The sequence below is a fragment of the Callospermophilus lateralis genome, chromosome 5 (genome assembly GCF_048772815.1).
Source record: "Callospermophilus lateralis isolate mCalLat2 chromosome 5, mCalLat2.hap1, whole genome shotgun sequence".
NCBI classification, from domain to species: Eukaryota; Metazoa; Chordata; class Mammalia; order Rodentia; family Sciuridae; genus Callospermophilus; species Callospermophilus lateralis.
Window position 1 is genome coordinate 104602862 of NC_135309.1, and position 576716 is coordinate 105179577.

A 576716-nucleotide genomic window follows, 5' to 3' on the forward strand; every position below is an offset into this window, starting at 1 on the left:
GCTGCATCAAAGAAGCCAGACAAATGGCCAGTATTGTATGACTGCACTATTATGAAATAGGCAAATTCGTAGAAACAAACTAGATTAGAGGTTACCAGGGTCTAGGGAAGGGGAGAATAGTGAGTTTCCTTCCGTTCTTCATGGGGTGATAGAAAATTTTGGAAATAAGGGTGATGATTGTACAACATGGTGAATATGGTCAATGCCACTAAATTGGTTGCAGTGGCAAATTCTACGTTATCTGTGCATATCTTATCTCAATGTAAAAGCAAACGGGGGGAGTGCATCAAGAAATTCTGAACTGGGAGAGAAGAGAGCAGCAGAAGAAAAAGTAGCTGGGCTGAAGGGCTGCAGCTGATGTTACAGAAAGTAGCTGCACTTTAATTTCTGATATAGATTGGACTTCCAGGTAAGACAAAAACTAATCAATGGTGATGGAAGTCAGCATATTTGTTTCCTTTGTGGGAGGGGAGATTGGCAGAGGAGGGGCCAATAACCTTTTGAGGTTCAGAACATCTTACCCTGGTTGATCTCTACATGGGTATATGCTTATGTCGAAATTTGTTGAGACATATTCTTGTTACTTACTCTACAGTTTATATCACATACGAAATTTAAAAGTACTTTTAAACAAAAACAAAAAATAAAAACACCTGCCCTTCGAGCAAAATGAATGCTACAATATTTATCTTTTTGTTTTGACAACCAAAATGGGCTTATAAACACAACTGTTTGTAAATAAACATTTTCAGTGCTTCAGGGAAATTCATTATTTGAAGAAACTTTTTTGAGAATCCATTGGTAAACACAAGTTTAGGTCTTGTATTTGCAAAGCCTAAATGCATGGATTTAGATTTCCTAAGTTGAGCCTTCACGGTTCAGGTTTTCCTGACGGGTTTACATGCATATATGAGGAGCTGGCAGAGGAGGATCAGAGACCAGGCAAGCCATACCAACATATCAGGAGGTGGAGCCTCACTGCCCAAGTTGTTTTCAAAAGTGATTCACATTGCAGAATGTGTTAGAATGCCATGCCCTCTTATGGCTAAAAAAATTTTCAGTATAAAATAGTATAATGCTAGTATAAAAAATATTTTATATAAATAAACATAATGTATAAATATTGTGATATTTTATAGTATATATTATATAATATATTTTACATATTGCATATCATATGTAATATATATTATATATATATGTATTTATATATAAAATAGTATATTCTAGTATAAAAAATATTCCAGTATGCCATGTTTTGTATATCCATTTATCTGTTGATGTGTACTTGAGTTATTTCTCTGATGTGCCTTATAAAAAGATATTACAATCTAACTCTTTGCTATAATGTTCTTTCCAGCCTGATGTAAGAATATTCTGGCCAATATATTGACTAAGTATATTAAAATTGTTCTTATCCTCTGCAGTGATCACTTGAACTTTAAAATCCTTTTTTTTTTTTTTTTTTTTTTTTTCGTCCAAGTAGAGAATAGCCATGGTTTGCAGACTGGTTCATTTTTAGGATGTTGAAAAGCCAGTCTGTTCACCCTGACCATCATCCTTATGATCACTAAGGACGGTAGGTGCAAACAGTCTAGAAGCAGTCACCACCTGCCTTTCACCTTTGCCCTGTTGCCATGGGAGACACTCACCTGAATGGCACCTCCCTGGGGCCCATGTAGAAAACTAGAGACATTTCATTCTCAAAGTAATTCACAAGAGGAACCAATCATTGGTTTCCAGATAGTTCATTACCTTTATTACTTTTCTAACAAAAGCTTTAATACAATATCACTGTAACAATTTTTTTAAAAAACAGAAAACATATAACAAAAAATTAATCCATAAACTACTACCTACAGACAGTTCCATTGACCTTTGACACCTCTCTGTAAGAGAGCAATCAAGTGGCGCCTTCCTAAGTTTGTCTTTGTGCCCAGATGAGTTCTCACTAGAGATCTAAGATGGTAGATAAATAAAGTGTCACCTCTTCAGGAAATCCTCATTTTAATCTTATTAATGAAGTACAGAGGCTCCCAATATATTTACTCCCCAGGGCTGGGGGTTAACACACCCACTCCACCACCTGCTTGCTTTCCTCCATGAGCCTCCAGAGGGGGTCTGGCCACAGAGGGGCCAGTGTGTTCAGTCAAGCCAGCCAGCCAGGGGTCTGGCCTCTAGTTCAGATCAGAGTCTAACAGAGTCCAGCAGAGGAGGTAAACACACTCCTTCCTTCCTCAGGTAAACAGGTAAGTAATTTACTGAGTTTTTGTTTACATTCAATGAATCAAAACTTAGATTTGCTGTTTGTAGGTAATATGCATTGGAGGTGAAGGTGAGATACAGATGCCAGGCATGGTACCTCCCCCCAACAGAGGAAGAGGGTGCATCAGAGGAGACCCTGCTCCCAGGATGATCACCAACCATGAAGCTCAAAGGTCAGGGGGCAGATAGGAGGAGGTCCCAGGACAGAGCCTGATAGAGGAAGGGCTTTGTGGAAGGCTCTCAAGTTGGACATGTATTGCTTCCAGCCTAGTAAGAAAATTCACATTACTTTTTTTTTTTTTTAACATCCTGAGCACAGTGAGTTCTTGTTACAGAAATCCTTTCTAAAGTGAAAACCTTTGATTAGAGCAAGCTTTGAATCTGTGAAGGAAGTTGCTGGTGGGATTTTAATAGGTTGTTCTTTGGTTCCCATAGAACATCTGGGTTTCTCGGTTCTTAGGCCATAGCTTGAGTGAAAGTGTTTAGGTTTATGACATACGACTGATGGAAATATGTGTCCCGCCCCCACTACGAGGATTCAGGACTCCTGGACATGGAGAAGGGCCTTTCTCAGTGAGGCCTGCAGTGCACTATCTCTGAGGTCCAGTGGGAATCTTGCCCTACCAAAAAAGCCACTGAAGCTCACAGGGCTGGAGGAACCTCAGGAATCCCCTCAGCCTCACAGGACATCCTAGGTCACTCACAAAGGCCGTTTCACTGCTGGAAGTCAACATGGAGCTTTTCCTTACATTCTTCACTAGAATGAATACTCCAAAGCCACGCTGTGTAAGATCGCCGTAATGAAGGGGAAACAGTATCATTGGTAATCATAAGAAAGCAGACAATGAATAAAAATTGCTCTCCAACTTGGAGTAGAAACTATTTCTAGCTCGAAGAAAGAGAACTGAAGAGTGAATAACCTTTGCACTAAGTGACTCAGTGTCACCAATGCCAGGTCTGTGACTTGGCAACACTGCCTGGAGCCAAGGAACCTCCCAAGGGCAGAGACAGCCCACTTTGGGTTCTGGGTGGTGCCTTATAGTGACTGGTAACCTCACTTCCTAATGTCACCACTGCTCCTGTGCCCTCCGTTTACCATTTTCTTTAAGAAGAGTAACAGCTGCACTTTTTTCCTAACAGTTTGTTTTGGTTGTGCACTAGAAATCCTAAAGCAAAGGCAGGATTCTAAATGAGTGAAATATATAAACACAATAGGAAACCAACATACACTTCTGCAATACGGTAGAGAATCACAGAGGATCCCAGGAAGGCAGAAGACAAGAAAGCCAATAAACAAGCTGTGGGGGCAGCAATACACTGAGATGGGATGTTTGGAAGACATAACTCAATAGTGAGAGGAGAAAAAAGAAACAACATGGAAAGTTTCTGGATTAAGGATTTCCCTGATCCCGGTCCTAATCCCCTTTCCCCAATTTAATTTCTGGGATTATGATCTCTGGTCCCCTGTATTATAAGGCTCCCTTCCCAGTACACTCAGTGTCAATGAGGCCTGGGATTTGCTCCTATTCTGCCCCACCTGCCACCTCATGTGCCCGAGGTGTCCATGTGGGCTTCATCTGGCTCCAATTCTCCACAACCTCTTTGGATTCTGATTTAGCCCATCATGTATGCCATATCTTGCTAACTATAGAAGCAAGGGGAAGGACTAAGCTTTTTCGAGAACATACTATATGCCAAACACTGATGACTTTTCCAATAGTCACTAAACTTACCTATTAGGTAACTGTTTTGGGGCCTTTTTTTTTTTTTTTTTTTTTTTTATTTGGTACCAGGGATTGAACTCAGGGATACTCAACTTCTGAGCCACATCCCTAGCCCTATTTTGTATTTTTATTTAGAGACAGGGTCTCACTAAGTTGCTTAGTGCTTTTCTGTTACTGAAGCTGGCTTTGAACTTGTGATCCTCCTGTCTCAGCCTCACAAGCTGCTGGGATTTCAGGTGTGCACCACCGCACCCAGCTGTTTTTGCCATTTTGCCATTACTCTCCCATGAAGTCAGTAAGGCAGTGAGTTGGAATTGCAGCCAGACTTCTCTTAACCCAAAGCCTCCACTTTCTATTGTGCTCCTCTGCATATTAGGACCCCCTTGTCCCTTCCTTTCCTTCCCTTTGTCCTGCATCTCTAAGAACAGAACATAATCTGTAAGAAGTCCTGTTTTTGCATTTTCCCCAGGGAGCCTGTGGTGAGTGATAGTCAAAGCTAGAGTTTAAGAACATCAGCATCACAGAGGCTTGTGAGGAACGGGAGCAGGGGAACCCGGGAGTGGACTGATACTGCATTTAGCCAAGAAGCAATTACAGCTGAATATACAAAGGAGTGGGATTGAAAACCCAACTGGGGGCTTCCAAAATAGAAAAAAAAAATTTTTTTTGAAAATCGCCTTCCGACAGGCAGGCCACAGAGGTTGTTGGCCATCTGCGTCCTCATCTCGGTGGAGCAGGGACAAAACATAGAGCACATGCTGATCTGGAAGAAAGGTAAGGTTTACAGGTGGATTCTTGAAGCTCTCTCTGGCTACAGATGATAGTGCTGGCTTGAAAATGGAATTGAATGTGAAGCTAGTTCTGTGGCCAACTGGCATCCACCCCACCTGGTTTTTAATCTTCAGCTGGCACTAGTTACCTTCTTGTTGATTCTGGAGGAGGAGCAGGTTGTAGGAGCTCAGACTACTCCCCTTCATGGAAAGTCAGCAGGACCTCATTCACCCTGTGTGGTTATAGAAGCTCTGAGAGGAGGAATAACAAGTAACTCAGCTAGGTGGGATATTTTTTAAAGTTCTGTTTGTGCTAATTGATCTCTAGGTGTCAGGATAAATGGAGGTAAAGCAGATGCTAGCTTGCATATGTAGACTTTCTTGTAAAGAAAATTGCTTAATGTCAATCATCAGTAGTGTAAGAGATCAGGCCACAACAAAGCCTATCAACTTCATCAAAAAGCATACATATGGTGCATACACTTGTAGTCTCAGCTACTTGGGAAGCATACACCTGTAATCTCAGCTACTTGGGAGGTGGAGGTAGCAAGATCCCAAGCTGGAATTTGGAAGCCAGCCTGGGTGACTTAGCAAGACGCTATCTCAAAATAAAAAGTAAAAAGGATTGGGGATGTAGCTCAGTGATAGAGCCCTTGCCTATTATGTGAAAGGCCCCCATACCACCACAAAATACATATATATATATATATATATATATATATATATATATATATATATATATATATATATGAAAATATGTTTTCAAGCATCAGACTATATTACTTGCTTTACCCCTAAAAGTGGTTAACTTCACTTCTAGATGTTTCAGAATGTCTCAGTAGAATGTTCAACTTAAGCAATGTTGAACACTAGCTATCCTAATCCTTAGGATTTGAAGGAAAACCTTTACCTAGGGAGGATTTGGGGGCTTGAGTATGCAAATCTTATATCTTAAAACTAGAAAATAAAGAGTATTGCTTTGTGAGGATCTCTCCTTGAAAAGAGGAACAAATACTATGTTTAGATTCAGACAGTATGTTTTGGTTTGAAATGCTCTGTAAATTAAAGAAGTCTCTATTGGTGAGCATGGCTGGGGTAGAGAAATGCTCTGATTTCTAGTTAGCTAAATGTTGTTGCCTTAAGTAAAAAGTTACATAGTTGAGCCATAACTCTTACTGGTGGGAAGAGAAATGCCATCAAAAGGTAAGTTCCTGCTTCTTGGCAACAGTCCTGGGAAGTCAGCTCCTGTAAACAGAAGCTGAGCTAGGGCTGCCCTGGACTTTGCTGGTGATGGCCCCAGCACAGGCCACCTACTTAACATGCAGAGCCAAGCCAAGGTCCAGCTAATCCATCCCCAGGTGGGGGAAATGAACTGTCTCAGGCAGAAAGGGCAGAATGGAGGAGCAAGCAGTTGGCTCACATGATCCCACCAGTAACTAGAACTTGACCTTGTTTTTAGCAGCAGTTTTTTGTTGTTGTTGTTTGTTTTTTAGTATTTTTTAAGTTGTTGATGGACCTTTATCTAAATTATTTATTTATATCCAGTGCTGAGAATCGAACCCAGTGCCTCACACATGTGAAGCAAGCACCCTACCACTAAGCCACAACACCAGACCCTACCAGCAGTTATTTTAAAATTAAGAAATTCTTGCTGACTTGTCAGACTTCAAGATATTACATTATTTTCATTGCATCTCTTTCCCTGTCTATAAACTGTACTTTCCTATATATTGGTCACTGTCTCTTTTTTTAGTAGCCTTTTGGCCCACCCACTACTACCTAAATCTCCCTGGCCCTATAGTAGAGAGGGTAAGGGTGGACAGGTAGCTGAGAGGATAGTGCGAGGGGAGGTCAGCCTTTGGGCCTGACCTACTATCTGTTGGGCCTCCAAGTCCAGATGGTACATCTGAGTGGTCACCTGTCTCTGCTTTCTATTCAATCCATGCAATGGTGCAGGAGGTGGGACAGTAAGGAAGTGGAAGGGAAAAGGCCAACTCCTTTTCCTTTCTTATAGACATGTCTAAACTGAGACTTGTACGCCCTCTGATAATAATAGAACACTAATAATCTGGGGCTCCTTCAAAGTGTGCTGCTCCTTTAATACTGGAATATTCTATTAGAATAGGTCCCAGGGTGGAGGGTTGGAGAACTGGAGAGAGAATGCCATGGGTACTGCCTGTTTCCTCCTGTGATTCAAGGTCTACAAGTCTGGTCCCAGCTGGCACACCTAACTTGGCAGACCAAAAGCCCTGCTGACTGTCCTTCTTAGAAGCCAGGATAATAGCACCTTGTTCCTTACAAAGCATACCCCTTGGGTTGATGCTGTGCTCACCCCAAGAGCCATATTTCACCCACTCCACGCAGACTCCCTGAGAGGAGTTCTGGCAACCACAGCTGTAACTGCGACAGTGGTTTGGTACTTTGGGGGCCTTTCTATGTGGGCCAGCCCACCCTGAGTTTGGATTTACTCTGAGACCCCTGAAGTCCCTTTCTTCTTAAGGGAACCTGAGGGGAAGTGGTCATTGCCCTCTGTATAAATGCCTTATTAAAAATGAAAAGTTTATCACACTTTCAGCCTTTCCCTTCCCAGAATGAATAATCTCTCTTCCTTCAATCTGGCCTCTGTACATGTCTCAGCCTCTGCAAGGCTTCTGGGCCTTAAACATGCTGGTCCCGTGGCCCATTCACTCTTCTCTTTTCTCTTGGCTTGGCTGACTCACCCTTTACGTCTAAACCTAAAGGCCCTCTCTGGGACAGCTTCCCTAGCCTGCTGAGTCAGGACTGGGTGTGCCCGACCTGCTCCTCTGGTGGGAGTGGACATCACCTTGTTCTGTGGTATGTCTCATGTCTGGATCATTTAGTGGAATATCCGTCTCATATTCCAGTTCCTGGCACTGAATTTTAGCAGAAAGAGTGTTCAATTTGTTGAATTCATGGAACTTACCCATCTTTCAATTATAAGATGGCATTTTAGTCCTGGATTTCAAAGTCTGGCCCTTGCTTCAAACCCTTCCTTCCTACCTGCCTGTAGCGTTGACTCTGCCCCCACAGTGGCTCTGCAGTGCGGCCTGTTCCAGAGAAGTCTGTATCCGGAGGCTTGGCTGTCTTCAAAGGCCCTGTCGGTCTCTGCTGGAAGGACTTGTGCACCTTTGTCAAAGCAGGGCAAACCATTACACTCTCCAGACTCCTGAGGCGACTTTTGTTTACCCTGGGATGTCCTCCAAGATATCAGCTCACGGCTTCAAACACTTTTTATGGTCTCCAGATTTGGACAGACTCAGATTTTCCCCTTCATCTTCCAACCATTCCCTAAGATTTTCCTGCTTTATTTGTTCATGCTTTATTACAAATGCTTTTCCATGTGTGATTTTCCCTACAGAAAACTGGCCTCTAGCTCATACCAAATGAGGAGATAAGTCTTACAAATGCCAAGGGCAGATGGCATGTTTCCTGGTGCTGTTTGGTTATCAACCACTCTCTACAAAGGTTTTCTCCTTCCACAACGTGGGAGTGGATGGTTTTGTGGGGGGATTAGATACAATGAACTAGTGGTATCCTTGAGGAACGTGAAGTCAGAAAAAAAAAATGTTAAAGGTACGAGTTGGGGTCAATAGAGACACAAGTTTAGTCGTCTGGGTGTAGACAAGGACAGACTGCATCTTGGTGAAGTATAAGGCACAAATGTGTCCAAGATTTACACGTATACATTTTTTGAGTATCTATTATATATGCCAGTGTCTGGCACATTGTTAACAGAGAGGCAACGCATGATCCTCACGCTCAAGGTGCTCCCAGTCTGTTAGGACAATGAGAATACAGAATGGTGGGTGTTGGGTACAGGTAGGAGGCACAGATAGGGGCAGCAGAACCATTTCGATGGTACTTACTTTTGGTGACCTGGTATTGCTGGTACTGACATGGCGGTAGGACATAGGAACCCATTTTTTAAAATTTCTATCTTCCAAAAAAGAAAAAAAAAATCTAAACCTAATGATCCCAGATGTCTTAGGTAGTCATGAAGTTTGTTTGAGATTCTGATATTTTTCTCCCAGCTGTCCTTAGGAGTCAAGAAAATGGTCCCCACACAATGCCCCCTGCCCACCCTAATTACTATTGCTGTGTAACGAATTGCCATAAAATTATATCTAGTAAAAAAACACAACTATTTCTCCCAGTTTCTGAGGGCCAGAATTCAAGTGTGACTCAGCTCAAGGGCACAGTGACACAGCCATCTCAAATAATTATTAGGTGAGGGGTGGGCAGGATCCAAGAGAGCAAGAGTACCCACGGCAGAGCCCTGATCTTTCATTACTTCATCTCTCAGAATTGACACCCCTTACTTCTGTCACATCTATCTGTTGGAAGTCAGTCACTAAGTGCAGTCCATACTCAGAAGTTAGGACTCCTCAAGGATATAAACACCAGGGGAACTGGGGACAATCTTCAGACTGCCTACTGTGCCCCTCCACACCAATCCCATTCTCCTCCCTATCTCATTGCTCTTCTTCCCAATTCAGGATGTGCTTATGAAAAGGACTGGTTATTGCCTCCCTCTTTTGTGTCACTAGGAGTATGGAACAGCCATAAATCATGATAGGCCATGATGATGGATGTGTTTCTTGTAATGGAAGCACAAGGCCTCAGCCATGCCAGCACACACCCCCCACCTAGAGAGACCAAAACCCAACGCTGTTGCACTGAGGAAGAAGCAGGTAGATTTAGAAAGAGGTCACTTCTGAAACAGTTGGCTAGAGGGGAGCTCTTCTGTAAAACAGGACTTGAAGTCTACTTCTTGATGCTACTGAGTAGTCTGGTTGGGATTCAGAAAGTGATATCACAAAGTGTGGTACTCTGGCATGCTGAAAACTTTGAGCTGCAGGAAAGGGGCTCAGAAGCAATATCTTCCTGACCTTCTCCTGCCCTGCTCCCTCCCCCAAGGCAGGCCATAATCATCAGAATTCCTCTTCCCCAAGGTGAGACATTTGGGGGTGGCTTTCCCCTAAAGCCAGCCATAAAATCTAGAGGACATGGTGGCACACACTATAATCCCAGCTACTTGGGAGGTAGGAGGATCACAAGTTCAAGGACAGGCTATGTAACTTAGACCCTGTCTGAGAGAGAGAGAGAGAGAGAGAGAGAGAGAGAGAGAGAGAGAGATCAGAGCTTCTGTAAAAAATATTCTCTGACTTAGGTTGTCTGATAGTAGGTCATAAGACACTTATTTAGAAGGGAACTTGCCTCATACTGGGAGGAAGGAAGACTGGCCACACAGAGAGGTGGAGAAGAAGATGAACAGATAGGTGTTGCTGCCCCCCACCCCGTCATATCCCCATTAGATCACACATTTGTGTCCAATCACATTTCTACATTGCTGTCCATTCTCCATCAAACCTAATCATAAAAACAGTTTCCCTGAGTCTTTGAGTCTTCAATTCTGAAGTCTCCAGTGTCACATTAAACTATATTTAAAGAAATTCACGATGCTTTTCCCTTGTCCTTTGTTATAAGGCCTGTTGGCTGTGACCCTTATGATAGGGGAACAAAGGTATACCCCATTTAACCCCCCTGTCTGTCATCTTCTAAAGATGCTTGCAGTTCCCGTGAAGGCTCAGGGCTGAAGATCTGTCTTATAGAAGAGGACAGTGTCTGCCCAGTCTCAGGGCCCATATGGTCACAGAAGGTGTGTTAGTTAGCTTTTGGTCACTGTGACTAAAATATCTAACAAGAACAACTTAGAAGAGGAAAAGTTTGTTTTGGCTCATAGTTTTGGGTGTTCAGTCAACTCCATTGCTCGGGGCCCAAGGTGAGGCAGAACATCATGGCAGGAGGGCTGCGGCACAGGAAAGCTGCTCCGTCCATGGCAGCTGAGGACAGGAGAGAGAGAGAGACATAGAGACAGAGAAGGAGGAACCAGGGGGGCAAGATATAATTCCCCAGGGCCCAACCCACCCACCGCACCCCCGCCCCCTCCCCACCCCGTGACACTTCCAGTTTCACCTGCCTAAAGTTACCACCCAGTTAGTGAGTTAGTCCATCAAATGGATTAATTCACTGATTAGGTCACAGCTCTCATAGTTCAATCATTTACTCCCTGCTCCCATAGGAGCTTTAAGTGGACACCTCATATCCAAACATTAACAGAAGCCAAACTGCCCTTGGCCCATTCCCCACCTTCCCCTCTACACATAGCCACCCCCCAGCTGCTTCCTGGCTCTGTAAGTCAACGTGCTCCTCTCAGCCCCAGGTCATCACCATCCTCTGTGAGCTCTCTGCTGGCTCTAGGTAGTCCTTGCCTTGTCTTAGCTGGGACCCTGTTAAGGTGTAACTCCTCCCTAGGGACTGGGAGAGGGCCCTGGTTATTCTAGTGTTCAGTATCAAACCCCACAGTTAGCAGGTCACATGGGAAAGCAAAAGCTGTTATAACATAATGTCAACTGATGACCCTAACTTACCACTTTCACGGAAGGTATCCCTATGCATACACTGTTCTAATTAAACCAGCTATCTTCTAGTCATCCAGCTGATTTTCCATTGTGGTAAAGATGCAGAACTATGATGAGAATCAAATGCACTTTAGTGAGGTGGGGCCGTGCAATTGAAGCAGTTAGTCCCTAGATGAAACCATTAACAAAGAAGGAAGGATCTGGCAGAATTAGAGCAGTCAACAGTGAAGGAGAGAAAATTGACAAGGATGTGGCACAAAAGACTGTTCAAAAGAAGGCAATTTGAATATCAAAGATGGAGGAGAGGCCCTCAGGAAACTAATGAAACTCTTGAATGTTTTTGCAAAAATATTTCTCTTTATCTTCCTGTCTTTGAATACAAATGAAGGAAGACATACTGTGTATCCTGTCATACTATCAAACTGCTAAGGCAAACAAAAAAGATTCATTCTTTTTCTAGATTGAGAGTACAATCATACACATCCATTTTGTAAAATTGCTAAAATATATTTTTATGATTTTTAGCTGTATTGAAGATGCACTTCCAGCTAGGAGCCCCCCCCCCCCCCACCACCACCACCGCCTCCACCACCTCCACCACTATTTACCATGACATTTTCAATGAGCTTGGCAGTGAGGGAAGGCACGCGGGGCTGAAGGTAGGTCTAGGGAAGAAGAAAGGACATTTAGTACTGGGGATGGAACCCAGGGCCTCATGCATGCTCGTCCCTAGCCCTGGGAAAGCACTTTAGATAGCAGCATCAGAGGAGCTAAAGGAAGGGCATCAGCTTGCTAAAGAGAACCTAGGGGTTCATGAGAAGGTTCGGTGAACAGAATTTGTAAGAGGAGCAAGCTTTGCCTTTTCCCTCTATTTCCATCGAGAAGGGGGCTCAAGAGAACCTCCAGGTAGGGTTCTTGCAAAAGGGGGAGGCAGACTGTCCTCACACTTCACAGAAGAGAAGCTTGTTGAGTGGGAAAATATTTTAGGGGCCTGTGTAGTGGTGCTGTCAGAGTGAACACCAGGGATCTTGGGAGAGCTTACCACAGTCTCCTTGCCAAGTCTCCTGGAGTCGTGGGGCACGAAGACAGGCGCCTGACTGTCAGGGAGCTCTGAAAGCTGGAGGCTAGATGGAGCCCAGTGGCACGGTGAAGGGAAAGAGGGATGCAGGGTGGAAGGTGATTTTCTGCTTCGTTTTTGTTGGTGGTGGTGGTGGTGGTGTTGGTGGTATTGGTATTGGTGGTATTGGTGGTGGTATTGGTTATAGTGGTGGTGGTGGTACTAGGGATCGAACTCAGGGGCACTTCACCACTAAGTTACAACCCTGATCCTTTCTTTTTTGTTGTTGTTGTTGTTGTTGTTTAATTTTGAGAGAGAATCTCACTACTTTCCTGAGGCTGGCCTTGAATTTATGATTTTCCTGCCTCAGCCTTCTGCGTCACTTGGATTACAAGGGTAAGCCACTGCACCTAGCTGTTTCCACCATCTGAAAGTATCAAAAAGCAAAACTGCAACCCATAGAGTTTGGAGATTGAATTGACTTTTATTTGTGATCCCAGAAACAAGCACATTCCCTAATTTCAGTCTCCTTCTGATGAGCCGAGCAGAGGAGTTTGGCTTTGTAGGCAGAAGCAGCCAAAGAAAGCAGAGAAGGGAACAAATCACAGATTGATGAGCACCAGATTACTTTAGGTGACTTTCAAAGCAGAGGGGACTTCCTTATCAGGCCAGCTAAAACTAACTTGCTAGGGAATTTGGCTGTTATCTCTCTCTCTTCTGGGTTCTGGGAAGGTTGGGTAAACAGCAGCTGTTGGTGATGTGGAACTTTAGCATGAGTGACTCTATTTTGGATTGGTCTGTTGCAGCCTACTGAAGGAGCTCAGTCCAAATCAGTGTCCTCCTAGACATTTTATTTAACTAGAGATTAAAGATGAATGGGTTCTCATGGGCCAAGTGATAGCCAGAGTCATCAGACCAGTGTTCAAGTTGCAAAAAGGATATGAAAGGCAGAAATGGCATTGGATCAAGAAAGGAAACTGTGACTATCAAGTTAGGTGTCTCAAAAATAAAAATTAAAAAGTAGGGGTGCTGCTGATGTAGCTCAGAGTTACAGCTCTTGCACAGCATGCTTGAGGCTCTGGGTTCCATCTGCTGGTACTGGTAAGCAAGAAGAAAAGAAAAGAAGAGAAAAAAGAATGCTTTAGGGTTTTAGCCCCTGACTTGACTGTGAAGCCCGAGCCTTGGTGTTGTGTTTAACATTAGTTTAACATTAGCCACACAAACTCTGGCCTATGCTAGGTAGATCTGAGACTTAGATCCAATAGATGTTTTGGTCCCCATTCCACATCTTCATCAACTCAGAGCAAAGAACAAAGGAGATAGATATGGGTGCAGACAAGTGATTAGTGGAGGGCCAGAAAGGTTGTAGTTTACTGCCTTCCCAGTGGGTGATAAGGATGGTGAATAGCAAAACAATCTTATGGTTCAAAGTGTTTGTATAAACATCTCACTAAAACAACAAGCCAACCAGGTCTTCTGATGCCAAATATGGGTACAGCCCCCAGGTTCTCTATCACTCTTGGCTACCCTGACCCTGGTTCTTTCACCTCCCGTCACTTCACGCAGCTGGATCTTCCACAAAGTAATCTTTACCCAAACATTAGCCCAAGTGAACACATAGGAGTCTTAATAGCTTGCAATGGCTTGAATGTTTGAGTCCCTCCAAAATTTAGGTTGAAACTAAGCCCCAACAGTAGTAGGAGATGGGGTTTAGGAGGTGATTAGGCCCTTCCCTTAAGGATGGAATTAGTGTCTTATAAAAGGGCTAGAGGGAATTAGCTAGGCCCTCTTTGCCCTGTCTATCTCCAGGTAGCCGGGCTGGAGACCTGAGCGGGGTTCAAAAGAGCTGGCTGCACCAATAACTTAAGAATAAGAGCGAAAGAAGCACACAACACACAGAAATACCTTCTGCTTGCAGGAATCAGGGACAGCTCTTGACCTTATAGGTCCGTTGGAAAGAGAGAGTGAGCCACCTGAAAATCCTCTATTTCTTGGGGTGAAAGATATTTGAGAAAGTTCAACCCAAATAAGGCAAGGTATTGGGTTTCAGAAGGTTGCTTGGTGATGTCCTGCTGTCAGCAGATTTAATGGACATCTCGGAAAGCCACACTCATCTCAGGTGCTGTGTGGGATCAAAGGCCGAGCAAGCAAAAAGGACCCATATGTCACATAGTCCAGTCAGAGGAGCAACATCAGTCCAATCCTCTCACACGCTCAAATGCTCACAGCTCACACACACAGCCAATGGCTGGCTCACGATACCTGTCCTCTCTGTCATTTGGGGACACAACATTTGTCCCCTTTAGAGGACATAGCACCAAAGTTACAGCGTGGAAGCAGACACTGGGTCTCCACCAGACATAGAACTCACCAGCACCTTGGTCTTGGACTTTCAGCTGCCAGAACTATGAGAAATAAACTTCTGTTTTTTTGTAAGTCAACCAGACTTGGATATTTTGCTATAGCAGCAAAGAAGAATTAAGACATAGTGGTTGTACATTCTAATGTGTTCATTCAAAAGTTGGTTGTTTTATGGTCATAATCCATTTTTTTTTCTTGTCCAGAGGGAATCCAAACAACAACTGGCAGTTTCTTGATTTTTATCTCCATGACTCAAACTTCTCTGCCATCCGTGGGCAACAGCTCCAGCTTGGCCAGCTAATGTTCAGGTTGACATCCTTTCCATATCTGCCACGGAAAGGGAGACCCATGGTGCCTCCTGGCTATAGACAAAAGAATACTTCCTGACTTGATGTGGGGATTGACTTGTGAAGATTGGTATTGAGGACACTTGGCCAATTGTCCGGTTACATTTCTTATGCCCATTTAACTCCCAGAGGAATTGGGATGTGGTCATGTACCATCTGTCCCTCTGATTCCCTGATATAGTTGGCCCCATGGTCTTTTTCCTGGACATTCGTCTTCTCAAGTATCACCCTTACGGCACATCTGTTGGGGGTTATTAGTGCATGATGTAAAGGGGGAGAAGCACAGAGTTCAAGTTGGAAAAAGAAGGTGAAAGGCAGAAACTGCATTGGATCAAGGAAGCAAACTGAGATTGTCCATTGAGAGGACATTTTCCCACTTTGGTTCAAGTCATCTTCACTGCTGCCCTGACAAAGGAACTTCAAAAATGTTCCAAGCAGCATCTGAATTAAAAGATGCTCTCCAGGTCAACATTTGTCTGGGTTGTACATTCTAATGTGTTCGTTCAAAAGTTGGTTGTTGTATGGCCATAATCTATGCAGTCCTTCAAGCAGCACTCTAAAAATGAAGGTCTTCCAGCTGAGATGATAAAATATGTATTTTTAAATGTAGATACAGAATCCAACTTTGTGCTAACTATCTTCAAACTCTCCAATTCATAAGAAGATGGAAGTTTTTTGACACTAAATCAACAATGCAGTTAGAGGTCAGAGATTTAGAAAAATCCAAAGTAGTTTAGGTTGGACTCGTACATTCAAGGAGTCGATAGTTTTGACCCCAGAGTGAAGTGCAGTTACTGATGCTGCTAGGGAGCTCCACAAAGAAAAATGGCTTTGTTTTGAAGGCAGCAGTTTTCCTGGGTGCTGTTCCGATATTTACCTCAAACAGAGGCATCCTGCACCGAGCAATCAATAAAACACAAGCCTGGATGCAATTCCTACTCAGGGAAACTATTCTGAATAACCAGAGCAATTAGTCCAGGAAATTGTCCTAAGTGCTGTTGCCATTTCTTTCACTTTCCATCCATTTCAGCAACCAACACAACAGGTTTTTTTTTTTCCTTGTCCAGGCTCCATGTTAAATGTTCTGGACCTAGAATTGGGCTCCACAGGCTTGACCCTTGGTGCTGGAACCACCTCTCAGCAACACCACCAGACTAGGTCTAGCTTCCTGGTAAAAAAAAAAAAAAAGTAAGATCATAACCCCTGTGCTGACCTTGGGATCACATGCAACTGATAGGCTATGACAGGGAGTGAACAAAATGTTTTTCTTCAAAAATATTAAGATTCTAATTTGCTCTTTTTTGTTTGTTTGTTTTTTCTCTGACAATATCTCCTGAAAGAAGCTCATCTTAGTCCATTTTCTGCAGCTATAACAAAATACCAGAGGCTGGGGACTTTGTTTAAAAAAAGGGTTTATCTAGCTCACAGTTTTGGAAGCTGAAAGCCCAACACCAGTCAGCCCCAACTGTTTGGCCTCTGGTGAAAGCATGTGGTTGCATCACAACCTGGAGGATGGCATCATAGTGGGATTGTAAGCAAGAGAGAATAATCACATGGTGAGACAGGAAGCCAGAAAGATTCAGGAGCTACACTTACTCTTTTATAACAACTTGCTCTCACAGGAACTCACAAGGATCCTGCAAGCCCCTGCTGAGGGTGATGTTCCCATGTGACCTATCACCTTCCTCTAGGCTCCACTGTCTCAACATTGCCATACTGAGGACCAAGCTTCCAGTACATGAGCCTTTAGGGGATACACTCAAGTTACAGCCAAATAATAGTAAGGCCCTTCTGAATGCCATGGTGTGCTAGAGAGGTATCTTGGCATCCTGATTTTTGAGATAAAAACTCGTACAGGCTCATTTGACATTTCCTCAGGTCCCAGTAGACACAAGACATCCTGGGTATATCAGAGGCTCCTAATCTTGGTCACTGAGAACACTGCCCAGCTCCAGGGTGAAACTGATGCCTCCCAGTCCACATCTGAGTGGTGTCAACAGCTCTCTCCTCGCATGAAAGCCACACATGAACAGAGATTCGGGTTGATTCCCCTCTTAATTTTAGAAGAAAAGAAAAACATGCAGGGTAAAGACCCATGTTGCCAGGCTGATCATTTGGCTTTTGCCTAACTCCTGGTCTCATGAGAGGCGGAGGACAAGCCTTGGTAAAAATTAGATCAGAGTTTTTCCTTTCTGTAAACACAACCTGAAAAAATGTGAACCAGCTGAGTTGGCAGAGTCTTTGCCTGCCCCCAGTGCTGGTGTCTATAGCATCAAAGAAGGTTTACTTAGTGGCATTTCAACTTGGGTTTCCTGCAAATTAATTGGAAGAAGGTGAATTGATAAGTCGAGGATGGAACTGGGCTTTCTTTTACATAGTTCACCCAAAATAGTGCTCTTATAGAACATAGAAGTCCTGGCTGTATCCTGATTTAAAAATGGTTTGTTTCCCTGGTCCTCAGCCCTGAGGAAGATATAAAGACTGGCCTGACATTTCAGATAAGGTTCTGGGAGAGCAAGGTTTTCTTCTCCAAAATTAAGGTGCTAAGAAGCCAAAGGCATGGTTGCTCAGGAGGCCCCCTTGATGACATAGACCACTGCTTGCTGCTTGTATTTGTGGCTTTAGATAATTTGAGGCTCTTTCTTTAGGTGTCATATCCTATGGCTGATTCCTCTACAGAATATAGAGCACATGATGTACACACTTTCTCAGTCATGTTGTGGCCCAAAGTATGTTTAAAAGATTAGAACTCATTAAGTTGTTGGGACGCCAAGATCTATTGCTTTAATATCTAACCCAGGGAATGCCGTTATTTTTCTCCATCTAAATCAACCTGCATACATTCATTAAGCACCTTCAAGGAGGGCAGCGCTTCTGTTCCGCCTCAACTCATGAACACTTCCCTGCTGTCCCTAGCTCTGGGAAAACTTCATTAAGGGGATAGCAAACTGTGTGAGATGCTAATTAACAATGCAAGGCAGGATGTAATAAGTGCCAAGTGAGGAAGGATGGAAAGATCTGGTTTGGGTTCTGGGGACTGAACCCAGGGGTACTCTACCACTGAGTTACATCCAAAGCCCCTGCCCTCCGTATTTTTATTTTGAGACAAGGTCTTGCTAAGTTTCAGAGACTGGCTTTGGATTTGTGATTCTCCTGCCTCAGCTTCCTCAGTCACTGGGATTCCAGGTTTGCCACCACAGCTGACTTGGAGAAATTTAATGGAGGAAAAATGAAGGGACCGTGAGAAACAAGGCTTTCTATTTCTATGGGGATACTGTATCTGTCTCCAGAAGGAAGAATCTGGGAGATACAGGAAAAAGACTTTGAGCTCATCAATAGAAAGAAACCAAGCAACCATCTGTTAGGGGCTGGAAAAGGACTTTTGACATTGAGAAAACCAAATAGCCCAAGACTGGATTGGGCCTACAAAACATGACTGCAGCTTACTCAGTCTGGACCACCCCCCAGGATCTGTACTGGGCCTCAAAGGATGAATGGCCTCTAGCCGGGTAGGCTCTCCCTCCCTGTGCTCCCAGACTAATCACCTCCTCATCCTTGGAAGAGCCCAGCCTATGGCAAAGCTACTTCTATGACAACCAAGGCAGGGACACTTAGCAAAGTATACTTAAGGTGTATGTATTTCACTGAATGTAAGTTTTACCTTGAAAAAAGTCTAGATAATGATATGAAGAATGAAAAATATGTCTATCTCAATTTACTTGGAAACATGTTTAAAGTAAGATGGCTAAATAATGGAAAAGACATAGATATGTGATAAAATATACATAGCAAAATGCTAGTTGTAGCACCTAGGTGGCATGTTTATGGGTATTTACTGTACAGTTTTCAGCTTTTCTATATTTGAAAATTTTTAAAATAAAATGTTGAGGGAGAAATCTGTGTAGCAGTGTCAGAGATGGTAAATGGCTTTTGGTTTCCACAAGCTGGGAATACCACAGAATATTATAATGCAGGGTTATTGAGCTCTCCCTGCTCAGTGAGCATTTTGTATATACCATCTCATTTATTTATACAAACATCTATGAAGTAAGTACCATCATCTTCACTTTGTAGAAGGGCAAACTGAGACACAAAGAGGTTTACCCAGAGTCAGGATTTGAACCAGGTCTGACTAACACCAGGACCCAAGACCATGACCCCTGACCACACTGGACACACAGACGAGGACACTGTGGACTGGTACCCAGGCTTGACTGGGAGGAAAGAGCTCTGCATTCAGGGGAAAGTGGGGAGGACAGAGGGACCACTGCCTGCCAGAGACCGCCTGTCCCTCCCCCTAATAGGTTTCCTATGGGTTTGGTCCTTTAATTGTCCTTAATTGTTCATGGACACCCAGATTGCCACCTGGAAGTTTTATGCTGGCTTCATCCCACATTTTTTTTTCTTGTTTTTTTAAAAAAGTTTATTTAAACAAGAAGATATCTGACTTGAAAGGAAAACTCTAATATTCTTCTTTTAAGCGTAATTTTTCCCTACTTAGAGACAGATTGCTGTTCATGTAACAAGTTACTTGTATAAAAGTTATAAAATTTGTCCTTGCTTTTATGATGATAAATAAAATTCTCTAATGAGGTCTGCAAGAATTTGTTTGTTTGTTTGTTTGTTTGTTTTAGTTTGTTTGTTAGAAAAATAACTTAGTGGAATATAAACAGCTTCAAGAGCATGCTCCAACGTTAAGAAAAGGGTATTTTCACAAAGCAGTAATTTTTCTCACCCATCTCCCTCTAATATTAATCAAAACATGCTGTTGACAATTGTTATGGTTTGGATGAGAGGTGTACCTCAAAAGCTCATGTGTGAGACAATGTAAGGAGGTTCAGAGGAGAAATTATTGGGTTAGGAAAGCTTTAACCCAATCAGTGAATTAATCCCCTGATGGGAATTATTGAATGGTAACTGAAGGTGGGTGGGGAATAACTGGAGGAGTTGGGTCATAGGGGTGTGTCTTGGGGTGTATATTTGGTGAGCTGAGCAAAGTCTGTTTCCTGACCATCACGTGAGCCTCTTCCCTGCACCGTATTCTTCTGCCATGATTTGCAGCCTCACCTTGGGCCCTGAGGAGTGGAGCCATCTGTCTACAGACTCAGATCTCTGAAACTGTGAGCCCCCAAATAAACTTTTCCTCCTCTACCATTGTTCTGGTCAAGTCTTTTAGTCGCAGTGGTGAAAAAACTGACTAAAACAACAATCTAGTTTTTGTGTATGTGTGTTTTTTTTAATGTGGTTGCTTATGCACATACACCAGTTAGTTGATTTACAATCAAGGAATGGAGAAGGGGAGATGAAAGAATAGAGAACTACAGAAGTACCCAGGATGTTGTGGAACCAAAGGGTGGTTTCCTAAATAAGACTGTATTCTTGTTTGCAGGAATGGAGTTCTGGAATAACTCTGTTTTTAGTAGACTCCTATCTGCTGGTAGAACATGCCAATCATATCTTCAGCCTCTATTTGCATGAAGGAGGTATGTCTGTTTCAGTGATTGGCTGTCCATCAAATCAGAATCGACCTGTCTCACTGACTAACCTTGTTCACAGTCAGCTCTCGTGAGCTCACCGAGTAGTCGGGTGCCTTTTAAACTATACTACAGAACCATCCTGCCGAACCCGTGGTCAAACTCAGCTGTTCCCGGTCTCTGCTCCGTCCTTGGGCTTTTTGTCTGCTGGGCTGAGTACCTGGGGTCTTCTCAGCTGCTGCTTCTCCAAAGAGGCACCGGACTTTTCCTCCCCGAATGAGTTTTATGACTTATTGTCCCCTGGAGTTCTTTCCAGTCACTTGCTGAATGTATGAAATGCAAACAATGCTCTCCTAATCAAGTCCTTGAGGTAGTTTTCAGCTCCATAGTTTGAGAAAAGAAAAAAAAAAATCATTGAAAATTAAATACTCTAACTCCTGCTATTTCATTTCAAAGTCCCTTCAGCCCTACATACTTCTTGTGTGAGTTGTGGAACCTTTTGCAATGACCCCGGGGAGCTGGGCAATCAGCCCTGGGTGTTATTTCTCAGGAGAGCCTTGGAATCCCAGCTCAGGCCCGGCCACCTGCAGACCTCCTGGGTTGTTCAACTCTCCTTTGCCATCTGCTTAGTGCTCAGATTCAGCTGGTTGGGGGCTTCCGTTGCTTACTTCCCCTTTTCTTCACTTTTTAAAAGGAAGGGAGGAGGCTGCTTCCCAAATCTAGAGAAAAGGAATTAGATCCCAGCTGGGTAGCTTGCCCACCCACACTCCAAGAGTTCTTGGGGCCCACCACTGCCCTGGAATAGAGAGCAGGAAAAAAAAAAAATTTTAAGGAATTTAAAGTTCCCAACACCAAGAAATGATAAATGTTTAAGGAGATGGATATGCTAATTACTCTGATTTGATCATTATGCATTGAATATATGTATGAAGTTATCATACTGTATCCCATAAATATGTACAATTATGTGTACAATTATTATGTCAATTAAAATTTTCATAGTTAAAAAAAGAAGCAGTTTAGAAACCAGTGCTAGGGAATCAAAAGAAAATTTCTAAAGGCTGGACCTCTGGGTCTTTGAAATTGGACCTCAGATAGCCCAGAAGTCAGGCCAGCTGAGGAAGCATGGCTTGTTCTAGATTATTCCCTGTAGGGCCCCTGAACCAGGATCATCACAGGGTCACTGTCCTGTTTGAACTGTGGAGGTGTTCAGACTTCACCAGATCACATGGTTCCAGAATGATACAGGTAAGAAGACTGTCCTTGGGCTCAGCACACGGGATCCCTCATGCTGAACAGAATCCTTCACCTCTCCCAGAACATTCCATGGAAGACCCAGAATTGTACTCAGCCCATAGAGCCTTCAAAGCCTAAGAAATGTGAGGTCAGAGGTAAAAGACTTAGAAACATGGGAAGGAATCTTAGGGATATTAAATCCAACCCTTTTTTTCCTTTTTAAAATTGTGGTACTTATACATAACATAAAGTTTATCATTTTCAATGTTACACAGCTATCACTACTACCTGTTTCCAAAACTTATTCAACATCCCGAACTAAATTTGTAGCCATTAGACAATAGAATTATCTTTTTAACAATGAAAAAAAAATTTAAAAAGGACCAATACTGGCTTAATGTTATATAGCTAAGACAAAGATCTACAATCTTAGAATCAAAATTACACAATCTCTTACACAATCTGAGTCCTTAAAATAAGGATTTAGGACAAGAGTTGTAGCTCAAAGGCATAGTGCCTGCCCAGCACATGTAAAGACCTGGGTTCTGGGTTGAATCTCTGATACTGCAAGAAAAAAACCAAAGGATTTAAACATACACAGACACATACACACTTCCCCAGCACTCACCTGCTTGTTATGAGGGCCCCACTTTCAGAAGGATGTTGGCGAACAAGCACAGGATATGGAAGAACCTAGAACCTTGATGTTTATAAATGGAAAAATTTGATGATGGGGAACTCAGATGCTGTCTTCAAGATTCTAAAGTATAGTACGGAAAAGAGACTCAACTCACCTGGTTTCAAAGGACAGGACCAGGATGGAGGATGCAAGTGGCAGCAAGGTCATTTCTATTGGAAATATGGAAGGATGGCTTGGTAACTACAGCTGCAGGTGCTGAGCTCCTGGCAGCTAGGGGTATGCAGCAGAGCCACGGGCCACTTGTCCTGGCCTGATGTGGGAGTCACACAGTTGAGAAGGTTCTAACTCTGAGACTCCATGTGAAGGAGTGGGGAGATGATGTGAGAGGCTCTTGGATCATCCTACCCCATACACTGCTGGGCTGAATGGGGTAGGCTGGAGTCCAGGAACCTTTGATGAGAAGGTGTTCACAGAAGCTGATGATGCACAGGAAACAGTGCTAGAATGGCTGGACTGTGTACTCTCCAACCTACAGGTCATGACCTGACACGAAATTAATTTAGTGGGCACACCTAGCAATTTTAAAAAATGAAATAAAATTGAATACAACATATCAGAATGTAACACAAAGGGCAAGGGCCAACAGATGTTTAACAAGAAATACTTTGGGCTATATTGTGTGTGTATGTCTGTACCAGATCAATATAAAATGTATGGTTTACCATGGATTTAATTTTTTTTAATTTAAAAGCTAAAAGCCACAAATGGGTATGATGGCTCATGCCTGAAATTCCAGGTACTTAGTAGACTGAGGCAGAAGGATTGCAAGTTCAAGATCAGCCTGGGCAACTTTTTAAGACTTTGTCTCAAAATAAAATTAAAAGGGCTGGGAATGTAGTTCAGTGGTAGAATATTGGTCTAACATGTGGCAAGGCTCTGGATTCAATTCCCAGTACTGTTAAAAAAAAAAAAAATTAAAAACCACTGCTCAACCACACCACTATTTGATGCAAAGCACAGAACAGAAATGTCCTGTCTTAACAACAGGTTACAAGTTTCCAAAGAAGTCACATGCCAAAACAGGTAATAGTCTCCGGACTTGTTTTTATATGAAGCTCCCATCTTGGTCCAGCACTTGGGCCCTTAGGGTAACAAAGTACATTAATTTAGCCAAGAGCATTGCCAAGAGGTGGAGAGAAGAGGGTATTTGACTTTTGTTAATCTTCCCTCTTGTTAAGGAATTGTGAAATGAATTTGGGTCCCCAGAGATAAACCTCAAAGATAGAAAAATAAGGGTTTATGTAACCCATGCGCACACAAAGCACCCTGATACCCAGATCTCTTGTGAAATTATTCTACTCCCTCATTCCTTAATCCAGGGGCTTTGTTCTCCTTGGGACAGGACTGTGCATGCATGTTGGTCAGATTCCCCTGAAGGCCGTAATTAAAAGGGAACTGCTAAGAAGTTCTAGAGAGGTTTTTGAATGAATAAGGAAATCATGGAGTGCAACTTTTTGGACCATACTGCACAAGAGGATGTCTGTAGTAAGACTGAGAAATAATTATCTATGGCATAAATACGTGGTGTTTTCAAAACTAAAGGACGCTGTGACCAGTTCTATGATGACTCGCTTTCACAATGCAGGGTGTGTACAGTGGACCTGTTTTTTGTATAAACAATATCCCTTCCTCATTCTGAAATCTGCATGAACCTTCCTCTACTTCCTATGGATGGTCCTCCCTGTCCTGCCACTACACATGGTTCTAGTGTAGATGCCCATGACAGTATCTTGCCCATCCCCTTGTCTTCAGTGATGGTCCACAGAGAAGGCAAAAGATCCAAGTGGGGTCAATCAAGGTCTTTTCCTAGGACTTCCATAGAATAAAGCAATAGACAAAAACTTAGTCTTTCCTATGGGTTGCTAAGCTCGGAAGCCACAAGTTGGAGCTGTGTTTCAAACCATTCTCCTCTAGCCACTGGTAGAGTCAGAGAACTACAAACCTGATGTCAGTCATTGATATTTGGGCTCATTCTAATTTATCCTTCCCAATTATGTAGCAGAATACAATAGACACTAGTGTGGCCCTATGTATAAACGTGGCTGTATAACCAATGTGATCCTGCAATATGTACACGTGGAAAAATAAGATTACGTACCCCATTTGAATCAAATGTATGATATGTCAAGATCATTGTAATGTTTTGAGCAACTAATAAAAAAAACACATAGGAAGATGTGAATTTGTATGGGTTTTATTTGTCTTTTGCTTAAGTTAGTGTGAGTTGGTTTTTGTAATTTATACCTGAGAGAACTTCTTCAGCATGTATATAATGGAATGGGTATAGAATTTAGAGTGAAAAAATCTGTGTTCAAATCCTAGAGCCAGTTTTTATAACTGTGTTCAAAATATCTAACTTGTCCCACCTCAGTCTGTTCATCTGTATAATAGGAATGATAATACACATCCCTCAGGGTGTGTGTGTGTGTGTGTGTGTGTGTGTGTGTGTGTGTGTTAGTTACTGGGAATTTAACCCAAGGATGCTATTATGATTTGGATGTGAAGTGTTCCCCACAAAGCTCCTTTGTTAATGCAGGAATAGTGAGAGGTGAAATTATTAGAATATGAGGGTCCATCCTACTTTGAATGAACTAATGGAGTGGTCTTAGGACATGGATGGGGGAAGTGTACCTTTGGGATATGTCCTGGAAGTAGTTTTCATCTTCACTATGGTCTCCTCTCTCTCTGCTTATCAGCTGCCACAAGTACAACAGCTTTCCTCTACCACACTCTTCCTCCATGATGTTCTGTCTCACCTTGGGTCCAGAGAATGGAGTCCGCTTACCATAGACTGAACTTCTGATACCCTCATCCCCAAATAAACTTTTCCTCCTTTAGATAGTTCTTGTCACATATTTTGATCACAGCCACAAAACACAGGTACTCTACCACTGAGCTACACTCTTAGCCCTTTTATTTTTTACTGTGAGACAGGGTCTTGCTAAATTGCCAAGTTGGCCTCAAACTTGTGATCCTCCTGCTTGGAATTACAGGCATGTGCCACTGCACACAGCCCCACAGAGTTTATGAAGTTTCAACGAATTAATTGTGTGGAAGCGATTCATATAATGATAAAATGTTGTCCAAGTGTTAAAGATAATTTTTAATCCAATCACCTTTCTTTTGATAAAAAGAGTTTCCATCGTGTACCTTGTCAGTCAGTATGGCATAGCCCAGGGAACTGCTGTTCTGACCTCTATCATCATAGGATGTCATCATAGAAAATCAGAATTCTGGTGCCGATCATTAGTCACTATACAACTTTAAACATAGGTCTAACTCCTCTAAGCTATACTGTTATCCTTAGTAAAATGAGATTTTTTTTAAAAAAAATCTACCTTGGAAGGCTGTTTTTAAGAACATGAGGGTAATGTAAACTTTCTAGTAAAGCTCCCTGAAATGGGTGAGCTAAGGAGCAAGCAATGTTTCTTTTTCTTGGACCACCCCTGACAGGTGCTCCGAGTTGGTGCGAGGTTAAGACCGTGGCTCTATTTTTCACCAAACAGGAAAGAGGAAAGAACATGGACAAGACAGCTCTTCCCCGAGGGCTCTGACTGGAGGGTGGCACACTCTTGCTTACCTTTCGTCAGTGAAGAAGCAGTCACAGGAGCTCACCTGGCTTCAAGGGAGTCTGGGAAATGTAGTCTCAGGCTGGATAGCCATTCTCCAGCTACACCTCTCAAAAGAGAATGGATTTGGGTGCAGGGCCACAACATAAAGAACAGAGATAATGCATGTAAAATGCTTAGACCACTTTCTGAAACAAAGTATTAGTATATATCTTAGTAGTTGGTATTACTAATTCTCTCATACAATAGGAATTAGCAAAGAAAATTTTTTTCTCAAGTGAGGCCACAGAATGACCCTTTCTAGGAAAAATGTACTGATCTCATGATCACAATCTGCCAGTTTCCCTTGGCAGCTCTGAGCACATTTCTCAGCCCTTTTCCCTGAGTCTCCATTCCTCTGCCCCAAAGAGCTTCTATAATGTTCCCTAGAGTGACAATCTTGAAAGACAAGTCATGGAGACAGTCAAGTCCCGTCTGCTGAAATGCCCCCTTACTTTTCAAATGAGTTAAGAATGGAAGACAATTATAAAAATGATGGATGAACATTAGATTTGCTACATTTCTCAGCCTTGTTTTGGCTGCACTACAAATTCATGTACATCAATGTGGAGACCCTGGGAGTTTTTGTGTGTTAACTCTGGCACTGACTCTCTCCTACCCTGCTGGCAGACTGGTGGGAAGGGGGTAGGTAGTAGGCACCTGGTGTAAGAGGATAGCTGAGATTGACTGATGGAAAACCATTCAATGTCATAAATAATGCAGACCTAAGTCCCATTAGCTATGGAAACCTGCAGCAAGAAACTAATGAAGTCTTTAATTATAAAGTCCTAGCTATTTCAACTCCCAAGGAGGCAGGCCTCCTAATAAATACCCTAGCAGAGGCCAAAAGCAAGGGGTGGGCTGAGTTGTATAGCTGGTGGAGACCACCCAGAAGGCAGAGATGGCAGAGCAGCCAGAGTGTGGCTTATTCATGACCTCAGCAAATGGGCTGCCAAGAAAATGGCATTCCCCACTGCCCCTCTCCTGTCCCTTACCCCATCCTCTGGACTGCCCGGAAGCTTGCAAGCAATTGGGCCACTGTTAGGACAGCCTGCCTGCACTTGGTTCATTCTTAAACCTTACCTGGCTCCTTATCCACCTTTGCGCATCTCCATGAGTAATTAACTAACAAAGTCACCCAGGTGAATAGGACATGGTTTCTTGTATCTTGCTTGCTAGTTTCCACCTGTGACCAAGTGCAAGCATTGCTATGGAGGGAGGAAAAAGAAAAAAGAGGGAATGCTTTTCTCCCCTACATGAAATATGAAAAAAAAAATGGGGGAATTAAGAAGCACTTTTTATATACATCTGGTTTGGGAGAAAAGGGACCCTTACTGTGTGTACACATACAATGTAAGGTGGAGGAAATTCTGATCACCTGGGCTAATATTCTTTTGCTGAAAGATCTAGAAACTTGAAGCCAGGTTACATTTATTTATCTATTTCTAGTCTGACTGCCTCACAATATTTCCCCTCAGTTTTCCACTTCGCTTCACTCATCCCCAGAGAACTCAATTAATTGCCTTGTTACTGACACAGTTCAAATCTCAAGTCCAAGAAGTCTGTCTTCTGAAGACAGCCATGGCATTTGGCCCACCCCAAGGTTGTTTTCCCAAGGATGGAGGGAATCAGGGCCACACTTTGGAGGAAGGCGATCATGAGAAAGCCATGTCATTTGAAAATCAAAAGCTAGGTAGACTGCACCATAAGTTTCTAAGGTAAGTTCCCAAAGAGAGGAAGCCTGCATAAGAAACTTCAGAGTCCCGCTGGGTGGTATCCATGGAAACTGCAGGAAACAAAGATAACAGGCCAGCCTTATTCCAGGCCTTGGAGGCTGCCCAGAGTGACTCTGAGCTAATCGAAAGTGCTCAGCAATGTTCCTACACAATCTGTTGAGACACTTGCAAGTCCTGGAACAGTTTTTGCTTTGGCCTGGAGCCTCAGAATCCATCCACCCTGTGATTAATTGCAGGAAAGATCCTGGGAAACAGATCAGGAATAGAAAGTGGTTTGTATCCGTGTGATCATTAAATTTGATTAAAAGCGGGACTTGGCTAGTTTCATTTTGAAGACATTTTCTAAAGCAAGTTCTAAAAACTGGTTCCCAGCCTTCCTAACCATGAACTCTCCTTAGTTTTACAAGTAATATTTTGAGGCCATGTTACACATAAGAGCCAGAGAAAGTGGATCAAAGTAGCTGAGTGGATTGGGACTTTGCAGGTGGTAGTGTGGGAACAGAAAGAGTTCCAGGTTAAGGCATTTGGTGAAAACCTTCGTAAGTATCAACAGCAATGAATGGCTTGTCTCAGTTTTAGGAAACAACAGCATTAAAGCAAACCTCAATTTACATGTTGGTTATCTCTTGCAAATTCATATGACCCAAGTTAAGAATTTATAACATTCCCCCCCTCCCAACAGTTGCAATGCCAGAAATCTTGATATTTTCAGTGTCACCTTAGATGACAGTTTTTCTGGAAGACTTTTGTGCATCCACCTGGTCTGTTCTGAGGACCGCCTATCCAGGTGCCCTCTAGCATCAGAATACACCCAGTGCATGCTTATTAAGCTCTTATAATTGGGCTCCGTATCTGTACCCTTATGCATACTAGGCAAGTGCTTTACCACTGAGCCACATCCCTGAGCCACATCCCTGAGCTCACTCTTACTTTTTTAATAGATGATACCCATTGTTCTCTTCTCCCATTTTGATACAAGAGTACACCCAACATGTGACAATTCCTAATCATTATACAGATTCCCAATACTTCTATGGGAAAATGCATTTTGGCTTCCAATTGGGAACTCAGATCACCAAAATTATGTTCAAAGGAGATGGTTGTATTCTGCCATCCTTCCTTCTCCAACTCTGAGAGAGTTTATTCTCATCTCTTCTTTATACAATACCCCTATGCCCAGTATATAAAGAGGAGTATCACCTTGGGTCACAGCAGAAAGGACTCTATACCCACATTCACAAACACAGCACTTGTATCCCGGGGAGCATTCCTTCAGCAATAGTTTTGTATCCTAGGAACCGCTACTATTCTGTCCTTTTTTAAAAAACTAACAAAACAACAACAAAAAAAAAACTTTCTCCTTCTCCCTCTCCTCCTCCTTCTTTAACAAAAAAGGAAAATAAAAGAGTTTTTAACTTTTATTTTTCTCTTGTAATAGTCAATAAGAATGCTTTGTTCTCAGTCTCTTCTCAATCTGCACTTGACCAAAAAGAAATAGCTATTCTCATCTCTTTGAGAGCATCTGCGTCTTTTTAAAAAATACTCTTTCCTTTGTGCATTCCTTAGCTTTGCTCTTGCCATCTTGTGATATGCCAACACAATTCTTTCCATCACTTGTTGCATTTGCTAGGGGAAATTTTTGTCCTAACAGTCAGGACTGTTTTGACATTTTTAACTACTTAACGGTTAGCTGATGTCATTGGCTGTTTAGGGCAGGAGGTTGGGGGAGAGCAAAGGTATAAGAAAGTAAACTGAATAAATAAGAGGAAAAGACAAGTCTACCTTAAAGGCAACACCTACCTCATTTACATTTAAAAATATTTACATAGCCAAAATACCATAAATAGTGAATATTAATTTAAACAAAATATAATTATTTGGAAGGATGAGATGTGGGGAGAAGAGAAGGGATATATTTTAGAAGGATGGCATATGGAAGCTTTAAAGACTCAAATTAAGCTCATCTAAGTAGAAAGTCAGTAGATAATGCTCAACATTTTAAAATTTACCATTCCCCTTATTTTGATATATGTTCATTCATTTTATGAGGACTGTCTTAACTTTTTTGTCACTGGGACAAAAGCCTAAGAAGAACTATTTAGAGGAGGACAGATTTATTTTGGCTCACAGTTTCAGGTTTTTCAACCCATGATCAGCTGGTTCCATTGCTCTGGGCCTGAGATAAGGCACAGCATCAGGGCAGAGGGGCATGATGGAGGAAATCTGCTCAGCCTCTGGCATCCAGGAGAAGAGAAAGGGAAGAAGGAGCAAGGGAAAAGAAATACCCTTCTAGGACACAGCCCTGTGACCTACTTCTTCCAAACATGCCCTTCTGCCTACAGGTTCCACATCTCTGTCCAATCAGCTATCACTGGATCAATCGGCCGATGAGGCCAGAGTCCTCAAGGTCCGATCACCTCCCCCAAAGCCCCGCCTCTGGACATTGCTGCACTGGGGACTCAAGCTTTCAACACAAGAGTCTTTAGGGGATGTTCCAGATCCAGATCATAACAATATCAAAAATACTTTCAGATGTCCATTATAATTTTTTCTTCAATTCAGAGATTATTTAGAAGCATATTTCTTAGTTTCCAAGCATATGGGTTTTTTCTAGTATCTTGTTACTGATTTTTTTTATTTGCAATTGATTGGAGAGTATATGCTACATGACCTCAGTCCTTGGAAATTTATTGAGTCTTACTTTATGGCATACATATATTTTCAGTTTTTCCACATCTACTTTCAAAAATATAGACCCTTAATTTGTTGACTGTTCTCTCTTGCTACCAAGTTATTTGTTCATTATATTGCTGAAGCCTTCTATGTTGTGCTAATTTTTGTCTGCTTGTTCTCAGTTACAAAGTGTGTTTAAAATAACATTTTTGCCAATTTTCCTATTTAGTTCTGTCAATTTTTGCTTTCTAGTATTTAGAAGATATTTTTATGTGAGTATGAACTTAGAATTGTCTTACCTTCCTATGAAAATGTACATTTTATCATTAATTATACCTCATTAGAGATGGTTTAATGATACCCAATATCAAACAGTACTTATTTTCATTGGCATTTATAATGTATTTCTTCACCCATATATTTAATTTCAACATTTTTGTCTTCATAGATAAATAGATCAAGTTTTTATTAGAATCATCGAACAGTTTTTTTTAATGCAAGTTTGAAGATCTTGACTTTTAATTGCCTCATTGCATTGTGCACAGCTACTGCTATATTTAAGTTTATAATCTTTTTAAGAATTTTTTCATTATTCTGATTTGGTCTACATTCTTTTTTATCTTTTGTTTGTGCTTTGGGGGTTTTAAACATTGTCAATATTTCATTTCTTTCTCTTTCCTAGCTTGAAATTATATCCTTTTTATGTGTAGATAATAAATGTGTTCTTAACAAGTCAGTTTTGTTACTTTCTTTCTCTTCCTGAACAACATAAGGATCTCAGTATATTTTAATTCTATTCATTCTACCCATCTCTTATATGCCATCATGGTCATATATTTTAATTCTAGACCTATTATTAATATGCCAGTATTAGGCCAGAGTAACATTTTTCAATATTTTCTTGATTCCTTCCCACATCTTCAAACTCTATATTCATTTCCTTCAGCAAAAATAATATCCTTCAGTTTAAGTCAGCTTGTGACAAATTATCATGGGTTTTGTTTGTCTAAAAATATATTTCATATTCATTCTTAATACATTCATAGTCACTTTTTTCAATGATCTAAAGATAACATTTTATTGCATTTCTATTACTCTGAATGTCTCCAGCTACGTGAGACAGTAATTGACTGACAATAGCTTGAAGAATGAAATCTTAGAATTTCAGCATAACTTTTGTGGTAGAAATGCTACCTGGGCACATACAGATCAAGCACTCCTAATTTCTCCTAGTAACAGTCATTTTACTAATAAAACCATAGGCACCAGGCACTAGAAATAGAACAGTGAAAAGTTAGACCTGGTCCATGCCTCATAGGATTCATGTTCTAATGAAGATATGATTTCATAATTTAAAAAAAAAGTGTACAAAAGTTATATGTAAGTATACGAAAAGGATATAACAAACAAGATAATTAAAGATTGTTCTGTATTATCAAGGAAATAAACAGGATGATGTGAGATATTAAAACCAGGAAGGACATTTGACACAGGGAGAAAAGGAGAGTCCAAGGAAATCAGTCCAGAGTGAGGGTTGAGACTAAGCCAGCCATGTACTTATCTGAGGAAAAGGAAGTCCAGGCAGAGGGGACAGTCACGGGGAAGGATTGGGTATAATCAAGGACCTCAAGGAAGGCCACGCTGGAGTAGAGAACAGGAGAAAAGGAAAGAAGAGTTTGGGAATGTGGGAAAGGAATTGGGTTTTTTAGGGACTCAAAGAACTTGGTAAAGGTTGTAAGTGAATCTAGTCATAAATGAGTAAGTTGTCAGTGTGTGTGACTGCAGCGATCACGGGATCCTCCCTACAGGGCCAAGAAAAATTTGCTGGGCTTGATCTCTTATAAACTCTAGAGAGGTCTGTTGCCTATGACAAAGTCACCAAATCACTAAACCCAAAGTCAGGACACCGGGAGGATGGGCCTCAGCTGTGTTTGTGGTAGAGCAGTCTGCCATGCCGTGGGGCTCTTACCAAGTCTGGATGAAAGGTGCTTGTGAAAGCACTTGTCAACAAGGGAGACTGCAGGGACACAAGGAGTAATTCCTTTTATTTCCAACACAATTTATCTCCTGTGATGAATGATTTTTTTCCCCCTTTTGTCCTGGAGATCAAACCCAGGGCTTTTGCAAATGCTAAGCACATGCTCTATTGCTGAGTTACAACCCCAGCCCTGTAATGATTAATGACCATTTCAGAGAAGCCACAGGCCATCTGGGCACCCCACTGTGGATTTTAAGGGGAAAATCAAAAAGTCCCACAACCCCATGAGGATATGGGGAAGACGGCATTTTCTTGCTTGGATTTTTTTCCTCCATTTCTGAGGGGCTGGTGTCATGCACAACACTAGACCTGGGCTCTGATTCCTTTTATCTCAGTTATTTCTGCCCATAAGGACTCATCTCCACCAGGTGGATTGCCTGGATCTGACTACCTAGACCAGGAGGCAGGAGAACAGGGTTTGGTCCCTGTTATCCCTTGGTGACCTTAAGAAAGTTACTTACACTTTGATGGATAAATTTTTCATTTGCAAACAGAGCTGATGATCTACAAGGCAGTAGTTCAAATTATTTGTGTATTCCTTAAAAGAATTTGAAAAGCTGCTTTCTCCCTTTGCAGCTTTATATTATTTTTTAATGTTTCCTCAACAAAATATGTAATTTCCAACACATAATAAACATGGATATTTTTAAAACCTTGCTACATCATTCTTCAACTTGAATCCAAACAGCCATTTTATACCTACCACTAATTTTTTCCCCCTTTGGCATACTGGAGATTGAACCCAAGGCTGCTTTACCACTGAGATATATCCCCAGTCCTTCTTATGTATTTTAAGGCAGGGTTTCACCAAATTGATGAGGGTCTCCCTATATTGCTGAAACTGGCCTTAAACATGGGATTCTCCTGCCTGGATATCCCAAGTAGTAAGAATTACATGCACGTGCTGCCCTGCCCTGCTCTACCATCTTCATTTAAAAACTGTATCAGTAAATTATTCTTTAACATAGAAATTTTACATTGTCCTTTCCTTTTCCTTTTCTTCTTTTAACTGTTTTATTGGTGCATTATAATTTTACATAATAGTGGACTTTGTGGGGCTGGGGATGTGGCTCAAGCGGTAGCATGCTCGCCTGGCATACTCGGGGCTCTGGGTTCGATCCTCAGCACCACATAAAAATGAAAAAATAAAGATGGTGTGTCCACCAAAAACTAAAAAATAAATATTAAAAATTCTCCCTCTCTCTCTCTCTCTCTCTCTCTCTCTCTTTAAAAAAAATAGTGGACTTTGTTGTTACATATTCATGCACACACATAATTTGGTCAATTTCATTCTCCAATGTCTCCCCTGTGCTTCCTTCTCTCGCTCCCCCTGGCCCTCTCTCTACTCTATTAGCTTTCCTTCTATTTCATGAGACCTTCCGCTCCTCCTTTTTTCCTCTCTAGCTTCCATATATGACAGAAACATATGACCCTTGACTTTCTGAGTCTGGCTTATTTTACTTACAAACACTGTTCCTGTTCCACTTAATTCTCTCTTCTATTTCATCGAGATAATCTTAGCCCTGGTAAAACATATCAGATGCTAAAAAGTCTTTATCTTGAAACCACTCGATCATTCTTTGATGCAACAAAAGTTTGTAATATGAAAAATTAAAAATATTTTCTGTAACTGTAAAGATCCAAGGGTAAAAAGAATTTAAGTGGGATCATTGCTATAATTGTTTTGACAATTGGTTTTAAAGCAAGTTCAGCTATGTGTGGATGAGTATAATTTATCACATCAGTTTTCTTTTTCTTTTTTTTTAAATTTTAATAATATTAATGCTGAGGAAAATCATTTGTAGAAATAAGTTCATGGCAATGGAAGGAATTTTCTTATTGCAATATCACTCATTTCTCTGAAGTCCTCAGCTGTACATAAAAAGTGGCCCTCATGATCTGTTATCAAAATAATTTGTAATGTTCCATCAGCTCATGATTCTATAGATCTTCTTCAATATTTTTTTTTTCTTAAATGAAAAACTTGAAAACTACCATTTTGAAGCATTGGATTTGTAAGAGGATTTATTTCCCAATCTTTAAAGTCACTCGTTTACTCAAGGTCAATGACAATATTTTGAATTTTTCTTTTGTTTGACGTCTAGGAGTTCTTTCCACCGCAGACAGTGCACCAGAATAAAATGCAAGACGGGCATTTCTCACTTGTCTTACGTCACTTAAGATAAGGAAAGCTGGGAGAGAACTGAGTGAGAAGCTAGACCTAGCCTGGCACGGCGCTTTCCCAGACAGATATTTTATATCTGGAAACAGATCCCTTAACTGCCTAACCCATGTACATAGAGCCTGAAAAGAAAAATTTGCTGAATCTTCAGGATTACATGTTCCTCAGATTGAAGATCCATCTCTGATATCTAAAAGTTCAGGCAGAGTCAAGTTAAAGCAAGACCATCTGCTTGCTAGGCACATTGGCACATATCTGTAATTCCAGCTATTCAGGAGGCTGAGCCAGGAGGATTGCAAGTTCAAGGCCAGCCTAGGCTCCTTTGAGATGCTTTCTCAAAGTAAAATAAAAAGGGCTGGGGATATATCTAAGGAATGGAGCATCCCTTGGTTTCAATCCTCAGTACTAAAAAAAAAAAAAAAAAAAAAAAAAAATCTGCTAGAAACTAATTTTTATGTTAATGTTATTTATCTATTTTGGTCAAGTAATACATTGGTATAAAATTTGAGGTGTTAAAGTTATAAATGCAGTGAAGTCAGGCACAGTGGTGTATCCTGTAATCCCAGCAACAAGGGAGGCTGAGGCAGGAGGATCACAAATTCAAAGCCAGCCTCAGAAACTTAGCAAGGCCCTAAGCAACTTAGTGAGACCCTTTTTCAAAATTAAAAATAAAAAGGGCTGCAGATGCAGCTCAGTAGCTAGGCATCCTTGGGTTCAATCACTGGTACCAAAAAAAGAAGGAAAGAAAGCTATAAATACAATGAACCTCCATCCCACACACCCACTCTGTCTCTCAGCTATTCATTCTCTTCCCCAGGGAATAGAGGTCAAAGGTTCCTAGTATAATTACAAAGATAATCTTTCTGTTTATGCCATTAAGAACAGATATTCATTTCTTCTTCCTCTTTCGTGGTTGCCACTGTTTTATACATTCTGCCTTGTACCTTTTTGTTGTTTTGCTTAAGGATTTATGTTGGAGTTTTTTTTCATATCATTTTACGTATACTCTCATTCTTTTTTGGACAGTGCACTATTCTGTTGAATGTTATAATGTGCTTAAATGGGTCCATATTTATGGCTTTTTAGTTTTTTCTAATAATTTCAATTTAAACAATGCTGTGATAAATATGTTGTACGTATTTATATGAATTTGTGTGAGTATGTTTATTGGGAAACTTCTATAAGTGGACTGTCTGAAGAAAGCACTTGAGTTTGTATTATTTTGATTAGACATCACCAAACTGCTAAGCTCTAAGGCAGATGTACTGATTTCCTCTACCAGGACCATGAAAGGAGAGAGTCTATATTAGTTATCTATTGCTGCATATCAAATCACCACAAAACGTAGTGACTGACTTCAGACAACAGTCATTCCATGTCACTCTACTTCTGTGGATTCAGATGCAAAAGCATTTGGATGGACCATTCTGGTTTGGAATCTCAGGAAGTTGCTTTCCAATGGCAGCTTGAGCTGGATCCTTCTGAAGACTTCTTCACCCACACACCCGGGGCAGGACTGGGAATGGTTGAATTGCCAGGCAATGGAATATCTGGAACCACTTAGGTAGCTCTTTCTATCTTTGTGGTCTCTTTATAAGATTTGTCCCCAGGATGGTGGCTTCAAGGTAGGTTGATTTTTTTCCCATGTGATTCAGAGCTCCAAAGAAATCTGAAGGGGGTCGGGGGAGAGAAAAAGAGAAAGAGAGAGAAGTGTGCTAGCTGGAACTGGGTCCTTTTTATGACGTAGCCTTTGAAGCATGTTCAGGACTGAGGGGAGAGGAAAGAGAGGTGTCTGGAACGTGCAGTTTAAGGAGGTGTTTTTTTCTATGACTGAATTTGAACTTGTATGACCCTGAGAGTGAGTGCACCTCTCTTGCCTTCCCCTTTGTCCTGGCCCAGCTTTACACATAGCATCCCTTCCATACTGTCCACCAAGAGATCTACAAGATCACCCGGGTGCAAGGGAAGGAGTCCTAGAGAGAAGGTCCTCTATCTTGGTGAGAATAGTGGAGGTTTGTCCCACTGAACAGAGAGCATGTTGGGTGTATTTCCTCTGATGAGGAAAACATGGTAGATTGTTTGTATATCTGTTTTCAAAAATAAACTTCTTTCTAAAGTGTAATTGAAACATACTATTAAAATAGCAATTCTCTATGAGGGAGGTAAAAATCTATTGAGGGTTTGCTTCCTCTTTGTCTATCTCCACAGTTTTTGCCCATTTTTCTATTTTCTAGCATATAGATATTTTTCTACAAGAATTTGAGTGTGTGTATGTGTGTGTAGAGATAGAGAACGTGAGTTACAAATACTTTCCAGTTTATTATTTACCTTTTGACTTTGATTATGATCAGTTTTCCATGCAAAAAATCATTTTTGCATTTTATTTCCTCATTTTTTCCCACTCTGTGTGTGCACACAGGTGCACACATATGTATCTATTTGGTCTGTTTTGATTTTTTTACCTTTGATATATTCAGTACTGATTTTACTCTAAGTTGTGAATTAGGGATCCAGATGGCTTTTTCAATGGCTACCTGGTTGATTTGAAATGTCACATATATGATACCAAGTTCCTGAGATCTATGTTGATACTGCTTTTATTCCATTCATTTATTTGGATCATTTGTTTGTGACAGTGCCACAGTGTCATTAAGTATTGTAGATGTGTGACACATCATTTAATAAGACTACTTTCCCTTATTTATTTTTATGATTTTGTTGGTTCTTCTTGTTGGCTTATTTTTCATGAAAACAATTTCTTAGGTTAGTTAAATGTTACTGGTCATGAAGTGATTAGGATGAGTGAGCCTCTCTGGAGTGTTAGGGATTTTTTCTGAACATAAAAGAAGGAAATGGGAGGTCACAGGTCATCCTAGAAAGAAGGCTGTCCTTAGAAGGGAAAAATTCAATCCCAAATCTACAGAATATTTTGAGGATTTGATCCAAATTATAATGATACTTGAAGAGAAATGACACAAACTGATAAAGATGAATGAGGAAAAATCCTTCTAATATAATCCCTTCCCTATTTTAAGAATTTAGGTTTTGGTGTTAGTCCTTGCCCAGCATGCATGAGGCTCTGGGTTTGATTCCCAGCACTGTGCCCCCCTGCCCTCCCCAAATGTAGATGTAATGCCAAATCTCTCAATGTAATTTCTCTAATTAGGAATCATACATAGTATTTAATTGTTTACCTGTGGCACTATTTCTACATAATTTGCCTTATTTTCCTTATGGTAAAAGAGAAGTGAATGAGACTCAGTCATTAAAGGATTTATTCACCAATATTTTAGGTTTTCCTAAATTTTTCAACAAACCAATGAATCTGATGAAAATCTCTAAGAGCCACTTTTTGTTACTTTTCCACTTCAGTTTGAGGATTGTAAACACATTTCTATGTTCTGACTAATGTACAATAATATTTAAAGCACAGGACTTGGCTTATATTGGAAATTTCCTGTGGAAGGGATCAAAAGCACTTAGCTATTGTTCTCTTCCCATTCTCCTGGGATACTTGGAGATCCTGCAGAGTCTCTTGTGGTAGATACCTAAAAAAAATGTCTTGGATTTGCAGAGATTTCACTATTATTCTTTAATAATGGGTCTCAGGATTTCAATTGAGGGAAAACCCAAAGCTCAAAAGTTCAAGTAAGGGACGGGGTAAGGGGGTGTAGCTCAGTGGTAGAGCTCTAGCTTAGCATAAGTGAGACCCTCAGTTTTATCCCCAGCATCACACACACACACACACACACACACGTACACACACACACACACACACACACAAGTTCAAGTAAAGCAGGAATAAAAATCAAATGAAAACTGAAATGTAACAACCTTGTAATGGATTGAAATTGTGGTCCAAAAGGAAATGCTATGTATTAACCCCAGCACCTGTGAATGTGACATTATTTGGAAATAGGATGTTTGCGGTTGCCATTAGGGTAATGAGATCATCCTACATAGAGAGCGGGCCTTCCACGCAATGATTAGTGGGTTACAAGAGAAAAGAGAAGGAGATTTGACACACAGACATGAAAGTAGAGATTAGAGTGATGCGGCTACAAGCCAAAGATCAGTAAAGACTGCTAGAGAACTTTGGAAAGAGAGAAGAAGCATGAAGTGTGTTTCTATAGTATGATTTATGGGTGTCCCAAACCTTCTATCTCCAGATAAATTGTCTTGCTCATGGCTGTAGCCATAGGGTCTAGAGCAGTGTCTGGCATGTAGTAGGTACTCAGTAAATATTTGTTGGCCCGAATGAATGAACAAACCTGTTTCTGTGGTTGCTCCTTTGCTTTTCATATCTGGAGTTTATGGACCATCACACATGCTGAAATTTGACGAGGCTCCAGAAGGGACCAACCCTATGATACTGTATATTGTATATTTCAGACTTTCAACCTAGAGAACTATAAGAAAAATGTAAGAATATAACTATATAGAGAGAAATATAAGAATAACTTGTATTTGAAGCCACACAGTTTGTGATGATTTGTTATGGAGGCCACAGAAAACACAGTTTTACCAATCAAGAAAGGCTGAGGAAAAGTATTTCCAGTCCTAGCCTAGTTCATCCCTGAGATACCACCATTCCTTACTATTCTATTTTTTTTAGATATTTATCTTTGTAGTTATAGTTGGACACAATAACTTAATTTTATTTATTTATATGTGGTGCTGAGGATCGAACCTTGCATGTGCGAGGCGAGCGCTCTACCACTGAGCCATAACCCCAGCCCCTTAATGTTCTTTCAAGATGAAATCTCAGCTGACCTCAGCTCTAGGGAGATTCCTGGGCACAAGGCACCTACACATGACAAAGCAAAGAACATTCACTTCTAGTTGGTGGTTTCAACTCCAGTTCTCAGGCATAGAATCAATGCAGGTGTATATTGTTCTAAAGCAATTTCTTCCAGTCTACATGTGAAGGTGCTGGGGGTGTAGATCAGTGGTAGAGCACATGCTTACCACCCCCATGCCAAATAAATAAATAAAATCTATACTCTGTTTATAGAACTGCTATTTGTATTTATCAAAGCAGGCCAAAGAGATTAATATTATGAACTATTAAAATATCACTTAGTAGAAAATTTTAAAAATCTTTGTGCCTCGGAAATATAGCAATTCTTTTTCTTTTTCTTTTTTTTTTTTTTTTTGGTACGAGGGACTGAACCTAAGGGGGTAACAATTAAGCCACATCCCCAGCTCTTTTTAGTTTTCATTTTGAGACAGTGTCTGACTAAGTTGCAGAGGCTGGCTTTGACTTTGTGACGCTCTTGCCTCAGCCTCCCAGACTGCTGAGATCACAGGTATGTGCCATCCACTAGCAATTCTTGATTTTTAGATTTCTATGTTGTAACTAGGATTGTATGTGGCATTTGATCCCTGAAAAGGATATTTTCTAGTTTAAGGTAACTGTCTTTTTTATCCTTTTACACTTATTATCTCCCCATTCCAGCCAACCATTTATCCCTCACCCCCACCAAAAGAAAGCCTGCAGGCCAGTGGCCTCATTTCATTGTTTAAAGGGCTTAGCAAAATTATTCACTTGAGAATTCCACCCATCAAATCCAACATTATGGGGTTGGTTTGTTAGGGAAATTAAAAAGCCCAAATTGGCCATCTTCCAGCCCCAAACAAAGTCAAGACTAAGAAGTCTCCCAAGGAACAACAGAAAATGGACCACTTTGTGAGTTAAGAGGCCAGCAGTTTTCATTACTTCCCACCAAAGCCTCATCAAATTTCAGCATGTGTGATGGTCCATAGACTCCAGATGTGGAAAGCAAAGGAGCAACCACAGCATTAGGTTTGTTCATTCATTCGGGCCAACATATATTTACTGAGCATCTACTACGTGCCAGACACTGCTCTGGACCCTGTGGCTACAGCCATGAGCAAGACAATTTATCTGGAGATAGAAGGTTTGGGACACCCATAGATCATACCATAGAAAAATGAAGTCAACCCTGGAGAAAAGACAGCCACAGAACCTTCTGGCAAAGGACATAATCACCAACTCTCACTGCCCTCAGCGGTCCCTCTTACAACCATCCTGATAAGCGAATACCACCAATGGCAGGAATTCAGTGCTTCTCAAATAAGACTATCCCTCTTGTCACAAAAGAAAACTTTACAAAGGGGGACGAAGGCTGGGGTTATAGCGCAGTGGTAGAGCGCTTGCCTAGCGTATGTGAGGGACTAAATTTGATTCTCAGCACCACATATAAGTTTTTTTAAAAAAAAGGTCCATTGACATCAACAACAACAAAAATGTTTAAAAAAAAAGTATAAATAAATAAATATAAAAAGGGGGAGGAGTGGTGCTGCACAGCACTTGCCTAGCATGTGGGAGGCCCTGGGTTCAATCCCCAGCACCACCAAAAACAAAAACCCTGTGTGTGTGTGTGTGTGTGTGTGTATGTGTGTGTGTGTGTGTGTGTGTGTGTGTGTGTAGAAAAGGAATGAAACAAAATGTCAATACTTTTCTGGGAGGTGAGGTTATGAGTTATTGTAATTTTTTGTACCTTTTTTGTATTTTTAATATTTTCTACAGTAAATATGTAATATAAGTAGAATGAAATTTTATTTTAAAAAATAATTTAAAAACGGGTCTTCCATGGTGATTGACTGCTCTGCTTTTCACTGTAGAACAAAGGTCTTTTACTTGTAATAAACAACATTCAGAAAATGTTGTTGGCAAATATGCATTCTAGAACTACTCTGTGGTATTTTTGTTTTTTGTTTTTTGGTTTCTTTCTCACATTCATTCTCTCCCTCCCTCACCCTTCGTTTTTTTTTTTTTTTAACAAACAACAAGCAAATCTCCATTTGCATCTGAATAGTTTGGAAAAAATAGAGGAATCTACCAATAAACATCCCTTTCCCCTAAAGGATTGCAAAAGAGAGGGGCATTAGGGCAAAATTCAGGGAGAAATTGAACACTGCTTTTTAACGCACAATCACATCCAACTAAAACTGCTTTTCATGTGTTTGGAAAATTTTCAGAACTGATCAAAAACAGTTGCACACATCAAAATTACCATGTAAAAAACTTAGGTTCTAGGTATAAGATTTAGGGAAATAATGGCTGGAGTAGATTTTGCAACCAATGGGTATCTAAAGAACTGGATTAGTTTTCCAATAAGCATCTTAATTTTTTTTTTCCTTAACTCTGTTGATGGGTGATCATCAGAATTTGTTTCCTTCTAACCTGAAGGAAACCATGTAAACATACTGTTTTGATATCACTAGTGGGTTTAAGATCCTAGGGTAAAAAAAACACCAAAAAACAAAAAAAAATTCAACTCAACAGATTTTAAGATTGGCTTGCTTGAGATGTGGCTTCCAGATGAGCCCTGGGTTGGGGAGGGGTCTCCCTGGAGATAGTGGGAATACTTGACCTATCAACAGTGACTGTTGTTGGCTTGGAAAGTGCTCTTTGATATAACAGAAGAAAATATTTCAAAACCAAAGTGGGAAGGGGAGGATTGGAAGGATTATTGTCCAGGATTTATGATTTTATGATCCATATTTTTCCCTACCCCAAACTCTAATTTAGTCTTACACAATGATGATTCCTTCACAGTTCTGATAGAAAGCACTGGTTTAAGTGTTACTAGTTGAGGGGAGTCACTTCCTGGAAGTCCCTCTCACTTTAGAAGAAAGATAATTGTATGGAAAACAAAACTTGGAAAGATTGATTCATTAAGCTTTATGATAAAATATTTGATATTCTCTAAAATTAACTTTAAGTGAACCCCATGTGTGACCTAGTGACCCCAAAATGCATTTATCTACTGTTAGACACAACTTCTCAGTGGTTTGGAGTGTTTATTCTAGCAGCCTACTTTAGTGTTCAAAAACTTAAGACTCCTTTGGGTTCAAATCCCAGTTTTACCACTTACCTGTTGTATGACCTTGAGCAAGTTACTTATCTTTCTGTGCTTTCATGTTCCATATCTATAAAGAGAAAATAGTTGCTACCTTATGCCATCAGCATTAGGATTAAAAGTGTATAATACATATAAACAATTGAGAAACGTGCTTAGCAAACTGTAAATGCCATGTAAGAATCCTGTCCCATGTTAATTTTTTGAACTTAGCCCTTTCTCTCTCAAAATGTATGAAAGCAAAGCTGTTGTTTTTGAAGCTGACATTATCGTGGCCTAAAAGAGTAAATATTTTCTCTGAGGTTTCTAATTTTGATCAAATAGAAAATCTGGCATATAGAATTAGACTATATTTTAAAGTCACAGATTTTTTTCCTATATAGATTTTTTTTTTTTTTCCTGTGTGGCTAATTTTCAAATGTGACATATGTGACTTTTACAACCAGGCATGTTACTTTTTTTTTTTTGTCATACTGTGGATGAACCCAGGGCCTCACACACCTGCTAGGCAAGCCTCCTCCACAGAGCCACACCCCCAGCCCTTATGATTTCTTTATATGGATACAGGCTGAGACTGTGTTGACCTTTTTTCAAGGTAACCAAGCAAGGAGACTAAGTGAGACCTTAATCTAAACCTGCTAGGGGAATCACAGCGCTGCCCGGGATATCACGTCATCCTCCAACTCACTCCAACTCCTGTTTCCTTTTTTCCTGCAGCTGTCTGTTGGGTGTAGGCCCTGGGAAATCACCTGCTAACAATAACCCATTTGCCTTCCTGATCTCTGTGAAGATCATTCTCCCCTGGGAGAGGTGAACATCTATTTATTTTGTTATTTGCTTTTCTTTTCCTCCCCCTCCCCCGCCTTCTCTCTGTTTGTTCACTTTTTCTTCCAAATTGTAGTTTCCTTCAACTCCTTCCAAAGTTTTAGTGAGATTCTCTTCTCTTCCATTCCCTCCTCTGGAATTCCTCCTTCCTGAATCCTGGTGCTCTGTGCAAGCCCTGCTTTTATTTTTCCTGTGCAGGTCGTCTGTGCAAATCTCTCTAGTTGGAAGGTTAGTACTAATGACTGGGCAACCCCATTAATGCAGCCTCCCCTCTGTGGAAGTTTACTTTTCTGGTTCAGTGTCTTTTACAGGGGAGCTTGTTAAGAGCCTTTATTGCTTGAAGAACGTGCACCTTAGAACTTTTAAGATTTCCTGATTGTGCACAGGACAGGCCTGGCTGAACCATGACAGCGTAGGCAAGCTCTCAAGCTTTGCCAAAAGGCTCTGAGTGCAACCCAGGAGGTCCTGTGTGGGGGATTTAAAAGCTAGTGTCTGCTTAGCTGCCCCAGCTCTGCAAGAAACCATGAGGATACAGCAAGCCACCGCTGGATACAGATGCGGTACGGCCAATGTTGAGGACCGCGTCAAGGTCAGGGCCCCAACAGGGCTGCTGTGGGGTTGAAGGTGTTCTTGCACCAGAAGTAGAAAAGGTGCCCTCTTCCAGATCCCCATTCTGAGGGAATAAAAATCTAGGAATGGGTCTCTATAATGGTGACAGTCAGACAGACTTGTCTTTAGCTCCTATCCTGGCAAAGAGCATTTATAGGAAATTTGGCTGTTCCCAAATCCTTTCTGCGTCCACCAGAGACTGGGGAGGGGTCATGATCCATTTCTGCTAGAGTGCAATACCAGTCACAGAGCTGAGAAGCTCTCAGGAGCTAAGTTTCCTGCCCCCGGCTGGGTTTCTAGACCCACTCTATATCAAATGCTTCCTCTATAAAGCCTACCCTAGGAACAATAGTGCCACTTGGGTGTCACCAGATTTGTGTCTCCACACAGGGGATCTCTTCTGCAATTGTGTGTGTGTGTGTGTGTGTGTGTGTTGGGGGAGGGGGCATATATCTTAAGGGAGCTGGAAGCTGCTCAATGAGTGTGGAATCCCAGTAGAGAGCTCTGGAGTCAGAGGGACAAACCCAGTGACCCTACCACAGGGCTTTCACCCAGGGTGTAGGATGTCTAGATCAGGAAGAACCAGAGGAAGTATCCTCCCGTGGCCAGAAGTAGCCAGTCCAAGGAAAGAGTGTGTATTTCCCATCAAGAGGAGGAAAGGCATCCATGGGGTCCCACTAACTCAGGCCCAGTCCCCTAGTCTTGCCTAGTCTTGGAGAGGCCAAGGGTCCCCAGCATATCCACTCTCAGAACAGGTTCTCGCTCCCTCGCATGGCTCTGGATGAAGTTGGCCTCCTCTAACTTCCTGATTCTTTGTTATCAGGACTTCACGCCATCCACTCACCTCAGGGGACAAGTGAGACTGCGGCTTTGTTCCAGCCTAGTCTCTCCTAAATTAGAGCTGAACAGGGCTAGTATCAAGCCAGTGATGTAGAATTGCAGCAAGAGTAGCCAGAGCCCCTCAGGCCTGGGTCTCCCTCTTCCTGCTGGGCACAGCTTATGGGAGACCGCCATCAGCTCTGTGGTTCCACACCCTGAGTCGCGGCCTCCCTCTCTCCTGGGCTGCAGATCTAGGAGGTAACATCCGCTGATCAGTCCAGTACCTGACTTTCATGACACCCCTGCCCGCTCTCGCCCTCAAGAGTCCTGTCTGATTTTCTGATTTCACTTGCATCCTCACACAGGTGAGTGTGGCAGGAGTCATCATCCTCGTCGTACAAAGGAGGAAACTGTGGTGCAGGCGGAGGAAAGGACATTTCGATGGGTTGATGGTGGGTGAGCAGCAGGGATGGAACAGCCCGAGCTCCAAGTTCAGCTCTGTCCTCACACTTAAATAAATGTCTCTGCAGCCAGAGCTGGTGCCTGGGGGCAGGGATTGTGCTAGGTCTTCCCTTAAAGCAAGTTTCCTCTTCCCTCACCAGGGCAGCAAGCAACATGGCGCTTCAGTAAATATTTATTGAATTGAGACTCCAGGTCCTTCCTCTCATTAACAGTAGGAAGGAAGATGGGGAGTGGGGAGCCGGTGAAGGCAGGAGGCCAGGGAGGCAGATCTCTCCCAGACCTGCCCAGCCAGAGCACGTCTTGTTCATTTATTGGAAGAGTGTTTGTTCCTTGGACCAATGTTTCATGAGCTCCGATTCACAAATGCACAGGCACATGGATCTTTTTCATTTCCTCTTACAATATACAGAATTGTGTTGCTAAAAACCCCTTCCTGCAACCCCTGGAGGTGGGGACGGTTTTATATACTGATAGAAATCTTGCAGGCAACCAGTGAGGCTGAGATGATGCTTCTGAGCCTGTGAGATCACAGTAAGGTCATTGGTTGCCCTCCCCTTTCTCACTTTACCTCCTCCTTGGCAAACAAACAGCAGCATGTGAACATCCTGTAAAATAGTCTAGGCCGCAGATTCTTCAGCTAGGTTCAATTCCCACTGCATCCTTGCTGGCCAGTGGTTACGGCTGTGCACCTGCTAAGAACACAAGGCCCTAGGGGCCCACACAGTGGGGTCACATCCCAGTTAAACCATTTCCCAGCCACTTTGAATAAATTACTCAACATATAAGCATCTTCCATGATTGTTGAAAGGGTCAGGAGTAATTTATGTAAATGGTTGACTCAGGGCTCAACACCCTGATTATTTTGTATGGTTGCCACTGTTGTTATTGTTAAACTCCACCTCTAATATTCTTTCTTCTATCCAGGTGACAACTAGCAATTGTATAAAAGAAAACAACAAACTCCTAAGGTAATCATGTCCTCTTCCTGTTAAAAGTCCTTTTGCTCTTTATATATTTGTCTCATACTATCACATCCCTCTTCTCATAATAAGCCTACATAATGAATAACCACAAAGCCTTGGTGACATATAAGGTGAGCACTTTTTGCTTGTGTGCTTGGTGGTCCCCTAGGCAGCTCTGCTGGGGTGGCTTACACATCTCAGAGTCAGCTGACCCTGGACTGGGTGAATGGACTCTGCTCTTGGGTCTTTCTTCCTTCATCAGGCTAACCTGGTACATTCCCAAGACATGGCAGAGGAACCCAGGAGAGTGAGAGGAATCACACAAGCACTATTGGATCCTATTTGGATGTTGTTGCTGACATTCCATTAGCCAAAGTACATAGTCGTGTGGCCCAGCCTGGTTCCAGGAGTAGGGAAATGGACATCTCTTTAGTGAGAGGTAAAGGATGTTGGATATAAATACCACTCTCATCCTGGTCCCAGATGGCAGTAGGATCACTCTGCAGGGAAGATAAGCTCTCCTGACGGCAACTCCAACATAGTGAGGGTGTACAAGTCAGATTTTTTGAAATATTTTTTAGTTGTAGGTGGACATAATGCCCTTATTTTTATTCATTTATTTTTATGTGGTGCTAAGGATCGAACCCAGTGCCTCACCCACACTAGGCAAGCACTCTACCACTAAGCCACAGCCCCAGCCCCAACAAGTCAGATCTTCATCTCCATTAAAGAGCTACAAAGGTCTCTGGTTAGTGTTTAACAAAACATGTTTACCACAGTTGTTTCTTGTTTATTTATTTATTTATTTATTTATTTTATTTATTTATTTTTTTAAGGAAAGGATTAGGAGACAATTCTTCATGGGTATATCCCTCCCCCTTTATGTTTTATCAGAAAAGGCGTTATTTGTGTCAATGTAAAAAAAAAAAAACCTACTCTGTTTTAAAAGCAATAAGAAAATACTTTGAACCAAATATGAATGATCACACCCAGGAACATGGATTTGAATTACTTTGAATGACATGTTTCATTATGGAAGAACTTTTATAGTCACAGAACAAGGAAAGTCATAAAGCAATAAATTTCTAATTACATTGATGGGAACATCAGGTAGGCAGGCCACAGAAAGCCAGGGAAATGTCTTCAATAGTTTTTAGATATTATAGCATCTTAGTTTTGAAACTGGTGGAGGCTAGAGATTTAATAAGCTTAGTGATACATTCTGAGAAGTTTATCCACTAGTTATGAGAACATTAGGTCAGATACAAAAGGTACATGGCTATTAAATGGCCTAAGATACCCAAGATAATCTTGGCTCCTCACCTACAAGATTCCATTTCTCCACCATCATGATGTTTTAATCAGCTAAGCTTAAGTAGTCTGCAGGATCTCAAATATATATTCAGCTTCTTCAGAGAGCTTCAGTTCACAGCTGTTACTTGTTCCTAAACATATTTTCAAGTATGTTTGTTTCATTTGCATTGATAGTAGGGAAGCTGTTTCCACAATAGCTGTGTTACCTGCTACCAACCCTGGTGCCTAAAAAGGACAGCCACCATCAGACTTCTAAGACATCTGTGCCTCCCTCACCTACTCCTGTCACCACACTGAAGGACAGAGTTCAATGGTGGCTCTTGTGGTCTTGTAGAATAAGTCTATTCCAACATTCCCATGTATCTGAGCTTTTGACCTCTTCATCAACACTATGCTAAGCAATTCTAGCATTTCTGCCTTACTCAAATGTATTATTTCTTAGTGAAAGAAAGACAATCTCAGGATACATACTGTGTGATCCCAATTACATAACATTTTTGAAATAACAAAACCATAAGATGGAGAACAAATCATTGGTTGTCAGGGGACAGGAATGGTTTGTGTGTTGGGGATTGTGAGGGGGATGGTGGAATGGAAGGGTTGTAATGAATGCAAACACAAAGAGAAAGCAAGAAGTTCTTTGTAGTGAAGAAGCAATTCTGTACCTCATCTGTGGCAGTGATTACACACATCTTTTAATGGGATAAAATGGCAGAGAATGAAATTTTTGTCTATACAAAATTTTGTCTATACAAACACCTGCACAAGGATTTTTGTTGTTTTGTTTGTTTGTTTGTTTATGGTACTGGAAATGGAACCAAGCGCTGCTTTAACACTGAGCAACATCTCTAACCATTTTTATTTTTACTTTGAGACAAGGCCTGACTAAGTTGCTGAAGTTAGCTTTGAACATGTAATCCTTTTTCCTGAGCCTCTCAAGTAGCTAGGATTACAGGTGTGCACCACCATGCCTGGCTTATGCATGGCTGTTTATAGCAGCTTTATTCATAATTGCCAAAACTTGAAGTTGATTATGCTATTCTTCAGTATGTGACTGATGAACTTTGATACTACTAGACAATAAATTATTATTTTGTACTAAAAATTATTTTGTGCCAAAAAGAAATGAGATCTCTAGTCATAAAAGACATTGAGGAGACTTAAATGAATATTACTAAGTTAAAAAAAGTTTATCTGAAAACATTACATGCTGTATTGTTCTTTTTTTAATTAAAAAAATTTGTAGTTGTAGATGGACAGAATGCTTTTATTTTATTTGTATATGGTGCTAAGGATCAAACCCAGTGCCTTGCACATGCTATGCAAGTGCTCTGCCACTGAGCTACAGCCCCAGTCCCTGTAATGTTCTTCTATAGGTTAAGTATCTTATCCAAAATGCTGAGACCTGAAGTGATTTGGATTTTGGAATTTGGAATTTTGCATACATAATGGTCTGGGGTATCTTGGGATGGGACCCCAGTCTAAATGCTAAATTTATTTATATTTCGTGTATAACTTATATACACAGCCCAAAGATAATTTTATGCAATACATTTAGTGCAACGATATTTTGATCATGACCCATTACATGAGTTCAGGTGTGAAACTTTCCACTTGGGGATTTTAAGATTAGGGATGTTCCAATTCACAATAGCTAAACTGTGGAACCAACCTAGATGCCCATCAGTAGTTGAATGGATAAAGAAAATGTGTTTTATATGGGATATTACTCAGCAATAAAAGAGAATAAAATCATGACATTTGCAGGTAAATGGAGAATATAATGTTAAGTGAAGTTAGCCAATCCCCAAAAAACAAATGTTTTCTCTGATATAAGAAGGCTAATTCATAATGGGGTTGGGAGGGGAAGCATGGGAAGATTAGAAGAACTCTAGATAGGGCAAAGGACAGGGAGGGAAAAAGAGGGGACAGGGGTATAAAAAAGATGGTGGAATGAGATGGCCATCATGACTCTAAGTACATGTATGAAAACACAAATGGAATGAATATACTTTGTATACAACCAGAGGGGGATGGGGAGACTATGGATGCTCAACCTAATCTTAAAATCTGAGATGTACATAATATTTTGGAAAAAGAAAAACTATGGAGACAGTAAAAGAATAGTGATTGTTAGGAGTTTTGGGTGAAGGTAGGAATGAATAGGTGTGGCACAGAGGATTTTTAGGTCAGTGAAACTGTTCTGCATGATACTTCAATGGTGGAGATATTGTCTGTCATTATACATATGTCTAAACCCACTGAATGTACAACACCAAGACCGAACCTGAATGTAAACTATGGACTTTATTTAGGCAAGTAAATAAATGAAATCTATTTTTTTAATTTGCATAGAACTACTTGTGAACATGCACACACAAGTGTGTGCACACACACACATACATATACACAGAGAGGTACCAGTTTTAAAAAGAGTAGAGGCAGTAAAATGTATAACTTAGTTAGCAGTAATGTTCCATTTTTTGGGCTTTGATATTTGATAGTATAGCTAAAGGATGTTATGTTTGGGGGAAACTGGGAAAAGGGTACACAGGACTACTATTTTTGCAATTTCCTGTGAGTCTATAATTATTTCCCAAAATAAGGTTTTTTAAAAAACAATTAACTCTTTAATCTAAAATATTTTGTATAGGTATGATGCAAGACTCCACATTGATTTATATTCACATGGTTAACCACACATCCCAGTATTATATCTTGTTAATTTTTCCCTGACCCACTAGTTTGTGGAAATATCTATGGGACTTAAACTCTTAAACATCCTGGCATCTCTTTCTCTTTAACCTGACACTTGTACAATGGTTCTTGACCCTGTACCAATATCATACTGTTCTAATTATCATAGATGATAACATTAGTTATTGATTATTGCTCTTACTAATAATAAAGAAGTGGAGGAGGAAGAAGAAAATTGATGTTCTCTGAGTACTTACTAGGATTGACACTAAGATCTTCACGTAGATTATTGTCATTTAATGAGAGGTGTCATAGCTGGCCTGTAGGATTCCCAAGGCTTTAAAAAAAAAAAAAAAAAAAAAAAAAACCTACTATAACATCCTGTCTCTTCTCTAAAAAAAAAAAAAAAAAAAAAAAGACAGCAGTCAGGTGTGGTGGTGTGTGCCTGTAATCCCAGCAGCTCTGGAAGCTGAAGCAGGAGGATTACAAGTTGGAAGCTAGTCTCAGAAATTTAGTGAGGCCCTAAGCAATTTAGTGAGATCCTATCTCAAAATAAAATATAAAAAGGGCTGGGAATGTGGCTCAGTGGTTGAGCGACATCCACTGAGCACAACCTGGGTTCAATCCCCCAGGACCAAAAAAAAAAAAAAAAAAAGAAAACCCCACAACTTAATTTACCTATTTATTCTTCTAGTTCAACTTACAAGATCATTTGGTCTCATTCTGAATATAAAATAAACACTTGATGCTTTGGTTGCATATATTCACATTTATAAATTAATTTTGAAAAAGTTAATTTCTTAGTTGGGAGTAGTGGCACAAGTCTGTAACCCCAGATGATAGGGAGGCTGAGGCCAGAAGATTGCAAGTTTGAGACCAGCCTAAGCAATTTATTAAGTCTTTGTTCCAAAATGAAAATTTTTTAAAAAGGGCTGGAGATGTAGCTCAATGAATTCGTGCCTGCCTAGCAAGATCAAGGTCTTGTGTTCAGTCCCCAATACCACAAAAACAAACAAACAAAAACAATACAAGAATCAAAGAAATAAAGTTAACTCTCTTGTTAACATTTTCCCCAAATTGTTTTCCATGCTGAATAAATAATAATAAAAAAACAGTATTTAAACAGTCCACCACTGATAGACATTTAGATATTCACCCTTTCCCTATTACCAGTTGAACATACCTCCTTATCTGAAAATCCCAAATCCAAAACTTTTCAAGTGATGACATGATGTTCAAAATGTTTTTGATTGTGGAGCATTTTGGATTTTGGATTTTCAGATGAGGGATCCTCAACCCATCTTTGCAAATACCCCCAAATCCAAAACACTCCTGATACCAAGCATTTCAGATCAGGGACACTCAAGCTGTATAAATATTATGAAAAAGAGTATCCTTACACATATTTTTTTTTCACATGTGTGCAAAAATATTTATACATTAAATTCCTAAGAGTGAAATTTCTGGAACTTCTGGAGCTACATTTTGGTACAATTATAATTTTGGTGTTTTCCAAATTTTCTTCTACCACCACCATCAACAGACCAGTGCTCATTTCTCTGGGGCCCTGTCAGTTCCAATCTAATAAGTGAAAAGAGTATTTTATTATAGTTATAATTCTTACTTCTCATGTTATGAGTAAGGGTGATCATGTGTTGCTGACCTTGTTCTTAACCACTTATAAAATGCCTTTTTTCACTAAAGGATTGCTCCTTTGACTTCTAATATGAACTGCAATTTGCTCCATTACCAAACAAATATCTCCTATAGTTTTTCTAATGATATATAGTACTTTTCAGTCTTTCAACTATCAGAATTTATTTTTGTTTGGATGGCTACCAGTTGCATATATATGTAAATATATTTGTGTGTATGTGTGTGCGTGTGTGGTGCTAGGGATTGAACCTGGGCCTTTATGCATACTAGACAAGCATTCTGCCTCTGAGCTACATCCCCAGCTCCTAAAATCATTTTTTAAATGAACCATTTTTTTCCCTACTGATTTGAATTGCCAACTCCTCTATGTGTGTAAGTTTCTGTTGTGTTTGAGTCTATTTGTGAACCTTCACGTCTGTTTCATTGAACTCTATGACCCTACATGTATCAATATCACACAGTTTTGCTTATTACATTTCGAAAATATATTCTATTAAAGGATAAGGTTTATGTTCTAATTATTTTTCCTTTTCAAAATAGTGAATTTTTTTTGTTTAACTATTTTTCTGGGAACACGCCTAAGGCAGAGACCTGGCTTTTGCCCTCACTTATGAAATTTCTTCCCAGGCCCTGGTCTTCAAAATCAGATTCTCTAAGTCCTTGCCCTCTGCACATTTAGAAGGTGGGGAGCAGAAATGGAACCCCCTGTATCCATTTCCCTTTGGTGGGGACTGTCCTAAAGGCTTCTCCCAATAGAGTTTCTAGATCCATCCTCCCCTGGACCAGGCACAGAGTTTAAAGTACTTCTCTTGTTCAGGTTCTCAGAATAAGTTCTGAGGTTTGATGTTTTTCTCCAACTAATGTCAAATAGCAGGCCTGTAATTTTCCCAAATTTAAGAGTATTTTCCCCTGGCTTCCCGACTGGCTCAGACTTGTGAAAATATTCTCAATTTCAACTTCACTTCCTCTAACATTGTGCAAGACAGTGTGTGGCAAACCCTCAGAATATTAAACGTTTCTGACATTTTCACTCTGATGTGCCAATTTCTCATTCAATTCTTTTTTCCTTTTTATGAAGACAAGTTAAAAAGTAATCACTCTATAACCTTTGGCTTTGTTGTTTCTTTTTCTTTTTGTGCTACCCAGTCCAATTTCCTTATCTATCACTCTTCTCTATTGATTTTGGATGGTTCAGTGTTTGCCTTTGTGCTTTGCAAAGAGCACCATTGATTTTGAATAGATCTAGAAACGTTGGGAACTTCTGGCAACATAACCAATCTTAGTGCTTCTTCTAAAAGCATCAGACATTGCCTTACAGATGGGTTTATTGTCTCAGTCTATGATTATGAAAATAAACACTGCTGACAGCTGTTGGCAAAGACCTTCAACATTGTTATCTGCCAATTTATGTCGACAAGAGCCAGGAGTGACCTGTAAAATGTCCTATTGAACCACTGATGGAAAGTATGTACTCAATATCAGCTCCAAAAAATAAGATATGGTATAATGGAAAGAGAACGTGGGATGGAGAATTTGAATGTGGTGTGATGTGCTCTGGCCAGGTGGAATTCCTCATGAATCTCTGTAGAGAAAACCTGCTGAATAACTCATAAAGAGAACAGTATAGCACACAGACTATTTTGGATTGTTGTTAGATGATAAGGGGCAAAGAGAATGTGGACTGTGAAGACTCCCTTACCCTTTTACCTTTATTCTGTGCAAATCATCCCCCAGATTTTTACCCAATCCCTGGAGCAGATTATATGAGAAATTAGGTGGTGAAAGGACATACATTGGGAAAGAATGATGGAAAAAAAAAATGTTAGTCGTCCCCTGGCTGAATGACCAGATGTTGAACTGTTGAAAATTGCCTAAAAATATGTAGGCAGGGTGATGGGGAGGAGCTCAGGCAGCTTCCCAGTGACAGAGATGGGGCCCCCCAGGAAGACCACCAGCACAGCTTTGCCCAGGAGATGTTTAAGGTGCTCTCTGCTCACCCACGTAAAGCTGCCAGGTTGACCTGCCCGGCCAAGTGTCCTCCCTCTCTAAGGTCATCCCCACCAGCAGCTCTGCCCGTGGACAAGTAAGGAGGAGGTGCTGTTCCATACAAAGCACTCATGGGCTAAAGTATGCGAGGCTCCCAGAGAAAGGGACCAGACCAAAATAAGAAACGCACCTGCCCTTTGATCAGCAGGTGAGGCCCAAGGGAGCATTTATTTGAAAATGGAGTTCTTACTTTCTTGGGCTGTGGAGCACAGTTAAATTTACCTTCCAGGTCATTTCATCATTTACTGACGAAAGTAACAGTAAATTCTACCATTCTCATGAAGGGAAAATCTTAGTAGCAACTAAGGAAAGCGCTCACATGTGTGGGAAGGAATGAAGAAACGGGTGGCTAACTAGTGAGGGCTGGGATGGTGAGTCACAGGTCTGGGAGCTGATTCACCTGCCACTCAGGCAAGACTCTGTCCTTGGCAAACCCTCGAAGGGAGAAGGAACGTCACGGACATTCACCCGTCATCCCAGGCTGACTCAGTCATGGTATGTTCTGATTCACTTGTGCCTTGTATCTTCCCGGATATTCAGGGAAAGCCAGGGTCCTTTGTCCAGTTACAAGTCAGACATCTTTTTGAAATCATCTTATTCTTGATTGCCATCTGATGGGTCATTTTCATGTTAGTGAATTTATGTGTCCTGGGCTGACCTTCTGTTATGGTTAGATATAAGGTGTCCCCCAAGACTCCTGTATTCACGCAAGAATGTTCAGGGATAAAGGGATTGGATTGTGACAGTTGTGATCTAATTAGTTAATCCTACTTTGAATGATCTGACTGGGTGTTAACTGTGGGCAAATGGGGCAAGGCTGGAGGAGGTGGTGCCCTGGAAGGGTATTCTTCCCTGTGGCCCCTTTCTTCTCTCTCTCTCTCTCTCTCTCTCTCTCTCTCTCTCTCTCTCTCTCTCTCTTTCCCCCTCCCTCCCTCCTTCCTAAATATCATAAGGTGAGCTGATTTCCTCTGCCCTTCTAGTATGATGTGCGCCTCACCTTGGACACAGAGCAATGAACTCAGCTGACCATGGACTGACCTTCTGAAACTATGAACTAAAATAAACTTTCCCTCTTCTAAGTTGTTCTTGTTGGGTATTTTGGTCCTAGTAATACAACACTGACTAAAACACCTTCTAGCCCCCTGGCTCTTCCTCAGCCAAAGTGGCCCCATCTCCTCCCAGTATAATCACATACCTTTGGGGTTGGGGGCCGGATGGGGGAGCAGATCAGGTGTGCTCTCTCCTTTGGTTGAGCACATCTCAGGCTGCAATTTGCCTTACCCAACCCTCTATCCTTATTGCGAAGTGACTCATATTTACTCTTGGTGGAGTTTTTGGAATCTCATAATCTTATCACATTCATTTCAGCTTATCCACCATTTTTATCTCACCCAGTTTGAGTGAAAGAATACAGAAACGTGATCACCTAGGATTAATCTCAGTTCAGGGAGTAAAACAAGTCTTCTTTAACCTAATAAAGGATACCTACCAAAATCCTACTGAGAATGGATAAATAAGTAGACAATAGTATATTCTCATCAGTGAAAATGAACAAATTATAGTTACACAAAATAAAATGGATAAATCTTAGAATAAATGTTGTGTTAAAAAGAATTACGTCCCAGAATCTATCTAGCTACTTTATAAAGATAAAAATCTAGATAAATAGGCTGAGGATGTAGCACTGTGGTAGAGATCTTGCTTTGCATGTGTAAGGCCCTAGGTTCAAGTCCTAGTACTACCAAAAAAAAAAATTAGTTATATGACTAGATAAATATCACAGGGGCTAGGGATATAGCTCTGAGCTGGGGATATAGTTCTGGACTGGGGATATAACTCAGTTGGTAGAGTGCTTGACTAGCATTCATAAGGCCCTGGGTTCAGTCCCCGGTCCCACATAAAAAAATAAGTAATAATGATACCACAGTAATATGTCTGAAACACTGAGTATGTATATTAGTTCCCTATGGTTGTTATAACAAATCACCACAAACTTGATGACTTAGAACAAAAGATTATTATTCTCTCACAGTTCTGGAGGCTAGAAGTCCGAAATTAGTTTCACTGAGCTAAAAATCAAGGTGTTGGCAGGGCTGTGCTTTCTCCAGAGGCCCCAGGGAAGAATGTGTTCCTTGGTTTTTCCAGCTTCTTGTGGCTGCCAACATTCCTTGGTTGTATCACTCCGGTGTCCAATGCCACAGTCACACTGTCTTTTGTCTACCCAAATATTCTGATACAGTTACAAATGTCCTAATAACATGGACCCATTATTGGGACACTTGTAATTGCATTTAGGATCCAATGGGATAATCCAAAATAATCTTCCCATCTTACAATTCTTTATTTAATCACATCTGCAAAATCTTCATTCTGTAAGATGATATTCACAAATTCCAGGGATTAGGATATGGATATCTTGAAGGTCCATTGTTAAGCCTACCACTACACACACACACACACACACACACACACACACACACATACAGCATTTCCTGAAATGATAAATACTAAGCTCAGAATCAGTAGTGCTGGAACAGACCTACCTGTACAGGCTTGCAAGAAGTAGCTGCCCTTTTCTTCCCATTCTACACATAGTTACTCCAGGTTTGCAACTTGAAATCAGTCACGTAGGGGCATTTGCACTATGGAAATCAATAAGTACTGCAAATCAGAGCTTTTTAGCAGGGAACTGGCTTACTCTGTCAGACATACAGTTACCTTCTTGGTGGGTAACATAGAAGGGTGGGTTGGGATTTGATAATGCTCTTTTAAACTGGGTGTTATGTTAGCAGGTACTATTTTTATTATGTTTTGAACTTACATGGATTTTATACATACTCACTATATTGATTTTTTTTTAATTTAAGGGAGAAAGAGAAGGCCACAGAAAGTTTCTGATATTTGCATAAAAAAATAAATATGACAATACCAAGTTCTGGTGAGGATATAGGGATGCACCTCCACTGCTTGTGGGAGTGTAGAATGGCACAGACACTCTGGGAAGTGGTATGGGAGTTTCTTACACAACTGAACAAACTCTCACTATATAACCCAGCAATTGTACTCTTGTGAATTTATCCTGGATAAATGAAGTTTTCTGTCTACAAAAAACCTGGACATGAGCCACATTGAACCTTTACTTTTCATGGCCCCCAAACTGGAAATAACCAAAATGTCCTTCAATAGGTGAATAGATAAATGAAACATTGCATTTAGTTATTGACACACACATACAAAACTTGGATAAAATGCCAATCATAAAAGGCCATAGACTAGCTGGGCATAGTGGCACATGCCTATAATCCCATCAGTTCAGGAGGCTGAGACAGAGGACTCCGAGTTCAAAGCCAGCCTCAGCAACTTAATGAAGCCCTGAGCATCTTAGTGAGACCCTGTCTCTAAATAAAATATATATTTTTTAAAGGGCTGGGGATGTGACTCAGTGATTGAGCACCCCTGGGCTTAATCCCTGGCACACACACACACACAAGGGGGCCACATTCTATCTGAATATTTGTATTACATTTTCAAAATGACACGATTATTGCTATGTTGTCCCCCAAAGACTGGTGAGTTAGAGCTGGTGGCACTAGGAGGAGGTGATGGAAGCTTTAAGAGGCAGGGCCTGGTGGGGGGTATTAGGTCGTGGCACGTGCACCCTTGAAGGAGATGGTGGAATCACAGCCCTTTCCTCTTCTTTTTTGAGTCCCAGCTGTGCCGTGAGTGAATTTGCTCCCCCACACATTCCTGCCATGATGGGTTATCCACATACCAGAGGCCTAAAAGCACAGATCCACCTGATTATGGGTGACTGGAACCTCCAAACCTGTGAACCCAAACAATACTTTTCTTATTATAAACTGATGATATCAGGTGTTTGTTACAGTAATGGAAAACTGACTGACACAGTTACAGATGGAGAACAGACTAGTGATGGTGAGGGATTATGGATGGCAGGGAAAAAGGGTAGTATTTGTAGCTCTAAAAGGGTAGCTTACAGGAGATCTTTGTGGTGATGAACTATTCTATATCTTGATCTGATTGTAATTTCAGGAATCTGCACCTGATGAAATGGAGTAGAACCGTATACATACATTATACCAATATCATTTTCATGTTTCTGTTATTATTCTACAGTTAAATAGATATAACCATCAGGGAAACTGGGTGAAAGGAACAAGGGACCTCTCTGTACTCTCTTTACAACTTCTAGGGAACCTATAATGAAATTCACCCAAGTTGAATAAAGGTAAAAATTTCAGAATTTTTTTTTTTTAAAAAAAGGTGAAAATGTGATTGTTTTTATACCACCCTCATATACAAACACCTAACTTCGATGCTAACATCTCTGATTTCTTCCAGGGTCATTCTGCCAGTTGTCACCAAGTGAGCATGATGTGAAGTGTCTGTTTCTTCTGAAAGTCTCCCTTAAGAGACCTTTCACCCTTTCTCCCCATCTCCCTGGCTATCTGCTGTGTTTATGCAACTTCTTTCTTGCTCTCTTCGCCACACCTTATCTGGAGAAACCACACCCTAATCTTCCTATCACACTCTGCTCATCAGAACAGGTAGCAAGCATACACGGTGTTTCTTCTGTATTGTGACCTACTAGAACTTTCCTCCTGTACAGCCTGCTTTTAAATCCCTGTTCAAACCTGCCTGGCTTCTCCTTATCACCAACTCTAACCTTGGGGCAGCTATTTAAAAGTATTTTCTGACCAAAGCAGCCCGCTGAATTTGGTGTGTTCTTTCTCATTCTTTCATTATCATATGTGGACTTTCCCTAGCCAGATTGCTGAAAATAACTCTGTTTCTCTTCTCTTCCAGTAAATGATTTCTAAGATCAATAACGTTCCCTGAACAGGCCAGGGAATTCCAACTTTGACAAAACCGTGGGTAGAATAAAGAAGGGAGGGACTCAGTGATCAGGGACCCTTGCCTTAGATCCTTCAGACACCTTGTCTGAATGTAGGGATCTTGCACCCCCACATACCACACAAGGGATGGTACCTGGTACTAGGTGCCTGGGCGAGATTTTGGGCTACCACCATGCCTCCCACCATCTTCCCTCAATATTTCTACTGATTCCTACTGGGAACCAGTGTCTGTTGATGAAATTTCTATTTCTTGTCTATGAGTTTTCCTTCTTTTTTTAAAGTGATTTTTTTTAAAAATTTCATCTGTATGCTCAAAGTTAAAGTCATACTGTACCATACTTATGAAGGAGGACAGCATTCCTCTACCAAATACTTCATCCCATGACCCAGAGACAGCAACTTTGATCTCTTTCTTCCATTTCTCCTGATATTTGCCATACTTACACTTCTATTACAGACTTGAAAATGTTGGACATTGTCTCTTGACATTCTAACTAATGATGAGAATTCTACCCTCTTGCTACCTTCTCTAGTACAATATTTGCCCTGCCCCCAATACAATAGCATAATTCTTTTTGTTAAATTGATATTTAGTTTTTACATTTTAATGTTCCTAGGTATGGCAAATAGTATTAGTATTATTGTATTTCTTCTCTTTGACAACTTTTTGTCTTACCTGTAGTTATTATTAGCCTTTTCTTTTTCTTAGCCTTGACTTACTTGTCCCTGTGCTTTCTGAACTCACCCACAGAACTGTAAAATGCCTCTTAAAACAATTTTCTCATGGTAAAACTTCTCAGATTATCTCACCAGTTTTTAAACCTGGAGGTTACTTTCTGGGACCCTAAAGTCTTTCTAATAATCAGGCTTGTTATTCTTAAGGCCCACTGCAAAACCCTCATTCTAGGATTTTTCTTTTCTTCTTTCCCATATTATGTTCTGTGCCAGTTTGGTTTCCTCGAGAAAGAGACACTAAGACAGAGTTAAGAGTATAAAAACGTGATTGAGGAATACTACCTATGAAAGGAAAAAGGAAGAACAGGATTAGCAGGGGAGCTGTTCACCTATGTTGCAAACCTCACAAACCAGCACAGTGGGGAGAGCCAGTGCAAGCAATGTCCTTTAGAGAGACTCCACGATGGGTAGAAATGGGCAGGTCCTTTTATCAACACTGTGCCCAGTTGTTGACTAAGGGCCACCCCAAGAAGAATGTGATCTTGGTTTGAAAATTGAGGCAGATCCCAAAGGAGTTACTAGCTGGAAGCTGTCAGCTGACCACACAACTTTCAGTTGGGTGGCAAGTCATTTTCTCAAGGGAGTCTGAGCAGTGAATTTCCAGGTTGGCACAGATCCCGGTTTCTGAATTCCATGTCTTCTTTTCTATTTTGTGCCCTCATTTTGGCAGAGTCCTTTCTCAGTAGTTTCTCAAAAGAACACTTTGAATATGAAGTGTTTGAGACCTCGAATGTCTAAAAATGGCATTATTCTATCCTCATACTTGACATTTTGGTTGCATAGAGAACTCCACCTCCTTTTGACATAATTTTATGGACACACTTTGTTGTCTTCTGGATTCTGGTGTCCCTGTTGATAAAGCTGGTGCTATTCTGTTTCCCATTCCTTGGAGTCTCAATTTTTACCCTGCTTTTTTCTCTCTCTGAAAACTTTAAGGCTCTTCTCTTTATTCCGAGGGTAATCACCACTCTAAATTAAAATTATGTGACTTAGTGAGTCCTTTTTATTTATTAGATTGGACACACAGTGATCATGTTCAGTCTGGTGAATAATGTGTTCAGAAATATGCTGTATTACCTATTTAGTAATTTTCTTCATTTAATTTTTCCAGTCTTTCTTAAATTTCTGTTACTCAGATGTAGAAACTTTCTGTATTGACCTACAAATATTTTTGATCTTTTCTTTCCAATTGCCTATCTTTTGTCTTTTTCTATCAACTCTCTGAGAGAGATTTCATCTTCTATCTTTATTGAATCTTTAATCTTGGCTATTATGGTTCAAATTTTCAAGGGCACTGTGTTAGTCAGCTTTTTGTAACTGTGACCAAAATACCTGATAAGAACAACTTAGAAAAGCAAATATTTATTTTGGCTCATAGTTTCAGAGGTTCAGTCCATGGTCAGCCAAGTCCACTGCTCTGGGCCCAAAGTGAGGAAAAACATCATGGTGAAAGGGTGGGCAGAGAAGCACTACTAACCTCATAGAGGCCAGGAAGCAGACAGAGAGGGCCACAGGGAAGATGAACCCTTCCAAGGCATACCCTCAGTGACCCTTTAGCCACACCCCACCTGCTTACAATTACCACCCAGTTAGTCCGTTCCAACTTGGACGGACTGATTAGATTATAGCTCTTACAGCCCAGTTGTTTCATCTATGAGCATTTCTCCATTAACATAGAAGATTTTGGAGGGGGGTACCTCATAGCTAAATCACAGCAGGCACTTTTTCTGATCTCTGATTATCCACTCACAATATCCTGTTCTTATTTCATAAACATTTTTTGTTATCTCTTCCCTATTTTTGAGGATATTAGAAATTTGTTTTAATTCTCTGTTATCTCTATTTCCTCAAAGTTCTTTTATTATATATGTTTTTTTTTTTCTCATGTTGAAGGTTTTGCTTAAATACTTGGTGATTTTTTGTTGTTTGATCAAGTTTAAAACTGAAATACTGTAGAACCCATTGAAAGGTATATAGGTGGGGCTTTTAAACAGTAGGCTCTGCTGTCATTTTTTATTGCCATGATAAAATACCTGAGAGTGGGTACTTTATAAATAAATGAAGTTTATTTAGCTCACAGTTTTGAAGTCCAAATGCATGGCACTAACATCAGCTTCTGGTGGGGGCCTCATGTGTCAGGAATTCATGTGAAAAACAGAAAAGAGCAGGGTCATGTAGTGAGAGAAGAAACAAGAGAGCAAGCAGAGGGAGGCAAACTCACTTTATAACAACTGGTTCTTAAGAGAGCTGACCCATGGGCTGGGGATGTGGCTTGAGCGGTGGCGCGCTCGCCTGGCATGTGTGCGGCCTGGTTTGATCCTCAGCACCACATACAAACAAAGATGTTGTATCCGCCGAGAACTAAAAAATAAATATTAAAATTCTCTCTCTCTCTCTCCCTCTCTCTCTCTGTCTCTCTCTCTCTTTAAAAAAAAAGAGAGAGAGAGAGAGAGCTGACCCACTCCTGTGAGATGGTTATTAATCCCTTCTGAGGTGGCACTCCATGACCCAAGCACTTTCCAGTGGACCTACCTCTTAATGACACCACCCACCATCTTTCAATTCTGTTACAATGGGGATCGAGCTTCAGGTGCAGGAAACTTTGGGGCACAAACCATATCCAAACCAGCATTTTCCTTCAAATGGGGCTCTGAAAATGTCAGGATCTATAGATCTTTTCTTTGGAATTTTAAAATTTCTTCCATAGGAAAAAAAACTCCAGTTTCTGCATGAGTGCCCCAACCCAGGCTGCTGTTGTTCTGAGCGCCAGGAAGGGAGGGCTGAGGCTCTCTCCACTTGTTCACTGATTTTTACCGTCTCCCTGTTTTCAACAGAAGACAAATCCTCTCCTAGGATCTCAGATGCGCTCATATTCTGGAATGGGGAGACTCTAGTGTTCGAATCTTCCAGAGAATAGCCTATGTGGTGGCGCGCACCTGTAATTCCAGCTACGGAGAGGCAGAGGCAGGAGAATCACAACTTTGAGGCCAGACTGGGCATCTTAAAATTAGGAGGCTGAGTTGTGGCTCAGTGGTAGAGTGCTTGCCTAACGTGTGTGAGGCACTGAGTTCGATTCTCAGCATTGCATATAAATTAATAAAATAAAGGTCCATAAACAACTAAAATATTTACATATATTTTAAGTCTTTAAGTTAAATTAAAAGTGCTGTGTTTGTAGTTCAGTGGTAAAAGTGCTTGCCTAGCATGTGTGAGGCCTTGGTTCCATCCCCAGCACCACACACACAGTCTCTCTCATCCTCTCTCCCTCATGAATAAATGTCTTATTTATTAATTTATTTATAAATTAGACATTTACAAATGTCTCTTCCTCCAGAAGAAGGAAGAGGAGAAGTATGGGGTGGTAGTGGTAAAAGACACAGCATTACAAAATTTCTTTCTATCATTTTCCACAGTCCCCTGTTTTCATTTCGATGATTAACCTACATCTTCTGAAGTACCTAACACTCAGATTCCTAAGACCTTCCAGGTTTCTGTGGTGTGAACTGGCTCTATTCTCACTGGGCCTCCCGCTGTCAGCACTTGGATTTTGGCTTCCTCAGCTCTGTTCTATCAATCACAATTCCTATATCCACGTCTTCCAAACCTTTTCTACTTGTAAGTGGAACATAAAACTTCTCTACTTCTAAGTGTCTCCTTTACTTGGTGAGGAGGTGGTGGTGTGTGTTTATCATGTTTATTTTTACTGATGGTCTTTCAGACAGAAGAGATATAAATGCATGTTTTTAATATACCATGTTTAATCGAAAATCCCTGACATGAATTACCACTAATCTTACTGGAAGATGCTAGTCATTTCCCTTTGCCTTTATTCCAATTCTTGTGAACATTCAAGCATCCCTATGACACAATTCGGGAAAATCACAGTTCCAGCCTCCCATGGCTCACTGGCAATGCTGTTTCCTTAATTATCCTAGATGTGACACAGTGTTCTTTCTGCAATGGGTATGTTAGTCAAGATCCATTTGGTTCTTTTCCTTGCTCTCGTGGCATGTGTTTTGCTGTAACTTCATTTTGTGATTCATATCCCAGGCTTTGGTATTTAAGGACAGAATAGGAGTGATTGCTGTGTAATGTCCTAACTTCTCCATAGTAATCCAGATCATAAGCCCCAGGATTTTTAAACTCAAAGGTGAAGGGCTGGCTGCTTAGAGAGAGTAAATGTTTTCACTAAAAGCATAAGAATAATCTTTTCACAAGCACAAAAATGTGCTTGCCCCCCACCTTTTCCAAGACCCATAAAATTGCTCAGAGTGAAAAGGACTTCAAATGTCCAATGGAAAACTCAGATGGTGTTTAGAGCCCTGCTCCCCACTCAGCCCTCAAGGGGCAGAGACTGTGCTTGCCTCACCTCTGGGAGGGAAACCTGCTCCCCCTTTAGGCAACCCCTTTACCTTTTTTGTCTTGACTCTTCCTAGTTTTTCATCTACCACTGATTATGTGCCCAGCTCTCTGCTAAGAACTTTGCAAACACTTCATTCAATCCTCACCACAGCCCTAGAAGTGCTGTTACTCTCGTTTTGCAATTGAGAAAATCCAGAGCTGCGCTGCTTGTCTAGAAGCACAGCCAGTGAGCACAGCTCCAGCAGAGGAAGGGCAGTGGGTCTGGATATGAGTCCTTGCTCTATTTATTTTTTCTTTTGTCAGCCCATGATAACCCTTCCCTCGAGTTTCTACCCATCGAAGATGTTTTAATCTTTTGGAATCATAGGGTGAAAGCCAAACCTCTCTTCTACATGAGCACTCTAGCTATTTCAAGATGTTTATCGGATGTCCATTCTACTCCAGGCTAAAGTTTTCTTGGGGGGAAAAAAAACGAGAAGAGAAGATCAATATCTGTTTTAAAAGTATTAAGTGTACTTCTCCCTCCGTTTCTAAGCTGCTTTCCTACTGGAGGCTCTGGTTCAAACTTCATAACAGGACGGGCGCTGGATCTTCTCAGGGTGTGGTTGGAAGCTGCTGCCCAGGGATCAGCCGTGACCCTGCCCTACACCCACCTTTGCAAAGAATCAAAATGGGCCTGTATGGGCCCAGATCACCCTTGACTTCCTGGCATAGCCAGCATGTCAGCCACTAAAGGTACCCCACTTTTAATAGACTTCTTTCAGGAAGAGATCCAGCCAAGTCTCAGATCAGTAGTAATTGCTTAAAAAAAGAGGTCTTATGGACTTTGTTGTGTATCATTAGAGTAGCTTCAAATTATAGATTCCACATTGCACAACTGCATATATAAATCCATCTAGATTGCGCAATTCTTTATTTCCAAGTAGGTTTCTTTCACTATGCTTTTGCCCAAATCCGTCTGATCATAATTCCTAGGAGAACCAGTGTGATGGTGCATGCCTGTGATCCCAAGGGGCTCAGGAAGCTGAGGCAGGAGGCTCACGAGTTCAAAGCCAGCCTCAGTGACTTAGTGAGGCCCTAAGCAACTTAGTGAAACCCTGTCTCAAAATAAAACATAATTTTAAAAAAGGACTAGGGATGTGGCTCAGTGGTTAAGTTCCTATGGGTTCAATCCTTGGTACTACTACTACTAATAATTCTGAGGAGAGCCAATGTGAATGGTTAGTAAACCTTTCTCCAAGGGATTCTCATGAAAGAAAGCATTGCTCTGAGGAATTCATTTGCCTGAAATTCTATTCCTTGTATGTATTTAAAACCTAGGGGACTGGGGAGGTAGAATGCTTGTCCAGCATTTGCAAGGCCCTGGATTCAATACCTAGTACTACACAAAATTAATTAATTAACTAATATTAAAATTTTTTTAAAAATTTAATTTGGAAGAGAAACAGAGTTCAATAAAGATTGTGATGGTTAATTTTATGTGTCATCTTGGCTGAGCCACAGTGCCCAGATATGTGGTCAAACATTATTTTGGATCTTTCTTTGAGAGTATTTTAGATGAGATTAACATTTAAATTGGTAGTTTTTGTGTAAAACAGATGCCCTCCATAGTGTGAGTGGGTCTGATCCTATCAGTTGATGCCCTGAATAGAAAAAAATGATTGCTGTCCTGCTCTCAACCCCTGTCATGAGTGAATCCTATAGCATGTGGCTTTGAACTTGAATTACAACACTTGCTCTCTCCTCAGCCTGATAGCCCATCCTTCAGATTTCGGACTTGATAGTCTTAGCACTCATAATTTTATGAGCCAATTACTTGAAATCAATCTCACTCTCTTTCTCTCTCTCCCTTTTGGTTCTGTTTCTCTGGAGCATCCTAATTGATACTAAAATCAAACTTTTTTTTTAAAGGTGATAAATCAAATAAGAGCTACTAATCTCTTTTTGATGACTGGATGCTGTTTTAGAAACATTTTGAAATACTTGCATCGCAGAGGGGAGTGGATAGAATATTTGAAAAGAAAGGAGGGGAGTTGTAGTATGCAGAAGGGGTCTGGATGACAAAGTTAAAAGGTAATTACTGCTGGACACTGTGGTGTACACCTGCAATCTCAGCTACTCAGGAGACTAAGGCAGGAAGAGCATAAGTTTGAGGTCAGCCTGGAATACAGCAAGGCCTTATCTCCAAATAAAATTTAAAAAGCAGGGGATGTAGTTCAGTGGAAGAGTATCCTTGGATTTGATCCACAGTACTACCTCTAAAAAGTAATTGTTGCTTTAGGAGTCAACAAAAAGACTGTGAAAACCTTGCTTTAACCTTGCTATGAAAAATAGCCCATAATCAGATACTTCTAGAAAGCAGCAGGGGCAAAGACTGAGTTGGGCTTTTTTTTATTAGTCCTCAGATTAACCATGGGCCTTGTGCGTGCTAAGCACATGCTCTACCACTGAGCTGCAACCCTAGCCCTATTTTTAATACTAGATTTTTAAGTCAGACTTACAGATAATTTACACATGATAAAACTCTCTTTTAAAGTAGAATATTGCATGAGTTTTGGTAAATGTATAAACTTGTATAACCACTATGACAATTAAGATGCAAAATATTTTATCACTTTGAAGTTCCCCTGAATTCCTTTTAGTCAATTTCCTTCACCATTTCCAACCCCTGGCAATCACTGATTTGTTTTCTTTCAGAATGTATACTTTAAAATTTTCTAGTTCCATTAAATGAAATCACACTGAATGTGGCTTTTTATGTCTGACATCTTTTACTCAGCATAGGTTTCTAGAACTAGGTTCATCTAAAATGGTTGGCGTGGAATGATAGCCTCTCCTTTGTGTTGCTGAGTGCTGTGCTTGTATCCATTTATCCATTCACCAGTTAATAGACATTTGGGTTGTTTCCAGTTTGAGGCTATTATGAATAAAGTTGCTATGAACATTCCCATTCAGTACTTTTGCAGACATGCCTGCATTACTCTAGGTAGATACCCAGGAGTGGGATTGCTGCCTCATATTCTAAGCCAACACTTACCTTTGAAAGATATTGCTCAGTTGTTTTTCAAAGTGGCTGGACCATTTTAGATGTGAATCAACAATATAGTGCTGAATGTTTTTGAAAAAAAAATTCATTGTAGACAAATCTACAAACACTTTTGTTCTGTGACATCAGCACTGACATAGAATTAGTTTTGTGAAAAGTAGTAATTAAGAAAGCTGGACCTGGAGTTAGATTGAACGGGGTCCATTAATGATTTCAACAAAATTGCTTCTGTAACTTTGGGTAGGTTACAAGCCTATTTCTTTCTTCCATAAATTGGAGATAATAACAGATCCTCTCTGCTTAGTGATGTTATGAGGATTAAGTGAAATAAAATATATAAAACTCCTGATGCAATGCCTGATACATAATTTATGATTAAAAAAAGTTACTCTTGGGCTGGGGAAATAGCTCAGTTGGTAGAGTGCTTGCCTTGCATTCACAAGACCCTGGGTTCTAATCTCCAGCACCACACAAAAAAAATTACTTTTATTATTTTTATTACCTTCTTTGAATAGTGTTTGTTGTAGTAAGGTTTTACCATATGAGAATATGAACCTGGACTTAACATCTTTACCATTTCTTTTAGAACTCAGGAAAGCCACAATAAGGGGAAAAGGATGTTTTGTCATTGATGCAAGATATTTGTAGTTATTTGGAATGAACAACTGGCAAATAATTTTATATCTTCTCTAAACTTTCTGACTTCAGTTTTCTAATTTGTAAAGCAATAATTCTTCTCCCATGTCTCTCATACATTTGATGAAAGAACAAACATTTTAAACTGTAAAGTTTAAACATTTGAAAATTTTAAACTGTAAAAGGCTTTATCAATATTTGCCACCAATGAAAGGTTTAGAGGAAAACTTTCATAAGCTATGATTTAGTTAGAAATTTAAGATAAAGGTATCCTTTTATATACTTTCTACTTCTACCGTTGACTTCGAGAAAAAAATAAGCTGATAACTGGAGAAGGTTACAAAAAGAATCTTTTGATTAAAATAAAAGATGTAAGAAATACTGCTTGAATATGGTTTGTCCCTTCTGAAGCTTATGCTAAAAGTTAATCCCCAATGTGCTATTAAGAGGTGAGACCAAGTGGAACTTGAAAGAGGTGATTAGGGCCCTGCCTTCATGGATGGACTATTCCAATCATGTGATTAATGAATCAATGAGTTACCTCCAGTGGAGGGCTGCTCTAAAAGCCAACTTCCTTATGCACTTCCTTATCACTGCCTTATCATATGATGTCTGTGCTGACTGAGGTACTCTGTCAACAAGAAGGTCATCACCAAATGCAACACTAAACTGTGAACCAGAACTATTAGTCAAAACAAAACAAAAAGTTATGCTCTTTTTTCTTTATAATTTACTCAGTCTATGGTATTGTGTTATTAGCAAAAAAAAAACCAAAAAAAAAAAACCAAAAAAAACAAGAATAAGTCAAATACCAAGAAGGCCAAGCTACCACTTATATCCCCAACCAGCACCAATATAAAAAGAACATACACAGCACGTTTCACATGCTACACAAAGTCAACAAGCTGAATTGCCTGAAATAATTTAGTAGCTACAGAAATTTGTCAGTGTACACATCCAAACATCTGCTTATGGTTGTGCATTTAGAGGACACATGGATTTGAATGATGCCACTTGAAGTTCCTTTTTTTAACCTTTAATTAATTAACTGATTGATTTTTATGTGGTGCTGCGGAGAGAACCCAGTGCCTCACACGTGAGGCCAGCACTCTACCGCTGAGCAACAGCTGTAGTCCCTTGAAATTCTTTTTGAGACCCTAATAATTGTACTAAAAGAAGAAGGGAAAAAAGAAGGAGGAGGAGGAGAAGGAGAAGCTATTTACATAATGGAATTTTAGACAGTACCAGGAAAGTTTTAATAGAAATATAAATTATTTAACTCTGCTGGAGCCATGTGGGAGAACAAAATATAAAGTACAAAATTGCATTTGGGAACAGAAAGGGTATATGTATTCAGAATGGAAAAGAATTAATTGTGCCTTCCATAATTTATGAGAAGTGCCAGGCAGTTAGCCTAAGCTTCTAAATCGTGTTCTCTTTCTTGGGACCTGGCAACTGAGGGTTTGGTCTCATCCATTTTGTGGAGGAAATCCAATCTTACCCTACAGAAAGGGGAGGGGAATGAAGGAGACCTTTTTTATTATTAAATATTTTTCAGTTGTATATGGACACAATACCTTTAGTTTTTATTTATTTTTATGTGGTGCTGAGGATTGAACCCAGTGCCTCATGCATGCTAGGCAAGCGCTCTACCTCTGAGTCACAACCCCAGCCCAGAAGGGGACCTTTGACACAAATGCCCCTCAGACTCATCACATTGATGTGGATTCCCAATAGTAGACACTCAGCATTTCTTATTTAATAAATTACTTTTCTACTAAGTGAAGTTGAGCATTTGTCATAAGTTGATTTTAAAACTCAGAAGCAATGAAATTTTGTTTTAAATTTGCTAATGGATAAATGCATTCATCTATTATTTTTTTCCATGTATTTAGTTTAGACATTCTGATATTTGCTGTGGTCTGAAATTAGCATGTATGGACACATATACAGAAAACACATTTCACCCAGAATGCAGCCTAAAATGTCACAATTCAGAAGCATTCACTGAACATCACCTTATGACAGTCACTTTCACAAACATGATCACATTTCATTCTCATGACAACTCTGTGGAATATGTATCTACATCATCATACATTTTTACATATATAAAATGTGTAATAAAATTGATATTGAGAAAAGCAAGCTACCTCATAGATCCCAATCCAAGTCTACCTTCAATGTAAAACAAGAATACAGACTAAGGGTGTGGCTCAGTGGTAGAGTGCTTACCTAGCATGCACAAGGCCCTGGATTTAATCCCCAGGACCCCCCATCACACACACACACACATACACACACAAAACCACACAGTAATTTTTACTTGACAGTAAGTCAATGAGCTGAATTTACTGCAATAATTTAGTGGCTACAGGGGAATGGTTTGTCATCCTCCTGGTAATGATAAATATATATGCACATATTTATTTAAAAATTTTTAAGTATATATGACATATATACAGTAAAGATATAAAATGATTAAATATATACCTAAATACACACACACACACACAGAGTAAATAATACACACACATATATGGTAAGCATATCTGTAGTTGATAAATATACAATATAATATGTGTATTATATTTGTACAGATGAAGAAACTGTGGCCCAGAATAGTAAAATAACTTTCCCAACATTTTTCACATCTAGGAAGCAAGAGAAATGGAATGGAAATTCATGTTCTGCCACATGGAACAAATGTATATCCCAAGAACTAAAGACATGAAAACTCTACAAATACCATACTTTGATATGTGAGGCCCAGGAAAATTGCTGGAATACATCAATTGTTCTCTGAGGAAGTCAACCTCAAAAGTGGAACATCCTTCTCCTGTATCACTAATTTCCTTAGTATCCTAACATAAATCTGTAATCCGTAAAAATCTCAGCATATCTTGAATTTATTTCTGGTTCCAACTCAGAATAACTTGTGGGATAATAAGTACTATTTAAGTTTATTACCAGTTGTGTTATTTATTCACTAATTGCTTTCAAACATTAGTGTTTTCTGAATATAGGGTGCACATTCTCTCTTTAACCATTCTCTCAATATTTCAACAAACTTTGTTCATATCATCCCCCTTAATTAAGAATATTCAATTTTGGGGGAGGGGTAAGGGGGCTGAGGATTGGATTTAGGAGCACTCAACCACAGAACCAGATCCTCAGCATTGTTTTGTATTTTATTTAGAGACAGGGTCTCGCTGAGTTGCATAGCACCTTGCTTTTGCTGAGGCTTGAACTCTCAATCCTCCTGCCTCAGCCTCCTGAGCTGCTGGAATTACAGGCATGCACCACTGTACCCAGTGAGAATATTATATTTCTAAGTCTGTCTGAATTTGTCCTTGCCAAAAGTCTCTTGACTGAAGAAATTGACTCTGAGCATTCTGCAGATAAAAGAAAAGCTAATACTTGCCCTAGCTGGGCTCTTTAATAGGCCTCTTACAGTGGGGTATTCTCTCTCTGCCCTTTGACCTGCAGGTCCACCTCCACACACCTGCTCCTCCCTCTGCCCACTCCAAAAACTGATGATTTACTGGTTCTTTCTTACTCTTCAGTGTTTCACACTGTTAATAGGTCACAATTCTCCTCCCTTTCTGTTTAGTGATATTTTCATCTTAGATAGCCATTACATCAGGAAGAAATTTTTGAGCAGAATCAAGCAAAAGATGTGGCAGAATGAGAAAATGAGCACTTTATTTGACAGCCCAAAGTGCTGTGAATTGCACATGTAGAGAGTATCAGAAAAACCTATAGATTCCTGGGCTCAATCCCAGACCCACAGAATGAGCATCTCTGGGGTAGACTCCAGATATCCACAATTAACTAGGTTCCCTGGAGACATTCTGATACAAGTGGTCAGAAACACTGCAAGAATGTGATGTGATAAAACCTATCTCCCCTAGAAAGAGAAAGCTCAGCTGATCAAAAGCTCATGTTTTTCATGGCCTCTCACTTGTGGCAGAAAATCCTACTTGGTGCATGATTGATTTGAGGGGCTCTTATCCTTCTGGAGAGTCTAAAACAAGAAACAAAACCAACCCAACCTAGAATCTACCCATCTAGTCATATAAAGACTGCATGAAGGAGAAGCAACATTGGTTTACCTTCTTGTCCAGGATTTGAATTGACTTTTTCAAAAGTCAGCTGAAAAAGATGAGAGAATTTGAGATCTGTGAGCTTTGCCTCTAAAGAACACATAGAAAACCCTTGTTTTTTGACCTGAGAAATGCATAACTGTCCCATGCACAATCAGATAATCCCTAAAATGCCTTTCCCCTGGTCTAACTCAATTCAGATAACTGCATTTGTCTGTGAGAAACCCTCAGAGAAAACATTCAGGCCAAATGATCTCATGCCTGAATTTTGCAAAACAATATGTGCACAAGACCAGAATTTATATCTCCAAAGTGTGCCATTCCCAAATCTAGCCTCAGGGTGCTCTTCAACAACGTGGTTTCTCTACCACCTCTGAGTCACTTCCTAGGCCTGGATCCAGGGCAGCTTGCAGACCCCTGGCCACCACAGAGGCCACATGAGAAAGCAGTTCTGTTCTATTTCTAGGAATGGCGTCTTTTAAAATTATTTTACACTTATCTCACCCATTTCACTATCCCAGATGTTTTTAAAAAGGAGTTAGCATGGATAAAAGCAATGTGTTTTTTTTTTCCCCCTCAAAATAATTAACATTTTCTTATTGTGCCCAATTGAGAGCAAAATCCAAGGTGTGGTGGTGAAAATGCCTGACAACCCCAAAGATGTCAGAGTGGGCTTGAGCAAAACTCTGTAACTGTTTGCTGCCCTGGGGGATTAACCAATTTGTACTTTCCTTTGGAAGGGAGGGGTAATCAAGCTCTACCTGTTTTATTTCAGATTGGTGGAAGAAGTGGGAAAAATAGTTCTGAATTGACCCTTCACCTCTGACCCCAAACAACTGACACTGACACTTCTTTGCATTTGTGTATATTAGACAATGTCTTGGTGGTTGAAAAACATAGACATCATTTTCCTAGTTGTCACTTCCAGAAGGGTTGCCCTCTATGTGACATGGAAGACGTCTATTGAGGGGAGCAGTCGAGAGTGTTACTCTGTGCGCTGTCTCAGGAGAGGAGGTTTCAACTGTCAGATTTAGTCCTAAAGGTGTCCTGGATAGTGTCCTACAGAATGGGAGAGAATCTGTCATTCATCTGACAGAATAGATAAAGCACATAAGAAAAAAAAAAGATCAAAAGAATAAGCAATCCAGTTAATAGGTTGGCAAATGAGCTGAAGAGACACTTCTCAAAAGAAGAAACATAATTGGCCAATGGTTACATAAAAAAATGCGCAACATCTTTAGCCACTGGGAAAATGTAATCAAAACTACATTTAAGATTCCATCTCACCTGGGTCAGGATGGCTATTATGAGGGAACAAAAATTAGCAAGTGCTAGCAAGGATGGGGGCAAAAAGGAACACTTATACACTATTGGTGGGAATTTCGGTTAATATAGCCATGAGGGAAATCCGTATAGAGATTCCTCAAAAAAACTAAAAATATGATTCAGCTATATACCACTCCTAGGTATACCTGAAAGAATCAAAGTCAACATTCTGTAGAGAGACTTGCATACCCATGTTTATTATAGCACTATTCACAATTGCCAAGTTATGGAATAGCCTAGATAGTCATCGACAGATGAATAAATAAAGAAAGTGTGAGATATATATTTATCTCCAAACACACACACACACACACACACAAAATGGAATGTTACTCAGTCACAAATAAGAACAAAATCATGTCATTTACAGGAAAATGGATGGAACTGGAGACCATCATATTAAGTGAAATAAGCCAGACTCAGACAAGTATCACATGATTTCTCTCTTATTTGTGGAATCTAGTGTGTGGGATGGGGTGGGGTGGGGAGATGACATTAAAGTATAAGGGAGCCTCTTGGAAAAGAGGAAGGGAGGGAAAGGGAAAGTAACAGGGAGAGTAAGTGAGATCAAAGTCTAATTATATGCATGCTTGAAGATGTGGCACAGAAGAAACACAAAGGGAAGCTGGGTCCCTGTCATTCTGTAAACATATATTAATTGTTTTGTACAGCTAATTTGCACTAGTAATTATAATAACTTTAAAAAGTGTTCTGGAGGCTGATCTGTGTCCCCCACAGGGAGACACAGCCAATCTGAGACCTACAGGATGATACCTCTGGGTCTCAAAGACTCAACACATAGTCTACTCCAGATATCTCTTCTGGTTTTGTTGTAAGGTCTGAAATCCCACCGTAGGCAATTTATGTGAATTGGTATAAGTTCTCTGTGAGTGGTCCAATAAGAATAAATTGGGGGCCTAGAATGTTCTTCCTATAGTCCTATTTTTTTGTTTTTTTATCTTACTCAACGGGTCCTATAAAAATTAGGTAATGCCTCCTGCAGAAAGCTATTCCATTCTTGGCTCCTGGCCTGTGTATGAGCCCTTATAACCAAGTGCAGTGTAGTCACTTCCTGTTTGTGGATAGTATTCTCTACTGGCTTATTCTGTCTCCTTCATTCATTATTGTGACTCCACTGGGCCTGACACCTTGACTAAAGAATTATTTGTTGAATGAGCCCCAGTATCTTTGACTATAAAATGATAATGCATTTCTGGGTGTGTTTGTGAGTAGGAGATGAGATAATTCATGTCAAATTGTTGGAAAAACATAAAGCCCCTGGTGCAAATGGAAATCACTGTGTTAGTTTTCCAGGAGGCCTGAAAGGGGACATACAGACCTTACCCACTTTGAATGTTTTCCTGGGGTCAGTTTTAACTGCACACAGAATCACACTGGAAAGAACTTTGCTCTGTCTTTGTGTCAAGATCCTTTGCTCTGTGTAAATCTGAAAGAACTTAACCAGGGGTGGTCCCAGAGCTTATTCATTTTATAGAATGAATAACCAGAGGTTGGAAAGTCAGACACTAATTCTCACAGAATCTGTATAATAAGTAGTTTGGTGGATAATTGCATTAATTATTAAAGTTGAGAGTATGAGGTAATAAGCAAGAATTTGCTCAGTACCTGTATATACCAGAGTAGAAGGTTGTGGGGAATTATTAGAACCAATGCCAGAAGCTGCCTCCTCTCCCAGGCTGACCACAGCTGCTTGGAGAGAGGTGGTTTGCATATTTTTTTATGTGGTTTGGGGGATCTAACCCAGGGTCCTGTGTATGCTAGGCAAATGCTCTACCACTGAGTTCTACCCAGCCCTGTCGGGACAGACATGGAAAGCGGTGGTTCAATCCTTCTCACTGTGAAGAAGTAAAGCCATGGCTGAGCTATGCTGTTGGGATTGACAGGAGTTTGGACACAGACTCTGAGACTGAGTCTGTCTTGGAAACATGAGCTGGGAGGCCGTGTTGAGCCAGGCTGGAAGAACCCATGCACACCAAAGCAAAGAAAGCCAGTCTATCAAAAGACATAGAGAGGAGGCTGCTATTTCACCAGACCTGTCTGTGTGTCAAGGTCAACACTCAGAAAGGGCATTTCATTTAAAACATAGATAAAATATGCTGGAAATGGAGAGGGTCATAAAGTAATACACTTGTATTTAAGACTGAAAAAAATTAATAGAAAAAAGTCACCATGCTTACTTAAGGTGAATGCCAGAGTATATGATAATTTGTGTGCTAACACTAGAGGCACTTTCCGACTAGTTCAAGTTCTTTATCAAGATGATAGTGGTATCTTATTAATTGGTAAGCTCATAGGAAAAATTAATTGCCCGAGATAAAATTCAATGTTCTGTGAATGGTGGGAAATGGAGGTAAAAGGGGACTCACGCCAGCCTGAGATGGAGGGGGTGACAGTATATCTGGCTGTGGTGTGATGCTGGTAAACAAAAGGGTTTTATGGGGTGAGGGTGACAGAGGTGGCTATGACCAACAGTTCACCCATGCACAGCTCAGACTTCAGTGGGTTGTGCGTATTGGACATAGTTCTCCTCTAGAGAAGGAAGGACTCACAGGGAAGCTGGCTGCCTGTCATTCTGTAAACACAAAATACTATGCTGCCTTTACAAGACTTGCACATGACAGGTCTTTACATATCAAGACTTCCTGAAGGACCTCCCCCCTGAGCTGATATTTTTATTTTTATTTTTTCAGTTAGGACTTCAAAATCTTTTACTTAAAACCTTCTGTGCTCTTATTCACGTCTTCCTTTCCTTTCCTTGTGCTTAATTTTTTTTTCATTTTCTCAAGTATTATATATATTTTCTTACCTTTGCTTTTCTCTCCTACCAAACCCCCTTTTTGCTTTAAAATTTGCAAGCAGAGAGAAAAAAATGTAACCTCCATCCCCATGTGTCTGCCTTGCTTGCTTTTTGACATGATCTTCATGCTGTTGCAATCGTTCAAGCCCACTGCATCTTAGAGCAACAATATTTAAAGTTTAAAAGAACTGTAACCCTGGGGCCATTTGCAAAGTGCTCATTCTATAAGCACAAAGTCTAAGTGCGTTTGAATGTCAGCTTATCTCAGATTCCCATTTGTGGTTCATTTAAATGATAAGTAAACTCGATTTATTGCTCTAATCTTGTACAGACTGAACTCAAGATCTGCCTGAACATTGCTGGTCCTCTTCCAAGTCTACATAAGTTCCAGGGATCACCTCCCCATAGCTCTTCACTGTGATCCAAGGTTCTTTATCTGCCAAATTGTGTATTATGTGGGGAGTTTGGTGGTGCTGGTGGTTTTCTTTTCTGGCTACTTCTTTACATTCATAAACAAAGAAATAAGTTATGCAATACTCTTCGCAGTAGGTAATCAAATCCATCCATCCTTTCTTTAATTGAATGTTCAGTGCCTGCCATGAATCCAACACTATGCTTGATCCTGGGGAGGCAGTGACGACACTCACAGAAACAGGACAACGAGACCAGCTTCTCTGCGGGGGCTCACAATCTAGCAGATGTCTCACAATAGGTGGTTATAGGGTCGGGGCAGTCCTGAGTGGTTCAGTTCAACACCATCTCCAAGAAGAGGTTTACCTTATTCAGAGATTTACATAGACTTTCTTTAATGACATCTCATTCTTGCTGTTGTTGTTAAATATTTTTAAATTTAATTTATTTATTTATTTATTGTTTATTAGCTACACATGACATTACAATGATCTTGGCAATTCATACATTTGAATCATTGGGGTATTGTTGTTGTTAAATTTAAGACTATTTCTTTTTACTCTTAACTATAAGGAATCCCTTTTGTTTGGCCTTCTCCGAAAGAAAACTCTACATGTGTTTTTGTAGGCAGCTCTCTAGCTGACCTTTCCTATTTTTCCATGATACCACTTATCCCTTGAGTGTTCTTTTCTTCAAGTGTTACTGCAGACCTCTTGGACATCCCTGAACACCTAACTTGTCCCTCAGGGGCTTCCTTGATTCTAGCGAGATTAGAGTGCTAGGATATATTCTGAATAAAATGGAAAAGACTTTAAAAAGAGATTTTTAATTTTCAGGGACAGGGGAAATATTTTGCTCTAGGAGTATAATGTGTATATTTTTAATTTTTTTTGAAAATGCATTTATTTTCTCATTAGAGTCAGTAGGTTAAAAGAGGTAAGGAACCTAAGAATTACTCTGTGTGTGTGTGTGTGTGTGTGTGTGTGTGTGTATGTGTGTGTATGTGCTCACGCACAGTGCTGGGAATTGAACCTGGGGTGTTCTACCACTGACCTACACTTCTCCTCCTTTTTTATGTTATATTTTGAGACAGAGTCTTGCTAAGTTGCTGAGACTGGCCTCAAACTTGTGATCCTCCTGCCTCAGCTTCCCAAATAACTGGGATTACAGATATCTACCACCACAACCAGCTAGTAAGGCATTTTTCATCAGCAACTTTGAGAGACCAAACTGGGCTAAGTTTTGTACAGCGTACAAAAGGAGGTTAATTCCTGACCTTAGGCAAATGAAAGGCGTCATTATTTAAGCCATGATGCTGTTATGGTTCTGTTATGGATGGCCCTTTGTTGAAGGGTGACTACCTGCTTAAGTACTTACTGGGATTTAGAACCTGACAATGTTATAACTTGGCCTCCATGTCCTGGTTTAGTATCCCATCCCATTCTTTCTTTCTTTTTTTTTTTTTTTTTAATTGATTCTGAGATCCAGGGGTCCTGTATTACTAAGCTACATGTCCAGGCTTTATTTGTTTGTTTGTTTGTTTGTTTATTTATTTATTTCTGAGACAGGGTCTCACTAAATTGCTGAGGGACTGGCTGAGCTGCACAGGCTGGTCTTGAATTTGTGGTCCTCCTGCTTCAGCCTTCTGAGTCACTGGGATTACAGGTGTGGGCCACTGTGCTGGCTCCTATTACTTCTTGAGGAAACCTTCTAACACATACAAAGGCTAGTGCTTCTACCTTGGGACTGTCTTTGAATGAAGCTGCTTTGCAAATCAAAATTCTCTATTTGCAAACCCAAACTGCCTGCTTCCCAATCCAAATGGACAATAAGTACTATATATATCTCTCATATATTGATCCCTTCTTTCTTTATATTCTTAAAATTTTACCTACAATTCTATAGCAAGTTAATTACTTCCCCATAGATGTGATCTGGTCATCAAATCTTTGAGAAATGTAACATCAGACTAATTTTTGTGATTGTCTTTGGAGGATGTAGAAACTAAACAGGTCACCGCCTCTCTTTCTGGGGCAGGATTCCACAGTAACATCTACTTTGAGTTTCACATGCAATTTACAAATGTGACCAGGACAAACGCTTTTGGACACCAGAAAGCCATTGCCTCCTCCTAGTGTGAGAGAACTAATTGTAGGCAGAGCAAGAATCTGCTGTAGAAAGGCTTTCATGTCAATGTGACCAAAGCTGGATGTGGGTCATGTGATTGATGGAGTAAAACCAGCGCTGGGGATCCAAGGCAAGGATATAGGGCAATTATGAATTCTCTAATACGGTAACATCCATAAGCAAAGGTAAGCTGCGTGAGTGCAGGACAGAATTTGAAAGGAGGTCAGTTCAGTCTAGGTGATCAGAGAGCTGGGGGCTCAGAAGTGGGGAGAGGGAGAGATAAAGTATGTGACAGTATAGAGGACCCACGAGCTGCATTTCAGGGGTCTTGAAGACATTGCTTTCATTTGAAGCAAGAGACTGCTTCTGGTCTAGGCAGATAAGTTAAGTCTCCAAGGTCTGGATATTAAAAGGACAGTGCCCAGACCTGGACAGTGTGCCAGAAGTGAAAGAAGTGACATTCAGAAGAGGAGCTGTCCCAAGATGGAGTCAAATGAAAAATCAGGAGACTGGAGCAGGCGGGAGGCAGGTCTGCCGCAGAGAGACAGAGGAACTTCTTGAGTCATGTTTTAATCATGAGTTGATTCCCTTTATACCTCTTTCCCAAGGTAGTTGGATGCATTACAATGGCCAAGCTGTGTGCTTGCTCCAGGGAAAGGGTCTGATGGCCAGGAACCCTGTCTAACCTCCAAGCTGTCCCACACTCTGAGGACTGGCCTTGGGGTGGGCTAACTTGACAGAAGTTGCCTAAGAAAACTCTACAAAGGAGTCTTCTGTTTGAAAACTGCCTGGGGTGGCTATTTCATCACCAACCCATGCATTTCTGTGATTCCACCAGTGATAGATATTTTCTAAATAGAGGAACCAGATCCTTCTGATAAAACATTCATTGAAACATTCCCACCCTACCGCAGCAGGAAATGTCCTCCAGCCAGAACATTTGATTAGAAACAAATTAAGAAAACCCAAACAGTCTGCTGGTCCATGGAGTCTCTCTCTCTCTCTCTCTCTCTCTCTCTCTCTCTCTCTCTCTCTCTCTCTCCTTGATGAGTCTGGGTAGGAGGCCTCCTGGAGGTCTCTCCCCTTAGCAGACCCCATCCAAATGCCAGCATCTGTCTCCTTTCCTACCCTGAAAGCATCCACCCCCAACCTTCTCCCCTTAATTCACTGAACACCTGCTCTATGAGGTCAAGCTGGCGGCTTGTAAAAGGAGCCTGAGGCATAGCAACCACTTGCTGTGTGCCCACTCTGAGGGAGCCCTGTAGCTGCCTTACACAGAGCTCATTGAAATGCCAATCCTTACAAGAACCTTGTGGGACATTTATGATAACATTAGTTTTAGAGGGAAGGAAACTGAGGTTAAAGTTGTTCACTGGTATTCAGGATTAAGTGGAAAACAGGAGTTTCTAACCCAGGGTTATCTGATTCTAATTAATAATAGCTAATATGGTAAGTGCCTATTGTGGGCAAAACACTTTTTAAGCACTCTACATGTACCCACTCGTGATAATCCTGAGAAATTATTTTTCTTCTTTCACCAATGAAGAAACAGAGGCACAGGCACAAAGAGATTAAAAACCTGTGTGAGGTCACTGTTATTTGGCATAGCTGGAGTGGAACCTGGATATGTGATCTAGATGCCTCAGCATGGGAAATCCTGCTTGGCCTGCCTTGGCCTTCCCAAGTGGTGGCACAAGTTACATTAAGTGGCACTGTAGGACGTGTGCTGTGATAAAAAATGGGTGTTTCTCAAATGATTATAGAAATTTAGGGGTCTCAAAAGAGATGTATGAAAGCCATGAGGATTCTCTCGTGGAATGGGCTCTGTGGGTTGGTCAATAACAGGTACAGAAATAGGCCTTGAGGGGATTTAAATTGGAGCAAACAATTTTTACTAACACAAGGAAATGTTTAGGGCATGGTGTTGAGCCAAAAAAGAAAGCTATGTGCCTATCTATAGTATGATCTCAATGATAGAAAAAGATGCATAAAAATTAGACAAGAAACTAAAGTACAGGTTTTTAAAAAAATATATTTATTTTTTATTTTGATGTGATGTTGAGGATCGAACCCAGCACCCCGTGCATGTCAGGCGAGCGCGCTACCGCTTGAGCCACATCCCTAAAGTACAGTTTTTTAAAAAAAATTTTGAAAGTTTTAAGTCAAGCAACAGTAAAGGAAATTATTCTTTTTTTTAAAATGGTAATGCATGGTTTTTACTTTTTTATCTATTTATTTTTGTTGTTTTTAATTAATTTTTTAAAAATAAATGACAGCAGAATGTATTATAATTCTCATACTCGTATACAGCACAATTTTTCATATCTCTGGTTGTATATAATGTAGGTTGACACTAATTCATATCTTCATACATGTACTTTGGATAATGATGTCCATCACATTCCACCATCCTTGCTAACCTTCTGCCCCTCTCTTCCCCTCCCATCCCTCTGTCCTATCCAGAGTTCGTCTATTCCTCCCATACTCTCCCTCTCTACCCCACTATGAATCAGTCTCCTTATATCAGAGAAAACATTCAGCATTTGTTTTTTGGGGGATTGGCTAACTTTACTTGGCATTGTCTTCTCCAACGCCATGATTTTATTCTCTTTTATTGCTGAGTAAAATTCCATTGTGTGTGTATTCCACATTTTTTAATCCATTCATCTAGGTTGGTTCCACAGTTTAACTATTGTGAATTGTGCTGCTTTAAACGTTGATGTGGCTGTGTCCCTGTAGTATGCTGTTTTTAAGTCAGTAAAGGAAACTCTTTATGTTCCTATAGGTTTTTCTTAATTTAGCATAGTTCAAAGTAGGTTTTTTGAGCCCTTCCTGTATTGGCAATTCAGTGACAAAGGTGTTCCAGCATTCCCCTGGAAAGTCTGCATTCTAGGTGGTGCAGACTGGGTGGGCTGTGAGGTCTTCTCTCCACCACTAGCCCAGTCCTGGGAAAGTGGCCTTAGCCCTGCCCTGTTGCAAACTTTGGCAGTGGGCATAGGTTTACAGTGTACACTCTCCTACCTTCTCCTTTCCACCCCTAACTCCTATCACCCAACCTAATTCTTGGCATAGAGAAGGAAATTTAGTATTTGTGGACTAAACATACATCTATCCCTTTTACTCAACAACAACAAAAAAAATGTTCCTTAAAGGTGAACAGCTCTGTTGCTAATCATTAACTAATAACCTTGAACTTTGTATTTGTCCTTTTTGATGTTTTCCTTATAGCAGTGTTATATGTGCACACCCACAGGAAAGCTTTACTGCCTTTCAGGCTCACCCTTCCACTTTTCTACTTTTGCAAGATAAACAATATATTTTAATGTCACAAAAAGCTGATTGATTTGATTTCAGATTTCACATAGGAACTAGCCTCTAAAACCTACCACATGTTGAGTTTGGGTGTTTTATCAAAGAGCATCCATGACTATCTGAATATCTATTAGAGTATACTTTTTTTTTTTTTTTTAACCAACTACACATCTGTGTAAAACTGTTTTTTTTCCAGCCAAACAACACTGCAACAGCTTGAATGCAGAAGAAAATATGAGCATCCAATTCTCTTTCGAAGCATACATCAAGATGATTTTAAAAAATATAAAACAAAGCCATTCTTCCCACTAATTTTTTTTTGTTTCAGAATTTTTTAAACAATTAAGATAAAACTCACATAACATAAAATTCAAAATTGTAGCCATATTTTAAAGTTGATAATTCTGTGGCTTCCAGTATATTCTCAAGGTTTTGTAACTGTCACACTACCGAATTTGAGAATATTGTCAACAAGCCAAATGGAAACTCCATACTCATTAAGTAGTCCCTTCCCATTTCTCTCTTCCCCCACCCCATAGCACCACTAATCTGCTTTCTATCTCTATAGATTTGCTTATTCTGAACATCCCATATAAATAGACTTGTACAATTTGTGGCCTTTTCTGGCTGGTTTCTTTCACTTAGCATATTTCCAAATGTCCATCTGTATGGAAGAATGTTTCACTACTCCATTCCCTTCAAGGTTAGTAATATTCTGTTGTATAGGAGGAATAACTTCTTTTTCTAATTTTTAAATTTTTATTTGTTATTTTTAGATATATATATCGGTAGAGTGTATTTTGACATATTATACATACATGGACTATAACTTGCGGTTCTTGTGGTTGTACATGATGTGGAGTCGCACTGGTCATGTATTCATATATGAACATAGGAAAGTTAGGTCTGATTCATTCTACTATCTTTCCTTTTTCTATCCCCTCCTTCCTTCCCTTCATTCCCCTTTGTCTAATCCAATGAACTTCTATTCTTCCTTGGCCCTCACCTCCCCCTCCTTGTGTGTTAGCATTCACATATTAGAGAGAACATTTGGCCTTTGGTTTTTGGGACTGGCTTATTTCACTTAGCATGATAGTCTCCAGTTCTATCCGTTTACTGGCAAATGCCATATTTCATTTTTCTTTATGGCTGAGTAATTTTCACTGTGTTTATAGACAACATTTTCTTTATCTATTCATCTGTTGAAGGGTACCTAGTTGGTTCTATAGCTTAGCTATTGTGAATTGAGCTGCTATAAACATTGATGAGGCCATGTCATCATGTCATGATAGTTTGCTGATTTTTAAGTCCTTTGGGTATATGCTGAGAATGGGATAAATGGTTCAAATTGTGGTTCTATTCCAAGTTTTCTAAGGAATCTAGGAGGAGTAACTTCTAATGTTCTATAGCACAAGAGGTTATAACTTCAGTTGACAACGATTAATTGAATATTTCAAAATAGCTGGTAGAGAAGATTTTTTTAATGTTTCCAAGACAAAGAAATGATGTTTAAGATGAAGTATGTGTCAATTATCCTAATCTGTTCATGGTACATTGAAATATCACACTGTATCCCATAAATATGTACAGTTATTATGTTTCCATTAAAAACAAAAATATTTTTTGAAAAAGCTCCCCAGATGATTCTAACATATAGATGAGTTCAACACCATTGATAGGCAAGTGCCACAGATGAGAATAATAAACCTATGATAAATTTTTACCAGTAACAAAATAATAATAATATTCCATTATATGTGTATACCACATTTGGCTTTGACATTGGGTTTGTTTCCACTTTTTGATTAGTGAATTAAGTTGCCATGAGCATTCATCAGTGTATAAGTTTTTGTTTGAACACCTGTTTTCAGTTCTCTTTGGTATGTACCTATGAGTGGAATCATCAGGTTGCGTTTTAACTCTGTGTTTAAGTCTTTGAGAAACTGTCAAACTGCTTCCAAAGCAAAAACATCATTTTAAATTTCCATCAGCAATGTATGAGTTCCAATTCTCTGTATCCTCATCCATGCTGGTTATTTTCTATTTTAAAATTGTAGTCATCCTGGTGGGTACAAAGTGATATCTCATTGCAGTTTTGATTTCCATTTTCCTCATGACCAATGATGTTGAACATTTTTTCATGTGCTTATTGATCATTTGTATGTCTTCTTTGAAGAAATATCTATTTGATCCTTTGTACATTTTTTAAAAAATCAAAATGCTTGTCTTTTTGTTATTGAACTATCAGAATTTTGTATATTCTATATACTATACCTTTATCAAATATATTATTTACAAATATTTTCTCCCATCCTGTGGGTTGTCTTTTTACTTTATAACAGCGTTTTTCATGTACAAATGTTTTTAATTTTGAGTTTGTCTATTTTTTTTTTTATTTCTTGTGGTTTTGGTATGATATCTAAGAATCCATGACTACATCCAAGGTCATGAAGATTTGCTCCCATGTTATATTCTCAGAGTCTTATAATTTCAGCTTTTACATTTAGGTCTTTGTTCTATTTTGAGTTCATTGTTTTATATGATGTGAGGTAGAGGTCCAACTTACTCTTTCACTGGAGAGTTTCCCATAAACTGATCATAAGATATTGACTGAAAAGTAAGACTTGGGTCAATAGACTCTTGGTCTCTGCTGACACTTCCCACTCAGTAAATCTATTTTATCATGTTTTCTCAATACAAATAAAATTAAACCAAGAAACAGATCTTTTAAAAGCATTTCCTTACCATCAATTGGCATACAGAATCTTTGGTTAAATTTATTAGAAAATTGACCTATAACTAAGTCAAGGTCTTAGAGTTTAGGCAACAAACTGTGAGGTGAGAAACCTGGTGATTCTCCCACTCCATCATTACCTGAAATGACCTAAGATAATTGTTGAACTACCAGAGCCATAGTTCATACTTTGTAAAATGTTGTAAAACTAGCACTAATACTTTCAATGGAGATTTGTGACATTTAGGGTTAAAAAGAGGTAATAAAACTGCTAATTCATTAAAATTTATGTACATAAAAATAACATGCATAAAAATCTTAATTCATTAAAATTCACTGGCATTATTGACTTTGTTTTGCACCATAGAGAAATGAGGGAAGTGAATATATTTTTCTCAAAGTCATTTCATGAGCCTATTGCTTGAAGAACAAATCATCTCTAACATTAAATGCATAACCCATCTTTTACATTAAAATGTTAGCAGGAGACTGGCCTTGTTACCTTCAGGCACTGGCAAATTTCTTCCACTTACAATATCATTATGAGTGAGCCTGGGAGCTTTGAGAAGTATTCTGGAGAGGAGAGAGAGAGAGAGAGAGAGAGAGAGAGAGAGAGAGAGAGAGAGAGAGAGAGAGAGAGAGAGAGAAGCTGTGCTTTTGGCCTTTGGCCAGGTTCAAACAAAGAATAAGAAAGATTTAACAATTTGTTTTCTAAGTTTGAAATGTCTCTCCTGAATTCCTTTTCTGTTATCAGTAAACATGGTAGTTGCTTGTCCTTGTGAGGTCTCTGAGGTTAAAAATGTACTTTCAACAATTGTTTGTTTTTGAACAGGCATATCACATTGTTTTTTATTCTATGCTGAAGTGGCTGCTTTCTATCAGGTCAAAGAAAGTTCAGGTTTCTAAGAGGACTTTGAACCAACAGAATCCCACATTAGAAGACAGAGATGGTTAGTGATGGGATTTTATTTTTAGGGCACTTTTATTGATTATTTTTTCATATTAATTTTGATCCCATCAGTAATCAATAAATAATGCATTAAGAGTTGCTCTAAAACTTCATCTTGACTTAAGAATCAATAATTCCATTAGGATTTGAGAGACTTTTCTGGCTTACAAAGTTACAAAGCTTCCTTAAAGTAGTAGTTTGTATAACTGCAAAAAAATAATAACTCAAATAGAATGAAAATTTTTTTGTTGTTGTTATTTAGTTGTTTGCTGACTAACTAATGAGGTGATGCCCATTAGGAATACCAGTTTGAGGATTGATGTGCTTTATTCGTCTGCAAGGTACATGACAATGATAGTTGATTCAACACAACCTGGAGAAACCTTCTTCTATCAGAACCTAGACTGTGATGTCCCCTGGGGGAATTTTTCCCCCTGGTCTGTAGTAACACATTCCATTTGACTCAAAAGTATCCAACGAGGTTTGTCAAATCACCTAATATTTGTGCAGTCTGAGTTTTTGTTATCTTCTAGTGCCTGAAGGCCTGTTCTTGGCCTGGGTATCAATAAAATTATAGATAGGCGCAACTCCACAATCTGGTGGCAAGGGGAAGGATTTGACACCTAAACTTCCAGGAGGGAAGCTCTAGTTTTGCATAACCTATGACCCATGCCCTTTCAACTAATGTGAGCATATGTCGAATTCACCATGGTTCCATGGTTATCAGGCTATATTGTCCATGTTTGCTGCCCCCGTGGGGCACAATTGGCCATGCATCACCCAGCCTGCAGACCTGGGCATCACCCTTGACATCTTGTCCTGTAACTGACCACCCAATCAGTGCTGCAAGTTCATTGCCACCATCCACCTTGGTATACATTCCACTCCGGAAGAGAGATCTTTCCATTCATGGTCTTGTTCACATTTAATCTGCCTCCTCACACAGCAGCCAGGTCAATCTTTCTGAACAAGATCAAGTCATTCCTAGGATTAATGTCCTCTTTGGCTCCCTAGAACCTTCAGTTCAAACTTCTTCATGTAATTTATAGACCCCCTCCAGTGGCCCTACTAATATCCACCTCTGCGTACCCCAAGTCAATCTCTTCTCACCCATCCCTTTTCCTCTCTCAGCCATGTGTTCTCTGATGTTTCAGGGTCTCTATGTATGAAGTCTCCTTTGTCTGAGACTTCTATTCACTTTATTAATTAGTTCTTTACCCCATGTCTCCAAACCCAGAAAACCTTCTTTAATCTCATTCCACTCCCACCACCTGTTTTGTGTCGATGGACTCCATTGGTATTTTTACTTACTTTCAGCAAAGAGCTTTTGCCTAGATTCTTCTCCCTTACTCCAAAAACCTGAGTGCCTATAGAGAATGGGGGCATGTAAACTCTGGGATTAACATTGGGTGCTAACTGAATGCTGTGTATTACAGCTATTTAAGTCTGATCCCACTGGTAATCAAAATATGCATTGATCTTCACTGAACTGCTTCCATTGCCTGGATTTTAAGCTTTTTGATGATGGAAGCCATGCTTTGTTACCTCTGTATCCCCTTTACATACAGCAAATGGTCCGACAATGTTTACTGAAGTTATTCCTGGTTGTTGAGTACGCAATCATTTATCCTACAACTTTTTTCTTTAAAAAAAAAAATTGAGGGGCTGGAGTTGTGGCTCAGTGATAGAGTGCCCACCTAGCATTTGGGAGGCACTGGGTTTGATCCTCAGCACCACATAAAAATAAATAAATTAATAAAATAAAGGTATTGTGTCCAACTGCAACTAAAAAAATAAACATTTTTAAAAACTGAGAGATGTTTTACATACCACAAAATTCATACATTTGTACACACACACACATATGCACACACACCTAATGGAGTATGACTCAGCCATAGAAGAATGACTTTATGGCATTTGTTGGTAAATGAATGGAACTGGAGACTATCATGCTAAGTGACATAAGCCAGTCTCCAAAAGTCAAAGGTAGAATGTTTTCTCTGATATGCAGAAGCTAATTCAAAATAAGGTGTGTGTGTGGGGGGGTGTTAAAAAAAAAGAATAGAAGAAAGATCAGTGAAGTAGACCAAGGGGAATGAAGGAAGGGAGGAGAGATGGGATAGGGAAAGACAGTGGAATGAATCAGACCTACCCTACGCACACATGTTAATATACCACAGTGAATCTCACCGTCATGTACATCCACTAGACACTCATTTTAAAAGTATAAGTAAATAGCAGAAAGACTAGTAGAGGGGAGGTAAGAGGGTCAGGGAGGCAGAGAGTGGAAGGGGAAGTACTGAAGACTCAGAGAAGAAGAAGAAGGAAGAGGAGGAGGAAGAGAAGAAGAAGGGGGGGCACCCAGTTCAAAGAGGTTAGGCTTCCCAACATCACCCCCAAAGAAATCTGTACCCATTTCCCCTACCTCAACCTCACTCCAGCCCTAGGCAACCATTAATGTGTTTTGTGTCTCTGTGGATTAGCCTATTGTGGACATTTCATAAATAGAATCATACCTCATGTAATCTCTTATGTCTGGCATCTGTGTTGCGACAGTTTCATTATTTCTTTCCTTTTAACAGCTGAATAATATTCTATTATATGTGTATACTATATTTTACTTGTCCATACCATATTTTATCAGTTCATGAACATTTGGGTTGTTTCTGCCTTTGGGATATTACAAATAGTGCTGCTATGAACATTTGTGTATAGATTTTTTTTTTTTTTTTTTGGACTGGGGATTGAACCCAGTGGCTTAACCACAGAAACATATCAGTGGTACTTTTTTTAAAAAAATTTATTTTGAGATAGGGGCTCACAACTTGGCGTAGGACCTCACAAATTTGCTGAGGCTGGTCTTGAAATCCTCCAACCTTAGTCTCTCAAGTCTCTGGGATTACAGGCATGCACCACTGTGCCTGACTTTGCATAGATTTTTATGTATACAGGTTTTTATTTCTCTTGGATATGCAGAAGACAGATTTATAGGTCAGATAGATAGTGGGTTTATGTTTTACTTCTTTGGGGAATTGTAAGAATATTTCTCAAAATGACTGCATTATTTGCAATCCTACCAACAAAAATATGAGGATTTCAATTTCTCTGTATCTCCGACACTTGTTACTGTCTTCCTTATTTTAGAGATTCTAATGTTATCTCATTGTGGTTTTGGTTTGCATTTTTTGGATGACTAATGATGTTGAACATCTCGCCATTTGCTTACTAACTGGCTGTTTGTATATCTTCTTGCAGAAATATCTGCTCAAATTTTACCACTTTTAAATTCGGTTATCTTTTTATTGTTTATTTGTAAAAGTTCTTTACATATTCTGGATACAAATCCCATGACAGATAAATGCCCTGCAAATATTTTTGCCATTCTGAAGGTTGTCTTTTCACTTTCTTGATAGTGCCCCTTTGTCACACAAAGATTTTCAGTTTTGATGGAGTCGAATTTATATATTTTTCTTTGATCATTTATTTTCTGGTATCATATCTAAGAGATTCTTGCAATACCCAAATCATGAAGATTTACTCTTACGTGTTCTTCTTGGAGTTTTATAGTCTTAGCTTTTTTATCTAGGTCTCGATCCATTTTGAGCTAATTCTTTTTGAATGGTATGAGGTAGGTGTTCAAATTCATTCTTTTGCATGTGAATATCTAGTCATGTCAGTTCCACTTATTGAATAGACTCTTCTTTCTCCATTGAAATGTCTTGGCACCCTTATTGAAAGTTTTTGATCATACATGTGAGTGTTTATTTCTGGACTCTCTGTTCTACTCCATAAATCTGTATGTCTTATTTCTTATGTTTTAAGTATCATTTCATTAAAAAAAAACAGTATTTTTACTGCTGGCCAGTTGGGAAGGTTGACCTCTTTGAACTGGGTGAAATTCTTTTTGCAAGAGTATGGGTGTGGAGGGGAAGGAACAAACATGTCTATTCGGCAAGTTTTATGTTAGGCATTGCAGGAGATGCTTGCACATAGGTTGGAATGATGCTAATGCAATAGGATAATCCCAAGTAGGAGGCATATTATCCTTTGAAGGTGAGAAAAGCAAGGTTTGGAGAGGTTATACAACTTCTCTAAAGCCATTTAGTAACTCATAGAGTAAGTCAAATTCATACACAGACCCTTGGACTCCAGAGTCTGTGACATTTTCCTATTGAAAATATTTTTCAATACTGCTGTAATGTCTATTAGAAGTTATGGACTCCTGAAATGGGAGAGAAAAGGTGAAAATAAAATTTTGAAATGTTACTAAAAAGAGAGAAAGAAAGAAAATATTTTATTTCCATACATCTAGGAAACATCTCTGCATGTAACAAAGAGACTTGAATTCATGAGCATCAAACATTTTTTCTCATGACACCTAGAAAATTAAAAAGGCATCTATAACTATTCTGAGTTTTCTAGTAGCAAAATTTCATAGGATATTTAAACAGTCTTTGACAAAAAACTAGTTCACTTTCTTGATGCTATCCCTTTTTCATCTCAATTCCACAGCTTATGTTGTTCTCATTTATATGACCTCAAAAGTGATTGAGCATTATTTTGTACAATTGACATAGTATTTCCTTTTCTGCTAGAAGAAAAACTAAAACTAATCTCAGCTGTGTGGATTGGCTTTATCCTTAATTCTTGTTTTTGTTGAAAACCTATTCAAGGTTGTTTTGAACTGAACATAGTAGTTATAGTGGTTGAATGAGTTCTATGTGAAACAGTGCAAGATTTAAAACTGAGAAAAATATGTGAAGTCAGTGAAGCAATGACATTATTTTTGCATAATTTGTGTGACACAGAGATGTTCTGTTTTTGTTGTTGTTACCATCATCACCATTTTGAGGGCACAGAGAATAGTTTCTGGGTCCCAGAGTCTGGGTGGAAGTTAAGTTTCTACAATGCAGTTTCAACCATGACAGAAACAGAGTACAGATCATTCTTGCCCATCTCTTGTTGATTTCTACTCTCACTGCTTCTGTGGGGCAAGAGGCTATTGCTTTCCCTGAGTGAAGACTCTACACAGGATGCTTAGATTGTCCAGTGTCTCTTATGCAAGGATTCCCATGATTCAATTCCTCTTAGAAGTTACTGCCAGGAAAAAGTTTTCCTGACTTGGAAAACTATGATTCTTTTACCAGACCATGAGAACTATATCATTAATTGTATGACATTCTTGTTTGGGCTCTTGGAAGCCCAAAGCTAAATGCAATGCTTGACTGTGGTAAACCAGGATCCTGGCAAGAGGCTCTCTTACCTTCTGTTATGTCAAATAAGAAAGAATCACCCAGATCCATCTGCAAATAGGGAATATGCTTGCAATAATTTTTTTTAACCCATAGTAAATAATGTGTCTTCTAACTCTAGCACTAAATGAAAATAAGATGCCCAAACTAGCAACTGCTAGCTTTATGGATTTAACTATTTTCTTTATCTATTTATCTGTTTGCTTTAACAAAACACATGAGGCTGCATACTTCATAAAGAAGTTTATTTTGCTCACTATTTTGGAGGTTCAGGAGCATGATCCAACTTTTGCCCAGTTCTGGTGAGGGTCCCCATGACTGAATCACATGATGGTATCATGGGAGGACATGTGAGAAGGAGAGATCAGGAAGACAAAGAGTGCTGGGGAAAGAGACATTTTTGTCTCTTGTTCCTTCACATTAGCCCCTGTTTTAATAACTAATGAGAGTTCCATGAGAATTCCATTAATTCTTTCTGAGGCCAGCCCCATCAATGACCTAATTAGTTCTCACCAGATCCCACATCACAAACTGGGGACCAAGCTTCTACATATGAACCTTTGTGGGGACACATTTGAAACCGCATTCAAGCCATAGCAGCAGGTATACATTTTTGTGCTTCTTGTTTCCAGAAAAAGGAATGGGAAAGAGAGTAAAAGAAAAAAAAATTTCTTTGCAGGCAAGATTTTTCGATTGGAGATTATTGGTTTTTTTTAAATTGTGGGCCAGATTAAGGACAAGTATTCTCTTCACAGTATAAAACAAACAGCAGTAGTTTCCACAAGTTTTTATTTTGGTGTTGCTATTGAATCATAATGAGTATTTTTAATGAGGGTAAGAGTAAAACCTCTCTTAGGGGTTCTGAAAGCAAAACATAATTTATAATAGCAAAGATAACGCTTTTGAAAGTGTACATCACAGACCAGATTCATAGAGCTGGGGTTACACGGGACAAAGGACGCTTTGTCTACATGGTTTTATGCCTGTCATGAATACTGTAAAACAACAAATTTTTCCAAACTTCTTTATATTTTCTACCTCTTCTGAGAAAACAAGTTTGCAATCCAGGAAAAATGTCTGTGGGAGAAGATTCAGCATGAAAAACAAGTTGGTTAATTGAATTTGCCCATTAGATGTTATTAGACAGCAGGGCCGGGGTTGTGGCTCAGTGGTAGAGTTTGTGCCAGGTTCGAACCCTGGCACCAAATAAAAATAAAACAAATAAAATAAAGATATTGTGTTCATTTACAACTAAAATAATTTTTTTAAAAAAGATGTTATTGGACTGTTAAGAATGTTACAGAATTTATATGCAACTTATAGAGCAATATTGTAGTAAAATATTCTCATTGTATGGAAATTTCTACCTCAATTCAAGGGTAAGCTTAATTAGATGAGGGCCTGTGGATCTGTTATAGTAGTGGTGACATAAGGAGCAATGAATGGAGCACTTTCTTAAGTTGAGTTTTGCTCGAGTCACATGGAGTCTAGTTTGGGAATTAGGAGTAGGAACACAGACTTTATTTTTTAGGAATAGTTGGTGGACAAATTAAAACTTCTGATTCATGTATAGAAGAAGAGTGGGCCAGGAGGGAGAGACTGTGGTTAGAAGATGAAAACAGCTGTTTTCCATTTTTTACAGGAAGAGTGCAAATGCCCAAAGTTCTATTCGTTTATTTCTTTTATGATTTAGCTATGGTGAGTATTTTGAGGGCCATATTTTCTTTGGCTGGGCTGGAATGTGGACAGTGTCCTTAACATCCATGAGGGAAAAAGGAGTCTTCTGCAGATCATTGAGATGTCTGGGTGCCTGACTTGCTCCCTCCCCGTGATGTGGTACTGGAATAGCCCCCTGCCTATTACACTTATGATACTCATTCTCAGCTGGAGACATTTTGTCAGCCTCATTCAACAAACAGAAGTTCCTTGATAATGGGGATTTCAGTAAAAATAGGGCACTTTCTTTTGTATGTACCAATTTCACTTTTTATCCTTGAGTTAAAAATTGCCCCTTGGAAACAGAAACGAAGATATGATATTTCCAAGTCTATTTATTGGTGACTTGACAGGCTCATTTCTGGGGCCAAAAAGGTGGCTTCTATCTCACAGAGGTCAGAGTACTGATTTTATTCAGTACAGTCCTTCAAATCTTTGTGCTCAAAATTGTCTTTTCTCAACTTTTTTTTTTTTTTTTTTTTTTTTTTTTGTAGAAGAAAATGACAGATTCTTACATGCAGGGACCAAAAAAAAAAAAAAAAAAAAGAAGAAGAAATATCATTTTTAAGTCAGTGACTTTTCACAGCCCCTGTTGGTGAATTGCAAATTCTGCTAGCTTTCTTGGAGAGATTCTTAGTTTAAACCATATAGTTTTCATATAATACTCAAAAAGTAATATTTAATTTGATTTCCAAATTTGTGTTTAGTACTGAAATTCTTTAATTTTTTTAGTTGTAGATGGACATAATACCTTTATTTATTTATTTTTATGTGGTGTTGAGGATCAAACCCTCACATTCTAGGCAAGTGTTCTTCTACTGAGCTACAACCACAGTCCCTAGCACTGAAATTCTATGATCATGTAGTTTTAGGAAATATCAATCTCTCAGTGTGTGTGTGTGTGTGTGTGTGTGTGTGTGTGTGTGTGGTAGATTTGAGACAGATTTTTATGAAGATGAATAGCCAAACTTAAGCTAATTAACATTCAGTATGCTGACAATCACAAAAAATATAAACCGCTTTTCTGCTATGAATGTATATTTTATTTAAATACCAAGCTGATTCACTTTCAGAAAGAGTAGGAAACAAGGAGTTCACACATGAAAAATATTTAACCCTGCTCATGGGGGAGGGGTATAATGTCCAGATGTTCAGAGAACAGAGTGATCTGCACCAGCAAGTCAGTTCAGAATCATACATTTTAGTCAGGCACCACTGTAATTTTACCTTATGACCTATCCAAGTGGCTCATACTCATTTTCTTCCAAGGCTTCCTTGTCATTTGACCAAATTTGCAGACACCCTTTAATTTCCTCCTCACTTATGCCTCACAGTGTTTCTTGAAAATTAGATTGAGGCACAGGGTAAAAGTAGCATTCACAATATTCCAAAGTTCCTTCTTTCACTGGTGATACCTTTCCACTGAACTTAGCAAGTACTTTCTTTTTAAACTGTATCTTTTAGCATCTTTTTCTTTTTCCAGTCTTCCTCTTTCCTAATTTGTTGCCTCCTGTTAAGTATAATTCACCTATCATTCAGACATAATTCAGATACAATTTATCCTATCTTGCTTTGGTGGTAGCCCAAATAGCTAAAATCACAGAAACATATAATACCACCAAATGATACAAACATCTAGTGATGCTGTGTTCAAGAACCCACATTTCTTTTTCTTCACTGATGCCTCACCAGTGCCCACAACAGTCCCTGGCATATACTGTAGTTAAGTGCTCAATAAATGTGTGGAATGCAGTACAGTCTACTCTGTAAGCTTAGAATTAAGTATGGTCTTCTCTTACAAGGGTGTTTCTGTAATGAGAGCATTCATAACACAGATTAACTCATCCATGACCTATAATATAGAAGGAAAGGATTCTAGTGAAATGGGGGTAGTTGTGTTCATTCATATGCAAGTGTTCCCAGTACTATAATATATTGCACCACCAAGTAACAGCAGCTGCAAAACAGAGCAGAATGCATTGAGATGTGGAGAACACATGGTGCTGGGTCTGATGCCCATTTGCTCTATGTTCTCTATCGAATTGGTTTGGTCATGAGTTCCAACTTGGGAGGGTTTATGGGAAGAGGGTACAGAGCAGAGGGTTTTCCTTTTATTGATTTTGGGTTTTTCTTCCCCACTCAGCAACTTCAAACTAATCTCCTTACAATCTCTTCAACAGTTACCTTCATCACTTTATAAAGGTAAAGCCCTATACTTATATTTACTGTAATATTTATTAGGAATTTAACATGGCTCATAAACTCTGCTAGTATGTGTTTTGGAATGGATGCTGTTTTTGTTAATGCTCTGGTTGCAATGTTACATAGATTTTGAGTAATTTATTCCTAACCCTATTTGCCCCATAAGCCCTGTTAACTTGAGAGTGTGATTTTTGCAAATGGGAAGAACACATACATCCTTTTAGGGTAGAAATGCAGTGCTGCAAACTTCATTTTCAATGAAGACAAGTGGGATTTGGTCATGGGAGATGTTCTGGAAAGAGCACCAGCAACTCCCACGTGAATAAAGGCATGGGTCCTTCTATGGGCAGGAGAGGATTCTCTGACAGAGTGCCAGGATCTGAGGCTCTGACGAATGGGTAATATGGGATGGACCAGTTGTTGCATGGTTTCGAATAGTAGAGTTTTTAAGGAATTTAGAATTTTCTCTGGCAAAATGCCTGAAAGAATTTCTGAAGCAAGAAGTTGACTGACCCTGTGGTGTTCTTGAGGCATTAACCTGTAGATATGGCAGAGGGATGCAAGTGCAGAGAAGGGCAGAGTAGGTAGCCAGGCAGGCCACTGGAAACAGATGGTGGCAGAGGACTTGGAAAGGACGGGTAACTGGAAAGAAGTTAATAGTGAAGAACCAGTGAGAGAACCCACTGAGGAGGAGAGGGTCCCCAAATTGATTGCTGATCTGGGTCTGTGTGAATCGTGGATAGAAGTATTTTTGACAAGAGGCTGAGAAGTTGGGGGAAAGAAGGAAGTCTGACAGGAAAAAGAAAAAAAAAAAAAAAGGACTAAGAAGGGTCTGCTTGGTTAAGTGCTGTGTCCCGACGTTCCAACCACAGTGAATACTGGTACTTTAGCTAGGGGCCATTTGACTTTTGCTTCCACCCCTGGGGGCGGTGGTGGGGAGTAGTGAGTGAGTCCCCTCTCTGGACAAGGATGCCTTTTTAGACTGTTGCCTTTTGGATATTCATCGTTCGAGTTCGGAGGAAGATGTTCCAGGATCCCAAGCATCCTTCTTAGGAATACTCTGTGACTACTGGCGCTGAGTTTCCTCACCTAGAGCCTCAGGTCACGGAAACTTGTTAGTGGATCTTCCTCTGCAGAAGACAACGGACCCCAGCCCACTTTCCCACTTCGGATTCCCGGGGCCCCTGGACTGACGCTTTGGCGGTCTGGGCGGGGTCGGGGGAATTGCTCCCCGCGCCCCAGGGCCCGCTTTCGGCACCAGGAGCGGCCCTCTCACCCAGGGCTGCGATCGCGCCGCTCCCCGCCTCTGGAGCCCAGTCGTGCGCACTCCGGGCGCTCGAGGGACGGTTTCTCAAAACTGCTCCCAGAGGTTCCCCGCCGGGCTCAGGGGACTCTCGCACGACCCCAGAGGCGCCGCTGCCGCCCGGCCGGCGCAGTGACCGCTCCCAGGCCCCCGCGCCCCAGCCCCTCCTCCTGGGGATCCCCTGTCGCCAACACCCTCCCGGGCCTCGCAGGACACTCCCCTACGGAGGCCGGGCCTCGGCTGCTCGCCCGCCCGTCGGCCGCCCCCGTCCCGCCCCGCGCCCGCGTCGGGAGAGCCCCGGGCCCCGACCCCTCCCCCCGGACGCCCGGCCAGCGAGCGGGACTTCAGCGGCGATGGTGACTGGGCAGCGGCGCGGGGCCGGGCCCAGGGCTGGGAGGCTCGGCTACCTCTTTCTCTCGCTGCCCCCGCCCCTCCTCCTCCCCCTGTCGTGCTAGCCCCGGCGGCGGCGGCCCAGCTCGGCGCTCTCGCCTCGCCGCCTCCTCCCCCACGCCACGGACCCTCTCCCTCCCCGCCTTCGCCCCCTCCTCTCCCGCCTCCTCCGCTCTCCTCCCTCCTCCTTTCCCGAGCGGCCAGCCGGGGCACGAGAGAGGTGGCAGCGAGGAGGCGTAACGGAAAGCCCCTGCTAGGAGAAGGCTGCGGGCTCTGAGCCTGAGACTCTGCGCTGAGGCCGGGTGAGTTGGAGACGCCCGGCCCCGCGCGCGCCACGAGAGGGGAGAGCCCGAAGCCTGGCCAGGTGGGCGCCGGGCAGCGCACGCGGAGCCGTCGCGGCCGGCAGAGCCCGGGCTGCGAGCACCGCGGCGGGCGCGGGAACTTCGCTTTGCGCCCCGGGAATCCGCCGGGCGGGAAGGGGTTCGTCTTCCCACCCGCTGGAGGTGCAGCGGGACGGGTGTCGGATGCCAAAATAGGAAGGGAGCCGTTGCTTCTCCCCGTGCCACAGCTGCCGGCCGCAGAAGTGGAAAAAGTTGTTCCTGGAACGGCGTCTTCCCGGCAAGCCGGCGCGAGCCCAGCTCTACCGCCGCCGCTGGCGGGCTTCGACCGGCGGCGACTGCGGGGCTGGTGGCGCGCGGGTCCTGGGCGCAGCTTGGCGCCGGGCTGGGGCGCGCCTGGCACCGCGCCCTGGGGCCGTCCCGTGGTCGTCCCCGCCGGGCCTGGCCTGTGGCGTGTGGGTCTCGCCGGCCACAGACGTCAGCTGCTTCTCTGATCTAGGCTGCATTTTTGTGGGCAGCGCAGTGATTGGGGGTGCGGGCTGGAGGAGGTGGGCGGAGAGTGGGGAAGACCACATCTGGGATGTGTGGGTTGGGCGCTGGGGATGGGTGAAGGGCTGCGAGAGATTCTGTGAGTTTCCAGGCAATTTTCTTTTGTGAGTGAGTGAGTGAGTGAGTGAGTGTGTGTGTGTGTGTGTGTGTGTGTTTGTGTCTGTCTGTCTGTCTTTTCTCTTCCATTTAGAGGTCCAGTGATCTTTGATTTGAGAAAAATGGTTTTCTTCAGTCCGGTTCAACTTTTTCATTATTTCAGGAGAGTCATGAGTTTGGTGAAAGTCAGAGTAAGGACGAATTTATCATCTGTCCTGGTCCTCACTCCTACCGGGCCATTTCCTGTAGTTCCCATTTTCTCTGCTGTGATTGTGCTTGTGCCTGTAGATTACCCTCGGTGATCCACACAGAGAAGTAGAACCACCTTAGACAAGTGTGTGTTGGAGTCAGAGAGTGGAAAGGTGTGGGGGGGGGAGCCATAGAGTAACCAGGGTTATTGGATGTGATGTTTATAATCTGCACTTGTTGCATTTGCTTTACTGGCCTGAGAGCTCCATCCTGCCAGGTTGAAGAGGGATCGGAGGCTCATTTCTTTGGTGATTTTTCTTGGTATTCCCGATTGTTACCTTTTTGGTTCTCTTTTAAAGGCTAACCCCTTTAAATTTAAGAGAGAGAGAACACATCTTGTTTTAATCAGCTTTTTCATCGCTGTGACTGAAAGACCTGACAAGAACAATTTTAGAGGGGGAAATTGTATTTGGGGCTCAGGGTCTGAAAGGTCTCAGTCCATACAGGGGGACTCCATTGCTCTGGGCTCAAGGTGAGGCAGAACATAAATGCAGCAGAATGTGAAGGAGGAAAGCGGCTCAGGACATGAAATCAGGAAGCAAAGAGAGAGATTCCACGCACCAGCAACAAAATATGTACTCCATAGGCATGCACCCAGTGACCCACATCCTCCAGCCACACCTTACCTGACTATAGTTACCACCCAGTTAATCCCTATCAGTGGACTAATAGACTGATTAGGTTAAGGGGCTCATAACCCAATCATTTCACCTCTGAATATTCTAGTATTGTCTCATGAGCTTTTGAGGGATACCTCATATCTAAACCATCACCCATGTTAATGGGAAGATTAAATGTTTTAAAAGTAAGATAAATAAAATTGAGATTTTTTTTTTTGCTATTGGAGTGATAGGCTTGTTAATAGTCCGTGTTCAAAATCTGATGCTAATGAGACATTTAAAGGGTTTGAAGTAATACCAGATAAAATACCATCTTAAAATAGTATTATAGTGTTATGCCCTATGTGGTTGCACAGAGAGCAAACAGCACACCTGTTATGGTTTGCAGCAGGTGCAGCAAACATTTTATACCAGGAAAAAGACATTGTGAGTTGTAGGAAAGGAGGGGAACTCATTTGTCTTCAGAGCATTCCAATTAGGAAGAATAATTACTGCAAATGAACATTTGTGTGTGTAATTTGAGCAATGATATGTGAGCCAGTAATTTATCTATAGGAAGGAAGAAGGATCTTTATAGAAGAGAGCAAAGTGATGCCTTTTGGAAAAAGTAAATGGACCCAATTTAATTGATGGCACCTGCTGACAGCAGAGATGGGTAAACTTGAATTAAAGAGATTTGTTCTATGTAGAGTTTGGGTGGAGATGGGAGGAAAGATTCATAGTAGGTGATGATAGTAAAACTGTGTGTTGGAGTCAGAGAGTGGAAAAGTGGGAGGAATCCTAAAAGCAATATTTATTCATGCTCCACCAGTCTAATTCTTGGTCTAATTCCTTTTTCCTTACATTTTTTTTTTATTGGTACATTATAGTTGTACACAGCGATGGAATTTGTTGTTACACATTCAAACATGCACACAATATAACAACTTGGCAAATATAATTTCATATATATGTATTTTAATAAGCATTGTATGTAGCTTCTCAGATTCATTATTGCAAAAAATTGACAAAGTAAGAGATCAAAATTTAGGAGACAGGTTCAGTCTGTTGAGTTCCCAGATGTGTTACTGTTTTAGTCAACTTTTTCACTGCCATGACCAAAGACCTGACAAGAACAATTTTAGAGTAGGAAAAGTTTATTTGGGGGCTCAGGGTTTCAGAGGTCCATCAGGCTCCATTCCTTAGGGCCTGAGGCCACACAGAACATCATGGTGGAAGAGTGTGGTGGAGGGAAGCAGCTCAACATCACACCCAGAAGGAGAGAGAGAGCTGTGCTCAATAAGACAAAATATATACCCCAAAGGCATGCCTCCATGGACCTACCTCCTCCAGCCACACCCCACTGCCTATGATTCCCACATAGTTAATCCTGTCAGGGGAATCAATGCACTGATTAGTTTAAACCTTTTTATTAACCCAATCATTTTATCTCTATAAACTTTCTTGCATTGTCTCAGTCATGAACTTGTGGGGGACACCCAGTATCTAAACCATAACATAGTCACTTATTACCTGAACCTAGTTATTTAATTATTCTTTGTCTCAGTTTCTATGTCCCTATCATGTTAGTGGTAAATCGTTTCATAATCACCTTGAGACATTCTTGTAGTTTTATCTACTCAGGAGGCTGAGGCAGGAGGATCACACGTTCAAGGGCAGCTTGGGCAACTTAGTGAGACCCTATCTCAAAATTAAAAGGACTCGGGATGTAGCTCAGTGATAGAGGACCCTTGGGTTCAATCCCTGATTACCTGCTCCCCAAGTCACCTTGAAGATTAACTGCTAACTTTCATAGAGGACATAGCATAGCTCCTTACACTAAGTGTCAGGAAATGCTAATGATTCAGTATTCCAAATCCTCAGGAAAAAGGGAAATGTAAAGATACCTGATTTTAGGATGTGCAACTGAGTGGAGGCTATACCCATGCTCATGATCATCCACATCAGGAACACCTGATCTTTCTAGAACTTGCAGGCTACTTCCTTTGGCCCCTCCTGGTCAGCCTTTTCTGGACCTCCATTTCCAGAGAGTGTGTAGTACAGGCTCTGTGTGGGTCTGAACTGCAGCACCGACGTGACCTGTAATTCCAGGTCTGACTGCCCTTGCAGTGGCAGATTCCCAGGTCCCTTCAAAGTAAACATCCAAGTTTCATTTGAGAAAGGAAAAGAAAAAAAAAAGCCATAGTTGTGGATATGGTTAAGTGCTTCTCTGGTGAATCCTAAAAGCAATATTTATTCAATGCTTAGTACTCTTAGAAAGATACATACAAGTAAGTAAATATCTAATCTCCAGGATTTACTCCCAAAAGCAACTTTAAAGTATGTGTTGGGATTGCCTAATAGCAAAGTGAACAAATGACATTCTTAGCAAAACAGCATTTCTATAATAAGAGTGAACTATGTTGTGTGTTGCTCCTTCTACTTCAGAGAGCGTGCCTGTTTGGTTATTTATCCATTCATTCATCCTATCATTCAACAAATACTGTTGCAATCTCTTTCATCGTCCAGACTCTGTTTAGGGCTCTATTAATATAGGAAGAATCAAGAGTGGGCCTCTCCTCTCAAAGAACACACATTCTCATGGGACAGACAAGCTCTGCATGCCAACGACCTCTGTAAGCCTTGGATGCTTTTTGGTTTGGAGGAGTCTGCACAGGGAGACCAGGGTGCTGGGGCCTAATTCCCTTCCACTAGCCAGCCTGATCAGGGAGAGATGATCTGGCTGTGGCAGGGAGTGGTCATAGCCAGTGGATCATAAGGATAAGGAAGACCCATTTCTTTCTTGACTTTATGAAAGTATGTATCTGTACATTGAGACATGGCTGAGTAGAACCATCAGCCGATGAATCAAATAGTTTTAGGTGCAAGGAAAACAAACAGTTTAGAAGTGAGACTTCTCAGTCTTAGAGAGGCCAAGGAGTCAAGGGTAGGATCTGATCATCAACTTACAAAACCAGGGAAAAATCTCATCTGGCTCTGAAATACTTGACTGTCTTGTTGTAGAAGGTGTGAGAAAACTTGGTTCTTCATGTACCTTCAGGGTTGTGTTTTATTTTTCTTTCTTTTTCACAACTTAAAAATTAGAATAATACATAAATATTATGTTTGGAGTCTAGAAGGTTTGAAAAGGTGTAAAGCAAGCAGGGTTTTTATAGTAGTTGCTTGGACTACAGTCAAGGTTAAGGTCCTGTGGGTGGGGAAGTACTTGAGGGTGTGGTGTCTTGGGTGCTGAGCAATCTGAACTTCATCTTGAAAGCTGTTTGGAGGGTGGCTTTGTAGCAGGTGAATGCTGAGGTCCCAGAGTGCTTTAGAAGAGCTCCATGACCACAAGATGGGCTGGGTGACCAGGAGGCGCGGGGGACAAGGTGAGCTGAGAGGCCAGTGCAGGAATTGTAGCAGGACTAAGCGAAGAAAAGAGGAGAGGCTAGCCGTACTACCTGGGCATCTCCTGGGTGGGCTTTCCTGAGAGGGAATTCACAGGCACTGGAGTGGGTCATGACACTTTCCCTGAAGTAAGCAGTTGTGGGAACCCCGTTTTAAAGGGGGAAGATTTTTATGGTGAGGAATAATGCATTTAGTTGAAATGGAAACTGAACTGTGAGGCTTCTGTGGAGAGACGTGCAGCCCAGCATGAGATGCAGAGGCAGGAAGAGAGGTTGGAACTAGAGACAGGTGAATGAGGAGTTCTTTTTGCAGCAATGACAGGTGGTTGCAGGGAGTCCTCTCTGTCTTGCAAATATCATTGAGGTTTACTGAATAATGCTGGAGGTGAGAGTAACTTGTGTCTTTAGGGCTGAAGTCTTCTTTTTAATCCTTTCAGCAGGTGTAATGGGATAATCAAGCCCCCTGCTCTGGCCCCAAATGACCAGGCTCCTACTGATGTTATTCTGCAGTGAGATCATTAAGAAGGATGTACATAGAATGGTTCTGAATGTGTTGGATAGCTAGGATATATAACTGAAAAAGGAGATTCCACAGGCACATACACATGAGTTACAGTCTCTTTGTGTCCTTCCAAATTTATATGTTGAAACCCTAACCCACTATTTAATAGTGTTTACAGATAGGGCTTTTGAGAGCTGATTATGTTTAGATGAGGTCTTGAGGGTGAAACTCCACATGATGAGATTAGTTTTCTTATGAGACAAGGAAGAGAGACCAGAGCTTGGTCTCTTTCCTGGTATGTGAGGACCCAATGGGGATGATTAATCATTGTCAGCCTGTATAACCAGCAGTGACACCTCATCCTACCCTTGCCTACTTAACTGGGTTGGAAAGATGTAGAATAAAAAGTTTTAACTGGTTATCTTGGATTAGTGGGATTATGGTGAGTGATTTTTTTCTTGATTTTTTTATTTCTACGTTTTCTGAAAGTAGCATCTATTTTTTTTAAAAAATCAGAAGATTTGATGGGTTGTCTTAGTCCCCCCCCCCCCAAAAAAAAAAAAAAACAAACTACCAATGATTTTGGTCACAGTGTTGTTCATCTTATATCTGTGGTGCATCCATTATAAGGTAGTCTCTGTCATTAAACAGTCAAAATTCTTATTCATTATAAATTTAGTTACAAATGCTGGAAGGCTACAGGAATGCAACTAGAATTGGGTGCTGTGACCCAAAGCTAGAATGGAACAGCTTCCTCCAAGCAGTTGGGAAGACCCTGCTCCATAATTACAGTGGGCATGTTTTCATAAACAGCTGAAGTGTGATTTGAGAGATGTTTCTATCTAATTGATAAGATGTACTGAATTAAATAAATACTGCCACATTATTTTTTTTTTCTCTTTAATTGTTTCAATGTTCAGTAGAACCCGAACCAATGAGATGTTAAATATCTTTTTAGCAAAAACTTCCTCACATGCCCGGAAAATTAAGAGGGGCTCCTTTTCCTCTACTGATTCTATTGTTCAGCATTTTCTTTCTTTCCAAACTGAGCTGTGTTGTCAGGGGCACCTGGAGTTCAAGCTTCCTTTCCCCTCCACCCCCTGCCCCGGGCAGGCTGCAGTTGGGCTGAGCTTCACATGTTGTTTTCCAGTTTTGAGGCATTTGGCCAGTTATTTAAGGAAGGTTCTACTTCATTGACAGTAGCCCCATTTAATCTTTAGATAAGTGGAGCATAGCACACACTTTTTAAGGACAAAATAACTTGTTAACTTTTTTCTCTTGCCCATAGAGATAACATTTTCTGAAATGCAAAATAACAGATTGGATGGTTGGGGAATTATAGTTTACCAGTAGGGAGTGTTTTGTATTTATAAATGACTACCATCTACATATTCAATGTACAATTAAGAAAAATGTGGTTCATAACTTTAAATCCAAGATCACATCCTTCTTATTTAAATGACCCAGAGTCCATTTTTGGAAGATGATTCCACATAGAGAGAATCATGAGGTATGTCTAGCAGGTACTTACTCTTTCATTTGCTCATTCTTATAGTAGTCCTTCTAGGGTTCCACTGAATTGGAAGCTCATAATTTACCAACCTAATTACTGACTCTGCATGGATTCGGGCTGTAATAGGGAGCATGGTGTGCCAACTTGAACAGGCACTGTAAGTCACTTTTGATCTGAGTCCTTTTTGTAAGTGGTGTGTTGAGGTTGTCTGCACATTTTTTTTTTTTTCTGACTTGTGTTTAGGTCAATAGTTCTTTGCTCTATTAGTCAAAGATGGGGTTAGCATCAAAAGAAGTGAAACTGATACATAGAATAGTTAAACTGTTGTAAAGCCAAAAAGAGTTGTAGCTGGGGACAGTGTGGGTGAAGAGGCCAGCCACAGTGGTTAATGAGAACCCTAGTGGTGGAAAGGGGTGACAGGCTGTACATGCACCTATGTGGCCAGGTGGCCAGGAGGGTTATCTAGGATGGTCTGATCAACTATACCGGAGCGAGGGTGGGACTGCTGCTTCTCCTGACCTGAAAAGTAGACCTGTGGGCTCTAAGAGTATGCAGACGTTCTTCACAGCCACCTTGGTCAACAAAATTGTGATGTTTTAAAATCTTTTTTAAAAAATATTTATTTATTTATTTTTTTTAGTTTTCGGCAGAGACAACATCTTTGTATGTGGTGCTGAGGATTGAACCCGGGCCGCACACATGCCAGGCAAGCGCGCTACCGCTTGAGCCACATTCCCAGCCATTTAAAAATCTTTTAAAACATTTTTTTAAATTAAGAACTGCCATCTGGTTAGATTTTCTCTCTATATATATTTGATCTTTAAAATCTTGACCATGGAACTTCCCATTTCTTTTCATAAAATTGTAGCTTTCTCAGTTCTGGCGTGTCTAGCCTGTCCAGATAATTTTGAATTCTGACCTGGTCGTCTGACCTGTTAGCCTCTGCTCAGCCTCGCCTTGTCATTCCCACCAACTCCTGTTAGTAACCGGGGCTGCGTCAGCCTTTGCAGGCAACTGGAGGGCAGAGGGCTGGGGTCTGTGCCAAGATACAGAGGAAGCTAATCATGCCCGTGACCCCGACCTCATTAACATTGTGTTGGAACCAAAAGAGCCAGCATTCCATGGCATTGTTTGACTTTGGATTGTCTCTACTGATTTATGGTCACGGGATCCATATTCCTGCCTTCTAAGGGAGGCAGATATAAGAGCCCAATGAGAATGGGAGAGACAATTGGTACTTCCTGCTTCTTTTCAACTCCCTAACAATTGGGCTTTGGATTGTCAGCTAGTTATTGGGTCCTGCTGGTGTTGATGTGGCCCAAGACAAACCAGGACTGACAGGCGTGAGTAAAGAGTGTGAGGGAAGAAAGCCTCTTGAGTGTGGGGTGAGGAGGGTAGGCTCATGTTCTGCGCTTAGGGATAAAAGTCTCACACTGGTCTTCCATATCCCTTCAAGCAGTGCTTCTCTAACTTTGAGTGTGCATTGGCATCACCCAGAATCTTGTGTAAATGCAGTCTCTGATTTAGCACATTTGGTGGGGCCTGGGAGTCTGCATTTCTAATGAACTCTCCTGGTGATGCTGCTCAACTTGTGGAGGAGACTGGTAGTCTTAGAATCTGCCTGAGCCTAACAATCACCCGGAAGCTTTGTTTAAAAATTAGAGATTCCCGGGACCCACCTGGGAACTCAAAAGTCAGAACCCCAGGGAAGCAGCTTGGGAGTACACAGTACTCAGCACCCAGCAATTGTCAGTCACATGAGGCTAGGGTAGGAATGAGGCTGTAGAATAGCCAGGTGGAGGCTGAGACCTGTAAAGGCCAAACTTTGCCTGTCAGGAGGGGCTGTATCCTGCTACTTAGGGCTGGCCTCTGCTGGCACGCGACAGAAGACCTCAGTCCTGGCACTTCCTTTTGGACTTCTAAGGGCTTCCAGGAGCAGCTATGCAGAGATTCCCATAATCCTTAAGGCAGGATGATTTTGGGGGTCTTCCTGTTGAAACATGGCTAAGTTATGAAGTTATGGGGGAGGTATTTTTTTGTTAAGTTTTAGTTAAATTGATTTCCCCTTTACATGTTATATTCCATAAGTTTAACTAGATAAAGAAGGCTCTAACTTCCTTCAATTAAATCTGCATTTTCCCACACTGTATAACTTTGAAGTTACGTGATTACAAAGTTTTTAAAAGTTGCCCATTGTTTCCTCTGGCCTGACAGTTGCTGGGTGCTGCTAGACATGTGGACTCCCAATCTGCTTCCCTGGGGTTCTGACCTCGAGTTCTGAGGTGGGTCCTGGGAATCTCTTTTTTTAACATTTATTTTTTAGTTGTAGTTGGACACAGTACTTTTATTTCACTTATTTATTTTTATGTGGTGCTGAGGATTGAACCCAGCATCTCGCACGTGTGAGGCGAGCGCTCTACTGCTGAGCCACAACCCCAGCCGGGGAATCTCTATTTTTTTAAACAAAGCTTCTAGGTGATTGTTGTGCTCAGGCAGGTTCTAGAAATACCAGTTTGGAGAAATATCACTGTAGAAACCTGTTCGTCTGAGCCTGTGATATTGGCCCTGGCGGGGGCACACTCATCTCAGGAATACTTGGTTGTGAAGGGCTGTCTCTTTTCCACTGGACAACTTCCCTTCTTATCTTGACCTGTTTTGTCATTACAGACAGGCTCTTATCCTTGATAGAACCAAATGAGAGAGCCCTTTGTCAACAGGGTAGGGAGTCAGTTCCCTGAAGCCTTTATTGTTCAGAAAGTTTTATAGACACTGATTACTAAGTGCTTTAGGCATTCTCGGAGATATTGGGCTTTGAGCATTGAGCCTCTGCAGAGAAATGTTTTAAGAATATCTCACACTGACTTTTCTCACCTGTTTCCCTGCTTTGGCTCAGACCCTAGAGCTAATGAGCATCTCCTTCTGAACTAATGGATAACCAAAAGTGGGTACAGATGGGCCCCATCCTCCCCGGACCAGCTCTGTTCTGATCTAAGTGAATTGGGAGATTAAGTATCAGCTTTCCACATCATTATATCAGCATTAACCTCCACTTCTATAGATGCAGGATCCATCTCAGCTGCACCCTAGAGGCAAAGTCAGCTTATGAAACACACAAAATGAGAAATGGTTGGCACGATGGGATGGGCGCGGTATAGCGGGAAGCCTGGGCACCACAGGCCCAGAGGCAGGTGGGGAAGCCCTAAAGCTGCAGTGTGCGGATGTGGCACGTCATCTGCAGGGAGGAAGTTGAATTTCAGCAGTGTTGCGTGATATGCATTGGAGTCCTCACTGTCCCTGTACCTCTGGGGTTCTGTGGTCTGTTGTCAAATCTTGCAGTTCAGCAAGCCACGTGGCCTTGGCAGGAGGGGCACGCTGTGGAAGCTGAGTGTGTATCCATTCACTCACTTAATGATTGCACTGATCTGAAGACTGTTTTTTGAACCATTTTTTTTCCTCTCTAGTAAAGGAAAGCAAGTGCTATGAAACAAACGAGGATGTGAGATTTTTACCTGCATTTCACAGAAATATGCTTTTTCAGGGGAGGGAAACGATACAATTCAAAGACAGATGTAGCTACACGGGGCTGTTCTCAGTCCTGAAGTACTTTATGGCTCCTGGGTGGCATTGGTGTCTTTGTAACCACACGGTTTTGTTCCACACCCCAGGAAGAAACTTGACCCTCTAATAAAACCACAGGAGCCTTCTGGGATGACCTTACTGTTTCGTTCCTGGAGTGGTCAGATTCTGTATCTAGGTGGAAGGAAAAACATCAAGAAGGAGAGGCATGTGTCCACTTTATTTGAAATTTCTCAAGACCAGTGAGGGCTGCGTTGCTTGGGGAAGTAGAATCCCCCTGCAGTGCCATTTCCTTGTGCTCTAACCAGTTGGTCTTGAGTGCTAGGAACTGATCCAAGCCTCCACAAAACCAGCTTTGTGTATTTTCTTTTAAACAGAAATGGGCTTCAAAGGCCCCAGAGAATGTGAGGACTTGAGAACAGAGTTGGTGTTGGGTTATAAGCTGGGCCAGTTCCATCCTCTGTCCCTCAGAGCTGACCGTTAGCAAGCATCAGAATCACCTGGAAGAGTTGGTAAAACACAGATTGCTGGGCTCTCCGTCTCGGAGGCTCTGAGTCTCCAGTTCTGGTGGAGAATTGTGTTTCTAACGGATTCCTAGGTGATGCTGATGCTGCGGATCTGGGGACCACGTTTGAGAACCTTTGTGACCCAAGGCACTCATTGATCCCCGAGGGTGTGTTAAGTCAGGCAGACTCTATTCCTGAGGTGGGGGGCTAGGGTGATGTGTGCTGGTGGCAATCACCTCTCACTGAGGAACCTGCAATTTGGAAACATTGGTTCTTTGAGATGCTGGAGGGAGCCCTGGCTCCACCTCTGATCATGAGGATCTTCCTTTTGGTTCTATCACAAGCATCCAGGGGTGTGGCACTTTGGGTAGCTAAAAAGGGTGGTCGTTGCCTCCTTCCATCTCTTTCTGCTTTCTGGTGTTGCTGAAAGCCTCTGAACCATGCTTTTCTCCTATACCTCTCTCACTGGCCTCAAGATAATATCCAATTCTCCTGAAATAACTGTAGGGATTTTTGTCATCTGAAACTCTTCAGTGGTCACCAACCGTTTCTTTTGTGATTCACTCTGTTCTTGCTTCAGGGCATCTCATTTTGCTGTTATTCCTCTAGTATGGTCAACTCCAGCTTGTCAGGGCACATCTTAGCCCTCACTTGCTCTAGAGAGTTTCTTTTATCGCCCCTGGAATTAGCTGGTACTTCTGCAGAGGTTCACATTTCACCTTGTATTTCCCTTGCTTTGATTCCTATCATTTGCATCAAGATCAGGATTGCTACCTGTTTACTTTTCTTTGTGAACTATAAGCTTCCTGAGGGCGGGGAACCGAACATGTGTTCATTTGTGTGCCGCCAGGCATATAAAAGGTTCCTGGCACATAGAAGACTTTCTTAATTCTTCTGTGAAATAGATACTACAGCAGAGGAAACTGAGGCATGGTAGATTATGTACCTGGCTTATGATTGTCCTGTCACTGAGTCAAACTCAGGATTTGCTCCAACCCCTTGGCCACGTGTCACTGGCCAAGTCTTTTGCTCTGAGGCTAAAGATCCCTAACTGTGGTCTGTAATTCTCTATGGGGCCCATTAAATGATAGCCTTCTCCAAATTAACAGATGTGGCTTTTTCCTGTTGTTTTTCAGGTAAACTTGTAAAGTGACTGTTGAGTTTACAGCTGACCTGTCCCTTTTGCATTTCATTAAGAAGCACCTCAAACAGGTAAGAGGTTGTTTCCAAGGTTCACTTATGCCTAGGTGACTTGTCCCAGAATGGTATGAAAATGCACTCTGATGACCATCCAAAGCTGTCAATAATGAGAAAGAAAATCCTTGAATGTAGGATATCGTTTCCTCTATGAAAGGAGGAGAATGGTCCTCTGCCTCTGTTGTGAGTTACTGGAGATGTTTAATGGGTGCTGGTGAACTTCTCATCATTCAACATTCTTTCCTTTTCCCCTTCACTTGGAGCTGTGCTTTAAAATTCTGTTCCTCAAGCTGGGCATGGTGGCACACACCTGTAATCCCAGCAGCTTGGGAGGCTGAGGCAGGAGGATCATGAAGTCAAGGCCAGCCTCAGCAACTTAGTGAGGCCCTCAGCAACTCAGTGAGATCCTGTCTCTAAATAAAATATAAAGAGCTGGGGTTGTGGCTCAGTGGTTAAGTGCTTCTGGGTTCAATACCCAGACCCACCCCCTCACCCCCCCCAAAAAAAATTCTGTTCCTCATTTAACAACCACCCAAAAGTTTACCTATTATTTATTCGATCATCTGAATGAGAGGCACTTTGGAGTTTAGCCTTTTTCCAGCTATCTACTGAATAAATAACTGTTTATCTATCCCCACACAACCCCATGCTCTTGTCATAGAGAGCTTTGCTAACTTGTTTGTGCACATCCTTTTTCCTTTAGTCTGTGAGTTCTTTTCTCCCATCTCCCACCTAGCATGGTTCCTGACTTGGAACACATTTTCAATCAATAAATGAATGTTTGTCTGAGGAAAAAAAAAATGGCCTAGTAAACTGAACTAAGGCATAGCCCCCTGACACAGGGAATATCGTAGTGTGATTCTAAACCAATTAAGTGATTTGTAGAGTGCCTTATGGATTACCTGTTTGCTTACATTACCACACATAATTGAAAATTACCACAATATAGTTAAATCAATAGGAATTTAGATTCTTATCCCTATTGAAAAGTATAAAAAGTAAGGCTTTTTTTTTTTTTTTCTCATTATGTTTCTCCTGAATAGTGTAAGTGATGCCAGGTCATAGAACAGTGATGGATAAATGACAATCCATGGCCCTCAGCAACCCATCCTCTTGGCTGCACTCAGAGAGACAACATTGTTAACCAGACCCTGGAAGTCCCAGCATCCCAGCCGTTGGTGTGCAATAGGATTGAACATGTATCTAAATGCATAGGCAGGTAGGGAGGAAATAACTGACTTCCCCAATTTGGAAACCTAAAGGAAATAAAAATGTTTCTCAGTGGGTTGCGTACATGCTTGAAACAATCTAGATTTAAATAATTTAATGAAAAGCTTTAGATAGGTACATATTATTTTCTCTATACTTAGTAGGAGGGGGATACTAATTGGCTTGAGGTTGTAGAGCTTTATTCTGTGGAGTAGAAACCCCCAGGGTGGTCATTCACCTGAATGGGACCTGGATCATTTCAGAAGCTGGTGGGTGATCGAATTCACTGAAACCAGGGCTTGTACTTAAATCTAACCAAAGACTGACTACTTTTGCAAAGGAGAATGTGGCCTTGAAGTTTTGCTCCTGCCTCCTATCTTTTCATTCTGCTCAGATAGCAGTCTGACTCATTGTTCAGCCTTTCCAGTTGCTGTTTGGGGCCTGTGCAGCCCTGAAACAAAGAGAAAGTTGTCTTCCCATTTCTGTGTGTGCTCTCCACAACCTAATAGAGGTACCTGGCCAACAAACGCAATCCATGGTCCTCTACCTGGTGCTGAGTCCTAGCTGCATAGCCACCTGGAAGAGAATTTATGAACAACAAGCCAGTAACACAAATTTGACTCCCAGCTGACTCCCTTCATGGTCTTAAAGTTTCCTAGGGTTTGAGCAGAATGAAGATTTGAACTTTGCCCAGGAATTTCCAGTCTCCATGGAATCAGTTTGTCTATCATACTTGGAAAATAAGCTAACAAAAATGAAATTAAAAGGCCCAGATGTTAAAATATATGAGTGGGCTTTAGCCATCTTTGGAATTTGAGATATTCCTGAATATTTGTGTTGCACTATGCCTGAGGTGGCTGTGTGCAGGGCCCTTGTATCTGTGCTTCACCTTGCCCAGCACATGAGGAGTGCTTACCAATTTATAATGAGCCTCTAGGAGATGTCTGACTCTCAGTACCTTATGTTTTATAATATAGTTCTTCCAGGTTTGAAAAAAATCACAATGAGGTAAATCAAGAAGTTAGGTTATTGGGCTGGGCCCCCTCTCACAGGTCTGTATTCAGGCATACTTCACAGAGGTCTCTAGCTTAATTTTTTTTTTTTTTTTTAAAGAGAGAGTGAGAGAGGGGGAGAGAGAGAGAAAGAGAATTTTAATATTTATTTTTTAGTTATCGGTGGACACAACATCTTTGTTTGTATGTGGTGCTGAGGATCGAACCCGGGCCGCACGCATGCCAGGCGAGCGCGCTACCGCTTGAGCCACATCCCCAGCCCCTCTAGCTTAATTTTGGCTACTCGACATCATCCTACTTAGAACACCAAGAAGGAGTATAGTTCCTCAGTTCCTAGAGCTTCTGAACTTGGAATATGTCTTTTGGACATGTACTATGGTGTTATTCTTTCACTCAGTGAAATGTTTACACTTGCTAAAGATGGGACTGTGAGTGCCTCATCAGACAAATTTGTAAATCAGAGTGTTTTTAATAAAGTTGTTTTGGTATGTTGATCTTGATCCAAAGACACTGTCTTGCGTGGTCCCCTTATGTTGCAAGTAGGCTTTGGGAACAGTAGGAATAGTGACAACTAGTGGACTCAGCAACTGGTCCACTGGTCTTGGACACCAGTGTTATTATCATCCTGAGTTGTGATTGACAGTTTCTTTTATTGATGAAATGCTGGAAACAGGTACCAATGCTTAAATAAAGAAACAGGCTCCAATCAAGATCAGGTTTTTGGTGTTTTTGTTGTTGTTGTTTCTGGGTAAAACCTTAATGATCAGCTATAGTTCCTTAAAGAGGAAGCAAAATCTCCAAAATAGCCTTTCAAGTTTCAGTGCAAAGCTGGCTCCTTTATTGACATCTCTGGGAAAACTCTGCTGTGTTCCATTTCCAGATCTCAGTCGATGCATAATTTAGGAACCACTTTTTCCTTGGATCAGGTAACTTGTCAGCTGTAATTTGTTGGCTGGTTTGTCTTATCCACTGTAGGGGTTTTGTTGTTGATTTGAAAAATGTACAGGCTCTTTTTTTCTAGGAAAAGTTGATTTTCAGTAAAATACTTTGGACTTTTTACTTTACTGAACTAGAGGTGTTGTTTTAATCACTTTCATGGCCTCTTTTAGTTAGGAAATGACTTCCCCGTTCCTTGGGGTCCTTTTAGGGTTATGGTCCTGAGTTTAAAGGAAACTCTTTAGAAAGCTAATTAATAAAAGCAACTTTTCCCAATAGACAAAGATAGCGAAAAAATTTTCTCCTTCCATCTCTTTTAATGATAAATTACCTCCATTTTATGATTTCTTTTCCATGTAGATCATTCTTAAAATGAACAATTTCTGAAATTCTGTTTTCTCAGGTTCCTTCTTCAGATCTGGTGAAGCCTTGGTCTGCTTCCGTTAGCCTCACTCATGCCGATGTTTCCCCCACTTGGTGGTGGTGCCCACCTCTCTTGTATCTCTGTATCCAGTGAGAAGCCCTCTTCCCTTTATGGCTGCAATCTGGAAAAGAAAACAAATAGCTGAAGCTCCCATTGTAGCCCAGCAGGCTGGGGAAAATAGTTCTCATTCTCCTTATTTGTGGGTTCAAAGTGCATGTAACATTTTATGGGGGCGATCAGCCCTCCCAAGGTGCTGGCTTGAGTGGGCCTGTGTTTTCGCCTGGTGGACAATTAACCACACTGACCTCCTCCTTTGCTTCGGCATTTCTGGCTGAGTTGATGCTAATGCTCTGAGAAGGGGCTGCTGCTCCTTTGAGCAGAGCACCAGGCCAGGGTGGGGAAACATTTGATCTTGTTCAAAGGGGATGTCTGTGAAGCATGAAGATTGAACTGATTGTGACCCCACCCCGGGGAAGGAGAAGTGCCCGCTGGAGAGCAGGCCAGGAGGAAGAAGCCCCTGGTTACTAATCCCATTGGCCTGTGGGTCTTCAGGGTCTCATATCTGTTTAGAGGAGAGAGAATTGGGGTGGAAGGCAATAAAGCAGGCCTTAAATGAAAGGGGCAGGGGGTCATTTTATCTAATTTTGTGGTTGTTACAGAGGAATAAAAGACAGGAGATAATTTCATTAGCCCCTGTGAGATCTTTATTACAGTGATATGGCATTTTGGGAGGTGACTGTTTTCTTCCTGGTAAACCTCGAGTTAGGTTTCCACAGAGCCAAGGACGGGCAGGGAGCCACATATCCTTGAAGTCTCTGTGGACGGCAACGTGTAGCTGCTCCTGTCATAAGTGGGAGGCTGGGAGCTGCGAGTCCCAGTTTGTGACTGCCAGCTCCTCAGGCACAGGATGCTCCAACGGAACATGAATCCATCAGGCAGGTGATTGCGTCTAGAGCTGGGATGTTTGACCTCTGAGGAAAGCTCATTGGCCATCTGTTGCTGACCTGACTTGTTTGGGGCACGATAGTCATCCTGCACGTTCTCTAGAGCTGAGCATTGTTCAAAGCCTTCAGCCACATGATGGGAAATTAGCAGAGGAGGGGGAGCGAGTGCCTCGGTGCCTTCTGTTTGCTGAGTACTGTGTTGTTCACAGTGTAGGCTCCTATCTGCTGCTTTTTAAAAGCCCTGCTGGTTAGGCAGGTATTCCTATCCATGTGTACAGAGAAGGCAGTGAGGCAAAGCCAGCTCATGTGATTTGCCTCAAGTCTCCCTGGAGGGAAGTGGGGATCTGAATTCTATCCCTGGACTCATAACATTCAATTGAAGCTTTTTGTGTCATCATTAGAAGAAACGGGGGAGGAAGAGAAGGAGGAGAAGGATGAAGAGGAGGAGGATGCTAAGTTTTTTCTGAGATGGGAAGATGGTGGTGAGTGGACAGTTCTGTGTACCAGCCACCAGCTGGCACCATTCCCCAAGGCAGCTTGGTTTCTTTCTGAAGAGGGGCAGAGTGACCAGGGCAGGGAGACAGGGGATGGAGGGGATTGGCAAAGGGGAGTGGGGAGCTGTCAGTGTGACGGACTGTCCTAAGCATAGTGATGGTTGATTCCTTGAGTGCTTGTGATTGGGAGGGATGGCGGCACCCACTGCCCACCTCCCTCCATTCACGTTCTCACTGTCAGGTTGTTTTCTCGTCTTTAGCATCTCTTCCTCGACTCGTAAATTTCTGCTTAATATTTGTGAACTTAGCTCTGACAAAAAGAGAACCTCTGTTGAGATGTGATAATAAAAACAGTATTAAGGATTAAAATGTTAAGTACTTTCAACCATTGCTTAGGTTCATAGAGTTTGTATAAAAATCTGTTTTCCCCGTTGATTCAGGAGATATTTCTCCCCCTCTCAGTTGACCATGGAGGCTGTAGATCCCTCCCTTTCTGATGGGCATGGTGCTCTTAAGAACTCGTGGAGGTGAGAAAGTGCTATTTGTTTTCCTGAGATGTCGTGGTTTGTTGAGGGTGAGAGGTAGAGAGGGTAGATCTTCACTTGGTTCACTAATGCTTCCCCAAGTCCTGAGGAAGACTCTGTGCCCTCTGTTCCCTGGAGGCAAGAGTCCTCTTGCTTTGGCCCTGTGTGGTTCCTTTCCTTCAGGACTGTGGCTAATCAGAAGTTGGCTGCACTTCAGTGCCTCTTAAAAGCTTTTCTCTCTGGCTCTGTTCAGGAAGTTGAAGTGCAGTGTCAGAAATGATGTGAGTTGATGAAGAAGAAATAAACAAACTCAGGCAACATGTGAGGAAGGCTTGGCAGCCTGGCTGCTGTTTTGCTGTAGTTTTGATCGAAGGAACCAGATTTCCTCCACGTGGAAGGTTCCTGGGCCAAGAGGCCTGAGATATTCATGTCCGTTGGTCTTCCAGATTAGGGCACCACTTAGTCTAATAAACTCTGGGATGAAAACATGTGGTTTATGGTTGGCAGAATGGAGATAAGTCACATGGCTGCAGCCAGAGCTATACGAATGTGGAGTTAAAATAGCATCTGTTCAGGGGAGCAGAACATTTCAGAATACTTTAGTCCTCTGTGGACATCAATGCAGAAAGTGGAGAAGAGGAGAACTGGGAGGGACTTTGTAGAGCTTCTTGTCTGAGCCCCTTATTTCAGTTTGAGATCCTGAAGCACTTGGTGGAAGCCCTGTTAGGGTAGGCGCCCTTGTCTGTCTTATTTACTCACCTTCATATCTCTGCTCCCTGGCATGTATAAGGTGCTTAACATGCGTTTGTTAAGTGAATGAATGCTGGAAATGAAAATACCACTTCTGATTCCCCGTCTAGTGCTCTGAGACACATACAGGCTGCGGAGTCTGTAAGAAGGGGTGCCAGGTAGCTTTTATGTAGTTAAAATTTTCTTTAGATTACATATGGTTTAGAAAATGGAACTGTAATAAGATCTAACTGGTTTGTTCAGGTTGGTGGTGAGTTTCAGGGAGAGGCGGACCTACTCAGGCTTGGCGGGTGGGTGGCCACATTGCTCTGCACCAGGGACCCCTTCCACATTGGGTTCCGTGTGAGCAGTGCCCTGGGGACTTGGGTGCCTCTGCCTCCCTGGAGGAATCAGGATGACTGTGGAATATGTGGGCTGAAGTTACCCCTCTCCCTAAGCTTACCCTCCTCTGTGTCCCAGTGGCTGCAGGTGTGACTGCGAGGTCCAGGTGCTGGAGACTGTGGCAGCAGGAGAAGGGCTATGTTTTCTACAGGGTATCTGCTGTCCCATCCCATTTTGAGAACTTCAGTCCTGCTGTTGTGGGCCACAACCAAGGAAGCCAGGTCTTGCAGTGGGCTGTGCTTAGAAACCCACAGTGGGAAACCCGGTGTGGTCAGAGGCCACACCGCTGCTTTTTAGGCTGGCCACTTAAAGCCTTGCCGTTTGTTTACCTCCCTTATTTAACTTTCTGGTTAATTCACAAACAAAAAAGAGATTTATGATGACCGTTTAAGGAAGTTTTAAAATTTAGAATAATTATAGGAGATTAATTCAGGATTAAAGGTCGCTAAAGGGAATTTGTAGTCAAGAAAGTCTCTTTAAAGTCAAAAGTGCTGACCCGAGGAGACATCGCTTTTTGCCATTTGGTAGGTTTAGTCCACCTACTCTGGTCTGCCCTCCCCTCACGGCTGAGAATGTGTCTCTTTAAATGGACCTTCAGGCTTCACCACTTGCCTATGTTTTGGGGGAGACAGTACTTCCTCTGGGCACTGCTGTAGTTTGCATCTGGAATGTCCCTCAAAGGCTTGTTTATTAAAGGCATGGTCCCCAGCCCCTGGCACAATTGGGAGATGGTAGAAGCTTTAAGAGGTAGGGTTCACTGGGGGGATGTCCTCAAAGGGGATAGTCTCTTTCTATATTTATTTCTGGTCTTGCCTGTGAGGTTAGTGACTTTCTCTGTCACATGCTTCTGCCATGATGTGTTTCTTTTGTCAAAAGCAACAGGATCAACCAACCCCGACTGACGCCTCTAAAACTATGAACCAAAATAAACCTTTACGGGGCCAGGGGAGTAGTTCTTTGGTGGAATGCTTGTACAAAGCCCTGAGTTCAGTCTCTGGGAGCTGAAAACAAAGTAAGATAACCTTTCTTCACTTTAAGCTGCTTTATCTTGGCTATTTGTTATAGTACAAAAAGCAGACTAATTCAACTAACCATTTTCATGGGGAATTTCTGTGCTACCTCTGGAAGGATGGGGAACATGGTACTTTCTGAAACCCCCTTTCACTATTTGCCTGACTTCTGTTATCTTTGTATGAACTCTTCTTTCTCCCTAGAAAATATATGGTAGACAGCCCATCTCCTGGTGGTGCAGAAAACCAGCTGTAGTCAAACACTGATTGAAGACTGCTCAAAGAGCCGGTTGGGTTCTGCCTTTTGCTCTGTATTAAAGATCACAGGGCTTCTTGATGTAAAGCTGGAAGGCTTTCTGCAGGCCAGAGGTCAATCGGAGCAGGTCTCCATAGCAGCAAGAAGAGTTATTACTGTTGTCTGGGTTATTAGGACTTGAACAAAAAGAGCAAACTTAAACTCGCTCAGTGGCAAGTGCTTTGTTTTTCTGTTGAGAGGCTTTGAGAAGTGATTTTGAGGCAGTGTCCTTATAGTGTGGAGTTCTCGTGGTGGCTATTATTAGCACTGAGATAGTTATGTGTGAGTTGGTCCTGTTGCGTGGTGCTAGCAGAGTGCTTGGGAAGAGTATAGTAAATATTTACTTGATCCCAAAATATCCTATGTGCAAAACCCCTATAAATTAGAAACAAATTAAGAATACATATATGCTGATAGTTTATTTGAAAAAATGTGGTTTCATTCATTCATTTATATATGGGGATTCTTTTCATCAGGATTCTTGAAGGTACAAACAAAATTGAGGGGGAAATACCCCATTCTCTCAGACATGATGAGCCTTGAGCTTTTATGGAAGGTGTTTTAGAACCCTGTAGTGGAAAACTACAGGTTTGGTATTGCTGTTGATGAAAGCAAAACCTTTTATTTATTTGCCAATTTTATTGCATGTGATATAGTTTCAATACAGGTGTTCTCCCTCTTTCTCTCTCTCACTCCCTCTCTTTCTAAAGTGCTATGTGACTTTATAACCATAGTGACAGAAAAAAGTTAATGGAGACCAGTAGTGCTTATGTTTACAAAATCAAATGCTGAAATGCCTTGGAGTTCTGTATTCATAGAATTCCAACTCACTAAAACCTAATGCTGTTAGCAGATTGGCTTATATCCATGGTTTTCTTATTGCAAAGTGAAGTAGAATGTGTGTACTCCTTAATTACACCCGAAATAAGATATAAATCACTTAAGTACTGTTTTTTATAGAGTAGGAGTGAAAGAATCAAAGTTTGAGGCTACTTTGCAAGAATTTGCTCCTGTTTTTACAACAGAAATCTGAGAAGTCTTTGATCTTTTCTTCCATTTGTATTTTCTATATTTTCTCTAGATTTTCTCGCTTACTGTGTACACTCTTTTCCCACAACTAGGATGAAATCCCCAATTGTCACCCCCACTTCGTCATCCCTCTTGTAAGGCTAGATTCTTGGGGTCTTAATGAGGGGACCAGGTTCTTCCCCCAGCCACACCACTCTCAGAGGAGTCTCATTCTGTATCCTCTACTCCTTTCTGAATCCTAGCTGTAGCTCAGTGACAACCCAGCTCAGCCTGAATCTACAGACTGTGCATTTTCTGTACCCTGAAAATGTCAATGATTGTATACCCAGGGTTAGATTCTGTTTGGTAATTATGCAGCCTCTTAACAGTTTTTACCAACTGAGAAACGATGGAGAACCTGACTCAGACTCTTTGGAGAGAGAATGCTTGGGAGATAGCTCTTCCCTGCTCTGTTTTTCTCGGTGAAGATGGTCTCGATGCGTGGAGATCCAGCCTCGAGAACTGGGCAGACCTGAGGTCTCATCTCTGCTCCCCATTCAGCAGGCTTGTGACCTAAGGCATGAGGACTTGGTTCTCTCATCTGTGACATAGGGATGATCACGCCTATTCTGTGGAACATTGGGAGAATTAAATGAGGAGATCTACATAAGGCCTGTTTCTACCTGGAATTTACATAGTGGTGAGCAAGTCAGCTTGGAGCAGTCTGGCACCTCCTGCAAGCTTCTCCCTAATAGTTTCCCTGTGGCTCTCCAAGGTGCTCAGAGTGTTGTAGCTGAAGTTGTTTTTGGGTGTGTAGCATGGATTGCTTTTAATTCCTGTCACTCTGTCCATGACAGAGCTTGTTGGTGAGTTTCCTGGTGCCCTGTGCCTTGTATTTACCTTTACTCTAGAGGAAATTGGCATTTACTGGGACTTCTTTTGCCTTCGGGATCAAGGGACTTCTAAAATGTGTATTTTGATGGGAGTTAAAATTAATAGTCATTTAATAAATTAAGTTAGTGTTGTGGTCAGATTTGTTAGAGAGTGTGTGTTTTTTTGGTGGAATACCTTCCTGGTGGGGATCTGCTTTGTGGAATAGTCAAGACCCTACTTTCTGGGCTGATATCTTAGTTGGGAAGGGTGAGGCAAAGCCCCCAGATTGTGTAAAAAAAGTGTTTATGTTTGTCCTGGGAGAATAGCAACATCTCACACACCATTAACGGGCTTGGCCTGCCAGCAGTCCTGTGTTACAGTATGCAGCAACCTAGCAATGTAATTTATTTCCTTCAGGGAAATGTGGTTTTATGTGCCCTGTATCAGTGTCATTGAAACCTTGTTTTAAGAGGAAAACAGCAATTAATGTTTGGAAATAGGAAATAGCTTTACAAATTTGTGGTGGAAGAGACCCAATAAAAATGACTATCAGGAGTTCCCTGAAGGTGTGTGTAAGAGTTTATAAATGGTGTTTTCTGTCTAGTAACTTGGCAGCTTTTGATGTGTAAGTATTAACTGAAGTATGACTGCCCAAACAGCTGGGTCTGTGAGGGTATTACTGCAAGGAAGAAAGTAACTGCATGGATACACACAGGCCAGCATCTGTGTCATCTTAGGGACAGGTGGCAGAGGTCGGGGGTGTGTTTGGCCAGAGGAGGCCATGTCTGTGTCATTGCTGCTATTGTTCTCCTGCTGGGACATGACAGATGGAAGAGCCTGCACTGAAAGAGCAGCTATTAATCTGTAACTCTTGGTTTGCTTGCACCCATGCATAAACATTTCAGCTCTTATTTTAAGAAATAAAAGACCACAGCATGTGGGAGCCACTAAGTACTGAATCCTTAAAGTTGATTCTTGTGTATGTGTTTGTTTTTAGTATTACTGATGAGTCTGTGCCACCTAAATTAAAAGTAACTTTTTTTTAAAACTTTTTTTTAGTTTTAGATGGACACACTATCTTTGTTTTATTTATTTATTTATTTATTTAATGTGGTGCTGAGGATTGAACCCCATGCCTCACGCATGTGAGGCAAGCGCTCAACCACTGAACTGCAACCTCAGCCCCTAAAAGTAACTCTTCATTATTGTGTTAAAGAATGGTTTCATGAAGAGAATTCGTTTCAGACTTTTAGTTGGAGAACTTTTTTTTTCCCTTGGTGGTAGTGGGTTTGAACTGCTGTGGCTCTACCACAACAGAGCTGTATCTTCAGCCCTTTTATTTTTTATTTTGAGCCAGGGTCTCATTAAATTGCTGAGGCTAGCCTCAAACTTTTGATCCTCCTGCTTCAGCCTCCTGAGTAGCTGGAATTACAGGCTTATGCCACCATGCCTGGCTTTAGCAGGATTCTTTAAAATGAGATATTTCTGTGGAGCTGCAGCATATGTGTGTGTAACTCATAGCAATTAAACTATACATGCATAGTTCAAAACAGAGGGAGAGAAATAACGAAATAATGTGGAACTGCTTAGCAGTCAGCTCAATGAGAGAATGTGCCTGAGAACAGCATTTATCAACCTTGGCGCTATTGACATTTTCCAGTGGATAATTCTTTGTTGTGGGTGTTGTCCTGTGTATTATAGGAGGTTTAGCAGCATCCTGGCCTCTCCTGACTGGATGCCAGTAGAACCTCTCTCCTTTAGTCAGGATACTGAAAGGTGTCTCCAGACACTGCCACGTGAACGTGCCCTGGGTGGGGAGAGGACATCAGTGTCCAGGGTGCAAACCTCTGCCCTGGCGTGGCAGGGATAGAGGTGCTTTTCAGTCTGTGGCTCCCTTTGACCATCTTTGAGATTTTCTTTGCAGACTCTAAAGGATGGCTCCGAGCCAGTTAGTTCAGAGCATTGAAGATTCATTCCTCAAGGAGAACAGCCTCAGTGAAATCTCTCCTAGAAGTTTGTCAAGGCTACAGACATGTAAAGAACAGTGATTGATCCATTGACACAAACCTTTTTTAGCCTTTTCAGTTCAGAATTTCTTGGTATTAATGGTCTTATGGCTGATTTCTAAACTTTGAGTTTGTTTAATACCATTGTGCTACATCTCTGCTGTTTTGATTTTTTTTTTTTTTTTTTTTTGGAGTGGGGTGGAGGGAGTCATTCTGGTTCCTTTTTGGGCTCAGAGTCCCGAAACAGGCCATTCTGAATCTATTCACCACCAGGCCTAGTATAGCTTACCTTTATCAGGGTTTTTGAATTATTATTATTTTTTGTAGTATGATAGAAGAGGTTCTGGATTTTAAAATAAAATCTCTCTCCTTGACTCTGGGTGGGCTGTCACTACTCCTGAGTGTGACAGAAGTGTGCCACGTCACTTCTGAGTCTGGGTCACGGAAGGGCACACAGTTTCTGCTTTGTTGGCTGGAACACTGTTCTAGTCTGGAGCTGCTGTTTAAGAAGCCTGACTACCATAAGACTGTTATGGCAGAAGAGACCCCATGCCAGTGGGTAGTCTCAGCTGAAATCAGTCTTTCAGCCATCTCCACGTGTGAGTGGAGCCATCTTGGATCTTGGAGACTAGACATCCACCGGCTTCATACCAGCCATGGCCTCTGCCATTGCCTCAGGGAACAGCGGCTCCTTGCTCAAATTCCTGACTCACAAATGTAAGTCACTGTTAAAAATTGTTGTTTTAGATGACCCCTGGGGGGAAAAAATCAGTCTCTTCGTCTGTGTTCTACTGAAAAATTTATCCTAGAAGCTTCTTGAGATGTAGTTTTTTGTTATTCTGAAGATTTCTTTTTTCTTTGAAGAATTTCTTTTTTAGAGGCTGAGGCTGTGGCTCAGTGGTAGAGCGTTTGCCTAGTACGTGTAAGGCACTGGGTTCAATCCTCGGCACCACATAAAAATAAATAAATAAAATAAAGATATTGTGTCCAACTACAACTAAAAAAAAAATAAATAAAAGAATTTCTCTTTTAGTTGTACATGGACACAATACCTTTATTCTGTTTATTTATTTATTTATTTTAATGCGGTGCCGAGGATTGAACCCAGTGCCTCACACATGCTAGGCAAGCACTGTTCCACTGAGCCACAATCCCAGCCCCTGTTATTTTGAAGAATTTTTAAAGAGTGATCCTACTAATATATAAGTTCTGCCCACTTTGTTGACTTCGGTGATTTTTGGGTGTAGTCTATGAAAATATTACCAAATATTTTAATCATAATAAATATGCTTAATAGCCACTGTTGAACAACAACAATACAGGAGCTGTCACTCTGCTTTCGTCTGGATGTGAGTCAGAGCCCTGTCCTGTCCTGTGTTATTGCTCTCACGTCTCAAGGCAACTCTGGATCCTCCCTGAAGTTCATAGTTTGAATATTTTGAAATTATTCTTACAAGGAGAGATCAGTTTGTCTTAAATTCAGGCCTGGGGTTTGTATGCACTTTAAAAGAAGTGTCTAAAAAATGGTGAAAGCAGCACCTGTGCATGCAGAGAAGCACATCTATGTACCTACTAGCAGACAGAACAAACTGTCCTTTGGGCTGAGCCAGTGGAAGGAAAATAATTATTTAAATGTGTCTCTTTCTTACAAGAGTACCAATAGTTTTCATATAAATGTGAAGTTACCGGAACTTTTAAGAAACCCTAGCAATGGCATAATCCTTATCATAAGGAGGGACTGTGACACTTCAGATCTTGAGACCGTGTAATGAGTGCTTCTGGTAAGAGGGGCTGGCTTCAAGAAAGTCAGGATTAGTAGCCCACAGGCAAGGTTTTCCTTATTTGGGGCAGGTGGGCTGGTAAGCTACCTTTTAGCAGGTGGTTCCAAAATTCAAAGAAGTCCAGCTTGTTAGAGATGTGGACTGTTAATCCTGATGTCAATGGGAAGAGTGGGACTCATATCAGGAATGTCTGTGATGTTGCAAAGAGAGCAACAGATATTTTCCAACAAAGGCTATGAAGGATTACCAGCGAAAATCAGACTTCCCTAGGGTTACTGTGAGGATCTTCCATATCCTCAGTTCTTTTTGCATCTTTTTCTATCTTTTCTGAGTCAGTAAACAGACAGGGATTAGGAGACATAAGAATCTGTCTCATTGGCATAGTTTTCTGAGATTTAAATGTGACTGCCTTGGGATTCTTACTGCAATTCACTTTCTGGCTTTGAGTTTTGTGTAAAATGCCCTCAGAGGCAGTCTATTATCAGAGTAGTTACTAAGGAAACCTGGAAAAAGAGATTTGGGTTTGCCATTGTACTCTGAGAATGAGGAGTAGAAGAACAGAGAATGGAGTGAAGGAGAAGGACAAGGGGCTGGGGATATGGCTCAGTTGGTAGAGAGCTTGCCTTGCATGCACAAGGCCCTGGGATCAATCCCCAGCACCACACACACACACACACACACAAAGGACACGTAGTACTTCTGAAATGTTAATACTGCCTCCCACAGTAGAGGGAGGTCAAAGCCTTCTTCAACATGTGGTAGAGAAAGTCTTGAGCTTTGAGTTATAAACTGTGACTAACCAAGATAAATCAAGCTGGTAGAGTCACATGGTTAGAAGACAAGGCTTTGGAAAAGACTATTGGTTTGGAACCAGCTCTAACAATTTACCAGCTGGGTGATCTTTGGAATGTTACTTGAAGTCATTTTGTGTTAGTTCCCTCATTGGTAAATTTGGGCTAATCATACCTCTTAGGTTCTTGTAATGGTAACAGAGATGAGAGGTTTGTGTGTCTCATATGGTGAGAAGCACATCTATTAGTCTGATGTAGAACTGATTTTTAAATATCAGAGGTGGAGTTTAGAAGTAAATTCTTTCTCTTTAAAATGATTGAACTTTACACAGAGCCTCAGGTGTTCATGTGTGGGTAGAGTGAGCTTTCCTGCCATCTCCCACTCTCTGGACACCCAGGGGGAGTTTCCTGGCCAGTGGAGATGGATCCATTTGCTCTAGCAGATTCCTCTTTCGGGCTCTGTTTCCTAAGGGCAAATGGAAATACCCTTGATTCTTTCGCAAATAACCAGGCAAACTGGTCACACTGCCCCAAGCATTGAGAGTAACTAGACCAGATTCAGGGCCAAGATTATTCAGACATATTCCACTCACAGAGCTGTTTTAAACCCAGAGGCAAACCCCATCGTCCACTAATATTCCCAACAGCATTGGCACCCAAATCAACTTCCGTCTTCAAGCGTTATTTCTACCGCCTCCTCTTCGACTCCTGTATCCAAGGAAACAAAGTGTTATGAAGTAGCATTTCCTTAGGGTGTTCTAGGTTGTGGAGAGGATGCCGCCAGGGCTCTCTCACAGTAGTTTACCATTTCCCATTATCCTCCCTGTAATCAATCCTTTGGAGACATTACCCCTCCTAACCCCATTTGTACCCCACCTGGTGAATCTGAGTCAGAAGACAGACATTTTCCCAAGACCATTCAACCAATAAACAGTAGAACTAGATTTTAAATCACAATTTTGCTTGATTCAGAGTCTGTTTTAAATCACTATTCTGGCTAGCCTTAATATGAAATAAGCATGGATAGTTCAATTTGAATTAATTTAAGATTTTGACCCTGAGAATTACAAGCAAAGAAGGATGAAGATCACTGACGACAGAAGGTTGATTGTATGCGAACAGAAGAGAGTAACAATTGGTATCTGTTTTGCAGCAGGTACTGCACATTTGTTAACATATTTAATCGTGCATCTTCTTGAGCGGGCATTAGACCCATTTTCATAGAGAGGTGATAGATCCTCAGTGAGCATAAGTAACATGTATGAATATCGCAACTAGCAGGTGGCAAAGTGGGAATGTGAATCCTTCTCTCACCATGCTGTGCTTGAAAAGCATGGGAAGCTTTCCTTGCCTGTTCTCTTCCAGTTACCTCTAGGGTACATGGGGGTACTCCTAAACTTATGAACCAGAAAAAAAAAGAGTACATGTTCCAAGGCTGTCATGGTCTTATAGAGTCAGCTGCATCCATTTTCTTCTTTTTAAAATTTTTTGTTAGTGCATTATTATTATACATAACAGTGGGATTCGTTAGGCAGTCATTTCTTATCCAAGAAATTTACCCTCGTCTTAAAGAGAAGCAAGCCCATAACAGAGGTAGAAGGCTGGTAAAGGAAGCGTGACCTCTGCCCCTCTGGGGAACCTGGAAAAGGGCTTATAGGAATTTCACATTCTGTACCATCAAATGTGTCAGCTTCTGTGCACAACTGGCCATCCCATGGAGCTGCCTCATCCGTTCATGCTTTGTCTGCCAGGGGTGCGTCTGGTGGAGTTTCCTGGGGAGAGAGGCTGGTGAGTCTCTGTGCTCAGGCTATTCGTGGACCATCCCATGTGTATTATGAAGGGTGGCCGGGGCTCAGCTTTCTATCATTAGCAGAGTATAATCTCTTTAGCTCCCGGTGCCAGCCTTAAGGGCTCTTTAGCTGTAGGACCAAGTGCCGCTGTGAAGTGAGGCCAGTGCTTCCATGACAGCTGCTGGCACCAGGCCCCTGGGCCATCACTCTTCACAGGAGCGAGTTTTGTAGAAGTGATTTGGAGAATCAGGGGAAGGAGAGGCAGCCTTTGTGCAGAGGAAATGTGCCATGGATAGGTAGTTGACTGCTTATTAGTTTACTCTTTCAGCCAAATTATTTTTGTTGCTGTTAAAAATTAATTTTAATAATTGTTTTTGGATCAAGCTGTTGAATAACTGAGCCAAATTTTCATGCCCAATGAACTTTTATAGCAAACTCTCCTCTCTTTATGGGATTATTATGAGGATGATATTTGTAAAGTGCTTTCACCGCTTACAGGAAGGTTTTGGAGAAATGGTTATGCATCCCAGAACTGGCATCCCAGTTCTGAACGGTGCGACTCATACTCTGCTATGAGTGACTCACACTAGTGGCTATTTTCTTATTTTTAATTTCTAAATGGAAATTTGGGCAAAAGAATGAGGTGATTGTTATGTTTGCATACAATTATTCAACTAGTCAAAAGAAAATCTCTTTAATTTGAAAAGAAATATTTTCACAGTATTGGAATTTGAATAGTAAGTAGTAGACAGTAGGAAATGCTCCATTGTCAAGAGTAGCCAACTTTGTATTCATTGGTCACAAAATGTTGTAGTCCTTTATTATAAAATGCTTTTTTGTCTGTTCTTTTTTGGAGGAAACAACAACAACAAAAAAGTCTGGTGTGTCATTTCAGAGAGAAATTCATTCCCTAGAAAGGGCCACCTTCCCAAGGACTGTGGAATTTTAGTGAGTGAAGCATATCCCGTGCTTGTGTGCCTCTGAGAGCTGGTCTGTACCACATGTGGGAAAATGAAATTAGAACTTCCCTTTGTGGCTTTAATATATTCTGAATTTTAACAATAGATTTTCAGTAAACACGGTTTGAGCTCCCACATGATTCATTATACACACACCAGCTGTCTGGATTGTTAAAAATGTAAATTAAACTGCAAATTAAACTGCATTCACTCCCTTGCTTAAAACCTTCTAATTGTTTCCTGTCACATGTAGGATAGAAGACAAATTTCTTATGCAGACTCAGTAGTGTGATGTGGACCTGCTGGCTTCACTAGTCCCTTTGTAACTCTTCCTGTGCTCCATCTCCACCAGCCTTAACATCTTTCTTGCTGGTCCTCAGCCACCACAGGGCCAGCACATTGTGGCTGTTTCCCTGCCTGGAATGCTCTTGTGGTCTCTGGTAGGGGGTGGAGGAGCTCGGTATCATCTTGTTAGTACATCAGTTATTGAGAGGGGAGCCCAGAAATCTCATGGGCCAGTGTCAGCTGGTAACCTGTGTTTGCCTGCCAGAACACAGCAGCTGACAATGGACAGAGTTGAGGGCCACATGGAGTTCTACCTAGAAAGCTTTCTTCTGTCTCAGCCCATGTGGATATTGCCTGCCTTGCCCTGTCCTTGCAGGCAGGCCACACAGTTCACAGCTCCCTGGGCTTGTTTGCTCATGCTGCTCTGGGCCATTTGGCTGTCCGCTTTCTGATGGCAGAGCAGGCACTCTATGCCTTGCTTAATGAGCACTGGCGTATGTTTGGTTTGGTTTTAGACTAGTGTCTTGGGAGAATTTATATCTCCTACATTTGTTTGCTCACTTGCTTGTAGCAATTAATGAACTTTAATGAACTTATGAACTTTTTTTCCCTCAATAACAAAGCATGAAGCCCTCACTGCTCTGAAGTTGCACCACCTCTCTCTGCTTCTGGCTTTTTGAGGAGAAATTTACCTGTCCTGTTAATGCCCCACAGTGTGTCTTTCTTTGCTTGGGGTCTAGTCCCATTTTCTCTTTGCCACATGACATGTGTCATAATACTAGTGTAGCCCCTGCCTGTGGACAAATCACATTTTCAACATGGATTAAGAATTTTTGGGGGAATGTACAGGAGAAGGAAATGTAGGGTTGGGAAGGGAGCAGAGGGGCAGGGCAAGAGAAGGAGGAAAAGCAACAGCCAGGTCAGCTCTTGCTGCTTGAATTGTTAGATTGGATTCTAAGGATATACTACATCAGGACTTCTGATGGGGTGCTTTTCCTTGGAGTGTGTTTGTGTTTAAAGACCTTTTTGCTTATTATTTTCTTTGCTGATACACCTAATGTTTGGAATACATGAAGCATGTGGAGGATGCCTTCTGCGTCCCCTGCTCCCCCGCTCATCCTCCAGTGAAACCAGAGTTCTTGGATCCCCAATGGACCCTTAGCTGTCGAGCACAGTCTTACTGGTGTTTGATGGGCGTGCTTGCGATCTCCAGGCTGAGTCTGTAGTAGTGGCCTGCTGGTTGCATCTATGGAAAAGTGGAACAGGCCTAAGGCATCCTGGCATTTCTCTATTCCTATTTCCCTCTGTGAAGTCTCCTTCAGCAACCATTCCCTGCCCAGATGGGGCCATGTGTTGAGCACTGCGTTCCCAACTGGCCTTGTTTTTTTGAAATAGGACATGCTGTCCTACTGTGCCCTTGGAATCCTAGAGACTGCCCAGGAGCTCTTACTGTGAGGCAGGAAAACAGGCAGGTGCTAACAGTGGTCCTGTGGGCTCCGGTGGGATCTGGCTGGAGGTAGCTCTGTCCTGCTCCATCCCACGGTAGGTGACTCCAGTCCTGACAGAACTGCTTCTCAGGGCAGGGGCTTCACCAGCATAAGGATCAGGGCACTTCCATTTGGGAGCCTCTGATGTAAGACAGTGCATTTTCATCCTGTGAATAAAGGATGACTGTTTATTCTTCCCATAAAAAGATTGTTTCCTTTACATTGGAGACTTTTTTCCCCCTTCAAACTGAAAGGGTTTCTTTTTTTTTTTTCATAGTGTTTATTATAGTCACTTCAAAAAATACCCAAAAGGACGAGTGTCCACCATGCATCTCTAGAGATGGTTGCACCTTCTAGCAATAACTGTCGCCCACATTTTGGATCATCTTCCTGTACACATACACGCAGCCTTAGATTTGAGATCAATGTCATAAAATGTTTTTTTCTTCAGGATAGATTTTAGCAGTCTTTCTCATGTCATAAATTTAGAGACACCTCATTTTTAATATCTGGAGACTCTTACATTGTATGGATGTGCTGTAATTTGTTAAGCAATCTCTTATAGATGGAATTTTTCCGGGTTATGAAAATGCTCCATTAAATATCTTTTGTACTACATTTGTCTAATTATCTCGTAGAGTAAATGGACTAAAAATACTGAGTTAGAGTGTGGCCATTGTGGATATTCATGCAGGTTGACATACTTACTTGTAGAAAGGTCATACCATTATTTCCCCCTATAATGAAGGAAAGCCTTCTGCTGACTTTCTTTAATGTTGTTTTCTAATATATTTTAAATGATTTAGTGTCCCAAACTTTTTAGGTACTTTTTTTTTCCTTGTTTCCAATAGAATTCGAATAACTAACTAGGGAGCTGTTTAATTATTATTGTAGCTTCATTAGTTAAGAACCCAAACGGTATATCCAGTGTGCATTTTCCCCTATGTTGTCCTGGTACGCAGTTGTGTCTTTTCCTGACTTTATGTAATGTTCACACAAAGGTTGTGATTAAAATGGTGCTTTGTGTCAGTCATTGTTTTAGACAATCTGCCATGTTCCATATTTTCAGGCTACTCTTAAAAATTACCTTTTGGCGATAAAAGTAGTAAGTGCTATTTTGTAATTTGATGGGGATTTTGAAAAATCATGACGAGTTCTTATTTGAAGTTGAGCTTCAGGTGTGTATTGTAGCATTTCTACTAAGGAAGCACTGCTTTCCGTGACCATCTCTGGTTTCTTCTAAAATGTTTTCTCCAGGCATTTCAGTCTGTGAGAGTCTGCCCAGGTCCACGTGATTAATGACCTGTTGTCCCACCTCTTTGAACTTTATCTCCTTGATCTCATTTGTCCATCCCCTGGTGTCACCGGACACTTTTCACCAGTTCACTGGTTCATTGCTTATCTTTCTTTTACACTTTCCTGAGTTCATCTAGTGATAAGGATATCATGTATCTTTTTAAAAAGCTTTTTCAGTGTGTGTTCTTTAACTGCCTAGAGTGATGTCATATTTAACATTCATTATGTTCTGCCTTTGGACATTACACAGATTGACCACAGACAGAGTTTGCTTGTTAAGACTTGCAATAACAAGCAAGGTGTAGGTACCCATAGCTTGTGCACACCAGTGTAGGGGGGGTGGCAGGTTACCAACTTAGTTTCATTATAAACTTATTTGGAATTTGAAGGGATGCTTATTGGAGGAAGTTCAGTCAATACATAAAAGTACAAGTGAAGTGCACACTATGCCCTTCCAGGGAGAATTCCACCTTTTAGTGATATTTTAATGATCTTCATGCATACACACACTCACAGCCTTAGATTTGAGATCATATAAAACATTGTTTTATGGGAGAGTTTTTCCATGTCTTGTCTCCTTGCTAGGTAAAGCCTTCTGGAGGTCATAAAGTTTTCATACTGAACTTTGATTGAAAAGACTGTGGCCACGAACTAGAAGGACGGAATGGGATGACTAGTGAAGAGGCCACTCTAGGATAAAATGGAAGCTTGAGGTGGGAACCAAATAACAAAGACGTTCTCAGAGAGGTTGCCAGAGTAAATATGAAAAATTTTATTTGTAATTAAGTTGCAACTTGTTTTTAAACATCCTTTATCCATGCATTAAAATGGCAAAATTAAAACCTATGAGAGAAGGTAAACCAGAATTTTGAGTGGGATTGGTAAATGAGATATATCTGTGATGGGTCTGCTGTCTTATTACACCAGTTCTCAAGCTGCACGGTGAATCAGAGTGCCGGGGACTTCCAAGGGGGATGTTGCCCCAAGTAGCTCAGCTATCTAGTCAAATGCCAGGGTTATTGCTGGAGCTGGCTCCTGGGGTTAAACTTATGTCCCCCTCCACCCCCACCCCATGCAAACAACTAGATTTTCCCAGTGTCTGTGTTTGCCCAGAGTGAGTTGTATGGAAATGCTCCTCTTCGGACACTGAGGTACTATTTAATGAACTATTCCATTAGTGCTGTTTAATAACTCAAATCCTAGTGCAGTAAGTGCTATTTAATTACTGACTTTTTGAGTCACTGGGGAACCATTTAGTAATTACTACTTCATTGCCATTTAATAAATTTCTGTCTTGTACATTAAATAGCACTGAGTAATAATTCACTCCCCAGTCCCCAGTGGCATAAATAAGTTAATGCTTCTTCTAGAGATGCTCATGTGGAACCATATGGTCACTTAGGCATTGGAAAGTAAAGGTACAATAGAATCTTTCAAGTTAGGGGCCCCTAGACTTTTGCATTTCATGAGCCAGTTTTTTTAAAAAAAATGTTTAGAGACTGACATAGGGTTATTAACTCTTTGATTTTGTTACCTTTTATTTCCTCAAGAAACCCTACACAGGAGCACATTGTCTAAGACATAGTGAGCACTTGATACAGTATCAGTTGAGTTGAATCAAGCTGTGCATTTTAATTCAGAATTTGTTGCTGGTGACACTCGCTTAACTTGGTTATTATTTCATCAGACCTCAAACTGGATAAGTTAACTATATAAAATGTGTTATGGAAAGTGGTTCACTGAAGAGATTTCATTTTAGTTGGGAATTAAGAGGGTTAAGTAGCATATTTGAAAGCTTTGGAAGAACCTTGGACCAGATTGTAAATGTAAGGTGATTAATTTTCTCACTGACAATACTATGGAGAAGAGATGATTTATTTTGGGATTATATTAAATTTTGAAGAGTTTAAAGATGCAAAAATGATTTATCTGAAGATAATTAATCAGCAAGTTGTTGTGTCTTGATTTCTGAATTAAATTTTGTGATAGATCAAAGAGAAAGTGAATCAGTAAGAATGATTTAATTAAAATTGGTACTTTAAAGTAGAAGCATTAAGGCACTGCCTTTTCTGTGATTTCACCCATCTTAGAAGCCAGACATTTTGCAAGATGACCTGTGCAAATTGTATCCAGTTCAGGTATAACATTGTCATGGGGGTGACATAAACATCCTAAAAATCCTAATGTGTATTTTGAAGGATGGTAGAAGGAATGATTGACGGCCTGAGGCCCATAAGACAGATCCCTGGGATGAATGATGCTCCTGTTGTACCGTTTCCCACACACAAGTCTCCTCCGAGGCTGAGAATGCTTCTTTTGTTCCTAATGCTTACCAGCTTTTGAAGTTACATTAATTGCCTGAATGTCCTGTAGGCATATTTGATTTGCTGCATTTAGAGAGTAAAGCAATTAATTATAACATTTTTTATTAAATTGCTCTTCCTAATAGTGCTAGAAATATAATTTATACCCTAGGCATGTCATGGCTTCTGTATCTAGTTTCAGAGCCCAGTAACATGCAAAGTCTCCAGTGAGGCTGGACAGCCTTTCCTTACGGGTAGGAATGGAAATCTCCAACCATATTTTCTAGTAAAGCATATTTTGAGAAATGAATTTTCAAGTACATTACTTAGTATTGGTTAATTCAGCAAATTAGCAGAGTGCAAGACTGTAAACACATTGCTCAGACATAAAGTTAAGTACATTCTGTTAGAAAATTTACCATGCCCTTAATCCTAGTGGCTTAGTGCTGTGCTTTAAGTAAAAGGGATTTAGGGAATTCATAAATGCAGGGAATAGAATAAACAAAAAGGATTAAAGGAGTGTTTCCTAAGCAGCGTTGGTATGGAACTGTGTACCTTGTTACTCTCCCCAGAGATACTGTTGACTTTATTTTAAAGCCAGCCTTCATGAAGGTACTGAGCAGAAATATTGAAAAATTAATTTCCATAATCAGGGAGTGCGTGTGATGTCATGAGTACGTGTTTCTTTGATCACATAGCAGTCTATTGTTGATCTCTGCTTTTTCGTTTTTTGGTTGTTTTCTGATACTGGGGATTCAACCCAGGAGTGCCTTACTACTGAGTTACATCCGCACCCATTTTTGAGTTTTTTTTGTATTTTGAGATAGCATCTCCTTGAGTTGTTGAAGCTAGCCACAAACTTGCAGTCCTCCTGCTTTAGTCTCTGTGTATCTTTGTTCTAGTTTTTCACAGTTCTGTTTCTTCAGGAGCTTTACAACTGTAGCAACAGTGTGTTGTAGCAGAGATTGAACTTCCATTTATTTTTTTGTTGGTTTTCTCAGGGGTTGCTTTATGGTTTTAAGTGGCAGGTGCCCATTATTGTGGTTATAACACTTAGAATTCTTGTAATTGTGCATTACATATATCTGCATTAGACTCATTCTGCTGGTTTTGATAGCCTATTTGGTATTTCATTATTCTGTGTGTCATAGTGTGCCTAACTAGCTCCATATTAGGGCATCTGAACTCTTCCCCATTTGAGGCTGTCATAAATAATGCTGCTGTAAACATCTTTAAGCTCATTGCTTTTCTTCTCTTGGGATCCCTTCTTGGGATTGTATTTCTCCAAGGAGGAATATCTGGTGAAGGGTATAGACTCTTTGGTAGTTCTTGTCTTGTGTTGCTACTTCCCATTTGCTTCAAAAGCCCTCTGAGAAGATACAATGAGAAAGGAAAAACAACTATGAGGAAAAGGAATTGTCTTTTTTACTGGTAAGAAAAAAATGCCTTTCAGGTACCTAAATCAATTTTGTTTACTTGGGCTAATCACTGATTTTGAGCACAGGCTGTGGAATTCAAATCAGTTACATAGCCCCTTTGAGCTTCAATTTCCATTGGCATAAAATGCATATGATACTGCTTGCCTCTTGGTGTGTGGTGGTGAGGTTTCAATGAGATGATGTGATTTTACAAAGTCTGATTAATTGGCACAGGGCCAAGCTCATAATCAGTGCTCATAAATGAGTTGTTGTGATTTGTTCTGGGTGGAATCAATGGCAGTAGATGCCCAAGTTTGGTTTCATTGGCAGGTCTGTTCTTCAAAGGCCTTGCATGGCCTCTAGGGTCCTCTTGATGTATTTTACTGAATTTGGGGCAGAGTTTCTCTGCCCAGGTCAAGTTCAGATTTATATGAGTTAGTATTGACGGTGAAGGGCCCCTGTGAGTTAGGCAGACTCCCCTTCAGGGAGATACGGGTTCTTTACTAACAAAGACTACTCTAATAAGACTATCAACAACAACAACTATACATATATTTACACATATTTACACGTGTGTGTGTGTGTGTGTGTGTGTGTATCTTTTAAAAAATAAAGGGTGTCAACCAAGCCTACCAAACATGCTTTTCTGGTATCATACTTTTTTTTTTTTTTTTTTAAAGAGAGAGTGAGAGAGGAGAGAGAGAGAGAGGGAGAGAGAGAATTTTAATATCTATTTTTTAGTTATCGGCGGACACAACATCTTTGTTTTGTATGTGGTGCTGAGGATCGAACCCGGGCTGCACGCATGCCAGGCGAGCGCGCTACTGCTTGAGCCACATCCTCAGCCCCATACTTTTTTTTTGTTCTGGGGAAAAAGAATGAGAAGGATGTGTTTCTTTCCATATTATATTTTCTTAACTTGAATAAAATGCCTTTAGAAAAACTGGTCACAAGAATTTTGAGTGGTTGGGGTTTTGTAGTTGTTGTACCCTTCATTTTTTTGTGACATTGACAGAAATATTTCTACCTGGTGACTGGCTAATTCTGAAAAGTCAAAGAAATACCAACATCATTTGGGCCTTAGTTTTTCTCTTTCTATTTTCCTCCCTTACCATTATCCCTGCCTTTAGCTATATGTACACTTTTTGGATTAATGATTTTTCATTCTCCAAAGTATACAACAGATATTGCTTTTATCTTCTGGAAATTTCATTGGAACCACTTTTAAATGTGGTAGCATATTTCATGAGTGTTTTTTTGGGAAACATCAAAAGTTGTGTATGAGTGTGTATTTTTTCCACATGAACATTAAAAAAAATAGTTATTAAATTTTGGTTTTAAAGAAGACTACCCCACACCCATTGACTCCTGCATGCTGAAGTCCAGCCATGACATTTATGATTGTTGGGCAACGTTTAATGAGGGATGTGGTGACTACAGCTGTGTTTCCATCGCTGGATAAACTTAGACTCTGAGGAAAGTGATTTTCCCATGAGGAGACTGCAAGGTTGGAGAGTGGGTGTTCCCTTAAGCCTTCATTCCCCAAGTTCTCTGGCAAGTTAGCCTGATGAGAGTGTAGCCAACATGGTGGGCTTCATCTCCTGTCAGCCCAGCCCTTAGGAATGCATGTAAGCAGTTGGATTTTTTCCCTTGTAGTGCTGTAGAATTCACTGGTGGTGAAAGTTTGCTAAATAGACATGGTTGGTAGTTTTATTAGATTTAGTCTTGATTATTTTTTTTAAGAATGCACATCTATCTTTGATGGAGTCTGCCTAACTCACAGGCACCCTTCATCATCAATATCGATTATATACAAACTTGAGGATAATTCACATTGTTAGAACTTACACTGGGCGGAGGAATTTAGTGAAGGACCCACGACTCTAAATTTGTGACCCTGAGACCTGCATTCTCAACAGTGGTTTTGCAAACGTGGTGGAATCATCCCAGCTTAGTGAATACCAAGGCAAAGCAAATCACCCCTTTAAGACAAGATGTTTGTTCTGCTACCTTACCCTCACAGAGGAGTCAAGGGTCCAAATGTTTATCACTCCTAATGACACCTCCTTTCTCCTTTCATCACCAGACCAGATGGCAGGAGTTGTTCTACTTAATTGTACTCAGTTTTTCCTCTGAGGCTTCTCTGCCTGTTGTTACTTGATCTTTCAAACTTGAGTGCCCTCCAGCCTGCTGGGTTACTCAGAGGAAGGATGGGGCAAATGGTAATCTTGATGGTCAAGTTTTGGGCAGATTTGAATGTGATTTCCTTTTACTTTCTAGTATTTTGGGAGTTTCAGTTAACTTTTTTTTTTTTTTTTAATGGCTAATTTGAGTTCAGACACAGGCCAAAATAAAATTTTGGTCTGGTCATCTGCTATTTATGTTCCATTGTGGAAAGTATTTTCTCAGCCAGAACATGTACTTTAGTTACCAACTTCCTTCACAGGATTTTGTTAGTAATGTCTCTCTGAGGGGGTAAGAATGTTGTCTGCTCGCATTCATTAGTCTTTTATCTTTGAGAGTTTTATGATTTGAGTTTTGAAACTCAGAAAGTAGAAAAATCAGAAATTATCTCATGATCTGGGTTGTAACCTTTGTTTCCTTCTCATCACCCCCACTGATGAGCTTATGATGTTTCTCTCTTGTTCTTTTGCTTTGAATCTTTGCTGTAGTCCTGTATTGAGAGAACACAACACAACAGGAGCTTTTGTTAGAACTGATGTGTCATTTGCTCAGTTGATAAAACATATCCTGATTTTTTTTTGAATTAAAAGACTCAAAGACAAACTTTACTTTAAAAAGTTTCAAAACTACTTAGGAATTTAGTAGGTGCAATGCTACCAACTTAAGTCTTTCAAAGTAATTTTCTCAAACAGTCCCTGCTTTATTTGCTGTCTTCTGTTTCCCCAGGAAGTAACTCTTTCTGAAGAGTATATTGCCTGTTTATTGTTAACCTAAGTGAGAAATTAATTGCCAAAAAAATCTCAGTTAAGATTTGTTTGATGACGTAACTTTTTTTTTTTTTTTTTTTAATCTGAAATCTTGCTCTCTGGACAATCACTTCAAAATTTTGTGTATTCAAGGCATTTTTTAAAGAGAACTCTGGAAGCCAGCCATAATTTGAGAAGTTTGAGAAATCAGATTTTAAGGGATCCAGGCTGCGGAATGGCTGACACAGTTACAGATGCAGAAGGCTGTCTTCCACTGTTCTTACCTTCGTGCCTTTGCTTGTGCCAGGTCACGGCTAGACAAGATCTCCAGGCCAGGCATGAAGGCTTAATGCTTGTTATTCATTTAGTCGTGAATCAGCAAGGAGGGCCTGTGTGTCAATATGATGTTTTCTCCATTAGTGGAATTCTTCTTGCTAGCGGTAAAGCGTACCCTAAACTTGTTTTTGTTTTTAAGATGGACTTGCTACCTTGCCCAGGCTGCCCTCAAACTCCTGGACTCAGGTGATGCTGCCGCCTCACGATGGGTGCTGGCCACTGTGCTTGACTTTGCCCTTGGCTTTTTTAATCCTGTTTAAGTTTTTATCTCTAGGGATCATGGAAGTCTTTTTAAAAATCTGGTTTATATTAATTGAGAAAACAAAAACGTATCCAAACACTTGGGAGAGCAGGGGAATGATGCCGTGTAACCTATCAGTACTGAGGTGCCAAGAAAGGGCCGGAGGGGAGTATGATGGGCTGGAGTTAGGTGCACCAGCAGGCGCAGTGAGCTCAGCCTTTCCTGGGACTGATGTTGGAAAGCTAGAGCTAACTGGACTTGGGTTGTCTAACCAGTCTGTTAACTGGTGTTACTGCACAGTGGGCCCTCCTTCAGCACAGGTTCTGTATCCTCAGATTCAAAAATATTTTGAAAAAAAAAAATATTTTGAAAAGTTGAATCTGTTCTAAATGTGTAGATACTTTTTTGGTTATTATTCCCTAAACAATGTATAAGGGCATTAGCATTTATATTGCAATAGCTATTGTAAGTAATCTAGAAGTTATTTAAAGTATGTGGGAGGATGTGTGTAGGTTTCATGCAAATACTGTATCATTTTACATGATGGATTCAAGTATCTGTGGATTTTGGTATCTATAGGGTATTCTGGAGCCAGAGAATATCCAAGGATTACTATATATTCAAATTTTGTGAAATAAATAGGATTTTCATGTTTGAAAGCTTTACACACATATAATAATACTGACTATGAAAACAATATAATGCATCTACATGTTTTTACTCTAGAATATTATTTGAAATATAATATGGAAGAGAATAGCTTATCAAGTTATTGACTAATCAGTGGGTAGACATGCACCATTATCCATGGATCTCATTGAGGAATACCTTGAAAAGTAGTACTCTGGAACTCCTCCAGAATGCTTTCTCTACCAAAAGCAATCTTAGATCTGTTTTGAGCAAGTGAATTCAATTGTCATGCTGTAAAAAGAAGCTCATTGTAAGGTTACCATGACCTCAAAGATCCCAGATTCTTTCTTTTTATGGTGCTGTAAGTGTTCAGATAATGTTTTTCAAAAGTAGCATCTGTTTTGTTTAGCAAGTAGTTACATACAAACAAACTTACAAGTAGATTGCTCTAACAACTTAGTTTCCATTTGAAAAATAACACATACACATTTATAACACATAAAAACTGAAAGATAATACATTTTGCTTTGTAAAGTTTAAGAACTTATTTCATTTTTGAATAACCACCATCATTTACTAATGAGATGTGTCTACCTGGACACTGCCAATCTTGAAATTACATTGGATACTCCCAACCTCATTTCCTGCTCCACATTGACTTTCAAATGGTACTTGGTTTTTTTTTTTTTTTTTTATCATAGCAATTGCAAAAAGCCCAGTTTTCCAAAGAGATGTCTTCAGAAGAAATGTAATTCAATCTGTGAATTAACTTGAACCAGAAGTTTGTATCATGTCCAACACTTTGCTGTGTTTTCCTTGAAGAATTAAAATCTCTCTCTGAGCTCCTGTGAGTTCACTGTCACTCAACAGGGTGCCTTAGCACATGGTGAGGGAACCCAGGCTTAACCTGTGTTTGTTCTCTCTAACTGAGTCAGGGCTGTGTTAAGGGGCTTGTGTATTTTACTGTGTTACTCAGAAGTTGGCTTCTGCTGCTGTTTAGTTTTGCAGTTGTCAAGTTTTGGTGAGTAACACAAACGTTTCTAGGTTCTGCATCCTGGATATTGACTCATTATATTAGGGTCAAGGAAGTGGAACTCAGGTGTCTGGTGATACTAATGCCATTTGAAACTTGAGACACTGAATTCTACCATGGGTCCCTTGAGTTCAGGGACCGAGCGCTCTTCACTTATATCCCTTCCTATTCCTATAATATACCGCAAAGTACATTTGATGGTGTTTGTTGAATGCTGTTGAAGTTATTGTTTCTTACTTCACTTCCTTCTCCTTCCCAACTTTATTTGTTTTATACCTTCAAAAGAAAAACAAAAAGGAAGAATTGGTTCTCAGAAGTTTTGGCCTTCATGAGCCTCCTGTCTTCAGCCTTTGCTGATCCACCCTCCCACTCCCCAGCCTCCTGCACAAACCCTGACATCCTGTGGAGTTGGTCTGTGCAACCATATACTTGGGTGCATTTTCTCCACTTCTTCTTGCTTCTCTTTTCAATGAGATGTTGAATTTCCTAAGTGGGAAGAACTGAAAAAGACTTGGATTATTATCTAATACAGTACCCCCATTTTAAAGTTCCCCGTGAGAAAACAGAAGGGACATGATGAATGTGAAGCCGCTCAGGCAGTGCTAGGCCGTGCTGGCGTTAGAATGCCTTGCCCCTGGCTCTTGCCATTCTGCCTGCCCCGCCACACCCCCCCCCCCCCAGCTTGATCTCTGCAGCGGTGCTGGATCACCTGTGGTTTTTCCAAGTCCTACGGGCGATTATGATATGGAAACAAAGGCGGAGACCCCAGTTTGATAATTTGCTTTGCTCACAAAATTACCAGTTGTGTATTAAGTATTACTTTGCAGTTTATTAGTCAATAATTATAAATTGAATTCTCTTAAATGTTTAAATTTTAGTTAGGCTGTGGAACACAAGCATCTTAGTGTCACTTTTTTTTGTGACTTAATGGGAAGAAGGCAAAAAACTAGGAAGAAGAAACTGTCAACATTATCATAAAAGGAAGAATTAGTATTTTCTGTCTTTTATTTATAAATGATGCCCTACCAGCATCAGAATGTGATGTGTTAGGTTTTTTAAAGCCAGAATTAAGTTCCTCAGATATTCAACCTGGGTTCCAAGCTGAGGTCTGTGACTGTAAGGGGGCTTGACCTTTGGACAACTTTAGATAGGCATGTGCCTGTCATCTTGACACATAAACAGAGTTGGAGTGATTAGAAAAGAGTCATAAGGATTGCCCAAGGGAGGTGAATAATTTTTTACCATGTTTCTCTTTATTACATTTCAGATGTATTTCAGAAGTAAGACATTTATGTTAAAGGAAAACTGGGCACTCTGACACTTACAAAAGATACTCTGAGAACTTTGTGGTCTGAGGCTATTTTATTCAAATGTTTGTTCATTCATTCATTCATTCATTCATTCATTTCTGCATGCTTCACTTAATTTATTCAACAGAAAGCAGGATCTCTCTGAGGGTTCTTCTCCAGCAGCCTCTTAACATTTCCTAGAGGTCTAGCCTTTTGGAATGAGAACCCTTCCTCCTTCCATTCTTCTTGGGAAGTAAACTTATAGCTGCACATCTTTTCAGTTAACTTAAAATACTGTTTGGCTTTTATTGTAAACATAAAGATATTGTAAACATAATGATATTGGGAAGGATTTACACTTAAAAGAAATGTGTGATATGAAGGTTACTTAGTAATATAACTTCTATAGTTTATTTCTTCAAAACAGCTGGGGAGAGAGCTCCTTTTTTTTCCTTAAATGAAGAAATGTTTCAAATTTTCTAATATAATCAAACACAAATTTATCTTAAATTCACAAATAAAAGTTATGTCATTTAATACCATTATTATTCATTTAAGTTCCCTGCCTCGCAGACTCCCCTTTACCAGAAGTGCTTACAAGAGAAAAAGTCTGCAAATTTGAGTTTCTTTTCTGGCTTTTCCTTGTCAGGAATCCCCTCCAGGAGAGGCGGTCTAAGAAAGAAGGGACATAGAAAGAAGGAACATCTTAGATTCTCCTGGAGCCGTCCTGAATGGCTGGGAATGTTTGTTGTGTCTTCTGTCACCAAGACATTGTGCACGCAGATTTCTGGTGGCAGAAATCTCATAGCACTAGGGTTGCCTTTAAGCACTGACGTGGCATAAACTGCATTTGACCTGGTGCTTCGGACTCAAGCCAGTAGGTGACTCATTATTTCAGATGTTTGGTTTGTGCTGTTAGAGTTGAAGCATTCTGTAAGGAAAATAGAAAAGCCTGTTGTAAAAATATAGTCTGTCTCCAGGAAGGAGAATCCCTGTGTCCTGACCGGAGGCGGGATGTCTGCTCATGGCTCGTCTGACCTGTTTTATCTTAGATCCTGGTTTGAAGCGGCTCTGGAAAGTGTTCGACAGGGCATGTTTAGATGGCATTACTGTTTCACATTTTCAATGTGAGTTCAAAACATGAGTGGGAAGTTTGCTCTCTCATCCCTGAGAGATGGCAGTCTCCCCTGAGGATAGGCCAGTGAGGGACTAAGGGAGAGGAAAGGACACAGGGCTGGCCCCCATGAAGAAGGCTGCCCTTGTCAGCTGGTTTCTCTCTGAAGTTCTCAACATGCAATTTATATTCCTTTTTGGAGGTTGTCCACTCTATATGTGATTTACTGATGATGGAATGTTTGCTTTCTAGAATCAAAGACGATTGTAAAATGTCAACTGTTTTTTATTATCTTTAACTTTTGCACTACATTTTAATGTAAAATACTCTACTAACTTGTAAATACTCTTTCTTGTGTCTTGATTTCTTAATTGTCCTAGGAGAACACTTTGGAAAACCTATGGAATTCCTACCCAAACTGTGCGGTTAAGGAAGTGTTCAAAATAGGTAGGGATCTGGTTGTGAACAGGTATAGCATTGCAGTTTAAACTTATAGCCATTATTACTTTATTATAGAATTTTAATTGTTAGATGGTGACTGTGTCAGATAATTGATTCCAGAGACAGGTAGCTTCTGTTGTGTATGTGTCAGGAGCTGTATTTACTCCTCACAGACACATCATACAACACAGATAATGGATAAAATGAATAGCTGGTATTAGGCTAATGAACCTGCCCAAGGCCACACAGCTAGCCAAGGAAGAGCTTTACATCTTGCCCAGGTCAGCCTGACTTGAAGGACGTCTCCACAGTTGTGCTTCCCATCTCCCCCTAAAAGCAAGGGGATCGGAGTTAACATGTTTCATAGTCCTGAATGTTTTTTAAACCTTTCCACTGGTCTAGTGATACATAAATAGCCATTTCAGAGAAGCAGTGTTGCATAGTGGTTAAGAGCCAGGACAAGTGTGTGTGGCTCTTGAACTTACTAGCTCTGAAATGTGGGGCAAGTTCCTTAACCCTTTTTGTTTGACTTCTTCGTTGGTGAGTAAAATAAAGCCCTAAATTGGGAGGCTTACATGAGTTCTTGACTCCACCGTGGTAGAGTGGTTCGTAGTATGTTCTGTTCAGGTGTTTGCTGCTTTCGTATATTATCTGAGAGAGGAACAGGAATGAGTCACCCTCTCCAGCCCCTTGCCTTCTTACCTCATTGGGCAAAATGCCCCAGGTTCCCAGATGGAAAGGCTTCAGAGCCTGGGAAGGCCTGGGGCACAGTCACCAAAAGTGCTGGAGAGGGAGGTACTCTTAGACCCCTACTCCAGGTGTCCTGTTGTGCCCCTCTCCCCCCTGCATGGGCCTTCTGTTTTCTTCCACACACACTTGTCTGTCTAGTCAACTTCCACAGGTTGCCTTTTCTCCCTGAAGTGCGTGGGTCCTCAACCTTGACCACATGGGCTGTTAATATGTCATTGCTCATTCAAGCACTGATTTAGGGTCCTAGCCTGTTGTCCATATGTTTCAGCTAGTGTGGTGGCAATGGTATATTACAAAGTGACTTCTGGAGGCTGGGACCAGGTCTGAGGACCTTGTAGGGCACTTTTTAAAAAGAGCTTTTATCATGAAGATAAGATTAGGGAGCGTGAAAGGAAAAGGTACCTTAGGGAGTCAGCATGGGTCCAATGCTCAGACCCAGTCATCTTGAAATGCCCCCAGGGACCAGGGGCTGTGGTTCTTGCCTTTGGCTCTTCCCTCTCCTTAATTCTGGGGCTGGGAATTCTCACCTCATCCCATTTCAGGGCAGTGGAGTGTCCTGTCTCATGAGGAAGATCAGGGAGTCGGGCATCCCTGGTGCAGAATCTGTCCTTCCCAGAAAATGACTCTCTGGGAGGAGTAACAGGTGTTCTCAGTGCCCCTGGGAGTGTCAGAGCCTGGTGGTGACCCAGCATCGTGTGAATAGACTGCTCCGACCAGGAAGCCTTTAGTGATGAAGATGATGTGCAAATTGCCCAAACCAGATATGAGACTGCCTGTTGGTTTTTGGTTCTGTTTTTTAATTGTGATAAAATACACATCGTATAAAACGTACCATCTTAAGGTTTTAAGTATGCAGTTCCATACTTGTAAGCACTTCTACGGAGTTGTGCAACCGTCACTGCTGTCCGTCTCTGAAACTGTTTGATCTTGCAAAACTGAAACTCGGTACCCAAGAAACAGTAATTCCTTATTGTAAATCTCCTGAATTTAGAAAGAAGAACAACCTGCATGGCCCAGAGAGGTTCAGCCGAGCATGTGTTTGTCCATTCCTGAATTTTTTATTTAGTAGAGGGGCGATCAGAAAGAATTTAATAAAAGTAAAAGTGAAGAAAGCAAAGATGCTTTTAAAGGGTGTGTTTGGCACATAATTGGTAAACTCTGATGGAAAGGGAAAGAGAACTCTCCTCCTCCCCCAGGTCTGAGAATTGATGCAGTTGACTCAGAAGGAGACCTGGGTTTGCTGTGACTTTTTGGTACTCCCAGAGTTTGTTGTAGAGGTAGGGATTCCCTCCACAGCAGTTGCTGTGGATTTGCAGAGAGGTCCCACCTCCCGTTCCTTTGAGGGAGGTGTTCTCGGTCCTTCCTGAGTTAGTCCCAAGGGAATGCCCTACCGTCTCTGGATACCTCAAGATTCTTCCAGAACCCTGATGCAGATTTTACTGCCATACTCCGAATTTCCTGTTGGCCTTTAATTGTAGGTCAGTGTTGCTAGTTAAAAAGAATATTGTGGTCTGGGGTTGTAGCTCAGTGGTAGAGCGCTTGCCTAGTACGCATGAGGTACTGGGTTTGATCCTCAGCGCCACATAAAAATAAATCAATAAAATAAAGGTATTATGCCCATCTACCATTAAAAAATGTTAAAAAAGAATATTGTACTATTTGCTAATTCAAAAGTATGTGTTCTTGACCACTGTGAAAACATCACCAAATGGGAATGGTCTGAAGGAAACCAAGTCTTGTCAGAAACATTCCATAGAGTGTTCACTGCCCCCTTCATAGTTGTCCTGTGCCGGCTCTCAGTTTTGGACTCAGGAATTGGCTCTCGGGCACATCAGCCACATGTCCATTGTGTGTGCCCAGATGGAACCACAGGACTGTAAGAAAATTGGATGGATATGCATGCTGACCTATATTTTTTCTCCCACCATGTTCTAAATGTGTCTTGTTTTTGCTTTTGCTGCCTTGGCTAACAAGCATCCCTTGTTTCCCCCCAAGGTTTCCACCGGCTTCTCCTCCCGTCACTCACCTTGCCCAAACAATACTTGAGTCTAACAAAGCTAATCATTTTAAAAGGTTGTCTTATCCAATGATGGTTGGAGAGTATGGACTCTGTGAGCGCAGGAGGGTGCAGATGGTGTCGTCAAGGATCACAGGACAGGATGGACTGACCGCAAGCTTTCTCTTGGCCTCAGGATTGACTTTGCCTTTCCCTTTGCCAGTCCTGTTTCTACCCCAACCGTCCTGCCTCGCCTTTCCCAGATGATGTCATTGAAAAGCAATGGCAAATTATGACTCGTGTTTTCTACTAGGCCCTTAACAGACAGTTTATTCCCACATGTAAACATGTTAGTGAGCCTTTTGTTTAGTGACTCATTAATTTGATGAGGAAAATGTCCTAATAAAGATAAAGAAACTGTAAACTGTTTCAAAAGCTGCAGAGGGAAAAATGTTGGGGCACTTGAGGTCAACTGCTTCCCCTGTTCTTTGCATTTCATTTGTTGTTTGGTCATGGGAACAGACAAATTGGTCATTTGGGGTTTGGTCCTCGTCTTCGTTCTTTTCCGTAAACTTAGGCACACATGACCATGTCATGCATGTTTTGCTTCCACAAGTTTCTTTTGTATAGGCAGGATCCATGGGTGGGGAGATTTTGTGAAAAGAGTGCATCAGATTTTCCTCCTTCACATAAAACTAGTGCATAAAATGTGTCACTAGTTTGGAACTGAGAAATACTTGATTAATTTTTATCGGTAAACAGTTTTAATTTTCTCAAATAAGACACAAACCCCCAGGTATAAAGGGTTGGAGATTGCTAAGTAGAATCAAGGCTCTAAACCTGTGGTTATGTGCACTTTTCCTAAGACATAAACTGTTCCTCATTTGTATGAAAGTCTTGTAGAGGTATTATGACTTTTATTTAGTTCTACATACTTTTGTTAAGGTTAACTGTTTTAGTGTGGATGATGTAACTAACTATTGCTAGGTTTTGTTTGAGTGTTTAATGAAGTATAAATTTATTTTATGTAAAATGCCCTTTGCAACAGTGTGTATTAACTTTTATTAAATCCAGGAATAACATCCTTCTGAACTATGTTTATTAGAATTTTACTTTTAGTATTCACTAGTAGTAAAAATACAGAAAATTAAACATAAAAGTGATTTCAGTGTTATTAAAAAAAATCAAGAGGCATGGTAAACTGACTTGAGGCTCTAAGTACTGTATGAAGAATTTGGATTTTGTTTGTATAATCAGTTAATGCTTTTATCTTAGTTTGTATCTGTTCTCTTGCCAGACTTTTTTCAAGTAGGAAATATAATGATCCAAAGGTAACTTTTCATTGCAACATACCTTTAAATGAGTGCCCATTTTTTGTTGTTACTGGCTGGGACTTACTAGACTGGAAAAAAAAAGAAAAAAAAAAAAAGATGGAGAGCTAGAATAAATTACTACCTCTAATAAAGCCACGTATGTGTGAGTGTGAGCATTTGTATAATGATACAAGAGTATGTCATAGCAAACTGAGTTTCTTAATGATACAGATATGTTAAATATCTTTCTAATGACCTAGACTGAAGAAATGCTCTTTATAAAATGTGAGCTTGTCTCTGACCCAGATCATATTCTGAAGTGACACCCTGCAGGGACCAGGTTTAATTCTGGGCTCCTTTAACTTTTAGAATTTGCCAAATGAGCCTAGTCCTCAGTGCAAGGGGAGGAGCTACGTGATGGCCGATCATTCATGCATATATTCAACTGACTGTTTTGTGCCCTGCTTGGCATACAAGGTGAATCAGGAATATTCTGAGACCTTGAGGAACCAATATATGGTCTGATGGAGGACATACATGAGCCAGCACTTATCCTGCTAGAGGGCAAGGGCTGCTTGGAATCCTCACAGGCTGGACATGTTGCCGGAGTCTGTTCACCTATTTGTGAAGGGGCAGGAGAAGGAGGTCAAGAATAGGCACCATTTGAGCTGAACGGATTAAGTTCAAATCAGTGTTGGAACCATATTGACTTTCTGAGTTTTTAAGGGAAAATTTATCATTTCCCCTCTTTATATTGAGCAGGAAACTGGGTACAACAGAGCAGGGTCTGAACTATTCTGGCCTAACTTTGAATCCTGGCTGCCACTTGATACCCTCTTGACCTTTCTGAACTTATCAAAGGAGGATAATAGAAATGTTGGTTGGGAGGGTTAAATGAGCTAGGTTAGGTAGCAGTACTTACCGCTCCCTCCTTTCTCCTTAGCACACTAAGGGTGAGTGGCTTGAAAATCAGGGCAGCTTGTTTTGAACAGTATCTGATGAAAGAAGAAAGCAGGGTTAATTATGAACAGTGAGAATAATAGTAGGCACCATTTATTGTGCAGGACACTATTTCAAGTGCTTCCCATTTGCTCACTCAGTCTCACACAGACTATATTAGGTACTGTTATCTCACCTTATAGACGAGAACTTTGAGTTTATAATGGCTAAATCATTGTCATTAGCCCTGACTCCTGGCTCCCAGGCTTTTTAATCTTTTTAAAAAAAGTTATTCTTTTTAGTTATACATGACAGAAGAATGTATTTGGACATATCATCCATACATAGAGTATAACTTCCCGTTCTTGTGGTTGTGCATGATGTGGAGTTATACTGGTCCTGTATTCTCATAAGAGCATGGGAAAGTTATGTCTGATTCATTCTACTGTCTTTCCCATTCCCAAGTCCTCTCCTCTCCCCCCATTCCCCTCTGTCCAATATCCAATCCAGTGAACCTCCACTCCACCCTTCCAATCCTCTCACTCCTGCCTATTCTGAGTCAGCATCCACATATCAGAGAGAACATTCAGCTTTTGATTTTTTGGGATTGGCTTATTTAATTTAGCTAATCCAGTACGATAGTCTCCAGTTCCATCCATTTACTATCTAAAGTCATTCTTTTTTATGACTGAGTAATATTCCGTGTGTGTGTGTGTGTGTGTGTGTGTGTGTGTGTTCGTTCTTATCCATTCATATTTTCTTTATCCATTTATCTGTTAAAGGGCAGGCACCTAGGTTGGTTCCATAGCTTAGCTGTTGTGAATTGAGCTGGTATGAATATTGATGTGGATAAGTCAATGTAGTATGCTGATTTTAAGTCCTTTGGATATATGTTGAGGAATGGGATAACTGAATCAAATGGTGGTTCCATTCCAAGTTTTCTGAGGAATCTCCATCTCACTCTGCTTTCCAGAGTGATTATACCAATTTGCAGTTCTACTAGCAATGCATGAGTGTACCTTTTCCCCCACATCCTTGCCAACACTTATTGTTACTTATTCTTGATAATTGCCATTCTGACTGGAATGAGATGAAATCTCGGTGTAGTTTTAATTTGCATTTCTTGTATTGCTAGAGATGTTGAACATTTTTTCATATATTTTTTGGCCATTTGTATTTCTTCTTTGATGTTTCAGTTCCTTTGCCTATTTATTGATTGGGTTATTTTGGGTTTTGGTATTAAGTCTTTTGAGTTCTTTATGTATCCTGGAGATTAATGCTCTATCTGAGGTGCAGGTGGCAAAGATTTTTCTCCCCTTCTGTAGGCTTTCTTCATGTTCTTGATTGTTTCCTTTGTTGTGAAGAAGCTTTTTAGTTTGATAAAATCCCATTTATTGATTCTTGATTTTACTTCTTGTGCTTTAGGAGTCTTGCTAAAAAACTTAGTTCTTAAGCTAACATGATGGAGATTAAAACCTACTTTTTTTTTTTTTTTTTTTTTTTTTGGAGGCTCAGGGTCTTTAGTCTAATGCCTAGGTCCTTGATCCACTTTGAGTTGAGTTTTGTGCAGGGTTAGAGCTAGGGGTCTAATTTCATTTTCTTACATATGGATTTCCAGTTTTCCCAGCACCATTTGTTAAAAGGCTATATTTTCTCCAGTGTATGTTTATGGTGCCTTTGTCTAGTATGAGATAACTGTATTTATGTGGGTTTCTCTCTGTCTTCTATTCTGTCTTCATGTCTATTTTGGTGTCAATGCCATGCCATTTTTGTTACTATGGATCTGGAGTAGAATTTAAGGTCTGGAATTGTGATGCCTCCTGCTTCACTTTTCTTGATGAGGATTGCTTTGGCTATTCTGGGACTCTTATTTTTCCAAATGAATTTCATGACTACTTTTTCTGTTTGTATAAAGAACATCATTGAAACCTTAATAGGAATTGCATTAAATATGTATAGTGCTTTGGGTAGTATGGCTATTTTGACAATATTAATTCTGCCTATCCAAGAACATGGGAGATATCTTCTAAGATCTTCTTCAATTTCTTTCTTTAGTGTTCTGTATTTTCATTTTGGAGGTCTTTCACATCTTTTGTTAGATTGATCCCACATTTTTTTTTTGAGGCTGTTGTGAATGTGATAGTTTTTCTAATCTTGCTTCCAGTTGATTCATCACTGATGTATAGGAATGCAGTCGATATATGGATGTTAATTTTATATCCTAATGCTTTGCCGAATTCATTTATGAGTTCTGTAAGTTTTCTGGTAGTGGCTCTAGAACTGTTAACCACCAGCGTGTCACTGTTGAAGAAGCTAATGAAGAAATAATCACATGACATATAATAATAATGATGACAAGAATAATAACACCTTAGATTCTTACAGAGCTTCATGGTGGAAGAACACTGCTGTGTACAATGTTGCATTTGTTCCTCATGAGAAGAAATAGGAGATGGTTAGAAACCGGATTAGAAAACCAGTGTCCAGAGAGCAAGTTAAGTTACTTGTCCAGCATTACCAAGTATGTGGCCAAACTGGTTGAAGAACTCTTTCCACTTGCCTCTTTTGTTTATAGAATGAAAGGTAGAACAGGTCAGGAATCTTTTAATGGAATAATTATTAAATTTTTAAAATATGAAACAGGTACAAGAAAGTGAGTTATGTTGCCAAAGGTCACATGTTATGTTAGTGACCAACTATGATCACAAATGGCAAATCCAGCACCTGAGCCACAGCTTCTGAGTGACTCAGTGAGAGAATTGGAAAAGTGCTTATGTGTCTATACAGGGGGCTTCTTAGAGCTGGGGTATGTCCTCATGCTTTCTTCTGGGATTCTGGAAACAAGGCTAAGGACCCTCACTTGCCCTCAAATCTTCTTTCCAAAGGTGGGCCAAGGAGAACACACCTGGAAGGAATATGATTGAGTTTCCCCTCCTGTGGGGTGGGGATGACACGGAGGGCCTGGGCCACCTTCTTCCAGTGCTAATTTGCTCTCTGGAAATTGAAGGCTCAGTGCAGTCTTTGGAGGGCAAGAGAGATGGGAAACCTAACACGGTTTGACCGACTGTCTCTTGGGAGTGTGTGGTGTTTTGTCTTGTAGCTGGGGATCTGGTTACAGATGCCGGTGATTATGGCCTTTGCCAGCAATTGTCAGAGAGACTCTTAAGATTTCCAAAGGCTGCAGAAGAGCAGATGTGGAATTAAATTTCAGGCCCTCTTACCCATAATGTCTTACATGTGGGCAGGGAGCATTGAGGATTCAGGCTGTTGTCCAGAGGTGTGGGGTGCAGACACAAGAGCAGAGATCAGAGGTGTCAGAGTTTTTTTGCAGATCTTCTCCCATTGTATCCTTTATCCTTGGCCTACAGACCCTTTAAAGTGGTGATATTCTCCCGTAATGGTTTGCTGGAAGTGTCTGCCATAGCCATTATTTGTCCTGTTTAGTAAGAGGGATCTAACTGGCTTCTTTGCCAGCAAACATCACCAGGCAGATAGAAGGTGGAAAAAATGAGTCTCTGTGACCCACTTTAATTGACTGTGCAGCAGACAGTTTCATTTGGTATTGCTAGGGAAGTTTAAGGTATTCATGCTTGGCTAGTTTGACTGCAGCTTTTCAAAAATCACATGGCAAGGACTTTAGATGACTATAAGAAACACTTTTACTGCTAATAATGAAGGACCAAATTGGAAGGAGTAGCTGTAATAATCCAGCAGTTGCTTGTTATTGAAGCAACAGCTGCTAGGTTTCTCCCCACTGCAAATAAAAAAAGGAAGCTTATTGAGTTAAAAAAAAAATCTATTAAGCACTCATTAGACAGCAAAAGAGATTTAAAAGAATCTTCCAAGTCTTGGCATATGTAAGAATATTCCAGCTCTTATATTGAGATGTCCTTTTTTAGAAGTGCTAGAAAGCACAACTTATACCATGTGACTAAACAAAGAACCCAGAACAACCCGTGTTGAACAGTGAGATAGAATTTAAGGATTGCCTTTGTGTTCCCTAGAAAATCTGAAAGTTCTGCTGTTGTCTTGTGAAGGTGTCTACCTGTTATAGGGGAGAGTGGAGCCGGGGGTATGTGCGCCTTGCTTGGAATCTCCATTAGGACACTCATGAGACTCGGTTGCCTGAGAGTGTTGAGGTTTTGTAGTGACTGGGCAGAAAAAGAGCACGGAAGGCTGTGGTCATCCACCAGCTGCGTGGTGACTCAGTGCGCCTGGGCATCTGTTACTGCGTTTGTGAAATGGAGACACTACCTTCCTGTGCGCCACAGAGTGCTTCTGGAAAACCAGATGGCTAGCACTCCTGAAAGTGAGAAAACATGGAAATCAAATGGGATAACATGAAATAACCACCCCCAGCAGCCATGTGTGGATGGCCTCCCCATTAAAAATCACATTACTTAATCCTCCCAGCTGCTCCGGGAGGAGGCATGATGATGATTCCCGGGTTAGAGGTTTGAGTAACTTGTTCAGGGAAGAGAGAGGGAAATAGACTGCTGTTAGCCTCCTGCGGGAGCTGGGCTCAGTGCTAGGCAGGGTCTCAGGGTTACGCCATTATAGCCTCGAACCACAAGTGGTACCTTATGGTACTTCAACCCAAGAATCCAAATTCCACAGTTGATGCCATTCCTCATCCACAAGTCCTTTAGAGAAGTATATAAAAAAATGATCTCGTCACTCCTTCCACATTGAGCTCTGGGGTTCCATGGCCTTTTACACCCTCGAGAAGAAGCATGAGAAGCGCCTGTGCTGCTTGTTAGTTCTTTGACCTTGGTCACGCTAATTCATCCATCCACCCAGCCTCCAGTTTCCCCATCTCTAAAATGGAATTCATGACCTGTCTGAATTAAAAAATAAAATTGTTGTGAGTGTTCCGTGGAGATAAGTGTTATTAAGTGCTTAGCATAGTACCTGGCACCTAGCAAGGAAGGGTTCACTTAGTACCTAAGGAGAGGAGGAAGAAGATGGTGATGATGACAATAGTGATGATGATTGTTACTGCCAAGGTTTCAGTGCTCTTGAAGTTTTAGTTGCAAAAGGTGCTGTCTCCCTGGACTCAGGTATGGCTAGGTAGTTTCCTGGCTGAACACTTTGATCCTCTCCTACACACACCCAGAATAGTTTCCAAGAATAGCGGTAGCTTTTGAACCTCTCTCATCATCTGTCTCCTATTTATCCCACATACCCAAGTTCAACCTTTGAAGATTCTTCTACCCCATCAAACGAGACAGCGAGAGCTGTGACGGGTGCCGACCTTCAGACCTTCTGAAGGTCAGTGACACTGAGTCTCTGTCCAGAGCTAATCCTTTAAGTCATTCTTTAAAGATTTATGAACCTTTTTATCCCCAGCAGAACCAGGCGCTTTATGTCGCTCTGTATTGCTCAGCTAGGCACCACCTTATCACGTTTCCTATGACAGGTAGGGACCCACCTCCCTGCAAGAGCTCCCAGAGCTGCAGTCAGATCTTCCTTCATTTTCACGGCACATGTTCTAAACGGGCTGTTGCTCTGTTTCTCTTTGCTTCCCCTGAGAAGTTGTTCATCCCGGGTGGCTGTTTCTTCCATGTGTACATCCTGTAGGGAAACTGGAAAAAAATTATAGGCTTCTGTTCTAACTTTTTATTTTAATCAGAATTTTTATGAAAACCCTAAACTGACCAGCTTATTCCCTCCCCCAATGAAATCTTGAACCTTGAATGCTGTCTCCATTTGTAATGTCTTCCAAACAGCCGCTTGCTGAGAGTCGAGTCAGCGTTGAGGCCAGATGGTTCCAACCTAAACTAAGATTAAAGATGAAAGATACCTTATTGAACATCTAGAAGTAAGACCTCCTTTCAAATCATTCTTGAAAAATTAAGCCTTTGATATTAAACTTAAGCCAATGAAACTTTGAATGGAATGGGAACAACACAGTTCCCTTGTTTGAATTCTAGGGCTCCTATTTAGGACAAAGTAGTCCAGAGACAAAGCAGTAGTCAGTCCCCATTAAACTGGGTGAAGATGAACAAAGAACTTGAAATTATTTATTTACTTACTTATTTTCTGTTACTGCCAGTTTTTTTTAATTTGTCTACTGTAACTGTCCTCCAGCATTTTGCTTCTGAATCATATACACAGGGAGAAACTCCAATGACTTGTTTGGTTTTCTTTCACCCTAAAAAAAAATCCCATTAAAATCTTTGATTAGATATACCAAGTTGGAATATAAATGAAAAGAGTTCTTATTAGGTGAAATTCCAAACAGCAATTTTTCTGGCCTCCTACCAACCAATCAGTCCAGTCTGTCAACAAGTGAAAATTAAGCCATTATGATGGGTGTTGTAATAGATGCATCTTTCTACTTGACTGGTTCCTGAAATCTGAGAAAATTCCAAACATGGTCCCGGTTGGTTTTGCTGTCCTGACCTACAGTGAAGGAAAATGACCAGATTGCAATACAATAGTGAAATCATTGAACTTGGGTCATTTTGGAGGCCACAGAAGTGTCTTTTTACTTTAGTTGAGGACAGTTTTCATCTCTTTATTTTGTAGAATCACACTCCAAAAGATAGAGGAAATAATCTACCCTTTTGTACCGGGTTCAGGTCAATCTTTACTGGTTTTTACTGAGTGTACCTTCCCAGGAGGGCCTGCTCAAACCATAGCTCTCAGTGAATAGGTGCTTCCTCTGCTGTTGGATCATAGCTTCTAGGACCAGGAAGTAGGCTGAGAGTATGAGCCCCGACAGTGCTCAGCTTTGTTTTTGAGGATAACACAGTTGTTTTGCGTTGTTACAGGACAGGTTACTAGGAACAAGCTTGCTGCCAGGGACCCAGACTTCTAGATGCACTGGAATGGCATGGTGTCAGAAACCTTTTATCTAAATGATTCCTGAAATACATTTCCCAGTGAAAATGCATATTTATCTTCCCCCTTGATCTCTCGTTTGAGAGAAAAGCACGTGTCCTCAGTAGAAGCCCTCTTGGATAAGAAGTCTCTGGAATACATCTGATTAGACTCCTGTGTGTGTGTGTGTGTGTGTGTGTGTGTGTGTATACTTGCCTAAGCTCTTCCTTAACATGGGTAAAGGTGATTGTTGGAAATGAAATTGCCAAAACCTCCATACCAGAATCTTTCCTCTTACAAGTAAAGGAAATCATCAACTAAACCTTGATTGTAGGCACCCAATTCCAAACTTCCTCACGTGATCCCTACCGGAGAAAACCTGGACCCTACCTCACTTTGACCCTTAATTGGCAGAAAACGATTCTCACCTCTCTTTTTCTTCCCCCTGAGTGCCGCAGTCTGGATGGGCACAAAATCACGAGCCACTCAAGCAGGAACAAACTTTATTTTTGAAACTGCCGCCAATGCCCCATATGCTCCCGGGAAAAATTCCCAACCAACACACAGCGGCGACGTTCTCCCGGACACCCACAGGAAGTCCCTCCTCCGGAATTCCCTCCTACCGCACTTTCCCAACCAATGGGAACTCTCCAGGAGTCCGTAGCAGGCCGAGGTGGTCAGCAGGAGTCTAATATCCATATGAATGCAGATCTTAACATAATCATATCATCTCAATAGCTTGCTGGCATCACCTTTCAACCAAAAATGCCATGCATCATACTACTTGGCTGTGGCTCTTAGCACCTGAGGTCATAGCTTTTTCTGCTCTCTGTTTTGAAAAAACCCATGATATGCTTCTTCTTCTTCCTGTGATTAACATCTTATTGTTGTCAGAAAGACAATGTGCTGGCATGTCCTCTCTTTACCTTGATCATCTAAGCAGGTGAAGTGCTAATGGCTGTGCCAGAAAAGGGAGCCTAGCCCATCCCCTTGTGATCTTGCCCAGGTCCTTGAGGAACTGTTAGAACTCAGTTATCTTGGTGTTTGCCAGTTGAGGTCCAGCCAACATCTGTACTTGCTTTCTTTCCCAGAGGGCATGACAAGGAAAGAGAAAGAGAAGAGTTCAAAGAATCAAGAGCAGAATTTTCATTAGGATAACATTTGGGGTCAGGTAAACATCTCTTTCTAATTTCATTGAAAAATTCCAGGAGGCCAAGGGCAAAATCTCCGGAAGACTTGTTTCAAGGAGTGTAATGTGACGGAAAGTTCACCTTTAAAAAAAAAAAAAAAGTAAGAAAACTGAGTATGATATTGCTTAGGAAACTCTTAAAAAAAAAATGAAAGAAAAGAAAAAGGATACCAAAACCCAACAATTTCTTCATTTGAACAGTATGGAAGACCTGGAAACGATTTTTCTCAATGAGTAGGGGATATTTCTTCATTGCACATAAATTACTTTCCTTTTTCAGCTGGTGAACTTGAGTTGTGAGTGCAGGCACCATGGACGTGGCTTGGGAAGAGCAGCCTGCCTTAGGAATGGCTTCTTAAGTGCATTTTCCAGGGACCTGTGGTTTAGTGTATCGTTCTTGGTTGTTCACTTTTGTGTTGTTCTATTTTCAGGAAACCCTTTTTCCTCTACCAAGAGATCAAGGGATAAGATGAATGCCTGTTTCTTTAGGAAATGCCTTCCAGGAATCATTTTAGGTATAACACTTCTGACATCATCTATTCCACTCCTTCTGGAAACCTAGGTGCCTTTTTTTTTTTTTTAAGAGTTGAACTCTTATTTAACTTAAAAAAAAATTGAGAGAACAGTCTCCTTTGACGCTGAAGGAAATGAAACCACAAGTCAAGCTAGCAAGGGAAACTGTAAAATTTCTGTCCTGGAGATCTTCAAAAGTAGAACATAAAAATTAGTTCACTAAAGTAAGTCTGCTTGGAGGCTGACCAAAGTGGCCTTTTGCAGCGTTCCAAGTTTATAAAACAATTCATGTTAATATTCATATATCATTAGAGCATAAGTAAAATCAGTCCTTTGTGAAGCTGTCCTTTGATTCTTAAAATGTGTTGAGTTCTCCAAATCTGTGTGTGGCTGTGTTTCTTATTTGCATTGTGGAAACTTAAGGGTGGGTGAGGGGGAGGAAATAAGAGGGGTTGCCATTTTAGGAAATGACATTTGATCTTTTCAGAGAATGGCACTGAGAAGACATGGGCTTAGACAGAGATGACTTGATTGAACGTAATGAACAAACCCCTAAAGAACTGTACTTCAGCTTGTGGCTACTTACCAACCATCAGGTTTGCTGACTTTGAATTAACAATAAAATGCAAGAGCTTTCAGTTCAATGTCATTGGGAGACCGTAACTTTAAAGAGTTGACTTTGAAAAGATTATCTGGAGCAAGATTTTAAAGGTTTTAAAATCATCTGGCTCCAGTGTGAGCCTAGAATGATCAAAATTGAAAAGTTGAAGAAAAAGTTCTTTGTGGACTGCCAAACCACAGTGAGCATAGTTCTTGGTGACTTGCTGAATTCCCAGTGTCCTGAGAACCATCTCCTTCTCCTCCTCCAAATTGCTCCCAGGTCCAGTGCCAAACACATGGTAACTAGCCAGTTTGCCTCCCACCTACTGACCCTGAAGAGGTACAGTTCAAGGGCTTGTGAGCACCTGTATGAAGAATTTGATTTCTTTTAGGAATGAGAAAAATTGAAAGCTGTTAAAGGTGCTCAGAGGATAGCAGATCAAAAGGCAAAACTAGGAGTCTTTTATTTGTTTGTTTTTGTAGGTAATTTATGAGAACTCTAATTTCTTCCATTCTTTTTTGAGTAAAGATTTAGGAATTTAAATTAGGAGATTAAGTGTGGGCTCTGACTTTGTTCTAGAAATTGCCAGTCGGTGTAATAAAGATGGAAGGCTTTTCCAGGGAGCTAGAAACTCCAATGCATTATCTTTCCTTTGTTTTTCTTTTTTTTGTTTTATTTTCCTGGGCAGGCAAAAATAAAGGCAAGAATGCTAAGCTATAACATTTGGATTGAGTGCTATTTTCTTTTCTTGTCCCATTTTTAAAAGGACCCATTCATTAAAATAAGACCCTATGTTTTCAGTCCTCTCTCGCTTTCAACTCTCCTTTTATTTGAAGTTAGTTCTGCCATGTGGTGGTTTTCAAGATGTTTATTTATTTATTGTGGAGCTCTCCCTTTCAAATGAAATCTTGTGTTTAACCTTAATATATGAAACAATAACCTTCCTCTGCCCTAGAGGTCTTTGCCCCCCCTCCTCTTGCCCCCCTCCCGCCCCCACTCCTGAGGCACATCTGAGCACCCAGAGTAGAGTGGATTACTGGTTTGTAATCCTTGGCCAAACACAGGATTAGGAGGGAGTGTCTGGCTTACTGTCCCTCGTACTGCCACTATAGAAGTCACTTCATTTCTCTGGATTCGAGTTTGCTCTTTTAAGAAAACGATAACCACACCAGATTCTAAGGGCCTTCCTGCCCTGACAATCAGCAGGTCTGACTTATAGAGAGAGCGCTGAGGCAGCACAGTGTGTGGTGACAAGGAACATACACAGAGCTGAGGGCTAAAGGAAGAACCATCGGGTTCCAGCATGATTGCCTTCAGTCTATGCAAAGGGAAGCTCAGGAACCCAGGCTGGTGTGAGAGCAGTGTTATCTCTGAGGAAAGCGTTTTGGTTTCAGTGAGGCACCTGTAACCCTTGAATACAGAGGAATTCTGTGGAGAAAGAGATTTAAATCTGTTGTTTACTGTGGATATTGAATTTGCTGGTAGGTGGTTAGCTACAGATACCTTGAGCAATTTTTCCTTACTAGAGAAAATGACATCCCATCACTTTCTTTTTTGTTATTGTTGTTAGAAGGGACGCATGCATCTGAGATCTAATTCAAGAATCTGCAGCCAGTTAACACATTTGGTCAGAGAATGGAGACAGTAAGGCCAAGGTCAGGGTTCAGCCACCATGTGGGCCAGTTAGCTGGGCTGGGCTCTGTGGCTAGACTGCTTTTAACCCTGACCCACTGCTTCTCATGTACGTGCAGTGGGTCACAGGGAGGGGTTAGAAAGGGCATGAAAGTAATATCTGAACTCAACCTTTCCTCTTGGGACCTTGGAGAGCCTTTGTCCTGATAAAAGAGGGCTGGACCATCTTATCTTGGTATATGGGGGCTATCTTGCGTACATCTTTGTTTTTAATATTTTTTTTTTTTTTTTAGTTGTTGATAGACCTTTATTTTATTTATTTACATGTGGTGCTGAGAAACGAACCCAGTGCCTCATACATGCCAGGCAATTGCACTACCACTGAGCCCCAGCCTGAGCCCCAGGCCTAGCCCTACCCCACCAACATCTTCAACAGCCAAAAGGGAAATCTGAGATACTCTCAGGAACTAGGATCTTCATATTCACCGTTAGTGGTTCTCCCTAGTCTGAAGACAAATCCTCTAACTCTGAATTAGAACAGAACCTATTGAATTCATGATCTATAGTTCATGAAGGTACTCTCCCCCTCAGGCCTGGGAACTGGGAGATGGGCTGGCATTAAGAGAGAAATCAATTTCTGCTTTAATTTCATTGTTCTCTGTCCTTGTTTTGTTTTCTTCATTTAGTTAAATACCATTTTATAATTAAAAATCAGAACATTTAATTTTCCTCTGTAAAAGAAAAGCACACAGCAATTTTACAAAAGTTGTTTGGGAAAAAAAATATGATTCCAGTACACACAATTCCCTTAGAGAATGGATCTGTGTGAATAGATTTTGACTATAAATGTGGGACAGTTTCTCTTGTTTCTTGGCATAAATACAGTAATTAATGTATGAGGCCTTGGCAGAATTTCGTCTTTACCAGAGAAGCAATTGGATTTTTTTTATGTGAAAAACAGAATAGTTAAGTAGTTGAAAATAAAGTATCTCATGCACTTTTTTGATGAGAAAAACATTTGTTTCTCTTATACAATACTCAACATTACAAAATGCTAAACCTCACAATCTGAGTCCCTATACCAACCTGCCCCCACCAGAATATCTTCAAGATACACACACACACACACATATATATATATATATTCAAGATATAGGCATATAGATATTTATCTATCTATCATCTATATATCTATCTATCTATATTTTTTTCCTTTTTTCCCCCTTGATACCGGGAGTTGAATCCAGAGTTGCTCTACCACTGAGCCACATCCCCAACCCTTTTTAATTTTTTATTTTGAGATAGGGTAGCTAAGTTGCTGAGGCTGGCCTCAAACTTACGATCCTCCTGCCTCAGCCTCCCAAGTTGCTGGAATTAGAGGCCTGCACACCAGTCCTGGCTTTCAAGACATTCTTGAACCGATTGTAAAGATGGACACAAAAATTAGAATTTTAAAGCTTGTGATTTTTTTCTTCATAGACTTAATTTGTCCCAGAGCAGTGGTTTCCCAAGTGTGTGTGTGTGTGTATTTGTGTGTGTGCGTGTGTGTGTGTATTTTAATGGTGAATCTTTCCTTCAAAAATTTAAATGAAATTTTAATGGAGGGGAAAAATAAAAGCAGTGGGCACAGTGGTGCATGCCTGTAATCCCAGTGGCTTGGGAGGCTGAGGCAGGAGGATCAGTTCAAAGCCAGTCTCAGCAAAAGTGAGGCCCTAAGCAACTCAATGAGACCCTATCTCTAAATAAAATACAAAACAGGGCTGGGGATGTGGATCAGTAGTTGAGTGCCCCTGAGTTCAATCCCTTGTACCCTAAATAAATAAATAAAAGCAAAGATACACTGACTGTAGCTGGTGAAGAGCGCTGCTCGCTTCCTCTGTGGCCCCACCCAGCAAGACTTCGGGGTCCCTCCACTGGAAGGCCCTTTCTGCAGAGGCCCTTGCCACAGGCCCCTGACCCTGCTGCAGTCATGGATAGGTTGGTGTTTGACCTTGACCTCCTTGACTACCTCTTCTAAGTGGGGTGTCCATTATACTGTTTATTTTCCCATCATTGAATCGAGTGTTTATTTTTAGTTAAGCTATAGTTATTTGCAAACTTAAAAGCCGACCACCTAAGCCAACCACTATTTTTTTTTTCTTCTTGAAACAGGACCTTTACATTTAACTCATCCTCTGAGTTTAGCTCCAGTGCCACATTTGTCACTACTTTTTAATCTGTGCCAAGAAGTTTTTCTCCTCATGGACTTGAGTTTAAATCTGTAATGCTAGTGTTTATGCCTGTTATGGTAGATAGTCATGGATCACATGGGAATGCTTTTTTTCCTTTTATGTCTCATTCTGGGAAATTAAGTTTTGTGTTTTTTTCCCCCACAAGGTAGTAAAGAGTAATGCAGCATTTTTTTTTTTTTTACAGTGTTAATAATCTGGGACATCTCTTTAAACTTTGAACAGATTAGAGTAACTCAAAGTCCTGCAGAAGAAAAACAGAACCTCATATAATGTTATGTGCCCAAATGCTCATCATTTGGCACTAAAAGTAGTCTTTGCCAGTATTAAAAGGTGTTCCTATGTTCCATAAGCATTTATCGAGTACTTACTATGTAGTTATTTGGTTAAACCTTGAAGAGAGAGATCAAATGTGTCATATGTACTGACTCCTTTAGTACACGCATCCCTACAAGGTATATGCTGTTATTTTTCACTGTACAATGGCCAGTCACTTGACAGTCACCCTTACCCCTGGCTTTCCTCAACTCCCATTATGTTGTTAGTTTTCCAAACTAATTGTCTGCTCTCTTTCCTAAGATTCAGACCAGTTACCTGCTGGAATCCCCTCTGCCCGGTGGCCCAGCTGGGCACATCAAATTTCTGCTGAGCAAATTTTCCTCCCTTTTCCATCTGATCTTATGTTTCTGATTTGGTCAAAACACACAGATTTACCAGTGAGTATTCACTGAGAACGTGTCCTTTCTCAGGTACTATTCCAGATAAGAGAGATCTATCTCTCACAGGCCAAAATACATTAATGGCCATTCCTTAATGGAGCTTATGGTCTAGCAGATAGAAAAAACATTAACTTCTAAAATAATACCCATGTCTATTTCTGTTCTTCTATTAGCACCCTCTCCCTCTCTTTCCAGCTGGCTCTGTGGGCGGCATCAGGCAGGGGTAAGAGCCATGGGGAAGATGAAGTAGGTATTGCCTAGGCAGTACCAGGGACACGTGGAGCATGTTGCTCTTTCAGCTGGGGTGGTCAGGGGAGGTGATGACATTGGAATGAAGGAGGGGATGAGCCAGGTGAATATCTGGGATCTGGAGGGGCCTGCTTCACTCTCTGTTAGTCTTTACTAGTCAAGGGACTGAGTTAGGGTCATTTGAAATGCCCATAGCTACAGTTTGTTAATATTGGCCTCAAGATGGATGAATGGACTTGACACAGGCAGTTAAGCACATAATTATTGCTCAGTGTGGATATGACAAGGCTGTGCCCAGAGTGCACAAACTCATACTTATCACACAGGGCCGAGTGTGAGAGGGCTGCATGAGCTCGGAGGAGGCCTGAGAGAGACAAAAGCAAAGGGGTGTGCAGAGGAGGCTTTGGTGGAAGCTGGCCCTAGGAGGGTCTTGAGGAAAGTCTCATGTTTGGAGTAGGAAGGATGCAGAGGCAACCTAGTTATGGAGGCAGATGCCTTGAGACCTCAAAACTGAGTTTTGGAGAACATGATATCAGATTTGGAATCAAAGCAGGTCACAAAAGAAGAAGAGCCCACACCATGATTTGTGATGGGAAGCATTCTCCCCTTTCTTAAGGGGCAGTAGATTTGCTTTTGTTTTCCATACAGGGAGCGATTGGTACTAAGTGGGCCTCATAAGGCTCCATTGCTGAGGGTGTTTTTAGGATTTATTTTTATTAATTATACTGTACATTATTGAGCAAAAGTATTGTCATAAGCTTTATAAAATGTTTTATTAAAAGTTCATGTACCCTTTGTTCTGTCATGATATTTACGTGTTTCTTGACATGTAAGTGGTAAAAATTTATTCACAATGTTCTCATGTAATTAATATTTGAAGTGATTTTATTTTTTCTTGAAATTCACTCAGAAGCTACCATTACTCGCATGTAAATAGTGCAGGACTTCTAGGCTCCCTCCAGTATAATTGCAGATCCCCTTTTTAGTTCTGCCTCACCTACTCATCTAATGTCAAATTTTAGAAAAGCTCAAAGAGTTTGATTATGTAGATTGAAACTTAAGATACAGTTATTTCCAGAAGAGAGAGCAGTGATCCCTGGCATTGCTATGTCGACGATGGCCACCACCTTCATGCAGACAGGTCATTAGAGAGAATTGCAAAAGGTGCCTAGAGATTGCTGAGCCAGATGCCATGTGAGAGAATCCATTCCATTAGAGGAGCAAATAATGTTCGGTTTGTCTTGGTCTTCGCTGTGCCTGGCAGGGAGTAGGTATTGTTGACTAGAGAGGAAATAGAATGATGGACAGATAAATGCTTTTATGCATATGTAAGATAATGAAAAGGTAAATAGGTAGGCAAGTTGGTAATCCAAATACCTTCAAAGCTGGCCTTGCTTAGATGCAGAAACTCCTAGGTTTCTTTCCTTTGGTTTCAGGAGACTTACAGGAAAGGCATTTCCCAAGGGATGAATTGGCTTTTTTTGATGGTGAAGCCCCTTCAGTGAGCTTTGCCTTTGTGATGTTGACACACTTCCAAATGGAGACATAGCGATGGCATAAACATTTGGCATGATCAGAACTTTTGGAGACATATAAGGTTCTCTGGGAAGCAATGCACAGGTTTGTATCTGAGCTTGAAGGGGTTTATAATTGATATCTAACTTGGGAGCAGGGTCCTTACTTGCAAAATACATATTTTGGTCTGTATTTGTCCATAAATAACTATTTGGAAATCTTTTTAATGAGAAAATATTCTTTATTTTTACTTCTAATCTTATCATCTGTTTTTCAGAAACATTGGTCTGTTATTACTTAAAGTTTGTGCCTAGACTTGGAATGCAGACGGTGAAGAACTGTGAAAGAGAGGGCTTATCAGATACACTGATAGTCCCCGTTGCTTTCTGTGGCTCCCTGTCCACCCTGGCCCACTCCCCAAGTGTGCTGCATGTACCCTTCTTGTTGTAATGACCAATGCCTGTCCATCTTAAGTCATCAGTTCTTGAACAAGTTGTTGGTGTGTCCTACATGGCTCACGCTTTGCTGGTGCTTGACAGTATTCACAATAGTTTTGATCTTACAAAATGATCACACATCTATATTTGAGATTAAAAGAAAAAAGCAACAATATTTAGTCACTGTCATCTGGAGGAGAGTTTTTCAGAATTACCTGAATAGCTCCTTAACTGCACACTTGCCTCTGTCACCCTATTCTGCCACCCATGTTATAAGGCTATTCTGGGACAGAAGAAGTTCACAGAGGCTGGTCTGGATGGACGCTGGTGTTTTGGAAACACCCCCACTTGAAGCTTCTCGCTGCATTGTTCAGGGTAACTAGTTCCCCATGCATCTTTATAGCCTGCTAATTCATGTCTACCTCCTGTGCTTTCTTCTTGTTCCGGAATTCCCACTGTCATCTTTGCTGAATGATCTTCTTCATTCCTATTAATCCAGTATTTCTCTTGTTCCCATAGTTTGCCTTTTCTGTCAATCTGTAGGGAATGTTCTTACTGCGATCACCTGTTGTTTATTCAGTATACTTTTCTGACCTCTGTGTCCTGTGCTCTACACTATTATGTGCAAGAGACTGAAGTAGAGAGGAGTAAGCTAGAATTAGTTTTGTTCTCAAGGAGCCTGTAATTTCTTAGATTTATAACTAAGGGGTGATACTTATGTGTATGAACTTGGTACCAGCTGTATGTAAATAACAATAGTAACGTTTTGATGCACAAACCTGGCACACTGAAATGCAGCGTAATTGAATCTGACTTGTTGGCACATCTATCGGCTCTTCTTTTGCACCCAGATACTACATTTAAAATGTATTCTCTGACAGCTTCATGTCGATTCTGTAATGTTGCATCACAGAGTATTGAGTAAAAGGAAGTTTTTATGATTAGCAGCATTTGACTTAGAGTTTATGAGGTCTTTGGAAAGTTGAAATGAATCATTCACCACTGTGGTTAAGTGGCAAGACAGGCATTGTAGAGGTTCAAGTTCCCAGCATCTCACATGAGTGAATACCGTCCAGCCTTTGGCAACCTGCCACTTTCTGTGCTTGGTAGACAGGTTCATGAAATTTGACACCTTTATGTCTTTCCTTGAAAATCTTGCAAGCTTCAGCAATCATTCAATGGTTGACCCATTTGTGTTAAACTCCTGATGTCAGATTCAAGTGTGAGATTGTCCTGGAAGAGTTGTCAGAGAATGTATTTCAAGCGACCCCCACCCGCTTCCTTTTTCCTTTAATATCTACCAGCCTAATCTTTAAGGCATAATTTATGCTTTGGGTGCAGAAGCGAGCCACTGCTTTTTGTGTTTATTGTATTGCCTCCAACTGGCCTTAAAATGTCGACTAACTTCCCCAAACGTTTATTGTATCAACAAAGCACACTAAAGTAGGATTTGGATAATCATTCCTTTAGTTGACCCATGTGAACAGAGCCTCAGAGAACTTTCCTATCAAAAATATAAATGGATCTTCTTGGTGAGTTAGATATTTTGCTGTTAGCTGATCTCCTTTGCTCTTCACCCCCCCATGCTTTGTTTCATTGGGGCCCATCCCTGCCTCTGTCCATAATGAATAAATATAATGGTTGAAGTCATAATTTCTTGGTTGTTGGGTAAACAGCCTCACTGGAAGTGCACTGATCTTTAGAGTCAGAAGTCCTGGATTGAGGCCCGACTTCTTGCTTTTACTAGTTGTGTGATCCAGCCTAAGTTGCTTAAATTTCTAACCCGAAAAAATGGGAATAATATTGATGTCTGTCCCCACCCATGCTCCATCCACTTTCTACTCATAGTGGGTTCTACTGAGAAATGAATTGAAAAGCGCCCCATAACACACTGTGCTCTTCCATGGAACTCCCATGCTTGCCATGGATGGATGTAGGGAGCCACCTTGGGTTCAGGAAAGCATTCTTCTTGTTTGAGTACAGTTACTGAGACTTCTGGACCACTGTGGGGACAACTCTGTTTATTACAAAATTCTTTTTTCATTAGGCTGAGATTTACCCTTGTAACTTCCAAAATCATTTTCCTTCCTTGGTTCTGGTTTTACTGAGTAACATGAAACAATTCAAATTGGGACATTTCAAGTCTTGGAAATTTGTAACTGAGAAAGGGGTCTTACAACTCTGCTTCCTGTTTTTCCACAACTCAATTCAATAAATAAGTGCCAGTGCCTGTCACATGGGTGCTGTGCTTAGGCTCAAAAGGCAGCTATTGTTTCTTCCCCTGGTCTCCGGAAGTGGAACAGGAGGGCATGCAACCCAAATGGAGATGAATGGGATGTAAAAACTTATTAACTCCTTAATGTGCAGAAACACAGTGGTTTTAATTTTACTTAGAAGCTTGCTGGAATAAACAATGCCTGCATTTATTGGGCTATAAATAATTTAAATGGCAACACAGAGCAATAACATACAAAAATGAAGGTGAAACAATAATAAATGACGACCAATATTTCTAATTTCTATAAAAACCTGTATATTTGATAACCATTAAGTGAAAAAAACATAATTTCATGAAAAATGGGAAATAGCGACATGGCAACATTAGTAACTCATTGTGAGCTATACTTAATGTTCTTGTAGTTGCCTCAATGAGTCAAGACAATTCAGAAGTGTCTTCTCAGGGATTAAAGGTACCAAACACTCTTGAGTTACATATAGAATCTAACCCCCAAATCCACAAATATAGAAGCAGTACTAGACTTGAAGTGAGATGTGCCAGGTTCTGTTCTTGACCTTTGTTCCTGAATTGCAGTATGACTTTGCAGAAGTCCGAACTCCTCAGAATTACAGTTTTCCTCAAATTTAAAATGAAACTAAAAATTTCTCCCCCTGACTGCATTTTATCATTATTAAGTGTGATCATGTGTGTGGATTGGATCTTAACTACTTCTTCTGAGTCTTGTAATTTTTGGAGAGTTCTTTAAACATCTCTATGCCTCCTTCTTTATCTTTAAGATGGGGATAATACTAGTACCCACCTTAGGGTTTTTGTGAGTTTATCCCATCAAACTCATACATGCATGGAATTCAATTTCATGATCCCCCCTTTTCCCTCCCTCCTCTGTTCTCCTTCCTCTGTTCTATTAGACTTTCTTATGCTCAACTATTTATTTATATTTGATTGGTTCTTTTTCCTTATGCATAAAGATGAAGTTCTCTGTGGTATATTTACATATGCATATAACACGATTTTTAAAGAATTTATTCTGCATTGCCTGCTTTTTGTGTTTATTGTATTGCCTCCAACTGACCTTAAAAAATATAAATATAAATATAAATATACATCCCTATACATCCCTCCACTCTGCTGCTCCATCTCCTTCTACATTACTGGTCTTTCCTTTACCTTTATTATATCCCATCTTTTTTTCCCCCTTTCCTTTGTTTTATTCCAGTTTCCACATATGAAAGAAAACATTCAACCTTTTGAGTTTCTGAGTTTGGCTTATTTTCACCTAGCGTGGTATTCTCTATTTCCAGGCAAATGACATGATTTCATTTTTTTTTTATGGTGGAGTAGAACTCCAGTGTGTGTGTATTTATATATATATATATATATATATACATATATATGTATATATTTGTGTGTGTGTATATATATATATAGTATTTATATATGTGTGTCTGTGTGTGTTTAATGAAATCAACCCAGATGCCTGTCAATAGATGAATGGATTAAGAAATTGTGGTGTGTATAATTTAGCTGTTGTGAATTGTGCTGCTATGAACATTAAGATGGCAGTATTGCTATAGTATGGAAATTTTAAATCTTTGGGGAAAATACCAAGGAATGGGATAGCTAGCTGGGTCATATGATGATCCCATCCCTATTTTTTTGAGGAATCTCCATACTGAAAATGGCATATTATTTTTAAAATTGTAGTTGTAGACAGACAGAATGCCTTTATTTTATTTATTTGTTTATTTTTATGTGGTGCTGAAGATCGAGCCCAGTGCCTCACGCATGCTAGGCAAGTGCTCTGCCACTGAGCTACAGCCCCAAGCCCAGAAATGGCATATATTTTTAAAGAATATAAAAATAACACACTATTTACCAACCAAATTCAGTAAAACAACTGGCTGGTTTAATCTTTCATATTGCTTTGATAGTTTCACAAGATTTGACTACTTTGTCAAAAAAGCTTAATCATGATACAGAGAACTTATTCCTAAGTGTCTTTTTTCTTCAGAACTTGTGGGTCAAATTTACTTATTCTAGGAAATGCTTTTGACATCCATATATGAGTTTGGAAAACTTTAGGTAGGAATCAGTATGCCACCCTGCCTTCTTTGTTATTGCTAGGGTCTTGAAATCTTTGTCTGGAGCTTTGCTCACGATGTGTGTACAAAGAAAAAAAAATCTTTTTAATGTTATCTTTGATTTTGAACAGTAGTAAGATTCAAGAATTTCTGTGACTCATTTTGGGAGCAATGAAATGTTGATCAAGAACTCCATTTATAACAGACCCATTCATAATAATCCTAGTGATGTATTTCACAGAAGCCATGTCCAGATAAAAATAATGGTCATGAAATTGTGCGAAATGCTTAGAATTTAGCCAGAAAAGAACCATTTAAGAAAAAAAAAATTATAGTTTCTCTGAGCTATTGTAACAAAGGATTTTATGTGTTCAGAATTTATATTTTTTAGATATTTATTTTTTATTTAAGTGACTTTTGTGTAGTATCTTCAAGTTATTTCAAAAGTGTTATGATTTCTTTAGATTGAGGAGCCTTTGAGCCAACCTTAGGAACAGTTAGATTAGCACTGGTGCTACTGATATTAAACTATCAGGAAAAAAATGTGGTTACTTATAGCTTGCTATTAACTTGTTTTCATTGTTGGCACCATTTGAAAGTTTTGATTATAGAAAATGTGCTTGTGGGTATTTGGGGAGGTAATGGCTTACACTTGATAAAGTAGAAAGTGCTCTTCAGCACAACCATGCGGTAGGAGAGAAAGGGCATGATTCGGAAACCTTGGATCTTTGTGATATTGGGGAAGGTCCTCATCTGTCAGTGGACACAGTGCTTGTCTGGAAAGGTTGGATTGTGAAACCTAAAACAGTCCAAGATGTATAATAAATTTATCAGAAATTTGTTCTATTTATTTTTAAAATTTCAAAGCACAGCTGAAGAGAGATTTTGGAATTCTTTCAGTTTTCTTTTTGTTTTTCTTTCCTTTCATTTTAGTTCCTCACTGTACCGGGAAAGCAGTGGCTATATTCTAAGGCAAATTGAACCATTGGTGTGAGAACCAATATTTGAAGAAACATCATATATTTTATTTTAATAAACATAAAATTGCTTGGTAAGTTGTTTTTTTGTGTTTTTTCTTTTTTTAAAAATTAACCTTTCATTGAATTTTTCCTCTAGGTGGCATTTTTCTGAAGTTGTTCATTGAGACCTCCCTGTATTCCTGCAAAACTATAAATACGTAAGTAAATAAAATCAGACATCCTTATTGTTGGTGATTGTTTGGAAACACTTTCTAGGTGGGTGGCAACTTCCTACTTGAGAAAGATGCCAAGTTTCAAATTTTTGGACCCTATGTGATAAGCACTAATATATTTAGGTTAGAAACTCCTTCTGCATGTGCATGCATCAGGGCTATAAAGGACCCAGTGAAGTTTCATGAATGGTATTGAATTTAATGCTATAATTTCTGTGCTTCAATTCTGACATTGCTTTGTCACCATTTACGAAGAAGTTTCAGAGCTCTCAAAAATGGCCTTCGTAGAATTTAAGTTGTCTTTCCTTTTGAACTTCTTCTGGGACCGTTTTACCATTGGTTATCATATTTCTCAGAAAGGGGAAATAGGAATGGCCAGTTCAAATTACCCAATTTTATTACTTTATCATAGTTTTCATGCAGAAGGATTGCCAAAATGAAAGTTAGAAAAAGTTAACCAAGAGGTGTTTTGTATTAACTGAATAGATTTTAATTTATAAGTTGCTTTTGGAAAACACTAGTAATAAGGGTTGAGTAATCATCTGGCAATATACTTTAGTGCAAATCAAGACAATGGATAGTTAAATAATTGTCCCTAAAGAATGTGATCCAGGTCTGTTTCTCAAAAGCCTGTTGAACCAGGGCCTCTAGAGGCCTCGTTCACCCAGGGGATGAGCTCAAGCCAAAGGACCCGGGATATGTGTGGATTCTGGACCAACTGTTTCCTGTGCCCTACTCTCCTTACATCATTGACTCTCCCTAGCAACCCTGTGAAGTAGGTGAAATCCAGAGAGGGTGTCAATAACTTGTTCAAGGTCACACACCTAATTTTAGGGGGTAGAGCAGAAATTTAAGCCCAGAAAGTCTGATTAGGTTAAAAAAAAAAAAAAGCCTCTCCAGGAGGGCCAGCAACGTGCAGAGGATTTACACAGGGTCATCTCTCCTTTGTACAAAGGCCATCTTTTTGGCTTACTGATTTGGGGGAAGGAAAATCTGCTCACTTGTCACATTTTGGGTTATTGATTTCTCAAGTGTTACTACGATGTTCTAAAAACTAGCACTGTTAGGTTAGGAAGCTTGGGACTTTTTATTTTTTATTTTTTTAATGCGATTTGTAAACACTTGTGAATTATAAAATGGTTAGAGCCGAATTCATTCTCATGGGAAGGCGAGGGCTGACATGAGACAAGTGGTGTCCTGAGCAGGCTAATCGTTGGTACTATATCCAACTGATGATCTTTAAATATCTACTTCATATTTATTTAGTGGGGATGGGAGAAGCTGGTTTCCTGTTACTAAAGATTATCAATAAAAATGCATATCTTTTCCCATATGTTAAAAATAAGGGATTTTTTTTTAACATGTGATTTTCTGAACCAAGTATTCATAAACCTGTTTAAAATTTGGCCAGCCATGACTTTGCCATGCGTTGTTCAGCTCCAGAATTTCCAGATGCCTGTCAGCCCATTTTTGCTCACATTGTTCCATGAGTGAAGATATTTTCAACAGAGACAGGTTTGTGCTGAGGGGAATGTGTGTATTTTCATTCGGAGGCACTGTCACTTGACTGGGAACAGGAGCAACAGCCACATTGCCTGTTTTCTTAACTTGGGCACCCAAGTTAAGTGAACCTGTGTTCCACAAGTACACTGGCGATGGTTGAGTCTGCCCATCCTAGGTGGTCACCCTGTTTGACCCTGCTCTGGAGAAAAGTCCTTCCATTTTGCAGCACCTTCAGGAGCCAAGTCACATTCTCCCTTAAGTCCTCCTCTCTGAAGAAGTAGTCCCATAAAACCAGCTTCTTCTGTTTCTTGTATTGTTATGTTTTAAGTTGTGAATTTATCCTATACAAACTTTTTTTATCAGATCAGACAGGCACTCTTGTGCTGCATTAATGGCATCTGAATTACAGACAATTTCCTGTTATTTACATTGCATTAATATGGTGGAAGTGTCCTCTGGATTGCAGTTTAAGGAAACCCTTGTTGGCTCCCTGACATGGGTCTGATGGAGAGGTCATATGAAGTCTGAGACACAGCTCTTCCAGGCGCTCATCATCGTGCCTCGTAGGGCAAACATCTCCCCTCCTGTGCCTCATTTTGCAATGGCAAGGCAATACCTGCTCTGTTCTGCCTGCCTGCTCAGTGAAAATTGTAGGAAAGTTTTGAAAAATGGGAGTCTGGGTGTGTGGTTAGTTTAAGGGAACTTATACTGACAGTACTGCCAGGCTTAAAAAAAAAAAAAAAAAACTAGTCAGACTTTCTGGGCTTAAATTCCTACTCTACCCCTTATAATTAGGTGTGTGACCTTAAACAAGTTATTGACACCCTCTCTGGCTTTCACCTACTTCACAGGGTTGCTAGGAGAGTCGATGATGTATGGAGAGTAAGGCACAGGAAACTAACACCTAGTGAATCTCAATAAATGTACTTGTAAATTTGTCAGGACCCAAGAAAGGAGGCAGAGAATTGGGCTCAAAAAAATGTTCACAGTTTTAAAATCCCAAGAGTTTGAACTTTAGCTTGTTGAGCTTTCTTTTATACCAGATTTTAATTTTTTTGTTATTTTGGAATCTGAGAAGATAATCTGAATAGACTGAAGGTGACCCTGCAAAGAGTTCTCCCTTGTCAGAAGAGCACATCCTTAGGAGTTGGTGGGTTTTCTTCCTGAGTAGACTGGGGACAGTCTTTCCTCACCTGGGGAATTCTTACTGGGACTGATCAAATGTATAGAGCGGAGGTCTATCTGGTAGCCACTACCATGTATGGCTACTGAACACATGAAATGTGGCCACTGAGGCACTGTAATTTTATTTTATTTAAGATTTAGAATAATAGTTCATTTATTGGAAAGCTTGCAAGTGTATTTGAAATAACTTGAGTATGCCAATCTACTCTTTCAGCTGTAAATCTTACAAAGTTAAAACCAAATCAGTTATTTCAGATGAAAATTTTATACCCAAACTGAGATGTGCTGCAAGTGAAGAATACACAGCAGGTTTTAAAGTATTAGTATTAGAAAAGAGAGTGCAAATATCTTGTTCATAATTTTTGTATCTTGCTATCCTCACACTTTTTCAGATTGAGCAAAAGTGGGAGAGTCTGCTTCCTCATGTATTAAGCTCTATCCAAGAATTCATATTGCCACATTAAGTAGGAGCCACTCTTAAGTCTTATGAAGAATCTTTAAAGGTCCCAGCAGCTCCAGAGGCTGAGGCAGGAGGAGTTCAAAGCCAGCCTCAGCAAAAGTGAGGTGCTAAGCAATTCAATGAGACCCTGTCTCTAAATAAATAAAATACCAAATAGGCCTGGGGATGTGGCTCAGTGGTCAGGTGCCCCAAATGAATCTTTAACAAAGGCAGCTTTCCTTTGTGTAGCTTAACTGTCATGATATAGATGTTCCCAAATTCTAGTATCACACCTAGAATTCACTACACCATCAGTTTGGAAGCAGTTAATAGAAATGGACAAGCACTTAATAAAAGAGGTGTAACAACTTTCTCCCCTTACTGAAGGTAAATTGGACCAAATAGATGGTTTCTGGATAGAAAAATAATAAAGCACAGATAGCAATTTTCAAGATTTAACAAAAGCAAATCAAAGTACATTAAAGACGTATAACGTGGATGCAGTTCTTATTTATCTTTTACTTTTCATTACCTATATGTTGACAGCTTGACTTTCTTCTGATAAGAGGTCCTGGTTACAGAAGACTTGAGACTATATTCCCACATTTCTTATACTGAACTAAGTGCTGATTCACTGGGGGGAAAATAAGTCATTTTCTCCTAGATGAAAGTTGGTGAACCAGTCTCCTGGGTCATGGCGACCTATGTATCCATCTTGCTTTGTGTTTTTGTGCTCTTTCTGATGAATTGTTGCACAGGGAATTCTGCCCCTCCATCTGATGGGATTAGTTCACAGGGATGTTCTGGATCTCATGTCAGTAAAAGCATAGTTTTGTGATGGAATGTCTGTGAAAAAGACTGTGCGCAAATCATCCGGGACAGTGATTCACTTTCAGTTGGTTATTGCTATTGTCTTTCCACCTGCATAAAGACATACCATCATCCTCACCTAGGAAGCTTTTTTATATAATGAACTCAGCTGAGTGAATATACCCTGGGATAGTGTGGAGACATTCCCCTGACTGTGACGAAGAAGAGCATGTGTGCTTTTATATGAAGCTTGCCACCATAGGCAGGTAAATAACTATATACATTTTTATTTAGTATTCACTTTTTCAAAAATAATTGTTGATGCAAACTGCAGCAATCCTTGCTTGCCACTAAAGGGGGTAATAATATACCTCTCAAGTTCTTAGATCCTGCCCTGTCTGCTCTTTAAAACTTTCCCCTGACTTCCTAACTGAAACTGACTTCTTCTGAATTAGATATTGATTTAATCTGCATTGCCTTTTTGGATCAACTCAGTCACCACAATAACGATTTTGAAATCTTTCCCTCTCTTGTGCTCTCACATGGGGTGGAACCACTAGTCACACAGTGGTCCTGTCCTTCTAGACAGCCTCAGCACAGCATCCCCCAAGCCATAGGCCAGCTACTTGCCACAAAGCGCAGGGCAAGGGTACCAGGAAACCTGTAAGGATGGGGCCATCTCCAGTCTCTGCACCTTACTGTGCCATCCCAGAACCATCTGTGAAAAACTCAAGGCTATTTACTAAGCTCAGATGCACTTAGAGATTTATCTGATTTTGATCCAAATTGTTCTGTTTAGGTAGCCAAGTTGTGTTAGGAAGTGGACACTGGCTCAGGTCGTCTCTTGCCTTTGTTAGAAATCTAGTGTTTCTCTTCTAATGAGCTGGTTCCCTCTTGCTGCTTCACCACCACAGTTCTCTCTCCTTGCTTCATTCTCAGACCGCATCCCTGGCTCAGTTGAAGTTCAGTCTATTTTTCTCATCGTGTTCATGGAGTATGGATTGGAAAGACAATGTGAGGTGGTGGTCGAGTGCTTTCATGGATTCCTCATTAGTCAAGGTCAGGGTCACCAGTTTGGAGCAATTTACAGCCTATATCAGGTATATATAAGTCTATCCATTTGGACACTGGTAGGCATTTTGATACGAGAGGGTTGCAGAGAAAGTCACTGTGACAGACCCCTACCAGTTACATTTTTCTTGAGCTGCTCTGATAGTCTATGTTGTGTGCTCGCCTATTTACAGCATCTGCCCACAGGTCACACTTTGATCTTCCCTAGTGCTCCTGAACACTGTTACCCTTCCAGAGCCAAGCATTAGACCTTGCATACTTAGAATTGCCAAAAGGTATTTGTATGTGCCCCTCCCCAATTATCCAAAGAACCCACGTTCATACAGAAAAGCATAAGCATGTGTGAGAGAAAATGTTTCTTTTTAGGGCCACCACTATTAATGTAATGGCCAAATTTCTAAGAGTACCTCTTCTTCCATGTTCTGTTTTTCACATGGTAGAGCTTTGTCACAACTTTATATTTGGTGATTTTTTTTTTCCTTTTTTATTATGTTATAACTATTTCTCCATGTCTTCCTTTTTTCTTTGTTTAAAAAGAAAAAAAAAAGCATTTCAATTTTTTTTTTCCAATACTGGGACTTGAACTTGTAGGCACTCTACCACTGAGCCACAACCCAGCCCTTATTTTTATCTGTTTAAATTATTTTTTATTTGTTCTAATTAGTTATACATGATAGTAGAAAGCATTTTGACACATCATCCATAAATGGCATATAACTTTACATTTTTCTGGTTGCACATGATGTAGAGTCATACCAATTATGTAATTATATATGAGCATAGGGTAATAATGTACTATTCATTTCTACTATCCTTTTTAACCCCATACTCCCTCCCCTCCCTTCACTCTCCTCTGTTTAATCCAAACTATCTTTATTCCCCTCCCCCATTATTATGAATTAGTATCCACCTATCAGAGAAAATATTTGGCCTTTGGGTCTTTGGGATTGACTTATTTCTCCAAGAGTGATATTCTCTAGTTTCACCCGTTTACCAGCAAATGCCACAATTTCATTCTTCTTTAAGACTGAGTAATATTCCATTTTGTGTGTGTGTGTTTGTGTGTGTGTGTGTGTGTGTATTACAATTCTTATTTTTTATTTTGAGAAAGGGTCTCACAAAGTTGTCCATCATAGCCTTGAATTCCATCCTCTTTAGCCTCCAGAGTAGCTGGGACTACAGATGTACACAACCATGTCTGACTGGTTTAATATTCTATCCTACAGCGTATGTCCTAAATCACTTTAACTTTCTTTCTGTCTTTGATATTTAAGTTATTTTATTTTTACTTTTTAAATACTATATATAAAACTTCAGATATACTTCTATAAATGGCATTATTTAGATGTGAAAATATTCCAGGACAGTTGATGTCTCATTGGTAGTATATAAGAATGCTTATTTTATGACACCCTGATTGGTAAGGAGTTAAGATTCTTAATCTTTGCTGGTTTATGAGTTGAAAGTGGCATTTCATTTTAATTTTTACTGTTGTGTGTGTGTTTTCAATAAAACTTTATGTATGGGAGCTGGGGTTGTGGCTCAGTAGTAAAGCACTTGCCTAGCATGTGTGAGGCCCTGGGTTCGATTCTCAGCACCACATCAAAATAAATAAATAAGGTCCATCAACAACTAAAAAAATATTTTAAAAAACTTTATGCAAAAGGCAGCAGTTGTGTTACAGAGTGTGCAGAGTCCTGTTAAATAACAGATGGGAAGGGGATGGGCAGAAGGCGGTCATCATTAATTCCTCTCCCTCCCTCTCCTTCATATCCCTTCTAGTGGCAGCCTTCTTTCTTTAACCCTTTTAAGTACTTTTGGCTTTTTATTTTAATGAAATGGAGTATTTTTCAGAATCTGAATAACAATTTGTTTTTTTCTTTTTTGGGAAATGTTTGTTCGTGTTCTTAAATTCAGGCAGTATTATCATTTGTGAAAATGATGATTCTGACATCTGTGACCTTGTTTCATTTTCCTAGAAAAGTTGGTGGAATGCACAATTCTGCATTTTATTTTTAAAATTTTTTTTATTTGTTCTAATTAGTTATACATGACAGTAGAAAGCATTTTGACACATCATCCATAAATGGAGTATAACTTTTCATTCTTCTAGTTGCACATGATGTAGAGTCATATCAATTATATAATTATATGTGAGCACAGTTATCTATGCATTAACTGTTAATTACATATCAAATTATCCTGCACTTCAAAACAGCTCTAGGAATTAGAGAAATGCAAATGAAAACTACTCTAGGATTTCATCCCACACCAGTCAGAATGGCAGCTAAAAGAATACAGACAACAATAAATATTGGTGAGGATGTGGGGGGAAAGGCATACTCATACCTTGCTGGTGGGACTGCAAATTGGTACAACCAATCTGGAAAGAAAACTTGGAATGGCACCATTTGACCTAGTTATCCCATTCCTCGGTCTATACCCAAAGGAGTTAAAATCAGCAAGCTGTAGTAACACAGCCACATCAATGTTCATAGCAGCTCAATTCACATCAGCTAAACTGTGGAAGCAACCTAGATGCCCTTTAATAGTTGAATGAATAAAGAAACATTGGTATATATATAAACAATGGAATATTACACAGCAGTAAAAGAGAATAAAATTATGGCATTTGCAGGTAAATGGATGCAGTTGGAAAATATCATGCTAGGTGAAGTAAGCCAATCCTGCAGAACCAAAGGCTGAATGTTCTCTCTGATAAGTGGATGCTGGTCCATAATGGGGGGCTAGGAGGCATGGGAACAATGGAGGAACTTTGAGCAAAGGGGAGGAAAGGTAGGGAAGGTGCATGGGGGCAGGAAAGATGATGGAATGAGATGGACATCATTACCCTAGGTACATGTATGATTGCACATATGGTGTGACACTAAATTGTGTACAACCATAGAAATGTAAACTTGTGTTGCAATTATGTACAATGAATCAAAACGCATTCTGCTATCATATCTACCTAATTAAAATAAATAATTTATTAAAAAAGAGCTCAGGTATAGACTATGTCAAAGAGATCACAGCTAGAAGTTCTTAGGTGGCTTCTTGGTTGTGGCTGCCATCCACAGCCCTACCCCATGAGCACTCCTGCCCCATCTCATCCAGGCCTGTAGGCACCTTTGCAGGCAGGCAAGGTGCACCTACCTCTGTTAGAAGAATAAAGCACAATAATGTGCTGGCCCATAATAAAATGTTCATTGACTTCATGAAATGCCTCTTACCTGCTTCCTCTCCTGATTGGTCTTCTCTGTTCACTTGGCCGGCTCCTTTTGTTTTCTGCTTAATAACTGATATCATGTACTCCTTGGCCCCTTCTCTCCCTCATCTCCTTGCATTCTCTGAATTATCTAGCTCACTCCATGGCAGCTCTGCTGCCACTCACAGCTGGTGCCCTCAGATCAAATTTCTCCTTCAGGCTGCAGACCCCTGAAGCCAACTGTCTGTTGGGCATCTTCCCCTAATGTCCCACTGGCCCTTCTAATGCAGTGTGCCCCCAAATAAACCTTCTCCTCCTCCCTTCATGTGCATCCCTGTTCTTCCTGCCTGCATCTGGACTTGACTTCTTGAATTAGTGAATGTTTTCCTAATTAAATATATTCTTGCCAAATGGATAAATCAGATTTCTTGAGAAGAAACCAAAGTTGGTATTTTGCAAAGCAGGCTATTTCAATGGAATCTATTTATGAATTCTTTGTTGGGAGTGAATCCTCATCTATTAGTTTACCATTTATAGGATCTTGAATTTTTTTTTTTTTTTTTACCTACTTTCTTGATTTAAAATCCCATGACCCTGAATAAGGTCTAATGTACACAAATCAGGCGAGAGCCTCTGGACAGTACTTTCTAGTTAGAGGGCTCTTGCTTTGAGGGCTTGACGTTTTTTTCTTTGAGTCTTAATTATTTCCATATTCCAGTATGTATTGTCTTTTGTAAGGTTGGAAGTATCCTTTATTAGTTAGTTTTTTAGCTTACCTCCCAGGGAACTCAGGCAAGAAATACAAATATTTTCATAAGATTCTTCGAGGGAATAAAATTAATATTTTTGAGAATGAAAATATGGTGACTTATCTCCTCAGGATTGGAAGACTTTATTAAGATAGCAAAGTATGCTTCCCTAAGGGTAAGTTTTTTTTCTTAAGGGCTTATTGGAAATGTGGTGCTGGGAAGAATAAAAGGAAATTTAATACCATGGAAGTTGGAAACAGCCCCTGAAACCCCAGTCTGTTTTAGAACGCATATAACACACTAATTCCCAGAGATTTAAGACAGCTCAGTTTACTTCCTAAGGCTGTCAGGCCCATTACGATGGTGACACGAAACGGTTCTTCAGCACAGATGTGCCATGGCAGGGTTTTATATACCAAGATTTGTTTTCTGCACCTGAAGAAGGGGCACCTCTTGGTCTGCCTTCCCTTGTCTGTGTCAAGTTGCTTGCTTTGGGTTGATACTTCTCCAAGGTTGGGTTCCTCAAAAGCAGACACCACTGATGCTAAAAAGTTAAGGAAGTTGGAGGGAAAATCTGAGATGTGTCTAAATGTTGTTCCCCAAATGACACATGCCTTAATAACAACTCCTGACAAACTGTTAGAGTAAATGGAACCATGGACTTATCCGGGCTCCTTGTAGGGTTGAAGTTTCCTCAGTGCTAATCAGCCCACAGAAGTAGGCCCACAAGGAAATTACGATATTTTTTCCAAGCAATCAGGTCTGGAAGAAAACAAAAAATCTGTTGGAAACCTGTGGCCAGCCAAGTTTGAACAGAGCCAGCCTCATTAGTTGGGGAAATTCCTGGGGAAGGAAAGAAGGTGGAATCCAGTGCTGTTAGTGGACCTTAAAAAGAACTCTGTGCTGTGTTTTTCTCTTTCTTTCTGTTATGCTGTTGTGAAAGCCTTAACATCATAACACAGCAAATGTACCCTGATAGCCTGTTGGCTTTTCCACTCTTGTGGGATGCGATTGGAGCTATCATGTGATGCTAGGGCAACCAAGAGTAGGAAGGTGTCCCTGTCCTTAAAGAGCTCCCGATCTAGCCATGTGTGGACAAGAAGTCACTGCCTCTGTGGTAGACCAGTCATATTAGGGACAAAGGAAGAAACAATTAAATCTACCCTTGGGAAAGGTATTGTAGAGCTGTGGCATCGAATGGGGACTTGAGAATGACAGAGATGAATGTGGGCAGAGGAGGCACGGGAGTGCAGCGTGTGGTCAGGAAACAGTGAACGGTTTGGGGTGACTGAGACATGGGTGAATGAGTTGCTGAGAAGGCAGGCAGGAGAGGTCAGGCTGGAGCCTCCTAGGGGCCTTGCCTCTGTTTTTGACATCTCTCCCATACAAACATCAAAAAGCGATACCATTTGTGGCAGAGCCATTATTGTTGACTCATATCCAAGCCCCCACTAAGCATCCTACCATTGTAGTGACAATTTGGGTGCAGAATGGTGACTAGAACTTAGAGAACCTGTATGGGGTTCAAAGTTCTAATGTTATAGCCTTTTGGTAAAGACACCAACACTTTGCATTAAGTGACTTACTAGTGATACTATAGGATCCATGAATACCTTTGTTAAAGGGGAAATTGACTTGATTTATGTTGGTGGTCAGTTTTACACATAAAATATGGACTGGATGTAGCTTAGTGGTGAAGTGCTTTCCTAATATACACAAGGCACTGGATTTGATTCTCAGCTCCACTCAAAAAAAAAAAAAAAAAAAAAAAAGATACAAACACACAGATACATATACACACAAAAAATAGCCAGGTGTGCCACATGTCTCTGATCCCAGTGACTTGGGAGGCCGAGACAGGAGGATCATAAGTTTGAGGCCAATCTCAGCAACTTGGTGAGACCCTCTCAAAATTAAAAAATAATAATAATTTAAAAGAAAAGGAGGGGTCTGTAGTTCAGTGCCCTGGAGTTCAATTCCCAGAACCAAAACAAAAACATAAAATAAGATTTTTTTTTCTCTATTTTCTTTTATTCCAACAAGCTCCAAGTGTTCTATATTTCTGGTAATGTCTAGCTATATTCAATAGCATGCAGAATTGATTATATTTATTTTTTTCCCGATTCCTTCCCCTCTCTACAGTATATTTGTCCCACAGTATTGTGGATGCCTTTGGCCCTGTTGGAGAGGCACACCTGCTCTTAGTTACCTTTAGTACATGGATTGAGAAAGGGAACAAAAGTAATAAGTTGACATCAGGTTTCCCCCATATTACATCATGCAGCTAATCTCCATCCCTTTGTTTCTTTGTTTTTTGTTCCTGATAGAATCACTGCATTGGTAGAGGGGAAGAAAATTTAACATGGTGCCCAGGTCTTGGGCCATTGCTCAGATAAATTAGGAGCAGAAGCTAAAAGTGACTCATAGAGGTCAATGGTAGGTCAATTGCTGTCTCACCAAATCTTAGACTGGCTGACCTCTAACTGCTTAAATTCGAAAATAAACATAGAAGCTGGAGATGTAGCTTAGAGCCTTCACCTAACACATCCAAAGCCTTGGTTTAGTCTCCAACACCACAAAAAAAAAAAAAAAAAAAACCAAAACGCTGCATAAATATATTTGGTTTGATCCATTCTCAGAAAGGCTCTCCATGTGTCTTTGCTACAGAACAAGCAGTCACCTTGTTTATCACTTAGACTAACGAATGTACTCACGATTCTTTCTCCCTTAGGAATTTCCACTTCCTCTTTCATCATTTATGGAGTATTTTTTTTCCCATGGAATTCCCCATTTTTCTGTAGACTCACTTTTGTTCCATCTTTTGAAATTGCAGTCAGTTTTCAAGAAGGACATGTTTCCCCAACAACTTTACAACACAAGATAAAGACTTAAAATATTTGACAACAAAGAAAGAAATGAGAGGATCTCCAGAGTCCATTTTAGTAAATTGGCCACTGACTGTTGTGTATCTTTGGCTGAATTACTATTCTTTAGTGAGTGAGTGTAAGAGTAGTCAATTCTGAGAAAAACTATTCCAAGCAGCCCGATGAAATTCTGTGTACCCCCTTGTCAGTCACTGTCCCCAATACAAGAGTGAATACCAAAGTAAATAGGGTACTTTTTTTACCCTTGGGTTTGGCATCCAGCATCACAGTGTGCCTTCACTGTGTGCTGCCCTCTTCTCCATGCAGACTTGGTACCTGAATTTAAGGAGGTTGCCCTCCATGGCTATGGTCTTGTGAGTGCTCTTGTCATGATGACCCAAACCTTTGATTTGGCCCTCCTCATATGAATTGTCACCCTCTATTGGAACCATCAGGGTCTCATGAATAGAGTATTATTATTTTTCCTGTCCTGGCTACTGAAAACTGGAGAACCTGGTTTTGAGGATGGATGATTTTTTTTTTTTCCAATTGAGCCAAAAGTTGTATGGGAAGATACAGGTTCATGGCCAACAGACAGGTAAGAAGTGGTTCTTTAGTGGCTCTTTAGCACCTTGTGGAAGAAAAGCCACTAGCCTCCTGCTCTCTGCAGTTTTGCTGTTGTCACTGAAGTTGAAACTTGGGAAGTTTCATTGGAGTGCATCTCAACATTCATTCTGTAGGAACCAAGACTTCTGTCAATCCTCAAAACTATCATAGCTGAAGAGAAAGGTGCTAAGGCTTTGTGCGTGTAACTTTCAGGAATGTTTTCCAAGGCTAATCAAGATGATTTTTAGTGAAGGTTTCTTTGTGTCTAATTCCCTGAGAGGTAACTGGGATGATCATGAGTCAATAACCCTGACTCAGAACTTGCTCTATTGTGTTAGACTTCCATGTATTAGAATGTAATTTGGACATGTATGTGACGTTTCTGGAACATCTCATAAGACCAATAAGACAAAATATGCTAAACTAGAACTGTTCAAAAATCTGAGATTCATGACTGGTCTTCCAGAATGTTGTTATAGGAAAATGGTCCTCCTTCGCTTCTACAGACTTGTTAATGATTATGCAAAGTTAAACAGGATTTATTTTTATGACAGGACCTCTCACAGACTTCAGCATTTGTTTTTATTATAGGACCCCCCCCAGAGACTTCAGCATACTAATGTGTGCAAAGGCTCTTCAAGAGTCAGAAAGAGGATTCAGTCTCTGTCCTGGGATCTCCTTGGACTCGGGGACTGTGACCATGTCCCAGAACTCATGTCACTCTGGCACAGTTGGGAGGTAATGACATGGGGTTGATTAAAAATGGTCACAGATTCTTTTTAGCTCTTGCCATCAAGAATTGGAGTCTTATTTCCCTATCCCTTGAGTCTGGGCTGGCCTTCTGACTTGCTTTCACAGATAGAATGTGACAGAAGTATTGGGTAAGTTCAGAGCATCAGCCCCAAGAGAGCTGGAAGCTTCCACTTTTACCCTCTTGAAACACGGCTGAGACCTCCATGTCAGGAAGTGGTCTAGCCTCCAGGTGAGTGAGGGGCGCCAAATGATAGGCCACTGCCAGTTATGGGGCTCCCAGCGCTGATGTCCTGGCTGGATGCAGGGCATGACTGAGCCCAGGCAAGACCAGTGGAAGAACTGCCCAGCCAACCTCAGGAATCATGAGAAGTAATAAATCATTATTTTGAGGCACTTTATTACATAATAGTAGTGAATGGGTACGCCAACATAAACACTACCACCCAGCAAAAGCTTTGAAACCAGACAGAAAAAAATGTGTTTTTAAAATCTAATCTGATACATTATGGAGGTTTTTCTGGTTTAAGATGAGATTTCTAGACAGGGGTTTTCCAGAAACCTGAGTCAAGTGAATAGTTAACAAGAATGTAATGTGTTTGGCGGGTGACGAACAGCACCAGAAAATGACACCCACTCCCAGCATGAGTGACCCAACAAGGCCAAGCTCATGCTGCCTCAGGGAGGTTAGAGGAAGTCATGGAGAAGTGTTGGACTGCCCTCAGGGACAGTTTCCTAAAGGCTATCTGACAGCTACGCGGGAGGGTGACTGTGTCACTTAGGGCTCATTCTTATAGCCTAATAATTAGGTTAAGCAGACGCAGCATTGGGTACAATCCATTTGCTCCGCTCCTTGACCAGCTGTGGGATGTGAGGCCTTTCCAGTGTTCCTGTCACAGAATGGGTTTAATTATTCCTGGCTCCTAGGAGCAAACCTCATTTCCAGATGGCAGGAGGGCCTGTTTTCAGCAGGTAAGATGTAGAGACCTGAGAGGGAGACACGAGTGGCGGGTGCCTGGGCTGGCGCACATCCTTAGACATGACGTCTGCTGTCTCCTTGGTGGAGCTATTGACGTGGAAGTCGAGGCTGCAGCTGGGAGGCCTCAGCCAGAGTCCCCTCGTAGTTACATCCAGGCCCTAATATGCTCAAGACTGGAGGATCACAGCATTCTTGCCACAACCACGCTGGCCCTGGTGAGTTGGAAAGAAGCAAAAGGATCAGAAGGATCCAGGAATCATGGGAGTTAGAGCTGGAAAAGACCCACTTGGTCATGAAGCTTCTTCCTGTCATGGCCAGACCATTCCCCTGGGACACCCTACAGTGCTTTGTAAAAGCTGTTTCCGAATGACTCAGGCTGGGAGTCTTCCAGCCGTTCCCTGGGGAGGCCAAGCGGCCTTTTCTGAGGAGGAAATATTTTCTTCACGATTGGTTGGGATTTTTTTTTGTTGGTTGGCTCCAGCCCCATTACTCCTGGCTGGTCTCCCTCAGACCACCCTGAACAAGTTCCCCCTCTACCTCTTGGATTCCCACACTTAAATCTATGTCATGCTTCCGCTGAGCAGCAATTAAACCCAGGAGGAAGGGCCTGCTTCCTAGTCTTGCACTTTCTGAAGAAGTGACTTTCCCCAGCTGCTTCATTATTCTGAGCCCTTGCTCGGAATTTCTCTCTAATTTTTTTTTCTTTTTTGGGGGGTGGGTCCTTGTTTCATTTCACATGTGGAAACTGTGCTTGAACTTCATATCCATTGTACTTCATATCTACCATGGGAATGGCATTTTTACTGAAAATTAACTGAATTTTTGAAGTGACTTTTTGCTAGACTGGCTCGACCTTGGTTGACACGTTGTTGCTTAGTGTGTACAAAGAGCTGTCAGTAGATTATGGCTCCTCCAGAAGCTGATAATAATGACACCATCCACACTGTACTGGTTGGAATAACTGCATAAACACTGTGTTCCTAGGACATTCGGGGGTTGGGAAGTTGATGTAACTCAATACATGGTCTGTAAAAGAAGGAAACTAAGTATCTGTGTCTGCCAAGCTCACAGCTATGTTGGGGATGTTTAAAAAACAAGTAATCATGGTTTGTGGGTCTCCAACTTTGTTGTTACTGATGAAGCCAAGCATTGACTGCTAGGAGCTCACCAGTCAGTCCAGCCAGAATTTATAGGCTGAGATTGAAGTCAGAAGAGAGGTTTAAATTAACATTTTTCTGAGCATGTTCCACAGACTGTTGCAGTTCCTAAGGGCATTTTAGGAGTGTCAGGGAGGCAATGGGAAGAGAACCTCTTATTAACCCCCTACAGCTCTGATTTAATCTGTTTCATGTAAAGAACTGGGATTGTTTGTCAGATTCTGTTTGATAAATAGTATTACATGTTCAGAAGGAAAGTTTGCAAACCACAGGTTCAGAGAACTGACTTCTAGTAAAAACAAACAGAGAGAAAAACCTCTTCAGCCCAGCAACTAACGATTACATTTCTGGGATCCACATAGATCAATCCACAGACATTTGAAAGCAGTAGAAAGCGAAGGACTAAAACAAATAGATGTTTCTGTGTGACTACAGTGTCATCAGGAAACTCTTAGTCAATATAAACAGGACATGCAGACTGTGACCTTTAAGTGGCAAGAAAAACAAGAGCCCAGTTCTGGTCATCGTGCAGGTGACTGCCAAATTGTCTTAAATGGCAACAAGTAATGGAGGTTGAGGTTAGTAAGAATCATGCAATAACAGCTTCCATTTACTGAGAGCTTTCCATGTGCTGGCACTGTACCTGTGTGCATGTCACACATGGGGAAACAGAGACGTAGAGGTGAGTGATTTGCCCAAGGACATACAGTTGATAAAGTAACAGAACTGAGTGGGCCCCTTTGACTAGTTTATAGGTCCCTTTATTTTTTTTATTTTTTTATTTATTTTATTTTATTTTTTTAAAGAGAGAGTGAGAGAGGGAGAGAGAGAGAGAGAGAATTTTAATATTTATTTTTTAGTTTTCGGCGGACACAACATCTTTGTTTGTATGTGGTGCTGAGGATCGAATCCGGGCTGCACGCATGCCAGGTGAGCACGCTACTGCTTGAGCCACATCCCCAGCCCGATAGGTCCCTTTAAATGCTCTGCTTTATCACCACTCTCTGAATCCCTTTGTACTTTTATCCATGCACACACATCCCCCTCTAATGGTTCTGTTGAGTCCCTAAGGATGGCAAGTTTGAAAAATTGTATTGCTGTAGTTACAACTTTATGATCAATCCACTCAAAGATTGCTCCATCTAAGATTGAAATTTAATGTTGCATGTAAATTGTCCTCAATGGCAGAACAAAGAATAAAGAGAAAGGGAGTCAATAATCTAATTTTGACACTGCATATTGATACCAAGCAGGCATGTGCAGCTCTCAAAGTATATTTGTGCCTGGTCTTAATGACTCTTAGATGGCCACTTCAGAGTTTTTCATGGTACAGCAGAAATTGGAACTTTGGATACCATAACAGTGGGTGACATTGCCAAGGTAGGTGAGAGTGCCCTATGTGTAGGTTTTAGGTTTTAAATCTTGATATCTTTCTCAGATGTTACCTTTGCATCTTCAATTCATCCTCTCTATCATGGTCGTTCCCAAAGGCTAATTAAGTAAGGATAGGTCTGTTTTTAAGGGTCTTCCCTTGACTGACTTTATGCCCTTCCAAATGTGCATAAACAAGTTCCTTGTTCTTGCCAGTAACCAGGTGGTTCAAGTAAGTACATTAGTTTTTCCTGAAATTTCTCTGTTATTTACCTCTGTTGGAGCACAGTGGATCTCCTAAGGAGTGAGTTTAACAGGCATTTAGGTTTGTTTTTTTAGGTGCATTTGGAAATGCTAGGGCTGTTTGAAAAACCATTGCAGAGCACATCCAGGCGGCTTGAATGATCCACCTCCTCCCATGGCGCCAAGCCTTTGCCAACAAGGCGAAAGCTTGCAGTGGGTTTCTCTCAGGGAGCGAGCAAGGCAGGGAGAGAGTCGTGAACTGATGTGGGTACTTGGGAAATATTGAGTATTAGTTTTTCAAGCCACAAGGACCCCTTTTACCTAGCAGAAATTAAACAGTGCCCTGGTGGCTTAAAAATGTCCATGCTCTTAGACCATACTAGATCTCCATAGAGGAACCCACACACTGGAAGTTCCACCCCTGATTCTGTAGCAGATGATGATGACTTTACAAGCCAGGACCTTGCCTCCAGGGTGGGGGTGAAGGGGTAGTGTGTTGGTCAGGAGGTCAGGAGGGAAAAGTTGCTGAATAACAACTCAGCTCTAGTGAATCAAGTTCCAGCTGGAGGAACAGCAGTGCTGTGTGTACCATAGTGGACTCAAGTGACTGCGAAAGGGTACAGTCCACCTCACAGTGACAAGCAGCTTGTAGGTGCTTTCCAAAACATCTGTCTTAAAGAGGCGGCTGAAATTCCTACAGGGGAGTGTTTCCATTCATTGTCCATGAGAAATGAGAGTGAGTGGGAGTAAGTGCTATACAGAGCCAGAGGAAATGAGTCTGCTCTCCACTTGGGATTACAATGCAGATGAATTCCATATTTTGGTTAGGGAAATGTTTTCTTTGGGAAAAAAAAAAAAAAAGACAAGAAAAGTTTAGTTGCTGACCCAGTTACTAGAAAGCTGACTGAAAGGCAGTTATAGGCCTGCTGAAATGGTTGCTCCAGTTTGTATTTTGTTGTGGGGTGTGTGTGTGTGTGTGTGTGTGTGTGAGAGAGAGAGAGAGAGAGAGAGAGAGAGAGAGAGAGAGAGAGAGGGAGAGAGAGAGAGAGAATGAGAATGGACTAGAACTTACTGGCACACTTCTGTCCTTGGCCCAACTTTCCTACCAAGGTGGCCGGACACTGCTGACAAGCTGCTTTAGAACTGCTGTGGTCAGCAGAACTGCGGATCCTTCACTACATCTGCACAGATCCATCATTTGAGGATTCAAGCAAACGCAACATATTTATCCTATTAACAAAAATTGCAACAGAGGTTTGCCTGGCTAAATTTTTGCTGTTTAAAAAAAAAAAAAAAAAAAAAAAGAAGGTAGTCATATAAGAAAGCAGCTATCATCCTGCTAAGCAAAATAAGCCAATCCCACAAAACCAAAGGCCCAATGTTTTCTCTAATATGCGGATGCTAATTCACAATAAGGCGGGGTGGGGGTACTAGGGAAGAATAGTGTTACCTTAGAATAGGTGGAGGGAAGTGATGGGAGGGGAGAGGAGGGGATGTGGGGATAGGAAGGATAGTAGAATGAAACAAACATTATTATTGTATGTATATATGTGACTATGTGACCAATATGATTCTGTAACATGTACACTCAGAAAAATGAGAAATTATGTCCCATCTATGTATATCAAAGTGCATAAATACATTCTACTGTCATGTATAACAAAACAATTTTTAAAAAGGATGATACTTGTGACAATTCAAAATGAGCTCTGTTTTACCCTCTGAAGTGTCATTCAGCTGTAGAGCTGCTGATTGTGGCAGTTGTGTGCAACTATACGGTGTTGAATGTGGAAGTCCCTCATGGTTCCTGTACTCATGGAGTTTACTGATGCTCCTAAGGGAGTTCACTATGCCTGGAGAGCTGCTTTTGTAGAGACTCTGAATTGGCAGGTCAAGCCTTCTCATTGTTTCTCTGATATGGGGGGTGGTCCATGATTGTCCTCAGTCTCTTTCTCAGTGCCCTTCACAAGAACCAGGGACAAGAGTGCTTGCGTGCTGCCTCCCCACCTGGCCCATGGGCCCACTGGAGGTGGCTTGGCCTCTGAGCGTCCTATATCCCTGCCTGGAATTGCAGGATATAAGCAAAGGCTCAGACAGATTCCCCCTGCCCCTTCTCAAGCTGCCTGTTCTGCCCTCATCTACGTGCAACAATGGCATTGTCTTGCCTGGAATTTTGTCCTTGTTGTGACTGTGCCCAAATCTCGCTATTGCCCTTAGTCCTTCAGCTGTTTCTGAAGGTGACCGAACTAGCTGAAAAAGACTCTTTCTTCAGTCCTGCATGGTCCTTCCTGTGCTCTGAAATTTCTGGAGTCTATATCCTGAGGGTGGCTGCCTTGAGCTATTCCACTTTTGCACCTGCATACAGGAGGTTGTGCCCAGTCTGAGGCTTGTCTTTCCAGCAAGGCTCAGGGCAAGACCCTCCCACTGTGATCTTTCCTTGAAGAGGGGCTGCAGAGGAAGGATGCGCATGCTGAAGATGTGCAGCTGGGGAGCTCAGGGAGCTCTGTGGACATGTGCTGCCTGCTGTGGACAGGGCCTCACCTAAGGAGGTTTCCTAGGGAGCATTTCCCAGGTGTGATGTCATGTGGGGGTTGTGAAGGTGAGTCAGAGAGGACTCCGGCGTATATGTCTTGTGACAAATTCTTTTATATATATATATGTTGTAGTTGGACACAATACCTTTATTTTATTTATTTATTTTTATGTGGTGTTGCGGATTGAACCCAAGCACCTCACACGTGCTAGGTGAGCGCTCTACTGCTGAGCCATAAGCCCAGCCCCTAGTGACACACTTTTAAATCTCCCGTGGAAAGTACTCATGGCATTGAAGTGGCACAGATAAAGACCAGATTGACCCCCTGCCCCACCCCATCCCAGGGCAATAGTCTAAAGTGAAGTTTCCATGGAAGAGGTAGCCTTGAGCTGGACTTCGAACGGCAGGCACAAGATGACTTGTGGAGATGAAGGGGGAAAGAGACAACAGCATCAGTCAAGCATGGAGCGGCCCAGCAGGAATTCTGCTTAGCTGGAGCTGCTGAGAGGAGTGTTCAGTGCCTCCCAGGATGTAAATTGAGCAGCCATGGCTGAGAGGAGACCTCCAGGGGATCCCTGGAAGTCCCAGGAAGAGGTTTACCAGACAGAAGGACAAGGGCCATGTGTCATGGCAGCTGTGGGAATGGGTGATTTGACTGTGCTCCTGATGGGCCACAGCAGCATTTCCCATTCAGAAAGCTGAGCCTCTCAAGGGACATACTAGAGAAAGCAAGCCCCAGGGTAACATGAAGCCTGTTCAAGATTATTACCTTTTTTTTTTTTTTTTAACCTTAGTGACAAATCAGAGCCATAACACAGTGCTAGAGAATGTTTCTAAAAAAAAAATGTGGAAGTAGTTGGATAAAACATTAATGACAATAGTCTTTAATAAAAACAAACCCAAAGGTCACAGAGCTATTAAATTTCTATAACTTAAGGATTCTAGAATTACAAATGACTAGTCTTGTATAGACCCTTGCCATAATTCAAACTCAAAGCATTCTAATGTTATTTCTAGTACAGGAGTATATTTTTTAAAACGGGATGCTTTGTAAAAAAAAACTGAACCATGGTGATCAGGTCTCTGCCATCTCTGGTCTAGGTGGGCATGAGGTAATGACTGGCCTCTTCAAAGTAGGTGTGCAGGTACTCAGGGCTGCCTTACTGATTACCCGTCGTGAACTGAACGTTGTCTTCTGTGTGGATTTGTAGCACAGTCTTAATGTTTTTTTTTTTTTCCACTTCTTGAGTGTTATTGGAGCCCCCATCACTAGAAGGCTGTAATCTGTTTTAGTAACTGATTTATCAGGTGCCAGCTGGTCACATAGCCCATGCAAGAGTGTCTGAAAGGGACCCTGTGTTCTTCCTGAGAACTTTGTGACTGGCTTGGCCAGGGGTGATGGGCCAGGATCTGACTTTGTGTTTTTCACACCAGACTATGAAGTGGCTTCCTCAAAAGGGCCTTGCATTTGAAATAGGACTCGTGGCTCCCATGTTCCAGGGCTGTGAAGACCCTCAGAGGAGCCCCTTAAGGCCTTGACTGTTCTGTTGTTAACAGTGAGTGAACCCTTGAGAGATGTTCCTCCCACAAGCTCCTTCCCTCTGGGTGTTGACCTGCACTCTCTCCCTGCCCACAGGCTGCAGGGACCCATTGAGCAGGCTGTTCAGTCTGTCCTGAGAGCAGGTGCGCACAAGGCAGGCAGATGGGGTAAGGATGTTGGGAAGGTGGAGCTGCAGTTAATTAAGCACTTTCTGTAAGGGGTAGGTGGGGAGTTTTCTGTTCCTTTGTTTTTAATGATAATATTGGTGTCATTTTTCCTCATGATTCTCTTCAGCAGTGCTAGAGCTCAGCACTGGGCACTCACTGAGGACATAGGAATGTCACAGACATTGGGGTTTTTCCTTGTTTACTAAAGACCCAGAGTGTGGGATGGAAACTTTCTATGTCCCCATAATAAGGTAGGGACTCCCCACAGGGATGTGCAGTTTGTTCAGACAGGTGCATTGTTCCACGAGGACCCCAGAGCACCTCTTCAAAAAAGGCCTTGTCTGGCCCCTAGAGAAGGAGCTGTTGTCTGGTACTGTGATTAACACTGGAATTTTATAGCTGGTTTTGTTTTATTTAAGTTAAAAAAATTAACTATACATGTGTATGGGATATAGTGTGATAGTCTGATAGGTGTTACACTAGGTAATGATCAAATCAATCGGGATTATTTGCATTTCCTTATGTTGGAAGACTGAACTCTCTTCTTATAAATTATATATACATGCATGTAAAATATATTTATTTACAATTTACATAATAAAGTGTAAACTAGAGTTACCCTATTGTGCTGGAGAACCCTAAAAAATATTTTTCCTAATTGTTGTAGCTACTTTAATACCCCACTTACAAGTCAAAGCTGGTTGCAGAAGGGCAGCAGCAATGGGTACTTGAATAAGTGCCCTAGGTCACAGTGTTAGGAAATCGCCCTACTGCTGCCTCCAGGCCTAGAGATACTAAAAATGAACTGTGTGGTTCTCCCAAACAGTTCCTGTTGAAGGCAGTTGGTGTGAGCCCATCCTGGTTCCTGAAAAGGACAGCTGAGACCAGAGTCTGAGGCCTGTTGAAACCAGTGACTGATATTTTAGAACTGAGAGGAGGAACTTGCATGGAGACCATTGTTTTTGGAAAGGCACATCATGTTTCTTCCACCAGTTTTGCAGTGTTGGCAGATAAAACACTGCAGCCCAGAGATCATTACCGGTCCCATTTTAGGGAAGCCAACAAGACAGTGACCCAATTTAGTCCCCTTTCATTTGTGAAAGCACATGATTTGATTCAGACAGAACCAAAGACAACTTGAAGAGTTCCATTTCATAGTTTAGTTAACATAAAACATCTCTCGCCAAACAGGGAATGGATATTGGTGGGCATGCCGTATATTATGTTTGCTACGTTGCTTCTCGCTTTGCTTGTATAAGATGATAAATGAAAAAAAATGGGTCTGTTTTGCCTAAAAGAAGGAAAATGCTGTGCATGCCTCTGTGTGTATGTGTATTTTTTAACATATTTTTTAGTTGTCAAGGGACCTTTATTTTATTTATTTATATGTGGTGCTGAGAATCGAACTCAGTGCCTCACACATGCCAGGCAAGCTCTCTACCACTGAGCCACCACCCCAGCCCCCGTGTATGCATATTTTAAAAACTTGTTTGAAGCATCTATGCTAATCACATTTTGGAGGCCCCTAAGTTTTTCTGGAAAGTGACACAGGCTGTATGAAATATTGAGAGAGCATTAAATGCTGAATTGTTGGTCTTAACTAAATACAGTGTGAGATCAGAGAAAGGAGAGATTTGTGTGGGCGGAAATGGAATTCAAAAGTATATCTTAATGATTTTGAAAAGAGGCAAATGAAAATGCTAACCTTAAAAAATAACAACAATGAAAAGTTTGGCTGGTTGTTTTAGAAGTTGCGTGTGGGGGTAAGGAGAATGCGAAGCATGGCTGTAGCAGCTGTGTGGTTTTAGGACTTGTTCCACCAGCCCACACCTTTGGATGCAGACGTGGGCAGCATGGCCAGAGACCCCCACAGATGACAGTGTCTCATTCCCTACCCTAGGTGATGGTGTGGAGGGTGTGACACCTCTGTTTCAGTGGGGCAAGGGGTGGTCAAAGGTGATAGAAAAGCCAATCAGCTAACAAGTATCTTTTGAGTACCAACTGTGTGTAACAATAGCAATAACCACCTTTATTGAACACATGCTATATGCTAAGCATTTCTTTCTATTTCTTACAATTACTCGGTGAGACAATAATTCAAGTGCTACCGTTAATTTTACAGATAAGGAAAGAGGCTCAGGAGGGTTATCTTTGCCCATTTATACTGCTATAAAAATATGACCTTACGCTGGATAATCCGTAAAGACCATAATGGATTTCTTACATTTCCAGAGGCTAGAAAGCTCAAGATCTAGGTGCCAGCACTGGTGTTTGATGGAGGCTGCTCTCTGCTTCTAGGATGGTGCCTTGTTGCTTGTCCTCACCTGGCAGACGGTGGAAGGGCAAGAGAACACTCTCTTCAACCTGGAGCCTTTCATAAGGGTACTAATCCCAGAACCCTCATGACTTAATCACCGCCAAAGGCCACACCCCCCTGAATACTACCGTTATTGGGGACTAAGTTTCAACATGAATTTTGGAGGAGACACCATCACTGAAACCATAGCAGGGGTCTGGTGACAAGCCTCAGGTCATCGCACTGCAGTTGAACGTCAGAGCTTGCAATCTGAAGTAGGTTACGGGTGGATTGCTCGAGTTTTGAAGGATCCTGCTTTTTGGTGTGTGGTTGGTGGCCAACCATTGGAGATAGAAAGGGTAGGTGTGTGTGGCTGCAGACCTTCGGCAACCTGTGACTCTCAGAGGATGAGGCTGGAGGAAGCTCCTTCTGCATGTGGGGTCCTTCCCTGTGGGGTCCTGTGGGAAGGGACACTGTGCCAGTACAGGTGTGGTTGCTGACCTTCAGAGTCAGTGAAAGGAACAAATGAGCAGGTGAAGGTGGGGGTGGTGAGGGCAGCTGTTGTTGATCTGGGGAGGTAACTTTGGTCTCTATAGTGGTATAATCACACATTCAGATAGGCAGTAGGTTGAGTAGAAAGGCTGGGTAAGGCAGGAGGGAGTAGTGGATCCTGGGATGAACTGGAGAGTCTGTGCCATCTAAAATGAATAGCCACTGCTTAGCTCTAGCCATCTGGTAACATGTGGAAATGTGGGCCCAGGATTGTTAAGGGTAGTGCTTATCAGCCAGAAATCTGTTTTGTTTTGTTTTATATTGTCCTCCAATCTTTGAATGTTTGCTACTAGTGTAAAGAAATGTAAATGGATCCATTATTGTAGATAAGCTCCAACTTGAAACCTCTGGAGAAGATGGAATAGAAAAAAATGGGACAGACAGGTTGGAAACTCCAAGACAAGAGACCAGGATACAGGATAGCAGGTGTATCTCATTTGGTGGACATATCAAGTGACAGCAGCCCACACCAGCATGTCTTAAACCTTGCTGTGCATATGAGTTACCTAAGAGCTTGTTAAAATGCAGATCCTGATGCAGGAGTAGCAGGATGGGTCTGACATGCTGCAGAACTAGGGCCTCTGTTGAGAAGGATGCTAAGGCAGAATCTAGGCTGCCATCTAGGGAAAGTACTGTGATGAGTTAGTGCCATCTACTGTGAGCAAAGAAAAGGGAAGTGCCTCACATGTTACTACCCCTGTGCTGCACCCGACAGTGAGGTAAATGCTATCTTACGGTCATTCCCAGGGTCCCACCGAAAGGCAGAATTCAGAAACACAGCTAGATGAGAAGCTTAGGAGCTTCACATCCTATTTATGCATACCCCTCTGCATTTAAAAAACAAACAAACAAAAAAACACTTGGATTCATCTCTCTATCATCTGGGAAATTGGGATTAGACTATTAAGCTTTCAACTTGGGTGGGATAAAGGGAGAGTTAACTGATTGGCTTTCCCTTCTTTCTGCTGTGTGTTGAGGGTGAAAAATATGTCTTGCATATGTTGGTGTTCTGTTGCTTCCACGTGGCTTGGCATCCCTTCAGCATGGGGTCCGTGGTGGGAGGAAAGGGTGGGTGCTGAGGAAATTGTTTTGAGCAGAAATCATCTTGTTTCCATTCACTAAGAGCTGTTCTTGGAGCCCTTCTCCAGGTCCCCTGCCTGTGTTCAATGCCCTTGGAATTGTATGCCAGGAAACAATATGATCTTTCTAATTGGGCAAGTGGGAGGAGGGACTGGGTGAGCCAGGATGGGCCCACAGTTGATGCCTAAAAATAGATCTTTTTCCTCATGAATAAACATTTTTGGGGGATCAAAAAGCCTTGCACATTTTTAACTGTCCTGGGCCAATGTTGCCTTGGCAAGTCAAGGGAGGAGGCCAAGGAGACCAAGGCATAGGCAGGTGGGTGGAATGCCAGCCAGCCAGACTGAGATGGCCATGGTGATTGGGCAGCTTGGAGGAAACTTCAGTGGCCTCCAGAGAGCGGAGGCCATCTCAGATCTGGGGCCAAAGTACATGTGTAAGGAATGAGTAGGACAAGTACAGTCAAGGACCAGCGCTTCTTACACTTGAATGTGTCTCTGAATGTTAAACAGAGGTTCTGATTCAGGGCTGGCCTCTGAGTTTCTGTGGTTCTCCCAGGCTCCCACAGGGCAACCGTGCTGCTGGTCCAGGGAGTACAGGTTGGGTTCCAGGGCCTTGGAGTGCATCTGTGATCACCAGGCTTCGAGGAAGAGTGAAGACAGATAAGGAAGTTGGTCTACTCCATTTCCATTAAATTTGGCCTAAGCTGAGTATTGGAGAGTTTTTTTTTTTTTTTTTTTTTTTTTTTTTAGCATTGTGACAATGTTTTTGTTGCCTGATGGTGGTGACACTTTCATATAATGACAAGACTCTGAATTTATGTGTTAGAATTTTATTGGCAAAAATGCCTGTGGTTGGATAGCATCTGAACTTTGTGGATATAATGACTAATTCATTAAAACACAGCCCTGGGCTAGTTGATATATAACCGAGACTTGTAACATAATGGAGCAGATTTGAGACCAAAGCTGTAAGGACAAAAGAATAGCCCAGACATTGAAGCTATGAGGTAAAAATCATATTGACCATCTTAAAGCTTTTACAAGGAAGTAGGTAGTTTGCCCTTTGGGAAGGAAAAGACATTCCCTGAGAAGCCAGTGTTCTTACTGGGTTCTGAAGTTTCTTGGAGAACAAGTGGGTTGAGAGAGATAAAAAGCCAAAACCTGTGCTGATTCTTTTTTTTTCTTTTCTGTTGTTTGGTACTGGGGATTGAACCCAGGATGCACTGCCACTCAGCAACATCCCCAGCCCTTTTAATTTTTTATTTTGAGACAGGGTCTCACTAAGTTGCTGAGGCTGGCCTTGAGTTTGAGGGGCTCTTGCCTCAGCTTCCCAAGTGGCACTTGAGCTGGTTCTCAAGCTTTGGAGATTTATTCCAGAGGCAAGGGGTAGACTGCACGTCTGTCTCTCTCCCTGGAGGAGTTTCTCTGGGTAGGACGAAACTAAAAGTTACATCTGGGTGATCTTCAGAGAGGAAGCCCAGAGAGCTACATTTTCAAGGGTCCCCCCTACATCCTTGTGTGACTTCCACCTCCCTAAGGGAGAATGCCTGCACCTTCCTGCCCCTGCCAAGGATACGAATAGTCAGTCTGACTTCTACAACTCTGGGATCAGAAGGCTCCAGCTTGTGACTTTGATGATGTTCAAATTGTTATCAGTTCACATCAGAATCTGGTGCTTCTTGTTGAGTGGAAATGTTGTGGTCAGGTCCAGGAAGGCGCCTGCAGCCTGCCCGCCCCTGAGGTATGATGTGCTGCCGTGGTGGAGTCCAGTGGCCAGAGTCTACCGTGTGTTGTGGCTGGTGTTTGGAGGTTTCAGAGGCGCTCCCAGCCACAGGCTTGGCAAGGGAGCAAGGACACAGCCTCCCCCACTTATCACATAGGGAGTGCAGGGCCTGGACGGCATCTGCAGACGGAGAGGCTGTGCATTAGCAGGAGGAGTGGGCCTGGGGAGGGGGAGGGCTGTGGCTGTTCCTGAGACAGGGTTTCTGTCTCCTGGCTCCTTTCTTTCTCCAGGTCTGCCTCAGTTTCTCTGGGTAGGACTTTTAGTTACGTCTGGGTGATCTGTGGCTGTGGTGGGGAAGGCAGTCCTGGGTCATCCTTATTCTTTTTTTACTACAGTGTCTTGCTGGTCACTGTGTATAGTGCCTTCTTCCCTCTGGGAAGCACTGGGGAGAGAAGTCGCACGGCAGGAAGGAAGGTAGGAAGGGAGATATCTCTGCCACAGAGGTCCAGAGGGGTTTCCGAGGGTCGTCTGTATCTGCTTCCCCCGCAGCAGGGTCGAAGGCCCAGGCCCCACCTGCCTCTGTGGTAGTGTTCTGGTTCAGGATTCTGTGACACCTTGGCAAGCCATCTCCTGTGCCATCATCACTCCTTTGTGGCTGGCCCTGTGGTGTGTCCCAGGGTTCAGATGAAGCAGTTTTGAGACGCTAGAAAATGGGCCTTCTTCCTAAGAAGTTGATGATCAAACTTGTTTAACTCATAACAAAGGGCCACTAAAGCTTTTTGCCGTGGTCGTATAGTAGAGGGCGGAAAACAGTATTCTGAGATTTGAAAAGCTTCGGGTGATATGGCTCTGGGACTTTGACAGTGCCTCTCCCTGTGCCTTGTCCCAGCCTCTACTGACTGCTGCATGACGTGGCAGGAATGGGGAGTGTTGCCAGAGCAGTGTGAGGATGGGTAAGGTCACTGAGAGCTGTTTCATGGTTCCATCTGCTGCTGATGGGGCCTCCTGACAAAACAGCCGGCTTGGGCAGAGGAGGCCCTGGGCCTCGAGGATGGCCCGAAAGCCAAAGCTTATGCCTTGCTTCCCCCAAGGATCTGAAGCTGCCTCAGTAACATGGGAAGTAAGGAAGATGGACCCCACATCAGCAGTTCTGCCTTTCTGTTCCTATTTTGCCTTGAATCAGATGGATGGTCAGGAAAAGAAAACCCAGAAGTTACCAAGTGGTGGGGTGAGTCAGTATCAGGAAGGGGTGAGGTACCAGGCACGGAATCATAGAGTCATAGCCTTTGGAGCTGTGGGAGCTCCTCAACAGCTCCCTTTCTGATGGATGGCCTCACTATTTATGCAGGATCCAGGTGAGGTCCCAGAGAAGCAAAGCAGCTTTGTACGACGGGAGGAGGAGCAAGCTCCTGGACTCCCAATCTGGTCTTCCCTCCTTGGCACAGTGATGATTGCAGGGGAAGCCACCTGTTCCCTGCTTCATCTGAGGAGCTCCTGCTAGGTCCAGACAAGGGATGCCAACCTCCCCTGTTCTCTCAGCCTTTGGCTGTCTGCTTTTCCTCTGGGAGGGACTCCAGGGTTTTGTGAAGCCAGGTCCCTGGTCCAGCCACATCATCTCCCTTCACCAATACCATACATCTCATGATTACAGTAGCCACAGCTGCCTGTATTCTCCCTCCTGGGCTCCAGGGGACCTGCTCTCCTGAGCTGCCCAAGAAGGCTGTGGAGGCTCACAGCTAGAGCATTGGGGGTCTCTTTCTCCACCAGGCTCAGGTGTGGGAAGCCAATCTCCCACGTGATTGGGCACCTCCCTGATTGGGTGTGAGGCGTTCTGGCTGAACTGTGTCAGAACTAATCCCCACCCTCTCCAGGTGTGAGAGCCTGTCCGTGTGGGGGTGTGACTGACCATTGACCCTGAGACCAATCACTGACCCTGACCTTGGAATGCTGTGCCCCTCGACCTTCATTGGATGGAATTTTCCCCTGAATTTCTTGATCCCCCATAAAAGGCCATCCTCTGGCGTGCTCTCTCTCTTTCCTGCCAGTCCTGAGTAAGCCTTGCTGCCCCACCGGGTGGTTCCAGGCAGGAGCCAGAGGGAGGGCTGTCTCAGACCTGGTCAAAGAAAAAGGTAATTGAGTCTTGTGTGTTTATTTTGATCTCACTGGTTAACTTCTGTGCTACGAACCTCTTGAATGAAGCCAGCGTGCTGGTCGTGCGGCAGACTCGGGGAAGTCTGGGGGCCTCTGCTCATCACTGTAGTAATAGCCTCTCTGGTATCTTTGTTCTTTCTTTCTGAAAGCACTGGTTTAAAATCTGAGGCAGGGTCTGCAGGTCTGGAGAGAAGTGACAGACCTCATTTTAAAAAAATTTAATAAAACAGCTCTAGTTCTGGGAATGAAAAGAAACAATTTCAGGTGTTGATAAAGGCTTGGCAGAGTTCTTTTCCTCTTTTGAGAGCTGATCCTACTGATTAGGGTTTTGGCAGGACTTAACCCATACAGGCAAGGGGAAATGTAAATGATGCTTTCTTTCCTTTTCTTGTGATGAAATCGGGGCCCTGACCTTGGAACAGGAGCCTCTAGTTCAAGCACTGACATCTTCCTAATCATAGGAGGCCCTCCACCCCCATCCTTTGTTCAGGAGATTGAGAAGCTCTGCTTCTCACGGTGTCAACAGCATATTTACAAACTAACACTTGTTATTGTTCCTTATGATTTCTTCTCATAGGTATTTTTCTCAAATCTTTTAAGGAATTGCATTAGGCAACACTGTGTTCATATGGTTTTAATTACTCTCCTACTGAATGGAACAAAGCTTCATTTGTTTTAAAATACCTCACAGTTCAGGCTTAATGTTTAGTGCTCCCCAGTACATCTTAACATAGGAGTGTTCTGCTTTTGCAGGGGTATAGTCTCAGGAATGGGAAAGATGGCTAGTTCCAGAGTCTTGGTTTTTGAAAAGGTAGCACCAACTTAGACCTAAGTTAATATTTGCTCCAGATGAGCAGTAGATCCTAATGTCCTATGGAGGTGGATGGTTTCCATCTCCTTGAGCCCATGGGTAAGGTTGTGAGTGAGTGGACTCAGCAAAGGAGGGAAGAAGAGGCAAGGCCCTGCAGTCTGTTGGCCTGCACCGGGACGGCCTATTTGGTGCCATTGGATTTTCATGGTGTGTCCACTCACCACCACTTAGCATTAGGGGAAAGCTTTCTAATTCCTGCCCTTCCCTGGGTTTTTCTTCTCTCATTACTTTTTTAAAAACTAGTTAAATGGACTTCATAGAAATAAACAGACACTAAAATAAGTTAGGGTGAAAATGTTAGTACTTTGGTCCACAAGATGGAAAGAGGGGTGTTGAGATGTTAGTGCTATTTCTCTAAAACATTTACTGAAGATGATGATTTTACCATTGTGTTTACCGTGTGTGTGTGTGTGTGTGTGTGTGTGTGTGTTTATAATATATCAGTTAAAAACTGCATTTGTCAGTTGCTGAGACCCAGTTGCATTATTTTAAGCAAATTAAGAGTGTGATTGTTTTCAGGTAACAAGAATTCCTGAGGTAGGTGGATTGGGAAGTTGGCTTCATGACGTCATCAGGTACCCAGGCTCTTTCTTGTTCCTCCACCATCATTAACACAGGATTTTAATTTTCTGAGTCCCCCACAGTTATGAAATGGCCCTTGGAGCCTTTGTAGTCACAGTAGGAGACAAGTAATTGTCAAAGCTGAGCCAACTCCCTTTTAAGAGCTTTCATAGAAGCCCCTTCTTCTCTCTTCCACTTAAACTCATGGGCCACCATACCTGCAGAGGACATGGAAATACAGACCTTGTGGTTAATCCATTCTCTCACCCCCACCCAACTGAAAAGTAGGATTTCCATCAGGTCAGGACTAAGATAAAGCAAGTAAGGCATTCAGCTTTGTTGTAAAGTTTAAAGAGGCACCATTTAATTTAACTATATGCTATGAATATTTTTGCATTGTTACAAAATCATTTTAGTGTCTGTATTTTATTTCATGGCATAGATATAAAATAAATTAATAAAGACATTTCATTTTGAAAAAAGCTAAATGATGTTTTAAAGCAATGTAACAGGTTATATTGAGGCCTGAGGGAAAGGGAATTTGATATTTTGTTCATTGTGAATTTTAAATTAATTTTGATTTTAAGAACATTGCATTTTGAAATATTATTTATCATGATTAATCTAGTTTTTGCATACTTTCAGTTTTGTGCCCTAGCCAAGTGCCTCAATTACCAGTACTGACTGTAGACTCTCTTAGCAAAGAAGGGGAGAATAATTGGGTGGGAACCTAGCAGTCTCTGAAAAGGAAATGTCACCCACTGCTTTCCCAAATCCTAATCCAACTCTGGTTGGAGAATGAGTAAACTTGAGGGAACACCACTGGCAGGCTAGCATTTATAGAGCATTATTCCTATCACCTAAGAACTGATCAGAAACTATCCCAGTCTTTCAAGAGTAAATTTATGGCATATGTTCATACAGTAACCTCACCAAATCTGTGAGGGATACATTTCAAGATCCCCAATGTGCCTGAAACCTCCAGATACTACTGAAACCTATATATAATTATGGTTTTTCTATATATGCAGATCTGTGATACAGCTTAATTTATAAATTAGGCACAACAAGGGATTAGCAATAACCAATAATAAAATAGAGCAATTGTGCTAATATGCCATAATAAAAGTTATGTGAATATGGTTTCTCAAAATAGTACTGTACATACTAACAGGAGGGCATACACTTAACAAAAGGATGATTCACTTCCCAGGAAGGACAGAGCAGGATGGCATGAGATTTCATTATGTCACTCAAATAGCACATAATTTAAGTAAGGCTTATTAATGGTTTATTTCTGGAATTTCATATTTCACATTTTCAGATTACATTTGACACAGGCAACCAAAACCATAGGAATAAGAACCAAGGATAAGGGAAAACTACTGTATTCGTGCCTAGAATTCTCAGGCAGGTTTAGGTGCTGTTGGATGAGTTTGTGTGGTTAGTCTTTTGGACAGTTTGGTGTCCATGTTATAATAGAGACTAATAAAGTCTGACTCAGTAAGTACCCATGAGGTGTAGAACTGATGAGAAGAAGCACTGACTCAGAACACCTTATCAGCTGATGTAAACTCAGCGCAAATTACCTCACTAATGATAGTTTCTTCTTCTAAAGGGAATAACAAATGCCTCACGTGGTGGGGGGGTTCTTCTAGCCTCTTGCTCTCCACATGGAAAAACCTCTTGGAGTTTATGGATTAGCTTGATTTCTTGTGGACCTTCTTAGTAGTTACATTCTTCTTCAATAAAGTAAGACCATATGTGAAATGTGAAACCAAAAAGGATTGATGTAACCTGATTATTAGAGACATAGTATAGAATTTTTTTTTAAGTTGTAGATGGACACAAAACCTTTATTTACTTATCTTTTTTGTGGTGCTGAGGATTGAACCCAGGGCTTCACACATGCTAGGTGAGTGCTCTACCACTGAGCCACAACCCCAGCCCCATAGTGTAGAATTTTTTTATAACTTTTAATAGTCAGCATTTCAGAGAACCTCATTTTAAATTTCAAACAATTTTTAAATAGTTTTTTCTAAAATTATAATTTTGACAAAGTTCTACTGAACAAAATTCTACACTGTTCTATAGTGTTTGGCTATACTTTGGAGTCTCCTTAAGTGAAAATAACATGCCCACTGGCTCTTATGACAACCTGGTATGGATAAAATGGCATTTACACCATCTGATGCACTGAGAGTGGGTTTGGTTTTGTTTCTTTCATCTATAAGTTTCCAGAAGTTTGATCTTTAGGTAAATTTTGTAAAATATTTTTCCACAAGTTACTAAATGAGTTAATACCTGGTATACAAAGATAAGTGCTTTTTGAAGAGCTGCTGTATTCTTTTTTTCCAGGCCGGGGGTTGGTATCAGGGATTGAACTCAGGATCACTTGGCCATTAAGCCATATCCCCAGCCCTATTTTGTATTTTATTTAGAGACAGGGTCTCACTGAGTTGCTTAGTACCTCGTTTTTGCTAAGGCTGGCATTGAACTCATGATCCTCCTGCCTCAACCTCCTGAGCTGCTGGGATTACAGGCATGCACCACCGCACCCAGCAAGCTGCTATATTCTTGAGTCTGATTTTCGCAATGATATCAAAACAACAACATTTTGAGGCTATGATTCATACCTTGATGCTTTTATACTTTCTTGCATTGCACAAATTCATGATTCAGCTGTCAGATGATTTCCCTTCTCAAGACTCTAGTGTTGCGAAAATTCAGTGATTTGTTTCACAAATCCTTTCATCTATCTCCCCATGTAGTGATTTCTGTTTCTAATGCTGCGAGCATTTTCTCATCCAGCTACCTTTCAGTCTCAGTGTATTACCTGGCTCCATCCTACACTAGCCTCTGTTGCCTATAAGACTGTAAAACACCTCTGGGCACTATAGCTCATGCTTGGGACTTGGGAGGCTGAGGCAGGAGGATCACAAGTTTGAGGATAGCTTCAGCAACTCTTTGAGACCCTGAGCACCTTAGGGAGACCCTATCTCAAAATAAAAAGGGCTGGGGATGTAATGCAGTGATAAAGCACCCCTGCGTTCAATGCCCAGTACCAAAAAATAAAAATAAAAAAGACTGCGAAGCACAAAACACTTTCAGGAAGCCATCTGTGGCTTCAGGGGGAAAGTGCTATGCCTTATCACTTTTCAGCCTTTCACAGGAATGCTGTGACAGTAAAATGAAGTCACCAGCAAAAACTCTTTTCACTTCTTATGAAGACACTGCTACAGAATTCCAGGTGTTGGTATGGGTACACTTTTAAAGAATAAAGTTGTTTGCCTTTGACAGGATCCTACCAACTAATTGCTTAGTTGGTTGTTTCCAGTTGGAGAATGATATTTGTTTTTAAAAGTAAGCTGTCATTTGTTAGCATTAAACTAGTTAAAATTGAAAATCTTGGTTGTCAATATCAGCATCTTTTGAATGTTGATGTTATGCATATCCTAGATGTTGGAGGTAATGTTCTGTGTTTATTAATACACATAAATGTCCAGTGCCTCAGTTTCCCCATTTGTGAAACGTATTAGTAGCATCTACTTGGAAGCAGTGAGGGAGTTAAATGGCAATGCATTCAGCCGGTATATACTTACCACAGTGCCTGCCATCTTGGTGGACCCTGAAAATGACACCATCGCTGTTAGTTATTGCTGTAAACATTCTGTGACCAGCTCGCAAAGCATGGCCATGAGTTAACATGAACACAGTTAGACAACCTGAGAGCGTGAAATAGGCAGAGTGTGAACAGGGGTGAGTTAGGACAGAAGCATTCATCCTGGAAGGTGCTTGAACTGGGAAGCCTACAGCAGGTACAGTTCAGTGATTAAGTGCCCGTGTGAAACGAGTGGTTTAAACATTTCAGTATTGCTTTCTGTTGCAGAGAGGATAGTTACCCTAAGGAGAGATCTGAAGTTGGTTCAGAGATTAAAATCTCCTGGCAGCTATCAGATTCAAAGAGTAAAGATGGGGGATTATCAGGCCTGAGAAATGGGAGAGACAGGAGCAGCAGAGACCAGTGACTCTTGGGTATTCCTCTTCATCATCCCAGCGCCCATCCATTGCCTACATTCTTCAGGATTCAGAACTGGAAACCTGTTGGCTTCACTTGCTCATCCAGACAGTCCAGTAAATTTCATGCATCTGATTAAATGAAGCTTAGGAGGGGGACTGAAAGGGCAAACTAATTTTTTTTCAGTTGAATTATACTGTTCGGCCTCTTTTGATGGGACTAAAAACCATTGTTAAAATATGAGAATTTCACAGTCTTCTTTTTCCCCTTCTTTTAATGTCTGTGAAGTCAAATCTAAAACCTGTTCCTCGGCTACACTGGAAGTGCAGTGAAACTAGTTTTCTGGACACTTCCAGGCAGAAGACTTTGTCTATGAAACGTACAAACACAAAATGGTCATGTAAAGTGACAGGACCTGAGGCTAGTCCAATTTTTTTATCTTTTTGAATTAAAAATTGTCCCAAGTGGCTGGGACATGGGAGGCCATGCCACCCAGGAGGCAATCCAAAAGTCAAGTTGCCATTCCTTGGCCTTCTTTGCATGTAGGTTCCCTGTGACTTCCCGTTTGAACCTTGGGGGCAGGGGTGGAGGGGCAGAATATCATTCACACGAAGAGCTTACCCAGAGCTTGATCTTAAGTTTTGCTTCCTGATTCCAGACAAAATTGAGTTAAAAGCAGGGTGCTGAGTCCTTTTGTTTTTCTGTCTCCAAGGTGCCTGGCTCCAAGCAAATCCTCCAGCCAAGGCTGGAGTGCACTCCTGGTTACTAGGTCTGTGTGCTGCCGCGAGCACAGCATGGAAATGGTGACTTGACAAAACGCTGGCCAGGGAAATACACTTCTGCTGCACGCAGGGCCAAATGTTTCCCAAATGAATTCTGACAAAATGAACTTAACATTCAACCTTCTGGAGTTTCTCAGAATAGTTTAGGACATTTTAAGTCAACTAACTATTTGCTGCCTGTTTTGCAAATTTCTAGCATCTCCTACCTTTGGGGTACTTTATTTATGTCAAATATATATATTTTTTTTACTTTTCTAAGCCATGATGGAAATTTTTATCTTATGACATTCACCCTGGAAAGTAAATGCCACTGTGATGGTACACACATTTGATGTTGGGGTCACATGGAGGGCACTTTGTGGCCTGCCTTCAGAAAAGAATGGAGAGCTGTCTTGTTTTCTTCGTCTGATTCTTAGAATGCATTCAACTGACAGCAACATAATAGCATATCAGGGTAAAAAATGGCTCGCCTCCAGTGAGTTTTTACATGGGCACAACTTGGGCTCAGAATATTACAGTTAGGTAGGCGTATTGTTGGACAGTGATATGTGCAGCCTTACACACTGGGCACAGGCCCACAGCCATTCTGAATTATTTATTCTTCTCTAGTGAAAGAAAAATGTGGTGCATTTGAATGACATAATAGACAACTGCATGCTATTGAGATGTGAGTATAACATGAATCAAAAAGAAATGAAAAAAAAAGAGGATATTTCACTAAATAGTTCTAGGCATTGTATCACAATACTTGGTTGTATGTTTGTATGACTGATTAGGAGATATATTCCACTTAGTGTTACATCCTGCATGAGTTAGAAATTCAAGATGATTGTTCTTTTTTAAAAATATATGTGTTTTTAGTTGTAGAGGACACAATACCTTTATTTTATTTATTTATTTTTATGTGGTGCTGAGGATCAACCCAGTTCCTCATATGTACAAGGAAAGTGCTCTGCCACTGAGCCACAACCCCAGCCCCAAGATGATTGTTCTTAACAGCTTACTTCAGACTTCAGCTATTGGATGGATATTGTGTATTTTCAAGCCCAAAAATATTTGATGGCCTGTGGACACAGTGTTTGTGTTCTGATGATTCCATCAAAGCCCAGCAAGTGTGTGATGTACCAGCTGAGAGGGCAGGGGCCAGGAAGCACTGTTCTGTGGCTCTGGGGATCTAGAGGGCTGCCATGGGCCAGGGCTGGTGTGGGAGGCCAAGAAGTTGCTTTTCCAGTTTCCATAGGGCCTGGGGGACCACTGGTGGAAGAGACCCAGGGTTGAGATTCCTAACCTCTCTCCATGCAAGAAAAGCTTGGGGAGGTCCTGACTAGCTCTGCCCTTGTCTTCCTCAGGCTCAGCATGTGGACAGGAAGAAACTGCAGGGCAGCTCTTGGCCAGAGAGTCTCTGCAGTGCTTCCACTTTCTTCCTGCTCTTCTGTCTTGCTGTATTATTTTCCCTCTTGGTATCAAGACTGTCCTCATCACCCTCCAGTGACTATTAACTATTAACTCTTGGGATACTCAACTTTTACCATAGTATCTTCTCCTTACATTCAGTTGGGTTATTTTGACTTATATTTTTTTACAAGTATATATATTTTTTTACAAGGTATGAATTCTGGCTGTCTCCTCTTTGTGTTGGGGTATTTCTCTTTGTTTTATAGCTGTTTTCCTACTTCATACCCCCTCCCTTATTTCTACTCCCCCTTTCATCCAAGAAGGGATTAAAACAACTTGATTTCCATCAGGGTTAGCATTAAGTGTTTCTGACACTCTAGCCAGGAGTGCCCCTGAATGGGCTGTGTAGATACGAGATATGTAGGCTGTTTGTTCTGTCAATGACCAGATGAATGACTGACTTTCAAAGTCATGGGTTTATGACTCTTGGCCTTTATCATTGTTACCATTTACTAAATGCTTACTATGTGCCAGGCTCTGTGCAGAGCACTACCCACCTGTATTTTCTCCTTTAATCTTCATATCAACCCTACAAAGTTGAAGGTGGGGTGGTGTCCCCATACTCAGCTGGGGAAATTGAGTCACAGAGAGGTTAGTTACTTGCCCCCCTTCATTCTGCTAGTGTGCGGCATAACCAGATCTGGGCTTTAATCATAAGTAGGTACCTTCTAGAGCAGAATTATCTAGAAGGGGAATTTGGCAATGTCTAAAGACTTTATTTTTGGTCAAAACTGGGAGAGTGCTACTGGCATACAGTAGGAAGAAGCTAGGAATGCTGCTAAACACCCTGCAATTTATAAGATAAGGCCCCACGACAAAGAGTAATCTGGCCCCACTGTTAAAAGTGCTGGGGTTGAGAAATGCTGTTATCTAGATGTAGCGAAGAACATTTCTGCTTAAGAGTTAAGGGTTCCATCCAAGGGATCTTCTGAAATTTTTATTATTTCAAAAAATATTCCTTATTTGCATAGTTGTAAGAAGTATTTTAAAATTACTCAGCAGGGAGAAAAGGCATGTAACTAGGTACAGGAAGGACACATTTCATGAAACCCTGAACTTTAGGAATTTAAAGGAGTCCTGACAGTTCTACCTCTGTTGTGATAAGATTATTGGAACAGAGCCCTGCCATTTGGATAATTACTCCAGACATTTTTTCCCCCTTTGGTTCCTGTTGAGAGGCTGCATAAGCATAAATTCTCTGTTAGATGTCAGCAGGAAATTTTAGAATTGTGAAATTTGTTGTCTTGGCCACATTTGGGTCCCATGAGTAGGAGTGTCTCATTTGGCTCCATGGACCATGTGCCTGAAAACCCCCATGAACAGCCCAGGGAGGCTGAGAGGCTAAGGAGCATAATGAGGAGCAGAATCAAGGGCGAGCCAGGCTTGCATTGCTCCGAGAACGAGGCTGGGTGTAGGTTTTGTGTGGAGCATTTCTCGCAGCCTTAATCACAACCTTCTGTTTTTGTGTTCCAGTCCTGTGCTGGGCCCCTCTGCTCATCAGGCAAAACCGAGCTCTCCCTGTTGGAGAAGTTTAAGGTCTTCCTGTTTGTCTGAACTCCTGGCAGCGAAAATGTAGACATCTGTGCATTGTCCTGCTCGTTTCCTTCCCTGCAGCCCCCTGCGTGGCCCCCCAGCAGCACCTACACCATTGTGTTGTTGCCACTCTTCCTCATTTCGACCTTGCACTAACTGCCTGTTTGTTGTGCTGGCTCCTCAGATAAAGTACTCCCTGGGACATTTTTTTTTTTTTCCTTTTTTCTTGTAATTAAATACTTGGGGCTTTCAAATTGAAGATTGAGCTAAAATGCAACACACAACATTTTGAAGTGCATCTCAGGCCACAGTGAGGCTGACTTTTAGTTCCTGCTTTTCAGTCACATTACTTCCTTTTAGGGTAAAATGTTTGTTTTTGTACATGAATGTCAGGACAGCCACTAGTCTCTGCTACTCTCCTGGAACAGACATGGTGATCCGTAGCTTCCCACAGTGCCATTGTGAACCTGTGCCCTCACACATGCACAGGTTCACACATGAACACACTTGCTTGTGACAGATTTTTCTCTTTCCCATTACTTGACTAACTTGTGCAAGCATCCTACAGGTGGCTTTGTAAAAATGCAGATCTGCTTTTGTCACTTTTATGCTGAAAATATCATAGCCCCTCCCCCATCATAATATATAAGACAATTCAAAATCCTAAACAACGTATTTGACCCCTTACAATATGACTCCTCTTTCTTATCCTGCCTCCAGGCTTTCTTGATTTCCAACTCCTAACATACAGAATGACATTCACTCAGCATTTGGCTCAGTGCAGCAAACATGGCACCAGTAGCACTGGGGCTCCAACCACTTGCTGATGTATCAGTCTCCCATCCAACCCAACGCCTCTTGGGGATCGAGAGTTGTCACTTTGCCTTCTCTGCACTGGCTCAGAACCAGGCATGTGGCCAGTCTTCAGAAGTTACTCTTCATGGTGTATGAACATGGTCTGTCATACATTCTCTATCTGGTGGCACTAATGAGATCAGTTCATATTTCACTCCCAGACTTGGCCTTGTGTTTTCTGGGAAATGATCAAAAGGCCACTGAAACTTTATTTCTAATGAGGAAATTAGGGTGCCTATGGATATTAAATGTCTTATATAAGATGAAAAACTTGTCATTTTCTCATCACATTCATTGGAGCCCCCTCCTTCCACCTGAAAAGGTCTCACATGATCAAGAGCTGAGAAATTTAGTTGGAAGGGATAGATTACAAAAGGGGTTGGAAATTCCTTTTGGGGATCATATTTTATGCTCACAAACTCTTTCCCTGGTGGGGTCATTTATTTTTTCCTGAGCCAAATATAGTGTGTACCTGTTTTATCAAGTACATACCATTTCTTTGAATGATTATGAGCTGCATTTGCACCAGCACCCCAGGACTGAGAGTACTGCCCCTCTGCAGCAGACCTACCATTGTATCACCCCCAGCCTCCTAAAACACCATGTGGATGCCATGTCAAATGGTGCATGTTAGTCTCTTAAAACCACCTAACCTGATGCATTCTGGGAATTTCTTTCTTGGTAGGATTTGAATCAGAAAGCCGGACTCATTTGAAGGTCATCTGAGTTCCTTGAAATTCATTATAATGAATACACCAAGTAAATCTATGAACTGAAAAGTGATTTTGAATGGGTAAGAAGGGGTATGGGAACCTACAGTTAATTTTAATTCTTCCTTTTAAAATCCATCATGCTAAATACCTAGCAAATATGCCTGGATTAAATATCATTCATCTTTTCAGCCTCCATTTCTACCACACACACACACACACACACACACACACACAGATTAATAATTTGTTTTGCTCAGAACATAACCAGCGTCAGCATGGCCCGGCCCTTTCAATTTCTTTTTTTTTAAAGTTAATTAATTTATTTAAATTAGGTATATATGACAGCAGAATGCATTTGATTCATTGTACACAATTGCAGCACAACTTTTCATCTCTCTGGTTTTACACGATATAGCATCGCACCACATGTGCAGTCATACAAGTACCTATGGTAATGATGTCCATCTCATTCCATCATCTTTCCTGCCCCCATACTCCCTCCCTTTCAGATTCTTATAAGAAGTGTTTATGCAGCCGTCCAGCATTATCCAACAGAAGCAGGAAATTTCTAGCTTTTTCCCCAATTGCTACTTTCTGTTGACTTCCCAATTATGTTCCTGATAAAGCCTTACCATGGTTTTCTCAGGATTCTTACCTCTTGGTACCACCTTTCCCCACAGTGGGCACACTTGAGTTCTTGGTGACCTGGTTCCGTTTCTCAGTGTCTTGGTTTCTATTATATTTGTGCATTTCATAATTCCAAGTTTTACAACAGTTTCTGGGACCAGGATGAGTCTCCTTGTATCTGCCCCCACAACTTCACCACATTGCCTACTCATCCTTCAGTATAGCCTGGACAGTCACAGTGTGAACAAGTTGGCAAGCTGGTTTGTTCTGGCACCAGGCCTTGCCTGCCTCTGAGAACTTCAGGGTATGGTCCAGTCAGAGTCAGCTGTGGATGCTCACAATGACAAAAAGGGTTGAGAAATGCATGTTAATGTGAGTTCTCCAATTTAGGAATGCTCACTCCTTTTTTAAGTGTTTTCTAGCAGATATTTAATAAGCCTGATTTTCAAGAAAGCTTGAAGTTTAGTGAGATAAAAAGAGAGGATAAATCAAACATTATGAGCCCTGATTAAAAAAAAAAAACACACATCTATTTTTGCAGAATTGATGCAGTTTCATCACTTACCTCAGAAATCCACCATCTCTGCCCTCTGTTAGGAGTCGGGCCCTTGGTTTCTTGAGGTGGAGTGGGGGCCAACATGTGCACACACTGCATTTACCAGGTTACTCTCCCCCATGAACCCACCCCTCCAAGGTCTGCATTTTTATTCCTGCCCACATCACAAAGGTCTAATATAGGTTAGCTCTTGTTTTTCTGAGTGGCCTTCACTAAAGGCAGATTGGAGCAAAGGTCAGGAAGTTAAGAGGAGTGGAGCAGAATGTGTTCATGAGCGTCCTGTTTGTTGAGCTTTACACTCACAGACCACCTGCCAGTTGAGGATGTGTATGGCTGACTGGCAAATAATTTGTCTTACCAGAACCTCTTACCCCTGGTCTTTGCTGTCTGCAGTTATCATCATAATCAGATTAATATTGCCTCTGACAGCATTGTGGCCAAAAGTTTTAAAAGAAAAGAAATTTGAATCTATCCATGATCTCATGGATAATGCCAAGTAAAATTGAAAATCAGTTTCATGTCATCTCAGCAGCTTCATCACCAGGCTTATTGGGATGGAGCATTGCATTCTTGAAAATTATTTGAATCACTTGGTTGATTATAACAAAATGACAATTTATTGGCTCATTAATAAAAATAGATTTCAGAAATATGTGCCCATCGGTAGGTGTAAATCTGTCTTCTGGGGCCATTTATAACTGATGAGAGAATTGTACTGCTTGACTTTGATAATTCACCAAGGAACAGAGAATCAGTAGCAAACATTAGTTTTATTGGGCAGTTTCTTAAAATTTGTTTTGAAATAAAAAGGATAACTTGACTCTTACCTGAAGCTAAAGCACTTAAATAGAAACCTCCCATATTGCTAGCTTCTCAGCTGGAGAATTCATATTAATATGGATTTTTAAATCAGCGGGTGCTTCTCTTGACATATATGAGACCAAAATGTAAATACTTATTGAAAAGGGTTAGACCTGTGTATTCTACCCTGTCCTATGGCATATCACTGACACGTTCTTCATGATCCCTAGCATTTTACTTGTCTGGAACAGGAAGCAAAGTATACAAGGAAGAAAGGGCCCTTTTATGACTTTGGATTTTTTTAGAGCTAAGGAAGGGTCCTTTAATTGTAGGGTCTATCTCTGAAGGTAATGGCAGAGGGACCTGAATTTTAACTGTTAACTCAAAGCCTGGAGCAGGGAGTGCTCTACTATATTCTCAAGAATGGGAATTAGAGTTGGGTCCCTCCACACACACACATAAAGGTAACTGGAGCGGGTAGCCAGTCTAGCCCATGTCTTTTGGCCAAGGCCTTTGGACAGCTCCTTGTGCGGTGACCAAGCATTCCACTTTCCTTGTCTACCAAACTTTATGGTCAGATATGGCCTTCGGTTCTGCTACCCCCAAGCCTATGTAATTGACATTCCTTATAACCTACAGGGTTCCCTTCTCCCTTCCAGTAATGAGGTCTCCCTCTCCAGAGCATCAGGTCTAGAAGGAACCATGAGCCTGGGAGAAGGTGATAAAAGGTGATCATGGCTTGAAATGAATGGCTTTTGAGCTGAAAGTGACAGAGGTGATCTTCAGATCCATCACCTTTACTTTGTACCTGAGCTATTGAAGGCAGAGTAATTAAGGGAGCTGTGCCTGGTCACATGCTTGTTAGCCAAGAACCTAGGCCAAGACTTGTGTTTTCCTGACTTCCTGCCTAGTGGGCCCCCCTCCCCGTACCCCTATACTTTGTTATTAGACAAACTTCAGTTTATAGAGATATGGTGATAATAGAAGATGATTTTTGTGGCCTTATGGAGACAAATAGCAGAAAAGTAAATCTTAACCAATATGATGATAGTCATAATGGTTCCTACCATGTATTGGTACTTGGAATAATCCTTGACTTTATATGCACAGTTTCATAATCTCATGAGCTAGATACTTTCTTCACTCCTGTTTTCCTAGAGATACGGAAATGCCTCGAGTGCCATAAACGCAAAGCTGGTAAATGATAGAGCCTGTTTTATAGCATTGAAATAGGGCCTTACTGCTCCATGACTCCTTTTACATGGGGAAAATTATTGTTTGAAGGTGAGTTTAATTATTCACAAGTCAGGTGGATCCTAGAACAGGAAGATCTAAATGGCAGAAGGAATAGCTGAAACATGTCCTCAGAAGTGGCTGTTTGTGCTGTGTGGCAGGCTGGGAGGCTGGATCCTTTTCCAGGAAGGACAGTTGCATGCATGGAGGCCCGGCTTGTATAAGCATTGTCCTCAGCATGCTACAACATCCCTCTGTATCGGTTTTGTCAATACCCATTTTACTTACATGGGAATGAGGCATAAGGGCACAACCATGCCCAAGGTCATACTGGCAAGAGCTGTGTTCAAATCCAGACAATCTAGCTTCTGACTGAATCATTCTGCCATGCAGCCTTTCGGGGTCAGCTCCTTGTCCTGGAAGTGTGGAGTAAGAGGTTTTGTCCCGTGCACCATTCTGTAAGCCTGACAGATCCTCCTCAAAGACATTGCCTGGCTTCCATTTTATGCAGGGACCCAGAATTTTCAGTCACTCCACTTGTGGGAGAACTTGGCTTTGGGATACAGGGAAGAGGAATTTTGCTACTAATCGTTTGCTGAAATGAAGTCTTAGTTCTACCCACCATGAGGAAATGTGTATTAGCATCCACGGATATGCTCCTTTTTATGACCTAACTAAAATGCAGTCTGTTTTTTCCTCCATTGATTCCCCGGGCTCTCTTGCTTCCCAGCTTTCTTTCATTGAAGGCCATGTGGATTCTCAGGGAGTCATCTGCTTCAGGCTGACTTGTGCTGGGAAGTGATAGAAATGGCAGGAGCCTGCTGGACCCTCACTGCATCCATAGCACTGAATGTGTGAGCGAACAGGGCCAATCTTCCTCTTTGCCTGCCTTCTTTATCAGCTCTTACAGTTCTTACAGGCTTCGAAGTATCTCTTCCTATAGGAGTGAACCTAAAGCCTCTTCTGCCCAAGCCTTTCAAACACTTTTGCTTTTGTGTTTAAATGGCCTGGTCTTCTGGCATCTGCCCTCTTCTTCTGAGACACTCAATTGAACTTTCTCTTCCCTTACTATACCTCACTATTGTTGAAGCTGTAATAAGAAGTCATTTTTCCCAGAAAGAGCTTATCAGATCCTATGAAAAAGTACAGAAAATGGATTTTCTTTGACCCTCTTGGACTCTGAGCCTGCAGTGACTTAATCTAGGTGGCCAGGAGGAAAGCTCACTGGGCTCCTACTCCCATTGTGCATTCCTGAGTCATTAGGCCAGCTCAGTACTGCAGGCCAAGGATTTTGCTTGAGTTACAGGATTGCTCTGGGTTTCCAAATACCTGAAGCTGTTGCAGCCATATGTTGAACTGGTGTGCATCCCTGTGGAAGCTGCCATTCAGCCCATATGTTTTTAAAACAGAATTTGAATCCTAAATATCTTGGGAATTCTTCAAGTTAATAAATGAAGAAAGTTTAAACCTGTCTACGGTTTTGGATTTGGCATTCTCATTAGGGGAAAATTAAAAACTGCTGCATAGCTTGATCTCTAGCTATGAATCATCCAGATGTACAATGTTGGGTAAACTGGGTGTGGATACAGCTTATGGATCTACATTGCTGGTTTTTTTTTTTTCAAAAAACTTTTAAAAATATGTATTTATTAGTTCTTAGGTGGATACAATATCTTTATTTTATTTGTATGTGGTACTGAGGATCGAACCCAGTGCCTCAAGCATGCTAGGCAAGCACTCTACTATTGAGCCACAACCCCAGCCCCTCAAAAAACTTTTTTTAAAGTAGCATCACAAGTGTGTGTATTCCTAATGACACAATATTTTATGGATCTTAAATCTGTGAGAGAAATGGGGCTCTTGAGAGGGAAGGTTTTCAATACGTAAAATCATACAGAACCTTGTTGTGAATTTTCACTTTGGACATTATGGTCCTTATTGCATGTGTATTCAATACATAAGGCTTAGGCCATTTTCAGATCCTTCTCAGCTCCTTGGCTCTCAGAGGGTGACCCACAAGACAAGGCAGTTCAGACATTAGGCTGCATCTGTCTTTGGTTGTGAAAAGCCAGCAGTCATGTGGGTGAATTAATCAGTGAGCATTTGAGTGCTGTATCACCTATGTTAGATTTAAGTTCTTTGCTTTTAAATCATCCTCCAAACTTGTTACATTCTATTGCAGCTTAGCAATACTGGTTAGAAACAGAAGTAACCTCAGGTTTAAAAAGAAAAAAGCAAGTAACTATTAGCATTATCTTGGTGCCAGAGTAAATCCCAAATTAGGCTCTTGGTGTTTAAAGATATGAGTTGTCTTATTGTTAGACTGGTCCATTCATACTGTCCTTGGATGGGTAATTGGAAACTCATCACTCTGCTGATAACTTTTGCAAGTAAACTCAAAGCTTGTGGCTTTATGATGTGCTTGCAGTGTTGTTTTAATGCGATCCTGAGTGAGGCTGCTGCTGTTCTGAACTGCTTCTGCCTTTGTCCTCCAGGAAATTGCTGGAAGGGTATTTCAGCTGGCAGGTGTGGGTCCCGCAAGTATGGGAGTCAGGCAGCTAGATGGTTCCCTCAGCCTCTGTAGAAGGAAGTTTCTGCTGTACTTCTGTCTATACCTGTCACTGCCTTAATAGCCACCTGGGACTGGGGCTAGCAGGCTAGCTTAGACATCAGCCATTCCTGCTTTCCTCTGTCAGTATCACTGATGGGTCAGGTGTTGGCACTAGTGAATGTACAAAGAAAGAAAAATAATTTTGCTATTTTTTTTTACTACCTATGTGTGTTTCTAGATTAACATTCTTGTCTCTTAAAATTTTGGATTTATAAAATGATACCATATTGTTGGGGGTTTTGTTTTCATTTTAAAGGACTTGTTTCAGAAGGGAGCAGTACCTAAATTAAAACCTGTTCACAGCACTGGGCCTCATGAAAGACTTCTCATGGAAGCCACTAGTTTTCACCCTCATGTCACATTCTTGTCCTTCATCTCTGAAATGACCATATTTCCAGAAGGAATATTCTGACTTGATGGTGGAGGTGGCATGGAAAAATGCAAAGTGTGGTCCCAACTCACTAGTTCTAGCTGGTGACTCAGCTTTCCACTCTCTCCCCCTTACTGGGAGATGTTGGCCTACTGGGCTTCCTAGCTCCACAGTCCAAGGTCCAGGGCCTCAGTCATCTCCACCGCTCTCTTTGATGGCTTCCTGCCCTGCTCTGCTTGTTGACGTTCTCACTCCAGCCCTCTTGCCTCCGTTAGTTGGAAGGATCTGGTCTGATGAATGTTGGAGACAGGTCTCTAAGACACCTGCATTTTGGTTCTGTGCCAAACACCTGTACGAACTGGTCCATGAGGTGACTTCCAAGCTTCCTGCTGGGCAAGCTTCACTTTAGACAAAGCCCAGAGCACTGTTCTTGTAGTGGCTGGAAGACGACTTCCTAGTACATCCCTAACTGCAGGGGCAGGAGGTGGCCCAAGTCTCTTCAAATGTACTCTCAGGAGAACCACGAGTGGAGGAGGAGAAGCATTCACTCTGAGCAAGTTGTGACTCATTTGGTAAGAGACGTTGGACACGCCTAATGTGAGAAAGGATCTTCAAACTGAACTCTGGGAAACACTTCTGTTGTCCTCACTCACCCAAAAGGGAATTTTTTTTCCTTTCTTAGTTAACTTTAAACACATTAAGAACAAAGTTTTTATTAAAGCAGCTTACCTAGTTGAATTATACGGTGTGTGCTTCTGAGACTGTAGGCCACACTTGACTCTGTCTCACCAAGTGACCTTTAATAATTAAAAAAAAAAAAAATCGTTGCCATCCTCTAAAATAGGATGGTGACATTGAATTGAACCTGACACCAAAGAGAGGAGGAAGCAGGAGCAGGTGTTCTGACCCAGCCAGGGACTCCTGTCCTGAGAAAGGTGGCACTTGCTGTGATCTATTTGGCAACAGCAGAAGTTTGGGGTTTTGCCCACACTGCATGTCCATGTGGAGTAGCTGTGCCTCTGCTTCATGTTGTCAGGGACATGACTGATGAAGGGGACTCTGGGATTTTTCAGATGCTGTGGCAAAGGAAAATGAGAGTTGATGGGTTGCTGCTCAATTTGGATGAGCTAAAGCAGGTTCCATGGTCAGTGCTGTCAATGGGGTGGAGAAATAAAGTCCTCTTCCAAGGAAGGACAGGGAATACTTGAAGCAATGATACCATCTTTCACAGAGCTTTCCCAAAAGCTTCCAGTCGGACAGGGCTCTTGTTCTAGTTGATCATTGGGTTTTCTGGTGTTCTGAGAGGTTGTGTGAGAGGCTCAGAAATAGCAGGTGATGTAATCCTCCCCATTGCTCATGTTTGGGGTTTGTTAGGCTGCTGGAAGGGAACCTGGATGATGGCACTGTATGTTGTGAACAAGCAGTGGTTCTTTCTGCCTCTGTATAGAAGGGTCTACAAACCTGTAGTTGCTGTGAGAATGAATGTTCGTCAGTGTTCCTAGCAGGCAGAGAGGTACCCAGCTGTCTGTGGAGATGAGCCAGAAGCCCATTCCCTAAGGACTAATAATTCTCAGAGTTGAGTCATTTGAATGGAGAGCATTTGAAACTTCCCCCTACAATAACAGAGAGTTCAAGAAGGAAGTTATAGCTCTGGATTTTTTCTTTTTTTTTAATTCTCTGTTTTCCATCCTTATGACTTTTTGCTATTAAAAGTCTACTTTTTTATTTATCCTAAAAAGACGAAGCTTACTTTAAGGCCTTTGCCTGATATCACAGAATTCATGGTAAACTTTGAAAGATGCTTTCTATTTAAAATTATGTAAAGCAGTTGCATTAAAAGGCAACTCTTGAAATTCAAGTTTCAATTTCATTAAAACAAACCAAAAAAAGCTTTTGACCCACAGTGTGTATAGTGAGGCATAGTGCCCTGGCTAAATCAGGCCTTAGCCTCTGCCTTGAAGTTCATTTGTATAATCCTTCCTGTCTGGCAGACCCAGAAGGACAGACATATGAAGACAGACTCATTCTGGACACTTTTAGATGAGGGCAGTTGTAGCAATAGCAGGTAAATATAAAATATGTAAGTAGAACTTCAGAAGTCTTAAAGAATTGGCATTTAGAAAATAGGATGAGAAGACCTGTTATCTCTGGATGCAGCTGCCCTAGGGCAATGGTGGGAAAAGGACCCCTCTAGAACTGAGTGCTCAGGAAGCAGACCCATTGGACACAGGAAGAGTTGGAGTGTGGCATCCAGAAAGGAATCTGGTGCAGACCAGGACTGGTAAATTAAAGAACAGGCTTGACTGAGCAGGAGGCCAGGAGGGCTCACTGGGTGTCTCCATGCCAAGAACAAAAGAGATCATTCAGGTGCTTTTGGAGAGGTGGGGCCACCCAGCAACTGAAACCACCAACCAGTTCAAGGGGAGAGGGAAGCATCCTGAACAGGAAGCTGAACTGGGTCAGGTAAGAGTCAGAATGCCTGAGAATCTCCTAGGTCTACTTCATCAATTCCCTACCTTTGGAGTGACCGAGGTGTCCACCTGAGCATGTACTGAGTGGCCCACCCAACTCTGGAGGAGGGGAATTTGAACAAAATAAAGGTGATATGGCCAAGCTTACATAGGCAAGTCCAGATAATCAAGTTAACAGCACAAGAACTCCTTGTACTTATAAGTGGGGAGCTCCATTTTGCCATTTCAGAATAGTTATTATTGAAAACAGAAGCTAACTTTAACATGTGACCCCTGGAGAGGAAGGATCCATAGCACTGTTCCTGGGTCAATGGCAAGTTGGGCTCCACAGTTCTGTCATTGTGTCTGGGACATTCACACTAGAATGTACCTTAAAACTTACTTTTATTTTTCAAAAGTCAACTAAAAATGTATTTAGCTTAGTAGATATTGTGAATGTCTATCCAGATCATAGAACACAGCATGCTCATTAGAAGAGACCTTTTTAAAACGTTAAGATTTTAGACATTTATTTTAAGTTGCACCTGCGTGCTTAAAAACTGCTCTCTGAGGAAGCAGGGTTTCTTCACATCCACACTACTGACTTTTGGGGCCAGATCATTGTTCATTATGGTGGCTGTCCGGAACACTGGATGTTTAGCACACCCACTCAAAGTTGTAACAACCCAAATGCCTCCGGACATTGGTAAATGTCCCCATTGGCAAAATTGCCCCCGTTAAGAACCACAGTTTCAGTGACTTCCCAGCAGAGTCAGAAGTGGGATGGAGGAAAGGGGCTTGTCATGGAGGCTCAGGAAAGGGTAATGACAAAAGCAGGAGGAACTGAACATGTTTAGACTGTCTGTCACTCAAAGAATAATAAATATTAGTGCACTTGCATCCTCCTCTTCAACAGCATAGCATAAAGATGTTTTCATTTCTGTAGCCAGTGTTTTATGAAGTGGCCAGAGTGAGAGTTCGCAAAACTTCCTCTGGTAGGTGATTTTTAAAAAAGGAAAAAAGAAAATGTTGTGCAAGGCACCGTGCATTTTGTACCAGTGCTGCCCGTTGGTTCTGAAGGCTGTTTGTGCTTGGAAGAGAAGGTCCTGAATATTTGGGAAGCTCATTCATGCCATCTGAGGATTAGCTGAGGAACAGCTGCCCTCCCTACAGATTCACCCTTCCTCAGCTGTGCTGAGGACAGGCAGGCTGACCACTGGCTGTGTCTTGATGGAGCTGGGCCACACTCCCCCTGACCTCTTTTCTTTTACCTGCTTTGGACTGCTTTCACCTCACTGTGGAAGAATCTGCTGGGAGATTGTTAGAGACACAGGTTCCGTTACCACCTCCAGGACTCTAGTGTCAGTGGATGGGGACCAGGGACTTAGGCTTCTTCAACAGCTGTCCCTGTGTCCTCCTCTAGGGGGTGGGGGGTGGTGGTTCAGGGATCACACTCTAAAGAGCAGTGCCCTAGAGGATCTTTCCAAATTTCAGAAGCAAAAACACACACATTCTGCTTTCCTAATCTTCTTATCCTTGTAGAAGACCCTGGGATGAGGCCTTCTTGCCTAGCATTTAGTTATAACAGCTACTGTTATAACTCATGCATCTGAGGAAGATGGTAATAATAAAAACAGATATTGGCCAAGAAGATTCCAGTGAGCTGGCTACAAAATACAATATGCTCAGAGGTACACTGATTATTTGGGCCTCATGGCTCAATGTAGTAAATTTATTAATAGTTGGATCTTTTTTAAAAAAATTAATGAAAGTTTGTTTTTCCAAGTATACAGCTGGTTGATCTTCACCAGTAACTGGGGCATCTCCACCCTTGGTATTTCTAATGTAAATTACTGAAGCCCTGTGCTTTGAAACCCATTTGATAAGCTTTGTGCTTTGAAAGCAGTTTGATAAATCCTTTGCTGAGAAGCATCTGAAGGGCTGCTCTGACCAGGGAATGACTCTTCAGTCTCTGAGTGCATGATTGGGAACTTCCTTATAGAGTTTGTCATCAGTAGTTTTGTCAAATAAGACTGGGTTAGTCAGCTTGTCCTGAACTTTGACATCTTCTTTTTGGCTCTGTCCACACCTTTGTCCACTGGGTCTTTGTTTTTCTTGGTCAACTCTCTGGCATCTTTCTTGTTGAACTCCTTGGGCAGCATCATGAAGTTCAAAGAGCAGCAGGGACACTGCAGCCTCACAGGGATGTCAGGAAAAAGGAACCGCTGCTCACAAACAGGACCAGAAACTCCGCCCCAGTGCTAGTAGTTTTTAGTGCTTACCACAAACATTGTGCTAATAATAAACTAAGCACACATAATGATCAGTTAGTGACATAAGTTGGGCCCTGTGAATTAGAAGGTGTGCTGGGGATTCTACACACAAGCAAGGTGCTTCTTGCCTTACTTTGGAGGTAAGGAGACTGAGACCTGCAGAGTTTTGATGTAAACAGCCTGAAAAGACCCAGCTATTTAGCTGCAGAGCTGAGATTTGGTCTTGGGTCCGTTTATGACACTGAAAGCGTTATGTTCTCCCCACTCACATAGTTTTATGCAAAAGCCAATGTGGTACTTCCTGGTGCCCACTGCCCCTCTGGATGGGCTGAAGAGCAGGGGTAGTGGGCAGAGAGCAGTGTCCATGGAAACCAGGTTGTCCTTTTGAAAGGAGGCTCTGGAGGTGGAGGAAGGGCTATGGTCTCCAGGCTACTGTTAAATTGTAACTCTGTTACATGAAAGCTTTTCTCTCTTATAATCAGCATTCTCTTGGCTCAAGTAAAACTCTCCAGGGAGGGGCCACATCTCTTTTAGGTTGTTATCTCCCTCCCTAGGTCTATAGATTTGTTTTTTTAATAAAACATAGGTCCATTTCAAGGAAATATAGCACACATTTCTGAAAATTCCTCTTCAGCTTCCAGGATGGCATCTCTCAGAATCCACCAGGAGGGAATCTTCAAACATGCAGGGGCCTGCCCAGACCAGCCTTCACTCATTCCCCACTAATTCTGACTCTTCCGGTTTGGAACTAACACACATATGATGTGTATGTGTGTATGTAGAAACACACACACACACACACACACACACACACACATATCTATGCGTAAAATTATTCTGGTTCTGAGGTGCAGACCCAGGAACGTTCCTCCCAGTGATGTAGTAGTAAGTGGATGGCATCACAATTTTGGATTCTCTGTAAACTTAAGCTGAATCTGAACCGGCCTTTGGAGTTAACTTGTTTCTGTGAAACAGATGATACAGAACAAGTTTAAGTGACCTCAGGAGAAAATATACAGACCTAGGTTGTTGGATATCCTGTAAGATAACAGGCCTAGTATATTCAAATAGTTAATATTGGGAAAAGTAGGGAGGATAGATTAGGGAGGAAAGACTATTCTTGTCTAGAAACCAACCAAGTACAATGCATGAGTCATGGTTTAAGAAAAAAAAATAACTATAAAAAATGGAATGAGATATGGAAATGTATTAGGAGTATAGATTAGGCATTGGCTATAAGGGTATTATTGTCACCTTTCCCAGTTATATTAATTTTTTGTGTTTATTGAGGAAAATGTCCTTATTTTTAGAATATGTATGCTGAAGTATTTAGGGATAAGAATTCAACATTTGCTACTCATTTTTAAGTGGTTCAGAAAAAAATGTGTATGCTGTAGATCAGTGAGTGGAACAGATATAGGACAATGTTAGCAAATGCTGAATCTGGGTGTTGGTACATGGATGCTCAATGTTTATTCTTTTTTTTTTAAAGAGAAGAGAGAATCGAGAGAGAGAGAATTTTTTTAATATTTATTTTTCAGGTTTTGGTGGACACAACATCTTTATTTAATTTTTTTTATATGGTGCTGAAGATCGAACCCAGCGCCCCGCGCATGCCAGGCAAGCGCGTTACCACTTGAGCCACATCCCCAGCCCCTCAATGTTTATTCTTGTCAACTTATATCTGTGTTTGAAATTTTTATAGTAAAGTTAAGAAACAGAACCCAGGCGAGCAAGCAAGGTAGTGCTCTTCAAAACACTGTCTTAGCCATACTCTCTACTGTTCCTGTCATGCTGGAAAGTGGGGGCTATTTGCAGCTCTGACTGATGTTCTTCCAGTCTTTCTCCACCTTCTAGGTGGAGGTGCACTTTGCTCCTAGGTTTCTATTCCCGTAACCTAGTCAGTGGGCACCGCCTGGTTCTGGCTACACGTGTACTTTCCCTTCCAACTGACAACAGAAAGGTGCCAGAGATGGAACCCAGTGATCCACGCTACAAATGCCAGCTCAGAGCTACTCACCACCTTCCCCCTTCTTGTAATTAGGGCAATGTGAAGGATGTATACAGTATACTGTCAACGACCTCAGATGAGCCTTTATAAACTCCTCTTTTCTCTCTGTTCTGTCAATGATATTGTAGATTTCTGCATGATTCTGATTTTCTGTTTTGTTTGTTTGTTTTTGTTGTGTGTGTGTGTGTGTGTGTGTGTGTGAGTTATTTGCTAAGAGGGTTTATGTTGTGGACCTTTGTGACAATTGTAACATTATTTTCTGAAAGTCAGAGGGCTGTCCAAATTACCCACAGTCATCAGGGATGTGGTAGTAAAGTCAGGTAGCTTAGAGGAAAAAGGCATTTAGTGATCCATGGAGAGAAGACTTTTACATGAAATGGCATTGGGGCCTGGTTTTATGAGTGTGCTTCATGGAGCTCTGAGGAGGACTGTGTCCAGTATCCCTGCTGCTAACAAGGATCTATAACAAAGATCTGTTTCCCCTTTGATAGAAATGTTGTCTCAGCAGGTGCCTGCCTTTCTGTGCATATGGCCTAACTGGGACACTTCATATGACTCAGACCATTCCAGAAACCCCCTGCTGCCTTTCCAGATTTCCCCTTGTCCCAGCACCCTAAATTAGACTTCATTTGAATCCCCAGGAAGATACAGTTTTAGTCAGTTAGCCTTGCATATTGTGGCTGTCCTCTGATAGCAGCAGTTAGTAAACATTCGGGAGAGACCAAAGCATCTTATCTCCAGTTCAAAACAGAGAAGAATAGAGGCCACATCCCAGCCATTCTAGTGCAAATACAAGAACTGGTGATTGTTTTAGCACAAATAGAGAGGGAACTATATTTTCTGAGCTTAAGCATGTGGGCCTTTAAATTGTCTACCTCCAATTTGACATGGACCACATCGCTAAGCCCAAACACCCCATCTTCCTTGCTTATGAAGTTTCACAGCATTTCTCTTGGGAAACTGCAACCTACTTGCATTCCTGACCCCAAGTTGAGCTTGCTGACCAGGACAGTGGACACTGTCCTAGCCATTAAGATACAAGTCACCTGAGAGATTGTAGAAGAGTCCTGCAGTTTAGCACAGGGATTAATATGTATATTCACGTTGAAAAATTGCCATTAACTAGAGGGACAGGGATGGAGAGGGGCTGATTACCTAACAAATTGGTTTTCTACTGAAGGAAGGGAGTTGATACTTACAGAACTCTTATTCTGCTGGGCACTGTGCTGAATGCTTTAAGGTGTGCTTGTTTCTTCCTTACACCCATCTTGTGTGCTAGATACCTTTACTGTCTCCAGTATGTATGTAAACCCAGGTGGTGGTGGAAGCGGCTTTGGAACCCAGACCTGAGGGACACTAAAACTCCCTCAGTGGAACACACCACCTCTCCCTTATCCAGTGCTTAGCACAGCCCCATTGCACACACACATACACCCTGACAATTAGGTCCATATGTTCCCTGTATTACACTAACTATGTCCTCAAAATAGCATCTTGTGTAACAACAGTGATGTGAGGAGTTTTTAAAGACATCATGATTCATGAGAAGAGTAAAGTCGCCACTCACTAGGACCTCAACCAGCAGGCAGAGCTGATGCTTGGTGTAAAAACAGGCATGTTAAGCTTTGGCACTGGGCTTCCTTATTTCCCTACCCCCTTCCCTCTTAGATAGCTCTCTTCCTCAACAGAGCTCAGTATGCTGAGGAGTTCTTTGTAGTTCTCATGGAGTTGACATAATAAGATTGAACACTCAGAGAAGGGCCATATGCCCAGATGTCAGATATGCGCATCTTGATTCTGCCTGACCTTGGAGAAGGGGCAGAAAACAGAGCTGCAGATGAGCACTGCCAGCCCCTGATTCAGGGTTCAGGCTCTGAAAGAGGGTTGAGCCACTGGGGCAAAGTCCTCTGGTAATGAAGTCATTTGTCCTCAGGAACAGAATGAGCCCTCTGTGAAATCAGAAACAATGGGCATGTTGAGTTCCAGACCTGGGGTGAACTGAAGCTAAGGCAGAGGCACATGTGATGAATTGGGACAATTCAAGAGATGCATTCTTCATAGACAAGTTTCTGTTGTCAACAAGTCCACTCAGTTGTAATCATAGTTAATGGTCATTAATGTCTCTGTTTTGAATATTTTTTCCTAGTAAGTCATGAACTCTTCTATGAGGTTTTCCCCCCTTCTTGAGTTTTAATTAGTATAAATTATTTTGTCTAAAATAATATGAGAAATAGATGAAAGATAAATTTGGGTAGCAATATTTCGTTTATTCTTTTTCATGGGTTTTTCCTTTTACATTCTCATTTACCTTGGAAGCAAATAATTTTATTTCTCTGCTAGTAATTTCATTTCCAGACAATAAAAGTTGGAAATTATTTCTCTGCTGCCCGAGCAAAAGTTTTTGGTGCAAGTTTTCTAGAATTTAGCATATCTAATACCAGAACAGTAGCCAGAGTCCAGCACACTTTAGAAAACATAGCCAAATGTTCTGAACAACCAAAAAAACAAACAAACAAAAAAAAACATAGCCAATCTACTGACATAGTTCACTGTCTTGATCTGGATTCCTGCACTGCCTTTTCCCTCCCCACCTTTCCTAATAAAAGATAAGAGATCAGGAGCCAGCTGCTCCCAAGAGTTCAGCACCTGAGCGGTGTCCCCTGTATAACTGGGTGCACATATATGCTAAGACCAGTTATGCATGCTGCCTGGGGACCAGAGTGTGCTATACACCGTTCTGTCGCTGACCGGACCGAGCGGGAAGAGCGGGTGGAGCAGGGACGCGGAGCCGAGGCGGGAAGGTGGCTGGCGTCCCGCGAGGGGGCGGGTGCAGCCCGCGAGTGTGGGGGCGGGGCGGGGCGGGGCCTGGCGAGCCGCTCACGCCCTCCGCTCTTTCCTCTGCTCTAGGTGAGGCCGCCGCGGGGCTGCTGCCGCCCAGCGCAGTACTCGGTGTCACTCAGCACGAATGCCGCGCTCCCGGGACCGCGCTGCTGCCGCCGGCCGCGGGAGTGAATGACCACTGCTGCGACTTCCTTCCCAGCCTTCCTGAGCAGCCTCCCGCCTAGCCGTTTTGGTTGACCCCGTGGATTCCTGCCTCGTTATCCGCCGTGAACATCAATATGTGTCATGTCATTGTCACCTGCCGCTCGATGCTCTGGACCCTCCTGAGTATTGTGGTGGCCTTTGCGGAGCTCATTGCCTTCATGAGCGCGGACTGGCTAATTGGGAAAGCTAAGAGCCGCGGCAATGCCGACCCGGCTGGCGCAGGCGGGAGCCCCTCCGAGCCCTACCACCCAACTTTGGGCATCTATGCCCGCTGCATCCGCAACCCCGGCGTGCAGCACTTCCCGCGGGACACGCTGTGCGGGCCCTACGCTGAAAGCTTCGGCGAGATTGCCAGTGGCTTCTGGCAGGCCACTGCTATTTTCCTGGCCGTGGGGATCTTCATTCTCTGCATGGTGGCCTTGGTGTCAGTCTTCACCATGTGTGTGCAAAGCATCATGAAGAAAAGCATTTTCAACGTCTGCGGGCTCTTGCAAGGAATCGCAGGTAAGTGAGCAGGACAGAAGGAAACAGCTTTCACTCCAGGGAAACAGATTTCCCCTGCAGCTTGGCACTTGTTGATTCATACTGGCTTCTTGCCGCTTTTGAAAAAGACCTTCCCTTTAATGAGGTTTACCTGTGTTAACTCTTAACCCAGGAGGAAGACCCCTTCTCTTGTGTGGCCTGAACTTCCTCTGGCTTATTCCCTCTAGGTCTAAATTATTGAGTTTTGTTTGAGTAACTACTCCTTTTTGCTTTCTCCATTCAATTAAAATCATGCTTTCCTTGTCACTGCATCTGCTGGAAGAATGGTGGTGAGAGTGAGTCCCACCTGCACCAAGTGTTTTGCTAAGGAAATTGGTGTGGGTGTTCAATAGGAAGCCTCCAGCCTGCTCCTGCCACCCTATGGTTTCAGCGTTGGGTAGGGAAAATACAGACTGGGAAGGAATTATTATCAGCTGCTCTGTGTTTAATGCTGTTCTAATTTAAATTGTCTGTCTCCTGGAGCTTGACAGAATGTTCTGTGCACTCAGATCAGAAAATGCAAGCTAACTCTTCCACTTTCTGGCAGTTTCTCACTAAAGAGCTTGTTAGAAATGGGTGGAAAGAAAAGTATGAGCTCTTTATGGTGATTCCCCCAGGAAAGGCTGTGAGCTAAAGGAAAAGATTCACTGCCCCCTGTACTTTCCTAGACTTCCTCCAGATTGTTGAAAGGTGGATCCTGAACCAAGAGAGCAGCAGTCTATCCCAAGAGACAGCTCAAAGGACTCTGTGTGGCAGAAACACACAGGAAGCTGTTGGAAGACATCCCATGGAAGTGGAAGGAATGGACTATTGCTTTAATTTTGCAGGGGTGGGGGTGTTTTAACTTTTTAACCAAGATACAAATCTCAACTGTAAGGGGGAAGAACAGGAATCCACCTACAGCGATAAATGAAGGGCACAGGTGATTCCTCAGCAAATGTAAGAGAACATGGGCCTCTTTGGTGTAAAGATAAGTGTTGAGCCCTGTGTCCAGGGCTGCAAAGAAACAGACCCCAAATGAATTAACTCTATTCTGCCTCAAATGCTTGAGCTCAGCAGGGCTTGCTTCCAAATAAACAGATCAAATGACAGGGTGTTTTTCCCCCCAAATAGCTGATAAGATAAAGTTTCTGTTTCTCAAATCTTAGGGGGCCCATGTGTGGTGTGCATTTACAGGAAAGAGTAGGCATAAAGGGCCAAGAGAGCTGATGGAGATCCTGTTCTACATCCTGATTTGCTTTCACAGGGGTGAGGGGAGTACTCCATTCAGACACCAGGGCCTTTAAACTTTGTCTCAAAGCAAAATCTTAGGACCCTCATTTCTTTGTCTGCTAGGATCAGCCATATCATGAATGACCAAAGCAATCCTAAGCACTCACAGAATCCAGGAGACCAGAATTCCATGTTTCAGCTTTGCCACTAACTAGCAGTTCTACTTTAGATGAGTGTACCAACTCCCTGAACATCAGCATTACTATTCTGAAAATATAACCTTACCCTTAAATGTGTATTTTTTTAATCTTAGATTTCTGATTCTGTAAAATTGATTGTCCCCTTTTGATTTACTTCTGAAATCTGAAGTATATCCCCTTGGGTTTGGCATTTCACCTTCCAGAAATGTTAAATAAGAAAGGTTTTGAGTACAGAATTCACCCCCACACACACACACTTTTTTTTTTTTTTTAGTCAGAGGTCCCATCAGACACAAAGTACCTCAGGTGTTTACCTTAAAACTTTGGTAAAGTATTACCAAAGGCTTTTGAAAAGTCAAAATAAACATGTAGATAAAGTGAAGCCAGTACACATAATTTATAAATCTTGTTGAAGATCCCTGTTTGACCAGAGAGGAGCATTTGTTTAACTTTCCCTCACTATGTTGAGTTTGCACATCCTCCATGATTTCATGCCTTGGTTGTGGGTTTATCAGTATGATGGTATGCAGGTTAGACTCCTGGCTTACTTCTCAAGGAATACTTCTCATCACTACTGATCTGCCTTCTAGCGAACCATTGGCCTTTTACATCATGAGGTGGGACATCTCATGATGGTGGGACACCAAACCTATCTTTTGAAGTCATTAAGAAGCAACATAAACACCCTTTAATTTTGTAGGCTACTAATATGCAGTTTTGAATAATGGATTAGTCCAGTGAATTCCTCCTCTACAGGTATGGATTAGTCTTAACACATCTTTTTGTGTTCTTGTTTGTAGCTTCACATAAGTGGTGTGTCATTTATGTGAAGTACATATTTCTTAGGTACTATTTGTACACTCCAGTGAGGTTTTCTAGCTTTTCTCTAGGCATAAGGCCTTTGGGGAGAGGAGTTGAGGAGGAGGTGGTAAGAGTACACCCAAGGGGCCAGTCTGCAGGCCATTTGTCTCTTTCAAAGTCTGAGTTTTCTAAAGAAATTTTAACTTTCTCTCCACACTACTTAGACAGCATGTCAAAAGTTTTGAAATTACTCACAATTTTAAATTGGCAGGAGGCAGAGATTCCTGTCTAGTCACTCTGCTCTCCAGGGGCCCCTGAGCACTGAAACCCAGGAAAGAAGTGATTTCTTTTCCCTTTGCAGCCTAACACCACACCTCAGCAAGGAAATAATAAGAAAGATGGACTAAGCCATGTTTCATGTGTTCAGGGGCACTTTCTGCAGAGGGACTCGGTGGGCTTTCTCCCTGTCGCAGGTCCTCATCAGGCCGTTCAAGCCAATGCAGGCAGCAGCCCGTGTCCTGAATTAGATGGCCAAGAAAGTTGCCATACCAGTGTCCAGAGCAGCTGACTTGCTTTCTCTTCTGCCAGCAGACTGTCCTAGCACCTGGTCAGCCCAGCCTCAGCCAAGGACTTGCAGCTGTGAGCACCAGTCTTTCCTCTCCATGCCTCCCCGCCCTGCCCCCCAATCCTGAATCTATTCAGCATTGAGACAAATGGTGAGAAAGGAGGCCGTTGCCAGAGCAACACAAGGGTTCTTTAGAAGTACACTGTGGCTGGGTTTCGTCTTACAACTTGCATTTTGGCAAAAATGACATTTTTATAAAATGTGACTAGATGGAAATTTATATAGACAGCATATTCCTTTGCCACACCTAATTTTCAGGAATAAGTAGACCATAGGGTTATATAGCCCTGTCAGTAAGAAATATAAATTATTAAAGTCTTGATATTAGAAGTGTGAAAGAATCAGCTAGCAGTGGAAATTCCTACCTGAAATTACTTCAAAAAGAAAAAAAAACAACAATTGACTGTTAACAGGTAGAAGGATTTGCCTTTGAGGCCTTGCCTAACAGGGGCACCAGCTGACACATCCTCATGGTGAACCCATGGTGTCCTGCGTTCACTCTGGGCAATAAAGAGTTCACACCTCGCCTTAAAGTGGCTGTGAAACGTTGGCCAATTTGCCTCACTTGTTTAAGCCTCTTTTTTCACTTATACATACCTCAAGGCTGCTTTGAGTATTAGATAACACAAGGAAGACTCCAGCACAGCGCTTGCCTATGGTGAACGATGGCACCAGATGACAATACTTATAAAAATATTTCTGCTTTCTTGACAAATTTCAAAGTATATTTTTGTGTTTTCCAGAATTGCTGCATTCTGAGGAATAGGGACATCTTTTATAATTGTAGACTTGATTTTGTTCTGTTCACATGGTAAATTCATTATATAGCACTCTGCACTCTGTCTATGACAGGGCTGCAAGGTGAAGAGCAGTCCCGGGGCTCTGTGTGATCAGGTATGTCTTCAGATCTCTCTCTCTCTCTCTTTTTTTTTTTTTTTTAAGAGCAGAAGGTAGTAATAGAATCAATAAGAAAACAAACCTCTTCCTCCCACTCCGTTTCCTCCTGTCATACACTTCTCCATTCCTTTTCTTTCTGGAGGCAGCTTCCACAGTTGAGTCTTGATTGCAGGTGGCTTCTCAGACTCCCCTGGCAGAATAAATCACAGGCTGATTGGTCTTCACTAGGTGAGGCTTGGCCAGGACTTGGCAGAGCCAGAAACACACGTGGGTTCATATCCCTCTGGGATTCATTACAAAAGCTGGGTAATCGGCCAGCGGGTTGTTTTTTTGCCAGCTGTCTTCCTTAGGTTGTGACCTGGATGTAATCCATAGTGAAACTGTAGAATGCAAAGATCCAGGTTTTCCATGACAGCATAGTGCAGTTTGTTTTTGGAAGTGCATGCAGGGCGCTCTCAGAAGTCCATGGAATCCCCAGTGACTTAGGTTTGGGACAGAAGCCATTAAAATGAGCTCAGGATTTGGCTCAATTGAGCTGGCTGGGCCTATCCCGCTGGGGTTGCCTTGGGGGTTGGACTAGCGCTTGAGCTGCGGGGCCTGGCTGCCTCCTGTCTTCCATTCTTCCCTCCCATGCTTGCTTCTTTTGTCCTGTTGATGCTCACAATCTACATTCCCTCTTGCCACCATCTGTCCATATGGGTCTCAGTCCAGCAGGATTGCCTCAGCAAGTTGCCTCACCAGTCTGATCAGCTAGATTGGGCTAGACCTGGCCTCTGTAGGGCAGGGGTGAAGGGTGTGGTCAGGGGAATTGCTCTTTGCCATGGTGGCCAAGGGCCTGTGGTGGTGGGGGCTGGGAGGGAGGTTCAGCTTTCTTGGAAGTGAGCAAAATGATTGAGTGTGAAGAAGGACAATATGAAAAAAGAAAATAAGATTGAGAAGATGAGCAAATGGTTTTGCCATTGCTGCGTGCAGAATTTCTTTTGTCCAGAATCTGAGTGGGTATGGAAGTATAAGTGGGTATGCAAAATATATCACAACCATCCAGGACTGGTAATTCTTTTTCACAAGGTAGAAAAAATAACCTTAAGTATCAAGGTGATAACCACAATCCAACCTAGTCCCAGCCTTTCATTTGGACTGATTCCCTCCCTGTGCATTCACTCCCAGGCAAAAAAAAAAGACTAGACCAATCATTAAAGATGTGAGAAAGGAGACCAGAAACTCAGGAAGCACAGAAGAGTCCTATCCCATAATTTTATACCTAAAAGATTCTCCTAGCTTTCTCTTTGACCTTGGTTGCCTAACTTCAGAATGTCCTCAGAGAAGGAGTCAGAGGAGTGTGAAAGGGGTGTGCCCTGATTTTCCTTCTCAGTGAGAGCCAGACACTGGAGGCTTCTGTTTCTCCAGAAGGGACTCCTGATTCCTCTAGACAGATGATGCCTCCCCCAGGAGTCAGGTCACTAGGTCCATGTCTGAATCAATTTAAGAATTCCACAGATAGGACACGTTGATGAGTTAGTTCATCAGTGTTTAGTAATCCCTTGGGGTAAAAAATGTAGAGATGGTATGGTAAGGCAGGCCAGAATTAAATTTTAATTCAGGGAGAGCTGTATTGGGATGCCTATTATATGCAAAGATTTGAAGGCTTGGGTCTACAATTTCTTGAATGTCTGCATTCAAGCTGTCTTAGAAGGTCATCATTTTATAAACTATACCCTAGAGAAGCAAACAACATGTCATCATGTATAAAGGGAATAAAGAACCCAATCATGTCATGAGATTAAAAACTACTTCCTAAAGCAGATAGACAAAGCAGGCATTAATGTGAGCCTAGAGATTGGGATCTATTTTTAAAGCATCAGTTACATGGTCTAGAAGGAAAGTACAACCTTTCTTAAAATTAAGATATAGCAACTGATGAGCAAATAAAATGTGGAAAGTGGTTTGCCATGGTAACCATTTAATTGTTGACATAAATTATCACAGAGCCATGGATGATCTATGTTCAAGTTACATTAACAAGTAATCCCTTAAGCATGGCTCTTAGTATTTACACGGCAGTTCAGGCTCTCCTTCAGGAGCTGAGGCATGGTGGCATTCTTCTAAACAGTAAAGCCACTTTAAAATAATCCACATTTCTTATAAAGAACTGTGTTATGGCACAGTCAACCATATTTATGAGTCCACTTATTATACATGGTCTTCCCTGTAGCTTTATTAAATATCTAGCAATCTGTCTTTTTTTTTTCATCTTTCATACATTTGATTCAAGTGAGTTATGCATTTCCATTTTTACCCCAAATACAGATTGCAGAATCACATCAGTTACACATTCACAATGTTTACATAATACCATATTAGTGACTGTTGTATTCTGCTGACTTTCCTATCCCCTACTATCCCCCCTCCCCTCCCCTCTCATCTTCCCTCTCTACCTCATCTGTTGTTGTTCTGTTCTCTCCCTTCCCCCCACTTTCCCCTCACAACCTCGTATATGTGATTTCGTATAACAATGAGGGTTTCCTTCCGTTTCCATGCAATTTCCCTTCTCTCTCCCTTTCCCTCCCATCACTCGTCTCAGTTTAATGTTAATATTTTCCTCATGCTCTTTCCCTCTGTTCAGTTCTTAGTTGCTCTCCTTAAATCAAAGAAGACATTTGGCATTTGTTTTTTAAGGATTGGCTAGCTTCACTTAGCATAATCTGCTCTAATGCCATCCATTTCCCTGCAAATTCCATGATTTTGTCTTTTTTAGTGCTGCATAATACTCCATTGTGTATAGATGCCACATTTTTTTTTATCCATTCATCTATTGAAGGGCATCTAGGTTGGTTCCACAGTCTGGCTATTGTGAATTGTGCTGCTATGATCATTGATGTGGCAGTATCCCTATAGCATGCTCTTTTAAGGTCCTCAGGGAATAGTCCGAGGAGGGCGATAGCTGGGTCAAATGGTGGTTCCATTCCCAGCTTTCCCAGGAATCTCCATACTGCTTTCCATATTGGCTGCACCATTTTGCAGTCCCATCAGCAATGTACAAGTGTACCCTTTTCCCCACATCCTCGTCAGCACTTATTGTTGTTTGACTTCCTAATGGCTGCCAATCTTACTGGAGTGAGATGGTATCTTAGGGTGGTTTTGATTTGCATTTCTCTGACTGCTAGAGAAGGTGAACATTTTTTCATGTACTTATTAATTGAGCAATCTGTCTTTTTAAGACTAAATATAAAAATACACATGTTGAGAAAAGCCAGTATCAAAAAACTTTAAGAATCAGTACAAATACGTGTCCACAACTTGATGTAACTTCAAATCAAGATGCAGAGGGGCTGTGTGTTCAGTGACAGAGGCTACCACAGTGGCCTTCTGTTGACAAGATGGCATGTGAATCTTGTAGTAATTATTTAACATTATCTGTACCCAGTGCCCTCAGCAGGCAAGAAGTTTACTTATTGTCTGGAAAATTTCATAGCTTAGTAACAAGTTTTTTAAGAAGTGTCTTTCATTGTGTTATGCTGCATTCTATTTATGTTGGCAGTTTATTTTGAAATACCAAACTGGTGCTATCATAATCCTACATGTCAGGTGAATAATTTTATCAAAAAAATATTTCATAAAGTTCTTCTAGTTGCAGATAAGCAGTTTAACAAGCAGCTCTCACTCTGAATGTGAAATAATGCATCATCACCAACTGCTGGGAAGGAATAATCTGACTAAATTAGTTTGTCAGAATGCATTTCAGCAATTTTAGGGTGAAACTTAAAAACTGCCAGGGAGGTAACATGCACATAAACAGCATTGCAGGGAAAGATCTAGGGTGGCAGCGGGGGGGGGGCAGCTGCAGCTGAATCTTATAGATTGTGTCGCCACACACCCTAAGGGCACCACATGATTCTTAATTGATAGCCATTAATTTTGAATAATTATAACAGAAACTTCCTCTGGGAGCCTTGGTTATGGGTCCTTTATGATAACTATGCTCTGTCATCCAGAGAATTCTATTTAAGCAGTTCTGCCATCCTGTCTCCACTCCCACCCCAGAGAGTATTTTCCTTGTCAGTTATACCATGTAAGTGTTTATAGCAGAAAATGCATAACATGCTAATTTCTCTGGGGAGATGGCATAAGGATTAATACAAGTTTTTTTAAATTATTAACACCTGCAAGTATCAACCAGCTCCTTCCCTTTTTCTCCCTTTTCCCTCAGAAAATCTTATTAGAAATCTCTAATGTTATGATTAATCCTGTACTGAGCTGACAGGTGGATGTAATGCGTTCCACAAAGACAAGCTAGTCATCAGCTGAAAACCCTTTCGATTACTGGTGGACCCTCTGGCCTCTCATTCCTGATCTGGCTCTTGAAGCAAATTACTAAATGGCAAAGTTGGGCCCTGGTCTAGCTTGTCCATAAATTCTTCAAACTTTTAAAAGGAGATACAGTGAAATTTGCAGCTAGACTCCCAGAAAACTGAAAATACTGTTTACCTTGGTATTTGCCTAGTAATAGGCTTCTCAGAAAGATATCCCCATCTTCACACAGATGACCCTCCACCAGCACCCAGAAGGGCACATCGACCAGTAGTTGCTGCCTTGAACAAGTGCTTGTCTATTCTGTTGAGATGCCCACTGTTCCACAGCAAAAATGAGGCCAGTGTAATCAGAGATCTCAGAACAAGATATATTCAATTTAAAGAACTATTAGTTTTTATTCTCAGAACACATCCTTTGTGTTAAAATATTCTTTTAAGAAACAGTGAGAGGTGATAATGGTTATTTTTGGTGTCTTTTTATTAGCAAAATAAAAACTGTTGACCTCCCAGTTATTAGCTAACCATTTTATTTAAATTTTTTACCCATGAAATACTTTCTAAATTGTATATCATGTGTGTCTTCTGTGTCTACCACAGAGTATAGGGAGCCTACCTGACTTGGTAAATGGGGATCATTGCTGCAAAATGTCTCCAAAATCCCTGCACCTGGGAAGCATACAGGTCTACACCATGCTCTCTGGGACAATAACAACCTGATGGCCAATTTGATGGATAGGGAGCCAGGTGTGGTAGGATGTGTATGTCCTCCATGTCATCTTTATGGTAGCTGACACTTTGCCTTGAGATATTGTGAAAGAGAAAATGTGCCCACCTACCAACAGTTGACGCCTCACAGATAGCTTAGGGACGTCCAAAATGACTTCCAGCTGTCAGCGTAGAAAATTCATTAAATAAAAATTTAGATAGAAAAGAGAAGGAAGCTTATAGGTAAGTGGTAACTGGCTGCATAGGAATGTTGGTTGACTGTGTACACCAGTTGCCAAACCACACGAGTGATCAGGTGGCCCCAGATATAGTTACCTCACTAAACAGGTTATTCTATTGGAAACAGAAAAGCCTACCCCAACCCCCATGGGTCTATTGACAGGAGTGGACCTTTTCCTGGGCTGTGGGACAGCCTGCCTGCCCTGCGTGCCTTCAGTGCCATTGCTTCCCTGCTGGCCTCCGTCCTCCGCAGGCTCACAGTGCTTCTGAGACCACCGTGCCTCTCATGCCGCTGGCGTGGTCCGCCAAACTCCTCGTTTGCCCACTCATCATCTTGCCTTCTCTCCAGCTCTCCCCACACCCTGCTTCCCTCCCAGCAGTACCCTGGCCAGTTCTACGGCAGCCTCAGTCTGCCTCTTCCACTGCCCTCTCCACAGCCAGGCATATGTGGAAACAGTTTCAGTTGTATGACTGAAGTTAAGCTGGTCTCTAGATAACTGAAAATTTATTACACTTAATCGAATTACTTCCTTTTTCTATGTGCTTCCCAACCAAGAACCATTTTCTGCAGCTAGGAGGAGGTTTTCAGAGGAGCAGTTAAGCCAGGCCCATGGTTTGGTCCCTACGTGTGTTTCAGCAGTCACAGCGTGGGTGGAGTTCTCCTTGCCCTAATTATCAACCGCTAGGATTCCTGTTATCTACCAAAGCTTTTCTTCCAGATAGTTTGAAAACTTGGCAAGAGCTTTCTACAGTGGCTTTGCTTATAAATGTACTATAATTGTATCACTCTAGCTTTTTGTTAATTTATTCAAACAACAAATATTTATTAAGCACATACTACACACCCACCATTGTTCCACGTAATTGGGACACAAAGAATAGACTGCACAAAGTTCTCTATCCTCATGGAATTTACATTCAAGCTGATGGGGACAGACAGAACCACATCAGTGAATTGTTTATATGTTAAAAGGGGATGGGAGCTCTGGGTAAGAAGGTGTGGCTAGGGCAGAGAGGTGGGTGTGCTGGAGTGGTGAGAGGACGTGCAGGACTTTAAATTAGGTAGTCAGAGTATGATTAACCAGGAGACAATCAAAGCCTTGAAGGAGATAAAGAAACTGGCCATATGAATAATCAGGAGAAAGAGCATTCTGGGCAATAGGAACAGCCCTAATGAAGGCCAGTCAGTGCTGCTGATAGGCTAATGTGGGCTTTATGAGAAAGAAAGCAGTCCCAGATGATGTCAAGGTTTCTCACCTGAGCTGGTGTGAGAACTGAATGCCCATTGGCTGAGATGAGGTCAATAGGGTGAAGAGCAGAGGAAAATTATGTTCAAACCTGAACTTTTACCAAGTACCTTTTTAAACATTTAAGTGTTGGTCAAGTAGGCAGTTAGATATGCAAATCTGGAGTTCAAAACTGGTGATAGGAATTCAGGAGACAGTAGCATGAGGTAGTATTTAAAGCCACATGATCCCATGTGATCAATATGGGGAATGTAGACATTCAAGAGAACAAAGGACTGCATCCTGGGGGCACAGCATCTGGAGACTGGGAAGTGCTGGGCACAAAATCACAAGCCACTCAAGCAGGAACTTTATTTCCAAAACTCCCGCGAACACCACGCACACACCACGCACGTGGCCTTCTCCAGGGACATCACACCAACCGGCAATCCCTCCTCCGGAAATCCCTCCTACCGCACTTCCCCAACCAATGGGAACTCTCTGGGAGTCCCCCAAAGTAGCAGGCCCAGGCGGACAGCAGGGGTCTAATCTCCAATTGAATGCATATCTTAACATAATCATTATCATCTCAATGGCTTGCTAGCTTCACCTTTCAACCAAAAATGCCATGCGTCATTCCTACTGGGCTATGGCTCTTAGCAGGGAAGGTAAGGAAGAACAGCAAAGCTACTGAGAAGGAAAAGCCAGTATGGCTTCCCATCTGGAAGCAGAATACTGGCAGGTGTTCGAAAATCCATGCAGGGATAACTGTCCTTAGTTTTCCTTTTAACTAATGCATCAGTACTTGTTAAACTTGATGACCAAAGCTGATACCCTTAATAAGCTTCAAATGGTTTCCAAGCTGTATCCCAGAATGGGGTTAGATACAGAAGTCCAGTCACACTCTTGCCTGGCTTGCTGGGTTCATGTTAGAGAGATGGTCACCTGGGTTGAGGGACCCAGAGTGTCCTCTTTGGTATTGTGCTACAGTGAACTGAGCTGGGTCAACAGACTGGGGCTCAGAATTAGCACCGTGACCAGGGTTTCTATAGCAGTGACATCCGGATGTGTGTGGGGGGTGGTATTTCCAGGTGGATGAGAACCCAGCAGGTTGGCATAAATAGGAGAGCTTCTTCTTGGAATAGTAACATATATTCTTGAGTATCACTAGTCTGAAAGAAACCCGACAGTGACCCGTGCTTTAACCTTCCCATGGTTACTCAATGATGCACCCAACAGGACAAGGAACCTGTGAACACTCAGTGGGCTCCTCCAGAATTACTTCCTGAGCCTCATTTCCTCAGCAATCCTTCAGGCCCACTCAGTGGTCTGCTGGGCATCGCTCTGCAGACACAAGGCGTTTCATGGCTGACTCAGTAGAGGTCCCCAGCACTACAGCTTGCTTTGGCTCCTCCACACACAGAACAGACGGCCATCTTTTGTTCCCATCCTTAGAAAATTTCCTTTGTAAACTGAGGTCTAGACAGTTATGATATTTAGTCTGGAAGCCTGTGTAAAGAGGAAGTAGGGGTGCAGCACCTGAGACTCGCTCAGTTATTCCATAGAACAGGACCTGGCTTAGGGAGCTCACTTTCCAGGTGGGAAAAATAACTTGCTTCTGTGTAAATGGCAGATGATCCATAAAGATAGAGCCTCAAGTCCAGTCCTTTGACCAACAGAGAGTAACGGTTGTGTGATTGGTCTGGTGGGGAGGAGCAGGTGACAGAAAATCAGGGAAAGGCTATGAGGGCTGTGAGCTTTCCCTGTCTCTCATACATGAGCTGAGGCCGAGACCTAGCTCCCCTTCCTAACTCCTTATGCTCTAAGGCTTGAGTGGCCCATCTTCAGACCAAAAGACTTATTGCTCATGGTATTCAACAATGTCTAGCCTTCCCAAACTTGAGGATTGGCAAGACTCTTCAGAGTTCTATTCCCACTAAAGTGGCTTGATTAAAACTTAATCACACCTGCTATTTGGTTCCGGGCAGTGGTAAGGAAGTTACCTAAGATGATTTGGGGGCTGGTCTTTTCCCAGTCAATGCCGAATGTTGAAAGCTGGACTGTGGGGGGGTTTTTTGGTGTTAGTGCCCTCTGTTTTGAGCACTGGGGAGGCAGCTGTAGTTCACAGTCCCTACCTACATGAAGACCGTAGTCTAATTATTTGAGTTAAACCCAAACCAAATTCTTAGGTTCCACAGAGAGACTGCAAATTCCTGTGTGGGTCACTAAAACTGGGGGGAGTATAATGTGACTAAAATAGCAGAGGACGTGAAAGGGGTCACACTGGGATAGCTGGTGCCCCATAGGGTGAGCACCATGTAGAGGGTTATCCTGAGGTTGTCAAGACTCTACCTTGAGGTGGCATCTGAAGGGTAGTCCAAGTGACTAGCCATCAGTTTCTTTTCATTTACTTTTTTTATTCCACCAATAAGGTTGAATCATGCCCTAGGTGACCCCAGGATCAGCAGATGCTGGCATCATCCAGCTGTCTTGGTATAGTGAACAGGGAGGCTTTTGACAAGAGATGTTAGGAGGATGTCCCTCCAGGATAAGGACATAGTACTAAGACACATCCTGTCAAGCTGAGCCACAGCACAGGCTACCAGCTCTCCAGGTCACTTAGGGTTCTTTTGGTGGTGACCCTGTTGTCCTTGGCTCCCAGCCAGTATTCCTCCCTGCATTGTCCCCCTCCCAGTCCAGCCTGCTGTATCTCAGTCAGGCACCAAGTTGAGGTCTCTGTTAGAGCAGGCTGTGGGCACTTGCTTTCTTATATTGCCTTTTCCAGTACCTCACACCAAACATGCCCAGCCTTGGGACATTTGTTAGGCAGGGCTGAGGGATACTTGCCCAGGGAAGCTGTTCTCAGTCTAAGAACAGTGTAGACCCAGGGTAGGCTGGGCACAGATGAATGGCTGTATGTTCCTCATGACTAAAACACTCAGGGTCACTCCAGGGGGACTGGGCTGCATGCAATAACCATACAAGAGACAGAGATACCTTTTGGGGGGGTTCTTGTGATGGCTCCTCTAACTCTAAGGTCAGCAGAAGGAGAGCGAGAGAGAGTGCTAAACCCTTTTTATTGAGGAGAAGGCATTCAAATGAGGCAAGGGGTCAGGTTTCAGGGGTGGAGTCTAGCTTCCTGATGTCAGCTGGTTGACTGACATCAAGGAAGGTCATACCCAAAGGAGAGCAAGAGAAGGGGACACACAAAGAGCATTTCCATGGAACATTCTATCCCAAACAGGGCAAAGGCGTAATATTACAAAGGAACAGGTGAGTGTAGCTCAATCCATGGGGTGACAGGCCTATGTCTGAAGACACATTCTGCTACTCTGAGGATTGGGGCGATATCCAGGTCACTATGAAAGTGACTGACAGAGCCTCTCCAAGTATGCGAATTCATTCAGACTGGCTGCCCACACTTCCCTCATCTGGGCTTCCTGAGGGGAAGGTTGAGTGTGCAGTCACCTGAGAGGGCCACCTGAATCACCAGTCATTCTGGAATTCCTTGGTAGAAGCAGCTTTATCTAAATACACAGAGAAGTAACATGATTTAAAAAATAAAAAATTATTTTCTTGCTTACTCAAGGGCTGACTGTTTTCTGTCAGTTTGAGTTCCTGCGTTTTCCTGGCACTGGCTGTGTTGATGACAGCTCTGATGAGTGCTGGGAGCAGAGGCCACCAGTCAGGGCAGAGTGGACAGGTGGAGAAGCTGCTGAGGTGCATGACTATCCCGGTTGCCCGCCCCGGGCAGCATGTGGTTGCCACACACTGCACATTCCCCAGGGCGATGCACCATAGCCTGATGTTTATCACCTCCCATGTGGACTTTCCTGTGGGCTTATATTCAAGCTGAGGCTTTTGACAAACTCAAGCATGACACCCTTTTGTTATAAGGTCTCCCTGTTGTCTTCTGTCACTAACTGATGAAGGCAATATAGCAGTATTAAGCTTTTAAGATGACTGGAGCACCCAAGGTATCCCACCTGTGCTCCTAGAAAAGGGAACAAATGCCTGAAGGAGGTCAGTGTCCTCGCTGGGCTCAACAGGCTGTGAAAGTGGATCCGGGGCTATTAGGGGAAGGGCTCTATTATTTTAAACCAGCCTGCTTCCTAACAGGAAGTAGGATCCGAGATGCTGCATTAAGGTATTTCACGTATCCTACAATCAGCCAGAACCTAGCGCAGCGTGGCAGAGCTGGGATGATATAGTGAACTCTATGCTTTCTGTCATCTGTCCCTAATATTTTAAAATATACTCATTTTACATTTAAGCCACAGTATAAATGAACTGTGCAATTAATCCTTAATTGGAGCTACAAAATATGAACACTTTGGTCTTTTAATGGGAAAAGCAGTGCCCTTGCCCAGGGCCTCCACTTAGAACCTCAAGACAGAGGCTGTCTGCACAAGGGTGCCTTTGAGTCCTGCGCGGGTAGACATCTGATAGAGGGCCCAGTGGTGGTGTGTCACCTAGGAGTCTGAGGGAGGAAACTATCAAGATCTCATAGGTGAAGCTTCCTAGGAGACAAAGTGGGATGCAGACAGGATTAACTGGGGCTTGTCCTAGACCTCAGAAATACTTAAGAATCACTTTAAATCATTGTAGAATTCCTTGCTGAGTAAACTTCTATTCAAATGGAGAACAGTTTATTGTTTCAAAGGTACTAAGTTATAGCCTGATATCCTTCCATCTTCCCAAACTATATCTTTCAAAATATGCCCTCAAAACTAAGCAGATCTGTTTATTATTGATGGTTAGACTCTGCTTCTGCTCACAGATGGGGGAGGTCTGTCAAAGGCTTTAACTTGCAGGCTGCTGCTGGTCTATGTTCCAGCTTTGTTATGATTGTAGAAAGTATTCCTTACTGACTTTAAAATTCACAACCAACTTATGAGTTAAAGATGAGGCCATTTTACAGGTGAGGAACAGGGTCAAGAAACTTTTTGTAGATCACCCAGCTCATAGAAGGCAGACTGTAGATTCAAACCTTATCTTACTCCAAAGTCAGAGCTCTTAACAGCTGACCCATTCTCAACTTGGCAAGCCTCTGCTGTGACCCATCATAACACTGTTCTGGTCCCATGCTGACAGGCTTGCACTCTAGGAACTCCCCTGGTGCACACTTGCAAGGCAGCTCTGACTTAACTGCCGACACCCACTCCGAGACTGCTGGTTCTGGACTTTCCATAATCCAGGGGATGATCAGTTCACATTGTCTGCCCTGGTCTTGGGTAACTGGCTTCCTTTCATCTCTAACAGCCCCTCTCCATGATGTCCCATGCTGCTCTTCCTCTGCAGCTCTACTGGCACTCTGCATTTCCCTGACTATAGCCACTGCCTCCTTGGCTCCAGTGTCCAGACCTCTAGAGAAAGCAGTCCAGGGCTGCAGAATCACAAAGACTTCCTTGTGAACCACCCAGTGGTTCCCATGAGGTCCTCTGAGTGGAACAGCAAGATGAAGTGGGGACATTCAGACCCAAAACCACTGTAGTATTAAACTACCCAGCTGGACAAGAAGACTTCATCCAAGGATGAAGACAGCTAAGAAAATTGTGATCTATGACTTGAAACACTGTTCCCAGTCTTCCTTCAAACCTCTACTGCACCTGTAATCCCAGCTACTCAGGAGGCTGAGGCAGGAGGCTTGCAAGTTTGAGACCAGTCTAGGCAACCTAGTGAGAACTTGACTCAAAAAGGGCTGGGATCGAGCTCAGTGGTAGAGCACTGCCTAGTATCCACGAGGTCCCAGGCTCAGTCTCCAGCACTGCAAAGAACACAAAAGTCTATACTGCCACAGATCCACTCACGCTCTCTGGGTGAGAAAGTTTCCCAATGACCTAAAAGCTTTGGCGTTATGAACCCAGAGAATTTCAGTTAAGGTAGGAAAAGAAAGAGAACTGCAATCTAAGACTTTTTTTTTTTTTTGAGAGAGAGAATTTTAATATTTATTTTTTAGTTTTCAGCAGACACAACATCTTTGTATGTGGTGCTGAGGATCGAACCCGGGCCGCACGCATGCCAGGCGAGCATGCTACCGCTTGAGCCACATCCCCAGCCCTCTAAGATTTCTTTACAAGGGTAGAATTGATGTTCCAAGGTCTATGAAAACTAGGACTTTTTGGTTGATTTAGCAATCTTGTGTCATTTTGCAGAGAAGAGTTTTTTCCTGCCCCACATGATGCAAACAAACAAAAAGGCCTTTAAATAATACTTCATACGGAAAGTGTTGGGTAAGATTTGGAACCCTTGTTATAAGAGCCTCTGCTAATGAGTGGTGGCCAGTACCACCACTGAGGGTGAGGGTGAGGCAAGCCAGGCATCTGCAGTTGGGCTTCCACAAGCACATTTAGAGTAAAAATCTGTACCTTAGTCGCCTCTCCCTAGTCCTAGCTCTGATGAGAACAGGCAGGAAAGGCAGCCTTAAATTGCTACATCCAGTTGTTCAGTGAGCAGTAAAACCGGAAGGAATAGCAAGGTGGATGCTTACTGTGACATGGTGATGGGGTGATCAATAAAATGGAGGCATAATTTTAGTGTCTACTCAAGGCTAAAAGCATCCAGACAGAAAATTCTTAGGAGGTTTACAATCAAAATCTCTGCTCCGGGCATGCAGTTGGTTATTGGTAAATACTAACAGATTCCTCTGTTGGAAGCAGTGACAATCAGGTTACGATCTGGTTTCCTTCAAGGCTCCTGACCCCTGTGTTTAACCAAGGGTGGGATCCGATGGTTCTGTGTGAATTCTGTTAGACCAAGGTTGGCAAACTCTTTTCTGCAAAAAGTCAGATTATAAATATTTGGGGTTTTGTAGGCCATGTGGCCTATAGGAACTACTTAACTCTGCTGTTCCAGCACCAAAGCAGTTACAGGCAGCCCAGAAATGAATGGACATGCCGATGTTCCATGAAACTTTATTTATAATGCCACATTTGGCTTGAGGGCTTTAGTTTACCATGTCTGCACTGGAACGAAAGGAAATGTTCATTGTAGTAGTCTCGTGCAAAGACATAGTAACAAACAAGTTAATTTGCTTTTCTAGAAGAAAGTATTAATGAATCCATGTTCCAACATGTACAAAAGTGGCTGAAAATAGTGCTAATAAATTGATACTTCCTGCTCAGGTCAGATGAGTTGCATAAAACCATCCCTAACACTTTCTATTGAAGAATGGGTGCCACAGCCCAAAGCCCGCAAATTAAGTAATTGTTTCTGCAGATCTGAACTGTACTATAGATTGGAACGCCGAGGGGGTTTCACCTGTTTTCTCTTCTCTCCTGCAGGCCTATTCCTTATCCTCGGTTTGATACTCTACCCTGCTGGCTGGGGTTGCCAGAAAGCCATAGACTACTGTGGACATTATGCATCTGCCTACAAACCTGGAGACTGCTCCTTGGGCTGGGCCTTTTACACTGCCATTGGTGGCACAGTCCTCACCTTCATCTGTGCTGTCTTCTCCGCACAAGCAGAAATTGCAACTTCCAGTGACAAAGTACAAGAAGAAATTGAAGAGGGGAAGAACCTTATCTGCCTCCTTTAGTTTCGAAGAGACATTAATGCCATTTTCTTTCTTGTGTAATGTTGTGAAACAGTCCTCATCCTTTGAATCATGTGGAGATCTAGCCTGTACCTATCAAAGCCACATTCCACAGCCCCAGGCTTTAGCAGGACCAATGAGGGGCAAAGTTACTGGACAGGAGGGCTGCAGTGCAAATGACAAGGGATGGAACGTGAAAATAGTCTGTGACCCTGACTGTAGTCAAGGAGTCCTGTCAGACTCCACCTCCCCCAGGGCTCCATGAAGGATAATGATCTGAATCACAAAGGCATCTGAATTTCTGATAAAATGGGAGACTGTTAGCCAGCTTTTGCAGCTTTTTGTGCCTCAAAGCTGCACACCTGTGAGCATTGGCCTCCGCATGCAGTCTAGGATTGGTGTTTTGGTTTTCTGTGTAGTTCTTTCACGGTGTCTCAATTGAAGACTAAAAGGAAGTCTGCAAATTTACTGGGGATAGAATGTGTGCTAAAGAACACAGCAAGACACTGTTTCTTGCTTAGCTGACCAAAGGAATCAGCAGGGACAATGTGGAAACTTTCAGTAGAACTTAATTTTAGGCTAAATTCAGGGTAAGGTGGATAAACAGAACTGTCACTCTCTAAGATTTTAGAAACTTTTGAATAAAGAAAGATTGAGGACCAGTACAATCGTGAGACTACAGAACCTTGCCAGTTGAAGACAAATTCTTTCCTCTTCTCAGCAGACAGGCTAGGGCCCAGGCTGGTCCACTCTCTTCTCCCCGCCCCCCATCACAGTTTTCTCTCAGGATTAGGATTGTGCTTTGACTGCCAAAGGAAAACTTAACTCTGTTTCCATCTTCTGAGGACAGTGATCTCCAAACTAGCTGTGGCTCATTTAGATGTTCACTGGGAGGGACCACAAGAATCTCAGCATTTTAGGGAGATATTTTTTGTTTGGTGACCCTTAAAGTTAGCAGCAGAATGGCATTTTTGGCAGAAAAAAGGGAGGTAGTCACAAGAGTTAAGTTTCTGTAGACACTGGTGTTGATCCTGAAAGCAGATTGAAATAACATTAAATTGCTGCAACCAAAGAGCTGCATCAAAGACTTTGTCCCCAGGAAAACAGAGTAGAAAGTTAATGCAAAAAACGCAAACCAAACTAAACTCATCACACCTGCCCACACTTGTTTACAAGAACAGTCAAGCACCACTATTAAAAAGGATTCAGGCTTTTCATCTAGTTTCCTTAAATTTCTAATATATTGATTCAGGAAGATTGTAATCAGAATGACCCAAGTAGCCAGAAATGACTTGGGAACACTCCTTAGCACCTGAAGGAAGTGGGGTGGACCTGCCAGATTTGAGGAAAGATTGAAAGTGTAGGTCTCTGTGGGTTTCTTAATCTGCTCGCTTGAGGGTGGTTTTGAAATTTTAATAGTCACTAGGCCCCTTCTACTGGCAAGTTATTGTGTGGTACATCAGGTGTACAACCCTGACTTAGATTTTACAGCCTTGCCCTGGTGAATCATGTTAAAGTATATGAGTCTGGAACTAAGCCTTGTACAGAATAAATAAGTACTTTATTTATATACAGAATAGGGCAACTAAAGTTTTATTACATTTTGTCCTTTGGCCTACACTAGAAACCAACTTATCTAACAGATGAAAGTCTAAGGATCAGAGGAGTGAGGAATATGGAACCGGGTCTTAATTTATCATTTTTAAACCAAAGTTCAAAGTAAGCAAGGTTTAAATCCTATCTTTTTCCCCCCTCCAAGAAGTGTAAACAGAAATCCTCCTAGCAACCTCGGTTAAGGCTCAGGAAACATTAACCATCTCTCCAGCCACATGAAAATAGTCTATGGGAGCCACTGGAGAAGGTGCCTGTCCCTGATTGAATTTACAGTGTTCTCACTAAGGCCCTCGGCCAGCATGTGGGCAATCCTTATCATTAAAAGCAATTTCCATCATCAGGCAAATTTTGATAAAAACAATTTTTTTCTTATCATTTTTCTTTACAAAAGAGAGAATTTCCTAACACTATTATTTTTTTTAAATCTTAGTCTCCTGCTTTAAAAATCCTAAGCCCAGAAGACCCTCTGACCATGTCTATCACATGCTCTTTGACTAAGTGGCAGTGTACCCTTCAATCAACCTGGTAATATTCATAAGTGAAAATGTGGTCTCTCAGCCAGAATAAAGTCACTTGACAGTGTTTATTTGGTTAATTTGAATGTTATAAAAGACCAAAAATGGCACATGCACAAACAAAACCCTAAGCCACTAAAAACTACCTGAATACTGACTTCCTACAACAGAGCAGAGGCTGTATTTTCTACCAGAGACAGAGATAGTGGGTCTTCTAAATCTTTAATCCATTAGACTGACTTTGGGATGAAAGGACCATCTAAAATCAGGCTTTCTATATCAAAACTCTTCTGCATGGCTCTTTTAAAAAACCACTTGTTGACCCACTCACGTTTTTCTAATAAGTAGGACATTACTACTAAAAGAAAAGTATAATTTATTTTGCCTGCATTTGTGCTTAAAAGTTCTATCGTGGGCTGGGCTTCTCAATGAACTCTAAGGCAGAAGTATTTGCCTTGGGGTTTGTGGATTCTTTAAACCTGTGTGCTAACTCAACAATGTTACATTAATTGTGTAAGGGTTTTTGTATAGTTTTCAAACATCTGTGGTGTAATGATCTTTGTTAAACATGTATTCTGTAAAGTGCCATAGTCTTTTATGTGTAGCATATTTAAAAAGTATATATATATATATATTTTATACATACACAAGTTTGTGTGAAAGATGTGCAATAACAAAGGTGTATGTATGTTTTGTTTTTTGGAAACTGGACAGGAGTCAAAACAGGGATGTTTCTGTTTTGGCAAAGGAGAGTTACACATTTTTGCCTTCATGGCCACGTCATTAGCCCCTAACAATTTTAATGCTACACGAATCTTATGTGAAAAAAAGACTGGCATGAAATCATTTTCTCCTGGGTCTAAATTAAAATAATCACTATATTTATATGAAAGTGAAGCCAGCAAGCCAGGCCCAGTTAGTGCTAGTCTTTCATGTGAAATGTGAAGCTGCCATATTGCCTTTTCTGTTAGTGTGATAACTAGTAGCTGGTACATAATCACTAAGGAGCTATTTCTTAATGTGCTTTTATAGACCATGTTAATGCTAGACCACTATTTAAGGGCTAATCTCACACCTTCTTAGCCATAAGAGTCTGGCTTAGAACAGACCTCTCTGTGCAATAACACGTGGCCACTGGGAATCCCTGGCCTACATCTGTGTGGGTAGCAATGACTCCCAAGGGCCAAAAGAGTTAAAGGGATGACTGGGATTTCTTCTGAGACTGTGGTGAAACTCCTTCCAAGGCTGAGGGGGTCCTTAGGTGCTTTGGAGGAACTTGGCACCACTTGATATTCAATAGCCACTTGAGCCAAATATAAAATTGTATTTACAGCTGATGGACTCAATTTGAGCCTTCAAATTTGTGGTTATCCTACTATATTGTAAAGTAATACTTTGTTTGTCTAGCATTGATTAGTTTCCTGTGCATATGTATTTTCACAATGTGCTCCCCTGCCCTCCTCAGAATTGAAATTAAAACAAGATTTTGCAAACTCATTCTTTCAAGTCTAAGTATATTGGCTTCAATATGATGTGTGTAATTTGATCAAAATCTATTTTAAACACTAACATATTATAATATTTCTGATAGAAAAAAAAGACATTCAAGTATTTTCAGTCATTCTGTTACTAATATCCCTACCACAGGTTATCTTTAACTTCAAGATAAGTATATGTTTCTTCCCTAGAGAAGCATCAATATGATTTTAACTAGGAAAAAAACCTCTCATGTACTACACAAACACCTTAAAGTAAAGCTATGAGAAAAATGCTTCTAAATATTTCTTTACATTTGTGACAGAAAAAGTTAATGGAAGCCACATTCTCCTCTTCCAACAAAAGTACCAACCATATGGAGTCATCCCAAATCCACACTTCCTGAACATAATCCTACCTGTAAGAGGCCTCACCCAGAATAGTTTGATTTCTAATTTATAAATTTAATGATACTAAATACTTTTTTCATAAACATATTCAATTCTCCATATACCACGAAGCACTTACTATTTGTTAGAATAAACAAAAATGGCTATTTCTTTCCCTGGCCTGGGGCTTGTGACAGCTGAAAGTACATTTATGCTTTGGTTTCTAAACATACATGTCAGGTGCCAGGTTTCTAATAGAAATCATAATTAGAAGCTGGCAAAGTCATCCTCCTTAGTAAGTTTTCCAAGCAAATCATGATCTGAATAACCCAAGCAAAACTGGGAGTTTTTTTGATGCTTTCTCAAAAGTTAATCCTCAAGGAGAAAAGACCCTGACTTAAATTTCAGCAGAGGCTGAGGAATCTTCCCGTGTGCTTTCTTTCCATCCTTAGTTTTTAGCCAGCAGTTTTGCTACTCAAATTTCTACGACTAATCTTGGAACATACATTCAACTTATTCTTAGATTATCCCCTTAACTTCTTTGCCTAACAAAAAATTTAAGAACAGTATTACCCTAGACAGTTCTTTTATGCAGACCTTACTTAAGCAATTTCAAATAAATCAATACCTTTTGAATTCAAACACTAAAGGATAAGGGCATCGAAACAAACAGACTACTCTTCAAAGCAGTAAAACCCAATAATTGTCCTAATTTCTGAGGCCCATCGCAGCCGCTTAGTCATTGCTGAGGCCCTCCCACCGCTGCCCCTGCTATCTCCTTCCTCGCAGCTTCCTCTCCTTACCCTGAGGAGTTCTGCAAAATAAGTCTTCAAGATGTGAGCTGCTAATTTTGCTTAGGTTCACAGGATACAGATAGAGACACAAATAGAGGAAGTAGAAAAAACAAAACCATATGGGAAAGAGAAGTCAATCAAATAACATGTAGCTATTAGCAACTCCTTGGCTTTTTATAGCCAACATCCTGAAAAACCTAACACCTACAGGTGAGTAGTCCCTGAAGTGCCCATGTTTGGGAAAACACCTATAATGTATTTACAGGGGAAGCAAGCCCATTACGGCAGTGACAAGCAAAGCATGAACTAGAGATGTTAGAGCTTAAAAATGGACAGCCTAGGGACTGATGAGAAGCAATGGGGAGGGAGGAGGAAGTCCAGGATGACCGTCAGGTGTTTCGAGTAAGCTTTAGGTGGAAAGTGGTACAGTTGCCTGGATGAAGGATCCAGAAGGAGCCAGGAGAATGGAGCAGTGGGAGGTTCCCTGCAGGCTGCCCCTGGAGAAGTCCTGTGTGAGTACGGGACAGACTGGAGAGAAGACCCACTCAGGGACAGGGATTTGGGATTCATCATCCCCATGGAGAAATGATAGTGTGTTTTGGTTATTATGCACTTTCTGTCTGCAAATGTTATGATAAGCACTTGATACTAATTCATTTATTCATCAAACCCTAAAGGGTAGAAAATCCTTATTTTACAGATAAGTAACTGTCACATAACTGACATTAGTTAAGTCACTTTCCCAAAATCAGAAAACTAGTAAGTAGCAAAGCCAAAGCTCAAACACAGGTTTAATATCAGGCTGCCAAGTTACATTTCTTCTACCCAGAATGAGCAAGACAAACGGCCAATACACACTCTGTGGGAAAACCAATACCTCAGTGTGGCAAACAGACTAACTGCAAAAGTGCTACATCACCAGATCACAACTGAGGAAAACACTGCTCTGTCCTTACCCTCAGAGCATAACCTTGTAAGTTCTCATACTTTTGAAGATAACACCATAGGTTTCAATTCATCAGTGATGATTCAGCTCAATCCTGACAACAGACACTAAAAGTAATCAGCTACATGACTGGCAAAACTTTTAAGTGATAGGCTTTCACAGTTTATATAATTTTTTTTAGTATAAATAATTTCTCATCCAGGATTAGTACCTATATGATCACATAAAAAGCATATTTAACCTAATAATTAAGGATTTTTTTATCAAAGTTTCTCCAAACACAAAAAAAACATCAGAGGCCATTTAGTACACAAACACTAGAAGAGCAGGAACCAGGGAATCGCCTGCAGGCTGGAGGGCTAGCCTTTGGTCTGGAAACTTGCAACAACATGCTATAATTTTTTCCCTAAAGAATGGGCACAGAGTCAGGTATGGTAATGCACACCTATAATCCTGAGATTAAGAGCCCCTGAGTTCAATCCCTAGTACTCCCCCACCCACCAAACAAAAAAAAAGAAAAAGAATGGGCATGGATTATTACTAGAAATGTGGAAAGATAAGAGGGAACACAAAGAACTGGAGAACACAAAGAACTGGTGCTGAGGAGCAGAAGCAGCCCCCATTTTGAAGGAGTCAGGGGGCCTAGGTGTTTCAGCTGCTGTTACCTGGCCCTTCACCACAGTCACTCATTGAGTGATCTTGAAGTAATCTCCTTGTTCTCTGAGAAAACGGCCAATAATGGAAGTCACATCATAGATTTGGTGAGACTGTAATATATGCAAAGCATTTTGTGTAGTCTCTAATATATTGTAAGTCATCATTATTAGAAGAAAACTCAAAGAACCTTTTATCTGCCCAGACTAACATCACTTAGAGTTGCTTTAAGAAATTACATTTTGTGAAGGTAACATAACTTGTTGCCAAAATCAATCTAAATTTACCTAGAGAGACTCAGTGGACTGGCTACCTGAGGCCACCATTTCTTTTTCCAGGATCCTGCAGGATCTGCTACTGGAGGTACAGGGCAAGCAATGCAGTTTTCCGTTCTGTTATAGTAAAGCACTCAATTAATTATCTTTACCTTTGAGATTTCACCAAGTAGACATCTTTGTGAATGCAGGATACACAGAACCCAAACAAACAGGTAGCACTGGCTGAAACCACAGCATGGGAAATCAGAATGCTCAGAAAACAGACTTCCTGATTATTGGTCAAAACTTACTGGCCTGGCTGGGGTTGTAGCTCAGAGGTAGAGGGCTTGCCTGGCACATGTAAGGCACCAGATTCAATGCACAGCACCACATTAAAAAATAAATAAATAAAATAAAGGCATTGTGTCCATCTACAATTAAAAAAATTTTTTTAAAAACTTAGTGGTATAAGAGACTTTTTGGAAGAGTAACATCCAATATCAGCTAGGTTGTAGAGAAAGAGGCCCTTTTGTGCAGAGCTGATGGAGGCAGAGCTGGATACAATTTTCCTAGAGAGCAATTTGACAATGCCCATCACAGGTGTTCAGAAAACACATAGTTGACACTGTGATCTTTGCTAAGAACAAAAGCCTGTGTCCCTAAAACTCAGCAACAATATATTCCTTTATAAATCACTTATAATTAAAAAAAAACTTAGGATGTAAGAGAATAATAAGGTTTTATTATGGCTATATAGCTTTTAAATGTTATGGAAATTACTCAGAAATATGAAAAGACTTTCATTATATATTTATATAGTAGCTGAAAAAAGGTAACAAACCATGTGTTTTTGATTAAGATCCTCTAGCTGGAAACAACAGGAAAACAACTCAAGAGATCAGGGAGGAAGAAGGTCAACAACATTAGGAGGATAATGGGATGAGAGGAAGATAAGCAATAGGGCTTCGTATCAGAAATGGAAAGCTATTAAGACCTCTCCCATGCCCCCCTCTATCTGCCTCACTCACTCTCACGGCAGATCAGCGCTCTTGGTGGATCCTTCTTAATGGAAGAATATGGCTCCCCATATGGTCCAGTTCTGAAACACTACAGACCAGACACATCTGCATTCAGAATAAAAGTTTGATGAGGGCGGCATGAGTGCTGCACAGCTTGATGACATCCAGTACCAATGCAGTCTTCAGGGGCCCAAAGAAAGGGGGCTGGCTGGTGAGGGCGAGGGAAACATCCCTGCAGGATCTGCTACTGGGGGTTCAGGGCAAGCACATTTCTTAGTTTTAGAAAGAAAGTTGTCTTCCTAGAAAAATTAAAAGAAAAGTATAAACCAGATTCAATAGAAGTTTTATTCATCAGGGTAAAACTTAAACAATTTTATCTTCTTTTGGTTTTCTATAATTTATATTGAAATAAATCATAATTGATTAAATTTTAAAAGTTAGCTTTTATGACTGTCAGGTCATAATGATTATATAATATTAAGCAAAGGGAAAAACAAAATTTAAAAAAAAACACCATATGCTCAGAAAAATAACGGAAGAATATACAATAGAATATTAGCAGTGGCATCCTTAGGTAATAGAAGGGCTCGATTTTCTCACTTTTCACCTTCTGCATTTTTCAATTGTTCTATAACAGGTATGCATTGCCTTCATGCTAGAAAAACATCTGAAGCATGTGTATGCCCAGTGAGCCAAGTTTTTGTAATAAAAAACTAGAATAATATAGGGAACACTGTTCCTATATAACAGATAAACAACAGTGGGTTTTGGTGTTTTACCCCTGGCTCAACACCTGAAGATTGCTACAAATCAACAACAGTAATCCACTGCTACAGCCACACACCTCTCTCTCTCTCTCTCTCTCTCTCTCTCTCTCTCTCTCTCTCTCACACACACACACACACACACACACACACACACACACCAGGAATTGAAAATTGAATCCAAGGATGTTGACCACTAAGCCACATCCCCAGCCCTTTTTAATTTTGAGTCAGGGTCTCGCTAGGTTGCTTACAACCTCACCAACTTGCTAAGGCTGGCTTTGAATACAAGCTGGGATTACAGGTGTGCAACATCACACTTGGCTCATCATTTATCTTGAGAGTCATTGGCCCACAAAATTAAAGAGTTGAGGAGTTTTTCCAGGACTACATCCAAATAAGTACTGAAAATAAAAGACAAGTTCAAAAATAAAACTTGCATGCTGTGATTCCACAAAGAACTGTTTGAATGTAGAGAAGATAATATTCAGAGTAATCTTATAGAAATATACAATAGAAGCATCATATGAAAAATCACTAGGTAGAAAGAAATCAACTATTTTCTGTCCCTACTAGAGAACAGATTAAATAGATTTAGTGTTAGGAGTGTTTTAACCATACCATCAGTCTTGTTGAGTGCAAAAAGCTCTGAGCTAAAAAATAAATTGGAATTTGAAGAAAAACAAAATTTAACACTTACTGCATTGCCACACAGTGACTCCTGTGTTCTCTTGCCTCTGAACAGTCCTAATGACATTTTTACTGTCTTACCTAAACCACAAAGTTAAATTATAAATGAAAATCCATAGAAAATGTGGGGAAACTAGAGAACAGTCTTTTCCTATTTTCCCAGAATCTTTGAATTAGATAAATTAGAGCTATCTACACATACAGGGTAGACAGGAGCAATGCCTGGCTGAAAAAGTATCTGTAGACTTCTTTCTAGCTCTCTATATACTGTGACAAAGCCTTAAAATAAGGTTTAAAAACACCTACCAATAAAACAAGTAAAATATGCCCTAAAATTTTAATAGAACTACTTCATTTTTCATAATACTTGACCACTGGAATATAGCTTTGGAATTTAATAAGAAAATATTTTAAATAAATATTTAAGGTTTTATATGTCTAAGCTACTGTGCTCTAAATGAATATATTTTTACTATGGTACTTGAAAACGTCTCTCAAAGTGAGGTCTTTGCTATTTTGACCATCCTCAATTAATCATTCTTATTTTCACCTCTAAAGAGCTTAATCACATTGACTCAAATTCCTCTGAACTGTTTTTGTTGTTGTTTTGTTTTGGGTTTTTTTTGGTACTGGGGACTGAACCCAGAGGTGCTTAACCACTGAGCCTTTTTTTTTTTTTTTTTTTCAATTTGAGTCAGAGTCTCACCAAGTTTCTTAGGGCCTTGCTAAGTTGCTGAAGCTGGCCTTGAGCTTGTGGTCCTCCTGCCTCAGTCTCCTGAGTGTTTGGGATTACAGCCATGCACCACCATGCCCATTTTTCATAAGGAAAAAATGGAAGGAGATATAGTGAAATGGCTTATGATACCCATGGTAATACTAAGGGTAAAATGTCCAAAATATAATCAGTTCTTTAGATAAACTCACATTATACATAGCTTTGAACAAAAAAGATAAAATAATTAGATGTTGATGTCAATGTTTTCAGAAAGATACAGCAATGAATATAAAAGCATTATTATGTTATTACAGATGATTTATAAAAACAACTAGCCTAACAATATAAATCCCTTAAAAATGCAAACACTATATTATCTCAACATGAATTACAGAGTAAGATGTTTTTCTAGTAAATTGTGAAAATTGAAATTCATTTTTAGATAACACTGAGAAAATAAAAAATACTGTTCCTATTTTAATTTAGCATGTATTTCTCAAAATCAGATACACCATGAACATGATGAGTTTAGATTATACTTTTACATCTTCTTTAGCTAACCAAGTGAAAAACCCAACACACACATAGGTACTTTGATCAGTACATAAAATAGCAATAGGTAAGCAGTTTAGAAAACAGAACACAATTAAAGCAATATAATAATGATACAGAGGCACCCATTTAACCCAAAAAGAAATATGTGGGCCACAAAATAGTGTTCCATCTAACCTCTAGATAGTCTGTATATTTTGACCTTATATTAGTCAAAATATTTAGTATTAAAGTAAAGCTCAGGTTCTACTACCTGTAAAGGTCTAATATAGGGCTTGGTTTGTGGCTTGATGGTGGTAGAGCACTTGCCTAGCATTTGTGAGGCACTGGGTTTGATTCTCAGCACCACATTTAATAAATAAAGGTCCATTGACAACTAAAAAAAAAAAAAAAGGCCGAATGCAGCAGGAAAAAAATGACATTTTATGCTACTAATGATTTTTAACTAAATCTTTTATATTATGTGTTTAGCACATGAAAAATTATATACAGATTTTTAAAAATCAAAAGGGAAATTTCTACATTCATTAAACCTATCATTTCTGTCTTTGCACTGCTAATATAGTGTTTAAATTATGCAAACAAACATCCAGTAAACAGTATTTTATTTTATGACACTCTGCGTTAATACAATAAATATACAAAACTTCCAAACCACTGAAAACATGCAACATCAGAGGGACAGATGAAAGGCATTTATACAGAACCAGGACAGTCACCATGATGGCAGCGCAGTATTACTACCCGACAAAATATACACACACCCTAGACAAAGAGTCCAAGTTCCAAATTACAAGTCATTGAGCAATGATTTTCCAGTGTTCAAACTGTAGTTTTAAATAAAACAGCCATGATTTAATATTGCAAACTGAAAAAATGGCCTGGTGCCTACTATGGGAAGACCATTTTAGGACTGGGATATTGGGCCATTTTTAGCTTTAAATACAAAACACTAATAAGTGTCAATTTTTTTTTGCTGAGTGAAAATGTAATTATTTACTGGTTATTAAGAGAATAGTGAATATAAGAATTTAAAGCTGTTTCATATCTGATCAAACTGTAGGCACTGTCATCATCTCAATGTAGTATTTTTCAAACCATGATTTCTCTCTCAAACTAGTATTAACCCCCAAAATGGTTTTAAAATGGGATTTCCTCCATTTATTCATGAAAAGATATTGTGGGTTAGAATTAGTCTTTGGGGATTTCTACAAGAGAAACAATCCAATTCTGAAGGGAAACATAATAGTATTTTCCAAAATCATCTGACATCTTTTATTTGTAGTTCAGAGAAAAACAAAAATGGACTTGGGATATAAGTCAATGGTGGCTCTAAGTGCTCTTGTACTCCGTGGTTAGTATTTTGAATGTCTGTAAAATCCACCCTCAATAAAGCACACTGATGAAACAGATTTTCATTAAATTATAGGCTCTAAAAAAATAGAAGTGCTGAGTTGGTTGAAAATGTAGATGAAGATTATTGATCAGAAATACTTATAAAAACAGCTTTAAATTCATATTCTGAATCACATTTTCTTCAGAATAGAAGAAATATCTTCCAACTATATTATTACTCAATAAAGTATCAAATAAATCAAATGTAAACACCATCTGGATGTATCTGCATTACCTAGTATCACACAGAGCTTCTTCATAAATAGTAAGAACTTGGCATCCCACCCCCGGCAGGAAATTATTTTAATTCCAGATTTAGGAAGAGAATAAAAGTGACTTAACCATTTATGTTTTAAAAAAGGGGGATTTGCTGTCTCAAATAATATAGTCCCATAGACCATCCTTACTTAAAATCAAGTTGAATAAATCACTACCTGTCATTCTAGAATCTAAAATTAGCTGAAGACTTTCATAACACAGTAGCATCACTTACAAATGCTTTTGATTCATTTAATCTGTATTAAAAACAATTTAAAGTTTGAACCCATGTATACCATAAGAATGAAGTTCTATGCTGCATAGTAACAATTTAAACGTGATTATGTTCACAATTAATGCATTTAACTGTATTTGTATTTATTTGCTTGGTGCAATGTTTTGTTTTTCCTATTGCTGAATTTTAAATGTATTCACTCTGTCTCAAAAAGTGAAGACTTAGGTGACTTAGGGATTCAAGTATATTAGAAATGCTAGGGTCTTTTTATTTTTAATGCCACTAGAAATGAGAGAATAAAAGAAAAGTCCCTTAAATACTGAATGTTCTTTATAGACAAGAATTAGGCTAGCTTTTAATACCTCTGTCAAAAATCACACACACACACACAAACACACACCCCAAAAATAAGCTGCCAAACACAATCTCAGTCCAATTAAAAAGAGTAGCCACAAGAATGTATTGAAGTCTCCATACAGTAAAATTTTACTGTATGAATACTGAAAATTAAAAGATAAAATAAAAGGAATTATTGTCACTACATTCCATTGCATTAACTACCTTCTTTTTGGATAATGCACTGCATATTATATTAAAGTCTCATATTGTACCCCAATAAATTTTTATTTAAAAGAAACTATTACAGAAAATCATTTCTATGATTCCATAAACAACCTTTGCTTCTACAACTATAAGCAGTACAGAACCCAAAATACTAAGTCTTTTAATTTAAGAAACATAGTACCCATGCAAGATAAGAGACTGTTATCAAAATATCAACTACTCTCAAAAAATAAAATAAAAGGAAGATAAAATATACATTATCTACCAAAGCACACAGGCTCTTCACTGGTGACTGAAACTAATAACAAGCGAGCCAATTTAAAAATCCATAAGTCTCTGCTGGCCTACTTCTTTCAATATAAATAGGGGAAAAAGAACAAAACACTGCTTTACTATTCCGATGTGTAATCCTTATCTCTAAAGATTCTTGAAAGAACTACAATTAGTGCTAAGTGCTTTTTTCATCGTAAGTAACATATTAATTTCAGTGTGTCACCACTGAAATAATTTGCTGAACATCATCCCCCAAAAAATATGGAGAATATTTATTTAGCGTGTAATATTTTTTTTCTGCAAGGGGCATTGAAATATTAAGAAACTATTAGGTCAAGTAATAAGACAAGGAGATTTTTCTGATTTTAGCCCATGCACGTATGAATGGGAAATATCCATGCTGTGTGTATTGTGTGTTTCCAACATAAAAATATTTGTAAATACAGTAACTGGAGAGAAAAGTACAGTCAAAAGGTAACAGTGTATTGTGGGAAGGTTCTCTAGATTTGGTTACCCTTGAAGGCATTCTGAGCTGCGCTCGTTGCTGCAGTGGAAGCTGCATTTGCAGCTGCGGTCTGGACAGTTTTGTTGGACATCACGCCTGTTGCAAACTCTTGCTGGGCCTTCTCAAAACTAGCACCTGTTGTGCGATACAGTCCATGTACCTACGGAGGCACAAGAAAGTGGAGAAGATGAGCAGCAATCTACACATTCACTTCCAGCAGCTTGAAATTAATCTCAATGTTATTCAGAGATACAAGGACTAGATTCCAGTCAGGATTCCTATGGTCAGGAACAATAGCCACCATGCTGGCACGAATATTGAAATATTTTCCAAATACAGGTTTTTTATTTTCTTCCCCAAGCAGAAGACATAATTATGGTAACTAGAACCAAAAATAATTTAAAGAACAATTTCTGAACCGACTACAAAAGCTATGTTTTCCTTTGTACTTAGTTCATTAAGATATGAACAACATTAGAACAGAATGGTTTAAACATAACAAAAGAGACAATCTGACTTTAATTTATGGCCCCAATTTGAAGAGAACAATACCATATCTATTTCTAATTTGGTCACATAAACAGCACGATTATAATCTAGTGATACCATTTGATCATTTAACAAAGAAAGCACTATAAACATACTGTTGCTGTCCACTATATCGTTTAATATTTTGGGTATAATAAGTCCTAAAGGATTTATGAAGAAATGCTGTGGGGAATTGTCTCTCCATACTGATCCGCTACTAAAATCTTGAAGTTTATTTTCATGAGCAGGGTTCAAAACTTTTCTATCATAATACATTTTAAGCTGCATAATCAAATTATGAAGCCCATCAGTACATATCATGAGCCACTTAACACAAATTTTAAAAAGAACTAATAATATAAATTAAAACAAGCATTCATTACATGACTAAAAACTTTGGGGGTGGGCAATAAGTGAACCAGCAATTAAACTGCACTGTGATTAGAACTAAATTAGAAGGCTCCCCAAATGCAGTCAATGCATGTTTTAGGAAGGGCTAAGTACACCCAAGTGGATGTGGAATAAGAAAAAGTAGAATAGGTCACAGCTCATGTCAAGACACTTATTCTACAAGTGTCTACTGAATGTCTACTTTTGGCCTACTATAGCAGGCAGGTGAAGATTTGGTTTGGAGCTCAGGAGAGGAATGGGCTGAAGACGTGAACTTGGAAACCACTGATATATATTATCAACTAAAGATCTGTGTTCTCACTCTCTGAATTCTAATGCTGAAATCCCAGTCCCCAATATGATGGTAGTGGAAGGTAGGCACTTGGGTGAAGCCCTCATGAATGGGATTAGTGCTCTATAAGAGAGAGCTCTCCTGTCTCTCTTACCACATCAGGACACAGAAGATGGCAATTTATAAATCAGGAAGCAGGCCTCAACCTGATACTGAATCTTCTCTAATGTGCCTTGATGTTACATTTCCCAGTCTCCAGAATTGTGAGGAAAAAAATTTTTTTAATGTTCTTTAAGTCACCCAATCTATGATATTTTTGTTAGAGTAGTGCAAAGGAACTAAGATACGATATAAATGGTAGCTGAAATCTTGGCCTGGATGAAACTGTGTTTAAAGAACATAAAGTAGAAAGAAACGAAAGTCAGATACAGAAACCTATTAAGGTACTAGTATTTGAAAGGCATCTAAAGCAAGGAGGAATGATTAGAAGAGAAATGGCAATAATAGCCAGGTTCTTCTTTCTAACACCAAGGGAAGAAATTGTGTTCAAGAATGAAATCCTGGGTAAAAGATAAAAATATAAAGACAGCCAGGTGGTGGTGCATGCCTGTAATCCCAGAGATTCGAGAGGCTCAGGCAGGAGGATCACAAGTTCAAAGCCAGACTCAGCAACTTAGTGACGCCCTAAGCAACTTAGCAAGACCATGGCTCAAAAAATATTAAGGGCTAGGGATGTGACTCAATGATAAAGTGGTTCTGGAGTCAATCCCCAGTACAAAAACAAAAAAGCAAAAACAAAGACACAGCTCCAAGTACTTCTGATGTAGTGGTGAAAGTGAATGCCATATTACTATAACTGAAGTATAAAATGGTCAGGGAGAGAAAGAGCACCAACAAATATACACACTGGTAAACCCTCCAATTATTTTTCCCTAGTACTTTAGCAAGTTTAGAAGTCATTATTTTTATTCCCTTTTCAAACCAAGTTTTCCATGGAAAATTAAAGATACAAACAAATTACTACTCCTATGTGGGAGAAACATAGGTCACAGTGAGTACAAAAGATTGGATCCTGGAAAATAAGTGTATTAAAGAAATTTAATAAACCTTCTTTACACAGTAAACCCAGTCACAGTGTAATGCAAGTACAAGTCCACTCGCCAGTCCCATCCCCTCTTCCCACAAGTCTGTGGGCGTGTAACAAATAAATGTGACTTCGAACTTGTTTTACTATTATTTTCTTTCTCAAACTTGTATTAAATTGATCAGCTGATATATGTGTTCATGGCATCAGAGTTTAATTACTTAAAATGTAACCCAGAGTCTGGCAGAGCAGAGAGGTAAGGAGCAGCACATGCTTCCAACAGTCTATATCCATATAGACCCAGAGAGCCACCTAGAGGAAAAAGGCCACATACATATTCTGTGTATAATACTCAAATGGCTATAAATCCATTAAAGAGTAACTTCTTTATCCCAGAGCCCCATGAAAGATAATAGGCCAATCATGATGATCAACATTTCAAAAGGCTTATTGTCCTGCTGTTTCAGCTGTATATATAGCAATGATTCACATTTCTTAGGAAATCAGGGACAAAACCTTAACACATAGGACTATAATATTTATTTTATTTCATTTCATTTTATTTTTTGGTACTGGGGATTGAATCCAGGGATTCTTTTATCTCTAAGCTATGCCCCAGCCCTTTTTAGTTTTTATTTTGAGGCAGGGTCTTTCTAAGTTGCCCAGGCAGGCCTTGAACTTGTATCCCTCTTCTCAGTCTCCTGAGTCACTGGGATTACAGGTGTGCCTCACCATGCCTAGCTAAAGAACTATGATTTTTCAAAAAGTAGCTGGGCACAGTGGTACACACCTATAATCCCAGCAATTTAGGAGACTGAGCAGAAAGATCACAAGTTTGAGTCCAGTCTTGGCAACATAGACTCTGTCTCAAAAAATAAAAAGAATGAGGATGTAGCTCAGTGGTAAAGTACCCCTGGGTTAAAGCCCAATACCAAAAAATAAAATAAACAACTTAAATACTTGCAATCTTTCCTATTTATGAGAAATGTATTGACCTTAATTTTTAGTTCTGTAAGTATCACAGGAAGTGCAATAGATTTGGTATCTACTAATTCTAATTTCCAGCTGACTAATCAACATTTGAAACTTCACTTTTACATCCCATAGAACAAGAATATGTGTTGTCCTATCCGCTCCTCAGAGTTTACCTATGGATCAAATCAGAATATATTCCAATAAGTTAAATAACATAAATTAATTTTAAAGTGTCTGCAGAAGCGTCACAGCCAGGTGGAGATGCACCTGTTTCTGTTCATGTGCCTGCGCACTCACTGTGGCTGTGTACGGCAACAAAAAGCTATAAACTGCAGAAAGTGAAGAACCATGGCACTTTATATGAAATAATCCAAACACATGTCTCCAATATGGCAGATAGAATACCTTTTCAAGAAATGACATTTTGCCAAGTGCCATTGCACACACCTGTAATCCCAGCAGCTCAGGAGGATCGCAAGTTCAAAGCCAGCCTCAGCAACTTAGCGAGGCCCTAAGCAACTCAACTCAACCCTAAGACCCTATCTCCTAATAAAATACAAAAAAGGAGCTGGGGGATATGGCTCATGATTGAGTACCCCAAGTTCAATCTTTAGTACCAAAAAAAAGAGAGAAAGAAATAAAATCACATTTCTATTAATATAAGACCCCTGTCATATCAAAGTTATTTTAACTTTTATAAAAGCTAGTAAAATATAAATGAGTTTTAAAATTATTTTTTCACATTCTTGTTTTGAGTTTTTAAAAAACATATGAATCTCTAAGTATACATTTTTCTAATTAAACATTTCCTAGAAACCCAGTATGAACTCTCCTGCCCATAGACAGGGTCAGATATTCTTTTCATAACCCAGTTTCATGCAGTTGAAACCCACTCCTCCTTTGACATCTCCGGACTGCTGCCCTGTCCTCTGCTATGCCTGCACTAGCTGTGCTCTCCCTTCTGCAAGCACCTCCAGCACTTTGTACAGCTTAGGGCATGTACACTGTTCTTCTGCAGGGTTCATCTACTTGTCTCATACCCACATGCTTTTAGTTATCTGAGGGCAAAGGGCTATTTTTAGCTTGTTATTACACCCCCTTATAAGACATAGCATAGTAAAACTTGCAGTAGAAGTCACTGAATAATAATTTGCCTATCTGGAATTAAATGGTCCAATATTGACCTCATTATTAAAAATAAAAGTTACCAAATAAGTAAGTGCAATACAGCTCTAACAGACTACCTGTGTTACAAGGTAAAATGGTTAGTTTGCAGTTACCTCAGAGGCTAAGTGTTCTAGAAGCAAACATACTATTTCATACCTACTAGGAAAAGTAGAAAATAACAAGTGCTGGCAGGGATGTAGAACACTGCTGATTGGAATGTAAAATGATATAGGCACTGCAGAAAAGAGTTTGGAAGTTCTTCAAACAGCTAAACAGAAAATTACCATTATGACCATGTAACAATTCCACTTCTAGGTATATACACAAAAGAAGTGAAAGCAAGGACTCAAAACAGTTCCTTCTAGACCAACCTTCACAAGCAGCATTATTCACAGAAGCCAAAAAGTGGGAAAAACCAAGTGTCTGGGCTGGGATGTGGCTCAGTGATAGAGCACTTGACTAGCATTGGAAAGGCCCTGGGTTTGATCCCCAGCAACACACACACATACACACAAAAGTGTCCCACACATGAATAAATAATATAGTGTATATACATATAGTGGAATAATGTTCAGTATATAATTATTCAATGCTACAACATGGATTAACCTTGAAAAAATATACTAAATTAAATAAGCCAAATACAAAAAGAAAATGTTGTATGATTCCATTTATATGAAATATCTAGAACAGGTAATTCAGAGAGGCAGGAAATATGTTAGAGATTGTGATGGGCTGAAGTAGGGAGGATAAAGTAATTGCTTAATGATTTCAGTTTCTGTTTAGAGTAATGAAAAATATTTGCAAATAGACAGTGGTAATGGTTGTAAAACTGCAATTGCCATTGATTTGTACCCTTAAAATGATTCAAATGGCAATTTTTAAATTTTGTTTTAGAAATACATTAGAGTATACTTTGACATATTATACATACATGGAGTATTAACTTATTCTAATTAGGATCCCATTCTTGTGGTTGTACATGATATGGAGTTACACTGGTCATGTACTCATATGAGTAGGAAAGTTTTGTCCAACTCATTGTACTTACTGTCTTTCCTATTTCCATCTCCCATCTCTTCCCTCATTCCCCTTTGTCTAATCCAATGAACTTCTGTTCTTCCCCTCTATACCTCTCTTGTTGTGGGTTAGCATCCACATATCAGGGAGAACACTTGGCCTTTGTTTTTTTCACTTAGTATGTTAGCCTCCAATTTCATCCATTTATTAGAAATACCATAATTTCATTCTTCTTTATGGCGGATTAATATTTTATTGTGTATATGTGTGTGCCTATGTGTACTCTCTCTCTCTGTCTCTCTCTCTCTCTCTCTCTCTCTCTCTCTCACACACACACACACACACACACACACACACCCCTCATTTTTAAATCTATCTGTTTTTTAAATTTTTAAAAAAACATTTTTAAAATCCTGTCTGTTGAAGGTACCTACATTGGTTCCATATCTTGGCTACTGTGAATTGAGATACTATAAAACATTGATGCGACTGCATCACTGTAGTTTGCTGATTTTAACTCCTTTCAGTATAAACCAAGGAGTGGGATAACTGGGTCAAATGGTGGCTCCATTCCAAGTTTTCTAAGGAAATCTCCATACTGTTTTCCAAAGTGGTTGTACCAAAATGCAGTTCCCACCAGCAATGTATGAGTGAACATTTTTCCCTACATCCTTGCCAACATTTGCTTATTACTTGTATTCTTGATAATTGTCATTCTTACTGGAATGAGATGGAACATCAGTGTAGTTTTAATTTGCATTTCTCTAATTGCTAAAGATGTTGAACATCAAATGGAAATTTTATGTTATATATATTTTGCAATGATTTTTAAAACATAATATATCAAAACCACTGAATTGCACACTTTAAATGTGTGACTGCATAATATGTGAATTATATTTCAATAGTTGTTTCAAATTGTATATAGGATGATTTAGGTAGAAGTATCATGTAACAGCATTATAAATACTCAGCAATATGTCAAATTTGAAGATGTCTAAGTAAAGATAATTCACAATAACATATTAACTTAGAGTCAGAATCAACTAAGTAACTAGTACTTACCGAAAAAGAAAATAAAAATTATGTGCTGGGGGGAGCTCAGTGGTAGAGCACTTGCCTAGCATATGTGAGGTTCTGGGTTCTATCACCAGCATGGCAAAATTAAAAGGTGGGGAGTTTAAAGTAAACATACTAAGGACACCAACTGAGGCTGGTATCGAAACAAATTGCTCAGGAGGGCCATTTTTTTTTTCCTCTGAATTCAAAAAGTATTATTCCACATACTTGGTGTCCTCTGCATGAAAATGATAAGTATCTGGATCAGCATTTTAATGGGAAATGTGAGACATCTGGAGTTGATTTCTAATCAGGAAAGGCTATAATGCTGCATCATTCTGAGAAAGGTACAGAGAGAGAAAAGAGTAGCATGCCTATATGTGACTCTAGAAAAACAGTAAAATTATTAGCTTTCTATCCTAGGTCCAGAAGTTGGGGGAGAATGAGCACCGAGCACAATACTTTCAAAGAAAGTAAGTCACCTTTTTTTTTTTTTGCGGGCGGGGGGGGGGGGGGGGGCCTGTATGGGAACTGAACTCAAGGTCACTAGACCTCTGAGCCACATCCCAGCCTATTTTGCATTTTATTTAGAGACAGAGTCTCACTAAGTTGCTTAGCACCTTGCTTTTGCTGAGGTGGCTTTGAACTTGCAATCCCCCTGCCTCAGCCTCCCAAGCTACTAGGATTAGAAGCATGCGAATAGTCACTTTTAATCTAAGAAGATTATCATTTTATATATAATAGAATATGTTCACAAAGCATTTTCTTATGTAAAACACCAATTTAAATGAATCTTTATTGTCATTATTCTGGATCATATGCCCAATTCCATACTCCTACACATATTAAAAGAATATCTGCTGAATAGATATTTAAGTAAATGAAAAAAAAATTTTAAACACACAAATTTCATTATTAGCAAAGAGAAATAATATTTACCTAAAATTCTTTGGAGATGCAAAAAATCATTAATAACTTTTATTAATGTAGACATGAAAATTCATAAATAAGTTTTCAAATTTCATGGAAAAGAAAATCAAAGTCATGTTCCAAAAGAATACAAATTATTTAGTAACTAGTACTTACTGAAAAAGGAAGTATCTATTAGTCACTCCTATATTAAGTCATTCTAACTCTTTAACTAGTTAAAAGAAGAGAAAAATTTTTGGATTCCTCTAATGATTTCCTGTGAAGCATTTATTTATTGTTGGTGGACCCATTTATGGTATTTTCTCCTTTGGCCCCAAAATATTATCCTATTCTTTCTAATAGTTTACTACAGAAATCAGTCCTTTAAAAAAAAGATAATTAAGAAATAATCTGAGAGAAAACAGAGGAAATCTATTTGTGTAAAATAAGGGTTGAATTGTTTCCTTATCTATGAAGATATTCAAGAGGCATATATTGTTTCGGTACTTAAAACTTGGATTATAAAATGACACTATGGAAGAAATACAGACATTTGGGGTATTCTATATAATAATGATAACCTATTCCAATTATGCAAAACTTAGTAACAACAAAATTCTCAGTATTGCTTTCCTTTCCATTAAAACAAACATATACCACAGAGCCACAATTGGCTGGAGCTGGAAAGAGAAACAGCCTTATAAAACCCAAGAATTCTAGAACCAAAATAGTGTGCACAGGTAACTTTTCAAGGGCATTAACTGTTTATGAAGAATATGACCCCTAGTGATTATAAACTATGCTACATACCCCCAAAAGATTTTGTGTGTGTGTTATTAAATAGCTAATTTTGAGCAATTATGGAAGAAAAAAGAAGAAATCAGTTGTTTTTCTTGGATCTCGATTTCTATCATTGTAAGAGAAATGTCTCACATTAAAATACTAAAGCCACCTCAGATTATACTTTAACTTATATTATTCCCATTTCTTCTTCTTCATAAATGATACAGAAAATCACTTCATCTAAACTCCTTGTTTCACAGGTAAAGAATATGAGATCCTAGCTGGACGTGGTGATGCACGCCTGAAATCCCAGTGACTGGGCAGAAGGATCGTGAGTTCAAAATCAGCTTCAGCAATGGTGAGGCACTAAGCAACTCAGTGAGACTCTGTCTCTAATTAAAATACAAAATAGGGCTGCGGATATGGTTCAGTGGTCAAGTGCCCCTGAGTTCAATCCCTGGTGTCCCCTGGTCCCCCCTACTCCCCCAGGTTAGCTTAAAGATTTGGACAGCACCAACAGACAGTATACATATAAAATGAGGTAGCTGATAACTTCTTTAACTATGAGGTTAAAAAAAAAATCAACCAAAATATCAGAGTGTGTAACATAATTCCAAGATCAATTCTTTTATTTGAGAAACAGTCATATTTTTGAATGCCTGGCATATGAATATGAGTACAGCTCTAAAACTATTTCTTTCATGGGTTGGGTCCTGAAAAATGGAGTACCTGGAAAATGGGGGAGAAGGGAATTCCAGGATGGAGTTTGGAGCACTGCACTTAGTAGTCCATTACACAGCAGCCTAGGATGAACGCTTCTACCATGCTGACTCTCCAGATCAGCTGTTCTACCTATTCCCCCCCACACACACTACTGCTAGTTAAAATTCTCTCCATGCTTTCCAGAGCAGACTCATGGTGGGCATCTTCCACCCTTGGCCCTCTTCTCACTCCATGCACTTTCCAGGCTTCAATTACTTTAGGAAGTTGATACTTCCCAGTCTAGAAATCCAGCCCATTTGCTCCTTACTTGTATATCCAAAAGCCTACCAAATACTTAGACTTTAACGTCCCACTAGTATTTTATACTCCCTGTATAAAAGGTTGAAACCACCTTGATCTCCAAACCTGCTCTTCTTATACTCTCCCTTCCTGAAAGGCCCATCATCTAAAAACTTGGAGGGCATCCTTTGTCCACTACTTACAAGCCCAAGCTGAATTAATAATCATTACCTGCTCATTTTCTACTGACTATATTTAGTTCAAGCCAACATCATTACTAACTAGCTGCCTAGCCCATCTCCCAGCCTTGGTTTTTCCAAGTACTAGAACCCTGCTCCCCAAATCCCAAATCTATTTCAGAATAATCCTTCTAAAACTCAAATCAGATCAACTCAGTTACTCTCCTCCTTAAGACTCTTCTATGGCTCACCACCTCTTTATGGAGACAATTCAAACTTCTTAACAAGGTTTCCTAGTCAATAAGACTCTGCAGGACAGAACTGCACTTACATGTTCACTCTCAACTCCCCACCCTCAACCACCAACACCCCACATTTTCCTTTGCCCCAATCTATACACCAACTTCCTTTTCCATCCATTCTGAGCTATTTGTAAGTCCCTAAATCTGTCATGTTACATCCTGTGACTAGATATGAACTGATATGCTCACTGTCTGGTACCTACTTACTCTCTTATCCTTATTCCTTTTTTAGATAATTACAATAATGGAGAAATATCATTTTAACTCAGCTGAGACAATACTTCAACAGACTGCATAGCTGGGTACAGTGGCACATGCCCTGTAATCAGGAGGCTGAAGTAGGAGGATGGCTTGGGCCCAGGAGTTCAAGGCCAGACTGGGAAGTACTATGAGATTTCATTTTAAAAAACAGCAAAAAAAAAAAAAAAATGGACTTAATTACTTAGGAAGACCTCCAAAACTTGGCTAGGTGCTCCTCTGCTCCCTTTCCTATGTGACAGCCATTAAATCACGGGATGGTGGTGCCCATTCATTTGTTTCTCTTCCCAGACTCACCTAACCACCCCTCACAATTAAGGAAGCTAATTACTTGAAAAACACAAGAAAATCCTAAACCAGAACCTGAATATCAAAGGGTAAAACGTGAGTCAAGAAGATCAAAAAGGAAAACTAATTGTAATTGTGCCACATAATTTGCATTTATTGTTTCATTTCATCCTCCCGCCAACCCCATGAAAGTAGCTATTCCCATTTCTTCTTTCATTCAATAAATATCTGAATGCCTATCACATGCTAATCACTGCCTATCACTGCTTCAGATGTGAGGAATCCAAGCTGAAAGCATAGAGGTGACCGAGGCCCTGCTCTCAGGCAGCTTGGAATGCAAGTGAGGACACTGAACCTGAGCAGCTGTAAGCCCCCATCTCAAGTCACACAGCTGTTAAGTGAAGCATCAGAATTTCAACCTGAGCTGCATGGTTTTAAAGCAAAGCTCTTGCTCTCCTCGTTTAATTCCAATGCTAAAAGACAGGTCCTCCCTGGGGGGGTTTATCAAGCTGGGTACCCAGAATACATGCTCTACAAGGCATATAAACTGGCTTATGTTCAGGTCCCAGAGTGACCAAAATAGACAGAAAGTTCCCCAAGAAAAGAGAGACTTGCATAATCCCAAAGACAGGGAGTAATGAGACAGATTCTGTAGAGCAGGCAGCAGGATCTGAGCTGGTCTTGGAATAAGAGAAAATGAAGTACTGGGTTAAGACACACAGCCAATGACAAGGGGGGTGAAGGAATGGATGGCTGGGGACATATCTGAGGAAAGTCAACAGTACAGTTTGACTAGAGAAGAAAATATGGTTCCAGGAGTTGTGAAACGTCACCTCTAGTCCTTTTTCTTACCACCACCACAATCCCATTCCCAGCCCCAGATTCATATGAAAAATCTACACAATGTTAGTTAATATAGAAACTACATATGAAATGGACTGAAAGAGAGAGCATGGTATGAGAGTGACCTATAAAAAATGTTCTGAAGGTATCCCAGGAAGTGACCAAAAAAAAGGGGGGGAAAAAATAAAAATGTGCTGGGGCTGAAGCTCAGTGGTAGAGTGCTCTCCTGGCACACACGAGGACCTGGGTTTGATCCTCAGCACCACATAAAGATAAATAAGTAAAATAAAGGCATTGTGTCCATCTACAAATAAAAAAAATATTTTTTTTTAAAAAAAAAAGGTAATAGAAGCATTGACAGAAGCAGTACAGCACTAAAACAAATCACAAAAAGTGCTTTGGTAGGTATTCAATATTTCTGTTTTGAAGAAGCAAATGCATAATGGTGGGATATTGTTATATTGTGTGAATATGTAACAACAAATCCCATCATTATGCATAATTATAATGCAACAATAAAAATGTGGATAAAGAAAAAAAGAAGATATATAGGCTTTATTCAAAACAGAAATTGGAAAACATAAAAGATCAAAAATTTTAAAATTTGGTTGGCTCTCCAATTCATAAAAGCAGCCTTCAGCTAAAAGGTCTTAAAAATGGAGGTCGAATATCCTTATTCTAAATGGTTGGGACCAAGAGTGCTTCAGATTTCAGAATGCCTGCAAATACATAATGAAATATCATGGGGATAAAGCCAAATTTATACATGAAATTTATTTATTTTTCATACATATCTTATACACATAGCCTGAGGGTTATTTTATATAATTTTATAATGTGTCTGTCATGTGAGGTAAGATGTGGAATTTTCCACTTGGGGCATAATGTCAATGGTCAAAAGTTTCAAATTTTGGATTCTGGATTAGGGATGTTCAATCTGTATTCCTTTTGTTTTTTTCCTGGAAGTTGCAAACATGATTTTTCTAAAATATGTTCTGTGCATAACTATTTTTTTTTATTTTTGGTACCAGGAATTGAATTCAGGGACACTCGGCCACTAAGCCACATCACCAGCCTTATTTTGTATTTTATTTAGAGACAGGGACTCACTGAGTTGCTTAGCATCTCACTGTTGCTGAGGCTGGCTTTGAACTCAAGATCCTCCTGCCTCAGCCTCCTAAGCCGCTGGGATTACAGGCATGTGCCACCGCGTCCAGCTCTGTGCCTAATTATTCATTGTAAAAAATAATACTCGAAGAGCAAACTTGCTCAAGAACAACAAAACAACTTGAGGTTACACAAAATGGGAGAACAAGATCTTTGCATCAGGCTCACGAGAAAAATCACAGACATGAAGCTGCACTTACTTTTTTAAACATGACTAGTGAGATGACTGCTGATGCTGTGAAAAGAGCCGCTATGATTATCATCATGATTCCAACAGGAATGTTTTGGTTGAGACCAGTAAGGGATGAAATCCAACCACTACAAAATAATCAAAAGCAAAGTGTAGTTAAGCAGATAAGTTAATGCAGACTTCTTAAAAATAATACCTAACCGACATTCAGCACTTATGAGGCAGGCAGTGTTCAACTTCTTTATATGTATTAGCTCATTTAATTCTAACGAGATCATAATCTCATAAGAGAGGTGCTATTTTTACTATTTTACAGATGAGAAACTGGGTCACAGAGGTACTCAGTGCCCAAGTTCTCACAGCTAATAAAGCATAATCTGAATTCAAAAGCAGATGAAACCCCTGAGCCCCAAGTGTTTACCACCACATATTGCACTGTTTAAGCTTGTGAGTTCATAGCCATATTTTTAAATGCTCATTTTAAATTTTGCCGAATTTTGGAAGGAAATATTTGCAAACCTCACATTTAACACAGGATTAGTTTCTAGAATATAAAAATAACTTTTATGGTTCAACAATACAAAAAAAATCATCTAGAAAATAGGCAAAACACATAGTGAGACAATTTACTAAGAGGACAGAAAGATGGCAAATAAACATATGAAAAGTTGTTCAATTTCTTTAGTCATTAGGGTAATGCAAATTCAAACCACAATGAGATATCACTATACATCCATCAGAACGGCTGAAGTAACAGATAGTGGCAACACTAAATGAGGTGGAGGCTGAATCAAACATAATTGTTGGTGAGATTATAAAATGGTACAGCCATTCTGGAAGACAGTTTATCAGTTTCTTTAAAAACAAGAACAAACAAACAAAAAAAACACATGCAACTTCTCTATGGCCCAACTGATTATTGTGTCATCCCAGAGAAGTGAAAACTTATATTCACACAAAAACCTGCTCATGAATGCTCACAGTGGCTTTATTCATAATAGCTTCAAACTGGAAACAATCCAGATGTTCTTCAATTAGGGAATAGTTAAACAAATTGTGGTACATCCATACCATGGAATACTACTCAAGAATAAAAAGAAAGAACCTACCGATACACAGAACAACTTGGATGACTCTCCACAGGATTATGCAGAGTAAAAAAGCCAGCAGTTGCATGCTGTATAATTCCAATTAAGTAACCCTCATAAAATGATAGAATGATCAGAATGACAAACAGATTAGTGGTTGCTTGGGGTTAAGGAAGCAGTGGGAGCAGGAAAGCTATGCTTGTGGCTATCAAAAAAAAGTATTCATGCACAATTTATTTAAAGAAGATAGAATGTGCTCTTTTATAAAATGGGAACATAATCTTCAAAGGGAATGGTTTGTCCAAATGCTACATCTCTTGGGACATGTTAAAACTGTGATCCTTGCTATTTTTTTTTTTATCTTATTTGTTTGCTTTGGCTGATCTGACTTTTCTGTGTAAACTATATTAGGATACAAAAATTATATACAAATATTAGATTAACAACTTAAAACTAATAAAGTAAATAAACTTACCAATTACCCCAATTATGAAATCCTGCAGCCTGGAGCACATGTACAGCAAACTGACAAATATAGACGAAGAAGAATACAAAGAATCTGAAAGAACTGTCACTCCTTTGAAAAACAAAAGAGGGGGAAGGAGAGAAGAAAGAAGAAATGTCATTTTTCTCATTAATTTTATATTCACATGCAAATTGTCATTCAAACCTTTAAAAAAGTGGCAATAATCTTAGGCTTAAAATTAAAATAGTAATATTATAATAATTTATTTGAACCTTTCATGTAAACATTCAATATCATTCCAATCTTACTTTCTTCTTTCAGTTTCTAACTGCACCAAAATCCATTGTGACAACTCAGCTTTCCTTTTTAAAACAAACTTCACAAGAATTATAATACACAATGAAGTATAAATATTTAAAATATACAATTTAATAATATTGAAACTTATTTAATATATGCATATTAAAACATGTACATGCCTGGACTTTCCCCTTTCAATACTGTGAGCATATCCCAAGTTTTCTGGATAATCCCTCCCTTTTCCTCCTTCTTACTTTACCAGCAGTTTTCTGTCATCATATTTTGCCTATTTCAGAACTCTCTATACATGGATCATATAGTATAACACTCCAGATTCATCCATGCTGTGGCATGTATCAGAAAGTCATTCCTTTTCATTACTTAATAATGTATAAATATGCCACAGTTTATTCATTCACTATCGATGGACATTTAGATTGTTTGCAGTTTTTTACTATTGCAAATAAAGTTATTATGAACATTACTATATAAGAATTCATATAAACATACATTTCTTTCTCTCGTGGGTAATTACCTACAGGTAGAAAGGTAGAGACACAGAAGTGTTCGTTAAATTTCTAAGAAGAAATTGCAATCTGTTTTATCAAGAGGTTGTTCCATTTTACATTTCCGCTGGCAGGGTATGAGTATTCCAGCTCCACATCTTACTAACACTGGGTAATGTCAGTTTTTTTAATGCTAGACATTCCAATGTATGGATAGTAGTATCTTATTTGGTTTTGATTTTTCTAGCAAGTAATTCTGTTAAGCATCTTTGCCTGTCATCTGTGGATCTTCTTTGGTGAACTATTTATTAAAATCTTTTTCTGATGTTTTAACTAAATTATTTTCCCCCTTATTCTTGAATTTTGAGAGTTTTTATAATATAGATTCTATATACACAAGTTCTTTATTATATATATGCTTGGCAAATATTTTCTCCCAGCCATGGCTTTTCAATTTGATGTATGTATGTATGACAAATATCTGTGTTTTTAAAGGGAAGAGTATCTTGAAGAGCAGCTTTTGATAAGTTTTGCCTTTTAAGAATTCCACTTTACTTATTCATTATTTTATGTATCTTGATTTTCTTATTGTATCTAAAAAATCTGTGCAAAAGCCAAGGAAATAATTCTGTTCTCTTCTAGAAGTTTAACTTTTTCAGCTTTAGATTGTAGTCTATACTTTTTTGAATTACTTTTTTTTTGCACAAGGTATTAATTGAAACTCTTTGTTTAATTTAACTTGGTACCAGAAATTGAACCCAGGGTTGCTTAACCACTAAGCCACATCCTCAGTCCTTTTTATAAAATTTATTATGAGTCAGGGTCTCACTAAGTTGGTTAGGGCCTTGCTAAGTAGTTGCGGCTGGTTTTGAACTTCGCTCCTCCTGCCTCAGCCTCCAGAGCCTCTGGGATACAGGTAGGTACCACTGCACCCAGCCGGCATCATTTCTTAATGATGATTTTTCTGTACTGCATTGTTTTTTTATCTTTCTCAAAAATCATTGGTCTATGGTGGATTTATATTCATTTCTGGATGCTTTATTCTGTGCCGTTTTTCTTTGCCTGTCTTTATGTCAATATTACACTATTTTGATTACTGAAACAATCTAAGCTTCAAAGTCTTCAAATTAGGTAGTGTTAGTTTATTGGCTTCATGATTCCTTTTCAGAGTTGTTCTATCTATTTTAAGGCTTTTACATGTTTTACATTTACCTTCTAGAATCACCATGTTTTATTTCCTGAAAAGAGCCTGCTGGAATCTATTTATATTTTCTACATAGATAATCATGGATCTATGAAAAATATAGTTCTTTCTTTCTAATTTGGATACCTTTTATTTCGTTTTCTTGCCCGATTACACTGGCCAGAGCTTACAACACAATATTGAATAGAAGTGGTAATAATAAATGTCTGTTATGGTTTGGATATGTGATGTCCCCCAAAAGCTCATGGGTGAGACAATGCAAGAACAGTCACATAAAAACATGAGTGGATTATGAGAGTCTTAACCTGATCAAAGCACTAATCTCCTGATGGATTAACTGGGTGGTAACAGTAGGCAGGTAAGGTGTGGCTGGAGGAGGGAGATCACTGGGGGTGTTCCATTGGGGTTCATGTTTGATCCCTGGTGAGCAGAATTCTCTCTGCTTCCTATTGCCATACCTTACCACCATGATTTTCTGCCTCACCTCAAGCCCAGAGCTATGGACTGAGGCCCCTTAAACTGTGAGCCAAATCAACTTTTCCTCCTCTATGTTGTCCTTGTCAGGTCTTTTGGTCACAATTCTGACTAAAATTGTTATTTCTGATCCAAGGCAGTTTTTAATAGATGCCTTTTATCAGGTTGAGAAAATCCCTTCTATTCCAAGTTGGCTCAAGAAAGGATGTTGGATTTTGCCATATGCTTTTTGGGCATCAATTAAGATAAACATATGGTTTAAAAACCATGCAATATGGTGAACTGTGGCTAATTAATTTTCTAATATTAAACCAACCTAAAATTCTTGAAAGAAGCTCCACCCACTTGATCATGACATAGTATGTTTTTAATATACTGTGGAGTTAGGTATTAAAATTCAGTTCAGCAACACTTTAAATTCTAAATTTACCCCATTTTCTGTTCATCACAGTGATTATTCGCGGCCCTCAACGCTTCACTTAATTTCAGCATTTACTGTTCATCAAAGAGGAAAACAGAAGTCACTGGAATAAATCCCTGCCCTTTCTTACTTCATAGATAAGGTCCTGCCTGCTTCTCTGTGGAGGGGCAGCGTCCGTCCTCTCAAAGCTAACACTAGCAGAAGAAACCTTTAGCCTGTCCTTCAGGTCATCTGGAGTGCTCCACTTCACCAGTTTCTTATTGTCTGCCCTGATGAGTCTTCACCTCTTCGGTTAGATTCTTCCCTTCAGTGCATACAAAGTTTTTCCATCTTCAAATAGCCCTCCTTTAACCCTGTCTTCCCCCAAAACTTCCACCTCTATCTTCCTCCTTCCCTTCAGTGACAAAAATCTTGAAGGAGCAGTCTACCAATGGTTCCCTCAACCTCCCTCTTACTGGTTTCTTAATCCCCATGTAGCCTGGCTTCTTCTCCACACAGATACCACCAGAAGCACTTCAGAGTCATGAGAAACCCATGAATTTCCAAATCAAATTTCGCAGTCTCTACTTGGTTATGGCTTTCAACACTGAAAATCCTCACTCTTAGCCTCTGGCTTCAGTAATGTTACTCACTTCTATTTCTGTCATTTCTCTGATCTAGACTGTCTCAGTTTTCTTATTTCTGTACCCATTTCCTCTATGTCCAACTGTTTTTACAGAAAAGCACCTGAAGTAATTCTTGCATCTTCTAATGTTTGGGAATCATCTACCACAGGATAAAGTCCAAGTAATAAGACACTATATACTATATACCTCTTCATAAAACATACCTACAATCCCTGTTCTAGCTCCTCTTACCAGAAGAACACATGTCTTGCTATCTCAGTATCTTTATTCTCTTTTCCACCTGGCAAACATGATTCACTTAGGTTCCACCCACACCCAAAGACAGGACAGTCAAGTTTCGCTCCCTAAAGGGAATAAAGCCCAAATTTAGCATTTGAAATTCTCTGTTCCTTCTCCCCAACCTATTTATTAATCATTTACTTCCATAACATGAATTCATAGATATATATATTATTCTTTAGATTAAAATCAAAAACTATCATTTATTTTGTTGTTCAAATTGTTCCAGCTTAAGCCTTTTAAAATCTGTTTAGTATTTGATGATCGGTACTCATCTTGCATTTTCCCTGTTCCTGCTCCACAATGAGCCATTATTTGAAAGAACAAAAGAGCAATTTTAATGGTTTGATAATAATGTTTCCTACATTAGTCATTTAAATCAAATGGTAATTGATAATTCTATCAGTAATATGTTAAGCAAAGTTAGTATTAATTAATGACATGTTCTTCAAGAAAATTGCCAATGAAAACAATAAACAGCAAAACCCACAATATAAAACGCTATTTTTATTAGTACCAAATAGAAACTCCATATGTGCCTCATCTCTCTGGGAAACAAAATATTACTAACTTAATAATTAATTTTTTATTTATTTAGTTTACTGTTTTGAGGAAGTCACTTCTGAAACATTCCTATTTCCCTAATCTTTATCAGTGTATAAAAATATAACTTAATATTTTCTTATTTCTTATTAAATATTTTACTTTTATTATTTGTGTATCAAGAAACCAGAATAGCAAAATTACATAATACATATACTGAAAAGGCTCTTGATTAATTTCTAAAGGCTTAACAATTATTTCAGTTACCCAAAAGCCATCTTTTACTTTCAAATCTACAGATATATTCCAGAAGTTGAAACTGCTTCACTATAACTTTTAGTTAAGAAATCTTTTTTAAAAAATTTTTTTTAGTTCCCAATGGATCTTTATTTTGTTTATTTATATGAGGTGCTGAGAATTGAACCCAGTGCCTCATACATGGTAGACAAGTGCTATACCACTGAGCTATAACAGCAGCCCAAAAAATCTTTTGAAGGATATCAAGTATGTTTTAAAAAATTAAGAAGTCCTACTAAAAGAATATTTCTAAAATATCGCTTCCAAATACAGCTGGCTTCCCTTCCTCTTTGGTATGTACAGTGAGTATACAAAATTATATAGTTAGTATGTGAAACTGATAAATTGGAACCCTCAAAATCTTTGAATCCCATTTTGTCTACTTCTATTGTTCAAGAAGGCTACATAAGCAGCTTACTTCATTCACAACAGTTAAACTTGTGGAACCAACCTAGATGTCCTTCAATAGGTGAATGGATAAAGAAACTGTGGTATAAATACACAATAGAATATTACTCAGCAATAAAAGAGAACAAAATCATGGCATTTGCAGTAAATGGATGGAGTTGGAGAATATCATGATAAGCGAAGTAAGCCAATCCCCAAAAAACAAAAGGCAAATGTTCTCTCTGATAAGTGGATGCTGATCCATAATGGTGGGGGATGGGGGGACGGGAGCGGGGGCACAGGAAGAATGGAGGAACTTCGGGCAAAGGGAAAGTAGGGGAAGGGAGGGGAAAGAAAAAGGGGCAGAAAAGATGGACATCATTACCTTAGGTACATGTATTACTGAACATGTGGTGTGACTCTACATTGTGTACAACCAGAGGAATGAAAAATTGTGCTCCATTAGTGTACAACGAATCAAAATGTATTCTGCTGTCATGTATAACTAATTACAACAAATTTAAAAATAAAAAAATAAATAAAATTGTAGAACACTCAAAAAAGAAATAGAAGAAGACAATAGAGGTGAAAAGACCTCCCACATGCATGAGTTGGCAGAATTAATATAGTTAAAGTGGCCATATTACCAAAAGCAATCCAAAGATTCAATGCAATCCCTGTCAAATTACCAAGAACATTCTTCTCAGAATTAGGGAAAAAAAAAACTGTCCTTAAGTTAATATGGAAGATTAAAAGACTCAGAATAGCCAAAAAATGAAAAGAAGAAGAAGCCTATATGAGTTTCTTCTATTTAGTTCTGTGATACTGGAGATCAAACCCAGGGCCTCCACTAAACTATACCCCCACCCATAAATAACTTTTTTAACAGACTCTGTTTATGTTATTTGTCTAACAAACATCTTTCCTGAACAAGGAAACAGTAAAATTCATTCCATTGTACAGTGACCATGCTAATATGAATACTATCCCCAGCACTGCAAAAAAAAAAAAAAAAAAAAAAAAAAAAAAAAACTTCAAAGTTCTCTAAAATACAAAACTGTGTTCCAGCACTTACTTAACTACATGGACTCATTTTCAAGAAGAACAAAATCTTCCTCTGATATGTCCAAATTATTGCAAATGCAAAATCAGAAAAACTTTGAAAAGGTTGCCTCATTTTCTAACTAGACAAGCAATCATTGGAAATATAACTCTTTATAAATCAAAATGATACCTAAAAAGTGAATCTGACTCTTGTGAAAAAAAATTCTGCAATGTGGGATTGCAATTCCCCAACAAATCTAAAACTTATTAAGGAGTGACATGCAAAAACCTGAGTTAGTCACACTGCTAAAAAGCATATTAACTATAATTCCCAATATACTGAACTCTGTATAATGTAGGAAACTCTGTAAAGTGTAGATTAACAAGCCAAAGCAATGCAATCATCACAGGAGCATAATGTTCATTCAAGATACATAAGGGAAAGGTAAGTCTAGGTGAGGAACTCTGAAACAGAGTCTGTAGACACCCAGGAGGTCTGTATCTGAACCAGGATCAGAAAGGGACCAGAAGAAAAATCATAATTAGGGATAGAAGGACTTCTACTGGCCTTCATCACCAAAAGCAATGGGTCTTACATACAGGAAGAGATTAGGAAGCCAACTGTTTAAGTAGTATAGCTTGTACTTAGTATTTTGTTGTTGTTGTTGTTGCTGCTGCACCCTAGGGATCCAATCCAGGGCCTTGCACATGCTAGGGAAGTGCTCTACCACCGAGCTATACCCTCAGACTCCTTTAATCATTTCAAATCACAGAGGGAAGAAAGTAAAGACACAGAACAACAATATAAATTGATTAAAGCTAAGTGCTTTAAATTGTAATCTGCCTCAGTATACAATGAAGTATTTGTGGTACCATGAATATTCATTCTTAATAAATCCACCTAAGTAATATATTTCCTGGTCTGAATGAATTAATGAACGAATAAAACTTCCTATTACTTACATCCTGGCTTTTTCAGGTCAAAGCCTATTAGAAAACTGAATTTTAAATAAACCAGTGGTTTTTGGTTTAATGTGTTCTGCCACGTTGTAGCATAGGCTTACAGAAAATTTCTTCCTTAAATTATCATAATAAATCTCAAAAAATAGATTTATATGTTCTTGTAAAGTTTATTTCACAAACCAAAACAATATCAGAGATAGTAATTATAACTACAGTTTGGGGGAGCCGGGAGAGACAAAGTATTTCATGATTTTAAAAGAACTAACATACTTCATACATTAACTTACAGTTAACTAAAATACTATGGCCTGTGCTTTGGGCAACTCAACATAGTGGTTAAGAGAATCCAGTTTCAGTGAGTGATAGTAGGTTTGAATCCAACGCACTTAAAACTCTAACTTCAGGCAAAATGCCCAAGGTGTTTCCATTTACAAAATGGGATGACAGTAGAACCTAATTTTGTTCCAATAAAGTGATATATGTAAAGATGCATACATATCACATAGGAAACAACTAATAATTGTTCCTTGTTAGTACCACTAAATACACTACTATGATCCTGCACCAAAATAAACTGTTTTGCTCCCAGAAGTGAGATTAAGCTGCTGAAAAGATCTTGAAACTTTCTGGAACATGGACAATTTAATGACTACTACTAGTACCAAACAACATATGAAGTCTTTAATGAGGCAAAGGTATTAGAATAAAAAGAAATCTACGAGGTACAGCTGCTTTACTTGTCTTAGTCACTTGGAATCTTGGAATCCAAGATTGATTGATTAAATCAGCCCTACTTTCCCTCTAATAACTGCTGAAATCAGTTCATTCTATAGAATAGGGAGTCCAGAAACAGACTTAAAAAGGTAGTACCATGAACCCCACAAATCATGCAAAACTATCTGCAAAATGTGTGTGTTTTTAAGGAAGAGGGTTCAAAGATTTAAGATTTTATAATAGAATCTATGGCTTTAAAACTATTAAGAACCACTCACTACCTGAGCCCAGATAAAAACAGGAGGATGGAAGGATCCTGAACTCTATCTTCTTCCCATCTGTGTTCTGCCAAAAGCAGGGAGGCATGACACAATTTTCAACCCACACCTGGGCTCAAGCTCCAGATCCTCTATACTTGATATTTTACAAAAATAGGTAACCTGTTTTGAGCCTTATGTGCCAGGGACCTCAATAAACACAAGCATTATCCCTTCAGTCCTTACAACACCCCCATGAAGCAGGAACTCGTATCAATTCCATTTGACTCCTTTTAGAGAGATGAAATAATCCCAAAACACAGCTGCTAACAAAAACAGTATAGATGACTTGTCTGCCTGTCTGTAGCTAATGTCCTTAACCATCTGATAAAATTACCTCTAAGACACTATTGTAATTCATTCCATTTTCTACAAGATTAGAATTATCAATCAGTGGAACATCACTGTCTAAAAAAATTAACCCCATTTGCTTAATGTAGTATATATCATATATAAAGGGATATGACAAAATTTCTTTTCATATGCAGTGATTTATATTGTTGAAAATTCTCTTTTAGAGTCATGGAAGACAAAATAGACAAAACAATATTTGCAGTTAATGGGGGGCAAAAAAAGACTAACTGGCCATGATGGCACATCCTGTAGTTTTAGAAATTCAGAAGACTGAGGCAGGAGAATCACATGTTGGAGACCAGCCTCAGTAACTCAGTGAAACCCTGTTTTAAAAAATAAAAAGGGCTGGGGCTGGGATTGTAGCTCAGTGGTAGAGCACTTGCCTGGCATATGTGAGGAACTGGGTTCGATCCTCAGCACTGCATATAAATAAATAAATTAAATTAAAGGTCCATTGATAACTGAGCAAAATATTTTTAAAAAAATTTTTATTAAAAAAACATAAAGGGCTGAGGATGTAGCTTGGTGTCAGAGCACACTCCTCCCATCCCCAGTCCCTGCACACTGGGTTTCAATTCCCAGTATCACTAAATAAATACATAAAAACTAAAATAAAGACTGAAATATCACTAAACTACTACTTGATATAGGCAAAGATTTTCTTGATACAACTAAAATCTCATGATTTCATTACCAGTCAATGTAGAAAGCATAAATAGCTACAATAAGCCAGTACCCAACCATTTTAATTAACCTTGAACAACAAAACTAATAATTTAAAGGAAAACAGAAGTCAAAATTGGTGAGCTCCTGTGTCAAAATGAAACTATTTTCAGGATATTACATTGGGTATGCTCTTATAAAACAGAAAGCTCAAAACATTTTTCCACAAATATGCCATTTATTTCAACAAAGAACACTAAACAGAGTTTGGGTTTTGAACCATCTAGAATATTAAATCTAGAAGCTATTCAAAGCGTCTTTTTTTTTTCTTATGTCACAAAAGACAATTTACTATCAATCCTCTTACTTTATCATCCTATCATACTTTCACTAAAAGTTCCCTATTTAATCATCTATGCTGCAATATCCCTAAACTCTTCCTGTTAAGTGTGAACATATCCTCAAATTCTAAATAAACTATTTTATAAACTTACTGTGGGTCAAGTTAGTAAATATGTATTACCTCTTAAAGTAAAATGTCCTAGAGAAAAACAATGTGCCTTATTGCCCAAAACAAGTTAACTTTCATTGAATAAACTAAAACTTGAACTTAAAATCTAGAATTAACTCATCAAAAAAAAGTTTTTAAACTAATCTTATGTGCCCAACATTGTTTTTTTTTTTTTTTTTAAATTATAGATAAAGATGGGAGACAGGGAGGGAGGAGGGAAGTGTTGGGGAGTGATACTGGCCAAATTATATTGTTCTACTGTGTGTATGTGTGAATATATAACAACTCACATGATTGTGTACTACTCTAATGCACCAATAAAAAATGTGGGGAACAAAAGAGATAAGAAAATTAAATAAGGAAAAAAGGAAAACCAAAATGCTTTTAAAACTTCTTTAAGTTAAAAAAAAAAAAAAAAAAAAAAAAAAAAAACAGGGGCAGGGGCACTGATAAGAGTGAAACACCACATTCCAGAGACATGTCTCTAAAGCTGAGGCAGAACCAGAATGAGAACTTCCTTCTCTCCTCAACTCCCTCCACCTCCACCAGGGTGAAAAGTTAGAAAGTAACAAGCAGCAGCAGGTACTCTAGAGGGAGAAAGAAAATGTAAAATAAGACCCATAGGCACAAAGGGGAGACGGAGTTAGCGGAGCAGACATTTAAAGAAAAAAAAAAAAAAAGGCTCTGGAAAACCAAGCCTCACCTTAAACATGAATAACACCAAAGGACTCTGAAGTCTGTGGTGTACTGGGGGCAACCATGGCAACCAAATACCCAAACTCAGATCAATTCCTGACTGTACTGCTTGAAACCTATTCAGCCACCCACACACATTACTACAAGCCTAGCCCAAGGGAAAAGGCACAGCCATTTCTAAGCATGACTCTTATTTATCTCAGTCTATTGTTTTCAATAGATGTCCAGCTTTTCAATAAGAAATCACCAGGCATAAAAAGAAACAAGGGAAAAAATATCTTTGAGAGACAAAACAATCAAGAAAAAAAGACATATAAAAGTTGTTGAAATGGCACAAATAAAGGCCAATGTAAAATTCATTTTTCTTTGTTTTTAATTCTAGAAACAACTGACCAACTAAAGTAAAAGCAGCAGCAATGTACTGTGTATTTTGGAATATACAAAAATACAGAACAAAACTGCACCAAGGCTTTAGGGAATAAGCAAAATTATCTTGTTGTGGGGTAGCTGACAATCTACATGAAAGAGAATACTATATGAATATAGACCATGATTAAAGATGTATATTATAAACATGAGGGGATCACTGAAAAAAAAAAGGAGATTTGAACAGGAATATATAATGAAGAAATACAGAAGAAAACAGAATCATTAACAACTTATTAATCCAAAGGAAAGCAAAAGGATGAAAGAGTAGTTGTTTGTTTCTTTCAAATATAAAACAGTTAATAAAACTGCAGATTTTAATCCAATCTGATTGTTAACTATACTAAATGAAATGGCATAAACACACTGCAGATAAGTCAAAATGCACTTAATATCCTAACCTACAAAACTGCATAGCTTAGCAACACAATACACTGTATTGGTTATTTACACTCATGATCATATACATGGCTGGCTAGGAGCTGTGGCCCTTTGAGCTGCCCAGTATCACAAAATAATATTGCATCACATTTCACTACTTCAGAAAAGATCAAAATTCAAAATACACTTTCTCCTAAATGCATACCGGGGCTGTCAGTAATCAAATCAGATTGCCAACTTGGAGGCAAAAGACCCAAATATGCCAACCCAAAGGAGTTACTTTCTAATAGATACCTAGATGAGTTAAAAGCAAAAAGACAGAAAAAAAGTTAAAGTATGCAAAGATGAATCAAAAGAAAGCTGGAGATGCTGTAGCAATATCAGATAAAATAGATTCCAGAAAAAAGCATTATCACCAAGAATAGAGAGGTATATTACATAACCAACAGCGGAATACCCATTCTTTCAAGTGTACACAGAAGATTTAGTTTCAGAGTTTTAAAATTCCTAAGCCTGCTGTCTACATGGTTTCTTATATCTGCTTCTGCACTCAATCTGTTGTATTATTATTTTGGTTGAGAATAAAAAAAGCATATTCCCAAATAAAAATAATTAGAAAAGGGGAGTGGTAAGCTCCCTGAAGGAAAGACCCCAAGGGTCCTTAGATCACACTTAGAAAAAGTATTATGAAATAACCTGCATACAAAGTTAACAGATCACTTTTCTTCTCTGCATTGCCAACATTGTGCTAGCACAAAACTTTGTAGTAAACACTAACATCTTTGGTTAAGTAACTGTTTGAGAGGTAAACATCACTAGTAAATTGTCTAAAGCTAAACTTTAGAAGAAATACCTGAATCCACTGGAAAAAAATGTAAATGTAATAAAGTTGGAAGGAACACAGAGCTCTCAATTTCTAATTTGAAGGGATGGGTTAAAACTCAGCTCCTGATGATCTCCTCAAAAGACTGTAAAGATCTTGGTATGGTGGCACATGCCTATAATCCTAGGAACTCTGGAGGCTGAGGCAGGAGAATCTCAAGTTCAAAGCCAGCTCAGCAATTTAGTGAGGCCCAAAGCAACTGAGGCCCTAAGCAACTTACAGAGACTCTGTCTCAAAATAAAAATAAAATAAAATAAAAAGGGCTGGGGATGTGGCTCAGTGGTTAAGCACACTAAAAAAAAAGTTATAAAGATTAAACAATATAAAGTATTGAACATGATTTATAGTGACTTACAGACTCTAAAACACTATATATTCATATACACACAAGAGAATACAAGCACTAGATTCTTCTTGCAGGGAGAGAAAGAACATTATTTTTCCTTAGAAAGAGTTTAAGATTTCATTTTGCAATCCAAAAGAAAAATTATCTTTTTTTCTGGTCATACAAACAGAGGGTATAAAATATTTAATGAAATGGTGTTTTGTAATTTACTACGTCCAAAGACTTTCTAATTTAGACTGAAGAATGAAACTTTATTCTAGAACTTTGAATATGTTTTATGTTTATATTCAAAAATTACTTTTTAAAAATTTTTTTTAGTTGTAGTTGGACACAATACTTTATTTATTTATTTATTTATATTTATTTATTTATTTTTTTGGTGGTGCTGAGGATTGAACTCAGGGCCTCACGTATGCTAGGCAAGTGCTCTACCGCTGAGCCACAATCCCAGCCCAGTAAGTACTTTCATGGAAAAAATTAAATTGATTTTTTGGTTTGAACTGCTTTTCAAGAAAAAATGGTATTATTGTTCATTTATATTTAGTTTCCAATGTCCATTAACAAAACAACAAAACAGTCCAATTTTAAAATGCCAAATATTACCATTGGTATGAAGTATGTTTTAAAGAAACAAATGCTTTCTACTGCCCAGAGACAGCTTGTCTTACCTGGATCTCCACTGAAACATAATAGATTTAACAAGTTTAATTCTACTTTCTCTACCACAAAACACTAAGTAATTTGGTTTCTCTTTCTTTCTTTTTAGAGGGGAGAGGGGTTTAAAAAAAACTACAGCAGCCCCTACCATACATGAGGCACTGGCTTCCACCCCAGGGCTACCAAAAAAAAAAAAAAGTTGTTTTTTAAACAAACAAGAAACCAAACAACCATAAGGACAAGAGGGAAGAGGACAGCAACAGAATTTTGTAAACTGCAAAGGAGCTGAATTTATAATTGATTCAACAACAAAAACTAAAACCCAAGTCAGCAATGGAGAAAATGAAGAACTAAACTTAAATTCCCTAACCTTAGAAACTCCTTAAACCTTAGAACAGCTCAAAAAGCTAGATAGACACACCAACTATTTTGTAAGGCAAAGGCAGGCATAGGTAAAAACAAGAAGATGAGCTGAAAGACTGTAAGAAGCAGTTTGACCCCCAGATCCTTCCCTCTGCCCTCTTCTTATAAGATTGGTTCAGTTTATTCAGAAAGTACACAACCAAAGGGATTCTTAAAAACAGGGCATCAGAACAAGCCATGCACAAGCACACTGAAAAACAGAGAAATTAAGTGAACATTCATACTATGAATATTTAGATGATTCCCAGTCTTCTGCCTTGATGCTAACCTCCAAGAAAACCGGCAGCTAAATTAATTCCATGTGGGGGAGTAGAAAACATCAATCAGAAACATTTGCTTCTCAGAAAAATAAACCACTACAACACATAAGACCTAGTCACACAGGGAACACACTGATGAAGGGATCCCGCAATATTAACCCACTTATTGAAGGTCAGTTGAAGGTCCTACCCATATGCAAAAAACTCTATTTGTTTCTCAGTGTGGATGATTTTTTTTTTTTTTTCTTTTTGGTAGTGCTGGGGATTGAACCCAGGGCTGCTAGGGAATCTCAGGTCATATTTCAATAATAGATTTTTTTAAAAAATCATGTGTGCAATATTTGAGTCAATTCTACACGGTAGTTTAGAATTCCAGTCCCCCTTACAGCTCTTCCACCCCAACTGCCATTCCCCAGTTATAAAATCTTAAAAATTTTTTGATGGTTTTAAATTTTGATTTAAAATTTAATTGATTTAAATTTTAATTGATGATTTTGATATTGACCTCCACATCTCTGAGTAGCATACTTATCCTGCTACTGCTTGATTTTCCATTTGAACATTAACTAGTAACTTACTATTATAGAAGAGAAAAATTTGGCTTTTATTTATATTCTTCCCCACTTCAACCTCTATTTTGCACATGGATACTTGCCGTTTTCCTCATCTTCCCAAAAGTCTGATCAGCATAGTTTTGGTTAGGTTAACATAACTGCTTTCTTATTATGACTATGTCATATTATTCACAGCTGAGATAGGAAGGATCCTATATAACCAGCTTTCCTATCCTGCATAACCATTTAAAGTTCTCCACAGTTGGCAACTGTCTTTTGTTGATTTTTTATATATACCTATCATTAACTGACCACTATTCACTCCTTAATTTGTATCAATCTCTTCTTAACACATTCAAATTAATTTAGAATTCTACCAATTTCATCTTTCTGAAGTTGTTTCTCTTCAAACCCTCTGACCTGCTCACATCTGAACTGCTGGAGTCCTAGACTGGCTTCCCATTTGCCATCTATTATCCTGAGAATGAAGGGGACCTCTCTATTAGGTTAGAATTCCTATTTCTGAATCCTGTGTTTTTCTTTCTCTTGGTTTATTTCCTCATTTTGAGCTACTCCAGTAGTTTCCTAAGACATAATACAGGAAAGATAAACTTTTCAAAATCTACAATATCCTTACCATTACTCTTAATTTGATAGTTTGAGTATCAAATTTTAGGTAAGAATTTATATTTCCTTTGGACTGAAAGCACTATTCCATTGTGTTTCACCTTAGTGTTGCTATTAAAAAGACTGATATCATTCTGATGCTTGGAAATTTCCAATTAAATAGGAAAAAAATTAATTTCCAATTAAATAGGAAAAAAAACAAAAGAATGGAAAATACAAGAAAAATAAGAACATTAAATTTCCCAAGAGTCCCAAATCTTACTAATGGTAATTTAATAAAAATGAATGGAAAGAAACCAGAAAGTAATAATCAAAGAAATGAAACAATTTTCCCAGAGCTTAAGGACCTAAGTCCAGAGACTGCTCCAGTTTCTTACAAAATTGCCTGATCATATCCACAGACTCAGAAAGCATCTGGAAATATCAACATCATTCATAATAAACGTTTTCAACAAACTGGATATAGAAGGGGTATCTACCAAAAAAAAAAAAATCTACAGCTAACATCATAATTAATGGTGAATTTTCCCATTAATATCAGGAAGAAGATATGTATATCTTCACTTCATTTTTCACTTCTTTTCTTACTATTCTAAAAACTGTCCTCCGTTTTATAAAGCAAAAGGAAGAAGGAAAGTAGATTAATTAAAGATCATCAGTTTGGAAGGAAAAAACAAAGTTTTTAATTTACAGATGACATTACCTATACATCAAAAATCCCAAGGAATCTGAGCACATATGTGCACACACAAAAACTACTAAAATTAATTGAGTTTAGCAAAATGGAAGGACCCAAGATAAATATACCAAAGACAAATTGTATTTCTTACTACTAACAACAAACAATCCAAAGAGGAATTAAGAAAATAACTACACCCAAAATAATATAAAAATGAAGTACTTAGGAATAAACAAATGGAACATAAAATTTGTACAACTGAAGAAAAATAGCTAAATAAATAAATATCATAAATATCTAAATAAATGAAGAAATCCATATTCATGGATAATAAAGTTATTGTTAAGTGTATATTCTCCCCAAATTGACCTACAAATTTGCCTTAATCACTATCAAAATCACAGCAGGATTTTTTTTTAGAGAAATGAACAGGTTGATTCTAAAATTTAAACAACATGCAAAGGGACTTGAACAGTCAAAACTATTATGAAAACAAAGAAAGGTAAAAGACAGACTTACCATGAAGCAACATTAATCAAGGCAGCATATTGTTCAATCGATGAAAATAGTACCCCAAAATATATCCTTATATTTATGATTAATAGATTTTCAACAAAGGTATACAAATGAGTCAATGAGGAAAATCCATAAGCAGACACATCCATATATGGGGGCAAGTGATTTTTCAATAAATGGACAAAAGTAACTTAAGATTATCTCTTTTAATACACAGCATTAGGATATGTGGATATTCACAACAGAGAGATGAATTTAGACACAATGTAAACACAAGTTAACCCTCACAAGCAATAAATAAAATGAATTCAAGATGTATAACAGACTAAATATAAGAGATAAAATTATAAACATCCAGAGGTAAATCATAGCAGACATGGTGGTACACACCTGTAGTCCTCAGTTACTCACAAGGCTGAGGCAGGAGAACTACTTGAGTCCAGTAGATGGAGGCCAGCCTGAACAACATAGCAAGACCCAAAGCTAAAGGAAAAAAAGAATCTATGCAAACTATCCTTAGTCATGACACTAACAAAACAAGACTTTTTTTAAAAAAAGATAAGTTATACTACATTAAAATTGAACATTTTCATGTTTTCTAGGGCACAATTAAGAAGCCATAGACTAGGGGCTGGGGTTGTAGCTCAGTGGTAGAGCGGTTGCCTCACATGCATGAGGCCCTGGGTTCAATCCTCAGCACCACATAAAAATAAATAAATAAAATAAACATATTATGTCCATCTTACAACTAGAAAATAACAAAAAAAAATTTAAAAAGCCAAAGACTAGGAAAAATATGTGTAAATCATAAAAAGAACTTGTATCCAAAATATATAACTCTTAATTACAAAATACTAACCGAATATAAAACTTTAAAGTAAAAAGCCAATAATCTAATTAAAAAACAAAAAACAGATATTTCACCAAAGATGACACAAGTGTGGACAATAAGCGTAAACAAAGATACTCAACATCATAAGTAACTAGGGATATGCAAATTAGAACTACAATGTGATACTACCACACCTCCACTAAATGGCCATAATCAAAAAGACAAAAAGTGTTAGTGAGGATGTAGAGAAATTGAAAGCTTCAGACATTTCTGGTGAGAATATAATATAGTATAGAGCCAGAGATTAAAATTGCAACACAAATCTTGAGTTGCAACTCAGTTTTTGTCTGCTAGAAAATGAGCAAGGCAACAGATGAACTTTCTAAAACAAATTATCATCATCAGAATGCCTCTAGGATTTTTTACTCACAGTTTCCAGATTTAATAAAGACTTTTCAAGTATGCTAAGAGATAGCAACATTTGACTGAAAACAGAGACAAAAAAATAGGCAGTACAGCAGACCCACAGAGAGATCTTGATAATCAAGTGTGTATACAAAGACATTTTTTTGCCTACGAGAGATACAAAAGCAATATTTAAAGAAATAATGTCAATCATTTTCCAAATTGTTTTAAAAAATTATTCATAAATTAAAGAATCTCCACTAACTCCAAAAAGTATGAAAATATAAAGAAAAATCACTGAAAACCACAGGCAGAAAATATTTAAAATAGCATAAAGTGAAAGACATTTCCTTTAAAGAGCATAAGTAAGGCTTACAACTGACTTCTCAACTGAAACAATGAAAGGTGAAAAACAATGAATAGAATGCTTCAAGTGCTATAAGGAATTCACTGCCACAAAGAATTTATACCATTAAACTTAAAAAATAAGCAGAAAATGACAATATTTTCAACCAAATAAAAACTGATGGAATTCAATGCCAGCAGATCTGCACCAAAATAAATAAGAGAAACAGATGAAAAATATATAAAAATTGAATACAACTTTATTAATCTGAAAGAAGAAAAGAAAATGAATATAAAAGATTTATATAGTAAGGAATAGACATGACATAAATAGTAAGTAGATTTAAATCCATGTGTATATTTGTAATTACATTAAATATAGTAAAAATTCAATTAAAAGAGTAGATTATCAGACTAGAATTATTAAAGTTCATTTTTATTTAGCTTTACAATGAACACCTCATTATAAATTATACTTCCTCTTTGCTCAAAATGGAGCACAAGAGGAGAGTGGACTAAAAGAAGCAAAACATAATGCACAGCAACCACAATCCACTTGTCAAAAGTAAATGATAAAACGTGAAAAATTCCAGCTACCATTTGTTGATCTTCTTGAATGAAAAACATTTTGCATACATTATCCCTAATCTTCTTAGCAACTCTGCAGATATTATACCATTTCCACTAACAAATTGAGGTTCTGAAAGGTTTCATACATTTGACCATAATAACACAGAATGCAGATTTTGAAGTGGGGAAGCCAGGATTCTAAATCTTTCTCAGTCTGTTTCCAGTAGTTATGCTTTTTCAACAATAATACCCTCTCATTAATAATCACCAACTATTTTGATGTATTTACATAATGCTTAGGGACTTGTGAAACAAAACTATAATTTTTTTTAAAATGCACAAGTTACACAATGGCATGTTTAATTCATAACTAGTAAACTTGGCTTTTAAAAACATACACACTTGAAACTTCTCTATATAATTCTCATTCTGATTTATGCAATGGGATTACCTTATGGAGGACAAAGTCCTTGAGTATATCAATGAAAGGAAAGGCCAAAGTAATACGCTGATAAGGCATACTAATTTTATAAAGTACTTTAATTCAACTTCCTCCATAAAAAAATTTTTCAGTTCTACTCTGCACAGTGAAACCCAGATAATATATTCATGATAAACTCTAAAAGGCTGAGCTTCAGCTAATAATCTAGCCTAGGGATTGATAATGCCATAATTAAAAATGTTCCATGAAACATTTTAATTAAGGAAAAAAAGATAATACATGTCTTCAAGTAATAAAGGCAGACAGCTGGCTTTTAGAGTTTATTTTGGCTACATAATTATAGAAGGTTTATCATCCAAAGTCTTATCTCAGATTATTAAAGAAAATTCTCATGAAGATATTCCTCCTTCCACCCACCAGCATCATTATAGATAATATACGGTAACATAATGGAAGTAAGCAACCTTAGATGTTAAAAGAAGAAGAAGGAAAAAATAAAAATAAAAAAGCCTTGTAATGCAGCCTTAGATAACAAAGGAAGAGGCAGAAATAACATTCTTCCCAGATGGTTCTTATTAATCTCTAACCCACATCTATGGGGGAACTTCTCTCCATTTCTTGACAACCAATCTCCCATATTCCAATATATCCAAAGGATGTATTCAAAGATTCCTTCCTCCTTTCCCTTCCCTTCATTATGTCTTCCCTTCATTTCATTTCTAACCGATAATTCATTTTACTGTTGTTTGGTACATTCATTTCTCCAAATTCCCTGTTGTTCTCCTTTCTTTCTTTACTCTTTTTTTTACTATCTCCTTTCTTTACTATCTCTGAGCCCCCGCCCCCATCACTTTAAACACCTAGGTCACATCTAGGTTAGGTTTCTCTCTTTTCCCCTCTCTCTCTTGAATATAGGATCTTGGCTTGTCTTGAACTCGTGGGGTCAAGCAATCTGTCCATTTCAGCCTCCTAAGTAACTGAAACTACAGGAGTGAGCCACTGCTCCTAGAGCCATTTTTTCCCCCAGTACTAGGGATTAAACCCAGGGCTTTGTGCATGCTAGGCAAGCATTCTACCACTGAATTTCATTCTAGCCCTTTTATTTTATTTTTTTATTTTGACACACGTTCTCGTCAAGTTGCTCTGGCTGGCCTTGAACTTGGAATTCTTCTGCTTCAGTCTCCCAAGTCCAATGTTTACTTCTTAAAGCCAAGAATGCTATTCCACAAAAAAAGAATGGTTTTATGATCAACTCACAAAGCACACCAGTCACTTAATTAGACCAGAAATTCTGAAATGAAGAAACTTGTTTAACTTTATTAACCAGCTATTCTCAAACTTATTAAGCTAATAAACTCCTTTCCCCCCAAACTATTAATATCCCCCAGAACATACACTTAGGAAATGTTAATCCTAACCATTGTTAAAATATGCTATAAAAATATTATACTTCATCTTACAGTCTAAAGTTTATAAAATGTCACTGCCTTTGGAAAACCCAAAAATGAATTTACACAGAAAATAATTACCAAGTTGCTGGGTGAATACACCACATGTGTATTTACCTTATCTATATTCATTTAAAAATTAGAACTGTAATCTCCAATTGTAATTTTGTCATTGCAGAAACATGGGGGAAGGAGGATGAAAAGCAAAATTTTTCTTCAAGTCAAGTATATAGTATGGAATAGACTATTTTATAAATGTTAAGATCTGAAGTTGTTTATTTTTCCTTTGTTAATTTTCATAGTTGGTCTTTTTTTCCCCCAAGGGGGAGAAAAGAATAGAATTTTATTAACTTTATGATTCAATGAATATACAGGCATGCCATGTTAGACCTTTCAGAAGATAATAAAATGATTAAAAATCTTATTGAAAATATGTCAGTTCTCCCTTTAAGGTATATTACAAATTATTTACTTCACAGGTTTTAAAGAGCATATTTCAAAGTACACAACATTTTACCTGAAAGCTCCGTAAAGTGGTCTGTACCAACAGACAAATGAACAAGGAGTAAAAAGCAAGAACCACAGGATACTCAATCCAAAATCAACCCCTCTTGCAGAATCAACAAAAAACCAAGCCAAGCATCCGAAGATATTTAGAAACAGTGTTACAGCGTGGACTGTGGAATCAGAAAACAAAATAGAAAAGAAATGTTTACATTCAATTTATTAATTCATCAACAAAAATTGTAAATGAAAAAAAAAACTTCCTAAGAATAAATGTATTCTATCCCATGTTTCCATTTACTATTTTTTAAAACACTGTTTCATACACACTTGATTTAAAAACAGAGTACATACAGGAAAGTGAGTCCTAATACATGCACTGTTGAAAAAATTCTATTGGCCCTCTCTTCCTAATAGGGAATTACACACCTAACCAAAAAAGCACCACTGTAAGGGTTTCCTCTGAAGCAATTATGTGGTTGCCTCTGGATCCAAGGCCCAAGAAGAAATGTGGTGCCTACTCAGAGAGAGCCAGGACTTAGGAGGAGAGAGGTGCTATACTCACAACTGTATTTTTAGATAATGGAGCTACAGACTAAAAAGTGTTCTAAAAACAAAAACACAGTAGCAATTGCCAGGGAGTTTATAATCAATCTATAAAGATTATTAATTCATCTTCAGAGAGTTGTCTATTTTTTAAGTCCTAAAAATACCTTTTTAGTAGAATATTAAAGTTATTATTAATACCACCCCACCCCAGGATCCCCATATGCACACACAACATGATGCATGTTGGCTACTAAGGCAGGCCTCTCCTGGGGGTTAATACACAGAGACCTTGGCAAGCTCTCCCTATGTGGTTAATAAAGACTTTCCCCAACAAATTAAAAACAAAATGTCTGAATAACATTTCACTACACTATGATCCTAAGAACCATATTTGCCCATTACAACTAATAACTTTTTAAAAGCATTCTTCAGCCAGGCATGGGGGTGCTTGCCCATTAGTCCAGTGACTCCAGAGACTGATGCAGACAGATCACAAGTTCCAGGCTCATGTCAGCAACTTAGCAAGAACTTGTCTCAAAATAAAAAATATGCCTGGCATGGTGGTGCATTCCTATAATCCCAGGGCCTTAGGAGGCTGAGATAGCAGGATTGAAATTTCAAGGACAGCTTTAGCAATTTAGGAAGACCCTTATAACTTAGTAAGATCCTGTCTCAAAATAATTTTTTTGAAAAGGGCTCAGAATGTAGCCCAGTGGTAAGGCACCCGTGGGTTCAATCCCCAGAACCAAAAAATAAATAAAGGATTCTTTAAAAATTTATTCACAGGTTGAATTATAGAAATAAATTCTCATGAAAACTAAAATACTATAAAATGTAAATTATCAATAAAAATATGCCAAATTATGACTTGAATTAAAATTAACAAATGAAAAGACTTATTCAATTTAAATAATAAGAAACTCAACATATATTAAAAAAAGTTTTAAGATCTCTTTATGAAATAAAATCAATAATTAAAGGAACAGGATAAAATCACATATCCTAGGATGCTCCAAACTTGCTCTCGTCTAATCACTAGATAAATAAAACTCTCAAGTGAAAGAGCTCCAGCAGAGCCGTGAACACCCAGATTATGCCCATTTAATATTAAGACAACCACTTCACCTTTGTGAGCTTTAGTTTCTCAGTTAAAGATATGGCAGGAGCTCTTCCACTTTCAAAATTTCATTCCCTGCTAATCCGCAAAAGAAACACTCACTAAGTACTCTATTCCCATTAGATTTTTAATTCTCATGAAAATTAGCTTACCAATAAATTCACTAAAAATTCTTTTCCTCAAAATAAAGGTAGTTGTTAGGGCTTAAAAATAGAATTCAAAATTCTGTGAAATATTATACCATTATTCTGTAGCATTATCTAGTCACCTAAAAAAGTTTCAAATGTTAAGAACATGCTTTCAGTCTTCACAGGAATAATTTTTAAAGGTTCATCTCCTAATCCTTTTTAAAAAATATGTATATATGCATGTTTTAAAGTTGACAAAAATTCTTCCAGGTGTAGATAAAAATCAATTTAATTTTGTGTAATCTACTAAAATTTTTTTCCTAAATATTTTCCTGGTAACCAACAATCATGATCAATAAGTCATTTACTTGTATCCCAGTGAAGATTAAAATGTCTACTCACTGAACAATCTGTCCACTTTTACAGAGATCAGAAAATGTATAAGAAAGGCAATGTAATGTAAAACGTGCACATGATCTATGTTGCTAATTTCAATCCAATTTAAGGGAGCAATAAATCTACACTGATTGACTCTCAAGTGTAAGTAGAATGCTAAAGAAATCTTTAGGCTATTTTGTTTATATGATTTGTAAGTTGGATAATTCTCTCTTACATAAAATTTCAACTTGCTGCATTAGGTACTCAAATGTAGTATTAATGAACCTAAATTTGCAATTATCATAATATTCTTCTCAATAAATCCTGAATTACAGTGCAGACACCCAACATGGCATATTACCTTCTTTGCTAAATGGTCTTGAATACAGCTGGTTTGTTTTTCCCTTTTCTTTGTTTAATTAAAAAAACACTTAAAAGGTTAAGATTAATTTCACAGTGATATTTCCATGTATATGCATATATATATCATATGTATAATGTATATAATAATACATATATAATTTTTTGGTGTGGAGGTGTGCTACTGAATCAAAACCAGGGCTTCACACATGCCAGGCAAGCATTCTGGTGAACTACATCCCCAATCCTTTCATTTATTTTGAGATAGAGTCACACCAAGTTGCCAGGTTGGACTTGACCTTGCTACTCTCCTCACCAGCCTTACCAGTAGCTGGGATGATAGGAATGAGTCACCACCATACTCAGCTCAGTGATATTTCTAATTGATTCAGTTCTTGTACAGGGTAAATTATTTTCTCTAGGTCAGATACCTTTGAAGACTTATCTTTATCATATTTGTATAAAATAATGTACATCATTTTTAAATGTACATTATTTCTTTATTTTGGTACTTGTAAATGGTAATAACATGGAAACCTAGACCCAGGGCTCCAGTCTGGCTATCCAACTTCAGCATTACTTGTGTGATGTTGGACAAGTGATTCAAATCCTCTAAGCTTAATTTTCCTACTTACAAAACTAAATAACATAGTGCCTGACTCACAATGTGTTTAGGACTTAAGAAGATAATGTATATAAGAGATTAGTTCTATGATTGGAACAAAGTAAATCCACAAATGTTGGCTCCCACTATCATTATTATTATTACAGTAGAAGCATTAGTCAACCCCAAATCATCAATAGTAGATAATTCTTGAAAATAACTTCCTAAAACAGCCTAAATTCTATAAAATTTAGGCATATTACTAAGCTGGCAGTAAATATTATTTTGTTCCAAATAATGCTTCTTCAAAACAGAATCCCAACCAGAATTTTTGAGTCTTCTCGAATACCAGCTAACAGATCTACCAACTGAACAGAATTAGGGGAAACTATACTCAATTACATTATTTCTCAGAGATTCAGAACATTATATATTTTGATGACAAAACAGACATCAGCATTGAAACCATCAGTATTGGTAGTCAACTATTAGTTGAAATTAATCATCTTCCCCACTCAATCTCTATTAAATATCTTGTATAATTTTCTTCAGACAGAATTCTATCTCCCTTCATCAAAAAGGAAAAAAAAATTCTTTTTGCTAAGTTAAAGAACTTACAAAATGCTAGGCCAATTTCTGTCCATTAGAAAAAAATACATACATAAAATATATATGCAGCTATAATATAGATATATTTGATTAAATGAATTGGTTAGCATGTGTGTGTGTGTGAAATCACACCTTAAATAGTAAAAAAATAATAGCAATACTGGTGATTCAGCAAGAGATATAGGCCAAAAAGAAAATCTCAACAAGAAACCTCTAGGAGTTAAAATTTTTAAAAAAGGATTATCCAGAAGGAACTGCTTCTCATATTCCAAAATGACTTCACCTACGTGAAGAGTGCTCCTAAGAAGAATCCATTTAGGATGGCAAAAAGTCTCACTAATCATAAAGTAAAAACACAAATTTCATTCTTTAAGTGTGTGCCCTAAAAATCATGCCTCCCCCACTGTCACAAAGGTGAGAAGCCATAACTGCTGGCTTCCCTACTGACATGATGATATCAAGTGAGACTGAGACTACTGTCTGGAATAAAAATAAAACAGAGTAAGTGGGAAGTCTGTATACACACAGCAAAACTGTTCACAGCTTGACATTTTATTTTAGTATTCTATGAGTTGTAATTACACTCAAAGCAATGTGAGCATCACAGCCTAAAACGTCTGCGCTACTGTTCTATTCAATAAGATGAACTGGATTGCTTAAGTACTTTCAAGAATAAAAGCACTCATACCACTTGAAAATGAAAAGTAAACTGTCCAAAGCTATTATTTAAATTATGGCTTATAATATTATAATATTTTATGTCCCTTTGAAAAAGTAGCCATCATGCCTACTTTAAAAAGAATTTAAATCGTCTTCTTCTGCATAAAAATAGTATGCATGATTTTTTCAAAGCAAATCATGTCTATGATACTTTCCATGAAGGAAAAGGATCATTACAAAATCCCACCCATGTGACAGAGAAGGTAACCTTTCCTCAAAAGCCAGTTCTCAATTTACAGGTTATCCTCAGCCAAGGGCTCATATTGCCACATACAGTGCAATTTTTAAGTATATAAATATGATATTTCATTCTGAAAATTATGATTATTAAGATCTACAGAAAAAGACCAGTTTACTGTCCTATCCTCAATATATCAGTTCTGATACGATAGATTTTTAAGAACAAAAAATGTAAACTTTAAACAAATAAAAAATTTGTTTTATACTCACACATCCACAAGTAGTACATAAGCTTTACTGTCTTTTGGAATTCTACAGGAATATCTACAGAAAAATCCTGATAGAAACAAGGTCCCACAGGAAAATTGTCAGGAAGAGGTGGCCAATTATTTTTTCTGCCTGTAAATTGAAAACAAAAAGTTACTTATATCAAATGTTTTATTCTTACTGGTTTCATAGTAAAGAAACCTATTAAAAGATGTTACATTTTAAAATGTAACACTATTTTTGCATTTCTATAAATGTGAAGGCCAAGTTTTACATTTCTAAAATTTTTTCAGAATATCACTTTAGAAAATAATAGATGGTAAAATAGCTTTCCAGTGTCACATCATATCATGTTTAGCATGCACCATTTATGCTCAGGAGAAACCAGACACACACAAAAAAAAGTACGGGTATATACACCGTGACTCTGCCCTAAAATTTGGCTATCATGGAAAGGCCAGCCAGTTTTTCCACTTCAATTTCCTTCTCAGCATCTTATATCATTCATTATAATTCTGCTAAAATTCCTAACCCTTGTGGAGAAGAAAGACCTTTAGTTAAAGGTAGTTTAGAAACACTGATCCCCATTAAGCCTTTCACTTCTCCTATAGACACCATCTTCTGAACCTCAAGTTTTCTACTGTTAACTCCATGAAACTAACATCAAAGAATCAAATTTGGAAATCTCAAAGTCTGGCTAAAAGACCACCACCCAAAATACATATGTGAGAAAACCACAAAACAGGGAGAAAATATGAAATAAAATCACAAGAAAGAAGTGGGAAAATTATAGCATCCTCAAAAATCTACATTAAAAAAATTGAACTATGAGGAGAGAAAATGTATCTATATAAAGAAATTAGATTAAAAATAAGACTTAAGAAATGGCAAGGGAAAAATTAAAAATAAAGCAGGAAGTCAAACATAAAAGTAAAAGGTAAAAATAATCAACAAAAGATCACTTTCCAATTTTAAATATCACATCCCACAACTTTTTTAAAAAAATTAAGTTCTAAAGACATCTGTAGACCAGGAAAATTTTCATAATGGAAAAAAGTATGACCTACTTCTGATTCTCCCAGCATGCTCCCTCAATTACAGTTGTTATCATATTCAAATTTTGTACAGTTTAGACATTTCTCATAACAGTCTCATACGATCTGAGAAACGGCAGAAAATCAGAGTGAAGATCAAGGCTCTGGAACCACAAGTGCCTCACCACTTACTGGCTAAGCCAGTGTAGGCACCTTCACCTCTTGAAGGCTTAATTTCTTCATCTATGTCAAATGAGAACAACCGTGCCACCCTTCACAGGATAGTACTAAGAATTAAATATGAACTAATAGATGAAAAATGTACTAATAGATACCAATCTGTTTATTTCTTACTCTTTGTTAATTACTTCCCTTCCTAAAACCTCTCTTGGAAATCATTTTATAGTGATGCTAAGAAAATAGGACAAATTTTAGTTAAAGATACTTTAGAAACATTGGTCCCCATATTAAACCTTTTATTTCTCCTGTAGATGCCATCTCTGATGCTGCAAGCTAGAAGATGACCCAGAATAAATGTGTCTTCATGAGGCCCTAGATCTACACAATGTGAAATAAGGAAGAAATAATTCTGTTCATTACTGTTGTCCTAAATGTGTTATTCCATCCCCAGGCATTCTAATAATGACTTTCCCAGCTCCCTTAATCCTTCTTATCCAGAGATTGCTGGCTTCCCCTAAAATACTCCCTTCAAGTGATCCTTAGTAGTAACAGCCTGAAAAAATGTCATGGTAAATTTCTTTCTTTGGCATCGTATAAATACCCTGGGCTTCCTGGGGTCGCTATAAACATATTTTTCCAACATATTTTGACAAAGATAATGTACTTGTGAGAACTGCAGCCAATAATTTGAAACTGGACTGAATATATCCAGTAAGAATCAAATGTGGGGCACACTCAAACGTACTTACAAGGTTCAATAGACCCAGAGAGCCCAAGAGCAGAATCAAAGGCTCCTGGGCTGAGAATAAACCAAAGGTATCAAAATTGCATTCATTTTCTCTGTGATGAGGCCAGCTTTGTTCTAATCTATCAAAAGACTATGCAAATTAGCTAGGATCAGAGAGCTACAGAGTATCAAGTAGGCAATCTGTTGTGTCTGATCTCCTTGCTAGAACAGGAAAATAGGGCAGGATCTTATCCACAAACCAAATGACCTAGAGCTGGGATAGATATTTTTATTTCAAACTTCTCTGCGTACTACCATGTTGACTGAGGTTTTGCATTTCTCGTTCTCGACGATCTAATTCTGCAGCTTTTCTTTCTAGTTCTTCTTGGCGCTTAAGAAGTTCAGCTTGAGCCAAGGCATGTTCCTAAAGAAAAATTATCAATATGTGAATAGACAGTCAGAGCATAAAATATTCTATCATTTATAAGCTATCTCCTTCTCTCTCACTACCATCTTAAAAATCTAAAAATCTAATTCAACCAGGTACAGTGGTACATGCCTATAATCCCAGCTCCTCAGGAGACTGAGGCAGGAGGACTGCAAACTTGAGGCCAGCCTTGGCAACTTAAGGAGATGCTATCCCCCAAAATAAAAAAGCTGGAACAATAGCTCAGTAGCAGCATAGTGACCCTAAAGTCAAGCCCCTTTACTATAAAATAAAAGGTTTTTTTAAAAACTAATTCAAATGTGCTTCCAAAATACAGAAATTTGTTGGAAGATTTTAATTTCAGAGAATATTATAGAGATCTGTAGCCCATTCTGGTCTTTCAGTTATGAAAACTCTCCATGGGAATGTTGAGTCCACAGGACAGGAAAAACCCCTCAGTAACTGAGTAGTCAGTCTTCAGATATTCTGGAAAATGAAATTAAGCTGACCTTTGTGCTTAAATGAAAGTGAGAACAGAGGTAAAGGGAACAACTAAAGAAAAGTGACAAATAGAAAAAAAGATGGGGGGGGCAATTGAATTGGCTCTGATAAACTAGGTTAAATGACATATAAGGCTCCTACTAATGTAGGAATATTTTATAATACCTTAAACATAATAAGACACCAAGGTGAAAAAACAATAGGCTTAACAAGTCTAAAAACTCCATCTGCTTGTGTATTAAGCCATGCAACTTATTTACCTCCATTTTTCTAGGACTTTTGCCATCTTCTACCTCCTCCTACTAGCCTCTGTTTAATATATACTGTAACTCCGTTTCTCAGTATATATTATAGTCTGACTGTTACCATAATGGCAAAAGTTTTTTTATATTTTTAGTTATAGATTCACACAGTACCTTTACTTATTTATTTTTATGTGATGCAGGGGATCGGACCCAGTGCCTCACATATGCTAGGCAAGGACTATACCACTGAGACACAACCCCAGCCTGGCAAGAATTTTAATGTATTAAAAAATTGAGACGAAAGGCAAGAAAAATTTCATTATACAAATTGTACAACAAGATAATATACTAATAATTCCTAATAGTGGAATAAAGCAAATGCTACAGACTGAGAAAGAGGGAGTACATGCAGTGACAATATGGCTAATCCAGACTCAAAAGTAAATTAAATTTCTTTTTAAAAAATAAGGACAGCAACAGTACAAAAAATTACTTTGCTCTGAAATGTTATTAATACTATGATTTCAATATGTTATAGTATCAATATATTATTGATACTATAAATGTTATTGATACTATAATTTCTACTGTAAATTCACAGTTATCATAAACTAACCTTTGCAATCTGTGTATAAGCTGGATGTTCCTCTGTTGGTTTCATTATTGCTGGCTGTGTATTGGGTACATTGGGCATTTTCACACTGCCTGGTGGAGGCTAGGAAGATTAAGAAAAGGACAAATTATATAAGACAGCGATCCAACTTAAACTTCCTTCAAAAGTTATAATACTAATAAAAAAGCAAAATCCCAAGATCTGCCTCTCTTTGTCCCCTACCCTCTCAGCCTTGAGTGTATGGCAAAGAAGTGCTTAAGTTCTCCATCTCCATTTCTCAAACTCATTTATTTCTCAATTCTACAATTTTCCCACTACCTTTAACACTGTACACACACTGTCCTCCAGGACACCACATGTTTAAAAAAAATCTTTTAAGGATTTATTTACAATGTAGCAGACAGCCTCAAACTAAAGAATGATAGTGAGTATCAGGGTATGGTGGTACATGCTTGTGGTCCCAGCTACTCAGAAGGCTGAGGCAAGATTATACTTTAGCCCAGGAGTTTAGGTCTGCCTGGTAACATAGTGAAATCCCATCTCTTAAAAATACTACACTCAGGTTTGCAGCCATTCTTCCATTTTCAGAAAGCTCCATGCCTGTGTTTTGGAAAGTCTATAGGAGACCTCTTGGTAGAACCTCCCTAAGACCCCTTGAGAATAGCATGGGGGAAGGCATGGAGAATCGAAAAATAAACTGCATGACCTCCACTTTGCCAACAAAGATGAACTGCATTTGAAAGCAGCTGCAAGACCAAAAAGTACACATAAACATAAACACATACTCAGAAAATATCTGGAAGACCAGGAAACAGTTTTCAGAGATGTTCACTTCTTGTTTTATTATATTTCTATTTTGTTTTCCTCTCCCAACATGTATATCACATACTACTTTTTAAAGTTAAAAAAACACATTCTTAAAGAACTCTTTAGAATGACCATAAGAAAAGAAAAAGGATGCCAGAAATTTGAGAAGGCAGGACACAGAAAGGGAGAGGAAGGGAGGGAGAGAGGACAACAGGCAGGCAGGACCTACAAAAGTTGAAAGGTCAGCACCATTCAAAATGGAAAATACCACTAATGTAACAGGATTTTACCTCAACTCAGCAAAGAGTAACCCTGAAAAGGAAGTCAGTCATAATCAAAGATACAACTAAAGTATGGCTGATTCTAAAATGCAAATGGAAAATAAAGACTAAAAACAAATCAAACAATTATAATGGAAAAATAAGATAGGGAGACCTATGATATCAAGGCTTACTACCAGGCTGCATTAATTAAGGATATGATATAGATACAAGAACAGAAAAATATACCAACATACAAAACAGGTATAGAAACAAACCCATTCAAATGTAGAAACTTGATACACAACAGAGGTAACACTACTAAATAGTGGAAAAATAATGTTATTATTAATCAATAAAATAGTGCTGGGATAAATAGATGATCACATAGAAAAATAAAACTAGATTTTTTTCTTCATACTACATACAAAAATAAATCCAATGTAGATCAATGATCTAAAAGTAAAAGAGTAAAACTTATATACTTTTAGGAGAAAAAAAGGTGAATATTTTTATAAACTCAGAGCAAAAGCTTCATGAAGGTGAGCTCTAGAAATCTTGTGTTTTGTTTATAGTGTATCTCAAATGCCTCAAACGGTGCCTAGAATAATTACTCATCATTAATAAGACTAGCCAGGTACAGTGATGGACACTTGTCATTACAGTGACTTAAGAAGTTGAAGTAGGAGGATTGCAAGTTCAAGGCCAGCTGAAGCAACTTAGCAAGACCCTGTCTCAAAATATAAAGTAAAAAAGACCTGGGGATATATGGTAAATCACTCTGTGACCCATCCCCAGTACGGAAAAAACAAACAACAACAACAAAAAACTAGAAAACACACAAACTACAAAAGACTGACAAATTCAACTATTTTGAAATTGAACAAAGTCAAATCACAAACTAATAGTTATAATTTTTATATGTTCTTGGTAGCAATTTCAGATTGTAGTTATTATAACAAATCCATACAAATGTAAGCTAACAGAAAGATGGACAAAAGATTTGAAAAGGTAATACAAAGAAAACAGGAATAGCCAATAAGCATATGAAAAGATGTCCAACCTCCCTACAATCAAGAAGTGCAAAGGGCTGAGTGGTAGAGCTCTTGCCTAACATGTGCAAGACCCTGGGTTCAATCCCCAGGACCACACTAAAAAATTTAAAAAAAAAAAAAAAAAAAAAAAAAGCAAAACCAATGACACATTATTTCAAAATCAGGAGACAGAAAATTGTAAACTCTAACAATACCAAAATCTGGAATATATAGTACATTCAAAATGGTGGTAATAGATGAAAATTAAAGCATTAACTAAGATAACCTATCAAGTCAGTAGAAATAGAAAAGACTATCAACAAATGGTATTGGGACAGTTCTTTAAATTGGGGAGTGGGGAATCAAATCCCTGTTTCTCAGCAGAATAAATTCCAAATGGATTAAAAATCCAATGTAAAAAAAGAAAGACAGTAGGAGTAGGCAAGTTATATAGACTATAGATGACTATTTGATCTTAGGCTAGAGAATAACCATTCCCAACATTTCAAAGAGATGAAGGGAGAGAAATCACAATGAAAAGATTTCTAGTTTTTATTTTTAATGTTTTAGTTGTTGATGGACACAATACCTTTATTTTACTTATTTATTTTTATGCAGTGCTGAGGATCAAACCCAGTGCCTCACACGTGCTAGGCAAGCACTCTACCCCATGAAAAGGTAATTGACTACATTAAAGTATACTACTTTGATGACACAAAGTATTTTACAACCAAGATTTAAAGACAAAATCTAAATAATAAGCAATACATACAACAGATAAAAAAAATAGTAAGGAATAGATAAACATGTTACTAGGGGAAAATGCATTTTTAGAAACACCTTAACATGCAGATTATTAAATACAAAAAGAAAAGTAAACTTAAAATGCAACCTCATTAGTAATCAAAGGAGTGCAAATTTAACCTGATTACTTTTAAAATTATTACTACAGAAGTATCGCTACATTATGGAAAAGATGTAATAAAACAAATATCCTTCTACATGGATAGGAGTATAAACAAGCATATATAAAAATCCTGAAGCACAATTTGGCACTGTATATCAAGAGCCACAGAAACATTTATACCGATGTCCCATGAATAGCTGGTTTTTAAAAATATCCCAAGGAGATAATTGAAGATATTCACAAATATGAGTGAGCCATGAATGCTAATTATAGCTTTATTTATTAAAGGGAAGTTAGAAACAATCCAAAAGCCCCAAAATAGGGAAATTGTCAGATAAATTATGATTCAGTCACAGGGGAGTATATTATACAGCTATTTAAAGCTCTAAAGGCTAACTGGGTGTGCAGTGCAGTGGTAGTGTGCTTGCCTAGCAAGCACAAAACCCTGGGTTCCACGCCCAGCCCCATAAAAAGAGAAAGAGAGAGAAATTTCTGAAAGAGTATTTAATATAATGGGGAAGCTTGGACAAATAATTAGTGATAAAAGTAAGTTATAAAACAAAGCTGATGGGTTGGGGCTGTAGCTTAGTGGCAGAGCACCTGCCTTGCACGTGTGAGGCGCTAGGTTCTATCCTCAGCACCACATAAAAATAAATAAAATAAAACAAAGTCGAATATACAGTATAATTCTAACATTTAAAATATGAAAATAGATCAAAATATTCATAGTGATTATTTCTGGGTAGTGGGATTAATTGCTTTTGTTGTATTTTAATCACCTTTATAATATTGCTACCAAAAGAATCATAAATTCTGTTTCACCTGCCTATTTTCCCCATCCCAGTATCTCATATTAATAGCCAAAAAATCCTGAAGGTAATCCAGGTAGATAAAGTGTGATCATAAAGTCCTGCCCACTTGGTTTAACAAGCAGTGACAATGAAACATTGACTAAATAAAGTGCCTGGTGAAGTCAATTTGGTAGCACACCTCAGGGAAAACAGGAAATTACCCAGGAACTCACCCTGCAGAAACCTTACTGTTAGTACTTTATTATTAAATAACAAATGAGGTAGTAAGTGAAATAAATCAATGGATAAGGATGAAGGTGGGTTAGAGTTAGTAATTTGATACATTTGAGATTATAACTGCTTGCAGAACAGCAATGCTGAAGAACAACAAATCTCTAATAGCACTGATATTAATCTAACAGCTATTATCTCCACAATTTCTTTACACTTGTAGATGTTAGCTAAATCTCTGTCCAGTTGAGACCCTGTATTTTCTTCAGCTACAACACACTTAATTAGCCACCTCAAACCAAGTACAACTCTAGAGGAAGACTCCTGCCATAATTATTAAAGATGATGATCGTTCCTAATTCTTTTCCAAGTTTTCACTTCTGCACATGAGTGAATGAATGAACGAATAGAACAATCCACTCAAGATTGCCATTTCTGACAAAGCAGCAGACCACACATTTATAGAAACCCATGATATATAATATCTAAAAATACTGGGGCTGGGGTTGTGGCTCAGCGGTAGAGCGCTCGCCTCACACGTGCGAGACCCTGGCTTTGATCCTCAGCACCACATACAAAAACAAACAAGTGAAATAAAGGTGTTGTGTCCAACTACAACTAAAAAATAAATATTAAAAAAATAAAATAAAAATAAAAATACTGGATCAAAATTTATTTTAAAAATATTGTAAATACATGAGTAAACTAACAAGAAACCCTGGGAGACCAGAAAGTAGGAGAAACTATAAATCCAAGAAAGAGGGACCTTGAAAGCATGCCAATAAACAAATCACTAGGGTTTAATAAGCTGCAGATGAAGCATGGGAGCTGATGGAAAGTAGAGACAAGAGTAAGCAGGTGAAGGTTTCCCACTGAACCAGCAAGCTGCTTTAAAAAAAAAAAAAAATTCTACCAATGACCAGGTTTAGGAGCTGCTGACTCCTCCCCCAGGCTTGAACTTGACTGATATATGATCTTAGCAGAACAGCAGTAATGAGTACCTATATCTTTTGTGAACCCAATACCACTGGGATGCAAACCCAGGTACTACAGAGTAGTACCTTGTCAAAGTCCTGACAAGTTGTGCACAGAAATCCTGAGATCCTGTGCAACACCGAACTGTGAGCCTGAATGAGCCCACCCTTTTGTATATATAATCTTTGCTCCTCTTGTCCTCAGCAAGTAATCCCAGGACTACACCCTGTGTACTGTCCCCCTTGTGCTAGAGCACGAGTCCCAAATCCCAATAAAGCCTTGTTCAGATGATACTGCTTGCATCTTAGTGATTTCTATCTTGAATTGAGCCAAAAAAAAACTCTTAAATGACAGTAGAATGAGTCAGACATAAATTTCCTATGGACATATATGAATACACCACAGTGAATCTCAACATCATGTACATCCACAAGAGTGGGAGCCTAATTAGAATAAGATATACTCAATGTTTGTATAAATATGTCAAAATAGATTCTACTCTCATGTATAATTAAAAAAGAACAAATTAATTTTTTTAAAAAAAAGAACTCTTGAATGAGCCAGTAACATTAAGAGCTGAGAGCTGGTAACACCAAAATGAGCAACTAATATAAAAAAGAGCTATGCTTTGCCTTTTGGTGATTTTTTTTCCAGACCTGAGGAAAAAAAAAAATACTGATTGGTAACAGTAAAAGATCTGAGATTCCCACATAAAGTCAGAACTTCCTAATAAGCTCCATTCTCATGAACGAGCAAGAAAAAAGCAAATGGTGAGAAAATGGTGGGAATATTTGTATACCTTGTCTTTGACTTTGAATATTGAAGAAGAAGGAAATCTTCTTTAATTCCTAATCACAAACCTACTAACTTGCATATCTGGAACCAGAATTCCTACTATCCACATAGATGAAAATTATTCTAAGCTTAAACTATCATTACAAAGAATCCCAGTTTGTAAGAACCTTAGGTACCTTGTAAAGGTACAGGAACATGTTTTAAAACCAGGATTTACCTCTTTTCAGGATAGAACCATATATGGTACAGAAAAGAAGAAAAATAAGGTATCTGCTGTGCTAAAAACCCTATTGAAATGGCAAAGAAATTTTCACAGAGCTGAAAATTAAGCATCTGAGAGTGAAGTTTGCCCCAAACATGCTTTGAAAGTTGAGGAGGAAGCAAGAATATCTTTGAAAAAGCTAAGCACTACCACAAGGAATACAGGCAGATGTATAAAACTGAAATTCGAATTGCTAGGATGTTAAGAAAAGATGGCAATGGCAACTTCTATGTACCTGAAGAACCCAAACTGGCATTTATCATCAGGATCAGCAGCATATCAATAGCATGAGCCCAAATGTTCATGGTGTTCTAGCTTCTTCACCTTTACCTGATCTTCAATGGCACCTTTGTTAAGAGCAACAGGGCTTCAATTAGCATGCTAAAGATTGTGTAACCATATATTGCATGGGAATACCATAACCTGAAATCAGTAAATGAGATGATCTACAAGTGTGGCTATGGCAAAAATCAATAAGAAGTGATTGCCTTAACTATACTTCAAGGGTTATTCATGCTTTAATTGTTTGATCTTCTGGTAAGCATGGAATCATATGCATGAAGAATCTGATTCATGAGATTTGTACTGTTGGAAAATGCTTCAAAGAAGCAAACAACTTCCTGTGACCCTTCAAATTATCTTCTAAATGAGGTGGGATGAAGAAAAAGACCATCCATTTTGTAGAAGGCAGAGATGCCAGCAACAGAAGAGATGAGGCCAACAGACCTATTAGAAGGATGAACTAAAGTATCTTGCATGGTATTTTTGTAATCTGGCCATCAGCCAGCAGTAACTGCCCTCAAATTTAAAAACATTAAAATAAAAATAAGAACAGATTACAAAGAATTTTTATCAAGTCTAAGTCACTTTGACTTGTGATTTAAACATACAAGAAACAAACCACTTTGAGAAAGGGCCAACAGATGTTAACAAATACAAAATAAGACTGGAATATACTGAAGTGATCAAATATAAAATAGGTATGTTTAATAAATAAAAGATGTTAATAAAAGTTTGAATAAACAACGAGACTCTCAAAATGATCTAGTTTCAAATGATACAAAAGGAACTTCTAAAAACAAAAACTGCAATTGAAAGCATAAATTTAATAAATAAGTTAAACTGCATACTACATAAAGATGAAGATATAATAATGGGAAAATAGCTAAAGAAAACTATACAGAATGCAGCATGAAGAAATTAAAAACTGGAAAATATTAGAAGTTATGAGATAAGATCATATAACAGTATCTAACATACAATTCAGAATCCCAAAGGAAAGGAACAGAGAATGAAGAATCAGTGTGCAAACAGGATGTGAGGACACTAATTCTCAGACTGAAAACTTCACACATTTTTTAAAAATTTAATACCAAAACACATCATAGTGAAATAATAAACCCTAAAAACAAGTGATCTTAAAATGGCAAGAGAAAAAAGAACATTTCACATAAAGGAATGTCACTAAGACCAAGAGCTGGCTGCTCAATACGACAATGGAAGCCCAAGTAGAGCGTCTTAAACTAGAGAAAACGACTACCAATGTAGAACTGTAAATTCAGTCGGATAAACTTTTGAGAACAATTGGGGCTCACGAACATGTTACCTCAACGTATGGCACCATGACACACTCAATATTTTGAATTAGAGGAAATTGGCCTCAGGAGCAAGGTCTCTCTGGCCTTCTCTCATTCTCCTTCTCAAATCAAGTCACAAAATCTAGAAAGGTCACTCTGTCCCTTTTCCACCCTCACGCCAGGAAGGTCATGATCCATATCCAGGAGAAAGGAAAGCTACACAGAGAGGCCAAGAAGAACCTAAATAGACAGACCCCGGAAACTCAACCAGGCCTATCATCAATGCATCAAACCCCTTTGTCCAATCACATTTCTACAAAATGTCCATTTTCCAACAAACTTAAGCAAAAAAACAGTTTCCCTAGGTCTTTGGGTCTTCATTTCTGAAGGATCCCATGTCACATAAAACTTTGATTAAATAAATCTGTAAAGCTTTTCTCGTTTTAAGCTATATTTTATTTCTGGGGTGTCAGTCATGACCATTACAATGCAAAAGGAATTACATCATAGTTCTCACACACATACACAGAACCAAGGTGACAATAAATACTAAAGAATTATCATCAGTAAACCCTCAATGAAGGAACTTCTACTTTAAGAATAGGGAGGAAATTTTACTATAAGCAACAATTGAGACACAAGAAGGAAGACCTCTCCGTCTCACTGGACACTAAATAGCATCGTCATTTGACATTCATTCAAACTCCAGATAGCAAAACAAACCTATCTGCGGAGGAAAGACGACACTCCATCACGACTGGATGTGCCAGAATAAGAGAAGCCCTTCTCCTCCTGACCAACCTAGACCATGTCTGCCACTATTCTGTCAATACCTGGACAAACCTGTACTGAGAAAAGCAGATGGTGCAGGGACAGAAACAAAGGACAAAACTGGGACAGAACAGGAAAAGGATAGAGGAGCTGATTCTGGAGGCAGAATGAAAAACCAAGTCTGAAAGAGCAAAGCTGCATATCCCTCTCCCATGCAAATCAGACTTCACAAATTAGAATGAGATTGTATTTTAAAACATCTCTGGGAAAGTTAAAGGGTTATAATTCTTTCATAGTTTAATATGAATTACATTTACAGGTCCTGTGTTGGCTGTACAGAACTCAACCAGGACCAATAGATAAAAATGACACACAAATATATCTTGCTTCAATAAAATTAAGAACTGCATAACAGTCACAGTTATACATAGTGGATGGACTGTTCTATAAGGTAGCAAACTCTCTGTACTGGAAATTCCAAGGTGTTTTATTAAAAAAAGAAAAAGAAAAGGCTGAAAATTCAGGATCCCTTCAAGGCATGGGAAGTCCATAATTGATCTTTGTCATACATGAGCAAACTCCTTCCTGGTTTTCTACCCCATTCTAAACCCTTACAAGAAAACTTCTTTCTTATACCTGTTTTTAATCCTAAATCTACAGGAATGCTTATGTATTCATGGATCTCCTATATCAGAAACCCTATGAATTTACCAAAAATGCAGACTCTGAGACCCCCTGCAGTGAACTTTAGGGGTTGAAAAAAAGGAATTTGCATTTTTAACTAACCAACTTTTTAAAAATTATTTTTAAATTTGTATTTGTTCTTTTTAGTTATGCATGACAGTAGAATGTATTTTGACATATCATACATACATGGAGTGTAACTTCCCATTTTTTTTGTAGACAACATGTTTAACAAGCTTCCCAGGGTGATTCTTAGGCAACAAAGTGTTGAGAAATTCCCCCTAAAATAGCTACTATAAACGACAGTTGAATTATTTTACCTAAAGAAACTATCAAAAGAATTCTGAAACCTTCTGTGGATTTCACTCTTTCACAGCCTCTGAACTGTGGCTATGCTTAACACAGGTTCCCTTGGTTTTAAGGGTGATGACAATTATACATACTAATCTCAGAATCAGGACAAATAAAAATGATTTTATTAGAACAGGTAACCATTCTAAATCAAGGCTTTAAAAAAATTAGAATTATTTGGAGGAGGATGTGTATAACAGGAGAAAAGAAGGGAAACAATGGATGGGAGATTCCTAGTAGAAAAAGACACACAGAGAAAGAAGCTCAGTGGCAGAGCGCTTGCCTGGCGCGTGTAAGGCACTGGGTTCAATTCTCAGCACCACACAAACATAAACTAAGGTCTTGTATCCATCTACAACTAAAAATAAAAAAGAAAAGAAACACAAGCATAAGCACACACATTCATTCATATGTTCATCAAATATTCATGATTCATGATCAAATACAATGGACTACAAACAGATATGGGAATTTGGGATACATTAATGAATGTCACAGGCGAACACCCCTACTCTCATGGAGCTTACAGGTAGCAGAAATAAACATTCAGGTAATAAACAAATACATTGTACAGCATCTTAGAAATCACAAAACATAACAGGGTAAATGGGTCATGAGTGCAAGTTGATCGGGGATAATCTTACAAAGGTGGTTGGGGAATATTTGAGCAGGGGCTTTAGAAAGATGCGGAAGAAAGTCTTGCAGATATTGGGAAAGACCATGTAATCAGAAAGAATGAGCAATACAAAGTTAGGAGAAAGCCAGGCACATACAAGAAAGACCAGTATGCTAGACAGAAATACAGAGGGAGAGGGTATAAGGAGATGAAGAGCAAAGAGATATCAGGTGTTGAGGGCTGAAATCAAGTCAAGATGGCACCTGGCACTTTATTTAACCCAGCCAGACTACAGCAATCAGGGACCAGTGTAGAGACTATTTTACAGAGTCATGATTTACTCTAAGAAAAAAAATTAAAAGTTAGTAAAGGGGACTTTCAATTTCCAGTTCTACGTAAGAAGTTTGGAATTTGCCATCCCAATCCAACAGGTAAGAAGATAAACAAATTGAAAAATCAGCAACTCTTCTTGGACACCTTAAGGGAGGTGAGGACACAGGGCAAACTGCTGCTCCAAGATTGGAAAAACGGACAAGTGAATAGGGCAGAATGGTTTGCCAGAGCAAAAGCCCTCTAAGAAAACTGCAGGAGGAATCAGAACCGGGGTAGGAAAGTCTGAAGTGTAATTCATGAATTGCTGGAGGCTCAGTGTGGACAGTTCTGCGGTTGACCCAATCATAGGAGGACCCTCTACACATACTTTTGTTCTCATAGTAAATATCAGAAAAATCCCCTATACTTGTCACAGGGAAAAGAGGGAAGTGACCATTCTGAAAAATACTAGAACACTCTAGTGTTCTTAACAAGCACTATCCTCGGGAGAAACAATTTAAGCAATGCCAACTTGCTGGGGTTTTATTGATGCTTAACTGACCTATGGGAGTCAGATTCCCCCTACTTGAACCATCCTGTCCTACCTAAAGGAGAAGTAAAACACTTGTGGAGTTCATAGAACAGACTCAATAAACGACAGACCTAATCAACAGGACTGCAAAACACTTCCCAACACCTTACCACCATCTAACTAAAGAGCTATTTACAGCAATTATTTCATCTGGTACCTCATGTCTGGATATCAGGGAAAAAAATTATCAGACATATAAAAAGACAATTTGAAGGAACATGGACATAAGTTGAAGAAACTTCAGACAAAGCAGAGATGTTGAATTATCAGAACAGGAATCAAAGTAAATATGACTAATGCGCTAAGGCCTATAAGGGATAAAGTAGATAGCATATGAGAATAGATGGACAATGTAAGCAAGGACATGGAAAGCCTGAGCAAGAACTAAAGAGAAATGCCAGGATCAAAGCCACTGTAGCAGAAATAAAGGATATCTTTGATGGACTTATTAGTAGACAGGACGCAGATGAGAAGAGAATCTCTGAGGTTAAGGATATAACAATAGAAACTTCCCAAACTAGAAAGCAAAAGACAAAAGAGATGATCTAAAGACTGTGAAACAAATACAAAAAGTATAATATACAATGAAAATATCAGAAGGAGAAGAAATATACAAAGGATGGGGAAGAAATGTCTGAAAAAAAATGACAGAATATCTTCAAGTTAATGTCAGATATCAACTACAAATCCAGGAAGCTCAAGAACACTAAGCAGAATAAATGCCAAGAAAAACCACACTGAAGCAGAAACTACAGATAAACAAAGTTGAAGAAAAATTTCAAAATCCAGAGGGAAAAACACCTGACCTATAGAGTAATAGAGATAAGAATTGTACTTGACTTCTAAGAAACCAAGTAGGGAAGAGGAGATTGGAACAAATGCTTAAAGAATTAAGAGGGGGGAAAACCCTCTTAATTAGAATTCTGTACTCTGTAAAATTCAGCTTCAAAACTGAAGGATATAAAAATTTTCACAGGTGCAAAAATTGAGGGAATTAACTACTAGTAGATCTGCCTTGCAAAAACTGTTAAGTTCTTTGGAGAAAAGAAAAATGATATAGGTCAGAAACTTAGGTATATGTAATAGCAGTAGGGCATCTAAGAAGAAAGAGATGAAGATAACTTTTATACTTGATTGATCTAACAAAAATAAGTTGGTTCAAAATAATAGCAACAATGTATTTGATTAGATATTCTTATATATGCATATATAAAATTGAAATGATGGGAGGAAAAATGGGTTATTTTGTTTTATTAGCTACTCATGAAGTAGAATGTAGTTATTTGTATGTGGGTTTGGATTTGTTGTAAATGTATAGTGGGAACTCTAGGACAAGCAAAGTTTAAAAAAAAAAGGAAAAAAAACACCCTCTAGGATAAGGAAAGTTAAAAAGAAGACAAAAACAAGTTGTATATCTGATATGTTAAGAAAGGAGAGAAAACAGAATCATATAGTATGCTCAACCTAAAACATCTAGAAGACAAAAATAGGAACAAAAAATAAGGACAACAAAGTAACCAATATGGTAATATTAATCCAACTGCATAAATAATCACTTTGAGCATCAATAATCTATGTGCACCAATTAAAACACAGAACTTTTCAGAATAGATCAAAAACAACAACACCCGTTTTTTTCCCATCTTGTAAAATGAAGAATAAAAATCTGGATAGCAAAGAGGAGAAACCCCAAGCCAAGAAGGTTGATGCCAATAGTAAGGTTAAAAAGGATGACCTCCAGGCTAAAATGACAAGAAGGGGAAACCCCACTGCAGCTGAAACCTCATCCTTAGAGGAATTGGCAGATATCACCAATGTGGTATGTATTCCAGAAAGGACATCTACAAGAGGCAGCACTTAACTGCTTAAAACCAAAGGAGAAATTTCTCATTCCTGTCACAAAACCATTTGGTGGTGACAAGAATGATGATACCTAGGTGATAAAGCTTTGCTAAGTGCCTACATATTTGTCTACTGAAGATGTGCCTCCAGAGCTGTTGGACCAAAGCAAACACCCCTTCAGCCATACAGGAGAAAACTAGAAGCTAGCATTCCTTCTGGATCCTTCCTGTTCATCCTTGATGGGGCCACAGAGGCAGGATAGTGGTTTCCTGAAGCAGTTGAGCTCCGAGTTGCTACTTGTGACTGGACCTGTATCCCTCAACTGAATTCTTCTGCAGATAATACACCAGAAATTTGTCATTGCTACCTCCACAAAAGCTGACATCAGTAGTGCGTAAATACCAAAACACTTCACTGATGCTTATTTCAAGAAGCAGCATTTATAGAAGCTGAGATGCTAGGAAAGTAAGATCTTCAATATAGAAAAAGAGAAATATGAGCTTTATAGCAGTGCAAGTTTAATCAGATAGCTGTGGACTCACAAATTCTACCAAAAATCAAAGCTATTCTTTGGCTCCAAGGCTATATGTAATCTGTTTTTACTCTAACAAATGAAATATATACTCACAAATTGGAGTTTTAAATTTATTTCTTACCAAGAACTGAATTAAATGATTGGTATGCTTAAAACAAAAACAAAACAAGACCCAACCATAATGTTTTCTATAACAAACTTTCTTTAAATACAAATATATAAATTAAAAGTAGATAAAGATGTGTATGGTGGCTCATGCCTGTAATCCCAGTGACTCAGGAGGCTTACGCAGGAGGATCACAGGTTTTCAAAGCCAGCCTGAGCAATTTAGGGAGGCACTGTCTCAAACTAAAAAGGAGTGGGGATGCAGTTCAATGGTAGAATGCTTTTCTAACATGCATGAGATCCTGGATTCCATCACTGGTACCACCAAAAAAAAAAAAAAAATGTTTATGTTAAGAATGCAAGACAGCTGGGGTTTTGGCTCAGCATATGTAAGGTATTGGGTTCAATTCTCAGCACCACATATAAATAAATGAATAAGATAAAGGTCCATCAACATGTAAAAGAAATTTAAAAATAAAACAATGCAAGAGTAGTAACATTAGTTTCACAAAGAGCAAATTTCAAAGCCAGGAAAGTCATCAGAGATAAAAAAAAAATAGTGTATTACATAATGATAAATGGGTCAATTCTCCAAGGAGACATAACAATCTTTAATATACATGTACCTAAATACAAAGCATCAAGCTACATGAAGCAATACTAATAGAACTGCAATAAGAATTGAATAAATCCACTAATGTGATTAGAGACTTCAATATCTCTCTAACCAAAAATGGAGTGATCCATCAAGCAAAAAAATCATTAGGAACATTGTTGACTCAACACCAGCAATCAACTGGATATAACTGATATCTATCAAGTACTTCACTAAACAACTGAATGCATTCTCCTCAATTTCACATGGAACACTGACCAAGATAAGCCACATTTTGTGACATAAAACACACCTTTACAAATGTAAAAGAAATCATGCAATGACTATCCTCAGTTCACAAGTGAATTAAACTAGAAATTAATAACAGAAAGATAACTAGAAAATCCCACAATACGGGGAGATTACATAACAAAGTTTATCACAACACATGGGTCAAAGAAGAAATATGAAGAAAAATTTTAAAATATTTTGAACTAAATGAAAGTAAAAACACCATTTATCAAAATGTGTCAGACACAGTGATACAGTAGTTAGAGGGAAATGTACAGTGCTGAATTCCTATACCAGAAAAAAAGGAAGCTATAAAATCAATAATATAAGTTTCCATCTTAGGAAACTTCAAAAGAAGAACAAATTAAATCTAAAATTAACCAAAGAAAAAAGAGCAGAAATTCATGAAATTGAAAATAGGAAACCAATAGAAAATCAAAACTTGATTTTTTAACAAGATCAATAAAATTAATAAGCCTCTAGGTAGGCTGACTAAGAATAAAAGAGGATAAAATCAATGGAATTAAAAATCAAAAAAAGGATATCACTGAGGTCCTGTGGACAATCAAAGGGTAATCAGATACTCAGGGAATATTATGAACAAACTATGCCCACAAATTTGATACCCTAGAAGAAATGGACCAGTTCCTTGAAGGACACAATCTGCTGGAATTTACATAAAAAGAATTAGACAATCTGAATAGGCTTATACCTAAGAGACTAAATAAATAATAAGCTTCCAAAACAGAAAGCACCGGGCCCAGACAGGTTCACTAGCAAATTCATTTAAAGAACAAACTTTATTAATTCTCTAAAATGGTTTTCACATGATGTGCTATAGTTTGTAACTGGAGTGTCCCCCAGAGGCTTGGTTGCCAGTTTGTGGTCTCCCAAAGGCCTTTGTTTTAAAGGTGATGGAACCTTTAGGGGTGGGTCCTAGTATAATAAAGTTGGGAACATACCCTTGAAGTAGCCATTGGGACCCTGGACTCTCCTCTCCTCTATGCTCCCTGACCACAATAAGATGAACAGACTTCTCCACAGTGCACTCCCCATAGGCCTAACGGAACAGGGTCAAGTAACTTCTGAAAATGTAACCCAAACAAACCTTTTCTCCTTTAAGTTATCGATCTTAGATTTCTGTCACTGTGACAAACTACCTAACAAAAGACAGGAGCAGAAGAATTATATCCTAACTCATTTTGAGGCCAGCACTATACAAACATCAAACCAGAGAGAAACTACTAGAAAACTACTGAAACACATCTCTAACATAAATGGAAAAGTCCCCAAGAAAAAAATCAGCAGCTTGAATGCACCAATGTATTAAAATAATAATACATAGCTCAAGTGAGATTTATCCCAGGGATGCAACATTAGTACAACATTCAAAACCAATCAATATAATTCATTTGATCAAGAGGCTAAAAATGAAAAAAATCATACAATCATAACAATAGATGCAGAAAAAGCATTTCACAAAATCTAAGACTCATTCATAATAAAAACTCTCAACAAACTTAGAGAAATTCTTCAACATGATACAGAACATCTCAAAAACACTGCTAACTTCATACTTAATGGTAAGAAATTAGAAGCTTTTCTGTTAAACTCAGGAATAAGGCAACATGGCTTTCCAACACTGTACTGGAATGCCTACCCAATTAATCATAAATAGAAAGAAAAATACATCAAAAGTTATAAAGATTAGGAAGAAAGAAAGAACAATGTCCTTTCTTCACAGATTAACAAGACCATCTATGTAGAAAATCCAAAAGTTATAAACAAAAAAATCCTGGAACCAGCAAGTGATTAAACCAAGGTTGTAGGATAACAAAGTTAATCACTTTCCTATATACCAGTAGTGAACTAGTAGAATTTGAAATTAAACACATAATGCCATTTATATCAGTATCCTCCCAAAATGAAATATTTGAGTACAAATTCAACAAAATATCTTATGTACTGTATGAGGAAAACTACAGAACTCTGACAAAAAAAAAAAAATCAAAGAACTACTAAATGAGAGATGTTCCATGTTCATAAACAGGAAGATTCAATGCTGCCTAAATGTCAGTTCTTCCTAACTTGATCTATAGATTCAATACAAGTTCAATTCAAATCCCACCAAATTATTTTGTAGATATAAATGAACTGATGCTGAAGTTTTTATGGAGAGCCCAAAGACACAATATTGAAACAGAAGAACAAATTTGGAGGGCTGATGATATGTGAGGTTTATTATGAAGTTACAGTAATTCAGACAATACGGCATTGACAAAAGAATAAATAGAAAATATCAATGGAAAATAACGGATTTTAGAAACAGAACCACATATGAACAACTGATTTTCGACAAAGGGACAAAGGCACTATGATGGAGCAAACACGGTCTTTTCATCAAATAGTGTGAACACACACATACACACACACACACACACACACACACACACACGACATAAACCTTCAACCCTTCATTAAAATTAACTCAAAATAGGCCATACACCTAAATGTAAACTGCAAAACTATACAACTCCTAGATGATAACACAGGTGAAAACTTAAGTGACCTGGGTATGACACCTACTTTTTAGGTATAATAGCAGTGGTATGATTCACAAAAAAAATAATAAGCTTGGACTTCACTAAAATTTTAAAAAACCCTTTGTTCTGCAAAAGACAATGTCCAGTAAATGAGAACATAAGTTACAGCCTGGAAAAAAACATTTGCAAAAGATCCATCTATCCAAAATTCATAAAGAACTCTTAAAAAATCAACTATATGAAAGCAAACAATCCAATTAGTAAATGGGCAAAAGATCCAAACAGATACCTCATCAAAAGGAGACATATAGAAGGCAAATAAGCAAATAAAAAGTTGTTTCTCACTATATGCCAGAAAAATACAAATTAAAGCAGTATCATGCTACTATATACTTATTAGAATGGCCAAAATCCAAAACAATGACACCACTAAATGTTGGAGAGAAAGTAGAACAAAAGGAACTCTCATTCATTTCTGACTGAAATGGAAAATGATACCCACTTTGGAAGATACTTTGGCAGTTCCTTACAAAACCAAACAAAACAACATCAGCAAGATGGCAAACTAGAAGCTCCTAGGACTCTTCTATCCTACAGGAAGAAAAGAAGCAATAAACAAACAACTACATTTCAACCACAGTAATGAAAATAGAGAATGAAGAACAGCAAAGAAGCAACAGAAATCCTGTAGCGTGCAGAAACCCAGGACGACCACACAGAGAAGAAAAGAAAACACCTATCTCCACTATCGCATTCACACCATCAGGAACAGCATGAAGGCAGGGTAGACTTCTTCCTGTGAGGAAAGGGTGAGAGGACTCCAACAGCCCAATCACCAGTAGAGCCTCATAGTCTCTTGCTGTTGGAGATTCCTGCAGTCCTCAGGCTTTGAACCCAGTTGAGGGTGCTCCCTGCAGTCCCGAGGCTAACCTACTCCCACAAAAAGGGCCAATGCTATTCCCACCACCCCAGTAATCACACCATGGCCCATGCTGCTGTTGTTCTGCATCACCTCAGAAAAAGAGCCACTGCTAGAGTGCATCTCACTTCGGGGATGAGCAGCCACTGTAACTATCCATTCATGAGGCTCAGCTGCCACTGCACCACCCCAGCCTGGTAAGGTGCCACCCCAATGCAGCACTGCTATTACAACCTACCTCCTGGGCCAAGTAACTGTACAGTCACTCCCTTTCTCTCATTGAAGTCACTGGTGCACCCACTTTTACAGCCAAGCTAAAGTGGTACCTTGTCCCCCCAACCAAGACTATGCCTTTCACACCGAAGTAGTCATATCTCCCTGCACAACAACAATTGATATGGTGCTCCATTCTCAGGATTCCTGAGGCTCTGCTAATTGCTGCAGCTGCAATTTCCGGGGCCAAAAAGACACAGTACTTTGCATGTAAGGAAATCAGAGCCTTGGTTAAGCTATGCCATGCTGCCCACCAGGCCAAACAATCACAGTAACCTACCTACCTAGAATTTTACTAGTCCTCCAAAGTCAAAGCTGCTGAGGCACTCCAGCTTTCCGAGACTGCAGTGATCACTGTGCTGCTCCCTGTTCTCCAAGGTCCAAGCCACAGCAGCATCTTGCCATTCTGAGTCCTTGCTGCTGCTAAACTTAGCCTTACAAACCTGAGTTACTGTCCCACCATGGTGAGCCATGTCCTACCACCCCAGGGCCCAGAATCACCATTGTGTGGTACCTCATCTAATGTAGCCCAAGCTGCCACTGTGAACTATGAGATCTAAGTCCCAAACTGAAACTGTTCCCTGTTCCCCAGGGTCTGAAAATCTAGAGCACCCCTTCTTCCCCAGAACCATGGCAGTGCTACGCCCTGCCCCTCGTGGGGGGCAGAATCAAGGCTATATCCCAGTACCCTGGGCCCAAGTTGCTGGGACATCCTTCAGAGCAACCGATTCTGACTTAGTGGGAGAAATGCATCCACTTTTGTCTCAGAGAATGAACACACATGTCAAGTCACCGGTGATAAAATAGTTTTGTAAGACCCTAAGGTCAGAAACCCAACTCCATAGCTGCTCTGAGGACCTTTGCTCTGGATCCCAGTGCCTCTGTAGCTGCCTATGAACCATGTCAGACCCAACACCAAAAGATATCCCCTTAGCTAGAACTCCCCACCATGCAGCCACCATCACTGTCACAAACTTCTGGACCCTGGACCACTAAGTGACCCATGGTAATTACACTGATCATAACTGAAGAAACTGCAGAGAGACTACAGCACTGCACCTATATGGAACCACAGTTACTGCATTCTGGCCAGCCAGCTCCTCAGGCCCCATCTGCAGGGAAAAAATCCTCCCCGACAAAAGCAACTCTGTACAGTCTGGAAGAGATGGTTGCCCCACCAATGTACAGACATCAATGCAGGGCCCCAAGAAATACGAACAAGCAACGAACCATGACATTACCAAAGGAACACAAGAATTCTTCAATAATTGGCCCCAAAGAAACAGAAATGGATGAACTGAATGAAAAGCAATTCAAAATAATGATATAAAGGATACTAAGGAAACTCAGAAAAAAAGAGTACAAAGAGACTATTCAACAAAATCATAAGAACAATTCAAGATCTCAATGAGAAATTCAGCAAAGATAGCTATCATAATAAACAAAAATCTTAGAGCTAAAGAATTAAATGAAATAAAAAGTAAACTGAAAGCTTCATTGACAGTAGATTAAACAGAAGAATTGACAAACTTGAAGAAAGGACTTTTTGAAATTATGCAGAGGGGGAAGAAAACAATGAAAAATGAAGACAGCCCACAGAACATAGGTAACATGATTACACAAACAAATTTTCACATTCTAGGAGCTCCTTGAAGGAGAAGAGAGAGAGAAAAAAAAAAGCTTATTTAATATTATTTAATAAAATATTTGCTGAAAATTTTCAAAGTCTCAGGAAAATTATGGTACAGACATTGGATCCATGGAGCTCAAATGTGCCCAAATATATCAATTTACAGATATTCTCTCAAAGGCACATTAAAATCAAACTGCCAAAGAGTGAATTTTTTTAAAAAAGCAAGAGAAAAGCATCAAGTCACATATAGGAGAATTTGCATTAGAATATCAGCAGATTTCTTCTTGCAGGCCAGGAGAAAATGGGATGATACATTTCAAGAGCTAAAACAAAGAATACCCAGAAAAGCTGGCCTTCTGAATGAAGAGAAATATTCTTTCATAAACAAAAGCTGAGGGAGTTCATCACTAGACCTGCCTAAGAAATGCTTAAGAGACTTTTTCAAATGGAAATGAAAGGGCAAAAATTACTAAAATGAATATGTAAGAAAATATAAAACTCTGGTAGCAATAAGGACACAAATTTACAAAACTCTAAAACTGTGATAGTAATCTATAAATCATGTATCTCTAGAATGAAGATTAAACTCAAAATGGTCAATCATGATTATAGTTACAATAAGTTAAAGAGTATACAATATAAAATGCAAGTTATAACATCAAAAGCATGAATTGTAAAGGGAACAGCAAAAGTCTAAAGTTTTTGTATGTGATAGAAGTTGCCATCAGTTTAAAACAAGATGTTTCATGTAAGTCTCACAGTAACCACCAAACAAAAAACTACAGCAGACATTTAAACAGTAAAGGAAAATGAATCAAAACTTAGCACCATAAAAAAATCATCAAAACAAAAATATGAACAAGACAGGAACAAAGCTATAAAACAACCAAAAATCAAACAACAAAACAACAATATCAAATCCCTACCTATCAATAGTAAGCCTGGGTGTAAATGGACAGAGTGGCTAAGCAGATCTTTTTTAAAAAATCCCATTATAAGATGTCTATAAGAAACCCACTAAATCCATTAAATACCAAGTTTTCAACTCTGCAAATATTTAAATGAAATTGACACAGGTGCATTAAAATATGTTGGAAATCATAATCTAAGGCTTATGTATATAACCATATTAATATATTAATTTTAATGTACATTAAAACTAAAACTATGTTAATTTTAATTGTACATATTTTACCATAATTATATTCTTACCGTTACATATTACATAATTATATACTATATTTCCACATCTGAGACAAGGAGACAAAATAGGTTAAGCTTTCAGGACCATAGGCTAAAAGTGAAAGAACTGAATAAGATATTCCATGCAAATGATAACCAGAAGATCAAGAGTGACTATACTTATATCTGTTAAAATAGACTTCAACTATGAAACTGTCTCAAGAGACAAAGAAGGTTTTATGGTTGAATATGAGATAGCACTCAAAAGCTCCTATTAATGAAGGGAAATTCGAGTTAAATGATTATATTATGAAAGTCATAACCTAAGTCCATCCTAGTTTGAATGGCCTGACTGGGTGGTAACTGTAGGTCAGTGGGGTGTGGTTAGAAGAGGTGGGTCACTGGGGACATTCCCTGGAAGGAGAGATATTGCCCCTCCCTTACTATTCCCTGACCCCACCATGAGCTGAGCAGTTTTCCTCCACTGGTCCCTTTACCCATGATGTGCTGCCTCACCTTGGACCCATGCAAGGGAGTCAGTCGATCATCTATGGATTGAGACCTCTGAAACTGTAGACCCCTGAAACTGTAGGCCCCAAATGAACTTTTCCTCCTCTAAGTTGTTCTCATGTGTCTTGGCCATGGTAATGCAAAAGCTAACTAAAATAGAAGGCTGGACATGGTGGGGAAGGTAAGGCAGGAGGATTGCAAGTTCAAATAAAATAAAATGTAAAATAGTCTAGGTGTAAATCAGTGTCCTGTCATGTGCAAGGCTCTGGGTTCAATCTCTAGCCTCCTGCCACAAACACGAGAGAGAGAGAGAGAGAGAGAGAGAGAGAGAGAGAGAGAGAGAGAGGAGAAAATTATTTAATGATACAGGTGTTTTGTTCATCAGGAAAATATATCTATTGTAAATATGTATACAACCAACATTGGAGCACCTAAACATATAAACCAAATACAAATAAACATGAAGGGTGATAAACCAAATACAAATAAACATGAAGGGTGATATAGCAATACAGGAACAGACAGGTACATGTCTGTGGTCCCATCTACTTGGGAGGCTGAGACGGAAGAATTGGAAGTTCAAGGCCAGCCATAGCAATTTAGTCAGATCTTGCCTCAAAATATTTTTTTTAAAAGGGCAGAGAAAAAAAACAGAAGAAAATAAATATCAGAAGATGTAGTTTGATGAAAGAGCACCACTGAGTTTGATCCCTAGTACCTCCAGAGAGACAGACAGACACAAGGACTTTGATATCTCACCTAAAACAATAGATAGATCTGAAAGAAAATTAATAAGGGAATACTGAACTTGAATTGTCATCTTGATCAAATGTACCTAACAGAAATAAATAGAACTTTCTCTCCATCCAATAACAACAGGATACATTTTTTTTCCAGTGCCCTTGGAACATTCTCCAGGACAAATCATATGTTAGATCACAAGTATTAAAAATTTTTTAAAGGCTGAAATCATATCTGGCATCATGTCAGAACATAATGGTATGATATTGGAAATCAAGTTTCCAAGATTAAGTAGAAATCTTGGAAAATTCACAAATGTGGAAATATATGTTTCTGAAAAATCATGGTTCAAAGAAGAAATCAAATGGGATTGATTTCTTGAGAAAAGAAATACCTTGAGAAAAATGACAATAGAGACACAATACACCACAGATTATGAATGTAGCAAAAACAATTCTAAAAGGTACGTTTACAGAAATAAATGCTTACACAAAGACAGAAGAAATATCCCAAATACACAATCTAACAGTATTCCTTGAAGAGCAAGAAAAAGACCAAATTAAGCCCACAATTAGCAGAAGGAAATAAATATCAGAATGTAACTAAAACAAATACAAAACTTAAATACCACATAAATAATTAAACTAAGAAAATCAGCAAAGTTGACAAACCTTTAGCTAGCCTGGGGAAAGGAGAGAATACTCAAGTAATTAAAATTAAAAATGAAAGCAAATAAATGATCACAAATGCCTCAAAAAAAATTTTTAAAAAAGGGCATAGGGACTATAATGAACAATAATATTCCAACAAATTTAAAGGAAATGGATGAATTCCTAGAAAATTATGACCTACAAAGATTAAGTCAAGAAGAAATAGAAAGCCTGAAAGAAACAATAATAGACTGAAGAAATAATCAAAAACCTCCCAACGAAAAGAAGTCCAGGGCCAGAGGGCTTCATAGTTGAATTCTACCAAGCATTCAAAGAAGTTGTACCAATATATCTTAAACACCTCCAAAAAAATAATAACATGAGAGGGAATAATTTCAAACACATTTTATGAGACTAACATCACTTTGAAACCTAACACAAAGACATCACAAGAAAACAAAACTACAGGGCAATGTCTGTGATTAATTGATGCAAAAATCCTCAGTAAATACTAGCAAATTGAATTCAACAACTCATATAAAAAGAATTATACAACATGAGCAGGTGAAATTTATCCTTGATCCACAAGACTGATTTTATATTCACAAAACAATGTGATACATTATATTAACAGAATAAATGGTAAAAACCACATGACCATCTTGATTGATATAGAAAAAACATTTGACAAAGCCTAATATACTTTCTTGGCAAAAACTCTAAATAGTTCAGGTACAGAAGGGAAATCCCTCAACATAATTAAGGCTACTTGTTTAAAAAATCCACAGCTGATATTATAATCAATGGGGGGAAACTAAAAGTTTTTCCATTAAAATCCAGTACAAGACAAGGATGTCCACTCTTGCCAGTTCTATTTAATATACTGCAAGAAGTACTGACAAGAGCAATAAGATAAGAAAAAGAAATAAAAGATATCCAAATTACAAAGGAAGAAATACAATTATCTTTATTTGAAGATATTATCCTACACATAAAAATAACTCCAAGGATCCCATTAAAATCCTATTAGAATTAGTAAATGAATAAAGTCATAGTACACAAAATCAACATATTAAGTCAGTTTAATTTTTATATACAAGCAACCTAAAAACTAAATTAAAAAAAAAAAACTTCATGTGTGATAACAATAAAAAGTAAAATACCTAGGAATAAATTTAAGCAAAAGATAAAAGATCTGTGCTATGGTTTGAATTTTAAGTGTTCCCAAAGGGGTATGTATTTAAAGAATAGTCCCCAGAGAGATACTAGTGGGAAGTAGTGAAACCTTTAAGAGGCAACTTTCAGTTAGAAGTCTTTAGAGTATCAGGGGTGTGCTCTTGAAGGAGATTATGGGACCCTTGATCCTATCTCTCTCTTTGTCTCTCTCTTTTAGTAGTTTTGGTCTACCACAGGCTCCCACCATGATGTCTCACCACAGTCCAAAGCAATGAAATCAACCAATCATGAGCCAAAATAAACCTTTTCTCTGTATAAGTTGATTATCTCAGGCTTTAGGTATGATGAAAAACTAATACAATCTATATACTGAAAACTATAAAACACTGATAAAATAAATTGAAGAATATACAAATAAATTGGAAGATATACCATGCTCATGAATAAAAATTATTATTGTTAAAATGTTCATACTATCCAAAGCATATACAGTTTCAATGCAATCCATATAAAACCCTAATGACAGTCTTCCCAAAAATAGAAAAAAAAAAATCCTAAAACTCACATGGAGTTATGAAAGTCCCCCAAATAGCTAAAACAATTATGAGAAAGAAAAAGTCAGAGCATCACACTTTCTAACTTAAGATTATGTTACAAAGCTAATAGTAATCAAAACAGTATAGTACTGGTATAAAAACAGACTCTTAGACCATTGGAACAGAAAAAATATCAAACGTTAAAAAATAAATACAAACATGATTTTTTAAAAAATTTTTCACAGTTGTAGATGGGAAGAATGTATTATATCTGTTTATTTTATTTTTTAATACCTTTATTTATTTTTATGTGGTGCTGAGGCTCAAACCCAGGCCTTGCATATGCTAGGCAAGCGCTCTATCATGCAGCCACAACCCAATCCCATATTTGTTTACTTTTATGTGGTGCTAAGGATCGAACATAGCACCTCACATGTGCTAAGCAAGCACTCTGCCACTGAGCAACAGCCCCAGCCTCAGTCAACTGATTTTTGATAAGAGCACCAAGAAGACAATAGGGAAAAGAGAATCTCTTCAATGAATGGTGTTGGGAAAATTGATTTCCGCATGCAAAAGAATGAAATAAGATCCTTACCATACACCATATACAAAAATCAACTGAAAATGGACAAAACACTAAATATAAGAACAGAAACTATAAAATACCTAAAATATAACATAAAGGAAAAGCTCCTAGATGTTGGCCTTGATGATGATATTTTTGGATATCACACCAAAAGCTTAGGCCACAAAAGCAAAAACAAAAAACTATAAACTGAAAATCTTCTGTACAACAAGAAAACAATCAATAAAATGAAACAGCAGCCTACAAACTGAGAAAAATATTTTCAAATCATGTATCTTATAAGAGGTTAATATCCAAAATTTATAAAGAAGACATATAACTCAATAGTAAAACAATGAATGACCCAATTGTAAAACAGCAAAAGACCTGAATAAACATTTCTTCAAAGATGAAAAAAATAACCAATAGGTACATGGAAAGATGTTCAATGTCATTCATCATAGGAGATATGAAAATAAACCAAAAATACCCCTTGACACGTTTATAATGGCTACTATCAAAAAAATTAGACAACAATAAATATTAACAAGCACAGTTTTGGTGGAGTGTTGAAAATCAACTCTTATTGAAGTATCTCTTAGGAGAAAGAACTGGGAAACATACAAGTGGACTCCTTAGAAGAGTTTGGCAACCATGGAGAGTAGGAAAGATTTTCAGGGAAGAAGAGAGACCACGGGATGGAAGGAAAATGAGGTTAATAAAAAGCTTTGTTACAAAGTCATAATAATAAAAACAGTATAGTATTGGCACCGACATACAAATCAATGGAACAAGAATTGAGAGTCCAGAAATAAATGCTTACATTTATGGTCAATTGATTTTCAACAAGACTGGCAAGAAAATTCAATAGGAAGGAATAATCTTTTCAACAGAATGGTGCTGGAACAAATGGATATTCACATAAAAAAGAATTAAGTTGAACATCTAACCCATCATACATACCATATATACAGAAAATTTAACTGAAAATGAATCATAGACTTAACTCTAAGCACTAAAATTATATAACTTTTCAAAGAAAACATAAGAGTAAATGAATTTTCATGACCATGGGTGTGGCAATGTTTTCTTAGATATAATACCAAAAATACCTAGTGGGCTGCGGGTGTAACTCAGTGGTAGAACACTAGTCTAGCATATGTGAATGCCTTAAAAAAAAGACAAGTTGAACATCAAAATTTAAAAATTCAGTGCTCCAAAGAAAACTATCTAGGAAACGGGGGGGGGGGGGGACTTCCAACAGAATGGAATATCTGAAAATCCCACATCTAATAAGAGACTTGTGTCCAGAATATATGACAGAATTCAATACTAAACGACAATTAAACCAATTTAAAATAGGCAAAGGATCTGAATAAACATTTTCCCAAAGAATACATACAAATGGCCAATAAGCAAGTGAAAAATGTTCATCATCATTTAGCCATCAGGGAAACGTAAATCAAAAGCCCAAGGAAATAGCATCCACTAGGATGTCCATAATCAAAGTCAGACAATAACCAGTATTGGCAAGTATTTGGAATAATTATAATCCTAAAATGCTTTTGATGGGAATATAAAATACGGTGGCCACTTTGGAAGACAATTTGGCAGCTCTTTAAATGTTGAAACATAGAGTTACCATATGACCCTGCAGTTCTACTCCTAGGTATATATACCCAAGAGAAGTGAAAATATATCATGCAGAAACTAATGCACAAAACTTCTTAGCAGCCCAAAATAGGAAACAACACAAATCCTCATCAACTGATGGATGGATAAATAAAATGTAATATAAAAAAAGAACAAAAAAAGAGCCAGGAACAGTGGCATCCATCTATAATCCCAGTGTATTGGGAGACTGAGGGAAGAGGATTGCAAGTTCAAGGACAGCCTCAGCAACTTAGCAAGGCCCTAAGCGACTTTGAGAGTCCCTGTCCCAAAATTTAAAAAAAATTAAAAAATAATAAAGGGCTGAGATGCAGCTCAGTAGTAAAGCACCCCCTGATTCAATCACCGGGGGCGGGGAAAGAAAAGCCAAAGGAAATGAAGTACAGATACATGCCATAATATGGTTGAGCCCTGAAAACATCGTGCTAAGTGAGAGGAATCACAAAAGATTACATATTATATGATTCTAATTATATGAAATGTCCATAATAAGCAAATCTATGGAGACAAAGTAAATTAAGAATTGCCTGGGACCGCAGAAGAAGGGTAGTAGGCAGTTTCCTTTAGTATAGAGGGACAAAAATATTGTATAAATATAATGTGATGATATCTGTTCAATACTAAAAATATTGCAATATACACTTTAAATGAGTATGTGATACATTAATTACTTCAATCATGCTGCTGAAATAACTTGTGTTTTTTTCAACAATAAAGAAAAGTAACACATTTTACTATGGATGATATGGTAAAGCAGAAAGTGAAAAACCTTATGATGTAGAATAGAGACAATTTAGCAAAGTTCTTGAGACAAGAGTGAACAGGATCTAAAGCAAAGAAGCAGACAGTCATCCCTATACAACAGACAGCAAAGCAGCATGTGGGGTACATATGCCCATAGGCAGGTGGATGCGGTGGGGGGAGGTCTGCAGGCATTCTCCACTGATTGGTATTTTTCAATGAAATAAAAGCCGAGGTAATCAGCGGGGAGGGAGGATAGGAGAAGAGCTTTTGAAGAGAAGAGAGGAAGAGGGGAGTGAACAATGAAAATGGACTCGGGTGTTCAATATAATTCAGAATTGGCTGGTCGGGAACTGAAAGCCAGACCATTCCGCAGGATGTGTGTGCTCCTCCAGCCCCAGCCAGCTGTGAGGGAGAGCAGGGAGTGACCAGAGTAGTATTTAACAAGGGCTTGGGTTTCACTGAAGGGATTATGGCAAAGCAAGGGGAAAGGGCAACAGCAGGAGAGTGGAGGGTGCCTGCAAGGCAGTGATTATAATGAAGAAATGTAGAATTTAAGCTGAGGGGACAGAACAAGAGGTGGATAAAGGGCAGTAAGCAAACAGTAGGATCAACACCCCACAGGCTGGAGAACTTGAAAGCTGTGTTAAAATGGAGAAACAAGAGGAAGGACTACGAAGGTAGAAGGCAGTGGTCAAACATGCAGGAAATTAATTAAGCTTATGGAGGAGTTAGTGGCCCCTGGAAGGAGCAGTTTGAAACTATGTAGAAAGCAAAGAATCAATGTTGGAAAGCAGGATGTTGGAAAGATCACCAAGAATTCAAAATTGGGACAGGGTTAGGAAGAATGATGGTGAACCCAGAGCCACAATGTTAATAATAAATAAAATAAAATTTAAAAAAGAAACAAGGACTAGTAAATGCAGGGATCAACAGATGACAGTCAAAATGAGAGGTGGCACTTAATTAAAAACTGATGATGTGAGATTCAAATACTGGGATTTTTTTTTTGGGGGGGGGACAGGAAAGAGTAAGAATGTCTGAAAATGGAAGGAAAAACAAAAAGGATATATGCCCTGCTTTTGTGCCCAGCAGTCTGAGACCTGTGAGAGAAAAAGTATCTACTTTTTGAGAAGGTTGCCAGAGAAACAATGTGCTATGGTCCGAATGTCTGTGTCACCCCAAGATTCAGAAGTCGAAACCTAATTCCCAGCACCATAGTTTTCAGAAATGATACTTTCAAAGGTGATCAGGTCACAAGGAAAAGCCCCAAATGAATAAGATTAGTGGCTTATAAAAGAGGCCCAAGGGCTGAGGATATTGCTCAGTTGGTACAGTGCTTGCCTTGCATGCATAAGGCCCTGGGTTCAATCCCCAGCACCACAAGGGGCGGGGCGGGGCGGGGGGGCGGGGCTAGGGAACCTGTTTGCCTCTTCTACTATATGAGGATTTGTAAGAAAGTGCCCTTGTATCTGCCAGCATCTTGATCTTAAGAGTTCCCAGCTTCTAGAACTGTAAGCGATAAACTTCTATTGTTTATAAATTAGACAGTGTAAGTTATTTTGTTATAGTAGTCCAAACTACTAAGTACTTTCATTAATGGAGCAGTTTCCACAGAGCAAAACACAAAACATTCAGAGTATGAGAACATACAGGATTTGAAAAATTTTGGAACATTTTGAGAATTAAGAAAAATAAAAGGGAACAAAATAAGAAATACACAGAACTCAAAGGATTAAAAATCAGGGGATGAGAAGAACCCTGATAGTCTGAGCTCCTTGTTGAGATTAACATAATAAGATAAATCCTGATAAATTTAGGTCAGATGAGTGTTGGAGGTAGAGAAAAATAGGTTTCACTTTACTCTAGGGTGAAAAGATACAGAGAAACAGTCTTAGTTCCAATGTGCCATCTTATTCTCTGTGTGACATGAAGACCCTAAAATAAACCCTAATGTTTCTCCCCTCTTGGTGTTCACATCTTTGTAATAATACCTCCCTATGAGTGCATTAGCCAACAGAACATGGTAAAAGTGATGGAATGTCCCACCCTTGGTTAGATTATATAAGACTCCATCTTGGCAGACTGAAGCAAGAGACTCTGAAAACTAAACAATATGAGCAGTCCTGTTAGAGACGCCTATGTGTGACAAGAAACTATGCAGCCTCTAGGAACTGCCCCATAAAGCTACAGTGTGAGGGTAGCCTCCAGATGGTGGTCATCAAAAAGCTGAGGCTGTCAGTCATATAACCACAAGCAAAACCACCTGCCATTAACCTGAATGAACTTGGAAGCAGATCCCTCCCTAGTTAAATCTCCAGACGAGAATGCTACAGAGAGATAAGACCTTGATCATAGTCTTTTGAGACCCCAAGTAAAGGATCTAGTTATGTTTTGCCCAGATCATTGACCCACAGAAACTGAAATTAACTTGTGTTCTTTTAAGCTGTTAACTTTTTGGTGACTTGTTACACAGCCATAGAAAATGGATACATCCAGTGTGTAGGGTACACTGGACCCTCTGCAGTGGGTGAGGATAGTCAGGGGAAACCAGGCATTAGGATCACACAGTCTCTCTGGACTCCACTCACTAACCAATACTAGGCTTGGGGGCGGGGGGCGGTGTTCTCAATAAGGTTGTGGAGTTGTAAGTAGATGGCTTTGACTACAGCAAATCGCATATTAGAGGATAAGAATAAAAAGATAATCTAGAGAGAGTAAATTGGGAGGCCTTCAATTCTTTTACAAGCCTAAAACCATTCTAAAAAATAATGTTTAAAAAAATTAAAAGACAGGCTGCGGTCAAACCATGCAGGGTCCCAAATGCCAAACTACTTACTGATTGGGCAGTACACAATCATTTCTAAGGAAGACTGATGACCTAATTTGACTTCTGTTTTAAGAAAATAATTCTAGTCATTCAGCCAAAAAAAAAAAAGGAGTGGGGGTTGCAGAAAAAGAGACTGGACACAGTTAACTAGAAAGGCCACTGTATTGTTTCACATGAGTGCCTGAATTAGGACAGTTGGGAATGAAAACAGACAGGTAATATCTCTTGGAGGTATAAATGACAGGATGTGACAACTGATTAGATATAGGAAAAGAGGCTATTTGAACCAAAGAGGACTCAGGTATTTGCAGCCAATGACAGCAGGAGGATACAAGGCAACAGTATCATTAAATGAAGACTGGAAACAAAGATTGGTTCAAGAAGGGCCAGGTAATGAGCTCCAAGAATAACAAATAGTGAGTAGCACAGAGGAAAGGAAATGCACAGGAGTGAAAATAAAAACAGGTGTTGAAGGGTAGAGCATGCTTCTGCAATATTAAAAATAAGTTGGGCTGAGGTTGTAGCTCAGTGGTTGAGTGCTTGCCTGGAATGCATGAGGCACTGGGTTCGATCCTCAGCACCACATAAAAAAATAAATAAATAAAATGAAGATCTTGTGTCCAACTACAACTAGAAAAATATTTAAAAATATGTGTTTGTTTAAAAAAATAGGTAAATCACCATATAGTCACCACATAGTCACTAGATCTGAACGTTTTATCTTTCATTTTCAAAAGAAACTGACAAGAGATTGTCTAACTCTACATTGTCCTCTCTGCCTCCATTGTAACACATGAAAAAACTTTTTTTTTTCCAAAGAGATTAGATGGATTACCTGAAGTTACTTTAATGGTAAAGCCCAGGTTAAAATTCTTGTGTTCTAATGCTCAATTTACTTCATATCCCGAGTTATATCAGATGCAATTCTTTCCTATACAATCTGATTATTTATTTCCCCTATAGTCAGAGGTGACCACCTGGACATGTTCCCTCACACAACTAGTACTGAATTTTCTTCTTGTGGTTCTTCTTTCTGCCAGAAGGTTAAGATCTTGCTGCTATGTGAGATAAATCATACCTGGCAGTAACTAGCAAAACAGAAAAGGAACCAGGCAGACTATTCCTAAAGAATGGAAACCCAACAGTAAACCAGGACCAAGAAATGTCCCTTTTAGGGCTGGGGATGTGGCTCAAGCGGTAGCGCGCTCGCCTGGCATGCGTGCGGCCCAGGTTCGATTCTCAGCACCACGTACAAAGATGTTGTGTCTGCCAAGAACTAAAAAATAAATATTAAAAAATTCTCTCTCCCTCTCTCCCCCACTCTCTCTTTAAAAAAAAAAAAAAAGAAAGAAATGTCCCTTTTAAAAATTATTAATAGTAGCAGTAATAGTAGTAGTAGTACTTGGGATTGAATCCAGAGGAGTTTTTACCACTGAGCTATTTTTAATTCCAGCCCTTTTAATTTTTAAATTTTAAGACAGAGTCTCACTAAGTTGTTGAGGGCCTCGCTAAATTGCTAAGTATAACCTCAAAATTTGCGATCTTCCTGCCTCAGCTTCCTAAGCCACCAGGATTACAGGCATGCACGACCAGATCCAGCCCTAAGAATTTATATCAGCAGTGCTGCACTTCCCCCACATACAGGTGCCCTTATTCCTATCTAAAGCCCACCAGAAAAGTGACATCAATAGTGGCTGAAACTACTGAGGATCAAGCTACAATAGTTATTTTAAATTAGGGCTGGGGCTGTAGCTCAGTAGTAGAGCACTTGCCTTACATGTGCAAGACCCTGGGTTCCGACCTCCAATATCACAAACAAACAAACACCCTGCTACCTAATTAAACAGGAAAATGATCCCCAGAAATACACATCAATTCTCAACGAGATAATTCCTCTGGTAATGTATGCATTTGATTTTACAGGGTAGTCCCTGGAACCTACTCACCACATACAACATAGTCTCAGTAGGGAAATGCATTTTAAATTCAAATAAAAAATTTCTTTTATAACTTGAAACTACTCTCCATTTATATAATATAGCACATCTCCACTCACACCAGCCTCCTTTCAAGTGCTCACCAGTGTTCCATGACACTGCCAACAAGCTGACTTTGTCTATTTTCTAAGAAGTCCTGTGATAACTCCTTTCTCCAAATTTATAATATAAAATGAATACATAAATCATAAAATTACTCAAATTCTTTATTTTATAGTCTTAAGTCTTGAAAGTTTTCTTTCAAACAGGAAATTAACTATAAAGGCAATAATTGTTGTTGTTGTTTTTAAAGGAAGACAAGAACAGGTCAGGAACTTTCTCCATCTGCAAGATTTTACAACCCCAATATTCTGTTGGAGGATCTTTCTTATTGACTTTAAGTAGCTGACCATATTCTTATGCAAAAATTTTTCACAAAAACTTTTCTAAACCAAATATGAATATCACCAATCAACTAAAACTGTATTTGGACTAAGGTCTAACATATTACTTAAATTAATTATCCATGTTCCATCTGTTTCAGAAAAGTACTAATTTCTGATAGCCCCAAAAGTACTAATTTCTGATATCACCTCATTCAGGCAACAAAGGAATGTTTAAATTGCTTATTATTTCAACTGTATTTTCCCTCATGTAAAAAGGGAAATGGAAAATGCACCAAAATTCTCATACCAATGATTTTCCCGGTCCTGAGACAGTACCACTGCTCATCACATCTAAGAAAAGTGTTTCATTATTAACTGACTTCTCATTATTGCCCAGCTCCCTGCTCAAGACTATCCTCTTTCATAAAGCCTTTCTGTGAATGCAGACTTAGCATTAGGATCAAAATTTACATTCTTGTTTTATTTATCTGGATGTATCGTCTTTGTGTCTATATGTAATCTTTAAAATACCATTTAGATGAAAAATCTTTATCTTCTAGGCATCTTTTGCTAAATATAGCACTAGCAAAAGGCAAAAAAGCTTTACAGAAAACAAAGATAGGTTAATAAATCATACCTGCCACTTACTACCTAGATATCTTGTGTCTCATATTCTTTAAAAATGAAAATTTAAAGTGCCCATATTGAAAGTTGTGATAATTCAATTTAGTACTGTAGAAAAGCACATGGCACAAAGACAACTTGATAAAAAATACTACTACTATTGATAAGAATCATCTCAAGCTGTTACATTAAAAAAGTTCAACTTCTTTCTTGCTATTAAAGTCTTTCAAAAAGTATATGAAAATCTCTTTTCACTTTTTATTAGCAAACTTTAAAAACAGTCTTGTTTCCATCTCCACACCCCAGAAACCATGTCAGAGAACTTCATGTAGTAGAATACAAGATGCTAGCTCCTTCTCTCCCTTTCAGCAATTTACTACCAAATTATAATTCCATTCATCCACAGAACTAATTTACTAAAGTTGAATCATATCAACCCATAATTTTTATGTCAAAACTGGTCTAAGTATTGGTCATTTCACATGGTTCAACCTGTAACTCCCATGTTCAATGAGCATTCAGTTATTCCAGTCTGGGACACCATTGCTACACATAAGCAAGGACTGTCAAACAAGGGCTTTGAAATAAAGTGAAATTTAAAAGTTCATTTTAATCTTTGTCCCTAGTTCCTGGCTTCTCAAAGTCTTATAATCTCCAGAGTGACAATGATTTAGTCAATCTGGCCTCTGCAATAAAAACCTCCAGAAAACATCAATGGAGAATGGTGAGGCAGGAAAGTACACAGCAACTCTGGACCTCCTCCCTCTCTTTACCTTGAGAGCTTGTTTGGAGGTGCTAGCAGGGGAGCGCAGATTGACTAAATCATTGTCCATTGGAGATTAACTCAATCTCCAGTCTCTCCTCTCTCCTCCCTGGAAAGGGAGGTTTAAGTTCCAACCCTCTAATCAAGCTTGGAATTTCTAGGGACCAGTACCCACCCAGAAGCTATCTAGGGGCCCAAGTCCCCAGTCCTTTCATTAGCATATAAAAAACCCATATCACTCTGGAGATTATAAGACTTTGAGAAGCCAGGAACTAGGGACAAAGATTAAATATTTCTTTCTTATCACCATATTTAGCCTAAAGCTCTTCTGTCACCCACAAGCTGCCCGGGTGGTGGAAGCTGATCATCACTCTGTGTGGTGTGGGCAGTGGCAGAAAAGACCACACAGACAAGGCTCTGCCACCTTAAGGGTCCTGCTTTCACACTGGAAGGCAAGGGAGGGAGAGAGCAGGAGGGAGTAGTGCGGAATCCCTTTATTCATAGGGAAATTAACCCAGGATTTTCAATATAATGTTCTTCACCACATAAGGCAGAGGGTGGGCTGGTCTAGCCCCAATAGGTAACGCCCAGATCCAGAACCTTGAGAAAGCAGGCTTCTTTGCAGAGCCAAGGTGGAGGCCGCCAGCGTCGCAGCCTAGATATGGATCGAGCAATGCCACACCAACACCACCATGGCAGCAAGGCTAAGAGAGGATGCTTAATATAGCTCATAATATAGCTTAATACAGCCCCCTCCCCCACACTCTTCTTTACACTACAGAGTTAATACAATGCATCTTGAAGAAATTTCCAAGCAAAAACATACATAATCTTTTGGAATTCGTTTTTAGACTATGAAAAACATTTATCAGGAAGAGGTGATCATCACCTAAGGATCTTCATACTGACAGGTAACTCCAAGCATACAAGTAAAGAACTTTGATATCTTTCAGAGGATGACTAGCATTTCAAGAGCCAAGAACACTTAAAACTGAGAGTGATGTCTGAGACACAAAAATAGAAGACAAAATTATTTGCCAGAGAAATTTTGAAAAGAATTCTCAATAGAATCTACCACAATATTCTCAAATCTGGTTCACAATAAAACCATAGATAGAACATAAAAAATATGCTCCAACTATAAGAGCTTAGGACCCTAACAGGTAAACTAAGAATGCTCTTTATGATTTTTTTTAATAGCCCAGCATTTTATAAATAAGATGGGGAAGAATATGCTTTCCTAGACCAAGTAAAGTTCCAGAGGTTCTGGTCTACCACTGTCAGAAGGCTCCTACTATTCAGAATACCATAACTCAAATGATAATCATGTAAACATTGTGTATAGTTACATATATAATTTCCATTGTAACAAAGTATCACTCCATATTACCATGAAGACAATGTATATACCAAGAAACACTTTCTTACCTCCCTGTATGTCAAGTACTGTAGATAGTATTTCACTAGGACCAATATGGAAATTTTCAATTACTATTGATAGTCCTACTTGTTTAAAAAAAAAAATCCTGACTTGCTAAATTCTAAGTAAAACATTAACTTCTTATTTTATGTTTTACAAATCAGCTAAAAAATAAAACAATTAAAATATAATTCCTACTTGGTTTTTATTTAAACATTTAAAAATGGTTCAATTAAGAATAATCTTACTGTTCTAGAATCCGAGAATGGATTATATTCGTCAAGTCCTGGTGGAACATTTCTTGTCACCTGTGTAACTGATGGATCCTAGAATAAAATTTGAAGGAGAAAAAAAAATTACTTATCCTTTGAGATATAATTATATAATTTTTGCATTTACATAACATTTGCTTTATCTGTACTTTTGATCACTCAACAAAGTAAAAGAGGAAAATAAAGATTATCAGATGCATCCAGTCCCATTTCAACAAAGTTGAAATCTAAATCCACAGATCTCACACCCTCAAAGCAAAACAAAAATGGGTTAGATGCAAATCAGCTGCTAGTTATTCTATAAAGACAGAAAGTAGACCGCCTCCTAATAGCTGTGTCGAGCTGACTGCACAAGAGCAGCTGAACAAATTTTCGGTAAAACCACCATCCTTTCCTTTGGGCTCACGAAGAGTTCATGCTCTCCAGTTTTATAACATCTTCCATCAGTTTTCCCAACTGCAGATTTAAGTACCATATCACAAATCAACGTCGCATACAGCCAACATCTAGAGTATTCAAGATTAAGTACCTCTTACTTGCTTTATTCTATGCCAATATCTCTACTTGACTGTTTATTTTTCCACTTGATCCTAGACAGTCTCCCAAGTATATTACTCTACTAAACCAGCTTTTCAAATCTTTTTATATTGGGCTTTCATAAAAATAACTGAATCACAAAATCCCAGACATTTATTTTATCTCTCTTGATTATATGAAAAATATAATGAACATCAACAAAATCAACTACATAATTCATGTGAAAAGCATTTTACAAACTGTGATACAGCTTAACTTGCCTTCATAACTCTAGTCTCAAACTGTAGCATGAATAAGGATTAAATAAAGTGCAGACTGCTGCCTCCCACCCGAGCTTCTGATTCAGGAGGTCTAGGGTGGGGTCTGAACATCTGTACTTCTGACAGGTTTCTAGGTGATACTGCTCTCTTTCAATACTGTACTTTTTCCAATCCATTTTCTTCAACATAGTCTTCAAAGTTACCTTTCAAAAATGTAAAGCTAATCTTATTATTCCTCTTCCTCTAAACCCTTTCCTTTGACTTTCATCCATTTTGGATTTTTAGTAGCTTTCCACTAACTGTGAGATAAAATAGGAATCCCTCAAAATGAAATACAAGGCTTCTGATCATGTAGCCTGGCCCTTGCCTATTTTTCCGGACTCATCAACTATCTCATAATCACCCTCACCTTGGCATATCCTTCTCCTTTAGCCAAACGAAAAAAGCTACTGCAGGAGCCTCAAACTTGGAGAAAAGCAAGTGGCAAGGATAAAAGGAAAAGCAATAAATAAAGGCTTGCTTGACAATAAATTGGGAAGAAGGGACTAAAATGACTCTACTTATTCCCCAGGGTTCCCCATCCCCAAGTTTACCCAAAAGTGCAAGGAGAAGGGAGATTATCAAAAAGAGATGCATGCATCAGAAAGAAAATTAAGAAAACAACAAAAAAGAATATTTTAATCAAAATTTTCAAGTTGGCATTGATGAAGTCAACCTAATTTAGTGAAGGAATCTGAGATAAGAAGCAGAGAGCTGAAGGTCAAATCCAGATGGGTTCAGCAGCAGTCTCAATCTGACCCTCACTACCACCCAATAAAAGCAATAACCTATGAGTCTGCAAGATACCATGACCTTCTTTTGCAATGCTTCCTCCAACTGGAAAACTCTTCCCAGCAGGGTCAGCCTAAGAAGCTCTAGGTATTATCCTATATGATAATCAATGATGTTCCCAGTAGGAGGCCTCTTTCCTAGTAGTCACTCCACTCCAGGTTTAGTGCCCCACACTCCTCCATATTTATCTCCATTAGCATTTATTTTACTGAACCATAATTTTTATGCAGGTCTTCCCCCTCCCCAAGTTAGACTATGATCTCTTTGAATCAATAAGGTTTTTGGTTTTTTATTTGTTTAATCATACATGCCTGGTGATACCGAATCTTCAAAGAGTATTACCACTCCTAAAAAGAAATAAAGCAATTCTTCAAGATAGTAGCAGCAGTAATAAAAAAGAAATGCTTTCTGAAAAATTGAACATAAATATGAAAATAGTTCAAAACATGTAAATGAAAAAATGTTTAATCTCATTCACAAGAAATACTAATTATACTAACACAATCATTTCTTACATCAGATTAGCAAAAAATCCAAAAGTCTGACATAACCTTGACAAAGCAGTAAGAAAACAGGGGTCTCAACCACTGCTAAGAGGAAATCTCTACAGAGGAAAAGTTGGGAACATGTAGCAAAATTACCTCTGCATTTATCCTTTAAACCACAGTCTTACTTCTAGTAATCTATTCCAAAGATATGCTGGCAAAAATATTGTATATAATAGCAAAAGGCTAGAAGCAACCTAAATGTATATCAATAGAGGATGGTATGATAAAATAGTGCTAATGTGTTACACTGTTGTAAAATTATATAAGGTGATATATAAATTGCTAAGGAATGAATGAATAAAGATGCAGAGCAATGTTATCTTGTGTATAAAGGTGGAGGGTAGAATGAATGTATTTACTGTGCTTTTTAAAAGAAAGAATACATCCAAAACTAACAATGAGTGCCTATGAGAGAAGAAGAGAAGAAGGAAAGAGTAAAGAGAGGAAAGGCTTGGAAGCTAGACTTCTTAAAACATACCTGTTTTGTAGCTTTTACTTTGGAACTACAAAAATGTTTTCAATTATTATAGAACAAAATTAATTCAAAGGAAAAAAGGAGAGAGGCAGAAGCAGGGTCATAAATATACTATTTAGATATGAGGTGTCCCCCAAAAGCTCACATGTGAAACAATGCAAGAATTTTCACAGATGAAATGATAGGGTTTAGAGCCTTAATCTAATCAGTGAATTGATTCACTGATATGGATTAACTGGGCAGCAAGTTGATATGTGGAGTGTGACCAGAGGAGGTAGGTCATTGAGGGTGTAACTTGGGGTTTATATTTTGTCCCAGATTAGTGGTGCTCTCTCTGCTTCTTGATTGCCACAGCTGGGCTGCTTTCCTCTTGCATCTCCTTCCACCATGATGTACCGCCTCATCTTGAGTCCAGAGCTATGGAATCAGCTAACCATGGACTGAACCTCTGTAACCTTAAACCAAAATTAACTTTTCCTCCTCTGATTGTTCTTGTTAGGTCTTTTGGTCACAGCAAAGCAAAAGCTATCTAAAACAGTAACATACAGCTTAACCAACATTCATACTATTTATGTTGTTCTCTGAATGCCACAGAAATATACTGGGTCCCAACTTTCATTTTTCAAATGCATGTAATGCCCAGATACTCAAGTATCCTAAAATTTACCTTCCTTTTTTTAAACACTTTTTCTTTTAGATGTTGATGGACCTTTATTTTATTCATTTTTTTATTTATATGCAGTGCTGAGAATCGAACCCAGTACCTCACATACACCAGGCAAGTGTTCTAACACTGAGCCACAACTCCAGTCCCTATTTAAAAAAAAAAAAAAAAAAAAAAAAAAGTATAACTTAGTACCCAAAAGACCCAAAATGAAATCATTCTTCAAATGTTCCACTTCCAACTATTGTAACCAAATTGTACTTGCGTCTTCTGATATTAATCCAGGCTGAAAGTTAACTGACAGTTTGACAAAATCATTGTCTCAAGTAAACAGAGTTTGCTTCTAATCCACTTGGAATCTTTCCTAATGCAGTATTAGATGACAAAGCAGTAGAGTCTGTGCAGGATATGCCAAGGCTGAGAATAGATTTAGGAAGTAAAGAACTGATATCTTTGAATTATCACATAGTTAATGTTTCAAGTTAATTTCAATAATTGTGAATGGTGTTAAAAAGTTTACAGCCTCTAAACTGGGAGGAGTCAATAGAACTGAAGATTTAAATAATGAGTGATCTTTTTAATGCCTATTAAGTATCCAATATTTACTAAAATTATTTCCAATCCTTGTTATGATCCTTCTAGTTGGTTGTACAGTTTCATTTTCAGAGAACGAAGCTGTAATCTTAAAACAAGTTCAGGAAACTTTCTCAAGGTCAATTAGTAAGTCTCAGATAAAATTCAAAACTAGGACTTTCTAATGCCTATATACATTTTTTCTATTGGATAAACTAAACAGAGGTCACCACCATAACAATTTCAACAAAAAAAGACAATGGTTGAATTGATTGTAAATGATTGCAATACTTTGTCAAGAAAATGTTATTCTTTTTCTTCAACAAAATCAAAATGAAATTATTTCAACTGACAACTTGGTTTCTTCTAGGGCAGTGGTTCTCAAATTTCAGTATGCACTGGAATCATCTGGAGGCCTTGTTGAACTCCAGGTTGGTGAGCCTCACTATGAAGGTATCTTTTTTCTAACTCAGAAGGTCTGGGATGGTAACTGAGAATTTGCATTTCTAACAAAGAACTATTCTGAGATAGTCTTATTTTATTGGCTTACAGGAACCTACTAGGCTCCTGTATTTTATTAACTTTTAAATAACAAGTAAGGCATTCTGCATACACATTAAGGCTATATCTTTATTTCATTAGTGAAGCCAAAGCTAGTCTGCCAGCACTTTAGTTATACCACTTAACATCACAGTCATAGTTCATTAAAAACCAGATGCATTATGAAAATGAGTATTTTTAAATAAGAGAAAAAGTAAAACTTTTCCAACTAGTATAATTAGCTTTTTAAAAATCTTTAATATCAATTTCTTTATCAAACCCATCAGGGTAGTGTATCTTCACTGTATTTTAAATGATTTTCTACATGGATGATTGTGCACAGCCACATATCATGTATCCATTATAATCTCTCTTAGCATATAATGCTTAAATTTCAAGGTTAGCATGCAAAACCTTGTATATCTTGGGTACTTTCTCTGTAGTAGAAAGAACACTAATGGAGGAATCAGACACTGGTCCTAACAATGACTAGTGACCCTAAGCAAGTCACCTAAATTTTAATCTCACTTTTCTCATCTTTAAAACAGGTAATTTGATAATCACCCTGGTCAGCTGCAGCTCTGATATCTTGTGCTACAGACTGAATATCATGCTTGGAAAGTTAACTGCCTGTATTCAAATCTCAGTTCCAAGACCAAGAAGGTGTAAACTTTGAACAACCCTTCATACTTCACTGTACATCAGGTTTTTTAATCAATAAAATGGATCACATGGCTGATGAGGCACTACATGTAAAGTTACTGCGTGTGGAAAAGACTTAAAACCTGAGGCTGCTCTCATTATGACTGCTTGTGACTCACTGAGAATTCAATAAAGAATAACCAATACATGAATCAGCCAAAAACAATAGCCACACTCATCTTCTAAGGAAAACTTTTCAGAAGCAGTTCTTTGTTCAACTTTTGTGTCTTGTGACCCTCTAACCACAGCAACAGATGACTGGACGAGGAATTGGCCTCTGTACCATCTTTAGAACCGACATGAGGATGACTGGCAGGCCCCAACAGAAGTAACTCTAGATTGGATGATGCCTAACCAATTCAATCAGATCCTTTTTCTTGAGGAGATGGAATATGAAACATTAAAAACAGCTAATTACTATTAGTAGAAGCTGACACCACCAGTCATGGTAGAGAGACCAAAAGAAGCTAAGTCATAAAAAGGTGATTAGAAAAGGAGCAGAGAGCAGCAAGTACCGCATGTGAAGGGAACAGCGATTAGTAGAGTTGTCAGTAAGTCACCAGAGCAAAGACAGAGCCCATATACACAGTTACTGTTCTGCCATTCCGACTGGTGAGAAATGGCAGCGTGAAAGCAGTTTTCACAAAGTCCTGCAGTTCTTCAGACAGCAGCATGGAGAAGAAAGGAGGAAATGTGAAAGGGGCAAAGGAGGAAACGCAAGGTGACAGAGATCAATCTCCACTTGAATCAGTGCATCTCAACTTTTATGCTTTAAAAATACTGACTTCACTTGAAAATGGCTTCCACCGCTTGGCATGAAGGAGGTCAAGTAGGAAGAAAGTTGGGACTGAGCAAACACCCTGTAAACTCCCAGAGTCACTTTTGTTACACTCAGAGATGGACCGTGTTGGACTTTTTTCCCTCCTCAAAAGTGTTTATAATAGGGGTTGGGGGTTGTGGCTCAGAGGCAGAGTGCTTGCCTTGAACATGGGAGGCACTGGGTTCAATTCTCAGCACCACATGAAAAAGTAAATAAATAGGATAACGCCATACTGTCCATCTACTACTACAAAATTTTTAAAAAATCTTTATAATACACTTGGATCTCTTAAGGTATGTCTTTAAGCCTTAAAATCAGAACAGATAGAACGAATACTCTTTATCATTTTGTATTCCATTAAAACTCCATATACAGGGCTGGGGTAGAGTACTTGCCTAGCATGTATGATGTTCTGGGTCTGATCCCCAATGCCACATGAGAATAAATAAATAAATAAATAAGATATGTGTCCACCTACAACTAAAAATATTTTTTAAAAAACTATGTACAGTGTTTGCTGCCATCCTATATTTAAATAAAAACTGTGAGAGATTTTAATAAGTAAAAACATTTACTGATCACTAGTATACATACTGATCCCCAACATACTTATGATTAACAACTGCTATAGATTACTGCTTAATTTAACTCTAGTTTCACCTTCTTTTTATTCCCCCTCCAATTAAAAAAATAATAGAATACAAATATAACTCTAATCTCTGTCCTTTTATTTCCATGACACTTTTATAGTTCAAAATTTATGCCACCCTGACAAAGCATATCTGCAAAACAACAACAAAAAACCCTCCTTGTATCAAAGCTTCATCTCCTACCACCTTTTCTTAGGATTATCCTAACAAATATCCCTTTATCTCATAAATTCAACTGCTTCATCAGAATACCACATCTCTATATTTCAAGTCTCATCACTTTAAAATATACACAAGCAAAACAAACAACAAAAAACATTGTTTTAACCAAGTCACCCTCAGGCTACTATCAGCTGCCTTTCCCACTTCCTTTCAGTCCACTTCGCCATTTCCCCCTCCTTCACCCTGGATCAAGCTGCCAGCATTTCTCACTTATAAACTGCAATAGACTTCTTACTAGTCTCCCTCTCATCCTTGAACCCTTTCCTAGTCTATTCTCCATAAAGAGCTCAAATGCTTTTCAAGATATAAGTCTATCCATGTCATACCTATGGATTTAATTAACATATTTTAGGCCTTTAAAAATTTTTAAATAATAGAGAATGGACAATGAACAATTGGTGAAATCACTTACAGGGTGGAGACTGCAAAGATGGGTAAAGTCACATCCTTTGCATAAATGACAACTAAGGAATGTAGACAAACTTTAGATTGGAATAGGACATTCAATTGACATTCTTTCATCACACATACTTTACTGCTGCAGTCTGGCTGGGCACAAATCACAAGCCACTCGAGCAGGAAGGAACAAACTTTATTTCTGAATAAAGCACACTCCACACACGCTACCCGGGAACTCTCCCGAACGCCACCCACGCCTGGCTTCTCCAGGAACACCCCAACCGGAAAATCCCTAATCCCCATGAGAACTCCAAAGTAGCAGGCCTAGGCAGACAGTAAAGGTCTAATATACAATTGAATCAATCCAGCATCATCTTAATGGCTCACCTCTCAACCAATACTATTGGTAAAATGCCAGAGGCCATTCCGACTCGCTGTGGCTCCCAGCACTTTACAGTGTGCAAAAGTCATCTACTGTTATTATAATTGATAAAGAAAAAAATTTAAGATGTCCTAAATTTAATTATTTAATCACAAAGGCTGGAGGGTGGAGAGAAAGAACAGAAAGTCAATCAGTTAACAGTAATAGGCCAAAGCAAAAAATAAATAAATCTATTCCACATTCCTGAATGTAACTTAAATTCAATGTACATTCAAACCCAGGCTGCTGGATGACCAAGCATCATCAAATCCTGCTTAATAAACCCCAACCAATTCAGCAGCAACAAATACTCCTTATGGACCATCCTCCTATCCTAAAACTCTCCCTGCTTCTCATTATCCTTCCCTCTTATCTATTGTCAATAGAGGCTCAATATAAATAATTTATGCTTCCCTTCTCCAATTTTTCATTATAAAAATCTTCCTGGCTTGTGGGTCCAGTGGATATACTTCCAATTATATCTAGCCTTGTTCTTTGCTACTGGTAGCTTCAGGATCTTGTACTAGGACCAGTCCTCCTCAGTTTCAAGAATTTTGCTTTAACATAATATATTTTATTCATCTAGACCTATCCTGAACAATATGGTGGTCAGTAGCTCTTAAAACATAACTAGTGCAATTAAGATGTGCTAAAAGTATAAAAAATACCAGATTTTCTATTTCAAAGATTTAGTACTTATTAAAATAATACCATGTAATAGTTCTAGTCCAAGTCTGTCATTCCTGAGTAAACTGAAATATTATCCTGTGTCTGAATTTCTCTATCCATAAATGCCTTCTGTCTTGGATGCTACACTTTGGGGAATAGAGGCTACAAAGTGAGTAATGCCTCTTTGTCCTTTAAGACAGCTTAGGCAGCACCTTCTCAGGAAGTTTTTCTCCTGCAATATGAAAAACGTGCTACTTTTTTTTTTTTTTACCATAAAGGCATTTATCATGCATTATGTTTCCCAACTAAAGGGTGGACTTATTGACATAAGGGACTTCTCATCTTTGTATCCATAGGGACTCTCATAGAGTTTGACTTTGGGAGCTCCACATATATTTGCTAAATAAATATCCTTCTCTGTTCCACTGCAATAGTAACAAACTCTTGGAGACAACTGAGCTCAATCTTTTTTAATCTCTGTACAGTCATAATCATTACACAAAATTTTAAATAATTATGAAGACAAAGACAAAGTAAACTGACAAACTCTCCATTTTAAGTATAATGATTTGTAAAAATTGAGAATATGCTTTGCTTGCCATTGTCAGAATATGACATTAAGTCCATTCAAATCTCATTAATTATATAATCAAAACAACAGAAATTTAATGGTTTGCTGGCAAATGTTAAGACACCACTGAAGTAAAGGGTCCTGCTATTCCAAATTTCACTTCCTATGTTATGGCACCAAGTCTGAGCTACATGAACTACATACAGAAAGGATAACATGTCTAAAGCCAGGCACAGTGGTATATACTTGTAGTCCTAGATACTCTGGAGGCTGAGGCAGGAGGATCACTTGATCCCAGGAGTAGAGGCCAGCCTGGGCAACACAGCAAGCAAAAAAGAGGAGAGAGGAGGGAGAGGAGAGAGAGGAGAGAGAGGAGAGAGAGGAGGGAGAGGGGAGAGAGGGGAAAGACGAGGGGGAGGAGGGAGGAGGGGGAGGAGGGGAAGGAGGAAACATGTCTAAAGATAAAGTGGTGGCAAAACCCCAAACACATGACTTCTTACAGAAACCAGTAAGTGGGCAAAGAACTGGAGATTTAGATATTTTCAAAATGTCTTATATCTGTAGTAAATTCTTAAGGAATATTTTTAAAATAAATTAACTTTAAATAAACAACCAGTACTTCTTACCACATAAAGAAACTAACTCAAAATGAATCAAAATCCTAAGGTATGTGTCACAATCATAAAACACTTAGAAGAAAATATAAATGTAAATCTTTACTGAGTTAGACGATAGTTTCTTAGATATGGCACTAAAAGTACAAGCAACAAAAGAAAAAGGAGACCACTGGATTTCATCAAAATTAAATTTTGTGTCTAAGTGACTTTCATCTAGAATAAAGAACTGTTAACAGTTCTAAAAAGGCAACACAACTTTAAAATGGGCAAAGGGTTTGAATAGACATTTCTTTAAGAAAATAGACAAATGGCCAGTAAGCACATGAAAAGATCATTAGCCATCAGGGAAGTATAAATCAAAACTGTAATGAAATATCACTTTAGACCTAAGTAGGATGGCTTTAATAAAAAAAGATAGTGTTGGCAAGAATATGAAAAAAAAAATAGAATTTTCACACTCTGCTGGTGGTCATGAAAAATGGGGAAACCATTTTGGAAAATAATTTGGCAGTTACCATATGACCTACCAATTCCACTCCTAGATATATATCAGGCATGCATCCACACAATATCTTGTACAAAAATATTCACAGTAGCATTATTAATAGTTTCAAAAGTGACAACACAGGTGTATATCGCTTAGTGAGTAGACAAATAAAATGCAGTATATTCATACAATGAAATTTTATTTAGCAATAAAAAGAAATGAAGTCCCGACTCATGCCACAATATTGATGAACCTTGAGCAGAAGTCAGCCTAAAAGAATATATATTGTATGATTCCACTGACACAAAATGTCCAGAAAGCATACCAGTGGTCATCTAGGCCTAGAAGGATTGGGTGGGAAATATGGCATGACTGCTAAAGGGCATGGGGATTCTTTGCAGGGTAAAGAAAGTATTCTCAAAATTATGTTAGTGTTGATGGCACAACTGTAAATATATTTAAAACCACTGAAGTCTATCCTCTAGATGGATTAATTATATGGCTTATGATTATATCTCAGGCAATCAGATGTAATATTTCTTGAAAGAACTGCTGCCAAATAGCAATAAATCCTTAGGTCTCCCAAATCTAAATACCAGCTCGCTCCTGCCTTCATTAATCAAATAGGTATGCTTCTTAGGGAGGAAGTAAGGAGAGATGGGAGTAGAGGATGAGCAATCAGGGACCACACTGACACCACACAGTAGAGGCTTTCCCCTAGCATTCTGTTACACAGAATCACCAAAATATGTTCTGAAATTTGAGCAAGTGGTTAGCTAATAGAGTTAGATGTCCCAATAACAATGCATTGAAGTCTACAGACAAAGAAAAAGGCTGGTCATGTAGAACAGGAAAATATTGGGTCATGTGTGTGTCCAACTGACACATGAACTAAATCACCTTTAAAGTCAGTATGCTTTGACAGGTAAAGAGACACTGAATTGAGATCCTAAAGGTGGGAGAACAGTAGAGCCCTCCCACACAAACTATTGACAGATTTCTGTACAATAAAGCTTGTTTTATCATACAGAAACCCCATTTATCTTGCCTTTTAAGACATTTAAGTAGTGGAATACTATATACACACACACACACACACTCCGCCAAGTCCTCTAGGCCTAGGTAACCATCAGTCTGGATGTTTCATATCAATGGAATCATGAAATTTGTAGTGAAAGACTGGCTTTTTTCATTCAGCATAAGGTATTAAAGGTATCATTAAAAATGTCAAGCAAAGACATGAACAAATTTTAAAAGATCTCAATAGTTCACTTGTACTATAGGCAATCTACTTTTAAATATAGTTTTTCCACCAGAAAGCAAGTTCAGGCGGAAATGTTCATAGAATGTTTTCTTATAAACTAATATTAAACGATGACCAATTTTCAAGGTCAATATTTAGAATCATAGTACCACTAAATCCAAGCATTCTCTATAACAATGAATCCATGGGAGTGGTGGCAGGCTGGGGGGCAGGGGCACGGACCATTCATTGTAAACCCAGGGATTTATCTTCTGCTAGCCCTCTGACTTAAAAAAAAAAAAAATAATCACAGCTTCAAAAACTATTAATTCAATTCAAATATAAAAGGAACACTAAATGATCTTTTCAAAGATCTCTGACATTAAGTAACCATGTGCAGAAGTCTCCCACATTTCAGTGAAACCTATATTATAAGGTGATTTGTCAAAAAATAAAATAAAATATATTAGTTATCCTCAGTTCAAGTTGCGATACATAATAGCTTCTAAAAATCCCTGAGCTTTGTAAGGCAACCAGTAATTTGTATGGCTTGTTTTTGTTACTATTTCTATTAATACCAAAAAGTTTCAAAGTTAATAAAAATTAGAGTCTGCCTTAGAAAATGCAGGCAATTTAAGGATGAAATAAACAATAAATAATCATATGTTACAGCCAGAAAATCTTGCACTATTATTTATTTTCTTTCTGTTATTTTAAGAGAATTTGTCCCCCAACCCCCCAACATTTCTTATAGTTCTTTGGAATCAAGACAAATAACAAATACTAGAAACAGCAAAGATACCAAATGAAGTAATTTACCTAAGGTCACCTAAGCAGCCTGGTTCCAGAGCTCACCTTTTTACCTACTTACTCCCTATGCAAATCTCATTTACACCTTCCCCTAATTCCCTATAACCCTAGACTAAGAACACATAAATAGTTGCCTGCAATATGTAAAGCTCACAGAACATTTTCTTATACACTCAGCTCTAAGTGGTTGTTAGCCTATCTTGGGAGTCAAATCTAAATATTACCATTAAAACTCAAACAAAAAGCATCTATTACACTTCTTTTATACTTAGGGAATATATGGCATGTTTATAACACACTACTTACTTATAAGCAATTCACTAAAATGTATGACTCAGATACCAAAAATTAGGCACATATAAAACCACAGGTCTGATCAAATCAGTCTAAAAGAAACATCAACATATTTACCAAACAAGTATCAAGAGCTCTAGGAAAAAATGTCAAACAATGATAAAATTATACCTAGCATATTATCCCTTGGTCATATTCCTGATGCTTTTATCTCAACACCTACCACTTTGATTTGTCACCACTTTCCTCATATTCCAAATTACTATGTGAAGATTTTAGTCATCATTAGAGGATTCTCACAGGTAAAATGATTGAAAAGTATACAACTCCGTCACTAATTATTTCTCTTGGAGAAAGTGGAACTTTCAGTACTTCCTATGTATGTAATGTTCCCACAATATACATTGTTTTCATTGTTTGACAAGCAAAAACCTTAATAGCCAGGCATAGTGGACTGGAAGTGCAGCTCAACATCAGAACATGAAGCCCTGGGTTCAATCCCCAGTACTGGGGGGTGTGGGACTTGCTGAATATTCTCATTTTTGCTTTCAAATATCTGAATTGTGTTTTCTTCTACTATCAGTCAAGTTAAAATTATCAGTATCAAACTATCACAGATCCTTTATTTCTAGTTTTATCTCTCCAATAGTCGATGCTTAATCTCACCAATACTCAAAATATACCAACACTTTGTAATATCCACTTGTTCTTTGATTGATGAGTTTGAGTTCCAATGTTTTTGCTGACATATAAAAATATATTCTGTAATTCACTTGTATTTTGTAAAATAAACAGAAGTGTTTCTTTTTAAGAAAGTGTTTAAAGAAAAGGTTAAGTATCGAGTTAATGTTGGTAAGTTATTTATAATTACATTCTAATAGTAAGTGTAACACCTATTACATTGTTTTTTTTTAAGTATTAATGTATATAAGGATTTAAAAGTGGTTGCAACACAAACGCTCGCAATGTCAGAAGCCAGATAAAGTAATATATACTCTGGAAATACCCAAATACCTGTTGAGTAATTAAAATTTCTTACAACTCAATTTTTAAAAAGCTGAACAGCCCACTCTAAAAATATGCAAAAGATCTCAATAGATATTTTACTAAAGACATGAAAAGATCCTCAATATCATTAGCCATCAAGGGAATGAAAATCAATATAACAAGATTCCACTCCACACTGACCAGGATGGTTAGAATCAAAACCAAACAACAACAAGATGTTAGCAAGGATGCAGAGAAATTTGCAACCTCACAGACTGCTAATGGGAATATACAATGGTGTAGTCACTTTGGAAAAGGGTCTGACTGTTCCTCAAATAATTAACCAGAGAATTACCATATGAACCTTCAATTACATGCCAAGTATATGACCAAGAGCCTCTGAAACAGATGCATGAATATTATACCAGCATTATTCATAACAGCCCCTCTCATAATGAGAATAACCCAAGTTTCCAGCAACTGATGAGCTTCCTCCCTCCACCCCTGCTGGAGACACATTAAGTACAAGTTTCACCACAGAGCTATACCCTCAGCTCAACGTTACTAATTCTTAACAGGACCCAAAGGAAGCAAGCTAATAAAGGGGTCATTTATTACAGGGGAAAAAAAAGGACCTCTCAGATAACAAAGTCAAAAGCAGAAAAAAACCAACAGATGAGAGAACCATTTCCAGATGACAGAACTGGGTCATAACCAAGGAACCTCACTGCCCCCCAAATAGGGGACACTAACAATATGTGCCTGGCTAGATTTCAGAACTTCTCTGGATCAGCATTTGCTACATGCCTTCTACTCCTCCTGTTTTAAGGGGAGGGTCTATGGAGGTTATCCTGTACCTGTATCACCATGCTAGAGGGGGTGTGTCTTTTCAGTTCACAGATCTCTATCAGCTAGGCACAGCACTCCCTTCCAGAAGTGGAGTCTAATCTTACCCTTCCTTTTTAAATATGAGATGACCTTGTGCTTTTTTTTTTCACTAACAAAATGTAGCAGAAGTGACATATGACTCAAGAAGTCTTGTAGTTTCAGCTCTTGTCTTCTTGGAACACTACTACTATTATCTAAAAAGCCCAGGCTATTCCCAGTAAAGAGGCCATATGAAAGAAAATCAATCTGCCCCCACTGATGCCTCCAGATAATGAGTAGGCCCTTGAGTGAGTACATCTTAAACTATCCAGTGAAGCATTCAGATGACTGAAGCCACATGACTGACTCTAGGCAAAAGCATTTAAAACACAACAATTAAACACACACACACACACACACACACACACACACAAAGAACCTTCCAGCTAAGTCTAGCTTAAATAACAAAATCACGAACCACTGAATTGCTTTAAAACCACATTTGAAACTGTTGAATACCAACAGATAACTGAGATAGTGGTAAATAAAATAATTGTGCATCTTAAAATGGGCAGCATCTTAATTCCAGGGCTCCCAATCTTCTGACTCAAAATTTTAAATTGGTAGAAAAAGAGCAACATCAGCTTCATGTAAATGTCACTATAAATGTAGTAAAATAAAATGGATGACATCCTTGATGTTATAAAATGAAAACAAGTGGAGGCATAGTCTTGTGTCCCCCAAAATTCATATGTTGAAAGCTAAACACCAAAGTGATGATGTTAGCAGGTGGAGCTTTTGGTGATTAAGCCTTCCCAGAATGGCATTAATGCTCTTAAAAAGAAGGCCCAGAGAGCTACCTTTCCCTTCTGCTATGTGAGGACACACAGAAGGAACCATTTATGAAAATCAGGTTCATATCAACACTGAATCTACTGGCCACTGGATCTTAAACTTGCAGCCTCCAGAAGTGAGAGCAATAAGTTTCTGCTATTTATAAATTGCCCAGTATAAGGTATTTTTATTATAGCAGCCTGAACAGATAAGACAAATGATTAGCAACCTTGAATTATGGGTCAGTTTTTAATGGCAAGGTTTAAAATTGTTCAACTAAATTCTTTAGATGTCACTAAAATTACTATAAGCTAAAACATAACATAAATGAGAATGGTAAATTTCAGGCTATTTTTAAAAGACATTCTTATGGGATATGTTCTAAGACATTACAGATACCAGAAATGGAGATTTATTTATATATATATATATATATATATATATATATATATATACACACACACACACACACACACACACACACATACACACACACACACACAAACCCATGATAATATTTAATTTATAAATTAGGCATAGTAAAAAATTAACAATAACTAAAAAATAGAACAATCATAATATACTATAAAAAAGCTTATTTAATATTTATGAATTGTTTGCTTCTGAAATTTTTTCATTTAATATTTTCTAAAAGTGGTTGACTGCCGCAGTCTGGCTGGGCACAAATCATGAGCCACTCAAGCAGGAACAAACTTTATTTCTGAACTCCCTCGAATGCCACCCAGGGCGGCCTTCTCAGGGACACACCACACACTAACTGGAACTCCCTCCACCAGAACTTCACCAACCAACGGGAACTCTCCAGGAGTACCCCCCCCCAACTCCAGGAGAACTCAAAAGTACTGGCAAAATGCTAGGCGACATCCCAACTTGGCTGTGGCTCTCAACAGTTGACCATGGGTAACTAAAATAGGATGAGGGGGACTACTCTATTTAAAAAGCAGAATTACTTCTTAAGGCCAAAACAAAATGGACATTGTGCTCATATTTAATCACATTCTTCTATTGGGGGGCTCCAGATAAAAAACAAGAATTTTGAAGTCAGAAATACAATGGAATACACATTGTGCCACCAACAATGGACTGGTAATCCAAGAGTGTTGACACCAATTCTATACTACCTACCCATGGGTGAACAAACTGCACTCATTCTGGCCCTTAGTCATACATTTTTATCCTGACTTGCAGAAACCAGTATAACTAATCTCTGTTGGTTTTTGAACTCTCCCTTTACAGGCTTGTGTGTCTCCATATTAGACTAATATCCATTAAGGATAGAGATATTTCTTCAAAACTTGTTGAATGAACGAGCAACTGAACAAAAGAATAAGGAACATGCAGCAATTGTTAATACAAACTTATTATATAGAAAACATTTTTTTCTTTCAAGCTTTAAAAACTACACTTAACAACTCCAGAATGGATTTTCAAACTTCCATACAATTATCTATTTATTTCAGAATACTATAGTTTTTCAATTACTTCAAGTTTCTTTATGAATAAAAACATTCAAACTTCATAAAGCCATTTACTATGACTAGCACCACTGGAATAAAGCAGGTGATCCAAAAAATAAATAGAATGAATTGAATCTAGGAAGTAACAGGCAATAAAATCAAATAAACCACTGTAGTCATATCACCTAAAAGGATTCTACTCAGAAATCATTTTATGACATGACTCAAATGAAGATGTTTGCACAAGTGTTCCTAAAATAATGGTAAAGCAAAAGTAATGTTAAGGAATAACAAAATGATTATCAAAACTGATTTAATCAAAAGTTAGAATAGATAGCAAATGTGAAATATCAAACAAGATTTGAAAAGAAGGATGATCATAAGGTAACACACATATGAATCTAGGAACTATTTAGCTTTAAGTAGAGAATATAAAAAATGTTATTTCAAAAATCACTTTTATGGCCTGTGCGGTGGTGCATGCCTGTAATCCCAGTGGCTCAGGAGGCTAAGGCAGAAGGATCACGAGTTCAAAGCCAGCCTCTGCAATTTAGCGAGGCCTTAAGAAACTCAGCTACAGCTTGTTTCTAGATAAAATATAAAAAAGGTTGGGGATGTGGTGAAGCACCCCTGGATTCAATCCCCGGTACCAAAACCAAAAAAAAAAAAAAAAGATCAATTTTACATAGAAGCAGAAGAAAAAAAAGTATGTACTACAGATATAAACTTTGAGCAGGGGCAGTTGTATACAAAATAGAAAAAGATCATTCGGAAGATGTATACAACTAAGTCTTCTTTAGACCTAAATTATCTATTTCTTAAAGCATTTCATGTACTTGAAAAATCATTGTTCCCATATTCAAAGAAAGCAAAGTTTATAATTTTATATCACACTGAATGTATACTTAAAACTACTTTTTGGTTTAGAATTACTACAGTAACAATACGGATGTCAGAAGAGGCAAGTGTCATGGCAACATTAGATGTCACAAAAGAGCAGTCGGAGCTAAGACGACAATATCTTGCCTAAAAAGAGAAGTTAATATGAAATGAGCCATGATATCTATGACTAAATAAAAAATAAACAGCCCCAATGAGATATCTGACTTAGGAAAAGCTAACCGGTTCTTAATATTATACCTTCAAAATATTTTAAAATAACACCCATTTGGCAAATTATGAAATGTCTCTTTAGGAGGTCTATGATTTCAGAATAACTTTTTTTTCCCCCACAGCATAGAAGGAAGTCTAACTACGACAAAACTTCTGGAGGGAAAAGTTCTCCTCAAAAATGCAACCAAATCATCTTTTACAAAAGTTAAAAGTTACAGGCCAGTTGTACTAAATTTTCTCAAATGGCATTAGAGGCAAGAGAATAGTGACTGAGCACTTCATATTTCTATAAAGTAAGTCAAATTGTTAACTATAACTAGGATCATTTCATTAAAATAATCCTTTACGAAATTATCAGGCCACCATCAAAACAGGCATTTTTTTTTTTTCCCTCTTCCTGAGTTCTCCACAAGAAATAAAACCTGGAATAAGAAAGATATAAACCAGAAGTGCCACTTGTGTGACCACACATTAAAGTTACTATTTTGTGACTACAAATTAAAGCTACTAAAGCACATGGTCAGGGGAGATTAATAAACAACCAACAGTTGGAAACATATTACACTTTCTAAGATTTACCCTCATTAAGAAATCCAGAGCACTTTTCTAGAGATAGTTGCATTTAAGCCCAGATAATGAATATTTTAGCTGCCTTTCTTTGCCGGTTTTTGTGCCAAGCCCTTTTGAAGCTGGGGATGATTAGGTCGAATCCAAGAAGGAAAGCAGCTCTTGCGGGAAATGGTATCTTCAAACAGCCCAGAACACCAGTGACGCACTAGGAGCTTGGAAAATATCCCGTCCTTTACCTTGCTAGGAGCAGCTAGGTAGGAAGATGTCGACCACGTGCACTATTGTTTTCCAGATATGTTTATTTATTTTTAACTTCTGCTTTGATATCAGTTCCCTTAACCTCAATCTAATAGGGGGAGGCGGCATGGCAGCGCCGCTGGTGGTACCTGGGCGCAACAAGAGTTTAAATAATAAACACATATAAATATATTTTTTAATTGCAGCATACTCAGTACCCTCATCTCTTGTCCAGACTTCTGCCATCACCCCAAGCTGGTCTTCTTCGACACTGCCGCTTCCTTGGGTCCCCATGACAACCCCACCCCAGGGCGGGCCCCCTCGGCAGCCTCCTGGCCCCTGCCTGGGCCTGCCAGACACACTTGCCCAGCAAGTGACTGCTCCACCTGCCCTCGGCCGCCACCCTCCCAGCTCCCAAGAATAGGATGAGGATCCTTCCCGGCGCGCGGGCCCAATCCCCGGAGAGGGCAAGACCCTCTTCGGCAGGTGACGTGGGGCGGGGCAGCCGACGCAGAGCTGGGGAGGTTCCAACCCAAACCTCAAAGAGCGTAGTGGGGGGCCAGGTACGACCCCCAAATGGGGTGCGGCCGCCCCGATCCCCTCTTTGGCCGAGGGACAGGCACAGGGGGCGCGAAGGAACTCGTTTGTTGTCACAAACAGCGACGCGTCGTGGGGGTAAGAGATGCTGGGGCCGAAGCTCACCTTGAAGGGGTTGTTGAGATCCGGATCCGCAAACGGGTTACTGTCAAAATCCGACATCTCTCTCGCGCTCGGCGTCACCCACCCGACCCAGGCGCAGAGAGAGAGACGAGGCGAGGCCGCCGCCCCCCTGCGCGCTCACGTCGCCGCCGCTGCCGCCGAGCAGATCCGGGTGCAGCTCGCGGGGCCACCCAGCCGGCCGTGCCACTGAGCATGCCCGGTGCGACGGGCTCCGGGCCGGCGGCACCGCTCCCGCTCGCCGTCCCGTTCCTCCGGGCCTGGATCCCACGCTCCGGGCTTTGGCTAGGATCGAGGAGGGAGCAAGGGCGGAGGGAGCCGGGAACGGAGGGGGAGCGAGAGTGACGCGTCCCACACTCCAAGGACCGAGTGAGACGAGCATTGGGTCTGGCTGAAAGAGATTATATTAGCGTGGATTTGAGATCGGATTCCTAAGACCCACCGTGCCAGACTTTAAAGAAGAGATAGTGTTCTGTGGGGAAGAAGCACCCTGACCCCACTTGTCAGGTTGGGGAGGCGGTCTGGGACGCGGCCCGCACACCTGGGGAGCCAGTGACCGCGGCAGTCAGGGAACTGGAGAAACCTCGGCAGCTGTCCCCAAAGAACTGCCGCGGGTCGCAGCCCTCGATAATGAATTTTGCGCACGCCTGACCAAACCTGGGAATCCTAGTCTCCCATTGTCGTGCCCCCCCCCCCCACTCATTCTAGGTTGCTTCAAAATCATGGAGAACCATCTCGACGATCCGAACTTGCTCCAAGGAGGTTTGGGAAAGAAATGAGACGCAGTACCGGGCCTTAGTACTTCGCATCCACCCCTACCCGCCAAATGATGGCGTGGGAGCTGGAGAAGGAAAGGAGAAGGGGGCTCGAGTCCTGAGATCAATGCCTCCAAATTAATAGGAGTGAAAGATAGAAGCCAGGTTTTTGTTTACTTTCAGACATTTGAATGTAAAATATACACCTCTTGATTTTTTGCTTATTCTCATCCCAACGTCAGGAATGAGATTAGCATTTGCATGTGTAAGGAGTACTTTTGTGTATATTGAGCCACTCCTGAACTTTGTTGGGAGGATATCGCTTTCCCCACAATTGTCTTCCTTCCGAGCTGACATAAAAGCACTCAGATGAAGCTAGTGAGAGCCAGAATTAGTTTGACTTTCTAAATTTCTAAGAATTGGCAGTATTGGGGTGGGAGGGCTTACACTATGCAAAGTCACCTAGGAAATAATACTTTCTCCTCAATGTGAAAACACAAGCTGGAAAAGAAAACACACTTGCTGTAATCCGTCTTAGATAGGATCCAGGTTGGCATAACAAAGCAGCTTCTCCTAGGCAGTGGGACTGAAAGTGTCAACTATCTAGTAAGTGATAACAGATGAGAATAATCCCCTCAGAGCTGTAAGAGTCTAGATATGAAAAAGCAAGCAATCGATTGTGCTTACAATCATACTCAGCAGCTGCCTGGTGCCTGGTTTATAACAGTGCTTCTAAATGTGTTGGGTTCAAATTCCAATTCTGACAGTACTTTGTGCTACTCACTTCACCTCTCTGAACCTGCAAAAGGTTATTTAAGAATAAAATGAGATGATATAAAAATGCATTTAGAGCCTATTAAATGTCCAAAAAGGTTCCTATGTGCTTTGACTCGTCCCTACTGAACTTGACTTTACTCAGCTGATCTGCGTCTCTCACCAATATGGCCCTCACTCTTTCCACCTATCCTCCAAAGGACTCAAATAATTGGTAGCTATTTACTATGCATCTAGTATGTTCCAAGACAATAAGTATCAGTTGAACCTGTCTTATGCTGTTTATAACTAATAGCGTTTGCACCTAATGCAAAGATTTAAGACTTAATTGTTGTAAAATCATTAGGAATACTTGTTAAAGATGCAGAAACCCACCTCTTTGTACCTCCTATTCTTAAGATTCTACTTCAAGGAGTCTAAAATAGGGGTCCTGAATTTGCATTTTTGTTTTATATTTAAAATGTCTTTATATTAATGTTATATAAATGCATAAAATGGATTCATCATATGGTACTTTTTTTATTCTTCAAAGAAAATTTTTGTTTATCTTCTCTTTCCCTATGTTAAAAATCTTGTATATAGCTTTGAACAATCTTACAATATTATATATCCATAATCACATACTATACCACTCACATAATCATAGTACAGGATTATGTACTCTCATAGTACATCTTGACATTGTGAAAAAATAGGACCATATGCATATTTTTCTGCAACTTGTTTTCCCTCACTAAATGGTAACTTATGGCAGAGTTTCTCAGCAATATGTGCATTAGCAAAGAGACAAAGTTTTCTTATGCCAGTATGCCACTTAAATTTTTTTTTTTTTGGTAATTTTTTTGGGGGGTTGTTGGGGACTACCAGGGATTGAACCCAAGGACATTTAACCACTGAGCAACACCCCTTAGCCCTTTTATTATTTATTTTGAGACAGGGTCTCACTAAATTGCTGAGATTGTCTTTGAACTTGTGATTCTCTTGCCTCAGCCTCCCAAGCCTCTGGAATTTCAGGCTTGTACCACTGTGCCCAGCTTGCCACATAAGTATTATCACATTATGTGAGGCAAAAAAGAGTTGGGAAGTATGGCCTAATGGAAATCCCCCCAAATCAACAACTATACATAGTTTAGATTTTGATCACTATAACAACAACAACAACAACAAAAAAAAAAACTGAGATAAATACCTTAAAAGCAGAAAAGATTTACTTTGGCTTACAATTTCAGAGGTTTCAGTCCATGGTTGGTTGGACCCATTGTCACCTCGGACCTGTGGTGAGGCAGAATATCACATCGTAGAGAACATGGTAGAACAAAGCTCCTCACCTCATGGCAGCTGGAAAGCGAAGATAGAGATAGAAAGTGAGGAAAGGACCTGGGTCTTAATATACCCTTTAAGGGCATGGCCCCAATGACCTACTTCCTTCAAATAGGCTCCACTTCTTAAAGGTCCCTCTGTCTCCCAATAGTGCCACCAGCTGGGAGCCAAACTTTCAATATATGCTTCTGGGATACATTTAAAATTCAAATTATTTATTTCTATGCATGTATGAACCCAACTACTATGTATAATCATTAAGCTCTAATAAAAATAAATAAAATGCAAATTATAACAATGTATCTAATTCATTATTTTTAAATACTGTAAACTCAGCCTATATAAAGGATCCCACAAGATTCTGATAGTGGTGATGTGCTAACCACAGTTCAAGAAACTGAGAGAAAAATATCAAGATATAAAGTCCATAGGTGAGTTTATTTATTCATTAGCTTCCATGAAACTAGAATTACAGGATATGAGAGCTGAAAGAAGTGTCAGCCTCTCTCATGACAGGTGAACAAACTAAGTTTGGGTGGGTTTAGTAATTTGTTTCGGTGGCAAAAGAAGTGAATGGGAGAATTGGGAATAGAGTTCATGTCTTTTGACTCACATCTCAGACATTTAATTAATAGATTTGGTTAGTAATAATTTCACATAGGAAGAGGAATTGCTACATATAAGGTAGAAAGCCTTCACACAAGAGACCGTTTGGTGCAGGACCTGCCTCTTCAATTTGGTAAAGAATCAAGAATCGAAATTAGTTCTAGGTCACATATCAGTTGAGCGACCTTGATTGTATCAATTCACCTTCCTGACCTGAGTTTCCACTCTAGTCCATCAGTCAATAAGTATTTCTTGAGTATGAACTAAGTGGTAAGTAATATTTCAGATGCTGGGGATTACGCAGTAAAACAGACACAAGGGTTAGACTTGCTCCCAAGAAACCTCCTGAAAGGCCCAAAACGTGGTTAAACAATACCTCGTGTCCTTCAAATGGCTATAACAATATATTAATCTATGAGAGTGGTTCATATCTTCCTATCCCTGTTTCCTTTTTTCCCTTAGCATATGCTACACACCATTATCATGAAGCCTTTCCTCAGCTTGATAATGTAATTTGTGCATACAGTGGGCAAGGGTTATGGTCCAAATTCTATATTTTCTATACTGGCAAATGCTGAGGAAATGTCAAGTTAGAAATTTACGTTTTTTAACCTCAAAAGTCCACTGGATTCTGGTTTCATTGATGGGTCAGAACTAAAATCTATCATATTTTACAAGGGACTCGGTCTCCAGAAATACTGCTGCATCTGCTTCTACTGATACCCACGAGATCCCAACAAGAACATATCTGGCCCCTTATTCTGCCACTGACTATGTTTCCCAGGAGGGATTAGAGGAAATGAAGGCAATGTGTGATAGGCCAAATAATAGCCCTGCAAATATGTTCACACTCTAACCCCTGTAACCTATAACTATGTTACTTCACATGATAAAAGGACTTAACAGATATAATTAATGCTAAGGACCTTGAGATGGGTAGATTATCCCAGATTATCTACGTGGGCCTAATGAAATCATAGGAATCCTTAAAACTAGAGTAGGAAGGCAGAAGTGTTGCTGACTTTGAAGATGGAGGAAGGGTTCATGAGCCAAGGCAAGCAAGTGGAGGAACTCTAGAAGCTGGGAAGAACCCTCAACTGACAGCCAATAAGGAAATGGAGTTATCAGTCCCACAGCCTCAAGGGGCCAATTCTGCCAATGATCTGAATGAGCAAGGAAATAGGTTCTTTCCTACAGACTCCAGGAAGAAGCCCATCCTTGCTGGCAGCTTGATTTTACCTGGACAGACCAATGTCAGACTTCTAGCCTACAGAACTGTAGGATAGAAATTTTAAGTTGCTAAATGTGAATTAATTTGTTAGGGCTTCAAGAAAAAAAATAATACATTACACTGGGATGTGGAAAAATAATGGAAGAAACAGGAGGGTCATGTCTTTCAGCTCCTTGATATCCAAGATTTCTAAGCAGAAGATCATTCAGATCAAGATAAAAATGCAAAGAGAAAATGAATGTTATTTGACTTGTTCTGAGAGAAAACTCTCAGTTATGCCCAACTTTTAAGTATTCATTGAATGAACCAAACTGAATAAAGAAAATTTTGGAATTAAAGACTCAGAAAAATGAGATATCCCATCTGATTCAAATGTATGATATGTCAAAGTCATTGTGCTGTCATGTGTAACTAATTAAAACAAAACAAAAGACTAATAGAGCTACACTAATAACACAAAGACAAGTATTGTGGCCTTCCTCTGTGTCCAAAGGACAGTCTCAGTTCTCCCACAGTATCACACACATGCACTTGGACAAACAGAGGGGCATGTTTCCACTGCTACCTTCTAATTGGTATATGAACTGCCATCAAACATCTCTGGGTTGAGGATCTAAAACAAAACCTGAAATACAAAGGTTTAGTCCCAGGGCCAAAACAAGGATGGGGTCAGGGAGATTTTTCAGAGCATAAATTTTAAGGAGGCATTCACTACAGGGTCAAGCAACTACTCAATCCCTCCCCTACCTTCTAATCAAGATGGTAAAATGAGACAAGAACAGAGAAGCTGAGAAACTGATGTGACTCCATTTTTGAAAATAAATAACAGCAGCTTCTACCTCAAGGCCTGTCCTAAGGAAGGGGGCGTGACCCTTGTCCTAGGAAAAACCCACAGAGCACTCCTAAGCACATACCCACCCTGCTGAGTTGTTTGTCTGTAAATAACAGGAGAGATCTGCGGAGCCAGGTGTCCCTGACTCAGTCAGGCTAGGTGAGGACCCATAGCAACCCCCTAGCAACCTCCAATCAGCATGAGACAGGGAAAAATACCTGGGATGCCAGATGACCCCCTAGTAGTTTATAGTGGTTGATAACATGTTGGGAAACCATGTAGTTTAGCATTACATCCCTCATGGCTTAAACCAATCAGTTCAAAGGAAACCCTCTCTTGTACTAACCAATCACCCCTACCCAACTTGTTCCCGCCAGTGAATGTGCTAATCGAAGTTAAGAGTTGTTGTTTGACTTCCCTGTGGTATGGAATGATCTGCTGTGTGATGTTGTGACACATAGAGTATTCCCCCAAAACCTACAAAATCTCACTGAACAAAGGACCAGGACTCATTCCCTGGGACCACTGCGTTGGGAAGGTTGTGAGTCCAGGCTCCAGCTTGCAATAAAGACTCTTGTGTGCTTGCATAGGATTCAGCTCCAGGAGGTCTATTGAGGTCCCACGAATCTGGCATTACAAAGCACCATGGATTGTGTTTCTTGGTTTTGTTGTTGTTGTTGTTTATTTTGGAGGTTTTTTTTGTTGTTTGTTTGTTTGTTTTTGGTGATGCTAGGGCCACCAGAGCCTCACATGCTAGCCAAGTGTTCTACCACTGAGCTACAATCCCAGCTCTACCATGGGCTTCGAAGGAAGTTTGCCTGGACTTAACTTCCTGCTTTGCCACTGCTATGGCTTGAGTGTGTCTCCTAAACAAAAGTTCCTGGGTTCATCCATAGTGGTGATGTGACAGGTGGAAGAACCTTTGCAAGGTGGAGCCTAGGGGGTGTGTGATCAGGTCACTGCAGAAACCCCCCCTAAAAGAGGATTAATAGAGTTCTTGTGGGACTCTAGTTACTCTGGCTTCCTGTTCTTCCCTAATCAGCTATTTTACACATAACCCCTGCCATTTTGATTCTTCTACCACAAGGCCCTCGCCAAAGCTGAAAAGAGACAGTGCCATGCAGTCCCAGAACTGTGAACTAAATAAACCTCTTTTCTTTATAAATTGTCCATTCTTAGGAATTTTCTTATAGCAATGGAAACAAGTAATGCAGCTGCCTTCAGGATTGTGTGATTTCGGGCAAATCGCCCATTCTCCCTAAACCTCAGGTTCCACTGCTCATTTTCTCCAATACCACCCTAACTGAAACTATTGGTCCCACCTGAATTGCTACAATAGATTCTTAACTAATCTCTCTACTTCTGTCCTCGTCCCCCTAAAATCATCATGGACATAGTGCCAAAATCATTCTTTTAAAATCTAAGTTAGATCATGTCATTCAGCCACTGAAAGTCATCCCAATGGAAAGCTTCCCAACTAGATGAGAGTTAGAGTTGACTTCCTTACAGTAAACGTCACAAAGCCATATGGGATCTAGACATTATCACCACTCTATAATAATTTCTTTCTATCGTTCTCCTGACATCTTTCTTCCCAGCACCCTGACCTCACAGTTCAACATCTCCCTCAGGCATTCTCCTACCCCATAGACTTTGTCCTTCTTTTCCTTCTGTCTGGGACGCCGTGTGTCCCCTCCTGTGACCACGTATCTCCCTCATACACCTGGTCTTTGTTCAGATGTTATTTTCTCAGCAACGCCTTTCCTGGACACCTTTTAAACGTTTTAATCCTCTACTCTCTATCACTTCTTCCTTCCCTTTCTACTCATTTTTCTCTGGAGAACTTTCTTCCATTTGACATATTTTCTGTGCCAGTGAAATGTAACTCCTTGAACACAGGAATTCTGTTGGTTTTGTTCACAGAGCTATCTTCAATTTCACGGCATAATAATAAGGGTCCAAAACTGTGTGTTGAATTAACAGTTTTATCAAATAGGGCTACCAATATTACCTCTTAGAATTGTAAGAATTAAATCAGAGAATGTTCAATAAATGGTAGCTCTTATGACTAAAGGATAATCAGTAGCCCAAGAAATTAATTGAACAATTAATAACTCAAGAAGAAAGATAAATTTAAAAGTGAAAGAAAAAACACCACCAACAACAAAAGATAGGCAAAGACAATAGGCAACAGAGGCATTCAGAGAGAAGCGGGTAGTGATGAACTGGAGTAGGCTGTGGAGACTTCACAGAAAAGAGGAACAGGACTTGGGCCTGGAAGGCCCAGTGACAGGGCTATCAGCAGGAAGCGAGAAAAGGACAAAAGGAGCACAGCTACTGGGGAAAAAGCATGAGCAAAAGCACAAATGTTCGAAAGCAAAGATAGAAGACCTTTTCACCATGCACACCCACTGCGGAAGACATCCCAGGAGGGGGCAGAGGAGAAAGTCCTCTTGCTTTCTCCCTAGGTGCTTTGGTTGATTAGTCTGTTTTCCTCAACTCCATGAGTTGACCACTAACAAGCCACAGCTTCACACCACCGCCCATTGTCCAGCCCACTGCCTCCATGCTCAGCACCTAAGCCAACCCCAGCCCAACAGTTATCTGCAGTAACCACCATTCACCATTTCCCAAGTGGTTGTATGTCATTTGAGAGGCCAAATGATCTGTGTGTATGCCAGATTATTATATCATAGTGGCATGTTTTTATAATTCATGGTGTAAAAGTATTCATTCATATAAGAACACAATGAACATAACAAAAATAAATATGTATTTTGAGTCTCAGTTTACCTGCTCATGCATGTATAGTCCCTTATACCAAAAATCATTTCTCCCAATTTTCAAGTCCAGTCAACCCTCCGTAGAAAATTTCAAATAACATGTTCTATATCAATGCTTACGGAGACATCACTAATTCAAAAGAATCTTTCTTTTCTTTATAGAACATTAGAAAATTCCATATCTTTACTACAGAATTCATAATAGACGAAGTTACTAAGTTATTACTACATGCTCATGTATGGTAGGATTTCCATTAATATTTGTGAGATTGAATGTATCTATAACTCTCTCCACAATGTGAGCTTCTGGAGGCAGGAAAAAAATTCTTCTTTGTATCCTTCCCTCACAAGACCTTGCACAGCATGCAGCTCATAGTAAGTACTCAACAAATAATTGTGTTAACTGTTAGAATCTCTTAGCTTATAAAAGATATCTCTAGCATTAACAAAAAAAAGATACTGCCACTTAACATCTTTGGTCAGAGTATGTCCAAATATAAGATTAAAAGCAACCATTTTAGAAGTCAGTTCAAACAGAATTATGCAGCTATTATGATAATATCTTCTGGAACAAAATTCTAACAGTGTTTTCACAGAAACACTGTGGAAGCATTTCAAATGGTATGGGACATTCTTGGCACAGAGTCACGCTTTAGTCCCATATACTCAGGAGGCAGAGGTAGGAGAATTGCTTGAGCACAAGAGTTCAATAGGAGATCATGCAGCATATCTCAAAAGTTCAGGAGGGTAATAGGTCAATGAAATGCAAGGAATAACTATCTTAATCCACAAAATACCTTTCACTGGGTAACTTATAAACAGAAATTTATTGCTCACAGTTCTAGAGGCTGGGAACTCCAAGATAAAGGCACCAACAGATCAGTGTGTTTGCTGAAGGCTCCTTCTCTGTTCATAGATGGCATTTTCTTATTGAATTCTCATGTGATGTTAAATTGCACTGGTTTCAGTTTTTCTTTCAGAAGGTGGAAGGAACAAATAAGTTCCCTTGGGCTTCTTTTATTTTATTTTTTTAAACATTTATTTTTTAGTTGTAGGTGGACATAATACCTTATTTTAATTTTTATGTGGTGCTGAGAATTGAACCCAGTGCCTCATACATGCTAGGCAAGCGCTCTTCCTCTGAGCCACAACCCAGCCCCCTTGGGCTTCTTTTATGAGGACACTAATCCCCTTCATGAAGGCAGAACTCTCATAACCCAATTATCTCCTAGTGCCCTGTCTCTTGAAACAACTGCATTGGAGATTGTCTCAAAATATGAACAAAACTCAGACCATAGCACTAATTATAGAGCTCATTTTATTTCCAAGAATGGTCTGCATAAAAACTTTATGGTGAGGGACTGGGGATATAGCTCAGTTGGCAGAATGCTTGCTCATATGCACAAGTCCCTGGGATCGATCCCCAGCACCAAAAAAACAAAAAACGCTTTATGGTGAAAGTATCCTCATTTTGCAAAATAGACATTACTGACATTTGTGTGTGTGTGTGTGTGTGTGTGTGTGTGTGTGTATGTACATATTAACAAGGCAGTTATCAGATACCATATTGTAAAATGTTACAGTCTTGGGGTTATTTTGAATATTCAATTTTATCTACATGTGAAGAGTCAAAAAGAGGACTGCTGTTATTTTTATCTAAGTATTTATATCTACACTATTATTATTCAGGTTCAGAAAACTGAATTCTGTTTTTTGTGAACCATAAATTATATAATCATATTTTTTTACTAACTTATGTCTATTTAATCTCATAAAAGACTTCAAAGTTAGTCTGGTTTACAATTCTTAAATTGCAAAATAGGCATAAATCTTCAGGGGACTCTAGTAAGCAAGAAAATAATCATAACAATCTAACCCATTTTCTAATTTCCCAAAAGAAATACTCCCTAATCTGATTATTTCTTTAAGAAAATAAAGGTTATTTTCAGATTCTCCCTTTCTAAATATGATGCTGAGAATTTTTAAAAATCAGACTTATTCAAAATGGCTATCATCTTCCCTCTCCCATGTGAGGAAAGAATAGAGACACTTAAATTTCCTTGAATTCCTGGCATATATAAATTCTAAAATGCTGGAGCTTCAAAAGGTACTTCTATAACCACATGCATTTTAGGGAGGTATTATTGTCTCCATTTTACAAATGAGAAAATGGGAACCCGGAACATGAAGTAAATCTGAGAGTTATTTTGAGAATTATCATGAGAAATAGAGATTTCATATCTAAGGTTTATACTGTTTTTCCTTGCATTCTACGTTAGGTTTTATTATATTGCCCAAATAGAAAATGGCACGTTAGTGTGTGTGTGTGTGTGTGTGTGTGTGTGTGTGTGTATGTGGGTATTTTTTTTTAAGATAAAAAATATAATCTTGTTTGTTCTTTAATCACACCGTTGTAACTCATGCTATCCCAATGTCCCACTACCAGATAATGAGGAGAAACAGTGACAGAGATGTGGATATGCATAGTGTCTCAGTCCCTATCCAGCTCTGTTGTGTTGTCTTCCTTCATCTGACCCGTCTCTAGGGCAGCTACCATTTGGTTTTCCTCCATTTGTGGCCTCAGGAATTTTTGTGGTTCTGCCTACCTCTTGGCATGATTTTAGGCCCTTGATCTGAGGCTGGATGCTGTTCTCCCATTAACATCATGGTGAACCTGCTCAAACCTCATATTCTCCAAAGGTCTTATTCAAGGCTTTGAGTTCTGTTGGGAGAGGAGCCTTCCACAGGGAAGTCTTCATTATTTTAGTTTTTTGTAATGCTTTGATGAAATACAACTTTTCCATTCAACACTTTAAATTTTCACAATTCTCATGGAATCTGGTAAAAACTCCATTGGGAGCTTGGTTAAAAGACAGTAAAAAGCTACCACACCATGTTGCAAGCAGATTGTCTCTTCATTCACTTATCACAACTATTATCTCTTAAACCAAGCCTGAGAACGTTGACATCGCCCACCTTAAAGCAGTCTTCCTAGTCAAGGGATAGTTTCCGAAGTCAGAGTGTATACCTGTTCCTGTTCTTTGTTCTAAAAACTATTTGGTCCTAGGATGGGACATTATTCCATCTTATCCCATCATTGACTCTTCCGGAAGACCCAGGAGGCCTCAGGCAAATATGACTCACCCCAAATAATAGAATATATGTAATTACCTGGGCATGGTGGCACACACCTGTAATTCCAGAGGCTCAGGCGGCTGAAGCAGGAGGATCACAAGTTCAAAGCCAGCTTCAGCAACTTAGTGAAACCCTAAGCAACTTAGTGAGACCCTGTCTTAAAATAAAAAATAAAAGGGGCTGGTTATATGGCTCAGTAGTTAAGCACTCCAGGGTTCAATTCCTGGTACCAAAATATAAAAATAAAAAAAGAATATATATAATTAGCCTTCTGTCTATCTTCTGAGGACTGTATAACTCATCTTGATCTACAGTTAAAAAAAAATTGATGAACCTTAGCCTTCAACAATCAATTTTGGAATTCTTTTCTTTGTCTTCTGAAATTGGCCTATAGTCTATTCAGGTAACACCTATGTATGGAATTATTTGTTCCTTCTTTAAAACCAGAGGCCTATTTATATCTTTATTATCTATAGAAATAATTACCCTGTACTGGTAACCCAAGAATCATGTTCTTTCAAAAGCGGGATTTGGGGTGTAAGTGACAAGGAACATGGTTACAAGTAATTTATCTGGGTAGTGTTCCTGGGAAGCCAGATTGAGCTACGGAAGTAAAAGAGGAATTATGAAGCAGGTTACAAGAGTAGGTGAGGCTCAATTTCAGAGCAGATCTGCTGAGAAAGATGTTCCTTAGACTGGGGCTTTGAATTGATGGTGAACCAGGGTCATTTATCTACCAATTCTTGTTCCTCATTGTTAAGCTTTCTCCTCCAAGGGTGTTATTTCATACACATACACATACACACACACACACACACACACACACCCCAGGAGAGAGAGAGAGAGAGAGAGAGAGAGAGAGAGAGAGAGAGAGAGAGAGAGAGAAGGCAGTCAGATTGCTTCAGGAAAAGTTTTGAAGCCAACAGGCTGAGAAACTCAATGGGCTCTATCAGTGAGAAACCACCAATGAGCACTATTGCTGTCAACTGCTGCCACAGCACAAGTCAGAGGCTGCTAAAAGAGTGTGATGTGGGACATCAAGAGGTGTTTCCACCCCTTGACACATCTCTGTCCCCTTTCATTTTCACATCCTTGATATCTGCATCAGATACCTAGTATCTGACTAGGTTGGTTACAGATGGATGAAAGGTTGGATACAGTGAATTAAAACTAAAGAAATTTCTTTCACATTGGATTTGTACTCACCTAACACTTTTCTAAACCATTTTTATGATCTTCTCTGCTAATTGTAGCTTTTACCATATGTTCTGAGTTTTTGCCATATAATGGAAATAATGTACATTCACGTGCTATGGAATATAAAAGCTGTAGTAAATGTTTCTTCAAAGCTTTCTTAACAATACTGATATTTCTGAATAAAAACTAAAATTACAAAATAATTTGTCTTATCTTTTCTTGCTTTCTTACTGACTCTTCATTCAAAAGATCAGTGATCATAACATAAGAGCTGAAAACATCTACTTTGTCGAGCAAGGTTCCAAAGAAATTAATCACATTTTCACAAGGGTATTAGACTGGTTTCCTAATTAAATTGTATTTTTAATACACAAATGAATTTGAAAAATTAACTCAATGGAGATTTAGTGATGTGAGATTCTAAAAATTGATGTTGCAAAAATAATCAAGTTCAATAATTTCTAAATAAATGGAGTGAGAGTCCCGGGACATTAACAGAAGCTGAGAACCCAGACGGGGTTTAAACATGCCAAAGTAGCCTGTAGATAGCTCATCAGAGCACAACTTTAAGAGGGCTGGGGAGCATCGGGGAAGGGAGTAAGAGATCCGTATGGCCAACCTCTGGGGATGCTCTAGACTTGAAGCCACTTGGGAACAGAAACACTTCCTTTATTCCCTCACAGGCACTGTGCCTCATGAGAGAAGATTTGGGTCCCAGAAGAGGAAAGGGAAAACCCAGGCTTGTTATGTGAGCATGGATGAAGATTCTAGAGGGAAGACACTTCTGAATGTAATGTGATCTGCAGCAGTGATCTGTCTTCCATACAGTCCTCAGAAACCCATGCCAAATTCCCAGGGAGAGAAAAGCTGCAATAGAAAGGAGGCTAAATAAAGTATAATCATTAGAAGCACAGTAAGGAACTGAGAACAGATAGCTCTGCCTCAGGCCCGGAAAGAAAACACTTCACTTCAGAACAAATAGTTTTGCCAATATAGGGAGAGTGGAAAGAAGGGTTCAGCTGTACCAGTAGGGGAAACATTGGGCACTTCTAGGTAGAAGGATAAGAAGATGGTCATGATGGAACCTGCAGAGATACATCCAGGCCACCAGCCAAGGCAGAGCTAAGATTAAAACCACCCTGCATGCTTTCTGGGTAGCAGAATCTTAAAGGGCACCCTTTCATTGCTGAACCATGCAACTGCCCATCACAGGCCAAAACCATTAGTTTCACTACACAACACTGAGCTTTACTGAACAACAATGAGTTTTTGTTTCTTCCCCAAGTGCAAAGTTTCTGGAAACTTGATTCTATTAAACACACAAATGAAGCCAGGCATGATGGTACAAGACTGTAATCCCAGCCACTTGGGAGGCTGAGGCAGGAGAATTTCTTGAGCCCAGGAGTTTAAGGTCAGTCTGAGCAACATAGAAAGATTCCTTCTCAAAAACAGGCAGGTGTATTGGTGCATGCCTTAATCCCCATGGCTCCGGAAGCTAAAGCAGGAGGACTGAGAATTCAAAGCCAGCCTCAGCAACTTAGCAAGGCCCTAAGCACCTTATCGAGACCTTATCACAAAATAAAATATAAAAAGGGCTGGGGAACCATCTCAGAGGATAAACACCCCTGGGTTCAATCCCCAGGACCTTCTTCCCCTACCCCCTGCCAAAAAAACAAACTGGACACCAAAGCTCAGGTATTATTCCTGATTAGTAATACTCCCTATGCATTGTCACACTTTGATGCCAGGGAATCACTGGGCCATGACCCCATGGAAAAGACAATAAAACCTTCGCATTTGGAACCCTCCCAGACTGTCCTATTTTTCTCTTCTTTTGGCTGGTTTTAATCTGTATCATTTTCCTGAAATAAATGGTAACCATGAGTATAATAGCCTTTAAGAAGTTCTATAAAACCTAGCAAATGGCCAAACCTGATTCCTTGGTAATCACCCAAACTGGCAGTTAGTGTCAGAGTGAGGGCAGTTTGAGGACTGTGCCCTCACACTTTACAGTTTGACTAACTCCAGGCACATAGGTAATATGTAAATAAATGTGTGTGACCAAATTCAGCCCTCAGGCTATAGTTTGCCAACCTGTTCTAATCCATTAAAATAGCCGTGCAGCACAAATGTACACATAATTAGTTGTAATGCATGTGAAATTCATAGCTGTGTACAACCTGCAAAATTCTACCAATCAAAATAGAATCTGAAATTGTCAAAATTTGCAGATTTATAAGTATATATGTGTGTATATACACAGAATAACTGAACTCTAACATTTTTGTGCAAAGCTCATGCTGGACACACGTACACACACACACACACACACACACACACACACACTATATTTATATGTGTACACTGTATATATTAGTATATGTACTCCTTTCTACTGCCCATCTCCATTTAGATTTTTTTAAATGTCTTTGAAGAACTACAGTACTTTGCAAATCAACTTGAGTTTCCCACAATGCTATTGTAGTAAGAAAATAATCCTCTCAGCCTATGCTTAAGACTATTAAGCTGCATAATAGGAATTCTGAGATGCCAAAAAAAAAAATCACAAGAAAAGATGGAGTTATTAATAATCTTGTGTGCTCTGAAAATTTCCTAAGAAACAGGAAGAATTTGTACCTTTGGCCCATTAACCAAAAGTCTCCAAATAATATCTGTTTTTAATATATAAATATTTGTCTACATGACTTGATGAATTGCATGTCCCTCAAAACTTGTTTTTAAAAAGTGTAGCATTAAAAAAATTCTACTAATTTTCTTTTGAAGTAACATAGTTCAGTTTTCTGTTCCTGTCATTCTTTCTTAACATTAGACATATGTGAGAAGGTAATAATCCTGTTATTTTATTATTAGTTATTAACCATGGATAATTTATTCCTTCAGTTGAATTTTCTATGGTAGTTATAAAGTTCCACAAGCTGTTACAATTTAATCACCAAGTTATCCTAGCTGACTTGAATGACTCTAAGTGATTGACATACTCTAAAATATCTGCTGGCTACACAGTTATCTTAATCCTCTCTCTCTCTCTCTCTCTCTCTCTCTCTCTCACTGGAAATTAAATTCAGGGCTACTTTGCCACTGAACTATATCCCCATGCTTTTATTTATTTTTTATTTTGAGATAAAGTCTTGCCACATTGCCCAGGCTGACCTTGACCTTTCTATCCTTCTGCCTCAGCCTCCCTCAGAGCTCGGATTATAGGCCTTCACTCTCACTTCTTGCTGTTGCTAGTAACACAACACCACAGACTTATGAAAGTTTTAAGGAGAACAGGTATTTTAGCTCACAATTCTAGAGGTTCAAAAAGATTGGACTGCCCCCTCGGTTCAGTCTCTGGCGATGGCCTTCTTGCTGGCAGAGTCCCAAGGTGGTACAGGGTATCACATGGCAAGAGACAAGGGATACACACGGGTATGTATTTCTCTTCTGGTCTCTCTTACTCTTCTTACATAGCCACCAGGATTTAATTGTGGGGACTCCACCCGAATGATTGTATCTAATCCTGATCACCTCCCAAAGGCCCTACCCCTTAACACCAAAGTTGGATTAAGTTTTCACCTTCCTAATACCTCACAATGGGGATTAAATTTCAACACATAACGCCTTGGACAGTACATTCAAACACATATCAAAACCATAGCAATTGTCAATCCCATCTATATAATCATAGACTAGCTCCCTACCTCTTAACCAATTTCCCCTCTGAATGTTTTGGGGAAACTCTTACATTGGCAATAGTGTCCACTTGCACTTCAACTATTGTCTGGCATATGGACAAATACTCTCCAATCAGCCATGATGTCCACTCAACTTTGTGACAACTACTACCACATTGACTGTAAGGAAGAAGGCAGAATCAGGGAAAACTCACACACTGTATTATCTGTGAACCCACAGACCCATTTCTAAATTCCCCACAACATAAATAACACTGACCTGTAGCACTTAACTTTTTACTGACATCTTGAAAATATTAAAGGGAGATTAGAATATACAAAATGGAAATGTAGACGATCTCTGTCCTAGAGCCAATCAGCCATTGTCCTGTTCTGAGGATCCCCTGAAGACATATCCCTCTTGAACCCTTTGTATGTCACAATGATCAATGTTATCTTCCACAACATGTATCTTTAACATGCTCTTCTGACCCAGGCAAGTCTCACCAATAACCAGCATCGAGAGAGGATGAAATCCTCTCTTCCTCTAGTCAAAGCCTTCTTCCTCCAGAAAATTGAAAATGGGTCCACCATGTTCTTTAGAAGAGATTTCCCTACTCTCATCCCCATGGATTCTTTAGTCCTCATAACTTATACAAAGGAAACCTGCCACAGTCTGGCTGGGCACAAATCACGAGCCACTCAAGCAGGAACAAACTTTATTTCTGAACTCCACCAGCACACTCCATACACGCTCCCCCGGAACTCTCCAGAACACCACCCACGCGGCTCCTCCAGGAACCACCAACCGGAAATCCCTCCTCCAGCACTTCACCAACCTTCAGGAATCCCCTTGAGAGCTCAACCTGAACTCAACGGGAACTCCGCGAGAACTCAAAAGTCATCATCTTAATGGCTCGCTGGCATCACCTCTCAACCACTTCTTCTGGCAAAAATGCCATGCATCATCCCGACTCAGCTGTGGCCCTCAATAGAAACCCAGTAGTCAGCAGTACACTTCCTAAACCCATGCACATTCAGTTATAAGCAGCATTACATGTGAGACATTAACTAGCCAGCCCATGGTAGGCTGCAACAATTCAGTGCAGTTTCATTTCAGTCTTCCTTTCAGTATGCAATACAGAGGAAATTAGACCTGTATGTCCCCTTTGGCATAGTCCTAGTCTCATAACTTCCTGTGAGATTATAACTGAATAAAAAATCACTCATCCCTCAATAACAATTCTTTTTGAATTAATAAAAAGATTTCCCCCCTTAACTCTGTAGCAGCTTCATTCTAGGAAGACATAATCCAGTTTAAGTTGTTAAACAAGATATAATAACTCAACTGGAAAAAATCTTCATTTGGTTCAAGTTGTCCCTCAATGATCCAGGATAACAACACAATCTTAAAATTTCACCAAAGTAGCCATACCCAGGAAATAAGGAAGGGTAATTTTAGGTTCAAGGACAAATTCCAACTTCCATTAGCTCCCAAACTCAGTTTCACAAATAGTTTTCAATTTTCAAACAATTTCCCTCATGCATCTATTACACTAGGGTGTGATTGTATACCTGCTGGAGTCTCCTCTAGTTGAATTCTCTGGTGATTTAGTTGTCCAGAAGTTTAATTAATTCTACAAAGAGTCCAAAATTCAGAAACCCCAGTTAGAGTGAAAAATGGTTAGGTTTTCTATTTCAAACAGTGCATATCTCTCTCCTGACAATATTCAGTTAATCTATTTTGCAGTAGAAATTCTCATAAATACAATTCTACCCTAGAAGTGATACTGAAAAAATGGGCAGAATGATATTGTATGAATTACACAAACAATATATATGTGAATGAAGCAGGAATGTTACCAACTAGAAACTATAGAATATTAAGCATTATTATATTAGGAGAGCAATTATAGTATTGTTGACTAGATGTGGCCTAGTTTGTCTATGAAAGAGTTACTTTGACCATAATATATCTGTTTCATTAATCTTTATTAATAGCCATTGCCAAACCAAAACTATAAAAAATGTACTTTTTTAAAAGCATATTTTGGGGACTGGGGCTGTAGCTTAGTAGCAGAGTACTTGCCTAGTATGTGTGCGGCGCTGGGTTCAATCCTTAACACCACATAAAGATAAAGTAATTTTTTTTTTTTTAAAAAGCACATTTGGGGTTTTATAGATTATTTATCTTTTTTCTAATTTATTCATGGCTATAATTTCTATTAATTCTAAATTAAGTTTCTTCTGTTATTTTCAGAGATCCTTAAATGCATGCTTATATTTTTTAAATTGTTTAATGATAAAAGCATTTGTATCTAAGAATCGTCCTGTAAATATAGGAAGCACTCCCATATGTCTTATTTCATTTTCATGAATGTTCAAATTTTCTGTGATCTTCATTTAAATGTTCTTTTTTGATCCAGTAGTTATTTAGGAAAGTAGCTTTTTAAAAATAATTCCCGGGCTGGGGCTGTAGCTCAGAGGCAGAGCGCTTGCCTAGCATGTGTGAGGCACTGGGTTCAATCCTTAACAACATATAAAAATAAACAAATAAAATGAAGGCATTCTACAACTACAAAAAAAAAATTAATTCCAATATGGTTAGAAAAGTACATTTTGTAATCTAAGAATGTAGCCAATAAAAAGTATAACTTTTGCAATATTTTACTTTTGACTTATGATCAATTTTAGGGGTAAATATTTCATGTTCATTGTGAAAGGGTAAATATTCAATGCTTATATGGTATTTATATATTAATTTTTACAAAATAAAATACATTAATAATTTTTGATGAGCTCAGTGGCAGATATGAGCTAACAAATAAATAAAGAATGAATCAGTCAGGGGCTGGGGTTGTGGCTCAGTGGTAGAGCGCTTGCCTTGCATGTGTGAGGCACTGAGTTCAATCCTCAGCACCACATAAAAATAAATAAATAAAATAAAGGTATTGTATCCATCTACAACTAAAAAAAATATTTAAAAAAAGGAATGAGTCAGTCCACTGAAATGACCTAGCTTAAGAAAAAGAGGGAAATGAGAATGAAGAAAAATAAATAGATCCTAAGAGACCTTTTGGACACCATCAAGAATACACTATATATGTAAAGAGAGTTTGAGAGGAAAGAAAAAACACAAACAAATCGTTTTAGTCAGCTTGTTTTTTTTTTTCCCCTGCTATGACTAAAAGAACCTAACCAGAACAATAGGAGGAAAGGAAAAATTTATTAGAGGGTTCACAGTTTCAGAGGTCTGAGTCCATAGAAGGCCAGCTCCATTCTTCCGGGCTCAAGGTGAAGCAGAACATCATGGCAGAAAAGTGTGGCAGAGGGAATGATCAGGAAGCAGAAAGAGAGGTCCTCAGCATGTAGTTCTTCTCCCTCCAGTATGCCAATCGTGTAAACGTTTGATCTTTTAATGGTGTCCCAGAGATCTTGTATGTTCTCTCCATTCTTTCTTAGTTTTTTCTTTGTTGATGTCTGATGTAATATCTTGGCAGAGTTGTTTCAAGCTCCAGTCTTCTTTCCTCTGTGTGATTCCATATGCTGTTGAGGCTTTCAACTGAGGTTTTTATCTGACTTACTGAGCTTTTCATTTCCAAGATTTCTACTCTCTTTTTTTTTTTCAAAATCTCTTACCTCTTTGTTGAGATGATTATTCATATCCTGTATCTTATTGTATTAATCAATTCAACTGTTTATTTGTATTCTCTTGGATTTCTTTGAGCTTTATAAAAATCATTATTCTGAATTCCTTGGCATTTTACCCATGGGGATATCTTTACTATAGATAACTGTTACTGTGGAGTTATCAACTTTAGGAGGTGTCATGTTATTTTGTTTTTTCATGTTTCCTGTATTTCCCTGTTATTTGTGCATCTGTTGGGATGAATATCTCTTCTACTTTTATGTGAGGGCCTTCTTGTAAGACTGGAAGACACCGCACCGCACTACAAATGGGAGACACCACCCGACACAGACCACCGAAGAGGTTCCGCTTCATTACCAAAGGCTGTGTGTTTATATAGGTCTGAGGAGAGGTAGCAGGGATGAGGTAGATAACGGGTCGCCCGTTTATTGGCAAGCTCTTCCATATGTCAGTTCCGGAGCCCAAGAAGTTAATTCTTATTGGGGCTAAGGCTTCCCACCAGCAGGATTTGAACATTGGCACCGGTGGGAACATTTCGCGCCAGTGAAAGAAAAAAAGAGGAGAAAGAGGGTTGTTAGGCACCATGTGGGGGTTTTTCTCTGGGGTGCTGCTGCCGTTATATGTTTTCCCAACATTTCTTAGTAAGCATCTTTCTGCCGATGATGTGTCTTGGAGTATTAGTTTATTGTGTAGTAATTTATTTTGATTCCAGTTGGACTTCTTATTCTCCCCGAGGCTTCTTTGGTTATAATGAGTGTGGTTCATCAACAGAGCACTTGCTCAATGCATGCAACATCCTAGGCGTGGCCCATGTTGCTGGGGTACTCCCAATGGTAAGTGAGGGCCTAGTGGCAGGGGCTGCTGCAACCCTGCAGTAGATTCATGCAGCTCTTTGTGCCTGCTCCAGCAACACTAGGTGGGCAGATGCACAAACAAACTAGATTGTTCTAAGTTATGATATTAATGAAGCAAAGCATGAAATTATGCTTATCACTAGTCAATAGAAAAATACAAATCAAAACCACAATGAGTGCTACTTCGAACCCACTAGGATGGCTATTATTAAAAAAAAAAAAAACAATAACAGGGACTGGGATTGTCGCTCAGCGGAAGAGCTTTTGCCTTGAAAGTGTGAGGCACTGGGTTCGATCCTCAGCACCACATAAAAATAGATAACTAAGCAAAATAAAAGTATTGTGTCCGTTTACAACCAAAAAAACTATTTAAAAAAAAAAAAAACCAATAACAGTTTTGACAAGGCTGTAGGGGAACTGAAAGATTCAGATATTGCCGGTAAGGAGGTGAAATGATTCAGTCACTTTGGGAAACAGCTGACAGTTCCTCAAACAACTAAACACAGAGTTACCAACCATAAAAATCAACAATTCCATGCACAATACCCATGGATATTGAAAATATATGTTCACACCAAGATTGGTATACATAGGAAGCTGGTTCCTGCAGTTTGCTTAGTGGTCTCTATTATAAAATATTCCATTAATATCTTCCCTCTTACAAATAAAAAGTTTCACAATTGCACACGTAGCCATAATTATTGTAGAAAAATTTTGATGAGCCACAAAACCTGAAAATATCACTTATGACCCTTTGGTCCACAAAGGCTTAGTGTTAACATCTTTCCATCTTTTTCTTTTATATTCATTTAAAAAATTCAGCTTAGTACATGAATGCATGCAAACTATTTTAACAGGTGTGGAATATAAAAGAGAATGTGCCTATTTTCCTTCTACCTCCCATTCCACAGAGGTAACCTCTGTTAATTGTTTACTGTATCTGTGGAAACTTTAGCCAGCATTTGTAGACATATATGCATGTGTTTCAAAAACAGACAAGATGCTGCAACATATATGTTTCTGTGACTTGCTCTTTTCATCTTATAAATGCATCTTGGAGAACTTTTCTATCAACTCATTTGATCACCCTGTTTCTCCTTGAGAACTGGATAACATTCCATTGCATCGACAGCTGCCCTGTGTGTGCTCACTTCCACATGCATCGGCAGTGGGTCCTCTCCAGTGGATCACTAGAGATGATCATATAAACTATGTGTCTTTGCCCACTTGTGCAAAGATTTTTGTAGTAGAGTCTTAGAAGTGAAATTGTGGAGCCATTGTCGTATGCTGGTTAAATTTTGATAGAATTGTCAAACTTCTCTCCAAAAAAGCTGTATAAAATTATCCTTCTTCTAGCAGTTTGTGAAAAGATCTGATTACCCCATGCTCCTGTCAACACCAGAAATTATCAATCTTTAATTTCGTGCATGCCACCAATTTCATGGGTAAATGTGGAACATCACCTTCCTCTGCATTTTCCTGATTGCTGTGAAGTTGGGTATCTTTCAGGTTTATGTCCATCAACCTTCTTTCTAGTGTGTACGCAGCTTCCTACCCTCAAGACTACTGGGATCTGGTTAGGTTCCCTCTCTCTGTTACAAACACACAACACACACGTGTGTACACACACACACACACACACACACACTATAAAACAGAACAATTAGTGTTTCTAGAGTTGACCAAATGAGGAGAAGTGGGTACAATGGGGTGGCTGGGAGGACATCCTACAGTCCATGGCAGTTAAACCCTGTCTTGTAGAAACAGAAGCACTTCAATAGACAAGAAACCTTCCAATAATTGAAATTCTATTATCTGTGCTGTTGGCATCCTGCTCAGGGGATTAACGATCCTTGTTATTAATTAATTCTTCTTGGATTCCAAGCTCAATACCAGCTACTATGACTTGGGTAGCTTCCCTTCCCTTCCATACTTTATGGACTCAGAGACCTTTCTAAACATCTCAATAGGAAAAACAAGCAGCCCCTCCCATCCATCACCAGATTGAGACCACAACAAAGGAGAATGAACTCCCAGGAGGAAAAACACCATCCCACCCACTCTAGGGGCCACTGTCTGATCCTTCTTTGTGGAGGAAGGAGCTCTCTGAAAAGGTTTCAAAGTAAATACTTACCCCGAAACTCATAATGATGTTAAATGTTCAGCTTTTTATATGTCAGTCGTACCTCAATAAAGTGTTTTTTTTTTAATGAAGAAGAAAAGAAGATTATACATAATGACCAAAAGCAAGGAAGCATTAAATAGTGTATAGAATTTATTTTGATTATAAGCTATTGGTCCTGCTTTATACATGAAGCTATCAGTCAGGCAAGTATAGAACTTAGTGAGTAGGGAATTGAGAAGGTAAGAGGTAGTATGGAGGAAGGCAGTGCAGAGATGAATGACAACTAGGGTAAGGAAGGCAGGTGAGAAAAAAGATGTCCAGGTATTTCTCCATCATGATGTCTATGTATTGAAAGACCCACCGATTCCCTGTCCAAGAAAGACGCACGAGGCACTGGCTGCAAACGCAAGAGGTTTATTCAGACACAGACGCCTGTGGGTGCTCAGCAAAACCTCAGCCGGAGCTTTGGTGAACTGGCCCACCGGGCTTTGGGGTACAGGTCTTTTATAGGATAATGGGGCAGGTTTCGCGCGCGCGGTAAGCAACAGGTTTCTTATTGGTTATTTTGAACCCAGCATATAGATCTATATATTAAAAAACAGAACAGAATGAAAAGAATAAAATTAAATTTTTCTCTTTTTTAATATTATTTTTAGTTGTAGATGAACAACTTTATTTTATTTATTTATTTTTATGTGGTGCTGAGAATTAAACCCAATGCCTCACATGTGCTAGATAAGCTCTTTACCACCAAGGCACAAACCCAGCCTCCAAATTAACTTTTTCAATGACCTTGGGACTGTTCTTTGCCTGGTTATTCCATCCTGTTAACTTTTATGAGATTCACTTTCAGACTTTCTGTTTTCTTAAGAAATCTAGCTGTCTGTAGCAGATGTGAAGATTCACTACCCATACACCCCATCAAGAAAGAACATGATATCCAGCCCTGGGTAGACAGTGTCTAGCTTCTCCCATGAAGCTACTTTGTCCAAAATGTCCCTGTCCCTTGGCAGTATGTATCTGGTGACTGTCTGAGGCAGGGGGATGGTTTTGAACACTTTGGGCATTATTCTCTCCAACTTCTTTGTCAAGTCACATGCTTTTTGGTCCTGCGCAGCAATTCCATTTCTCCCTCTACCCAGTCTGCTTCCTTCCTTTTTTTTTTTTCCTACAAGTATTGATCCCAATAAAATTGATCTCAGTAAAAATCTCTTTCCTGAAACTCTGCCTCACCCTCTGCTTCCAGAGAACTCAAGCCATGACACAATCTGTGGGGAGCCACTCTGAATGACTACACCTTCCAGTCCTGAAGCACAAGGCCCTGACCATTCACTATATTTCGTGGTGACTTGGGCATTGTCCCAGCTCATAGCAAGCCATGTCTTCAGGTGTAGGCATCACCCGCAGGGATTGAGCTATACTCACCTCTTCCTTTGCAATTCTATTCCTTGCCTCATTTGAATGGCTTCTCCCAATAAAAGGGTTCAACACATGTTCCTCTCTCTCTTTCCACAGACCCCTAAGGTCAGAGGAGCCATCAAAGGACCCAAAGAAAAAGGTATTTCTCTGTCTTTGTGTGATTATTTCGTGCCAGCCAGTTCACCTGGAGTGACCCTGAGTGTTTAGTCGTTGGACACGACAACAATCATTTTCTTTTACTTTCATACATAGAGGACAAGATGGAAGGTCAATGATCTTGTTCTGTTCTACAAAGAAAAGTCACAAATATTTAAAAATTATCCAGAAATATACAAGGATGTAGGTTTACTCATTTATTTCCAGAGTTACACATTTTTAAGTATGACAGTTTACAACCTGTTAAGGGTGGCTTTCTTAGGCTATAAAAACAATCTCAGGTATCCAGATGTCTAATGGGAATTGCAGTTAATTGGAGTCAGCAACCTATTGCCCAGTCAAGCCTCCTGTTCTTATAAATAAAACCTTACTGGGACATAGCTACCCTCATATACTTACATATTATCTATATCTGCTTCTTCTACCCTTCAACAGCAGCGTTGAGTAGTCACAATTGAAACCGTTGTGACCATTTTAGTCTAGCCTGCTAGACTAAAATATTTTCTATCTGGCTCTTTAAGAAAATAGAAGGTTTTTTGAAATATCTTTTATAAGGACAGGTTTGTTTTGTTTTGTTTTGTTAGTACCAGGGATTGAACCCAGGGGTGCTTAACCACTAAGCCACATCCCCAGGCCTTTTTTATATTTTATTTAGAGACAGGGTCTCACTGATTTGCTTAGTGCCTTGCTAATCAGCTGAAGCTGGCTTTGGATTATCAATCCTCCTGCCTCAGTCTCTTGAGCCACTGGGGTTATAAGAGTGTGCCACCACACCCAGCTATAAGGACAGTTTTATGATGCACAATACTACCTGCTTTTCTAGTGAAGTTCAGGGAGAGGAAACAGTTATAAGTGCCACCAGTTTTAAAAAATCAAGCCCTAGAATTCATTAATTGGCACTGTGGAGAAAGAGGCAATTGCAGGAAGCCCCAAAGTATAAGAACAGAAAAGGGCAAAGAGGAATTATTAATAAATGAAAGGAGAGGTATAGTATCTTTAATTTACTCTGGTCTCTGGATAAAAATATGAAAGGGGCTTTGGTGTCTCAGGGCAAAATCTGAGAAACTGGGATTAGGAATAGAACGATAATAGACAGATTATGGTTATTTTATCATAACTTTCATGAAAAAAATGGAGTGAGAACAGCATAAACAAATGATGTATTCCAGTGAGCAGAGCTTCTGGTGACTTCCTTCTGTTGGAAATAATGGGGGTCATGGGATCCTGGATACTCCAACAAGAATAAACACTCGGAGACTAGCCAGCTCTGTCAGCAGGGCAAGAATTTTACTTCCACACACAGAAAGGCGAATAGCAATCAAAACCAAATCAGGTGTGCTGAGCAGGCAGCGTGCTCGACTTTCATCCCTGATGCAAGGGTACTTGGCCCTTGCCCATTGATGGAGGCTGACTGCACAATCTTTGGCATGAACCCGTAAGGAGGGAAAGAAACACTCAGCTGCCCCTTGTTGGTCTGGGTAGATGGTCCCGTCTTCTATTTGGGTCTTTTAAAGAAACATCCCTCTAGTTATCCCCACCTCCCTTTGTTCCCCTGTGGCAGGAAAGTTCTCTAGGTGGAGTGCATGTACACAATTTGTGAAGGGCGAGGGGCAAACATGTCATTGTAAGGAAATAGTAATCAGGAAATGAGGAGCTTATAAGACGATTTCTACTTTGACAGAAACGATGAATGAGCTTATTTCTCTCACTTCTGATCTTTGGGATGTGACGAGGTGCAGAAGTCTTCAATGAGGCATGACAAGGAGCACTAGGGAGAGCTATGCCTGCAGAGCTGCATCAGTCCCTGGATACAGGTTACACTACTCCGGGATTTGGCAACTCAAAAAGCTTACCCAGCCTCCATGTCTGGGCTCTCCTCATTCTGAAATTTTTACTACCCATACTTTTTGGCCCCCTCACTCCCCATAATATAGAAGATAAGAATTCTCAATGTACAGCATGTTCAGGGTCTTTACCATGGCCAGGTATCACAGGATGAGAACACCAAGCATCAGGACATGGAGCATGGATTGAAATCCCTCTCCCACGCTCAGCTTCTTTCACTTAGCAGTTATTCTCTTCGGGTCCCCAAGGTCCCCCTCTCACCCTAGGACCTAAGCAGTCTGTGCTTTCAACTGCTCTTTGCAGATACACATAAAAGAAATAGCTGCATCCCTCGTTTATTCATTTCTTTCTTCAGCTAATAGTTACTGTAGGCAAATTACAGCTTAATACTTGACCCAAGCCCTTTAAAATAATTAAAAATCATACTTATAGTTGTCCCTGCCAGTTTTCTTGTGCCTACCAGTAGCAACTGAGCTTTTAGTCTGAGCAAAGCAGATTGCTAAATATGTCCTCACTGCGTGTGTGCTGTCAATGAAATAGATTTAGAAAATATGTACAGGCAAGGATTTGACATATGATGCATTCTTGTTCAGTCTTATGTCACATCTCCCTGGCATTGTTTCCTTTGGTCCTTTGGAAAAGTGCTTATCCACCATTCATAATGATTATACTTTTTAATGTTACACTTTCCTTTCTCAAACCCTATTTATATGCCGCTAAATCAAGTCATGCTAAGACACCCCATTTTCATTCGATTCTGGTCCTACATAATAATTTTCCATTTGAAACGACAATTATTTTATCAAGAAGAAACAGCTGCAAACACAGCAATTCCACTGAACTACCATTAACTGAATGCTCCCTGCTGTCAAGCCAGATGTTGAGCTCTAAAAACTGAGCTTTCTGTTTACACACACAGGAAGTAGGGAGATGTGCAGCCTGGCTGCTCTGCCCTGAAGTGGGTTCAGCCCCTCTGCTGTGTGCCCCAGCGCTGGACAGAATGCCTTCCCATCACTCCTGCCTTTGACCTGGTTATCCCAGGATCTTCTGCCTCCACTTCTTCAGTAAGTTCTCAGAAGCCAGTAGCATCATCCAAGTTCTATTGTCCATAGCTAACTTCCAGAAAATTCTAGTGTTATAAAAATCACACAAGGTCAAAATTGCTAGTACATGAGGGTTTGCAGTGTGCTTCCTGTCCCCATGAGCTCAGTAAAATCCTGGAGTAGTTGTCCTCTAGGTATTTTCTGAAGGACCTCATGAGAAAGATAGCAATGGAGGAGGAAGTCTAGAGATCAACACTGGGTTGTAGTGGCAGTTTATGGTCAGGAGTTGATGGTGGAAGAGAGGGACGCTTTAGGGGCAACTGCTTCCATGTGAAAAAAAATATTGAGAATGTCAAAGGCAGAGTCAGAGAAAGGATTGTTCAATACATTATCTGTGCTTGCTAAAAATTATGATAATTACGATTACAAAATAAAAGGTAAATGTTTTGAAGGGGGTAGAAGAGGAGGAAGAAATGAGTAGGAGTGTGAGGATGCTAATGTTCTTATCTTCCAAAGCAGACATTCACTGATGATAAATATAATTGGAATGTGTAGTTTTTTTTCCTTTCAACCACAGTGAATCCACCTTTTAACATTTCCAGCATATTTAGAATTCTTTAGGAAATAGTATATTTTATGATTGAGAAATATTTACTTGAATTTTAAAAATCCTTCAGTTTCTCAGAACTTTCTGTTTCTTCTATTCAATTCAAGTAAGTTTAATTTTAAGGCTTATATAAATAGCATGACCTCATGTTGATACCCAACATTACTATCATGCATACCTTCATATATTAATATTTGTTTATTCCATGCAGTTTTATGAAGATGATAATAGTAAAATATTAGGTTTTTATAGTAAACCAACAATAAAGATGGTTTTTTTTTAGTTGTTGATTGACCTTTATTTATTTACTTATATGTGGTGCTGAGACTCCAACCCAGTGCCTCACACATGCTAGGCAAGCACTCTACCAACTGAGTCACAACCCCAGCCTCAACAACAAGGATGGTTTTTACAGACAGGCATTTAAAAACTACCATGGCCCAAGATATTAAGTTATCTGTCTAAAATTTAACATAGACAGATTTTTTTAAACAACAATAATCACTGTGTCTAAGAAAAAGGCTCTGAGGGGGGAAAACTTTGTCCAGGTGAAAAAGAACTGGAATGTGAGGGGATTTCAAAATTCCCACAAAAATCACCCTGGTAATCAAAAAAAGGACAAGTAGATAAGTGAGAGAACAGAATACAATAACTGGTGATGTGTGCAAGTAAACTTTCTTGTGCTTCAGGACTCTCCCATAAAGTAGGGATAATGATTTCTTTCTAGATTAATTAATATCAGAAGGTTAGGAGAGCGCTACACGGTAAAACTCAGGTTCTCAAGAAACAGGGTGCTATCAATAACAGTCACTTTGACATCATTATCATAAATGTGGCTCAGAATATAATCCTCCTTGACTTAGAATGCTATATGCTCAATAAATTATTTTCAAAGCATAATGGAAGCTGGGCATGGTGGTACCTCCCTATAATGACTTATGTCTGAGGCAGGAAGATCCCACGTTCAAGGTCAGCCTGGGCAACTTAGTGAGACCCTATCTCAAAATAAATCATAAAGGGCTCGGGGGACTGGGGTTGTGGCTCAGTGGTAGAGCGCTTGCCTGGCATGCGTGAGGCACAGGGTTCGATCTTCAGCACCACATAAAAATTAAAAAATAAAGGTTATTGCGTCCACCTACAACTAAAACAAATATTAAAAAAAAAAAAAAAAGAGGGTCTGGGGTTGCGGCTCAGCAGTAGAGCACTGGCCTAGCACAGGTGAAGCCCTGGGTTCGATACTCAGCACTACATGAAAATAAATAAATTAATTAAAGATATTGTTTCCAACTATAACTAAAAAAACAAATTAAAAAAAGAAAAGAAAGGAAAACAAGGCTGTGGATGTAGCTTAGTGATAGAGCACTTGCCTAGCATGTGAGAAAATCTGCAGTACTGAAAACAAAACTGAAAAAAAAATCTAAATGTATGCAAAAGACATACAAGTAAATAAAATCATCCGTGGGGAAAATCTTGGTTTTCTTTTATCTTCATCCAAACTTCATTAACTTTTTCTTTCCTTTGCTCATTAAAAAAAAGAAAAAAATCTCTTTTCCACTATTTTTCCTTGCAAATACATTCATTGGTAGCTTTTTTGTACTAGTATCTTGTCTGTCAAGTAAATGTGCAATCTCCCCTCAATTTTCTTTTAAATACCCTTCTGTGTAGAAACTTCCCTGAAATCACACTTAAGGAGTTTAAATAGAAACTCTGTTACATTGTTCACTAGAGCAGAAGTTTCCTGGGAAACCACTGACCCCGATATTCTGGAGGGAAGGTGCCTCTCACACTGGCTTCCTGCTTCCCCATTGTCCCAGACAACCCACAAGAGGCACCTTGGCTTCTTACTTCCTAATTCCTCTCTTATTGTAGTGGCACCCCCTATCTCCAAAGAAAAGTCTTAACTGGGCTTCTCCAGAAATCTTCACCATGGCTGATTTTAGGACTGTCAGCAAAAGAGTCTCTACAAAATAGTTCAATGTAGATAAACTTCCATTTTCATGTTGCACTGTCTTACTTGACCTCTGGCCAGTAAGAAATCAGCACTCCAGGTGCTGGACACTCCTTCTAGTTTTTCACAAACATATCCAGTATAGTAGTTTGTAGAAACGTGCAAACAAGGCTTCTGGCCTTGAGCTGGACTTCACAGAGGTGTCTACATTTTTAAGATAAGTTACCAATTGGGCTCCATGGTAACAACTGGCAGGGAGAGGAAAAATGGGAAAAAGAAGCTCTCCCCTTCTCAGGAGTTGTTCTTGAAGGGTTAAATTGCCCAGAACAGTGAAGGAAAAACTGCTTTTATGTGAACTTCTGCAGACTGTGAACTTCTGAGACCCTCCCCTTACATGCTGGTATAAAATTCTGAAACTACCTGAACTTGGGGTTCAGGGGATTAATTGATTACAGCAAAAGCTGTGCCCTCTGAACCTGGCTGCAGCCAAATAAAACTGTTTCCTGCTATCTTCGGTGCCTTGCCTCATCTGTCCCTACAACATTATAGGTATCCCTCCCTCACCTCCAAAGCCAGTGTTGCTGCCCTCTGTCAGGGAACTACTGCAATTCTCCCATTTACTATTCTTTCCAGTTTCTGCTCTCTTTCCCCACAGATGCAAGTTTAATTTTTTCAAAAGCTTTTTGCAGCCTTGCTTTAAAATCCTTGAATAACTCCCCATCATCTACAGGGCAAAGTCTAAAGGACTGGCACAGTAGGCCCTTTGTCATGTGACACCTATCTACTTCTCTAAGCCTCATTTTCCTTGAAATCGCCCTCTGGACCTCTGCACTAAACAATTTCAGTCCTCCTTAAATATTGTGGTGCTGTGCAAATAATACATCCATGGCTTTACTCATACTTTTCCTTCTACCAACCACAGATTCATCTTTTTTAGTAGATATATCTTTTTTAGTTGTAGTTAGATACAATATGCTTATTTTATTTATTTGTTTTTATGTGGTGCTGAGGATCAAACCCAGGGCCTCTCACATGCTAGGTGGGCACTCTCCTGCTGAGCTACAACCCCAGCCCCCACAGATTCATCTTTGAAGATTAGTTTCAATGGAATATATGAAAGATGCTTAATCTCACCAAAAAGTAAAGTAGAAAGTAATATAATAAGTTTTCCACTACCTGACAATCAAACTGTTAATTGATTTACAATATTCTCATTTGGTAAAGATGTGGGGAAACATGCATTCTTCTATCAAATTGTGGCAGAATATATTGCTACTTGGGTTTTGAAAGACCATGTGTCAATATAGATCATGATTTTTAAACCAACTACTCCACTCCTAGGTATATAGTCTACTTACACACATGCATAAAGATATTTATGGGTACTTATTTCAGTATTGATAACTGCAAATTTTGGGAGAAATTCTAGATTTCTATTCATGAGATATTGGTTAAAATATGGTAATCCCAGATTTTGGATTTTTATATAAAAAATACACTGAAACCCATGATTTCACTTCATAAGTGAAAAACAAATTGGAAAACAATATTTATTTTATTACTTATGCACATATATACATATACATAAATACATGTATGCATATACATGTATATATATTCATATATATACACAAATATATGAATGGACAAAAAATGTTCTAGAAACACATAAAGTATTAAAAACACTACTTCTAAGCAGAAGAGTAATGGGATAAGATTAAAGAAAGACTTCCACTAATTATACATTTTGTATTTCAGTATTTTAAAAAAATTGAAATGCATTCATGTATAACCCGTTAAGACAATGTATACACAACTTCATTTAAAAGTAGTGAGTAAGGCTTAGCCCAATGAACAAGTAAGAGAAAGATATTGTAGAAAGAGAGAACAGAATGAAACAGAGATGATAAGAGGACAAATCTCCAGCATTTCCTCCTCTGTAGCTTTTCCTCCCTGTGATGGTCCATTCTCCCTTTCACACTCCTCCATTGTGCCCACCAAAGTCCATGGACTTCTAACATGGAAACTGTAACAACTGACGACACTAATTTGTTTACAAATGTCTCATCCAACTAGATTGAAAGCTATTTGAAGACAGAGAGATTTTATGCTACTTGTTTTTATAACCTTAGCTTCTAGGTCAGTGCCTGACAAAGAATAGGTGGCTATCATGAGAATGAGCAAGTGGGTTAATGGACAGATGGATGGATGTAGACTTTCGTTAGGAAGGTGTGATTATGAAAATACAAAATGACTCTAATATAAGACACTGCCCCCCTTCTATTGGGGTAATGATCAATAGCACAGGTTTCAAAAATTTGGAGGGTGGGCAAAAACATCCTGTGCTAACTCCAACCTAACATCCTATAATACCCAGACACACAAACTCAAAAGGAATGACACTCTAATGAAGAGTCAAATACGGCATTAAATATGACTACCTGCTGGCATACTTCACAAAAAGTATGTGCTTATGAACTGCACAGTTTTTAATGAGCTTTTTACGTCATTTATTGCTGTTTCTATCATTCCATTATATAGGGAGCTATCCTCTAAACTGCACTTTTAGTTTCTAAACTATTCTGCAATTGCTTTAATATTAAATATCTAAAATTTTATTTTCTAAAAGTATTTTTGGTTTACTTAATTATCTAACTAATGGAACTAATACCACTTGGCTTTCATTATGATCTTGGTAATTATTGTCCTGAAGTTTTCCTTGCGGGTACATGGTTGCGCTGGTCTCATTATTCATTTCCAATAACCCTTGAGATAAATTCAGAAATGATTTATATCTAGAAATCTCTTATATACTCTGACAAGTGACAGTTTCCTAATCCTCAAACTTCAAGGAAACCACCTCAGAAGGATCTTAACTGGCTGCTATGTTCTCTGCCACTCTAGGCCTTTCTAAGAGCTATTGTCACCATGATGAGGTGGGTATGTGTACTATACTCTTAAGAGAAGAAGCAGACATAGGATTTGCAACGTTAAGATAGGAAAAAATATGGAACATTTCTACTTCTTATTGTGAAAACTTCATGGTTTGGAAAGATGAAATTTTAGGAAATAATGTAGTTGAGATGAGTTAGCATGTTTTGGTTAAAGTTTATGGGACAACTATAAATTTAGGCAGTGGCTTGCTTTCTGCTGAGTAGTATTCTAGCAATGGGAAGACTGGATTCAAACTCTATATTCACATGAATATTACATCTACTTGAAAACAGTGGTTGAGTGCTTGCATAGCATGTGTGAAGCCCTGGTTTGATCCCCAGTGCCACAATAAAAAAAATAAGTAAATAAATATTTAATGAATATTGGGTCAGATTACCCCAGATGTTTAACATAGAGTAGGAACACCTTCAATAAACCAAACATTCTAGGTTGGAATCCTAACTTTGTTATCAGCTGGGTGACCTTGGACAAAGTGTTTAACCTTCTGTGCTTTGTTTTCTTCATCTGTATACAGGGCAATAATTATCATCCATACCTCATAAGCTGCTGTAAAAATTAAATGAGTTAACATTCTTAAGGTTGTCAGAACAGAGCCTGTCACATAGTAAGTGATCCAGAAATTTAGCTTTCACTGTTATTCTAGCTCTCGTGTTTGGTTGTTTCTATTATCTTGAAAAAACAACAAAAAAAAAACCTTTCTGAGACTCAGACACTTAAGACCTCAGATCTGGGTAAGGAAAATGCTACTAGAAGAAACACTGGGTAAAAAAACACAACTAAAGCATTAAGTTACATCTCCATTGAGAAATGAATTTAGCTGGCGGTACTCAAGAGATTAGATTCAGAATGTTTGTTTTGAAATTTTGAAGTCTAAAGTATTGCTACTGAAAGTTGGACTAGCCATATGTTATGGCAGACAGCTTTGCAATTGATCTCAACTTGGGAGTTCTCATCAGAATTTGATTTTTCATCCAGAAAATGGGCATGTTTGTGATTCAAGTTATTTTATATATATATAATATATATAATATATATATGTGATTAATCTTCAATGATAGAAAAAGCTAAGCAAATAAAAAGTATTTAAAGAATAAATAGTATTTATATGGTCTATTTTTCTTGCTACAAGAAAAGAGCTACAAGTCATTAACTTAGCCCCAGGGGGGAAAATCAGAAATGAGGATTCAGAGATTATTGTGTAATCAGTAATTTGGAGAAGCTGCAGCCTTTTGTTTGGTTTTCAAAAGCTCAGAATCAGAAGCTAAAAATTCAGCTTCTATTTTCTTTTTATGGCACTTGGTTCAATTTCTGCAGAGGTTCAATTTGTTGCCAAAAAGACTCATTGCTAATTTGAATAATTATATGCTGAGCTGTGGTGTAGAACTGAAATTGGGGTTGATTGAAAGGGCTGGAAACAGAGCAAACTCCTTCCTGCCACAAGAATTACAGATTTCTATGTAACAAAACATGGCAGTACAAGCAAGCATTTCCAGTGGATTAAATTTGTTTTGTAGGAAATAGGCCAAAAAAAAAAAAACAAAAAAACAAAAAAACAAAAAAAACCCCTCAGTTTTACTCATGAGAGAGCAACAAATTAAAATTACACCAAGATACCATTTGGATTTTTTTTTTATCTATCAGTTTGACAAAACAAGTTTGACAACACATACTCTATTATTAGCAAAGGTGTGGAATCAGAGTAACAACATCTTTTATACGTGTTGTTGGGAGTATAAATTGGCACAAAATCTGAATGAAAATTCAGCAAAATCTAGCAAAATCACAAATTAAAAGTGCATATGAGCCAGGCATAATGATGCTGGTATAATTCTAGCCATTTAGGTTGAGGATAGCAAGTTCAAGGCTAGCCTCAGATACTTAGTAAAACCCTATCTAAAAGAGATGGTGTGCTGGGGATATATCAGTGATAGAATGCCCCTGGGTTCAATCCCCAAAACAAGAGAGAGAGAGAGAGAGAGAGTGAGAGAGAGAGAGAGAAGCGCATATGATCTTTGAACTAGCAATTTTACTTCTGGGGTTTTATTTTCATTTCATACATGAAATGAAATGTACAAAGTGTTTTTTTAATTGAAGTACAATTCACATGGCATCAAATTCACCATTTTGAATGCACAATGCAAGTGATTTCCAGTATATTCACAAGTTTGTGCAAGCATCATCATTATCTAATTCAAAATTTAAATTTTTATTGGTAGAATATGCAGTGATGAGTTACCATTTGTTTGGGGTGACTCAGAGCCATGTCTGATCTGGGACTACTGCCCCACAATATTTCATGTGAGGAGGGCAGTATTTTGAGAGAGCAATTAAATGATAGTTTGCAGTTATAAATATAGTTTGTACATAATAAAACTCAAAAAATATTTAACCAAAAATTTAGTCCAAAAGAAAAATATGTGGTCCAAGAAAGCTAAAATCAGTCTCCAACAAAGTTCTGGAGTACATAGCTTCAATGTGAGGTGTCTGGGATTGCTTGCTTGTGGATCTACTGAGTCAGTTTTTCTAGATTTGGAGTCTAGGATTCTATACTGTTAAGTATTCTTTTGAACACAAAAGTTTTAGAAACTTTGACCTAATGAAATAAACAGATATTTAAAAGTAATGGGTTAATATCTGCTAATGGTTGGTTACAATAATTCCTGACTATTTTTCATGAAATAATTCCACAGGCTCATTTTCCATTTAAAAACATAAGTTTAGTTAAGTATTGAGGAGAACTACATGGGAATAACTTCAGTGAAGAGATGAAGAACCAGGAAAATAAAGTGTTTAACTTAGACCTTTAACACATTTCTTTCGACTCTAATTCCTATAATCTCTTAACAATATCATGCTACCACTATTTAGTCACCAACATGAGCCAACATACTCACTCTAGAGCTTCCTACTTGATTGGCTCACAAGCCAATTGGCTTTACTAGGCCAACTTTCATAATGTCTCACTTAATATAATATTTTTTGTATCACTAAACCAGATAGTAGAGGTTATCTGGTACACACATGCACCCATACACGTCCAAAATATTTTAAAATGCTATTTGTAAATATCTAGAAGAACCCCTTCTTTATCTGAAACCCAGAAAGATGAACATTGAAGACTGAAGGTGGGAACCCAGCCTTCAAAGCCAAATCAACCTTTGAGTTTTGTTTTTTTTTTTAAAAAGCATCCTTTGTTTTTTTTTTTTAATTATCAAATTATTTTATGTTTGAACATGTTTGAAATTTATCCTTAATAAAAAGTTTTTTTTAAAACTGTGGTATATATACTCAATGGAATATTACTCAGCATTAAAAGAGAATAAAACTATGGCATTTTCAGGTAAATGGATGGAGTTGGAGAATATCATGCTAATCAGAATAAGTCAATCCCAAAAAACCAGGGGCTGAATGTTTTCTCTAAGTGGATGCTAACCCATAAAGTGTGTGTGGGGGTGGGAATGGGATGAGTGGAGGAAATTTGGATGGGGCAAAGGGGAGTTGGGGAAGGGGGAATGGGGATAGGAAAGATGGTGAAATAAGATGGACATCATTACCCTAGGTACATGTTTGATTGCATGAATGGTGTGACTCTACTTCATGTACAACCAGAGAAATGAAATATTCTGCTCCATTTGTGTAAAATGAATAGAGGTATTGAAGAGCTTTCTGCTGTCATGTATAACTGATTAGAAGTTAAAAAAAATAAAACTTCTTTAAGAAGGAGACAATTATAACATATTTGAAATTAGTCATAGAGAAAATGGTGGCCAGGGAAGCCTTTTATAGACAAGTCAGAATTTAAACTAGGTTTTAAAGGATGAAGATTAGAAAAGAGGCATGAGAGTGTCAGGGAGCAAGAATCAAATTTAATTCCTTAAAAATATACTAAGCATGATGTACTATGTGTGCCTCCTGCTGGCTTCAAAGAGATGAAAGATTATTTCTCACTCATGTGAAGTAAGTCTAGGGAAGGCACAGTGGTATAGGCCTTTAAACCCAGCTACTCCAGAGGCTGAGGCAGGAGGATCACAAGTTCAAGGCCATTCTCAGCAACTTAGCCAGATCTGGTCTCAAAATAAAAAAGATGGGAATATAGCTCAGTGGTAGGTGGCTTCTTGCCATGTGTGAGGCCCTGAGTTCAATTCCCAGTATGTAGGGGAAATGTGTATAAAGACCCAGGCACAAGGAGGCGCTCAGTGCTACACTGTTAATTTACTTGTGATTTGTAAGAAATTTTGTGATTTTAAAAAAGATTTTCTCTGTCCTGAAGGAGTTAGCAAACTGTTGTATTAGAGAAAGAAAAATATACAACTGATGAAAGCTGTTGAAATGACAAATTTAGTACTTTTTCAGTTACATTAATACACAAGTAACATGCTGGTTGGAAATATTATCTTCCAATATAAAATGAAGTAGAACTTCATTGCAGTATTTATTCTTTCTGCAACATCTTTAATATATAGTCTACAGAATTTAACAGGTGTTAAATCAAATCCCATTCCCTCTCAATTTACCTGCCCAAATAAAGTAGAAATAGACATATTCCACATGGGTTTAAGAAAGTGATTTCTAAGATTTGGTCTTTTGAGAAAGCATAAAATAAATCCTGAGAGATCACAACATTTTAGATTAAAATAAATGTGGAAAAGGAGGTGTCTCTAATTTATTTATTTTTTGATGGAAGTGAGGGCAAATAGTGGAGGTGCCAATAATGTGGGCTCAACTTTTTCTATTAAGAAGTTTAAAAGAAAGGAGAAACTGATATGTGTGAGGAATTCAGGTTGTAATGAGTTTTCACACTTGTCTCAACTTGACGAGTTTACTAGTCAAACTGCTTGCCTTTTCCATGATGTTTTCACCTCTACCGCTCTCCTTTATAGATTTGCTTCATGTGAATTCATTTCTGAAAATGAGAGAGGACAGGGGAAAAAAAAGTGAATGTTAAAGCAATGACAAAATTTTTGTTGGATTTAACTAATCATAAGCCAGATTTAATTTTCTCTACTGAATTGCGATGACTGTCATGGTTATTTTTATTAAGGTAAGAATTAGATTCCTCAAACTAGAATGGACTCAAATACTACATAGTCTGACTGTTCTTCTGATGCTTGAAATCATCTCTATATCATCACCCCCTCACCCCTTGCCCCATCTCCAGTCCATGGCCACATTCAAGTGCCAGGGCATTCCCTGTTTGTCAGGACAGCCATTCCTGCTACAATGATTAGATGTGATTAGACATTCCTTTCTCAAACTCTCATTCACCCTAATTCTTTCTCTTGTCATGCAAAAAAGACCTAATCCTTTTTGACCTGGACACAACTATTACATCACCCAGTGTCTTATGCACTTGTTCTATGCATACCCCTCTCCTTTAATGGTTGTTCCTAAACTCTGCTTGAGTACTTTCCAGGTGGCATCTTCTCCCTTGAAGAATTAACCTGCAGCAGGATCTCTTTCTCTGTCATTTGAAGCATCTCATTTAAACTCAGGTTGCAAAGCCACATAGCAATTCTATCATTTGTCCTGGTTTGATCATTATTTATTTTTCACTCAGGTTTTTGTTAACCTCTTTTTCCTCCCCTCTGCCAATCAGCCAAACTATGAGGCAATCAGAAAAGTAGATTTGATCTTCCCAGCATAGGTCTTCTTTGGGATATCTTCCATTTGCCTCGCCAGATAATCTGTCTGGACTGTATCATTGGATTTCTGCTTTCTGGCTCTCTGTTGAGTTTGGCACATGAGGATGAGAAGAAAGAGAGGAAATTGAGGTCAGAGTTTTGTTTCCCTGGCTCTAGAAGTTTGTCTTGGGATAATTGTTTTCTTGATTGACTGTATGTCCCTGCTCATCTTGAGTCTGCATGCATCTCTCCTAGGTTCTAGTTCTCACTCTCTTCTCTCATCCCTTTAGGCAAAAAAATGACAGACTGTGTTGCTCTTAGACCTGGGGTTCCTGTGCTGTAGATGAGGTTCTCTATAACTCAATCACTTCATTGCAAATAAACTTTCTAAATTATTTGATCTCAGTGTGAGGGTCCACTCTTTCCTCTTGGATCCCTATGATAGTCCTCTCTGGATTTCTTAGCTCTTTACATGGGACTGTTCCTGTGGACTCATTCTGTCTCCTCCTGATAGAACCTCTGTGTCTACACAGCCTCTTCTCCAAGCCTCTCAATCCTACACTGCTTGCCTCTCCTGCAAGAAAACTCTATCTCCTCACATAGGAGAAAGTGTTGTTGATTTTACCCACAGTAGATTTATAGATCATGAGATTTCAGGATGAATAGGGATTTAAAAACCTGGAACAGGTGCTATCTGGGAGTTCAAAGAATTTGTAAGTTCAAGCCAAGAAAGAAGCTAGTCACAGAAGTCCTTTTGGAATCGGAACTATCTAAGCTGAATTGGCATAGCCAAGTAGGAAATAGCCATAAGTCATGCAGGATGCAGAGGAAAGAGTTTTCCAGGTGGAGAAAACAGCATTCTTAAGAGTCTAGAAAAAAAAAAAAAAACAGAATTCAAGTGTCTGGAAGACGGAATAAATGTACTATGTACTTACAGGATGGACTGGTAGAGGAGTATCAAGGAGATATGGTCACCATATTCATAATCATGTCCCACTGGAGTTCATGCTGTGCAGCTGATCCTCATACTACTTACCCAAGAAAAAATAACTGCGAGTAACCTCCATTTTCTGCTCACATTCACTAAGTTATCTATATCTTACTCATCCTTCCCTTCAGAGTCAGCAAAATATAGTCTGCAGATCAAATCTGGCTCAATGCCTATTTTTGTTAATCAAATTTTACTGGAACACAGGAACAATCATTCAGTTCAGCATTGTCGATGGCTGCTTTCCACCTCCAAAGAGTAGTTGAGTGGTTGCAACAGAAGCTATAGAACCTGCCAGCCTAACGCATTTACTCTTTGGCCCTTCACAGATGAACTTTACTGACCTCTGATGCAGATAAATAACCCAGATATTAGAGTTGGGAGAGTAGTATTTGAGTACTTATGATACAGGGAAGAGGAGTGATCAAATTCCAGGCATACTTCACAAGGAGACCCTACAGGAATCACTAATGGATGGTATACGAAACATTACGCAAGGAGAGGGATAAAAATGACTCTTGAGTTTTTAAGCCTGAGCAACTAGGATAGAGTTATCATTTACCAACATGGGGAAAGCTGTAGGAAAAGTTGTTTGGGGTAGCAGATAATTCAACGTTTAATTTTATGTGTGTTTGAACATGAGTGTGAGGTGCCTATTAGATAAATAAGTGGAGAAGTCAAGTAACCAGATGTATTTACAAGGATGGATTTCAGAGGAAAGGCCAGGGCTAGGAATAAAAATAAGTGAGTTGTCAATTTAAAATCATGTAATGGAATAAGATAATATAGTAATGAACTACGAAGACAGAAGAGGAATGAAGAATGAGTCTGAGGTACTTGAGTATTCAGATTTTAGGGGAGAACTAGCAGGAGACCAAGAAGGTGGGTGAGTTGGGAGGAAAAAAAGAGAATGGTGAGCCAGAAGCCACGTGAAGAAGATGTGTCAAAGAGAAAGAGTGACGACCTCTCAGAGTTGATCAAAAGGTTTACAGAAGGATGCAATAAGGTGTCATGGTCTACTCAGGATGGTGGGTGAAGGGGAAAGTCATACAGTCTGTGTTAGTCAGCTTTTTGGTACTGTGACTAAAACACCCATCAAGAACGATTTAGAGAAGAAGGAGTTTATCCGGGCTCATGGTTTCAGAGGTACAGTCCAAGGTTGGCCAACTCCACTGCTCTGGGCCCAACATCATGATAGAAGGAATGATGGAGGAGCAGTACTTATCTCACAGTGGCCAGGAAGCAGAGATAGACAGAGACATACAGAGACATAGAGATAGAGACATAAAAAAGGGAGGAAGGGATTATAGGGAAGACAAACCCTTCCAGAGCACAGCCTCAGTGACCCACACCCTATCTTCCTACAGTTACCACCCAGGAAATTAAAAGTAGGATGTACTGATTACTCTAGCTCTCATAATCCAATCATTACATCTCCAAGTGTTCCTAAATTAACACAGGAGCTTTTGAATGATACCTCATATCTAAACCCTAACACAGTTCCTCAAGTCATCTTGGGGCCAGTTAGTCAGGCAATGCCAAAAATGGTCTTGGTAACTTTCTTAGTCTGCTTTCAGTGGTTATAACAAGATACCCGAGACTAGGAAATTTATAAGGCAGAGAGGTTTATTTTTACAGTTTTGGAAACTGGGAAATCCAAGGTCTTGACTGTGTCAGTGAGTGCCTCATTCTGCTTCAACTCATGGCGGCAGGCAGAGGGGCAAGTGAGTGTGTGCAGATGAAGCAGAACATAAAGGGAAGCCTCACTTTTTAAAGAATGAATCTTGTCCTGTGAGAGCAAGACCTTACTCTCTAATTCACTGCCATGACCAAGCACTGATCTTTTCCTGAGGGTGAATCCTTTATAGCCCAAATGCCCCTTAAAGGCCCCACTGCCACTTCTCAACAACATTACTCTGGGGACCAGGCCTCAACATGAGTTTGGACAGTGACAAATCATAATCAAACTTGCTTAAGAAGGCAGGTGACGAGTTCCAGGTGGGTAAGTCCCCTTCTCCCACAGAAAGTAGTTCAACCAGAGGAAAACCAGAGTGTGGTCTTTCTTGTCCAAATCTAAGGTCAACACTCTGATTCCGTGTGTATTTGGGTCTGCTTCCAGACTTTCTACTTTATTCCACTGATTTTTTTTTCTTTTCACATGCCAATACCATACCCTTTTAGTTACTATAAAATCTATGTTAAGATTTGGGAAAGCTAGACTTCTCTCACTAATCTTCCTTTTTCAGAACAATGACCTCTTTTTTAAAAAAATTTTTTATTAGTTGCTCAAAACATTACAATGATCTTGACATATCATACATTTGATTCAAATGGGGTACGTAATCTTATTTTTCCCAGTGTACAGATTGCAGGATCGCATTGGTTATACAGCCACGTTTATACATAGGGCCATACTAGTGTCTATTGTATTCTGCTGCCCTTCCTATCCCCCTTCCCTTTCCCTCCCCTCCCATCACCTCTCTCTACCCAATCTACTGTAACGTATTTCTCTCTCTTTTTTCTTCTCCCTCACGCCATCTTATATGTAATTTTGTATAACAATGAGGGTCTCCTTCCATCTTCTGTGCTATTCCCCTTCTCTCTCCCATTCCCACGCACCTCTCATCCCTATTTAATGGTAATCTTCTTCTCATGCTCTTCCTCCCTGCTCTGTTTTGAGTCGCCCTCTTATATCAAAGAAGACATTCTGCATTTGTTTTTTAGGGATTGGCTAACTTCACTTAGCATAATCTGCTCTAATACCATCCATTTCCCTGCAAATGCCATGATTTTGTTATTTTTTAGTGCTGAGTAATATTCGATAATATTGTAATATTGTAATAATGTAATAATAGTGTAATAATGCCACATTTTTTATCCATTCATCTATTGAAGGGCATCTGGATTGGTTCCACAGTCTAGCTATTGTGAATTGTGCTGCTATGAACATTGATGTAGCTGTGTCCCTGTTGTATGCTCTTTTAAGGTCTTTAGGGTATAGTCCAAGAAGGAAAATAGCTGGGTCAAATGGTGTTCCATTCCCAGCTTTCCAAGGAATCTCCATACTGCTTTCCAAATTGGCTGAACCAATTTTCAGTCCCACCAGCAATGTACAAGTATACCCTTTTCCTCACATTCTCACCAGCACTTGTTATTATTTGACTTCATAATGGCTGCCATTCTTGCTGGAGTGAGATGGTATCTTATAGTGGTTTTAATTTGCATTTCTCTGATTGCTAGAGATGGTGAGCATTTTTTCATGTATTTGTTGATTGATTATATATCCTCCTCTGAGAAGTGTCTGTCCAGATCCTTGGCCCATTTGTTGATTGGGTTATTTGTTTTCTTGTTGTTTAATTTTTTGAGTTCTTTGTATACTCTGGAGATTAGAGCTCTAGCTGAAGTGTGAGGGGTAAAAATTTGTTCCCAGGATGTAGGCTCCCTATTTACCTCTCTTATTGTTTCTCTTGCTGAGAAAAAACTTTTTAGTTTGAATATATCCCATTGTTGATTCTTGATGGATTAAAAAAAATGTGGCATTGATACACACTGGAATATTATTCAGCATATTGTTCATTTGCCTTGTAATGTAGGGATTTTTCTTCCTTACTTTATCATTGATTTCCAATTTCATTCCATTATGATCAGATAAAATGCATGGTATTATCTCTACTCCTTTGTTTCTGCTAAGAGTTGCCCTGTGGTATAATATATGGTCTATTTTTGAGAAGGATCCATGTGCTGCTGAGAAAAAAGTGTATCTGCTTGATGTTGGTTGGTATATTCTATATATGTCAATTAAGTCTAAGTTATTAATTGTGTTATTGAGTTATATAGTTTCTTTATTCAACTTTTGTTTGGAAGATCTGTGCAGTGGTGAGATTGTGGTGTTATTGTGTTGTGGTCAATTTAACTCTTGAACTTGAGAAGAGTTTGTTTGATGAACATAGCTGCACCATTGTTTGGGGCGTATATATTTATGATTCTTATGTCTTGTTGGTGTATGGTTCCCTTGAGCAGTATGTAGTCCTTCTTTATCCCTTTTGATTAACTTTGGCTTGAAGTCTATTTTATTTGATATGAGTATGGACACTCCTGCCTGCTTCTGAGGTCCATGTGAGTGGTATGATTTTTCCCAACCTTTCACCTTCAGTCTATGTATGTCTTTTCCTATCAGATGCATCTCCTGTAGACAGCATATTGTTGGATTTTTTTTTTTTTTTCGCTCCATTCTTCTAGCCTGTGTCTCTTGATTGGTGAGTTTAAGCCATTAACATTTAGGGTTACTATTGAGATATGGTTTGTACTTCCAGTCATATTTGTTTATTTTTGTTACTTTACATGATTTGTTTTTCCTCTTTGATTAGTTTTTCCTTTACTGTACTACCTCCCACTGTTGGTTTTCATTGTTATTTTTCATTTCCTCTTCATATAATGTTTTGCCAAGGATGTTTTGAAGCGCTGATTTTCTAGCTGCAAATTCTTTTAACTTTTGTTTATCGTGGAAGGTTTTAATTTCATCTTCCATCCTGAAGCTTAATTTCACTGGATACATGATCCTTGGTATGACTTCTTAATTCCAAAATTTAATAGGCATTTTAACATAACTAGTGTTTATTTTTTAATAGATATTTAATTATTTAATTTCCCCAACAATCCTGGCTGATAGGTATTATAATTCTAATAACAAGAACACTGAAGCTCAGATAAATCAAACATTGTGTTAAAAGTCACCTATCTAAGATTTGAATAAAAATCAACCAGACTCTAAAGTCTGCATGTTCCCAATCCCATATGGGAATCCAAGGACATCTCTCTAGAGGTAGATCATAGGGCAAGAAAGGAGAGCTTTTTGGAAAGCAAAAAGTACACTCAAGAAAAAGGGAAGTGAGATGTTGTAATGCAGGCCTGAAATCCCATGACTTGGGAGGCTGAGGCAGGAGAATCGTGAGTTCAAATCCAGCCTCAGCAACTTAGTGAGGCCCTAAGCAACTTAGTGAGACCCTGTCTCTAAATAAAATACAAAAAGTGGCTGGGGATGTGACTCAGTGGTTGAGCGTCCCTGAGTTCAATCCATGGTACCTCCCACCCCCACCAAAAAGAAAAAGGGAGTGTGGGTGATTCAGAGCATGAATTGCTGTATCTATCAAGGTTAAATGTAACATTTATAGATGGATAGTAGTTGGAATGAGAACAAGGTGTTATTTGCCTTATTAACAATATCATTATAGAGTTTCATACATTGTGACACTCAGTAAATACTTGAGACAGAAAAATTATAAGGTATTATCCGTGTCTAAGAATATACTATCAACTCAATTGGTTGAGTGCTTGCTTTGCATGCACAAGGCCCTGGGTTCAATCCCCAGCACCATCCAAAAAAAAAAAAGAATGTATTGTCTAGATGAGAGGCAAGCTAGAGATACCTAACAATTTAAATTATAACACAAGGTAAACATTTTTGTTCAATAAACGGAGAAAAATGAAACATTATAATGTTATAAATAAAAACAATTAATTTAATAAATTAATGATATTGATAATAAGTGGTCTTTTAGGGATTTAATGGAAGTGAGGATCGTATCTGTTTGGGAAAAGCATGAAAGATTAAATGAAGATTTGGAATTTGACATAAGTGTAAGGGATCAGGAGGTCTTGTGCAAGGACAGAAATATTTCAGTTTTTCTCTAGCAAGGTGAATGTCTAAGACAAAACAATGAGGGTTAGGAAGGTCCGGAGTATTCCTGAGGAAGTGTCTAAAAGTACTTCCCATTTTTGACAGACTAAAATTTGGGGGGAAAAAATGCCTACTGATAGGTAATTAAGAAGGACAGGTTGGAGGCAAGATTGGAAATGGTTTGCTTTGTGTCTAGTAGCTTATGTATCCAATTTATCAAATATTAAGCTCCTACTCTGTGACTAATGGATAATTTTCATCCTCATTTCATGGCTTATTTGATCTCGGTAGTATTTGTTACTACTGAACTCTTCCTTTTGGAAGCTTCTCTCCTAATTCTCTTGATCTTGCTCTCCTCCTTCTCCTGGGGCAATTTGCTTATAGCTCCTTTCCTCCTCCCTCTTCCTCTGCCTACTCCTTAAAACTCTTCTTATCTTTATACTTTCCTTCTTCCTAGTTGATTTAAACAATGTCCTTGACCTCAACTTTTGGTTAATGATTTCCAAATATTTACCCCATCTCATACTTTAGCCCTGATCTTTCAGCCTGATTATATTATTTTCAGTACTGTTTTGGAATCATTTTAATGGAATGTCCTACAGGAATTTCCAATTATTCTTTTAAATTAAAAGTTTCTAAACATGCTATTATTTTTAAAATATCCTTATTTATTTGTTTGTTTACTTATTTATGTGGTGCTGAGGATTGAACCCAGCCTCATATGTGCTAGGCAAGCACTCTACCACTAAGCTGCAACCCCAGACTTTTTTTATAGTATTTATTATGTTTATTTCTCATTTAAAAGTCACCTCTATTGGCATGAATATATTTCCTTTCACATAGGTTTTACAGAATAATTTTAATTAACATATATTTTAATAATCAAATTGAAAAAAGAATTAGTTTTTATAGGCATGTCCTTAATTTCAGGAGTGTTAAAAATGAATATACACATTTTTTCCCAATGAGCCAGGTGGAATTTTTTTCTTTTTTAATTGATTCTTTTTATTTATATGTAACATTAGTATACATTTTGACATAATCACAAATGCATAGAACATAATTTGCTCTAATTCAGTCTGCAGAACTTTCCCCCTCTTCCTTCCTCCCTCCCCTTGATCCACTCCTTCTATTCCACTATTCTTTCTACAATTTATTTATAGCTTCTTAAATTAGTGTCTTCTGGATATACTTGATGTTGGGATTCACTGTGGTATATTCAAGTATGTACATACAAAAGTTCGGTCCGATTCATTCCACTGTTCTTCCCTTTCCCCATCTCTCCTTTCTCCCCATCAATCCTCTTATTCTTTTTTGATCTTTCCTTTATTTTAGTAAAATACTCCCCCCCACACACACACATACACACCTTTCCCCCCTTTCTCTCTTTCTTTATCCCTACCCTCTATTTTGGATTAGCTTACACCTATCAGAGAAAATATTTGATCCTTGACTTCCCATGATAATCTCCAGTTCCATCCATTTACTAGCAAATGCCATAGTTTCATTCTTCTTTATGTCCAAGTAATACTTCATTATGTATATATACCACGTTGTCATCCTTCATCTGTCAAAGAGCACCTAAGTTGGTTCCATAGTTTGGCTATTGTGAATTGTGCTACTATAGATATTAATGAAACTATATCACTGTAGTATGCCGGTTTTAAATCTTTGGATACATACCAAATAGTGGAATGGCTGGGTTATGTGTTGGTACCATTCCTTGTTTTTTGAGGAATCTCCATACTGCTTTGCAGAGTGATTGCACTAATTTACAGTACCACCAACAATGTATGAGTGTACCTTTTTCCCACATCCTCATCAATATGCATTATTATTTCTCTCACTAATCTTGCTCTTCTTTATGGATAACCTATCCTAGTTAAGGGTAACTTTTGTTCTGTTTACCAAGTCACAAACAGGTGACCATTTGATGCATACAAAGAACTTAGAATAGTGCTCTGCACAGGGCAAACTGGTAACTCTGACTTCTGTGCCGTGACCATAGAATTGATGATTAAATTCTATAGCTTCCATATCCTTCCTAGCTTGCTAATCTGACCTCATCTTTAGCTCATTACTACTGTCTTAACTAAGGATTAATTATTTTTTCTTCCCTGGATATTGGAACTTCCTATCTGGTTTCTCTGCTTTAAGCCTCTTCCAAATCACCTGTACTTTCAAATATCTTTTTAAGATGAAATCTGGTCATATTATCCTCTTTTAAAAACCCTTTACTGACTCTCCATTCTCTGCAGCGATGATTTCAAATTTTTTAAATATACATAACATTTTCCCAGTAAAATCCTAAACTTGAATTTTCTTCCATGAGCATCTAACATACCAGAAAAATAATAAATCTATATTAATATTTAAAATTATTTAAATGTATTACATTCCTGTTATATAACAGTTTCTGTGATGGACACAGTGAATATAAATGATAATAGTAATAGCAAAATATTTGCAGAATGATTGCCCTGTGCCAAGAATCATTAATTCTAAGTTCTTTGTATTAATGCCATCCCTACAAGCAAGAATAAGGAATGACTCCATCTCTTAAGGATTTTTCTGACTGTGTATGTGTCTTTTTGTTTGTTTGTTGGTGTGTGTGTTTTGCCCTGATGACCAACATTTTGTTTCACTGATAGCTCATCTAAGGAATCATAGAATTTTTGATGGTCATTGATCTAAGCTGCCTCACAGGTTTATTGGAGCCTTGGAAAATTGATTAGCTTGTGGACTGGAAGCTTGAAACCAATGTTAATCTTCCCAAGGGCAATTGAAGCAAAAGGAAATGCTGCAATCATCTTAGTTAAAAGATAAGAAGAAACCCTGTCTCTATACTCCATCCTCAGCCTTGCTAGGAGAGCATTTTGAACTCCTTTTCTGCAAAATATTGCTTGTCAGTCAGACTTATTTAATGTCTTAGCAACACAAAAGGAACTCAAGAAGAGCCAAACATTGCAATTTGGTTGTTCATGATTTGATTGGTATCATGATTTAGTAAATTACTTTTTCTGAGGGTTCTTTTTTGGCTTGTTTAAAGCCAAGGACTAAATGTGGCAATAAAAATTTAAATTACCTTGGCTCTTGCCTGAACTGTTCAATATTCCAAACTCTGCTTCACTGTAGTACCAGGGAGAAGAGCAAAAACAGTTGACAATGACTCTGCATTACTGATTCACTCTACTCATTATATTATATTGAAATGTTATGATTTGCTGGGTTTAGAGAGTTACTTACTTTTTGCCTCCAGCCATTTCAAAGTAATTTTTTTCATTTTTTTGCTGCTACATAGAAAAAATGCAAAATTAATTGGAGTGAGACTCTCTAATTGGAAATGAATGTTTTAGGTAGGAATAAGTCCTTTACCAGATAATGTTAAAATTATCACCAGAATTACATTTTCATGAATAAGTAATCAATACAACTTTCATGTTAGCTATTTTAGTATCGTTGGACTCTGGTAATTATTAGGTTTAATTATATTCTTTGAGTTCAGCAGCTGAAATAAAATTAGATCATATTTTTTCAGTGTAGAATATTATCTTCCTAGACAAAACCATTCATTGAATGAAAAAAATAAAAAACACAGGAGAGTATGCTTTTGTTAAATGTTCCAAAATATTAGAGTTATGTTAGGATTCATGATGTCAATTTTTGTAGCATTCTTTTACTTTGATCAAATTAATGCAAATGTTTTCTTTAATATAGCCCTTTTATTTTTTTAAATGTTCTAATATGTATCCCATATTGCAGTTTCTTTCTTTATTTTTTTTTAAAGAGATAGAGAAGGAATTTTTTAATATTTATTTTTTAGTTTTTTTGGCGGACACAACATCTTTGTTTATATGTGGTGCTGAGGATCGAACCCGGGCCGCAGCGCACGCATGCCAGGCTGCTTAAGCCACATCCCCAGCCCTATATTATTTATTTGTAACAAAGTGCATGATCAGTGTAACTAACAGATATGTTTTTGGTTGAATTACTTATTTGTTTCCTCTGATTAAAGAGGATAAAACGATGAACTATTCTTATTTATTTGCCTAGAGCTTCAAATATATGGAGATTACATACACTCATGTCTACTTGATTGCAGAAAAGCATTACAGTGTAACATGGATATGATAAAAATAAATACATCTTAGATTAATAGGATACAATGATCATTTCTTTTGGCAACATCTTAAAATGATTTTTACTCTAATTAATTAAAATTACCCTTTCTCTCTTAGGAATCTTGCCCACTTTTCCACATATAAGAAAAATGAAATGTGTTAAATTACTATTAATAATTTTATTCCTGCCAAATTATTTCTTTATCAATAGTTGCATGTTCTACTATGTACTGTCTCTTAACTACTGCTATGTTCTGTCTCCTTTGCTATGTTATATCTCCTGTGTTTAGTTAGTGGTTGAATTTTATAAATGTAGGGTAATCAGTGAGAAATGAGTTGTGAGTCTCAGAGTGGTAGTTGAAATTGAGGAGTGAGGGAGCAAGGTACACAAATTAAATAGAAGAAAAAAATTTATATGTGTATTATATATAACATACATTATATACATTAATATATAACATACATATACACAACATAATATGTATATATAATATGTACATTATATATGAATACATATATATATATATACATACACATATTAATTCAGCATCTTAACAGTAGCATCCAGAATTGCCACTGGCATTGGCCTAATATATCTTTGTCATATTTCCTTGAGGTCCAGATGTCCAGTGATTCCAAATGAGTAGATATATTTCTGGGAGACCCTGAAAAAAAGAAAAATAACTAATATTTATTGAGCACCTATAGGTGCTAGACACTTCAGAAATGGTCTCACATTCCACATCTCATTTGATCATCACTATAATTTTTAAAAAATTTGTGTGATTACCTTCATTTTACTGGTGGAGATATTGAAGGTGAGAGTAGTTAAGTTACTAACCCCAAATCCCACTGATGATGCAGTAATCTGAGCTGACTTCTCTGGCAGCCACATTGGTGGAATTGGGGGTGGGGGTGAGAATGAATTTGGTTCACATGAATTTGGTGCTTTTCCTTTTGAATGCTGACTTAGTCTCATCTCAGGACATGATGGCCCTACGATGGTCACCTGAGAGGATTTAGAATTTATCATTTGCAGATTTGAATATTTTGTATTTATTATCCATAGACTCTTGGTTTAAACCTCTTATTTAAACCTCTTATGCTTGGATGGGCACTTGTTTATTTTTCCCACACTGCTTCCACAGTACATCATGATTATTCAATATCTGTTAAATTGAATTTAAAATCTTCTTATAGGAGCAATGAGAAACATTCATTTTAAGCTATGGTTTAATTATAATAGTGTCCACCCTGGGATATTTATGTTTGGCATAGTAATTGAGGACCCAATTAGAGAATTAAAAACAAAATGAAAAAAAATTGGGAGTGTTGGCCCTGTAAAGCAAAACACGCCAGCTAGAGAAAGGACAAAAGGAGAGAGGAAAGGAATTATGACGCAAAAGATCTATAATTTATAAGATTTTAACATTTAAAATTAAAATTAGGCGAGAAGCTCAAATATGAGTAATTAGTATTTCATGTTTTCTATGAAAACAACTACCTCTGCTGCCTACAACTGGAATTGCCACTTATATCAGACAAGAGCTTCTTTTACTAATTGGGTCAGATTATATTTTTAGTACAATTTTATTCTAATGAATGCTGTTAAGGTTATTCCATTAACCTTAACAGACAAGAAACATGAAACAACAGAATATGTCACCTGGGACTTCAGACTAACTGTATATGCTAATGTGACAGCAATGACTGCTTGAGGACAATTTTATCATATCGATTGCAATTATGAAGGGAAAATAAAATCTTCTCAAGTATTCTTCACTCTCTCTGAGTTAATTAAATTTTATAACCTTTGCAAAACCCTTCAAACAATAGAATCTTATTCAGGCAATATCAAAAAACTAAAGAATTTTATTAATCTTCCAAAATTATTTTGTATTGAATGAATTAACAGTTTCTTTTATTTGCATTCCAAGAAATTATCATTACTATCATCATTACTATAAATGTGATCATCAGTATCTTTTATTGAATCTTTAGGACATGGTAATAGAGAAATATCAAGAGGTTTAAGACATAGTCCCTACCTTTGAAAAATGTATAATCTAAATGGAGACATTTAGGTGGGTAAATGTTGGATCCAAATAGTTCATTTGATCCTGTGATTTATTAGAATCATTTGGTGGGGATGCATGGCATTAGATATGTTAAAATAAACTCTACCTCTTTTACTAAGAGATACACACATTTTAAAAGATAATTCAGGGCTGGGGTTGTGGCTCCGTGGTAGGGCATTTGCCTCACATGCCTGAAGCACTGGCTTTGATCCTCAGCACCACATAAAAAAATAAAGATATGTGTCCATCTACAACTAAAACAATTTTTTTAATTAAAAAAAGATATTGTAGGTGGCATTAGTGACCTCTTGGCAGGTGGAATGAAATCCACTGATTCTTAGAGGATGAAACAAATTCTCTGAGCACTTTGTTTGGGTGACTTGGGAAGCCATTTCAAGTCCCATTTCTGCGACTGAACGGTAGCATGACTACCACTTGCAATACATTACTATTGCAGCCGCTGTGCTAAGGTATAGGCTCTCAATATCTTTGACTGGAAAGAATGAATAATAATGAATAATAATTAATAGGATAGGGTATTTGCATGCCTGGACCACAAGAATCTCATCTTCCTCCTTTATAACTATAATGGTCAACATATAATGATGAAATTGTAATGGATGCTATACTTCTGATAAACTTTCATATCAGTCTTATATGTGAAAACATCTCTGTGATGTAGATGTGATATACCAAAAAAAAAAAAGACTTTTTCTTGTGTACCATAAAAATGATACTCATCATGTTAATATAAAGAAAGTTAACTATATAACATTTTATGTTGATTTTCAGTGCTAGTGTTTGAGAAAGTACACGTTAGAAATACCAAAAGATTAAAAGGGTATCATCTCATGGAAATAAGCCTACACTCTATCCCTGATCCCATCCATAGAGTAAATATGGAGAATCATTTGATATGTATGGTTCTAGAAATTTTCTGTAAATACACAATATATAATTTTAGATAGTTAAAAACATTCTATAGTAAATATAATAGTAAATATAGTAAAATATATTTTCTTATAAACACAGATGCAGTTTCCTATTTCATAGAGTATTTTCACTGCTCCAAAAATGTTCTGCCCTCTACCTATACATCCATCCTTCCTTCCCTTCTAACCCCTGGCAATCACTAGATCCTTTGATTATGTCCATAGTTTTGTCTTTTATAGAATGTCAGACAGTTGGAATCATACCCTATGTAGGCTTTTCACATCCACTTCTTTCACTTGGTAATATGTATTTAAGTTCCTCCATGTCTTTATAGTTCATCTCTTTTAGTACTAAGTAATATTCCATAGTTTGCATATGCCAGAGTTTATCCGTTCATCTACTGAAGGACTTCTTGGTTACTTCTAGGTTTTGACAGTAATGAATAAAGCTGCCATAAAAATCTGAATGTAGGTTGTGTGGGCATTAGTTTTCAACTCTTTGGTAAATTCCAAAGAGTGCATGTGCTAGATCATAGGATAAGAGTATGTTTAGTTTTGTAACAAACTGCCAAACTGTCTTCCAAAAATTTGTACCATTTTATATTCTAACAGCAGTGAGTGAGAGTTCCTGTTGTTCCACATCCTTGCCAGAATTTGGTGTTGTCAATGTTTTGGATTTTGTACATTTTAATAGGTGAATAGTTGTATTTATTATTATTTTAACTTTCCTTTTTCTGATGATGTACGATGTGGAACATTATGGGTGACAGCCAGTGTCTCATTGGGGAGGGGGGGTTCTTCCTACTGAGGAGGGTGTAAGCCACCTGAGAAATCAAAAGTCTAGAATAATTAGGCAAAAACAAAAGACAAAGAGTCAGAAATATATTTTTAAAACTGGAGCTTCTGATAGATCGAGTCCACACAAGAGCTGGAGCTAGGCAAAGAAAAAGATGGCTCCAATGGTTTATTTAAGGGGGTACATCAAAGTCAGGGGTAAGGTTTCAAGGGCAGAGTCTTGCTTGATTTCTCTTGATTGGAATCTTGGCAGGCCACACCCATTTCAGAGGGGCTGTGCGGCTGCAGCAGGTCACCCATCTCTGGTATTGTGTGGGACCTGTGGCAGAGCTTGAATAGGGCTCACAATGAGTCAGGGCAATCAACAAGAGGAAATGTCCATTGGTCATTCCCAGACATCTGATTCTTCCATTCAATAGGCTTCAATGGGCAGCAGCCCACACATAGCCCATGGATGGCTCACAACAGAACATCTTTTCATATGTTCACTTGCCAACCATGCATCTTGACTTGATGAGGTGCCTGTTCAGGGCTATTGTCCATCTATTAATCAGATTGTTTTCTTCTTGATGAGTTTTAATACTATATATATATAGTATTATGATTGTTCCTTGTCAAATATCAGTTGACTAAATATATAAATATATGATGGTGTATTTCTGTGCAAAAGTGATTTATGCACTAGCACTATAGTATTATTCTGAATTTGACTACTTGTTTACTTTTACAGTGAGTTTTATTCTTTCATATATTTTCATGTTGTTAGGGTCTTTTCATTTCAATTTGAAAAGTTCCCTTTAGCATTTCTTCTAAGGCAAGTTCAGTGGTGATATACTCTCCTATGGGTTCTTATTTCTACTGCATTTCTGAAGTGTAAACTTGCTAGGTATAATATTCTTGGTTGGTAGTTGTTGTTGTTGTTGTTTCTTTTGGCACTTTAAAATCCATCATTTCATTCTTCCAGGCCTACAAGGTTCAGATGAGAAATCTACTGATAGTGTGATAGCAAGTTCCCTGTGTATGAAACAGATTGGTTTTCTCTTGCTGCATTCAAAATTCCATCTTTGAGAATTTGATTATAATGTGTTTTGGTGAAGATCTTGTTATATTTAATCTATTTATAGTGCCTTGGGCTTCATAAATCTGGATGTTCATTTTTTTTTCCTCCAGATTTGTTTAGTTTTCTTTCATTATTTCTTCAAGTTCTCTGTTTCTCATTTTCTGTTCCTTCTGGAACTTCCATATGTGCGTGTATCGGTTTGCATGATAGTGTCCCATAAATCCTGTAGGCTTTCTTCATTCTTTTCCATTCTTTTATTGTATGTTTGTCTGGATAATTTAAAACAACATTTCTTTAAGTTCACTGATTCTTCTGCTTCATTAAATCTGCTGTGGAACTCACTGAAATCTCAGTTTGGTCATTGTATCATTAGCTCTAGAATTTGGGTTTGATTCTTTTTTGTGGTTTCTATTTCTTGCTGGACTTCTATTTTGTTTATGTATTGTTTTTCTGGTTTCACTTAGTTGTCTCTCTGTGGTCTCTTATAGCCCCACTGAGCTTCTTTAAGATGATTGTTTTGAATTCTTTTTTAGGTAGTTTGTAGATTCTCATTTCTTTGGGGTCAGTTACTAGTACTTTATTTGGTTCCTTTGATGGTACTATATTTCAGTCTTTTGTTCCCTGATTACTCATGATCCTTGTGGATTTTCTCTACTATCTGTACATTTGAAGATTTAGTCATTCATAACAGTCTTCACAGACTGATTTTGGCAGGGAATTCCCTTGAGTCTGGTGTGAGTTACCTAGTGAGTTTGGTGGGTGGTATTGTTGCTGGGGTCCTCTGACATCTTGGCTTCAAGTCTAGAACAGTGAACGGATGGGCCTGGTGCCTGGGTCCACTGGACAAATCTCTTGTCTGGGTGTATGGGAGCAGATCTGAAGCCTATGTCCATGGGGGCTGGCCTGGCAGTGGGGCAGGCCTGGTACTCACAGCTGTGGAGGGTTAGCCTTATCCTGTGTTCATGGAGCTGGCCTTGGTGCCAGGATCTATGAGATGGGATTCTATGTCCACTAAAATAGTCTTGCACACTGAGTTCACTGGAGCCTGGGGACTCAGAGAATAATCTATCGCCTGGAGATGCTCTGGTGTTGGGTGTGCATAAAATGTTGGGTCTGTGGGGCTTGTCCATTGACTGGGATCATAGAGACTAACCCTAAGCCTGAGTTTGTAGGGGCAGATCTAGAGGCTGAGTACACAGGAGCCAACTTGAGGGCTATGTCCATGAAGGCTGGCCTGGAGGCTGAGGCCCCAGGGGCAAGCCTGATGTTGGGGCAGGCTTGGATATGTGTAGGCAGTCCTAAGTCTTTGTTCATGATATCTGGTCCGGGACTATTTTCTATTGAAGTGAGCCTAGATGCTGCATCTGTTAGAGCATGCCTTTACCTGTGTCTGCTGAAGTGTGGGTTCTAGGAGGTCAACCTGAAGCTTGGGACTTCAGAGGCTGAATGGTTGGAAGGCAAATGGACCTGGAAGCTTGGTCTGTGGGTACCAGTCTGGGTCTGGAACCCTTGTCTGTGGGTACCCATGTGGGGTTATAGAGCCCAGATTGGTGCTAGATTTCAGGTGGTCCTGATGCTTGGGTCTATAACAAAGTCTGATGCTCACTTTACTCTTTTACCCATTTGGAAGGTATCTCTGAATGCTGTGATGCTTGGGCTTTGGAATGGGCAATGTAGATAATATGAAACTGTCCTTTTTGTCCCCTTCAATGAATGTGTCTATTCTTGTTTTTCTAATACCGTACAGTACTTTTGTTATAGTTAAACCTTTGTCCCAGGGTTGCATAAACTGACTTCCAGACCACTCACGTATAATCGAATCAAGCCTTTATTGAAGCACACCGGTGGCGGCTGACCAGAACATAAAGCTGTTCCCCTGATCAGCCCCGAAAAATTGCAAGGGCACTCCTTATAAGCTTGAAAACCGCTAAAGGGATGTTCAGGGGGTCCAGCCAATGCAAGCCAACCAGGTTACAGAAGCGGGACAGTGCAGTCAAGCGGAGGGAAGCCTAACCAATCACAGTTATCCCAGTCACCCCAGTTACAGAAACAGAGCCCTGTTACCCTAGTTACAGAAACAATACCCCATTAGGTAGTTCCGTGTTCTTAAAGGTTTCTATAGCAAAAGGAAAAGAACATCTTGCTCCAGTTGTGACTCTTCTACTTGGCATGGTTGTTTTACAGGATGAAGTCATAAAACAAAATGGAGTCACATTTGCTCCTACTATCACACTTTAATTTCTCACCTGGATTACTTAGCTCTTGTAAAGATATTTTGTGGATAGTTTTTCAAATTTATATTTCTATAAGGAGATAAGTGCTGGAAAGTCCTATTTCATCATCTGACTTCATTCATTCTGCATCCAGACTGTCTTTAGATTAATGATAACATATATATTTTTCTTCATCCCCTTACTTTTAACCTACATGTGTCCTTATATTTAAAATGGGTTTCTTGTAGATAATATACAACTGGATCTTATTTTTGATCCACTTTGAGTATCAACCTGTCTTTTGATTGGTATATTTAGACCACTGATAGTTAAAATTACTATCAATATAGTTGGATAGATATCTGCCACATTTGCTACTGCTTTCTATTTGTTTTGTCCATTATTTGTTCCTGTTTTTGTCTTTAATACTTTTTCTGACTTTTGGGATTTTAATTGAGCACTTTATTTAATTTTTTTCTCCTTTTTCATCATAATTGTGCTTCTTTTAAAAAACTTTTTTAGTGGTTGTCCTAGAATTTACAACATAAATTTGCAATGAATCAATCCACTTTAACACTATACTGCTTCATGAGTAGTATAAGTGTATTATAATAATAAAATATTTATAATTCCTTTCTCCTGACTACTATGTTATTACTATCCTGTGTTTTACTTATGCATAAACAACCATAACCAAATACATAGTTGTTGTTATTTTGAACAAATGGTATTAAAAATAAGAAAAATAAAAGTTTTTATTTTACCAATACTTATTCCTTCCATGAAACTTTTTCTTTATGTAGATCCATGTTTCTGACCTAGATTATTTTCCTTCTCTCTGAAAAATTTGTTTTGACATTTCTTGTAAAACAGGTCCATTGGCAACAAATTTTCTCCATTTTTGTTTGAGGAAGTTTTTTCCCCGCTATTTTGGAGGGTAATTCAATGGGATATAGATTCTAAGTTGGTGGTATTTTTTCTTTCAATACTTTAAATATTTCCTCTATGTTCTTCTTGCTCACATGGTTTCTGAGAAAAAGCCAGAGGTTATCCTTACCTTTGGTTTTTCCACAGGTAAAGCTTTATTTCCCCCTCTGGTTTCTTTCAAGTTATTTTTCTTTGTCTCTGGATTTCTGTCATTTGAATACAATAGGACTTGGTATAATTGTTTGGAATGTATTTTGTGTGGTATTCTCTGAGCTTCTGGATCTATTATTTGATGTCTGACATTTTAGTTATTATTGCTCCAAATATTGCTTCTGAACCTTTCTCTCTTTCTTATCCTTTTGGTATATAACAATTTTTGTAGTTATATTTTTATCTAAGAACATTGTTTTAGATATTCTATATATATTTTTTCTTTTTTGGTCTTTTTTCTCTTTAATTTTCAGTTCTGAAGATTTCTATTGTCATAACTTCAAGTTCAGAGATTCTTTCTTCAATGGAAGGAGACCCTCTTCATTATACAAAATACATATATGAAGATGTGAGGAAAAAAAAAAGAATTGTGTCACCTTAGATTCGGTAGAAAGAAGTGATGGGAGGGGAGGGAAGGGGGAGGGGGGAAGGAAGGACAGTAGAATGAAATAGACATTGCTGTGTGTATATACGTGACTGCATGACCAATGTGATTCTGCAGCCTGTACGCTCAGAATAATGAGAAATTATATCCCATCTGATTCAAATGTCTGATATGTCAAGGTCATTGTACTGTCATGTGTAAGTAATTAAAATAAATAAAAATTTTTTTAAAAAAGAGATTCTTCAGTTTCAGGTAATCTAATAATGAGCTTATTAAAGACATATTTCATTTCTTTTATAGTGTTTTTGATTTCTAACATTTTTTTGTGATTCTTATAATTTACAATATTCTTCTTAATTATCTATTTGTTCTTGCATATTGACTACTTTAAAACTCCATAGCATAGTAATCATATATTTAAAAAATTCTTGATCTGATAATTTCAACTTTTCTGCCATATCAGACTATTTTTATTGTTGTTGTTTTGTTTTATTTTTATAGTGCTGGGCATTGAACCCAGGGCCTTGCACAAGATAGGTAAGCTTTCTATCACTGTGATTATTATTTTGGTCTCTTCAGACTGCCTTTTTTGTCTTTCAGTATTCATTGAAATTTTTTTACTTGAAAGGTGGACATGAAGTTTTAGTTAACAGAACTTAATAGGTCATTGTTAATGCAGTGGTAGGATGATGGGGGAGGAAACATGTATACGACCCTGTGATTAGATCTGTCTTTTCACTAGCTTCTGCCCCTGTCTGAAGTTTATCAATTTTTGTTTCCTCAGTTTTTTTTTTAATTCTCCCATTAGATGGGATAGAATGGCTCTAGTAGGTTGGAGTTGAGTGTTTTCTTTCCCTCAAGTAGGTTGGCTTCTTAATACCCAGCAGAATAACCTCTGGCAGATTCTCTTCAGGGCAGGACTTGTTAGGAATAGAATGCTCTGGCATATTTCAAAATGGTTCCTTTTCCTTTCCTTCCAAGAAGCATGAGGGAATTTTTTCCCCAATATTCATATGAGGACAAAATTGGGCTCCTGGAAATAAAATGCACAGAATTGTGGGGGTCCCCTGATGATTGGGCCCTCCTAGAGTTTTTAATTCTCAAGTTTATTCACAACCTAATTCTCCACCAGTTCATCAGTTACAGCTCAGGCTTCCCTACCCTGGCACTACTTCTTTAAGTCTGTGCTTAAAGGTTTCTACTCTGGTAAATTATGATTCTCTATATTTATGTATATGAGTCTCCAGTTTTTAGTATAGCAGTTTGCCCTCTGACTTCACTTCTGAGATGTATGTAAGAAAAGTTGTTCATTTTTCAGTTCAGCTGGTTAGGACAGGGTGGCAACTTCTAATATCTTTAAATACTGGACCAGAACTGAAAATCTTTTTTTTTTTTTTTAACCCAGGAGCCAGTCAATGTAAACATATTACATTGGGGTTTACTGTCCCTTTAATCCTTTTTTATTCCAAATGAGTTCCTCTATCCATTTATAACCATAACTTAGAATTTTTTAAAGAATTCAAGTCTATGTGTTCTTTAAAAAGAAAAAAGAAAAAGGAAAGTTTTACTGGGTGTGCTAATGCACACCTGTAATCCTAGCTACTTGGGATACTGAGGAGGATCACAAGTTTGAGATCAGCCTGAGGTATTTAGCCAGAACCTGTCTCAAAAAGAAAAAAAACAGAAAAAGTTCTGGGGGATGTTGCCCAATGGTAGAACACTTGCCTAGCACGCCTAAGCCTTTGGGTTCACTTTGGTGGTGGGAGATGTGTGTGTGTGAGAAAATAACACTGAAAAATGGACCATGTTAATCTTCTCTGTTGTCAGTGCCTAATAAAAAGCGTATTTGGCTAAATTTTTTAAAAAATTTATTTATTTATTCTAATTTGGTATACATGACAGCAGAATGCATTTCAATTCATAGTACACAATTAGAGCACATTTTTTCATGTCTCTAGTTGAACACAAAGTAGAGTCACACCATTCATGTCTTCATACATGTACTTAGTGTAATGATGCCCATCTCATTTCACCATTTTTCCTACCCCCATGTCCTCTTCCTTATCCTCCCTCCCCCTTTGCCCTATCTAAAGTTCCTCCATGCTCCCCGCCTCCATCCTCATTATGAATCAGCATCCATAGATCAGAGAAAACATTTGGCATTTGGTTTTTTGGGGATTGGTTTACTTCACTTAGCATAATATTCTCCAACTCCATCCATTTACCTGAAAATGCCATGATTTTACTCTCCTTTAATGCTGAGTAGCATATATGCCACATTTTCTTTATTCATTCATCTACTGAAGGGCACCTAGGTTGGTTCCACAATTTAACTATTGTGAATTGTGCTGCTATAAACATTGATGTGTTGCGTCACTATAGTATGCTGTTTTTAAGTCCTTTGGGTATAAATCAAGGAGTGGGAGAGCTGGGTCAAATTGTGGTTCCATACCAAGTTTTCTAAGGAATCTCCATTCTGCTTCCCATATTGCCTGCACCAATTTGCAGTCCCACCAGCAATGTAGGAGTGTGCCTTTTTCCCTCACATCCTCGCCAACACTTGTTGTTTGTATTCTTAGTAGCTGCCATTCTGACAGGAGTGAGATGAAATCTTTGAGTAGTTTTGATTTGCATTTCTCTGATTGCTAGAGATGTTGAACATTTTTTCATATATTTGTTGATTGATTGTATATCATCTTCTGAGAAGTGTCTGTTTAGTTGTTCCTTGGCCCATTTATTGATTAGGTTATTTGTTTTTTTGGTGTTAAGATTTTTGAGTTCTTTATACATCCTAGAGATTCGTGCTCTATTTGATGTGCGAGTGGTAAAAATTTGCTCCCATTCTGTAGGCTCTCTATTTGCCTCATTCATTCATTCTTTCTTTTGCTGAGAAGAAGCTTTTGAGTTTGCATCCATCCCATTTATTGATCCTTGATTTTATTTCTTGCACTATAGGAGTCTTATTAAGAAGTTGGGGTCTAATCCAACATGATGAAGTTTTTCTATTAAGTTCAGAGTCTCTGGTTTAATTCCAAGGTCCTTGATTCACTTTGAGTTTCGTTTTGTGCATGGTGATAAATAGGGGCTTAATTTTATTTTGCTGCATATGGATTTCCAGTTTTCCCACACCATTTGTTGAAGAGGCTATCCTTTCTCCTATATATGTTTTTGGCACCTTTGTCTAATATGAGATAACTGTATTTATGTGGGTTTGTCTCTGTGTCCTCTATTTTGTGCCATTGGTCTATAAGTCTATTTTGATGCCAATACCATGCTGTTTTGTTACTATTACTCTGTAGTAAAATTTAAGGTCTGGTATAGTGATACCACCTGCTATTCTTCTTGCTAAGATTGCTTTGGCTATTCTGGGTCTCTTATTTTTCCAGATGAATTTCATGATCACCTTTTCTATTTGTATGAGGATGTCATTGGGATTTTGATTAGAATTGCATTAAATCTGTATATTGCTTTTGTATGGTCATTTTGACAATATTAACTCTGTTTTCCCAAAAACAAGGTAGATCTTTCCATCTTTTGAGGCCTTCTTTAATTTCTTTCTTTTGTGTTCTGTAGTTTTCATTGCACAGGTCTTTCATCTCTTTTGTTGATTCCCAAGTATTGTATTTTATTTAACTTATTTTTGGGGGCCTATTATAAATAGAGTAATTTTCCTAGTTTCTCTTTCAGAGGATTTGTCACTGATATACAGGAATGCCTTTGATTTATGGGTGTTGATTTTATATACTGCTACTTTGCTGAATTCATTTATTAGTTCTGGAAGTTTCTGGTAGAGTTTTTTGGATGCTCTAGGTATAGAATCATAGTAAGTAAATAGTGATAGTTTGAGTTCTTCTTTTCCTTTCCATATCCTTTTAATTTCTTTTTTCTGTCTAATTGCTCTGGCTAGAGTCTCAAGAACTATGTTAAATAGAAGTGGTGAAAGAGGGCATCCCTGTCTTGTTCCAGTTTTTAGAGGGAATGCTTTCATTTATAATGCTGTTAGCCTGGGGCTTAGCATAGATAGCTTTTATAATATTAAGATACGTTCCTGTTATTCTAGTTTTTCTAGTGTTTTGAACATGAAGAGGTGCTGTATTTTGTCAAATGATTTTTCTGCCTCTATTAAGATGATCATATGATTCTTATTTTTAAGTCTATTGATGTGATGAATTCCATTTATTAATTTTTGTATGTTGAACCAACCTTGCATCTCTGGGATGAACTCCATTTGATTGTGGTACACTGTCTTTTTGATATCTTTTGTATTCGATTTGCCAGAATTTTATTGAGAATTTTTGCATTTATGTTCATTAGAGAGATTGGTCTGAAGTTTTCTTTCTTTGATGTGTCTTTGTCTGGTTTTTGAATCAGGGTGATATTGGCCTCATAGAATGTATTTGGAAGTGTTTCCTCTTTTTCTATTTCATGAAATAAAATGAAGAGCATTGGTGTTAATTCTTCTTTGAACTTGTAGAACTCAGCTGTGTATCCATCTGTTCCTAGTCTTTTCTTGGTTGGTAGGCTTCTGATGGCATCTTCTATTTCATTGCTTGAAATTGATCTGTTTAACTTGTGTATGTCACCCTGATTCAGTTTGGATAAATCATATGATTCAAGAAATTTGTCAATGCCTTTGATATTTTCTATTTTATTGGAGTACAAATTTTCAAAATAATTTCTAATTATCTTCTGCATTTCTGTAATGTCTTTTGTAATATTTCCTTTTTCATCATGGATGTTAGTAATTTGAGTTTTCTTTTAGCATGGCTAAGGGTTTATCAATTTTATTTATTTATTTTCAAAGAACCAACTTTTTGTTTTGTCAATTTTTTCAATTGTTTCTTTTGTTTCAATTTCATTGATTTCAGCTCTAATTCTAATTATTTCCTGTCTTTTACTGCCTTTGGTGTTGACTTGTTCTTCTTTCTCTAGGGCTTTGAGATGTATGGTCAGGTCATTTATTTGTTGACTTTTTCTTCTTTTAAAGAATGAACTCCATGCAATTAACTTTCCTCTTAGTACTGCCTTCATCATGTGCCAAAGATTTCAATATGTTATATCAGTGTTTTCAGTTACTTCTAAGAATTTTTAAATCACTTCTTTGATGTCTTTCACAACTCATTGTTCATTCAATAGCATATTATTTAGTCTCCAGTGTTGTAGTAGCTTTTATTTTATCATTGATTTTTAATTTCATTTTCATTATGATCTGATAGAATGCAGGGTAGTATCTCTACTTTTTGTATTTGCTAAGAGTTGCTTTGTGGCATAATATATGGTCTATTTTAGAGAAGGATCCATGTGATTCTGAGAAGAAACTGTATTCATTTGTTAACGAATGAAATATTTTATACATGTCTGTTAAGTCTAAGTTACTGATTGTATTAATGAGTTTTATAGTTTCTTTGTTTAGCTTTTTTTTTTTTTTGAAAGATGTATCCAGTGGTGAAAGAGGTATGTTAAAGTCACCTGGAATTATTGTGTTGTTGTCTATTTGACTCTTGAATTTGAGAAGAGTTTGTTTGATGAACGTAGATGCTCCTTTGTTTGGGGCATATATATTTACAATTGTTATGTCTTGTTGATGAATGGTTCACTTAAGCAGTATGAAATCTCCTTCTTTCTCCCTTTTGATTAACTTTGGCTTGAAGTCTACTTTCTTTTATATGAGGATGGAAATCCTTGCTTGTTTCTGCAGTCCATGTGAGTGGTATGTTTTTTCATAACCTTTCACCTTCAGTCTGTGAATGTCTTTTTCTATGAGATGAATCTCTTGAAGGCAGCATACTATTGTGTCTTTTTAAAAAAAATACAATCTGCCAGTCTATGTATTTTGATTGGTGAGTTTAGGTCATTAACATTCAGGGTTATTATTGAGACATGATTTGTTTTCCTTATCATTTTTGTTGATTTTGGTATTTATCTTGACTTGGTTTCTCCTTTGATTTTTTTTTTTTCTTTAGTGTAATACCTCCCCTTTGCTGATTTTCATTGTTGTTTTTTATTTTCTCCTCATGGAATATTTTGCTGAGGATGTTCTATAATGCAGGCTTTCTAGTTGTGAATTCTTTTAATTTTTATTTATCATGGGAAGTTTTTATTTCATCATCAAATCCAAAGCTTAATTTTGCTGAATATAAGATTCTTGGTTGACATCCATTTTCTTTCAGAGCTTGGTATATGTTGTTTCTGGATCTTCTAGCTCTCAGGGTCTGGGTTGAAACATCTGCAGATATCCTAATTGGTTCCCCCTGATGTAATCTGATTCTTTTCTCTTGTGGCTTTTAAAATTCTCTTCTTATTCTGTATGCTATGCATTTTCATTATAACATGCCTTGGTGTGGATCTGTTGTGATTTTGTACATTTGGTGTCCTGTAAGCCTCTATTATTTTATTTTCCAATTCATTCTTAATTTTTGGAAAATTTTCTTTTTCTTTTTTTTTTAAAGATAGAGAGGAGAGAGAGAGAGAGAGAGAGAGAGAGAGAGAAAGAGAGAGAGAGAGAGAATTTTAATATTTTATTTTTTAGTTATCGGCGGACACAACATCTTTGTATGTGGTGCTGAGGATCGAACCCGGGCCGCACGCATGCCAGGCGAGCGCGCTACCACTTGAGCCACATCCCCAGCTCCAAATTTTCTGATATTATTTCATTGAAAAGATTGTTCATTCCTTTTGAACTCTATGCTTTCTTTTATCCCAATAATTCCTAAATTTGGTCTTTTTATCTTAATCCATTATTCTTTAATGTTTTGCTCATGGTTTCTTATCAACTTCACTTTGTGGCCAACATTCTTTTCAAGATTATATAATTTGTATTTATTATCTGAGGTCCTGTCTTCCAAATGATTTAATCTGTCGGTGATGCTGTCTATTGAGTTTTTAATTTGGTTTATTGTTTCTTTCATTTCAAGGATTTCTGTTTTTTTTTTTTTTTCAGAACTTCCTTATTGAAGTAATCTTTTGCTTCCTGTAATTGTTTTTGTAGCTCTTTATGGAAATGATCTTTTGCTGCTAGTATTTGTTCTCTTATATCATCCTTTAATTCACAGAGCATTTCAATTATGTACATCCTGAACTCCTTCTCTGTCCTTTCTTCTGTTGTGCTGGCCATGGATTCTAATAATGCAGTATCTTGTAGTATCTTTGGGGCACTTTCTCCCTTGTTTTTTCATGTTGTTCATGTGTCTTCCCTTCTAGCACTGAGGATACGAGGTGTAACAGTTTTTACACTATAGGCTTATAGAGTCCCTACAGGGTTCCAATATCTCTTCTTAATATTGCTTCTAAGCTCCAGTTGGTGTTCCAAACTGGGAGATGCCCCAACTAAAGGTGGCGACGAAGGTGTCCCAAGATGGAGGAGGCTGTTTTCAGTGATGGCATGTCAGGTTGGGTGGGGCCTAAAATTTTTTAAATGGGAATTATGATTCATTTTATACCAAAGATTTTGATTGAGAGAGAGTGGTGAGGGAGGGGTCCTGTAATGTATCCATGATAGCAAGGAATGCTAGGATTTTAAACTAGTCACAAACACATAGAATGTGAAAAACTTGACTGATTTTTTCCTGAGTTGGCTTGGCCACCCAAGATATTGTTAGAAGTTTTGAACTGGAAGAACCTCAGAGACAGGTTAACCAGCTTGATTCTTTATTCACAGTGTGGAAACTGACTCTCAAAGAATCTTTGATTTGCTAAGGTCACATTTGCAGTTAATTGACAAGATAGATGGAAGTAGAAATAAGGTGTCTTGACTTAGAAAGTCTTGTGTCCTTAACTTTTATGTCTTCTTCCTTTCCATTCCTTTTATTTCCTTTCTTTTTCATTTTCACCACCCTTATTCTACCGAGTAAGCAACAACAGAACTTTTAAAAGTAAGCCAACACATATCTGTTACCCACTGCCAGGGGTTCTCAGTAGCAGTATTATTGACATTTTGGGCTAGATAATTCTTTATTTCAAGGAAGTTATTGTGCGTATTTTAGGATACTTAACAGTATCACTGTATTCTACCTCATTTGTGACACCAAAAATGTCTCCTGACATTGCCAGATGTTTCTGTGTTGGGGGCAAAATCACCCTGATTGAGAACCACTAACAACGACTTTTATTTTGTCAATGGTTCCTCTCTTATTTATTAGCTTTTCTTTGACTCCAGGTCAATATAAATTCAAACTTTAACGTAGTTGTAATCATTGCATAGATAGACTTTCTATTTTTACTTAAAATCTTATGAAAAGTATTTTCAGTGCTTCCATATGACATAGACATCTGTTATTTTTGTCTGTCTAGCATCCCGTTCCAGTTACAGCACCCCTTTGCCTTGAGGAACTATGTTCCCTTTACCCTATTTAATTTGAGGATACTTTTCTCTGCTAAAGGTGTGGGCAAGTGACCCAGGTCTGTCTGGGCATAAAAATCTGTCTCCACAGGCACAATGATTGGTCTGAGTGGTAGGCATTGACCCAATTGGGCCAATCAGAGCTTTTTCCTGAGAATTTGCTAGGAACCCTTTACTTCATTTGGGTTGCTAGTTTGTGGCATCATAAGATTGAAACTCCCCACAGCTATATCCTTAGCTTATCTGTAGTTCAAAAATAATGAAGTCAACATAGTATAAAGCAGTTTTGAAAGACAGAAAATCCTGGTGGCATCACTTGACTCTCTTAGTTATGCAATAAATCTCTCACATTTTCTCCCATATATTGCTTGCTAAATTGGTTTGAGGTTTTCTTTCACTTTGCAAGAGTCTTAATTAATAAAATTGTTAGTTGCGGAGCAGGCTGAACAAATGTTAGCTGCAGAGTGGGCTGAACACTCGACCCCCATCTGTCTGGTTCCTTATTGCTTGTTTGCCTCAAGTCTGAACACTCAACCCCACTCAAGGCTGAACACTCAGGCTGGGGATGTGGCTCAAACGGTAGTGCGCTCTCCTGGCATGCGTGCGGCCTGGGTTGGATCCTCAGCACCACATACAAACAAAGATGTTGTGTCCACCTCCACCAAGAACTAAAAAAAAAAAAAAAAAAAAAATTCTCTCTTCTCTCTCACTCTCTCTTAAAAAAAAAAAAAAAAGGCTGAACACTCGACCCCCACCCGTCTGGTGCAAGGGAAACCCACATCTGGCCCCTGCCAGCTCTGCCTCAAGGGCAGAAGATGACACCCATGGCAACTACTCTATGATCCAATCACTGTACACCAACAAGGCAGCTTGTAGACCCAGAGACCCCATTAGATTTTGGCTATAAAAACTCTCTTCTGCTGGGCCTCCCTCTCTTGTGCGTTCTCTCTCTCTCTTTCTCTCACTTTGCTCTCTCCCCCCTCTCCCTTTCCCTGCGCATGCTCTCTCTCTCTTTCTCTTCCTTCCCTGTTAATGTGTCTGCACTGCCCCAAAAAAGGTCTCTTGGTCGCTCCGAGTGTCATGGTCACTTTCCTTTCAAAAATGGTATTCATGTTTATAATATTTAATGATTCATATTTCCTAAAGTTGTAGTGCCATAATTTCTTTAACTGTTCTGCTAATATGCATTGAAGTTCAAGGTGATTTGAAATATTTTTTCCATTATAAAATCAGTGTTCTTTTTCAGTGCCTTCTAAATGACTTCTACAAAATTTTCCAGTAGTTTCCTCAAACATGGGCCCTTTGGTTTGAATTCAGAACTACAAGATTTAAAATCAAATGATTTACCACCTAATTCAAGGCCATTTAGTTTTGCTTTATCCCCTCTTGCTTTTATATTTCCATTATAATCCTTCCATCTGTGATTATACCAACTGTTGTGGCAGTGTCTGCTCCAGCTGCATGGGCACATTTTAATACATTAGTGTGCTATGTCAATGGTTTAGGAAATTATTTATGGTACTAGAAAGATTTATTTCTAACTCTTGTGGGACTAGTTTAATGTTTTTTTAAAACTAGTAACCTCAAAAACAATATTGTTCAATATTATGCCTTCAAACCTGTACATTCAGTTAAAATACAGGATTATTCTAGCATTCTAATATCTGTGAAAAATAATTTCTGGTTGTTTCATTACTATGAGATCTACATGTACTTCATCTATCTGTATAAATTAATTTCTCCATACTTTAAGACCTAGCTCATATGTTACTACCTTCTATGCGATTTCTTTCTTTAACCACACAATTTTAATCAAGTTAATGTTAAGCCATAAAATGAAAAGCCTCATATTTTACATGTTTAAATTATTTCATTGATCAGACATGGTGGCACACACCTGTAATCCCAATTACTCAGGGCACCTGAAACAAGGCAATCACTTAAGCCCAGGAGTTTGGGCAACATAGAGAGATCCTGGTTTAAAGATAAAGCATAAGATGACAACAACAACAAAACTTTTTCATTGTCTTCACTTGTAAAGTGTTAAAAGTTGAGAATCATTCTTAAATCTTTCTTGTTATGGGATAAGATACATAATTGTTCAGGAGTGCCACTCATGTTGAATTTATCGTTTGCCAAGGAAATTTATGAGTAGTAGGTGGTTTTATTGGAGGAATTTTAGTTATTTAATGAAGCAGGTGAAGTCAGTTGTGGGTTCCATGTTTCCATACACATCCCAGAATGTGTTTTTGCCATTTATTTCAGTAGTGTATAAAATCCATTGGTAATAGCCAGGAAGCCATTGACTTCTGCCCTTCCCCCACCCACCAGGAATGTAGCAACCCTTATGTTATTTGTCCTGAAGACAATTAATGGATAGTCACAGAGGCCTGCCACTAACCAGCCCATGCTGCAGTAACTTCAGGAACTCCATCTGGTCCCACATTATTATATCACTTTGTTCACAGTTTCTTCTTACCATTCTCATTAGAGTTAGTAAGTCTAGTTCTCATCCATGAGAAGTGATGCAATCAGGAGGGTAGTGTCATTTTAGAGTAGAAATATCATAAAATATTGAACTTAAGTTATTATGAAAGCATATTCAGTAACAGCAAAAGATTAGAAATAAGTTAAATGTTAATCATTAAGGGTTATTGTAATGAATTCTGGTACAGTCATAAAATGGAATATTGTATAGCCATAAAAAAACAAATAAGCTTTGAATTTATTGATATGGTACTATCTCCAAGTACCATATCTTATATTTTTTTTAAGAAAGAGAGAGAGAGAGAGAGAGAGAGAGAGAGAGAGAGAGAGAATTTTTAAAATATTTATTTATTTATTTTAGTTTTCGGCGGGCACAACATCTTTGTTTGTATGTGGTGCTGAGGATCGAACCTGGGCCACATACATGCCAGGCAAGTGCCCTACCGCTTGAGCCACATCTCTAGCCCCCATATCTTATATTATTAAGAGGTAGGAATAGGGGACTAATTAAAAGTGTGGACTGACCCCATGGTTGTTTTTTAAAATTCTTTTTAGTTGTAGTTGGACACATACCTTTATTTTATTTATTTATTTTTATATGGCGCTAAGGATTGAACCCAGTGCCTCACATGTGCTAGGCAAGCGCTCTACCACTGAGCTACAACTCTAGCCCTGAGTCCATGGTTTCTAAGACCAGCTCTGCTCCTTATTAGCTCTGTAAACTTGGACAAGTTTTGTTTTTCCTTTGTAGAAAAATCTTTATTCATTGGTATAGTCCCTTCCTTAGGACAAATTCCCACAAGGGAGGTTGCTGGGTCAGAACTATATCTATGCCATACACACATCCAGAGTTCCTCCAAGAATGTGATCAAGTAGAGTACCATCAGCATCCAAGACATGAGAAGACCTTGTTGACAGCTCCTTATTAATAATGGCATTAAAAATAGCATTTATAAAGCACACATAAAAAATATCAATGAATTGAAGGAAGACAAGTAGAGGAGGGGAACCTAGAGGAGGGACAAGTTTTTAAGCTCAGTTTCTTAGGTTTTTTTCACCTGTGAAATAGTAACTACCTCACTGGGTTATTTAAAGGATCATCTGAGTTAATATTTACAAAGCACTTAGTTGAGTATCTGCCACATAGTAAAATAATTGAAATATAATAATGGGATGTGAATGAATGCTTTTTGAATCATAAAACAATTTATGGAAAATGTTTTTTTAAATGTATTGTTGTTCAAATCCTCTGAAATGGAAATGAGGACAACCACCCCATTCACAATATCCTCAAAGAAAATAAAATACTTGGGAATCAACCTAACAAAAGAGGTGAAAGACTTATACAATGAAAACTACAGAACCCTAAAGAGAGAAATAGAAGAAGATCTTAGAAGATGGAAAAATATACCCTGTTCATGGATAGGTAGAAGTAACATCATCAAAATGGCGATATTACCAAAAGTTCTCTATAGGTTTAATGCAATGCCAATCAAAATCCCAACGGCATTTCTTGTAGAAATAGAGAAAGCAATCATGAAATTCATATGGAAAAATAAAAGACCCAGAATAGCAAAAACAATTCTAAGCAGGAAATGTGAATCAGGCGGTATAGCTATACCAGACTTCAAACTATACTACAGAGCAATAGTAACAAAAACAGCATGGTACTGGTACCAAAACAGGCAGGTGGACCAATGGTACAGAATAGAGGACACAGAAACCAATCCACAAAACTACAACTATCTTATATTTGATAAAGGGGCTAAAAGCATGAAATGGAAGAAGGATAGCATCTTCAACAAATGGTGTTGGGAAAACTGGAAATCCATATGCAACAAAATGAAACTGAATCCCTTTCTCTCGCCATGCACAAAAGTTAACTCAAAGTGGATCAAGGAACTTGATATCAAATCAGAGACATGGCGTCTGATAGAAGAAAAAGTTGGCTATGATCTACATACTGTGGGGTCGGGCTCCAAATTCCTCAATAGGACACCCATAGCACAACAGTTAATAACTAGAATCAACAAATGGGACTTACTCAAACTAAAAAGTTTTTTCTCAGCAAAAGAAACAATAAGAGAGGTAAATAGGGAGCCTACGTCCTGGGAACAAATCTTTACTCCTCACACTTCAGACAGAGCCCTAATATCCAGAATATACAAAGAACTAAAAAAATTAGACAATGAGATAACGAATAACCCAATCAACAAATGGGCCAAGGACCTGAACAGAAATGTCTCAGAGGAGGACATACAATCAATCAACAAGTACATGAAAAAATGTTCACCATCTCTAGCAGTCAGAGAAATGCAAATCAAAACCACCCTAAGATACCATCTCACTCCAGTAAGATTGGCAGCCATTAGGAAGTCAAACAGCAACAAGTGCTGGCGAGGATGTGGGGAAAAGGGTACTCTTGTACATTGCTGGTGGGACTGCAAATTGGTGCGGCCAATTTGGAAAGCAGTATGGAGATTTCTTGGAAAGCTCGGAATGGAACCACCATTTGATCCAGCTATTCCACTACTCGGTCTATTCCCTAAAGACCTAAAAAGAGCACACTATAGGGACACTGCTACATCCATGTTCATAGCAGCACAATTCACAATAGCAAGACTGTGGAACCAACCTAGATGCCCTTCAATAGACGAATGGATAAAAAAAATGTGGCATTTATACACAATGGAGTATTACTCTGCATTAAGAAATGACAAAATCATAGAATTTGGAGGGAAATGGATGGCATTAGAGCAGATTATGCTAAGTGAAGCTAGCCAATCCCTTAAAAACAAATACCAAATGTCTTCTTTGATATAAGGAGAGTAACTAAGAACAGAGTAGGGAAGAAGAGCATGAGAAGAAGATTAACATTAAACAGGGATGAGAGGTGGGAGGGAAAGGGAGAGAGAAGGGAAATTGCATGTAAATGGAAGGAGACCCTCACGGGTATACAAAATTACATACAAGAGGAAGTGAGGGGAAAGGAGGGAAAATATAAGGGGGAGAAATGAATTACAGTAGAGGGGGTAGAGAGAGAAGAGGGGAGGGGAGGGGGGAGGGGGGATAGTGGAGGATAGGAAAGGCAGCAGAATACAACAGACTCCAGAATGGCAATATGTAAATCAATGGTTGTGCAACTGAAGTGATTCTGCAATCTATATATGGGGTAAAAATGGGAGTTCATATCCCACTTGAATCAAAGTGTGAAATATGATATATCAAGAACTATGTAATGTTTTGAACAACCTACAATAAAAATTAATTAAAAAAATAAATAAATAAAATAAAATAAAATCTCATTTTCAATGGGAAAAAAAAAAAAAAGAAATGCAAGTATGAAGCAAGGATGGTGGAATGTGATGAACATCATCATCCAAAGTACATGTATGAAGACACAAATTGGTGTCAACATACTTTACATACAATCAGAGATATTAAAAATTGTGCTGTATACATGTAATAAGAATTGTAATGCATTCTGCTGTCATTTATTTTTTAAATCAATAAAAATAAATTAAAAAAAAATGTATTGTTGTTAAATATTCCCACAATCACTAACTCCTGTTGCAATATTGTGCACATTCCTGTACAGGTCTATCTCCCTGTTATTATCCTCTATTATCAGAACTGTCTGAAGGCAAAGCCTCATTTTTCTTCAAAGTTGTGCCCTGAATGATCTCCAATATGTATTACATACAAGATAAGCGGATTTGTTGACCAAATTAATAATTCAGATTTCTGTCTGTGTATAAATATGATTTTAGAGCTTTGACATTTAGAGAGTAATTTTGGAAGCTCTCTGTGAGGTCTGAGCCAATAATTTCAGCAATTACCAGGCACATCCAGAGATTTTAGTAACCTAGAAGTAAAATGTTTATTTCTACCTGGAGCAATATTCTGAAAGTGTTATTTTTCTTTACCAAGAATTTGATTTTGAATGAGGATGAGGACAAATAATTTTCTCAAACCTCTGAGTCTCAGAAAGGTTAAAAACTTTACTGCCTTCCTACAGACAGCTAGTGATGGAGGAGTCAAAGGTCAGACCTGAGTCTGGCTAATTATCTTTTCTGCTACAGAAGAGAGGTGGAAAGGAAAGTTTTATCCGTTTACTCTATAAGTGAGCCTTGGAGAGATGACATAAAGGAAGAGGTTTCCAGCAAACCAATGCTTCAGCAGCACTTTCCTTTGTTAAGCATATTACCAAGATTTAAACGTTTTTTCAAAATCCTAGGTCTGAATAAAAAATTCAATGCATTAGGAATAGGAGGAAAGATATGACAGTGAGATCATTTTGTATAACTTAAGGCTTCACTTCTGAGACTAAGGCATTTAAAGTTCTTACATAGAGACCGGAGCAGGAAGCCGCGACAGCCGCCCAGCCAGACTGGAGCAGGAAGGCGCCAGCCGCCAGCCAGACCGGAGGAGGAAGTCCGGTCCCGCCCAGAGCGCTAGTCTCCAGGAAGCCCATCAACCCTTAAAACCCATCAAAGTGGGTGTGACTACCAGCACAGTTGCGGCTGATCCAGGTACCCGGTTTCCAACTCCCCCACCCTTAGCTGCGATAACTCAAAATATTTCCCACAAGCTTTTGGGGATTGTAGCTATCAACACAAAACAACAACTGTAGAGGCACCTGGTTTCTACCTTAGAGACTAGAGTAGGGAAGATACAGGTGGAAGCTCATTTCCCTTCACACTGGCTATACCCACCACCCTGAATACAGAGGCTCAAACTAGGAATAGACAACGCCACCTACTGGAAGCAAGGAAAACAGTGTTCTGAGAGACTTTTTTTTTTTTTCCTCTCTTTCTCTTTTCTTCTCTCTCTTCCACAACTTCAGCATATGTGAAACCAAGAACTGAGCATGAACAACTGAATTACCAAAGTAATATAATATAGAGGAATTGCATATACCCCACCTCCCCCCCATTTTTTTTTCTGTATTTCTATCTTACTTCCCTTTCCCTTCTCTTATTTCTCTTTTCTTCCTTGTTATTTCTTTTCTTTTCTTTTTTTTTAATTCATATTCTCTCTATACCACTTTCAATCTCCTAACTTTTGCTATCTATACATAGGGTAACTATCTAAATAGGAGGTTGAGTCTATACATTCTTCCATAAATTACCAGTCGAGTGGTTAGAGTTCTCCAAAGGTGCTAAGTTAGTTTAACCTCATTCCCTCACTCCTTTCTCTTTAAGTATAACATCCTTCGTCTGAAATTAAGTTTTCTATATGCCACCAGATATGGTACGCCTTTTATGAAACTAAGGAATATATTCTTAAGTAATAATTAAATCCAATATCTATAGTCTTAGAATCTAACTATAAATGTATTAATAATGAAAACTTGTCCTTAGATAATGTACTGTTGATATTGGGATCTGTTAACATTGTCTTTCTCCGAAAAAGAGGGATATTGGAGCTATTCAAGAACAATACAAATATATAAGGGGAAAAACATTAGCTCAACAGTTTCACAAAGCTAGAAAGAATCATGAGCAGTATGAAAAGACAAGGAAAGAAAGGACCACAAACAATACAGGTCAATTCAACATTAGATGAGGTAATATCTGCAGCTGATGGAATGTCAGACAAAGAGTTCAGGATATACATGCTTCAGATGATCTGGAGTCTCAAGGAAGACATTATTCATCAAATTCAGACAATGAAAAATCACTTTGACAATGAATTACATAAACAAATCCAAGAAGCAAAAGATCAACTCTATAGGGAGATAGAGGATATAAAAAACAAACAAACAGAAATCCTGGAAATGCAGGAAACAATAAACCAAATTAAAAACTCAAATGAGAGTATTACCAGCAGAGTAGAACACTTGGAAGATAGAACTTCAGACAACGAAGACAAAGTTTTTCAACTTGAAAAGAACATAGACAGCTCAGCGAGAATGTTAAGAAATCATGAGCAGAACATCCAAGAATTATGGGATAACATCAAGAAACCAAACCTAAGAGTTATTGGGATACAAGAGGGTACAGAGGTCCAAACCAAGGGAATGAGTAATCTATTCAATGAAATAATACTAGAAAACTTCCCAGACTTAAAGAATGAAAAAGAAATCCAAATACTAGAAGCCTACAGGACACCAAATATACAAAATCATAAGAGATCCACACCAAGACATATAATAATGAAGATGCCCAACATACAGAATAAAGAGAGAATCTTAAAAGCCACAAGAGAGAGGAAGCAGATTACATTAAAGGGTAAACCAATCAGGATAACTGCTGATCTTTCAACACAGACTCTGAAAGCTAGAAGATCCTGGAACAACATATTTCAAACGCTGAAAGAAAAAGGGTTCCAACCAAGAATCATGTATCCAGCGAAATTAAGCTTCAGGATTGAAGTTGAAATAAAAATCTTCCACGATAAGCAAAAGTTAAAAGAATTTGCAGCTAGAAAACCAGCTCTTCAAAACATCCTTGGCAAAACATTACAGGAAGAGGAAATGAAAAATAACAATGAAAACCAACAACGGGAGGTAGTACAATAAAGGAAAAACTAAGCATAGAGGAAAAACTAATCATGTTAAGTATCATACATAACCAAATATGGCTGGAAATACAAACCATATCTCAATAGTAACCCTAAATGTTAATGGCTTAAATGCACCAATCAAAAGACATAGGCTAGTAGAATGGATTAAAAAAAAAGATCCAACAATATGCTGCCTACAGGAGACTCATCTGATAGGAAAAGACATACACAGACTGAAGGTGAAAGGTTGGGAAAAATCATATCACTCATACGGACCCCGGAAGCAAGCAGGGGTGTCCATACTTGTATCAAATAAAATAGACTTCAAGCCAAAGTTAATCAAAAGGGATAAACAAGGACAATACATACTGCTCAAGGGAACCATACACCAACAAGACTTGACGATCATTAATATATATGCCCCAAACAATGGTGCAGCTACGTTCATCAAACAAACTCTTCTCAAGTTCAAGAGTCTAATAGACCACAACACAATAATCATGGGAGATTTTAATACACCTCTCTCACCAATGGACAGATCTTCCAAACAAAAATTGAATAAAGAAACCATAGAGCTCAATAATACAATAAATAACTTAGACTTAATTGATATATACAGAATATACCACCCAACATCAAGCGGATACACTTTCTTCTCAGCAGCACATGGATCCTTCTCAAAAATAGACCATATATTATGTCACAGGGCAAAGCTTAGCAATTACAAAGGAGTTGAGATACTACCATGCATTTTATCTGATCATAATGGAATGAAATTGGAAATCAATAATAAAATGAGAAAGGAAAAACCCTACATCACATGGAGATTAAACAATATGCTACTGAATGAACAAAGGGTTACAGAAGACATCAAAGAGGAAATTAAAAAATTCTTAGAGGTAAACAAAAACTCAGAAACAACATATCGAAATCTTTGGGACACTATGAAAGCAGTACTAAGAGGAAAATTCATTTCATGGAGTTCATTCCTTAAAAGAAGGAAAAGCCAACAAATAAATGACCTCATACTACACCTCAAAGCCTTAGAAAAAGAAGAACAAATCAGCAGCAAATACAGTAGAAGGCAAGAAATAATTAAAATTAGAGCAGAAATCAATGAAATTGAAACAAAAGAAACAATCGAAAAAATTGACAAAACTAAAAGTTGGTTCTTTGAAAAAATAAATAAGATTGATAGACCACTAGCCACACTAACAAAGAGAAGAAGAGAGAGAACCCAAATTACTAGCTTACGGGATGAAAAAGGCAACATCACAACAGACAATTCAGAAATACAGACGATAATTAGAAATTATTTTGAAACCCTATACTCTAATAAAATAGAAGATAGTGAAGGCATAGATAAATTCCTTGAGACATATGAACTACCCAGATTGAATCAGGAAGATATAAACAACCTAAACAGATCAATATCAAGGGAGGAAATAGAAGAAGCCATCAAAAGACTACCAACCAAGAAAAGCCCAGGACCGGATGGATATACAGCAGAGTTTTACAAAACATTTAAAGAGGAACTAATACCAATACTCCATAATCTATTTCAGGAGATAGAAAAAGAGGGAGAACTCCCAAATTCATTCTATGAGGCCAATATCACCCTGATTCCCAAACCAGAGAAGGACACCTCAAAGAAAGAAAACTACAGACCAATATCCCTAATGAATTTAGATGCAAAAATCCTCAATAAAATTCTGGCAAATCGTATACAAAAACATATCAAAAAGATTGTGCACCATGATCAAGTAGGATTCATCCCTGGGATGCAAGGCTGTTTCAATATACGGAAATCAATAAACGTTATTCACCACATCAATAGACTTAAAGATAAGAACCATATGATCATCTCGGTGGACGCAGAAAAAGCATTCGACAAAGTACAGCATCCCTTTATGTTCAAAACATTAGAAAAACTAGGGATAACAGGAACTTACCTCAAAATTATAAAAGCTATATATGCTAAGCCTCAGGCTAGCATCATTCTAAATGGAAAAAAACTGAAGGCATTCCCTCTAAAATCTGGAACAAGACAGGGATGCCCTCTCTCACCACTTCTATTCAATATAGTTCTCGAAACACTGGCCAGAGCAATTAGACAGACGAAAGAAATTAAAGGCATAAAAATAGGAAAAGAAGAACTTAAATTATCACTATTTGCGGATGATATGATCCTATACCTAGAAGACACAAAAGGGTCTACAAAGAAACTACTAGAGCTAATAAATGAATTCAGCAAAGTGGCTGGATATAAAATCAACACACATAAATCAAAGGCATTCCTGTATATCAGCGACAAATCTTCTGAACTGGAAATGAGGACATCTACCCCATTCACAATATCCTCAAAAAAAATAAAATACTTGGGAATCAACCTAACAAAAGAGGTGAAAGATTTATACAATGAAAACTACAGAACCCTAAAGAGAGAAATAGAAGAAGATCTCAGAAGATGGAAAAATATACCCTGTTCATGGATAGGCAGAACTAACATCATCAAAATGGCAATATTACCAAAAGTTCTCTATAGGTTCAATGCAATGCCAATCAAAATCCCAACGGCATTTCTTGTAGAAATAGATAAAGCAATCATGAAATTCATATGGAAAAATAAAAGACCCAGAATAGCAAAAGCAATTCTAAGCAGGAAGTGTGAATCAGGAGGTGTAGCGATACCAGATTTCAAACTGTACTACAAAGCAATAGTAACAAAAGCAGCATGGTACTGGTACCAAAACAGGCGGGTGGACCAATGGTATAGAATAGAGGACACAGAAACCAATCCACAAAATTACAACTATCTTATATTCGATAAAGGGGCTAAAAGCATGCAATGGAGGAAGGATAGCATCTTCAACAAATGGTGCTGGGAAAACTGGAAATCCATATGCAATAAAATGAAACTGAATCCCCTCCTCTCGCCATGCACAAAAGTTAACTCAAAATGGATCAAGGACCTTGATATCAAATCAGAGACTATGCGTCTGATAGATGAAAAGGTTGGCTCCGATCTACATATTGTGGGGTCGGGCTCCAAATTCCTTAATAGGACACCCATAGTACAAGAGTTAAAAACAAGAATCAACAAATGGGACTTACTTAAACTAAAAAGTTTTTTCTCAGCAAGAGAAATAATAAGAGAGGTAAATAGGGAGCCTACATCATGGGAACAAATTTTTACTCCTCACACTTCAGATAGAGCCCTAATATCCAGAGTATACAAAGAACTCAAAAAATTAAACAATAAGAAAACAAATAACCCAATCAACAAATGGGCCAAAGACCTGAACAGACACTTCTCAGAGGAGGACATACAATCAATCAACAAGTACATGAAAAAATGCTCACCATCTCTAGCATTCAGAGAAATGCAAATCAAAACCACCCTAAGATACCATCTCACTCCAGTAAGATTGGCAGCCATTATGAAGTCGAACAACAACAAGTGCTGGCGAGGATGTGGGGAAAAGGGTACTCTTATACATTGCTGGTGGGACTGCAAAATGGTGAGGCCAATATGGAAAGCAGTATGGAGATTCCTGGGAAAGCTGGGAATGGAACCACCATTTGACCCAGCTATTGCCCTTCTCGGACTATTCCCTGAAGACCTCAAAAGAGCGTACTACAGGGATACTGCCACATCGATGTTCATAGCAGCACAATTCACAATAGCTAGACTGTGGAACCAACCCCGATGCCCCTCAATAGATGAATGGATAAAAAAAATGTGGCATTTATACACAATGGAGTACTACGCAGCACTAAGAAATGACAAAATCATGGAATTTGCAGGGAAATGGATGGCACTAGAGCAGATTATGCTAAGTGAAGCTAGCCAATCCCTAAAAAACAAATGCCAAATGTCTTCTTCGGTATAATGAGAGCAACCAAGAACAGAGCAGGGAGGAAGAGCAGGAGGAAAAGATTAACATTAAGCAGAGTCATGAAGTGGGAGGGAAAGGGAGAGAAAAGGGAAATTGCTTGGAAATGGAAGGAGACCCTCATTGTTATACAAAATTACATATAAGAGTTTGTGAGGGGAATGGGAAAAAAATAAGGAGAGAAATGAATTACAGTAGATGGGGTAGAGAGAGAAGATGGGAGGGGAGGGGAGGGGGGATTAGTAGAGGATAGGAAAGGTAGCAGAATACAACAGTTACTATTATGGTATTATGTAAAAATGTGGATGTATAACCGATGTGATTCTGAAATCTTTGTAATGTTTTGAATAACCAATACAAAAATAAAATAAAATTAAAAAAAAATAAAGTTCTTACATAAAATAAGAGAATTATAAGTGGCCTAAAATGTTTCCTTTGTGATATTTAGTGATAAAGTCTCTCTATATTTCTAAAACATAATTTCAAGTAAGCCCTAGTCATTACCTAATAAGGAATCTACTACATAGCCTTTTTCTAGATCTATTTCATTATAAAATAATGAAATCATGGCATTTTCAAGGTGAAAGTTTGTAGGTATCTACTATTTAAGCAAATCTGAAATATGAAAATCCCCAAATGCCTGGTAAATTGGAAGATTGCATAGATTAAATCACAGAGAGTTCTTCATGATGCAAAATAATAAGTTATGAGGTTTCTTTAAATAGGAGCGCAGGGCATTTTATATTTATTTGGAACAATACACTTCATATCCTACCTGTGAAAATTGACCTTATTAACCCAATACCAAGTTTCTGGTTGATGTATGTCAGAGAATGATGCATAGCTAGCTAGACAGATCAGCTGTCTATAACTATTGGGATGGGGATGGAAGGAGATGGTACATTATATTGGGTAGTAAGGAAAGAGTTTTCTGGAGAGAAGATATTTGAGCTAAAGCCTGAATAGAATATAACTTGAAGCAAGCTAAAAGAACTGCCTTTTGAAGACTCATTCAAAGAATACCTCTGGTAGAGTTTAGCAAGTGAGGTCTGTCAGGTTGGATAAGCTTGTGGGTAAGAAACAGAAAAGCCAGACTCCAGGAGTATAAACTAGAGAGAGAGATTCACAATGAAGTCAAGAAATAAAGAATGGCCAGATCAAGCAGGGCTATGGTAAGTGCAGGAAAATTATCATACTTGAAATTTTAAACATTTTAAGAGCTCAGTAAGGGAAACTTAGTTCTTAAGCTATCCTTTCTCCGACCTCCCTAATTTAAATGTTTTTAAAAATAGGAGTGACTTTATTTCTTATTTTCAATTCAAATTAACACTTAGAAAATACATATGAAATTTGAACCTCATGTCTTCAATAGTCCTATAAATTTTAAATTCTATTTAAATATATAAGAAGAGGACTTCAGAATTGTAACTAAAACTGGGTATTTATATAGAACATACTGTGTTCCAAATATTTGTTTATTGTTTCTAGTCTAGAATTATGCTAAGAGACTTTCTCACACCAATTCTCAATCATGAGACTCCCCCCTCAATCAGGAAAATATTTTCCTAAAATTCAAACTTTGTGTAGTTTATTTATTTTTTAAAAAATTTAAAATACGTTTTAGTTAGTCATACATGACGGTAGAATGCATTATGCACTTTTATATATCATACATAAGCAGGGCACAATTTCTCATTTTTCTGATTTTACGTGTTATAGAATCACATTAGTCATGCAGTCATATATGTACATAAGGTAATAATGTCTGTTTCATTCTACTATCCTTTTAGTTTATTTTTAATCAATTTGGCATTTATTTTTAGCATTGTGTGAATTAGAGATTATGATGGTGCTGAATAATGACCTCCAACCAGATTCTAATTCTTGGAAAATGTGAATGTTACCTGATGTGAATGTCAATGTAACTGCAGGCATTATTGAATTAAGCCTTTTGAGATGGGGAGATTATCAGATTACCTAAATGGAATTTAGGTGTCAGCACAAAGTGTTCTTTTTTGAGGAAAGCAAAGGGAGATCTGACACAGAAGAGGAGGCCAGAGAAGACAGCAGAGACAGATGAAAATATTGTGCTGCTCTCCTGAAGAAGGGTGAAGGAGTCAAAAGCCAAGGAGTGTAGGGAATACAGTTCTGAAAGCTAGAAAAGGAAATAAGGGCCTCTCCCCTTGAGTCTCTGGAGGGAACTGCAGGCCCTGTTCCTTAACTTGGGTTCCTTGATTCTGATTTTCTGGACTCCAGAATTGTAAGACAATCAGTTTATGTTTTAAGCTACTGAGTTTTTAGTAATTTGTTATAGCACTCATAAGAAACTAATATAGAGATCTAACTTTATTTTATACCTTGTAGCAAATTATTTACCGCAGCACCATTTATGGTTCATTATATTGTTCCTAAGTGAGCTGAGATTTTAACTTTATCATAATGTCAATACCTATAGGTAGCTGAGACTATTTTTATTCTGTTCTACCAATAAATTTATTTACTTTTAGGTCAGTAACAAACTTTTAAAGTATAATAACTTTACAGTATATTTAAATGAGTGGTAGGGTAAGTCATCATTCTCCCACCCCCCCCCCAAAAAAATTCTTGCTGTCAGCTCTATTTATTATTTCAGATAAACTTTTAGAATCAATTTATCTAGTCAATAATTTGAATTTTGATTGAAGCTGAATTTGGTTGAAAATTGAAAAATAATTTTTCTTTTTTTTTTTAGATGAGTTCTTGCTATGTTGTTCAGTCTGGTCTCAAAATGATTGACAAGTGATCCTCCTACCTCAGACTCCTGATTAGCTGGGACTACAGGCTTGAAAAATTAAAAATTTGAATTGATCAATAAATATATTCATTTGAATATTCCTGTTCAGGAATATAGACTTTCTTGAAAAGAAAGACCTGAAAGGTCTTTTCCCCATCCCTTGGTAAAATTTTATAGTTTTTCTTTCCTTACATCTTATATACTTCAAAAGGCTGATTTCTTAAAGATTATTTATTGCTATGTGGGATAGGCCTTTTTAAAATTACATTTCTAATTAGATTCTATTGTTGTGTAGGAATACTATTATGAATTTGACCACTTTGTTAAATACACTTAAAGTCTAACAGCTTTCTCTGAGATAATTAGATCATTTATAAATATGACAATCTCTTCTAATCTTTACTTTTGAATTTCTTTCTCTTGTCTTATTGCATTAGTTAGAAGCCACAGAACAATACTAAATGGTAATGGTGTCAACAGGCATAATTTTCCTTTTTCTGACTTTAGTTGGAATGACTTTGTTATCTCACCACATACTTGATAAAATATGTTGTGTATTTTATGTTGGGTATTTTGTGGAGGTATTGTCACACACTTCATTCATCTCTCTCTCTCTCTCTCTCTGTGTGTGTGTGGGTATAATGGTAAGAATACAATTGTTCCTTCAAATCCATGGGTCCCACATCTCCATATTCAATCAATCATGAACAGAAAATATTAAAAAAAAATTTGTCTATACTGAACATGTTTAGTTTTCTCTTGTCATTATTCTATAAACATAACATCTATTTACTTCACAGTTATATTATATTAGTCTTCTTATGTAATCTAGAGATGATTTAAAGCATATGGTAGGATATGCATAGCTTCTATGTAAATACTGTGCCATTTTATATAAGGAACTTGAACAACAGCAAATATTGGGATCCTTGAGGGTCCTGGAACCAATAACTCAAGGATATTGAGGGATGATTACATTTACTTTTATTTCTACTTTATTTATTTTTTATTTCTACATTTTTTAAAAATCAGAAGTGTTGGTAAAATATTATTAAACACATTTTCAATTTCTTAAAAATATTGAGCCCAGGTATACTTAACCACTGAGCAGCCCAGGTGTACTTAACCACTGAGCCACACCCCCAACCCTTTAGAAAATATTTTTATTTACAGATAGCTAAGTTGCTTAGAGCCTTGTGGAGTTGCTGAGGCTAACTTTGAATTTGTAATCCTCCTGCCTCAGCCTTCCCAGCCTCTGGGATGACAAGCATGTGCCATGGTGCCGGGCTTGTGGATTTCTTAATGTTGAAAAATCCTTTTAACAAATTAAATTTTGTTAAATTTCATTTAACAAAACCTACAGGGTTATTGTGCGTTTAGATTAATATTTGTTTAGTATTTATGTAGTACATAGTTCTTTTTCATATTAAAAAATGCAGGATATCAGTAATGCTAATCCTGGAAAATATATTGGGAAGTACTTTGTCTTTTTTTTCTTAAAAAAATTCAGTAATAATTTAAAACAGCAAAAGTAGAAAACTGATTATAGATTCTGTAGAACTATATTACCTTTTTTGTGGTAGATTTTTTTGACTTTTCAATTACTTTCTATATTTATTTAATCTATTCAGATTTTCTATTACTTTCTGTGCCCCCTGTTAATGGAGATGGAGTCTAGGGGAGCTCTATCACTAAACTACATCCTTTGCCCTTTATATTTTTTATTTTGAGACAGGTTCTCACTAAGTTGCTGAGGCTGGCTTCCAATTTGTAATACTCATACCTTAGCCTCTGGAATAACTCATTACAACTATAATGAGTTACTATTTTTTAAATCAATTTTTGTAATGTATTCTCTCATTGAAAAATAATAAGGTTAACATTTACTATCTGTAGTATGCCCACCAATCAATAAGATGAATTATCCACTTAAAAACAAGTGAATCTCAAGTTTGCATAAGTAATAAAAGAAAAATCCAAATGGTCATTTAATATGTGCTTTTTTGACTTATATAATGAAAACTACAGAACCCTAAAGAGAGAAATAGAAGAAGATCTTAGAAGATGGAAAAATATACCCTGTTCATGGATAGGCAGAACTAACATCATCAAAATGGCGATATTACCAAAAGTTCTCTATAGGTTTAATGGAATGCCAATCAAAATCCCAATGGCTTTTCTTATAGAAATAGAGAAAGCAATCATGAAATTCATATGGAAAAATAAAAGACCCAGAATAGCAAAAACAATGCTAAGCAGGAAGTGTGAATCAGGCGGTATAGCAATACCAGACTTCAAACTATACTACAGAGCAATAGTAACAAAAACAGCATGGTACTGGTACCAAAACAGGCGGGTGGACCAATGGTACAGAATAGAGGACACAGAAACCAATCCACAAAACTACAACTATCTTATATTTGATAAAGGGGCTAAAAGCATGCAATGGAGGAAGGATAGCATCTTCAACAAATGGTGCTGGGAAAACTGGAAATCCATATGCAACAAAATGAAACTGAATCCCTTTCTCTCGCCATGCACAAAAGTTAACTCAAAATGGATCAAGGAGCTTGATATCAAATCAGAGACATGGCGTCTGATAGAAGAAAAAGTTGGCTACGATCTACATATTGTGGGGTCGGGCTCCAAATTCCTCAATAGGACACCCATAGCACAAGAGTTAATAACTAGAATCAACAAATGGGACTTACTCAAACTAAAAAGTTTTTTCTCAGCAAAAGAAACAATAAGAGAGGTAAATAGGGAGCCTACATCCTGGGAACAAATCTTTACTCCTCACACTTCAGATAGAGCCCTAATATCCAGAGTATACAAAGAACTCAAAAAATTAGACAACAAGATAACAAATATCCCAATCAACAAATGGGCCAAGGACCTGAACAGACACTTCTCAGAGGAGGACATACAAACAATCAACAAGTACATGAAAAAATGCTCACCATCTTTAGCAGTCAGAGAAATGCAAATCAAAACCACCCTAAGATACCATCTCACTCCAGTAAGATTGGCAGCCATTATGAAGTCAAACAACAACAAGTGCTGGCGAGGATGTGGGGAAAAGGGTACACTTGTTCATTGTTGGTGGGACTGCAAATTGGTGCAGCCAATCTGGAAAGCAGTATGGAGATTTCTTGGAAAGCTGGGAATGGAACCACCATTTGACCCAGCTATTCCCCTTCTCGGTCTATTCCCTAAAGACCTAAAAAGAGCATGCTACAGGGACACTGCCACATTGATGTTCATAGCAGCACAATTCACAATAGCAAGACTGTGGAACCAACCTAGATGCCCTTCAATAGACGAATGGATTAAAAAAATGTGGCATTTATACACAATGGAGTATTACTCTGCATTAAAAAATGACAAAATCATAGAATTTGGAGGGAAATGATGGCATTAGAGCAGATTATGCTAAGTGAAGCCAGCCAATCCCTAAAAAACAAATGCCAAATGTCTTCTTTGATATAAGGAGAGTAACTAGGAACAGAGTCGGGACGAAGAGCATGAGAAGAAGATTAACATTAAACAGGGATGAGAGGTGGGAGGGAAAGGGAGGGAGAAGGGAAATTGCATGGAAATGGAAGGAGACCCTCAGGGTTATACAAAATTACATACAAGAGGAAGCTAGGGGAAAGGGAAAAATAATACAAGGGGGAGATATAACTGCAGTAGCGGGGGTACAGAGAGAAGAGGGGAGGGGAGGGGGGGATAATAAAGGATAGGAAACGCAGCAGAATACAACAGACACTAGTATGGCAATATATAAATCAATGGAAGTGTAACTGATGTGATTCTGCAATCTGTATATGGGGTAAAAATGGGAGTTCATAACCCACTTGAATCAAAGTGTGAAATATGATATATCAAGAACTATGTAATGCTTTGAACAACCAACAATAAAAGAAATATATATAAAATAAACCAATCCCCCCCCAAAAAATATGTGCTTTTTTAACTGCATTATATTTAGGGTGACCATATATCTCTGTTTCCCTGGGAAAGTCCTGGTTTACATGTGTTTCTCCAGAAAATTTGTGACTAGTGTCACCTGTTAGTCTCAAAATTTTCCTATTTGGACAAATGAATTGTATAGTTTCTCTGTTATAATGAGATGTGAGTTTAAACAATAATTATTTCCTTATTATTTTTCTACAAACAGATTAGCAAACAAGAAAAAGATTTATGATACACATTTCTGGAAAGGGTACGGTGAGACAAAGGAATATTGGGTACATAATTGGTGTCCTGTTTGTAGGTTAGAAATTTGGCAATATTGTCAAAAAAGAAATTTTTTTTTGTTTTTTTTTTCAAATGAGGTTTAGCTATATTACCAAGGTTTGCCTCTAACTCCTGAGTCAAGGATCCTTTTGTCTCAGCCTCCTGAGTATCTGGGACTAGACACATGTGTCCTGGCCTAGCTTCTGTTAAAATTTTAAGTGTATATTAATTTTATCTAGCTGTTGGACTACTGGAATTATAATTTATGGAAACTTTGATGTCAGGGTACAAAAAGATGCTCTGGTAAAATTGTTATAATAGTCCAAAATTGAGAATAATCTATAATAGTCTTTTGATAGGCTATTGAATAAATAAAGTGCACTTACAAATAAAGAAAACCAGAGGCACACAAAAGTTAAAGTGGGGCAGACAACTTTTATTTAGTACTATTGTAACAGGGAGAGAAAGACCCTAGAATAGGGGTCCATTCCAAATATACCAGGGATAAATGGAGATTCATAGGCAAGGTGTGTGTGTGTGTGGGAAGGGATGGGTATTACTGTTTAAAAATTGCCAAAGGGAGACATCAAGTCTGGGGATGAAATTTGGCCAAACCAACCTATTCCTGCTGATGGCATGACAGTATGATCAGATACCAAGACTGGGGAGTGAAAACATTTTATCAGATATTAAGATATGGAGGTGTGAAGGATCCTTGCTAAATTCCTTGGCAATAGCATTTACTGATTCCTTGTAAAACCAGATTCTACAAGGAAGTGCACACATGGGCCTAGGAGAAGATTCAAAAGTTTCACTAAAGTTTCACCAATCTAAGAATCTTTGTCATTATAAAATGAAATCTTAAATAGAGTTTTAAAACAACATGATCTCTCTCTCTCTCTCTCTCTCTCTCTCTCTCTCTATATATATATATATATATATATATATATATATATTTACAATGAGGTAAATATAAATATATATATTTATAGTTATAGTAAACAATGAGGTAACTACATATATTATATATGATGTATATTATATATTATGTATATGTATGTTCATACATATATATTTTGGTACTGAGGATTGAATCCAGGGGTACTCTACCACTGAGCTACCTCCCCAGTCCTTTTTATTTTATTTTGAGACAGGGTCTCAAAGTTGCTGAGGCTGACCTCAAACTTGAAATCCTTCTGCCTCAGTCTCTTGATTCACTTGGTCCAAGTCTGGCTATGAGGTAACCTTATATACATATATTGATATGAAAAGAGTTTCACAGTATATTAAGAAAAAAAAGTAAGAGACAGAATGGTATTAAAATTTTAACTGATATTTGGAGAAATATATACAGACATAATTTGCATTTTTATGCTTAGGAAAAAAGTTTGAAAATATGTACTCTAAACTTAATACTTATTGTCATGATGGTTTAGATGAACTGAAACTAAAATCAGAAGATTCAATAAAGGTCTTGTTAAGTGTTAGGAAAAAATACCTTTTTTTGAAAAGATGTAATTTATTTGACAATAATCAAGAGACACTATACATCTGGTAGGAAATAGAAAAATCTGGTTTTAACTTGGTAATAGGTATGGAAGAATAATCCTTTGGATCTTTTAGAACTAATGTTTCTTTTATTTGGAAACATTGCTTTTTTTATTTTATTTTTTTTTTCTGTCAGAAAGCTTTATGGCTATACAAAGACAAAGATTTTTGAATTCTGGAGAGATGGGAACACTAGACCTCAGCCCATGTTACTTTTTTTTTTTTTGTGGGACTGGGGGTTTAACCAGGGGCACTGAACTGCATCCTCAGGCTTTTTTATTTCCTGCTTTGAGACAGGATCTTACAAAGTTACCTAAATTGGCCTCTGACTTTCACTCCTCCTGCTTTAGCCTTCCTAGTAACTGGAATTACAGGTAGAACCATTGTGCTCGGCTTGGAGTTCTTTCTGGAAGAATCTCTGGTATTAGATTTTTTTTTTTTTTTTTTAATAGGGAGAGAGGCAGAGAGAGGGAGAGAGAGAGAGGGAGAGAATTTTAATATTTATTTTTTAGTTTTTTTGGCGGACACAACATCTTTGTATGTGGTGCTGAGGATGGAACCCAGGCCGCACGCATGCCAGGCGAGCGCACTACCGCTTGAGCCACATCCCCAGCCCCTGGTATTAGAATTTTAAGGCACCCAAGTCTCTCTTTGTCAATCTCCTAATTTTTTTTCCACTTCCTAATTTTTTTCTAGAGATAAGAGAAAGTTTTATCTAGTTTTCCAAAGAATACATGCTTTCCTCTCACACATAACATTCCATTGAAGAGGAAAAACCAAGTTATGTAATAATTCTCACACCATTCAAAGACAATGGAAAAAATCAAAGTAGAAAAACAAACAAACAAGCAAAAAACAACAAACAACTGTAAGTCATTCTACAGGAGTCTATATTAAAAAATTAAACATCACCAATTAAAATTAAATAGTAAATTATAAGTGATACGCTGAAGAATAAAGAAAGTTTTCCATAAGAAAAACAAACTATGTAAAAGTGGATAAATATATTCATGTGCAAGTTCCAGAAAACAAATGTACTTGGAATGATAATCACATGGAAGATACTTACATTCATTATAACCATGAAAATAAAAACTAATTACAATATAATAATATTCATGCCTGTCATATTGAGGACAAGAAAACATTTTTAGATAACCAAGAATTTATGAGAATGGAGGAAAGATCTGTTATATATTGCTGTGGGGGGTGTGAACTGCTAAAATTATTATTCTTAAATTTTTTTTGTAGTTGTGTATGGATAGCATACCTTTATTTTTATTAGTTTCTTTTTATTCAGTGCTAAGGATGGAACCCAGTGCCTCACACATGCTAGGCAAGCGCTCTACCGCTGAGCTCCATACAGCCCCAGCCCAATTTCTGAGAACAATTTAGGATATTCGGTAAAGGTGCATGGATTCTAAAGTCAAGAAATCGTTACATTTGACAATTTCTGGCACATGGCAGAAATTCTCTAGAATACGTGTACATCAATGTCCTCATTTTACAGACACAGTAAACAAAGCCTAGCTTTTTTACTCTTAAATGAATTAATATGCAAACCATTTAGAATAGTGCCTGATATAAATTGAGAATTATATAATACATAGTTATCTATCTATCTATCATCATCATCATCATCATCAACAACTGTAGGTAAAATTCTATAAACCTGTCAATATTATTATCCACATAGACAAACAACATATTTAAAGTGTTTTAACAACTGAATTAAAAATGTTCAAAGCTTTGATCAGACTACAGAGCTTTCAGGACGTTCCCTCCTGGTCCACCTACAGTCGCAGGCGCGCACCATTTCCCCAGTAACAGCGTTGCCTTCTGCAGAACTGAGGACCGTGCTCCGTGGCGCCCCTGCGGAAGGCAAAGGAGAAGGGAGGGAGGACTCCGAAATCCACTGGAAGGCTGGGAGCAAGTACACCTGGAAATTTGCTTTCTCAGGTGCGGGCACCCGAAGAAAAGGCTGCTCCCTAGGGGATGTCCCAGAAAGAAAGAAGGAAGGACAGAAGTGCCCCGAGGACAGGAGCTACTCCGGGCGGGAGAGGTGGCTCTGTTAATTTTTGGTAGCTTGAAGCTGCTAAGATGCACCCTTTGAGATCCAAATGGGAAGTAGTCGCGCCAGGATTCTCCTGTCACAGCTTTCACCTGCACGGTCGCTTCTCAACCACCTTCGGGAGGGGGGTCTCCTTAAGGTCTAGCCTAAAGGTTGCGTGGGGCGTGTGTGACAGCAGGCAGCTCTGACTAGAGGGAGAGGCACCAAAAGGAAAAGTAATCGTGATGAGTTCAGGAGAGTTGATCTGGTGTTTCAGGAGAAATCTGAAAGCTATTGGTTTACGGCAGAAATCAAGCAAAGAGCCGTGCAGACTGGGGGATCTCCGTCTCCATTAAAACTCCTACGTAAGGGCCACAAGTCAAGTCTTCTGCAAGCCCACGGCCTGCCAGAGCCAAAACCCGGGTCCCAACCTCTTGGCTATTTCCAAAATACGGAGAAGGAAAATCCAGGCCGGCCCGGAGTGGCCCGCGGTGGGTTCTGGCCAGCTCTCACTCTGGGCATGCGCAGGGGGTGGACCGCCCGGTGGCTCCGGGAGCTGTGACGAGCCCGGAAGCGCCTACGCGCACCCCTCCGCACGAGAACTAGTTTTGTTCCGTGTCCTCGGGACTGGAGCCCTTCGGAGAGAACCCCCGGCAGGACCAACCCGACGCCCGCCAGCACCGCGGCAATGTCCAGCAACAGTTTTGCGTACACTGAGCAGTCCGGAGGAGGGGAAACGGCGGAGCTGGGTCAGGAGGCGACCTCAACCATTTCCCCCTCCGGCGCCTTCGGCCTCTTTAGCAGCGATTTGAAGAAGTGAGGAGAAAGGTTGGGGTACAGGGGCAGGGTGGAGGAACCCAGCGCCCTGGAGGAGCGGGTACCTGGCTCTGGCTCCCTGGAGAGGGCCGGGGTCTCCCGGAGACCGGGTCGGGAATGTTTCCTGTTGGTGGGTGGGCTTGGGTCAGTTGGGGTGGTGGGAGATGTTGGGGCGATTGGGGTGTGTGGGTGTGGGCGTGTCTGCTAGTTTTCAAACTTCAGTGAAAAAAAAAAAGCCCACTAGTTGATGAGTGTGGATCACACCCCCAGAACCGCTGAGTTGGTTTCCGCAGGGTCATGGAAGTCTGAATTTTGAACTTCTACTTAATGTCTGTGGGATCTGACATTGAGAGAGTCGCTTATTTAGGGTGAAGAGAGTGGAGGACTGAGAGAGGGAGTGGGAGTATTGCTTATGAGAAAGTATTCCGTGACTCTGGAATGTAAGGGGCAAAGAGGTGATTTTAAGCTCTTTTATCAATGTGCAAACTGATTAAGACACCACTATCTTTTGCACCACAGATGAAAAAACTCTGTTTCAAAACAAAATAAGATTGTGAGTAGAGGATGTTTAAAAGGACTGTTATGGTGAACACATCCTAAAATAAAAAAATGTGAATTTACAAACACTACACAATGTACACTTGGTTCTGTAGAAACCTGACTAAGTTCATTTTAAGTAGGACCCAGGAGTGAACCTCCCCTCCCCTAAATTTGTTTAGATCTTTTTGTAATCACTTATACATTTTTTCTTATTTTTAATCTTCAGTACTAAACAATATGGTCACATAGTAGGTTGTCACTGGAATGCTAAATGAAGGTAAAGTAGCTGTGTTGGTAGCTTTGCAGGCGTCAGAAGGGTATGATTAAAATTTAACTTAAATTTTAACTAAAGATTAGATACAGGGGCTGGGGATATAGCTCAATTGGTAGAGTGCTTGTCTAGCATGCACAAGGCCCTGGGTTTAATCCCCAGCATCACACACACACACACACACACACACACACACACACAAAATGTACTCTGGGAAGTGTTGGCAGTTGAAATTGGGATTAAATTTTGACTGCATTAAGATGGCTGAAATCTTATTATATAAAGTATATAAAATTCAGTCATTTTTTTAGTTTTTCATTATTCTCAGGCTGGAAAATAACTCCTTTCATTTTTCATTCTGTGCAGTTAGATGTTTAGCAATTAATATAACAAGGAGCTTATTGTAAGTGTACATTTCTACTAACAAAATGTTTCAACTGCTAAATTAACCTGTCAATCTGCATTGGTCTATTTTGCATGTGATTTGCTTATAATTAGTTTAGTTTTATGGTTTGTCAACATCTCAGAAGTTTTTCTTTTAGATTTTGTCAGATTTGGGCCTGATTTGAAAAGAATGCATGGCTTTGACCAGTGCTGATGAGATTGGATTTGAAATAAAAAGAGCTGACATTGAGTGTTTGTTGTACACACCTCTGAACATTTATTATCATAGTCAATCTTCTTTTTTTCTTTTGTGGTGCTGGAGATTGAACCCAGGGACTCACATATGCATGTGTTCTACAACTGAACTACATCCCAGCTCTTCAGTCTTTTTAACAACCTTGTGGGCGGTTACCAGATACTTCTCTGATTCTACTTTACAAATGAGGAAATTGGAGCTCAATGGTTAATTTGTCCAAGATCACAGAGTTCCCTGAATTTGAACCCAGACATTCTAATCTAAGCCTATTCTCTCAAGTGCTTGGATGTGCTAACTACATGAACTTTATGGTGCTTTTATTAGGGAATACAAATTTACTGATGGTGGAATGTGATGGATATTACTAGCCAAAGTACATGTATGAAGACATGAATTGGTGTGAACATACTTTGTATACAACCAGAAATATGCTCTATATGTATAATATGAATTGTAATGCATTCCACTGTCATATCAATAAAAAAATTAATAAAAAAGTTTAAAATTTACAATAGCTGTATAACCTTAATCTTCCAGGAATTAGAAACATTTTGGCCATTGAGCTGCAATCTAATGGAGTTATACAAGAAACAAGGAGACTCCTGTTCTGGAAGTGATCACTTTGTCTCTCTTGAACTTACATGATCCTCATTTGTAAAATTAATGATACTACTTCACATTCAAAAATCAAATGACAAAATTTATGTAAGCAAAACTGTGTTATGTGCTCTAGTTTTTAATGTATTATTTTGAAGCAGTTTCAAGTTTTTAAAAAAGTTGCAATTATAGTATAGAAAACTACTCTTCATGAAGAGTCAACAAATTTTAAAAATTTGCTACACTTCTGTTTCTCTCTTCCTTCCTCTCTTTTTCCCTGCACATGCCAACAAACATATACATTCTTATTTTCTTCTGAATCATTGCAGAATTGTAGTTCATGTTGCTTTACCCTTAGAACTTTACAGCGCTTTTTTTTTTTAAAGAGAGAGTGAGAGAGGGAGAGAGAGAGAGAGAATTTTTCATATTTATTTTTTAGTTATCAGCGGACACAACATCTTTGTTTATATGTGGTGCTGAGGATCGAACCCGGGCCGCATGCATGCCAGGCGAGCGCGCTACCGCTTCAGCCACATCCCCAGCCCCCAGTATTTTTTTTTTTTTTTTTTTAAAGAGAGAGGAGAGAGAGGGGGGAGAGAGAGAGAGAGAGAGAGAGAGAGAGAGAGAGAGAGAGAGAATTTTTTAATATTTATTTTTATTTTTTTTTTTAGTTTTTGGCGGACACAACATCTTTGTATGTGGTGCTGAGGATCGAACCTGGGCCGCACGCATGCCAGCTAGCGTGCTACCGCTTGAGCCACATCCCCAGCCCCCAGTTCGTATTTTTTTAAGAATAAAAATATTCTCACATACCCTTGGCACTAATATATTCAGGAAATTTAACATCAGTACAAACTATAATATGTAATCCAATTTTGTCATTTGTTCCAACAAAGTCTTTATTTTTTTTGTATTTTTTCCATTAGTATAGAATCCAGTCCAGAATTATATCTCATTAGTTGTCAAGATCTTAATCTCCCTTAGTATGGACTATTTCCTTAGCCTTTCTTTGCCTCTCATGATCTTGATATGTTAAAGAATACAAGCTATTATTTTATAGCATGTGAGTCAATTTGGGTTTGCTGGTGCTTCCTCACATTTAGATTTAAGTTGTATGTCTCTAGTTGAAATTCTACCACAGGTGGTTTCAAACTATTGTAGCTGCCCAGGACACCTATCTTCCTGCTGTTAATTTTCCCAGTCAAGGACACATCCATTTTTTCTATTACTATTTTTTCATTCATTTCATTTTTTCATTACTATTTTTTTCCCCAAGTTTCTTTGTGGGAAGATATTTTGAGACCATACAGATATCTTGCTTCTTATTAAATTCTTCACTGCTGTGTTCAGCTACCATTGATGAATCTCTTGAACAAGTCTTTTCCACAGTGGCTGTAAAATGTAGATGTTCCCAATCCAGAACTCCCTCTATTGTTGTGCTCTTTGGCTTAATTGTTCTTTCACTAACTATTTCAACAATGCCTGGTCACTTCCTAGTCACAGTATTAATGATTTTGTGTGTTTGTGTGTGTGTGTGTGTGTGTGTGTGTGTGTGTACCTAGAATTAAACCTGGGGTGCTTAACCACTGAGCCACATCCACAGCTCTTTTTAAAGTTTTTCATTTTCAGATAGGGTCTTGCCAAGTTGCTTAGGGCCTTGCTGAGTTGCTGAGGCTGGCTTTGAACTTGCATTCCTCCTGTCTTAGCCTCCCGAGATGCTTGGGATTACAGGCATGTGCTACTACATCTGGCTAATTTATTTTCTGAATATAATTTTATTTATCAGTGTTATTTATCTTCTCTACCTTTAAAAAAAACCTAGAATTAGGAGAATTAGAAGATTTTATGAAAACAGATCTCATACATCATTTATTGTTTAATTAACTCCATGTATTAGATTATTGGCTTACTTCCTCATTTTAAATGTGTTAGTTTATTGGCTTGAGATTTTATAATTTCTTCAATTTAAATGTGATGAACTTACTTTTCATATTCCTTTCTTTCTAGAATGTTCTAAACTTTTATTTCTTTTAGTTTTTCCCAAGTTATTTTCCTTCTCTATCATAAAAGAAGAACCTCTTTTATCTTAACCCATTTGGGAGTATGTGTATAATTTAAAAAGATAGTTTTAATTTTTTCTGGAATTAAACATTTAATTAGGAAATAATTTCTGGAAAGAAACAGATGAGTCTAATCAGTTTTCTTAGCAATAATATTACTGAATTTCTCTTTTTAACTCATTAAAAAATTTTTTTTATTTATAAATGGACACAATACCTTTATTTTATTTATTTAGTTTTATGTGGTGCTGAGAATTGAACCCAGTGCCTCATATGTGCCAGGAACTGAGCCACAATTGCAGCCCTATTTAACTCATTTTAAAAGCTTAAGCCATTTTTTAATTTTTTTTGATGAACGTAATAATTGTAAATACTTATGGAATACAGTCTGACGTTTCAACACATGTACTGATCAGGTCATTTAATTACCATTTCCATCTCCTTATCATTTTTTTATGTTTGAGTCATCAAGCTTCTCTCTTCTAGTTCTTCATAAAGTATATAATAGTTTATTGTGAACTATAATCAACTCACCATGCTGGGGAACACTAAGAACTTAACTCCCTCTTACCTGTGTTTTGGTAATCATTATCCAACTTTCCGCTGCCTGCTCAATTCAACAAGAAGACACAATGATTATAAATATGTAACGCACCTAATGCCAGTGTGTCCAGTTTTGTAAATCTTGTGATAAATATTTTTTTTTCCAAAAATATTTTTAGTTGTAGATAGACATAATAACTTTATTTTATTTATTTATTTTTATGTAGTGCTGAGGATCAAACCCAATGCTTCACACATGTGAGGCAAGTGCCCTACCACTGAGCCACAACCCCAGGCCTTGTGATAAATGTTTTGAGAATATCTTGTTGTAGTAGAGTATTGGACCTGGGATCAGAAGATCTAGATTTAAGGTAATGTTTTCCACTTATAGTAATGTTTCCTTGTTCAGTTTGCTTAATTTCCTCAGTCTGTTTTTTTTTTTTTTTTTAAATTTCTAGAAAGGGTCTGATAATACTTGCCTACTTGGAGAGGATTTCTAAACTAGAATATTTTTAACTAACTCTATGGGAAAGTCGAGGAAATTTCACTGAGGGGATAATATTTTAGATACTAAAGCTAAGAAGACTTTTCCACATGGAGGAAAATGATGTTGAAACTAGGAGAGTTGCAAAAGAAAGTGCAAGTTCAAATGAAATAGAGATTTAGAGCTTGATATTTAGGATAGCAGGTAAGAATTAAAGCATGGGAATGGATTCACTCACCAGGGAGAACTTGCTAGAAGATAAAATAGTCTAGATAAAACCCATGTAACTTGAATGGAAGAACTAGGAAAGAGCCAGTACTCAGTGGGTTAGGAAGTCAAAAGAAGGCATTAAAAAAGATAAAAAAGTAAAAAAGGAGAAGCTAACAGGAAATTTAGGAGGAAATGATCAGTTGTGTTAGGAATTGTAAAAAATGAAGGTAAATAGAATGAAGGCTAAAAGAGGCTCTTGGATCTAACAATAAAAAGATTAGCAAACAGTTACTTAGCAATGCAGTGCTTCTGAAACACCTTATAAAGTAGCATTTTTATTCCATGCTGAAATTGGAGTGGAGTTTTCATTTGTTTTGATATACAGATCTGGTTTAGACACAAAGGGCTGTATGTTTTCCTATAATACATTATATCAGTCTAACATTTTAAAAAAACTTTATTTATTTATTTATTTTTATGCGGGGCTGAGAATCGAACCCAGGGTCTTGTATGTAGGAGGCAAGTACTCTACCACTGAGCCATAACCCCAGCCCCCAGTCTAACATTTTTAAACTGAAATTTAATTTGTTATCAACTTTACAATATCAGCCTTGAAAATTCCTTTATTACCATTAGCCTTTAGTTTCTCAGTGGAGTCCAGTAGAAAGATTACATGTGTGTGTCATTTGTATGCAATTATAGCAACTCTACTACTTTATCTTTCAAGAAGGCATACAGGGGGCTGGGGTTATAGCTCAGTGGCAGAGTGCTTGCCTACCATGTGTGAGGAACTAGGTTCAATCCTAAGCACCACATAAAAATAAATAAAGGTGTTGTGTTCATCTACAACTAAAAAAAAAGATAAGAAAGAAGGCATATAGAAGTGCAGCTAACTGACATTAACCCATTTAGAGGATGTTTTTTGAATATTCTTTATTCACAATAAAATAATTTCAGGTGTCAGTACTTTATTAATAGTAATGCATTATTTTTGACATACTTCAAAGAGTCATTGTGTCTCATTATGAGGTTCTAAACTTTTTGTGTGTGATTCCCCCCCCCATTTTTAATTGATATTTAATTTTAATTAGGACCCATATTGCTATTTTCTCATTTAACATTTCTTTGTTGTTTCAAGTTGTTCAGTTTGCTTTTTCTTTTTATTTATCTTAGTATTTTTCATGGATGCCTTCACCTCATTGAGTTATTCTGTTTTTTTAAGGTTATCTAGTTAATGAAAATTTGCTGAATATTCATGTAGAGAAATATCTCTTTCACATTATCTTTATATTAAATGGTATAACTTATATGAAGGTGACTAGGAAAGTATTTGGTTCATAATTTTGTTTAACCAATATTTTTAGGTCCTCTGACTTCATTCCTTGTTCATATTCCAGCACATTAACTGTCTAGGCCAGTGTTGTTAAAAATTGAAGGCTGGGGTTATAGTTCAGGGGAAGAGCTTGTGTTTAGTATGCACAAGGCCCTGGTTTCAACCCCCAGCATCTCCAAAAGTTAACAAACAAATAACAACAAAAAACGAAACAAGACTGATTCAGTGGCAGTAAACCTGTTTGGTACAGAAGGAAAACCTAGTTTGGTATTCCTGTTGTATGATAATATACTACCATCCTGCAGCTAATTGGATACAGGTCCAGAAGTTATAAGCATGCTATGAAAAAGCACAGGTGCATGAGTTCCTTTTTCTTGTGCTCAGCTATCCAGGGTTGAAGGTATGAAAATACATGCCACCATTGATTTCTGAAGATACTGTTGTATGTATGGTCATCTAAATTTCAAAGATTTAAATCCCTTGAGTTCTAATAACTCCAGTTTTGGTAACTGGTCTGTCTTATTAATTGTTTAGCTCTTTGAAGTTTATGTTTACTAGATCTAGGTCTACACATCCTGTTTGCTTGCTGTATGTTTAACTTGGATCCTACCTTTTTATTTACAGAGGTGTCATTGTATATTAAGCAATTTAATGTTTTCTTGATCTTTTACTAAGTAAATGTCAACATTTGTTCCAAGAAAGCTGCTAACAAAAGAAAAAACGGTATACTGGTATCCATAGTGCATTCTGAAGTAGATGATTTAGGATTGTCATTTCAGTGCTGCAGTAGGATTCCATTTATAAGACTATTCAATCCTTGAAATAGACATCACATTAAATAAAGTTTTACTATTTTTTTGATGAAGTATGCCTGTAAGCAGAGTTCTGTTTTTCAGAATGTTTCATTTTATTTTGCTTTGCTTGCATTTCCTCTTTGAGGAAAGTCAGTTCTTACTTTGCATTTTGTTTAAATATTCAACCAAGAAAATATTCATCCATTGATGTATGATATTTTTAAGATGACTGAAATTTCTGGAGATTTGAAATGCTTAAGTTTCCATCCTTGCAATTAAATTACAAGATGTGAAATACTATGTTATTTTTAAAAATTTAAAATTTGGAGCAACATTACTAGAATTGGTGATTAAAGCAAAAAAGCAGACAGATGGTTTGTTGAAATGTTCTTTTTTACTGCAGTAAAGTTGCAAACTCTCATAGGATGACAAATGTATTATAGTGAAATAATTTGACAGTATTACACTTGTGTATATAAATGAACTACTGATAAAAACAAATTGCCTGCAGTCCAAATTCAAAATTTAAAGTAAAGACACCAAAGTAGAATAATCAGGAAGGAAATAATTTTCCTGTATTTCATATTATGAGTAATGTTGGTTGTGTATTTAGGGAAGACTTTAGCATATCAGCTGGAAAGAGTTCATAGATCTATAAAAAGGAACAATTTATAGTTAGTGTCTGTTCATTTATGGGCTGATTATTTGTATAACTGATAATATCCAATGCCCTAATTGAAGGCTAGTGTCTAATCCTTCAGTCGAGTGAGCTGGCTTGGCAGCTGGACAAGAAACTGAGAATATGGCTGGTTCCACAATCATGGCTTGGCAGAACTATATATGCATCACCTAGCTTTCTTCTTTAATGGCCTTTCTCCAAGTTTCTTAAAACCTAGATTAAGAATATGGTCATGAAGGATGGGGAGGAAGTTAGAATATGAGGGCAGAGAGGTCAGGAGCAGAGAGGAAGTTGGAGCCAGATTATGTATGGCCTTGTAAGGATTTTTTATTTTGCTCTGAGAAGTGAAGCTGTTGGAGAGTTGTAAGCAGAATGGGCATTTAAAATGTGATCAGTAACTATTAATTGCCAATTGTATGCCATATATATTTCAGAAACTTTAAATATTATACAAGTAATTAATTCAACAAATAGAAATGCCTTCTACGTGATAGGTACTGCCTCTTCCCCATCCCCTGCCCTTCCTCCCAATACTGGGGATTGAACCCAGGATCATATGGATGTTAGGCAAGCATTCTACCACTGAACCATTCGTCAGCCCTTTTCATTTTATTTTAAGAGATGGTTTGGCCAAGTTGCCCAGGCTGGTCTGGAACATTCGATTCTTCTACCTCAGCCTCCTGAGTAGCTGGGATTATAGGCATGCACCACTGTGCCAGGTGTAGGCACTGTTCTTGATGGTGGGAACTAACTAGTGGAAAGCTGCTTTCCTGGAGTTTATTTTCCAGTATGATGAAGACAGGCAATAAATAAGTCAATATATGGGCCTTCAATGATAAGAAATGCTGTGGAGAAAAATAATATGCTGGAGATGTGGTGGGGAAGGGGAAGTAAGATAGGCATGGTGGAGGTTGGTTTGGAGTTTGCAATAGTATAGAGAAATACCCTTGAGAGCTTGATAATGGAGATAAGGGAGTGACATGTAAATGTCTGAGGAAGAGTGTCAATTGAGGAGGAATAGCAAGTGCTTAGGCCCTGAGGCAGGAGAATTTCTGACCTGTGTGAAGACCCACAAAGACACCAGTGTGGCTGGAGTAAACAAGAGTGGAATATTGATAGAATATGAGGTCAGAAGAGGTAGTGTAAGGACTTTGATTTTACCCTTAGTGAGAAGGGGTACCATTGGAGAGTTTGAGGAGAGAAGTGATATGACCCAATTTACCTTTTAAAAGGACCACTTAGCCTCCTGAACTAGGAGTAGACTGCAGATCTGAGGCAGGGAGACCAGCAAGGAGACTATTGCCGACTTTTTTTTTTTTTTTTTTTTTTTTTTTTAAGGGAGAAGGGGACCAGGAGGTTGGGCATGTTAAGTTTGACATGGTTTTAGGCATCCAAGTAGAGATTTAAATAGGTAGTAGGATATATGGGTGTGGAGCTTATGGGAAGAGTAAGGGTAGAGATATAAATTTGGAAGTCATTAGGTTGTAGATGGTGGTAAATACTGTGAGATGGGATGAGATACTAAGGGGGTGAATGTAGAAAGACAAATGGTCAAGAGTAGGAAGCTCTGGGGCTTTCCTAGAGTGTTTGGGTCAGATAAGGGTTAGACTGAACATCGTCTACCCTGCATATTAAAAGAATGTGTATATGGCTCTTGTTGGTTAAGTGTTCTATAAATGTCAACTAGGTCATATTAACTGATATTATTCCAGTCTTCAATGTCCTCACTGGTTTTCCATCTCATTATTCTACTGATTTTTAAGAAAAAATAATGAACTCTCCAATTATGCATTGGTCTAGCCTTCCTTTCAATTTTAACAGGTTTGTGTTGTTGTTGTTTTATATTTGCTTCATTTCTAAGGCCTTGTTGTCATGCACATTTAAGAGCATTTTTTTGAGATATGATCCTTAATGTTACATAAGGTCCGTCCTATCCCTATCATATTATTTATTCAAAAGTTTACTTTCTCTGAATAGTCACTAAAGCATTTTTTTATGTTTGCATGGTATATATTTTTCTACACTTACAATTTAAGCCTTTATGTTGAATTTCTTTTAGGGAGCATACAATTGTACCTTGATATTTTTATCCAATCTGAAGATCTCTTTTAATCATGAACATCAGAATTACTTCTATTTAAAGTAATTATTGACATCATTAGATTCAGGTCTTTCATTTTACTACCTGTTTTCTGTTTAGTCCCTGTCTTTTGTATTCTGCTGTTTAATCTTTACCCTTACCCTAACCCTAACCCCATTTGGTCAAATAAGATGATTATTGAGAAGTGAGTTTTGGATTTGTCAAAGTGTAAGACTAGACTCCCTAACCTTGACAAGCATTTTAGGTGCAATGTGGGGCTGAAATCCTGATGAGTGGATTCAAGAGAGAAAGAAAAAAAGGAATTGTAGTTGGTATGTATTCTAGTATAGGGAGCAAAGAAATTGAGCTGTACCTGGAGCTGTACCTGGAAGTCAAATGATTTTTTTTTCAGATGGGAGAAATGAATGAACTGATATAGAGGGAGAAAAATTGATGATGCAATAAAGAGAGAAGAAGAATCACTAGAATAATATCCTCTTTCCTTATAGAATATTTATCAAATACAGATTAGCCATAAAATAACCAGCCATCTCTCTGAGAGGGACTCAGTTAAAATGATACAGATCTTTTCATCTTTTTTTTCCATGTACAATCATAAATTACTTAATGATGGTGATGTGTTTTGAGAAATGTACTTGTGCATAATGTACTTAAATTAAGATGCTATGACATCACTGGGCAATATAATCTTTTAAAAAATTTTTTAAATTAAAAAAAGTTTTTTTTTTTTTTAGTTGTAGATGGACACAATACCTTTATTTTATTTATTTTTATATGATGCCAGGGATTGAACCCAGTGACTTATGCATGCTAGGCAAGCGCTCTACTGCTGAGCCATAACTCCAGCCCTGTGATATAATTTTATGGATGGATCCCTATGATACAGGGTCCATCATCATTGACTAAAATGTCATTCATTACACAGTACATGACTGTATCTATACAGTATCTATAATGTTTTTTTTTTTAAAGCAAAGTTACTTTTGTAGTGTAATATGACATTATAATTTGGTCTTTTCATTTACTAATATATGGCACCTGTTCATTTCTTAAAGTGGTAGTCCTTTTAGAAAAATTGTAATTAAGCTACTATCTTGGGAGAAACACTATAAACTATGAGGAAAGTTAAACAACAGTGGTATTCAAATGAGGTTTTAGCTAAAGGTTTTAAATAATGTATATAATGAACCTTATTAATTATTAACTACATAAATAAAGGGAATTAAAAAAAGAATGAATACTGTTGATGTTAGATGGTAACTAATGAGGACTTTCCACATGTACCCATCTGCACCTGGCAGAGGGAATAACATATACAAAGGTTTGGAGCTGTCCTATTTCAGTACATTAGCCAGTAGCCAAATGTAACTATTGAAATTAAATTTTTAAAATAAAAATTCAGTTTCTCAGACTAGCTACATTTCATGGGTTTATTGTAACTAGCAGTTATTATATTGGATGGCATAAATAAAGAATCTTTCCATTAATGGAACATTCTGTTGGACATTGCTGATTATAGGGAAGGATTTAGGGCTTATTTGGAGAACAGGAAAAAGTTCAGAGCAGTTAGAAGTGAGGGACTGGTAAAAGGTGGCTAAGAGTAATCAGCATCTGTATTATGAATGGCCTTGTATACTATGCTAAGAAATTTGGACTTTGTCATGAAGGTTTGCAGAATAAGGAGCTACCTAAGGATTTCAAGTATGCAGCACCATAGTAATTAATGTTTATGTTTTAGAAATATTTTTCTGGCTGTACCTAGGTTTTTAAGTTGGACAAAAATTTTGAATTAAATTTAAATTTAAAATTAAAAATTTAAAAATTGGACAAAATTGAAGTATGAGGTGATACTATTCTGTGATATTGAAAATATAAGGTATAGCAAGTTTGGTGTGAACAAGGAAAGTATTGTGTTCTGTTTTGGATTTTTTAATTGAATTGATGGTTTGGCATTCATAAAGCAGTCAGATTGATAGATGTGGTACTTAGGAGAGATGCCTGTGCTGGTGGTGCAGATTTGTGAGTCATCATTTGATAGATGACATTGGAATTCATTGAACGAAGAGTATGTGGTTTGTGAGGAGAAGGCCATTGAAAAATTTAGTGAAGTCAACATTGAGGGGAGTGAGAGAATTGGAGTTCCCTTAGATGACTGAGAAGAGAGTGCAGTTTGGGGAAACCATTAAAGTTAATTACACAATTTTTGCATTATATTTAAGATTTGGTGAAGGGCCCGATCTGTTTTTTATATCTGTAGGAGGACAGTGGTAGATAAGTAAAGGTATATCGTGGTTTGTTGAAGCAGTATGTCATGATGGTTAGGCACACTTAGTCTGGAGCTCTCTTCCTGCGTGTGAAAACTTGTCACAGATTTATTAATAGCACATGGACAGCCTACTTTGCCACTATAGGCCCTTGGTTTCCATATCTGTAAATTGGGGATGAGGATGATAATAGTACCCACACTTACTGAATAATGGTGAGGATTAAAAGATTTAACATGTGTAAACAGTTAATAGTGTCTGATACTTAACAGAGTCATTATTATTACCATTGTAAAACTATTAAGGCCAATTGAAGTCTTTTAAAATTTCTTTTACTTTTAGTACAATATATTTTCAGCAATTATGATTTTAGAATCATAGCTAATTTTCACATTAACCATTACTTTATATTTTTAAATTTTATATTATTGTTAAATTTTATGCTTGTTTTTCTGAACCATATTTCACAAGCATTTAAACAGCTAAATTATATAAAATATCTTTTTATGTGATCACATAAAAATAAATGACTTAATAGGAACTAAGTGTATTCTTCTGTGTGGTGATTGAGGATTTGGAAACAGGGATTATAGTACAAGGCAGTAACAAACTGTATCTGTTTTTAACTTTTTAATTTAATTTTCAGCCTTGCTCACAGCTATTCTATTGCTTTGAAGTACTTTATTTTTTATTATTTCATTTTTTCCTACTGAGCATGTTTATTTTGATTTTTTTTTATTCTTTTTACATATACATGATAGTATAGTGTGTTTTGACATACTATACATACATGGAGTATAACTTACTCTAATTAGGATTCCATTCTTGAGGTTGTATATAGTGTGGAATTTCACTGGTCGTGTGTATTCATATATATGAACATAGGAAAGTTATGTCTGATTCATTCTGTTGTCTTTCCTATTCCCGTCCTCCCTCCCTTCCCTTCGTTCTGTTTTGCCTAATCCAGTGAACTTCTCTTCTTTCCTTCTTCCCACCCCCAGTCTATTTTATTTTTTGTGATGGGGATTGAATCCAGGGTCTCACACATGCTATGCAAGCACCCTGCCACTGAAGCCATCTATTCTTGGTGAAGGAGCTCATTTCTCATTTTCCCCAAAAGAACAAGGATTTATATTGCTTTAACAGAAATCAAAAGAGAATTTCTGAAAGGAGTTAAGTGGTCTGCAGTGCCAATTCCTGGTGAGTAATCAAGTAAAAGAAGGTGAGGGGAAGTGTTTATTGGTTTAGTGACAAGGCAATTGTTGGTGACCCTGGTTGTGGTGACAGAAGTAGCAGAGAATGTTAAATTTGGATATAAGATTGTAGTGGATTGATGCATGGGCAAGAAGTGAGTAAAAGAAGACAACTTATCTAAAGAACTTTGGCTTTCAGGAGGAGAAAAGATGGAAATTGTAGGGATAAAGACAGTCTAAGAAATACCACCTCCACCCCATAGATTTAAGTTAAGTTTATATCCTTTTTAAAATAGTTAATTTATTGTTATTGATGCTTTATGATTATGCATAATAGTGGAATTCATTATGCTATATTCATACATGTACATAACAGTTTAATCACTCATTCCCCAATGCCTTCCCTTTCTCTCCCGTCTCCTGATTCACTTGTTTTTCTCTACTGATATCCTTTCTATTACAAAGAAGCTGTTTTTTGAGGGATGGACTATTGATAATGCTTAAATGCTGAGTGGAAGGAGGCAATAAAGAAGGGTGTGGAAAATACAGGAGAAGGTGATTCAGGGCACAACTGAGAAAGGAGGCTTGATAAGTTTATAGTGTACAAATGAGAGAGGAAAATGGTTAGAGCATCTCGTGAAATTGGGAGTGGGAGGTGGCCGGGATAAAAATTTGTGGAGAAGTTTGAAGTAGCTGCTAAGACAATGGGAAGTCCTGCTGACAAAACCATGAAGAATTGTTAGATGATGTTGAGGGCTAGCCTAATTGAGATTGGAGACTACTAATTTATATTATCAGCAGTTTAATCTTTTTTTCTAGGAGTTTTCAGCAGTCCTGCATAGATGTGAAGAAAATGGGCATATGGGATGAATGAAAGAAAAACACTGAAAATAAAAGTACCACCAGGAGTGGTGGTGCATGCCTGTAATTGCCCAGCAACTCAGGATTACAGGGGACTTAGGTTTTGGTTGGTGGGTGTTGTGAATGACAGTTGGGCAAAGAGGTTTGGGATATTGGTAAGAAAGATGTTGAACTAATTGAACATGGTATCTAAGCTGGAGTGGGAAAAAAGTATAGTACTAGGAAATTTATAGAGGAAAAAATAGTTAGGGGATCGGAAATCTGTAGGAAGCCAAAGGACCAGCAGTAGTTGGAGTGATTGAGTAAGAGCTCTAAAAGGATAAGAGACTGACAAAAAAAAAGTTATATGGATTTAGTATTTCAGGATTGAGTCATTTTTGGTATTCACAAGGTTTAGGATATAACTGTGGAAGTGAACAGCTGAAAATTGCCTTTAAGAGAATCAGTAAAGCTGATTAGGCCAAGGAACTTAGAAATCAGGATACTAATTATTTCAATTATTTCTTTTGACATAACCCCTCCATCCATCTTTTGACTTTTTTTTTTTTTTTTTTTTTTTTTTTGTAGTACTGAGGATTGAACCCAGGAGCAGCATGCTACCACTGACCTTACTTATTTGTTTTTATTTTTGAGACAAGGTCTAAGTAAGTTTCTGATGCTGGTCTTGAAACTGCATTCCTTCTGCCTCAGCCTCCCATCTTGCTGGGATTACAGGCATGCACCACCATTCCTAGTGGTACTTTTATTTTCAGTGTTTTTCTGTCATTCCTCCCATTTTCCTCAAGAACTCATAAGTCTACCCAGTCTTAAAACAACATTTTAGTTCTGTTTTCTGTCCTTCTTGTTAAACTTTGGTGGGAGAATCAAGTATAAATTTTGTCTATTCAAATCTACCTTTGTTTCTAGATTTGAACCTCTTTTTCTCCTTCAAACTTGCTACCCCATCCCTATGGTGGTGCTTGGGATTGAAGGTGGGGCCTTATGCATGTTAGATGAGCACTTTATCACTGCCTAAATCCTCACTGAGGTGCACATTCTCAGCCAAATCTCACTCTTTTTTTATATATTTGTTTAGTTAGTAGATGGACACAATTTCTTTATTTTTATTTATTTATTTTATGTGGTGCTAAGTATCAAACCCCGGACCTCATGTGTGCGAGGCAAGCACCCTACCACTGAGCCACAACCCCAGCCCCAAATCTTATTCTGTAAAGATTTCCAGGACTCACTTAACCCAGTCTATGTCAGCTTAATTATTTGCACCAAATATTTTTCTATTCACTAGTGTTATGAATATGATCCCCAGTTATTCAGCCAGAACTGAGTCATATTAGTGCTAACTATCTTTTTATATGGGTGATCTCTTTACCCATCTAATGCCATATCCTATTGCTTTCCTATCCAAATACTCTTAGGTTCATTCTTTATGGCTCCTACTTCAAATTTTATAGGGCTCCATGCATGCATACTTGTATTGTCTCACCTTTTTTTGAGTACTCAATATGATCCAAAGTGTATGACTGCCTAGAAGGTCTCTTACTTTGCAAAATAGAGAAGTTGTCTGAACTCATAGGGGCTATTTCCTCATGTTTTTGTGCCTTTGGAACTCTAGAGCTTTATATTTGTTCTTTGAAAAGAGTCTTATATTCAAGTATCACTTTGCAGAATATATTCATGTACTTTTTCAGTTGAGATTAACAGTGTCAAATGGAATAAGGAGTGCACAGAATTTTGAAGAAGGGAGTTGTCATTGAAAGTTGAAAGCTGCTATAGAAGTTGGACTTTGATATAAGCCTCGACATAAAAAGATTAGGAAAGACTGAAGAATTTTCTTGGTAGGGGAAAAAACAAGGCTGAAAGTACAATATTCTGCAACAATGAATAAACTAGTTTGGATAAAGACAAAGAATTCTTAGGAGCAGTGGAACTTGAAATTCAAGGGGTAGTTGTTAAAGTATGAAGAAAATTGAACTTTAACTTCTGTGCTAAGAATAAGAGTTGATGATTACGAATGATTATTGCAGTGATGTTTTGGAAAGATTCATCAGATATTGAATGGAGGAAAGATTGGAGAAAAGAGACTGGAGATGTATAATCATAAAGAAGAGTGTTAGAAAAGACTATTAAGTAACATGATCATGGTTTATATTTTTGTCTTAAGTGTATATGATGAGGAAGAAAAGTGAACAGCATTAGAAAAGAGGGGTCTGTAGGTCTTAATTTCTCCAGATTTGGGTGAGGGAAGCTGGAGGGTTTCAAGCTTATCTGGAAGAGTATTAGGACTGCTGGTGGAGATGGGAAAGGGCTGAGAGGGTCTTTGGGAAGGTAGGAGTACATTTTGTTTGTGATGTTGGACTATAGTTAAGAGAGCAGGTCTGTAGGTATATATTTGAAAATGAATTGAGATGAGAGAACAATATATAGTCTGTGATAAGTAATTTGACTTTTCATTATAGTTAATAAAATTCTGTCAAAAGTCAGTTCTTGAGATATGTTTGTGGTTATTGAGAAAGTCAGTTTAAATATACTTGGGAATGGAAAACAAAATAACCACATAGCATCTCTAAGTACATTAGTCCAAAATATCATGAGCAATCAGTTTACTAGAGAAGGAATAGAAATGGCTACTGCAGAGTAATTAAAGGAATGCAAACATCTCTCCTATATTCATTTATGAAATAATGATGATAGAGGATAGTTTTTGTTATAATTTTATTTGGCAAAGTAAAAGGTGGGTAACCCCATATTATTAGCTAAAACTTTTGTTGAAATTTTACATACTCTTTGAAATGCAGAAGTCTGGTACATTTGAATATTTGAGCTTACCAAACCTTTGAGGGCAGTAAAAATTATTTTACAGATACTTTTAAGTATACTTAAGATCAAAATAAATGACTATATGTTGTAGAAATGCTAATACTAATTAAAAGTACATAGTAGTTAAAAACACGTAGCTCTTACAGTTTGTTTATCTGACAATGTCAACAATTATAAAATAACGCATTGGGGCTGGGATTGTGGCACAGTATTAGAGCACTTGCCTAGCAGGAGTGAGGCACTGAGTTCTATCTTTAACACCACATTAAAAAAAATAAATAAAAATATTGTGTCCATCTATAACTAAAATATAAACAAAATAATGCATTTTTTTTTTTTTTAAGATCAGTGGATAGCTGAATCTTTGTTTAAAGAGAATATGTGGTTAAGTGCCTGGAAGTCAGAGGTAATTTAAACATTTTTAGAGTTTAAACATTATCAGAGTTCAGTGGAATTAAGTATATTCACATTGTTTTTCATCAAATCTCTAGAAATCTTTTATCTCAAAACATTGCCATGTCACTTTAAAAGCTGAGTTTTTTACTAAATTTTCAAGTGCTTTAGGGATAAGTCTTATCTAAGATAGAGATTGCATGTTGGTGTCCTCAATTCCCTACACAGAAGGCTGATCCAAACTCATCAGATGAAAGACTTACCTTCTGTGAGCTTGGAAAGTTTTTTTTTTTTTAAAGAATTTAAAAATTAATTAGCTTTGAGTTGGCATATCTTATTAACAGTTGTAGAAAACTTATATTTATTCCACTATAGTTTATGAATTTCTTGGAGGAAAATCTAATACTGATACTCAAACTTGATACACAAACTGATTCTTTGGCATGTCTGTGTTTATGCCCATCTGTTCCTGTGGCACCATGCCCATTATTATGGTGGCATGCCAGTAGCAGTGAGGCATGTGAGCCAACAAAGATGAATTGTTTGGATGGAATACATTATTCTGTAATACTAATTAATTTTGAGCTGATGAATCTACATGAGATAATGTTAACCAAATACAGTCAGAATAATGTCAGTGAAAGTAAAATTTATTTTGACTTATGCAGGAGTGTATCACAGATGTTTTAGACTACCATTGAGAATAATTAGAATCAGTGTTTACTATGGTTACAGTTTTCAGTTTTCTTTACATAAAAATTTTAGGTTTAAAAGAAAAAAATATTTTTTTGGGATGGATTGTAGATTGGGAGGAAGTGGATGACACTATAAGTTGTGGGTTTTATATTTCTTATAAGGTATTCACAGTTCTTAAAATATATTTTTGATGTAGTCACCCTTATAGCAAAAGTTGACACCAGAATGGTAATGGGAAGTGTGTTAGATTTCAAAACAAGACTCTTGTTTACTCCATTGCTTTGCTGTTTCCTAGCGCTATGATGGTATACTAAAAGTTGTATTATTTTAGAGTTTGTTAAACATTTTATGGTTTTTCTACTTACATGTTACCCTTATATTTTTCTGTGCCTCAGTTTCATTATCTATCAAATGGGAATAATTATAGCCACACATATTTCATAAAGACTTTTTGTCTCTATAAATAGAAGACAGTAAAAAAATAAGTGTTGTGAGTTCTGGAAAACAATACCCTATTAAATGGCCAAGTAACTTACTTATAAACACAAGATGTGTTAGTGGTAAATATAGAAAGGATATAACTACCATTCCCATATCCTCAGATAACTAAATTGACTATATAGTTATAGTGTGTATTCTTCCAGAAATTTCTTTTTTAAATCGAAGGGTTTTATACCTGTACACACCCACATCACCCACATGCCTCTTAAGTTCTTGTTTTTCCCTTAATTTATCTTGAAAAATTTTTTAATATATTTTTTTATTTTTTAGTTGTAGTTGGGCACAATACCTTTATTTATTTATTTATTTTTATGTGGCACTAAGGACCGAACCCAGGGCCTCACATGTCCTAGGTGAGCACTCTACCACTGAGCCCAAACCCCAGCCCTATCTTGAATTCTTTCCATACTATTGTATGAAACTGTTTCAGTCTTTTAAACAACTGTGTTTTTCCTTTTATTCCTTTTATTTAATTTGTTCCATCTTTGATGGGCATTTGATTAATTTCAGCTTTTGCCAAGTATAAGCAACACCGCGACATAAAGTTTTGCATAATTGTGTGCATTTAGAATCGTAAGTCAAAGGTTATTGCATTTTAAATTATGATAGATATTATTGAATTACCTTCCAGATAGATTACACCAGGTTTCTCCCAGCTAACAGTACTAAAGTTTGTTTTCCTTTACTTTTTACTGATCTTATAAAATCTAATGGTATTTGTCAAACTCATAGGTGTAAACTGCTATTATACTGAGCTCTTATTATTATAAATGTATATAAGTCATATTTTTCATATTTATTGGCTTTTTTTAAAGTGAAATACTTTTTAAAATATCCTTTATTTCCCTATGGATCAGTTTTTGCTGATTAGTAAAGGGCTCTTTGTATTTTAAAGAATTTGCATTTTTATCTTATGAATCCTAAAATAAATCTTTTGACTTCATTTTCTGGCAGTTTTTTGTATGCAAAAACTTAAAAGAATTTCTGTGTTTATATTTGTCAGTTTTTTCTTTTATTGCTTCTAAGACTTCCTGGTCTTTTAGTCTCTTATATAAAGTGGCATTTTTGCTTTATAGTGCTATTAAATAGTGAAAAAGAACTTTTTTTACCTATTCCAAACAGTTTTTCTGTCTCAGCCTGTATCAATTCAACTACATCAGTGACTGTATGAGATTGCCTTTAAAACTTTAAGGGTATGTAGTTACATTACATAAGACCCTCCAAAGTTCCCCAGCCGATGTAGAACCTAGTTCCTGCTGCCTAGTAAGAGATCAAGTAGCTCAATGCATTGATAAAGGGCTTGACAGCTATGGAGACTTGCTGTGATGTATATATACCATGATGGTTTTTAATATATATAATCATGGTATATGTGCATACAGGATGCATGCCTGATTTTTAACCTTTTTCAGGGTCATGAATGCTTTTGAGAATCCAGTGAAAGTTAGAGGTTTTCTGTATCCCTGTAAGGAAAGAGTTTATTTAGTATGCAGCTTGCATTCATTTTTTCTTTCAACTAATATTTATTGTGTACCTATTAGGGACCTGTAAAGAATATATTCTATTTAAGAACATTTATAGGCTGTTTTTAGACTTTCTTTTGAGTCCTCATTCAGAGATTCACGGAGGTCTTTTGTGATCACTCTATTGCCTTTTCTATTTTAATTCTTTTATTTTATTTTATTTTTTTCATCTTTCATACATTTGATTCAAGTGAGTTATGCACTTCCATTTTTACCCCAAATACAAATTGCAGAATCACATCAGTTACACATTCACAGTGTTTACATAATGCCATATTAGTGACTGTTGTATTCTGCTGCCTTTCCTATCCCCTACTATCCCCCCTCCCTATTTTAATTCTTTGTGTATTTCCTCTCTGTTCTTTCTCTTTTCCTTCTTCCCTTCTTCCCTTGTCTTTTTTCCTCTGACATTCCCTTTATCCTCCTCACCCCTGTTCATTCTTAGAATGTAAGTTTCAAGGGATCAGGGACACCAGTCCTCAGAATAGTTCCTGAAACATAGGGGTATTTAGTAAATAAATGTGCTAGGACCAGTGATAATTGCTTTATGATCTCATTGAGTCTTCATAACAAACTAATTGACACCAACTTTTAGTTTAGTTGGCTTTTTTCTATTGTAGTTTGCTTTCTATTTTATTGGATTCTTATCTTTATTTTTCCCTTATCTGCATTGTTAACTCTCTCACTTGCAGGTTCCCTCACTAGGAAATTGTTCTGATGTCCTCCTCTTTGGCCTACTCTGACTACCCTATTTAAAATTGCCTCCTCCTTTTTCTTCTGCATTCTTTCTCCCTCTGTTCTATTTTCTTCCCATATAACCCCATGATTGATAATTTACTTATTTATTATGTTTATTGTTTCTTTAACTTACTAGAGTGAAATCTATGAGAGCAAGTTTTTCCCCTAATTTTTCTTTTTTGGTGTGCCACAAATGCACATGGCGAATCAGATGAGAAATGGAGAATCAGATGAGAATAGAGTTATACAATCTAAGGGAAGAAGAGGTTTGAGGGTGGAAGAACAGTAGTTAATTGTATCAGTATGGAGGAATAATCTAAAAGTATCCAAGAGATTTTATATTGGATCTTTTTAATTAAGAGGCTATTTGTTGTCTTGTGTGAGACAACTTTTATATGAATAAGGGAGAAAAGGAAGACTGTGGAGGGTTGAGGAAATGGTTATAACATAATGGACTTTTCAATCGTGTGAGCAGTATAGTAGGAAATGTTCATATTTACTTGGATAATTTATGGTTCTTCCTTTTTAGAGAGTTAAGAGATGTATGTGTTTTGTTTTTATTTTCTCTTGTACTTATTAAGAGAACACATAGTGCCCAAAGCTATTCTAGGTTCCAAGTTTCATCCATGGGAAGTGTAGGCCCTAAGCAACCTGAAAGCATTATTAAATCTTAATGTTGTACACATAAACTTACCATGAAGGCCCATCCCTTTAGTATGTAGCACGGGAAATAGGTAAATCCTGACTTTTGTCTTCTGCTTTCCTTTTTTTCTTTCTGCACATCCAGTTATGTTTGCAAAGCATCATCTGGAGTAGTATGATCTTTTGTTTGAGTGGTTCTCAAAGCATAAAGAGATGCCCAAGTTTTATAATTTGGGAGCAGGGCTTAGTAAAGATTCAACCCTTTCCTCTTTGTAGCTTTTGATACATTCTTTTTGGAGATGTGCCTCCAATTGGAAGTCACTATTCCGCGTCACTTTTCCCAGTCTATCATTTCTGGATTTAAGTTTCAGGTATTGCTTTCTGTGATACACAACTTTTGGTAATTGAGAACAAAGAAGGTAACTGGGTAGAGTGACTAGATAATAACAGTAAAGTACTGGATATTTCAAAAAAGCCAGAATAAAGGATTTTTAATGTTTTTATCACAAAGAAATGATATATGTTTGAGGAGATATATATGCTCGATATGCTTACCCTGATTTGAACAGTATCAAATGTTACATGTATTGAAACATCACATGGTATCCCATAAATATATATAGTTTTTGTGGCACTTAAAAAATATAAAAATTATCCATAGAAGCTTTACTCATGGTAACAAAAGAATGGAAGGAAACCAAATATACATTCATTATTGACTAGATAAATAAACTTTGGCAGATGGATATAATTAGATTAAAAATGATGTATTATTGATAGGTGTAGCAGCCTGAATGCATACTTATGCTATGTGAAAGAAGACAAGCACAAGATACCAAATGTTGTGTGATCTCATTTATATAAAATTCTAGAATAGACAAAGTATAGTAATAGAAAGTTGATGTAGTGGTTCTTGAGGTGGTAGGGAATACCACGGAGAATGACTGCAAAAGGGCATGCACAAACTTTTTGAGATGAAAATGTACCACACCAAGGTTGTGTAGTGATTACATGGCTTTCTACTTATTTGAAAACTCACTATAATGTACTCTTAAAAATTATTTTATTGTAACACCTAAATAAAATTGACATCCTCACCCTCCGCCCCCTGCAAAAAAGAAAAAAAAAAAGATGATTATGTAGTTCAGTGCCCTCAAACTGGTGAAGGACTTTTTTTCTTTAATATTTTCAACTTGTCATGGATGGATAATTCTATAAACTACAATAAAAATAAATTACTAGAAAAATAAAATGAAAAAAGCATATGAAAATATAAGCTCCAATTTTATGTATTTGATTCAATAAGCATAAAATTATACTGTCAGATTGTTTTGTCAGGTTTCTAAATGTGCATACTCTGAATTTCTGTACATATTTCTTAAAAGGTCAGTAATAGAAGTTTGTGGATTGGTAAACAACAAACTTCTGGGTTCTTGCATGAAACTTCCTCAGAGAATGCTTTGAGTAGCATTGATAATAGCAATAGTGTGGCATAGTTTTAATTTTTCCCTTGATTTACATTGTCTTTAAAAGGAGTGGAAAGGTTTAATGAGTTGTGGATTTTAGATGTATAAAAAAGGTAATTTATACTGTGTAAAAGCCCCAATACCTCTTAAATTCTTATATGTAACTGGTAAACTTTTGCTTTTCATAGTTAGTTATTCTGGTGCTAGAATATGAGTGACTTTCCTGGTAATAATAAGTGCTTTAATTTTTCTCTGTTCCTTGAAACTTAAAATAGGCATTTTTTGAACATGAAATGAAAAGTTATACCATTTAACACCACAAGATGTCACTTACGTAAAAATAAAGTTGGTATCCTAATACTCAAAGCCAGAGAGCTGCAGGTAACTAGGTATATGAAGAACTAAGTAAATAAAACAATCAATCAAAAAACCCACTTTTTTTTTTTCCTGAAGCAAGGATTTGTTTTGAATCTATGAAAATATTGCTGATACAACATTATTTTCAATCTTGATGTTTAGCAAAAATAATTTTTTAATTTTTAAGATGTTTGTAGTAATACATATTAATGGATCGTTTTTGAATTCACATATGAAAAAGGTAAACTTAAAATGACTCAATAGAAGTGAATATATTTTGGAAGGAAGTTTTTTTTTTGGTGCTGGGGATCGAACCCAGGGCCTTGTGCATGCAAGCCAAGTACCCTACCAACTGAGCTATATCATATCCCAGCTAGATGTGAATATATTTTGAAGGTGAATGAAGTGTTGTGGTATTAACTCTTCCAAATCTTTACTATTTTGATGACAAGAAGAGAGAAATTTGGGAAGAAATATGTAATTAAGTATCAGAACTTTTTAGGTCTTAATGACAGACATTTTGAGAAGTTGAACATTGCATCAGGGTGAAACAAGGCCTAGGGTTTTCTCTTCTTGTTTCTTGTTTATTAGCTCTATCCCTGTGTTAACATAAAAGATGTTTGTTTTTTTAAAATATTTATGTATGTATGTATGTATGTATGTATGTATGTATGTGATGCTAAGGATCGAACTGAGTGCCTCACACATGCTAGGCAAGTACTCTGCTACTGAGTTACAGCCCCAGTCCCAAGACATTGTTTTTACTGTTGAAGAATATCTCTTCTCTTAAATGAGAAGAGCAAAACCTTTGGCTTTAATACCAGAATCCTGTTTTCTTGTTTTTAGTTTGAGAGAGCAGGTCAGGACCAAGGTGTTTGAGTAGGGGACTCTGGCATCTTGGGCTTAAGAGGAACAAACTAGGTTTCCATTAGGACATGAATAAGATTATGTCTGGGGTTAGAGGTTGGGCTGTCCTAAAAATTGATGTTTCATTCTTCTTCACTGCTCACTTCTGTCTATAGATAACACTGGTAGAGGAGAATGATGGAATACTCGTGGGGAAAAGGAAAAGGGAACAGGCAGGAGAAAATTGTTTTCTTCCTTTGTGGCATGTATGAGTGTGATCAAATATATACACCACCCATATATCTTTTCAGTTTAGTTCTTATCCAGTTGCTTCCTTGTTTGTTTATTTGCTTTCTTAACTTTCAATAAGATTTTCAAGGTTTCTTTTAGGTTTGGGATTTTTCACTTACAAAATTATTCTCAGTCAATAGATAATAAGAGAAAATAGCAAAATTAGAGGAAAAGGAGATAAAATTATTTGCATTAACTTTACTCCCTTTTCTGTTGCCTGTGCAATATGAAAGAGCCTGAGAAGTTTTAAGAAACAATGTAAAGTTTATTATAGTGAATATTTATATATAATATTTCAATAGTAGTTGTATATCCTCAGAGACAGTTTTTATATATTGCTGAATCTATTATATATTTGTGGTTGCAATTTTAGGGAAACATAGATGTCCTTTTTTTTTAAGAGGGAGAGAGAGAGAGAAAGATTATTTTTTAATATTTATTTTTTAGTTTTTGGGGGACACAGTATCTTTTATTTTGTTTTTATGTGGTGATGAGGATCGAACCCAGTGCCCCATGCTTGCCAGGCAAGCATTCTACCGCTTGAACCACATCCCCAGCCCTAGATGTCTTAATTATTGTATTTAGTTATTTTTTTTTTAATCTCCCACAAATGGTCACCATTGCATTTAATTTTATGAGTAATTTGGAAAGTAAGAGTAATTTTTTCAAAATAAATTTTATTGATTTTTAAAAATCTTACTTTTCAGTACTGGAGAACACTTTACCACTGAGCCACATCCCTAGCCCTTTTTATTTTTTTATTTTGAGACAGGGTTTTACTAAATTTCTGATGTTGGCCTCGAACTTGTGATCTTCCTATCTCAATCCTGAGTAGATGGGATTACAGGGGTGCCACTGTGCCCAGCTTTATTGCCTATATTCTTTTTGGAAAAAATGTTCTTAGTTTTCTAAAAACTTTTTTAGCTGCAATGAGATTTTGAAATATTTAACTGCTCCATTAGTTTACCATAACAAAATACCACAGATGGGATGATTTAATCTATGGAAATTTATTTTTTCACTATTTTATTTCTCACAATTCTGAAGACTGAAAGATCAAATTGTTGGCAACTTTGGCTTCTTCTTAAGCTCTTTCTTGCTTGTAGATGGCCATCTTCTTGCTATGTCCCTGTGTGGGACATTCCTCTGTGTGTCTGTCCTAATCTCCTCTTCTTACAAAAACACTAGTCGTATTGGATTAGGATCCACCCTTAGATCCGTATTTTAGGTGAATTACCTCTTCAAAGGCTCTGTCTCCAAATATAGTCCCATTCTGAGTTAGGAAGTTAGGAGTTCAACATATGAATTTGGGGATGGAAGGACATAATTTAGCCCATAATAATGCCTGGGTCAATCATTTATTTAAGAAAAAAAATTAAATTATTTTTATTTAACCCCTGGGCCTTGAACATGCTAGACAAGTGTTCTAGCTATACCCCCAAACCTTACCATTTAATACTTAGTGATTACTGCTTATATTAGGGCTAGAGTTGCAAAATGTTTAAGGGTAAAGTAAGATTTCTTTTTTGTTTGTTTGTTTGTTTGTTAAGGCTATGTGTTTGAAGTAAAGAAACTCTTCTGGCCTGTATTTAAGCTTCAACTGAGAAGGAAGTTCTCAGTTACATTATCATGTCACTGAGTTACATTCCCAACCCTTTTATTTTTTGAGACAGAGTCTCACTAAGTTACTGAGGCTGAGCTTGAACTTGAAATCCTCCTGCCTTAGCCATCTGAATAGCTGGGATTATAGTTTTTATTTGGTGGTTTATATTACTATAAGCTTAGCTTCCTGGCAGTTTTCTTTTTGTTTGGTGTACCAAATAAGATCCACTAATTTAAATTCTTGGAAACATGAATTTGATATTCTTAATTTAAGAGTAATGAAATGTTTGATCTCTAATATACTTCCCAAATATAGATATATTCTTTTAGAGAACTAAATATCTTATTCACAAATGTGACCAAAATGCTATAAAATTTTTTAATATCAACTCTTTGGTGATATGGTTTCCATACAATAAATTATCCACTTAACTGTTAGGAGTGGAAGATTTTTGAAAGGTGTGTATACCTGTGAAATCACTACCACAGTAAAGATACAGAACATTTATGTTATCTTGTGAAATCACCCACCTACCCCGCTACTGGGGATGGAACTAGGAGGTCCTTTATCACTGAGCTACATTCCCAACCCTTTTATTTTTTGAGACAGAGTCTCACTAAGTTGCTGAGGCTCACCTTGAACTTCAAATCCTCCTGCCTCAGCCATCTGAATAGCTGGGATTATAGGCATGTGCCACCAGCCTAACTGAAGTAAAAAGTTTTCTCTTCTCACCCTACCTCTGCTTTCTGCAGAGTAGTAGAATGTCACATGAATTATGTCAGGTCCTTTTGTGGCTAGCTTCTTTGACTCAAGTGATGATTTTGAGAATTCATCCATCTCCTTGCATGTATCAGTAGTTAATTCTTTTTCATTGATGAGTAATTTTCCAGTGTATGGATAAATCACATTTGGTGATGAGCATTGTTTCAAGTTGCTTACTGTTATAAGTAAAACTGCGGATATTGTGTAAGTCTTTGTGCGTGTATGTATTAATGGTGGGTTATATGGAAATTATATGTTTTTTTTTTTTTTGTACTGGAGATTGAACCCACAGGAGTTTAACCACTCAGTCATCTCCCCAGCCCTTTTTTATATCTTATTTTGAAACAAGGTCTTGCTAAGTTGCTTAGGGCTTTGGTAAGTTGCTGAGGCTGATTTTGAACTCTCAATCCTCCTGCCTTAGCCTACTGAGCCACTGAGATTACCAGTGTGCGCCACCACGCCCGCAACAAGGTATATGTTTAAATTTGAAAGAAACATGTAATTTTCTGAAGTGGTTGTACCATTTTATATTCCCACTAGCAGTGTTAAAATTCTGTTTGCTTCATGTACTTGCTAACATTTATTATTGTCACTTTTAGTTTAAGCTTTTATAATAGGGTGTATAGTGCTATCATTAAATTTGCATTTTCCTAATGATTAATGATCTCAAGTATCTTCTTGTGTATGTTGGCATTTGTATATCTTCTTTTGTGAAATGTCTGCTTAAATTTTTTTGGTTTTTTTGGGGGGGTATTGGCTTATTTATTAATAACTGAATTGTAATTGTTTATATAACTGCTTTTAAAATTAAATTTTATTATGAGACAATTATAGATTCACATGCAATTAAAAGAAATAATACAGGGAATACCTATGTATCTTTTACCATTTTCTTCAGTGATAATATCTTGCCAGAGCTACAATACAGTATCATAATCAGGATGTTGAAATTGATATAATCTACCAGTCTCTTTCAGATTTCTCATTTTCTTGTCTTGTGTGTGTGATTAATTCTATTAAGTTTTATCATGTATAGGTACATGAGGCCACCACAACATTAAAAATATAGAATAGTTTCATTATCATAAGGATCCCTTTTATATCTATCCTCCTTTCTTTCGTCCCCCTCAGCAACCACTCATCATTTCTCCATTTCTATAACTTTATTATTTCAAGAATGTTATATAAATGAGTCATACAGCATAAAACCTTTAGGATTGACGTTTCTCATTCAGCATACTTTTTTTTTTTTGGTTGCATTCATCAATAGTTTGTTTCTTTCTGTTACTGAGTTGTATTCCATGGAATGGATATACCACAGTATTCATCCATTGAAGGATATCTGAGCTGTTTCTCTTTTGACTAATAGTAATAAAACTTGTGTATAGGGTTTTGTGTGAGTCTAAATTTTCATTTCTAAGGGGAAAATGCCCATGAGCATTTGTTAGGTCAAATGGTGTGCAAGTTTTGTTCTATAACTATTTTAATGCTAATTCAAGGGTTTTTCCTATTTTATTTTATGATTATGACAAAATTTAGGATGACAGAATCGATATGCCTGTATTTGCATTGATATTTAAGTATTAAATGCAACACTGAAGAACAGGTTTTTGTTTGTTGGTTTCATTGGTGGGCTTCATGACAGCATAGCACATGAATAACAAGGGTTAAACAAGAAATATATATTAAGTTATAAATAAGAATAAGTTACTTAAGATTGTCCATAGTATTATTTCAAATTTTTACAAAAATGATATATTTTAATAACTGTCTTATGTAAAAATCCAACTATGGAATTTTTGATTCTTATAATAGGAATGAAGATCTAAAACAGATGTTGGAGAGCAACAAAGATTCAGCTAAATTGGATGCAATGAAACGGATTGTTGGGGTAGGTAAAATAGATTATTTTGATTTTTGTGAAAAATTTTGTGAAAAATTTTTGGATAGGTAGTGATTATATTAATTATATATGTATATATTAAATAATGTGTAAATAATATCCCATTTGTTCTTTAATGTTAAGTTAGAACATCCTAGCTAAAAGTGTGAAAGTATTGAAGTATCAAAAAACAAGACACTTGGGTTCCAATTTCATCTATTTTCTCTTAACTTTTCTACCTCTAATATCTAATATTTTCTTGTGAGATAGAAAGAATTATTTTATAGACAAAGGACAATGATATAGCTATCATCCTGCATAGACTTCATGCAAAGAGGAATATTTAAGGAATGTTTTGGTAATTCCACCTAAAAGTTGTAAGCACACTTTCGTTTTTCAAATTCCATTACTACCAATAAAAACACATTCAATTTAGTAGCCTAGAACTTTAATAAGCATTGTTAAAGGCAAGAGCATATACTACATTTTAGTTAAAATGCACAATTCAAATAATTGACTACTATGTTATTAGAGGGGTTCTATTACCAGAGAGCTAAAAATATAATGCAGTTCCTAATTATATATACCATCTTTAACAAAATATGTTTGTAATTTGTATTGTGATCACTCTCTCTTCATTTGATATTTTTCATATTCACAAGGGAAAAAACTGGTCTAATTTTGGTAACTATCTGATGCTAAGGAGTCCTGCTTTTGTTTCAATGGAATTAAATTCACAAAGTTTATCTTCTTATTACTACTATGCTATTGCTGATTTTATTTTCCATTATCTTTATGTAATAAGATAAGAAATATAATTCATTTGCATAATTGCAAAAATAAACTTTACTATAGTAATAGTAAATAGGAAATAGTACTATTTTTCAGAAGGCAATGCCACATAGGAGAACTTGAAATTTTCTTTCTTGTTATATTAATAAAGTCCAAGTCCCATTTAAGAAAAATGGTTACAGATATTAATAGGTTCTGTTAAAAGAGTAAAGTGGTATGAAAATGAAATATATAAAAGCAAGGACTAATTATTATCTGTGGAACACCTATGAATGATCTGGTCTTGCCTTCAGGCAATGAAGGTGGCGATTTTGAGAATCATCTTGTAAATTTTTAATTAAATGTTATGCTTTATGCATAATAGTATTTATGGATAGACAGTTCCTGCAGTTTTTTGAGATACAGTCATGCTGTGATTCCTAGAGTGATCTTGAACTTGCCATCCTCTTGCCTTAGCCTGCTGAGTAGCTGGGAGTGCAGGGCATTTGCCACTGTCCTTGACTTGCATGGTTTTTACACACATGAACTTTAATTACCACAATTTAGTTAAGTAATTTAGTTAAGTCCCCCAATAACAGTGCAAATTTCAGCTACCGTGGTATATTAACTGAGTGACTGCATCATGTACAAACTTCACTGCTAGTTCTTCAGACAGTAAGTACATCACTATGTAAATTACAAATGTGCATCATGATTGTTGATCTATCTTTTCACTTTTTCTAAATGTATCAGTGATTGATCGCTGTATGTATGTTACATTCAGCCTCATACAAAAATGAACATAGTTGTGTTGCCTTGTTTTTTGATGAGAAACCCATGTGACATTTTATAAAAATGGGTAATTGAAAGAGGGATTTGGTCAGCAAAGATGAAAGTGCCCCAAAGAAATGAAAAGTAATTTCACTGGAAATGAAATTCAGGTAGAGTGTTAATGGAGTTATACAGAAAGAGCTGTGGCAATACTGACATCACTCCTTTTTGACAAGCATGTCTGAATTTCTTACTAACTGAAAGAACTTAGTAAAGATAAGTTATCAATGTCAATGACTGAAAGGATTTTTTTTTGGGTATTGGAAATTGTACCCAGGAGTGCTTAATCACAGAGTCACATCCCAGCCCTTTTAATATATTTTATCTGAAGACATGGTCTCACTGAGTTGCTCATTACCTCATTGAGTTGCTCAGTACTTCACTAGGTTGCTGAGGCTGGCTTTGAACTTGCAATCCTCCTGCTTAAGCCTCCTGAGCTGCTGGAATTACAGGTATGCACTACTGTGCCTGGTAGAAAAGGGGTTTTGATAAAACGATGAAGATGTCTCAGAAGAAACGATGCTGATAGAATACCATTAACTAAAGGAATTCTCAGAGATAATTTACAGCATTGAAAGTACAAAAGATAAAATGTTGGAAGCTAATTCAAATTTAGAAAAGATTATGACAGTTTATCAAGTTAGATAAAAGATGCTTGCTCAGTATTATGAGTTACACAATGAGAACAAGGCAAGCCCTGTTCAAATGACTTTTTTTTTCAAACTACTCTTGATAAGTTAATTCTCAATGTTTAAATTATAGTACACCAAATAAATAATATTTTTACTATTTTGTGTTTTCCTATAATGAAGAGTTTAATCAAAGTTTTGACAGATCTGTTAAAGGTAACAGATCAGTTATACTTTTTCCAGTGAATTATTAAGATAACTTTGGTGGTTTCAGTTTATATTTCTGTAGGTCTCTGTACTGCTATTCAGAGAAGGGACTGCCCTTAATTATTTTATCTTTTTTTTAAAAAAATTATTTAATTTTTATTTCTGATGGCAAAAACTTCAGAAGAATTTAGATGTCCAACAGTAGATAGTAAAATATGGAATATTTTCCAGCTATCCAAAATGATATTCATGAATACTGTGAAAACAAAAAGATTTGGAAGGAAGCATAGTCACTATATTTTTATTTGTTTTTACTTTCCTTAGTACTTTCTTTTTTAAAGAATTTAATTGATTATTATAATTGTACATATTAGCGAGATTCATTGTTACATATTCATACTTGAACACAGTATAATTTGGTCAGTTTTATTCTCTAGTACTGCCTCTATTCCTCTTCTCCTTCCCCTGCTGATCTTTCTCTTTTCATGAGATTTCTCTCCCACTAACTTTTTTTCCTTTTTCCTAACTTCCATAGGTAAGAGAAAAATGACCCTTGACTTTCCTTAATTATTTCTTTAAACTTTGGCACTTACATTCCATTAAAATAATTTATTTCACTAAATTACAGAATACTATTGAAATTCCTGGTTCAGAAAGTGAGGGCAAGTGTATAAAGTTGTCTTTAGGTAAAAATTTTTAAAAAATCGAAAAATGTGGCATTAGGTGGTATTTTCTGTATTATGTTTTTGACACCAATAAATAGAAATATTCTCATAATCTGGACTACAGGACTATCATAAATATAACTTAAATGTAAATAAGTGGATTATACAAAATGTAAATATAGCCATGCATACCTGGTAGTTACAGACTATCTGTCTCTTTTTGAGAAATTTTGTTTAAAGGGAAATGTTTTTTTTTTTTTAATTATAGGAAAATGATTAGTAATTAATAACCACTCTTACACAAGTGATACAAATATTTGTTATGCAAATAATATAAACACTTATTATTTGTAAAGTTTTAAATTATTTATTTTGAATAATATTGAGGTATAAAAAATAGAGTTTTTATCTTTCAAATAAACTTAAAAATCAAATAGTTAAGTACTCTTAAATACCAATTTTGGACTTTGGGATAACAGAATGTGCTTGCTTCCTCTCCCTTCCTTTCATAGTGTTATACTTTGTAGTTTTCATCATAGTCTTGCGTTCCTTGTTAGATGGTTTCTTTGTATTTTTTTTTTTACCCGAGTGGTCCCCACTAAAATGAATGACTTTTCTGTAACTTGCATTTAGCTTTCTAAGTGAACTCTCCTTTAACTTATTCAATAATCTTTTCAGTCCTTTTCTTGGATTTTCTGGACAGATAATTATAACATGTGGAAGCTATAATAGTTTATATTTTAATTTTAAATATTTATGTCTTATTTTTCTTGTATCTGCATTGAATACAGCTCTACCATGATGTTGAATACTATGGATGGTAGAGGACGTTTCTGATTTTATTGGAAATAATTTAACATTTAAATATTTTTTTCTTTTTGTTTTAAAGATGGACAATATCTTTATTTATTTTATTTATTTTTGTGTGGTGCCGAGGATCGAACCCAGTGCCTCTTGTGTGAGGCAAGTGCTCTACCGCTGAGCTATAATCCCAGCTCCAATATTTAAATATTTCTAATGTCTTACTCTTTGGTTATAATGTATCTTGTAGAATTCATGTAGACACATTTTTACATATTTATGTGATGTTGATCTTGTCTTTTGAAAAGGTTTCTGATATGGGTTGAGCTAGGTTCATAGAATGAGTTATTATCTAAGTTTTCTTGGCTTGCTACAAGGCTGAAAAGACCTCGCTTTATTGTTTTTATTTTTTATGTTTAGGACTAGAATCCATTGGCATTAACTTTTGTGTACAGTGTGGGATAAAAGCTAAGGTGTTTGTTTTTTGCCCCTGAATATCCAGTTTTCCCTTTGCTGTGGGTTTAAAAGGCTATCCTTTCCTCTTTAAAGTTAATCTTCAATAAAAATCAGTTTACCCTGTATACATGACACTTCAACTGAGACATGTGTCTGCATCTGACATCTGAGATCTGGCTCTTCTCTGGATTACTAATCTTTATAGCTATCATTTCCTGAGTCCCTTAGTTTTAATATATATATCCTCAAAGTAAAATATACTTTAACTTCTCCAAACTTAATTTTGTTTTACAAGATCTTTTTTTTTTTTTGGTTGTTGTCTAACTTTTGTGTTTCTGTGTAAAGTGTAGAGTCAGCTTGTCAGTTTCTGAAAGGAAAGAAAAGTCCCATGGGATTTATATTGGAATTGCATTGAATCTATAGATAATTTTGGGAGAATTAACATTTTCACAGTATTTATTCTTAAGCTTCATGATTATGATTCTACCCTTTGTTTAGAAATTCAGTTTCTCTTGGCAGTGTATATAGTTTTTAGTGTTATATTTGAACTTCTGTTGTTTTGTTAGTACTTTCCTTAAATATTTTTGTATTTTGGATACTATTGAATGCTATGTTTTTAAATCTCAATTTTTAACTTACAAATTTTGCTTGCTTGTTCCCCTTTTATTAAATAATTATACTTATTTGCTTGAAATTTTTTCAGTGAAATGTTAATGACAATTGTTTTTTCTCCTTTTCATTCAGTGTTTAATTTGATTTATAACTAGCACTGTTTTCCTATGTGGAAACTCCCCAAATTATTTAAAACCTTCCATGTTTGTACACACAGATGTGTGTGTGTGTGTGTGTGTGTGTGTGTGTATGTATGTGAATTTTCTGTTATTAGATGTTAGATTTTGAAATTCTCTCTCGGATTTAGCTCATTTATCTTTGTAATTATGAGATAATGGACAAAAAATTCCTAATGAAAGTTATTGACATATGTTACATCATAGTCATACATGTCACAGAGTATTTAGTTGGATGTGATTGAGTTGAAAACAATTAAAAGTAATTTCAAAGTTCTAGATATTTTGGTTATATATATTTCCAAAATATATTAAACCAGATGCATTGTTACTATAGGAAAACCTGAAAAGTTCCTTTAAGATATGGAAGTTAATAACATGCACAATTCTTATTGTCTTGAGTTAATGATTGTAATAAATATTTTGTTTTATATCTTTGTAGACTGTTCACTCTCTTGCTTTTTTCTTTCAACTTAGTTATTTCATTTCTATGTATATTTTAAAGAATTCAAGTTAAGATTGTTGCTGGCATCTTTTTTTTTTTTTCCTTCAAATTATTGGTTTGGAAATTGCTTAAAGGGCCAAGATTTTCTGCAGTCATAGTGTGCATCAGGACCAGTTCCTTAATACCAGTCCTCAGATTTTACTGGTGGTACCTATCTATAGAACGTTAGTGGGTTTTCTGTCAGTTTTGCTCTAGTCAAATCAAGGGCTCCGAACTTTCCATTTACTCTTTCCACCACAGCCTCTTTTTAAAAGCTGAATCTACCAGTAGTGTGGGCCACCATTCCTGACATGGCTACTGTTGCAACTGGTCTCCTCCCCTCCTTTTTTGTTACTTATAAATTAGTGAGTAGTTATTTATAAATTATATTTCTGCACATTGTTCCCATCTTTATTTATTGCTGTGAGGAATGACCTGTCAATATTATTAAGAAATTTAGTACAATTTCTTTTTTCTTCCTGGGTTTAAAAATTATTGTACAATTTTGCATCTTAATTATTATTCAGTGTTTAAAAAGTAATTTGAACAGCATATGAAAGTCAATGTAATATACTAAATTAATAGAATGAAGGGGAAATAAACCACATGATCATCTTAATTTATACAGAAGAGGCATCTGACAAAATTTGACATACTCTTTAATGGTAAAACCACTTAACACTAGGAATTGAAGAAAACTATTACAACATACTAAAAGGCATGAAAAAACAAAAGCTAGCATAATACTCAGTGGTGAATGACTGAAATCTTTTACTCTATGATCAGGAATTTGATAAGGATTCTTGCTTTTGCCCCTTCTATTCAATGTAGTACTAAAAATTTTACCCAGAGCAGTCAAACAAGAAGAAGAAATAAAAGGCATCCAATTAGAAAGGAAGAAATTAAATTATCTTTGTTCCCAGACAACATGGTGTTTAAGTAGAAAACCCTCAAGATTCCACAAAAAATAATTGTCAGAATACCGGGCTGGGGATGTGGCTCAATCGGTAGCGCACTCGCCTGGCATTTGTGAGGCGCTGGGTTCGATTCTCAACACCACATAAAAATAAAATAAACATATTGTGTTCACCTAAAACTAAAAAATTAAAAAAAGAATCAATACCTAAATTCAGCATAGTTACAGAATACAAAATTAACAGGCAAAATCAGTTGTATTTTTATACACTAACAGTAAACAATCTGAAAAGGAAATTAAGAAAATAGTTCCTTTTATGAAAGCATCAAAAAGAGTAAAATAATTAGGAATAAGTTTAACCAGAGAGGTGAGAGATTTGTAAACTGAATGCTTTAAAATGTTTCTGAAAACAATTAAGATATAAATAAGAAAGACTAATATGAATATGTCAAAGTAATTTATGTGTTTTACTAAAAACACCAATGATTTTACTTTTTTGCAAAAATAGAAAAATCTACCTGAAAATTTCCATTGAACTTATGGGACCCTGAATAACCCCCAAAAATCTTGAAAAAGAGCAAAGTTTAGGTCTCACACTTTCTGATTTAAAAACTTACTATAGAACCATAGTTATAAGAACAGTAAGGTATTGAAATGAAGATAGACATATAGACCACAGTATCATAGAGAGCCCAGAAATAAGCCTTCATTTATATGGTCAAATGATTTTTGGTCAAGGGGCAAGATCATATAAAGGAAAAAGGACAGTATTTTAAACAAAATACTGCTAAGAAAACTGGATATCCATCTGTAAGAGAATGAAGGTGGAACCCTAATTCGTGTCATATGTAAAAGAAAATCAAAACAGATCACAGACCTAACTGTAAGAACTGAAACTTTTATAAAACTGTATGAAGAAAACAGGAGAAAAACTTCATGGCATTGGTTTTGACAAAGAATTCTTACGATGACAAAACATGAGCAACAACAACAACAAAATAGATAATTTGGATTTTATCAAAATTAACATTTATGCATCAAAGAAGATCATCAATAAAATGTAAAGGCCACCTACAGAATAGGAGTAAATATTTGCAAGTCACATATCTCATAAACGAGATTAATATTTAAAATATATAGATAATTTCTATAACTGAATAACTAAAAATCCAGTGAAAAAAGTAGATAACAGAGTTGAATAGACTTTCCTCCAACGAAGATATACAGATGGCCAATAAGCACATGGATAGGTGCTCCATATCACTAATCATTTGAAAAATACAAATCAAAGCCACAACAAGGTGAGACCACTTTTATACTCATTAGGATGACTGTTATCAAGAAAACAAACTACAGATGTTGGAGAGTGTTTTAATCAGCTTTTTTGCTACTGTAACCAAAAGACCTGTCAGGAACAATTTTAGAGGATGAAAGTTTATTTGGATGCTCATGGTTTCAGAGGTCTCAAACAGCTGGATCCACTCCTCTGGGCTTGATTTGAGGCTGATGATGGTGAAAGAGTGTGGTGGAGGAAAGCAGCTGGGGATATCACACCAGAAAGAAGAGAGAGAGAGAGAGAGAGAGAGAGAGAGAGAGAGAGAGAGAGAGACAGACAGAGACAGACAGACTGACTCTCTCCAGAACAAAATATTCTACTTCTTCCAGCTATACACTACCTGCATATGTTACCATTTAGTTAATCCCTACCAGAGTATTAACACACTGGTTAGGTTAAGACTGTCATAACTCAAATCATTTCACTTCTAAACCTTCTTGCATTGTGTCAGACATGAGTTTTTTGGGGACACCTAAATGTAACAGTGAGAATGAAGAAATAAAGATTACTGGTGGGAATATAAAATGATGCAGCTACTATGGAAAAAAGTGTGGCAGTTCCTTAGAAAATTAAAAGTAGAATTACAATATGATCCAGTTACTCCATATCTGGTTATATACAAAGAAGAATTGAAAGGAGGTTAACTTGAGCAGATATTTATACAATAGTGTTTGTACATTTATTCACAAAGCCAAAAGGTGGAAAAACACTACATGTTCATCACTGGATAAAGAGATAAACAAAAAGTAGTATAGATGCCCATAATGAAATATATTCAACCTTAAGTAATGAAATTCTGACATGCTACAATGTGAATAAACCTCAAGATAGCATTTAAGTGAAATAAGATACAAAAGACATATGATTCTATTTATATAAAATACTCAAACTTACAGAAAGTAGTATAGTGGTTATCAGTGGCAAGGGGGATGGAAAGGTTGAGTGCTCATCTTTCAAAAATCACTTTAGATTTTTTTTTAAATGATATGACCTTATCAATATAGTGCTTTTGGTTTAATCTCTATCTTGCTCATTTAGTTTGCTCATGGCTTTTACTGTTTTTGTTTTTTTCCCCTCAAATCATATCCTCCTCATTCTTGAGATTTTTGGTTTGTTTCCAGGAGATACAAGCATTTTGTATACAAGGAAGATAATGTGGATGGTATTTTCTGAGTCCTATCCTGTTGGAACTGTTTTTTGTACTTTTACCATGTGAAAATACATTATTTAATAGAATTATTAGATTGTAATGTTTTCTTCTTCTAAAAGTTGTATAGATTTTATTCTTAATTTCCGCTGGGTTTAGATGTAGGGGTCAGAAGTATGGTGGCAACCAGATTTTTAAAAAAACTTTTTGTACTTGTAGATGGACAGAATGTATTTATTTTATTTGATTATTTTTATGTGGTATTAAGGATCAAACCCAGTGCCTCACACATGCTAGGCAGGAGCTCTGCCACTGAACTACGGCTTCAGCCCAACTGGATTATTTTATTATTTCTCCTCTGGGGAACCTGTTATAACTGTCCAGATACTCAGCTTTGACTATGTTGAGGAAAAAGAAATTTAATCAAGATATGATCTCTATTTTTTTTCTTTTCACTGATTTGTTATAGTACTAATAAACCTTTTTGTTTTAAAATCTTAAATCTGTCTTTTACTTAGAGAAATTTTCTTGTTATTTATTTGCTCTTTTTTTCTTGCTCTCAGTCTGCCTGTTTTCTCTTGGCATTTTTATTATGTGTTTATTACATTTCTTGGATCCGTCCTTCATGTCTCTGTCTTCTGACCTGTCAAATTGATACTGTCTCTCTGTCCCTTCCTGATTTCTGGATGAATGTTTTAAGCTGGCATTGTAATTTAATATAGATTTTTGTTATTATTTTATGTTCTTCTACTATATTTTAAAATGTGGTAGTGACATCTTCATCTGAAAGCTTCTTTTCATAATGCAAAATTATTCTTTTTATAAGAAATGCCATATCCCTTCAAATCTCTTTAAGAATATGAATTGGACATTTCCAGTGCTATTTTAAGGAATCTGTTTTCTTTTGAACTGTGGCATGGTTTTGTATGCCATTTATTTCCCCCATTTGGTAATGATTAGAGAACTTTAGATGTGTCTGTAGTTGGCCAGAATTTCTATTTGAGATTGGTTCTGTTATAGACTCTCTAAATTCTTAGTATCAATGTTTTCAGGCTCAGTGGTGTAAAGAAGAGAGTAATATCAATATTGTTAATTATTAGAAGATCAGTGTCTAAATAGAATAAGAAGAACAAGTAGTTCCAAGGTAAAGAGCCTGAGAGCACTGTTCTCTCTGTCTTGTTATAATTAGTACATATGTCTTTGTTGAGTGTAGCAATGTAATTAACTTTCATGTTTTTTTTGCGGGGGGGGGGGTTTGTTGTTTTAAGTGATCCTTGGGAATAAGTAGTCTAGTCTTTTGTATGGTATGCTGTTATCAGGGCGCTTCTGAAGATGTTAGAAAAAACAATATCTGGGAGCTGGGGATATAGCTCAGTTGGTAGAATGCTTGCCTCGCATGCACAAAGCCCTGCGTTCAATCCCCAGCACCACACACACACACACACACACACACACACACACACACAGAGACAAACCAATAAATGTGAGCCAAGAAACTGTTATGCTTAAATAGTAGGCAATAGTTCCACTTATGATTAAATTGTAAGTTATGCTAGGGGGACATGGTATCCTACATCCATTTATTCTCCAGATTGTGACTAGTGGGTAAATGGTTATTTTCTAAACTGTTATGTTCATTCCATGTAGAAATTTGTTGAAATTTCTGTCATGTGACTGGTAGATTATCTGTAATAAAAATATGCTGGGTTGGGCTGGGGTTGTTGCTCAATGGTAGAGTGCTCACCTAGCATGTGCCAGGCCCTGGGTTCCATCCTTAGCACCACGTAAAAATAAATAAATAAAATAAAGGTATTGTGTCCAACTAAAACTAAAAAAAAAAAAAAAAAAAAAAAAAAAATCCTGGGTTGACTCAGTAGCCAAACAGAGACAACAGAAGAAAGTGTTAAAAGTTCAGGACAGATTAGAAGAAAATCATTTTGAATAGCAAAAGTTTTTTTTTGAATAGCAAAAATTAAAAATGAAAAGAGCTTAAGAATCTTGTTGGATAATTTCAAAAGTCCTAAAATATGTATTACTGAATTCAAAAGAGAGAAGAGAATATTCAGGATAGATGGATACACAGGTATTGAGATAAGACAACCATGCTACTCTGTGACTCCATTTGATCTGACTTGATTGATGTTCAAGTATCAGAGTGCAGTTATTTATTTTAGTTTATTGCTATGTTATGGTTTAGTTGTGGTGTCCCTCAAAAGCTCACATATTAAGACAATGCAAAAAGGATCAGAGGAGAAATGACTGGGTTCTAAGAGTCTTAACCTCATCAGTGAACTAATCCCCTGGTAGGGATTGACTGAGTGGTAACAGAAGTGGTAGGGTGTGGCTGGAGGAGGTGGGAATTGGGGCTTGGCTTGGGAATGTATATTTGAATCTAACAGTAGACTCTCTTTCTACTTGCTGATCAACATGTAAGCTGCTTCCCTCTTCCACACTCTTCCGACATGATGTTCTGTCTCATTTTGAGCCCCAAGAAATGGAGCTGGCCTTCTGTGGATTAAGACCTCTGAAACTATGAGCCCTTAAATAAACTTTTCCTCCTTTAAAATTGTTTTGTTCAGATCTTTTAGTCACAGCACGAAAAAGCTAACTAAAATGTGGTATTTTAAAAAGTAGATGTAAGACCTTCTCGTAATTTCTCTCTGAATATTCCTAGCTATTTTCACATTTTGTTCTCATGAATATTAGCATCATAGTAGTTGCACCCTTTTTATATAAAAACCATTGAGTTTTAATATTAAATTTGTACTTGAATCTGTTTTTAAATTTTTTCTGATAAGTAAAAACATACAATTTAAACTTATTAATGGGGTTCCATGTAATGTTTAGATACAGTATATATTGTGTAATATTTCAAGGAGGATATATATATGTATGTATGTATGTATGTGTGTATATATATATATATATATATATATATATATATATATATATGAAATAAATATTAAGAAAAAAGTCGTGTAAAAATTAAAGAGCAGTTATCAGAAACTAGTCCCTCCTTCAATTAGATGTGGGCAACTAGTGGATATTCTTTGTAGAAATGCTCTGGAATTCTATCTCTGCCTTGGGTAGAAGCTGGCTTAGGAGAGGGCATGGTTAGAGCCTATTAGAGCTTAGAGCTACAAATGATTTGTGTTATTTCAGCTTCTGCTCAGTTAGCTGAATCTAACTCGCACCTTTTGCATTGCAGCTTTTTCAGGCATCAGAAACTTCAACTAAATACAACAAAAAAAAAAGAAAGAAAGAAAGAAAGAAAGACATATTTCCCTGTGCTTTCTACTCATGAACCTTCCTTTCTGCACAAAGTTCTTATGCTCTCTGTTCTGGGGAAGAGAGAACCAAGAACAGGATTTTACCTAAACTAAAAGGGAGAAGAGATGGAGGAAATACTATCTGAAAAGACAGGAATAGCATTGAGAAGGTCTGCTCCATTTCAAGGAATCTTCTTAACTGGTTTCTCTTTTTCTCTACAACTTTCATCTTTAGGATTATATCACATCTTGTCCCTTATTCCTTTTCTCTATCTGTCCTCCCTCAGTGATTTGACCTCTTTCCCAATGCATTTCATCAGCCAGGTGCTTTCCTGTATTCTCCCATGGTTTCCATGCTCATATGTTTCTCAAAGTGTGTGAAACCTCTTGGTTTCTCTCTTTTCCAAAACTCTTGCTTCGTCCCTTAGTCTTTTGCATCATAGTTAATGACAGTTTCATTCTTCTGGTAATTCATATGTAGTCCTTCTTAATTCTTGTCTTTTTTAAAAAATCCCATATATAATCCACTTCTGAATAAGTCCAAAATCTATCCCCTTCTCACAGTCTGTCAGCATCTTTTTCCTTGGTAATTTCAGTGGCCTGCTAATTGTTTTCTGTGCTTCCACATCTCCTATTCTGTATTTCACACTACAGCTGGAAAGACCTTGTAAGGTATCCAGTGACAACTATCCTCTTCAGAATTCTCCAGTGTTTTCCCATTTCACATGTCCTCCAAGCTACCTTCTTTTATGGTGGTATGCATTTCTCTGACTTTTTCTCCTGCTATTCTTCTCCTCACTTACTCCAGTCTGGCTACCCAGGCCTCCTGCTCCGGGAACATGTCATGATAAAACTACTGTTTGCCTAGCTGGTCCCATGGTTCCCTTCCTCTCTTCCCTCAGGTTTCTGCTGAAAAGAGAACCTTTTCTGATCAATCTGTAGAAAAGAACAGCTTCTACTCCCACCTTAGCTCTTCCCATTTCTCTTATAGTGCCTCTGATGTCTTTCTACTCCTAAATGTGTTGAAGTATCCAATATTTGTCTTCCATGTATATTTGAATATGCAATATTTCCATCTCATGTTTTATATCTACTTGTTTATTGACCTTCACTCCTGCTAGAAGAAGGTAAGGGCCACATGGGCAAGGACTTTGTATTCGTGATTGTGTCTCCAAGACCTAGCATAGTTCCTGGTATACTGTATACCCTCAGCAAATATTTGTATTTAATGATAGGGTCCTCCCTCTATATATTAACATATTTTTGAATAGCATTCTACAGAATAAAGTTGGACAAAATTTCTGATGAGGTTATCATTGAAAGACTGAAAGGAAAGAACTCCAGAGAGCATTTAATCCTTCACTCTTCTTATTTTACAGAAAAAGAAATTGAGAGAGGTATACAAATCATATAAAGATGTTTTTCCTGAAGTTATTTTGTGAACCTTCTGCAATGCTTAGTAGGTTCACAAAATACTCAGGTGAAAAGAATATCACAAATAAGGAAACAATATAAAAAGAGTATTACGAAGCTATCATTTTAAAAAAGTCTCTTGATAAATTCTTAATGGGATTATAATCCTTAATGGGATTATATATGTATGTTTATATATAGTATTTATAAAACACTTGTCATAAATTAATAAAGCTAATTCCTTCTTTTTAAGGCAATTTGTTAGATATGGTGTGTAATTCATAAAGAATTCCTTTCTATAGTTTGGACTTTATTTTGGGTTTAGTAAAGTCTGGGCTTTTTAAAGTCGTAAAAGGTAAGTTTCGAGAATGAGAGAAGGAAATAGGAGTACACGTAGATATAAAACTAAAATAAATATAAATGTAAGCTAGCACATAGTTAATTCTAAATGGAAATTATAGGTTAAAATTGTCTAGAGGAAATTAGGATTGGACCTTACATAAGTTGTTAAGGAAATGGCTTTAGCAAGGGGCATGGAGTATATTTGATACTTTAGATAGAAGGGTAGGACTTAGAAAAGTAAAATGAATTGGTTGAAAATGTGAGATGAGTAAAATCATAGCTAGTGTTCTGACAATAAGATCAGTTTACTTAGGTAATAGCACTGATACAGAACATTAGGTCAAGGAGCTTAGGAAGGGATGTTAGTGCAAATTGTGAGGGCATTTGTATATTGAGTGAAATAATTTGACTCTAGGCAGTCAGGAGCTTTTGTAGTCTTTGAGGGAGGGCTGACATGTGGAAAGTAATTTTTTTTTCCTTTGGTAGTGCTGAGGATCCAGTTGAGGGCCTCCTATATACTAGGCATGTTCTCTACCACTGAGCTATACCCCTAGCCCCCAGCATAGAATATTAAGAATGATGTACATTATGGATTAATGGGGGACTATTGAAAACTCCTCTATTAGGTGATCTCATTCTGTTCTAGGATAGTGGCAGTGGAAAGGTTTTAATATGAGTGTAATAAGAAATAACAATAGGACCTAGTTACTGTGTAGTTGTGAGAAGAGACCAGGATAATTCTGTGGTTTCTGTCATCTGGGAGAATTGGTGGAAAAAGGAAATTCTGCCATGGAATGTCATGTTATCTTGAAAAATGAGATTGGTTTTAGGCATAGGAACTTTGGGATGAGACACATCTAATCATGTCTAGTTAGAGATATAGAACTTGAGCTCAGAATTTGTGCTAGTTTCGGGGAAGGATCCTCATATAGAGAGGTAAGAGTCATGAGAAGTCTAGGGAATTTCAGAGATTGGAAAAGATGGTGGTACATAGGACTTCAGTGGGCAAAGGAAGAGGATTTGATGAAGAGAACTTGAAAAGGTGATGGTTGGAGAAGTAGAGAAACCTATGATAAGAAAGCCACGGATTCAAACTAAACTTTACATTTTACTCTCACTGCAGATGCATGACTCTTCAATGCAAGAACTGGAAATATAAAGAACTTCATGAATATTTTAAGAAGTATTTATAACACAATTAGCCAGAGAAAAATATTGTATATATTTTCATATTTGTCTTAAATTACTCTGTATTTCTTCCATAATGTATCTAATATATTTGTGAATTTATATTATTGCACAAATATTGTTTATTCTTAAAAGGAATTTTTGCCCTCATATTCTTCTTTTATTCTTCAGATGATTGCAAAAGGGAAAAATGCATCTGAACTGTTCCCTGCTGTTGTGAAGAATGTGGCCAGTAAAAATATTGAGGTACTCTTTTGATCCATGATTTTCATGATTCCTTTTGTTATATAGGGACCATATGCTTTTCAGTTACTTTGAAATGTCACAAGTATATTTAAATGTCACTGGATTTTTGTACATTTAAAGTGTCTATAATATTAAATTTAGGTAAAATAGGATAAAAAGTAGATATAACGTAGCTTTGACTTTTTGGTGGCAAATGTGAAAAATAAAATTGAGCTTGATTCACCTGAGTGAATGACTATAACTTGCTGTATTTTCACTAATTCCTAGAGGTCTGTTTAGTTTACATTTTGCTCTAGGGACTTAATTTTCCCCCCCTACTCCTAATCAAGAATTCTCAACCTAAATGATTGGAGCTTTTTGACATTTCTAGGACTAAGCCCAGGAATATTTCCCAAGATTCTCTTACTACTCATGACATGTACCAAGCACTCAGTACATATTATTTGGATTTATTGAATTTGTGTGTTCCACCCTGTAAAATACTATTTTTTCATAGACTGTACTGATGCAATCTAGCATTAAAGTTATAACTACCTGTTATATTAAAGTTATAACTATCTGTGTATAAAAATGGTCTGGATAATTGATAGAATTTGCTCCATTTAAAGCTTTAGAGATTTTTCTCCCATAAAATTTAAAATGTGTCACTTATTAGTTCTAAGAGTTATTTTTAGCTTTATATTAGGACTGTGATCTACTTTAAAGTTAAAACTTTTATATGGTGTCTCCTTTGCAACTACTGATCTGCTTTCACTACAGTTTTGACATTTTTAAAGTTTCTTAGTAATTGAATTATACAGTATGGAATCTCTTGGGTTTGACATTTTTTTTTTATTTTACTTAGGACACTGAGATCCATCTGTATTGTTTCATGTATTCACATTTTATTGTTATAATATAAATACTCTATAATTTTAAAAATTACCTGTTTGAGGATGTTTGGATTGAATAAAACTATTATGTATGGGCATTTGTTTCAATTTTTCTTGAGTAAATATCATAGAATAGAATTGTTGCATTGGCTGGGAAGTGTATGTATTTTTCAAAAATAGTGCCATATAGTTTTATAAAGTGGCTGTGCCATTTGCATTTTTATCACTAATGTATGTGAGTTTTAGTTGGTTCATATCTTCACTAACATTTGATCTTATTAGACTTTTTTTTTTAAATTGTAGGTGGACACAATACCTCTATTTTTGTTTATTTATATATGGTGCTGAGGATCAAATCCAGTGCCTCACATGTCCTAGGCAAGTGCTATACCACTGAGCCACAACCCCAGCCCTTATTAGACTTTTTAACTGTAGCCATTTTGGTGGGTGTGTAGTGGTATTTCATTGTGGTTTTAATTGCTTTTTCCTAACATTTAGTGATGTTGGACATTTTTTCATTACCTTATTGGTCAGTCATATTTTCTTTAATTTTTTTTTTCACATCTTTAGCCTGCTTCACATTTTTTAGTCTTATTAAAGTTTGAAAGTTCTTTATAAATTCTTACATAACCCTTTTGCTATGTAGATGATTATTTATTATTCTTATTCTCTCCTGCCTTCTTTTTGGTTTTCTTAATGTCTTTGAAAGAACAGATATTTGATTTGGATAAAATCCATTTTATCTGTATTTTTTTCAATTATATTGCAGGCTTTTTGTGATCTATTTAAGAAATCTTTGCCTAGCCTAATATCATAAAGATTTTTCATGTTTTGTTCTGAGGTTCAGCCATTTTAACTATTATATTTAGGCTTATGATCCCTGTCTTTGGGGTTTCCCAAGATCAACCACAGATTGGGTGGTTCACTAGGAGGATTCACTAGACTCAGAATATAGTCATACTCATGGCTATGATTTATTAAGGTAAAAACACAGTAGACTCAGGAATACAAACAAACAAGTACATGGGGCAAAATCTGCAAGAAACCAGTTGTAAGTTTCCAAGAGTCCTTTCCTAGTGGAATTACCCAGTACATGCTTAATGTCTCCAGCATATTGTGACAAAATATGTGATGTATTACCTACTAGGAAACTTCATTAGAGACTTACTGTCCAATTTTTATTTGGATCTGTTCGTGTAAGCATTATCAGCCTGGTTTGTGCCCAAATTCTACACTTCCATAAAGAAAACAGATGTTCAATTTAAATCATATTATTTGTACAAATATACAAAGACTGGTTTGTCCATTGGTTTGTCTACTTGTGTTTCACCTATTATTCACTTAGTTCAAGTGGAAAGTCGTGAAAGGGGGATTCATGTAGCTCTTTCTCTTTGATGTCTTATGGTCATGCTATCTGAGCTTCTAATTTGATATGTATACTAGTATTATGTCTTCTGATATAAGAAAGTACAAATATCTGGAAACAACAAGATTTAACTTAGGAAAATCATGAGGAATAGGTGAGACTGGACTTAATGTTATTTGGAACAGTCACAGCAGTAATAATGGTTGCTAACATGTCCAAAAAAATGCTGTCTGTGCTATGTCCTTAATAACTTACGTAGATGAACTCATTTTATCCTCACAAATAACCCTGTGAAGCTTGGTTCTGTTACTGTCTATATTGTACATATGAAGATAAGGTAGAAGAGGGTTAATGTCCTGATCAGGGTCACACAACAAGTATGTGGCAGTTTCCAAAGCTAGGTAGGCTGGCTTCAGAACCCCTTTCAGAGCCATCCTTCCTATTTGGTGGTTATTTTCTTTTCTAAGTGTCTTTGACCCCTTATAAACATTTGGTATTAGCTATTCTTTGGAAGACATTTGGCTATTAGTATACTTACTATGTTTTAGATATAGATAGAAGTTATCAAGTCTGTGGGAAATAGTGGTAAATCAATAGTTCCTTCTGAACTAGAACATTCAGTACTAATTATTATTCATTCAAAGCTGTTTATACTCATCAAGTAGTACGATTTTTCTCTTTGTTCATTTTTTCCTTTAAAATCAGATTTTGGTGTGCTCCCTATTATTTTATTTTTTAGTTGTTGATGGGCCTTTATTTTTTATTTTGTGTGGCACTGAAAATTGAACTCAATGCTTCACATATGCTAGGCAAGTACTCTACCACTGAGTCTCAATCCCAGTCCTCCCTATTAGTTTTCTAACAAAAATGCCAATATAAATATAGTTATTGGCCTATTTGTTTTGGATTTCTTTTGTTTCTTAAATACCTTGTTATTTTTTTCAAACATGCCTGATTTTCTCATATTGTATAAAAACTGACAGGAGCTTCTTAAATTTGTATTCAGAGAATTGATTAATGTATTCTTGCTATCAATTCAAAATTTCATTTTTACAAGTACATGCTGCTTTCCATGCACAGGTGAGCTGTAGTATACGTCATCTGCCATTAGATGTCAAATGATACCAAAAACAACCTAGTAAGCAATCAGTGGTTATAGTACAAAAATAATCAAAGGTTTAGTCAATAACTCATGAAGTTTGATGTACTGGTATTGATAATCTAATTAAACAGATCTGCCTTTGTTCTTCCAGACTACTGGGGCTCTGCTATGATTAGCTTTACAGCAAAGAGTGTTGTAACATTGAATGAAAGTAACTGATCAGAGAATGGTGTAGTCACGGAGCTTTAACTACTCCCATTTCTGGTCACAGAATGGTTTCAGGGAAAGTAGGCTTTCTCTGCACACCTGCAGCCAGTGAGTGCACAGGCCTCTTGTGGTCAATATTGATTGATTCTTATAACAGAACTAGCACAAATTTAGTGTTTTGCAACCTTCTGTGATTTAATATTGTTATGCTTTTTGCCATAACAGTCACAGAAATCCTTCTCCAATAGTGAATAATTATGGCAGTGCCTGCTAACTCAGCTGTGGTTCTGAATGTTTCAGTGGTGCCTTTATAAACTTGTAGATATATTCTGGAGTTCATAACACCATTTTAAAGCTGGCTGTATAGTTGATAAATAAAGGTGTTTTTGAGAAATAACTCACAAGGGGATTGTGTCATTCTTCTTTAAAATTTTCCAGAGAATTGTAGAGTGAAATCTGGATATAATTGGTAAGAAGAAAGAATATTTTAAATGATTATTAAAAACAAGCAACAACAACAATGAAAACAAACACATTAAAGACCTTGGGAGCAATCTTCCTAATATCTATGGTTTCCATGTAGTATGTTGACAGCCTTGGAAACATTGCCATTCAGTGTCTTATAACCATTGAGAAGAAGTTAGATCCTAGATGAAGCCATCTAATGGCAAAGTCTAATTTTTTTTAAGTCTACCATTGATCTGGGGTAAAATTCAGCTGAGCGATTACTATATGCCTGTCAATGTGATGGGTCCTAGTGATGAATGGTTGAGTAAGGAGAGCTTGCTGTACTAAATAACTGCACGTTTATCCCTGTGGAGCTGAGAAATTAAATATATCTTATATGTTAATTTGATGTTTCAAATTTGCTATCCCCCCCACCCAAATTATTGAGCTATTTAAAATCTAGTTGGAGATAAAGTTATCCATCCTCAATTAGAGAAATGCTTCTACAATTACGGTCCTAAGAACTTTGAAATTTTTATTTTTACTTCCTCTAATCTAAAACATTAGATACAGTTTGGATCATTTGCTTCTCATTGTTTTCACCAATATTACTTAATTTTGAAGACTATTTTTTATATTCCTGTGTAAGATCATTTATGGTCATTTAAAGGAGCAGTGTTTTATACTGTTATAGGTGGATTGATTTGAAAAAGCTTCATTATTCAGGTGACTTTTTGTTGATCTCTTGAACAGGTTAAAAATGGTTATGGTGGCTATATACATTGCCAAGGCTGCAGAAAAAGCTGCCTTTTCCTAGGAATGTGGGAAATTACTATCAGTTTAAAGGAAGGAGTGTAAAATATTGTTAAAATCAGAGACAGGTTTGGTGACGCATACTGGTAATTCCAGCAGCTAAGGATGCTGAGGTAGGAAGATCACAAGTTCAAAGCCAGCCTCAGCAATTTAGTGAGGCTCTAGATAATATAGCTGGACCTTATCTCAAAATAAAAAATAAAAAAGGCTGCGGATGTGGCTCAGTGGTTAAGTGCCCTGGGATTCAATCCCTAGTACCACCCTCCCCCTTGGAAAAAAAAAAAATCTAAGAAAGTGCTATTGTTTTGTGTTGGAGGACATCTAGAAAGATGAGATTCATTCCTAAAATGAAAATGTCCTTACTGTTTTTTCTGAACATCAGATTAATTAATATTTCTTGTAAAAATTAAATAACATGGAAAAATGTAAAGAGTAAAAGTCACTGGTTAATACCATCACTCAAAGACAGTCGCTGTTAACCTTTTACTCTACAGGTGTCTTGGCTTTTTTGCTTACTTGGTTTGAATCCTGGCTCTTTAACAGGTGTGATATCTTGGTCAAGTTACTTAACATTTCTGTGCTTTAGTTTCCTCACCTGTAAAATAAATAACTGGAATATAAAATGAAACATTTAGAACAGTTAGCATTATCTATATTTGCTATTATTACCATATTATGTCCTTTCTGAAGCATTTTCTAATTTGAAGTTTTGGCAATGAGATTTATCTTAACAACTCATGAAGACTTATAATGGTCAGAGTTTTTGTTGTTGTTGTTTTTCCTTTCTTTGTGGTCCACAAAGTAATAGCACATCTTATAAAAATAGTGTATTTTAGATTGGATAGTATATAGTGTGTATGCATCTTTTTTTAAGTACAAAAACGAGATTATACAATGCATATTGTTTTACATTTTACATTGTCAAATACAGGTTAACTTTATTCTGTATGGTGACTGTTACATGGGTACACTGTAATTTATTGTTCATATATTGTCATTTTATTTAAATTTGCTCTTTTAGTAAGTGGAATTTGGGTGAGGGGATAACTCAAGGAATAACTTGAGTGAAGTGTTAAGACCAAAAGTACAAATTATATTTGGAACTTTCTGTTTGACTATAATGAAAGTTTGGGGTGTATTATACGTTGTATTGAATACTGGATTAAGGGCTGAAGAGTTTGTGGAGCTATTTAACACTGAAGAATAATTGGAAATAAGTTTTTTGTCATTGTCATTTATAACCTTGCCTATGTGATATAGATGAATGGTTTAATATCAATTTAAAATGGTTGTGTTTAGTATTTTTATATTATAATTATGAGGATGTAGATAGTATACTTAGTAAGTTTTTACTTGGGCTTATGAAATTGTGAAGAGTGGTAAAAAAGGTTGGATTATTAAATTAAGACCTGAAATGATCTTAAGGTGCCATGAAGAGTTAAATCTCAGATGCTGAAAACTTCTATAGATAAATATAAAATTTGCCCTTCACTTGAGAGAAATTAAAAAATAAATCCCACAAGAATAGTTACTCAAATACAGTTTGATTTAAGTCAGCTGTATATTTGGATAAGGTGAATAGTTTTAATCAAAAATGAGCTAATCGCTGGAAACATCTCATCTGGAACAAGGTCTTATTTAGGTATTTTGTTCTGCTTAACTCATTTGTAGTTCAGAGTTCCACACTGAAAGAAATTGATGTGAGTTTAAGGAGGAACAAACAGCTTGGTGAAGGAACTGAAGACTATGCTTTGTCAAGAGAAATTGGGGCTGGGGGTCTACTCAGTGGTAGAGTGTGCACTTAGTACATACAGTTTTCAAGGCTCAATCCCCAGCACTGAGAGAGGGGTTGGGGGAGAATAAATTGGAGTATGAAAGAAGAAGGACGTGGCAGTTTCTTTAAAGTAGTTCAGATTGGTTAAGATGATATGAGCTATAACTAAGTACAACACCATTTCTCCTTTCCAGCTAGTTCCAATTTTTCCTCCCCATTTCTTATGTTCTTTGAATATTCCATAGACTTTTATGTATGTACTATGTTGATGCATAAGAAAGGTAATCAGGAAGTGGGATCTGAGGATATTTGAGAAGGAAATTATTATTAGCAATGTTGGTGGATTTTTAACTTAATTTTTTAAATTTATTTTTTCTGTTGATAATTTTGTTAGAAACTTAGTGATTAAAAAATGTCTTTAAAAATATTTCCAGAACATATGTCTAGACTATTTGGGATTTTTATTTCATTAAGTTATTGGTATTATTCACTTATTATTCTTACTGAACCAAAAATATCATGTATATTGGAAGTGATTCTTGCTATAAAAAGACTTGGGGCTTCAGCACCTTTATTTTGATAAATGAAAAAATAAACTCCCATACTAGATAGTAGACAGAGGCCAAGTTTTTTCTCTTACTTTTATCTTTGACTTTGAAATATTTTTGCAGGTCAGTTAATATTTGAACATTCTTATATGAATTTTGTTCAGGGATTTAAAATTTCCTTTGAGAGGAAGGGACACCTTGATAAGATGTTGCTGTTCTGGATTGTATTATTAAAAGGCTTACTTCACAAGCTTTTTCTGTCACCATTCATTATGTCACAAAATATTATCTTTATTTTACAACCAAGCAGTGACCAGGTTCAGTTATTTACTTGAAGAAAATTAAGAATGGATTTTAGTATAGAAAATATTGAGTTTTATATTTTTCACTCTTCTGGCTAGGAGTAATTTTTTTTTTTTTTAAACAGATCAAGAAGTTGGTGTATGTGTACCTGGTCCGATATGCTGAAGAGCAGCAGGATCTGGCACTCTTGTCCATAAGCACTTTTCAGCGAGCTCTGAAGGTAAATGATGGAGTGAGCAGGCAATAGCTATAAGGTTTTTTACAGTTGAAGGTGTGTCATTTAAAGAAGCTAAGTAATAATCCACTAAATAGCCCAGTAGTGTGTTGAAAGAGTTAAAAGGCCTCCCAGAAGTGCTTATTCAGTACCCTTATAAAATATATAAGAAAGTGGAACCTGGCCATGTATGTTCTAGCTTCTGCATGTTTGGGTTCAATATAATCATTTTCATAAATCAAAGAGCTGTTTATTACTATACCAAGTAGTTGTGAAAGTATGTAAATAGGGGAAATAAGACATTTTTAAAGATAAAATTTATGTTGTATAGCATTTTCTTCTGAAATGTTAAAACCCCAGCACATTTAGTGATATCAAGTACAATTATAACTTTCTTTTCTTTAAAACAGTGTTCAGAAAAATAAATGTTTTCTTCTTTTTTTTTACCCATTTCCATATACTGGTTGTACATTTTTAAATAAGTGGCTTTTTTATGATTGTCACATTTATTACACCCTGTAAGTGTGTGTTAACTATGTCATAAAGATGTCTTTGGAAAATTGTAAACTTTCAAATTTTGATAAATACTTTTGGCACTATTTTCAGGACCCAAACCAACTAATCCGTGCAAGCGCTTTAAGAGTTCTGTCAAGTATTAGAGTGCCTATTATTGTTCCTATCATGATGCTTGCTATTAAGGAAGCTTCTGCTGACTTATCACCATATGTTAGGAAGAATGCAGCCCATGCAATACAGAAACTGTACAGGTAGGTGCTTTGTTAATAACAGAGATCTGTAATATTAAGTGGATTGTTATAGACCCCAAAGGCTCATTTTATTCACTCTTATGACTGGCCTGTCCTCATAGCAAACAAATTTACTGGCTATGTTTTTTTCACCTGTAAACATTTTTGACCTATCTTTAATTTTATTTCGGGACCTCATGCAACTTTGTACTTGTGATAATTCTAGATTTTGTAACTTGAAAATAATTAGTATTTGAATTCTCATTTATATAGTCCATGTGTGTATGCATGTATTATTAGGAAAATCTTGATTTTATCCATTATAGAGTAGAATCTTTCTTATTATTCTTACAATTCACTTTATTTTTTTTCCTTACATCTTTGTTCCTGCTATTTAATTTTTGAAGTCTGATTCTTTTCCAGAGCTGTTTTATTATTTTTTATTTTAATAACTTTATTAAAAATGTAGTGATTTTCAAATATAGTACCATACCATAGTTTATGATATTTGGTAAAATATACAGTGTCTCAATATCTGGGAAAACATATACTCTAAATAAAATTATATACACACAGTTGGGTATTATTTCTGATATCATTTATTCTGCAAGGTTTTTGAGATCATTTGTTTCTGGTGTTGTGTTTAGAGTATTGTGCTGTGTGCATTGGATCTATGAAATCAGTAGAGGACATGGTACTTATGGATACAATTCACATATTTGAGGAAGAAAACCAACCATATGTCAAATAATTAAAAGCCATCTGTAATTGAGATGTTAGAACATGATTTATAAATCTCCTTTAACAATGGTTTTGATGGGACAGGGGCCTTTGTATTATAAGTGTACCAGAAAATAAAGATGTAACTAAAATGGAAAAGGAAGATTTAACTTGGAAAAAATAGCTGGAATTTGAAAGAATTGAAAGGTTTGAATGTTCAGGTAATTAAAATGCTTAATAATAAATGTGATATTTATAAAGAGTACTAACTCATAGACTTAGATTAATTGTCAGTTTTATCATGCTTCTTTTTGTTTTCTCTTCATAAACTTGTAGAATAAGATATAAGCTTATTAAATTATAATGGTTTAAAAGCATGTCTATCATCACACTGTGGTTTATTCTCCAGCCTCAGCTATCTACTCTCCCTGCCTTGGCACTGCCTATTCATTTCCTATATCAAGTGTGTTAATCTTATCACTGCATCTTATTTTCTCTTGGTTTTAACTGGTGAGTTCTTATAGTACATATATTCATTTTAGTAAACTTGGATGATGCATAATTCTTATTTGGAAATCATCTGTATTTGTTTTGGCAGTTAAGTACCCGAAAATATAGGCTCTCTTGTTATTTTCCCCCGTAGTCAAAAAATGAATTGTTGTTTATATACTTGGAGTTACTTTCTTGAAGTTTTAAAAACATTTTAGAGAAGTGAATTTGTTTTTTAAATACTTTCTTAATGGCACGTCATCTGATTTAGTTAATAGAAACAAATTTAGAGGGAAAGATTATGACACATTTATGAGAAAATTATCTCACTTTAATTTTGTTCCTGTTTGTATTTGTCTTAAAATAATTCTTGCTCATCTTCTCTTATTATAAACTTTTTCAGCATCCTTGAAATGATAAGATCATTTAAAGCTACAATTAAAAGAGAGAAATTAATGTTACTTTTCTTTTTATATTTTAGTCTTGATCCAGAGCAAAAGGAAATGTTAATTGAAGTAATCGAAAAACTTTTGAAAGATAAAAGCACGGTAAGTAATATTATGTCATTAAAGTAAAATTGTGCTTTCTTTACATAGTATTGTGTACCACTTTATATTTGATATAATTATTTTTATTGATTTCAAAATGCTATAAATATTAATGTAGTTCATGCCTATTTAAAAAATAGTTAAAGAGCTGGGTGCTGTGGTGCACACCTGTAATCTCAGCAGTTTGGAAGTCTGAGGCAGCAGGATCTTGAGTTCAATGCCAGCCTCAGCAAAAGTGAGGTGCTAAGCAACTCAATAATACCCTGTCTCTAAATAAAATACAAAATAGGGCTGGGGAATGTGGCTCAGTGGTCAAGTGCCCCTGAGTTCAATCTCCTGTACTCAAAACAAAATAAACAACAACAACAAAATAGTTAAAGAACAAAAATCTCCATGTATTGGGAAGGATTGTGTCTAGTATTTTAGTTTGTTACATGTTTCTTTTCTTTTTTTTTTTTTTAAAGAGAGAGTGAGAGAGGAGAGAGAGAGAGAGAATTTTTTAATATTTATTTTTTAGTTATCGGCGGACACAACATCTTTGTTTGTACGTGGTGCTGAGAATCGAACCCAGGCCGCACGCATGCCAGGCGAGCGCGCTACCACTTGAGCCACATCCCCAGCCCTGTTACATGTTTCTTTATCATAGAATCTGCAGAAGGACAAGATGTGTGTTGGGGGGACCTTCCATCTGTGGCTAAATTATTGACTACTTTTCAAGTTGAAGTTTCATTTTACATAGTGATTTGTTAGGATTTTAAAAGGCTCAATCATCTGGAAACAATATAATTGTTTTAAAATAAAATATTAACAAGTATTAAAGAGGGCTGGGGGCTCTAACCTAGTGGCAGAGCATGTAACTAGCACTTGGGGGCACTGGATTCCATCCTTAGCACTACATAAAAATAAACAAATAAAATAAAGGTATGCTGTCCATCTACAATTACAAAAAAAAGTGTTAAAGAGATACTGAAAATTAAAAGGATGTTTTAGTATAAGTGTGATTTTAAAAATATTAAAACATTTTCAACTGTACAAAGCTGTTGTATTGGCTGCTAAAGATTATCTTACTGATTAAAATAGTGATCTTTTGGGAATGTATGCTTCTCCTCGTCCTCCTTTTTCCAGCCCCATTTTGTGTGTGTGTGTGTGTGTGTGTGTGTAGTGGCATGGTAGCAAGACCTAGGAATAGGGGTGACCTATGGGGTCTGTGAACAGACCCCCTGGAGGAGTTGGGCTACTAGCATCTGCAGTGGGGCTTCCATATTGAGAATAAAGATGCCAGCTCATCTTAGGATGCCGTCATGAGGTAGCATGTAGTATCTGTTTAGAACAGCTATCTATTGTTGTAGTTATTAACCCCATGTAGCTGTTTTTTATGATTTAGCCTGGAAGATGTTCAGTGTTTGAGAAGAATGTGTATTCTGCTTTTCTTGGGTGGATTGTTTCATAAATGTTGGGTCTAATTGTTTATATTGTTGTTCAAGTCTTTTCTTTCTTTGTTAATTGTTATGCCTACTAGTTCTGTTCATTATTCCAAGTGCTATATTGAAGTCTCTCTTTAATTCTGTCATTGTTTGCCTCATACATTTATGAGCTCTGATATTTGTGTGTGTGTATATATAATTGTTTATAATTATATGTATATTTATAACTCTTTTATCTTTTCTCATTATTAAAGGTCTCTCTTTGTTTCTAGGAACACTTGTTTTAAAGTCTCTTATACAGCCATTCTAGCTTTCTTATAGTCACTGTTGTTACTATATGTATTTGTATTCTTTTATATTTAACCTGTTTGTCTTTTTCCCAGTACATATGGGCAGCATGTAGTTGCCTCCTGACTTTTAATACAGCCTTACAGGATGTACTTTTTGATTAGATTGTCTAATTCAGTCACTTAAATACTGCTTCTTTTTGAGTTAAGTGAATATGTTATAGTGAACATTCAAAACCTTTTAGTGAGTTTTTCACTGTGTATCTTTGATAATATTGTGTTATACATGGAGGTTATACTTGGAGTTTCATTCCTAGACCATTCAGCAAAGTTCTTTTACTTTGAAGTATAACAGAAATCTTCATTGCATTTCTTCTATGCAGAGTTGATATAATGTAGAAGATAATCGTGCCCCAATAGATTATGTCAATAAATGAAGATAGAGAAATTTGAATTCTTTTTGTCTTCTATATGACAGATATGCCATCTGCTTCTGTGACCCAGATATTAAATCAATATTACTGATATTGTGGTTTATTTAATTTTAATAACTGAAAAAAAAACACTTAATGTCTTTTATGTGCAGGACATTTGCTAAGTACTGAAACAAGAAACGAACCCTTGTGACAGTACAGTTTGCCATAATTTCTGCTTCATTGTACACCAAAAGAAATTTGTTGCATGGCCTGGGAGTGAAATTTCCTTATATGTATGCATGTTTTTTCCAAATAGGATAGACTTGTCACAAGTAAAAACAACAGTTTTTTTGAATTAGAAAATTCATGCCTGATTTTTTGCCATTTGATAGCTGTGTACTAGGCCTTATGAGTGTTAGTTTCAAATTTGTAGTTCTTATAATTTATAAGGTGGTTATTTTGGTTGAAAGAGTATTTTATATAAAACCCTCAGCATGGGGCCTGACTCTGTGACATAAAGTATTAAAATATTCAACTAAAAGTAAACGGCTCACAGATTATATTCACAGATTATATTCTTTACATATAATGTAAAGAATATAATCTGTGAATTTAGAATGTCTATTTTGGCTTCTGATCATTTATTTCTAAAATAGTAGAAAGAGAAAATATTAAGTACTTATTCATAATATGTGTTCAGAATTTTTTGAATGGCTGTTGAATTGTCATATTCTTGGTGATAGTAACTGATAAATGATATTATCCCTAATGTTTTCTTTTCCTTGCTCCAATAGTATCATACTTAGTGTTCATAGAGGTTTTGAGTGCTTTGATGGCCTATTTATTTTGAGGCACTCATTCTACTAAAGTGTTACATAGTTCCTTTTTTAAAAAAACTAAAACACATGCATATCTTTTCTTCTGTCTTGATAATTATAAAATATCAAGGCCTCTAATTCTAGTACCATAGCACAAAGTTACTTCTATCCTCTTCCCTTTCCAAATTTGTAATTTCCCCTTCAACAGTAAGAATTATGGCTCCCAGTATGCACAGTATTTTTACTTTTGTGCTTAGTTCCAGAATTCAGAGGAGCTGTTATTTCACAGTTACTAGCATGTACCTCTATGGGGAGTAGTAAAAAGGGAGTTAATAACTAGAGTTAAATATTGGTTTAGAGTTATTTTATCTTTAGTTTTATTTCTTTGTTGCTATGATAAATTGTTTTGTCATCGAATTTTTGAACTTATTGTGTTTGTATATTTAAAAGCTATTGATTTTCTTAATGGTAATTTTATATCCTACTTCTTTACTGAGTTATTTTATTGTTTGTGTTACTTTTTTTCATTTATTCTCATTTTTTCCCTATAGAATACATCATTTCAGCAAATACAGATAATTTTAATTTCATTTTTCAATTCCTAGGACTCTTCTATAATTATGTTGACTGATTCTATCAGTATAACATCTGATAGTAGTGGATATGATGGGTGTCCTTTCCTTGTTTTAATCTAAGGAAAATGCCTAGACTGTGTCCATATTAAGAAAGATGCTCTCCCTGAAGATTTTCTTTTTACCTTTGAAATACATAATTTTGTAAGGTGTTTTAGGGTTAGTTGATGTGGGTCACTTTTTTCCTGGTACCAGATAAACACTTCCATAATGTAGACTCAGAACTTAAATATTAATTCTGATAAAATATTTATTCTTTTAAGAACATAATTTTAAATGTTAATTGTGTTCAATTATTATATTCTTCAGGGATTCCAATTTTACATGTTTTAGATCTTCTTTGCTTATGTTATATTTTAGCTACTTTGTCTCTAAATCTTTTTATTTCTTTTTTATCTCATTTCATTCTCCTGGTTGTTGTTTTTGTTGTTCTTTTTTTTCTTTAGTGCCCATAATAATTTTTCATTTATTGATTTTGTCCCCAGGGACATCTTGCAATTTAGACCTCATGTTTGATCATTTTTTTCCCCTTCAATTTCTTTCTGATTTTAGTCACTGAAATGAAATGCTATGTCCTTTTTTCCTGATTTCTTTTGATAATTTCTATTCTCTTTTAAAGATTTGATTCATATTTGTTTTTCCTGTCTTTAGAAATGCTTCTTTGAGGTATTTAATTTGTGTTGGAGTGTTACAGTAAAGTTTCCTTTTGCTTATCCTTGATTTTGGGTGCGGATACTTTTACCAGTTGAATTGTTTTGATTTTTCTTTTCTGCTTTTAGTACTTATTATTTGAGTCTTGGCATTTCTTTGGCTAGGGTTGGTGATTTGATATTTGTGGTAACTTGCAATATTTTGAGTATAGGAGCACCCTCTCTGTCAGAAATCCATCTCAAAAGCCAGTGAGATGACTTTTGATGGGGAGGGTGCACGTAGTTGGAGGCATATGTCGTAAGATGATTTTGAGATGTATCTTCAAGTGGTCTAAACTTTCCTTCTTACTTCTTTTTCCTGTTATCTCACGGTTTCTGAGGGGTCTCCTCCCACCCCCACCTGCCCCAGGTTTTTTTTTTTTTTTTTTTTTTTGGTACCAGGGATTGAACCTAGGGGTGCTTGACTACTGAGTCTCATCCCCAGCCCTTTTTTATTTTTTATTTTGAGACAGTGTCTTGCTAAATTGCTTGAATTTGTGATCCTCCTGCCTCAGCCTCCTGAGCAACTAGGATTATAGGTGTGTGCCACTGACTGCTCCAGTTCTTTTTTAATTCTATTTTTTTCTTGAAGCTTTCCGTGACAGGTCATTTGCCTCACTGAGTTTTCTTATTCTCCCCTTAAGTCTCTTTCCTATAGTCTACTCTGACCTACCAGGAGTCATTTTAGTATTTTCAACCTCACAGTGTTTTTTTTTTTTTTCCTGTTGTTTATTTTAGTGCACTCTTGTAGCCATCACTAACTCTTGTCTGCTTTGTTTTGAGTAATTTTTTTTTTCTGTGCTTCTAAATCTTTGAAGTTTTATGATACAAGTATAAAAATGGCTCTCTTAGAGAGCTATTTGAAGTTTGGAGGTGCTCTGTTTTGAGTTATGTTTAGGGCATAGATTTTGGTCTTTTTATTTTTTGGAGATATAGACTGGTAGATTTACGTTTACCTAGGTACCATTACCTGATGTCAGGAGCTGCAAATAAATTATTGCTTTGAATTCCATAGCCTTGGACAGCTTAACTGCTGCATCTGGGAATCTTTCCATGCTAAGGTGTAGAAAGACATGCCCATTTGTAGGTCGATGTTAATGGGGCCTATTCCATGCCTAAGTGTGGAATTTATGGGTTCCATAGCTTTGGATTTAGATGCCTGCTGCCCTGGGGTGAAAGAGATACCAGTATGCCCAAATCTCCTTGTGGTGCCAGCTGCCTGGAGAAGGAAGAATTACTGCACAAGTGATATGTCCCCAACCAGGCCAATTCCCAATAGCTTCTTGATTCTGGTTTACATTGAAGAACCCTCTCTCACAATAAATTCCTTTGGTGTGTTTCACTATAAGTAAAGTATTCACAGGCTTTTTCCTTTGTTAGGATCAGACCTATCAGGCCTCTTCCACCTGCCAATGCCCCCACTTTGAAAAATATATTTCTTGTCTTTTGTGTTTATTTTTTAATAATACTTCTCAGACTTTTTATTTCCAGCGGCCCACACCTCTAAGGGTTACCTATTCCCTCCCCACACAGGCCTACATGCTGTGGCTGTGAGCCTAGTATTTAAATTATGTTTTGAGAATGCTTTCTGATATTTTTTCCCTTCATGTGATTATAATTCATTACAGAAAGATTAAAAATATTCTGATATTTAAACAGGTATTTATGCCTTGTTTTTTTCTGGTCATTATATAATACTTCATTGAAGGAAGACAGATACATTTCTTCTCTCCCTCACAAATATAATGTCAGAATTGATATTTAAAATAAAGAATTGCACATTGTTTTTAATTTAAAAATTTTCCAATCAAATGAAACAAGTCCAATTTACTTCCACATTTTGAGAAGGAATTAATTTTCTATCAGCAAGAAATTCTTGGGATGATGATGATGATGGCGACGACGATGACATTGATGTTACTCTTGTAAATATAAATTTGAAAGATGTTAATGAATTAAAAACTTCTTCACTTTCTGTTAATTTTGAGATATACCTCTGTTGTTTCTCTTAGGCCGAGGAAGATTTTCTTAAATAATTTTCATTTTAAGGAAAGATTGAGCAATAAACATATTAAAATATAATACAACAGTTTTTCCCTTTTACTGGAAAAAGATCAGTATTTGTCATATGAGTAATTCTTTCCTAAAAATAGATCACTCTGCGTTTAGAAAAACTGGAAGAACACTTAATGTTATTTAGGTAACTGTTGTCTGAAGGTGTCTTTTATGTTTGTAAAGACACTAAAGGGAACCTTACAACTGTAGTCAATGAAATTAAAAGGAAACATTGTATCTGTATTCTGTCGTTTCTAATTACTGTTAATCATTTTTGTTTATATAATTTTTTTTCGGTGTTGGGGATTGAACCCAGGGATGTTCTGATACTGATCATCTCCGGCCCTTTTTATTTTTTATTTTCAGGTGGTCTCACTAAGTTGCCTGGCTGGCATCATAACTTAACCATCCTCCTGCCTCAGCCTCCCAGGTCACTGGGCTTACAGGCGTGTACAACCACATTTGGCTTATTTATATAATTTTTCTTGTATATTCCAAGACTTATGTCATTTTCATCTTACTTCTCTAATTACCATGTTCTAAGTACTTTTCTACCTTTCCAAATTAATGTTTACTTATGAATTCATTTTTTAAATTCATAAAACTTTCTTTTTTGTTTAAAATGTAAAAATCTGTGGTTTTTGAGCAATTAAAGCATAAAAGTGGGCAATCTTTTATTTAGAATACTTCAAAAGCAGGGTGGCATTTATTTTCTTGTCCTTTCAAATTAATTTTAAACAAGTCCTTTTGATAGCATTTAAATTTCTCATGGAAACAATTTCTTAGGGAGACAAATTAGGTTAGTGCCTACTGAAAAATCGAGCTATTTGTGTGTTTTTGATAATGTGAGTTTTTTTTCTCTAATTTTAGCTATAAAATTATACTTAATGAATAGATTGGTAGTTTATAGCTAAGCTGTAGGGGTAAGACACCATTTTATAAGTTATTGATTTAATGTTGGTAAAAGCCTCAGTGTTATGGGCAAAAAAACACACCCTTGAGTTTGTGCAGATGTTTTATTGTGATAGATCTATTATCCAGCTATTAGAAGATAAATGACTGATCTTTCCTATTTTCCATGCCTCAAGAAAATTGAAATAAGAAGGGGAATATAATTTGGGCTGTATGATTAGGGCAGGTTGGGTGGCCATTAATTTAAGGGAAGAAAATCTTGGCAGCATTGGCCAACTTATACCATATTATCAATCAAACCTTGATGCACTTCTTGTGATGACCCAGCACTCTCAGGTTTTTGCAGCGTTAATTAGAATTCATGACAAAATAGATGCAAGGAAACGTTTTGTACCCTTCATAATTTTATAGAAAATTTATTGTTATTAGAGGAACCATTTGCTTAGTGTGATTTTTTTCATTACCAGCTTGTCAACTAGCATAGATAATCTAGAGAAAATATGAACTCCATAGATGGGGTGTCACTTTTGTTGATGGTTCATGTAGTTTACCTTGGAGCACAGCTAATGGCTGAAGTTCATAGCAACAGCACAGAAAAACGTGGCAACCAAGGGGAGATAAATGAACCATGTTTATTGCTTTAATATAAAAAATACATAAATGGAAAACTGCATTTGAATTTGATGAGCTCATTGCTAGTTTTGTTGGAGTGATTTATATTTTCTGTTATATGAAAAGCTACTATTGACACAGTGAGATGAAAATTAACTGTCTGTTTTTTGGAAACCAATATTTTTGGTTTTAAAATCTGAGTAGATCATTTTATTTTAATTCTGAATGTTTTATAGAATATTGAACATTTGATAGATCAAAATTATCAATTCTTCTAATGTTTAGACTAGGATCAGATTGTTAAAACTATGAGTAGAGTCAGTTTTATTTTGTGAAGTTACTCTCTTTATGTACTTTCTATTTATTAATGTTTCCTTAAGCTTTATTTGTACTTAAAATTATTTTCTTGTAATGATATTAGTATTTTAGAATGTGAGAGTGCTTTGCAATTGTTGTATACTTAAAGCTCTTGGTTTAATAAATTTAATACCTTGCGGCTGATTTTCTATTGAATTGTTTGGTTTTAACACATTTAGGAAAAATTTTCTAAGTGTAGACCAAATAACTTGATTTTATTTAGCATTTTAAAAAATTAAAACTGTTGATCTTAGTTTCATAGATTATTTATTTTTTGTGCTTAAAGACCTTTTTTTTAACTTGATTTAAATATTAGTATAAAATTGATTTATATATAAAATATATAGTGATGTTTATATCACACAAGTAGTCTGATATCATTAACTTAGTTGCTTTAAGAGATATTTAAATTGTACTAATTCTGATCTGATAGAAATGTGATTATCATAGAATATAATTTCTGAAAAGTAATTTATGCAGAATACATCAAAATCTGGAGTTGAAAACATGTACTTAACTTCCTTTCCATATCAATAGCAAACAGAAAATTATACATATAATACATTTTTATTTAGTTCACACAAATAATCAATTCCTTGCTTTTTCGATTGAGGCGCATACATGCTGGGACCAGCAGGCACCAGTACATGGGCAGGGCTGGAGTCAATAAATGCAGCTTCACGTTCATACTGATTGGTAATTCATAAAATCCCCACAGGACTTGAAACTTGTTTAGCATAATAGCAGGTCTATATTCTGAGCTGTTTTCTTTCAATTGTATTGTTGGTTGCATATTAATAAACTAAATGTCAGCCAAGTAGAGGAACAAATACTCAAAATATGAATATCATTGTATCTAATATTTTTCAAAAAGCACCATTTCAATAAGTTATATTTCTATTTAATTGCTTATTTTAAGTCATTGGGGAAATTTTAGACACAAAATGAAGATCCCTAGTGTTCAGAAAGAATATGATATTAATTTGCTTTTTTTCAAAACTGTATCATATTGTTGGCTAACAGCATGTATCAGTGGTGCATATATAGAAGTATTTGTTTATTATATATTCTGCTTACTTTGTATTTTTATGATAAAGGAATCTTAGTTTCACCTAAGATTTGTAAGAGCATGACAATTCAGAAATCATTATTTATGATTCACTAATTGGACTTGGGAAGAGCTGCCTTTTGTTGGTAATATATTATTCCAACTTATATACATTGTTATGAAACTCATAATAATGCACTGAAATTTCAGTCAGTGTGTTTTCTTTGTAAATAAATTATGTTCGTAAGAACACAAATTAAGATATGTAAGATTCAGAAGTGTTTTAGTACTAAAAACATCTAAGATTTCCTCATACTTTTTAACAAATTCATTGTGGAATTGTCATTTTCATTTTAAACTGACACAGTATAATCTTGTTATTATCTGGATTCTTTTTCTGAATATTGTCACAAACTAAGAAATGAGTCTTTAGATTAGAATTTAGGTTAGCTTTAAAGATGAAAACTGTGAATGATTGATGTTGAATTCATGTATAAACAACTTAATTGGTTAAGTTGATAAAATAAAAAATTATCAGAATACATCTCTGCTCAGCAGAGCATTAGTTTTTCACATAAATTACAAGTATTAGACTTATTCTTCTAGGGAGTGGTGCTTAAAAATTTATTTTTTACTCAAACATGAACATTCATTTTAACTGGATGAATAAACACTTTAAATGTTGATTGTCATAACACTGACTGTACCACAATAAAAACGTGAGTAGTATCTTCGATGGGCAGAAAAATGTTTTTTAATGAGTTACTATTTCTTTCTTTTCTAGCTGGTAGCTGGCAGTGTTGTGATGGCTTTTGAAGAAGTATGCCCGGATAGAATAGATCTGATTCACAAGAATTACCGAAAGCTATGTAACTTACTAGTTGATGTAGAAGAGTGGGGGCAGGTGGTCATAATCCACATGCTAACTCGATATGCTCGTACACAGTTTGTCAGTCCTTGGAAAGAGGTAAGTGCTGAACAGCCTTTCACTTATAAAGTATACTAACAGAATAGGCGAGCATTTAAAAATGTGTACAAAAATTAAGAATAGTGAAATATAGAAATCTTCATATTTGATAAGGACTCATTTCTCTCATTTTCTTTTACGAAAGCAGGAAATTAATATAAAAATACAAGAATAATTGTCTATTATTCTGACACTCATTGATACATATTTAATGACATAGTATATAAACTTTCAGTATGATACTTGGTAAGAGGCCTTTGTTAGGAGCAATAGCATGATGCAGTATTTACAATAACATTGCTAAACCATGAATTATTTTTGTTACTAGTAACCTTCACACTTTTGAGCCCCAGCTATTCCAGATACGTATTTATGAAAATAGGTAATTTAAAAGTATAAACATGAATTTGTATCTTAGGTATTAATTTATTGCAATTATAGATCAATACTGTTGAACTTTTAAACTATTTTTTCTAGTTTTATATTGCTAAAATGTTTCTTTTCCTTTTCTTTGGTAACATTTAGTAAAACTAAAAATTAAATATACTTGAAGATATTTGTTTCCTTTTGTAGATTAACATTAGAAGCATACCCATTCTTTTCATTATATGACAACTTAGAAAAGTTCATTTTTATCAAGAGTTTAATTTTATTGTAATAGAACTTAGTATGTATATATTCAAGAATGAAATCTAAATTTTAAGCTTGCTTAAAGAAATCCTTAAATGTTATAATAGTGTATTAACCTTGTCTTTTGATATCTAATTGTTTAAAATGCAGTATTATAGTTTTAAAAAAAATCAGTCATGTAAAAAAATAAGAGGTCTTATAAAACTCAATTATGTCAAACTGACTTATATGCAAACTTATTATTAGGCCCTTGATCGCTTAGTACTTGTTTTTGTTAATTAGAAGTAATATTAAAATGAGAGAAAAATGCTAATAGAATAAAGTTGAGATGTGTTCATAATAACATGCTTTCAATAACATTCCACATAATCATATAAAATACTTTATCAAATTATCTATACTAATATTTGTTAGCACTAAAAACTTTCATATATTTTTATCTAAACACTAATATTTTTCCATCTCAATTTTAATTTCTTTGATTTTTGGTATTGTTTAGTGAACCTAAGGCCTTGCATGCTAAACACACATTCTACCTCTGAACTACATCTTCAGCCCCCTCAATTTTAGTATTAACAAAGTGGTCATATTATTCCACTTAACTATTTCAGTTTGTTTAAAATCATCAATATAAAAAGTCTTATGTCATATAGGATTCTTAAATTGATGAAGATTTACATGTATATACTTTTATTCTACAGTTGTATTTGTTGTTACAGTTTTGAGGACAGTTTTGCTAAATTAATCAACATGTTCATGATGAAAATGTCTTGACCCTTTGACAAGAGATTTTTGTTGTGAATAGCTTATTTATTTGGTTTCACCAGTTCCTCTAAAGAATTCATCTCAGATATATTTTTTGTCCTCTTCTGTAAGGTTTTAGGTCATTTTGGCTTATCTAATGATCGTCACCATTTGAATATTTTTGTTTTACTTTCCTGTCATTGTCAAATCATTTTCATTAGCTGTTTACAAATAAATGATCTTTTGCCTTGTCAGAATATAGAAGCCAGAGCTAAAATACATGCTATACTTAGCATATCTTCTAGAAATATGTAATGGATATTAAACTCTGTTTTGTAGTTTGTTTTTCTTTTCCTTGAATTTTATTTCATCTTAGTTTAGATAAAATTCATAAAGCTGTATACACAAGCAAGAAAGTGAAATTCTCCTCCATGATATACACTTATTCTTTTGACAGATCACTGGAAAAATTGGGGCTGTATTCATTTATTCTTTGTGTTTTCATGTTAAATCCATGAACATCAATTATTACAAATATGAGAGAAAATCTGGTCATTGTTAAATCCTAGCATGCTGGAATTGATCTAAATAATTTCTTATCTTTGACGTTTATTTGCCATCTGACCTCAGCATTATTCTAAATACTGTGGCTATTAGATTAATTTAGTGGTTTTCAAATGTGCACCTCATCCCTCAGAATGCTGTGGTACTGCCACAGGAGCAGCCATCTGGGCAGTAGTGCTGGAGACTGGCTTTGAGCTCTGCCACTGCCTCAGATTGCCTGCCCTTTTTTATGCAGCTTCACTTAGGATTTCCTTTTAGAAGGATTCCTTGGCTTTAAGGGGGGGGGGGGGAGTAAACCACTTAAATATAAGATTTGTATTTCTCAGTCAACTGTGATGAAATTCTTTTTTTTTAATTACAGAAGCATATGGTAAAATAAAAATTAAGTTTCTTTTTTATAATCTCTTGGTTGACCTTGAGAGATGATTATTGGCCGTCATTTAATTTGGCAATCATTTAATCACTTATTTTGGTGGTTGAAATTTTACATGGGTAAAACATTTTACTTTATTAAGATGATATCAGTTGACCTCAAACCGTGAAAAAATTATTCTTTGATTGTTTAAGTTCTTTTTGAGGGTCCTGTGTAGTCTAGAATAATCAAGATAGCAGGCTTATATTTAGTTATATGTTCTGTTAAGAAACCAGATGAATGATTTGAAAGTGTCAGTCCTTCTTAATCTTCATTCACTTTAGAATTAAGGACTATAAAAGATGCTAGACTCTTTGTTTAAATACATTTATACAGTTGTAGCTCAGTGGCAGAGCATTTGCCTAGCATGTGTGAGGCACTGGGTTCCATCCTTAGCACCACATAAAAATAAAATAGAGGTGTTGTGTCCATCTACAACTAAAAAAATTTCTTATAAAAAGATTCAAATGAGTCATTAACATTAGGACCATGTCTATGAGCTTCCCCTTTCATTTAACCTACCTCAGCCTTTCTCTCTACTAACTATTTTGTTTTATTGCAAAACTTTGGAATGAGCAGTATAGCCATTTGTAATTTTGGAGGCTTTCTAGCCTAGTCTTCATGTTGCTTATTAGGATTGTACATGGTAGTTTCAGCTTTAGAACTTGGCACACTGAATCACAAAGCCAAGTTTGACCATATCTGGAAGAATCTAGAGTTATGGTAGTCAGCATTTATATTTTCTTTCTGTTTTATATCTGATGTTGTAAAAACCAAACTATGTAATAAAGAATGGCTATTTTGGAATGAAAGACAAGATGGGTAGTACTCCAGAGAGTCAGTGCTTAGTGGTTACTCCCCCCTCCCACCACCATTTAAATATATCATTTCATGGTGTCAATGGAGGAAAAATGTCTTTATTATAGCCTTCCCTTTTGATAGAAGACACTCACCTAAATGCTATATGAGCATCATTTTACCATAAATCAAAGGCCATTTTACCTTGGAGTAAAAGAATTTGCCAGTAGGTAGACATTCTCAATTAAAATAAAATATCCACCTGGAAATTTATTTAAAATGAAATAGCTGTCTTTCATACCAAATTCATTGAAATCAAATAGTTTTTCCCCTCCTAACAAAAATCTGAATACTGATACCACAATAGGTTATGCTTAGGAACTTATAATCTTATAATACTTTCTTGTGTAGAATTTTGTTGACTTTTTTTAAAATTTATTTTTAAGTTGTAGTCTATTTATTTATTTATATGTGGTGCTGAGGATCGAACCTAGGGCCTCACACATTCTAGGCGAGCGCTCTACCGCTGAGCCACAACCCCAGCCCTTGTTGACTATTTTTATAGGACATTCAGAATTATACCCATTTTATAGATAAAGAGATTGAGGCATACAGATTTTAACAGTTAACCTAAGATAATATTGTTTATAAAAAGTGGAGCTAGAAACATTTATTTGATGTCCAAGCCAGCATTCTTTCTTTCATATTGTATTTCTTTGTGACTTTTAAATTAAAACAAAAAATTTGCTTACCTTAATAAGTTTTTATGTATTTACTTACTGTGTTCTTGTCAAAATTAACTTCAAAGCCCCTAATTCATGGTGTTCAGACACTGCAATTAGCTAACAACTCTAATTAGATTTGCTTTTCAAAGAGAAAAACTATGTTTTTATTGAATTTTTAAAAACATTTGTTAATGTTAATATGCTTGAAGGGTAGCAAAATTGTGTTTTGAGGAATTGAAAATTAGTAGAAATACTTTTTGAGATGAGCTGATGTACATGGCTTTGTCAGTAAGTTCTCAAATGAACACATCATATACAAATAAGCTTCTTCTGGGCAGAAGAGATTTTTAATTTAGTTTATTTGCATCATTATAGATCAGTATTTAGGCTGTTTATATGTAAATGTATGATTTGAGGAACAATTAAGTGTTGACAAAGTAGATTGCAGTCATATCAATTGCAGTGCATTTTCCATAATTTTTCTAACTGACATCTTTGATGATAAATAGTGGATGCCAAGTCAAAGCCGATTATACAGTGCACTAGGAATTCATGGGGCTGTCAGGGAGAAGACCGATTGACTTTAAATTTACATATTAATGAGAAGATTTGTTAAGAGGGTGCTTGACTATAGAAAATAACAGCGTATTTATAGGGCACGACATTTTATAAATAAAGCTGAGGCAGGAAAATGGAAATTAAACCTTTTAGGTTAATAAATTCAAGAGACTGCTAAAATGCATATTTGCATTTTTATTTTTCTAAATTTACTCTTTGCAGTTCATGTGAGTTGTTTTTTATTCTAGGTCAAGTTTGTATAATTTTCAAGGATATAAAATTATTTAAGTATTTTCTTTGTCGTTCAAGCCTATTGTGGGAGAATACTTAGAAAATAAATGTGAATCTTTGCGTCTAAAGTTAGTTTTATAAAAATAATGTTTTTTTAAAAAATACTATGAAACACAAAGTAAATTATAAGAGTGATTAAAAAAACAAACAAACAACTCCAAAACCCTTCAGTGACATGATTGTAAACTGAAATGAAATTAATTGACTTTGGGGCCCAACAGGAATGTTTTTAATTTTTTGAAGCTAGCTGTTTATAATTGAACTTTCTCTAGGAGTGACAGTTTTCTAAGAATTATCAAAATATTTGACTTCAATAACTTAAAAGTAAATATGCAACATTACTTTTTAGAATATGAATCCAGGTAAAATAATCTTATGCCAGTTTGAAATTTAGAGTGATTAGTTTACTTTTTGTCACTCTCAGTATACTTTGATTATAAAACCTTAAGTGGGTTCAAGAAAGATCTAAATTTATAATCCTGTTTAAAGTATTTTTAATAAGTTCTTAACTTTTTTCAGAGACAGAGAGTAGAAAATTATCAAAATGTTAAATTCACTTATCTAGTTCTTGATTACTGATTTTCTGCAAGTACAAAGGTATTTGGAGAAAATGCTTCATGTACTCCACATCTGGGTCCTGCTTAAAGGACCAAAATTTTAGAGATTACTTTAGAGGGTAATTTTTTAGGGCAAACAGATTTTGTATTTTATCAATGGACTATTAGATTTTTACTATTCCATGAGCTTAAAAAAAAAATACTGAGGAGTTGTGTTGTGGCACAATCCAAGCTGTTCAGTATAAAGGTAATAGGTTGGTTGGGCATTCTTACAGGCAATAGCTAACAAAGGATTCATATATAGTTTAATGTGAAATTACAGACTATGAGCTGATATTGAAATGAGGCCCCTTCTTCTCTTGTTGGTTATGAAGCATTTAACTTTAAAGTTTTCTTATTCTTTTTGTTGTTCAAAATGAATATGGATTGGAATTTTTAAACTCATGAAATTTCCTATTATTGTTGTTGCTATTATTATTATTATTATTGCTACTAGGATAGAACCCAGCGCCTCTCCCATGCTAGCAAGCACTCTACCACTGAACTACATTCCTATCCCTTTTTCTTTTTTTTAGGTTTTTAAAGGTCTAAGTTATCTAGACTGACCTTGAACTTGGTAGTCCTTCTGCCTTAGCCTTCCAGGTAACTGGAATTACAGGTGTATGACACTGTACCTGACCTAAAAAAAATTTATTCAAATAATATATATGTGCTTTTAAAAAATTAAAAAATATTACATGGCTCATGAGAAAGATTTTCCTGTTTGATCATTTCTTATGCCTACATTAGCACCCTCAGAATCTTCTTTTAGTTTACATGTGTGTGGGTGTTTACCTTTCTGTATTCCTAAGTAATCTACATATATTATTGTTTAGTAATATATCAAATGTCAACATTGTGTATTGACTGCATGTTATAGAAATGGAGAATTCTTCATTCTCTTCTATAATTATAAATTTACATCTATTGTTTTTCTCTTCAAACTAAATAATTTCTTGTGGCATAGATCTCCTATAGAAGAATTTTTCAATCTTGTTCATCTGAAAATGTCTTGATTTTATCTTCATCCTTGAAGAATATTTTTCTTCACATGGAATTGTTTTTTCTTTCAAGAATTTAAAGGTATTTCATTGTCTTCTGGACTCCGTTGCTTGTAATCATAAGTTAATTGCAATTATTGTTTCCCTGTATATAGTAGGATTTTTTAAAAAAATATTTGTCTGCTTTAAAGATTTTTTTCTTTCTGTTTTGATTTCAGAAGTTTGGCTTTGATGTGCATCATAAGTGTGGTTTTCTTATGTTTATTTTGCTTGGGAATTTGATGTTTTCTGTATCTATTTTTTGTTTGAATTTTTAAAAGTTCTTAAAATTTTTTAAAAAATTTGTTTGAGTTTATTTCATTAAACTAAAATTTGAAATAAAAAAAATTTCAGAAATTTGCTGTGCTCCATTTACTCTTTCCCTTATACTGGGATCTTAATTACAAGTTATTTCACACTGTTTGATATTATTCCATATGGCTCTGAGATGGTTTACTTTTTTTCCCCACATTTTCTTCTTTGTTCTTCCAATTGAATAACTTTCTGTTGATCTCTCTTCAGGTTTCTTGACTCAACCTATGTAGTATATTTTTCAGCCCTGGAATTCTTATTTGATTCTTTTGTATGGTGTCCTCTAAGATTACCTGTTTATTTGACTTGTCTATGTTGCTCTAAATATTTTGAGTATATGTAATAGCTGCTTTATAATTATTATGTGATAATTACTTTTTCTGAGTTATCTTCTACTGCTATTTGTTCTCTTGAGCATTGGTTATTTTTTTGTTCCAGCTCTGTCCAGTAATTTAAATAAATTATATTCAGAATATTATCAATCATATAGTATAAACTCTGCCTTATATTACATTTCCCCTAAAGTGTATTAATCTTTGTTGTATCAGATGTTTTACTAGTTTCATACTCCAAATTGTTCAGTATGGACAGCAAATAAAATCTCAATTTTATTTTTTATATCGAGCTATTCCTTTTTGATAGGCCCATGGTGGTCATTCTCATACATGCTTAGTTTATTGGTCAAATCAGGGGTTTGGTAACCAGTGTATGATATTTACATGCATTTCCAGGGGTCTCACCCCTCTGTGATTTCACACCCTTCTGTAATTTACCACTTTTTGACTGTTATATGACTCCTACACAAGTAAAGTATGATTTTTCTATTATTAGTTACATGGGATTAGGGAGTGCAGTAAGGCAAAAACCTGCAAATTCACTTATCTCACACTTTAAAATTCATCTTTTGTGGGTAGAGTCTTTTCTCATTTTTTGGCTGTCTCATTGTCCTGTAATATCTTTAGATTGCTGATTTTAAAAATAGTTTTCCAGAAAGTTAATCCAGTCAAGGCATTTCATCAGTGAAAGCTGAAAGTCTAATTCTATGAAGTACATTTCAGCTATAGGTCAATGTCTTCATGCTTTTTAAGTGAAAGTTATTCTTTCCCACTCATCAGTCCACACCCTACTAACCTCACATTTCCTATTACTTCCCATTAGCCTTAGTTGTGTTACATGCCACTCCTAAACCTATCACCTACAATGGGAGTGTTATAATTGACTAACTTATCTTGACTTGGGAGCCAGATGGTTTCTTTTCAAACATCTGATTGCATAGTCCTTGCAGAAAATCTGTTTTCAAGGAAAAAGGCCCTGATAGGATTCACTGTTGAAGACAGTCAACACTGTCTACCATTTCCTACATGATAACTAAATTTTGAAGAGATCACAATTTAGAAAGAATATTTGAATTTTGGCCATTTGGTGGCAGTGTTGAAGGTAGCAGCCCATATCCATAGCATAGGTTCCTGAGACTGGAGTGAGTGAACAAAGAAAGAGTTGTGATTATTTGTATTGACCGGTCTGTGGAATCCCTAATGTAAAGAGTGTGTCTTTATTTTGCCTAAATTAGATTTCAGGGCAAATGATCAACTAATATCACCTAAGATGAGAGATATTAATTGGGATAAACAATAGACATAACCAAAAATCTGGAATGAAAGGCTGGAGAATGAAGTGCTTTGGGGCAATAAGGATTTTTGACAAGTTCTTGCATATACTGTGGAATCTTGAAAGCTCATTGCGTGTTTAATGTTAGATGCATTCTCAGAAAAGACCTGATAAATACCTAAGTTTTTACTTTTGACTGACTTTCAAGCTTTACATAAGGAAGTAATGGCTAAGGCAGAGTTATAAGTGGTCAACTACATGTTAGTACAGATAGCACAATTTCAATAATTGGGACATTTTTCCCCCCAATAAATTAAGAAAATCTCTCATCAAATTATTAGTTGACTGCAGGTGACCAAAAGTGACAGAGAATACAAATTCTCAAAAATAGCATTGAAATATCTCTAAGTGAGAGAAGAAATCTTGTTTCCACAAGCAGTACAAGAAACCCTAGGGTGGGGGCAGAATTTGATTTACAGAATTATAGAATACTATATTATATATTATATATATACTATATTCTGTATTATATAATATAAAATTATTATACTATAGTATAATATAGTATATATTATATAGTAATATAATTTGATTTACAGAATTACTATATTATATTCAATTTTCAGAAAGAAATTTGGGAGGCATGCAAAGAAATAGGAAAGTTGGTTTCATTAAAGGATAAAAAAGAAAATAATGGAGTCTGTACGTGAGGAAACCTAGACATTGAACTTTTTTTAAATTTGATTTTTGTAAATCAACTGTCCTGAATATGCTAAAACAACTGAATTAAGTCAGGAGATTGATATCTCTCTAAATACAGAATATCAGTAAAGAGAGAGAAATTAGAGGAATCAAATAAGAGATTCTGAAACTGAAAAGTTCAGAAATTAAAATAAAATATTCAGCAGATTTGAACAGGCAGAAAAAGAATCAGTGAACTTGATGATAGACCAGCTAGAAGATCTTATCTGCAGAGTAGAAAGTTTTAAAAATAAATGAAGCAAAATGAATAGAGCCTAAGAGACTTGTGGAACACTGTCAACACATAATGGATATTCCAGAAGGAAAGGAGGGAGAGAGAAAGGGGCAGAGAGAACATCTGAAGAAATAATAATGGGAAACTTTCCAAATTTGATGAAAGACATGTATCTATACATTCAAGAAACTCACCAAGTACTGAGTAGGAAAAATTTATCAGATCCATACAGAGACATATTATCAAACTGTTGAAAGCCCAAGGACAAAAAAGAGAATCTTGATAATGGCAAAAGAAAAGTCACTCATTGTTTACAAGATTTCCTCAATAAGAGTAACAGCTGGTTTCTTATCAGAAGGCAATGGAAGAAACATATTTGAAGCGGTAGAAGAAAAATGGTCAACCAAGAAGTCCATATCTGGCAAAAGTAGCATTCAGAAATGGGGAGACTAATGCATTTCCTGTATTGAAACATTAGTCCATCTGAATTTTTTATGCATTTAAAAATAAGATCAGACCTCAACACAAATTACCCCTAAACACTTCAATATGCATATCATTAACTGAAGTTCCATGTTTTGAACTTTAAAAGGATGATTTCTTTCCTTTTGTTGTTATGACATTTTCACAATGAAATGTACAAATTTTAGAGGTTTAATAATTGTGTATATGTTAGTAATACAATTCTTTATGACATGGAATATTACCATTATTCTTCCAGACTAATCCTGTTCCCACTGCTTGCCCACAGAGGCAAATATTTTTTTCCCCCATTATAGTGTTGAGTTCAAAAAGTGAAGAGTCTGAGCTATATATATATACATAATGGCTTACATATAATGTACACATGTGTACACGAAAGTAGAAATCACAATGTCTGGATCAAAGAAGAGATTTTTATCTACTTGCAGTTCATCTTAGCGTAACTTCCCTATACTCCAGTTCCCCATGAGGGTGATGGGGAGATCATCCGTCAAGAGATCAAGGAATTAGTAGGTTTAGTTTCTCCTGAGGTCTCTGTCCTTTGCTTATAGATAATTCCTTTCTGTCTGTGTACTCACATGATCTTTCCTCTTTACAATATGTTGTAAGAGCCAGTGTCACCTGCATGTATGGGAAAGAGGGCTATAAGTATCTCAAGACTGCTTTTGCATAGGTGGGGGTGGGAAGGGAAAGAGAATGGAGAATAGAGAAGGAGAGAGGTGCCATGGGAAAAGAAGGGAAATGTCTGTTTTTTTTTTTTTTTTTTTAATTACCCTTTGGAATTTAAATAAATGGGAGAAAAACTTTTAAATCTCCTTGGATGTCTGTCTGTAACATTTAAGACTCATCTGTTAATTTAGGTTGGTCAAGTTCTGACCTTGCAGAAACATGAATGTAATTGTGAAACATGGTTTACTGATACATAGTTTACTGATACATAGATTAGTTTAGCATATTATAGAGCTTTATATAATTAGATTATATTGTATTTTTTTGGCAAGTTGTCCTTTACTCAGCATAATATTTTGGAGATTGAGTCATGTTGTTGTATTGGTACTTCTTTCATTTTAAAATATTTTCTAAATAATATTTTTCAGTATTTATCTGAATAATATTACATTGCAATATGTTACTTTATCCATTCTCATATCAATGAATAACTACGCTTTTTCCATTTTGCCTACTATAATAAATCTGTTAGCAACATTCTTATACAGGTGTTTTTGTGGAGCTGTACTTTGATGTATATTGAGTCAATGCCTACATTAGGATTTTTGTATCACATAGTAGATATATTTTAAATTTATAAGACCCTCCTGGACTTTTCTAAAGTCGTTATACTATTGTTTTGTTTGCTGTGGCTGTCATAACAAAATATCACAGACCAAGTGACTTAAATTTATTTCCTCACAGTTCTAAAATTTGGAAATCAGAGATCAAGGAGTTGCTAGGTTTAGTTTCTCCTGAGGTCTCTGTCCTTTGCTTATAGATAGCCACTTTCTCTCTGTGTCCTCACATGATATTTCCACTTTACATATGCATCTTCAGTGTCTCTGTGCCTGCCCAAATCTCCTCCTCTGACAGTAGTCAGATTGGATTAAGGGCTAATTTAGGGGAGGGGAGGGAGGGTAGAGAGGAAAAGGATGATGGAATGAGACCAATATTATTACCCTATATTACACTACTGGTGTGACTTCATACTGTGTTCAGCCAGAGGAAGGAGAAGTTGTGCTCCATTTGTGTACAGCATGTCAAAATGCATTCTATTGTCATATATAACTAATTAGACAAATTTAATTTTTTTTAAATTTAATCACCTCTTTAAAGGCCCTGTTTCCAAATACAATCACATTTGTGGATAATGGGAGTATCTCCAAATACTGGGGGTTAGACCTTAGAATTTGCAGGGGTCACATTACGACCACAACAACTATGATTATATTCATGATTATAACAATAAATGGGGATTTTGGTTATTTATCATCATCACCACTATATGGTTATGTTATTATTAATTTTAGCCATTTTGTTTGGTTTAGTATGTATTTCTTGGTGATTTCTCTTTGTAGATATTTTAATAAAGGAGTATTTATTTCTGAGATGATTTGAGGTTAGGAAATTTAAGCTTTTTAATCCTAAAGTGTTAGCTAGATAATTGAAAGGTCAAAAAAGTCAAAGTTTGAACTTTTTTGTTCCTCCTTTTATACATTCAAACCCACATTTATCCCTTCTTCCCTGTCTCTCCTTTCCCTCTCCCTTTGGTAGTCACAGAGTAGCTTGCTTATTTTTGAATCTTAAATCTTTTGTATACCTGTGGAGATGTAACCCTTGCCTTCAGTGCCACAGATGTAGTTTCCTTTCTCTAGGAGTAGAACTGCCGCCTTCTGCCATAAGAATGTGGCCTGCCCCACATCTTTTAAAAATTGTTTACATAGCTTTTTCTAGTGACTAAAGTGTGTCCTTTAATTTAGATATATGGATATTTGGAATTAATGAAAATGAAATGGTCCCTTTACAAAATTTTATATTTTATGTATAGATTTTTTCTAACACTGAATGTTTTTGATTTTGCTTTTTAAGAAAAATTAAATTGTTGTTTCTTAGAACTCTAGTTCCTTGCCCTCAGTTCATTTAGAGTTTTAAGTAAGTGTGTGTGTGTGTGTGTGTGTGTGTGTGTATGTGTGTGTATGTATATATAATTTTTTTTAAGTATTGAAGTTTTCTTTTTTTTTTAGGTCACAATTTTTCATGTCTCTGTAAGTATTGGAGTTTTCCATAGGAGTTAAACACACACACACACATTCTCTCTCTCTCTCTTTCTCTCTCTCTCTCCCTCTCTCTCTCTCTCTCTTTCTCTCTTTACTGATTTTTTCCCTTCTTTCCAAAATTTCCACAAACATTATTACACATCTGCTTCAATCCATTTGTTTTTATATCCTAAATGAGAATTAAATTTATTGATTTTAATTTAATGCAGATTTGCAAATCTGCATTGAATTAAAATAATAAAATCTCTCTGTTTCAGGGATTAAAGAAAGAATACATACATGAAGAATCATGATAAATTTTACTTTATGATTTGTGATTGAATGAAAGCTACTCTAAAATGCATTAAGCTTAACAAAAAGTGATACTTTAAAAAAAATTTACAGCATTAGATGTAGATTATTTTTCAAATAATTAAAGTACTTATTTATCATGTCTTGGAACCCTTAGCCCTGTGTCTTGGGCATATTTTATTTCAGAGAAATTTGAAATGTGTTTTATGTAGATCCTCCAGATTGCTCAGTAACAAAGTTTGGAAACTATTGTATTCAGAAAGCTTGTTTCTTACATACTAGAGCTGAACATGTAGTTATAAGAAATGAGAAGTGTTGTGGGCAATTGAACACTGTGAATTTTCATAGTGGCTCAACCCAAAGTTACTGTGCACAGGTGTTTCCATAATTGTGATGTATTGGGGGAGATTTAGTGTTCAATGGTCCTCAAATCCACACATCCACCTGTGTGGTATGGTGGTTACTGGGCTGTATTATAAAACATGTAAGGTGAATAGCATAGCGGTTTCCTTACAAAAGAAAAAAAAATCTCAAAACAGTATTCACACTTTGTATTCTTTTACATAGAACTGAATTTGGGGGAAGAAGACTTCACTTTTCTTTTCTTCTTTCAGAAAAAAGTTGAAAGTTTTATTAAACGTGAAAAAGTTTTTTTGTGTGAATTCATTTTTAATAATATGTGCTTTCCATATCAAATAGCTAACTTTCCTGAGTGTTTATGATGCTGTTAATTACTTAGTCTTATCTATTGGGTTAGTCATATTTAACCCAATAAAAGAGAGAGGAACCTCTAATATGCCTCTGTGGTATTTGTGATGGAGTGAATGTTTGCATTACTTCCAGCTTTATGTTAAAGCCCTAATTCTCAATGTGATGGTATTTGGAGGCAGGGCCTTTGAGAACTAATTAGGTTTAAAATAAAGTCATGATGTTAGGGACCTCACAATGGAAGTAGTGTCCTTAGAAAAATAGACATCAGAGAGCTTGCTTTACTCTTTCCACTATGTGAGGTGGCTGTTTTCCAGCCAGGAGGAGATGGTCTTCATTTGCTATCACTCTCTGGTATTTTTTTGTAGTAGTCTGAAATGACTAATATAGTATCTCAGATTAGATGGTATATCAGTCAGCTTTTCATCTGTGGCCAAACTACCTGACAAGATAAACTTAGAAGAAGAAAAATTTTATTTTGGCACATGGTTTCAGAGATCTGATCATGGTAGGCTCTGTTTGCTCTGGAACTGAGGTGGAGCAGAACATTATAGTGGAAGGGTGCAAGAAAGTTGCTCAGCTCATAGCAGCCAGAAAGCTGGGGGTGGGGGTGTGCACAAGGGTGAGAAAAGGGAAGAGGAATAAATGAGAAGAAGGTAAACTCTTCTGGGGCATGCCTCCAATGACTTACTCCTCCAACTAGGTCCTACCTCGCAGTAGTCCATCCAGCTGTCAACGGATTAATCCATGAAGTGGGTTAATCCCATCAAATATATCATGTTTTTAACACATGAGTTTTTAGGGGACATTTCAAATACAGATCATAACACATGGGCGTGTCACGATGGATTCTCCTGAATCACTTTTAATAAGGCAAACTGGGTATGGAGGTGCACACCTGTAATCCTAGTGACTGAGGAGGCTGAAACAGGAGGATTCCAAGTTTGAGGCTAGCTTCAGTAACTTAGTGAAACCCTCAGCAGCTTAGTGGGGCCTTGTCTCAAAATTAAAAAAAAAAAAAAAAAGGAGAGGGGCAGGGAATGTGGCTCAATGATAAAGTACCCCTGTGTTAAATCCCTAGTACCAAAACCAAAAAAATCTAACACAAAATATTAAGGCATATTCTAAATACCCACCTGGCTATAGCAATTGTTTTGTCCTGTCTTAAGGATAGCTGCAGCCCTTCTGACTATCTTGGTACATTCAGTGTCATCTAATTGACTGTTATAAATGCCAGGATAATAAAGGAGACAAAAAAATATTCAATCCTGATTTCAAGTTCTAGCCCCTTCACTTTTAATCTTTGTGACTATTAAGAATTCATGTAAATTTTCTGCCCCTTAGTTCTTTCATTAATGAAAAAGATAGTAAATACCTGCTTTGAAAATTTCATGGGGTTATAGAAAGGATTCAGAGGTTTTTGTGAAAATGTTTATTAAAGATTACCTCAGCCCCACTTGCCTTTTATTTTTACTAAGTCTAGTGTTACTGGTCACATGTTGCAGAAGTGTGTATATTTCAAAATATTTTATACTTTTATTAACTTTTAGATACAAGCAAATTTTGCTGTGTGCAGTTTTAACTTTTCTCTGTTATTCATTATGAACTGACAAATAGACCATAATTTATGATTATGTTTTAGCAAATCCATTCAGATTAAATGACCATCTCCCTGTGTCTTAATATTCCTCTAAAAAACAAAGATTATCTAAGAGTATAAAATTGTGGGTTCAGATACTGACTTACTGTAGTGTCTGTGAACATTTGTATTTGAGCTTCAGAAACAAAGTCTATAGACAGTATTACTACTTAAGTATCATTTCACATTTTTTAAATATTTCTTAAATCTACATAATAGTACTTCAAGGTTATATAAACAGTGCCTTTTCCAAAATTTTGTAGAGTAAAATGGATTTTTTTGCCTCCATAAAACTTATATTTAATGTAACAACATTTCTGTCACCTCAAGGTGAATATTTTAGAGCAAAATGAAAGCTGTGTTTATTCAGTTTTTTCCCCCAACATTTGAGTCTCACAGTTGAGTGGAGGGAGACCCATATGACATGGATTCAGATATATTAAATTCACCATTTTTTAAAATATGCTTTAAAAAAATTAAGAACATTTATAGGTACATAGTTGAAAGCATAGCAGTTTCCTACAAATGCTAAACCTCCACCTTCTTAACATGTTAAAAACAATCAGTGAACCTACATTAAAACATTTTTTATTACCCAAAACCCATAGTTTACACTACAGTTCATACTTGATATTTTACATCCTATGGATTTTGGCAGGTATATGTTGACATGGATACTCAATTTTGTTTTTCATGGAATAGTTTTGTTATCCTCATAGTCCTCTGTGCTTTGCCCATTCATGGCTCCCTCCTGCCTAACCCATCCTCATGGGTGTGTAGTATTCTATTATCATTTCATTTTGCAGTTCTCTCATGATATAAGACTTAGAACATCTTGTATGCCTATTTGCCATCTGTGTATTTTTTGGTGAGGTGTTTGTTTAGGTATTTAGCCCATTTAAAAAATTTTATTACCTGTTTACTGTTCTCAAGGTTTAAGGGTTCTTTGTATATTTTGAGTAATTGTTCTTTTTTTAAAAAAAATTTTTTTAGTTGTTGATAGATCTTTATTTTATTTGTTTGTATGTGGTGCTGAGAATCGAACCAGTGCCTCACACATGCCAGGCAAGTGTACTACCACTGAGCCACAGCCCCGGATAATTGCTCTTTATCATGTGGATCTTTTGTAAATATTTTCTCTTTTTTGTGGATTTGCTCCTAATTCTCTTGACCTTGTCTTTTTCAGACCAAAGTTTTTAATTAAGACCAGCTGGGGCTGGGGATGTGGCTCAAGTGGTAGCGCGCTCGCCTGGCATGCGTGCGGCCCAGGTTCGATTCTCAGCACCACGTACAAAGAAAGATGTTGTGTCCGCCGATAACTGAAAAAATAAATATTAAAAAATTCTCTCTCTCTCTCTCTCTCTCTCTCTCTCTCTCTCTCTCTCTCTCTCTCTCTCTCTCTCTCCCCTCTCTCACTCTTTAAAAAAAAAAAAAAAAGACCAGCTTATCAAATATTTCTTTCACAGGTCGTACCTTTGGTGTTGTATCTAGAAACTGCCATATTCAACTTCATCTAGATTTTCTTCTGTAGTATCCTCTAGAAGTTTGTAGTTTTAAGTTTTACGTTTTTATCTGTGGTCCATTTTGGGTTAATTTTTTTTGAAAATAATTAGGTGTGTGTTCAGATTCATTTTTTCACATGTGGGTATCCAATTGTCCCAGCAATATTTGTTTAAAAGATTTGTCTTTTTCTTCATTGTGTTATCTTGGCTCTTTTTGTGAATGTAGTTGACTATTTGTATCAATCTGTTTCTGGGCTTTCTATTCTGTTCTACTGATATTTTTATGTATTCCTCTAATAATACCACACTGTCTTGATTGCTGGAGTTTTATAATAAGAATTTGAAGTTAATCTCTTATGTTTTCAATTCTAGAAAAATTTAAACACACAACAGTAAGGCTAATGATGTAATGAATGCCTGTACACATATCATGTGGGTACATAGTGTATCAACTCATGGCTGCTTTTGTTTCAGTTTAACCTCCACAACACTTCCAGATTTCATATAAAATTCTAGATATATAATTTCATCTATTTCTATTTGAGATTGTATTTCTAAAATCATCTTTACAGAAACCAGAGTTTTTTCTGTGGGTTGGTTCTTATTTTCCACATGGAAGAATTTAAAGCAGGTTTTTTCCTAATCCAGCCTGATGGGTATTTTTAAGATGTATGGAAAAATTATAGTCTGTTGTACATAATATACTTTCATTTCATAATGTATTTTTTAATATTTATTTTTTAGTTATAGGTGGACACAATATATTTATTTCTGGCGAGTGCTTTACCTCTGAGCCACAACCTCAGCCCTTCATAATGTATTTTAAAACAGAAAAATAAACTGCTGATTTATAAATGGAACATTTTATACTGATTTTATTAAGCAGTTTTATTGCATCCATTTTAGGGATTTGTTTTCTCATTATAAATGTAACTCCTTATCTAGTCATTCAATACATTAATACATTAGGAGACACTTTTAATTCTGTATAGGCTGTTGGAGATGCACATCACCTTGGAGTATGGAAGTGATGCTGCCATAGAACTGCATTCCAGACCTTCAGTACTCATTCATGTGTTATCATAGTTATTATTTAAAATTCTTTTGTAGGGAAGATTTATCCTTTCTCACCCATTTGCTTGCTTGATAGTCAAGTCACTCATTTATATCAGTATGAACTTATAGATAACTTTTATTCGAGGTTATGATTAATATTATTGTTATTTACTTTTATTGCTCAAAAATTTCAGCTTTGCCTTTGGAAGTGTTTTTGTTTATTAAAATACTTGATAAGCTAGGCTAATTCTGATTGCCTTAGCTCTAGAACCAGTTTTTCAAAGTATAAAGCATAGGATTTATGGTTTATTGGTAATGTTTTCTGTATCAATCAGATTTCAATCAAATGGTTCTGGTCCTGTAATAGAAATGTCAGTATTACATGGGAGGAAAGCTGGCATTACTAAGTGATTGTATAGTTTAGAAAAATTGCTACATTATAAAAAACTATAATATTAATTAAATGTTGTGATTAATATCATAATTAATCATGAAATAATAATATTTATTAATTAATAATTAAAATATTTTAATTATTGCCAGCTAGAAATTTCATGTGTGATAATGCCTTATTAGGATCAATAGAAATAACAAATGTAATAATTGACCCTTTTTGGATTTTATTTTATTTATTCTAATTTGTTATATATGACAGCAGAATGCAATTCAATTCATATTATGCAAATAGAGCACAATTTTTCATGTCTCTGGTTGAACACAAAGTAGAGTCACACCATTTGTGTTTTCATACATGTACTTAGGGTAATGATGTTCATCTCATTCCACCATCTTTTCTAGGCCCCTGCCCACTCCTTTCCCCTCCCCTTGGCCCTATCTAAAGTTTATCTATTCCTCCCATGTTCCCCCACATCCCCACTATGAATCAGCATCCTTGTGTCAGAGAAGGCATTCAGCATTTGTTTTTTTTTGGGGGGGGGATTTGTTTACTTCACTTAGCATGATATTCTCTAACTCCATCCATTTACCTGCAAATACTATAATTTTATTCTCTTTTAATGCTTAGTAATATTCCATTGTGTCTATATACCACATTTTTATTTATCCATTCATGTAAGGAAAGACATCTAGGTTGGATCCACAGTTTAGCTATTGTGAGTTGTGCTGCTATAAACATTGATGTGGTTGTGTCCCTGTAGTATACTGTTTTTAAGTCCTTTGGATATAAACCAAGAAGTGGGATAGCTGGGATGAATGGTGATTTCATTCCCAGTATTCCAAAGAATCTCCATACTGCTTTCCATATTGGCTGCACCAATTTGCAGTTCCATCAGCAATGCAGGAGTGTGCCTTTTCCCCCACATTCTCATTAACACTTACTGTTGTTTGTCTTCATAATAGCTGCCACTCTGACTGGAAAGAGATGAAATCTTAGAGTAGTTTTGATTTGCATTTCTCTAATTTCTAGAGATGTTGAACTTTTTCACATATTTGTTGATTGATTGTATATCCTCTTCTGAGAAGTGTCTCTTCAGTTCCTTGGCTCATTTATTGACTGGGTTATTTGTTTTTTTGGAGTTAAGATTTTTGAGTTCTTTATATATCCTAGAGATTAGTGCTCTCTCTGATGTGCATATGGTAAAAATTTGCTCCCATTCTGTAGGGTCTCTATTCACTTCACTCATTGTTTCTTTTGCTGAGAAGAAGCTTTTGAGTTTGAATCCATCCCATTTATTGATTCTTGGTTTTAATTCTTGTGCTATAGGAGTCTTATTAAGGAAGTTGGGGCCTAATCTGACATGATGGAGATTTTGGCCTACTTTTTCTTCTATTAGGCACCAGGTAATTGGCCCTTTTTTAACCTTTCAAGTGCTAATATTTCTAAAACACATTTCTTTTTTCCTATCCCTTGACAATGGAAATATAATTTAATCTTTATTTCTTTTTTAAGTTTTGCCCTTTATTATCTATGTGCCAAGAATCTAAACTATCAACGTGTTTAAAATAATATGTATAAAGTACTCTGGAAAAGGGATTAATCATAGAACAATGTATAAAGGTTTTATAATAGCTATGTAGCAGGAGCCTTTATACTTAGTTCCAAATTCATAGATGTATAATTGAGACTGCTTAATATCAATCTCTACATAAGAAATATAAATATAGAATAAGTTATGAAAATTAAACAGTTCTACTAAAACTAGAATTTCTGAAATATTGCTTTCAAATATAAATTAGGGATATATTGAAATTGGTTCTTCTCTCTTTTATGTTTATGAAATATGGTTAACATATGAAGTAGAGTCAATGGAAACTTCTGCCTATGGCTTCAAACTCTGTAAAACTCATTTGTTTTTACTTTTAAGCAGACTAATCATTTTTCATAATATATCATTTACCTTATTTGCGTAACCAGCACCACCTTTTCTGTTTCTGATTAAGGGAAAAGTAAAATTTATTCCATCATATATATATTCCATACTATATTAATTGAGAGTGATTTTTTAAAAACACTATCCAAAGTTTTTCAAGGTATAAACTTTGGGTTTTCCACTTAACGTATTTAAATGTCCAGTCTATTATCTCTAAGAGTTTAGAAATCTTCTGATTAAGTCAGAAGTATTCCACAGGTAAAATCAGTCAAGTTGAAATTTTAAAAAGATTGCCAAATTTAATTAACTCTATAATCACTTGCTGGAGTTATAGCCCTTCATATAAAAATGATATACGAATTGATACAAACTTTTCTGTAAAAATTGTACTTCGTTGAATTTCCTGCCCAAAGTTGAATCTTATCACTTAATTCCTTGAACATATTAACTATAATCTATCATAGTTCAGGCTAGTATAACAAAAGTATCCTAAACTGAGTGATTTAAACAACAAACATTATTTCAGTTGTGTAGATTGGAATCTAATATCCAGGTGCTGACAGCTGTGATGTCTGATAAGGGTCTGCTTTTTGATTCAGAGGTGGCCATCTTCTAGCTTTGTTCTCACTTGGTGGAAAGAGGGTGAGAGCTCTCTGGGGTTGATTTTGAGGGGGTACTAATCCCACTCATGACTTATTACCTCCCCAAAGTCCTATCTTATAATACCATCACACTGGGGATTAGGGTTTCAATATATGAATTTTAGGTGGTCACAAGAATTCAGTTTATAACATAGTCCATTTTTAGAAATTCCCCTGATTATCCTTTTCTAGATTTTTTGTATGTTTTTATTCTCTTTGTTTCTCTTGGTTTATATTCATTTAATTAACTTTTTTCTTACATATTTTAAAAACGTTTTTATTGAAGTAGAAATCAGAATGGCAGCTATCAAGAATATAAACAACAATAAGTGTTAATGAGGATGTGGGGGGAAAAGGCACACTCCTACATTGCTGGTGGGACTGCAAATTGGTGCAGCCCATATGGAAAGCAGTATGGAGATTCCTTGGAAAACTTGGAATGGAACCACCATTTGACTCAGCTCTCCCACTCCTCGGTCTATACCCAAAGGACTTAAAAACAGCATACTACAGGGACACAAGTACATCAATGTTTATAGCAGCACAATTCACAATAGCTAAACTAGGTTGCCCATCTAGCAACCTAGATGCCCTTCATTACATGAATGGATAAAGAAAAATGTGGTAGATAGACACAATGGAATATTACTCAGTATTAAAAGAGAATAAAATCATGGCATTTGCAGGTAAATGGATGAAGCTGGAGAATATAATGCTAAGTGAAATTAGCTAATCCCCCCAAACCAAATGCCTAATGATTTCTCTGATTTAAGGATGCTGATCCATAATATGCTGTGTGGGGGGGGGGATGGGAGGATTAAATGAACTCTACATAGAGCAAAGGGGAAAGGGGGAGGGAGGGAAAGAGAGGGGATATAGGGTACGAAAGACCATGGAATGTGAGGGTCATTATTACCCTAAGTATATGTAAGAAGACATGAAGGATGTGACTTTACTTTGTGTACAACCAGACATATGAAAAATTGTGTTCTGTATGTGTAATATGAATTGTAATGCATTCTGTTGTCATATATAACAAATCAAAATTTAAAAAAAGAAGCAAAACAGAAATTACCATTATACTTCAGAAGACCCCTCTTGCCTCCACTTAGTATCTTGCTTTCCCTCCAAAATGAAAACAGTATTCTGACCCTTAATGATACCACTGTTTCCTTCTTGATAAATGATTGAACTACTTTGACGTTTTAGATGATAGATTTTGGTCTGCTAATGGCATGGTGCTAGGTAAGGGAATCTGCAATCCTCAGTTGTGGACTGAGCTGATGATTCAAAGCTGATCTTCAGTCTGATCAACTCTGCTCCTTACGATGTAGACTCTTCAACTTTTAAACCAAAGACTAGGACCTAGAGTTAGTAAAATTGTCCTTTTGGTGAATCTGAAGCTGCAGTTTTTGTTTCTGTGTTTTTGTGTGTCTGCTGAAAGCTCTACTCAGGTTTTAGGTCACTCACCTTCCTTTTATGTAACTAACATATGCTTTTAAGAGGAAAGCAATTTCCAAGGCCCGTTGTATGTGTGGATTTACAAGTTCTTTGTTGCTTTTTGTTTATTTTGGGGAAGAAGGTGTACTTAATAATCTAAAACAAAAGCCTAGAATCAACTCCTATGGGTATTCATAAATCTCTAAGACTTTTTCATGACAACTCAGGAACCTACTTAATCACTAGTTCTTACCTGTTAAGCTTTATTATTGTTTCTTTTATGTTACTAATCAAAAAATGCTCCTCTTTTTTCTGACTCTTTGATCTAGTTACAGAGTGACTGACAATTTATGGAAATGGTTTTTGGTTTCAGTTATTCTCATGTTGTAAGTCTTATTAAAATCTAATGGTCCATTGTTCCCTTTGAGCTATATGAGAATTTCTATGGGAATTTAATATTCAAAGATTTGCTCTGTATACAATAAGAGCATTTTAGCACAAAATGGCAGTTAATGTGTTATATAACATATGAGAAAAAAACAAAGCATTTATTCCATATAGGTTGTATAATCCTTTTAAATTACCCCATAGTAGAATGTTATTATGAAAAAAAAATTTAAAGTTTTCTTTGAATGTAATATTTGGGCTGTTCAAAGTCTGAACTAATCTTAGGATTGGATATTTTTCCTTGTAGGATGACGGTCTAGAAGACAATGAAAAGAATTTTTATGAATCTGATGATGAACTGAAGGAAAAGCCTGAAGACAGGAAGAAGCCATATACTATGGATCCAGACCATAGACTCTTAATTAGAAATACAAAGCCTTTACTTCAGAGCAGGAATGCAGCGGTATGTTAAAACCGTATAAGAAACAATTTACAGGTTTTTTAAAAATAGTGATTAAAAGCATGTAAATTCAGTAATCACATCTGAGCATGCTAATAGAACATTTATTATTTACTTTTTTACAAACCCAGCACACATAATGGATAGTTGGAATTATAGCATGGCATATGAGGTACAGATTAGAGACCTAATTTCTGAGAGGTACTACCTCACCATATTTCAGCCTTCACTGTTTCCAGGTATGCAAAATTAGGTTTGGATGAGAATACCTAGTTTAATTGTTGTTGACCTAATGGACTTCATTACTTTTTTTTGGTTTTGTTAATTGTCTTTTCCTAAGACATGAACTCAAGCTGCTTCTCAATTGATTAGATTATATCTTTCCTTATACAAGGGGTATATATATTTCTCATTCTCTCATGCCTGAGAGTAGTAGATCTAATGTTAGTCCCTAATGTTTGTATCTACCTGGAAGAAAACTTAAGACACAAAGTATAACAGAAATTATCCCTCACACCTAGTAAACTTAAATTGGTAGTGATAAAATTAAAACTCACCTTTATTTGGGTTTTAAGGGCTTTTTTGTTGACACCTTTTAATTTTAAATAATGTTTTATATCTTAGAAGAACACTTGTATACAATAGAAAATTAGAAGGCATAGACTAGAAAAACTAACAAATAAAGAAAAGACAAAGAAAAGCATTTGGTGCATTTTCTCCAGAATCTTCTTGTCTTCATAAATATACATGTATTTACATATTTGGGTATGTGTATTTGTTTTAATTAACCAAGATAAAAATCACATTGTATACAGTTTTGTTTATTTATTTATTTATTTAAGCAGTACTGGAGGTTGAACTACTAAGGTGCTTCCCAAACTCTTTCTATTTATTGTTTTTTAATTTTTGTTTTATTTTTTATTTTCTAATTAGTTGTATAAGACAGCAGAATGCAATACAATTCATACTACACAAATAGAGCACAATTTTTCATGTCTTTGTACACAAAGTAGAGTCACACCATTCGTGTTTTCATACATGTACTTAGGGTAATGATGTTCATCTTATTCCACCATCTTTTCTAGCCCCATGCCCCCTCCTTGCCCCTGCCTCACCTTTGCCCTATCTAAAGTTCAACTTATCCTCCCACTTTGCTCCCCATCCCCATTATGAATCTGTCTTCTGTGTCAGAGAAAACATTAGGCATTTGGTTTTGGGGGATTGGCTTATTTCACTTAGCATTATATTCTCCAACTCCATCCATTTACCTGCAAATGATATGTAATATTCCATTGTATATACATACCACATTTTTTTAATCTATTAATCTACTGAGGGGCATCTAGGTTGTTTCCACAGTTTAGCTATTGTGAATTGTGCTGCTATAAAAATTGATGTGGTTGTGTCCCTGTAGATTGCTGTTTTTAAGTCCTTCGGGTATAAACCAAGGAGTGGGATAGCTGGGTCAAATGATGGTTTCATTTCCAAGGAATCTCTGTACTGCTTTCCAGATTGGTTGATTATGAGACAGTGTTTTGCTAAATTGTCTAGGCTGGCCCAGAATTTGTCATCTTCCTGCCTCAGCCTCATGACTTAATGTGGTTACAGGCATGCTCCACTGTATCTGGCTGTACACAGTATTTTTTAATTTTCTTCTTTTCTAACCAGTCTTTATTACCTTTCTATTTCCATGAAATTTCATTACAATTCATGCTGGTTGATTCTAAATTATCCTTTAAAATTAACTGAGCTATATCCCCAGGTCACTAAATAAATAAATAAATAAATAAGTAAAACACAAAACAATAACTTGAATCTGTTAAGCCTTTAGATACATTTAATAGTAAAGACGGGGTATGAAAGAAAAAAGTGAAATGAAACAATAAAAGAAGCAATCAGAAAAACCCAGAAGGACACTGCAAGACTTTAGAGGCTTTAAAAGATAGAACAATTAAATACAAGTTCTGATGGTTTATCGAAACCATCAGATTTAAATGAGATTTTATAATTGAAATACTTACTGATATTCTTATGGTAAACATGTAGAGATAGTTTGCACTTTTTGTCCTCATATTTTTTGAGTTCCTTCCTTATTTGATGATGTGTCATCAATAGACAGTTTCTTTTTTTTCCCAGTATATTTTGGTACCTTGTTTTTTGATGCTGCTAAATATAAGTCAAGGCTAATTTTTTTAAAGAATTGTAAGTAGAGTTTTTAAAAAGCTTATTCTCTAGTTTGCAGAGACTTTGAGAATTTGTTCCAGGAAACTTAGTCAGTGCTGAATAGATTGAAGATATATATAGGAAGAAGAATATTAGGAGACTATTCTAATAGTCTAAGTAAAAATGATAGCAGCACGAATAGTTAAGAATAGGAAAGTGAGCCAGGTGTTGTGGCGCTTGCCTCTAATCCCAGTGATTTAGGAGGCTGAGGCAAGAAGATTGCAAATTCAAGGCCAGTCTCTGCAACTTAGCAAGAATAAAATAAATAAAAATCAAAAAGGAAAGAGGATGTAACTCAATACTGAAGTGCCCCTGGGTTCAATTCCCAGTACAAAAAAAAAAAAAAAAAAAGGCATAGCAAAGTGCTTATAGCATGTACTTTATTGAGAGTATGCATAATGTGACTGTGGAAAATGTAGAAGGCCTGTATGGTTATTTCAGTCCTTCTAGAATTTGGGGCTTTCTTCTAGACTTTTTACAAATTAGCCTGTACATTTTAAATCCTGACTATTGAATCTTTAAGTTTGGATTTATAAATACTGAGGAAATTCTTTAGGATTTGGGCACAGTCTACCCAATATATGAGAACAGATAATATATCAAAGGAAATCTCAACATATGAAGAATGTACAGTTTACATTCTTGCCAGTAGGATTAGACTTGTAATGGAAAAGACTTTAATATTTGTCTATAAAAAATATTAAAATTAAGCTTCAGCTTTTTTCTGGTAATGTATTAATACTAGCCAACTGTATGTTTTAGTATTTTTAAAAAATGACTATCACCTTGTAGATTAGATCTATCATTAATTGACATTTTCACATAATATTTTAAATTCAGGAGAGTTTATGCTGTAGTTAGATTATCTTTATAAATTACAAGTGAAGAAATTAAATATTTTTATATTTCTAAAGTTCCCAACTAATGTCTGAAAGCTACTTCACTCTTGTAAGAAAGTATTTTAGGGGTGGGGTTGAACTCTTGTCTAGCATGTATGAGGCACTGGGTTCATCCTTAGCCACATAAACATAAACAAGTAAAATAGAGGCATTCTGTTCATTTAAAACCATAAAAAATTTTTAAATATTTTAAAAGTGCTAAACAAAAATAAATTTTAGGACCCTGTAAACTGCATTTGTCTTAAAATTTTTTTATTTGTTCTTTTTGGATATATATACATGTATTTTGACATATTTATACAGACATAGCATATAACATATTCTAATTAAGATTCCATTCTTACAATTGTACATGATGTGGAGTTTCACTGATGGTGTATTCATATATGAACACAGGAAAGTTATATCCAATTCTTTCTACTGTCTTTTGGAAACTGCATTTAAAAAAGAAATAGTTGAAAGTGTTTTTTAGTTTTCAAAGCAACTTTTTACCTCAAGCACCTTCATGTGCTGTATACTATTTAGGAATACATAAAACTCCTGCCACATATTTATTAGGTCTTTATGGACCTAGTAAAAGTGAAGTAGTATTAATTCCTTTTTTGTAATTATATTTTTTGTTGTTTATTTCACCTATTTTTTACTGTTATCCTAAAAAATCTGGTTTCATTAACAAAATTATGCTTACAATTCTGTAACGATTCCTAGTCTTAGCAGCAGCAGCAGCAGTACTAGGAGGAGCATGGAATGTGGAGTGTCACATTGAGCTTTGTCTTCTGCTGGCTGTCACACCTTGGGCAGTTCATTTAACGTCTATTTTCTTTTCTGAAGATAAATTAGTTTCCTAGTGCTGCTATCCAAATTGCCACAACCTGAGTGGATTAAAACAACAGAAATTTAATCTCTTACGTTTCAGGAAGCCAGAAGTTCAAAGTCAAGATAGAAATAGGACTAGTTTCTCTTAGAGGCGCCAAGGGAGAAACTGCTTCTTTCCTATTCTCTAGGTGGTTTCTGCAACTTTGGCATTCCCAGCCTTGTAGAGAAGCTTCCCTCTAATCTCTGAGGCTTCTTTACCTTGCGTTTTTCTCTGTCTTGTAAGAACACTTGCATTGGATTCAGGGCCTATGCCAGTCCAGCCAATCTCAGTCTTTACTGACATCTGCTAAGACTCCACTTCCCAACAGGATCACTTTTAGAAGGTAGACATGAATTATTGGGGGGAAGCTTCTCTAACTCATTCCAGAATTACACATTTCATTTTACTTCACTGGGATTTTAAAGGAGTTTAAAGGAAATAATGTATAAGAAGGTATTTGGAATTGTAGAGTGCTCAAATGTTCAAAGTTCCTATTATTTTCATGTTTTATTTTGTAGGTGGTTATGGCAGTTGCTCAGTTGTATTGGCACATATCACCAAAATCAGAAGCTGGCATTATTGCTAAATCACTAGTGCGCTTACTTCGTAGCAATAGGTAGGTCATGATTTTATATTGGTTTTATTCTTCCTTATGATGTGTCACATTTAATTTTTAGTACTTTATAGGAAAAATTCATATTAAATAAAGCTTAAATATGTAAGATTTAGTAGAAACTTTGAATATTATATTTAGGAATTTCATTTATTATGAAGTTACTGCTCAATCTTTTTCATTATCATACTGTTTACTTAAAATCTCTTTTAACTTCTAGGGAGGTGCAGTATATTGTCCTACAAAATATAGCAACTATGTCAATTCAAAGAAAGGTATGTGTATTGTGAATATATAATTTAAGAGGCAAATTCATGCATCATGTATGTATTTACATGCTTCTTTTTTCAATTTAGGGTATGTTTGAACCATACCTGAAGAGTTTCTATGTTAGGTCAACTGATCCAACTATGATCAAGACACTGAAGGTGTGTATGCTTTTAATTTTCAGATACTCTTAACACTGTATACTTTGAAGAAATATTTCTGTAACTTCTAGCATATGCAAAATGAAGTTCAGTGTAGATACATTCAAGGATTTTTTTTACATATTCCATTCTCTATTATTACATTGCTAGTTACTATGATACATAAAAAATATAAAGTTAAGGGGCTAGGATCGTAACTCGGTGGTAAAGTGCTTGCCTAGCATGCGTGAGGCTCTGGGTTTGATGCTCAGCAGTACATAAAAAATAAATAAAAGTAAAGTTATTGTGTCCATCTACAACAGAAAAAAATTTAAAAATATATAAAGTTAAGACAGTGCTACCTACCTGTATCTTGAATAACTCACAGATTATTGAAAGAGTAAATAGATAATTTTTGTACAGTATATGTTAAATGATAGATTGGATTGAGTGCTGTTATAAATGCAATGATGAGGCTAATTCTCTGGGAGAAGTGAGAAAGGTGATATTTGGATGAACTTTTTGTTACTGTTGCTAGGTGGATTTGTAGGTTGAAGTTGGGATTAGACAAAAAACAGTTTGCTAACTTGAGATTATGAAAGAGTATTTTCAGGGAATGATAATTATAGTCTAGATTACCGTTAAATATAAAGCTGTAGTGATTAAACCCTTTGGCATTTAGACAGGAAAGTAAACAGAATAGACTAGAAAACCTAGGAACATAGTTATGCATATGAAACATTTCCACATATTTTTTAAAATTTATTTTTCTTTTTTTAAATTTGTTTTAATTAGTTACACATGACAGTACAATGTTTTTGACATATACATTTGAATCAGATGGGATATAATTTCTCATTTTTCTCAGTGTACAGGTTGTAGAATTACATTGGTCATGTAGTTACATTATATATCCCCAGCAATAATAATGTCTATTTTATTCTGCCGTCCTTCCATCCACGTATGTTGTATTGTATAAAAGACATTACAAACCAATCAGGAAAGGATGAGCTATTATTAAATATTGAAGTGGAAATTATTCACATGAAAACTGAGTTTAATGATAAGAAAATTTAGGACACAAATTAAAGGATACTTTATCAAAAACTGGTTTATAATTATGAAAAGTTTTGAGGTTATGAAAGTTGAACGACTAAAGAACTGACTGAAGGAGACAACTAAATACTATATGTGGAATTGAATTGGATCCTTTCATTATGCATTATTAGACAGTGAAACTTAAACGCATAATTTACAATTATAGTATATAAATTGAAGACTATAGCATAGTCTTCAATTTGTAGACATTAATTTTAATTTCCTGATTTTCTTGATTTTTTTTGTGGTCTGCAGAAACTGTCCATGTTTATCAGAAATACATACAGAAGTATTTGGGTACAATATAACAACATATTAGCAACTCTAGTCTCAAGTGGTTTAGAGAAAAAACAGTTCTTTGTATTATACGTGTAGCTTTTTCATAGATTGTTTTCACAGATTATCTCAGATTGTTTTTTTAAAGTTGTCTGAAAAGTTAAAATATTCTCATTAAAATTAAATGAATAGTCAAATTATAACTTGTAGAAAATATTCCAAATATATAATAGAGAAATCAATAGCTTGTACGCAGACTATGTAAAGAACATTTTCTACATTCTGTGCCTTTTAATTAGAGTATTTAAATCATTTACTTTTTTTTAAAAGAGAGAGAAGAGAGAGAGAGAGAGAGAGAGAGAGAATCTTTTTTGTAGATGAACACAACACAATGCCTTTATTTTTTTTTATGTGGTTCTGAGAATCGAACCCGGATATTGCCCGTGCTAGGCGAGCGCTCTACCGCTGAGCCACAATCCCAGCCTCAAATCAATTTATTTTTAATGTAATTCTTGTTCTGAATGTGTTTATGTCTACATCTTTTGTTTTCTGTTTGTCTCCTGTGTTCTGTTCTTTTTTTTCCCCTTTCTTCAGATTAATTTATTTTTATGAGCAAAACCAAATATTTTTAGTGAGCCCATTTGAGATGAACTTCACATTTATATCTGTAAACCCAGATAATTAAAGCATCTAAGTCTTTGGGATGGTAGGAGATAGAAGTGTGAAACAAGAGAATTATTTGTTTTTGTTTTTTTTAGAAAACAGAAATATTACATAGATGTTAAGTTGTTTCCTAACTTCATTAGTGAAAACAAAAGTCAAACTTGCTTAAATTGTTTAGTTTAATTAGATTTAAATTGTAAAGTTAAGATAAACAGTGAAGATGTAGGCTTCTGCTTTTCTTAATTATTTTTTGAGAACTATGTAATTATCTAGTCTTCAATTTGTAGACATAAGGAAACAGACTTAAGTTCACTTGAAGAATATAATGCCTTATCACATTTGTGACAATGTGAGTTTTATTTAAAAAGTAGAAATTAACTTTGAATTAAATGCCTGGTCTTGGGCTGGGATTGTGACTTAGAGGTAGAATGCTCACCTAGCATGTGTGAGGCACTGGGTTCAATCCTCAACACTACATAAAATAAAATAAAGATATTGTGTCTACCTGTAACTAAAAAGTAAATGTTTTTAAAAAGGATAAATGCCTAGCCTCTATTAATTCATCTATTTATTTGTGTTTTAAGATGCTTCTTTTCTCTTTTTCTACTGTAGCTTGAAATTTTGACAAACTTAGCAAATGAAGCCAACATATCAACTCTTTTACGAGAATTTCAGGTTTGTATACAATACTAATTATAAAATAATGTTTAAAATATGTTCACTTGGGCTGAGGTTGTGGCTTAGTGGTAGAACGCTTACCTAGCATGCATGAGGCACTGGGTTCAATCCTTAGCACCACATAAATATGTAAAATAAAGATATTGTGTCCACCTAAAACTTAAGAATAAATATTTATAAAAAATTAAATATATTCACTCTTACATCTTTCTCAATCTTATAATTGTATAATGAAATAGTGATTTGGGACAAGATTAACAACTATGAAACTGACAAATTTTCAAGAATAAATATAATTTAATTTTAAAAAGAATGGTATTTTATTTCATTTGATATTCTTAAAATTTGAAACATATTAGCTTTTAAATTTGTTCAAAATTTTGTTTCTGGTAAGGATTCTGTCTATCTACACTATCATTATATCTGTTGACACTATCATCATAAATAGGCCTTTCTTTACTCTCCATGCAGGAAATTTTGATTGTCCCTTTTTGTTTGACCTTTGACTTTTTAGGAAACTCTTAGCTCATGTGAAACACAAAAATCTTTTGGTTTATACTTGTTCTACCATGATTTTTTAAATTGTTGTTTTTATATTGATTTTTTAATTGCATTTTTAAACTATTTGTACTGATAGAAGAGATGTTTCCTACCCAAATTTCTCTAAAAAGTATTATTCAGTAATTATTTCATGGACATTATACCCTTTATGATAGAAAGGTCAGATCTAAAACCTTAGCAGTGGAACACAGCAATACAAAGGCTCGTATCATTGTTGTGAGTTTTATATCCCCTCAGCAGTTTCTTCACAATAAAAAACTACATTCTACCCACTAACAAGAGTTCTTAAAAAAAAAATCAAACCTCAACTTTTAAAATTTAACTTATTTTGTTGATATAATCATCCTTAAGACTATATTAATTTTTTTATGTGTTCACTATATTTATTTATAGCTATGTGATTTTATACTGTTTTCAGGAGTAGGAGAATTTTTTGAGATGTCTGTGGGTGTTCTAAACTGGATTACTCTACTTTTTGTGCTGTATATTTTTTCTAGAAAAATTCCTGATAAAATTGGGATGCTTTATAGACCCACTCATATTCACATGCCAGAAAATATAATATTTCAATTTTTTGTCCAGTCTTCTTGTAGCTGTAGGTCATTGCTTGAATTTGATTCTTTTTATCATCCTCAGTGTAAGTTTATTACATTTATTTTATTTTTAATGTTTCTTTTTGACTATACATAACATTAGGATTCATCCCAACCTAATTTAAAACGCATGGAATATAATTTGCTGTAATTCAGTCCCTAGTATTTCCCCTTTCCCACCTCGCCTCCCTTCCCCGCTCCCTTCCTATTCTACTGTTCTTTCTGCTATTTACTTTTTTTTTAATTTTAAACTTTTTTTTAGTTAGTGTCTTGTGTCATTCTTATAATTTTATTATGTTTTGGTCATTTTTTTTATCAAGACCTTTTTCCTCTTGTCCTTTGTATCTCTTTGGGTATCTTTTCATTGTCCTTTGTCAAGTCTATAGGGATTGTGGGAAGAGAGTCGTGGTTAGTTGGGTTTTATAGAGTTTATGCAGTTGCTCTATTTCAGAATGTTGTTGATCCAGTTATTTCATTTACCATCAGGATGTTTATTGCAGCCCATGTCCAGTCAAACTTTTAATTACATTCTTTCTTCAACTTCATGTACTCACTTTTGTTTATCAGGGTGTGTGTGTGTGTGTGTGTGTGTGTGTACGTGTTTCATTGGGAATTAAACCTAGGGCCTCAAACAATGCTAGACAAGCATTCTACCACTGAACTGTGTCCCTAGCCTTCCTGTATTCATTTGTATTACTGTCTAAATTTTAATACCTTATTTCTCTGTTTATGTATTTTGTTTGTGGTTATGTACAATTTGTTTTTAATAACTTTGTGAGTAAAGTAGGGAGTTTTTTCTAAAGATTCATAAATATATTTTATGAGATTTTAGTAATCTATATAGAAATATTTTAAAATATAACTGGTCTTCATGGAACTAATTAATTTCCTTAACATTTAATCACTTTCTTGGTAACATTGTTACTAAATTTATATATTTAAGATATCCTTAGATTTTCTTCTTTATTTGTCATTTAGATACTGTTTTAATATATATTCTTTTTTTTGCATTTTAGATTACCATAGTGTTAATTATATATTAGTTACTTCTCATTTGAGGTTGGAAATCTTAGAAATTTAAGTCAAAAGGGGTTTAAAATTTCGGTTATAAATAATATATAAAATATAAAGATGTATTTTAAAAGTATATCATTTCTGTAAATAATGAAAGCTTAGTTTTAAATTAGGAAAGTTCTAATCAAAGTGAAGTTACATAGGTTAGATTAAATTTTGTGAAAATTTGTTTGGTTTTGTAGCTAAACCATTGATTTCTTTAAATTTTATAAATATACCACTTATAGTATATTTTTAAAGAAAACATTTTAAATTTATTTTGTTTTACTTTATTTTAAACTGCATATTTATTTATTTATTCAAGTACCATTCACTGTAGCTATTGTAGTTTTACAACCATTCTGATACCCTTTGAAAGTAAACTATTAATAGCATATTGGTTCTTTTCTTCCTTTTAGCCCCATTTTTAGATTTAGTGTTTCTATAAGAGTGGGTCGTGTCCCCCAGCCCTGGTAGATCACAGATGCTGGTGGTTAAATGAACTGAAACCTCCAAAGAGAGAATTCTCATCATCTCTTTCAACCTTGCCCTAAAACTAATTGCTATCTTTGGGTGACTGCTCCCCACTATCTGTTTTGGAGTCTCAAACCATTGTGGCCACAGGTGAATGAGCCTGGTTTGAAAATGTGTCTTTTCTATAGGCGCGTTCTTTAAGAGGGGGAAAAAGAAAAAACAATTGAGTCATCAGTTGGGCATCCTGTTGTACTTTAGAGAAGATAATGTGTTCTGGAATTCTTATGCATTGACAAAGCTTAGTAAAATAGGGTTTTTGGGGTTCACTTGGTAGCACCAATGTGTAAAGTAATTTAAATAATATTTTTTAGACCTACGTGAAAAGTCAGGATAAACAATTTGCAGCAGCCACTATTCAGACTATAGGCAGATGTGCAACCAACATCTCGGAAGTCACAGACACCTGCCTCAATGGCCTGGTATGTCTGCTCTCCAACAGGGATGGTAAGTTTAGAGTTTTATTTTATCTTCCAGTGTTTTTTAATTTGAATACTCTTAATATGATCATCGAGTTGTAACCTTTTATATTTTAGTTTCCCTGTTCATCAGTAGTTTGGTAACAATAAATATGAATTTAGTCTTGAAATGCATATTCTATTTTTTAAATAAACTAGATAATCACAAACATTATTTGTCTTGCCTCTACTAAGAAAATTCAATTCATTTTACTTTTTCACTGTTGAATCACCTTCATTGTAATCCTTTCCATAAGGGTTCTATTTTACTGTTTTTTAATGACACCTAAGTTATGCATAATATTGGTTCACCTGCAGAGGGTGCTAAAAGCAGGCAAATGACTTCTCAACCTGAAGAAGTGGCTAGATCAAAAATATATCAACTGCGTACCTTCTGCATTTTCCCCCAGAAATTTACCTAATAATTTTATATTCAAGATTAAATAGATTTAAAAGCTATCAATTTAGACTACTTCATGTTTTTAAGCCAAATAGTATCTAAGCAATCTAAGAAACTAGATGTAATATCTAATAGAATAGGTGACCGGTGGTAAACTGTCAGTTCTTTCTGTGGCTATGACTTTAGAATAAGTGGGGTCATTTATAGAGAAAAAGAAAGGTGAGTTACCTTTTTACCTTTCAAATAATTTGTTTAGAAGATGTTCATTATGTATTTAATTAAAATGAGATTTTTAAAAGATGAAAAGTATAATTTTTTCTCTGTAAAATCATTGAAATTATTTGTGGAATTTTAAATATAATTATATCATGTCTAGATACAATATATATGACATAGCAGTAAAACAACAAAAAATATTTTTAATATTTTATTTGAAATATAACTTTTCATTACAGTAATTCTGCTGTTCCCAGACCTTATGTAGATTATGTTTTCCCACATGGCAGATTTTTTTTTTTAAGAAAACTGTAATGTATTTCTCATGAAAAAAAAATTGAAACAGTGTTTATTCCAAAGTAGCAATAATTTTTGTTGTAAACATAAATTTATCAATTTGGGCCTTTAAACTCAAGATATTATACAGTAGAACATTTTACTAGACATAATGTTGAAACTTTAAAGTGCCAATGAAGATTGTCATGGAGATAAATAAAAAGTCTATTATATAAGGTAATTAGAGGAGATGGATAATAAATGTCATCTATCTTATCTATTTCAGTTTTTAACAGTTGTATCTTTTTTCTCTCTGCTTCTAGGTCACACTTTAAAATGTGACCTTAAACATTTTTTTATTTTCCTTTACCTTTAATAATGACTTCCTCAAGACCAAATAAAAACACTCCTTCGGAAAATAATTCTGAGACATTTAATTTTGAATCAAGATTTTGAATCAAGCCTGGTTCCCTAGAATAATTGTTCTTTAAAATTTAGTTGCATACAAAAAGTATCAGAAATTAATTTGGACACTAGTATTTCTTTCAAATAAAAGTAATATTGAGATTTTATCAATTTTACTTTTTGATCTTTTTTTTTTTTTTAGAGAGAGTGGAGAGAGAGAGAGAGAGAGAGAATTTTTTTAATATTTATTTTTTAGTTTTTCGGCAGGCACAACATCGTTGTTTTGTATGTAGTGCTGAGGATTGAACCCGGGCTGCACGCATGCCAGGCGAGCTCGCTACCGCTTGAGCCACATCCCCAGCCCCTTGATCTTTTTTTTTCCAATGTGAAATTTTCAAGTTGTCTGCTTCAACATAATATTAATGTTTCCAAAAATATTTTTTACTTTGGTTTAAAAGATAAATATTCTACTCCTATAGCATTTTTAGGGAAAGATACTGTCATAATTTGATAATGGAGGACTAACATCATTTATAATCACTTTCAAAATGTAGGAGGATATACTAATTTAAATTATGATGTTTTAATATTTAGGCTTTTGTTTTTAGCAAATCAAAATTCTCTTTACAGCAATGAGTGCTTTGCTGTTGTTCAAAAAAATTTTGTTGTTGCTGTTGTTTAAATATTAACACACTTTAATTAAATTGTCCAGTTCTGGTTGCGTAATTATTGTTAGCCCAAAATATGTGAGTTAACTATCTTTTTATCATATGTACTATACTTTTTGTGATACAGATGGTCCTCAACTTATGACAGGGTTGTGTCCCAATAAACCCATCAAAATTGAAAATATCAGGTCAAAAATTCATTTAATATACCTAATCTATCAAACATCCTCACTTAGCTATATAGCACATTGTATATTATGGATTGTTTTCCCCCATGATTGTGTGGCTGCCCATGAGCTGTGCTTACTACTGCTGCTGCCAAGCATCTCCAGTGGATATTATGCCTCATATTGCTCTCATTAGCTCTGGGAAAGATCCAAAGTCAAACTATGAAGTATAGTACCTAATGAATCTGTCAATCAATTTTCCACCATGGTAAAGTTGAAAATTCATAAGTAAGAGACCAACTGTAGTTTGGAAATCTGGTTCACTAAAAGTGAGGGTAAAATAAATAAGGAAAATACTTATATTAAAATCAGTAATATTACAGGAAATAATAATATTTAATAATTTTTATGTGACCTTTTCTAACAATAGACCTCTTTCCCCTTCTTATTAAAAATATCTAGTTAGGAACAAATTCCACAAATGAAGCTGCAATTTCTTTAAAATTTATAAGACATTTTGGGGCTCTAAAAATGAATCTTTTGTTGTATGAAATTAATATGTCATCATTTCTTCATATGTAAAGTATATGTAAGTCTCAGGAATAGCATTTAGACTCTTGTTTTTATAGATATTGAATGTATCCTACTCAGACCTGTAGTTATCCATTACCCCCAGTATTGTTGACTTCTACCTTATTGGCATGGGAGAATCTTCTAAGCAGACTTGAAGCTTACTCTAAGATGGTGTATTACCATTCTTTAAGATTAATTTGATAAACAAATTTCTTATAAAACTTTAATAGGAGAAATTTATGTTTCTTTAGGCTTACAATTATCCTAAGTAACTTATTTTAGGTACATGTTACCAAAAAGTTGCTTCTCTGAATAACCCTATTGCCACCTACTATAAACTAAAAGATTGGGGTAGAAGACTACATTTAAAATTTGTTAAGTTTTTTTTTAATAATTCAATAAGCATTTGCTGAAGATTTAAATCAGTTGATGTGTTTAATAAATGTTGAATAGATTCATTTAGCTTATAAAAGATTCCTGCCTTTATGGAGTCATAGTCTAGTAGAAGAAGACAGTAATATAAAATAAATATACTAGTCTTCCCATATACAGCCCCTTAACTCTGCTGCCAGCTATTTGTTTACATACTACCTGTGTTTGAATGTTAATTCTCTCTTGTGCTCTATATTATTTGTTTGTAAAATGGGGATAATAGTAGACTATACTTTTTAGAATTGTTGAGGACCAAGAGAAGACTAGGAAAGATTTGGAATATAGGATTATTTTATGCTTCTGGTAGAGTAACAGCATAGTGCTGAGATCTCTGGAAATCAGGAGGGAATGTAAAGGGAAAATATGGTGGAACTGGAATTAATTGAAGGGAATGAGAAGGACCTGGTATAGGCAGAATAATATCCACCTCCTGCACTTAAAAATTTTGTTTTTGCCCAGGTTCTAATGCCTGAACCTGTGACTGTGTTACCTTATATGACAAAAGGGACTTTGTTGATGTGCTGAAGTTCAGGTTCTAGAGGTGGGTAGATGATTTGAATGGGTCCAAAGTAATCCAAAATAATCCTTATAAGGAAAAGAAGGAGGCAAGAAGGTCTGAAGATGCCAGCAATAAAGATCAGAGTGATGTGACTGCTGGAAGGGGATCTTAAAACAGGGAAGGCGGTTAGCCTGTAGAAGTTGGAAAAGACAGGAGATATATTTTTGCCCTAGAACCTTCAGCCCTGTCAACATTTTGATTTTAGCCCCATAGGACCTGTGTTACCTTTCTGGCTCCACCAATATAAGATGATAAACTTGTGTTAAATCACTGTGTGTGTGTGTGTATTTTAACTTGGAGTTGGACATAATATCTTTATTTTATTTACTTATTTTTACGTGATGCTGAGTATCAAACCCAGTGCCTCACTTGTGTTAGGCAAGTGCTCTACCACTGAGCCCCAGCCCCAGCCCCCGTTTGGGGTAATTTTTGACAGCTACAATAAGAAACTAACGCCAAAGGATAAATGAAGTCACATACATGTATCAACTATTGACAATCTGCCTCTTCATGTAGATTATTAAAATTACACAGCACTTGTTTTTACTTTGACAAGTTTTATAATAATATACTTTTTAAAAATTTATTTTATACTGAATTTTTTAAAACTACACTTACCATATTTTGCTGTGTCTAGTACTTATTTACATAACCATTTTTTTATCAGAATATAAGTTGGATGAAGAGTCTCATTCTGCTTTATCTTGTTTTTCCTTCTATCACTGAGTGATAGTGGTATATAAAAGTAGAACCTGCTCATAGTAACACTGAACATTATTAGAAATAGAATGGTAACCCTGGTGTTGAGTTTGAATTCTGGACAAAGGCATATTCCAGTGCATTTCTTTTTATTTATCTTTTAAATGATAATAAGGTAGCTATCTTATATTACAATAAGAAGAAAATGAAATATGAAAATGTTTTGTGAGCTAAAATGTTAATATTAACAATTATTTAATATATATTGATTTTTATTCCAATGTAAGAGGTATGCAGTTTGAAATACATGTGTTTAATAATGATTGTAATGATAATGAATTTCGTTTGTATTATTAAAGGGAGCTAGATAAGAAAATATATCTCAAAGAAAAAAGTAACAGGACAAAAATCATGGTATTTCATATGCAGTTAAAAGAAACCTTTGTAGTGTGTCAGGGGGATTCCTAAAATCTATGAAACTATTAATTGGAAATGTCAAAACTATAAGTAAAGGCAGTCTTGGGTTTACCTCTTTGGTGTCAGTGGCTTTAATAATAGTTTAAATAAAATTCATCCCCCAAGGTCAGGTGTTCAGCTAGTTATATTACATTTCTCTACTGGTGCCACCAAAAAGGTAACTTGGATCAGTGATTAGCTACATTCGTGTGACAACTCAATCTCCAAATCCCTTTTTGAGGATCTGCTTCTTTGCCACTTCCAGTAGCATTTAATTGTGTTAGTTAGATGCTGGCAAGAAACAGCACATTTAAATGGGGTGATTAAAGAGAAGTTACTGAAGGACTGTTTATAAGGTGTGGGCAGGATTAAGGGAAACCAACAAGGTATAGTGTAGCACCCTTGGGCTAATGGCTAGCAATAGTGGAAAACGTTTACAACACAGGATTAAAGAGGTGTGTGGGGAGCAGAGCCACCTCCCAGATCTTATAGAAGAGAGCTACTTACAAGAATAGAAACTTTCAGTGGATGAATGCAGGTGCTACTAGTGATGCTAGCAGGGAAAGTATTCCTAATAATAAATGCTCCTCTGACCCCCTGCCCCCTGTTATGCTTCCTATTGGCTGTACACAGCTTTAGGCCAGGGACATTGGAGTCTGCCTGATGGAGTCTACAGGTCAATCTCCGAGGGCACAGAGTTAGGGAAAGATAGACAAGAGTGGGTTTACAATACAAATAGAGGCCATCCAGCTCACAATTCCACCCTTTTTGACTCTGTGTTCTAGCATGAAGTCCATGCTGTTTCTACAGTAATGCCTTTCCTACTACAATTAATTTTAGCTGCTGATTTTTCTGGACAATACTTAATGAAAAAAATTTTAGTTAGTGTTTTGTATTGAATGAAGAAAATGTTGTTTAGAGAGTAATTATTTGATTGTGACTAATATTTGGTGGGAATCAAAATACAATTTTACAAGTTCTGGTTAAAAGCCACAGAAATTGTACAATATGGTGAGCAGCATTATACAACCTCAACTGCTTTCCTGACAGAGAAGCAAAGATGAAAAAGGGGTAACAGAAGCTAGGAGAAAGCAACAGAGGTTAAACATTAAAGTTAAGTCATCTTCTTAAGACAGTTTTTACCCAAAAAGTCTGAGTGTGCATTTACGGTTGTATTTTTCACGTAGTCTTTTAAGACATGCAGAATATTTTGCTAATTTTACATTTCATCAAGCATATTGCATTTAAATTGAATTATACATATTTAATATGAATAATCTCTGTCTCTTTCAGAAATAGTTGTTGCTGAAAGTGTAGTTGTTATAAAAAAATTACTGCAAATGCAACCTGTACAACATGGAGAAATTATTAAACATATGGCCAAGCTCTTGGACAGTATCACTGTGAGTATTTGTTAAGAAGTTTTAGTGTTCAGTAAACTATATTTTGTTAACATAAATGGTCATTCTCCAGTGTAGTGGTTAAGAGACCTGAGGTATCTGGCTTCAAATCCTGGTTCTAAAGTTTCATACTGTTAGGAGAGAATTACAGACCTGAAAAGGCGAAAGGATGGCATGAACCTTGCAGTGTTGGATTGGAAATGAAGAGAGCAACGTGACCTTTGTGACTTTTTTTTTTTTAGCAATGTTATATAGTGTATATGTGTGCATATATATGTTGGTCTAAACTTATGTTATATGTTAATATATATATTATATATGTTTATATAAAATTATGTGTGGATATATATATATAATATATATAATTTCATACCATAAAATTTAACTTTAAAAAAAATTTTTAATTTTTTATATATGACAACAGAATGCATTATAATTCATGTTACACACGTAGAGCACAATTTTTCATATCTCTGGTTGTACACTGAGTAGAGTCACATCCTTTGTGTCTTCATACATGTACTTAGAGTAATGATGATCATCGCATTCCTTCGTCTTTCCTACCCCTATGCCTCCTTTCTTCCCCTTCCTCCCCCTTTCCCCTTTGCCCTATCTAGAGTTCATTTAATACCCACCCCCAGCATATTATGGATCAGCATCCTTAAATCAGAGAAATCATTCAGCATTTGGTTTTTGGGATTGCCTAATTTTACTTAGCATTATATTCTCCAGCTCCATCCATTTACCTGCAAATGCCATGATTTTATTCTCTTTAAGTGCTGAGTAATATTCCATTGTGTATATATATACTACATTTTTTTAATCCATTCATGTAATGAAAGGCATCTAGGTTGGTTCCACAGTTTAGCTATTGTGAACTGAGTTCTATAAACTTTGATATGGCTGTGTTCCTATAGTATGCTGTTTTTAAGTCCTTTGGGTACAGACCGAGGAGTGGTATAACAGGGTCAAATGGTGGTTCCATTCCCAGTTTTCCAAGGAATCTCCATACTGCTTTCCATATTGGCTGCATCAGTTTGCAGTCCCACCAGCAATATAGGAGTGTGCCTTTTCCCTCCACATCCTCGCCAATACTTACTGTTTGTATTCTTAATAGCTGCCATTTGGACTGGAGTGAGATGAAATCTTAACATAGTTTTGATTTGCATTTGTCTAATTGCTAGAGACGTTGAACATTTTTTCATATATTTGTTGATTGATTTATGTCATCTTTTTTGAATGAAATAAAAGCTATTTTTTAATTTTTTATTGATTTAAAAAATGACAGTGGAAAGCATTACAATTCTTATCACACGTATACAGTACATTTTTTCATATCTCTGGTTGTATATTGAGTATGTTGACACCAATTCGTGTCTTCATACATGTACTTTAGATAATGATGTCCATCACGTTCCACCATCCTTGCTAATCCCCTGCCCCCTCCCTTTCCCACCACCCCTCTGCCCTATCTAGAATTCATCTAATCTTCCCCTTCCCTACCTCACTATGGGTCAGCCTCCTTATATCAGAGAAAACATTCAGCTTTTGTTTTGCGGGGGATTGTGTAACTTCACTTAGCATTATCTTCTCCAATGCCATCCATTTACCTGCAGATGCCTTGGTTTTGTTCTCTTTTATTGCTGAGTAAAATTCCATTGTGTATATATGCCACATTTTTTAATCCATTCATCCACTGAAGGGCATCTAGGTTACCTCCACAATTTAGCTATTGTGAATTGTGCTGCTATAAACATTGAAGTGGCTGTGTCCCTACCAGTATACTGTTTTTAAGTCCTTTGGGTATAGACTGAGGACAGTGATAACTAGGTCAAACAGTGGTTCCATTCCCAGATTTTCAAGGACTCTTCATATTGCTTTCCATCTTCTGAGAAGTGTCTGTTCAGTTCCTTGGCCCATTTACTGTCTGGGTTATTTGTTTTTTAGTGTTAAGATTTTTGAGTTATTTATATATCCTAGAGATTAGTGCTCTATCTGATGTGCATGTGGTAAAAATATGCTCCCATTCTATCTCTATTCACTTGACTTATTGTTTCTTATGTTAAGAAGAAGCTTTTGAATCCATCCCATTTATTGATCCTTGGTTTTAATTCTTGTGCTATAGGAGTCTTATTAAGGAAGTTGGGACCTAATCTGACATGATGGAGATTTGGGCCTACTTTTTCTTCTAATAGACACAATGTCTCTGGTTTTATTTCTAGATCATTGATCCACTTTGAGTTGAGTTTTGTGCATGATGAGAGATAGGGGCTTAATTTCATTTTGTTGCATATAGATTTTCAGTTTTCCCAGTACCATTTGTTGAAGAGACTGTCTTTTCTCCAATGTATGTTTTTCGCTCCTTTGTCTAATATAAGATAACTGTTAATTATGTGGTTTAGTCTCTGTGTCCTGTATTCTGTACCATTGGTCTACCAGTCTATTTTGGTGCCAATACCGTGCTGTTTTTGTTACTATTGCTCTGTAGTATAGTTGAAGGTACGGTGATGCCATCTGCTTCATTCTTCTTACTAAGGATTGCTTTAGCTATTCTGGGTCTCTTATTTTTCCAGATGAATTTCATGACTGCTTTTTCTATTTGTAAGAGGAATGTCATTGGGATTTTAATGGGAATTGCATTAAATCTGTATAATGCTTTTGAAGTGTATGATACAATGGGTTTTGGTAAACTCATAAGGTTTTATAGTTATCACCACTAAATAATTACAGAACATTTTTATCACCCCTAAGGAAACAAATTTCTTTTCCAAAATTACCCAGCCTCCCTTTACTCTGTCTTTTGGCCACCACTAATCTTATTTCTGTCTGTATAGATTTTTCTATTCTGGATATTTCATATAAATGGAGTCATACAATATGTGACTTTTTGTTTCTGGCTTCTTTCACTTAGCTTGTTGTGGGATGCATGTTGTAGGATGTAGTACTTCATTTCTCTTCATGATAGATTTTGGTTTTTAAGTACCATTCTCTACTTAAAAGAAGCCAGGACTTCTTAAAGAAATGGCTGTTTTGAAAGCTAGGATAAAGAACACAGTGAATTTGCAACAGTTTGTTGGACCAATAACCACCATCAAAGGAGAAAATAGAAAGTGTTGAGAGAATAGACACATGTCAAAAGGACGCAATAGCCAGCTTGGAGGAGAGTGTGACTCCCACTGGCCAATTTCAGCAACAGAAAAAATGATAGTAAAGAATTATAACCTATAGAATAGGTAAGACTATAAATCTACAGGGCAATAAACGGATGGATCAATAAATGAATGAATAGAGGAGAAATGGAAACTCTTTCTTACAATTCAAAAATAACTAATAAATGTAGAAGGAATGATGGAATTAGAATTATCACCATCTGCCAACCATCACAATTGATTCAGACAATAATTATCAACAAATACTAAAAACTAGCAGCAGGTGAAAATTTGAGGAGTAAAAGGATATTTGCACTATCCCAAGGTGTTTTTCTCATAAACTACTTCTTAGTTACAAAGTTTAACTAGTGACTTATAATGAAGAAAACTGGCAGGCATTATCTTAACAAAATGAACCTAGTTAACATAGTTAGTATTGAGGTCGTGTATCTTTTGAGATGACAACACTGAAGAGAACTCAGCATCCATGTCCTTGCATTCCTGCTAAAAGTGAATGATTTGAATCTAATCACTGGAAAGCATGAGACAAATCCATGCTGAGGGTATTCTATAACATACTTGTTAAAAAAACGTCAGTGTTATGAGATGCAAAGAAAATCTCAATATTTCAGATTAAAAGAGACTAAAAATTTAGCACATGACAGTACTATGCAACATAAAAATTTGGGGTTTTCTATTGTAGGAGCAACTCAGAACCTCAGTAAAATCTGCAGATTAGACAACAGTATTGATTTAGTGTTTAATTTATCAATTTTAAAACTATCTTGCTGTGGTTATATAAGCATTTCATTATTTTTGGAAATTTACATGGAAGTATTTTGAATTATAACAAGAAATTATACCCATGCCTATAGCTTTTTTCAACTGAGTAAGCAACATATATGTGGAGAGATCAATAACACAAATGCAGTAAAATGTTCACATTTGGAACATCTGGGTGGAGTGCATCAAGGAATTCTTTTTACTCTTCTTGCAACTCTTCTATAAAACTGAAATTATGTGAAGAAATTAAATTAGGCCCTACTTCCAGCTCTATATCCTCACATTGCAGCCTCTATACCTTACTTTTCCCTGATAGTAAAAAAACAAACAAAAAGCCTAAGTCATAGTATTGTAAGTATTACATTAGTTATTATAGATAATGCGCTTAGAACATTACCTAGCACACAGCGGGGCTCCATACGTGTTTGCTATTATCTACTTCATATTCTTCTTTCGTCCAAAACTAATGTTTTGAAGAAATTATCTGAAAATAATTTCATTTCCTTGCCTCAGACTCATTCCTCAACCCATCACAGTCTGATTTTTGACTTCACGGAACAACAATAATTCTGTTTTTTCCAAGGTCACTATCTTCTCCTTCTTAATCTACTAGATGATTTTATTTCCATTTATTCCTTGATCTTCTGTTAGTATTTCACTTTGCTAGTTACTTTTTCCATTTTAAAAATTCTCTCTCTCTGGGTTCTGTTATTACACACACTGCTGGGTTTTTTTCTAAGTCTTCATCCATTTTCTTCTCCATTGTATTTGCCTTTTGCTATGCCTGACCCTTGAGTGTTGGTTTGTTCTCTTATAGGTTTGTGGTTTGCAAGAGAATAAAGATATTGTTTCCTTCTTTGGAGAGGGGTAATCTGTACTCTGAATCTCTTCAGATAGATATTTGTGTAGTGAAAGGTAGTGGATTGCAAGGTTTAAAAGCCTACCATTTCTGACCAATTTTAAATATACCTGGTGGCAATTTATTTTCCCAATTTAGGGAGTTATTAAAGCTTGCAGGGCAGTTACACATTTATCTTAAAGCTAATACTATAATAGTAAGACTCATATCAGTTGCTTAGCTTCTGAGCTTCTACTACCCCTTGCCAGTGAGTTACTTTGTCTTCATATCTACTCTTATGGTTGATTCTAATAATCAGAGCCAGAACTGCTCATAAAGATTGTGTTGTGTAGGGTCTAAGAGATGGATTTGAAAAGCAGATGACTTGGGTTCAAATTCAAATCTGAAAAGTCTGGCTCTTGTGGAAATAGCAGGGGTGGCACAATGTAGCAGGAGAATAAGGGACAGAGTAAGTGAAGTTCATTGAGATGAAATTATCTACCTCCTTGATACATATGATAAATCTGAAGCCAGAACCAGTCTTGGCTTGCTGGCTGACCTTCTTCCTAATTTGCTGTACTCACTTTGTCTTTGCTCGGTAAAACAGTATGAATTCTGGATTCAAATTTGGAGTTCCAATCTTGTTTCTGGCCACTAACAAGCAATGATATGTGGGAAAGCTTTATAACCCCTTTGTTTCTCAGGTTTCTTTGTATGTTATGTGGGAATAATGGTAGAGCTTATTTTATAAGACCTTATCAATGATGGACTAAGAAATTACGTAAAGTTCTCAAAAACAGTGCCTGGCAAGTTGTAAGGTCTCATTAATGTTAGCTATGTAATTAAAAAAAATTAGTTGTAGGTGGACACCATACCTTTATTTTGTTTATGTATTTATTTTTTATGTGGTGCTGAGGATCGAACCCAGTGCCTCATACGTGTTAGGTGAGCGTTCTACCACGGAGCCATAACCCCAGCCCCAGCTATGTAATTTTTAAAAGAAGAAAATGTAGATTTTATCATATTGAAGACTTTGATTCCATGGCTATTTAAGTACATAGCATAGTTCAAAATTGAGAATTAAAGTTTAAATTTACTCTACTTTTGGAATTCATTCAAATTGAATATATTTGTGCCTATAGTATAGTTACCATATATGTTCTGATTGTAGATGTTTTATCTTTTGGTGTGCTGTTTATTTTTAATAAATACTACTTTTGGTGTTTAATAATGTGTAATGGGACAGGTGGGGGTTTTTGTATCATAAAAGAACAATTGGGAGATGTGTCTTTGAGGACTACTAGGTAATATTAAAATAGCACTTTATATCTTCCTTGCCCAGGTACCTCACTGGACTCCTTCCATTTCATAAGTTATCCTCCCTTGCCCTTCCAACCTAATATAACTCAGGCTTAAGTTTTAATGTATACTGAGTCCAGATACAGAATATTGCATCTGATTTGCTGTTGGTGTGCAGTTTGTTTAAATGTCTACTGATTCTGCCTTTGACAGAATCAGAATAAAAAAATTGATGCTTTTGCAGAATTTACTTTAGACTGTTGCACTATGCAGTGAGCTGGTATTGAAACACAATAGTTTTTAAGTCGATCTGCTTACAGAGTGATCTGTAAAATATTTCTAGATGTCTTTCTATAACTGCTGTGGTGGACAAGGAATCCCCTCGCCCCCACCACAGGCAATTTAATGTGTTAAAATGGCAGTGGAACCAGCCTTCTCGTAGAAGATTTGAAAAGTGCACTTAACCACTTGCTAAGGGCATTTAGAATAAAGAATCAGGCTAAGTCATTTACAATCCAGTTGTCTTTGAGAATACTGAAGAGCAGAGGTTCGTAATGAAAGTATTGTATCACATATGACTGTGTGCGCACATGTACCCATGCCTGTGTGGGTTTGTTTCTTAGCTTCGTTTTAGTTCAGTTTTCCTATTTATTCTGTGGTCGAAACAATCATGGAGAATAAAGAGTGACTGATTTTCTAATTTGATAGCTTCAAATCTTTTACAGTAAGTGGCCATGAATTCATAGTGTCAGTGGTGTGCAAATGAGAGTACTGTTGACTTGATTGAAAGAGAGGGAGGGCTGGAATCTGAAAATCTTAGGATTCCAATTCTAGCAAAATGCACAGAAGTATTGTCTTTGTCAGTTTCCTAAGCTTTTTAATAAAATGTCATTACCAAGAATTTGGTATAAATATACTTGCATTGATTTTTAAATTTTTTTGTAGAGTAATTTTCTCTTACGAATTTTTAAAATATTTACTACATGGGTTTTTATTAGCTCAGTTCTGAGAAAATTCTAAATATCCTCTACACTACTATGCCCACAAATTTTCATTGTGGGCGTTACATTTTTTTTAGAAATGGAGATTTTAAATGTATACCTTATGAATGCGGAGAGTATTGAATGTCGTTATTTTAATCTTGGTATATTTATGGATATGAACAAAATCTTTTAAACCTTACTTCATTTTGGATTGTCTTTTTAATTACAAAAGAGAATTGTAAGTGTCTTACCAGAAGAAAATTGCTTCAAATGGGGAAATAGATTGTGATGTCATAGAATTCTAGTTTTTATTCTAGTAATATATAATAAAATATTTAAGAAAAATAAATCTAGCATAGCTGAAATCTGAAGTTGCTCATATATTCTTATTTAGAAGAGCCTTTCATTACTGAAGGCAACTTGAATTGCTCCATACTGGAAAATTTAATGTACCACTCAATTACTATTCTTTAGCCCAATTTAAAATAATAAATTGGGAGTAAGGTCTTAATGCAGTGTAACCTTTGGAACATTAGAAATAACCTCTTTCTTTCCAGAAATCAGTATACAGTAAGGATATTAGTTTTATCACACTGCATGAATAGATTTGTAATAGCACTTAGACCTTTTTTATTACATAAGTAGACTGATTTCTTCTATCTTACTAAACTTGTTCTAAGTATTAATTTAAAGATGAAGCTATTATAATGTTAGGAAACATAAATATATTTATACTTTGTATTTTAAAGTTTTTCTGATGACCTCATTTTGATTCTGGTGAATGATTCAATCTGCGTATTTGTTAATATTTTTATGTTAGTTAGGAAGTGGGTATTTTGAAAGAATTTGAGATGGTAGATAATTGTGATAAAATTTTAGTATGGAAAGGTCCTTATCTCACTTTTTAAATAACTGTGAAAACTATTCAGAAAAATATTAAGACTGAGAAGTTGTAAAAAGACTTCATAAAAAGAGTGTTGTCTTTTCTCATGATGCTACCATTTAATGACAGCCTTCAGCTTTTGCACTTATTGTAATAGGCAAATTTTCTATGTGAGGTGAAAATGTTCACAGAACCTAATTTACATACCCTCTCAAATTCCTTTTGGAATAGGGAAGGATACAAATAAGCAAATAGTAATAAAACTAATTTGCATACTCTAAAATGTTGGTCTTAATGGTACTGATGGAAGGTTTCCAATTTGTAGGAAAGCAGTGATTTTAAGAAAACAAATTATATTGAAATGTACTTTATTTTAAAACATAATGCCAAGTGCAGTGTTGAACAAATTTATCTCAATTTCTTCTGTCGACCAAATAACAGGCAAGGGTTTATGATTTTGCAAGCAGACACTGATGATCTACAGTTTGATTTATTTCTGCTACTGTAGATGAATGTACCTAGAGGATAGTAACAATTTTGATTTGGAATCATAGTCGTAAGTGGATCTGTTGACAATGTTATTCACATGTTCTCAAAATGTGGCTTGTGGACTACCTGTCTTAGGAATCATCTATGATGCTTCTTAAAGCATAGATTCCTGAGTTTCACCACAGAAACCTGTCATTTTAGTAAGAACCTTAGATGTTTTTGTGGTATTGAAGTTTGAGAGTTGTTGCTCCAAAGCAGGGATCAGCAAACCTTTCTATAACTTGCTAGGTAATCAATATTTTTGGTTTTGAGGCCCTTATAATCTTCATTGCAATGACTCACTTTTACTTTTATAGCACAAAAGCAGTGATAAACAATATAGAAGCATTTGCATGGTCAGTCAGATTTGGTCCAAGAATTTTCCAACCTTTGGTAGAATCTAGATTCCAGACCAGTGGTTTTTACTGTGTGAATCTTTCTAAGGCCTTCTCTTTGAAATCCATTTTAATTAGATTACCTGAGTTCTTATTTTTTGATAACTAAAGAAAATTTATAAATGTAAGAGTACTTCCTGGATATACACTTAAAGAATAAGTAGATTTAAGTTCTTTATAATATTTTAAATCTTTCCTATACTACTAATGTTAAGGAGATTGTAATTATCTATTTCTTATATCTCTTTCTTATAATCTGTTTCTAATAGGTTCCTGTGGCTAGAGCAAGTATTCTTTGGCTAATTGGAGAAAACTGTGAGCGAGTTCCTAAAATTGCCCCTGATGTTTTGAGGAAGATGGCTAAAAGCTTCACTAGTGAAGATGATCTGGTAAAACTACAGATTTTAAATCTGGGAGCAAAACTGTATTTAACCAACTCCAAACAGGTAAGTGGATGTTCTTTAGTCAATTTATCTAATAAGTACTTTCCTCTTTACTCTGATCTAATAATTAAGGTCTGTTCGTGCCTTAACATGTACATTCAACAATTACTAGGACCTGTTTGTTTGAGGTTCAATGTTAGATAGTAATAATGCAAAAAAAAAAAAAGGTATTCTATGGGAGAAAAGCATTTAAAAATGCTATAGTATACAGTATGATTTCTATAGAAGTATTGAAATACAGTGAAACTTCAGGGGAAGTATTGAAGATCTAAAGTAGGAGGAAGGGGGTTATACAAACTTTCATAAAGGATAAGATAATTGACTAAGAGCTTGTAAGGAATGCTTTACTATATAGAATAAGGAAAGAGGAATGCAGAGGGTCAGAGCCATAAGATAGGTTGAGGTTTGGGGGAAACTTTTAAGGTGAGTCTGGAAAGGTAAGTGCTATGGTCGAAATGTTTGTGCGCTGGTCCCCTCCCTTTAATGTGTTAATACTTCACCACTATGATGGCGTTAGGGCCTTGGTGGGTAATTAGATCATGAGAGTAGAGCTCTTATGAATGGATTTAGGACCCTTATAAAAGAGACCCCTTAGAGCTCACTTGCCCCTTCTATACTCTATGAGAACACAGTGAGAAGGCACCATCTATAACACAGGCCCTCACCAGGCACCAAATCTATATATGCCTTGATCTTGGATTTCCTAGTCTCCAAAACCATGATAAATGAATTTCTATTGTTTATAGTCTTCCCGGTCTATGATATTTTGTTATAAAAAGGGCTAAGATATTAGGCAGTTTGAGCTCATATGCTCTGTCAAGTTTAGGGACCTTGTTCTATAGGTAAAAGGGAAAACACTTAAAACTTTTCAATGGTGGGATAATTTACCAGATTTGTAGTTTAGAATACTTATTTAAGTCTATTAAGCAACCATTGGCTAAAGGAGTCATTTTGTTCCTCTACATATGAAATGGAAACTGTTCCATCTTTTATTCTGTATCTGAATTGCTATTTTTCATGGATAAAGGACTTGCCTATTTAATAAGCTAGGTGTCACAGTAGGCCTTATGCTCCTATCTCAATGTTTCCCTTTCTCTCTGTATCTAGCTTTTGCCTTTGTGATTTTTTTTCTATTTCCTTCTATTTACCCTCTCCCTAAAACTCTCTGCCTTTCTCTAGTTCTGACACCCTTCAGTCTTTTATCACTCTGACTCTCTATTGCAGTTCAGTGTCTCTTTCATCTGTTTTATCTCGTTGTGTGTGTGTTTGCTGTCTGTGTCTGTCTCCAGCTGTGTGCCTTTGCTTGCCCATAAGTCATTATCCATTCTCTAGAAAGCTGGTGTTTACCTTTTATAATCCTCAGGTTATTTCCTCAGATTCATTTCTGTAGACTTTGGGATGTTTTTCATCCCTAATTTGATGTGAGTTTTATTATTACAACTTTGGTTGATTTAGTATACAAGGTTTGTAACCAGATAATTATAATTGTTGGAACATATTTTCATGATTTAAATTTAATCATTCCATTTTAAGTCATCTTTCAAAGAAACTAGGTAATCATTTCCAAGTGTCTTATAGATTTCTTCAGGCAATGAGATACTTAAAAAATATATGAGTGATAGAAAGATCTGTGTTTGCTGTTGAGTTTTGTGTTTATTGATAAAATAGTAAGTTTCAGGGTTAACTCCCTGTGTTCTAAATCCATGTGGTATGGTACAAGTCATATGTACCATATGGCACCTAGAATATTGTGACTTTCTCCTTGGTTTGGCCAAGTGTGTGTGTGTGTGTGTGTGTGTGTGTGTGTGTATGTGTGTGTGTGTTGAGGGGGAGGGAGGGAGGGAGAGAGAGAGAGAGAGAGAGATAGCTTATGGATTATTTATAAAAGTGATATAAAATAGTATGCTAATCTATACTGAAAAAAAAAACTAAATAAAGGTTCTTTCACTGACCCTTTTCTTCATAGCTACAAATAACCAATAATGCAGTATAGCACTCCTTATTTAGAAATTATAGAGTATGTTCAGTTCTTTTTTTTTTTTCAGTGAATTGGAAGACAATATGTTGGCATTCAGATTTTTTTCCTTGAACAGTATTATTAATGGGAGTTTGGGATCTCAGCTTCTGAAGTGTTGTATATTTTAGAATGATACCTCTAGATAACCACAGTAGGCTTTACCACCCAGAGATGAAAATGCAGTGATTTTTAAAGTATTCTTAAATTTTCACATAACTTGTTATTTTTAAATGATTAAATATAAAAGCAGATAATTCAAGTGTCCTGTAAGATTGTACTCTGTTCTCTAATATTTCTCACTTCTCAAGAAAATGAGGTTGAGAAAATTAATCAGTGAAAATTAATATTAAAGAGTGGTTTTAAGCACCATCAAATTGATAGCACTTTTTAGTTGTATGTGTCATTGGATAGGAAACAGAAATTAAAATGATAACTCACCAAAATATAAAAAAAAAATGTTCTCTTGTTTATTTTAGCCATCTTTAAAACTGAACTCGGGAAACCAGGCTAGTGTTCTGAGGCTGCTTTTCACGAAATATTGATAATTACTCATAGACTTTATTTCTTAGGGTCTGAATATCTCAGTCAACATTCTTAGAATTTTCATTAGATTATTTATGTAGAGAATGTCTTAGTTTATTTTTATAAAATTTAGCACATTAAATGTATTTGTGTGTTTAAAGAATAATTAAATAAAAAGCCTCATTACTTTAAAATGTTTTTACCCAATATTAAAAGGAATTTTAGAATAAATCAGCAGTCTGCTTTCAGTATGGCTAAGTAAACTCGTATTAGTGTGATCTTACCATAGATAACAACAGCACCAAAAAAAAAAAAAAAAAAACCCTCTGGAAAAATATAAATCAAAATGAATAAGCAAACACAACAGCCTGAAAATACAGAAGAGTAAAGAAAGCAAAAGCAATAAGATACTGAAGGGAAATTAATTCTTGGAAGAAGTGGGTGGCGTAGTGTGTTTTTTTTTTTCTGCTTTTATGACATTTACCCAAAGGATAAACTGTGGTTAGCATTATATACAAAGACTAAAACTCCAAAAAGAAACCTATAGTCCTTGTGCTGTGAAGACGTAAAGGGCAGGATTTCAAGAAAACATACACTGGAAAGTTAAGGAAAACTTCTAGAAAGAAGATAATCAAGAGTGGAGGGGCCTCAAGATCTGTGATTAACCTTGCCCAGATTTCTGACCGACTCCGAAACACACCTATACAGGGCAGATTCAGAGCAGCATAATTAAAACTAAAAGAATGGAACAGAAATTGGAAACTGAGGGCCTGGAGTTGTGGTTCAGTGGTAGAGCGCGTGCTGAGCATGCGTGAGGTACTAGATTCAATTCCTGCACCATATAAAAATGAATAAAGTAAAGGTATTGTGTTCATCTACAACTAAAAAAATATTTAAAAAAAAATTTGAATCAGAATTTCCTAAAACAAACAAAAACCCAACACTAATCCAAAGAGTATGATAATTTTCAGGGTCTCTACAATATAACATTATATCCAAGAAACAGTCCAAAATTACTGAACATAGGAGCCACCAGAATGGGAAGTTATTATTTAATGGGTGGTGTTTCAGTTTAGGATGGTGGAAAAGTTCTAGAGATGGATGTTGGTAGTAGTTTCACAATAATATAAATGTTCTTATTGCTACTGAACTGTATACTTAAAAGTAATTTAAGTGGTAAATTTTATGCTGTTTAACCACAATAAAAAAAGAAGATATGACCAGGAAAGTATGATCAATTTTTAAGGAAAAAAATAATAGAAACCAAACTCGTTGTGATCTAGACATTGGAATTTATCTACTAACATTTTGAAGCAACTATGAAAAAAATGTGACCATTGAAATAAAGAAAAATGCTCTCAGTGAATGAAATGATAAGAAATCTCATGAGAGAAATGGATACTGTAAAAGAATCAAATTCTACACCTTGTCTATTTTGAGTAGTATATATTCTCCAATACTTACTATTTTATCTTTCGGTATAGGGTTATAAAGCTGCTTCAGTAGTTTTTTTGTTTTTATTTAATGTGTTACATAGTGTTTAAGCTTTTTAAGGTAAACTTCTGTATGCTGAACTTTTCCAACTGTGGGCCCTATCAGATGGATATTGCATTTGGAAAGCAGTTTTTAATGAACTGTGTGTGATGACTTACCATAGAACTGTTTGGTTTCAATTATGGGAGGCAAGTAGCAATGAAGAGTGCAGGCCTTAAGTAAGATAATCTAGCTTCAGATCCTGCTGTGCTACATACTTTGGACAAATTATATAACCTATGACTTAGTTTCCTTATTTGTAAAGTGGTAATTTGAACAATATAGTTAATTTTGTCATATTGTAACATATGCTCCTAAAAATCATCTTATTGTACACAATCACATTGGGAAAAAATGTAGCTAGAATCACAACACTCAAAAACTTCACTGTTTTTGAGTGTTGATATTTTCTTAAAAAGTACATGCTAAGGAGCACAATTTTACACATATTATGAGCTAAGAAATATATAAAAATTATTGTGAATACAGTTTGTTTTCTTGAAAAAGACCTGAGATTGCAAGTGGAAGTGGGTATTGGTAGGTTGTACTAGTAGGTAAGTGGCAGAAGGAAGTTAATCTGAAATTGAATGGAAAGTCACACCACCAAATGTGGCATGGCCCATAACACATGTAGATGTAAACACCTGAGTTGTTATGCGAGCTGTGTAGGTTTCATGTATTCCTTGGCAGCCCAGTTCAACTGGGTGCATTTTCCTGCCTTTACCTAGTGTTTCTTGCAGAAGAAATCACACACAAAATTCACATTATGATCAAATTGCTCTGTAATACGTCAACTCAGTTGGAACAAATGCACATTTTCAAAACAAGCATTAGAGCAGAACTGACTGTACCTACCTCACAAAGTTGTTATGAGGATCAAATGAGACAGCCCATGTAAAATGCTTAGATTTCCTGACACAGAATAGTGCCTTAGTTCATGTTAGTTACCCTGCTGTTTTTGAACTCTGGTTTACACTATTAGCCAAGGGCTAAATATTTCTCTGGGAAAATCATTATTTACAGTAAAAAACTAGTGTAGTTACTGAAAATCCCCCTCCCCCTGCCTTTTTGGAAGTACACTTATTTGAGCTTATCCTACTGAGAAAAGAATGCTGAAACTCCTCTTATCAAAGAGGAACTCTATGAACTATCAAGTTCATAGAGGGCAAAAAAAAAAAAAAAAAAAAAAAACAAGTTAGAAGTAAATATCAAGAATAGAAAATACTGTTAGAATATGCTCATGGTGGAGTAACTTCACTGTTATATAGGGGAAAATGTTAAAGGGCTTTCAAACTAGTTGCAATTGCTGATATCTAGAGCTCTTAAGACAAAATGTGAAGTATGACTTAATTGAAATAGTCTATTCAAGTGTGAGGCAGAAAGCTAGGATTTGATTAAACTAATTAATAGCTGTTAAGTTGATGAATAAAGGATGCTTTTTAAAAACTTTGTTTGCTATCTTTTAAATGTAATGATAAGTAATATGTTTTACTTAGCTCATGCTTTTATTTTTTACTATTAAATATTGTAAGCCTATGGAAAAGTACATGATAGGATAAATATGTATGTATAGTCTCCACTAAGATTAAGTTGATGTCAGCATTGGCCATATTTGTCACTCTTTTAAAAGGAATATAAGAGGTAGAACTAAAACTTTAAGCCTTTGGTCACGTCTTCCTTTCTTCTCCATTGACAACCATTGCCATATCACTGGTGTGTTCAATTAATCATGCATGTTTTATATTTTTATTATTTGAATATATGTTAATAAATAATATATTATTGTTTTGTCATTTTTGAAATTTTGTATAAATATTTCATATACTTTAGCAAACTTTTTCACTGAATATGTTTTGGAAATAATGTTATAAATCACACTAATGTTGGCACATACCCATAATCCCAGTGGCTTGGTAGGCTAAGCCAGCCTCAGCAATTTAGTGAGGCTCTGAGTAACTTAGCCAGATCCTGTCTCCAAAAAAAAAAAAAAAAAAATTAAAAAGAGCTGGGAATGTGGTTTAGTGTTTAAAAATAACAACAAATGGAACCAGTTTTAATCTTCACTATGTTGAATGCTGAATTCTGTGTTTTTTCTAGTATTCCTTAAAGGGTTTCTGAAAGCTGATTTTAGAACTGTTTTAAATGACCTTTTTGTTGTTGTTGTTATTTTTGTGTTGACTTATAAACTACAATCATGCAATGCATAATAACATTTGGTCAGTGGCAAAACATATATATGACAGTAGTCCCATAAGGTATTTTGCCTAGTGACAATATAGTTATATTGTGTGTGAATACTCTCTGATCATACAGCTATTAAGTCATGTGATGCATTTCTCAGAATGTATCCTCATTATTATGTGATGCATTACTGCATTAGGAAGAACACTGTTGTATGAATAAATATTTGCCAGCTTATTAATTATTAGAGCGTTTAGGTAAAATATGATACCCATGTGTTGAGAAGTTATTTTAAATAATGAATTTTATTAAGTTTCCACCTTAATAATAGTTTCATCAAAATAAGACCAGTTATATTTGTAGACTCCACATTGAGCTTTCAGCTTCTGCCATGGTTGTCTTGTGGTATATAAGACACAAGTGCCATGAATAGAAATTTCATTTTAATCTGAAAGACTTTGTTTTTCCAACTCTTTCAATGTACATATCATAACTAACTTCTCCCTTTTAGAGTAGCATGCTGATAAAAATGAAAGCACTCTGACAAGGCAAGTGGGGAAAGCTATGTCAGTCTTTTACTTTCTTGGTGGTGGAGATGAATATTTAACTTTGTTCTTCTGCTAGCAACTTGATGTACCAGCAAACTGTGCCATGACCTTTGAGATTCATGGCACTCCAGGATGCCAGTGGGTGGAGTCAGGAAAGCATGGGTGGTTGGTTACAAGGGAAATATGTGCAGGAGGTAATGACCAAAGCATTTTTGCTATAGTAGTTTTGTCATTATTATTATACATTATAATATATGTAATATATTATTTTTTATAATTGTATAGAGTAAATCTAAGACTTGTTATTTGTCAGCTCTTTTTGTTTTGTTATAAACTCATCAGCAATAGATTTTTAAAGATTGAAGTGTTCATTTTATGAAGAATGAAGTGCTGAGTTTCCATTTCAGTACTTAACATATACAGAATGTTACTGTCTACTCAAAGAGTTGTAGTGTCACTGTCTGCATGCAGATTTACTAAGAAGGAATTGATGTCTGTTTAAGAATTTACTGGAGTTATTTTAAGAAGATTATGCCTCAAGATAACAATTTAATGTGTAAAGATATCGACCATGTATATATAACTGTCCATAACACATGATCATTTAGAACAATTTTAAAAAATTAATTTTTCATTTTTTACTTCAAGTTTTAATTTGCATGTGTGAAAATGGAAGGAATAGTTGTGTGGTGAAGTAGAAAAAAGTAGAAAAAAAGGTGCAACCACTGTTTTTGAAATAGAGTCAATTAATTCTAACGAGCATTTGCATGTTCGTTCTTTTAGTGCTACAAATGGAATCAGAGTAAAGCTTTCAGAAGTTTATCCTGTCAAATGCTGTAAATTCTATTATAAATTTTAAAAAAAAAATATTGAAGATAAAATCATTTGTTTTTGCTGAAAGGATGTTGTCATGGTGAAATCAGTGTTCTTATTAAATTAAGAAAAGTGTGGAACAGAATTGTTTTGAGAATTAGTGCTGGTGCAGGCAGACACTGCTTGTTCAACCAATTGAAATAAACAGTAGTGGTCAGATTGACTGATGCTAGGATATACAGTTTAACTGAACTACCAAGTTTTTATAATGAAGTTGATGTTACACATTCTCTGCTGCATGTTCTCAGCAAGATTTTAGAAATATTAAATATTTTGAAGTGAAATATTTTGTGAAGAACATTGGATTTTAATTTAATTGATAAGTGAATCTTGTGTATATTGGTTAGGTTTAGTTCAAAATTATGTGGAAATCCTGAAAGTGTTACTGAATAAAATACAAAACCTTCAGCTTTTGAAAATTGTAGCACGTAACAATTGTTGGCAACAAAGCTCGAGTACCAGGAAGACTTTGAAGTTTATCTGTGTAAATACAAGGGAAGAACTTAACATATTAAACCATGAGAGTGCAAGATTTAATTGAGACATTCTGCCATTTGCACTATATCAACTATTGTAAAGATTTTTTGATGGGTTTTTTTTTTTTTTGGATGCAGGAAGTTTATTAGGAAGTGTTCTCATTAGGGGGATGGAGGGAGAAAGGGTTGAATAGGAGAATAAGGGGGGCTATGAGGCAAATATTTAGTAGCAGATTAATATTTTTATGATTAAATGAAGCACTGGAAGAAACATCAATGTCTAATAGATTTATTTATTTACTTATTTTAATTAGTTACAATGTATGGTATATCCTACAGTTAATAGGATTATCTTTGAACACATGAAACTTTGTTCAAAGATACTATAGACAATTAAGGTATGAATCTTTGTTAAAATGATGCCCAAATCATTAAATAATGTATATATAGGTGGCAATACAAAACAGTGAAAGAAAATATAATAAAATATTGACAGTGTGTTCTGGTAATAAATTGATAATGATTATTTTCATTTTCAAATATTTCTGTCCTCTCCAAATTTTCTGTATTACAACTTGAAAAACAGACATTTTTACATTACTTTTTTGCTATCCTAAAACCCTTAAATTATTGGAAAATGCTTTCCTAGCATGTCTTTCTTTGACCTGATATAATTTATATTTTTAATTGGTTCTGCAACAGAAGGAATAAATGAATTTTCATAAGAATTCAGTTTTCCCCTATTCCTAATACCTGGTTATCTGTTGTTTCTTTTTCTAAAATGTATGAATGCCTACTAAATTCTATACGCCATTCCCAGAGTGCTTAATTTAAGTCTATACTCATGACTAACAGAAGTGTGGTGATTGTTCAAATAGAATATGAAACTAATTTTTCACATTGCCAAATTTTGCTTTTAAAATTTTATTGAAAAACAATGAATTAAAGTAAATGAATATTGTTTTTTTTCTTAATGTCCCTCAAAATGTTTACCTTTATATACCTTAATAGAGCTATTTTTAGGTAAGTTTATGTTTTGTATTAGAATGAAATAGAGATTGATTTTATAGTATCTGAATTTGGTGAAATATTTTAAAAGATAAAGTATTATTTGAAACAGTTTCATCCCATAAAAATTATTGTAAAAACTTATCAATTAAAGGGGGGAAAGTAAAAATATTTTGAGTTTGAAATACAGATTTCAACGTGAGACTTGAGAATATCTTTCTTTCTTTTTTTTTTTTTTGTACCAGGGATTGAAGTCAGAGGGCACTTGGCCACTTAACTGCATCCCAAGCCCTAGTTTTTGTATTTTTTTAGATACAGGGTCTCACTGAGTTGCTTAGCCCCTCACCATTGCTTAGCCTGGCTTTGAACTCACAATCCTCCTGTCTCAGCCTCCAGAGCCTCTGGGATTATAGGCATGCACCACTGCGCTTGGCTGAGAATATCTTTCATTCAACAGAATTTTCTGTAAACTTCCCACGTTGTTCAAAAATACTTCTAAGGAATATATTTTCTTTATTAAAAATATTGTGTACAAAGAAGAGTACATTGAAAATACCAACAGTTTCATAATTACTAATAATAAAATTCAATTTTGAAAAGGTTTTTAGTAATTTTATTTTTTAAAGATATAATAACTATATGAAAATACATTCTTCAGAGAGATACCAATATCTTGATACTAGAAATAGATTCAATGAAGAAATTAATTACTGTATGTCAATTTGTGATAAAAATTATTCTACATGTGGTTTTAATGAATCATTGTACACATATATTCTTTTACATATGAGGAAATGTAAATTTTGAGCATACATTTATCATAACTGCTTTGTAAGCTTATCAATATAATGAATTTTACTGTCATAAATATATAAAGTTATATTAATTTTAATTACTTTAATTGCCCTATCTCACTCCCAACAGTGTCTGTTAATATATTGAAAAAGTTTAATTTTCTAAAAATTTTGAGGATGGGAAATATAAGCAAAACTTATCACTGTACTAGTTCATTATAATTAACAGACTTAATTTCTATCTCTGATTTATTTTACTCCAATTCTAAATCTCAATGCTCAAATGAACTTTAGAGTTAACTAGCTGTAAATTCTTACTCTACATTTGAGAAAACTAATGCTTACCTGAGTTTGCCAGATTTTATCACCAAGATACTTGTACACTTCAGTGTAGCACACTTTTTTCTAAACTAGTGTTGAGCTGTATTCTTCATCTGGTGAATATTTTGCTAATTGCCTTTTAAAAATGGATCCTAGATTTTTTTTTTAAATCTGTAGTTGAACCAACATGGTATAGTAATTCATGGATAGCAATTGTTGGTAACCAAATTCAGAAAATCTCTATTAACATTTTCACTTGTATTTTTAAGTAATTCTACTTTAATAAAACTAGGTTAATGCTTTTTTAATACCCTGCTACTGAAAGAAGGTTGCTTTCTACCCAAATCAATTATCTTAACCAATTATTATTGTAAAGGAGTTTACTACACTATTCCTGTACTTTGACTTATTGTTCTAGAATTGTCTTTAGTTCTTTCTACGTTGATTGATTTTATTTTTATCTCTTTCTAATGTGTATAAAATGCCCTGATACAGGTGATTTATTATTCTGAGTTTATTTTTCCTATGTTTTATGAATCCTATTTAGCTTATAGTTAAAATTGTACATGGGTAGCCTTCTAATTTAAAGCTTTGCTTTTTCAATTAGAAAAAAAACTATAGTTTAAAATGCAAACCTATTTTATTAACATTTCAATTTTGGTTTAATTATTATTAAAATTATCTCAATATATGTTAATGTAGTACATTCAAAAATTGACTTAGGAAGTCTTATTATGGTGTAAAAGCTACTATAATAAGTTGTTCCCTTACATAAATAAATAAATGACCAATATTACTAGAGGCTATAAGCAGCATGAGGGAAAAATGGAAGAAGTCTTTTATCCTAGTTTTTAGAGGGCATCAGCAGCTTGCTTTTATGAAAAAGTAACAGCTAAATGCACTGCAAATAATTTGCAGTAATCCAGTTCAGTGATTCATGTGTCTGCTTTAATGGGTCATAATTCAGGGTAAAGTAACTGAGTGCAGTCAGAGTGCAGACACTGCTTATGCCAGGGACAGTATCTCTTCATAAAACACACCTCAGGAGAAGCAGTTTGCCAGCCCCCTAATACTCTCTGATGTTTTGATGTCCTGCATATTTTTCCGATTAAGTTTTGAGTGCCATGTTTTTAGTTGTATTTCCACATTCATTATTCTCACGTAGACCCTTCAGCGGGTTTGCCATATATGATTATTTTTTTAATGATGCCTTTCTTTCCACTTCAGCAGTTTAATAATCTAGCACATGGCTGCTTCTCAGTACTCAGCATTCACCTCCCCAACACAGAAGAGGACATGTGCTTTGGCTTCAAAATTCCATTTGCTGTGTTAGAAATGCATATTCCCTACGGAACAACATTTGTTTGACATAACCATTCATTTTTATTACGTCTTTAAATATGTTTATCCAGAGTTATCAATAATCATAAATAACTGTATTCTCATCTTGTTCTGTTTTTTTCCAACAGACAAAATTGCTTACCCAGTACATATTAAATCTCGGCAAGTATGATCAAAACTACGACATCAGAGACCGTACAAGATTTATTAGGCAGCTTATTGTTCCGAATGAGAAGAGTGGAGCTTTAAGTAAATATGCCAAAAAAATATTCCTAGCACAAAAACCTGCACCACTGCTTGAGTCTCCTTTTAAAGGTATTATTATCAGACTATATACTGCAAACTATACATTATCTAAGAAATTATGACATCCTGTCCCATTTCTAATGTGCTTAGAATTTATCTCTTAGAAAATATAAATGATTGATATATATAGAACAATGTGCTTTCTATTCATTCATCTGTTTTCTAGAGCAAGTTTTATATTAGTTAAAGTTTATATATATATAGACTTTATTTACTTAAATAATTTCAGATCTTCTGATTTTTCTTCTTACTGAATGCTTTAACTGAACAATAGATAAAGCTGTGTTTTTATAGATGTTTCTCCATTTCTATTTTAAATTTGTAGTTTATTTTATAAGGACTACAAGTCAATAGCAAGTTGTTACTAATTGAATAATCTTTGTATACTAATATCATCAATGTTTCTAAGAGAAATTATATCATTCAAATATTCCTTTGTATTAAAATTGTTTTTCAAGAAGGGAACTTGTTTTTCCCAGCTTTTAAAAAAAAACTAATTAAATTATTATCAGTTTAACAAATAGCCATTCCAGTTGGTATCAGGTGATTATATTCCTTGGTTTTCATATTGTTTATTTAATTTTCTTACAGCTATGAAAAGCAATTCAGTTTCATAGAAAAACCATTAAAATTCTGGAAGTGTTTGTGCCAAGACATGTATATGGATTGTTTAACTGTGCTGTCATTCTTAATATTCACAGTAAAGTAATTTTTAGAGAAGCTACATTTCAGAGCAACACCTCTAAACACACTGACTGATTAGCTTTTTTATTGACCATTATGGGGGAGATTATTGTAATCTATGGACTGAAATCAGTTTTTTGACCTATGAAGAGCTTCCTAGTTTATATTTATTCCTTGACATTTGAGGTAATATGCCAATTACCTTGAACTCTGATTATGATTCTTCTCTGTTATATACAGCTCATATTGTTTATTTTATATTTTCCTCTATTTTTAATAGATAGGGATCATTTCCAGCTTGGCACCTTATCTCATACTCTCAATATTAAAGCTTCTGGGTACCTGGAATTATCTAATTGGCCAGAGGTGGCACCTGACCCATCAGTTAGAAATGTAGAAGTAATAGAGTTGGTAAGTTGACCTTTCTGAAATTAATTTTGTTCAAACAACGGGAAATTCTAGGATAACCATTGTTTTATATAAAAGCTTTTTGGGGGGTTGAAAATGGAAAAATATTTCTAAAAGTAATGTGTTATCTATCATCTTTATAGGAACTAAATATTGTAGTAATCCTGTGCCATTATATGAGTACTGTTCCCTTCTTCAAGGAAAGAGTTGAATTCTCGGCATCAGTGCCACCCACATTTGTGCGATTGCATTTATAGCTGTATAGATCCAATTTCTAGGGTATTTAGTTTCATTGGATTGAGCTTTTTCTACTTTGTTAGAGATTTGTAAGCTTCCTGTCGATGTTTTCCTAAATAATTTTTGCTGTTCTTTTCCAGAAAAATCATACAAAATGTTCTTCTGGATTTTATGATGAACCTGTTTTAAGTGAAGCCTAAACGTAAACAGGAGCATTATGTACCAGAATTGTCCTTTGACAAGGTCACAATAAAAATAAATAATATGTTACTTTTGTATAAAAGAGCAAATGCTGTTTTTCTACAGCTTTTCGAAATACTGGCCATGAGGTTAAAGCAATGAATATTCTTTCCAAATATTATATTTCTTCTTTGCACAAGAGAAATAAGGAGAGGGGCCTTTTGATTGTATTTAGAAATTGGTTATATGGAATATATTCAATACTTTTTAAAGTAGTAATTAGAAAAAAGCAATTAAGAATTATATTCTGGATATTTTTCCGGTAGAAAAGATACATTGAACTACAATTCAGATAACCAGAGTTCTTTGCCACTAAATTCTGTGAAAGTTAGTTAACCTCCTTGCTGTTAACTTTTCCATATACAATTGAAGAGAATCTTTATTATTTTACATATAATTTTAATAATGAGCATAGCCTTGGAATTTGATTACTCTGAGAAATATGTTTCTCTTAACTACTGAAATTTATCCTAGCTATTGGAGCATGGTCAGAATCAATGATAGCTAGTATTAACTCTGTCAAACCCTGGCAGTATACCATGATGTTTGACAAGCATTATCTTGTTTAAGCCTCATAAATGTCAGTACCATTTCACATATGAGGAAACCAAGGCTCAGAGAACCTAAGTAAATGCTCAAGTTCACATAGCTCACAAGTGATAGGACAGGTATCTTAACCCAGGTCTATCTTAATCCACTGTCTGTGCTCTTACTACATTTAATCGTGTAACGTGAGGAGAGGAAGTTTGAGCTTGTTTACAAATCTGTTTTATTATTCTTGGTACTTAGCATCATCAGTTTCATGTTGTGACACATTATTTCTATTTAGAGATTAGTGAAGAAAAAATGTAAAAGTTATGAAAACTAGTTGCACCTGTCTCCTCTTTGCAACTAAATTTGTTGATTTTCTCTCAGATCTACATATTCTTACTCTTCAAAGCATTTCCTTTTTTGTGTGTGCAACTTTTGGCCAACTACTAGAATATGACAAAATTGTTCTTGTTATGTATCTTTCTACAGATATACTCTGTCTCCTAATTTCTTTTTATGTCTGTTTGTTGTTTTTGTCTTTCTGTTTTTTTCCATTATTGGGTACATAATGTTTTGACCCAAGTAGAACCATCTTTTTCTCTTCCATTACATCTACCCTCTCCTCACCTTCGTGCTGTTTTATTCCTCCCCTGAAAAAGGTTTATCTTCTCAGAAATTGATAGCAATGCTATGCAATTTAATTTGCTCTCAGCAGTATCCTTATATTGGCTGATAGATTGGTTGGTTGGCTGGCTTCTTCCATTTTCATGTGTTCTTCTACGCATTAACTACCTTATAGGGACAGTACTTAAATAACCTATTTTCTTATGTTCATTTCACCTGTCCAGTTCAACAGAGACAAATTGATTTCTTTTTCATTTTGCTGACTACATTCGTGAAATTAATAATTGATAACTTATGGAGAATAATTATAACTGATGGAACCAAGTTGAAGAGAACTGTCACTGTCCGTTGATGCCATGCAGAAAGCAGCTTCAATCTATTGGTCTCTGAAACATATTGGCTTAAAATTATACTACACGGGATACAATTAAATATAAAAATAATATGGCGAGTTCTGTTCTCAAATGCATCAGTAACAGTGCAGAAAGTAATATTCAAATCATCTTTCTTGCCTCTCTAACTCATTCTCTCTCCAAAGTCATACCAATGTTTTATGCACATAGATACTCTGTTATTCCAGGTTTGCTATAAAGTGATTTTGTAGGGTCAAATCTTATTACTGTGAAATAACAACTTAGTAGGAAAAATGGCCCAGCTTTAGATAATCTGATATCTTAATCAAAATAACAGGAAACCTACTAAGATTTACACTAGAAGTCACTTTGAATTACACACCACCATTTCCAGGATATAATGTATATTTATATTATGATACTGGTTTTGAAGATCCTTTAGACTTCTTTGGCATAGTTCGTCTCCTTTTATAAAAGACTGTCTTTTGCACACCAGTGGTATTTTGTTTTATAAAGAGAATAACAATCAGTATTTCATCTTTCATAAGAACTTTCAAATTGGTGCCTCTCCTCCTCTTTTTCCTGTTATTCCTTTTGTTTAGAATGAGGAACTGTCATTCCATAACAAAAATTCAAATATTGTTATTATTAGTCTTTGGTACTTTAATACTGAAATCTGTAACTATAGTTTGTGGCCATGTCAAGAAAATATGTCCCTTTTAGCATAGGAGCCCATTTTCCCCTAAGTTGTTGACTTACAAACTTTTTACCAGACATTAGGAAAGTACATTTAGATTTAAGAAAAAACATGGACTTAAATATAAGGGACCTTCGTTTATAGAATTCATATTAGAAACATTTAAAATGTATAAAAAGGCAGTAATACTGATCATAAGTACATTATTTAAATATATTTAAGCAATTTTTTAAAAAATATTTTTTAGTTATAGATGGATGCAATATCTTTGTTTATTCATTTTTATGTGGTGCTGAGGATCGAACCCAGTGCCTCACATGTGCAAGGCAAGCTCTCTGCCACTGAGTCACAACCCTAGCTCCCTATTTAAGCAATTTTTACTGTTATTGTCTATACAGTATTTTTCTGGGTTACTGAAGCTTATTCATTTTTGGTACTTGAGATTGCATCTAGGGGTGCTATACTGACTACATCCCCAGCCCTTTTTGTTTTTTATTGAGATAGATTTTATTAAGTTGCCCAGGCTGGCCTGGAACTTGTAGTCCTCCTACCTTAGCTGTGTGCCACTGTACCTAGATGAAATTTGTCTTTTTAAGCAGCATACCTTAAGCCTTCTACATATGTGATTTCCAACCATGGCTGCATGTATAATCATATGGACAGCTTTAAACAAAACAAACCTGCATTACACCTGCTCTAGATCAATTAGAATGTCAGGAGATGAACTTCAGGAATAACTTTTTAGTATTAATATTTTATTATTTGTTGGGCTGGGGTTGTGGCTCAAGTGGTAATGTGCTCGCCTGGCATGCGCCAGGCGCTGGGTTCAATCCTCAGCACCACATAAAAATAAAATAAAGATGTTGTGTCCACTGAAAACTAAAAAATAAATATTAAAAAATTCTTCTCTCTCTCTCTCTCTCTCTCTCTCTCTCTCTCTCTCTCTCTTTCTTTCTCTAAAGAAAATTATTGTTTGTTTAGTATTTAAAAATACATTCTTAGGTGATTCTAAGGTGCAACCAGTGGTGAGAACCATTCTTGAATAAGGACCTGTGTCATGCTGTAAATTCCTTTATAACGCAATATGTACTCTGGCACATATTAGAAACTCATTTAAAAGTGTATTAAATTAACGAGTTAGCCATTTTGACTTTTTTTTTTAGAAAAATTCACAACCCTAGCTCCCTATTTAAGCAATTTTTACTGTTATTGTCTATACAGTATTTTTCTGGGTTACTGAAGCTTATTCATTTTTGGTACTTGAGATTGCATCTAGGGGTGCTATACTGACTACATCCCCAGCCCTTTTTGTTTTTTATTGAGATAGATTTTATTAAGTTGCCCAGGCTGGCCTGGAACTTGTAGTCCTCCTACCTTAGCTGTGTGCCACTGTACCTAGATGAAATTTGTCTTTTTAAGCAGCATACCTTAAGCCTTCTACATATGTGATTTCCAACCATGGCTGCATGTATAATCATATGGACAGCTTTAAACAAAACAAACCTGCATTACACCTGCTCTAGATCAATTAGAATGTCAGGAGATGAACTTCAGGAATAACTTTTTAGTATTAATATTTTATTATTTGTTGGGCTGGGGTTGTGGCTCAAGTGGTAATGTGCTCGCCTGGCATGCGCCAGGCGCTGGGTTCAATCCTCAGCACCACATAAAAATAAAATAAAGATGTTGTGTCCACTGAAAACTAAAAAATAAATATTAAAAAATTCTTCTCTCTCTCTCTCTCTCTCTCTCTCTCTCTCTCTCTCTCTCTCTCTTTCTTTCTCTAAAGAAAATTATTGTTTGTTTAGTATTTAAAAATACATTCTTAGGTGATTCTAAGGTGCAACCAGTGGTGAGAACCATTCTTGAATAAGGACCTGTGTCATGCTGTAAATTCCTTTATAACGCAATATGTACTCTGGCACATATTAGAAACTCATTTAAAAGTGTATTAAATTAACGAGTTAGCCATTTTGACTTTTTTTTTTAGAAAAATTCATTTTCCTGATTTTTAAGAGCATATATGAAGCATAATTTTTTATGATATACACAATTACCGTTTTCTTTGATATGCAGATGTTAATTCACAATAAGAGGGGGAGAATAGAGGTAGTTTGGATTAGACAGAGGGAAGTAAAGGGAGAGGAGAGAAGGGGGAATGACAGTAGAATGAATCGGACATTATTAACCCTATGTGCATACATGATTACATGACCTGTGTAACTCTAAATCATGTACAACCAGAAGAATGAGAAGTTATACTCCATTTATATATGATGTGTCAAAATGCATTCTACTGTCTTGTGTAACTAATTGGAACAAATGAAAAAAATTTTTTTAAAAACATCACAATTACCAAAGCAATTTTGGCAATTGAATTTTGGGGGCTAATATTAATAAATTAATAATATTAGCCCCCTTCAAACACTATATTTAGTATTCATCAAAATCCATCCTTTTTAAAAATCCAAACATTTTTAAATTTAGTATTGAAGCCTTTAAAGGGCTAAAAATACAACTACTATTTATTGTCACAGACAAAGTATTAAAAATCTCTGCTCTCCAGAAGCTTACCTTCTATCAGTGGTAGCCAACAGTAATACTAAAGAAATTCAGACATTGCATAGTATATCAGAAAGCAATAAATGCTGTGATTTTTAAAGGGGTGGAAGGTGGTGTTGAAGTGGAAGCAGCTGGAGGTGAGGCCCTCCGGTGGAGCAGCCTGGGCCCACAGAGGAGCAGTAGGAAGTGGCTGGATTGAAGTGTGCTGGAGGGAGAGCAGCCAAGGGAAATCCAGGAGGCAAGTAGGAGGGTTAGTAACAAAGGGACAGGCAAATGTCAGATCATGTAGGCTTTTGTAAGGACTTTGGCTTCTTTTCTGTGTGAAATGGAGAGCAGTTGCAGGGTTTCAAACCACAGAGGAGCTTGATCTGATTTAAGTTTCAATAGATTGATTTTAGCTGCTATGTTCAGCAAATTCTAGATGGGGTAAGAGGGGAGTGGAAGCAAGACAACCAGTTAGGAGACAGCGGCTGTGATCCCTGCGAGAGAGATGGTCCAGACCAAGGTGGGAAATGATTCCTTGAATGTTTACATGTTTAGGGGATGAGAGAAAGAGGTCAGGCTTAGGGTATTGAGATAGTTAGGGCAATTTTTGTTGACACTAAATATTTTCTTTTACTCTCTTACTTCAGTGACAAGGTTCAACCTGA

General features: G+C 37.6%; 3 protein-coding genes and 2 pseudogenes across 8 annotated transcripts in view; 4 read left to right on the plus strand and 1 right to left on the minus strand.

Annotated features, from left to right (window-relative positions):
• Window positions 1-96100: 96100 nt before the first annotated feature.
• Lhfpl2 (LHFPL tetraspan subfamily member 2) lies at window positions 96101-242732 on the plus strand. Of its 2 annotated transcripts, XM_076857093.1 has the most exons (5): window positions 96101-96500; window positions 108667-108742; window positions 167061-167121; window positions 222743-223384; window positions 240902-242732. In XM_076857093.1, exons 4-5 carry the CDS (start codon window positions 222955-222957, stop codon window positions 241156-241158), a joined length of 687 nt encoding a protein of 228 aa, XP_076713208.1. In that variant the 5' UTR covers window positions 96101-96500; window positions 108667-108742; window positions 167061-167121; window positions 222743-222954; the 3' UTR covers window positions 241159-242732. The 2 variants fall into 2 exon arrangements, with proteins under 2 accessions (XP_076713208.1, XP_076713209.1); XM_076857094.1 differs by lacking the exon at window positions 108667-108742.
• A 6334-nt stretch (window positions 242733-249066) lies between these two features.
• Scamp1 (secretory carrier membrane protein 1) lies at window positions 249067-353045 on the minus strand. 4 transcript variants are annotated; one of them, XM_076857089.1, is made up of 10 exons: window positions 352862-353045; window positions 333717-333794; window positions 298000-298098; window positions 296526-296634; window positions 294273-294401; window positions 289371-289530; window positions 268770-268871; window positions 267217-267334; window positions 254780-254930; window positions 249067-249118 (listed from the first exon to the last, which is right to left on the minus strand). In XM_076857089.1, exons 1-10 carry the CDS (start codon window positions 352916-352918, stop codon window positions 249099-249101), a joined length of 1023 nt encoding a protein of 340 aa, XP_076713204.1. In that variant the 5' UTR covers window positions 352919-353045; the 3' UTR covers window positions 249067-249098. The 4 variants fall into 4 exon arrangements, with proteins under 4 accessions (XP_076713204.1, XP_076713206.1, XP_076713205.1 ...); XM_076857091.1 differs by lacking the exon at window positions 333717-333794; XM_076857090.1 differs by lacking the exon at window positions 249067-249118 and having other exon boundaries at window positions 252507-254930.
• LOC143400021 (large ribosomal subunit protein uL30 pseudogene) lies at window positions 302107-304804 on the plus strand (annotated as a pseudogene).
• LOC143400022 (large ribosomal subunit protein eL6 pseudogene) lies at window positions 310613-311446 on the plus strand (annotated as a pseudogene).
• A 90150-nt stretch (window positions 353046-443195) lies between the features above and the next one.
• Window positions 443196-576716, plus strand: part of Ap3b1 (adaptor related protein complex 3 subunit beta 1) — a 230536-nt gene continuing 97015 nt past the window's right edge. For both annotated transcript variants that reach the window (XM_076857095.1, XM_076857096.1), the window contains exons 1-17: window positions 443196-443448; window positions 472469-472544; window positions 487950-488024; window positions 495581-495676; window positions 496277-496437; window positions 498107-498173; window positions 508208-508390; window positions 531197-531352; window positions 535846-535943; window positions 536161-536215; window positions 536297-536368; window positions 538997-539059; window positions 542115-542247; window positions 548403-548512; window positions 557637-557813; window positions 569553-569739; window positions 570695-570825. In XM_076857095.1, coding sequence (XP_076713210.1) covers window positions 443321-443448; window positions 472469-472544; window positions 487950-488024; window positions 495581-495676; window positions 496277-496437; window positions 498107-498173; window positions 508208-508390; window positions 531197-531352; window positions 535846-535943; window positions 536161-536215; window positions 536297-536368; window positions 538997-539059; window positions 542115-542247; window positions 548403-548512; window positions 557637-557813; window positions 569553-569739; window positions 570695-570825 — 1968 coding nt within the window. In that variant the 5' untranslated portion in view covers window positions 443196-443320. The remainder of the gene's footprint in view (window positions 443449-472468; window positions 472545-487949; window positions 488025-495580; window positions 495677-496276; window positions 496438-498106; window positions 498174-508207; window positions 508391-531196; window positions 531353-535845; window positions 535944-536160; window positions 536216-536296; window positions 536369-538996; window positions 539060-542114; window positions 542248-548402; window positions 548513-557636; window positions 557814-569552; window positions 569740-570694; window positions 570826-576716) is intronic.

Excerpts from the sequence above, each read along its gene's own strand:
- Lhfpl2 (XM_076857093.1), top strand. The coding sequence starts at position 222,955 with ATGTGTCATGTCATTGTCACCTGCCGCTCGATGCTCTGGACCCTCCTG. Across the intron at positions 223,385-240,901 it reads GCTCTTGCAAGGAATCGCAG|GCCTATTCCTTATCCTCGGT; the intron begins GTAAGTGAGCAG and ends TCTCTCCTGCAG.
- Scamp1 (XM_076857089.1), bottom strand. The coding sequence starts at position 352,918 with ATGTCGGATTTTGACAGTAACCCGTTTGCGGATCCGGATCTCAACAAC. Across the intron at positions 298,099-333,716 it reads CATTCTCGGATTCTAGAACA|CCTCCACCAGGCAGTGTGAA; the intron begins GTAAGATTATTC and ends TAATCTTCCTAG. Across the intron at positions 289,531-294,272 it reads TATGTACTACTTGTGGATGT|TCCACGCTGTAACACTGTTT; the intron begins GTGAGTATAAAA and ends CTGATTCCACAG.